This window comes from Macrotis lagotis, chromosome 4, assembly GCF_037893015.1.
Source record: "Macrotis lagotis isolate mMagLag1 chromosome 4, bilby.v1.9.chrom.fasta, whole genome shotgun sequence".
NCBI classification, from domain to species: domain Eukaryota; kingdom Metazoa; phylum Chordata; class Mammalia; order Peramelemorphia; family Peramelidae; genus Macrotis; species Macrotis lagotis.
Window position 1 is genome coordinate 201,883,274 of NC_133661.1, and position 492,054 is coordinate 202,375,327.

Here is a 492,054-nt window from a genome sequence, read left to right on the forward strand (position 1 = left end):
TTCAATGCAACAACCAGGGACAATTTTGGGCTGTCTGCAATGGAGAATACCATCTGTATCCAGAGAAAGAATTACAAAATTTGAGCAAAGATCAAAGACTATTGCCATCAAATTAGAAAAAGAAGTTACATTATTATGTAATTTTACTATCTCATACTTTGTTTTTCTTCCTTAAGTATATGATTTCTCTGTCATCACATTCAACTGAGATCAATGTATAACTTGGAACCAATGTAAAGACTAACAGGATGCCTTCTGTGGGGGGGGGGGAAGGGAAGCAAGAATGGGGGGAAAATTGTAAAATTCAAAATAAATAAAATCTTTCTTAAAAAAATTTCCCAGGGTGGCTAGGTGGTGCAGTGGATAAAGGACCAGCCCTGGAGTCAGGAGTACCTGAGTTCAAATGCAAGGTCAGACACTTAATAATTACCTAACTGTGTGGCCTTGGGCAAGCCACTTAAATCCATTGCCTTGCAAAAAATAAAAAATAAATTTCTCTGTTTTTCCTTTCTATCTCATGATTTTCTTTCTTTCCCCTTGGTCCTAATTTTTCTTCACAACATGACTAATATGTTAAACACAAATGTACGTGTACAACTTTTACCAGACTGTTCACTCTCGAGGAGGGGACAGAGAAGGGAGAATGGTAGAAAATGTATGACTTAGGAATTTGCATGTGAATGAATGCCGTAAAAATAAATAAATAAATAATTTTTTTAAAAAGAAAAATTAATAATTCCAAATTCAGAGTTCAGACTATGATCCTTCTAGGGAGGAATCATTAACCTGGGATCATCAACTTGTTTTAAAACTTTTTTTGATAACTCTATTTCAACATTATTTGGTTCTTTGTAGTATGATGTATTTGATTTTATGCATTTAAAGTTATTATTCTTAGAAGGATACCCAGGCTTCATTCACTATCAGAATAACTCATGATTGAAAATAAAATCCTTGTCTTGGAGAGAAGAAGGATTCCTGAGCTGTGGATTTCATAAAGGCAGAAGAGAGTAGTTCATAGGATACATGGTTGGAGTTGTATTATGGGTACAAAAGCAGGTCATGAGACTTGAAGCAAAGTTTGACTTTGCTCCTTGCTACTGATATAAGTGATTTAGATAGTGCAAGTTTCATGGGAAGGGGGTTGCTTCAGCAAGTTTGACTTCCATTGGAAGAGTCCAAACCATTACGTGGCACTACCAGTCTTGGAGTCATTTTGTAGGACCCTATGGGAGAGAAGGATTTCACGGGAATGTCAAGATGCTCTGATGGCAATCCTAAACCCAGCTCCTTCATAAGCAGACTCATGAGATGCTTTGCTTTTTATTTATAAGTTCCTGGGAATGCTTTGCAACTTGAACATTTCCTGTAGAGTGAAACAGAGTCTGTCTACTATCCAATTTACATTTGAAGAATTGATTAGGAACTGAAGGCTTTGTAACTCATATTTGTAGAACCTAGAAATATAGAATGTAGAACTATAATATATAATATATATATATATATATATATATATATAAATGTAGAACTATAAATAATCTATTTGGAGATTTTGTGGAGAGAATTGGGATAGTTGTGATAGTTCATTTGCTTTTCATTTGCGTCTGACTTTGTGACCCCATTTGGGATACCAGAATGGTTTGTCATTGCCTCTCATTTCACAGGTCACACAGCTAAGTGTCTGAGGTTAGATTTGAACTTGATGAGTCTTCCAGGTTCCAAGAATTGAATTCTATTCAAATGTACCACTTAGCTGCCCATTGTTTCTTTACTAGAATTAAAACAAAATAGGCTGACCCTTTGATCAAAGTATTAAATGGCAAGGAGAGTTGTTTAATTGTGTATAACTTTGTTGAGACTTTTTTTGGGCAAGGCAATAGGGTTAAGTGACTTGCCCAAGGTCACATAGCTAGGTAATTATTAAGTGTCTGAGGCCAGATTTGTACTTAGGTGCACCTGACTTCAGGACTGGTGCTCTATCCACTTTGCCACCAACTGCCCTTATGTTTGACTTTATGACCCTATATGGGAACTTTCTTGGCAGAGATACTGGGGGAGTTTTCCTTCTCCAGCTCATTTTATAGTGGAGAAAATTAAAGCAATCAGGGTCAGTGGGATAAATTGATAAGCCAATATCTTTTTTCTTTTATCCCAAGATTACCCATGGTCTTTATGAGCCCAGAGCCTGGGCATAGATGAAAGCTAGAAGTTATGCCTTTCTTAATGAAACCCAAGATCTTAGCTTTTTTTAAAAATGAAATTTATTTTTAACATTAAAATTTTTTTAAGTTCCAAATTTCCTTCTTCCCCTCTCTTTATGCATGTGAAATCATATAAAATCTTTTCCCATTATTAGCCATGTTACCAAATAATAAAAAGCAAGAACATAAAGCAAATGAAAAAGTATGCTTCAATCTACACTCAGCATTCATCAGATCTCTCTCTAGAGGTAGATAGCATTTTTTTTAACATGGGTCCTTTATAATTGTCTCACATGATCTTCACATCATCTTCATCACAATCATCCTCAGAAATTTTTAGCTTTTTTAAAAATCTGTTAACATTGACCTTGTAGTTCACCAATCCCCTCTTATTTATTTTCAGAGAAACTGCTGTCTAATTATGGCTTCCTCATCTTGTAATTCAAGAAGAAAAATAGGTTTTCCTGAAGGGACAGTTTGGGTTCTATGGCAACAGTGATTCATTTAACATCCCAAAAAGCATATGGCTTGCAGCAAATGCTAAACCTGAGGAGGCCACCAGGAGGCACCTGAAACTCTAGGACAGCTCCCTTCCTCAATGCAAGTGCAGAAGGGAGCTGCTAGTGCCATTATATCTCCAGTCATTCCTTCCTCAAGTTTTACAGGTTCTACATTCCCATTTAAGGATATATATAACAAATTCCAAAAATAATTCCTCATTTGCTTACTACCCTCTTGGATCCCAGTCTTCTTGTCCTTCCTCAGAGAAGCTCCAAATCATTCACTCAATTGCAGGCAAATAGTCTAAAATAAAGTTTTTATCTCTCCTCTTTTCTGCATAAAGCTTCTTTCAGCTAGAAAGGGAAGGGGAGACTTGTGTTATAAAGAAGCACTTCTAATCATTCTCAGACTTATTCTCATAGTCATTGGGGAAATTATCCTTTTCTAGAGCAGTCCCTCCAGTTAATCTGGTGGAAACTGTTCTCTGTTCCTGGCTGTCCAATAGGTAATCTGTTGCTTGACTGGGCTGGAGCCCTGCAAGACTGAGTAGCACTCCTTGAGTGGTTTTCAGTCATGTCTAACTCTTTGCAATCTCATTTAGGGTTTTTTTCAGCAAGGAAACTGGACTGGTATTTCTCCAGTTCATTTTATTGATGAGGAACTGAGGCAAACCAGGTTAAGCAATTTGCTCAGAGTCACACAGCTGAGGCCCAATCTGGATTTAGGAAAATGAGCCTTCCTGACTCCAGCCCCAGAACTCTCTCTCCTGGGCCACTAGCTGCCCAAGAGCAACGCTTCTGCCAGATGGCTTGGTTGAAACTACTAGCACTGTTACCTGCAGAGGCACACAGTCATCTTCCCTCTCTTTTGTTCCTTCCCATGTGTGGCTGGACTGCAAGGGGAAGTCAGAATAGAGGTGTGACTGCCATGAGAGGGGGTTGCAGAAAGGGGTTGCTCTGGGTGAATCCTTTTACAGATCCTGCTAGAATTCTGAAACTAGTGCAACCTCACATATTACCTTTCATGGCAGCCCTGAGCCTCCACATTTTGATCTTTTCTTTGGGACATAAGCATATGGAAAAAAAGCACAAGAAACAGGACAAGAGCAATTTACTCCACCTCCCCCTAGATTTGTGATTTCACATTTTCATTTATTCCTATTAAATTATACCTTCTTACATTCAGCCCAGCAGTGTTCTAGTCTAAGATATTTTTGGATTCTGACTTTATCATTGTGTTAGCTTTCTATTCCATCTGCAAATTTGATAAGGTTGCCTTCTATGCTTCTTTGTAAGTCAGTAATTCTTATTTATTTATTTATTGTTTTGCAAGGCAAATGGGGTTAAGTGGCTTGCCCAAGACCACACAGCTAGGTAATTATTAAGTGTCTGGGGTCGGATTTGAACTCAGGTACTACTGACTCCAGGGCCAGTGCTCTATCCACTACGCCACCTAGCCGCCCCTAAGTCAGGGATTGTTAACCTTTTTTTGGGTCATAGACCCCATTGACAGTCTGGTGAAGTTTATGGACAGACCTCATCTCAAAATTTTTTTTCAATGCACATAGCAAAATAGATAGACAAGACATTTATTATCTTTGGGGGTCAAGACCAAAGGAGGAATTTTTCTAATGCTTCCTTCTCTTGGCATGTACTCATTGGTGGAGCATGTCAGCACCTCTTAGAATTAAATTGAATTGGACCAAACTTCCTCCCTCTCCCTCTCCCCACCAGTTTGATGGTATTAGTAAAAACTGCAGGTATTAGACAATTGGTTCTACACTTAGAGGTTATTTATGATGTTTCTGAACAAAGGCCTTACTAACAAAACTGCTACTTCTCTTTTGGTGCTTCTCATGCTAGTCAGGGAACCAACTTATCTAGAATGATCCTCAACCTGCCATTATCTGGTAAGTTGACTCCTTTTCAGGAAAAGGCTCTCATTCTTATAGCTCTGACTACAGGAGTTGGGTATCCTTTCTCCCAAAATCAAATCTATGATGAATTAATGCTATCTTAGAAAGAGAGAGAACTGTTCTAACAGTTTCTCAAATCTAGCCCACTTACCCAAGAAGGAAAATTTCTTTTTGACAGTTAAAATTGACTTTTTTGATCCTTCTCCATTCTATCCTTATTGAGAATTTCAATACTGAGAGGGATTCACATGTCCTGGGGAAGTGTCTCATAATTCCCTTCAGTTATCAGTTCTCCTTTCCTCAGAATAGCTCAGACACATCTATCTCAGAATGGGCTTGGCACAGTCACAGAATGTTATTGATGGGAGGTGGTTTACTTTCTAACAACATGGGGGAGGTAAACCTGTCTCTGCATTAACTAAAGTGAATATGTCTGTACCTCAAAGAGAGTTCCCCCAGCCAATTTAGTGACAGTTCTGAACTACCAGAATCAAGATGATGGGAAAGTGTTTACCCAGAATCCAAGGAAAAAGGAGGCAGTCTCTCAGAGGAGGCCTTTAAGGAGCAGATTTAATATTATATTGCAAGGGGCTTTCAGGGAGGATGATGTCCCAGATGATGGTTGAGTGTTACATAGCAGATTTTTATATCATCCCTGATATTGGGATAGGCGGCATGCAATAGGGTAATGACCACTTAGTCACCTTACTACAGGTGACCTTCACCCTGATGACAATTAGTGGCTGTGCCAGAAGTATCATCACTTGTACTGTGATTCTAATGGTGGTGATACTGCTCATATTCACTACTGCCACATTACACAGAGAAATTCAGTGTGAACTTCAGAGATTTAACATCACTTCACTAGATTCCTAATATTGATACTTTGTTCTTCTAAAGGGGGGAGGTAAAATCTAGGGTTTCTGATCTTTGTACTCCTCCATATTCCATCACGCCTTTAGAGGTTGTTACATTGTTTCTTGCCATTTCTTGTTATCTTTTTTTTTCCTTTTGTGTGGACTAAATTGCTTCCTCATTGCTGCCTCTGCCTGGCATCTCAAATCCCTAGGATTAGGGTTGCCCAGTAACAACCTTAAATATAATTAAGTGGTGAAAGTCCTTTACAGGACCTTTAAGACGTTGCCATTGGGGGTTGGGGTATGTCAGATGCAATATCAGCTTTACAGGTTAGATTAGTTTTTTGTTTGTTTGTTTTCCTAAACGACAAGAAAACTGTCCTTGAGACTGGACTGAACCAAGGAGCTCTCTTTTTCTTTTTTTTTCTTTGGTTTTTTTCAAGGCAATGGGGTTAAGTGGCTTGCCCAAGACCACACAACTAGGTAATTATTAAATGTCTGAGGCTGAATTTGAACTCAGGTACTCCTGACTTCAGGGTCGGTGCTCTATTCACTGTGCCACCTAGCCACCCCCCAAGGACCTCTCAAATTGCTAGATGCACTGCCTCCAGTTCATCATTCAGTGCTCAATGCTATGACTGATGCTGAGGCAGAAGAGAGAAATCCCTTCCTCTCTCCCATTAGTGGTTTCTTCTCAAAGCATTCTTGAGCCTAGGGCAGACTGTCTTCTAAATTCATCCACAGCTCTGCTCAGATAACCAGCCAGTATCATAGCTTCTGATTTATTCAGCCAAAGATATTTACATTTTTAAGGGAACAGAATTAGTTTAAGCTAATGCTTCATTACTACCTTGATGAACTTTTGGACTTTATTTATTCTTTTTTTTTTTTAGGTTTTCCAAGGCAAATGGGGTTAAAGTAGCTTGCCCAAGGCCACACAGCTAGGTAATCATTAAGTGTCTGAGGTCGAATTTGAACTCAGGTACTCCTGACTCCAGGGCCGTTGCTCTATCCACTGTGCCACCTAGCCACCCCTCTTTTGAACTTTATTGATGGGGCAGTTCAACAAAAATCAACTCCCCTATCTCTACAAAATGGTCACAGAAATATTATTTATGATAACATGCCCCCAACTTGAGAAGAGCTGAGCTGAACATATAGAATATGAACATAATGAAATATTATTGGGTTATAAAGAAGAAATCCAAGAAACACAAGAAGATTTAGATGAAGTCACAAAGACTTCTAATAAATGGAGCTGAAAGAACATTATTAATACAATGAATTACTTATATTTTTAATGAAGCTGTTACCATAGCAATGAAAGTGTTCCTTTTAATAATATAGATTCTGCCCTTTTACCTTTTTTGATTCTGTGATACTCCTGGATCCTTCACAGGGTTTCCATCCAACAAGTTGGGAGTCTTGTTCTTTCTCTCTCTCTCTTAACATGGTGTGGATGCTATTAAACTATCTATTGGTTATATTTTGCTCTGTATCACAAGGCTTACCCACCTTCTCTAACCTGGTCATACTCATCACTGATGTCATAATTTATAATTTTTCTCTTACACAATTCATTGTAGGTTGTATGCTATAAAAACCTATTCTGTACGTCTTCTTTCTCTTAGACTGCTTTCACTTTTAATTCCACCCAATTTCCAGTTATACAGAATTTCTAAGAGAATATGTTAAAAGAATGACCTATCTTCATTCCAGGATAAAATTCCAGGTGCCTAAAATATTAAAAATAACTTCCCAAAGATAATCCAGTTCATCTTATCTGCTTGTTGTTTAATGACTAGAAGAGACTGCAAATTAAGTCATCATTTAGAGACAAATAAATTTTTTTTTTGCAAGGCAATGGGGTTAAGTGACTTGCTCAAGCTCACACAGCTAAGTAATTATTGTCTGAGGTTGGATTTGAATTCAGGTCCTCCTGACATCAGGGCCAGTGCTCTATTCACTGTGCCACCTAACTAGCCCCCAGACAACTAAATTTTTGTCAGTCATAATGACTGATAACTATATCACACTGTCCAAAGACATAGCTCTTCTTTCTGAAGACAGTTTTTCTAGAGAGAATATACTTCATAGAGGTGCTTGTTGTTTTTTCCTTCAGGTAATAGTATTTTATTTTTTATTTATTTTTTTAGATTTTTCAAGGCAATAGGATTAAGTGGCTTGCCCAAGGCCACACGGCTAGTTAATTATTAAGTGTCTGAGGTCGGATTTGAACCCAGGTACTCCTGACTCCAAGGCTGGCGCTCTATCCACTGTGCCACCTAGCCTCCCCTGCACTGCGCCACCTAGCTGCCCCAGTATTTTATTTTATTTCCAATTACATGTAAAGATAGTTTTCAATAGTAATTTTTGTAAGATTTTTGCATTCCCAAATTTTCTCCCTCCTTCTCTTTCTTTCCTCCTCCCAAATGGAAAGTGATATGATATAGGTTATACATGAACAATCATGTTAAACATATTTCCATCTTAGTCAAGATGTAAAAGAGTTAGGGAAAAAACTGCAAGAAAGAAAAAAACAAAAAACAAATTTTAAAAAGTGAAAATAGTATATTTTTTTTAGTTTTTTTCAAGGCAAATGGGGTTAAGTGGCTTGCCCAAGGCCACACAGCTAGGTAATTATTAAGTGTCTGAGACCGGATTTGAACCCAGGTACTCCTGACTCCAAGGCCGGTGCTTTATCCACTACGCCACCTAGCCGCCCCTAAAATAGTATATTTTTATTTACATTCAGATTCCATAGCTTTTTCTCTGGATGTGGATGGCATTTTCAATCGCAAGTTTTTTTGAAATTGTGTTTGATTATTGTATTGCTGAGAAGAGTTAAATTTAACATAGGTAATCATCATACAGTTTTGCTATTGCTATATACAATGTCCTTCTGGTTCTGCTCACTTCACTTAAGTGTTTGTAAGTTTTTCAAGGTTTTTCTGAAATCTGCCTGCTCATTGTTTCTTATAGAGCAATAATATTCTTTTATATTCATATGCCATCCCCTCTTGGACATCCCCTCAATTTTCAATTTTTGGCCACTATAAAAAGAGCTGCTATAAATATTTTTGTAGATATGAGTCCTTTTCCTTATTTATGTTCCTTTGGGATACAGACCTAATGATATTGATGGATCAAAAGGTATGCAGTTTTATTGCCCTTTGGTCATAATTCCAAAGTGCTCTCCAGGATTGTTGGATCATTTCACAACTCCACCAGCAATGAATTAGTGTCCTAATTTTCCCACATTCCCTCCAACATTTATCCTTTCCCATTTCTGTCATATTAGTCAATCTAATAGGCATGAGGTGGCACCTCATGGTTGTTTTAATTTATATTAATAGTGACTTAGAACATCTACTCATTTGACTATAGAATTTCTTCAGTTGAAAACTGCCTCATCATATCCTTTGACCATTTATCAATTGGGGAATGATTTGTATTCTTATAAATTTTATCAGTTTGATAAATTTGATTCCTTTTTCTACATATTTTAGAAATTCCTGTTTCCCAGCCTTCTGCTTTCCTTCTAATCTTGGCTGCATTTGTTTTGTTTGTTTGTTTTTTGGGAAAAATGTCTCTTTTCTCTGTTAAAAATCAAAACAATTTTTTAAAAAGAAAAGTATGTAACTTCTACTTTTTTACCTTTTACTCACTTTCAAAATAAATTCCACCTTTTGGATCTGATTTCTTCATCATCATGTATAAAACTATTCTCTCCAAAATCATCTCTTTCTTAATTGCTAAATTCATTAATCTTGTCTCAGGTTTATCTCTATTTGACTTTTATGCAGTTTTTTATATTTGATACTCCTCTTCCTGGCTAATACTTCCTGTGCTTCCTTTGCCTGACTTCTGTGCTTTCCTTTCTTAGTTCTACCTTTCTAAACATTCTTCAATCTTTTTTGGTAGATTAGCATCCATTTTCCTTCAACTAACTGTGTTTTCCAAGTCTATAGACAATAAGAAGCCACTAGCATTGGCTGAACAGGAAATTCACAAGATCAGACTTATGGGGTTGTTTTTTTTTGGTTTTTGTTTTTGCAAGGCAATGGGGTTTAAGTGACTTGCCCAAGGTAACACAGCTAGGTAATTATTAAGTGTCTGAGGTCACATTTGAACTCAGGTCCTCCTGACTCCAGGGCCAGTGCTCTATCCACTGCACCACCTTGCTGTCCCCAGATTTATGTTTAAGAAAAATAATGTGTAGTATGACTTAAAGAGTGATGAGGGGCGGCTAGGTGGTGTAGTGGACAAAGCACTGGCCTTGGAGTCAGGAGTACCTGGGTTCAAATCCGGTCTCAGACACTTAATAATTACCTAGCTGTATGGCCTTGGGCAAACCACTTAACCCAATTTGCCTTGCACCTAAAAAAAAAAAAAGTGATGAGAGATTGGAGGCAAAGTGACCAATGAGGAGGCTGTTGCAATAATCTAGATGAGAGATGAGGAGGACTTGAACTAAAGTGGTAGTGAGTGGAGAGAAACGGTCAAATAGAAGAATTACTATAAAAGTAGAAACAGCAAAATTTGACAACTGATGGAATAAATGGAGTAAGAGAGAGTGAGAAGTTTAGAACAATGCTGAGATTATGAACCTGAGACACTGGAAGTATGGTAGTACCATTGACAGTAATAGGGATTTTAGGAAAAGAAAAGCATTTATGGAAAAAATGATGTTCAGTTTTTGACATGTTGATTTTAACATGTCTCTAGGACATCAAGGTTGAAAGATAACATAGACAATAAGCTAGGGAGAGAGACTAAGTTTGGATATATAAACCTGGGGGTTATCAATACATAAATGATAGTTTAACTCTTGGGAACTGAAGAGGTTACTAAAAATGAGGGCATAGAGAGAGAAAAGAAGGGAACTCAGTATGGCATCCTGGGAAACAGCCACTGTTAAGGGACATGATGAGGATGATGATAAACCAGCAAAGGAAACTGAGGAACAGTTAGGTGGGAGGCATACTAAGAGGATGTAGTGCCAAAGAGAAAAGAATATCCAAGTGATATGTGTGGTCAGCAATGTCAAATACAGCAGATGAGTTGAGAAGAGTTAGGAATGAGAAAAGAGTTTTGGAAATCATTGTTAATTTTAGAGATAGCAGTTTCATCTGAGTGATGAGGTTGACAGTTTAGTGTTGAGGAATGTAAAGGGAATAGTGGGTATTAGACAATTTTTAAAGGAGTTTGGCTGAAAAAGGTATTTATACTACATACATATATATATATATATACATAAGGTATATATATAATATATATTACATATGCACAAATATATACACATCTATGCATGCATATATACATATGTATATATTTATGTTAATATACCCATTTGTCCGTAGTTCCTCCAGTATTTGACATTTTCCTTTTTTTGTTAACTTTGCCAAGCTGATCAATGTGAGGTGGTACCTCAGTTATTTAATTTGTATTTATCTAATTATTAGTGATTTGGAGAATTTTTTTCATACGTCTGTTGATAGCTTAGATTTCTTTTTTCTGAAAACTGTTTATTTATATCCCCTGACTATTTATCAGTTGAGGAAAAGCCCTTATTCTTTTTTTTGTTTTCATTTATTTATTTTTTCCAATTATATATAGAGATATTTTTCAACATTTGTTTTTGTAAAATTTTCTACCTACCCTAGTAGAGCAAGTGATCTGATATAGATCATATATATACACAATTATGTTACACATATTTCTATATTGTTCTTTCTGTTAAAGAAGACAGCAAAAAAAGGAAATAACCACAAGAAGAGAAAAACAAAAAAATAAAATTAAAAACTGAAAATAGTATGCTTTGATTTGCATTAAGATTTCACAGTTCTTGCTCTGGATGTGGATGGTATTTTCCATCACAGGTCTTTTTAGAATTGTCTTTGATTGGGGCGGTAAGGTGGCACAGTGGATAGAGTACTGGCCCTGAAGTCAGGAGTACTTGAGTTCAAATCCGGCCTCAGCCACTTAATAATTACCTAGCTGTGTGGCCTTGGGCAAGCCATTTAACCCCATTGCCTTGCAAAAAAACTAAAAAAGCCAAAAAGAATTATCTTTGCTGCATTGCTGAGAAGAGCTAAACTCGTTATATTAATATATAATATTAATCATTATTATATTTATTAATTATTATATCAATTATATTATATTAAATCATTGCACACTATAACTATTAAGGTGTATCATCTTCTCCTGGTTCTATTCACTTCATTCAGTATTAGTTCATGTAAATCTTTCCAAATTTTTCTGAAATCTGCTTGTTCATTGTTATTTTTAGAGAAATAACATTCCATTATATTCATATGTAATAACTTGTTCAGCTATTTCCCAATTGATGGACATCCTCTCAATGTCCAATTCTTTGCCACCACAGAAAGGGCTACTGTGAATATTCTTGTGTCTTGGGTCTTTTTTCCCTTTGTAATATCTTTGGGATATCGATGAATCAAAAGGTATGCATAGTTTTATTGCTCTTTGTGCATAGTATAAATTGCTCTCCAAAATGGTTGAATCAGTTCAAAATTGTACCTACAGTGCATTAGGGTTCCAGTTTTACCACTTCCCTTCCAACATTTATCATTTCCTTTTTTTAACATATAAGTCAATCTGATTGGTGTGAGGTGGTATGTCAGAGTTGTTTTAATTTGCATTTCTTTAATTAACAGTGACTTGGAATGGTTCCTATTCTTGTAAGTTTGAATCAATTCCCTTTATAGCTTAGAAGATACATGAGATAAACTTGCTGCAAAGATTTCCTCTCAATTTCCTGCTTTCTCTTTTAATTTCTTTTCTTTTTCCTTTTTTTCTCTTTCTGGTTTTTTTTTTAGATTTTTTTCAAGGCAATGGGGTTAAATGGCTTGCCTAAGGCCACACAGCTAGGTAATTATTAAGTGTCTGAGGTCGGATTTGAACTCAGGTACTCCTGACTCCAAGGCCACTGCTCTATCTACTGTGCCACCTAGCCACCTCTTTCTCTCTTACTTTCAACTGAATTTTGCCTTTATATCAACTTTTAAATTTTTTATGATCAAAATTTGTTCATTTCATTTCTTGCAAATTATCTGTTGTTTGGTCAATGAATTCATGACCTATCCATAAATCTGATAGGTAATTTTTTCCCATGTTCCTCAAAGTTTTTCCATTATTTCATTAATGTCCTTTTTTTCACTATCATTAGCCACCAAATCTTCATTCTTCCCACCTTACTTATAGTGAATCAAAGACAAAATTACTTTTTCTGTGAATGTATGTCTCATTTTATACCACTAGTCCATCATCATCTCTTTGCCAAGAAGTAAGAAGTATTCTTCACCATCACTCTTTGTCTCTAAATTATGTTTCCATTTTGACCTTATTTTGGAATAATACTGAGATTTTTGTCTCTAGTTTCTGTCAGACTGATTTTTAGTTTTCCTAGTAGCTTTTGTTGAATAGTGAGTTCTTAATCCTATAGCTGGTATTTTTGTGTTTATCAAATTAGGTCATTGTACTTGGTTGCTTCCATATATTGTATATCTAATATATTCCACTGATCAACCTATTTTTCATTCAATACCCAGCTGTTTTGATGATTATGGCTTTGTGGCATAGTTTTTAGATTTATTACTCCTAGGCCCTCTTCCTTCCCACTTTTTTTTCCATTATCCCTTGATATTCTTGACCTTTTGTTCCTACAGATGAATTTCCCACAAAGTAATTCCATTGGTAGTTTTATTTGTATGACATTGATTTAATAAATTTAGTAATATTGTTATTTTTATTATATTGACTTGTCTACCTGTGAGCAATGAGCATTTCTCCAATATAAACTCATATATATGTATGCATATATGCATATATGTCACATATATATGTATGTACACAATATTTATGTGTAAACATATATATTTGTTAATTGTTTATGTAGCTTCAAAACCAATCCCCTTATTTAAGAAATTTGATTTTTCCCATTTGATCATTTCCCTTTTTATCCTAGTACATTAATTTTGCTTGTGAAGCTTTTCAGTTTCATGTAATCAAAGATGTCCATTTTATATCTTGATCTCATTCCTCATTTCTAGTCAGTTTCCAAATTTTATGTATTCTACTTAGATTTCTTGTAATCATCTCCTTCTCTATACTCACAGAATCACTACCTTAGTTTAGACTTCCATTACCTCTTAACTATACTATTACAATAGATTCTTAATTGTGTTCCATCCTTCTAGTCTTTTCCTTCATCAGTATATTTTCCATACTGGGCCAAAATAGGCTAAGGCATAGGTTGGATGATGTCATCTCCAATTTAAAAACATTCAGTGACTTCCTATTGCCACCAGGAAAAAATATAAACTGCTTAGCATGGCATTTGAAGTCCTCCACAATTTGACTCCCACATAGCTTTGGAGACTAATTTAGAATTACTCTTTATTTTTAATTTAAATTTTCTTTTTGTCATAAACTTTAACATCAAAAACATGAGCAAATGCTCAATACGTAAATCACTATATAAAGAAGAGAAAAAGATTGTTTAAAACTGGTAACTTCTATGATAATCTTTAAAATGTATGTTACATTTTATGATACTAATAATTTCCTTATCTACTTCCTTCTGAATTTTCTTTTGTTCTTTTGTATATTTTAAAAATGTTTCATTAATGTCCTTTTTTTCTTCGCTATCATTAGCGAATCAAGTCTTCATTCTTCCCACTTTCATGTACAGTGAATCAAAGTAAGTTTACATATTACCTTTGTGTATGAATGAATATTTCATTTTACACCTCTAGCCAAGAGGTAGGAAGTATTCTTCACCAGCAGTCTTTTGAAATCATGATTGGTCATTGTATTTTTCAGAGTTGTCCTTCAAGGTTGTTTTCCTTTATAGTACTATGTTCATTGTATAAATTGTTTTCTTGGTATTTTTTATTACAAGTCCAGAAGACTGTCATACAAGTCTTCCAGTTTTTTTTGAATCTATTCCTTTGTCATTTCTGAATGGCATAATAATATTTTATAATTCATATGCCATAATTTGTTTACCCATTCCCATTGGCACCCATTTTATTTCCAATTCCTTGTTATAATAAAAAATGCTGCTATATTTTTTTGTGTATATGGGATCTTTCTCTCTATATTTGTCTCCTTTAGGCTGTATGCTGTTAGTATCTAATGGGATATTAGAAACTAGTATCCAGTTGTGGATATAAACTGCTCATTGTTTATCTACTTTGGCTTCTGTTTAGCTATAGGACTGTGATAGAAAGCTATGACAGTCCTAAGGGAGGAGGGGAAGGGAAAGAGCCAAAGCAAAAAGGAGACTCCATGAGCTTTCATGGGACAGGACCAGAGAGAGGCCACAAGAAAGGAGGCAGGGTTGCTTTGGGTTGCTTTGTAACTTCATGAAACCTGGCAGGAGATAGAATGCCAAGATGCTAAGATAAAGACTAAATGAGGAACTATTTGGAAGCCACAGGGAACAGATGCAGGGTGGCTGGAGCCGTTCCTGTTGCTGAGAACAGAACTGGTGACGTCCTACTTTCCTAAGCCTAGCATCACTGTGACTCTTGAGCACTCCCAGGAGACTGCTGACCCTATTTTTTTTCTTTCAATCTTTGCTTTTTTGTGCTGCCATTTGTTTAGAAAGAAATTGGTTTCTCTAAGACAAAGTAATTGTTCTTTGAAATAGTAATTTTTATGTGTTCTGAGAGTTAAATACAGTCAAGGGAGCCCCAAAGGAGAAAGAATGATAGATTCTATTACTGAGGAGAGGCATTCTCTGGCAAAAAATTAGGTTCTTAGAGCAATAAAAAATATTTGATTCATATTTTTATTGTTTTCCAAAAGTAGAGAGAGCATATGAATCAGGACTGATAAAGATAGACCTAAAATGAAAGCTAACAGTTTGGTGGGGTTGTATAATGAACTGGTGCTTTCCCATTCAAATCCAGTCACACCATTCCCATTGAAAAAATCCACCCCTTCTCCCAGAGGGGAAGGGCAATTGATTAGAAAATTATTCCTTGAAGAAGCTGGGGAAGATGTGCTGCCAACATGACTTTGGGGGGCAGCCAAAAGGGAATCACTTTCTGTTTGACTCAACATACTGCTAGAAGCACATTATCATACCCACTAGACTTCAGTACCATGACCCTGGTGGATATCTTTCCATGACCCATTTAGCTCTCTTTTGTGTACCCATTGCAAGGTAAGACATGGCTTTCTTTTCTGTATCCCCAGCACTTAGTATAGAACCTGGATCATAACATTTTTTGCTTGTTGCTTCACTACAAGTGGTATCATTGAGTCAGGTAGCTATAAATTATTTTCCAAAATGGTTGGACTAATTTACAGTTCCAACAACAGTGCATGAATATGCAGATCTTTCCTAGTAATTGCAATTTTCCTTTTTGTCATCTTTGCTCATCTGAAGAATATGAGTTCGCAGTTTTTTATTAGAGTTGGAACATTTTTTTTTCTTGAGATAGAAGATTCTTGCATTTCTTCTTTGGAAAACTGCCTGTTCATATTCTTTGACCATTTATCTAATGTGCTCTTATATATATTATACTTACTTTCCTGCCAGATCAATACACTTGCTTTGATGCTGTTCTTTCTCTCCCCACTTGAGTGGGCCTGTCAGTCAAGTTGGTTCAGAGGTAGGACTCAATTAATTCCCTGAAGGCTCAAGGAGGGGAATGTTGGGGGGACTTCCTTCTTGACCAGCAGGTGGCCTACTGTATTCCTATCTCCTTGGCAACACAAGGAACCTAATACATATCCTTTTTGTTTTTTCCTTTCCATGAGAACCAGAGAAAGAAGTTCCTTTTTCCTCTTTTAAATCTAATGCTTCCATCTTTGTGTTTGATTCCAACCTTTTCTACTTCCTCTGAAACTTGGCAGCACCAGTTTTCTTCTTTAATAATAATATCATTTATAGTTACTTTAACATTATGCCATTTGATCATCACAACTCTATGGAGTAGATGTTATTTTTATCCCTATTTTTCTAAATGAGGAAACTGAGTCTGAGACAAGTAAGATGATTTTCACAGAATTAGACAACTAGTATTAGAGGTGAAATTTGCACTCAGGACTTCCTAACTTCAAGCCCAGTATTCCATCCACTGTGCAAGCTAGCAACTATTTCTTTTTCAAATGTAAAGTTATGTCCCCTTTTGACTTTAGTAAATTCACGTTATAAGGGGCAAATTATAGAGGCAACCGAAGTTTTTTTTCCCACTCAGTGCATTTCCTTTTTAGATCATTTAGATCCATCATTAGTGTATCATTTTACACACTGTAAATGATATAAAATTTGTGGACAGGTGGTAATGAGCTTGTTGTTCATGGTTGGAACTGTGGGATTTGAATTTGTATTTGCAAATGCTAAGTGGAATGCAGTGGTGTAGTTCAAACTTCAAGTATTACTGTTTGGTTTGTTGTTCAGTCATTTCAAGTGTTTCTGACTCTTGGTGACACCATTTGGGGGTCACAGAGCTAGTACATGTCAGAGGCTGGATTTGAACTCAGGAAGATGAGTCTTCCTGATTTAAGTCCAGTGTGCTATCCACCTAGCTGCATATTTACACTACACGGGAATCTACAAAAATTGCTCTAAACTATAAACTTTATTAGAAAAGCAGTTCTATTTTTGTGGGACCCATGCTGTTTCTGTGCATGTGTCTACACAGGAAAGTGTCCCCATTATGGGTAAGTATTCCAAATAAATGTTTATTAAATATTCAAGGCAAGAGGTTGCACGGTGGTAACTGGCTTTTGAACCAGGGAAACCTGAATTCAAGATCTGACTCTGACAAATTGGCTGTAAGACCCTGTGTCACAAGTCAAGAACTCTCAATGTCCCAGGCAACTCTCTAACAGTGTAAGTTCAAGAAAGCAATCAATCTACATCAGCAAAATAAAGTTTCCATATTAGGGATTTCTTATACTGATGACATCATATATTTAGTCAAACAAATATATAAGACACTATGCTGTGGAAAAGTCTCATTCTCAAGGAATTCAAACTAAATAGGAGAGAGATGTACACAAATTTCAATTTCAAAAATTGTTTCAGTACCAATGATGTATACTGTGTATGGCTATGTACACAAAAGAGATACAACATGGTCTCACTTTCTTAGGTGATAGGGAGAAAAGACACAGAAATGAATAAGAATGATATTAGGGAGAATTGATAAGTGGAAAGGAATGGTAGTGGTGGCTGACAAAGTACTATGAATAAATCTGAGGAGGGAGAGATCACTTTCATTGATGTATTAGGAAAATTACTTGGTCAGTAGTGGGGAAGATTAACTAAAGAGGTAATAACCTAATTAGAGGACCAGTTAGGAGTCTATTATAATAATTTAGGTCAGAGTCTGAAGTAGAATGGTCAAATAACTAGAGAAATCAGATTCAGAAGTAAAAATGACATGCCATGGCAACTAATTGTAAAGGATAGGGGAATGAAGGGTATGAGCCTGGAAACACAGGGAGAATGGTATTGTTTGATAGAATTAGAAAATTTAAAGGGGAAAATTCAGTGTGGAACATGTTAACTTTAAGGTGCCAGTAGGATGTCTAGGTAGAAATAGTCAACAGGTAGATGGAAATAAAGTACTGAAGTTCTAAAGGTAGAAATACAGATTTGGGATTCTCCTACAAAGAGATCACTGAAGCAAGAAGTGGATAAATGAGGTTGCCAAGGGTGAAAATGCAGAGGAGGTCAAGCTCATTGGGAGATACTGACCTTTGAGGGATAGGACTGTGACCAAAATGGGCAGACAGAAATGTAGGAGGAACGGCTAAGTGGTGCTGTGGATAGAGCACTGGCCCTGGAGCCAAGAGTACCTGAGTTCAAATGTGACCTCACACACCTAATAATTACCTAGCTGTGTGGCCTTAGGCAAGTCACTTAACCCCATTTGCCTTGCAAAAACCTAAAAAAAAGTAGAACCATGAAAGTACAGTGTCACAGAAATCAAAGACACTAGACTTCATAATAAAAAAGGTAATTAATATTCTTCAAGACCATTCAGTAAAACGGGGACAAAAACCAGATAAAGTGATAAATAATGAGAAGCTTGTGAGGCAGTGGAGATAAGATACTAATTTTTTCCTAAGTTTGATGAAGATGAGAGATATGTTTGTTTTTGCATATAGCTGGGAGAAAAATAAAAAAAATGAACTCCAAATTATATATAAAAAAGATAAGAAGACAGGAAGATAAGAAATCTAGTATTACTAAGAGAAATTTTTTTAGGATGAGGAGAGTAGATCACAAAAGATAATATGTGATAGAATAGGAAAGTAAGATGGATACAAATAAGGTACAGGCTGGTGAAATCAGGGAAGGCTTCTTGGAAGAGATAAAATTTGAGCTATACTTTAAGAATGAATACAATTTCAAAAGAGATGGTGGGGAGGACATCTTAGGGATATTACATACTTTGCTAAAAGGAATGATGGAAAGGAAATATAATATATATATATATATATATATATGTATATATGTATGTATATATTTGGAGGATGATAAGTAGGCCAGATACTAAAATTGAAGGAATGTAATGTGAAGTTAATTCATTCAATATCCATCTATTAAATGCCTACTATGTAGAATTCAGTCCTTGCTCTTAAGGTAACAATAGTTATGACAGGTAAAGAGGTACAAACAATATACATTTAAATATAATGCCTAAAGGCAAATATGCTATGAACTTAGATAATGAAAAGATCTTTTCTAGTTGTGAAAATTCTGGGATTTTTGAAATAGGACATTACCATGTGGAGATGGATTTGAAATAATACTAGAAGAGTAGGCTTGAACTAGTTAGATAGTAAAAGTTATTTTGAAAGTGAAAAAGGTAAACTGAGACTCAGGTTCATCATTTCACATTAAAAACTAAAATCAGCAACTAAATTAGGACCAAATCACTATATTCATTCTGGAAATGATCTTCCTTTTTTGTCCAGTTAGGGTCTAATTGCTTCTTTGTGTTTTCATGACACACTCAGAAGGTTGGGAACACCTGAATTTCAATTTACTTTGGGAGACAGTCTCGCATGGTGAATATTGAGTCTTGGGGTTAGATCAAGGCTCAAGTTTCAGCCAGACACATAGTGATTGCCTTTGTGGCTGCCCTCCTCTATTCCCCTCCTCGATTCTCAGTGCTCAGGGAAGGTTAGGCAAGCCTACTCAAAAGAATTCCCTACATCAATTCAAACTCAAGTCCTGAGGGGATTAAAAAAAATAATCACAGGCCCTCCTTTGCTCATCTGTTTTGAAGCTTAAAGTCCACAATGTCAAATTACATTTATTAAGCATATATACATTTATATATATATATATGTATGTATGTGTGTGTGTATATATGTACTTTGTTCAGGACACCATGGTTTTATATATACATATGTATTATATATGTATATATGTATACTTTGTTCAGGACACCATGGCTATATATATATATGTATATATATATGTATATATGTATGCTGGGAATACATAGATGAAAAAGGACCCTGCCCACACTCAGTTTACACTCTAATGGGGAGTAAGAAAGATCAGACACGGATTCAATCTTTGTAGAAGGCAGGATGCAGTACAAAGCATAAGAGACATAAAGGGAGACTATATAAATGCTACCTATTCTTATTACATTTAAGAGGGGTGAGGCAGGAATGATAATGGCTTTGGGAGCTCCCACACCAAAAGTGAGGAATGTCACAACCTGAGGCTTTTTTTCATTGACTTGTTTTATTTCAGCAACTGGGTGGAAAGGATGAGAGGGCAAAGGGCGCATTTCCCAGGGGCAGCGGCCTCAGGGCGAGCAGCAGGCAGCCTGTCCCCCAGGGAGGTTGAAGCCCCCAGGCCTGCCGGGGGCGGGGGTCGACATCTGAAGCTGGGTTTCCTCACACCGGGCCGCCGAGGAAGTCGACTTATCTAGAAGCCCGGGCACACTGAGGAAGCCCACTCTCCCAGCATGCCCTGCGGCCACCCCAGGGCGGAGTGCCCTTCCCAACATGCAATCGGGGGACGACCCCCCCCTCCCCTTACACCCCGGCTTCCACCTTCGTGAGGGAGAAGAAAACAACCGAACGGCCCGGTGCGAGCGCCTGCCGTTTGGGGAGCCCGCTCCTTTTCCTTCGGTCTCTCCTCCGCGCCAAAGCCGGGAAGGGCCTCAATGCCCGGCCCGGCCCGGCCGCGCACGAAGCTCCATGCGCGGGCGCCGCTTCGCGCTCCGACCGAGGCGCCGGGCCGCCGCGCCGGGGTGAGGGGGCCGGGGAGGAGGGGGAGGCAGGCCCGGGAGGGACACGTGACCGGCCCGCGCTCCCAGTGACGAAGGCGGTAGCCCAGGCCGCGCGAGGTTTCCCGGACCCGGGAGCGGGAGTGGCGCGTGGGTCTGCCTCAGGAGCGCTAGTCCGCGGCAGGTACGCGCAGGCGCGTTGCGCACCCGCAGATTACGTCGCCCCCCCCCCCACTAGTTAAAGACCGCTCCGGGCTCGAGGTGTGGGGTGTATATGTAGGTGAATTTTTGAAAGGGGGGGGAGCTGGAGGGGGCGGGCTGAGTCACGTGACAACCGGCGGGCCAGTCACAGACTGAGGAGGTGGCATCGCATTCCCGGAACCCCGGGGTTCGATGTGTTTTGGGGGGCGCGATGGTTCATGGCGCTTCGATCCAACCGGGGCGGGGGCCCGGGGTGGGGAGGGCCTTGCGGGAAGCTTAGATGCGGTAGATGGGGAGTGGGCTCGCTGCAATCACGCCTGGTTAGGGCTCCCACAAAATGGCTGCGGGGGAGGCTGAGGGCTTGTGGGATCACGTGAGGAGACTGGCAGCGCGTGCTGCGGGCGAGGGTGGGGGCGGGGCCGGGCCGGCGATCACGTGGCCCGCGCCCCGCCGCAGGAGGGCGGCCTGAGCCGGGCGCTGCTTTCAGACCTTTGGCTGAGGGAGCTGGCAGCTTGGGAGGGGGAGGAAACGCGGTGTAGCCGGAAGCAGGCAGGACCAGGTGCTTCAGAGCTGTGGGCCAGGCCGGTATTTCTGAGCCTTAGTTTCCCTATCTGGGAAGCGGCCTTAATGACACGCGTCACAAAGTTGTGTTTGGGCGGATCAAATGAGATAAGGGAAGCAAAAGCAAATCTTAAAGCTCGGATATAAACTTGAGCCGTCGTTGTTGGTTTTTCATCACTATCGCTTTCCATAAGCCACGAATGAGGGAGGAATAAATTTTATTCATGCCAAAACCAAAAACGTGGCGCTTGGTTTATTGGGAATTATAATGTTACAGGAAATTAGCCATGGGACCATTTGTTCCCATTCTGTTTCCAAAAAATGCCTCTCTTCCTCCACCTCCTATCCCAAAACAAATAAACTTGATAGAATGACTGTTTTAAGTTGTTTCTCCTCTAATCATTTCTCTTCCAGATATAGTAAAGAGCCCAGTAGGAGGTAATAACATTTACTGACTGGGCCATTGATTACTGATAGGAAAAGTAAATTATTTATGACGGTTTCCACTACCTTTTGAGTCCAGTTAAAGAAGGTCTTGGCCCACATACTCGTTTGAAAGAACCATCTTGGTAGAAGTACTTGTCACAAATAGGTGAAACAAATTATCAGAAAAAAAATGATTGGTGATGGAGCCAGATATCTATTATGTTATCGCAATACTATAAAGAAAGCCCTGTTGGACCTGGAGAAAAATATGAGTTTGCATTCTCCCATAGACAATTGTGTTTCCTCATCCGTAAAATGGAAATAATAACAGCACCTGCCTGATAACAGTTATTATAAGGATCAAATGAGACAATATGTAAAGCCCTTTAATATGCTATATAAATGCTAAATATTTAAAGCATCTCTGAAAGAAACATGAAGTTCTTTGTAGATAGTTTGGAAATCTACCATTTTTTGGCAACATCAGATGCCTTCTGAAATATGAAGTTCAAAGAGGGATCTTGATTTTAATTATTAATTGTAAGTTCCCAAAGTGAACTACTCTCTTGAAAAATATTGTGAAACACAGTCAATGTGCTTGTTATGTATCATGCTTATGTAGTTATTTAAAATTTATTAATAGTGTTAGTAATTGAGTCTTCAATGAATGAAAATCATAAGTTTATATGGTAAAAAAAATGATTGGCAAGTGTGTGAAGTTTCTTAATCGTTAGTTTTTGAGATTGGTATAGTAATGAAACTGTGTTTATTGCATCCTTTTAATTATTTGAATAAGCTTCCTAAACAAATGAAATTTGTATTTTCAGTTTTAATTCCTTCATCAAGGTTGTTGTCTTATAAGGCCATTAATTGGTTATGTTGTATAAAGCACCGATGTTGGAGTCAGGAACACATGAGTTCAGGTTCTGTTTCAAGTGAATTAATATTTCTAAAAAGTGCTTGCTAGCATTGTGCCTGGCACAGGGTAGGGGTAGGGGCTATGTAAATCTTGTTGTCTCTCTTTTTCTTCTCCCCTTCAGATGCCAGTTATGTGACCCTGAGCAAGTCACATAACCTATCTTATGTAAAATGGGGCTAATAATAGTGCCTACCTTAAGGATTTTTTTTTTTGCAACCTTAAGGATTGTTGTTTTTTTTTTGCAAGGCAATGGGGTTAAGTGGCTTGCCCAAGGTCACACGGCTAGGTAATTATTAAGTGACTGAGGCCAGATTTGCAGATTTGAACTCAGGTACTCCTGACTCCAAGGCCAGTGCTCTATCCACTGTACCACCTAGCTGCCCCCCCCCCCCACCTTAAGGATTGTATAGAAGATCAAAGTGCTTTGCAAACCTCAAAGTGCCAAATAAATGTTAGTTATTATTTGCATATTTGAAATAAGAGATCAGTATCGATATTGGACTGAGATATAATGCTAAGAAGCTTTATTTGCTAGAATTATTAGAGAACTCTGAATCACGCATTTAACTGTTGAATGTGGCACATGTATACCCAGACACTAAATGCTGCCCAGTTTTATTTTTGTTGCCAAGACATCCTTTTTATACTCACTGCAACACTTCATGTCTTAAATTAAAATCTAAAGGCCCCTTGAATTTAGTAGTTTTAAAAGAGCTACTTTAGGTATCTAGTCAGATGTTGACTCTTTTCACACTATTTCTGCTTTTATCCTTTATCCTTCCCACTGCTATTTCTTTCTCTCCCAAACTACTTTCCCCCTATGATTTTTACATATATATTCACTTTTTTTAATTTATGTTTTATATGTTTATATGTGTGCTTCTTTCCTGTTGGAATGGAAGCTCCTTGGGAGTAGAGATTCTTTAATTCTTAAACTTTTATCCCCAGGGCAGTTAGATGGTTCAATGGATAGAGCACTAGCCCTGAAAGTCAGGAGGACCTTACTTCAAATGTGACTTTAGACACTTGACGTTTTTTCCTAGCTGTGTGACTTCGAGTAAGTCAATTAACTCTGACTGCCTTGCATCCAGGGTCATCCAGATTCATATCATGTCTGGGCACTGGATCTACTCTGGAGGAAAAAGTGAGGTTTTAAAGTTAGCATAGCAGCAGCTTCTTCATTCAAATTTATTCGCATTCTTATCATGGCATCATCTCCCTGATGTCATGGTCTTCGAGAATGAAAGACAAAGCAACATCCCCAGGGTCTAGCAGAATTCTTTGCGCGTGGCGCGCACACACACATACACACACACACACACATATATACAAATATGACATTTTTAAGGCAGATGGTCTAAATAATTTGTAAGCAAGGTCCTTAATATTATCTGGACTTAGGATAAGTAAAATGGTTTTTGTGTTTTAACTTTAACACAAGGAATGGAATTGCGTAGATCTCTAAATTGTAATGACAAAATCCATTGTTTAGTATCAGATTAAAAAATATCCTCAAATATTAATTAAGGAGGGCCTGTATTATAATTTAACAGTGATGGTTATGATGATGATAGCTGAAGCAGATATGTTAATCTCCATTGTAAAGGTATTTTAAGGTTTACTCATGATGGTACAAGGCTACTAAACATATTAGAATTGAGATTCAAACCCAGGTCATTTGACTTAAAGTCTATCATTCCCACGGTGCCATACTGCTATAGGACATATTTATAAATACTACTTTGTATCAATTCAAAGAGTTCAAAATTTTTGAATGTACTGAAATTTTACTGAACACATATTCTTGGAAATACTGCTTTTTAAAGTTTTAAGTGTCAATTAATACATTATGAGAGTCCTTGAGCATACCTATTGTGGTTATTCTTAGTTTAAGGATCCCTACTCTTACTTGACAGATGGGATTTTTTTTGTCTAGATCTTTAATCTACAATTATCTCCTCTGGTTTACTTTGTGATAGTAGAAATGTTCTGGTTATCTACTGAATAAAGGAAAAAGTTGCTAGAAGAAGGGATGAGGAAAAAAAATTAATGTTAAGTACATCAAATTCACATAGGTAATCAATGTTCAGTGACCTGTGAATGTCTTGACATATTAAAGTAATTCCCTGTTAGCTGACACTTGGTTGATAAAAAAGATGTGTAAAACCTGTTGAAAGGAAAGGGAAAAGACTCCTTTATTTTTTTTGTAAAAGCAAGTAACCTTTTCATAGACAGAGATAGAAGAGGAAGGGTAGGAGAAACATTTTTTTTTTGCATTATTTACAACAGTTTATTTCATAATAACTTGTTAACAAAATTCTACTTTATGAACTTTTAGCTGATATCTGGAAGTAATTTTTATTATGATGAATTCTTCATATTAATAATTTTGATTGTGATAGGATTTGAGCCGAATAGTGTCATTTTACAATAATAATGATTATGATTTTTTTTGTTCACGGAGATATTCTAATCTGAAGGAATTTGTAATTTTATTCTTAGAAGAAATGTTATTACAATAGATTTTTAACTTGCCTCCTCTCCCACCCACCTGCTCTAGGCAGAATTTCTATTTTAACAATAGATATGTGCTTTCAAATTCTTTGTTTCAGAAGAGAACTGGAAATGACAGTTAAAACCAGTAGTCTCTGTATTATATGCCACTTAAACATACTCTTGTTCTTGCTAGAGATCGATGTAAATTATAAAAAATGGAGTTATTTTCTGTATGACCAAATAATAATTATTTATTGAGTATTTTTCATATCTGAATTCCATATGAGGTGGAATGGGGGACATACAATATAAATGTATGGATCTTACCTTTAAGAAACTTAGAATTTAGTTGAAAAAGTCAAATATTTATTGAAAAGCATCAATATTAAGTCCAAAATGGTATAGTTGAAACAGAAGTATCTGGGAAATGTAAAGGAGTGATTAGAATTAGGTATAATCAATTTATATATATATATATATATACATATATATATATATATACACATACACATATATATTTATTTTATTTTATTTTATTTTTTTAGGTTTTTTGTAAGGCAATAGGGTTAAGTGGCTTGCCCAAGGCCACATAGCTAGTTAATTATTAAGTGTCTGAGGTCGAATTTGAACTCAGGTACTCCTGACTCCAGGGCTGGTGCTCTGTCCACTGCGCCACCTAGCCGCCCCAATCAATTATATTTTGAAGTAGTTTTTGACAATCATATTCAGTTTGCAAAGCCTGCACCTTCTTATAAGCCTAGGGTCAAACTCCAGTTTCAATATACTGTTATTAATTTGGCTGATAATTTGCTTGGCAAGTATAAGCCATGCAAGTATTTAATTATCTTCATTTTTATATAAAAAAATTCTTGGTTTTTTAAAAAGATATTTAAGTCAGATAATTAATCTATATTATTTCAGTTTGATAGGGAGTTTAATTTCTTTTTTCTGTTCAATGAAGACTTTCTTTCATTTTTTTTTTTTTTAAAGGAAAACCTATTTGTTGCCTTATTGGTTATAGCATTTGCGGGAGCAAGTCCTGTGGGTTTTAAAGATTAATTTTAGTAATAATTAACAACAAATACTCTTTGATCCAGTGTTAGTGCTAACTTTTTCTTTTTCTTTTTTCCTTCTTATTTAGTATTTCTTGTACTTCCAAAGCACCTGTGCTTTGGACAGTGTCCTAAGGCTTGAATAGTGTCACATATTCACATGGATTTGATCTCATCAATGTGGCTCATCCTTGTAATGATATTGAATATAATTCTCCCATTTTCATCTATCCAATGCATCTCTTGTCCATGTCTTCTTAATAATTTCATCCTTTCTTATTGTCATTGAGAAGATACCAATGAAATAGACTGGTTGTTTCATTAGTTAAGGATTCCTACTCTTACTTGACAGATGGGATTTTTTTGTTTAGATATTTAATCTACAATTATCTCCTTTGGTTTACTTTGTGATAATAGCAATATTCTAGCTAGCTACTGAATAAAGAAAAAGTAGCTAGAGAGGGGATGAGGAAAAAATTAGAATAAGTAGGTAATCATATAGGTAATCAATGTTTAATGACCTGTGAATGTCTCGACATATAAAAGTATTTCCGTGTTAGCTGAGAGCTGGTCATCATGATACCAGCCCTTCTCATTTATTTCCAATGATACTAATAATACTCATATGAACCTCATTTAATAGAACAGGTAGAAGGAGCTTTTATAGATGAAGCACAGGAGAAAGCTGAATTTGAAGATATAATGTGGTGTAAAAATGGAGTCATTAGCTGAGAGGGAAATGTAATGGGAGAAAGAAGAAGGAGAGGTGGAATAGGCTAAGATAGTTCATATAATAAGATTTTTTTTATTACAATGAGCTATCGCAATGATATGGAAAGGGGGAAGGCAAGGGGGAATGAGGGAATCTTCCCTCTTATCAGAGGTGGCTAGGAGAGGAAACAGCATATATATATATATATATATATATATATATATATACTCAATGGGGTATAGACATCTGGAGTAAGAAGGAGAGAAGGGGGAGAGGGGGAAGGTGGGGGGATGTGAGTGATGGAAGAGAGGATGGACCATGGGGGGAGAGTGGTCAGATATAACACATTTTCTTTTTTACTTCCTGCAAGGGGCTGGGATGGGATGGCCTGTGTGGGATCATAGGGCTGGGTGGATGCTGGGCCTAAGGGGTGGTATGTGGGCTCAGGGCCTCTTGGCCCCAGGGCCGGGGATCTGTCTGCTGCACCACTCATCTACCCTACGCCAGAGACAGAGTGAAAGGAGAGAGAAAATATAGTATATGGTGCTCGCTTCGGCAGCACATATACTAAAATTGGAATGATACAGAGAAGATTAGCATGGCCCCTACGCAAGGATGACACGCAAATTCGTGAAGCGAAAATATAGTATATGGTAGTGGAGAAGTGGGAATGGAGGGAGTTGTGATCAGCAATGTCAATGGTGGAAAAATATGGAAGTAACTTTTGTGATTCTTTTATCATAAAGAATGTGATCCACCTGTGACAGAGCTGGAAGTGTTGGAACACAGACTGAAGCACATTTTTTATTATTATTATTTTTTTGGGGGGGCTTGCAGGAAAAATGGGGCTGGGTGGCTTGCGTGGGGCCTCACAGCTGGGTGATTGTTGGGTGTCTGTGACTGGATTTGGACTCTGGTGCTCCTGGCTCCAGGGCCGGTGCTTCCTCCACTGCGCCACCTGGCCACACCTACTATTATTATTATTTTTTTTCAATTTTAATTTTAATTTTTTTCTCTCTCCTTTACATTATCACTCATGTGGGTCTGTATTTTTTGGGGGAGGGGTATTATGTTTACTCTTTTTTTTTTAGGGGTTTTTTTTGCAAGGCAAATGGGGTTAAATGGCTTACCCAAGGCCACACAGATAGGTAATTATTAAGTGTCTGGGGTCGGATTTGAACTCAGGTACTCCTGACTGCAGGGCAGGTGCTCTATTCACTGCACCACCTAGCCGCTCCCATGTTTACTCTTAAACAAGAATATTTTGGTAATGTATAACAAACATTATTTGTACAAAATAAGAATAAATAAATTAAAAAAACTAATAAAAAATAAATAAAACCCCCCAAAATTTATTTCCTCAACATATGTTACTCAGGTTCTCCCTTGTAGTTCTTTATCATGTGTTATGGTGCATTCTCAGTACAAATCCAACCCTGGCCTAGTTTTTGCTATGAAATTCTTTGCATTTTCTTTTTTTAAAAAAACCTTTTCTTTGTAATATTTTTTTGATGTGTCAAGGAATCATTAGATTTCTTTATGTCAGTTCTAAATTTCAGGAATTTATTTTCTTGGGATAGGTTTTATGCTTTTGTTTTAAGTCATAAATTATTTTTCCATGTCTTTATCCTCTAACTCATTTCTTCTCCCCTTTTCCTTCTACTACTCTCGTTTGGTTTCCAGAATAATTTTTTAGCTCTTGAAATTAAAACAAAAATAAAACAACCTTAGATTTTCCTGGAATTCTGTTTGAATGTGTACCCAATCTGTGTTTTCCTTTGAGACTGTGCTTATAAATGTTTTGGAGTCATTTCTTCTGAATTTATCTTGAGCGTTTTGTGTCACCATAGGAACTCTTTATAATGGGGTCCATTTCTTTCCTTCCTTCCTTGCTAATTCTTCTAATCTACTTCTTGACTTTAGACTATATGTTACAACTGGGTTATGTACACTTGAGAGTTTGTCTTTTTGAGTCCTTCTGCTGTTCCTTTCTTCAATATTTAGGGTTATGTTATTCTAGTGTCTCAGGGATGGCTCAGGCTAGGAATTTAAAGTTTTTCAGTGTTCCAAAGTGTGCAGTGTTCAGAGGCCAAAATTGTTCTCATTCTTCCTGTTTTGAGTTCTGTCAGTTCATTCTCTCACTTGGAACTTTATACCCATTTCTGTAAGTTGTAGTACAAATTGCTTTGGATTCAGTCACTGTCAACCAGCCCAAATGGAAGCTTGGTAGGTTCAAAGTGATGAAACTCATGGCTCACTTTTGGTCTGACATTCCTGCCCTGGTTATTGCATTGCTGGTTTCAGCCTTGGCTGGAGACCTGAACTGAGTTCCTGCTCTCCTGGGATCAGAGCTTCTGAGATACTGTTAGTTCAGAAATGGTTACTTTTAAGGCCCAGGTCTTCAGGTCTTTTCCTCAGTTGCCTTGGATTGATGACCTGGCATTGGATAGTGAGCAAAAGAACTGCAAGATGGCATCTTTTCTTGTACCTTTCACTAATTTAGAGATCTTGTGGGGCCTTTTCTTGTCTTAGTTCTTTCTACATGGTACATAGCTTATATATAAACTCTTTCTATCCTAGGTACTAGAATACTCAGCCAGACCTCTCTTGAATGACTGTAGACCTCTCTATCCATCTCCCTGTGCTGCCCACCTGGGATGATTAAAGGACTAGTGATTTTTTTTCTTGAATTTTCTCATTGGAATTTGGACAGGTTCATTTTCTAGATCTTTGTGGAAGAGGAATGAGTGACTGTGTGTGTGTGTGTGTGTGTGTGTGTGTGTGTGTGTGTGTGTGTAAGTCTGGGCTGTGTTTTTTTTTCACTGCTACTCTGCTGTCTTAGCTCTGCCTCCAGTAGCAGTCATTTTTAATTCTTAGGAGACTAGTGTTCCATGAACTAATAATCACATAGCAACATTGGTAGAATATTGATGTTAAAAAGATGAGTCATTATTTCAGGGAAGTTTGTGCTCAATTAAAGAAACTTTATTTCCCAAAGGCTATCTAGCTTCACTAGCCTCTTCCTGTTTAATTATAGGTTCACTTTATCCATTTTCAGTGTCTGTCCAATATCTATACTGGGATGAGCTATATATGAATCTAATTTCATGTTGTAATTTGAACAAAAGGAATTTTACATGGGCTTCGTTTTTTCTTTTTTTCTTTCTTTTTTTCTTTTGTTTTTTGCAAGGCAATGGTGTTAAGTGACTTGCGTAAGGTCACACATCTAGGGAAGTATTATGTATCTCAGGTCAATTTTGAACTCAGGTCTTTCAGTGTTTATTATTTTCAGTGTTTATTAATCTTGTCCAGGAAGATCTGAAGCATTCTAGGATGAAATGCAATCAATTCGGTATCACTGACAAAAAGGAAAATTCAAAAGACCTAGCCATAGGGAATCCCTCTTCCATTTGCGATTGTACTATATCTATTTGATGATAGTACTAGATAGTCTTGGGGAGCAGATGTCTTGTATGCTTCACCTGATATTAATGATAGTATAATCAAACAAGAGTATCTTTGTTGTTTTATCTTTCAGGAAATCTTTCATTATTTTGACATATACATGGGAGAGAGCTATTTTATTGGAAGAGAACGTCAAGGTAATATTTTGTTCTACTGAATCAAAAGCTTTTTATAATCAGCAAATAGTACAAAGAGATTTTACATTCTTTGTGTCAATGGTATGATGATAAATATGTGATTTTATGAAGTATCACTCTTAAAAATCATTTTTAATATATATATAATATATTTTACTAATTATATGCAAAGATAGTCTTCGACATTCATAGATTATCACTTTTGAAAAATGACTTGTTCCTTACTAATACTATCATTAAGGCTGCCCTTGATATGTGCATACATTTTTCTCTTGTTAAAAACAATTTATATTTACTAGAAAGTAGACTCAAGTATATATGTATGTATATTTATGTTTGTATGTGTGCATATGCGTATGTAAGTGTGTCTGTTGATGTTTTCTTTATTGCTCTTTGGAGGTTATTAATGGGCCCAAGATTTTTTCCTTACCTTAAGATATTTTGTGGGGAGGCTAGGTAGTGCAGTGGATAGAGCACTGGCCCTGGAGTCAGGAGTACCTGAGTTCAAATCTGGCCTCAGACACTTAATAATTACCTAACTGTGTGGCCTTGGGCAAGCCACTTAACTCCATTGCCTTGCAAAACAAACAAACAGACAAACAAATTAAAAAAAAGATATTTTGTGAATTGATACACTCACATGTGTATTGCCTCTGACATAACTCTTCTTGCTTTTCTTTTTTTAAATTTTTTATTTTTAAACTTAATAAACACTAAATAAAATGAACATTTCCATATGCAAAATAAATCAGATAATGAGGATTATGCACAAAACCACTGATCTTTTTCATTTGAGCATTGCCTTTCATTTTAAGTATATAATTTATTATGTTACTTTCCAAGCAGTCTTGCTCATCTGTGTTTCCTTCTGAACTTCTTTGCTTTTGTGCATTTTAGAAATTATGAAATAATTAAGGGACTTTTGTCTTCTCTTTTTGACAGTTCTATTGCTATTGTATTCTCCCTTGCAAATTTCCTATTTTCCCAAATTAAAAAAAGGAAAAATAAAATCCTTATAAAATATGAATGATGAAACAAAATAAATTCCCACATTTATCATGTCTGAAAACCTATATCTGATTCTACACCTTGAGATCACTATATTTCTGTCAGAAGGTAGGTAGCACACTTCATTATGCTCTGCAAATGGAGTTGGTCATTTTATTGTTCTAATTTCTTAAGTCTTTCAAAGATGTTTTTCTTACAGTATCATCATTATAGCAATAGTTTTCATTCTGTCCATGTTATGCTTTATAAGCTCCTACAAGTCTTTACAAGATTCTCTGGAAATATTCTTTCATCTTTTGTCAGACTCAGTAATATTCCATTATATTTCTATATCATAATTTATTTAGCCATTACTCCCTTAGCTTTCAGATCTCACCTCTCTCTTTAGCCTTTACTCTCCTTCTCTATTAACTCCTTCCCTAGTGCCAAAAAACCGATACCTTTGCCCTTCCTAACCTTAACAATCCTCATTTCATCCAATCATCCATATACTATATTTATCTTCTCCTTCTTGGGTAAACTTCTTTTTTTTTGAATTTATTTTTATTAAAGATATTATTTGAGTTTTACAATTTTCCCCCAATCTTGCTTCCCCCCCCCCCCCCACAGAAAGCACTCTGTCAATCTTTACTTTGTTTCCATGTTGTACCTTGATCCAAATTGGGTGTGAGGAGAGAGAAATCATATTTGGGTAAACTTCTTGATAAAAGCATTAACACTCAATGTTTCTACTTACTCTCCTCTCATTTTCTTCTTAATTTTATGTGATCTGCCTTCTGATCTCATAATTTTTATTTTTAGCTTTTACACAGAAATATTTATTTCAAAGGTATAAAACAGATAAACTATTTTAGTTCATTTCCAATAGGTTTAAATCAAAATAGTTTGGTTTTAATGCCAGAGAACAAAAAGAATATTTCTATTAGATGATAATCATAAAAAGATTCCAAATTTTTTACATTAAACTTAATATCAGTTCTTATTCAGGACCCAGTAATACAGAACAGATCAGTATATCAATAGTTAAATATAGAATTCAATAACACAAAAAGTGTCAAAGAACACATGAATAATTTACCAAATTATATCAATGGAACTGACTTATGAGGAAACACTCGCACCTTTCTCTCTCCAAATTTAACTGTACATTTACTGCCTTAAAAAAAATTGCTAAATTTCTCTAGTATCTTATAATGTAGGGCTATCTAAAATGAAAAATCCTGGCCCTTGACTCTATGCAGGGGTCCTTCCAAAAAGCAATGGGCTCAGTTTTATCTCAGATAAAGCCTCACATGTAAAAGTAGCCACTCTGGCCCTATTATCAGAAAACCAGGTCTGTTATATTTCACCCCTTTGTACACTGTAGAGGATTGAGAGTTTCTAGATGCTCTGCAACTGGCTTTCAGCTGTTTGGTGTTCTCTCAGGTGTAAGGGAAGTGGATTCCCTGTTCCTCAGTTCCATTTAATCATTAATAGATTGACTTTTACAAAATAATCTTTTCTCCAAAATTGTAAAACAATATACTGACAAGTTTAGTACACAGTTTCAGTTCAAGCCCCAAAACCTTCCCTAGGGATCAAGTTTCAGGCTCTCTTAGGGATTCTCAGGGCTTTCTTGCCAGGCTAGATGGCTACAACATCTTACCTATCATCCTGATTCCAGAGCCATCATGTTTCAAATTCCTGGGTCCATCAGATTCTTGTTGAGAATAAGAGAAGGAGAAACAAAACAAGACAAATACCTCAAGCCACAGAATTTAAAAGGAGAAATAATGCTTTCCTTTTCTGGTTCAGTTCATGGTTCTTGTACTATGGGTGAATTGTGATCTTCACACTCTAGAAAAAAGGGTATGAAAGAAAGACTGTCTCCTTCAAGTCAGTTTTTAAAGATGCAGCAATCTAATAAGACTACTCTTTAACCACCTGGTAGGGGATATAGAAGGAGACTCGGGAAGCAGGGTGCCTTCATGTAAGACCATTAGAATATGTTCCTTCTGTGAAAGTTATCTTCAACAAATAGGTTTGGATGTATTTTTCTGTTAATACAATCCTCCTTCCAAATTAAAAATTATTCTCTGTGGTCTCTGGGGAGGCATAAGTTATTTCCATTCTTTTGCTTCCCCAGTGACAAGTCTCAAAACAGTGAGTGTTGATTGATCATATATACACACACATATACAACATACAAACAAAAATTCCAGTTATCCCCAAATACAAAGTTTTACAGATTCATAAAATAATGAATATTGTACAGAGTTTTCCAAATATTTCTGCCTTCTAAGCCTCAGCCTTGCAGAGCCTTTCTCAACCCACAAGTGGAAGAAAGAACCGAAAAACCATGTTTCTCTTGGTCCCCCAGGTTCCCACTGGACTATGCTCTGGACAAAAGATATTCCTTTCTACACAGGGTACAAAATTCTCTGGGGGTTTCTCATATTACTGGTGAGTTCTTTGGAGGTCTAAGCAGTTTCTTTTGGATCCTTATTCTAAAAAGCATGGGAAATTTATGTCATGTATCCTGTGCTACTGTCAAGATAAACAAAATACAATTGCAGCTTACCATTAGAATAAGACAAGTAGGATCAGTTAGAAAAGTTGCAAAAAATTTCAGCTACTCTTGGATATAAGGCACAGGATATTCTTAACCTAAGAAGATGTAAGGTATTTTGCTTTCAGGAAAAAAACAAGTAGTCTAAATTGATTTTCAGCACCAGAAAACAATATGAACTTAACAACAATCTAATGATTCTAGATTTTTCACATTAAACTTAATAACAGTACTTATATAGGACTCAGTAATACAAAATGTAACAATATATAAATACCTATAGATGTACAGAATGTAGAATATTCAGAATTCAATAAGACAAAAAAGTATCATTACTTAAATAGTCAAGAATTTGACAATTGAAAAGATTGCAAAACTATGCTAATGGAACTAACTTGAGGTATTAAATATAGTGTATACATGTGTTTAGATATGTATGTCTCTCTCTATATATACATGTATGTATATACATATATACATGTATGTATACACACACACACACGTATATAATCCTGTTGGAGTTCAGGATAGATATACCCGTGTGTGTGTGTGTGTGTGTGTGTGTGTGTATATATATATATATATATATATATATGCCTATGTAGAGATCTAGAGATCTAGTCTGTCTAATTTCTTTAACTCTAGTCCTGTATCACCAATTGGCTTTTAAAAAAAATTTTTTTTTGTTTTTGTTTTTTTGCAAGGCAATGGGGTTAAGTGACTTGCCTAAGGTCATACAGCTAGGCAATTATTAAGTGTCTGAGGCCAGATTTTAACTCGGGTCCTCTTGACTCCAGGTCTGGTGCTCTATCCACATGCCACCTAGCTGCCCCACCAATTGCCTTTTTTTTTTTTTTTTTTAGGTTTTTGCAAGGCAAATGGGGTTAAGTTGCTTGTCCAAGGCCACACAGCTGGGTAATTATTAAGTGTCTGAGGCCGGATCTGAACACCAATTGCCTTTTAAACCTCTCAAATTTCATGTCACACAGAAATCTCAAATTTAATATGTATACAAAACAGAACTCATTGTCTTTTCTGTCCATACCCTTTTTTTTCCCTATATTTCTCTGAACCTAAGAGCACCATTATATTCCTAGACATCAGTCTTGCAGCCTTAAAGTCTTATTCTTATCTGTTCATTCTCATTTTCTTCACTTATCCAATCTCCCCTTATCTTCACATATCCATTGCTAAGTCTTGTCATTTCAGCTTTCATAACATCTTTCACCTATCTAATTCTCTATTCAGAGGCATCACCCTAGTTAACATCTCATCTAGATTCTTGCAATAGCCTTCTTTCTAGTCCTGGAGTCAAAAAAGACCTGAGTAACAATTCAGCCTCAGATACTTACTAGCTGTGTGACTTTAAACAAATCATTTAACCTCTATTTCCTTTAGTTTTCTCAATTATAAAATAGGGATAATAAGAGTGTCATCTCTGCAGGGTTATGGGGATCAAATTAGGTAATATTTGTAAAAAAAATTCTTAGCCCACTTCCTTGAATATAGTAGGTACTATATAAATGTTTATTCCTTCTCTTCCCTCCATTTCATTCTTCTCATTTGTAATGTTATATTTTAGGCTCTCTTACCACCTTGTATGGTGATAGCTGGAATACTTTGTGTGATTCTGACACAGGTGCCTTGATATTTGAAATTTTCCTCAATTGTCCATAGTATGTTTTTTCCCTTTAATCTTAAAGCTCTTGATTTTGCCTATCACATTCCTGGGAGTTTTTCATTTTTGAATTTTTTTTTTCAGGAGATGACTACTGAAAAATCCATTTTTACTGGCTATCTTTTGTGCCTGAAATTCTCTTTCTCATCTCTGTTTCCTGGCTTCCTGACCTTCCTCCATGTTCCAACTCTCTAGTAGAAGTCTTTCCTGATTCCCCTTAATGCTAATATGCTTTCCATTTGTTCAAAAACTCCCAATTGATCTTTTCTGTTTCTTTTTTGTACATAGGGTTTATTCCCTTCCTTCCCCTTATTAAACTGATTTCCTTGAGACAGGTACAGCTTTTTGCCATTTTTTATATTCCTAGCACTTAGCATAATGTTTGGCACATAGTAGTCATTTTATAAATGCTTGTATTATTTGTTAAATTCGGAATATAAAAATAAAATTTAGTAAATGATCTTTTGACTAGGTCATTAGTTGATTAATGACCAGATTATGTATGGTATATGAAGATAATGAAATATCACTTCATCCTTTAAGATAGATATGAAACATTCAGAGAATCATTGTCATGTTGTAAAACCCTGCCCCCCCCAAAAAGAGAAATCTAAAAAAATAAAGTAGAAAAAAAAGTATGCTTCAGTCTGTATTCAGACACTAAAAACTCTTATCTTTGGGTTGTCTAGTATTCTTTATCATAAGTCTTTCAGAGTTCTCTTGGGTCACAGCATTTCTGAGAAAAGGTAGGTCATTCGCATTTTTGTAAAATTTTCTTCCTCCCTCCCTAAAACAGCAGTCTAATGTAGTTTATACTTGCACAATCAAGTCAAATGTATTTCCATATTAGTTATGTTGTGGAAGAAGAATCAGAGCAAAAGGGAAAAGCCATGAGGGGGAAAAAAATAAGAAAAAGTGAAAATAGTATGCTTTGATCTGCATTCAGACCCCATAGTTCTTTCTCTGGATGTGGACGATATTTTCCATCACAAGTATTTTGGAATTATCTTTCATCCATGTATTGCTGAGAAGAGTTAAATCTGTCATAGTTGATCATCACATAATGATACAGTTAAGGGGTACAACATGTACAACCTCTGGTTTCTTCTCACTTCACTCAGCCTCAGTTTATGTAAATCTTTCCAGGCTTTTCTAGAGTCTGACTGCTCACAATTTCTTTTGAAATGATAGTACTCCATCACATTCATATATCACAATTTGTTCAGCCATTCTCTAATTGATGGACATTCCCTCAAGACCTAATTCTTTGCCACTACAAAAAGAGCTGCTATATTTTTGTATATGTGGATCTTTCCTCCTTTTTTATGATCTCTTTGGGTTACAGACCTAGAAGTAGTATTGCTGGGTCCTTTAAAGGGTATATAGTTTTATTGCTCTTTGGGCATAGTTCCAAATTGCTCTCCAGAATGGGTAGAACATTTCGAATCCTCTCTAATGGATCCAGAGAAGAGTTGAGAAAATGTTCTTCCCTCCCTTCACTGTAAAGTTGAGGGTCTGTGAGTCCACAGTATTACTTATGCTGTCAGATGTGATTAATGTGATACTTGGTTTTGCTGAATTCATTTTTTTCTATTTTCAATATTTCTTATAAGGAAAGACTGATTAGGAAAGGAAGAATTCAGAAATGAATATGATATAAAAATAAATGATATCAGTTTTAAAAAGATGAGCAATAAGTACCTTAGAATTTTCAGAAGGGCTGCATAACCTTCCAGATAGAATCCAATGTATTTGCTTTCAATTTATTGTCTGTCTGAGGCATATATCTAAGATCAATATACTGGTGATGATAATAATTTGAATTTATTTATTCCTTTATTATTTTTACAAAGCATTTTCCTTATAGTGATTCATAAGAATTAATGAATGAAAAAGCACCTGCTTACTGTGTATTAGGCACTGTGCTAAGTGCTTTACAGATCTCTGATTTGATCCTTTACAGCAACTATAAGAAATAGATGTTATAATTATCCTCATTTTACAGATTAGAATATTGAGGCAGATATGGTTAAATGACTTGTTCAAGATCACACAGCTAGTAAGGCTTATAGGCTGAATTTGGATTTGAAATATCCTGGTTATCTACTTCATCCAAAACAATTCAATATACAAAGAACAAGAAAGAGAATTATGTAAGAAACACTCACTCAATTTTGTTTGCACAGCTTTCTAAATGTAGATTGTTTACCTACTTCTGTTTGTCCCTTATGCTGCTATTGACTCATATGAACACTTCTCCATTATGGAAGGCAGTAATAATAAAGATCTGTAATTTATTTTTCTTCTTAATAGGTCTGAAACCCCTCGCTAGATTGAACTAATGGCAAAACAGTTCTCTATCAGAGCTATGTTGATCTCTTCTCTGAATGTATTTCTCCCCTCATTTGCCTTCTCCCAGCTGTGTTCCCAGGTACAACTCCTAGCAAGTACTAGTGGTTACAACTTTTCATAAAGACAAATACTTGCCACTTTTTACATTGTATTTCACATACAGAGATGGTAGAGTACCTCCCTTTTTACCAAGCACATATATTTGAATTTATGTTAAAAGAATATAACGTGACCTTATTGTACTTTAGACTGGTATTTTTTCTTTCCAAATAGATAGTGCTGGCTGCATGAGGCAGTTTATTTGTCTTTCAACTTTCTTATTGCAGAATGATGTTTTTTTAGTTTTTTTTAAATTTTTTTTTTGCAAGGCAATGGGGTTAAGTGGCTTGCCCAAGGTCACATAGCTAGGTAATTATTAAGTGTCTGAAGCTGGATTTGAACCCAGGTACTCCTGACTCCAGGGTCAGTGTTCTATCCACTGCGCCACCTAGCCACCCCCCTTGCAGAATGATTTAAAGTCAGGATCTTTACTTGTGGCCATTACCCATATTTTTAAATTTAGAATTTAAACATGTCAGTTTTCTATAATTGTACACAATATCTTTTAATTTTTATCCTGATTTGAGAGAGAATATGTTGTTGTAGAAAGAGCAGTTTGAGTCCTCCTGCCTTTGACACATACTAACTTTGTGACCATAGGTAAGTCATTTATATCTTTGAACTATAGTTTGCTTACATGTAACATAGAGATATTATGCCCTTAGTATTCTGTGGTGCTTTACTAAGATATTATAAAATATTTTGTAAGCATTTAAATATTATCCAAATGTAATTTACTATTATAATCAGCATTAATCTTTACCTCTGTCTCATGTTCTGCTAGGATATTTGTTGTTCAGTTGTTCTCAGTTGTGTCCAATTCTTTGTTCCCTGTGTGGGCTAAAAATCCATTTAAAATATAGACACTCCTCTGAGCAAAAAAAAAATTATTTTGGCTTTTCTCAAGAAAAGGGCACACTGGAGCGGCTAGGTGGCATAGTGGATAAAGCACCAGCCTTGGAGTCAGGAGTACCTGGGTTCAAATCCGGTCTCAGACACTTAATAATTACCTAGCTGTGTGACCTTGGGCAAGCCACTTAACCCCATTTGCCTTGCAAAAAAAAAAACCCTAAAAAAAAAAAAGGGCACACTCCAAATCTCACAATGGTAGTGAAGATCAAGGAGCTGCCCTGAATTGACAGTGAAGCAAGATTATAAGGCCTAACATGATCCCCTCCTCTTCCCTCTTGTCCCTCTCTGTCGACTCATTGGTTAGTCTTCAGAGCTACATTCTACTTGTGAAAATCTATCCCAGCAACAAAGAAAAGAATGAAAGTTTTCATAAAATATTACCTCACCATCCAGAAGGTGAGAATAGCCTTCAGGATTATAACTATCTTATTGAAGTAATGTAGCTTGCCTTGGAATGCAAGATCTAGACAGTCTACTTATCATCAAATGAGAGGAATGCAAGGTTTTTCTCATGGGAAAAAGTGTACTATCCTTCTAATAGTCAGTAAAAGTAGTCTTATCAAAAGTGAGGAGGGCGGCTAGGTAGTGTAGTGGATAAAGCACTGGCCCTGGAGTCATGAGTACCTGGGTTCAAATCCAGTCTCAAACACTTAATAATTACCTAGCTGTGTGGCCTTGGGCAAGCCACTTAACCCCATTTGCCTTGCAAAAACCTAAAAAAAAAAGGTGAGGAGAGTGAGTCATCTGTTTGGAATACAAAGGGCTTTCTTATAGAAATTGTTTAAGAATAATAGTTTGTTCTTTCTATAGTATTTCTTAACCCTGAGAATACTTCACTAGGAATATTAACCTTGAAATGGTTTCATTGGGAATATTCCACTCAATCTCTCCACTTTTTTCCTAAATATATATATGTACACACACACACACACACACACACACACATATGTATTTGGCATCTGAAGTCCTCTCACACTATTCTTGATACCCTCTCAGGTTCTATTCTCTCTTCCTGTCCACTTGGGACCCATCTTCTTGGAACCCTGACCAAACAACTCATACACACACATAGACACAATGGAGGAAGATGAACTCATCCGGTTTCTCTCTCTTTTCCCCTGGAGACATTCAATATCTTTCTGTATCTCCAGAGTCCGTTCCAATCTCCAGTTCAGATGACTTGTTGAGATTTTCTCTTCTGGTAAAGGAACTTAACACAACATCTTATCAGATAGACTCATATTTTCATCATTAGATCATAAAAATCGAAAGCTATTACAATTCACATTTTGCCTTACTCACTGTCACATTGATACACATATTTTAACAAAAATACAACTTCTGTAATTGTTCACTTCACAAATGAATGTGTTGAAAATTACCAATTTTACTTGAGCTTATAACATTTTCATTAGATGACCATCTTTGTATGTCCAGAATGTCCAGCAAGTGACATACAAATATGACATACAAATCTCTTGCTCTTCATTAAAATAATAATTCAAGGAACCTTAACTAAACTAAATAATTCTTTCTTCCCAAAATGTTTCATAATTAAACTATAAGTGATTCTTCTCCTGATATATTCAACTGACTTACATTTCCTTCTCAAAGTAGAACTTGAAACTGCTACTGCATAGAAGTGTATTTTGAGATTATATAACCTTCTTTATTCTTATCTAAATATCCTTTTTCCTAGCAAAAAATAAAATAAAATAATCCTAATTCTTCTCAAAACATATAGCTAACACCAGAGGTTAAAACCACATGCTGGCCTATCTAGCTATTAAACTTCACTTGACTTAAAATTTCTATATCAGATTGACCTTTAATGATTTACTATAAAGATCCAGGATATCAAAGGAAAATTCCTTTATAGTTATAATTTTGAGTGTCACTTTCCAGGCAGAGGTCATGTGGATAGTCAAATGCCTTAAGTCAAATTTTAGATTTATCTAGTGAGAAATGTCTCACTTGGGGAAGTCAAGTCAAAAGGGTCCAACATCAGGTTGCACTGAAAAACTGCCCCTTCGTCTTTTTCTCCCAGTGCACCTGTCACCTGTGTAGTGTCCAAACCTCCTTTGGGCTTCCACACTTCAAGAGAGTATTGACTCAACAGCATTTCCTTTGCTGATTGTACCTGATGTCAGACACAAAACAAAAGCCAGTTAAAAGTCCCATGATCTAAAATAGTAATTCTATCTAATTAGATCTCCAAGTGAATCCACTTCACAAGGACTAAATGCTAATTCTAATCTGAATTGGGGGGAGTCACAATCAATCAGCCCCCTTCCCTGTACATCTACTCTGAGTGTCCCTGTCAACAGAATACATTAAATAAAGTGACTTTCTAAACATTGAAAAAGCAGTCAAGTTCCCCCAGCATCTGGAGTATTACTTGACATACAAAAAAACCCGCTTCTTCACAAATATGTTTCATAATTCAAGTAGAAGGTCTGTCCTTCTGGTGGCACTAACCTGCAAAGCCACATCCCTTTGTCTGAATTCCTATCTGTTTTAATTTTGGATTAAGATGGTATATTACAGGCTTCTTGGCTAGCCTGCTGTATTACAATAAATAAATAAATAAATACCTCCTTTGGCTAGGAGGTTATTCTAAGAATTCTCACATAGCAATTAACCAGAGATTGTCACAAAAAATCACAAATTATTATCATTTTCTTTCCCACATTGCTCAGGTGCTTTTACTTCAAAGTAAACAACCACAACTTTGAGATTTCATATACATACATACATATATATATATGTATATGTACCTATAACCACAAAATTCTAATTTATGTATATAAAATTGGCAAGTTCTTATGCAAATAATTCTCAATAATAAGCCTGTTTAATTATTAGCCATGTTTGAAATACAAATTATTACTTTCCACCAGAATTCATTCAATCCTTTAGACTATCTTAAGGGTCTCTAAATTTAACAAAATAGTAATAAGTATAACAAATTAAGAACTAGATTTCACAAAGCAATCTTTCCATTATTACATTTATACTTGGACCTACAGATCTAGAACAAGGTCTGACACATCATTTAAAAATTTCAGGGAACCCAGAAAGTCATGACCTTTGATAATTTCTCTCATTATCCCTACAAAGCACTCAATCATTAATTCCAGGCTTGAGAACATTACAGTAAAATAGTTTACATTTCCAAAAGTAGATCACGTGTTTTATAACACTCTTCATTATCTTACTCATTGATAAGTTATTTAATTAGGGTTATATAATTTTTAATTTCCTAATCATTTTCCAAGGCCTCCTCACATTTATTCAACATTATTGGAAAGGGTATCTTGCTGTTGAGATATACCTCTCAATCTCTTATACATTATCCTTCTGAATCTGCATTTAATGTGGGAGAATAAATCTGTAATTTTACTTCTTTAAAATTTAAATATTAAATTTTTAACCTACATGAAACATAAGGTTTTCAGGCTGACATTTCATTTTCTTAAAGCAAAACAAAACAACAGGTTCTCTTAAAGTTAACCTTATAATTATGTATCTTTCCCCACACAAACCTCTTCTAAATTTGTGTTTTATAAACTAGCTTATTTATCTCTTCTTCCAAATACACTTCTCTTTTCAAAAAAAGAAAATAAGATTCTCCATGAATTTAGTCTTATATATATATATGATAATTTCAAAAGGCCAATGTATACTCTTTTTAATAGTTTTTTTTTTTTTGCAAGGCAATGGGGTTAAGTGGCTTGCCCAAGGCCCCACAGATAGGTAATCATATTAAGTGTCTGAGGCCGGATTTGAACGCAGGTACTCCTGATTCCAGGGCCAGTGCTCTATCTACTGCGCCACCTAGCCGCCCTCATGTGTCATTTTTAAATGTTATTTTTGCTGCCAGTCATATTTGTTTCTGATGTTGAGCATTTGACAGTGTCTAAGTCACAGTTGCCAGCATATTTCTGTGAGAACTTGGCTGGAGTAGGATTGATATTCTGAGGAGTATTGCCCTATAGTGGTCACTGAATATTAGAACCTCTGAGGTGCTGGTGCCCTTTCTCTTCTCCACTTATCATGCACATCCTGATCTATTTACAGGTTGCATGACTCTTACAGAATGAAGAATCTTTTAAGGACAAGGAAAAATTTTCATGTTGTTTTCAGTCCTCAGCACCTAGCACATCTCCTGGTATATTGTAGTTACTTAATAAATTATTATTGAATTGTTCTCAACATTGACATAGTTTGGAAAATTTTGTCAAGTTTTCTATAGAAAAAGATCTAGTCTTTCAGTGCAGTTATGTACATAGATAGCCTTAAAGTATCTTTCCTTGAATTTTCTTTCGGGAGAGACAGGTGATTAGGGAGTGATGAAATATCCTTGTATTTAGTCATGCAACGAACATTAATTAAATATCTATTTTGTGAAATACTTGGTACAGGGTCTGAGAATAATATATAGATACATTGAATATATATATATATATATATATATATATATATATATATATATAGATAGATATATAGAATAATATCCTGTTCTCATGGACTTTAAAATCTGGATATACAAGACAGACATGCATAATTTAAATGTAAATTTCTTACTATGCAAGCTTATTGTCGCTACTCCGTCCCCTTTCTTCCATGAACAAATTCTTTATTCTCTTCCTATATTGCTTTTATAATCTTTTCCCTCCTTGAAACTGGTACTTCTGAGGTTGATGGCTACAGGATATAGTTAAGAGTGATATTAATAAGCAACAAGCATTTATTAAATGTTACTCTACATTGCTGATTTTATACACACATACACACACACACACACACACATATAATATATATTTTGCTTTACTTTGGTTCACTCCTTCCCCCTTACTTTAGTGTATTACTTTGTTCTTTTTCTGATTTCTTTAAATGCAGACCCAGCTTGCTGAGTTCATTTTCCTTTTTCTGTCTTATTAATAACCAATGTTTAGCAATTTGGCTGTATCATAAATTTTTATAAACTGAAGAGTGTGAGAAAAGGAAGCTTTGTTTTTTTCTTGATTAGAGGCAAACTTCCTAGGACTGAACCTAATCTGGGTTCTGTGGATGAGTCCAGAATGGTGGGTGAATGATAGCTCAGTCCCCTCAGGAAGAGGAAGTGGGCACAGAATGTCAGCACTCTCAGGGCCCATTAGTGATTTTCTTATTTTTAGATATAGTTTTAAAATAAATTGGGCTCTTTTTTTTGTAGTAGTGTCTTTGAATTTTTTCTAATGTACCGTTTATTTCAAATTATTCTTCAACTCAGGAACTTGCAGTGAATTACCATTGTTTACTGAAAAAAAAATCCCACAGATTTCTCTATCTGGAATGCAAAGTTTTCCACAATCTTGCTTCATTTAATCTTTTGGGAGTTTATTTTTTGTGCTTCAGTCAAACTGAATCACTTATTGTTACCTGATAAGTTGCCTTTTTTCTTTTTTGCTTCTGTATCTTTGTAACAAAGAATAACAATTTAAGTTTCAAGATGTTTATGTATACAGGAAAAAGAATTCAAAATGTTCTCAAATTCAAAGAAGGAAAGATTATTTACAATAAATTAGGAAAGGCTTCATGGAAGGGGTGGTACTTCAGCTGAATCTTAAGAGAAGGTTGAATATTGGAGAATATGAGTGGGGCATTGGGTGAAACCCATAGCAGGCATGGGGAACCATGGATGTGGAAGCAGAAAAAGACATTAGGGAGCAGGGAGTGGAGCAATTTCATTGAAACCTAAAGAGGCAAGTAGAGTGGAATAAAACCAAAAGGCAAGTTGTAGGCAGTTTTAAATTAAAAAGTAAGAAGTCTGAACTGTATTTGCTATAGTATTAAAGCAGCAGGCATTGAAAGTTTTTAGGTAGAGATGTGATGTAATCAGAATGGTACATTAAGAAGATTACATTGGCAATAACAAAATGCAGAGAAGAGAGATTGGAAATAAAGAAGCCGTCTAGAAAGCTTTCATAATTGTTACGTGTGATCATAGGATTTTGAGCTGGAAAAGACCTTAAAGTTTAAATGCTATACTCTCATATTATAAATGCAGAAACGTAGACCTAGAGAAGTGATGTAATTTCCCAAGGTGTCACAACTGAGCTGAGATGTGAATCCAGGTCTCTTGGCTCTGAATCTTGACCTTAAATCTAGGGTTCTTTGGAATTTTCCGTAAGATTTCCCTAATATAGGGTGATTGAAATGAAAATGGAGAGAGATGAGATTTTTTGGAGTCAGAATTAACTTGACTTGAAAATGTGTGGATGTTGAGAGGGATGAGTCAAGAATGATTCTTAGTTGCACTGAAAAATAATGACAAATTTTTGGAAAGCAGCCTGGTAGTTATGAAAATAACCATTCTATTTGATTCAACAGGGCCCAGTATTAGGAAATCTATCTAAAGAACATTGTAACAGGTGTGTATTAAAAAAATAATTATTTTGTTTATAATAGCAAAGTAAAATAAACAAGCACGTAGTGATAGTAAAAAGAATAACAACTAAAATAAAATAAAACTGACATTCAGTATAATAGAATAATATATTAATCTATGACCCAGAAATATAGGAAACCACCTCTTTATACTGACTTTGCTTTAGTCTTCAATAACAATATCATTGTCTAATGCCAACATTCAGGTACCTCTTTGGGAAAATTGTAATTTGCTTGTTTTAGTTGTTTTTAAGTTATACAAATTGCTGGCAACTATCAGTATGTAAAAAATTAATTTTTTTTGAATTTAGCAAACACCAAAACAAACAAGATCTATTATTATATACAAAGTAAAACAGACAGGAGAATTTTATATGAAAACATGATTATCAGTTCCATGCATTTTATATTTTTGAAAGTATACAGGGGCAGCTAGGTGGCACAGTGGATAGAGCACTGGCCCTGGAGTCAGGAGTACCTGAGTTCAAATCCGGCCTCAGATACTTAATAATTACCTAGCTGTGTGACCTTGGGCAAACCACTTAACCCTGTTGCCTTGCAAAAAAACAAAAGAAAGTATGTAAGTTCAAAATTGTGCTATATGTACATTATGGGACACTATTGTTCTATTAGAAACCAGGAGGGATGGGAATTCAGGGAAGCCTGGAAGGATTTGCATGAACTGATGCTGAACGAGATGAGCAGAACCAGAAGAACACTGTACACCCTAACAGCAACATGGGGGTGATGATCAACCTTTAATGGACTTGCTCATTCCATCGGTGCAGCTATTAGGCACAATTTTGGGGTTTCTGCAATGGAGAATACCATCTGTATTCAGAGAAAGATTGTGGAGTTTGAATAAAGACCAAAGACTATTACCTTTAATTTAAAAAAAAAACTTATATTATTTTGTAATTTTGCTATTTCTTATACTTTATCCTTTTTCCATAATGATATGATTTCTTTCTCATCACATTCAACTTAGATCAATATATACCATGGAAACACTATAGACTGCCTTCTGTGGGGGGTTGGGAAGAGGGAAGGGAGATTGGAGAAAAACTGTAAAATTCAAAATAAATAAATAAAGAAACCATCCCCCTTCCCCAAGAAAGTATATAAGTTTGACACATTACCTTTTTTTTTTTTTTTTTTTTTAGTTTTTGCAAGGCAACGGGGTTAAGTGGCTTGCCCAAGGCCACACAGCTAGGTAATTATTAAATATCTGAGGCCGGATTTGAACTCAGATACTCCTGACTCCAGGGCTGGTGCTCTATTCACTGAACTATCTAGGCACCCCTCAACACATTACTTTCCAAGCAGTCTTTGCTTATTTTTCCTTTTTTTTCTGAATTTCTGTTCTTTTCTGTGCATGTAAAAAAATTCTTTGTTTATAGTAATAGTATTTTTTCAATTACTTGTAAAGAGAGTTAAAAGAATTCATTTTTGTAAAATTTTTTCCTTCTCCTTTCTTTCTTCCTCCCTCTCCAAGATAGTAAGCAATCCAATATAGGTTATACATGCACAATCATGTTAAACTTATTTCTATATTAGTCAAGTTGTAAAAGAAGAATCAGAACAAAAGGGAAAAAACATGAGGAAAAAGCTCCAAATAATAAATAAGAAAAAATGAAAATAGTGTGCTTTGAGATCTGCATTCAGACTCCATAGTTACCTCTTTTCCACCACAAGTGTTTTAGAATTGTCTTTGATCACTATATTGGTGATAAGAGTTTAAGTCTATAATAGTTGATCAACCTACAGTGTTGCTATTAATGTGTACAGTGTTTCCCTTGATTCTGTTCACTCCACTCAGCATCAGTTCATACAAGTCTTTCCATGCTTTTCTGAAGTCAGGACACTTATGATTTCTTACAGAACAACAGTAAGACCCCATCATATTCATATACCACAATTTGTTCAACTATTCCCTAATTAATGGATATCTCAATTTCCTATTCTCTGCCATTACAAAAAGAATGATTTTTTTTTTTTTTTAGGTTTTTGCAAGGCAAATGGGGTTAAGTGGCTCGCCCAAGGCCACACAGCTATGTAATTATTAAGTGTCTGAGGCTGGATTTGAACTCAGGTACTCCTGACTCCAAGGCCAGTGTTCTATCCACTTTGTCACCTAGCTGCCCCCGTGTTCTATATTTCTAATAAAAAGTTGGTTTCTCAGTCTCCCAACTAATAATGATACATTTGATTGTTATCTCTATGTATAAAAATGTCAGTCTGTCATGTCAATATCTGTCTCATATCTGCATGTTGACTTGACCTGTGTCAATCCTACCTGGACAGCACCAATAAATTCCTTTACCTGGGTCAACAAGTCACAAGATAAGAGATATCATGGATGAGGAGAGAACAATCCTATGGTTGTTTGTAAACATTCCTTTTCCAGTCTAAGGGGGGATTCTTATTAATAGGAATTTGAAGCAAATATTATGAGAGGATCATAATGTAGAATTATGTCATCTATATGAAATCTCATTGGTTGCCTCAGTTTTATGATCCTTGTCCTTTCAGTATAAAATACCCTCTAAATTTTGTATCAGGGTTTATATCTTTAATAATACCATCCACCCATGGTTTGATAAGATCTAGAGAATGAAAATTCATGGATAAAAATTTTTATTTCATTTTTAGCCTAATAAAATTATGTTTAATACTTTCTAGAATGGCTGAATTGGTTTACAACCCTACCTACAATGCAATAATGTCCCAGTTTTACTACATTTCTTCCATCTCCTCCAATATTTATTATTTTCCTTTTTTGTCATATTAGTCAATCTGATAAGTGTGAGTTTGTTTTAAGTATATATCAGCATTGTTTTAATTCCATTTCTCTAATCTGTAGTGATTTAGAGCATTTTTTCAGATGATTATAGATGGCTCTCTAATTTCTTCAACTAAAAATTGCCTGTTTCTATTTTTTGACTATTTATCAATTGGGGCATAACTTGTAGTCTTATAAATTTGAATCAGTTCTCTCTGTATATTCTAGAAATGGTAAAAAAAATGGCTATAAAGATTGTTTCCCAGGGAAACAATCTTTATAGCCATTTTCTTCTTTCCTTCTATAATTTTGGTTGCTTTGGTTTTATTTGTGTAAAACTTTTAAAATTAAATGTAATTAAAATTATCCATTTTGAGGCCAAAAGAAGGGAAACAATTTACCCAAGATCACACAGACATGAGTTCAAGGAGCCAGGAGAAAAAGGCACTTTTCACTATACTGCAGGTCTCAAAGTCCTTAATTTTCATCTTGACTTATTATTCCCTCCAACAGGAAGTCAGGACAATTGATTTTTTTGAGGGCAGGAAGACTGCAGCTATTATCAATAAAGCCTCTAGAACTCACAGCCTCCTTCTACTTCTGAGGTTGCTGGCTTGTAAAAGTTGAGGCTGCCCAATTAAAAAAATTATCCATTTTGTATTTCTTAATGCTCTCTATCTCTTGTTTGGTCATAAATTCCCCCCCCCCCCCCCTATAGATCTGACAGATAATCTATTCCTTGTTCTTCTAATTGGCATATGGTATCACCCTGTATGTCTAATCAGGTACCCATTTTGACTTTATTTTGGTATAGACTATGTGAATATTGGTCTATGCCTAGCGTTTGCCATACTATTTTCCAGTTTTTCCCAGAAGTTTTTGTCTAAAAGAGAGTGCTTGCCTCAGAAGGTGGAGTCTGAGTTTTAACGAACAATATATTACTACAGTCATTTACTACTGTTTGTTTTGTACTTAATCTATCCCACTCATCTACCATTCTATTTCTTAGCCTGTACAGACAGTTTTGATGACTTGCTGCTTCATAATATTATTTTAGATCTGGTATGGTTAGGCTACATTCCTTCATATTTTACTATTCTTATTTTTATAATCTGTTATCCTCTATGTTAATTGACTTAGAGATTGTATGTGGGTTTTCTGCCTCCCTTTTCATTTTCATTTTAATTCCTTCTTCATTTTATTCTTCTCTCTTCTGAGTTTGCTCCATCCCTATCCAAGAATTTCATTCCTATGTCTTAAGTCTAGATTCAGAAGTCTAAATCTTTTCTTCTAAATCATCTTTTTAACTATTTGTTCATCTTCCATGTTAATATTTCAGATTGATTTTTTTTTACTACATAAAAAGCAACCCAGAACCTTCCTTCTCCCTTCCTTCCCCTTCCCTCCCTTGCTTCTTCCCTCCTTCCTTCTCTCTTCCTTCCTCTCTCAGTCTACTTAGGGGATAGCCTTATCTTTGGTGCTCTGCCCAAAGGAATATGAATTTTAATTGCTAAAAACCTAGCACATCTTGGGGTTCACTAGCTAAATTTCATTGTTAAGGACTATGCCTTAATCCCAAATCTTGCTAACTCTTATTAATTGACCAAGCTCCACTTGGTCTTGCTTTGAGCCCAGATTGAGTTTTGTTGTTATTTGTTCTTCTCCAAGGTCTCTGATTGATCAGAATGAATGTAAATAGCAATTGTTTTTGTTTTGGCCAGAAACCCTGAGTTTCTATCCCTCCCAGACTGATTTTTTTTAAACTGTAAAATGACCATTCTTAGTCTCATTTCTTATCTAGCCTTAATCACTGAATGGATGTTGCCTCTGGAGAAAGTAAGGCTAGTGACTTTGCACAGCCCTATCTCACTTCAATTCAATTCAATTCAATTCATTTGCTAGGCATGGCATAACCTTCCTGATGTGTTGGTCTTCTTCAGGAACTAAGGGCAAAGGGCAGCTAGGTGATGCAGTAGTTAGAGCACTGACTGGAGTTAGGAGGACCTGAATTCAAATGTGTCCTCAGAGACTTAATACTCGCTTAGCTGTGTGACCCTGGGCAAGTCACTTAACCCCCATTGCCTTACAAACAACACGAAAAACAAAAAGGAACAAAGGACAAAACAGCACTATTATTTTTCAATATTTTAAGATCTATTATAGAAGGTCACATTTTCCCTTCAGAAAAATCTGTGTTAAGTGGCAATTTTGCTGGTATGGTTACTTCCATATTCTGATTGGAACCCATTTATGGGCTCAGTCGATAGTTTGTCCGTTGCTGTAGCTAAAAAATTTATAACATGACCATAAATTCTTCTGATATATCTTGCTTTACTTGAATAGGCTACACTAAGTTGACATATAAAGTTCTATACTTTAACTCAAAGTCTCTGCAGCTTGGTAGGACCTCCAATCTTTTAAATTCAATTAGGATAGTCTTCAAGAACCCAGTAACTTTTTACTTCAATAGGAGGCATTGGATTTGGGATTTACTAGTACGTGGATTAAATAAATTTTTTAAAAGGAAAAAACTTTGATGGACTGGTTTAGGAAGTTTCACATTTATTGATGATGAGATCAACATGCCTTTATTTGGTGTTTTATCTCATATAAGGGAGGTTTATATAGATTTAATTGAGACTGATCCAAGACACAGGAAATGACATGGTGGAATTAAAGGTCACACCCTTTGGGACAGGAAAGACTAGTGTGTGGACAGTCACTCTTATGCAGTGAGAACTGTCTTAGGCTGCTGCTTGGAGGGCTGCCCCTATGACATATGTATGGAGACTACTTGGAGCTCAACCACTCCCCAAACCAACCTGCTATGGAAATACATTTAAGAAAGGACTCCCAGAAGAGAAGGCCTCTTTCTTTCTTTCCTCTTTTCCTTGAAGGATGAGTACTTTCTCTCTCTCTAAGCTAGAACCACATGATCTTAGCCTAGGCTGCTGGAGAACTTTGGCCTCTATTTCTTTCTCCCTTACCCTCAGGCAGTTTTCCCTAAAACTTTGTTGTTCAGCCTGTCCTCAGTGTAAGGCTTCTTCTCTATGGCTGGTTCTCACTCAATTCTCTGCCCAGTCAGATCTTCTAACTGGTTTTCTTTTACTCTTTCCCTCAAGTACCTCACCTAAACTTTTGTTTTTCACCTTGTCCTCAAGGTGCGCACTGTCTCTCCAGGAAAAAAAAAGGTTTTAATCTGTGAACTTTGCAGGCTTGTGAAATGAAAATTGTGAGCTATTTCTACTCCAAGACTGTGAATCTTTACCTTCACAAGAGCTCTCAATCTTTATTGATGATACCAATTTCTCCCAAAACAAGACTATAAAGGTTGAGAACAGTGAGGAAGAGATGATGAAGCAAAGATAACTCCCACCACCTACCCCAAAGTAGTAGTTGGTAGCCCCAAAGTAGGACAAGAAAGGGCAGGTATGTTGCTCAAATATCCTGGTTTTCAGACTGCATGGTAGAGGAGAGAAAACTGGAATGCTTCCAGTAAGGACTTCTTGTTCCTGTCTTGTTACATACCAAATTCTTGTTCCTGTTTTCACTCTGAGGAGTAGGACTTCTGGTTTTACCATCACTACATGCATTAGGGAAACTGAGAGAGAGTGGTGAGCTTTGCTGAGATCTCATCTGGTGGGTGGGAAACTGGAAATTTCTATTGTGGAAATTAGAAGTTTCTAAGAAAGGGAAAGGATGCCATGGAGAAGATTTAGATCCAGTAAAGTAATCTAAATTAGGACCTCTTAGAAAAAAAAAAAGACTTAATCTAGAACAGAGAGGCATTCTATTCTGGATTATCTTTTTTTTTTAAAGATTTTATTTATTTTGAGTTTTACAATTTTCCCCCTAATCTTATTACCTCCCCCCACCCCCATCAGAAGGCAATTTGCCAGTCCTTACATTGTTTCCATGATATACATTGATCCAAATTGAATGTGATGAGAGAGAAATCATATCTTTAAGGAAGAAACAAAGTATAAACGATAGCAAGATCAGACAGTAAGATATCAGTTTTTTTTTCCTAAATTAAAGGTAATAGTCCTTGGTCTTTGTTCAAACTCCGCAGTTTTTTTTTTTTTGTTTGTTTGTTTTTTGTTTTTAGGTTTTTGCAAGGCATATAGGGTTAAGTGGCTTGCCCAAGGCCACAAAGCTAGGTAATTTTTAAGTGTCTGAGACCGGATTTGAACTCAAGTACTCCTGACTCCAGGGCCAGTGCTTTATCCACTACGCCACCTCCACAGTTCTTTCCTCTGGATACAGATGGTATTTTCCATTGCAGACAGTCCTAAATTGTCCCTGATTTTTGCACGGATGGAATGAGCAAGTTCATCAAGGTTGATCATCTCCCCATGTTGCTGTTAGGGTCTACAGTGTTTTTCTGGTTCTGCTCATCTCACTCAGCATCAGTTCATGCAAATCCCTCCAGCCTTCCCTGAATTCCCATCCCTCCTGGTTTCTAATAGAACAATAGTGTTCCATGACATACATATACCATAGTTTGCAATTGAAGGACATTTACTTGATTTCCAATTTTTTGCCACCACAAACAGGACTGCTATGAATATTTTTGTACAAGTGATGTTTTTACCCTTTTTCATCATCTCTTCAGGATATAGACCCAGTAGTGGTATTGCTGGATCAAAGGGTATGCACATTTTTGTTACCCTTTGGGCGTAGTTCCAAATTTCTCTCTAGAAAGGTTAGATGAGTTCACAGCTCCACCAACAATGTAATAGTGTCCCAGATTTCCCACAACCCCTCCAACAATGACCATTGTCCTTTCTGGTCCTATTAGACAGTCTGAGAGGTGTGAGGTGGTACCTCAGAGATGCTTTAATTTGCATTTCTCTAATAAGTAATGATTCAGAGCAATTTTTTATATGACTATGGATTGCTTTGATCTCATCTGTAAATTTTTCTTTGCATATCCTTTGACCATTTGTCAATTGGGGAATGGCTTTTTTTTAAAATTTGACTCAGTTCTCTGTATATTTTAGAAATGAGTCCTTTGTCAGAAACTTTAGCTGTAAAGATTGTTTCCCAGTTTACTACATTTCTTTTGATCTTGGTTCCAGTGGTTTTGTCTGTGCAAGAGCTTTTTAATTTAATGTAATCGAAATCATCTAGTTTGTTTTTAGTGATGTTCTCCATCTCTTCCTTAGTCATAAACTGCTTCCCTTTCCATAGATCTGACAGGTAAACTAGTCCTTGATCTTCTAGTTTGCTTATAATATATTTTTTTATGTCTAAATCCTGTATCCATTTGGATCTTATCTTGGATTAGGGTGTGAGGTGTTGGTCTAATCTAAGTTTCTTCCATTCTAATTTCCAATTTTCCCAGCAGTTTTTATTGAAGAGAGAATTTTTATCCCAATAGCTGAATCTTTGGTTTATTTTGGATTATCTTGAGTAGTATATTGATTTTAGGTCAAATTTATGATCTAATATATTGATGCAAATTATACAATTTTTGGCTTTTTTGTATTTTTATGTGTAATGTATATAAATATATTTTTATAATCAATTTCTGTATTTTGCTAATTTTTTTATAGAACTTTTTTTGTTTTATTTTGTTTTGTTCTTTTTGCAAGGCAGTGGGGTTAAGTGACTTGCCCAAAGTCACACAGCTAGGCAATTATTAAGTGTCTGAGGTTGGATCTGAACTCAGGGCCTCCTGGTTCCAGGGTCAGTGCTCTATCCACTGTGTTACCTAGTTGCCCCCATGTAGAACTTTTAAAAGCAAGACAATATAGTATAATAATACTTAATATTCATATTTGAGGCCCTCCAAAGCATGCCTTTGGGAAAGAGGAGGAAATTCACAGGGTGTTTAATCAGGTTCACAGCCAGGTTCTGGACCATAAATTATAGATTCCTTTTGCTTGTTTGATTTTAACTTCATTGCTATCTAAAAAGTACAGCTACAGTTCACATGTCACCAGTGGGAGTGGGGAAACTCATAGCAGTTTGCTCTTCTGGCTGCCTTCCCAGAAGGTCAGCATACCACTGGAATATATGCAATATCCACAAGGAAAAAATACCCGTAATCACCCAGACAACCACAGCCACATTTCTCTAATGTATGTTGGTATCTTTACTGGGTCCGTCTTTCTCTTATCCTCTTCCTGACCTCATAAAGTAGGTTCCCCATGATTCTATCTTCATCCCTTTTCTCAGTCAATGTTCTTTCCTTTAGCAATTTCATTGACTCCCATGACTCCTATCAGTTTTATCTAGATGATTCCTGAATTTGTTTTTCTAGATGATTCCTAAATCTGAATTTCAATCCCACATCTTCAACTTTCTTACAAGTACGTTTTCCTTTTTTTGTTTCAATAGCACCTAAAACTTAACATATCTTCAGTTGTTTTAGTCATGTCTTGCTCTTTGTACTCCATTTGGCATTTTCTTAGCGAAGATACTGGTGTGGTTTGCCATTTTCTTTTCCAATTCATTTTTATAGATGAGGAAACTGAGGGGAAACAGAGTTAAGTGACTTTCCCAGGATCACTCAGCTAGTGTCTGTTCAGTTTTTTGGTTTTTTTTTGGAAAGATAAAAGGATCAAGTGACTTGCTTTTTTTCTTCAAATTAAAATGGAGCTAAAGAAAGCTGCTGACTTTGTACAAAATCCATAAACAATATCTCTACTGGTTCTGTTTTCCAGGTCAGTTGTTTTTCCAGTGAGATATTTCACATTTTTTTCCAGTTTTTCATTCTTTTGGTTTTGTTTTATTGTTTATGGATTTTGCACAAAGTCATCAGCTTCTTTAGCTCCATTTTGAAAGAATTATTTTCTTCAGAGAGCTTTTCCGTCTACTTTTTCATTTGGCCAATTCTACTTTTTGAGGCAGTCTTCTCATTGGCCTTTTGCACTGATTTTGCATTTGACTTAAACTGGATGTTATTTTCTTCAGTTGTTTTTTTTTTTATATCTCTTTCACCAAACTACTGACTTGATTTTCATGGTTTTTCCATATTGCTCTCACTTCTCTTCTACTTCCCTTACTTGATTTTCAAAATCTTTTTTGAACTCTTCCATAGCCTGAGACCAATTCATATTTTTCTTGGAGGCTTTGGATACAGAAGCTATGACTTTGTTATGATCTGAATGTGTATTTAGATCCTCCATAGGACCAAAGTAATTGTCTGTGGTCAGATTTTTATCTTCTCTTGTTTGCTCATTTCCCTAACCTATGTCTTGATTTTAACTCTTTGTTAAGGTAGGACTCTGCTTCCAGGGTGGAGGACGCACTGTTCCAAGCTTCTGAGGGTTTTCTTTTCAGGAACACCCCCCCCCTCCCTCAGAGACCTCAATTCCTCCAAGATCTTATGAGATGCTCTGACTGCTCTCTTGGTCTGTGGTCTGATCTGTGGATGTCCTCAATCACTCCCCTCTGCCCTGGAACCATGAAGAAAGTTCCTGCTCTGCTAATGGCAGTAAAGTTCCATTTCCTGAGACTGGAGCCCCAGACTGCAACCCTGGATCTGAGTATGGGAAAAATCACAGAGTCCTACCTTAGGGATAGCAGATAGACTTCTGCAATCTCCCCTGACCCCCTTACCATTGGTGGGCTGAGTTCTCCAGAAGCAGAGAGCTGCCAATTGGCTTCCCTGACCTGCTCCTGGTTCCTGGGGTCATCAGGTCTGTGCTGAGGTCTGCGCTGGATTGGGCTCCAAGCTCACTCTGCTGCTCTTCCATTGCCAGGTTGTCCTTGGTTATCCCTGGGTTGAGAGGTCTGGAAATTGTCTGCTGCTGCTTGGGATCCAGGTGCCCCCAAGACCCAGACACCCTTTTCACAGATGACTGGAACTGATTTGCTCTGGTGCAGCCTGGGCTTCATTGAGGCCTTTTTTTAACTCTAGTGTAACAGACCCTTCCTGGAGATCTTCCAAGTTATCTTGACCTGGAAAGTTGTTTCACTCAGCTTTTCTATGGGTTCTGCCACTCTAGTATTTGACTAGAATCATTTAAATTTATTTGAAATGCTCTGGGATAGAGCTCCTGGGAGTTCCTGCCTTCATTCCACCATCTTGGCTTCTCAAATTGCTTTGCAAAATGGTGCTACCAATATTCAGTTTAACCTACAATGTACTAATGTACCTATCTTCCAATAAACTCTCCAACATTGACTGTGCCATCTTTTGTCATCTTTGTCATTTTTCAGAGTGTGAGGTAAAAACTCAGGGTTTTTTTTTTATTTGTATTTCTCTTCTTTGCTATTTGGGGCATTCTTTCACGTGTTGTTTAATACTTTGCAATTCTTTGGAGAACTATTTGTTCATATTCTTTGATAACTTATTGGGTGGTGAACGGTTATTGGTCCTGACTCTCTCTCTTTCTGTCTATATCTGTGAGTCTGTCAATCTGCTCATTGTGTATACAAATTGGATATCTAACCCTTATCAACAAAATTTGTTGAAAAGTTTTCTTTTCTCATTTTACTAACATATCATGGGTCCGTTAATTTTGACTGTGCAGAAGCTTTTCAGGTTCTTATTTTCAAAGGTATTTATTTTATCTTTTGTAATTATTTCTATTCCTTCTTCGCATAAGAATACATTTCTTATCCGTAGCTGTGAGAAGTTTATGATCTGCTTTTCTTCCAATTTTTTTTAGTAGGTAAATCTTTAACATAAAGCACATATATCTATTTACAATATATTATGGAATGTAGTTTAAGGTGCAGTCTCAGCCCAATTTCTATCAGATGACTTTTTAGTTTTCCCATCAGGTTTTTTAAAAAATTAAATTTTTTTTATTTAAGGCAGTGGAGTTGAGGGACTTGCCCAAGTTCACACAACTAGGAAATTATTAAGTGTCTGAAGGCAGATTTGAACTCAGGTACTCCTGACTCCAGGGTTGGTGCTCTATCTACTGCACCACCTAGCTGCCCCTTTCCCATCAGTTTTTATTTTTTTTGGTTTTTTTTTTTTAGATTTTTGCAAGGCAAATGGGATTAAGTGGCGGCTTGCCCAAGGCCACACAACTAGGTAATTATTAAGTGTCTGAGACCGGATTTGAACCCATCAGTTTTTAATCAAATAAGAAATTCATTACTAAGTAATTTATGTTTTCTACTTTACCTAATACTGGGTTATTAAGTTTTATTGTTTCTAGTTCTTCCTTATCTGTTCTGTTCCATTGAGCTCTATTTTTTTTTTGTCAAGACATTACAGTTAAGTGACTTGTCCAAGGTCACACAGCTAGGCAATTATTAAGTGTCTGAAGACAGATCTGAACTCAGGTCCTTCTGACTCCAAGACTGGTGCTCTATCCACTGTGCCACCTAGCTTCCCCCTCTCTATTTTTTTAGCTAATGCCAGATGATTTTGATAACTTTCTTTATAATATAGTTTGAGGTTGGAAGTGCTATGCTACTTTTCATCATTTCCCTTGATACCAAGTTCCATAAAGTATTCCTTTGATAATTTGATTGGCATAACATTAAAGGTGTATGTTAACTTTAGTTGTATTGTCATCTTCACAGCATATCTATGAACACTGAATTATCCTCCAGATATTTAAGTTGTTCTTAATTCACTATGTAATTGGATTGTGCAGGATTTTTATATGCTTTGTGACTCCCAAATTCCCTATAAATTTTGCAATTATTTGGAGTGGCGTTTTCCTTTCTAATATTGGCTCTTGGATTCTGTTAAAATTATATGGAAATGCCTGTGCTTTTTGAAGGTTTGTTTGGTAACTTGCAACTTTGTTGAAGCTATTCATTATTTCAGTGAATATGTTTATTGATTTGAATTGATTAGGATTTTCTAGATACACCTTCATACTATCAGCAAATACATATGGTTTGATCTCCTTTTTGCCTCTCTCTTTAATTTCTTTATTTTGTCTTATTGTAATTGCTTCCATTTCCAGAACTAGATCAAATAATAGTGGGGAGAATGGGCATCATTGCTTTACTTCCATCTTTATTGGGGTAGTTTATTCCCCTTGCATGTGGTTTTAGATAAATAATTTTGGTTCTGGATACATACTTTTTGTTATATTAAAAAAAATGTCCCACCCAAAGGGTTATAAAACTCTGAATATCCTTTGATCCAGCAATACCACTGCTAGGCCTAAATTCCAAAGATATCTTAAAAAAAAGAGAGAGAAAGGGACTTATTTGTACAAAAAAATTTATAGAAGTTCTTTTTGTGGTGATTAGGAATTGAACATTGAAGTGATACCACCGGTTGGGGAATGGCTAAACAAGCTGTGGTCCATAACTAATGAAATATGATTGTGCTATAAGAAATGATAATCAGGATGATTTCAGAAAAACCTGGGAAGACTTAAACTAATGCATAGTGAAGTGAATGGAACCAAGAGAATGGTGTACACAGTACCAACAATATTGTTCAATGAAGAATTGTTAATGATTTAAGCAATACAATTATCCAAGACAATCACAAAGTCTGCCTCCAGAGAAAGAACTGATGTTGTTTGAATGAAGACTGAAACATGTTATTTTTTACTTTTCTCTTTAATTTTTTTATTTGAATCTTGTACAAAATTGCTAATATGAAAATGTTTTACACAATTACCTATTTATGAGTATAGATATCTGATTGCTTACTGTCTCATGGAGTGGGGAGAGGGTGAAGAAAAGGAGGGATATAATTTAGAACTCAAAACTTTAAATAAAAAATGTCAAAAACAAAAGGACCCTTTGGGCTATGTTCGTGGAGTTTTTTGGCATAAAGTGAGTTGTACTTTATTAAATTGAATATTTTTGTTTTTACATGAGCAATTGTTCTGGTTGTTTTCTTAATGTTGAACAATCTTTTCATCTGTGGTATAAATCCCTCTGGGTCATAATAAATAATTTTTTGGACAAATTACTATAGTCTGACAGGATTTTATTTAAAATTAAGGCTGTTGGGCTCTAGTTCTGTGTTTCATCTTTTCCTTGTTTAGGTATTAGGACATCTCATAAAATGATTCTGTATAATTTTTTTGTCTATATTTTTGAGAATAATTTGGTTATTGAGTATTCATTGTTTTTGAAAGTTGGATAGAATTCTCCTGAGAATCCATCAAGACAAGTACCATATTTCCCCATGTATAAGACACATCATTCTTTTAAAAAAAATTGAGGTCTAAAAACTGGGAGCATCTCATACTGTGGATATAGATTTTTTACTTGCATTTCCTTCTTTTTCACACTTGTTTTTACGCTTATTATTGTAGATTTTTTTACTTGCATTTCCCACTTTTTCCTGTTTGTTGTCTTTGTACTCATTATTTCATATTTGTTATTGGTATATTAGATTATGTTTTGCCACGTTCTACACAGAAATGGCTCGTAAAAGACTTTCGTACAGTGCTGAATACAAGTTCAAAGAGATCCAATTTGCAAAAGTGAATGGAAATCGTGCTGCCAAATGTCAGTTTGGTCCTCCAACTGAGAAAACAATCTGCGACTAGCTAGAGGAAGAAGAAACCCTACTGAAAATACCATGGCAGAAGAATGCCATAGAGGCAAGTCAGCCAAATGATCTGATTTAGAGAGGGAATTGAAGAGATAGATTGAAGAATAAAGGACCATGAGAATTCCTGTGTCCACAAAGATGGTTCATCAGGAGGCAAGAAGAATTACTGATGAAAAAATGTTCCTGAATTCAAAGGAAGACACAACTGGTGCTTCAGGTTCTTGAAACGCGTCTACGTACCAGACTTACCCAAAAGATACCTGAAATCTATGAGCAGAAGTTCCTTGAATTTCCTGATGAATAAAACTTGAGTTCAATAATTCTATGTAATACATATTTTTTTCAAATTTTGGGCCCCCAAATTAAGGTGCATCTTATACATGGGGAAATATAGTAGTTTTTACATTGGTAATTCCTTTATAGATAACTCTGTTTCTGAGATTAGGTTATCTGAGGTTTCCTTTTGATCTTCTGTCAATTTAAGTTTTTTATGTTTTTGAAGTATTCTTGTATTTCTTTTATATTCTCAGTTTAGTTTGTATATAATTGTACATGATGGGTGTTCTGATTATTCTTTTTTATTTCTTCTGATTTGTTGTGTTTTCACCTTGGCCATTTGCTATTTTATTGATTTGATTTGATTTAATTTTAATTTTTGATTTAATTTTTTAAATCAGATGTCTAAAGGTTTATAATCTTATTAATAGCTTCAAATTTATTTTTCAAATAATTTTTTTCAATTTATTGATTTCTCTAATTTTTATTATCTCCTTTATATTTTAGTTTTGTTCATTAGTTGACTTTCTAATTTTTAAAATGTATGTTCAGTTTATTAATTCACTCTTTTCTATGTTGGTGGGAATGACTTTTCCACTAAAGTTGCTTTAGTAATAGCTTAGAAATTTTAATATATTTAATTATTATTATTTTCTTTTACATAATTATAGTTTCTTTGATTTGTTCTTTGACCAACTCATTATTTAGGATTTCGTATTAATACTGTTTGGGTTTTTTTGTTGTGGTCCCTGAAATGATTAGTCTTTTATATTGTGTTACTATTTGTAAAGGAGTGTATTTACTCATTCTGATCTTTTTTATACCTTTGTACGTTGATACATGGTCCAGTTAAAAGTTCCATGTGGGGGGCAGCTCAGTGGCTGTCTCAGTGGATACAGCACTGACCCTGGGATCAGGAGGACCTGAGTTCAAATCCGTCCTCAGACACTTAATAATTACCTAGCTGTGTGACCTTGGGCAAGTCCCTTAACCTCACTGCCTAGCCCCCCAAAAATGTTACTTGTTGGACTGAGAAATACTTATGTTACGTTTCTCTTAAAAATGCCATTTCCTTCAGGTGCTGGAGAGTATATTGCTTATGGAAAGGATCTTCCTATGTCCCTGATTGTACAGTTTATTATTGACCTTTGTCCTCCCCTTGGTAAATTTTTTTTTCTATGTGCCAGAATGCCCCCAGGGCCTCTACCTACCACTTTTCTGGCTGGCATTTACCACCAGAAGCTCTGATTCATTTTCTTTTGAGGCAAGTTGAGTAGTTGCTCTAAGATTCCCTGCAGATTTTATCCATTATGAGGTCCTCATGTTTTTATAGAATATCTGTTTCTTTGTTAAGCTTAATTTACTGCTTTTTACTTCTCGTTTTCTATATTATTCTTCAGTCCTCTCTCTGTTAAGACTTGACACCATAGATTCAAGTATTTCTATTCTGTCAGTTATTTCTGCTATGCAGGCTATAAATTCTAGAATCACAATTCTTATTTCACTTCTCAGTCCTTCAGGAGCATTCTTCTATGGTTCCATTTTCTCTTTAGAACCTACCTAACTTTGCTCTATCAGGTGTTGATTCATTTTTCCTTGTCTTATAATACTCACATATAATACTATTTATTATATTAATAGTTACCTGAACTCTTTTAACTTGATTTGGAGACCAAAATTTTCTTCTGCTGTTAATAGCTTCCGATTTGGTTTTCATGCTTGAGATCTTTCAGTTTTATTTCTCTTGAGATCTCTGGTAATTTCATTCTTTTTCCCCCTTATTTTCCCCTATTGCTGCTCCCTTTCTGATACTTTCCCTTTAATGGCAATTTCTACATCTCAGCTTACTCCCAAACTAGACAGTTCTTAGTTCATTAGCCTCAGTTTTTTCCCTAAGTAAACATCTGGAAGGTTAGAATCGTCCCATCTTGATGATGGGCTCTTTCTCTAAAGCTTTGTGAAGTGCTACACAGCTTCAGGCATATGTGCCCCATTTCCTCTGGTCAGTAGCACAGAGCCTTTTCATGCTGCCATCTCAGCTAAGCAGTCCCTACTATTTGAGTCTCTAGGGGCTTTGGGGTTGGGAGGTTGTAATAAGAGAGTGAGTGTGGATCACTTGGTATTGCCTGGAAGATTGTTGGGCTGTGGAAGAGAAGTAATTGTGTGAAGAACTATTAGGAACTAAGATAATTGTTTTTTTCTATTAGTTCACTGAATTTTAAACTTTGACTTTTTGGTCACAGAGACAGCTAAAAATTACTTTCCCTCTGGTGCATTATACCTATTTTGGAAAGATTTTATTTTTTTTTTTTTTAGTTTTTTGCAAGGTAATGGGGTTAAGTGGCTTGCCCAAGGCCACACAGCTAGGTAATTATTAAGTGTCTGAGGCCGGTTTTGAACTCAGGTACTCCTGACTCCAAGGCCGGTGCCCTATCCACTGTGCGACCTAGTCGCCCTGTATAGATTTTGAGAGGCTGTAAGGATCAAAAAAATTGTCTAGTACTCAATGCAGTTGGTCATGTGATCTAATTGTATATTTTCTTTTGTTTTTGGTTTTTGCAAGGCAGTGGTTATGTGACTTGCCCAAGGTCATACAGCTATAATTGTATATTTTCACTAGATTTCCCCCATTTGTAGAATTCTCTCACTCCTCAACTTCCTTTTCCTGACTTCCTTCTGGTCTTTCCTTTCTCTTCCTAACACTAAAATCCCATCTTTTTTTTTTTTACAGATTAATTCAAATTTTAATCCACATAAACTATTATTGGTCAGTATCATCAATATCATCATGAAAATATCAAAATTTGTGAGTACTGGTGTATGGCAGGAGGAATTGTATTTTTGTTACAAATAATACAGTACTGGTGCTTTCACTATGCATAAGCTATGCTGCAGAAAGAGCAATTGCATTAAATCTTAATTCTTCTGGATCCCATTCCATGAACTTCTTGCAAACTTCTATGGCATCCTCTAATAAAGTATCATCACTTGTTTTCCCATGGTTAATTGGAAATGGTTTGCGCCCATCTAATTCATAGGGATGCCCATCTACATGGACTAATGCAATAAAATGCAGATCTACTTTTTCATCTATACTTGGTGCCTCTGTTTGACCTTCATGGGCACTCAATTCGTGGGTAACTCGAATAGCTTCATATTTTTCTAGGTATCTGGCCTTCGGGACTCATACTTAGAGATTCTTCCAAGAACTTTTTCAATGTTGATCCAGATTCAAAATTCATTTTGTCTTTGTTGTTAGCAAATGGCGTGGATCAGCCCAATTGTTCCACAGGCATTACTGATGGTTTGCTTCATGAAATATACTGATTCTGTGACGTCTTGTCCTTGTGATTTTATTTTTTCTTCCTCTTCTATTCTGAATACTTCATACTTTTCTGTAATTGGAAAGAGAAGCAATAGCGCACAAACTGGTCGTGGCACCACACTAAGGAGTTCAGGTCCCATACCATACACATCAACAAACTGCCGGCTGGGATGCAGACCTAATTGTTTAAGAAACTCGGGGTTGGCCTCCAGGGGCAGCCGGCGGTGACTCTCCACGGCCGGGCGGCGCCGCGCGGGGCCGAGGCTCGGGCTCCGGCTCTGACAGCCACGGCCGCCCGCCGGCTTCCGCCCGCGCCCGCCGGCCCGCGCCGGCCCGACCCACCCGCGGCGTGGGGGGGCGCGCGGCGGGCCGAGCCCGCGCCCCGCAGCCCCTGCCGCCCCCGCGCACCCCGCCAGCCGCGCCCCGGGCTCCGGGGCCGGGGGGCAGCGCCGCCCCAGCCGCGGCTGGCTCCCCAAATCCCATCTTCTGTAAAAAAGCCTTTCTTTGTCCCCAGAAATGCCAGTACCTTTTCTCTAAGATTACCTCCAATTTATCTTGTAATATCTTTTTTTAGTATAATAGTTGTTTCCAAATTTTTCTTTCTCATTAGGTTTTAAAAGATTCAAATTTAATCCATAGGAGTTGAGGTTACTCAATGAGAGAGTATATAGAGAAAAGGGGACCCAGGAGGTAGTCTGAGGGGACACCTAGTTGAAGGGAGTGATTCAGATTGAAGAGCCAGCAAAGATTGAAGAGCAGAGAGATGGGGGGGAACCAGGAGAGAGCATTGTTCAGGAGGGGAAGGTGTTCTCATTCCCATACCAGCTCTTTTTGAAAGCTTGTCCCGTCAATTGTCCCTTCTCTCGCTTTCTAATTTTCTTTAAAAAAATTTGTTGATTTTTGAATAATCTTCACTTTTGAATGTTCCTTACTCAAGGAGTCATCCTTGTAATAGAATCAAAAAAGAAAATTTCACTAATTTTTAGTCTCTCTTTATCTATTACTTCCTTTCCTGCTTGCCTACAAACATTCTCAAATCACATTTAAAAAAGCAACCTTACTTGAAACCCATCTTCCATAATTGAACTCCTAGAATAACTATCTTTTGCTACCACCTTCTCACCTTCTGCTCATATTTCAACCTTTTGCAGATGGACTTCCATCTCCATCCCTGGATTGAACCTCCTTTCTTCAAGGCTGCTAGTGTTTTCTTTATTACTAATTTCAAAGGTCTATGTTTACTTATCAACTCTAACCTGGATTAATTGCAGAAGATTGCTAAATGGTCTTCTTGTTGCTTCTCTTCAATCTCTTGCTCATACTGTTGACAAAGTAATTTTTTTCCCCCTAATTGTATGATTGTACATTTTTTGAACTGGGTTAGTGATAGTCAAATAGCTCCTCTTTGTCTGCTATACACAGCTTGACTTTCAAAACCTTCTGTAATTCCTTCTCTATTTTTTTGCTTTATTCCTTTTCTCTACATGATACTAAAACTGATCTACACATTCTCACTTGATCTTACCATTATCTCTTCTACCTCTATGCTTTTGTGTATGCTCTTTCCCTTAATTTTCCCCTCTTTTCCATCTATTAACTTTTTCCTCCACCTTTAAATCTCGACTCAGGTGACACCTTTTGTAAGAAACCTTCCCTAATTTCTCTCACTTGGAAGTGATTCTGTTACTCTTGAACCTTTTAGTGTTGGACATTTCCTGTGCACTTTACCTTGTGTTACTATCATTTGTGAATGTTTCTTATCTCATCTCCCTTTCCGCATTAAAATACTCACTTGCTATATTATAAACTTATCGTCCAGACATTGCTTTGCAAATAGTTAATGCTTAAGAAGTGTTTGCTAAATCAAAAGCCTATTCACCGAACTAGAATGGACTCAGAGGCCATCAAATCGAAGGATTTTATCTGTTTGTGTGAAAGGAACCTCAGAAGCCAGACAGTATCTGAAACCTAGAAAACTGAAATGGCTTCTTAGCATAATAGTAAGTGTGAGACAAGATATAAGCCTAGGTCCTCTGACTCCAAATCCAATATTTTTTCCAGTAGTCCTGGGAAAGTTATTGATCTTGAACTTTTCTAGGTTAGAACTTAGACTCAGGAAACTTAAGTGTCTTCCAGTGTTGCATCAGTATGTTGGAAGCAACACCATTCTTGTAGACCAAGAATTCATGATTCTGTTCAACATGGGCTTCTACCTTAACTTTTGTTTGGTATGTATGTTGAGAAAAGAGAAAAATGAAATTTCTTATTTTTGATGTTTTATTTGAAGCTTGAAACATTTGCTGGTTTAATTTTAAATCAGCACAAATGTTAAGTTATCATGGGTTATTTGGGCCTTCCCCCCCCCATACCTATATCATGCCACCTGTTCCTGGACCAAGGGAAGCAAATTGGAGAAAGTCCATAACAAAACTGTTTTCTGGATCCAATTCCTCCATTCTGCAGAATATAGATTTTTGTTTTTACCTAAAAGGTAGGAAGTTTCTATCTAAGGTAGGAAAGTTAATGTCATCATTCTTGACACCATTTGCGCTGATACTAGCCACTAAAAAAGACCCAATAACAAAAGTAAGAAGTAATATTGCTATTTTACAGTGCCCCAAGATCATTTCTCTTAATGAGTGGAATAAAATGACTTTTGAATTTTTCTTCTCTAATAATTGATATTTGACTTTGCCTCTTTATGAAAATGATTTGCTGTGCCTATCAGATAAGGAACACAGGTATAAACCTAAAAAGAAGGCTCCTCCCCACATATTTTTTTCCTTTGTGATTCCATCCTAGCTCAATTCTTTATTTTCTTCTCCTAAGATACACAAACTCCTCTATACTACCTATTATTATTATTATTAATATATCACCAATTATAAAATCATTGGAGCCATTCTTAATTCCTTTCTCACTATAACCTATGATCCTCAATCTGATAGAAAATCTTCCCCTTTCTTTGTCTCTTTTAATTTCTCAGAAAGAATCTTTTTCTTCTTGTGGCCTTTTTTACAAATCAATACCTTAAAAGAGTAGTATGAAGATCACATAGAAATTGAGTCACTAAGGGTACTATATATAAGGATCCCTGTGGACTGCATAGTGACTTAAAAAACCACATTAATATTATCTCTCTTTTTCCTACTGAATATTGATACAAAAAATTTAAATAAAGTGTCAGTTAAGGAGATTTTGGATATATATATATATATATATATCACAAAGGTCAAATATGCTCTGATTAGGCATGTGGGACTCATTCAATAATAGGAAAATTATAATTGGCCATATTAACAACAAAAGAATCCCAAAATCATATGATTATGCTGATGCAAAAAAATCTTTTGACAAAATACACCAGTTCCTGTTAAGAAACACTGATAAGCACAGAAATAAATAGAGCTGTCCTTAAAATGTTATATAACATCTATCTTAAACTAAGAATAATACACACACATACATATATAAAATTAGGGATATATATTGGAGATAAGCTAGAAGTCTTTCTAGGAAGCATAGGAATAAAGGAAGGATGTCATTATCTCTACTCTTCACTATTGTGCTTAGAAATGCTGGATATATATATATATATATATATATATATATACACACACACACACACATATACATATACATATACACACACAAACATATATATATATATATATGTATATATGTATATATATAACATCAAGAAGACCAGGAAAAGATACTGAAGGAATAAGCATAGACAATGAGGAAGTAAAATTGTCAATTAAAAACAAAACAATAAAACTAATCAAAACAATGAACAGCTTCAGCAAAGTTTCAGTATATAAAATAAACCCACAGAAATTATCAGCATTTCTGTTTATTATCCACAAACAAAATCCAGTAGGAAGAAATAGAGAAATTTTATTAAAAATAACTGCAGACTTCATAAGATATAGATTAACTGTCAAGACAAATATAAGACCTTTATGAACACAGTTACAAAGAGCTCTACACACATCTAAAAACAGATCTAATTGGAGAAATATTAATTGCTAAAAAATTTTATTGCTTATGGTTAGGTAAAACCAATATGATAAAAATTTACTCCTTATATTTATTTGCTTTTTCAGTGCTATATCAATCATATTGGGTGACCAAGTGGCACAGTGAATAGAGTGCTGATCTTGGAGTTAGGAAAACTCATTTGCCCATGTTAAAATCCTACCTCAGACACTATTAGCAGTATGACTCTAGGCAAATCACTTAATTCTGTTTTCTTCAGTTTCCTCATTTGCAAAATGAGTTGCAGAAGGAAATCATAATCCACTCCAGTAATTTTGCCAAGAAAACCACAAATGGGGTCATAAGGAGTCAGTATGACTGAAACAATTGACCAACAACAACTAATTATATTACAAAAGAATTATTTTTTAGAGGTAGGAAAAAATCATAACAAAATTCATCTGGAGGAATAAAGACTCAAGAATATTAAGGTAATAAATAAAAAAAATCGGGAAGGACAGATGTCTAATAGTATCAGATCTTAAGTTATCCTACAAAGCTTTATTGAGCAAAACAATTTAGTACTAGGTAAAGTTGATTTGTTGAGCATATTAAGGTACACAATATGCAGAAGCAAATGTGCCAGCAACCTAATAATTGATAAACCCAAATATTCCAAATATTGGAGCTAGAACTCAATTGCTTGTCAGAAGCTCTTAGAAAAACTGGAAAGTAGTATGACAGAAAGTAGTTATAACCCAACTTCACATTGTTTATAGTAAATTAAGTTCAAAATAGGTGCACAATGTAGACAAAAAAGATGCTATCACAAGCAAATTAATGGAGCATGGAAGAAATTAAGTGCCAGACATATAATAGGGGAAGAGTTTATAATCAGATCTGAAATAGAGAGGTTTATATGAAGTTAAATGAATAATTTTGATTACATAAATTTAAAATGTATTTGTACAAGTAAACCCAGTGCAGCTAAAATTAAAAGAGAAGCAGGAAGTCAGGGAAAAATATGTGTAACAGGTTTCTCTGAAAAGGATTTAATTTTTATGATAGAGAATTGAATCAGATTTATAGGATTAAGAATCATTTCGTAGTTGATAAATGATCTAGTGATATGAACAGGCAGTTTTCAGAGAAAGAAATTCAAGCTATCAATGGCCATATGAAAAACATGCTCTATATCACTTACAATAGAGAAATAGAATTTTAAAAAACTCAGGCACCATCTCACACCCACCAGATTAGCTAAAATGACAAAAAGGGAAAAAGACAAATGCTGGAGGTGATGTGAGAAAATATGTTGCAGTTGGTAGAACTCTGGACATTCTGGAAAGTTGTTATCTATTCCCTTTGACCCAGTGATATTGCTACTGCTTTTTTACTCCAAAAAGATCAAGTAAACAAAAAGACTCATGTATACAGAAATACTTACAGCTGCTGTTTTTGTGGTAGCAAAAACTTGGAAAGCAGGGAATTCCCCATCAATTGGGGAAGGACTGAATGAATGTGTTGGAATACTGTTGTATTATAAGAAATGGTGAAGGGTATAGTTTTATAAAACTCAGGACAGACATATATGAATTGATGCAAAATGAAGTAAGCAGAGCCAGGAGAATAATAGACTTAGTAAGTGATCAACTATAGTTCTAAAGGACTATGTATTGTCTGTGTTTGTAGGGGTGTGTGTTTGTGTGTGTGTGTGTGTATCCTATCCACTTCCAGAAATAGAACTGATAAACTCAGAGTGAAGATTGAAGCATATTTTCTTTAATTTTTTTCTTGTAATAATATAGAAGTTTGTTTTGCATGTCTATACATATTTGGTTTTTATCTTTTCTTTCCTTCTCCAAAGGGTGAGAACAGGGAATGTAGGGAGGGAGAGAATTTGGAATGTAATATAACAAAATTAAATTTACAATATTTTTTTATTGATTCTTATTTTGTTAAATATTTCCCAGTTCTATTTATGTAGCCCCATGGGAGACATGTTTTTTACACCTCTGTTTTAAGATATCTGAACCTTCTGAGAATGTATTAGGAATATTGTTTTTTCTGGTGCTTTATTGAATTTATTCTGAATCACTTCCTTCTCACTTCAAGCTCTTAGAATCCTTAGTTTCATTCAAGACTAAACTAAGTTTTCACCTTCTATTTTGGTATTCATTTGCTTGGTAATGTCTCATTCTTTGTGACCCCATTTGGGGTTTTCATGGCAAAGATATTGGAGTGGTTTGCCATTTTCTTCTCTAGCTCATTTTATAAATGAGGAATTGAGACCTATAGGATTAAGTGACTTGCTCAGGGATCACATGGCTGCTAAGTGTCTGAGCCAGATTTGAAATCATGAAGATGAGTCTTCTGACTTCAGGTCATGCACTCCATCTACTGTGCCACCTACTTGCCAATTCACCTTCTAGGGAAGCCTTTTCTAATTCTAGTTTTAAAAACTCCTTCCCTCCTTAAATTATCTTGTATTTACTGTTGTATATGTATTATGAAGAGCAACTCCATGAGGTCAAGAAATGTTTTTTCTTTTATCTTTATGTCCCTAGTACCTACCCAGCACAGTACCTTGCATATTTTTTTGGTGGTGGTGGTGGATAGAGGGAGTATAGGGTTCTGTTTGTTTGTGTCATAAAATAAACATAGGAAAATTCCCCCCTGGGTCACTCAAACAGATTCTCTCATTATCTGATAATAATTCCATTGATGGTGATTTTTTGAGATACTCTCAATTTCCTCTCAACCTCTGTCCCAGAGGACGAAAGATCTCTTATCTTTTTAAAAGTTACTGTCATAGTATTCTCCTTCTATACTTCTTCCCCGTATCTCTTGGTTTTTTTTTTATTTAGGGTTTTGCAAGGCAAACGGGGTTAAGTGGCTTGCACAAGGCCACACAGCTAGGTAATTATTAAGTGTCTGAGACTGGATTTGAACCCAGGTACTACTGACTCCAGGGCTGGTGCTTTATCCACTATGCCACCTAGCCGCCCCTTTCCCCATATCACTTAATCTCTCAAATCTGAGTTAGTATATCCCTGCCTATTTTTTTTAACCCAATACCTGTCAGAAAAATTCCTTGGTAACTTGAAGCCCTATAGTTTTTGAAGCATTAGGCAACTTTAGGGATCTTCCTTTTAACGTATTGAGGGGAGGATTGAGTTATCCCAACTATGTTAGAATCTGTTTGGCATGTTTCATTTCAGTGACTGACAAGCCTAGTTCTGTGTTGCCTTAGGTTGGAGATCTTGTGGAAACTTTGTCCCAAGATCATACTAGCATCCTTTTACCCTACATGGTGCTAGCTAATACAGATGTGGAAGGATTTTAGGGTCCTAACATATTTATGTAACTGAGGTGGGGGGGGATCACTCTTCAGTAACTTGACTTGTTACCACATTCATTCTCATTATCGAGAATTCTGAATCAGTAGTATATTTGAGTATTTACTTATTCAATTGTATCATCTCATTAATTAATCAATTGTCTCTCACCCCACACCCCAATTTATTAAAACATATTTATTATGTACATTTAAATTGAAAGGTCATAGAGACACCTGGATCCATCACTTTTACTCTTGACTTCTTTTTTCTACAAAACAGTCCCATTATTTAGCTCACAGGATAGTAGCTAAAGTCTTTTGGAAATCCTGTTGTTATTAATTTGAAATAAAATAATTAAACTCATTCCCTTAAGGAAATTTTTTTTCCTAATTGCTCACAGTCTCTTAAAAACTATGACAAGTTCCCTTCAGAAAGACATTTTCTTTATAGATGAATGAAAAAAATTGCTTAGTAAGCATTTACAGTGTGCCAGGCATTTTTCAAAATCCTTGGTGTTATAAATGCAAACAATCCCTACCATTGGTGACTGTACATTCTAATGGGAGAAGACAATACACATAGGAAATGAGAATTGGAAAAGGAAGAAGAATTCTGGTGATAAGAAAAAGGTCATATTGTACTGATTCCTTTGGTTATGATGATTAAGCAATCATGTTCAAGATTCCAAAACCTCCTCAGTTTCTGTAGGCTCAATGAGAAAACCATCTGCAGTTGTTATGATAATATATAAAATGGAATTGCCTGAATGAGTGATCTTGTACTTTAGATCTAGCATTTTGGAAAGAGGATATCCAAGTGCTGCTAAATACACATGCCACTTGCGTTATTGTTGGTGGCTCATCTGAAATAATTATCTCATCCTTCCCTTTTTAAATTTTATGTTATTTTATTTTTCTAATTACATGCAAAGATGGTTTTGATATTCATCTTTTTTTAAGCTTTTGAGTTCCACATTATTCTACCTTCCCAAGTCAGCAAGCAATCTGATATAGGTTGTGCATATACAATTTTTTTTCAAAGAAAGATTTTATTTATTTTGAGTTTTACAATTTTTCCCCTATTCTTGCTTCTCCCCTTCCCCCCACAGAAGGCAGTCTGTTAGTCTTTACATCGTTTCCATGGTATACATTGATCTAAGTTGAATGTGATGAGAGAGAAATCATATCCTTAAGGAAGAAAAATAAAGTATAAGAGATAGCAAAATTACATAATATGTTAATGGAGTTTTTTCCTAAATTGAAGGCAATAGTCTTTGGTCTTTGTTCAAACTCCACAATTCTTTCTCTGGATACAGATGTTATTCTCCATTGCAGACAGCCCAAAATTGTCCCTGATTGTTGCACTGATGGAATGAGCAAGTCCATCAAGGTTGATCATCACCCCCATGTTGCTGTTAGGGTGTACAGTGTTGTTCTGGTTCTGCTCATCTTGCTCGGCATCAGTTCATGCAAATCCTTCCATGCTTCCCTGAATTCCCAGCCCTCCTGGTTTCTAATATAACAATCGTGTTCCATGACATACATATACCACAGTTTGCTAAGCCATTCCCCAATTGAAGGACATTCACTTTATTTCCAATTCTTTGCCACCACAAATAGGACTGCTACAAAAATTTTTGTACAAAGTGGTGTTTTTACCTTTTTTCATAATCTCTTCAGGGTATAGACCCAGTAGTGATATTGCTGGATCAAAGGGTATGCACATTTTTGTTGCCCTTTGGGCATAATTCTAAATTTCTCTCCAGAAAGGTTGGAAGAGTTCACAGCTCCAACAGCAATATATTAGTGTCCCAGATTTCCCACATCCCTTCCAACATTGATCATTGTTCTTTCTGGTCATATTGATCAGTCTGAGAGGTGTGAAGTAGTACTTTAGAGATGCTTTAATTTGCATTTCTCTAATAAGTAATGATTTAGAGCAATTTTTCATATGACTATAGATTGCTTTGATTTCCTCAACTGCATATCCTTTGACCATTTGTCAATTGGAGAATGGCTTGTTTTTTATATACAATCATGTTCAACATATTTCCATATTAATCATGTTGTAAAAGAAGAATCAGAACTTAAAAAGAAAAAACTTAAAAGTTTTTAAAATTTTTTTATGAAAGAAGTTTTAAAAAGTGAATATAGTATGTTTTAGTCTGTATTCAGATTCCAAAGTTTTTCCTCTGACTCCATCACAGATCTATACCATAAAAGATCATAAAAATGGGGAAAAGTGAGAAGTGAGGAAAAACAGGAGAATATTGTACACATTAAAAGCAACATTGTGAGATGTTCAACTGTGATGGATTCAGTTCCTCTGAGCAGTTCAGTAATCAAGAACAATTCTAAAAAAGTTTTGATGGACATCCACTCAATTTCCAATTCTTTGCCACTACAAAAAGAGCTGCTATAAATATTGTTGTGCATATGGGTCTTTTCCTCTTTTTCATGATCTTTTTGGGATACAGACCTAGTAGTGGTATTGCCAGATCAATCGGGTTTTTTTTGCCCTTTGGACATAGTTCCAAATTGTTCTCCAGAATGGTTGGATTGAACAGTTCCCGACTCCACCAACTATTGCATTAGTGTCAACTGTTTTCCCCCATCCTCTTCAATATTGATCATTTTCCTTTTTTGTCATTTTAGTCATCTGATAGATATGAGGTGGTACTTCAGAGTTGTTTTAATTTGTATTTCTCTAAACAGTAATTGTTTAGAGCATTTTTTTTCTTATAACTATAGATTGCTTGAACTTTATCTGAAAACTGCCTTTATTTTCTTTGTCCATTTATTGATTGGAGGTTGACTTGTATTATAAATTTGAGTCAATTCTCTAAATATTTTAGAAACGAATCCTTTAATAGATATACTAGCTGTGGAAATTGTTTCCCAGCATTCTGTATTCCTTCTAATCTTAGTTGCAGTGGTTTTATTTGTTCAAAAACTTTTTAATTTGATCTATTTTTTTTTTTGGCAAGGCAATGGGGTTAAGTGGCTTGCCCAAGGCCACACAGCCAGTTAATTATTAAGTGTCTGAGGCTGGATTTGAACTCAGGGACTCCTGACTCCAGGGCTGGTACTCTATCCACTGCGCCACCTAGCCACCCTGAGTAATTTAATCTAATAAAAATTATCCATAATGTTCTCAATCTCTTCTTTGCTCAAAAACTCCTCTCCTCTCCATAGACCTGTGACAGATAAACTATTTATTTTTTCCTAATTGACTTTTTGGTATCACTCTTTATGTCTAAATCCTGTAAATTCTTTGAGGCATTTCTGCTAACACCTACTTAGAATTTAACTATCTACCTCTTTTATTGGAACTCTAGTACTTTTTGTAAAAAAAAAGCAAAGTATAGAACTCAATGATGTTCCACAGTTAACCTGGCCCAGAAGGTAGTTATAACGCAATTCAGGTTATTAGGAGAGATGAATGGGATACTAGTTTTTATTTTTTAGACTTTTTTTTTCATGCTAGTATTCAATACTGGTGCTAGTATTTGTTGATACTTTTGTAAGGAAAATGCTGTCTTCCATCTATTTATAATTCAGTCTTTCCAGCAAAGTGATTTTCCTGATGATACGCAGATAAATCATAATGTGTTATTATATTCTTTCTTCATTTCTTATGGTAGAGTAATATTGCATTATATTACCTGTGCTATAATTTGGTTAGCTACTCCCCAATTGAAGGGCAGCTGCTTAGATTTAAGTTCATATGTTGGATTTGCTCTTTTCAGCAGTACAATAACTTTGATCTGAATGCAGACCAAAGCATACTATTTTCAATTTTAAAAATTTGTTTTATATTTTTCATCTCATGATTTTTTTTGTTCTAATTCTTCTTTCACAATATGATTAATATGAAGATATGTTTAACACAGTTATACATGTTTAACCTATATTAGTTTACTCTCTAATAGGGGAGGAGGGAAAGGAAGGGAGGTAGGGAGAAAAATGTAGAACTCAAAACCTTCCAGAAAAAAATAATTTATCTTCACATGTAGTTGGAAAAATAAATTTATTAAAAAAAAAGATTTGAGTTAATTTCTTTTTTTTACCCCTCTTAATTTTCCTTCAGGATTAGAAAGTTCATTTTGTTCATGGCTCATTCCCTTCTCCTTAAATCTAGCCCTCCCCTTGTTTTCTTGTTGAGTTTGATGTTTTCATTTACCAAACTGTTTAACCCCCCCCCCCCCCTTTTCCATTTCACATAAAAGTGAGGTTTCTTCTGTGCTTACAGACTTCTCACCCCTTTTCCTTAGGGTTTGATATTCTCATATATCCTAGTTATAAGGAATAGCATGTCCTAACCTAATTTATCCTGGCTCTTATCCTCATTTCTCCTCAATACTAGGTCCTTAGTTTTTCTTATTTAACTTCCTCCACATCCTTTGATTGATGTCAAGGTTCTGAAATAACACTTGTTTCTCTCCTAATTAAAATGTTAGCACTAGGGGTGGCTAGGTGGCGCAGTGAATAGAGCACTAGCCTTGGAGTCAGGAGTACCTTGGTTCAAATCCGGCCTCAGACACTTAATAATTACCTAGCTATGCGGCCTTGGGCAAGTCACTGAAACCCATTGCTTTTTCAAAAAATCTAAAAAAAAATGTTAGCACTGTGCCATCATATAGGTCCTTCTAATTCCTCAAATAATTTTACCTTTCCGAGTTTCTCCTATTGTATTACTTTTTTAATATGTAGGCATCACAGATGCTTGAAAAATCCTCTATTAACACCAAAAATATATTTTTAAAAATATGTAGGACTTACCTTTGAAGAATCTGTTATTCTTAGTTTTAAGCCTATATTTTTTACCTTTTGTGGAATATTGTACTACTGATCTACTTTCATTTATAGCAGAAACTGGTAGGTCTGGTATGTTCCTGGTCATACTTCTTGTCTGTTCTGGACATAGTTCTTGATACTTGGACTTCTTATAGAATGTTTACATTATTTTTCTTAGATGTAGAAACTCTGAATTGATCTTGATAGTCCTAGTACTTTTCCTTTTGAGATTTCTTTCATAGGGGAATTGTTTCTGCCTTCTTTTTTGCACTCTGGTTCTAATTAAATCGGCATAATTTTCATTTTCTAGAAAATACAATATTTAGACTTTTTTTAATCATGGTTTTCAGAGAGTCCAATGATTCTTAAATATTCTTTCCTTGAAGACCTTTTTCTAGGTCAGTTTTAAATTTATACCAACACATTCACACACTCACACACTCACACACACACACACACACACACACACATATACTGTTTTATATATATATATACATATATATGTGTGTGTGTATGTATATATATATATATATATATATATATATATATGTAAAACCACTTAGAATAGAAAGTGATAAACCTTTGCCAAGAAATGGACTCCCTGAGTGAAGCTAGGTGACACAGTGGATAGAGCATTGGCCCTAGAGTCAGGAAGATCTGAGTTCAAATACGGCCTCAGACACTTAATAATTATGTAGCTGTGTGACTTTGGGCAAGTCACTTAATGCCATTGCCTTGCAAAAACCTTCAAAAAAAAAAGAAATGGACTCCCTGAAAACTAGAATAAAATTATTGGTTCCATAAGACAACAAGAAATATTAGATAAGCAAAGATTGATAAAAATAGAAGAAAATAAAAGCTTTCTCATATAAAATACATACATAGATATTTATGTTAGATTTTATTTTCTTGTTTAAGGACCACTTTCTATTCTAAACTGTTTATTTTTCCTTCTAATTCTTTCTATTTAGAGTTTTTGTCTCATTTTGTTTCATTTTAGAGAAGAGTCTGACCTTCCTTTGAACATGTACCTTCTTTTTCTTACTGTGCCATGTGTTCCCTGCAAAAAGTTGCCATACTGGGCATCTTCCATTTGCCCCGATGATTTTATTTGTGTTAGTACAAGGCAGTTCCATTTGTTGTTGACATACTGATCTCCCAACTGGACAATGAAGAATTTCCTAATGAAGAGCAGTCTTCTCTTAATCCCTAGTTCTTTCATCTCCTGATATACCTGACCCTAAGAAGGAGGAGTGGGGAGAGGGAAGAGGAAGAAAAAGAAGAGGAGAAAAGTTAGTGGGGAATGAGATTTCCTTTGCCTGTTTAAGTCTGACTTTTAAGCAAATTTGACTATTTGATTATTTTGACTAAAGATGTTTTTAAGTATTTTCTTTTCAATTTACCTGATCTAAGCTACTTGATTTTTTTGTTTGAAGCCACATTTTAAAATTTGAGACTAAAAAGGAATCAAAAATGAAATGACAACCCTTGATTCTTTTTCTTCAACTACATTGAAAATGTTAGTAAATTGTACCCTTAGCTATATAAGCATGTGCTGATTGTTTTTTCTTCCTTTATGGTGACTATACTCATCCTAGGACCACATGCCAGAAATTCACTATATAGGACAGTAGGAATGAGTGACCAAAGTATCATTTGCAGATTTACTTTATCTTGTAAAGTAATTTTGTATTGACAATCAGTATGAGAAGTTTGTCAGATCTATGAGATTTGACTTTCATAATTTTTGCATAAACTTAATTCCTTGTTTCCACATGGTCCTTTCTTTTACAGTTCTGACCCAAGTATTCTAAAATCAGTAAAAAAGTGTGTGACTTGAACATTATGCTTCCTGGATTGAAAGTAGTACCATATGTGCTGTTATAGTTGGACTGGAAGGTTGTGTCATTTCATCTTCCCTGGAATAAAGTGCTTTGCATGTAGTAGGCACTTAATAAATTTGTTTTGATAGAACAAGTATCTAAGCTAAGACAAGAAGGAGATCAAGATAAAGTTCTTAACTAGTTCCCTGAAGGCTTTCCCCTTTCTGCTAGGTCAGCACATTCTCAGAATTTCTGCCTCCTGAGGAATTTCAGTCTCCAGCTAATCCTTAGCTATATGTACTCTGCTTTCCTCTTTTTTTGTTTTTTAATGTTATTTTATTTTTTCTAACTACATACAAAATCATTTTCAACATTCTTCTTTTTGTGAGCTTTTGAGTTCTTCATTTTTCTATGCACCCTCCCTTTCCTTTCTCCTCCCCAAGTCAGCAAGTAATCTGATATAGGTTGTACATGTACAATTGTGTTTAACATGTTTCCATAGTAGTCATGTTGTGAAAGAAGGCAGAATCAAAACTTAAGGGGAAAAAATGAAAAGGAAAAAAAACATAAAACAAGTTTTTAAAAAGTGAGCATGGGGCGGCTAGGTGGCGTAGTGGATAAAGCACTGGCCTTGGAGTCAGGAGTACCTGGGTTCAAATCCGGTCTCAGACACTTAATAATTACTTAGCTGTGTGGCCTTGGGCAAGCCACTTAACCCCATTTTCCTTGCAAAAAAAAAAAAACCCTACCAAAAAAAAGTGAGCATAGCATGTTTTGGTCTGCAGTCAGACTCCATAGTTTTTTCTCTGGATATGAATGGCATTTTTCATCAAAAATCTTTTAGAATCATCATCTCACAATATTGTTGTTAATGTGTACAGCATTCTCCTGGTTCTGTGAGCTCTCCTTTTAAAATCTTCTGAGTTCAATCCTCTTTGCTGCCCCTCTTTGCCCACTACCTTTGGGATCCCCTACCACAAGGATCGGTAGAACATATCTTTGATCAAGTAACTCAAGAGAATAGAAGGTGCCCAGTTTTTTTTTTGTTTGTTTTTTTATTTTAGATTTTTCAAGACCATGGGGTTAAGTGGCTTGCCCAAGGCCACACAGCTAAGTAATTATTAAGTGTCTGAGACCGGATTTGAACCCAGGTTCTCCTGACTCCAGGGCTGGTGCTTTATCCACTGCGCCACCTAGCCACCCCTCCACTGCGCCACCTAGCTGCCCCAGAAGGTGCCCAGTTTTAGAGAAAGCATCATAAACTGCAAGTCACTTAGTCTCCATGGAACTTAGGTTCCCTATTTGAAAAAAGGATTTGGATTTGATAATCTAAATTTGATACTTTCCAGCTCTAAATCTCTTTACTGTGCTTCCAGAGTTTTCTGTAGAGGAGATATTACCAGTAGATAACAGATATAAAAGGAAAAAGCAATCTAGAAATTACTCATAAATTTGTAAATGACTGAATGCTGAAAAACTACCTTTCCATGTATTGGAAAAATAAAATAAAATTTCAATTAAAATAAAAAGATTGTTAGGAATCTGGAAGAGAGTTATAGAAAATGAATCTGAGAATGCATCCAAAAAGCATTACACACCTTTGTAGTCAAGGGTGGCCAACATCTTACCCTTCTGATCATTTTCTAGTTAAAAAATAAAAATGTAATAGAGCAGCTATGGTATAGTTTTATTTTGTGCCATTCCTTGTCTCTTTTCATTTCCCCACCACCCACTGGCCTTGACATCTGCCTACCGCCCCCAATTCTGGTTAGCATAGACAAATTTGATTGGGAACAGATGGATAAGTGGGGTTTTTGTTATTGTTTGAGCTTTCATGACTGATTGCTTCACTGAGGGAAGACTGTTAAAATTCATGAAGAAAATTATTTGGCAAATTTTATTTCTAAAAAGATCTCCAGAAAAGAAATATTGCAACTGATTTCTGTGATTAAAATTATTGATGTCTGCCTTTGATTGCTTTGTCACAGTTCAGGTTTTCCACTTTTTTATTGGTAGAATAGAAGAAGATATTCATGGCATCATAGGTTTTGCAGTTGGAAGGGATTTGCAGAGCAGTTGTCTAACACATTTATTTTACTTTATTTTTTATTTTTATTTTTAATGTGTAATTCTTTTAACTATTTTTTACCAATTGCATGTAAAAACACCTTTTAATATTCAACTTTTATTTGGGATTCTTGTTTTGTTTTTGCAAGGCAATGGAGTTAAGCAATTTGTCCAAGGTCACACAACTAGGAAATTATTAAGTGTCTGAGGTCAAATTTGAGGTCAGGTCTGAGGTCAGGTTCTCCTGACTCCAGGGCTGGTGCTCTATCCACCTAGCTGCCCCTTAACATTCATTTTTTAAAATTTTGAGTTCAAATTCTCTCCCTCTTTTTACCTTGTCCCTCCTTGAGATGGGTAAATAATTTGATCTAGGGATATACATGTGCAGTTTTGTAAAAACAAGTTTGCATATTATTTGTGTTACAACACACTCATTTTACAAATGAAATAATTGAGACAGAGGGAAAAAAAGGACTGGTTATATAGGTATTAAGGATTCAAACTCAGGTCCTTTGAGGTCCTTTGACTTGCTATGGGATCATATCTAGAGATAGAAGGAATTTAGAAGTCATCTAGTCCTACTCCCACATTTTATAGATGATGAAATTGAAGCCCAACAGAAATTAATGATTTATTTAAGGTCAGGTAGCAGGTGTTAGGGGTAGCATTTGAACTGCTATCTATAGAACCACTTCTCTTTCCATTTTACCTCTTTTGCTTTAGAATCTAGTGCTTTCCATACTAATCTACTCTTTTTTTTTTTTTTTTTAGGCTTTTGCAAGGCAAATGGGGTTAAGTGGCTTGCCCAAGGCCACACAGCTAGGTAATTATTAAGTGTTTGAGACTGGATTTGAACCCAGGTACTCCTGACTCCAGGGCTGGTGCTTTATCTACTGTGCCACCTAGCCACCCCACTATTCTACTTTTTTAAAAATTCCTTTTATTAATGTCAAAACAGCTATCTTTTCTTATGATCGGTAGTTGCTAAGTGGTACCAGTTCATGTTCACTGACTCACAGAAACAGTCTTGCTATTTTGCCATCCTAAGAATGAATTCAGAAAGAGGCTGTTTGATGAAAATTAAGAACTTACTAGTAACTGTGCTTATGCTAAGGAGTTTCTATTCTGATGAAAAAGACAACACAAAAAGTCATGACATAAAAGATAAATACAAAAGGAAGGTAACCTTAGAGAGCCTGTCACTGGTATGTGAGTAGGATCAAGGAAGGCCTCTTAGAGGAGCTAATACTTAAACTATTTCTTTTTTTAAATTTTATTTATTTAAGGCAATGAGGTTAAGAGTCACTTGCCCATGGTCACACAGATAGGCAATTATTAAGTGTTTGAGGTCAGATTTGAGCTCAGGTCCTCCTGACTCCAGGACCAGTGCTCTATCCACTGTACTACATAGCTGCCCCCTAAACTATTTTTTTTTAGTTGTTTTTTTTTTTGCAAGGCAAATGGGGTTAAGTGGCAATGGGGTTAAGAGGCACTTGCCCAAGGCCACACAGCTAGGTAATTATTAAATGTCTGAGACCGGATTTGAACCCAGGTACTCCTGACTCCAAGGCTGGTGCTTTATCCACTACGCCACTATGCCACCCCTCCCTAAACTATTTCTTAAACAGAGTCACAGGGATCCTAAGAGTATGGAGTTAGAAGGAAAAACATTCTAGGCATGGGAAACAACAAAGATTTAATAATATCTAAAATTTGTAGAATATGCCAGACTCTCTGCTAAGCTCTTTTGCAAATATAATCTCATTTGATTCTCATAACAAACCTGCAAGCTATTTATTTTAACTCTCACTTTATAGATGAGGCAACTAAGGCAAACTTGCTGGAGGACAAATAGTTGGTGAATGACTGAGATCAGATTTGAACTATCTTCCTGACTTTAAGCTCAATCCTCTATCCACTGTGTCACCTAGCTGTTCCTTGAAAGACTTATATGACTCTGTCATTTGATGTGTGGAGTGAAATACAAGATTTTGAAAGGTAGAAAGAAAGGGGTCAGATTATGAAGAGTTTAAAAGCCAACAAAAGAATTTTTATGTGATCCTAGATGTAAAACCAACTCACTGGAGTTCATTGAACACGGAATGGAGTGGGGAAGTGGAAAAGGGTAGCATGGTTGACTCTGTACTTTTAGGTAAATCATTTTGGGAGTTGTGTGAAGCATATTTTGGAGTGAGGAGAGACAAGCTTAGACAGAACAACTAAAAGAATATTATAGCTGAGCTGTGAGAAGTGATGAGAGCCTGAACAAGGGTAGTGGGTGTCTGAGAGGGATAGAGAGTTGATGTGTTAGAAATAGTGTAGAGATAGAGATTAAGAGGCTTGGCCATTGATTACTTATATATAGGGTGATATATAGGGTGATTGAGAGTTTGGAATTGAAAATAAGTACAAGGTCTTCATTCTGGATGACTGAGAGTTTGGTATTGCCCTGACAGGAAAAGATCAATTCAGAAGAGAGGAGATTTTGGACTAAGATATGAATTCTGTTTTTGACATGTGCAGCTCGATAGATGCAAATAGGACATTCAGTTCAAAAAAAGGTATTTGGTGATAGATACTCTTATGAGAGAGTAAAGTTGAATATATAGATCTGAGAATCATCTGCATAAAGATGATAATTGAGCTCACAGGAGCTAGTGAGATGACCAAGTGCCAGAATATGGAGAGAAAAAAGAGAAGAAGGCTCAGGAGAGACCTGAGAGAAGTCCCCATACTTAGTAATTGTGAATCCAGTAAGAGTTTGAAGAGCGTACCCATAAGGTAGAAAGAGAACTAAGGGTGAACAGAATCATGTAAACTGAAAAGAGGAAAGAGAATTTAGGAGGAGAAAGTGGGAGCAGTGTCAAATCTTAACAAAAAGGTCATTTATTTTTTCAATTAAGGCAATATCGGTAACTTTGGAGACAGCAGTTTCAGTTGAATGAAGGAGTGAAGGAAAGGGAAAGAAAAAGGGAATAAGAATTTCTATAGTGACTATTATGTGCCAGGTAGCTATGTGAACATTCTTCCCTTCCCTCCTTGTTTGAACAAACATCTCATTTGATCATCCCAATAACTCTGGGAGGCAGATATTTGCATTAGTCTATTTTTCATTTGAGAAAAATAGGACAAACAGAAGTTAAGTGATTTGTCCAGAGTCACCCAGTCAAGTGCCTGAGGGCAGATATGAACTCAGTTCTTGTGGATTTCAGGCCTAGTGCTCTCTCTGCTGTACCACCCCAGCTGCCTCTGTGAAGAGATCAGAAGTCAGATTCTGTAGAGTTAAGAAAAGAGTGGAGGGATTGACTATATATTTGTTTTCAAGGAGTTTAACTGAAAAGAGGAGGGATTTAGGATGATAGCTAGTAGGCATGGTAGGATCTAGGAAGGGTTTTTTTAAGTATGGAAATGTGACTGTTAGTAGGTGACAGAGAAGAAACAAATAGGGGGAGATTTGAGCGTGGAGATAATGGTGGAAGGAAATCAACTGGATAAGACAGGAAGGTTGGGAATTAAGGATGAAAATACAGAAATTGACCTTGACAGTAATTTCCACCTCATCATCAGAGACTTGACTGAAGAAGGATATAGTAGGGGAAGATATCCAAGTTATGTGAGATGAGAAGGAAGAGTGAAGAAGGAACTCGACTTGAATGGCTTCATTTTTTTTTTTTTTTTACTTAAGAATGAAGCAGGAAGAGAATGGTGTTAGAGACTTGATGAGAGAAAGAAAGGTTTGGAATAATGTCTGTGGTGAGTGGCATAGGGAATTTAATTAGTAGTAGTAGTAGTAGTAGTAGTAGTAGTAGTAGTAGTAGTAGTAGTAGACGACTCGCGGGCCCGGTTGAGATTAGCTAGTCAGAATAAATTTTTAGTAGACCTAGTTATCATACTTTCATGATTTCTCCCAATTTAATCATAAGAGGAGTTAAATAAGAATAAGAATCAAGGAGATGAATGATAGAGATAACTTTGGATTGAAGTTTGACTAGGTGTGATCTGAATAGGACAAGAGGCCTTGGATTTGGGAGTAGAGAAAAACATTGAAATGAACTAGTTCACCAAGGTATTTAGATTGGGAGACATATTCAGGACAGGAATGATGCTTTGTGATAGTATTGAGAAATGGAAGAATTGGAGGACACAGTGAGGATAAAGAGTAATATCAAAAGGAGTGACACAGGAAGAGATAGAAATAAAGAATTAGATAAAGGAAATTCAAAGTTCTTGATATGAAAGAATACTTGTACAGGATGATGACAAAATCAGGGATGTAATAATCCATATGTATTATTGAGGTGGAGTGGAGGAGTAGGTCATGGGAGCTAAGTAGACTGGGAAACTGGAAGAGCATAAATGTTTATTGAATATCCTTAGAATGAGGGATGTAGGGACAGTTAGGTGGCACAGTGCATGGAGCACTGACCAGTCCTGGAGTCAGAAAGACCTCAGTTCAAATCTGGTCTCACAATAATAATTACCTAGCTGTGTGGGCAAGTCACTTAACCCCACTGCCTTGTAAAAGCTAAAAAAAAAAAATGAGGGATATAGTTAGGGTAAAGAGGAACACTGTGAGTTGGGCTCCAACCTCATTAAGAAAGGAGAGAAAGTATCCTGGGGTTCAGTAGATATTAGCTACCAGAATTTGGTTGCTGCATAATCTGGCAACTAAAGAGTCTAGAAGTGGCAGTGAGGATTGAGGGGTATTCCTTCTCTACCATTAGAAACAATGAGTTGGGGGAATCTTAGTCAGCTAATATATGCTAAGTCTATTATGTGTTAAGTGCTGGGGATGCAAAGTATACAAACAAACATGTATTTTTTAAAAAATTTATTTAAAGGAGCAGCTAGGTGGTGCAGTGGATAGAGCACCGGCCCTGGAGTCAGGAGTACCTGAGTTCAAATCGGGCCTCAGACACTTAATAATTACCTAGCTGTGTGATCTTGTGCAAGCCACTTAACCCCATTGTCTAAAAAAAATTTTTTTTTTAGGTTTTTGCAAGGCAGTGGGGTTAAGTGGCTTGCACAAGATCACACAGGTAGGTAATTATTAAGTGTCTGAGGCCCGATTTGAACTCAGGTACTCCTGACTCCAGGGCCGGTGCTCTATCCACTGTGCCACTTACTTAGCTGTCCCTCAAACTTGTACTAACAATCTGTATATACACAGATACAAACACATATTTTTTGTCTAACTCTTTGTGATCCTGTGAGGTTTTCTTTTTTTTTGTTTAGTTTGTTTTTAATTTTTAAAAAATATTTAATTTATTCTGAACTTAAGAAATAAAACAAGTATTTCTATAACATAGTAAAATAGAAAAAAGATGATTGTACATGAAATTACAAATCTATTTTGTACAACTTGCTATTCCCTTTAAATATATAATAAAATCATCATGTAATTTTCTTTTTCCTCCTTCTCTTCCCCCCACCCTAGAGATGGCTGCCATTAAAACCATTCTACAGACTTCTATTTGTCAGTTCTTTTTCTAGATTTAGATAGCATCTTCCTTCATATGTCCTTTATAGTTAATTTGAGTATTTATAATAGTCAAAATGATTTAGTCACTTAAAGTTGTTCTTAAAATAGTATTACTGTTACTGTATACAACATTCTCTTGGTTCTGCTCATTTTACTCTTTATTATTTCCTGCAAGTCTATTCATGTTTTTCTAAGATCATCAAATTCATCATTTATTTTTTTTGGCATTTTATTTTTTCCAATTACATGTAAAGATAGTCTTCAACATTCATATTTTTATTGTTTTTTGAATTTTACAAATTTTCCCCAATCTCGCTTCCCCCCCCACACACAGAAAGCAGTCTGATAGCTTTTACATTGTTTCCATTCATTGATTAAAATTTTATGTGTTGAGAGAGATATCATATACTTAAGGAAAAAATAAAAAATAAAAGTTAGCAAAATTACGTAATAAGATACCTTTTTAAAAAAAAAATTAAAGATAATAGTCTTTGGTCTTTGTGTAAACTCCACAATTCTTTCTTTGGATACACATGGTATTCTCCATCGCAGATACCTTAAAATTGTCCCTGATTGTTTCACTGATGAAATGAACAAGTCCATTAAGATTGATCATCAACCCCATTCAACATTCTTTTTTTTTTAAAGGTTTTTGCAAGGCAAATGGGGTTAAGTGGCTTGCCCAAGGCCACACAGCTAGGCAATTATTAAGTGTCTGAGACCCGATTTGAACCCAGGTACTCCTGACTCCAGGGCCTGTGCTTTATCCACTGCGCCACCTAACCACCCCATAACATTCATTTTTTATTAAGATTTTGAGTTCTAAAATTTTCTCCCTCTCTTTCTTCCCTTCCCCCTCCCCAGTCAATCTAATATAGGTTGTACATTTACAGTCATGTCAGACATATCTCTATATAAGTCATGTTGTGTAAGAAACAGAACAAAAGGGAAATCACAAAAAATAAAGAACAAAAAAAATTAAAAAGTGAAAATAATATGCTTTGATCTGATTCAAACTCCATAGTTCTTTCTCTGATTGTGGATGGTATTTTCCATCACACATTGAGTTGTCTTTGATCATTGTATTGCTTAGAAGAACCAAGTGTATTGTGGTTGATCATCTCACAATGTTGATTGTTAATGTGTACAGTGTTCTCCTAGTTCTGCTCATTTTGCTCAACATCAGTTCATACAAGTCTTTCCATGCTTTTCCGAAGTCTGCCTACTCATGATTTCTTACAGAGAAATGGTATTCCATTACATTGATATATCCCAACACGTTCAGCCATTCCCCAGTTGATGGACATCACCTCGGTTTCCATTTCTTTACCACCACAAAAAAGGGCTACTATAAATATTTTTTAACATGTGGTCCTTTCCCCTTTTTTAAGGATCTCTTTGGGATACAGCCCTATGAATGATTTTGCTTGGCTTAAAGTGAGTGTGTGCGTGTGTGTGTGTGTACAGGTACACATAGACACACATCCTGAATAAATTGAGTAGTCTCAGAGAAAAGGCATTAAGATTAAAGAGGATTTAGGAAAGACTACTTACAGTAGTAAGTAGGACTTTGGTTGACACTGGAAGGAAGCCAGTAAAGCGAGTACTAGAGATGTGGAGGGAAAGAATTCCAGACATAAGGAATGGCCAATGAAAATGTAGTTAGAAGATGGTGTACTTTTGTTCAAGGAACAGCAATGAATCTAATGTCACTGGATCATAAAGTGCATGGAGAGGGTAAAGTATAAGAAGGATAGAAAAGTAGAAAGGAGCCAGAGTATAAAGGACTTTAAAAACCAATCTTAAAAGATAAAGTTGGCACCATATATTTGGCAGCTACCTAGGTGGCGCAGTGATCAGAGTGCCAGGGCTGAAGTCAGAAAGATTTATCTTTCTGAGTTCAAATCTGGCCTGAGACAATGAAGAAGAATTGAGTCTTTTGAGGAGAGTGAAAGAAGAGAATATAAAAGCAGATTTGAAATTTAATATCCCCAAAACCTAAGATCTTGGTAACTGGTCTATCAGTTTCTGGAAAATGGAGGGAGAAAAGGAAGTAGTGTCAGATTTTATATTCTTGGACTCAAAGATCACTGCAGCTGGACCCTTCAACCATTATTTTAAAAGATGCTTTTTGGAAGGAAGGCTATGACAAATCTGGATAGTATACTTAAAAAACAGAGACTTTGCCAGCAGAAGTCTGTAAACAGAGTCAGTAATATGGTTTTTTCCCTTAGCAGTGTATGACTATGCACTGCAGAACTGATATTTTCAAATTGCTGGAGAAGACTTTTTAGAGTCCCTTGGACAACAAGCAGTTCCAAATCAGCCAATACTTAAAGAAATTAATTCAGGCTATTCACTGGAAGGACGATTACATACCGAAGCTGCAGCTTGAATGATCATTAGACAGGACCAAGGACTGACTGGTCATCTTCCTTCCTCCTTCCATATTAACCAGCAGTTGAGTATTCAAAGATCTTTCTCCCACCTGGAAGAAAATAATCTACTCAATATTGAAATAAACCTTAGGTCAGAGTTTCTTTCATTATACTTTTTCACTTGGTGAACTCATCAATTTCTGTAGATTCAGTGATCATATAGATGATTCTTAGATGTATTTATTGAGGCCTGTCCCCAACTTCACAATTCTAATTGCCTAGTAGGCATGTTGACTTGGATGTGCCAACTTCAAAGCTAAACTAATTTTCTTTTCCTGTCTTCCTAACTTTACTGTTGCTGTCACCATTGTTCTGGTCACTTAAGCTTACAATCTAGATGTCATCCTCAACTCTTCATACTCTCATCCTTCATTTCCAATCTGATGCCAAATTCTACTGATGATTCCTTCCTAGAATTCTTATGTATAATCCCACTTCTTTCCTTCGACATTGCCACTGGTCTGATGGAGGCCTTCATCACCCCACGCCTGGACTGCTTACAATAGTCATCTGATTGGCCTCTCTGGCTCAAGTCTCTTTCTACTCTAGTCCATCCTCCACTCAGTTATCAAATAGATCTTTCTAAAGCTCAGGTTTGACCATGTCACTAATTCCACTCACTCCATCTCATTTGATCCACTCTAGTGTCTTCCTTTTACTTGCAGGGTCAAAAATAAAATCTTATACTTGACTTTTAAAGCTTTTAATAACATAATTTTCTGTGTACTCTACAATGCAGTAACACTGGCCTCCTTGCTGTTCCTTGATCAAGATACTCTATCTACTGACTTTTTGCATTTTCACTGGCTATTCTCATCCTTCTCATCTTTGCCTCCTAATTTCCCTGATTTCCTTTAGGTATCTGCAACTAAGTCCTAATTTTTTTGGGGGGGGGTTTTCCAAGGCAAATGGGGTTAAGTGGCTTGCCCAAGGCCACACAGCTAGGTAATTACTAAGTGTCTGAGGCCGGATTTGAACTCAGGTACTCCTCACTCCAGGGTCAGTGCTCTATCCACTGTGCCACCTAGCCGCCCCTAAGTCCTAATTTATACAAGAAACTTTTCCTTAATCTTAATGACTTCCCTCTGAGACTACTCCCAATTTATCTTCTGGTTAGTCTTGATTGTATACAGTTGTTCTCCTCCATTAAACTGTGAACTCCCTAAGAGCAGGTATTTTTTTTCCCTTGTATCCCCAATATGTAGCTCAAAAATAGGTTATTGACTTGATGATTAGAGAATGAATACCTAAAACATGTCTCATCTGAATAACCAATTGGTCCCCAGGTGGAAGAACCAGGGATGGTTCTTTGTGTTTATCTGTGTATACTATGTTTATTCCCTGCATTCTTCTTTCTACTTTTTCCTCAAGTGTTAATGATCAGATAATCATACTCTTCCTATTCTTAAGGGCATAACAATCTGTGATCCTATTTTTTTTTAAGAAAGATTTTATTCATTTGAATTTTACAATTTTCCCCTAATTGTGCTTCCCTCCCCCCCCACCCCACCCCCCACAGAAGGCAGTCTGTTAGTCTTTACATTGTTTCCATGGTATGCATTGATCTAAGTTGAATGTGATGAGAGGAAAAATCATATCTTTAAGGAAGAAACATAAAGTATAAGAGATAGCAAAATTATTTAACAAGATACTTTTTTAAAAAAAAATGAAGGTAATAGTTGGCGAGGAGAAGATACTTGCCTAGATGTTCTCTCCATAATATTTCAAAAATCTAAATTTTTAAGAGACAGAATCCACAGAAAGATCCAGTGAGGCAATTCTCCAGACCAAGGAAAACTGGAAAATAGTGGAACGGCTCCATTCCACTGGGTTAGAGGGGCTGCCCGCCAGAGTGAAGAAACTTCAGCCTCCCAGAGGCAGCCCCAGGACACCTGGGAGTGGCTCACATCAGTGAGGGCAGTTCCTGACCTACACCCTGGGTAATACTATGCACAAATTGGAGGATCAGCGAAGCCCAGGCCATCAGGGCCATTGTGGCAGTCAGCATGGTGAGTGCAGCACAGCAGCCCTGGCAACCCAGATCCAGGAAATAGAAAAAGGCATGGAGCTGGCAAGCAGGAACCTCCAGGGAACTGAAGCCCATTGAAGGTAGGAAAGACTTCTGAGATTTGTCCTCTGTACCTGGAACAGGACTTTGGGGCTCTGACCACATTCAGATCCTGATCACAGTCTAGGCCCCCCATAGAACAGGTCCTCCCCACCTCATCCCCATGACAGAGGGGTGCGGTTGTGGTCATTCATAGACCAGGAGGGAAGTCAGAGCTTCACACACTGAGATCCCTGTGTGAGGGGGTGTTCCAATAATACTGAAAAGCTCAGGAAGCACCCCCAAACCAGGGACAGATTGGAGAAATGAGTAAACAGAGAAAAAAAGAATACATTGAAAAATATATTGTTTATGATCCCAAGAAGGATCAAATTACTCAATCTGAAGATGAGAAAGTATAAGCTCCTACATCTAAAGACTCCAAGAAAAATGAAAATTAAGCACAGGCTATATGATAGAGCTCAAAAAAAATTTTTTTAGGTTCTTTTTTTTTTTTTTTTTGCAAGGCAATGGGGTTAAGTGGCTTGCCCAAAGCCACACAGCTAGGTAATTATTAAATGTCTGAGGCTGGATTTGAACTCAGGTACTCCTGACTCCAGGGCTGGTGCTCTTTCTACTGCGCCACCCAGCTGCCCCTCAAAAAAGATTTTGAAAATCAAGTAAGGGAGATAGAAGAAAAATTGGGAAAAGAAATGAGAGAGTTGCAGGAAAAACATGAAAAAGAAGTCAGCAGCTTAGTCAAGGAGACCTCAAAAAATGTTGAAGAAAATAACATGCTAAAAACCAGCCTAGGTCAAATGGATAAAACAGTTCAAAAAGTTATTGAGGAGAAGAATGCTTTAAAAAGCAAAATTGGCCAGATGGTGAAGGAGATAAGAAAGCTCTCTAAAGAATACAAATCCCTCAGATGTAAAATGGAGCTAAAGGAAGCTGATGACTTTGCAAGAACTCAAGACACAGTACTTCAACACCAAAAGAATGAAAAATGAGAAGAAAATGTGAAATATCTCATTGATAAAACAACTGGAAAACAAATTCAGAAAGATAATTTAAAAATCATTGGGATACTTGAAAGTTATAATCAGGAAAAGAGCTTTGACATCATTTTTAAAGGATTCCTACAAGAAAATTGCCCAGATATTCTAGAAGCAGAGGGCAAAATAGAAATTGAGAGAATCCACTGATTGCCCCCAGAAAAAGATCCAAAAAAAAACCACCCCCAGGAATATTATAGCTAAGTTCCATAACTCCCAAGTCAAAGAGAAAATATTACAAGCTAGAAGGACACAATTCAAATATCGTAGGAGCTGCAGTCAGGAACACACAAGACTTAGCAGCAACTACATTCAGGGCTCTAGGGGCTTAGAATATAGTATTCTGGAAGGCAAAAGAGCTTGGAATGCATCTGAGAATCAACTACCCAGCAAAACTGAACATCCTCTTCCAGGGGAAAAGATGGACATTCAATGAACCAGAGGAATTTCAAATGTTCCTGTTGAAACAACTAGAGCTGAATAGAAGATTTGATCTTCAAATACAGGACTCAGGTGAAGAATAGAGAGTAGAGGAGAAGGGTAAAAATATGAGGAACTTAATGATGATGAGCTGTATGTATTCCTACATAGATAAATGATGCTGATAATGCTTATATGAAACCTCCTTCAATAGAACAGGTAGAATGAGCTTATAAAGATGAAGCACAGGAAAGAACTGAATTTGAAGATATAATATATTGTAAAAATGGAGGCTAAAAGGGAAACATACTGGGAGTAAGAAAAAGGATAGGTGGAATAGGCTAAGATATTTCATATAAAAGATAGTTTTTAATTTTTTTCCCTTTTTTTTTAAAGGTTTTTGCAAGGCAAATGGGGTTAAGTGGTTTGCTCAGGGCCACACAGCTAGGTAATTATTAAGTATCTGAGACCAGATTTGAACCCAGGTACTCCTGACTCCAGGGCCAGTGCCCTATCTACTGTGCCACCTAGCCACCCCTTTAATTTTATTTCAATGAACTATTGCAATGATATGGAAGAAGGGAAGGTGAGGGAGAATGAGGGAACCTGCACTCTCATCAGAAATGGCTCAGAGAGGAAATGTACAGCATGTATACTCAATAGGGTATACATCTAGAGTAAAAAGGAGAGAAAGGGGGAAGGGGGAAGGGTGGGGTTATGGGGGATAGAGGAGAGGGTAGATCATAGGTGAGAACAGTCAGATATAACACATTTTCTTTTTTACTTCTTGCAAGGGGCTGGGATTGGGTGGCCTGTTTGGGGCCACGGGTCTGGGGGGTTGTTGGGTCTCAGGGGTGTTATGTGGCCTCGGGCTCTCTTGGCCCCAGGGCTGGTGATCAGTCTGCTGCCACTCAGCTACCCTACCAAACATTTTAGAAGAGGGCCAGAGTGAAATGTAAGGAAAGAGAAAATATAATATTAGGTAGTGGGGAAGTATGGTTGGAGGGAATTACATTCAGCAACAACAGTGGATAAATATGGAAGTAACTTTTGTGATGGTCTTATAAAGAATGTGATCCACCTGAGACAGAGCTGATGGTATCAGAACACAGACTTGAAACATGTTTTTTCTTTCTTTTAATTTATTTCTCATGAAGGTCTATATTTTTTGGGGGGGAGGGAGTATTATGTTTCCTCTTAAGCAAGAATATTTTAGTAATGTATTAAAAAAACATCATTTGTACAAAAATAAAACAAAATTAATAAGAAAATTGTTCTTCAAAATTGAATAAATAAAAAATAAAATTGAAGGAAATAGTCTTTGATCTTTGTTTAAACTCTATAATTGTTTCTCTGGATACAAATGGTATTCTCCATTGTAGATACCTCAAAATTGTGCCTGATTGTTGCACTGATGAAATGAGTAAGTCCATTAAGGTTGACTGTCACCCCCATGTTGCTGTTAGGGTGTACAATGTTCTTCTGGTTCTGCTCATCTTGCTCAACATCAGTTCATGCAAATCCTTCCAGGCTTCCTTGAATTCCCATCCCTCCTGGTTTCTAATAGAACAATAGTGTTTCATCCTATTTTGAATCAGACTGCCTAGGTTTAAACTCCCTTCCTAGGCCATCACTCCTTGCTTCTATCAGCCTCACTCCTACCCCTATCTCTTTCTACTCCATTCGTTTTTTTTTTTCCTTTGGTCTTTTGGAACTCCTGTTGTATTGTTAACAAACTGCTTTGCATATTGGAAATATACCTTTCCCCTGGAAATTGTTTATATTTACTCTTTATTTCTTTATGTACATGATATATTATCCTTTCTCCCTCCCCCTCAGCTTCTGTAGAGCATAATCCATTTCCTTTTTTTGTCTGTAATTCCTCAGCACCTAGTGCAGTACCTGGCATATAGTATCACTTAATAAATGCTTATATAATTGAATTATATAACTTTTGAATCATTATTACGAAGTAGGAAAGAATAGTTTAACCAGTTAGTGTTTATTCTGAGTAAATATGTATTGGAAGCAACACAATCTTTCAAACAATGAAAGATTAATTTTTAAATCATTTCAAAGAGGGGAATTTACTAAAAGAATGGGGAAGAATCACACAGATGGTATTTGTTTCCAAAAGATGACTATATATATATATATATATATATATATATACATATATATATATATATATATATATACATATATATATATATATGTATACTTTTTCTTTCTTTTTCCAAAGAAACAGAGATGTATTTTTTGTCTGCTCTTTGGGTTGAGGCAACACTCTTCAGAGTAGAAGACTGTATTTGTGAGTAATAGTACAGTATTGTACTGGGAATAAGGAGACAGAAATTCTAATTTTAGCTTTGCTGATAATTAGTTATGTTGCCTTCAGCAAATAACTTTTCTCCTTGGCCCAGGTGATAATTTATAAGTTGCCTTCTAACTCTAAAGCAGAGCCAAGATTAACGCTATAGAATGCTAATTTACTACATTACTTGGACAAGTCATTTAACTTCTCTAATCATCATTTTTCTCACTTTTAAAATATTACAAAGCATATGATCCCTCTATATTTATTAGTTACCGAATAAAAAGAATAAGCAAAAACATTTGGCTAATTAGTGTAGAATATAGTCTGTAAGATTCTATTTCATCAAAGTGCTCCCTTGTATATGTTAAGATCATATAACATTTCTTGCTTAGATGCAGTTTAACTTTATGTAATCTGCTTATTAAGCTGAAATGAGCTATTTAACTAGGATATGTATGATCATCAGAGATGTTCACTACTGACATGGATGATATCCTGTGCAGAGTTCAAATGAAAAAGATTTGTTATAGATGGTGAAGTCATTTCAGGTGCTCCCTTCTTTAGATAACATTATGGCAATGGCATCAAATTCTGAAATAGGAATGGATTTTGTTAGTTACATCTATAACCACTTAAAACAGACTGCACTAACAATCTATAACCCTTAATTCCTGAAATAAATTCATCATGGTTAAAGTCTTTAATTTTGGGGATATGTTGCTACAGAATCTTTGCTAGTATTTTTTTCATTAAGGATATTGGACTATAGTTTTTTCTCTGTTCTTTGTCTACTTGGCTTTGCTATCAAGAGTGTATTTGATTCATATAAAAATTTGGTAGAATTGTTTATTTTTTATTTTGTCAATAATTTATGTAATACCGGAATTAATTGTTCTTTAAATGTTTGATTAAGTTCACTTGTAAATTCATCTTGTCCTGAAGTTTTTTCTTTGTAAATTTCTTAATAGCTTTTTTTTAGGTTTTTGCAAGGCAAATGGCATTAAGTGGCTTGCCCAAGGCTACACAGCTAAGTAATTATGAAATATCTGAGGTTGGATTTGAACTCAGGTTCTCCTGACTTCAGGGCCAGTGCTTTATCCACTGCACCATCTGCCCTGTCTTAATAGCTTAAAATTTTTTTTTATTTTATTTCATTTATTAATAGCTTTTTCAATTTATTTTTTCTAAGGTTGAGCTATTTAAAGCCCCTTTTTAAAATCATTAATCTTAATATTTTTAAAACTATTACATCTATTCATCTTCATTTCTCTTAATATTATCAGTTTTTTTAGCATGTTACCTGGTAGTGTAATTCTTGGCATTTTATTTTTCTCTTCATTTCTTGTTTAAACATTACTAAAATCATCTTGTTGTAAGAGTAAGCATAATTCCCCCCCCCCATACAAATAGAAATATCTCATGAAAAACAAAGTGAAAGAAAGAAAAAAAAATTGTACTTCAGTCTGTGTTCAGATATCATCAGTATTGTTTCTGGGGTGGATCTCATTCTTTATCATAAATCCATCAGAGAAGTTGCTCCCATATTTTTCCCCCCACAGTTGTTATTGCTGATTTTATTTCCCTCCATCATTCCTCCCCACTCCTATTTATTGTATTTTAGCACACGCCCTGGAACTAGGAGAACCTGAGCCACCCCCCCCACACACACACATACACATACCCAGCATCCATTCACCGTGTGGCCCTGGGCAGGCCACCCAATCCCACCACCTTGCAAAAAAAAAAAAGTGTGCTCTGATTCCCCTCTCCTTTGATCTACCCTCTCTTCTATCATCTACACCCCTCCCCCCTTCCCTTGTCCCCTTTCTCCCATCCCTTTCCTCTCAGTTTTTCTCTAGGGTAAGAGATTTCTATACCCTATTAAATGTGTATGTTGTTTGCTCCTCTATTTTGATGAGAATGAAGATGCACTCATTCCCCCTCACCTTTCCTCTGTTGCATAAGCTTTTTCTTGACTCTTTTACTTGAAATATCTTAGCCCATTCTACTTTTCCTTTCCCTTTCTTCCAGTACATTCCCTTTTCACCCACTGACTCCATCTCTATAATATATTATACCTTCATGTTCTCTCCTGTTCCTTGTCTAAGGATGCTTCTCTTAACTGCTCTATTAACTGAGATGGTTCATATGAGTTATCAGTATCCTCTTCCCATGTAGGAATACAAGCAGTTTGATATCCTTAAGATCCTCATAATTTGCCCTTCCCAGGCACCCTCTCTGTGCTTCACCTGAGTCCTATACTTGGAGATCAAGCTTTCTGTTCAGCTCTGGTCATTTCAACAGGAAATTATGAATGTCTGTCTTTTCCCTTGGAAGAGGATGTTCAGTTTTGGTGGGTAATTCATTCTCAGTTGCATTCCCAACTTCTTTTGTCTTCTGGAATTTCATATCCAAACCCTTTGAGCCCTTAATGTAGATGCTGCTAAATCCTGTGTAATCCTGTCTGCAGCACCATGATATTTGAATTATTTGTTTCTGGCTGCTTGTAATATTTTCTCTTTGACTTAGGAGTTCTGAAATTTGGCTATCACATTCCTGGGGGTTAATTTTTTTTGGATCTCTTTCAGGAGATTGGTGGATTCTCTCAATTTCTTTTTTGTCCTCTGCTTCCAGGATATCAGGGCAATGTTCCTGTAGAAATTCTTTAAAAATGTAGTCAAGGCTCTTTTCCTGATTCTGACTTTCAGGTAGCCCAATAATTTTTAAATTATCTGTTTTTCAGGTCAGCTATTTTTCCAATGAGATATTTCATGTTTTCTTCTAATTTTTCATTCTTTCAGTATTGTTTTATTATTTCTTGATTTCTCACAAAGTCATCAGTTTCTTTTAGCTCCAATCTACATTTTAAGGAACTGTTTTCTTTAGAGAACTTTCTTATCTCTTTTTACATCTAGTCACTTCTGCTTTTTAAGGCATTCTTCTCATTCATCTTTTGGACTGCTTTTTCTATTTGACCAAGCTGGTTTTTAACATGTTGTTTTCTTTTGTATTTTTTTGTATCTCCTTGACTAAGCTGCTGTTTTTCACATTTTTACTGCATCGCTCCTGCTGGTTTTCACATTTTTACTGCATCGCTCTCTTTTCTCTTCCCACTTTTTCCTCTACCTCTCTTACTTTGATTTTCAAAATCCTTTTTAAGCTGTTCCATAGCCTGAGCCCAAGTCCTATTTTTCTTGGAAGCTTTGGATACAGATGCTTGGACTTTGTCATCTTTTGAGTGTGTATTTTGATCCTCTGTGGGAAAAAATAATTATCTATGGTTAGATTCTTTTTTTCCTATTTACTCATTTCCCTAGCCTGTGACCTGGTTTTGAGGTGCTTCCCAAGCTTTTGAGTATTATTTGGACACCCAGGCAAAGACTTCAGTTCCTTAAATGTCTTATGAGAGGCTCTGACTGCTCTCTGTCTCTCTCTCTCTTTTTTCTTTTTTCTTTTTTTAAGTTTTTGCAAGGCAAATGGGGTTAAGTGTCTTGCCCAAGGCCACATAGCTAGGTAATTATTAAGTGTCTGAGGCCAGATTTGAACTCAAGTATTCCTGACTCCAGGGCCAATGCTCTATCTACTGTACCACCTAGCTGCCCCTCTGACTGCTCTCCTGCCTGTGTTCTGGTCTGTGGATGACCATAAGTACTCCCTTCTTCCCTGGAAATGTGAGGAGGGTCCCTGTTCTGCTATGGCAATAGGGGGCTCCAGACTGCAACCAGGGTCTGAATCTGGACAAAGCAATAGAGTCCTGCCCCAGCCATATCAGAGAGACCTCAACAGTTCCCCTGGACCCTCTTATCTTCTGTGGCCTGAGTGCTTTGGAAGCGGCTGCCAGGTGTTTCCCTGCTAGGTCCTCTGTAGGCCTGTTTTCCATTACCTGGACAGGGCCTGTGCTGAGGGCCATGCTGGCCTGGGCTCTGTGCTCACTCTGGCAGAGCTTTCCCCACTGATCTTCTAAATTGTTCTTGGTGTTCCCTCGGTTGGGAAGTGTGCTGCCTCAGCCAGTTCCCCCAGGGACCCAGCCAGCCTGTGGAAGACAGTGGTTCATTCTAGTGCTGTATAATATTGGCTGCACTGCCTTGCCTTCTGAGCTGTGTGGAACAAAGTCTTCCCATGGATCTTCAGTTACCTTGGGCTGGAGAATTGTTTTACTGGGTCTTTCTGTGGTTTCTGCCGCTCCAGAATTTAGTTAAAGTCATAATTTTAACGTTTTTGGAATAGTTTGGAAGAGAGCATCTGGGAATTCTTGCCCTACTGTGGCTATCTTGGCTCTACCTCATGAATTCTTTTTTCATTTTTGATATTAGTGAATTAAAAAGCAATCACCTAATTGTAAAGCGAGTTCTTTTTTGAAAAAAAAATACACACCACAATAAAATAGATTAAACCATTGGCCAATTTGATCTAGCAAGGAGGAAAATCAAAATAGCAATATCAGAAATGAAAACAAATTTACAATAAATGAAGAAATGAAGGATATTATTAGAAACTCTTTTTGCTCATCTGTATGTCAATAAACTGACAATGTAAATGAAATGAACATTTATACAAAACAGATTATACAATGAATCAATCTTTCATTGATTGCACTTTTTTTTTAGGTTTTTTGCAAGGCAATGGAATTAAGTGACTTGTGAAAGGTCACACATCTAGGTAATTATTAAGTGTCTGCACCACCTGGCTGCCCCCTCATTGATTATATTTTGATTGATAGAACTTTTGTCAGATCAGATAAAAAGAATATATTTTTACAAAGGGGATATAAGTTCAAAACAGGGTAAAACAATAAAGAGGGCAGCTAGGTGGTGCAGTGGATAGTGCACTATCCCTGGAGTCAGGAGGACCTGAGTTCAAATCTGGCCTCAGACACTTGATAATTGCCTAGCTATGTGACTTTGGGCAAGACACTTAACCCCATTGTTGTAAATAAATAAAATTTTTAAAAAATCTATTCTACCCTACAGGGAAGTGGAGGAGGTGGCAGGGGGAGAAGGGACAGAAAAGGGAAGAAGGAACTGATAAAAGGTAAGGTGAAGGTACATATGTAAATAAACTTAAAGTTAAATTTTAAAAGAAAAGTTAAAAGGGAAAGTGAACAAAACATTGGAGAGGAGGAATAAGAGGAAAGAAAAGAGAAGTACAAATTGAGAAAGATAACATGGAAGGAAATAAAGATTTAGTTAACCGTAAAAGTGAATGGAATGAACTCTCCCATAAAACAGAAGTGCATAGCTGAATGGATTAAAAGTCATAATCCTAAAATATGTTGTTTATAAGAAACACATTTGAAGCAGAGAGATACATACAGGTTAAAAGTACGGAGTACTATTGTTCTATAAGAAACCATGAATGGTCATATTCCAGAGAAGAGTCTAAAGAATTTTAGTAACTAATGCTGAATGAAGGGAGCAGAACCAAGAAAACACTGTTCACATTAACAACAATATTATGAGCTGATCAGCCTTGATGGATGGAGCTTTTATTAGCAGTTCAGGCTGCTGGGACACCTGAGAGACCTACTTGTTATAGACTATGCCATCTGCATCCATATGAAAAAACAAACAAAACCAAAAGAACACAGAATCTGAATATACACTATCTCATATTTTCAAATTTTCTCTTGTTTTTCCTTCCTATTCCCCTTGATTTTCTTTCTTTTCCCTTAGTCCTAATTCCTCATACTGAAAATGACTAATATGTAAACATGTTAAATATCAATGTACATATACAATGTTCATTAGACTGATTGCCACTGAGGGGAGGGGAGTGAGAAGGGAGGGTGGAAAGAAATCATATTGTAACTTAAAAATATGCATGTGGATGAAATTTGAATTCATGTAATTGAAAAAATAAATTATCAGTAAAAAACCCAACAACACAGAATTATAGAAATGATAGAGAATTTAAGCAATCTAACTCAGAAAAAGAAATTACACAATCCTTATGCCTGCAAAGGGGAACAACCCCTAATAGCCAGGATTAAATGGATTTATAAATTAATTCTAGGAAACATTCAAGGAATAAATATATCCAATATTCTATAAATTGTTTGCAAAAATTGGAAAAGAAATTATTGTATCAAATTCTTTCAATAATAATATAATTAGGTTTTAATATCTATAGAAGATAGAGCCAAAAAAGAGAAAGAAAAGTATGTGTTTACCTTTAATGAACACATTCAAAATTTTAAAATCATATATTAATATATAGGCTGTAAAAATCACAAATATCATTTTGTGAGATTATATTTCTGTAATGAAAGTAGAACTCTTATTAGAAAAACTATGAACATAATTGACCATTTTAATAACAAAAACAATACAATTAAATAAACAGATACTGAAAAACTTTTGACAATATACATTTCTTTTAAAAAAAACCCATACACAAAATAACTAGAAAACAGAGGAATAACATAATTTCCTTAGCATGGTAAATAGCATATATTTAAAATCAAAAGCCAGCATTACATTTGAAAGAAATGAGTAGAGTAATTTCCAGTAAGAATAAGGATAAAGAAAGCATGTTTTTTGTCACTACTGTTGTTTGATATAGTGCTAAGAATGTTAGCTATTTCAGTAAGAAAAGACAGAGTTTGAGAAAACTCATGCATAAACAAAGAAGAATAAAAAATTATCACTTTTTGCAGATATGATGGTATACTTAGAATACCATAGAATCAACTAAAATTAATTGAAACAATAATTTCATGGAAATTAGCTGATATAAAATAATAGACATTATTATTTTTGGTTAATATTAATGAAACAGCTGGAAAAGGTAGAAAGAGAAAATACATTTAAAATAATGAATGTGGAGGCAGCTAGGTAGTACAGTGAATAGAGCATTGACCCTGGAGTCAGGAAGACCTGAATTCAAATGTGTCCTCAGACACTTAATAATTGCCTAGCTGTGTGACCTTGGGCAAGTTACTTCACCCCATTGCCTTGCAAAAACAAACCAAAAAAACCACAAACCAAAAAAACCTCAAACCAAAAAACTTCCCAAAATACAAATAAAATAATGACTGTATAAAATGTTTGGGAATCTTCCTCTTAATGTAAGCACAGGAACTCTATTCATATAACTTTAAAACATTGTTTTAGGAAATACAGAACCACATAGTTGTAGAAATATTAATTGCTTCTAGGAAATACCCAGCCAATATAATAAAAATGGCAATTCCACCTAAATTAATTTGCTTATTCAGAATCATATCAATCAAACCACCAAATGATTATATTACTGAAACAGAAAAAACATCAAAAGTCATCTAGAACAGAAGGACAAAATTCTCAAAGGGAATATTAAAAAACATTGGGCAAGAAAGGGACTTCGTAGTATTGAATCTCAAACTATACTACAAAGAATAATCATTAAAACAACTTGATACTAGATAAAAAATAGAGGTCAATCAGTGAAACAAATTGGACATGAAGCATACCAAAGCAAATGAACCAAATAACCACATCAAGAATTTCAATATTTTCACCTGATAATATATTTATTTTTCCCCCTTCCTTCACTAAATCCTACTCTTCATCCTCTCTGTGGCATCCAATCCTTCAATCTCTTCCAAGTCTTCTCCTCTGTGCGAACCACACTATTCTTTTCCTATCTTTTTTTGTGGAGTCACTTCAACTCTACATTGCCTTCTTTAGAGTCCAAGACCCCCTGCCAAGACTCAGCCTTGGATCACCTTCTTTTCTCCCTAGCTACATATATGCTGCTGAATGTTGGTGAAGAAAATCATAGAACGATTTTGACTGCTTTCACTACAAAATGATATTACTCAACATCATTGGAATCCTGACTGCTTAAACCATCATTCTACAACTTCCTCATCAACTTGAATCCCACTCTCCACTGCAGCACTAACAAACTTTTTTATCCCTCCTCAAACTACCTATTCCTCCCCTCAGATCCCCCCATTAGAAATTAAGAACATTCCTTATTATGAGCTGCCCCCCCTTTTCTCATCTCCTCTTAACTTCTTATCACTCAGATATTTTCTGCCACTCCTGTCTCACATGGTGAGATGACTTCATTCCTCACTAAGGCTGATTCTTCAACTTGTATAAGCAATCCTATTGCCTTATCTTTCATCCCAACTCCATCATTTATCTTCAGTCCCTCCTTGTCTTCTGCCTACAAACATTCCCATGTCTCCTCCATCCTGAAAGAACTCTGACTTGATCCTTTCATTACTGTTAACTATCTACCCACATCTCTTTTGCTCTTTCTGGCAAAACTCCTAGAAAATACTGTCTTTAATAAGTCGCTCCACTTTATCTCCTCTCACTCTTTTTTTTTTAGGGTTTTTTTTTTTTGCAAGGCAGTGGGGTTAAGTGGCTTGCCCAAGGCCACACAGCTAGGTAATTATTAAGTGTCTGAGGCTGGATTTGAACTCAGGTACTCCTGACTCCAGGGCCGGCGCTCTATCCACTGAGCCACCTAGCTGCCCCCCCTCACTCTCTTCTTAACCCTCTAATAGTCTGCTTCTGTTCTTATCATTCCACCAAAAGTGTTTTCTCCAAGTTTAACTGTGTTCTGTTACTTGCCAGATGTAATGATTTTTCTCATTCTTCATTCCCCTTGACTTCTGGGCAGCTTTTGACCCTGTAGATCCTCTCTAGTTCCAGATACTCTCTTCTCTCTGACCACTCCTTATTCTCCTTTGCTGGATCCTAATCCATCATATCCACTAATCAAGGATGTCCCACATGCTGAGTCCTGGACCTCTTTTCTCTATATACTATTTTACTTGTTGATCTCATCAACTCCCATGACTTTAATGATCAAGTCTACATGCTGATGATTCTCATATCTCCCTATTCTATCCCAGATTCTCTGTTGACTTCCAGTCTCACATTTCTAATTGCCTTTCAGACAACTTGAATTGGATGTCTGACAGAAACTTTGAGCTCAACATGTCCAAAAGTGAATTCATTGTCTTTCCCCCTAAATACTTCTTCTTTCCCTCTTCCCTGTTACAGGAAAGCAACCATCCTTGGATTCTTCGCTTTTATTTTATCCCCCATATCCAAGCTGTTGCCAAGGCTTATTGATGTTAACTTTTGCAGCGTCTCTGGAATATGTCCCCTTTTGATCTTTCACATTGCCACTACTGTGATAGTAGCTTCATTATCTCATACCTGGACTATTACAGTAGCCTCTTAGTGGGCCTGCTTGTTTCAAGTGTCTTCCCATTCCAGTCCATCTTCCCATTTAGCCATCAAAATGTTTTTATAAAGCCCAGGTAAACCACCCCTCCCTGCCCCCCACTTCCCACTCCATAAACTTTGCTTCCTATTTCCTTCAGGATCTGATACTAAAAATCATCTATTTAGGGTTCAAAGCCCTTCATAACGTAGTTTCTCTCCACTTCCCTGTTCAAACACACATGTTTTTCCAAACTTCTTACACCATACATCCTGCTTCATATTTTTTAATCCTTCTAGATTGAAGCTGGTTTCCTTACCAAGTCACTTCATTTCAGCTCTAGATATTTTCTGTAGCTGTCTCCTTCATCTGGAACATTCTCTTTCTTTAGCTTCACTTACTGTCCTTCTTTGAGTCTCAACTAAATTCTTATCTTGCATAATTTTTCTTCTTTTAGCTAGTTTTAATTTTCCTTTGATCTTGTAGGAGGTAATACAAGGGCATGAACACTGGGTCTGGAGTAGAGGATCTGTGTTCAAGCCCCACTTCTAATGCTTCAAACTCATGTGACCTAATGTAAGGCATTTAATCTCACATGACTTCAATTTTCTTGTCTGTGAAATGTGGGGATTGGACAAGACAGTCTCTGAGATTATTTCCCATTCTAGGACTATGGTATTATGTTTATATGATTTCCTAAATTTCAATCTATGATCCTGTGATATATTGTATTCTGAAATTTTCCGTTCATAGATTATATGGTCATGCTATTTAAACGGTATAACAGGGGTAGCCAGATGGCACAGTGGATAGAGCACCAGCTCTGGAGTTAACAGTTCAAATCCATAATACTTACCTAGCTTGGACAAGTCACTAACCTATTGCCTTAAATAAAAAAAACAAAGATGTGAAACAAGAAAAATTTTCCTATCACCTATACAAAACTGCTTCTCTGATTCCATTAATCACCAAGGCTATATAAAATAGGCAGACATATCACTAAAAACCATTATTATGGCTTCAGGCTTTCTTGAGTACTAAAATAAATAATCTATTGATAGCTACACTGTTTTTGATCATTAATTCATTAACATGCCCATCGTGTTAGCAATTCTTTTTTTTCACTAATAATTCTTTTTTTTTTTTTTAGGTTTTTGCAAGGCATATGGGGTTAAGTGGCTTGCCCAAGGCCACACAGCTAGGTAATTATTAAGTGTCTGAGACCAGATTTGAACCCAGGTACTTCTGACTCCAGGGCCGGTGCTTTATCCACTGTGCCACCTAGCTGCCCCTCACTAATAATTCTTAACCCCAATTCAATTATTTTAGTAAATCTACTTAAATAAGTGTGTTCAATCTAGTGTATGGAATGAAGATAAAAGAGGATTGCAATTAAATATTTAATAGTAAAAAACCAACTATATTCCCAATGTTTTCCATAATGAACTCCACTGTTTAAAAGTTGCTGTAAGATATATCAAAATATCTATAAGAATAGTTGACTTAGCTGTTTCTTTTTCTATAAGAATATTAGCAAATGACTAAATGTTTGGCAGCTTGTGTACTGACGAAGCATTTAATAATCTTTTCAAGGCTTCCAACACAGTAACAATTAGAGAAATAATTCTTCAAGCAAGGTTAGAAAAATAAAACAAAAACAGTATTATTGTACTCTGATATAGCAGTTCAGGGTTTACAAAGCACTTTACACACATCATTGTACTCTGCTCTTAATAAATGATCAGATATATTACTGCTATATTATCAAGGGCCATGTCCTATTGTCCTGTTTTCCTCCATTGTAATGTGGGAGGGCCATCTTCCTGCTAGTCTTTTTTACTTCAGATACTGTGATGCCTATTTAATCTTTCAACTCTTTTCTACTCCTTTTCTGTTCTTCAGGTACTTTTATTCATCACATCTGATTACAAAATGCTAGCAGCATATTTAAAAAAAAATTCAAATCTAGAAACCATCATTCTGTCCCCATTTATATATATATATATATAATATATATATATATAATTAATTCATAATAACCTTTGAAGATAAAATTTCCTTAGAATAGTTTAGAAACTTTTAAGTTAGAATTACAATTCAAGGGGCGGCTGGGTGGCGCAGTGGATAAAGCACTGGCCCTGGAGCCAGGTGTACCTGGGTTCAAATCCGGTCTCAGACACTTAATAATTACCTAGCTGTTTGGCCTTGGGCAAGCCACATAACCCCATTTACCTTGAAAAAAAACCTAAAAAAAAAGAATTACAATTCAGATTTACACTGTAGTTTTATCATCATTTTTTTTTTGAAGACAGAGAGCAAGGTAACTATCTCTAGATTAAAAAAATTTCTCTTGTTTTATATGTTTGTTTTATTTATACATATTGCCTTTAAATCATAGTCATTTCTAAAGGCAAAGAAAAATCCAAAACTTACTCAGATTGACCCCGTAACAGAGTAACCCATAGAAATATTCCATAAGATTACTACATCTGACAGAACAGATCCTGGACCTCCCTGTCCTCCCAGTTAGCTAAGCTTGTAACATATTTGTCATTCTTATTTCTCACTTCCAATCACCCTACACATCCAATTTGTTGCCAAATCTTATAATTTTTATCTTCATGCCATCTTTATATTTACTCTCCACTCACAGTCATCACTCTAATTTAAATACTGACCACCTCTTTGCTGGATTATTTTTAGATAGTCTAACTGGTCTTCCTGCCTCTGACTTCTCAACACTTCAGTCTATCTTCCACCAAAATAAATTTTGTAAGGTGGTTGTCTGCTTGTGTCACTCCTCTACTCAATTAATTTTCTTTTACTTTCAGGATCAAATGTAAAATTCTTTGTAAGATAAATCTCTTTATAGTTTGACCCTTTCCTAACTTTGATATCTTATACTTGGGAGTCCTCCATGTACTCGCTAACCCAGCTATCCTGACCTGTTTACTGTTCATCCCATCCAGCACTTCTGTCATGCTCTCTTCTTTCATCTTTTTTTTTTTTTTTTTTTTTTTTTTTTTTAGTTTTAGTAAGGCAAATGGGGTTAAGTGGCTTGCCCAAGGCCACACAACTAGATAATTATTAAGTGTCTGAGACCGGATTTGAACTCCAGGTATTCCTGACTCCAGAGCCAGTGCTCTATCCACTGCACCACCTAGGTGCCCCTCTTCTTTCATCTTTGCCTTTTAATTTGTTTCTCCCAGACCTTACCTTCTGCAGGAAGCTTCCACTTTGCTTCTAGTTTTTTTTTCCTTTTGTATCTAGTTCTTCCCGTCTTGTATGTGCCTACTTATTAATTCTTTCCCACAATGGAACTTAAGCTCCTCCAGGGCAGGAGACCGTCTTTTGCCTCTTTTTGTGTCCCCCCAACTCTTTGAGCAGTTCTTGGCACATAGTAGGTACTTGGTGAATGTTTGGCAATTGCTAAATAGAAATGAAACCCTGACCTTGTGTCTTCTTATCCAGTGTTTTTTCTCTTGTCACTATACTCTGGCCAGGTTTAGAAACAGACACACAAAGCTCAAACAACTTACCCAATATGATCCAGTTCAGTTTTAGATTACTAAAAAGTTAGAACTTAAAAACTGTTAGAACTTCATAGAATTACTGAAGCCATGAATTAAAACTGTGGTGATGGCTTGGTTCTTTTTCCCTGGAATCAAAGTGACTTGAATAATTAATAAGTAATTAAGAGTTAAGTATCACAACTTTGACTTCATTGAAATAGGTAATTCCCAATTGAGGAAACTTCTACCAATATATATATATCAATCAGCACCTTCTCTGTAACTTAACCCTCTTAGAGAGAAGCTTGGAATCCTTAGAGAGTGGGTAACTTGTCCAGAGTGACACAACAAGGGTATCACAAGAGGTTAGTCTTGAATTAGTTCTTTTTGGCTCCATGCCATGTCTCCATCAACTCTGCCACTTCTGTCTTCCTAACATTAAACTGACAAAATAGAAAAAAATCATAAATAATACTTTTCAGTAATTTAACATACCATTCCATACTAAGTCTTAGTCCTATCTTTAATCTCAGCTTCTTTCAAGAACATACTCTTGGTTGTAATTTCTCAAGCAGAAGTTTTATTTCTCCAAGACGTGGTTGATATTTTATCTAGATATTAGTATGTCCTTTTCCTTGTCATAGAGACAGACCTCTCCATCATTTCTCATGTGTTCACTTCTCTCTGTTTACATATTCAACAACTTGTTAATGCTTTCTTCATTTCTCACTTGTTCAATAGTGCTCTAATTGGACTCTCTTCTCTCCCTTTCCTCTTCAATCATTTCTTTAAAGACATAGTTGCCAGAGTGACATTGCTAAAGCACAGGTCTCACCTTGTTATTCCCTACTAAATAAAATGCAGTGACTTCCTATTATCTCTGGTATGAAACACAAATTCCTGTTTGTTTTTTAAAGCCTTTCGTAATCTGAATTTAGTCTACTTTTGCAGGTATATACATTCTTACACATCATGCATTCTTAGTCCAGCCAAATTATCTAAATTACTTTTCCTCACCCATCTTCTGTCTCCATAAGGGCCTTGCACAGTCTGTTGTATCATTAAAATGAATATATTCTTTACTTTTGCCTCTTAAAATCTCTAGTTTCCTTCAAAGATTAGCTTAATTGTTTTCTCCATTGACAAAATTACCTTATACATATCTTGTATATAGTTTGCATATATTTGTATATTTATGTATTCTGCAACCTGGTACTCCAAAGTACCTCTGCACTTATATGAACCCTGGTATATCCTGGAAAGCCTGACCTTCCAAATCATATTCTTTCTCTCTGGTTCATCCCTTTTCCCCAATAAAACTCCAGGGAAATCTCTAAAACAATATATAGGTATGATATGTATATAGAACCTCCACAAAATGTAGTAGCAGGGCCCCCTCATCCAGAAGAATAAGACAGGTGTTGAGTATATGAAAGCCTTTAATTCCTGTGCCACTGACATTGCAAATGATGCAAAAAGTATATTTGAACAAATAGAGAAAACATAAATCATTCACTAATGTACATAATCATTCATCATACTCTTCCTGAAAGATATCCTGAACAGATATTTCACACTCAACTCTGACCTGCATTATCTGTGTCACTTGCAGAATTTGATACGTATCTCTTTCCCAAATAGGACATGACTCTAGTCCTTCAGGTTCAGTATTATTCTAAAAGAAGTGTACTGTATTTTTTATTTCTTTGTTTTTTTGTTTGATGTCTTATAAATTTTTTAAAATCTATATTTTAACATTAATGTAACAATTTTTTAAATTTCCATATTATCTCCTGCTCTTCTTCCACCCCAACTGGTACCTCTTTGTTGTTTGATCAATTGATCTATTGATTGAACTGAAATTGTCAAGGGAAAGGATGCAGGAAGATGTTGAAGAAGAGTAGGGAAAGGAGTAATATTCACTAGAATGAGTTACAGAAGTAGGTTTGTGAGAATATCATACATATCCAGGGGCAGCTTGGTGGCGTAGTGGATAAAGCACCGGCCCTGAAGTCAGGAGTACCTGGGTTCAAATCCGGTCTCAGACACTTAATAATTACCTAGCTGTGTGGCCTTGGGCAAGCTACTTAACCCTGTTTGCCTTGCAGAAAACCTAAAAAAAAAATCATATATATCCATGCTCTTGAAAAACTGAATATTCTGCCTGAAAGTGGGAAGATGGAATAAAGATAAATTCTACTGACTTACTTTGTTAATCATATAGGGATGATGATGAAACTGCATAAAAGTGGCAATAGAGGAGTTTGGTGTTTTTGCCCATGCCAAGCCTGTATGGAACCAGCAACTTTTATCTGTGGAGAACAGTTAATATACCTGATGTAATTCTTCAGATATACCTTTAAAAAATTGTGACTGCAAAGTGATATATTTTGAGAGGGGCAAAAAGAGTCTAAAGGGACCATTTCGGTAGGGAAGCAGTGGAGATTCAGTGTTTTTGAGTCCTTGGAGTCCTCCTCCCACAGTCTCAGATTTCCCAGCTCCAACATTGTCCCCATACCAGCCTTCTATTGTAACAAAGAAAAGCAGTGATACTGCATTTGATAAAGTATGTAATATTTTACTGCTATAGTCTTCTACCTTACCAAAAAGTGTGCTGTCATCTCTTTTTCTTGACCAACAGGAATAGCTTGGTGGTGCAGTGGATAGAGCATTGGTCTGGGAGACAGGAGAACCTGAGTTCAAATTTGACCTAAAATACTTGATCTTTTCTAGCTCTGTGACCTTGGGCAAATCACTTCACCCTAATTGCTTTGCATCCAGGGCTATCTCCATTTATCCTGATTCATATTTGGCCACTGGACCCAGATGGCTCCAGGGGAGAAGTGAAGCTGGTAACTTAGCATAGTACCCTCTCCCTCAAAATCTAGTTCATGTGCTTGTCGTGACATCACCTCTGTATTTCATTGCCTTCTTCGAGAACAAAACATCATCAGGGCCACCGTTGGTCACTATCATTACACAGCATTTTCCTTTGCCTTATTATTCTTTTATTTTCAATTAAATTTTAATTTTTTTTAATTAGTAAAATCCAAGTTCTTTCTTTCTCAGCATACTATTCCCCATCTCCCAATTGAGAATGGGAAAAAAACAAAATCCCTGTTACAAACAAGTATATTCAAGCAAAATAAATTTCTTCATTGCTCTTCTCCAAAAGGAATATATATATATATATGCACATATAATTGTGTGTATGTGTGTAAATACATGTATACACTCCTGTACCTATACACACACACACACACACACACACACACACACACACACACGGCTTTCAGCTAGTCCAATTATTTCTAATTTTTTTCTGTTTTTAATTCAGTTGTTTTTGTTTTGAGATATGTAACATTTTTTCCAGTCTTTTGACTTGGTTTTTATATTTCTTGTAGTCCCAGGGTTATATCTGACCACTCTCCCCCCATGGTCCCTCCTCTCCTCCTTTATTCACATCCCTACTCCTTCCCCCTGCTCCCCCCTCCTTCTTACTCCAGATGTCTATACCCCATTGAGTATATTTGCTGTTCCCTCTCCTAGCCATCTCTGATGAGAGCAAAGTTTCCTTCATCCCCCTTGCCCAGCTCGAAGTTTCTCTTCATTCCCCTCCCTCAGCTCAATGGGCTCATGGCCTGGGGGCTCCTGCTTACCAGCTCCACCTTCTTCTGTTTCCGGCTCTGGGCTGCAGAAAGACCAAGCTGCAAACATTTCAAAATGCTTTGAATTCTATATGATCTCTTAAAAACTCTTGACCTTGGGGGTGGCTAGGTGGCGCAGTGGATAGAGCACCGGCCCTGGAGTCAGGAGTACCTGGAGTTCAAATCTGACCTTAGACACTTTATAATTACCTAGCTGTGTGGCCTTGGGCAAGTCACTTTAACCCCATTGCCTTATAAAAAGTAAAAAAATGGGCTGCTAGGTGGCGTATTGGATAGAGCATTGGCCTTGGAGTCAGGAGTACCTGGGTTCAAACACTCAGACATTTAATAATTACCTAGCTGTGTGGCCTTGGGCAAACCACTTAACCCCATTTGCCTTGCAAAAACCTAAAAAAACCCCAAAAAACTGAAAAACTGAAAACTGAAAAAAAGTAAAAAAACAAAACAACAAAAAACCTCTTGGCCTATGACTCTGTGACTGTGGTACTTAGTTACGAACAACAATTTTTAGAAAGCTCTTGATATAAATTTCAATGACTCATGATTATCATGGTTAGATGTATTTGAAAGTAGACTTCTTTCAAGTATTCTCTCTTGGTAATTGAATAGAGTTTGTAAGTCATCTAAGATGTATGTATGAATTGTCCTGTATGCCAACAAGAGACTAAATGCTCTATTTCCCCAGACTTTCTAAATAATCTGATTTCAGATGAAAGTACAGCTGAGTTTCTCACTGATTAATTTTTTTTGTGAATTTTTTCTGTTAGCCTTTATTTATTTGTTTGTTTGTTTGTTTATTTGTTTATTTTGCAAGGCAGGCTTGACCAAGGCCACACAGCTAGGTAATTATTAAGTGTCTGAGGGCAGATTTGAACTCAGGCCCTCCTGACTCCAGGGCCGGTGCTCTATCCACTGCGCCACCTAGCTGCCCCTCACTGATTAATCTTGATACAGTAACAAGTATAATCTGGGGGAGGCCCCTTGACTGGCTGTACATCTCTTTAAGCATGCCTGGAACAGGGCCCTTTCTAGGACCACATGGAAACTAGATTCCTTTTGGTTACACATTTGTCTTGGCCCTGTCTGGTAGCCACATGTGTCTGCCTGCATCATTACTGAAGGAAGAATTTAGCATTTGGATGAGCTGGGTAGTTTCTTGTCCCCCTCATCCACAAGAAGGTACTGCATCAAAGTGAAATCAGAAATAATCTGCCTCTGAGTCAGGAAGAACACCCACTCGATAGACCACAAAGAAAGTGACCCTACCCTATAGACACCCCACCACCACCTCTGTCTCTCACATATCAAGACTTTTTCAGAGTCCTGGTAAACTGATAAACTCAGTTTATGGCAGCCTTGATTATATGTTGATCTAGGTGAATGGGTGGATCCCCAGCAATCCCTTCTTTTTTTTTTAATTAAAAAAATTTTTTCTTTTAGTTTTTGCAAGGCAATGGGGTTAAGTGGCTTGCCCAAGGCCACACGGCTAGGTAATTATTAAGTGTCTGAGGCTGGATTTGAACTCAGGTACTCTTGATTCCAAGGCCAGTGCTCTATCCACTGCGCCACCTAGCCACCTCAAGCAATCTGCTAAGAGACATGAACCCTGAGAGAATTCAGACAGTGTAGAGTTAAAAATGAAGATGAAGTAGCTCAGCACACCTACAAATGCTTCATGCTCTGGTTTTAAGTATCAATATCCCAAGAGAGTATTTGTAATAGTATTGCTTTCCTGTTTAAGTCTTTGAATGTGCACTTGAGAGTTTTAATTTTTTTTAGCATTTCTTTTGTTATCTTTTATCTCATTTATGGTGTGTCATTGGAGGACCTTTAATCTTCTTCCCTGTTTTGAGGAAAAACTAAAGATGCTCCAAACCTAAGCTGTAAGTAATTTTCCCTGGAGCTTCAGTATGGGAATCGAAGAGCTGGCAAGTGTGAGAAAAATAGCTTAAGCACTTTTAGAGGCCAAATTTCCCTTGGACCAAACCTGATCTGAGGACAGACCCAGAGTTGAGAATAATCTTGGTAGAAAAGAGTAATTTCCTTAGTTTCCCTCCTCTATTTCTCCTTCAGAACCACCAGTGGTTCTTCATGTCAGTATTTTACTGTGAAATGATGCTTTGATTAGAGAAAATTGGGGGAGGGGGAACCCAGTTAAAAAAACTAGAATATCTTTTGAGAGACTGGCAGAGAGATTGGGATGCAAACCTCTTCCATGCCTGGAATGTCCTCTTCCTCATTTCACATTGTTGAAATTATTCTCATTGTTTAAGGTCCAGCTCTTCCCTGAAGTCTTATTATTCTTGTTTCTTCTTATAGTGTAATAGAATTAAAGCAACATTTAAGTGTCTTGAATGGAGAGCATTGTGATAGGCACTGGTGAGATAAAAGGTTTAGATAAGATTTATTATTGCAGTTTGCTATAAGAGTAATCACTGATCTGCTTCACTATAATGTGTGATATACCATGATGAGTGCATTGGAGAGTTTCAAAACAGTGAGGTTTGAGGTTAAATATTACCAACTAGGGAATCAAGAAAGAGGAGATGATATTTAAATTGTATTTTAAAGACTGAGTAAAAATCTCATAGGTAACAGGAAGGAGAACATTTGAGCAAAGGTATGGAGATATGCAAAATTGATGGGAAGTGCATCAAGTAGATCAGTTTGTATGAAATATAGAGGTTTGTAGGGAAGTTTTAGGAAATTAATCTTGGACGTTGTAGAGAACCTTGGTTTCAGGGCAGAGAAATTTGAACTGCATGGAAGACAGCAAGGAACAGTTCAAGATTTTGAATAGAAGAGTGAAATGATCAGATCTTTGTATAAGAAAGATTTTTCTTGCAGTATAATGAACAATATATTGGAGAGTCAAGGGAGTAGAAGCAAGTTGATCTGTTATAAGGCACTTGCAGTAATTACAGTGGGTGGTAATGAAGACCTTTACTGCTTTGGTAGTGTTTAAAAAAGAAAATGTTGTGCAGATAAAATGAAGTCTTAGTGACAGATTAGAGATGAGGGTTAAGAGGAAAGAGTCAATGATAATCTCAAAGTTGTCAGGTAGAGATTTAAAAAAAAAGGCAATTGGAGATTCAAGTCTGAAGCTTGGGAAAAAAGTCAGGATTAGAAATATAGGTATGGAGGTAAATTATTGAAGCCAGGAAGAGAATGGAGGAGAGGGCCAGCAATTGATCCTTAGGCAATATTAAGGGATTTGGAAAAGGATGAACCATTTAAAAAACATTCAAAGAAGGAACATTTCGAAAGATAGGGGAACCAAGAAAATTCATTCATTAATTTAATCAACATTTATTAGGTATCTGCTGACTGATTTGTTATTGTTCAATTGTTTTTCATTCATGACTTTCACCCATACTTCCTTGTTTTGAACTTCCATATTATTGACAGTCATGATGTTTTGCCCCCTCCTGGGGAAAAGAATATTGCTTCATTGACCAGGTCCTTGAGAAAAAACAAAGCCGTAAGTTATCTTTTTTAATCATGAGCAAAAAACTCTCTCTCTCCTTCCATCTCCCATGAAAAATACTTACTGCTAAGCCATTTGGGGCAGGAAATAGGGACGTTGCATCCCCTGCCTCTCTAATGTCTTGACTCTGGCCTCATTTGATATTTCTTTTTTTCTTCTTCTTAATTATATTATATCATTTACATGAAAATGTAATTTTTGACATTCATCCATTTGCAAGTTTATGATTTTCACATTTTTCTCTTCCTTCCCTCCCCCCTTCCCATGGTGGCAACCTTCACAATATTTTTTTATTAGTTTTATTTTCTACCAAATTCCTTCTTGAATTTTTAATTTCAGGCAGTGGGGTTAAGTGACTTGCCCAAGGCTAGGCAATTATTAAGTGTCTTAAGTCCTCTCGACTTTAGTGCTGGTGCTCTATCCACTGTGCCACCTAACTGCCCTACAATATGTTAATCAGTTAATATGAACAGTGTTCTCTTTGTTCTGCTCCTTGACTCAGCATCAGACCCTGTACTTCATTCCATGCTTCTCTAAAGTTCAACCACTCATGGTCTCTTGTAGAGCAATAGTATTCCATAACATTCATAAACCATAACTTGTTCAGCCATTTCCCAAGGGGTATCCCTTCAATTTCTAATTCTTGGACACTACAAAAATAGCTGCTATAAATATTTTTAAACATATGAGACTTTTCTCATTCTTTTATGATTTCTTTTGGATGTAGACCTAGTATTGGTATTGCTAGGACAGTTTGATTGCTCTTTGGGCTTAGTAATCAGACTCACTGCCTATTTTATAAAGATTTGAGGTTTTAGGTATATGGAACACTGAATATAATGTCGGTGATTATTCTTGACAACTTATGAGACATTTTATACTTGTAGTTTCCTATCTTTCTATTCAGAAGAAATATATTTCATTATTTATCCTTTGGGTTCAAGATTGGTCCCTGTATGCCATGTATTATCAGCTGCCTTTTAACATTGTTTTCTTCAACATAATTTGTAGTCATTGGTTCTTTTTTCTTTATTCTGCATTAGTTCACATTTGGTCTTTCTTTGTTTATCCACTCTTTCCTTACAAAGCATAACCTGTTGATTAAAATTTACCAGATTCCTTCTGTAGGAGATACCATTTCTCCTTAATCAGTTCTTCTATTAGTATTCTCCCCCAGCCTGCATACCTAAAAAGAAGAACTCTATTATGATTTCTAGAATGTCATTTGTGTTCTTACTAAAATGCAGTTGAGATTCATCAAAATTTCTTATTGTGACCAAGAAGCAGGTTTTAATTAAAAAATTCATTTAGAAAAATTTAAGTAATATAGACTGCTGACTTAAGAAATGTTGTAGGGCACAAAATTCATATAAGGGTTAGAAAAGAGTCTTCATGAATTGTTTTAAGAATGTCATATAGCTTTTATAACCAGGTAAGAATAGTTTTTTTCTTCTTATCTTATGGCAATTCTGGATGTAAGAGCTGTTCTTTTTATTCATTCATCCAGATTGCTAGTGGCATTTTTCACTAGGTACCTTCCTTTTGTGTTCTACAATCTAACAAGTTCATGAAGTTGAAATTTTTTAGGAAGTAGATTATTTGTTCTTTTTTGCATATACTCTATTATTTTGGAGGCTTCCTGTGTAAAAGGAGGATTCACTTTTTGTTGAAGGTATAGAGAATTTTCTTATGTGCTCCATAGTTTATGAAATTTTTTCCTCCATTCTGGTATGGCAGAAGGAGACATTCACAAATTTCCCTAGAAGCTGAAGGAAAACTGGAAACATGGAATGATATAAAGAAAAGAGTGAATTATTTATAACATGTCAGCTGGCAGTTCTGTCTGTAGGCAGATTCATCTCTGGGGCTGTCAAACAGCCTATTTGAGTCATTATCCACACCCTGTGAATGTGTGTAATGACTTTCCATTTCTTTTTTCAGTAAGCTAGAAAGAGCGTTCATGTCCAGTAGCAGTTCTGTTATTTTTCTGTTAAATATGAATTTAGTATTTGGTAGTCTGATGGCTCTGGAATTTCTTGTATTGATACAGATTCTTTCTACTTATAAGTTTCATTCTTATTTCCTTATATATTCCCTAGAGATTATCAATTTGTTAGCATCCTTCTTATGATGATATCAAGATGTAACCCAGGTTAAACAGTGTTTTTTATTTTTGATATATGATCAACCTGTCTCCATTTCCCATTTTATATATATATATATATATATATATATATATATATATATATATATATTTGTCATTTCATACATACTTAAAAATTGTATTTTAATATCTTTTTATATATGTAAGGCATTTTTGGTATCTTGCTGTAACTCACCATATCCTTTGGGCTTTTAGTGATTTTAATTTTTCTGCAGTCATGGAGTTTTTTCTATTACTTTAAAAATTTTATTTTTTTCTTTCTCCTTTCCCTTTTTATTGGTATTTTATTTTATGTTATCAATTACATGTTATATAAGTTTTTCAACATTCATCCACACATTTTTCTACCACCTTCCTTTTCCACCCCTCTTCCCATAGAGGTGAATAATGTAGTAAAAGTTGTACATGTTCATTTGTGTCTAACATGTTTACATATTAGTTATTTTGTGTATGAGGAATTAGAACTAAAGGAAAAGAGAAAAAAAAAACTTGGGATAGGAAGGAAACACATAAGACAAGTTTTTAAAAAGTGAATATAATATCCATTCAGATTCTTTGGAGTTTTTTGGTTTTGTTTTGTTTTTCTCTGGATGTGGATAGCATTGCCCAAAACAGGTCTCCTACAGTTATCTTAGATCTATAAACTGCTAAGAGGAGCTGTATCCATCATAGTTGGTTAACTCATAAAGTTCTTGTGTACAGCATTCTCTTGGTTCTGCTTCCTTCACTCAGCAGTAGTTTGTATAATTCTTTTCCATGCTTCTCTAAAGTGGTCATGGAGTTCTGTAATTTATCCTAATAGCATAATGAGGAGAATACTTTTGTTAAAGACTTTTGCAGAAAATTGCATATTTTGGTTTAATTTGTAGTGAGAATGTTTAGATGGATTCTGTTCCTCTAGGAGTGGATCAAATTGAGAGTCATTGGGTAAACATTGAGCATTGAGAATACAGAGAATTAAGTGTTTTTAGATTGTTTAAGAATTGTGATTTTTCAGCTCTACTATTTATTTCTGCTACTTTACTGTTACTGTAGAAGTGGAAGAAGGAGGACCATTTTTTTTATTGTCTCTTTCATTTGTTACCATATTCAAAAAAATTAATCAATTGTTTGCCAGACTTTTAGTGTTGATATTGTAGGCTTTTAGGCATGTTTACTTAAGACTATTGCCAGGGCCTATCCTCAGCAGTAACAAGGGCAGACCAAACAACCCTCGATGCAGGTATTCTTTTTGTCCTCTCTCCCCACTTGCCCTTTGCCAAATTTGTTATGACTCAGTAAGTTCTTTATTCTTCCAGGTGGTAGAACATTTCAGAACTTGTTCTCTGTTGGTATAAACTTTGAAAGTCAGGGTTTTCTCCATATCATAATGAGGCATCAGTGTAGTAATCCAGTGGAAAGTATTCCTTCCTTTTTTTTCCTTTTTATACTTTAGGTCATCATTTTCTTTCTATATTTTCCAGATTAAAATTTTCAGAAAGAAAAAAATTGGGTATTGATCTGAATGTAAGCTATCTCAGATGTACCTGATTCAGCCTTTATAGGACTTGAAATAATCCTAATCTTTGCTTTATTCCCTCATTTTGGCTTTCCTTCTAAGAGCATCTGAACTCATTTTTAGGTCTTCTCTAAGGGCATTCAAGTTTCTCTACAAGCATCAGGCTGACAAATCATGAAGAGAACAGATTTAAGACACATGTAAAGAAAAGAGAAATTTCCTAGCTTCTCAGCAAAACAGCAGTTATATATCATCTTTAAGTAAGTGTTCTTTTCTTCTTCCCTATCCTCACAAGGATCAGTGACAGTCGGGGGGGAGGGGAAGGGGGAAATCCCCCACAGTATTGATAGGTCAAGTCTCTTTAGCATGGAGAGAGTTGAGGACCATATTGGACCAATTAACCCTCAAGTATTAAGTGGCTATTATTGTGCTTGGCACTGAGGCTGCAAACACAAAAGAAGCAATCCCTAGTCTCAGAAACATTATGTTTATTGCCTGATTTTCTCTGTGATCTCCCTTCTTTCCCTTGCTCTAGCATCTGTATATTGGTCTGCATTCTGCTTCTTAACTCTTTGTCTTGAAAATTTCCAGCCCTATGTACAATACCACTAAATTGTAGTGGTATTTTTATCCCTTAGCTTGGCTTAGAAATTCCTTGATGTTTGTTCAGCAACTGTTGCATCTATTGTCTCCCACAGTTTATTTCCTCATTGTCACTGTGTTAGAGTAGCATGATATAGAGGAAATAGTGATATATTCGTAGTCAAAGGAAATGAATTCAAATTCTGACTCTATCATTTAATTCCTTTGTGTCCTTGAGCAAGTGACTTAATCTCTGAGCCTCGGTTTTCTCATCTGTAAAGTAATTATGGTTTACCTCTGAAGTTCCTGCCATTTCTAAATCTGTGATCCAATATCATACCTTCTCTTCTTTAGAACCTGTCTTTGCTTTTTTTTTTTTTAGCTTTAGGAAAGAATTACTTGGTTTCCTTGATAATGCCTCAAGACTTCATGTAACACACTTAAGTTAAGAAAGGAGCGACTGCCAAATTCCTCTTGTTGTAGGAAGTGGTCATCTGGAAATAAGCATGGCTTGAGTATGTGATTTAGTACAAAGTGGTGGAGAAGACAAGGCTCAAGTGAAGAATTCAGGAAAATGGCACCTTTTCTGTCTTTACATTCTATATCTATCATTCACACAGTTATATTACTCTCTCTCTCTCTCTCTATATATATATATATATATACACACACACACACATATATTAACTATTTACACACACACACATACACACACACACACACATATATATATATATATATATATATATATGTATGTATTCATGTGCCTAATCTTTAATGCATTCTGCAATTGGGCTAGTGACTACTTTCTCATCCATATTTCACTATGTTTTTGTATATGTGTATGCATTTATCATATACACACATATACATACATCAGACCTTGTTACTTGCCATCTTCTGAACATAGTACATTCTTTCTTGCTTTCATGATGTTGCATGCATCATCCTCTACAACAAGAATACCCTTTTCAATATACTTAGCCAGAAGTGATGGACACGAATGACTTTTCTGTGACTCAGAATGATTTAAAAATAATACCTCCTTAAAAGTGGGGGGGCAATAAGGAAACAGACAGGAAGAGGGAGGAGATCAAATGGGGTAACTCTCAGTACATTAAGAGGTACAAAAGACATATTGTATTAGAGGGGAAGAAGGGAGGAGGTGAGAAGCACCCATTCTTCCTCTCATCAGATTTGGCTTAAAGTTAACACACACACACACACTCAGTAAGGTTAAGAAACTTATCTTATCTTTCAAGTATTAAAAGGGGAGGGGGGGAATGGGGAGGGGGAGGGGGAGTAAAAAGGGAACTAACAGAAGGAAGGGAAGGAAGAAGGAGAAAAAGGAAAAGGGGAAAGAAAGGGAAGGGGGTTGATATAGGAGGGCAAACACACTGAAGGGGGTAGTATTCAGAAACAAAATACTGAGGAATATGGATAAAATGAAAAAAAGGGAAAGATACAAACAGAGGGAAGATATTTCATGGAGTGCATCAAGAGTTAGTAATTATAACTTTGAATGTGAATGGGATGAATTCTCCCTTAAAACGCAAGCGAGTAGGGGGCAGTTAGATGGCACAGTGGATAGAGTACCAGCCCTGGAGTCAGGAGTACCTGAGCTCAAATCTGGCCTCAGACACTTAATAATTGCCTAGCTGTGTGGCCTTGGGCAAGCCACTTAACCCCATTTGCCTCGCAAAATCCTAAAAAAAACAACCAAACAAACCAGAAAACCCAAAACATAAGCAAATAGAAGAGTGGATTAAAAACCAGAATCCTACAATATGCTGTTTACAAGAAACTCATCTGAAGCAGAGAGATACATATGGAATAAGGGTAAAAGGTTGGCAAAATATATTTTGCTTCAGCTAAAGTGAAAAAAAAGCAGGGATAGCAATCCTTATCTCAGACAAAGCAGCTACAAAAATAGATATTGTTAAAAGAGATAAGGAAGGAAACTATATGCTCCTAAAAGGTACCATAGATAATAAAGTGATTTCAATACTAAATATATATGCATACAATGGTATAGATTCCAAAGTCTTAGAGGAGAAATTTAAAGAGCTACAGGAAGACATAGACGCAAAACTCTACTAGTGGGAGACCTCAACCTCCCACTTTCAGATTTAGGTAAATCTAATCATAAAATAAAGAAGAAAGAAGTTAAGGGGGTAAACATATTGTTAGAAAACCTAGATATGATAGACTTGTGGAGGAAATTGAATGGGTATAGAAAAGAATATACTTTTTTTTTTGTAGTACATGGCACTTACACAAAAATTGGCCATGTACTAGGTCATAAAAACCTAACAATGCAGAAAGGCAGAAATAGTGAATACATCTTTCTCAGGTCATAATGCAATAAAAATCATATGCAATATTGGGCCAGGGAGATATAGACCCAAAACTAATTGGAAACTGAATAACATCATCTTAAAAAATGAGTGAATCAAATAACAAATTATAGAAAAAATTAATTATTTCATCCTAGATAATGACAATAACAAAAAAAACATACCAAAACCTATGGGATTCATCAAGGTGGTTGTTGGGGTATATTATATCTTTAAATGCTTACATGAATAAATTAGAGAAAGAGGAACTCAATGAACTAAATTTGCCACTTAAAAAATTAGAGTAAGAACAAATTAAAAACCCCAAGTAAATATCAAATTAGAAATTCTAAAAATTAAAGGAAAAATTAATAAAATCAAAAGCAAGAAACTTTTGAACTAATAAACAAAACCAAGAGTTGGTTTTTTGAAAAAAATAATAAAATTGATAAAGCTCTGGTCAATTTGATTAAAAAAAGAAGAAGAAAATCACATCGCTAGTATCATAAATGAAAAAGTTGAACTCACCACCAGTAAGGAGGAAATTAAAGTAATAATTTGGGATTATTTTGCCCAACTCTATGCCAATAAATCAAACTGCCCAGTTTAAATGAAGAGAAGATTAAATACCTAAACAATCCTATCTCAGAAAAAGAAATTCAACAAGCCATTATCGAACTCCCTAAGAAAGAATCTCCAGGGCCAGATGAATTCGCAAGTGAATTTTAGCAAACATTTAAGGAACAATTGGTTCCAATTTGATATAAACTCTTTAGAAAAATAAGTGAAGACATAACTCAGCCTAACTCTTCCTATGACACCAATATAGTGCTGATACCTAAACCAGGAAGAGGTAAAACAGAAGAAGAAAATTATAGGCCTATCTCTCTGATGAATATAGATGGAAAAATCTTTTTTTTAAGATTTTATTTATTTTGAGTTTTACAATTTTTCTCCTAATCTTCCTTCCCTCCCCCCTCTTCACAGAAGACAGTCTGTTAGTCTTTACATTGTTTTCATGGTATACATTGATCTAAGTTGAATGTGATGAGAGAGAAATAATATTCTTAAGGAAGAAAAATAAAGTATAAGAGAGCAGAATTGCACGATAAGATAATGGTTTTTTTTTCCAAATTAAAGGTAATAGTCGTTGGTCTTTGTTCAAACTCCATGATTCTTTTTTTATTTTTAATTTTTTAGATTTTATATTTTTTTTTGCAAGGCAATGAGGTTAAGTGGCTTGCCCAAGGCCACACAGCTAGGTAATTATTAAGTGTCTGAGGCCAGATTTGAACTCAGTTACTCCTGACTCCAGGGCCAGGGCTCTATCCACTGTGCCACCTAGCCACCCCTCCATGATTCTTTCTCTGGATACAGATGGTATTCTCCATCACAGATAGCCCAAAAATATCTCTGATTGTTGCACTGATGGAATAAGCAAGTCCATCAAGGTTAGTCATCACCCCATGTTACTATTAGGGTATACAATGTTTTTCTGGTTCTGTTCATCTTGATCAGCATCAGTTCATGCAAATCCTTCCAGGCTTCCCTGAATTCCCAGGCCTCCTGGTTTCTAATAGAATAGTAGTGTTTCATGACATACATATGCCATGGTTTGTTAAGCGACTCCCCAATTGAAGGACATTTACTTGATTTCCAATTCTTTGCCACTACAAATAGGGCTGCTATGAATATTTTTATACAAGTGATGTTTTTACCCTTTTTCATCATCTCTTCAGGGTATAGACCCAGTAGTGGTATTGATGGATCAAAGGGAATACACATTTTTGTTGCCCTTTGGGTATAATTCGAAATTTCTCTCCAGAAGGGTTGGAAGAGTTCACAGCTCCACCAACAATATATTAGTGTCCCAGATTTTCCCACATCCCTTCCAACACTGATTGTTGTCCTTTCTGGTCATATTGGCTAGTCAGACAGGTGTGAGGTGGTATCTCAGAGATGCTTTAATTTGCATTTCTTTAATAAGTAATGATTTTAGAGAAATTTTTCATATGACTATGGATCACTTTGATTTCCTCATCTGTAAATTGCCTTTGCATATACTTTGATCATTTGTCAATTGGGGTATGGCTTTTTTCAAAATTTGACTCAGTTATATATTTTAGAAATGAGTCCTTTGTTAGAAATACTAGTTGTAAAAATTGTTTCCCAGTTTTCGACATTTCTTTTGATCTTGGTTACAGTGGTTTTATCTGTGCAAAAGATGCAAAAATTTTAATTAAAATCTTAGCAAAATGATTACAACAAGTTATCACTAGGATTATATACTATGACCAAATAGAATTTATTCCAGGAATGCAGGTTTGGTTCACTATTAGGAAAATTGTTAGTATAATTATCAATGTCAAATCTATCAGAAATCATATGATTATATCAAAAGATGCTGAATAAACTTTTGACAAATTATAACATCCATTCCTACTAAAAACACTCGAGAGTGTAGGAATGAATGGATTGTTCCTTAGAACAAAGCATTATCTGTCTGAAACCATCAACAAGTACTATAAACTACAGGGATAGGCTAGAGGCATTCCTAATATGATCGGGGTGAAACAAGAATGCCCTTTATCACCACCACTACTCAATATAGTATAAGAAATGTTAGCTTCAGCAATAAGAGAAGAAAAAGAAATTGAAGGAATTAGAATTGGGAAGGAAGAGACAAAACTCTCACTCTTTGCATATGACATGATGGTATACCCAGAGAATCCCAAAAAACCATCTAAAAAACTACTTGAAATAATTAGCAACTTTAATAAAGTATCAAGATATAAAAAAACCCTCATAAATCCTTAACATTTCTGTATATGACTACAAGATACAGCAGAAAGAGCTAGAAAGAGAAATCCCATTCAAAGTAACCTCAAACAATATAAAATACCTGGTAGTCTACCTGCCAAGGCAGACACAAAAACTTTTTGAAAACAATTACAAAACACTTCTCACACAAATAAAATCAGTTTTAAATAACTGGGTAAGGGGCGGCTAAGTGGCACAGTGGATAGAGCACCGGCCCTGTAGTCAGGAGTACCTGAGTTCAAATGCTGCCTCAGACACTTAATAATTACCTAGCTGTGTGGCCTTGGGCAAACCACTTAACCCCATTTGCCTTGCAAAAAACAAACAAACAAACAAACAAACAAACAAATAAATAAATAAATGGCTGGGCAAGCATCAGCTGCTCATGGATGGGTTGAGCTAATATAATAAGAATGACAGTTCTACCCAAACTAAACTACCTGTTTATTGCCCTACCAATCAAAATTCCAAAAAATTAATGAGTTAGAAAAAGGTGTTAAGTAAATTCATATGGAGAAATAAAAAGTCAAGAATTTCCAGGAATTCAATGAAAAAAGTACAAAAAAAACCTGGCTTAGCCTTATGAGATCTAAAATTATATTATAAAGCATCAGTCATCAAAACTATCTTGTATTGGCTAAGAAATAGAGTAGTGGATCAGTGGAATAGACTAGGAAATGATTATAGTAATCTACTATTTGATAAACCCAAAGAGTCCAGCTACTGGTATAAAAACTCTCTCTTTCATAAAAACTTATGGGAAAATTGGAAATTAGTATAGAAGAAACTTAGATTAGACCAACACCTCACACCCTATATACCAAGATAAGATCAAAATGGATACAGGCTCTAGACATAAAAAACAATACTATAAGCAAATTAGAAGATCAAGGACTAGTTTACCTGTCAGATCTATGGAAAGGGGAGCAGTTTATGACTAAGGAAGAGTTGGAGAACATCACCAAAAACCAACTAGATGATTTCAGTTACATTAAATTAAAAAACTTTGCACAGACAAAACCACTGTAACCAAAATTAAAAGAAATGTAAATTGAGAAACAATTTTTTACATCTAGTATTTCTGACAAATGACTAATTTCTAAAATATACAAATAACTTAGTCAAATTTAAAGAAAAAAAGCAATTCCCCAGTTGACAAATGGTCAAAGGATATGCAAAGGCAATTTATAAATGAGGAAATCAAAGTGATCCGTAGTCATATGAAAAATTACTCTAAAATCATTACTTATTAGAGAAATGCAAATTAAAGCATGTCTGAGATACCACCTCATACTTCTCAGACTGACAAACATGACCACAAAGGATAATGATCAATGTTGGAAGGGATGTGGGAAATCTAGGACACTAATATATTGTTGGAGGAACTAGGACCTCATCCAACCTTTCTGAAGAGAAATTTGGAATCACAAACAAAGGGCAAGAAAAATGTGCATACCCTTTGATCCAGCAATACCACTACTGGGTCTATACCTTGAAGAGATTATGAAAAGGGGGAAAAACATTGCTTGTACAAAAATATTCATAGCAGCCCTGTTTGTGGTGGCAAAGAATTAGAAATCAAGTAAATGTGGGACAGCTAGGTGGCATAGTGATAAAGCACTGGCCTTGGAGTCAGGAGTACCTGGGTTCAAATCTGGTCTTAGACACTTGGTAATTACCTAGCTGTGTGGCCTTGGGCGAGCCACTTAACCCCGTTTGCCTTGCAAAAACCTAAAAAAAAAAAAAAGATATTAAGTAAATGTCCTTCAATTGGGGAGTGGCTTAACAAAATGTGATATATGTATGTCATGGAACACTATTGTTCTGTTAGAAACCAGGAGGGATGGGAATTCAGGGAAGCCTGGAAGGATTGCATGAACTGATGCTGAGCGAGATGAACAGAACCAGAAAAACATTGTATACCCTAACAGCAACATGGGGCTGATGACCAACCTTGATGGACTTGCTCATTCCATCAGTGCAACAATCAGGGACAATTTTGGGCGATATCTGTGATGGAGAATATCATCTGTATCCAGAGAAAGAATCATGGAGTTTGAACAAAGACCCAAGACTATTACCTTTAATTTAGAAAAAGAAAAACAAGCCATTATTTTATTGTGTAATTCTGCTATCTCTTATACTTTATTTTTCTTCATTAAGAATATGATTTCTCTCTCATTACATTCAACTTAGTTCAATGTATATCATGGAAACAATGTAAAGACTAAGAGTGCCTTCTCTGGTGGGGGCGGGGGGAGGGAAGCAGGATTAGGGGAAAGGTTGTGGAACTCAATGTAAATAAAATATTTCTAAAAAACAAAAAGGGCTTGAAATTAGGAAAAAAACCAAGAATACCCTTTTCTTCTCAACACCCATTTCTGTTATAATTCTTTTCCTTCATAGTTGGTTATCAATTGTACAATGTGGCCTTCCCTGATTGCCCAAATAAATAATGAACTCTCCATATGCTAATCTCACAGAACTTTATACTTTTCTTATTCTAGAAATAGTTATGGAATTTAGTCATGATGCTTCTGTGATGATAATTGTTATCATATTTATAATGTTTTAATGATGAAAGATGTTTAAAATATCTTGCTATGATTGTATTAATCTTAGTCATATACATCCTATGCTCAAAGTCACTATATTCTCTCTCCCTCTCTTGCCCTCTGTGGGAGTCAAGTACTTCCAGTACATTTCCTTTTTTCTCATTGTCTCCATTTTAAAAATATATTATACCTTCAAATTTGGCTCTTTCCTGTGCCTCATCAATAAAGGCTGTTCTAATAAATGAGAAGGTTCATTTGAGTATTATCTGTATCATCTTCCCATGCAGGAATACACACAGTTCATCATCATCATTAAATCTCTCCTAATTTACCCTTCTTATCCACTTTCCGCTTATTCTCCTGAATCCTGTACTTGAAGATCAAACTTTCTGGTCATTTCAACAGGAACTTTTGAAATTCCCCTGTTTCATTGAAAGTCCATCTTTTCCCCTGGAAGAGGATGTTCAGTTCTTCTGGGTAGTTGATTCTCAGTTGCATTCCAAGCTCTTTTACCTTCCTGAATGCTATATTCCAAGCCCTATGAGTACTTATTGTGGATACTGCTAAGTCTTAGGTAATCCTGACTGCAGCACCACAATATTTGAATCGTTTTGTTCTGGCTGCCTGTTGTATTTTCTCTTTGACTTGGGTGTTCTGGAACTTGACGATAAAATTCCTGGGGTTTTTTTTCTTTTGGATGTCTTTCAGTAGGATATCAGTGGATTCTCTCAATTTCTTTTATGCTTCTCTGCTTCTAGGATATCAGGACAATTTTCCTGTAGTAATTCTTTTGAAATTAAGTCAAGGTTCTTTTCCTGATAATGACTTTCAGGTAGCCCAATAATTTTTGAATTGTCTCTTCTAGATCTGTTTTTTCCAGATCTATTGTTTTTTCAATAAGCTATTTCATGGTTTCTTCTAGTTTTTCATTCTTTTGATATTGTTTTATTGTGTCTTGAGTTTTTGCATAGTCATCAGCTTCTTTTTGCTCCATTCTACATTTGTAGGAATTGTTTTCCTCAGAGAACTTTCTTATATCCTTTTCCATCTAGCCAATTCTGCTTTTTTAAGGTATTTTTCTCCTCATTAACTTTTTGAATTATTTTTTACATTTGACTAAACTAGTTTTTAGTATATTATTTTCTTTAGCATTTTTTTTATTTTCCTTGACTAAGCTGTTGAATTGGTTTTCAAGTTTTTCCTGCATCTCCCTCATTTCTCCTCCCAATTTTTCCTCTACCTCCCTTACTTGATTTTCAAAATCTTTCAAAATCTTTTTTGAGCTCTGAAATAGCTTGAGACCAACTTTTATATTTCTTGGAAGATTTAGATGCAGAAGCTAGAACTTCCTTGTCTTCTGATTGTGTGTTTTGGTCCTCTAGGGGACCAAAGTAATTGTCTATGGTCAGGTTCCCTTTTTTCCTATTTTCTTATTTCCCTAGCCTTTGCCTGGTTTGGGGTGCTTCCCGAGCTTTCTCCTGCAAGAACCTCAGCATGTGAGACTCTGTCTGCTCTCCTGCCTGTGGATGGCCATAGGGGCGCCCAGATTGCAACCAGGGTCTGAATAAGGCTAAAGCACAAGAGTCCTGTCCCAGGGCCAGAGGAGAGACATCAACAGTCTCCCTCCATCCCCTTACCTTCTGTGGGCTGAGCACTCTGGGAGCAGTTGCTGGGTGGCTCTGTGTGCCTGCTTCCATTTCCTGGGATCTGGCCTGCGTTCAGGGCCATGCTGACATGCTGACTCCCACTCACTCTGGTAGAGGTTTCCCTGATGATCTTCCCAGTTGTGCTTGGTGTTCCCTGGGTCGCCAGGTCAGGAAATTGCTTCTGTTCCTGGGAGTCGACACTCCTGGGACCAGGCATCTAGGTGTCCAGTGGGCTGGTGCTGGAAGAGTGGAAGTCCTTTGCTTCAGCATGATAAATCCTAGCTGGCTGCTGCTTCCTCCCCACCTCCATGGAACAGAGCTTTCTCAAAATTTTTTCAGGTTAACTTGGGCTTGAGAATTGACTCACTGGCTCTTTCTGTGTGATTCTGTCTCTCAAAAATTTAGTTAGAACCATGATTTTAAGGTTTTTGGAATATTTTTGAGAGAGTTCTTAGTAAAGGCTATTCTTATGCTGCCATCTTGGCTCTGCTCCCTGGACTCTCTTCTCAAAAGGGACTTGGAAAGTTCAGAAAATAAATTATTCAGATAAGTGGTGTGAGAGTTTATTTGACCAATAGTATCTCATCATTCTTCTAAGATTTATGTGGACTAATGTCTAGATACATAATCCTTAGATTGGTGTACAGTGAGCAACCTGAGCTGTTCAACTCCATATTGGCCCTGGTATTTTCTTTGTTTTTTTTTTAATCATTTAATATGCTTTCACTCCAAACTTCATTTCTGCCATAGGCATATGCATAGAATGTTAGCATTCCTGGTCCAAGCTCTATGTATACCTGATCTTTACCTACACCTTTAAATCTTCCTCAATCATTATTCCTCCATTTACACTAAAGTCATCTCATGGTAGTTGGTAAGAAATTTATAAGGAAATGGTTTTAGAGAAATGTAGGAAAACTTGTATGAACTGATAGAGAGTGAAGTGAGCAGAACCAGAGGAACAATTTAAGCAGTAATAATAACAAGATTGTAAGACAAATTTGAAATATGTAAGACTTATGATCTTTGCAGTTTCCAAGCATGATTTCAGAGGATTGATGATGAAGCATACTACCCACCTCCTGACAGAGGTCATGTACTCTAAATGTGGAATGAGACACATATTTTTGAACATATTGAATATGGGAATTTACTTTACTTGATTATTCATATTTATTATAAGAGTTTCTTTTTTTCCTTGGAGGGGTAATTGGGAAGTTGAGAAAATAAATGATTATTAATTGAAATATTTTTTAATCAAAGAAAGCTTAAGAAAACCACCAGACTGACCCTAATCTTATCCCATTTACAGAATTCAATCACTCTGACCATAAATATCAATTCACTCTCAATTCATGCTCTTTTCTTCTCCATACCAAGTTGAGTTTCTAATCTAACCTCTACATTAACTCTAGATGCCTTAAGTGATTCCTGGGAAAAGCTGGCTATGATGTAACCCCAGCCTCTGCTACCTAGTTATTCTTCCCCATAATTATTAGCTTTTGACACATCTTGCCTTAAACTCTTTTGTTTGAGAAGAGGTTTTGATAGCCATAGCTATGAGTGAGTAGCTGTTTATTTTGTATATGTACAATTTATCACTCTATCACTCAAGTATATCAGTGGTATGGAAGTGGTAGTGTTATGCTAGTGAGGAAGGTTAGTCACTAGCTTTTGCCCCTTCCCCTCATATGGGTGGCACAATTTTTTACCTGCTCCTCCCCTCCTACTTGATTTTCTTTCCACTTATTCTCTTGGCTCCATGCTTCTAGAGGACTGGTTTTCCTATGTATACAAAAGACAATGAAACGGAAACAATTTGAATCATTTTGTCTCTTAATAGTTTAAGCTTTTTCCAATCTCCTGATGCCAAAGTGCTTTCTTGTTTGTCCAGAAATATGATTACTTGTACTTCTTTCTCTCCACTGTGAAAGCTACAAAATGTGAATCACTAATATCTTTTATTCTTCTCAAGCCCCCAGTCAGAGAAAAAAATCTCCCTGGCAAATATAGATTACAGTTGTGAAATATTTTCTCTCCCAATAACCTCCCCCCTCTCCCTTTCTCTGTCTGTCTGTCTGTCTCTCTCTCTTTCTGTCTCTCTTTCCCCTTTTCCCTATTCTCTCTCGTCTTTTCTTATTTCCTCTCTCCCTCCCAAGCCTTTTTACCCCTGCTACCATTACTCAGCTACACTTGAATAATGAAACACAGTTGTACAATGCAATAGTTTGCCACATTTTTCTTAAAAAATAAACTTTAAGAAAAAAGGAAACAGGAAGTAAACATACTCTTGAAATAGAAGTTGGGGGCCAAAGTTACCTCTCCTGAGCAAGAAAAATTAAGAAGGGAAAATAGAGGAATCATTGTCTTTAGGTTTGCCCTACTGGGTGAGTTGAGCAAAGCCAGATCAGAAATTTGCCTTTATGTTCCTTGAGTCCAACACAGATATCCTCACTGTGCAACTCAATTTCTGTTTCTCTGACTTCTGATCTCCAGGTATCTCCTGCTATGACTTGAATTTACTTAAAGTGCTTCCTAATCTTCAGATTCTCTATTTCTCTCCTCTTTGTTGGTGACAGTAACCATTCTGTTTCCTGCCTCTCAGGCTTCACTCTCTGTCTTAGGCCTCCTTCCATGGCATCTGCTTTCCCTTTGCCTCAGGATAGGATGCCTGTCAGTCACTTTTTAGCCCCAGTCTTTGCTAGGGACAGCTAGTTAGTTACCTTTACATTCATAAATCATGAAAGATATTCAGTATAGTTTTGGTGCAGTGGTCCATTGTCTTTCATAAGAACACAGTAATGCTTGTGAATATTTTCTGAATATCTTAATTTATATCTGGATACTATCCCTTTACAGAGAATGAGGAGCATGCTATAATAATTACAGCTTTTGGCATTAGTACCTGAAATCACAGTGTGGGAGGAAATCTTCTTAGAGGCAAAGTACAGCAACTTTGCAGTGGTTTAAATTTGGTGTGACTGTTAAAATTCTATTCTGTCATGGGTGTATTTTCTGAGCCAACTTTCCATAACTATATATATATATTTTTTTTTAGTTTTTTCAAGGCAATGGGATTAAGTGGCTTGCCCAAGGCCACACAGCTAGGTAATTATTAAGTATCTGAGGTTGGATTTGAACTCAGGTACTCCTGGCTCCAGGGCCTGTGCTCTTATCCACTGCGCCACCTAGCCACCCCTCCTTAACTGTATTTTTAAAAAAAATTAACTTCAGTTATTGTTGTGCCTTATTGAGTAGATAAGTTTATTCTTCTTTTAAAAATATTTACAATAAATCTAACCTTGAAATTAAAGGGAAAAAATACCACTAACCATATGAATTTAGGACTATCTACAATAAAAGAAAATTTGGACAAGTAAAGGTCATTCACTCTATCCAGTTCCATTCTTTATCCTTTTTTTTAGGTTTTTGCAAGGCAAACAGAGTTAAGTGGCTTGCCCAAGGCCACACAGCTAGGTAATTATTAAGTATCTGAGACCGGATTTAAACCCAGGTACTCCTGACTCCAGAGCCAGTGCTTTATCTACTATGCTACCTAGTCGCCCTCTTTATCCTTTTTCAACAATGTATGTGTATATGTACTCTCTCTTTATAAATTTATTTACTTATTTAGTATGTCAATGTATATTCTTCTACTTCTGCTTTCTTAGATTTATTTCTTTGAATTTGCAATATTTCTTGATATTTCTCACATTTTCCCAGTAATTTCTTCTACTTTTTATGATTTAAAAAATATCTTCACTATTTAAATTTTTTCTATGACTATAAACTTAGTAAATAGTGAGTAAAAAATATATATGAAACTGTGAACGTCCATTTAAAAGTTTTTTTAAAAAAATGTACATCATATTAATAAAATGGTATTGTTTGTGTTCCCTTGTGAATGTTTGTTTCTCTTTTGTCTATTTTTAAATGTTTCATGAACTCAACTCCCCTCCCCTTTCCTTCTTCTCTTCTCTCTTCTCCATCTCTATAATTACTTACCTCCTTCCTTTTTTCTGATATTTCCCTTCCCAAAATAAAAGCCCTCTCTTATAACAAATAAAGATAGTACAACAATAAAAAAGTTGGCCGTTCCTGAAAATGTATTTCTCATTCATCATCATTCTTCTGAAGTCATGATTGATAGATCATGGATCCATAATTCATGGAAAAGAGTTTTGGGATTTTTCAAAATTCTTTTTGCTTTACATTATTCTGAACCAGATCTAGTTTAGGCCATTCTAATAATTCAGACTTGGAGGTTAGAATGCATTGAGGAGAATCAAGTTTAGTTATAATGAGGTTAAGAAGGATAGTAATTTGGATAAAATACTATTTCTTTTTACATCCATAGTCATGCTGCAAAGCAATAGGATACCAATTTTCCATTGGCTACATTTTTTATATTTCAGGCGGCAAGGAAGTCAAATTAGTCATGATCTCAAGAATGGCCTTTTTGTCGTCCTAAAAGGAAATAAATCTCAACTATATAAAACAGGTTGCTTCTACTACAAAATTACTATATGTCATTATATAAATTGCTTTCTTGGTTCTGCTTACTTTATTCTACATCTGTTCATACAAGTCTTATCAGGTTTCTTTCCAAATTAACTTTTTGTTGTTATGGTAACATAACATCCATTATGTTCATATCCCATAATTTGCTAAGTCATTCCCCTTTTATTTCTCATTCTTTGCTATAACAGAAGTGTTTTATTTCATATAATATTGTACATTTAGTCCTTGAGGACCCGTATAATGCTTTGGACATTTGAATGTATATATTTAGTAATAATATTTCAGGATCAAAGGGTATGCATAATTTAGTGACTTGGGTAGAATTCCAAGTTGCTTTCTAGAACCAAATGGTTTGCTCTAAGAACAATGTATTAATGCACCTGTTTTTCCAAAACCCTTTTTTAAATTGCCATTCCTTTTTTGTAATTTTTTATATTATTATGGATGTGAGGTAGAAGCTCTGATTAGGTCTAATTTACATTTTTCATTATTAAAATGTTATTGCCTTTTCTTTTAACTTTTTATAGTTCAAAATTTTTTAAATATTGATTCATTTGGTATTTATTGTAGTGTAAGACATGGAGACTTGCTTTGATGCTTCAGTATACTATGGAGTTAACTCTAGGAGTTTAAAATATATGCCAGTGGAGTGCAAGTTGATGATGTCACTTTGAATACACTTCTAGTAACATGGTGAATCTACTTTCTGAAGATTAGGTTAGTTATGTACCAAGATACTTCTTACCAGTAGGCTGGCAACTTGTGATATAGTTGACCACACCCACGTAAGAAACAGAGACAATATAAAATCATCTTCATTCCTTTGTAACCTTTTCTCATGTCTACAATGTTGGCAGAAAATGTAAAGGAGAATATTAAGAATTACTTGGTTTCTAGACCATTTGCACAGCAACACATTTGTTGTTACTCTTATATGTTAGACCAGTCCAGTGACAAATGAATAGTCACTACTGGGAGTAACTGGATCATATAACTTGTGATATTCTCATTATAAATAAAACTAAAAGACAAAAGAAAATTGCAGCTAGCCAAAAATAGCTCATATCTTTTCTTTGATGAGATAAATAAAGGAGTACTTTGTTTTATTGTGTCTCTAGAGGCAACAAGAAATATAATTACATGTGATAATTGGTCATCCATATTCATGGTCAGTACTTGAAAAAAAATTCCCATGAAAATATTTATATCATCCTCTGTTGAAGAAACTGAAAAGGTATAGAAATTCTTTAGAGAAATAATGTCATTTTTATACTTTGGTTCTCCATGACTTCAACTTCAGTGCAGAACGCTGAATAGATTAGCATAGCAAGAAATATTATGGAAAACATGAATCAGGAAGAAAGGAATAAAAAAAGCCAACAACTGTTAAACTATACGGAAACCTCATATATATATATATATATATATATATATATATATATATATATATATATATATATATATATATATATATATATTGCCAGAGTTATGCTGAAAGCAGTTCAGATCAACTCATGAAATGTGAATTAGTTGTTAGATTGCTAAATTTTCAATTTGAGCATTTATATCTCTGAAATCAGCAAGCAACAAATGAAGACTTGATTGGTTGTTTTGTTGGTTTCTAGTATTAAGAAAGTGATGGGAAAAGTGTTAATAATGCAAATTAAATTTAAAAGTATGTTGTGCTGAGATTTGGTTGTTAAACATTTCCCAGCACACCCTGTGCCTCCAGTCTTTTTCTTCTTTAGATTAAACATACCTAGTTCTTTAAAAACCTCATTGCAAAAACTGATATTGGGAGAGAAGGTATTAAAGTTCAATATTAAATTGGTAAAATTTGTTTCAGTGTCACAAAAGACTACCAAGATTTCAGAAAATAGAACGATCTAATTTTCTTTATGATAATGAAATCCTTTCCTCCCCTCCATCCCTTTTCTAATGCCCTTTTTTCATATTTCTCGTAATCTTATATTTATGTGTATGACGTACTAAATAAGTAAACAAATATATAAAGAGAGAGTACAAATACACATGTGTATATGTATGTATTTTCACCAGTGGGCAAGCTAACATGAGGATTAAGAGGTTTACTCCAGGTCAAAAAGTCTATGAAATAAATATTCTTTAATCTCTAAAATTTTTCATGTGCAATGTAGGGAGGTTTTGAGAGTATTGTAACAATATTTTTTACCTTATGAAGGTTTTGACCTCAATTTTTCCATCTAAAAATGAGAAAATAGTATTCTTTAAATTAGTTGTAAAGTCAGTGTGGTATAATGGTGTTATAGGACTTCAAATCCTGCTTTAACTAATTTGTTTAATCTTGGTCAGATTACTTAGTCTCTCTGGGTCTTGGGGTTGTCATCTTTAATATAAGGGCATAGAATTGAACTAGGGATGCTCTTTAAGGCTTCTTCCAGTTCTAAATTCTGTGCTTCAACTTCCATGATTACTTTTGTCCCTGATATGTAGTTATATTGATAAACTGGTTGGAGGTTATTGATCCAAATATTTTGTATATGCTAATAGGTGTGATTTGGGGAAACTCACTTGACTTGGTTTGCCTCAGTTTCCTTGTCTATAAAATGAGTTAGAGAAGGAAAGAAATAGCAAAGTACTTTAGTATCTTTGCTAAAAAAATTCCAAATTGAGTCATAAAGACTTGGACATATATGAGACAACTGAACAACAATAGCTGCAATATTTTGTAAGGGAATTTTTGGAGATATTGACTTAACCCAAAAGAGTGACTCCAACTGGGAGACTTCGGGAGTGGAACCAAGATGGTGGAGCCAAGATGGTGGTGCAGAGCCAAGATGGTGGTGCCAAGTTAACAAGCTCCTGGAGCTTTCCCTACCAATGATACATGAAGCCTCTATTCTCACATTCACACTGCAGATCCCACCAAGAAAAAGAGAAAATTCAAAGAAGTTTTCAACTGTAGACATTGTGGAGGATCTTCATTGAAGGTCTGCCTCTTTTTTGGGGAAAGGGGGAAGAAAAGTCCACGAGGCAGTAGAGTATGGAAAGCCAGCTGCAGGCTTTTAGCCACAGTGCAATCCAGTTCCTGACAGCTTAATAATAACAGAGGTCCTGGCAGCTGGTTAACAAGCCAGCAGGGAGGATCCCAACTCCAAACAAATTCTGAACCCAGAAAACACTGGGGTAAAAGACAGGACTGGATTGGGAACAATCCTCTGTTAAGTCAGAACCTGGACATAAAAGAGGAGAAAAAAAAAATCCTCCGCAAAGGCAAGGCCTGAACTGCATAGGCAATATTTTGACCAACAATAAGCCAGGGATCATACCCTAGTCCCAGTAAAATAAAAGCCTGGATATATACTCCGTATACTTCAGGAGCAGAACTACAACAACAAAGATGAGCAAAAAAACTAAAAGAGTGCTCACTATAGAAAAATACTTCTCAGATAAAGATGACAGCAATGCCATGTCTGAAGAAGAAAGCTGTGAAACACCACTCACAGGAGGAGTATCAAAAAAGTCTATAAATTGGACTCAAATGCAAAAGCTCATAGAAGAGCTTAAAAAAGAATTTAAAAACTAAAGAAGAGAGGAAGAAGAAAAATGGAAAAAAAGAAATGAAAGTCAAGCAGGAAAATTGTGAAAAGTTGACCAGAGATTTCAACACCTTTAAAAAGGAAATACAAAAGTTAATTGAAGAAAATAAAATCCTAAAAACTAGAATTGAACAGTTAGAAACCAGTGAATCTATAAGACTAAAAGATTCCAAAATAAAAAGGCTGAAAAAATTTAAGAAAATGTAAAGTACCTTCTAGGGAAAATGAATGACCTGGAAAACAGATCCAGGAAAGACAATCTATGAATCATTGGACAACTAGGAACCCTAGACCAACAGAAGAACCTGGTAAACATCATGCAGGAAATTATAAGGGAAAACTGCCCCAATCTACTAGAACAAGATAACAATATAACAATTGAAAGAATTCACAGAACCCCTCCAGAAAGAGAACCCAGGATAAAAACTCCAAGGACTGTAATAATAGCCAGATTCCAGAACCCTCAAATAAAAGAATGTTGCAAACAGCAAAAAGAAAACTATTCAAATACAAAGGGAACACAATCAAACTAACACAGGACCTATCAGCCTCAACATTGAAGGATTGGAATAACTGGAATAACATATTTTGGAAAGTTAAGGACCTAGAATTACAACTCAGAATGTGCTACCCTGCAAAATTCAGCTTATATTACCAGGGAAAAGAATGGATGTTCAATGAAATATAGGACTTCCAGAATTTCCTGACACAAAGACCAAAACTGAACAGAGAATTCAATTGCCAAATACACGACTGAAGTTACACAAAAAAAAGATAAATGAAAAAGTGGACTGAAAAAATAAAACTGTTTTAAACAAATGTTGGTCCCTAAAAGGGAAGATATAAAATTTTAACTTATTAGAACTTTACTTCTCTAAGGATAGAGGGTAGAATATAATTGAAGAGAATGAACTGAAGGGATACAGGTTTGATTGGGTTTTGTCTCTCAATTGGAGAGATCCAAAATCACTTCACTAATTTGAGATTAAAAAGCCTTGAAAAAAAGGAAAAGTAGGAGTGTCAAACTTTAATTTAAGTATCTCATTACACTCTAACTGCCTTTAATCACAAGGTGCTAAGCACCTTGTCTAATGAGGGCATCATAAGCTACCAGGACCTCAGACAGTGTCTCTATTACTTACAGTCATTTGTAAAGTTCTCAGTGAGATCTCCAGAGCCTCCCATTACTTAGAGATCTTCAGGATACTTTCAGTTAATTAGATATGGAGGCTTCAATTAACAATGGGTTAAGGGGGTGGCTAGGTGGGTGGGGGGAGGCTTGGTGGCAGTGGATAAAGTATGGGCCCTGGAGTCAGGGGTACCTGGGTTCAAATCTGGTCTCAGACACTTAATAATTACCTAGCTGTGTGGCCTTGGGCAAGTCACTTAACTCCATTTGCCTTGCAAAAACATAAAAACAAAAACAAACAAAAAAACCAATGGGTTAATTACTCTGGGTAGGTGGGTGGGGTAAAGTGGGAGAGGCAAAGGGCCTTGGTTCACTTAAGATGATGTTAAGTACCTTGAATGGGAAGTGGGGAGGTAAAGTGGGAAGGAAGGGGCACAAAGGGGGAGAGGGGCACAAAGAGTTCTAGAAATGATATGGCTTTGGAGGATACTTCAGCTTGTGAGGAGGTTTGTGTGTACTTGAAAAATACTTGAAAAGGGGGTGAGGTAAAAAAATGATTATAATTATAATTAGATACAATTTGAGTCAATGTTGCATATCAAACAATCAAGGAAACAATCTGTGATGATATCTTGATAACAAGAGGAGCTTATCAAGAACTGTGATTGATGATACCTGACTAATAATATTAGAGCACCAAGGGAAGAGGCTCAAAGATTTATAATTTTAGAGGGAAAAAAGGAAGAATGTGAATGCTGTGTAAATTCTATTCAATAGATTTAAACCAAGGGAAGGAATAAGATAAATTCCTACTTGGATTTAAAAATCTAATTTATACAGGGAAGGGGGGGATCTTGGAAAGGGGAAGATAAGGGAAGAAGGGACTGACTGATAAAAGGGAAGGTAAGGTATAAATGAGAACAAACAAATTTAAATTTTTAAAAGATAAAGGGTAAATTGTCAAAAATGGGAAAAAGGGCAGTTAGGTGGCTCATTGACTAGAGTGCCAGCCCTGGACTCAGGAGTACCTAAGTTCAAATGTGGCCTCAGATACTTAATAATTATCTAGCTGTGTGGCCTTGGGCAAGCCACTTAACCCCATTTGCCTTGCCAAAAAAAAACCCACCTAAAAAATGTGAAAAGTCCTTCATGTTCCATAATATTCTTAGCAGTCCTTTTTGTAGTAGCAAAGAATTTGAAATTGAGGGGATGCCTATCAATTGCTGAATGGGTAAACAGTTTATGGTACATGAAGACTATGGAATATTATCATTCTATAAGAAACAATAAATGGTTGGACTCTAGAGAAGCATCAAATGACTTACAGGATCTGATGCTGAGCGAAGGGAGTAGAGTCAAGAGAACAATTTACACATCAATTTTATGAGATGAATAGCCTAATGCCATCTCCTCCTCCTCCTCCCTTTCTATTGACTCATTGGTTAGTCTTCAGAGTTACATTCTACTTGTGAAAATCTACCCCAGCAACAAAGAAAAGAATGAAAGGTTTTCATAAAATATTATCTTACCATCTAGATGGTGAGAATAACCTTCCGGATTATAACTACCTTATTGAAGTAATGTAACTTGTCTTGGAACACAAGGTCTAGGAACTTATCATCAAACAAGAGGAGTCTTATGAGCTTATTTGGAATGCAAGGTTTTTCTCATGGGAAAAGTCTATTATCCTTCTAGTAGTCTTTAAAAGTAGTCTTATCAAAAGTGAGGAGAATGAGCCACCTGTTTGGAATACAAGGGACTTCCTTCTAGAAATAGTTTAAGAATAATAGTTTGGTCTTTCTTTAATATTTTCATAACCCTGAGAGGATTTCACTAGGAATATTAACCCTGAAGTGGTTTTATTGGGAATATTCTACTCAAAGTTCAGTAAGGCAAGATGAGATTTATTTCAATTTCTTTTTCTCACAACTTTACAGCTAGCATTGAATAGTTAAAATTATTCAGAAATTATGGGTGTGATCTGTAGTTTACTATTGTTTACTGACATTATTTGTAATTAGGTAGTATTTGAAGTCTTAAGAGTTTGCTTTATCTTCATGTTGTATATTTACTAATTTTATTTGGTCACTCTAAAATGTCTCATCTTTCAAAATTGAATAATCAATATAGTACCCACTTGGAGGTTATAAATGAAGCCTGAATTGCAGAATTGTGAGTATCAGTCGCCACCTGTACTCTCTATTGTAAAGATTATTTAATAGCCTTTAAAACCGATCACTAATCTTTCGTAAGTGTTAAGTTCATTATTCTTTGGGAATAAGTAAGGGAGATTGATGAAGGACCCTTCCTCAAAAATATCTTTCCTACTAATTATATGAATTAGGGATTTGTTTTTATTCATACACTAGTCATATAGTTCCAGAGTTAATGCATTGGGCAGCTAGATGGCATAATGGATAGATTGCTTGACCAGGAATCAGGAAGACTCATCTTCCTGAGTTTGAATCTTGTCTCAGATCTAGACTTATTAGCTGTGTGATCCTGCTTCACTTCTTCCTCTTTAAAATGAGCTGGAAAAGGAAATGGTAGACTGCTCCAGTATCTTTAGTAAGAAAACCCCAAAATGAGGTCACATAGAGTTGGATATGACTGAAACAAATAAACAACAACAATAACAATCACAGAATCTAAGAGTTGGAAGGTAAGACAGAGGACTTCTGGTTCAGTCTGTCCCTGAACAGAAATCACTTCTATAGTATACCAAACAAGTGATCATTTAGCCTTTGCTGGAAGGACACTTCAGAGTAAGTCATTATTTCTCATTCAACTCATTTTGCTTTTAGGTAGCTCTGAATGTTAGGAAGTATTTCCTTATATTAAGTCAGATTTTGCCTTTGCAATTTCCACTCATTGCTCCTACTTCTACTTTCTGGGGACAAGCAAAATAAATTTCCCCCCTCTTCTTCATGATAGACCTTCAAATTATTGAACACAATCCTCATGCCCCTTGTCTTCTTTAGACAAACTATTTCTAGTGCTAGCTGTTGCAAAGTTTTGATCATTTCTTGGATATTCTCCAACTTGTTAGTATTGTTCCTAAAAATGCATTGCTCAGAACTAAACACAGTACTCCAAGTACAATTTAACCACTGTAGAATAGAGTATATAAGTAGTCCATCCTGCTTATTCACATCATTGCTAAAAATATTAACTAGCACAGATATATGGGTTATATTTCACTAGAATACTACTCCACTGTTCTTGGCTGAGTCATAGGCAGAGAGTTCTCATTCATCAGGAGTTTAAGTTGTCAAGAATAAGGCCTTCTTCATGAGATATGAAATGAAATTCTGGAGGATAGAGAGGGAAAAACAGATTATTATAAATGGAAATGCCTTGTATTCAGAATAAAAACAATCATGACACATTGAAATATAGGATATTAGATTGTTTGTCAAATTATAGTATAAGGATTGATCTGATAAATTATGCTTCAGCTCCTTGTACTAGCCTGCTGCTGGCCCATGGATTTCTTAGCATATTTGACCTGGACTAGATTTATAAAGGTATAAGTAATTGAGGATGAGGACAGTATAGAAAGCATTGCTTTTATCTGCTGCCTGGATGTAGAACTTAACCAGAAATGGTCCCTGTCACTCTTTGATATATATGCCTAGAAGCAAAATCTTTGTAGTCTCTAAGGAATCTGTGGGTGGGAGGTTTCTATTTTTTTTTTTTTTTTTTTTAGATTTTTCAAGGCAGTGGGGTTAAGTGGCTTGCCCAAGGCCACACAGCTAGGTAATTATCAAGTGTCTGAGGTTGGATTTGAACCCAGGTACTCCTGACTCCAAGGTCGGTGCTCTATTCACTGCGCCACCTAGCCGCCCCTGGTAGGTTTCTTTTTCACCGTTCCAAATGCTTCCTTGGTTATGATTCAGAAAGTAAAAATTCAGTGTACATCATAAGCACATCATGGACCAAAATGTTGCAGATTATATGTATTATCTAGTGGAGGAAGATGATGAACTTGTAAAAAAATACAATTCTCATAGAATAACATCATTCCTGATGTGCAAATGAAAAAAAAACTCATGCTGGTTATACATCTAGAATCATCCAGTCTATGAAAAGAAAACCTAGAGGGAAGTTGAAAAATGAAGGTAGAACTGTTCTAAAATATCTCTTGCCAGAGAAGGACCAATTTGCTCAAAAAAGGAGAAATTTCTTCAGAGTCCAGGAACATGCTATTGATGATTAAACCATCACATCTATAACCATCTATAACTTTCTATGAATAGTTTCGGATTAAGAACAATAAAATTATTGAAGCAGCAATGACTAAAAGAAAAGACTACCCTCAAAGTTTGCATCAACTCATTCATGAGTACTATTTGGGTACATTCATTTAACTTGTTCTGAATTCATTTAAATAATACAATCTTGTAACCCACTTCTCTCCATTTGATTTACCACTCCATCGACATTTTTCCTAGAACTTATGCAAACTATTTCTATAGCATTGCTGTGAACTAGTAAGGTTTTGAAAAGAGAAAATGAGGTTGGTTTGGCATATTTTCTGTTCTTGATTAAACCATTCTAGCTGTTAATGATAGCTGCTTCCCTTTTGAAATGTTCACATGGAATTTTGTTAATAAAACATTTTTGTTAGGAATCAATTTGAAGGTTTATTCTACTTCCTTTTAAAGAAAAACTGTGATATTTGCCCTTTTCCAGACCATTTCTGTTTGTCATAATCCTTCAAAAATAGTGACTCAGCAATCATAGCCTCTGGTTTTTTTAGTGTTCTTGTATTTATTATATTTAGGTTTAGTAATTCAAGCTTACTGAGGGGAGCAGATGCTATTTTACTATCTCTTCATAAATCACAAGTTTTTTAAAATTGAAAGGGACCTAATCTAGTCCAATCCATAGCCTGAAATTAATGACTAAATATACCTGACAAATATTAATCCAGCCTTTGCATGCGAAGTTCCATAGCAGGGAATACTTTACCAACCAAGGTAGTTCATTTTACTTTTTTCCTCTTATTGTAAGAAAGGTTTTCTCAACATTAAGTTTAGACTTAGCTCTTTATGTTTTTCAGCTATTGTTTTCTTTTTCCCCCTCTGGTGTCAAACAGAACAAATTAAATTTTTCTTCCTTATGACAACCTTCAGCTATTCCAGTGTAGCATTCATTTATCTTCTCCATGGTAAACATTCCTAGCTAATTCTCATGTGCTGTGGACTAAAGACTTTTCACCATTTTGGTTGCTTTCACCTGGATCCTCTCCAATTTATCATTGCCCTTAAACTGTAGTACCCCAAAATGAAAACAATACTTCAACTGTAGTCTGATCAGGACAAAGTTCAGTGGGACTATAATCTCTTTATTTCTGGAAATAAGGTCTGGCTTATGATTTGACTTTAGTTTTTTGTCTCACACATCATAAACTCATGTTGAGCTTGCATTACACTAAAACCCCGATCTTTTCTAAATTTCTGTCTTACTATTTCTCCCCCATTTTATACCATCAAGTTGATTTTTTAAACTCTAGATTTCATATGTTAGACAAGCATGGAAAGACCTAAATGGACATGGTGTAAAGTAAGCAGATCCCAAGAAAACTGTATATATGACTATAATAATGTAAATGGAAAGAACAAACACAAACAAAAAAAAAAAATCTAAAGTGACTGAAACAAAATTATAAAGACTGCAGTCAAGTAATTTGATGAGATACTCCCAATCCCCCTCCTTGTAGAGGTGATATGAAATCCACAGATTTTACACAGTGCACTTTTTTGAACTTTTTCATTGTATTGATAAGTTGTGCTAATTTTTTTCTTTTTTAAAAAGTACTCTTTTTTTAAAAAAAAGATTTTTCAAGGCAATGGGGCTAAGTGGCTTGCCCAAGGCCACACAGCTAGGTAATTATTAAGTGTCTGAGGTTGGATTTGAACCCAGGTACTCCTGACTTCAAGGCTGGTGCTCTATTCACTGTACCACCTAGCCACCCAAAAAGTACTCTTTAAAAAGGACTATTGGGGGAAGGCTAGGTGACACAGTGGATAGAGCACTGGCTCTGGAGTCAGAAGTACCTGAATTCAAATTTGGCCTCAGCCACTTAATAATTACCCAGCTGTGTGGCCTTGGGTAAGCCACTCAATCTCATTTGCCTTGCAAAAACCTTAAAAAAAAGACTATGGAGTCCGAGTGCAGCTCAAAGTATACAATTTTCATTTTTTATTTGTTTTTTGTGTTTTTTCTTTTTCGTGATTTGTCCCCTTTGTTTTGATTCTTCTTTCACAATATAACTAGTATGGAAATATATTTAATGTGAATGTGCATGTATAACCTATTTTAGATTGCTTACTGGCTTAGGGATAGGGAGTGGGGAGGGAAAAGGAGGGAGAAAATTAAAAAAATAAATGTTGAAATAAATGCTGGTTGAAAAAAATTAAAGAACTGAAAAAAATACTCTTTGTTACATGTAATGGATATCTGGGAGAATTAGGAAGGATAACTATGATATCTAAGAAACAGAAGATATCATTAAAAAGTCTTTTTAAAAAAATCATTTTGTCGACCCAAGCAGTTCTCTTATCCTTTATTTGCTTCTCTTCTTGCTCACAAAACAACTTTTAAAATTTTAGCCATGTTACATTTGTTTTTAGCATTCATGGCTAGTCTTAGTTCATTCAAAGCTTTATTATGCCTCTGACACTTTACAGAATTAATTAATTCTTTTCCATTTGAATCAAAACTGACTCTGGAGTTGGAAGACTTGGGACCAAATCCTATCTCTGATTCTCCCAGCTATAAAATGAGGGCCTTGTTATATTAGATCACTTCTGAGATTCCTTCCATCTTTAAATCTAGAATCCAATGCTCCTCAGTTACTTGCCTTTGCTTCCATTTACTTTATTTATTGTTGTTTTAAATTTAAGTTGACCAATGAGTTTTCTTTGAACTATGTTTCTTTAGATAGTACGTTCTTAACCTGGAATCTATGAACTTAAAAAGAATTCTTTTTGATAATTATTTCAATAGAATTGGTCACCTTTCTGATTCTATGCAATTTATTTTATATTTTTCAAAAACAGTATTTTGAGAAGGGATTCATAGGTTTCGTCAGACTATTAAAGATGTCTATGACAGAAAAAAAATTTTAAATCCTTGCTTTAGACAGTTCCTTATTTTTCCCTCAATGACATTAAATCTCTTTGCAGAATTTCACTCTTGATAACTTTCTATCTTTACTGGATTGACTTCCTCTTTATCTGTATCTTGGGTCTTCATATCCTATTTATCCTCTGAACCCTTTGAAATCTTTTCCCACATCTAAGGTACATGTCAGAATTTTCTTCTCTATGACAAATTCTAAGAATACTAATTTTCCTTAAAGTTCCTATTATTTCTACTTCTTATTGGTCAGAATCATGATCCAGAAAAGCAGTTCTGTCTATTCCTTTACCTTTTTAGGAAAAAAAATATTATGAAGGAATTAATGGAAAGATATGGATTAGATGATAATACAATCAGATAGATTTATGGTTTTGGATTACTGAACTCTGAGCAGTTGCTAATGCTTCAGTATCAAGAAAATGAGATGTACAGTGAAGTGAAGTATCCTTGGGATGTGGGCTTAGCCTTAAGCTTTTTAATATTTTTATTTCAGTGACCTTTGTAAAGGCATAGGTGGTATTTGCCCATCAGACTTGCAGGTAAAACAAAACTTGAGAGAAATAGTAAATACATTTTATGTCAGTATCCAAAAATTTTTTAACAAGATGGATCAATGAGCTGAATATAATAGGACAAATTTTGATAGAGATAAATGTACAGTCTTGCACTTGGGTACAAAAATCAACTTCTCAGATAAAAGATGGGGAGGCATGGATTGCATTTGTTCTGTAAAAAACATCTTAGGGTTTTAGTGTACTAGACACTTGATAATCCTACTGTACTCTGTTCTTGTCAGATATCATCTGGATTATTGTGTTCAATTCTGGTAACCATGGGTTAACAAGGAAATTGATAAACTGGAGTGTGTCAATAAGAGGGTGACGGATCTCTTGAATCCATGACATGAAGATTGGTCAAAGGAAATGGGCATTTTTAACCTGGAGAAAAGAAGACAGAAGGGATATGAAGCTGTGGTAAAGTATTTGAAAGATTGTCATAGATTTTCTCTCTTTGGTGCTAGTTAATAAATTGAGGAGCATTGGTTCCAAATGACAAAGAGATCACTTTATATTTTATCTCAGGAAAAACTTTCTAACAATTAAGAGCTCTCCAAGAAGTGAAATGGGATTTCCTCAAGATGTATTTGTTTTTAAGCAGAGGCCACATTTTCATTTGTTGAGTACACTGTAGTGGGAATTCCTGTTGTGGACAAGTTGAACTAGATGGGTTAGTTACTAATATCCCTTTTAAATAAAATTTTGTGGTTTTGTGATTCTGAAAGAGTCTTTTCTGGGCCCCCTAGCTGCTACTGCTCATTCTTCTCTAAAGATATTTTTTGTCTACTTTGTATGTATCTTATATTTGGATGTATGTATACATACACACACACACACACACAGATACACACTGTCATACACAGATACACAAACACAGACACATAGACACACACACACACACACACAGACACACACACAACTAGATTTGAATTCAGGTTTTCTTGACTCTATCCTCTGTGCCATATTGCTGCCTCTGATAATTGGAGACATTTCCCCCCATTTCTACTGTATCATGCTTTCATTTTAAACTTCTGATCTTTTCCTGAGTTCTTCTTTTCTCTTTCTGCCCAAATAATCATGAATATGTTGGCATAAAAATAACACTTCTATTTCTATCTTCACTGATCTTCATTGAAACTTTCTCCAGCAAGATTCCTTCTTCTAATTGTTAGATTTTCTCCCATGAGATATACATAATCAAATCAAGAGTTTGTGATGACAAAAAAAAAGGACTGTGTGATGGAAGAAATTAATGGTCTTGCCTCCTTTCTTTTTGTTCTGACTTAAAATTAATTTGCATGCTGAATCAGAAATTATGTTGTGAATTTCTAGCCTTGTCATTGGGTTATTATCTGGCCTAGCGGACTAACTCAGCCTCATACACAGGAATTAAATCATTTAAACTTTGTTTAACACTCTGGACTTTGTTAGTTGGTTGTGGTGGCTCACTTTCTCAGGCCATGAATAAAAAGGTTCTCGGGCTATGTATAAAAAGCTTCTTATGAGAAAAGACTCTTTAGTCAGCATATGATAGCAGATTGGAACCAACGTGATAGGTAGGTAGTCCTGAAAAAAAGTGGAGCCTCGAAGTTGGTAGCTTGGAATATTGTGCAGCAGGGACTTTAAGACCTACAGAGATTTGAAGTCCTTTGTCCCAGGCAGTTATCTGATTTAGGACTGGAAATTTCCAAATTCTTTGTTTTGTATTTAAGTCAAGATAAAATGTTAGTTGTATTTTGACCAGCAAAAATTTCATTTTCTCATGTTTATTTATAAAACAATATTGATTGCTGTGTTGTAGCATGCATATTTATAGGTTTGAATTGTCAAGGGACACAATTTTCTCAGGGCTATTGGTTAATCCTTTGAACTACTCAGTGGAGAGTCACCAATAATACATGAAAAAAGCACTAGTATTAATCAGAAAACCTTAGCTTGATTCCTGGTTTCATAGTTAATGATTTTGAATAATTTTTATAACCTCTTTCTTAACCTCAAGTTCCTCTTTTGTAAAGTATAAATAAGAATAACATTTAATATTCACAACTTAACAGAATTTATGTGAGAAAAATGCTTCAAATCTTCAAGTACTATATTAATGTGTTATTATAATTAGTAGTAAAAGAAATCTTCAGAATATAATATAGATTCTTCATACAACAGGGGATCTTATCACAAAAGTTAGAGCTACAAATTATAATTTATCTAACTTGAGCCTTATATCAGCCATATACAAGTATTATCTCCATTTTTATGATGAGGAAACTGAGGTCCCAGAGAAGAAAAATTTATTTTTCTTGGGTCACAAACCCACTACAGAACTGGCATTTGATCCCAAGTTTTTTATTGTAATTTCAATGCTACATAATGCTGACTGACCTGTGTATAGTTGGGGGTTGGGAGGAGGCCATTTCTCAGTAGATTGGTTAAATCATGAATTCATGTTAAAAAATATTTAAAATGTAAATTATCAGCAACCATATGAAAGAATACTCCAGGGCACGAATAATAAGAGAAATGAATATTGAAACAACTCCTGAGATGTTATGTCACATTTATCAACAGTGCAGTACTGGCAAAAAGGTAGCTAGATGTTTCAGTGGATAGAGTATTTGGCCTGGAATAAGGAAGACTAATCTTGAGATCAAATTTGGCCTCAGTCATTTACTTAGTTGTGTGCCCTGGGAAGTCACTTAACTCTTTTTCTCTTAATTTCCTCATCTGGATCTGGAGAAGGAAATGACAAACCACTCTGCAGTATCTTTATCAAGAAAACCCCCAAATAGGACCAGAAAGAATTGGACATGACTGAACATTGGCAAAATAAAAATGGTAAATGCTGGAGGGATTTTGGGAAAGAAAACACAGCAATGAACTGTTAGTTAAGCTGTGAATTGCTCCACATATCCTAGAAAACAATTTGAAATTATACTAGAAAAATTATTAAACCCTAAACCCCACATTTCTTTCAACTCAGTTGCTACCTCTTCTGAGTGTGAGCCCCCATGACAGAGTCTATGACAGAGTGAAAAGTTTGATGTGTGTGTGTATGTATGTGTTAATTTTGGTAGCAAAAAAGAAATAAAGCAGATATAATTGGGGAATTCATGAAGAAATTGTGATATATGACTATAATGGAATATTACTGTACCATTAAAATGACTATGGAGATTTTATAGAAATTTGTGAAGGCTTTTATGAACTTAATCAAAGTGAAGTAGGCTGAACCAAGAGAAGAGTTTACAGTGATTAAGTAATATAAAGGAAAATAACATTGAAAGTTACAAGAGTTGTGACCATTGCAGTAGCCAATTTTGACTTTAGCATCAGTTTCCAAAGTGGGGGCCATGGTATAGGCCCAAGAGAGATGTGGTAAAATCCGAAGAATTGTGTGATCAACCACAATTATAGTTGTAAATTACAGATAGGAAATCACACGTGTGTTGACATATTTGACCAATGTGTTCATTTGTTTTACTTAACTATATTTATTTGTTTTTAAGGAAGGAATTTATTGAGTGAAGGGAAGGGGAAAAGAGGGTAATGGGAAGTGACAAGAGATGTGGGGAAAAAAAACCCCACACACATTGGCTTGAAAAGAAGAATAAATAAAATAGTATTTCCGTTGATAAAGCATTTGTTAAATATTTCCTGTGCACTAAGCATTGTCCTAATTCTGCTATGAATTGTCAAATTTTTTGGGGGGGGTTTCAAGGCAGTACTGTTAAGTAACTTGCCCAAGGTCACACAGCTAAGTACTTATTAAATGTCTGATATTAGATTTGAACTCAGGTCCTCCTGACTCTAGGGCCAGTGCTCTTTCCACTGCAACATTTAGCTGCCCCAGAATTGTCGAATTCTATAGAAGGATGAGAAACAGATAGCTAGCCACCTATAGGTCTATATATACTTCTCCCACACAAACATGAAAGCCAACAGCAGATTTCAGACTTTGAGTTGGGGTAAATGGAATAGAACTAATTCTTTGTTTCTCATCTCTTAGCAGCTCTGACTCCTTTGCTCTCATTGTGCTAGCTAAGAAAGCAGAAAAGAAGGAAGAATTTTAAAAAGAAGAGAAAGGAAGAAAAGAAAGAAAAGAATAATGGGAGAATTTATGGACAATGTTGCTGTGTACCTTTCACCTTTTTTAGGACTCTATCTTTTATTATTCAGTCATTTCAATCATGCAGTACTCTTCCTGTCCTCATTTGAGGTTTTCTTTTCTTTTTAAATTTGTTTTTTTCCAGTTATATGTAGAGATCATTTTCAGCATTTTTTTTTTTTTTAGTTTTTACAAGACAATGGGGTTAAGTAGCTTGCCCAGGGCCACATGGCTAGGTAATTATTAAGTGTCTGAGGCTGGGTTTGAACTCAGGTACTCCTGACTCCAAGGCCAGTGCTCTATGTACTGTGCCACCTAGCCACCCCCAGCATTCACTTTTATAAAGTTTTCTCCCTCTCACCCTTCCCTCCTACCATTACAGTCATGTACTACCCTAGGATAGTGAGTAATCTGATATAAATTATACATGTACAATCATGTTGCATATGTTTCCACATAGGTCATACTGTGAAAGAAGAATCAGAACAAAAAAGAGAATAAACATGAGAAGGAAAAAGAAAAAACAAAAATTTAAAAAATGAAGATTGTATAATTTGATCTGCATTCAGATTCCATAGTTCTTCTCTGGATGTGGATGGCATTTTCTATCACAGGTCTTTTAGAATTATCCTTGATCACTGTATTGCTGAAAAAAAGATCTAAAAACCATCATAGTTGATCATCACATCATGTTGCTGTTAATGTGTACAGTGTTTTCCTGGTTTCGTTCAGCATCCATTCTCTTCTGAAATGTGTCTGTTCATTTTTTTCTTATAGAGCAATAATATTCCACTATGTTCATTCATAGTCTATATTGTTCAGTCAATGTCCACTTCATGGGCAAATGCCTCTCAATTTCCAATTCTTTGCCACAACAAAAAGAGTGTGCAGCCAATTTCTTGAATTGATGTGAAAAAAGACTATGGTTTGGAACTAGACATAATAGGCTAGGTGAGTTTATCCTCATCAACAAGATGAGGATAAACTCCAATTTTAACTCCAATGCAGGAATAATAGTAGGTAGGAAGTCAGATTCTCCTAAAAGTTTAAACTGGGGGGCTGTCCAGAAAACATATTTGGATTGGTTGAAAATATTAAAAAGAATTAGACATATCTCTTGACTTATATCAAAAGAAGAAGATTGTAGAAGAAACAATTCCTTCTAGAGTTAAAATTAAGGGGCAGCTAGGTGGAGCCCTGGAGTCAGGATTACCTGAGTTCAAATGTGGCCTCAGACACTTAATAATTATCTAGCTGTGTGGCCTTGGGCAAGTCACTTAACCCCACTGCCTTGCAAAAAAACCCTAAAAATAAAACTTAAAAAAAATAGAGTTAAACTTAAGTAGTGCTTTGAGGAATCAGACCTTTGTGCCTGTTGCTCAAAGGCAGGAAATTCAGTTTCTTCTCTTTTCCTCCCCTCCTCCCATGTTAGAGGGACTAGATCGTAACAATATAGCTGAGAGATGACAAGCTAGACACACTAAAGAAAGAGGAATTTCATAAGAACTTCAGGAAGGGAAAAAAGGAATTCCATCTAATGTTACCTCTTTGCCACATATATTCTCTAAACTTGGATCCACTTTCCCCTGAGATCTGTATCTGCTTGTGTGAGAATGTGGCCCAGACTCATGGGAGGATGTTATTGTACTTTCTCAGTAAATATCAGTAAATATCCCTTTACTTTCTCAGTAAATATCCCTTTAAAAAGGTAATTGATATTCATTGTTTAACTGATATTAGGGAAATGTTAATTGGTTAAATGATATTGGGGCACATGCCAAATGAAATCTCATGTTTAGTAGTATTTGAAATCCCCAATTCCCCAGGGTACACCTACAGCTGCTGTTTGGGGAATTCAGCCTGCTAGTGTTAGTGTGGGATTGGGAAAGTAAACTCAGTGGAGATACTATACATAGATGTCATGTTGATGAGATTTGCTGAAAACAAAAAACTGAGGGATAGATAACTGATATGTTGAATGAGAAGCATTAAAAAAAACCTTTACAGACTAGAAGATTGAATCCAATAAGAATACATGTAAAATCTTTTTAATTTAATTTTTAATTTTTAATTATATTTTATTTTTTCCAGTTACATGCTGTGATAGTTTTTCCATCATTCATCCATTTGCAAATTTGTAAGTTACCCCTTTGCAGCAAACAATCTGAAGTTGTACATATATATGTTTAACAGTTATTTATTACTCACTTTGTGTGAGAGGAATTAGGACTAAGGAGAAAGAAAGTCATGAGATAAGAAGGAAAAACATAACAGAAGTTTTTACAGATGGTTTCAAAAAGAAACTTTATAAGTTATATGATTAAAGGAGCTGTGGCTCCCAGTAATAATAAAAAAGCTGCAAGCTTAATATGTTAAAAATGGAAATTAAAAAAAAATTGCATCTATGACTTCATTAGTGTAGAGAGAACTCCCTGTGAGAAATTCCTTTTATCAGTGCAGGTAGGTACTTTGCAGTGTACAGTCTTAGTTGTTTGAGGTCCTAAGTAATTTTTCCAGCATCACATAGTATGTGTGACATCATAGCCAGTATGTATCAGGGGCAAGACTTGAACACAGATCTTTCTTATTCCAAAGCCACAAGCTGTCTCAACTACATTATATAATTTCCCACTTGAATGGAAGCTGAATTAGATGGAATCTCAGAGACCATCACCTCTCCTATATAACTATATAGCCTTTCCTTGAAGCCCTCCTAAGAGGGAAAAAAACAAATGCCTCTCTTAAGTAGCTTATTCTACTTTATTAAAACTCTCAATGTTAGGAATTTTCCCCTTCATCAAACATAAATTTGCAACTTCTACCTATTGTTCTTAGTTTTGCCCTCTAAGACCTCATAGAATAAATTTAATTCTTCTTTCCCATGCTCTTCCTTCCCCAAGTCTTGTATTCTTCTAAACTAAATACCCCCAGTTCCTTCAATAGATGGCAAAATTTCAAGGGCCTTAGCCTATCAAAGGCCATTCTCTTCTAAAATGAGGCATTCTGAATAGAACACTGTTAGGATATGGTCTTTTTAGGACTGGCTATAGTAGTACTATCACAGGATTTATCTACAGGTCTTTTTAAATGTCTTGAGAAATAAGACTATTTTCATTGTTGTCTCTGTATCTCTAAGGCTTAGCATAGTATCTTGTGCATAATAGGAACTTAATATATTACATTTGAAGTGAATTGTGAAGACTTCTATCCAGATTTGATTGTCACAAGTAGAGAAAAGTTAAAGTCATGGATTCAAATGTGAAAGAAAAGCTTGGCAATGATGACTAGAAATTGCTGTAATTTCAGGAATTAAAGGGGGGGAAAAAGGAGAAGCCAGCTAGTAGGGACTATCACTTATCTCTTATATTTCTTCATTTTCTCGTGTCCAAGGCATTAGGTATAAAAAGAAGATACATGGTTCCTACTTTAATATAACTTACATTCTGAGAAGAGGGACATAAAAGCAACATAAGATTTATAGTACTTTTAATGCAGTTTGAAAAGGTTATCATTTCTTGTTGTTTGGAGAGCAGAATTAGAGAAGGTTATATAGAGAGTAGGTAGTACCTGACTTGGGTTTTGAAGAAAAATAAGAACAGAGAAGGGAGCATGTTCCCCTCTTGTGAGAGAGATGAACAGCATCATTTGAAAATGACTATGGGTGGCTAGGTGGTGTAGTGGATAAAGCACCAGCCCCTGGAGTCAGGAGTACCCGGGTTCAAATCCAGTCTGAGACACTTAATAATTACCCAGCTGTGTGGCCTTGGGCAAGCCACTTAACCCCGTTTGCCTTGCAAAAACCTAAAAAAAAATGACTGGAGGTGAGCAAACCTCAGATAACTATAGCACAGTTTCACTTGAACTTAGTGTTTGGAGGTGTATCCTCTGAAATAAAATTGGATAGATGGGGTTAAGTCAATTTATGCAGGGCTGAAAAGTTTTTAATCATATAGGCAGTAGGATATCAGTGAAGCTTTTTGAGCAAGAGAGTTGTATGGTAAGCTTTTTGCCAGAGTATTGTGGCAGATGTTTGGATGTGTGAATAATAGAGAAGGGAAAAACAAAGCCAGTTTATAGACTATTAGGAAAATTCTGATAATGAAGGTGACTATTTTTTATAGGATTTTGCAAGGCAAACAGGGTTAAGTGGCTTTCTGAAGCCCACACAGGTGGGTAATTATTAAGTATCTGAGGTCAGATTTGAACTCGGGTACTCCTGACTCCAGGGTCGATGCTTTATCTACTGCACCACCTAGCTGCCCCAGAAGATGACCATTTTTGAGTGGAGAGGATGGACCATTCTGTATTCTAGTGGAATACAAGTTCTTTGAGGACAAGGACTATACATTTATCCCCAAGGCCTAGAAGAGGCCAAATTAACATTTTCTCCATCCCTTTAGGTTTAGCCAGTAATAAACCTATAAATGGCTAAACCTAAAGGGATGGAGAAAATGTTAATTTGCTTATTTCCAAAGTGTTAACTAATACCGCTAACATTTCCAATTTAACAATTGACTTTCACTAGCTATTCAAGATGACTTAGAAACATTCTTGGACATGGATCAAAGTATATTGTTTTGCTTCCTCTTGAGTTTCCACTTTGCTGGTTTCCTATATTTCATCTATAATATTCTTGATACTTGTCCTTTCTCATTCCAATAATATTCTGTTACCTAACTATATCCAATTTTTGGCACATGGGTTTTTTCTTCTCTGTTATGTTAGGAATATTTTTGCACAAAGACAACTTTCTTCTGTCAGTCATATCCTTAGAATGTAATTTTAGTAGTGAAATCAGTAGACTAAAGCTTTGAAGTTTTGTGGCTCTAACTATATAATGTCACTAGTTGTGATTTTTTCCACTTATATTTGCTTTGGACTAAAGTTTATACTGACTACTCTGTCAAAAAATGGCCTAAAAAATAAGATGGCCCATTAGCAAAATTATTATTATTATTATTATTAAAATATTAAAAATTTTTTCTATTTTGCAATTCAGTGGACTCAGCCATCAATATATACATATATTGTATCTCTTTGAAAAAAAGAATGTAAGTTCCTTGTTTCATTTGTTTTTATATCCCCAGTATCTAGCAGTTAATGGAACTGGATAAACAGTTGTTGAATGAATGAACAACAGATACTGCGAATGAATGAATTGGTCCTAGAACTGAACAGGAACAGACTATATTGTCCTCAGTAAAGTACCATGTTTTTAAAAATAATGACTGCAAGCTTCTTCCCAAAATTAATGAGTTTCTTCCTATCTCTTCAAAGTCAATATTTTCCCATTGAAGTTATACAGCAGCTTCTAAAAAAATTGAAGTTCCTTCTCCCAGAGAGAAATTGAGAGGCACATATTAGTATAAACAGACTGCAAAATCCTATAAACAAGAAAATACAAAGGACATCATCAACGATATGTACAGGGCAGAGCAAATAAATTGGGATAAAGTTTAATAATTTGATATTATAAACATTCTAACTTGCTTTTGCTGCAATCACTTTTTATACAATTTGACAATGAGTTCACAAGATTTTGATGCATCCCTTAATTCCTTATTAAACTACACTTGATTTCACATTGGATCATCAGTATAATTTTGATGAACATCACACAATAAACTCACCAGAAATATTTTCTGTTAAATGATGTATTGAATAGAATTAGGAAGTTGTAGTAAATCACTATCCAAAGAAGAGGAAAGAGATAAAGATAATGGCAAGACTTTTACTCTGGGCAAGTAGAATAGTGGTATTATCAAACAAAATGACTGGTTGGAAAGAGAGGCAAGTTCAGCAGGAAAGTTGATATAGAAGCACCTAGATTAAAGATTGTTTCATTTTAGAAAGGACATTAATAAGTGAGAATGTATTAGTGAGAATATACAGTATAGGACAATCAGGATGGTGAAGTGCTTTGAGTCCATGTCATATGGATTCAAAGTATTTGTTGAAGGAGAAGAGGGGGAAAGGGAAGATTAGAGATGGAACAGAAATACTTGAAATGCTATCATGTGAAAGAGGGGTTAGTTTTCTGTTTGGCTTCAAGAATATTATTAGAGCTATTGCATGGTTTAAGCTTAACGTCAGGAAAATCTTTCTACCATCTAGAGTCATCCACAAGTAAAATGGATTGTTCCAGGAGACAAAGGAGTTCCCCCTCAGTGGAGATGTTCAAACAAGGAATGAAAGACATTTTTCATGTATACTGTAATTGGAATCCTTACTGGGATATGGATTGGTCTAGATCCCTTCCAACTATAAGCAGTTCTATGAAGTGGAAATGTTTAGTTATCCAGAGAGTAAATATTATGATGAAGTAGAATGATTACTAGATATAGATTTACCTTCTACTTCTGCTTCCTATCTGTGTGACCTTTAGCAAGTCATTTTCCCTCTCTGGACCTCATTTTTCTCTTTGGTGAAATTAGTTTACAACCAAGAAGCCTGTATTAATAATAGAACCACTAAGTACCAGATTGTTCTCAGTGCTGGAGGTACAAAGAAAGGCAAAAAGTCCTTACTATTGAGGAGCTCATTTTCTGTTGGAGACAACATGCAAGTGACTATATACAAACAAACTACAAAGACACAGGGTAAATGAAAGGTAATTTTAGAGGGAAGGACTGGACTGGGGAGGCAGGAAAACAAGGTTTCTTGAGTATTGAAGTAATCTAGGCAATCAAGTAATCAACACTGAGGAAGAACATAAGGCATAGAGTGGAGAGATGGAAGATCATGAGTAAAGAATAAGATGGCTCATGTTACTGGATTGCAAAGCATGTGGAGGAAAATGAAGTATAAGAAGACTGGAAACATGCTTAGGGGGTCAGATTATGAAGGACTTTTAAATGAAACAGATTTCATATTTGATCCTGGAGGTAAGAGGGAAGACTTTAAATGCCCAAAGATTTTATATTTTAATCCTGCATATAATTGAGAACCACTGGAATTTATTAAGGGGATAAGGCAGGGTGAAGTGGTTAGACCTCTTGTTAGGAAAGTCACTTTGGTATCTGATTGGATGATGAATTGAAGTGGAGGTAAAGAAACCATTTAGAAAGCTATTAGAGTGGGGGGGATTAAGCCAGTTTACTCTTTCAAAGTTGCTTTCTCCCTCTAAAACTATAGAACTATGGGAGCAGCATTGATTGTAATGGAGAATAATATAAATAGGATTGGACTACAATAATCTATTTTTTAAAAAAAGTATTTTGCCTTCAGTGTGACTTTAGTTTTTTAAACAGTTAGAATTTTTTATTTATGATGGTCCTACTTTTTAATTATTCAAATGGAATCACAGCACATTCATATTAGATGTAAAGAGCATAGGGAAAAACAACTGTGATCTCAGAAAGGAATGGAATGGCTAATATTTAGGGAGGCAAAGGGTAACTAGTTCCTGACTTGTGTAAAACTAGTATCAATAGAACTGCTTGATAGAAAATATATTGAATATGTATATTTTCAGGTTTTAATCTAGAAGTTTAAACTACTTTTTAGAAAGAAACACATCCTGCACAATAGGTAGTCTTTACAATTAATTTACTAGTTCATTATTTTAAGAACCATTATAAAATAAATCCATTAATTCCATTAAAATGCATTGCCCCATCTCATAGGTACTTGTCAAGAATAATAGAAAGGTAAAAACTTTTTTGTAAATATGAAAACACAAAAGTAGAACTTTGGTCCATACAGTAAGATCTTTCCTTTTTCAATTATGATTATTTTTTTCTTCCATTGATTGTCTATTGACTGTGCATTGCTTAGTCTTTTGGTCACAGGTAGCAAATCAATTATGAGTAGCTGTGGTAGATAAAAGAAAAAATTTATATAGTTTTTGGAGATTCTTCACTGATAGGACATACAAAGAAATTTATATCCTGATATGAACATTTGAACTTTTTGTGAAGTTAAAATATATACAAGATTTTTATTAGAATGGTACAATTTCATTGGCTATTATGTATCAGTCAAAAATTCAGTGTGGTTTCATAGCTATGTATCTTGTTGCATTTCTTTAGCATCCTATTCCTCACTTGCATAAATCTAGAAAACAAAGGTATTTTAGAAAATTTATTTTTTTCCTCCCACATCTGTAACCTTTTGTAACAAAGCAGCTTGCCAATATTTTTTGATGTCTAAAAATTACATTTTCAATTTAAGGCTATTCTATTTGTCAAATGATTTTCATTAATTAAAATGTCAGGTTTAGTATGTTTGTGCCTTGCAGCCTATTCTTACTCGATTTTCCCTGGCACTTTTCTGGTTTTCATAATCTTCTTGGCGTTCTTGTACATGAATAGGAATTTTGTGGGAAACCTTTACAGATATCTCTCCCTGGTTCCCTGGGGAGGAAGGTTAGGAACGGAGCCCAAGGGCCGCCTCTGATTGCTCCAACTGCTGCTGCCTGTGACCTCTAGTCATGCTCGGCTACCAGGTCTCCAAGGTCTCCCCTTTTACGTTTTCCAGGAGCCTTGGGGCACGCCAAGGCGACTGGCACGCTGGGGCTGCAAAGCCCTCCCTCAATTGAAGGGCGTTTGGGGAGTGGGGGGTGAGGTGAGCCCTGGCAGAGGCTGGGGCAGGCGGGAGTGGGGAGCGCGGGCTGGGCGGGCGAAGCGCGGAGGAGGGGGTGGCAGGTGCGTCTGGGGAGGGCCGGACTAGCGACGATTCCCCAGCTCCCACGAAGACTTCGTGTGCAAGGCTGAGGGAATCGGGGTGCCTCTTGCTTGCCCCGCCCTTCCCGTTTCCAGAAGCTTCAGCGTCGGGGACCAGGATGCAGACAACCGGGATAAATGGAACACCCGGTCCGAGAAGCGGGTCCGAGGGCCTAGTCGCTTCTATCGGTCGGTTTGGCCTCCTGGAACTGGGGGTGGGGTGGGGTTGGGGGGGGGATGGGTGGGCAAGGCGCCTCGCGCCGAGAATTCTGCGCCTGCGCAGTGGTATGTGGCGGAAGCGCGTGCGCGGTGACGTGAGAGGGGGGTGGTGGTGCGCGCGCAGTCTCTTCAGCTGGCTGCAGACACACGGTGTGCGAGCGGAACGGAATAACCCGCCCCCAGCGGGATGTGAAGGACTCGGGCTGAGGTCTGCCGCGCCCAGCACGGTAACTCTCGGGCTCGGGTGGAGGGCATTTGTTTAGTATCGGCCCGATGGGAGCTTTCGAGAGTTCGAAGCTCTTGGGTTTTTTTTGACTGTTCCGAGGCACTCTGCGGTGAGAGCTTCGCGCGCCCTACCCAGGCCGGGCCCAACGCGGGGGCAGCCTTGGGTGCGCGCGCTTCCAGGCCCCCGACCGAGACTGCGCATGACACCTCTTGCGCGCCCCCGTTCCCACTTCCGGACTGCACTTCTGACGAACTGGAAAAATCGACGCCAAAGGGATCGGCCACGAGGCGGGCGGGGTGAGAAGCGCCCAAGGCGCGGCCCTGCCCTCGCGTGCGTGGGGTGTTGCGCGGCGTGGCACGGTCTGCGTGACGACACTCGCTAGAGTGTGAGTCTGTTGCGATTGTGGGCAACGCTTTGAACCAGAAGTGCTTTAGGGTCGAAATGGGGCATCTGAGTCGCGGAGAAGGGACCCCGGTAATCCTATTTTCTCGCAGAAGTGGAGCGTGACTTTGACACCTGTGCACAGGTCTCACGTGTAATCCCAGAAGCGACTCTTTGAGGAGTGGCCTATGTACAAAGAAGGAACCCTCGGCTGCTCGCTGGTGAGGAAGGGAGCGACTTCTGAGCGGGAACCTTAGTAAACAAAGGGCTGATTGCCTATAGGTGCTGATGAGAGAGGGCTGGGAAAACAGGTGGGGAGAGGAGGTGTTGTTTTCTCTCTCCATCGATGGGGGCAGTCTCAGGCTGCCGCCGCATTTTAATGGCCTTAAAGGACAGGGAGGGATCTTTCACCTGCCCCCTTCCTCTTTTAGGTGAAGGGGTGGGGTGTGAATAAGACCTCCCCCAAGCCTTCTGCTCTTCTTGCTTAGGGCATCTCTTTTGTGCTTGCGAAGAGTGGAATGAGCAGAGGCGATTTCTAGTTGTAACTGAAAGCTGGAAAAGTATTGTACGGTTTTTTTTGCTGTGGTTCGTATCTCCTCCGGATTTGGGGGCCTCTTGCTTGCAGGATTTAGGTGTGGTTCCCTCCGTCCAGTACTCGAGCTAGGCAGGATACTGCGGATGGGGCTGAGAAGAGAGGCAGCAATCAAAAGGCTGATCCTTCTGAAGTTAGAATGTAGGGAACAGCTCGTCAGGCCTGGTTTCCGTCGCCAGAGCCGACACGTGGATCCTGTAAGAACTTTCGAACCCACCCGAGCTGCCTCCGCGCGTGCTACCCCGGCATTTGCCGTGGCTTGTGCAGCTGAGCCTTGTGGCTCGCCCTGCAGCTTTATTCCTTGCTCCTGGGCACGACGCCGCTTCTGGGCTGCAGGGAAAGGGAATGGGGGCGGGGTGACGGCTCTTAGGGCGGGGCGGGGCCAGGAGGGCTTTGTAGTTTTCTGCGGTCTCCACGGTGACGAACGCTGCCCCGCTCCCGGGGAGCTCCTGGCAGGTTCCGGCGGGCTGCACGTGACCCTCGGGGCCGCTCTTCCCCGGAAGAGCTTTTGCTGCTGCGGTTCTTCACGTGGTACCGCAGTCAGTCAGACCTAGTGAGAACTGCAGCAAGAACTGGCCTTTTGTGTGTGTGTGTGTGTGTGTGTGTGTGTGTGTGTGTGTGTGTGTGTGTATATGTATATATATATCCAAGCCGTTTCTCCAGGGGGGGGTGATTTGCTCATATTCTCCTTGTGTGAAGAATGACACAGTACAGGGACAGCCATCACACTGCCCAGTATTTTAACTAGACTGTGTGTGGCTTGAGCTATTTTTATTAGTGGATAATCCTTTAGAATTTGATGAAACCCAGGGCTTCCCGAATTCTGGGTGTTCTCGAGACTGCTGATCTCAAAAGCGGGGCAGCATCCCACCATTGTGAGTTTAGCATCCAGAAAAAAAATGCATGAAATTGCCTTCTGTTGGAGAGAGTGAATTTAGTGAAGTTCCTAGTTTGAGTGGTATCTGGGCAGCAGAAGCTGCTTTATACAGATTTGCTTGGAATAGAAGTGAATTCTAATAACCAAAAATGTATTTGTATTTGCATGGGGCTGCAGTGATTTTTGGAAGCAGTGTACAATCCAATAAATTGCTTAGATCCTAAACGGATTCATTTACAAATTATTCTATTGTGTTTGAAAACATTCTGAGGACAAGCTAAATAGGTGTTTAAAAAATTCTCTACTCTTTTTCTTCTTCCTATTTACTGCTTCATAACTTTATTTCCCTTCCTCTCATCTTTTCGAATTTTAAACTTTTAGGGAACTTGGGAGAGGGAAAAGCTATGTATTTATTGTTTCAATGAATTTACTCGTCACATTCTGTGAGCTTTAGAAGTTGAAGGGAAAAATTATTTTGGAGATTGTACACGAATAAAAAGATCCTTAGAGGACTTCCAGTTCATCAATAAATTAACATCTCATGGGTGTTATAAAGATCTCAAAAAGCAGTCATTCTGTAATAATCAAGTTCAATTTAAATTGTCCTTTAAATTTGCATGCTTGGTGAAGGCATAAATCTCATTTGATTATTAATTTTGGACTCCTGAAAGTCTAAAAAATGAGTTACAGAAATACTTGGAATTTTGGATGTCAGTTTGGTGGTTAACTGTATATTTTAAAATTTGAATTGAACTTAAAAGATTAGGAACTGGAACTGTTGTACTTTTGGTGAACAAGAAATTCCTTGATGAATAATCCTCCCCCCCACACACACACACTAATGAATTAATCTTGAAAAAATTTCCTTATTCCTTAAATTGACTTGCTCAGAGTAACACAGGTGGTTATTTATGTGTCAGAAGTAGAAATAAAAATCCAGATCTTCTTGACTTGGGGACCAGCAGCCTTCCAGACCATGCTTCCTCTCTGACTAGAACTTGGTCATTAAATTACTTAATTTACTTATTTTGCTCCCAAGGCAAAAATTGATTTTAACACAGTTTGTAATTGTAACCTTTTGCTTATTGAAATTGCAACATTGCTTCAAAATACTCCTTGATCTTTTTGTTGATTATGTAACTATGATGACAGCTGATAGAATGTATTATTTGTGTGTGTCACTTTGTTTTTCATTTCTACATTTAAAATTCTGGTTACTAAAATAATTCTTATCATGCCTAATGGAGAGAAGTATTGACAATTCTGAAAACTTTGATTGGATATTGTTTATATCCACAGTGTTTGGTCCTTAATGCCTAGCATGCAGTATGTGTTTATTGTTTTGTTCTGTTTTTTTTAGGTTTTTGCAAGGCAAACGGGGTTAAGTGGCTTGCCCAAGGCCACACAGCTAAGTAATTATTAAGTGTCTGAGACCGGATTTGAACCCAGGTACTCCTGACTCCAAGGCCGGTGCTTTATCCACTATGCCAACTAGCCGCCCCCATAGTATGTGTTTAAATGTTTATTTTTTTATATAAGGCAGTAGAGTTAAGTGATTTGTCCATGGTCACACAGCTAATAAAGATCAAATGTCTGAGGTAAAATTTGAACTTGGCTCCTCCTCACTCCAGGCATGGTGCTGTATCCACTGCACTACCTAGCTGCCCCGTTAAATATTTATTGATTGATAACGTGCAATTCCTGAAAGCTAAATCATATTGGATCAATGTGTAATTTCTTCAATTTTATTTGTATAGGGATTCCCCTTTGAGGAAAGTCCTTCACCAATACAACATGTATTTATTTATTTTTTTTTATGTATATGTGTATATGTAATATATAGCCTGAGAAGAGCATGGGGCATAGAGGATTAAGTGACTTGTACTGAGTCTCACACACAGCCTGTATGTTATCGGAGGTGGGACATGGGGAATCACTCTAAAATTGTACATTTTGCCCATAATCAGACATAAACCTGATAGGGGATGGATACCAGTAACCCACTTTTATATTATTGGCTGTCCTAGCAGCCCTATGAGCTTTGTGAATCCACAAGTCAGTCAAACAAGTTCCTTACAATCTATAACCCTCCTACTTTTCATGATTTCTGCTTATGTGGCCTAAATCCTTGCTTAAAGAACACCCAAATATACATTATAAAGTAGTTGCTTTTAGTTATTTTTTAGTTATTTTTGTTATATTCTCAGTGTCCCCAATCAATCACACACTTATTTTTGAGCTTGAAAGTAACAATACAATCTGATTTGAATATCTAATTTAAAAAAATCCAATAGTTTGTTTTAAAATGCCAGGTAAAATTTCTAAGATTAATACAGAATTTTCTCCTTAGAAGAGAGAGGACAATCATAATATGTTGTCTCTTTTCTTGAAAGCATCAGTCTGTAAATGGAAGTTATTTTGAATAGGAAATAATGTGATATTTTGGTATTTTGATTTTTTTTTTTAATGATATGAAGAAGAAAGATAGTTGAACAGAAACATTAGCATAACATTAGATTATTTGGACCTGTTACAAAATCTTCATAGATCTTGGTTTCCTTAACTGTAAAAAAAAAAAAGAACTAGATTTAGATGGCTTCTCAAGTTCCTTTTCACTCTAGGTCTTTGATTTCCGAATCTACTATTAATTCTTTACCCATTATTTTTGTGTACACTTAATGTCACTGAAAGTGAAAATCTTGAAATGGAAGAAATCTAAAAGGTTTGGTAGTAAGGAAAAATTTCAAAATTATTATATGCTTCCCATTTTATATGTAATTGTGCACTGAATTTATGCTGTTAATACATGAGTATGTTATATCTACATTTTTCTGTTAAAATTTAAGCTACAGATTTTAATTATCTAGGGAAAAATAATTGTTAGTATGTTGAGAATGTATTTAAAGTAAAATATATCCATGTAGATAAAATATATGTAATGTATGGCTATGCTTTATTTTTAGTTTTTGTAAAGTAGGTATTTGTACTCAGAGGAGTCACACTTTCAGCCCTTAAAAAAACTCCTGGCTAAAATGAGATTAAATGAAATTGAGAAATGTTTTAACAAAATTTTGGGGGAAAAAAAGCGAAGCAATATGGATAATGCTTATTTGTGATTTTCTAAGTCAGTTTAAAGCCTGCAGAGATTTATTTCTATTTGAGTTTGATACTTCTTAGATTATGACCTCATAGGGTTTTTCCTGATTTCGTTTTAAATTGATATTGACTCCCATTGCTTTATGTTTAAGTTTCTGTGTTTTCTCCCCCTCTCCCATAGTAGTGAACTATAAACCGATATTATAGATTTTTTTTAATCTCCTTGAATTCCAGTCCCATGTCACCAACTTGTCTATTAAATATTTCCAATCAGATATCTATTAGACACATCCAACTCACCATGTCCAAAACCCTGTTTCTTCCCCTGAACTTTAATTCCTGACATCCCTGTTTCAGTCAAGGGTATCCTTCAAGTTATTCAAGTTTGCAGACTCTGCTTCAATTCACTTGCCAAATCCAATTCAAGTCTTGGCAACTATTTTCTTTTGTTCACTCATATGACTACCATATTAGTTCAAGGCTTACTTCATTCTTGGACTACTGTAATGGCACCCAAGACTATCCCTCTATCAGTGTACTCTACACAGCTACCCAAGTGATGGTCCTAAAATTCATCTGACTGTGGTCATTTGCTTGCTCAAAAACCTCCTGAGATCTTTTTTATTTATAGAATATGAACTGTTTTGAACAGTAAATTCCTTTACCATCTGCAAGCTTAAAGCATCTACTTGAAGGATTTCAGCCAGCAGCTAGATCATCGCTTGTTGGCTATGTTCTAGTGAGGATTCCTTTTGTGTGTGGGTTGAACTAAGTGCTGACATTTCTTCCAAATCAAATTCTGGTTGATTCTATACCTTGCCAGACTTATTACATGTCACCCATCTTTATCAACTGCATTTTAGCAAAACTAACTTATGTGCTTTGACTATGCCTCTGCCTTCTTCCCTCCCCTTCCCCAGCAATTTAACATATTGTTGTTCCATAAATGTTCCTCTGATGCAGTTCCTCTTTATCTCTGCCTCTTAGAATCCTTAGTTTCCTTCAGAATTCATCTTTAAATGTGCTTTTCATCTTTGGAATCTAAGCTTTTGGTGATTAGGGGATGTGTCTTATTTTGTATTTGTTTATTGATCTTTTTAATATGTAATTTTCTAAGTCAGTTTATGGCCTACAATTTTGTAGTCTCTATTTCTTTTTTTTTAATTGACACTGCTGCTCTAGTCAACTCTTAAGACTATAAGTTGTAGGGAAGGTACCCTCATAGTCATCTGGGAGTGCCCTTATAACAGTGAATTCACAGGTTTCCAGTCTCCATTGCTTTCTTAAAATAAAGACTAATGGTTGTTCTTCATTGTAGAAGAAAAACATGACATCAGGGAGGTGATGTCATGACAAGTTACTTAATCCCATTGCCTTGTAAAACAAAAACCAAAAAAAAAAAAGATTCTTTTAAAAAATACTAATAGCAATAGGTACTGATTTAGGAAAGGCAAGAGTCAGTGTAGTATACTCTAAAGCAGGAAATGAGGCGGGGTGGGGGGGGTGAGGAGGGAGAACATTCAAGGAATGGGGGACTGGCAGAAAAACTGCCTGGAGGGGAGAGATGGAGTGTTTTGTTTGTGGAGCAATGAGGAGATTATTGTCACTGGATTTAAGAGTACTTCTTGGGGAGTAAGGTGTAAGAAGACTGGAAAGGTCACTGGAAAGGTAAGAGCTTATTGAGTAAGGGGGTGATGTAGCAGGACTTTTGTTTTAGGAAAATCACTTTGGTGCCTGAATGGAGGATATATTGGAGTGAGGAAAGACTTTGAGAGAAGCAAAACCACGCACCCTCCCTCATTGCACTAGTTCAATAATCCACACGTGAGGGAATAAGAACCTGCACTAGAGTGGTGGCAGTAGTATCAGAGGAGATAAAGGGACATATATTCAAGAGATGCTGTAAAGGTGAAATCAAGAAGCTTTGACAGCAGTCTAGATGTTGGAGAATGTGAGACAGTGAGAAGTAAAGGATGATTGCTAGATTGTGAGCTGGAACTGGGAGAATCACTGTACTAAGTAATAGGGAAAGTATGAGGGGGCATGATTTGGGGGGGGGAAGAAAATGAGTTCAGTTTTGGACTTGTTAAGTGTAAGATGTCTATTGAACATCCCTTTTGAGATATCTGAAAGGCACTTGGAGATCCAAGATTGGATGTCAAAAGAGAGATTGGGGCAGGATGGGTAGATTTGAGAATCGTCAAAACATAGATATAGTTTAAATCCTTGGGATCTGATGAAATCACCAAGTGAAGGTAGTATAAAGATAGAAGAGGAAAAAACCTAGATAGACAACTGAGTAAAAAGGCAGTTGAATTGGGCATGTAAATGATCATGGTAACTTTTAGAGAGGACACTTTTGTGGAATAAAGCTAGAAGCTGAATTGTAAGTGAGTTAGAAGAGGGAGAAGAGAGAAAGTGGAAGCATCTGTTCAAGACAGCCTTATAAGACATTTAACCAGACAGGAGAGAAAAGATATAGGATGATAGTTAAAGGGGAGATAGAAAGATCAAGTGAGGTTTTTTCAGAATACTTGAAATATGGCCACGTTTGTAAGTAGTCAAAAATGAAGCAGTAGGCAAGAAGAGATTGAGAATAAGTGATAGAGGGGGCATCACAGAGACAAATATAAAAGATATAAAAATGTTACAATCCTTTTTATTATGTTTTTATGTCACCATGAACTTTTAATCGGCATTTCTGAAGCTGAACTACTTGTCTCCAACCTATTCTGAACTTCATTTATTCTCTTCTACTTTTTGTTTTACTGGCATTCTTTTTCTCTCTCTTTTCTTTTTTTTTACTATTCTCATGTCAAAAAAACCCACTAGTATAAAAATCTCAGGATGTTGCTTTTGAAGAATCAGATTCAGCCTCAGTTTACTCACCATATCTAATCCAGTCTTGGAAGTAAAGTCACAGTTGTTTGGTATTATTCACTGTATAGAGTAGATGAATTGTTGAGAAAGTTATGTGTAAATTGAATTTTTATAGATCTAGAAAAGCCAACTGTTTAAAGGAAGCCTGTGGTGATTCTTTGTAATAATTTAGTAATTTTGGATCTTTTGAGCCAATTGAGGCTGAATCTAAATCTTCAAAAAACAACATTCTGAGATTTTTATTGTGACACTAGTATTGTTTTTTAATAGCATTTGCAGTATTCTCCCTCTGACACCCCTTCCCCCCATATCTTGGCAGTAAAGAAGAGGGTGTGCTTAGCTTTTTTTTTTCTTTTTGGGTATTGATCATTTTAATTACATAATACTTTGTTTTTTTATTCTTATTTTTCTTTTTCTATAGTTGAAGTTACTGTGTTTATTTTCCTGGTTTTGCTTATTTCTCACGCTAGTTCATAGAAGTCTTCTCATACTTCTCTATTTTCTTGTCAATTTTCATGACAACAGTATTTGAATTCCTGTATCACAATTTCTTCAGCCATTCCTTTCTTTGTTGCCAACCTTTGACTACCATAAAAAAGTGCTATTATGAATATTTTGGTGTATATTTGACCTTTCTGTCTTTGACCTCCTTAGGGATGTACATCTAGTAATGGGGTCTTTGAGGCAAAAAGGTATGGGCATTTTAGTTATAGAATGGCTATTCTTACAGTTTTGAGGTATATAGGGAAAAAATTAAGGTATATTTATTAGCATTATCCTTGCCATTTTTTAGATTCACTTTTCATATCCTTGTCATTTTAAAAGTAAGCTGTTATGATTTGTATACTGTATTTCTAAAAAGGCTTCAGCTATTTATTTTGCTTGTTTTCAGGATGGTGAAAACACTGGATGGGCTGTTTCGATTGGGTGTTGTCTGCAGTTAGTTCAAGAGAGAATTTACTACTAAAGTTATTATGGAGCAACAGCAGGTGGCATTGAGTAATCAAGATGGTGGGACTGTATCAGGAGCAGCACCTGCTTTTTTTGTCATTTTGAAACAGCAGCAAGGAAACAGTAAAACTGATCAAGGCATTTTAGTAGCAAACCGGGATGCCTGTGCTTTAGCCAGCAGTGTGTCATCACCAGTAAAAACTAAAGTCAAGACATGCCTTCCAGCTGATTGTACCTCAGGGGGCATCACTGTCACCCTGGATAACAATAGCATGTGGAATGAGTTCTATCATCGAAGCACAGAAATGATTCTGACTAAGCAGGGAAGACGCATGTTTCCTTATTGTCGTTACTGGATAACTGGTTTGAATTCAAATTTGAAATACATTCTTGTAATGGACATCTCTCCTGTGGATAACCATCGCTATAAATGGAATGGCCGTTGGTGGGAGCCTAGTGGTAAGGCAGAGCCTCATGTCCTGGGGAGGGTGTTCATTCATCCAGAATCTCCTTCTACAGGACATTACTGGATGCATCAACCAGTGTCCTTCTATAAATTGAAACTGACCAACAATACACTGGACCAGGAAGGGCACATTATCTTACACTCTATGCATCGTTACCTGCCACGACTTCACCTAGTACCTGCAGAAAAGGCTACAGATATTATACAACTAAATGGCCCTGATGTCCATACTTTCACCTTTCCACAGACTGAGTTTTTTGCAGTGACAGCTTATCAAAACATTCAAATTACCCAGTTAAAAATAGATTACAACCCATTTGCTAAAGGGTTTCGGGATGATGGATTGAACAGCAAACCTCAACGAGATGTGAGACAAAAGAACAGTTCAGACCAGGAAGGGAGTAGCGTTCCCAGTTCTCCTGGTTATCGGGGCCATCTTACTGAAAGTGATGGATCAGAGATACAACAGAGTGTCCCAGATACTGAATTGAGTGGCCCTGAACCATCAGAGATGGATTTGGAGAAGGCATCCTTTAATGCAGAACGAGATTTTCTTGGTTTTCTAGATTCTGGTTTGACTGCTGACACGATTCCACAGCTAAAGCAGGAAGCTTCTGAAAGGTATGACAGTGTATTTTTGTTTTTATCGAGTAATAGGACTAGGGAACTGAGGGAATTATAATAGTATCATGGAATCATGATTATGAATACTTGGTAAATATTATATCTCATTTGAACTCTACAGTAATAGTTGTTAAATGATGATCATTTCTTATATCTTTCTTACGTATTTTTTCCCTTATGAAGACCAGTTGAATTTAAACATGTCCCCCTCTCCCTGCCCCCCCCCAACTATTAATACCCCCTTCCTTGATGATGGGGGAAGTGTGATGTGTTTCATCAGTGTAGGGAGCTCCCAGTGAAGAACTTCTAGCAGTGAGGATTGGCACCTGCTCTGCAACTCAAAGTTTAGTTGTCTGGGATACTTTTTTTTTTTAAGGTTTTTTTTTTTTTTTTGCAAGGCAAATGGGGTTAAGTGGCTTTCCCAAGGCCACACAGCTAGGTAATTATTAAGTGTCTGAGACTGGATTTGAACCCAGGTACTCCTGACTCCCAAGGCCGGTGCTTTATCCACTACGCCACCTAGCTGCCCCTTGGGATACTTTTAAGACAGAAGTGTCAAACTCTGGTGGCTGCAAGTCCTAGCACTAAACAGCTCAACCAGATAAAATGACATATTTAGCAAAATAAATAAAGATACAACTCAGTATAGGTAATATTAATTTGAGGTTTTCTATTTCAGTGTAAACTTCTGTTTATATTTGAGTTTGACACCACTCCTCTAAGAGGTTAAATGAATGTGTCAGAGGCAAAGTGAACTAGATCTTATCCTATTATAGACAAATTGCTTAAATATTTTTCTCCAGATTTAGTGTCCTATTAAACCTGTCATTGATGGTTTGTGTTCACTATATTTTGGATTTCAAACATCTGCAGTTGGTTAACATGAGTAGATTATACTACAATGGAAGCTAACATGTACTTCTAAATTTAATTGCTAAAAAGATTCAATTATGTATTTTCATCCAATATATTAAAAATATTAACTGGGATTCAGGCCAGATCAAGTCTTGTAGTATGTTTACATATAGGTGACCACTTTCCAGTTTTAAAAATTGAAATTTATTGCTTTTCTTTTTTGCCTTCAGTTTATATTGAGTATTGTGTGCTTAAATACATAAAACCCTGTAAAGGTTCTTTAAAGAATAGTATGGGGGAATATGATTGTTTTGGGATTCTTGTACAGACTTTTTTTTTGGAGGCACTAACTTTGGGGTTAAGTAGTTTGTCTAGGATCACAGCTAGTAAGAACTAAAAAAAATTCATTTATTTTTTTCCATTTATATTCAAAGGTCATTTTCATTCATGTTCATCCTTTTTCAAGCTTTTGCATTCCATATTTTTCTATGACCTCCCTATTTCTCCCTTTCCCTGTATGTCCAGTCATGTTTAATATGTTCACATTAGTCATGTTGTGAAAAAAGAATTAGAACTAAGGTGGGAAAATAATGAGAGGAAAAAAAAATTTTAAAAAGTGAGCATAGTGTACTTTGCTTTGCATCCTGTCTTCCTAGTTGTTTTCTCTGGATGTGGATGGCATTTCCCATAATAGGTCTTGCAGGATTGTTCATGATAATTGAATTACTGAGAGGAGCTGAGCCCATTATAGTTTATCATCTCACAATGTTGCTGTTAATGTATAATGTTCTCCTGGTTTTGCTCACTTCACTCCCCATCAGTTCAGTTTGTGCAAATCTTTCCAGGTTTTTCTAAGTGTGATTGTACATGTTTTTTTTTTGTTTTTTGTTTTTTTAGTTTTTTGCAAGGCAAATGGGGTTAAGTGGCTTTCCCAAGGCCACACAGCTAGGTAATTATTAAGTGTCTGAGACTGGATTTGAACCCAGGTACTCCTGACTCCAAGGCTGGTGCTTTATCCACTACACCACCTAGCCACCCCCTGTTCATGCTTTCTTACAGAACAGTATTCCATCACATTTAGCCATCATGACTTGTTCACCATTCCCCAATTGTTAGGCATCCCGTCAATTTCCAGTTCTTTAACCACTAATATAAATATTCTTGTTCATGTAGACATTTCTTCTTTTTTTTATTGTCTCAGTGGAATATAGACCTAATAGAGGTTTTGCTGGATCAAAAGGTATGCATAGTTTTGTTGCCCTTTGGACATAGTCCCAAATTGAAGAGCATAGACTTTTTTTTAATTTAGGTTTTTGCAAGGCAAATGGGGTTAAGTGGCTTGCCCAAGGCCACACAGCTAGCTAATTATTAAGTGTGAGGCCAGATTTGAACTCAGGTACTCCTGACTCCAGGGCTGGTGTTCTATCCACTGCACCACCCAGCCCGCCCCCTGAGCATAGACTTTTAAAGAATCATCTGTTGAGATGGTTTCCATCTTGAAGCTTTTCAGGAATCATTCAAGACTTCATTGATCACACAGAAAGACAGGTAACATAGTGAATGAATATAAGACCAATAAGCTCTCTCATCCCATTACTGATTATATAATTTGTCAATTTTTCATACCGTTTTAATCTCCTACTACTTCATTTTTTCTTCATTAGTACTTTCATCAGTCTTAGAGAAAGGAGGATAGATAATACTGAAACAATATGGGTGTTCTTTCTTTTCTTTTTTCCTTTATTTTTCCTTTTGATCCCTTAACTGGTTAAATGATTTGTTGAGAGGAATGAGACTAGCAGTGAAAATAAGACTTTTGGATTATCTTGGTATCTCATATGTACTTATCTAGTTCCTCATATTCATTTAACTGGTGGAATAAGTAATAGTTGATTTTTAGCTTCTTCATTTGCTTGATATTTTGCCTTAGTCTGTGTGTTTGTTTTTCTCCTGCCTAGAAAGGAGGGACATCTTGCCTCAAGATTATCTTTTTCCCCTTTCTTTTTGATCAAAAAGATTTTAGGATTCAGATCTGAAAGGCCTCTTTGGGAATCATCTATTTCAATCCCTCACTTTGCAGATGAAAAAACTGATAGCTAGAGAGGTTAAGGGAATTTTTTCCAAGGAAGAGAGCTCAAATTGAACCAATGTTTGCTTAATTTCAAATCCACTGTTCTTTCCACTTTATCATTCACAGATTTATTCCTTTCTCTTTTAACATCTCCAATTTCTCTTTCTTTGTGTTCCTTCTTCAAATATGTGTAGCTCTCTTGCTTTCTTGAAAACAAAAATCTTATTTCAGTTTTATCATTTTTGCTTTTACATGAGACTTTTAATTGTTTTTTGAATTTTACAATCCCCCCCCCATCTCACTCCCCCTCCCAATCTTACTTCCCCCCCACCCCCATGGAAAGCAATCTGTTAGTCTTTATTTTGTTTCCATGTTGTACAATGATCCAAATTGAGTGTGATGAGAGAGAAATCACATCCTTAAGGAAGAAACAAAAAGTATAAGAGATAACAACATCAGACAATAAGATATCTGTTTTTTTCCCCCCTAAATTAAAGGGAATAGTCCTTGAAATTTGTTCAAACTCCACATCTCTTTATCTGGATACAGATGGTATGTATTCTGCATTGCTGACAGCCCAAAATTGTCCCTGGTTGTTGCACTGATGGAACGAGCAAGTCCATCAAGGTTGAACATCACCCCATGTTGCTGTTAGGGCGTACAGTGTTTTTCTGGTTCTGCTCATCTCACTCAGCATCAGTTCATGCAAATCCCTCCAGGCTTCCCTGAATTCCCATCCCTCCTGGTTTCTAATAGAACAATAGTGTTCCATAAGATATCTTTTTTAAAAAAATTAAAGGTGATAGTCTTGTCTTTGTTTAAACTCCACAATTCTTTCTTTGGATACGTATGGTATTCTCCATTGCAGATATCCTAAAATTGTCCTTGATTGTTGCACTGATGAAATGAGCAAGTCCATTAAGATTGATCATCAACCCCATGCTGCTGTTAGGATGTACAATGTTCTTCTGGTTCTGCTTATCTCATTCAGCATCAGTTCATGCAGATCCTTCTAGGCTTCTCTGAATTCCCATCCCTCCTGATTTCTAATAGAACAGTAGTGTTCCATGACATACATATACCACAGTTTGTTCAGCCATTCCCCACTTGATGGACATTCACTCAATTTCTGATTCTTTGCCACTACAAACAGGGCTGCTATGAATATTTTTATACCAGCACCCTTTTTCATGATCTCTTCAGGGTATAGACTCAGTAGTGATATTCCTAGGTCAAAAGGTATGCACATTTTTGTTGCCCTTGGGGCATAGTTCCAAATTTCTCTCCAGAAAGGTTGGATGAGTTCACAGCTCCACCAACAATGCATTAGTGTCCCAGATTTCCCACATCCCTTCCAACATTGATCTTTGTCCTTTCTGGTCATATTGGCCAGTCTGAGAGGTGTGAGGTAGTACCTCAGATGCTTTAATTTGCATTTCTCTAATCAGTAATGATTTAGAGCAATTTTCATATGACTATGGATCGCTCTGATTTCTTCATCTGTAAATTGCCTCTGCATAGCCTTTGACCATTTGTCAATTCAGGTATGGCTTGTTTTTTTTTTTTTCAATAAATTTGACTTGGTTCTCTATATTTTTTAGAAATGAGTTTTTTGTTAGAAATACAAGTTGTAAAAATTGTTTCCCAGTTTACTGCATTCCTTTTGATCTTGATTACAGTGGTTTTGTTTGTGCAAAAGCTTTTTAATTTAATGTAATCAAAATTATCTAGTTTGTTTTTAAGATGTTCTCCATCTCTTCCTTGGTCATAAATTGCTTCCCTTTCCATAGATCTGACAGGTAAACTATTTCTTGATCTTCTAGTTTGCTTATAATATTGTGTTTTATGTCTAAATCCTGTACCCATTTTCATCTTATCTTTTTTATAGGATGTGATATGTTGGTCTAATACAAGTTTCTGCCACACTAACTTCCAATTACACGAGACTTTTTAAAAATAATTTTTTCCTTCAATTAACCAAAGTTTGCTTCCCCCTTTTAAAAAAGCAAAACATAGCCCTTTCAACAAGTATGTATAGTAAAACAAAAGTCTCCCTCATTAGTCTAATAAATATATCTCAGTCTGTACTTTTTCCTTTTTTAACAGTTTTTTTCAAGGAAAAATTTTATTTATTTTGAGATTTACAATTTTTCCCCTATTCTTGCCCCCCCCCCCGAAGGCAGTCTGTTAGTCTCTACATTGTTTCCATGGTATACAATGATCTAAATTGAATGTGATGAGAGAGAAATCATATCCTTACGGAAGGAAAATAAAGTATAAGAGATAGCAAAATTACATAATAAAATGATGGGTTTTTTTCCCTGAAATTGAAGGTAATAGTCTTTGGTCTTTGTTCAAACTCCACAATTCTTTCCTCTGGATATAGATGGTATTCTCCATCACAGAGAGCCCAAAATTGTCCCTGATTGTTGCAATGATGGAATGAGCAAGTCCATCAAAGTTGATCATCACCCTGTGTTGCTGTTAGGGTGTACAGTGTTTTCTGGTTCTACTCATCTCACTCAGCATCAGTTCATACAAATCCTTCCATGCTTCCCTGAATTTTCCCATCCCTCCTGGTTTCTTTTTTTCTTTTCTTTTTTTTTTTTAAGGTTTTTGCAAGGCAGTGGGGTTAAGTGGCTTGCCCAAGGCCACACAGCTAGGTAATTATTAAGTATCTGAGGTCAGATTTGAACTGGTCCTCTATCCACTGTGCCACATAGCCACCCCTCCCTCCTGGTTTCTAATAGAACAACAGTGTTACATAACATACCACAGTTTGTTAAGCCATTCCCCAATTGAATGACATTCACTTAATTTCCAGTTCTTTGCCACCACAAACGGTTGCTAAGATTATTTTTGTACAAGTGATGTTCTTACCCCTTTTCATAATCTCTTCACGGTATAAGACCCAGTAGTGGTATTGCTCGAGCTCAGCCTGACTCTTGAATACATAATCTTTCTGTCAGGAATTAGATAATTTCCTTCAGTATTTGTCATCTGTAATTACATTTGATTATTAAGTTGATCATAGTTTTCAAAGTTACTTTTACAGTATTGTATAAATTGTTCTTGTTCTATTAATTTTATTCTTCATTATTTCATGGACTAGATTTCTCCAAAATTGTCCTTTTAATCAGAAATGTTAAATTGCAGACTGAAATGAGCCCCAAAAAACTCATGTAATGCTATGAGGGATGTATTACAAGGAGTACTGTTTTAGAGATGCCCAAACAGAAATGCATAGAGGTTAAGGATCTGTTGGTCAACAAATAATCTATGCCTTCTCTATGCCAGTCACTGTATTAAGAACTGGGGAGTAACTGTGTGATCATTGGATCAGAGGTAAAATTTGAGCCGCTTTTTTGACTGAAAAGGCCATCACATTTTCCACTGTGGTGTCATGTTGCAGCAAAATTCAATTCAACAAGTATTTACTAATTATAATGCCAGGCACTATACCCAGTGCCAGAGCTACAAAGACAAAAAATAATAGTCCCTCACTTCAGGGGGCTTACATTTACTTAATATAAATATAAATTATATTTGTGTTCTTTTTTTTCCTGTAGGAGATGAAGCCTGAGTTGTACTTTGAAGAAAGCTAAATATTTTATGAGATAGAGATGAGGAGGGGAGACTATTCTAGATTAAATACTGGCTGAGAAATAGTCATTACATTTAGATGAATTTATGAGATTCCATTTTTCCCCAACAGATCTTATCTCTTAGATGAGCTATTTGCTTATTTCTTCTTTTCCTTGTCTCTTTTTAGTTGCTAAGGTTTTCCTTCTTTAAAATGCCTGTGTACATGTTATAACTTTCTAATGGAATGTAAACTTCTTGAGGGCTGGGACTAATTTTTTTAAGTATCCTTAGTTTGTAGCAAAGTGTCTTGTACAAATCTTAATAAATATCAAATTGATTAACAATTGAGAGAGACAGGGGTGTCTCTGTGAGAAAAAAATAACTTTTTTTTTTTTTAGGAGTTTGGTTGTTAAAGGAAGGAGAATCAAAATTGTGAAAGAGTCCTGAAGATGATTATAGGCAGTAGAGGAGGAATTAATCAGTAAGGGAGAGGTTGAAGAAGAAAGGAATGGTCAAAAGAGCAAGCCCATCCAATGGGTTTACAACCCAGGGTGCAAATAGGAATGTTGACTTTGACAAGAAGAGCCAACTCTTCCTCAGATACTGGAGTGAAAATTTGGGATGATGAGGGGTTTTGATCAAGTTCAGGGAGAGAGGAGCCTACCTGTATGGTTGGATGGATTTTTTTAAATTTGTGTTGGAGGGGAGACTCTGGTTAAAAGGAGTGTGAAAAAGTGTTGATATCTCAAAAAAAGATAAGATTTAGAATGCTGTTTGGAAGGTGTGATAGTTAAGAAAGAAAAATGAGTGCTGTACAGTAGTGAATGCTTTGTAGTGAACCTATTTGATATGGTCCTACTGACTTTTGTCTAGCAGTGTTAAATAGCAAATATTATAAGGGGGGAAAAAGGAATGAAAAAACCTTCAATAGTAATCAATACTCAAATATTAAAGAATATCACAAAATAAACACTTAATAAATTATTTTTAATTTACATGCTAAGGATGAGTTATTTCATAAGTTATTGATGTGACAAATACAAAGAATTTTTGTTTAAAAATTTATTAGACAAACAAAAGCAAAAGCATTTCAAAAATATTTAAGAAAAAGTAGTATAGGAAGTGAAACAAAAAAAGGATTGTAAATCATTAGGTGTTTGTAGTCTGCTATTTAGATATTAATGCCACTTTAAAAGATATTTTTATTGACTTTAACATAACTCATGTTGCTTTTTCTTTATCCTTTTGAACCACCTTCACTATGTGAATCACATGAACTTGTTGTTTTTGACTACCTGGTTGTAGTTATGTAAGTTTGTTATTTTGGTTCTGTCCTTTTTATTCTGTATCACTTCATTATAGAGCTTCCCCAAATTTTTTTTGAATTTGATTCCATTCTTTTCTTGTGGTATTTAATATTTGATTGTCTTATATTCATATGCCATACATAAATAATAATTTGTTTAGACTTTTTGATGATGATGATGATGATGATGATGATGGTGAGTCTCATATAGGTTTTTGCTCTTAAAATAGATTTTTTTTTCCCCCTTTCCATATTGTCTTTGATGTATAGTTCTAGAAGTAGGACATTGTGTTAAAGGTTGTGTATTGTTTCTGTAACTTAGGTGTATAATTTCACATTTATAATTGCTTCAATTTTACTAGCAGTGTAAGAGCCTTCCACTTTTACAAAACAATGCCCTTGTTGAATTTTATCATCTTTCGATATCTTTTCCGATATGATGAATGTTAGGTAGACTGAGTTATTTGCATTTCTCTAGTTATTGGAGATTTTGAACCTTTTTTTTTAATGTGGTTGCTAATTGTTTTGAGAACTTTTTCATATCTTTACCACTTGTATATTAGAAAATGACTCTTAACTCTTTACAAATTTGGCAATCCTCTTTTATGTTTTGGATTATCTAAGAAGTGTTTGGTACATTGCTTTTTTCAATTTTACTAGCTTATTCTGGATCCGTTGGATTATCTTGTGGAAAATATTTGTATGGAATAAGTTTTTTTCTTTTATAATCTTTATAAGATTTATATAGTTTTCTCTCAGTTATGAAGGCTACAACAAATCACTTGTCCTATTCTTGAATGACTTCACACAAGCATATTCAGAATAATTTATTCTGCAGATTTTCCTTTGGAGACCTGGGACTATTTTTTTTTTTGTCTTTATATCCACAGTGGTGCTTGCATAGGTTCTGCTCAGTAAATGATTGCTGAATTCAATTTTCCTAACACACAGTGTCACTCACCCTTTAAAAAAAATCTGTTCTTTTTTAATAAGCTATATATTTCAGATAACTATTCTAATCATGAGACTCATCTGATCAGTGATAAATATAAGATTGATTTTTGTCTCTGAGTCAGAATTGCCAGTTCACTCTTGTTTCTTATTATATTTTTTATATTTATCCATAGGAGACTTAGAGTTTTTGGTTAGCTTCAACCTTTAACTAATGCTTTTCTCTTCATTTGTTGAAATTACTTTCTCAACTGTGTCTCTTAGGATACAGAGCCATCTAGCTCGATCACCTCATTTTACAGATGAGGTAACTGAGGTAGAAGTTAACTTGTTCAAAGGGTAAAAACAAGGTTCTTTGACTCTAAATCTAACATTTCTTTTTATTCTAGTCTATCTTGCTTGTTTGTCTGTCAAACTTCTGAATAGAGAGACAGACAGACACCCACACCCACACATACCACCTACATCTGCCTATCTATAATGTGATTTTGTCCTTCCTGACCCTCTTAATCAAGTTTCTAAGACACCAAGCAAATATATAGAATCACTATGGTTATATAAGTCATCTGTGGCCAAAACATTTATTATGGCTTACATTTTAAACTTTATTTTGAGGACTGAATATCTAGCTCTATGTGATAGTTAGGTACATGTCTTATATGCCGTTGATAATATACTACAAACAAAATTAGGTTTCATGGTCAAATGAGGGTAGTAAGCAAATATCTTTTCTTTGTAAGAATTCTCTCTTTTTTTTTTTTTAAGGTTTTTGCAAGGCAAATGGGGTTAAGTGGCTTGCCCAAGGCCACACAGCTAGGTAATTATTGTCTGAGACCGGATTTGAACCCAGGTACTCCTGACTCCAAGGCCCATGCTTTATCCACTACACCACCTAGCCATCCCAAGAATTCTCAAAAAAAGAAAAGGAATAGAGTTTTCAAACATAGTCTCCTTGTCCCTTCATTGATAGTATATTTTCTGGGGTGGTTGGATGCGCAGTGGATAGAGCACCAGCCCTAGAGTCAGGAGGACCTGAGTCCTTTGACACTTAATAATCACCTAGCTGTGTGACCTTGGGCAAGTCACTTAACCCATTGCCTTGCCAAAAGAAAGTATATTTTCTTTGCATGCATAATGTTTCACATGTCCTGCTAGAATGTGAAAATTCAGAACCTGGGAAAAATTGGAAAAAAAATAAAGAGATATTCCCCCCCTTCTCTTTTTTTTATATACTTCCCAGAAGTTAGATCAAGCCTTTTTGAGAAGATGAAGGAATATAGCCACAGATGTCAATTCTGAATTTTAAGAACCAAAATACTACTAAAATATACTAACAAAATTGAAATAATTGGTAGGATCATAGTATTTTGAGCTTTAGTAGATGTCTATATAGAGATCATCTAATAATAACTAGATGAGCAAACTGAGGTCTGAGAAAGATAAAATCATAGAATAACAGATTTAGAACAGGAAGAAACTTTAGCGTTCCATTTAGTAATTTACTCAGAGTCTCTCATAGACATCAAATAATGGACTCAGGATTTGAATCTAGATCCTCTGACTCCAAATCCACTTCCTTTTCATTAGGAAAAATCAAATTACTATGACTAAGCAAGAGCAGAAGGATGGTGAAGACATTTGTTTTTGAAAAATGTTAAGGCAGGAACCAAATTCATTTTTGTACTCATATATTTTCAGCTGGTGACTCTCATCAATTCATTTATCATCTACTGCTACCCATTTTATTTTTTTTAAAGCATACTACAGAACCCACAGTTTTAAAGGTGAAAAACCTGATAGTGGTATTCTATTCTATCCATTTCACAAATACGGAAATTGAAGCACAAAGTAGTTAAGTGATCTGCTGAGGCTGGTTTTGAAGTCAGGTCCTCCTGACTCCATGGCTGGTGGTCTGTCTACTGTGCCACCTTGCTTCCCCTCCATCACACTAATGTAGGTTTCCAGTGGCTAGGTGGCGCAGTGGATAGAGTACCGGCCCTGGAGTCAGGAGTACCTGGGTTCAAATCCGGCCTCAGACACTTAATAATTACCTAGCTGCGTGGCCTTGGGCAAGCCACTTAACCCCATTTGCCTTGCAAAAACCAAACAAAACAAAAAAAAATTCTAGGTTTCCATTTTTTTGTCTCTTAAAAGATAGCCTTTGTGAACCTGTAGCCCTGGGGATGCATAGGACTACTGCTTCAATTAAGGGCTTTTTCTTTTTAACATATATTAGTTTCACCTTGACAGTAAATTGAATAGGAGTTATTTATGTCAGTTAAAAAATATGCATTTTTTGTTTTGGGAAAGTTTTGTTGTTGGTCTTTGATTTACCATTACTGTTTATTTCCAAAATACCTTCCTTTCAACATTGTAGCATAGGGGAAAATATGTAAAATTAATCAGCCTAATGAGTTTCACAACTTCTGCAATATTTTGCAGCATACAGTGTCTCACTTCTGTATCAAGAGATGAGAAATGCTTCCCAATGTTCCTTGGGACTAAGATTGGGTTTTACAAGTAATAAAAATGCAACTGCCTTTCAACATCAGTTTTAGGTTTTTTTGCAAGGCAAATGGGGTTAAGTGGCTTGCCCAAGGCCACGCAGCTAGGTAATTATTAAGTGTCTGAGGCCGGATTTGAACCCAGGTACTCCTGACTCCAGGGCCGGTACTCTATCCACTGCGCCACCTAGCCGCTCCCATTTTCATTTATCTTGCTGTTGTCTTTATGTACATAGTTCTATTTTTGCTTTCAACTCCCTCTAAACTACATCTGTGTATCAGAGCTTTACTTATTTTTATGAGTTATGTGTTCTTATGTGAATAGAGAAACTTTGAATACTAGAACTTCATTATGTTTAGTAATAGTAATAAATTTAATGAGGAAAAAGTGCTTAATTACATTTCAAATTTGCTAAATTGATGCCAACTTATTGCCCTTAAATTGGGGGTATTAGCTGGCTGTTAAAGATTTAAAACATTTTTTTCCCTCTTATCTCCCATCACCTTCATCTCTTAGAGAACATTTAGGAAACTAACTCAAGTGGTAACCACTTGTTGGCTATCCACAACATTCTGATTCTGGATCTGCCCTTGTTATCTTGACTTTTATCCAAACTTTCTTTCCAAATTCTGATGTCATACTTTTAATATTTTTTACCCTTATGTATATAATCTGTCCTTCTGAATATAGGCAATATCTCTAAATTAAGAACTCAGACACGGAACAATTTTATTCACTGAAAAAAATTAACTTAACTCACTTGTCTTGTTTCTCAATGAAAATCTTGAGTCCCCTTGGTCTCCCTTCTTGAGCAAATGCAGCTTTTTTTTTTTTTGCTCAAATAGTCATTAATGGTTTAATGTGATAAAGGTTTGAATTGTAATAATTCAGAGATATGGTTTTGACCATATTTAATTATTTTTAGAATTAATATTAGAATCATAAGGGTGTCTGGTTGCAGTCAGACACTGGATTTGGTGCTAACTTGGGTTCACATCTTATTTCTGTCCCATATTTGTTATCTTTGTGACTTTGAGCAGATCATTTAACTACTCAAACTGTATGACCACTATGAGGTTTTTCACCTCTAAAACTGGTTCTTTAGTATGCTTTTCAAGTTTGCAAGTATCATTGGTATAGGTAAAATAACTACCATTATGATGAATGTCAGTGAAAAATCTAAAAATATCTTGATCTTCTAAAATAAGGGGATCTTAACCACTGGTCCATTAACTTAAATTTATTCCATAATAACTGTAATAAGATATTATTGATTTCTTTAGTAATCTTTCTATTTTACATATTTAAAAACATTCTGTAAATGGTTCATTGACTTCTCACCAAACTGCCTAAAGGAGTCCATGACACAATATGTGACCTATAATGTTGAGCCAAAACCAGACTTGTTGTGCTTTGCCCCAGAGGGAAAAACTAGGAATTTGTCGAGAAATACATTTAAGCTTGATAAAGGAAAAAAGACTTAAGGAAAAAGCAAGTTCTGACTTGTTGGAGGTCTTCAAGCAAAGGCTGGAAATGCAAGTGTCAGATATATCGTAGAGGAAAATCTTAGTCTTAGTATTTGGAGTAAAACATACATGAAAACCTGTAATGTGACCCAGGGTAGGTGTTGCCATCTGTTTTCTGATTCTTGATCTCTCCGATTAATAGAATTGTCAATATAGCTTTGTTTAAACTTGGTGTAATGTATATAAAACAGGGTTTAAGATTCATTCTTTAACTATCTTTTACTTTGTATTCAGTATTGGAAAATATTTTTAATGAGGGGGCACTAGTTGGAAAGAAAATGATAGTTTATATACTTGAAAGAGAGTCATTACAAAGAAAACCTTTTTTTAAACTTTTCATGAAAGCAAAGTTTTAGAACATTATACATTTTTCCCCCCTTGTTTAGATCAGGAGAAAATAGTGGATCTGTTAATGAAAACTCTTAAAGTTCTTTTTTTTTACTTTACCAGTTTAAACAGAAGCCCATTTTAAACTGATCTTTCACTTTATCTCATTGACACGAATTTTTGAGAAAGGTGCAGGTAAGAAATAACTTTGTGGTAGGTTTTGACAAACAGCAGGAATACACTATTTCTATAAGGAATCACAAATCTCAGAAATAGAATTGAAGTTCAAGTCAGAATCCCTGAGTTTGATTCTCTACTTAGCTTTTGAATCTGGGCAAAAATTTTTCTTGCCTTTTTGAACTTATAAAATGGGGATAACTTGTACTATTGTTTTGATCCCATGTTGTAAGCCAATGCTTAGTAAATTATGTAAATATGAATAAGTTAAATGTGCCATAAAAATAATAATAGCTAGCATATTATCTGTGCTTTAAAGTTTGCAAAACACTCTATATATGTACATATATATTAAGTTATGTCACCTAGCTTCTCATAATAATATCTTCAAATTTATTTGCTACTTTTAATCTGTTAATTTTAATTTATAATGAGAAATGGATTCACTAAATCCTTTGACATTTATGCACAAACAACATTTATGCCACTTTATGCATTTAATTTAAATGTATAAAATTAGCTGGCATTTTTAAAGGCCCTTTTTGATGTTTGCCATCGTTCTTAGATGTGTTGAAAGTCAGTTGCTTTCACTTGTTGAAATGCAGATAATTCTAGTTTTTAAATCAGATGAGTTATCTTTCTTCTAAACGTGATATCTGTTAAAGCATTATTAGAAAAATATATGAGCTGTCAATAAACCATTTTTCTATTTGGGGGAGGGTATAAGACGGTTGATTTATTTAAGAACTTTGTTCTTTAGTGATTAGCATATAGTCGATAGGAATATATTATAGATATTATTGTTGACTATGTGCTTCACAGAAGCTTATGCAAAAATAGATGTGAAAAAGTTCTTTTGTCTGCAGCAGTTTGATGTTTTTTTCTTTTATAATGTTTGTGTACAATCACAGCTTTTTTCCTTTCCTTTCTAGTCCCATTGCCAGCAGCTTTGAAGACAACTCTCATGTAACATCACCAGACCCAAATGTAAACTTTAATGTGGTCATTAAAGAAGAACCTCTAGATGAATATGATTATGAACTTGGTATGTGCCCCAGTGGAGTTACAGTAAAGCAAGAAGACACTGATGAAGAAACTGATGTATATTCAAACAGTGATGAGGAGCCCATACTGGAAAAACAACTAAGGCGACATGGAGAAATAGATGACCCAGATGTTGACCATTCTGTCAAACGACCACTCAGTAGCCCATCAGGAGTTGCTAAAGCCAAAATGTTAAAACTGGATAGTGGCAAGATGCCAGTAGTTTATCTAGAACCATGTGCTGTAACTAAAAGCACAGTAAAGATCTCTGAGCTACCTGAAAATATGTTTTCTCAGAGTAGGAAAGAGAAGTCTCCTGTGTTGACTGAATTAGACTATATACCTGCATACGTGGAGAATTCCAGGAAATCCAGTTACTGCTTATCCAGGGAAATAGAGAAAGAACTTAGGAAACAGCCACCAGAACTCAGAGTACCACAGAAATACTCCTCTCTTAAAGATTCTGATTGGAAATATCCTGATTTGGGTGACAACATTAGCATGTCAAAAACACTTAGCACTAATCCTAAAAGTGTAGATGGAGAATTTTTTACAGAAAAAGATGACTTGGGCAGAAAGAGAACAACTGTGTTAAAAATTACAGGGACTCCAAAAGCCTCCAGTACTACTCAGAATGTCACTCCAAGTGTTCCAGGAAAGAGAGGAAGGCCCAGAAAATTTAAACTCTCTAAGGCAGGAAGACCACCTAAAAGTACAGGAAAATCTATAACAGCCAACAAAACTACCCCCATGGGACCTGGGAATGCCTTTCCAGATGTGAAACCCGATCTTGAAGATGTAGATGGTGTCCTTTTTGTTTCCTTTGCATCAAAGGTAAGTTTTATTACTTGTAGCATATTTTTAGGTCATATATTGGTAATGTGCCTAGAAAACATAGGTTTTAATCACTGAAACAGTCCTTCTGAAGTAAAAATTTTTAAAACATTAACACCTGTTATTATCTTTGTTGGAAACTTTATTATAAAAATTTCAAAGATCATTCCTATTTAGATGAATGTATGTATGTGATTTTTGCTTTAATTGGAATTAGAATTCGTAGTATTTAATTTATTGGCATTAAATTTGTTGATTCATTTATAAACTATAATTCAGTGTTTTCAAAGATGATAAGGACATTATACCATTTGAGAATGAAAGATTTTCTCTGTAATCAGAGTTGCTCTCTAATTTTTTCAAGTTGCTTTTTTCACAGTAGTGTAATCAAATGATCCTTCTATCTAACTGTTCTGTTGCTGATCATTATGATATTGAATTCTATTGCTGTTTTCTTATTATTCCCACTCCATCATGGTGTTTGAAATGGCTACTGTAGTATGGATACCAAACTTATTGACCCCAAGAAATTGAAAAATATTTTAAAATATGTATTTACAATAGCATTATGGCATATATTTGATATTATGTGTAACCCACCTTACTTCAGTTTTAAACTCTTAATGTTGATTTGAAATCTTGTATTTAGGAAGCTCTGGACATTCACACTGTTGATAGAGCAGTTGAAGAACCCACCAGTCTTCAGGATACTGCCACAAGTGATTCAGGTATTTTAAGTAGCATTAAAGCCAGAAATATTGGTATGGTTTGACTTTGGAAGGAGATAGATTATAGATAACAAATGTTTTTATTAAGTGCCAACTGTATGCCAGGCACTGTGCCAAGCACTTTAAAACCATCCCGTTTTATTTTTGCAATAATTCATTTAGGTAAATACTTTTATTATTCCCATTTTACAGATAAGGAAATTTAAACAGAGGTTAAAGTTCATGCCCAGGGTCTTAGCTAGTCAAATTCCTTAGATAGGATTTGAACTTGAGGTTTCCAGACTCCAAGTCCAGGGGTCTAAGTACTTGAAAAAGAAGGATTTTCTTTATTGTATAGTATGCATTTATGCAAAATCTTTCCAGCTTTAAGTACCCAGTAGAGTTCATGATTATTCCAGAAATAGAAATTATCCCTGAATCTTTCCTGCTTATTTAGTCATATCTTTACTTATATCTGGAGTTTGTTGCTTGCCTAGGCTCAATGATAGACTATTTTCAGAGGATTAGTTTAGTTTAGTTTGAAGAGATTCTGTAACTGGTTTGGCTTTAGAGTGGTTAATTTGTCTATCACAGATTCAGAAGTTTATATGCTAAGCTGAAGTGAGATTTTCAGTTGACTAAGGCCTCAAACTGACAGTATCATGATATTTGAAATGTTGAAGTAATGACATAAGTATTTTACTTTCACACCACTCTACTTTCTATGTAGGTCGAAGAGCAAGGATATGCCAGCTGGAGCAGGAGTTGTTAGAAGATTTGAAGTCCTTGAGGCATAAACAAGTAATCCATCCTGGTCTTCAAGAAGGTAGGTTGGAAATGGGTAATGATTTTTATTATAGTTCTAAAAAGAACTCAAGTGAAGTAGATAAAATAATAATATCTCTTGCATAAAATTCTCCCTTTTTATGTTGTTAAATAATTAATGAAATTAGTAGTTATTATGTCTCCTATGTTTTTACTTTGTTTCCCTTCCAGGTTTAATTTATTATGTTGGTATTTTTCTTTTTCATTATTGCAAGTATTTAGGGCTATATGCATTTTCCTTTTGACTACAGGTTTTGACCAAACTTGAAAATTTTCATATATTGTATTTTTATTTTCATTATTAGAAATAGTATTGAGAAGATTTTGTGTCTAACCATTCACTGAAAGAATTAAAAAAATTTTTTGTTTGGAAACTCCCCCTCCCCCCAATTTTTTTGTTATGATCTGAGACTATTTTGCAGAATTGCTCTCTTTCAAAAATGGAGGTGTGTTTTTTTGACCGGTATATTTGAATATTATTATGAGTATGACCTTGGTCAAATAACTTTTCTTTTTTCTACCTTGGCTTCCTTACCTTTATGCTGGGAATAATATTTGTCCTAGTGGCTAGGTGCATGGTGGACAGAAGGCCAAACCTGGAGTCTAGAAGACTTGAGTTTATATCTAATTGTAGACACACAGTTTTTGCCCCTGGACAAGTTACTTAATCTCTGTTTGCCTCATCTGTAAAATGGGGATATAGCTTCCATTTTACATTTCAGCACAATGCCTGGAACATGTTAGCTATCTTGATAGTTGTTTTCATTGTTGTCATTGTCATTGTCATCATCATCATCATCATCAATGATTATCAGGATTGTTTTATGCAAAACTATTTGTAAAATGAGTACTACTTAAATGTAAGTTTTTTTAGACTAATTTAGTTCATTTATGTGTACTGTTTTAATGCGTACTAATCAACACAGTGCTAAATTTTTATTTTTTTAGAACTATTGTTTGCTTATATCTTTCTATTGGAACTTGGGATTTCCTTTTTTACTAGATTAGAAAATAAAAATATCTTTAACATGTGCCTTCATTATCAGTGTTCACTATGATTCTTATAGTGCATTTTTCCTCCCATCTAGATTTATTCCTGTTGAAGAAATTTACTCTACCAATGCATATTAGCAAGTGTTCTGTAGCTAATTTGCTCAGGGTCAAACAAAATGATAGATGGTGGTGGAACTTAAACCTAGGTCTTCCTAAGTTGAGGCTACACATGTTAAAAAAAATTCTCTCAGCTGACTTTTCACTTATAATATTAGTCCTTTCTCAAATATCACTACCTCCCTGCCAATATTAGTGTTTATGTCTAACTGTTGATGTTATTTTTAAACCTTTTTCTTCTGCATTGAGAATATTTTTTTGGGGGGTAACTATTAGGACAAACCAATTGGTTCTGATGGGAACATGAAAATATAAAAAATACAGTAATGAAGTGAAGTTAAAAGTTCTTTAGAAAAATAGCAAATAAGTAATTGATAAATCACATGTCACAAACAGCTGTTTATAGAACCCTGAGCAGTGATTGAGATTGGATGCAAAACTGAGAGTGATGACAACAAAACATTCTGAGGTAAAAGAAGTGATATCATAAATGGAAATACAGTTAACAACAAAGAACACTTGGGACTTATCTAAGAATGTTTTACATTTATGTGAAGGCATGTTTTAAATCATAACAGTCCAAAATGTGACCTGCAGTGCCATTTTACGTGACCTGCCTGAGAGTTTACCGAATGCTTTAGTAAACAAAGCCGAGCTACTGTAGAGCTCTGACTAAAGTGGCAAATCAAAATATATTGTCGATTGTTTCAATAAAAACTTTTGAAAGATTGGACAGCCTTGTTTTAAATCATTGATAGATTAGATAATTTTGCTTATTTGTAGAAATGTAAATTGATTTGAAAAAATAAAATCATAATCTGTTTATAGGAGTAAAAAAATCTAGCCAAGCATGGTGGTTGTGTAAGCCTGTAATTCCTTCAGTACCTGTTTGACCTTAGGAGCTCTCAGCTCAGGGCAGCTAGATGGTAAAGTGGATAGAGCACTGACCCTGGAGTCAGGAGTACCTGAGTTGAAATCCGGCCTCAGACACTTAATAATTACCTAGCTTTGTGACCTTGGGCAAGTCATTTAACTCCATTGCCTTGGAAAAAACCCTAAAACTAAAAAAAAGAATTCTCAGCTGCTGTAAAGTTAAAAACAATCAAATGTTTGCTGCCTAAAGAGAGGCAAACTTACCCAGGTTGGAAAGGGTAAGTAGCTTAAAGTTTTTTTTTGCTGATAAGCAATGGAGTTCAGTCCATGAGTGCCCATTGCATTGTCAGCATGTGAAAAATAGGGAGAGGAAGGAAGAAAAGGTACAAAGAAGATAGGCAGATAGGAGGGAAGATAGATATTTGTGAACTTTGACTGGTTTAATAAGGTTTTTTTCCCCCCTCCCAAAAGTTAAAAAAAAAAGTGAAAATGTAAAGTGTAAGGCTTCTTATTTTAGCTCATGTTATTGAGTATATTGTTGATATAGATAACTGACAAAAGAGGGTCTGGTGAAGTTAGACCAAAAAGTAATTCTACAATTCTAGGGCTGGGGATATAGAAATATGAATATAAAAAATTAAATACATAATATATGCAAAGTAATCTTTTGTTGGAGAGCCATTAACAACTGGTGTGAAGTTTTTTAACTTTGGTTCATGGAGGATAGATGTTTGGGGAAGGGGGATTCTGTGAACTTGAATGAAAAGAAAAAAATTAAATCTTTATTTTTGCTAACCTCTAATTAAACTATTTTGGGTAGAATGCTGGACCTTGAGTCAGGAAGACATGAATTCATATCTAGTCCCAGGTAGAATCTGTTGACTCTGGGAAAAGTCATTTCTGTCTGCCTCAGTGCCCTCAATTGTAAAATGGGAAAAATAATAACTCATAAGTTGTAAGTATCAAATGAAGTAATATTTGTAAAATACCACTATTCCTGATGGGTAGTAGGTAGTTAATAAAATACTTGTCTCTTTCTTTCAATTGTGAATAGCCAAAAGAGTATTAGTGGTACTTGAGACTTTATTATTACTAATTGAAATCATAAATATCTTCATTCCCTAGATGTGACTGATCTGGAAATAGTATTTATTGAACACTACTATTTTGAAATCACTGTATCTATTAGACCTGATCTAATGTGATTGAATTTTTGAATATAGGTTATACTTAAGAAAAATTAAAATGCTATGTATTTTTTACATTTGAAAGCATAAGAAAAGGGGTAGCTAGGTATTGTGAGTAGAGCACCATTTATAGAGTCAGGAAAATCTTAAGTTCACTTTCAGCTTCAGACATTTATAGCTAAGCTATGTGACTTGGGCAAGTCATTTAGCTTTAATTCCACAACAGATTTAAATAAATGATAAAAGTATTATGAATGAGGTTATTAACAAAAAAAAATTAAAAGCAAAGAACCTTGTTTTAGAGAAGGCTAGGGATCTTGTGAGCTTCTTGAACAATAACCAGGGCAGGAATCCCAGACCAAAGGGGAACCTGCAGTTTTAACTGAACCAACAGAGTTTCCCTTTTGACTAGACAGTGAGTCTAGCAGCAATGTGCTTTTGTTCAGACGCAAGCCTCTAGGTCATGAACTTGTAGCTCTCAGAACAAGGAGGCAGCAATCAGATTTTGTTCTGGATCAGAATGCTTTGAAATCACTGAAAGTTTCACAAGGTCTTGGGTCTCAGCTGTTTCTGAGATTCTTCAACAACATAGCACTCAGTGCCCTCCAAAAAAGTGTAACAGAAACAATCCCTAGACTTTTCCTTCACAAATACCTAGAACCTTGACCCTTACATCAGGTCCAAAGTCAAGAACTAGGCTGGAAAGATGAACAAGCCAGAAATAATCCTATCACAGTTAAGGCACAAATCCAGTAGAAGACAGTAATACCAATGCATCTATAAGTAAAACTCAAAGGATAATACAACTTGGACCCACATTCACCTAGAATTTCTGAAAGAGATGCATAAAGCACATGTTTGAAAAAGTTTTTACCAATAAGAAGATAATAGTGGAGGAAAAAAATTGGAAAATTGAATAAATGAAGAAAGGATTAGAAAAGTGAGGAATAACTTGGCAAAATAAGTATCAAAACCAAATTAGAATGGACCAAAAAGAAGCTAATAATTCTGGAACAAGAAATTGTAATGGGGCAGCTAGGTGGTGCAGTGGATAAAGCACCGGCCCTGGAGTCAGGAGTACCTGGGTTCAAATCCGGCCTCAGACACTTAATAATTACCTAGATGTGTGGCCTTGGGCAAGCCACTTAACCCCATTTGCCTTGCAAAAAAAAAACTAAAGAAATCGTAAAAAGAATTCCAAAACCTGAAAACTTTTGTAAGGGATTTGAATACCAAAAGTAACTGACAGGAAAAGAGATTGAGAAGAGACAATTTAAGAATCTTTGGACCACCTGAACCCCATGAGCAAAAACAAGATTCTAAATATCATATTTCAAGAAGTCTTAAAAAAAAACTGTCCAGAATCCTCAGAACCAGAGGATAATATGAAAATATAAGAGATAAACTGGTTGGAAACTCTCAAGAACATTGTTTGTAGTCCAAATTCAGAGCTTCCAGGATAATGAAATTTTCAGTCAGCTAGAAGGAATGAATTTAAATGGTCAGAATCATATATGGTGGTTATATGCTGTGAATTTTAATGATTAAAAATGCTCTATTTAAGTTAAACTGATGTGTAACACATATTTTTCAGTAATAAAGTATTGAGTATACTTACCAGGAAGGCAAAAGCTCCTTTCCATATTTCCACGTCTCAAAAATGGGAGCTTCATAATAATCCTAAAGGTCCGAATTCCCTAATGATTATTATTGGTATTACCCAAAAGACAAATTTTACTGTCCTCAAAATAAGGAAAAAGTGTTAAGACTTGAGATCTGAAAGTATGGCTGACTGAAGTGATTCTAGGCAGTCAGGTAGTAATTCTAGGCAGACCTGTGGGCAATAATTACTGGAAGTTAGATGTTCCCTACTCTTGTCAAAGTAGTTACAAAAGTTCCCTAAGAAGCTTGAATCTCATGATCTGGTTCTTATCTGCTTATAGGGCTCTTATCATTGTTCGGTTTTTAGGGTACCACAGCCAGCCTAGAGACCATTTGGTCATTGTTGTTCACTGGATCATTCTGATCAGTGGTGTCATCCTAGGCCAAGGATGGCTTGGTTTCATGTCAGTCCTGCCAGTCTTCTTAAGGATTATTTAATCAATTATCAGTACCCAAGGTTGTTTGGGCCAGTTAGCTAATATGCTGATGTTATTGACATATGTAATTATCTAATATTTATAAACTAAGCTATATTCATATAAGATCAATATTTAGGTATGTGTCATAACTTCCATAGCCATATTGCTTTCATTCTTCCTTTTTTTAATGGCAGTGGTGTTAAGTGACTTGCCCAAGGTCACACAGCAAGGTAATTATTAAGTGTCTGCGATAGGATTTGAACTTAAGTCCTCCTGACTCCAGAGCTGGTGCTCTCTATCCACTGTGCCAACTAGCTGCCCCTGCTTAAATTCTTTAAAGTGCTTGGGTATGTTCACTCCCAACTCATGACAGTCATTCATGTCAAGGACTTTTCTATATATAAACCTGCCATCTCTGATATCTTTTATGCTGTTTTGTTCAGTACCAATTATTCTTGCTAATGTGTTTTAGCTTCTATATGTCTATTCTGAATTTTTCTGTTGTATTTCTGAAATTCTTCTAAATCGTGATATTACATATTTATATCTGTGAAGCATCACCAGGAGAATATTAGTCTTGGGGATTTGTTCTTGCAAGCAGTTTGGAATTACTGAAAGCACATTACAGTTTTCCAAATAGTATATATAGCTTGTTTTTTTTCCCACAATTCTGGGCCCATCTTATTGTCCATCAGAAGTATTTGTCAGGGACAGCTAGGTGGTACAGTGAATAGAGCATGCACCCTAGACTCAGGAATATCAGTTCAAATCTTGCTGCAGGCACGTAATAATTGTGTGACCTTGAGCAAGTCACAGAATCCTATTGCCTTGCAAAAGCAAAATAAAAAAAAAAGTACTTGTCTAAGTGCTGACTTGGTACATGTTGTATAATTGTTTCTGTGAGGAGAACATGCAATACCAACTTATTTTATATGTCTATATACATGTGTAAGCTTGTATTTATATCATATTTGTATGTAAATGTTTACAGTTATCTTCTAGATGGATAAACACAACAGCAATGTCTACTTGTTTTTGTTTTTTTTTTCCCCTGAGAACTGGTACTTGAAAAGGTTAAAGTGAATCCAATTAAAACATGGACCAATATTTAATAGGAAATGATGGAAAAAAAGTTTTGGCATGAAAAGTAAAATTAAAATTAGGAAAATAAGTATCTTATTTTTAGTCACATATGGTTATGATTATAGCTAATTTTCCAATAAAATATGGTAACATAATATGAATTGGTTTGCTTCAAGTTTCTTCCCATTTCCAACTCCTTTGGCCCTAAAAAAAGTACTATTTTCAAGAAGTATTTCCTTTTGGTCTTTGTTTTTCCATACAGTAAGTGATGTATGGTAGGAGCTTTTTGATGAATTAAGTTTCAGCAGTTTAGGGAGATGGATTTTTTTGGGGTTTTTAGGTGTGTGTGTGGGTGTGGGTGTGGGTGTGGGTGTGGGTGTGGGTGTGGGTGTGTGTGTGTAATTTCCCCTCTTCCTAAATTCCATTATAGCATGATAGGTCCACTTTTATTTCAGGTTTGATTTTTTTTTTTTAATAAAGATGATGCTAGATAACCATTATAGGGGTTTCATCAGTTTCTTTTAGTCAGAGTTCTATCTTAGTGTTTTAGTATTTGTTTTCTTTGAAAATCCTAACCTTTGATAAGGTTCATCCTCCCCTGTATTCTCTTTAATAATTAGCTTTAACTAATTAACTTTGCCACATTTGTTCAGATACTCGAATTTAGATGTGCTATATCCATAGCATTATTTAGAATAAGAACCTTCAATGCCTTTTTTCGCCTTGTTTTTTTTCTACTGGGTCAAAGAAATCTCAATGAATCACACTTTATGTCTTGACTTATGTATTTCCGAGAACCTTTAGGTTTGTTTTTCAAAACTCAAATTTTCATTATATTGACAAAGGTTTTAAATTACTATTTACATTTCTGTCAACAAAACAAATTTATTGAAATTTTCCTTAATTTAAATTGTAATTCCATTACTTCTGAGACACATTCCTATATGTTGATTTTTACACATTTATCATTTTAATTCTGCTTTGAGTATCTGCATCATTATTCAGAATGATATAAACAGTTTCTGGTATGTAAAGAGAACATATGATGTCAACTCATTTGCTACTTTTTAAAGGATAAATAACTTCTAATTTCATATCAGAACCACAGTTTTTACATTTTCATTTGCTTCTGTTGTATATATTCTATCACTAAAACTTAAAGATCTTGATTATTAATAAAAAAAAGAAATGTTTTCACATTGCAAAAGAAAATGGCCATAATTATCAAATATGTTTACAATGTCTTTGACAGTATGCTAGTAAGTGACAAAGACATGGATACATTGGACAGGATTATAAACACTAAAGCTAGTATTGGAGAGAAGAACTAAATCTTGAAAGCATTCAAGTAAAGTGAATATTTTTGGGTTTTGATGACTTACTTTTTATCAACAACTCATAGGGAGGCAATATGGTATAGTGAATAGAAGCCTATTTCAAGTCAGGGAGAGCTGGGTTCAAGTCCTACCTTGTATACATACACTAACTGCTTGACCCTAAGCAAGTAGCTTTTAACTTTTCAGTGCCCATCACAGCTCTCAAGAGTATAAGTTGTATAACAGTTTTGTTGAGTGAACTCTAAGAAAAATATGCCTACTTAAAGAATTCTCTACGCTGAGGAAATGAAAAATTTGGATCAAAAAATCTTCAGCAGAAATTTCTCTTGTATGTGGCAAATCAGTTCTACCCTTTATTAATTATCTTATGTGCTACTGACAGTTTCTCATAAAATACATTGAGTTACCAAGATTAAATAGTCCAAATGTGTCATTCTCATCCTGTTAAAGATGATCATAGATCACTAACCTGGCAAATCTTTTCCATTTTGTATTTCTCTTTTGTTCCCTTCCAAGTTTCTTCTGTCAAAGCTCTTAGCATGATCTGGCTTAGATGAATTTAATGCAGTTTTCTTTAGGCTCTCCTTTTCTAATGCCCTACTGTTTTGTGAGTCAGTACTAATCTCAGTAATGTTTTTAATCTGTCCCTTTCACTACCCTCCTGTTCCCATTGCACAAATTAAATCAAACCAAATTCATAAAACAGATTCCTTGCTAATTGCTAATTACTGACTATCTCTCACAGTTTGTAAATGGAGATCAAGTGAGGTAATATTTGTAAAGAGCTTAAGTACTAAGTACTTAAGTACCAGGTACTTAGTAGGAATGAGCAAATCTTCATTCTCTTCCTGTTTCATTAGTATTCCTATTTTACAGCTGAACAAACTGAAGTATTGAATGACTTCCCAAGGGTCACCCAGGTAGTAAATATTTGAGACTAGATTTTAAACTCAGGTCTTCCCAGACTCCAAATCCATCATTCACTGCATTTTTCTCTATTGTAGAAGTAGATTGGACTCTCTAGAGTTCATCTTGTTCAATCACATCGGTTTTCAAATATGAGGAAACTAACGTTTAGAGAGAATAAAATTTCATTCATTCCTTTATTTTATATTCACATCACTAGAATTAGAATCTAGGCCTCTTGCTTATCAGTTCAATGATTCTTTTATTGTTTTTCTGTGCTCAACTTGTGTCTTGATAGGAAACTTAAAAGGCTGGAAGCATAAAACATGAATGAATGCTTGTATTGTTTTTTCCTTTTAGGAATTAAATTTTGTTTTATATATATATGGTATTTTCAAATAGTCTTTGGAATAAGACTTTTTCAGAGTTAGGCTTATTAATGCCAGTTTTCTCTTTTAGAATTTCTTGAGATAGTATTTGCATGGCTATATAGATACTTGGCACATGTAATAGTGTCTTAAAGGTTTCATCTCTTAGAATAGTAGGTGTTTATAGATATTATGTGAGTTGAAATTGATTTTGAAAACTTTTACCTATAAGTTGCAGAAATTCTTTCTGTCTCAAATATGATGATTCATTTAATATAATTGTTGATTGACCATAGGAAAGTCACTTAAGATCTTAGACTCATTATCAGTAAAATGCAATGCTTTTATTTTCTTTAACTGTTTTATATCTCATTATAAGATCAATATCTCTATTGGTGATGAGGTTTTTGTTTTCTTATATTTATTTTTGAAATAATAATTTCTTTTAACGCTATATTGTATTCTGGCAGTGGGTTTGAAACTGAACTCAGTGGATCCAGCAATGAGTATTGACCTTAAATATTTGGGGGTACAGCTGCCTCTGGCTCCTGCCACTAGCTTTCCTCTCTGGAACCTTGGAGGAACCAATCCTGGCTCTCCTGGTGAGTAAATAGCATTTGAAAAATCAAACACCATTTTATTATTCAGGGCTAGGCTTGTATATGTTATGAATGAAGTATTTTTTGGAAAGCAAATACAATCAGGTCTTAAACGTGATGATGTGTATCTTAGCAAAGGAGGTGTTAAATGGTTGTTTTGAATTTTAGTATTCAGGGGGCAGCAAGGGTGGCGCAGTGGATAGAGCACTGGCCCTGGTGTCAGGAGTATCTTGAGTTCAAATACGGCCTCAGACACTTACTAATTATATAGCTATGTGGCCTTGGGCAAGTCACTTAACCTCACTGCCTTGCAAGAAAAAAAGAAATAAAAAAATGAATTTTAGTATTCAGCTATTTGTTGAATTCTTTCTTTTTCAGATGCTGGATTGCCTTTTGTTTCCAGAACAGGGAAGACCAATGACTTCACTAAGATCAAAGGATGGAGAGGAAAGTTTCATAGTGCTTCTTCCTCTAAGAATGAAGGTAATCACATGTTTAGAATGAAATAATTATTCCCGACAAATATGCTACAAAATGTGTAATTTGTTACTTATTCTTTCCTGGAATATAACCTAGGGGCAGCTAGTTGGTATAGTAGATAGAATCCTGGCCTTGGAGTCAGGACAACAGGAGTTTGAATCCAACCTCCGACACTTGGACTCTTAGTAGCTGTGTGACCTTGAGCAAGTCACTTAACCTTGATTGCCTTGCATCTAGGACTATCTCCAGTTATATCTGACCACTGAGAAGAAAATAAGGTTGGTGACTTAGACCAGCATCCCCCTCACTCAAATCCAATTCACATGCTTATCATGGTATCACCTCCCTGATATTGTAGTCTTCTTTAAAAATGAAGGTCAAACATTAAATTGAGCCAGAAATTGTGAAATGTATTTTTCTTAGACTTATTCTATTCCCTTTTTTCAATTGATATTTTTCCAGATACATGTTATGAAAGTTTTCAACATTCATGTATATGATGTATATGCTTATTTTTAAGTTACATAATTTCCTTCCACCTTACCCCCCCTCCCCTTGTCAGTCAACAGTCAGGTGAATATTGTTACCTATATAATTGTGTTAAACATGTTTACAGATTTGTCATTTTTGGTATGAGGAATTAAGATTAAGGGAAAAGAGAAAACCATGAAATAAGAAAGAGGTGTATAAGAGGTTTTTTTTTAAAGGTGAATGTATGTTCATCATATTCTGAGGGGATTTTTTTTTTTTTGCAAGGCAAATGGGGTTAAGTGGCTTGCCCAAGGCCACACAGCTAGGTAATTATTAAGTGTCTGAGACCGGATTTGAACCCAGGTACTCCTGACTCCAGGCTGGTGCTTTATCCACTGTGCCTCTTAGCCACCCCGGATTTTCTTTTTGATATGTTTTTTTTGTTTTGTTTTTGTTCCTCTGGATGGGGATAGCATTGTCCATAACCAGTCTAATATGGTTGTCCTAGCTCTCTGAACTGCTGAGTGGAGCTGCATTCTTCAAAGTTGGTCAACTCACAGTGTTGTTAACATGTACAATGTTCTCTCTTGGTTCTGCTCCTTTGCTCAGCATCAGATCTGTAATTCATTCCATGTTTTTTAGAGTCTGACCATTTATGGTTTTTTTTAAAGCAATAGTATTCCATAATATTCTTTTTCAACAGTTCCCCAATTGATGAGCATCTTCCAATTTCCACTTCTTTGCCACTACAAAAAGAGCTATTATGAATATTTTTAAGCATTCTCTTGCACTTGAGCTCTCACTCTCTCACTTCTTCCCCTACACACACACAGACACACACACACACCCTAAAACATGAGAGACAATTGAGGAAATGTATATAGAAGAGGGGGAGGGGAGAGCAAGAAGAGTCCATGAAAGGACAGTGCTATAAATACTAGAAAGTTAGGTTGGAACTACGTATTAGAGAACCTTGAATAAAAGAATCTAGAAATGGGGGTGGCTAGGTGGCGTAGTGGATAAAGCACCGGCCTTGGAGTCAGGAGTACCTGGGTTCAAATCCGGTCTCAGACACTTAATAATTAACCTAGCTGTGTGGCCTTGGGCAAGCCACTTAACCCCATTTGCCTTGCAAAAAAAAACCTAAAAAAAAAGAATCTAGAATTTAGTGAATATCCATTAAGGATTCTTTGAAGGATTTTGAGCCATTTTATTTTTGAGATGTGTGATGTATTTAGAATGATTAATTATGAAGATGATTTGCTTTTTTAAGGGTGTATTGAAGAAGGAAGAGATAGGAAGCAAGAAAAGATAGAAGTTTTAAAATGTATGAAATATAGGATCAATAAATTTTTACACTTTTCTTTTGTTCTCCTCAGAATATCTTTTATGAAGTAAATAATTTTCAATTCTAGTGCTGCTCAGTCTCGCTTTTTGTTATACTGCATTTTTCAGGATTTATATTATACTTTTCTCAGGAAATGTGTCTTTAATTTTAGGTGGGAGTTCAGAAAGTTCCCTGAAGAATCGTTCTGCCTTTTGTAGTGACAAACTTGATGAATATTTAGAAAATGAAGGCAAACTAATGGAAACGAGCATGGGCTTTTCATCAAATGCTCCCACATCACCTGTTGTATATCAGCTACCAACTAAGAGTACTAGCTATGTACGAACATTAGATAGTGTCCTAAAGAAGCAATCTACTGTTACCCCATCCACATCCTACTCTTTGAAGCCTCATCCTGTACCCTCTGTCCCTCGTAAAACCAAATCTCTCAACAAACAAGCAGTTTCCAGTGGCCGAACTAAACCATCCTATAAACCTATTTTGCCATCTCCTGTTTCACCAAAGCAAAAATCATCTCATTTAGTTCCAGGAGATAAGGCCACCAAGACTTCTCCAAATAGCATGTTGGAAAGTCATGGGGAAAGTATCATTGTACCAACTTTGGATGAAAATGTGTTGCCAAGGCAGATCAATCTTAGGCAGGCACATCACCAACAGCACCCAGCAGCTCGACCTCCAGGATTGTCTAAATCTCAGGTGAAACTGATGGACTTGGAAGATTGTGCCCTGTGGGAAGGAAAACCACGTACTTACATCACTGAGGAAAGAGCCGATGTGTCTTTAACAACTCTGCTTACAGCCCAAGTATGTACCTTTTCTTTTTCAGAAGGTATAAACTTGGGTTAGAAGGGCTGTGATTAATGAAGGGGATGTTAGAATGTGACTTGTTAACAAGAGGATCAGTTAGTTTATAAGCATTTATCTTAACTTTATATTTTGGTTATTGTTAACAAGAGGATCAGTTAGTTTATAAACATTTATCTTAACTTTATATTTTGGTTACAAACAAGCTAAGGAATACTGTCCATTGTTTGTTCTTTACCAGACACATGAGTATAGATCTGTCAGCAGAGAGATACATTACATTTATGTTTTTAAATTACATCCCTCTCCTATGTAAAGGCGGCTAGCCATTTTGAAATCTCTAATTTTAATCCCCAAAATGGGAATAAGTACATTTTCTGATTTTGTTATAACAACTTTGAAAAATTCTGTTTTAAAAGATACTAAATTCCAGGAAATTTAATTAATTTTATAAATAGGAGGGGGCATAGTAACATCTTGGTTTAAGATTTTGCAGTAAGAAGTTTTAAATTAGTAATGATACATACAGTGGTCTCTTGGTGCAGGCCAAGTGACATTTGATCATAGGTTTTTTTTTTGTTTTTTGTTTAGTTTTTTTTGCAAGGCATTGGGGTTAAGTGGCTTGCCCAAGGCCACACAACAACTAGGTAATTATTAAGTGTCTGAGGCCGGATTTGAACTCAGGTACTCCTGACTCCAGGGCTGGTGCTCTACCGCTGCGCCACCCTTGCCACCCCCGATCATAGTTTTTTTTAAAAAACACAACAGAACCAACTTCTACTTGTAATCTTTCATTTTCTAAATGGAAAATGAGTCAAAAATCTAGGAGGAAGGAGAACCTGATGAGTCTACTAACCTGAGTTCTGACAAAATACCAAGGGCACTAGATTCTTTAATTGAAAATCTCTTTTTGTAGGAAGTAGTTTTAATTGATAGTCATCCTTAATGCCTAACAAGGAGTGCAGCTATAATGTATTGATCCCTAAACTTCTATGGCTTCCATTTTACATGTATTGTATCTTTCTTCCATCTCCATTACTTGCTATAAAGAACTAGATCAATATATGTTTCCAGTTGAAAATAAATCCAGGGCCAGCTAGGTGGCACAGTGGATAGAGCACCAGCCTGGAGTCAGGAGTACCTGAGTTCAAATGCAGCCTCAGACACTTAATAATTACCTAACTGTGTGGCCTTGGGCAAGTCACTTAACCCCATTGGCTTGGAAAAAAACCCCTAAATAAATAAATAAATCCAGAACATTCTTCTGATTGTCTGTACCATGAATTCTTGTAAGAGATTTTTCTTTGTCCTGGCTACACAATTACCTTATCCTTTCAGTTCTCATGGAAATCAGACTTGTATGGAGGATGATATTTCAAGGTTATAATAATGTGGAGCCAATTAAAGTTGTTATTTTGATATTGATGTAAATTATATGGCACTACATTTAGTGTTAGTTAAGAGTGATATTGGAAATAAATTTTATTAGAATTACAAATGTCTGCTTTAACTTTAGGCATCTCTCAAAACTAAACCCATCCACAAAATCATCAAGAAACGAGCTCCTCCATGCAACAATGACTTCTGCCGACTGGGCTGTATATGTGCTAGTCTAGCCTTGGAGAAACGCCAACCTGCTCATTGTCGCCGACCTGACTGTATGTTTGGCTGTACCTGTTTGAAAAGAAAAGTTGTGCTTGTTAAAGGAAGATCGAAGAAAAAGCGTTTACTGAGAAAGACTGCTCGAAGAGACTCAATATTTTCTGGCACCCTTGGGGATCAGAAAAAGGAAGGAGGAAAAGAAGTGACCAGGGAGGAAGATCGGTTGAAAGAAAAGAAGAAGAGAAAGAAGGTGGAATATAGTGAGTATTAATTGGAATTGGGGGTTGGGGGGGATTGTGTTATTTGAGAAGTCTTATGAGAGCATGTATGTATGTTATGCATTTTTCAGAATTAAAAAAATTTTTTTAATGCTTTAGGAATAATCCATATGATTCTTTTGCACTCAGTGGATTGATGACTTTTGATTTGGAAATTCTCTCCATCCATTCACATCACATTCCATCCAATACTTGACCATCCTGTATATCTTGTCCATACCTTCTTTTGAAGTTGGACCTGTATTCTACCTGACTTAACTGGAGACCTGCTTTGAGTTTTTCCTGATTTCTCTAGGGTACCAGTGGAATAAAGCTTTTCACCTATCTTCTATTGCCATGTGACTAACTTCTTTTTCTGTTATATACAGTTAGGCAACCTGTTTACATCTACAATACAATTTTTCTTTGCCTCTGTGTGTTAATTTCTTTAAATTTTTTGGAGGCTTATATTCCATATATCATTACTATATAGATTTCAAGTTTTAAAATAGTTCCTTGTTTTCTTTAGTGAGTTTTCCCTGATTACTTTCCAGCAAACCATTTAGTTATTTTTCTGGTTTTTTAATGAGTTAGAAAGGAAGTTCAAAACAATTTGATTAACCCAAGGTTAGTTTAGATTTCAGAGACAATTATAATGATTATTTTATTTTATTTATTTTGGTTTTTGCAAGGCAGTGGGGTTAAGTGAGTTGCCCAAGGTCACACAGCTAGGTAATTGTCAAGTGTCTTGAGTCTGGATTTGAACTCGGGTCCTCCGGACTGTATTGCTAGTTCTCTATCCACTGTGCCACCTAGCTGCCCCTATATTGATTATTTTTGAATGTTTTTTTTCTCTTTCACTCTTTAAGCAAATATGCAATTCAAATGAACAACACTAGTTAAGCACTTTTTAAATGCAAGACATTGTGTTAGGTTCTGGGAGTATAAGTAGAAACAAAAAAGGATCACTTCTCACATGTGTGTTCCCTTGAATTTTATTGAGTGAATAAAGGATTTAGATTTACACTTAGTTTGTTCTCTTCTCTTTTCTATCTTTATAATTTGTTTTCCATTTACCTTTTGATTAAAGAGTTAATATAACCAGCTTCAATTTATTGGAAAATCTAATTTACCTTGACTCTTTATTACCTGCTAGTCTTAGATATAATGCGACTCATTTAATACCTCATCCAGTGGAAATGAAAATTAAACTTGTGCATTTTGATGTAGATTTTGCTCTTTGCGATTTAATTTTCTATCCCATTCCATTTACTTATTAGCATGCTAATAGACAAATTTTATAAAATGGTGTTTGTAAAGCACCTTCTGTATGCCAGACACTGTGCTAGGTACCAAGGATAGTAAGACAAAGCAAAATTGTTACTATTCCCAAGGAATGTTTTATTTTTTACATTGATTTTACTGAGTAGTGGACACATAAGCCATAATAGATGGAAAGCTAAAATATTTATTTAGCATTTACCATGTGCCAGGCATGATGATAAACAAAAAGATTAGTGATAAGAAGTAATTCAGACAGTCCCTGCAGTCACAGAGCTTACATTCTGAGAGAAGACAATAACTAAAGGGGATCTGGAAAGGAATGGAGATTGATGTTGAATGTGCATGCTTTGGCATGGTGAGGAATTGGTCAGGAAATGATATGGAAGTCTAGTCCTGGCAAGATAAGCTGAAAGTTTGCTTTTAAAACCAGGAAATCCAATGTTTGCATGGGGGTGTGGTAAATGAAAATGATGACTGGAGTGTAAACATTGTGGTGAAGGAATATGTGTTGAGTGAGTGTATGTCAATATAATGAGTACATGGTTAGGAGGTGATTTGGAGGCCATCATTCATAGATGAGTAAAGAGAAAATGTGTAGGGATTTTTGGCAGGATAGAGGAAGAGCTTTAATAACTTGGGGAAACCCACCTTGAATATTATTCCTATCATCTGTCTCCTTTGTTCTTCCTATTCCTATGTTACTGAATGTGCTGGAGAAAATTGTAGAATGGTCTTATTGGGTCTACTGTGAATTTTTGCTGACTTTGTGAACTGGCCTTTGCTTCAGCAAAGCACTTGTTTTTATATACGAGTATTATTGAAACTCTATCCCACTTGCCACTGTGGCTGTTTCAGACCTTTTCATCCTTCCTCCAGTCTCTTGCTGTCCTCTCAGTTGAGGACTTTGCTTCATACTTGGTGCCCCCTCCCAATAAATCCATTTATGTGAGCTCTCTAGTATTTTCCTTTTCTCATATCACTCATATATCTTTTTCTTTCACCCCTCTCTCTCAAGTCATTTTCTTTGTCATGCTAATCCCATCCATATATATTCTTGGTCACCTCTCTCCCCATCTTCTCTAGCAAATTGTCCTCACCTTTATTCCCTCTTTCTCTAATTTTTCAATCTTTTATCTATTGGCTTCTTCTTTGATGCCTACAAATATACCATTATCTCCCTTTCCTTTAAAAAAAAAACTTGTTCCAACTATCTCTGCCAGTTATTTTCCTTTATCTTCACTCTCTTGGTTAAGTTAGTTAACTCTCTTTCCTTTCCTATCGTTTCTAAACTCTTTGCAATCTGGCTTCTGACCTTATTTCACTAAAATTTTTCTATTCAAAGTCATCAGTTATCTTTTTAAAAAATTAACAAGTATTTATTTTCTTTCCTTCATACTCTTCCTCCTATTGAAACAAAAAAAATAAAAACCAAAAATCCTTGTAAAGTAACAAGTCAAGCAAAACAAATTCTTATATTGACCATGTCTAAAAATAAAAATCTCACTTTGCAGGGCATCTAGGTGGCATAGTGAATAAAGCACCGGCCCTGGAGTCAGGAGTACCTGGGTTCAGATCCGGTCTCAGACACTTAATAATTACCTAGCCGTGTGGCCTTGGGCAAGCCACTTTAACCCCGTTTGCCTTGCAAAAAAAAAAAAAAAAACCTAAAAAAAAATCTCATCTGGCATTTTGAGTTTTATCTCCTCTCAGGAGGGATAATATTCTTTATTAATAGTATTCTGGATTGGTACCTGGTTATTTTATTTTGGGGGGTTAATTAAGTCTTTCAAAGTTGATTGGCTTCACAATGTTGTTTCATAGATTTTTCTTCTTATTCTGCTCACTTCATTTTGCCTCAGTTCAAATATGTCTTCCTAGACTTCTCTGAAAATATCCCTTTAATTATATCTTATGGTACAATATTATTCCTTTGCATTCATCTATTATAGTTTGAACTGTTCTTCAATGATGGACACTTTTTTAGTTTCTGATTCTTTGTCTTGATTAAAAAAAAAACTGCTATAAATATTTTATCCATATATGGATCCTTTTCTTTCTTCATCTCTTTACAGTGTATGGACCTAGTAGTGGTATTGAAGGGATAAACTATAATTTGGTATTGGAACTTATGCTTGAGAGAGGCCTCGGGATGTAGAAATACAGGCAGGGAAGATTCCTGTTTGTTTTTGCATGGCTAAGAAATAGGCTTGCGAAAATTCCTTTTTTCTTATTTGGCCTTGTGAAAAGATTAACCACGAGTCTGTCTGTCTTTTTGATGGAGAAAAGCAACTCTAAGAAAATTCCTCCCTTTTTTCCCCCCTGCATAGCTGAAGAATGTCTTTTTTAAGTTCCTATCTCATTCTCAGACAAGCCCCCAAATGAGAATTACTTCTTAACCCTTTCCTGTGACCATCTGCCAATTATTTATTTATTTATTCATTCATTCATTCATTCATTCATTTATTTATTTATTTATTTGTAAGACAAACAGGGTTAAGTGGCTTGCCCAAGGCCACACGGCTAGGTAATTATTAAGTGTCTGAGACCGGATCTGAACCCAGGTACTCCTGACTCCAGGGCCGGTGCTTTATCCACTACGCCACCTAGCTGCCCCTTACCATCTGTCAATTATAAGGAAGGGTTATATCCTCCTACTTAAGCTCATTCGGACCTGAACTTATTTTCTCATATCATTCCTGATCTATTAGCAAATAATTAAACTTGACTTGAGACAGCACTATTTCTGTGTGTGTTCTCTCACCAAAACAACACTGGACCAGGATAACAATTGCTGTATCAACAGATAAGGACAGTGATTTTTAGGGGCTTATTTCCAAATTATTTTGTGAAATGGCTGAAGCATTCAACACACCAACAATACATTAATGTACCTATTTTCTCACTGCTCCTTTATTTTTCTTCTATTGTTAATTCAGCTTTTCTGGTGAGTGTGAGATAAAAAAAAATATGAGTTGCTTTAATGTTTATTTCTCTTACTATTGATTTGGAATAGATTTTACATATGATACTTGATAATCTGAAGTTCATCCTTTGAAAACAGTTCAAATTATATGACTATGAATTTGAATGGCTTTTATCTTATAAATTTGGATCAGTTCTTTTCTGTCTTCTCTATAACTAGGTACCAGTCCAGAATGAGAGCTTTATCAGGTCTTTATCAGATGTTGCCAAGATTTTTTTTCCCCCAAGTACCTGGTTCCTTTCCACTCTTAACTACATTCGTTTTTATAAATTATATGTAATCAAAATTATATTTTTTATTAACTGTGATCTTTCCGTCCCTTGTTTGATCATGAACTCTTCCTCTTGCCTTAGATTCAAAAGATAATTTTTTCCTTGCTTCTCTCATTTATGATATGACCTTTTCTAAATAAGTCATGTATATATTTGAAACTTAATTTGATATAAATAGTTTGATAGGCTGGTGTAAAGCTAATTGTGAGCCTTCAGTTTGACCCAGGTACAGCATATCTTCTTCATTATTCCTTTACTTTCCACTTCCCTTTCATAACCTTTCCCATTTTGTAATGTATTTCTACACACACAAAAATTGATTTGCCTGTAGACAAATCTGTTTATAATGCCCCAGATATAATTCTTCTCCATTGCCTCCACCTGACTTCTCCTTTATCTTTGTCTCTGTTCTGTCCACTTTTGTATATTTAGAAAAAATGTCTCAGCTGCATTTGTTTATACCACCTGTATTTCTATTGCCTGGGATGTTTTAAAAGCAAATAATACTTTGGGGTTTGATTATTTTGGGGGGAATGTTACAATTATCTTTTTATTATTGAATGCCCATCTTTCTTCCTTTGTAGTTCAGAATAAATCACCTGGGGCTGCTTTCCATACTCTGTTGCTCTTCAGAATACATTTGTTCATTCCTTCTTGAGTTTTCTGGTTGGTGTAGAATAGTTTTGTGATACTCAGATTTCATTTCCTTTGTATTTAAAAGTATTTAATCAGTTGCAAAACTTTTATTTCTGAATGGAATTCTTCAATTTAGTCGTTGCATGTCTTGGAGTTTGCAGTCTTGGTTTTTTTTTTTCTGGAAACTGATATTTTTTTCGATTGATATTTTATTTCTTATGTTCAAAAGTTCTAGGCAGTTATAAAAATTCTTAAATTATAATTTCCCATTTTTGAGATCAGTATAGAGAATAGTTTCTTTTAATATTACTGTATTTGTTCCTCCTCTGAATTGTCTTTCCCTTCTGTGTATTTCTATTCCTATTTCATTTTTTTTGTTTCTTTCATGAGATTTGCTGTCTTTTTTTTTGCATTTTTTTTTTAAGAAAGATTTTATTTATTTTGAGTTTGACAATTTTCCCCCCATTCTTGCTTTCCTCCCCCCACCCTTCCAATATTGGTCATTGTCCTTTCTGGTCATATTGTCCAGTCTGAGAGGTGTGAGGTGGTATCTCAGAGATGCTTTAATTTGCATTTCTTTATGACTATGGATTGCTTTGATTTCCTCATCTATAAATTGCCCTTTGCATATCCTTTGGTCCATTTGTCAATTGGGGAATGGCTTTATTTTTTTGAAAATTTGACTCAGTTCTCTGTATTTTAGAAATGAGTCCTTTGTCAGAAATACTAGTTGTAAAAATTATTTCCCAATTTACTACATTTCTTTTGGTCTTGTTACAGTGGTTTTGTCTGTGCAAAAGCTTTTTAATTTAATGTAATCAACATTATCTAGTTTGTTTTTAATGATATTTTCCATCTCTTCCTTGGTCCTAAACTGCTTCTCTTTCCATAGATCTGACAGGTAAACTACTCCTAAAGTGAAGGATCAAACCATATTCTCTCTTGTTCAGTGAGCTCCAGTGTTCTCGTTTATCTCCAAGTATCTTTTTAACATTTTGACATTTAAAGCCCTTTAAAATCTGACCCCTTTACTACCTTTCCCAGTCTCTATGTCTTTATACAGCTACACTGATCTACTTGCTATCTTTCCACAAGATTCCATCTGCCTTTTGGCTAAATGCACTTGTACTAACTGGAATGCTCTCCTTCATCTTTGTGTACCTCCCTCCCCAAATCTTCTCTGGCTCTCTTCAAGACTCAAAAATTCTACTTTTTTTCCAAGAGTCCCTCAGCTCCCCAACTACCCTACTCCTTCACCCTTTTCCTATCTTGCAAAATTAGCTTGCATTTATACTATACATATTTGTATTTGGATAGTTTACCCCCATTAGAAAGGAAACTCTTTAATAGTCCATTTTCTTTTTCGATTTCTTTTGGGGGGGAGAGAGGGGGCGAGGTAGTTAGGGTTAAGTGACTTGCCCAGAGTGTTAAGTGTCTAAGGTGAGATTTGAACTCAGGTTCTCCTGATTCTAGAGTCTTTGCTTTATCAACAATACAGTCAATGAAGGCAAGTAATGAGAAATCAATCTGTAGAGTAGATTGAAGCCAAACTGTGAAGCATTTGAAATACTAAACATAAGTGTGTATTTTATCCTATTGGCAATAGGAAGTCTGTATATCTTTTTTTTTTCAGCAGGGGAGTGACATGATCAGACAGACCAGTTTGGCAACTGAGTTAAATTGGAGTGAGGAGAGACTAAAGTCAGGAAAACCAATTAGGAATTTATTACAGTAGCCCAGGTAAGAGATAAAAGAGTGACACTTGAATTAGATTAGATTCAGTAGTGATCTTGCAACAAGCAAAATGTAGGATTAATAAATGTGATACTTGTCTGGATTTGTGAGGAAGGTATGAACAGTGACATATTAGAGATGATTTTTACCACATTTTGGGTAACTGAAGATGTGATGATTTTGCTAAAATTCAACAAATTAAGGGGAAGGGTAGTGAGTTTTATTTTGCTCATGTTGAATTTGTCATGTCTTTGGATTTTGACTGGTTGGTAATGCTAGCTGAAACTCGGGGATTGAGATAAGAAATAGATGTGTAGATTTGGAAGTTACCTGCTTAAGATCATAATTGAACTCATAGAAGCTGAGATCACTGAGAGAGATGATAAAGAAGAAAATTTTCATTCACATGTGAGGTGGATCCTGGATGATGATACTGCACAGGAGACTGAGAAATGGTCAAAACAAGAAAGAAATGTTAGAAAAACCTGGGGAGGAGAGAAAGTTTATTAGGTGGACATTATTCACAGAGTTAGACATTGCAGAGACAGACATTAAGCTTCTAAAGGCCATGCAATATTTAGTATTGAAGAGATAAAGTATTTGTTCTTGACATCAATAGTTTCAGTGAAAATTGGAAGCCATGTCATATGGGATGGATAAATGAGTAGATATGGGGAAGTTAAAAGCATAGAGTAGAGATAGATATCTTTTTGATTTAATATTTTTTTATTTAAGGCAGTGGGGTTAAGAGTGACTTGCCCAGGGGTGGCTAGGTGGTGCAGTGGATAAAGCACCAGTCCTGGAGTCATGAGTACCTGGGTTCAAATCCGGTCTCAGACACTTATAATTACCTAGCCACATGGCCTTGGGCAAGCCACTTAATGCCATTTGCCTTGCAAAAAAAAAAAGAGTGACTTGCCCAAGGTCACACAGCTAGGCAATTATTATTAAGTGTCTGAAGCTGGATTTGAACTGAGGTCCTTCTGACTCCAGGGCCAGTGCTCTATACATTGCATCACTGAGCAAAAAGTTTTGTTTGATTTTTTTTTTAAACATCACCACAGTTTTTTGCAACAACCCTTTCCCTCTCATGGGGCTGTTAAGAACAGATGTCTAGGACATAGTAGGTGCTTAATAAATGCCTTTTTGTTCTCCTTCCTTATACCATCCTACATAATAAAAAAAGTTTTTTTCAAAAAGTCAAAAGAAACAAAAAATAAGCATAACTGATTAATATATCAAAAAACGTTTGAAGACGTATAATGTGCAACTCCTGTGAACCTCCCTGTTTTTCAGAAAGTTAAATTTGGGAGGTCTTTTAATATCTTTTCTTTCAAACCATTCTTGGTCTGTATAATTTTGTAATATTTCCTTTTGATTTGGGGGGTGTGTGTGTGAAGTGTTGCTTTTTCTTTTTTACATTTTTATAATCGTTGTGTTTATATGCATCAATACATGTAGTTCTTTCCATGCCTCTCTCTGTGTTCATCTCATTCATCATTTCCTACAGTACAGTAATTCATTAAATTAATGTACAGTATAGCCATTCTTCAAGCGTAAGGCATCTGCTTTGTTTCCAGTTTTTGTTATCACAAAAATATTATTATATTTTTGTGTATATTATTAATGGAACCTTTTTTGCTATCAATGGTCTCCTTAAATCATAAGCTTAGCAGTGAATTAATTCTCTTGGTCAAATGATATGGAGTCTCTTTCTGCAATTCCAAGTTCCTTTCCAAAATAGTTGTATCAATTTGCAGCTCTCTCAAAAATAATACCAGTGTACTTTTCCACAGAATCTTCACCATTAACTATTATAGTTTCCTTACTTTCTTCCAGGAGTTTTATTATGAGAGAGATAGAAGATGATGGGATGGCAGGATCAATTGAGGAGCTGGTCTTTTTTTTTTTATTTCAAAGAATCAAAGACATCAAGTCCTTTTTGAAAAAAGTAAGGAAGTTACCATGGATAAAGAGAGATATTGAAGATGAGAGATAACAAAAGAGATGATTTCCTGGAGGAATAGGAATAAATGTTGTGAGGGATTAGGGTGTTGATGTTGGCAGTGAGAAAGACCATCTCCTTTTCCAAGATTGGGGCAAAAGAAGAAAGAAAGGAAGGTAGTTTTAAGGGGATTTAAGGAATGAACTGGCTGAAAGGGGGAATTTCCAAGGGATAGCTTTAATTTTTTTCATTAAAGTATGAGGTAAGGTTCTCTTCTGAGAAGACTTGAATAAGAAGTAATGGTTATAGGGGTCTTGAAAGAAGCAAGATTTGAAACATGATGTTGAGGGTGGGTTAGAGTCAAATCAGGGTGGTAAGGATGTAACATTGAAGTCCTAGTTGAGATTAGATAAATTTATAGAATACCTAGTTATCACAGTTAGATGACTTACTTTAGCAGCATTATTTAGGATAGTTCTAAGAGTTTAGAAGGTTGATAGTGCTGAGTATTTGGTTGGGATTTAGAAAAAGGATAATCAGCAACAAGATGGAATCAAGGCATAGACTGTTAAACTGGTTAAGATAGAATTTTGAAGAGTAAAGTGAGACTAGAGCAGAAGTGATGATATGCAAAAGTTAGGAGGGGTAAAATGATTGGAGGTTGTTATGAATAAAAATTAGGTTTAGGAGGATTGAAGTCTGAGGAGAGATAGAATGCCAAGAAATTATGGTCACATTAAGGAATTTCAGTATTCTTGATCTTCAAGGTAGAATATTTGTGGACATGAATTAAAAAGGTAATGCCATCCCTGTATATGGCTGAGGTGGAGAATATTATGCAGAACAAGGGGCATGAGACTTTGAGAAGTGACACTATTTCATCAATTTATTCAAAAATTTTAAAATTCTGTTATTGATACCACCTTTACATAAAGCTTTACCATTTATCAAGTGCCATGTATTTTCACTTAAGGTTTTTCACTTAATTGTTTGTACATCATTTTTTCAGTTATCTATCCCATCAGGTGATCTTCTTGAGAGCATGGACTGTCTTTTCTTTCTTTGTATTCCTGGTGCTTAGCCACAGTATCTGGCAAATTATAGACATTTAACAAATATTTTCCCAGTAAGATATTTGTGATCATTTAATGTTAAGAAAAAAATGATATTAAGCAAAATGAAACAAAAACATCCAGAAGCTCATACTTATCCTAATAGATGCAGAAAAAGTCTTTATCAGAGTACAAATTAAAAATATATATGTGTGTGTATGTATGTATGTGGTGTGTGTGTGTGTGTGTGTGTGTGTTTACGTATTTGTGTATGTAGGCAGGGGTATTGGAAATCATAGAAGGATTTAAAACCAAAAGCATATATAATGATAATACACTAGAAGCTTTCCTAATAAATATAAGAGTAAGGCAAGGATGTTCATCATGTTCACTGTTATTTAATGCAGTTTAGAAATGCTATCAATAGCAATAGGACAAGAGATAGAGATTTAATTATAGACAAATTAAATATAGACAAAGAAATTTAATTACAGACAAACATAGACAAAGAGAAGATAGAACTATCCCTTTTTGCTGATTGTATTATTTATCTAGATAAACCTAGGGGTTCATTGAATAAGCTGATGACTTCAGCATAGTTACTGGATACCATACTATTTATGTAAACAAGAACCATGAGGCAAAAATAGAAGGGAAAGTCTCATTTAAAATAACTTCCTTATGCATAAAATATTTTGGAATAAATCTATCAAAGCAAACTTGGGAATTGAATATATATTTGGGTATGAAGACATAAAGAAAAATTTGCTCATGACTGGGCTGGTACCAGTACAATAAAAATGATGATACTACTGAGATTGATTTTAAAAGTTTTGATGTTATTCCATACAGACTTTTCTAAGGAATTTTTAGGGAATTAAAAAATTATTTGTTGGGGCAAAAAGTATGTGAAGTAATTTGAAAAGGGAGAGATAAAAGGGGAAATAGTAGTTTCAATTCTTTGATTGCAGTTATCAACTATATATGGCATTGTTTAAAAATTATGTGATTAGAGATCAACCCATTGTTTAATAAGCTGGAAAGTATAAATGACAGAGGAAAAACTCCCTTTTTGATAAGAATTTCTGCGGAAACTGCGTGTTCTGGCAGACATTAGGTTTATACTAGCATTTTATACTTTATTTCATAGTAAATTTAAAAAGAATATGTGGGAGTAGCTTAATGAGCACTGGCCCTAGAATCAGGAGGACTTGAGTTGAAATCTGACCTCAGATTCTTAAGGATTACCTAGTTGGGTGACCTTGGGCAAGTCACTTAATTCCATCGTCTTGCCAAAAAAACCCCAAAACAAAACCAAATATATGACCTGAATACTAAAAGATGACACCATACAAAAATTAAATGAAAGAGATTATATATCTTTCATACCTGTGTTTAGAAGTTGTATTCTTATCCTCAGTATAGAATCACTTCCCAAAGAGAAAATAGATGATTTTGATTGAATAAAATTGAAAGATTTCTGTACAAGCATATCTCATCTAAAATCAGAAGGGAAATAACTAACTGGGAAAAGAATTTTTGTATCAAGTTTCTTAGATAAGGATTTGATGTCTTAAACCTTTCCCCAGTAGATTATTTGTCAAAATATCAAAAATTCTTAAAAGAATTCCCAAAATTGAAACAACTGTGGGAAAGCTGTTCCAAATTCACTAGTAACAAGAAAAATGCAGGGCGGCTAGGTGGCGTAGTGGATAAAGCACCGGCCCTGGAGTCAGGAGTACCTGGGTTCAAATCCAGTCTCAGACACTTAATAATTACCTAGCTGTGTGGCCTTAGGCAAGCCACTTAATCCTGGTTGCCTTGCAAAAAAACCTAAAAAAAAAAAAAAGAAAAATGCAACCCCCAACCACCCTGAGATTTCATCTCATACCCAAGAAATTGGCAAAAAGAATAAAATATAGTATCTTATACAATATGGAAAGCTGCTGTTCAATCATTTCAGCCCTTTATTGACTTTCTTTGGAGTTTTTGTGGCAAAGATGTGGAGTTGTTTGCCATTCCTTCTCCAGATTATGTTACAAATAAAGAACTAGGGCAAACTGGAAGTGACTTGCCTGAGTTCACTCAGCAAGTAAGTATCTAAGATTATGAATTTAGTAAGTAATCCAAGTCCCAGTGCTCTATCATTGTGCCACCTAACTGTTGGATGTGAAAAGTTAGGTTAATCAATACATTATTGATGGAGTTTCAAAGTTGTACAATCATTTGGAAAGCAATTTGGAATTCTGAGACAAAGGTGGTACAGTTTTGTTTGTGTGGTAGCAAAGGAACTGGAAATGATTTAAATACTCAAATGTTGGGGAATAACTAAATAAATATTAGTAATGAGTGTGATGAAATATCATTCTGCTATCAAACATGATTGCTGTGATGAGTACAGAAACTTCTGTATACTGATGCAAAGTGGAATAGCCCCCCAAAGTGGAAAATCCCCCCAAAATGTAAATGGAAGGAATGCAACTGCAATACAATCAAAAATGAATGTTGTAAAATTATGAAGAACAACCTTGTTTCCAAAGAAGAGATATGAGAAGACAATTTTCTGTAGTCTTCAAAAGGAGGAGATGGGTTACGTGGCTAAGAGAGTAGTAAATATTGATGGTCATTCATTCATTCATTTAGATACAAATTTCTAAGCCTACATTATTCATTTTTTATTTTTAGCTGTTTACTGAATATTTCCCCTAAAATGTTTTTCTTTTTATCCTAAACAGCATTTTTAAAATTATGGAGCTGACAAACATTAATAAATATGAACATATCTACATAAAAAGAAGAGGAAATGAGAATTATATATTAATCTTGAATCTGTTTTGGACAGATTGATTTTTTAATATTTGTATCAACTCTAATCCTATAATATCACTTTGTGTCTTTTCCCATCTGAATTTTATTCTGTCTGCTGTGTATTTTTGATTATTTTATTCATTCTTCCAAGATATGAGAAGCTTGTTTTACCACCAATGTTCTAAAGTTACAATTGGTTGTTGTATTTTATCTAGATCTTTACATCAGTTTCTATCAGCTTCTCTCTATTTCAAAAGACATCTCTTGAAGCCTCAATTCTCTTGTCTGTAAAATAAAAAGGCTTGGTCTAGGCTACTTTAAAATGTCTCTGTTACACTCTAAATCATTAAACATAGTCTTTAGGTTTTTTTTTTTTTTTTTTTTGTAAGGCAAATGGGGTTAAGTGGCTTGCCCAAGGCCACACAGCTAGGTAATTATTAAGTGTCTGAGACCAGATTTGAACCCAGGTACTCCTGACTCCAGGGCCGGTGCTTTATCCACTGCGCCACCTAGCCGCCCCTGAACATAGTCTTGATTATAATTTTGTAGTCATCCTTGATTCACTTTTTTGCTTTATTATCCTTTCTCATGCTGTCTTAATTTAAATATGTATGACATCCTTGCCCTTTATGTTGTTATAGTATATGCTGCAGGAATTCAGAGGTGATAAAAAATACCTTGGACTTAAATGTAGAGGAAAGAAAAAGCTTGAATAGATGGATTTGAATTGGGCCTTGATGGCAGTTACTCATTTAAGTCTTCAATCAGCAAGTACATATTAGCTATTTACTATGTAATGCAAAGTAGACTATGTAGGGCTACGAATTACCCCCCCTCCCTTTTTTAAGTATGGATAGCATTCTTATAGATAACTGGTCTTTGTTATAAGTATGTTAGTTGATTAAATACTGAAATGATTTTCTCTACAATAAGCAAAAAAAATAATATATATTATTTTTAATTTTGCCTTTTTGACCTCTGGTGAATGAAAAATCATGATAGGAATTGGAGTAATTTGTATTGGAGACAGTTTCCCAAAGTTTCATGAGATTCATGACAGTTTGAATCATAAACCTGGACTTTTTTGTATCACTGTCTGATGTATTATCTTGGCAGTGCTTTGAGAGATGCTATTTAGAGCTGAACTTTCAATTATGTCTTTTTTCTTTCTCTATTTAGCGATCTGTGATACAGAACCAGAACAGCCCATTCGTCATTATCCATTGTGGGTGAAAGTAGAAGGCGAGGTAGATCCAGAACCAGTTTATATTCCAACACCTTCTATTGTTGAGCCAGTGAAACCAACAGTTATGCCTCACCCAGAGATTTTGCCTACCAGCAGCAAGAACAAACTTACAAATGGAGTTAAACCAGTGCGTGTATATACTCCCAAACCCAACCCTGTGGTAAGCCTTGGGCTTCACTTTTTAAGCCAGGATCTTTTTTCCCTTTCATATGTTAAAAGTTTATCAGATTTGTTAATTCTCTGAGAATTATATTTTGATTCTTTAATTAGCTGTCATCTTTTCATTTAACAAATTGAATTTATAGTTTAAAATGTCAAGAAAAGCATAGAGATGTGATATATTGTGACTTCACTTGATACAAACACAAATAGAATTGCTTAAACTAAAAGTTATAGTCTTTTTTGACATCCTTATAAATAATACTCATTAATTTAACTTTATTATGCCTTAGTTTTTATGTTTTCAGAAGTCTGTTCTCTCAGACTTTGTGAATAGGTTCTACTTTTGTTTTTTTCCATTAGTGAGGTTTGTTAGTTCATTTGTTGTGCTCCATTATGTGCAAAGCTATAAGGTATATTTTTGATATTTGGTGTATTGTAACAAAAAGAAGCCTTGTACCATGCTTCTCCCACCCTCACCCCCTCATACCCCACATTAATGACTCATCATATAATATGAAATCTGTCAGATTATATAAAACATTTCATTGTTGAAAGAACTAACTTCTAGATTAGAAAATAAAACGTAATTAGAGAGCTGATGGTACTGAATTGTTTTAATATGTGATGAAGTTGTAATGCTAAATTTCAAATTAGTAAGTTTTATTTTCTTGACCAAGAACAAATTCTTTACCCTGAGGAAAATCTTCCACTCTGACATGTAATACTTATTCAAGAACACATAATGAAAATAGTATAGGGTAAAAGAGTATTATGAAGGAATATAATGGATGGTAGAGTGAAGAGTAATTCACGTGTCCTAATAGATAAAGCAAATGCAATTTATCCTGCTCCAGCAAGTAGAAAAGTGGAAACTTTAATTCATGTCTTCTAAACTCCCAAGTTCAATAAAGTTTCCACTTTTCTACTTGCTAACAGGATAAATTGTATTTGCTTAATCTATCTATCTTAACATAATTATCGTGAGAGTCATACAAAAAAATTAGCAACATATGGTAATGGTATGACTATTATCCCTGACATCAACTAAATGCTACTAACTGTTCTGAACCTTCACTTCTTATGATTTTAATGTTAGTCACTTGTAGTATTCAGTCATAATTCACTCTGAAGCATTCTGTACTGAGAGTACACATTCATATTTTAAATTCTGAAGTTTTTTGTTTGTTTTAGTCATTTTTAGCTTGTGATCTGGAGTTTGCAGTTTGCCTTGCTTTCAGTGTCACAGTATAGAATTCTTTTTTTTTTTTGTAATTTATAGATTAGAGAAGAAGACAAAGATCCTGTGTACTTGTACTTTGAGAGCATGATGACTTGTGCTCGAGTCCGAGTATATGAACGGAAATTAGAAGAAGGAGAACAGCCATCACCATTGAGGCAACAAAGCTCATGCCAATCTGGTACCAAGAACTATAATGCAAAGGTGAAGTATTGCTTGTTCTTTTTTAAAAAAATTTTTAATGTTCATTTTTTTAATTTAGAAATTCTCTTATTCCTTGAGGCCCTCAGTCAACCCAGTTGAGAAGGCAAACATTGTAATACCCCATATACATAAGAAGTCATGCAAAACATTTCCCTATTAGCCATGTTCCCCTTTCTCCCCCTCCCCCCAAAGCACAAACTAAGAAGAATAAAGAAAGTGAAAGATAATTATTTCAGCATTCATCAATTTTCTCTCTGGAAGTAGACAGCATTTTTCATCTTTAGTCCTTTGGAGTTGTTGTGTAGTTGCATCAGAGTAGCTGCGTCTTTCAGAGTTGAACATCATTGCAATATTTCTTTTACTGTGTACAATATTTTGCTGATTGTGTTTACTTTGTTTTCTATGAGTCATAAATTCCTGGGTTTTACTAAACTAGTCACCCTCATAATTTTTTTTAGCACATTAATATTCTTTCACAGTCACACACCATAATTCAACCATTCCCCAACTTATGGTCATCCCCTCAAATTTTCAATTCTTTACCACCACAAAAAGAGCTGCTATAAATATTTTTGCACATGTAGGTCCTTTTTCTTTTTCCTTTGATCTCTAGTATTCTATAGACCTAGTAGTGGTCTTGCTGGGTCAAAGGGCATATTATTATTTTATAACTCTTTGGGCATAGTTTCAAATAATTTCTCCAGAATGATCAACCAGTTCACAATTCCACCAACAGTGCATTAGTATTTCTATTTTTCCACATCCAGCATTTTTCATTTTCTTTTTCTGTCATGTTAGTCTTGTAGATGTGAGATAGTATCTCAGTTGTTTTAATTTGAAATTCTCTAATCGATAGTGATTTAGAGCATATTTTCCTATTGATAGCTTTTATTTCTTTTTCTTTCTTTTTTTTTTGAAAATTGCCTCTTTATATTCTTTGACCAATTATCACTTGGGAATGACTCATTATTGTAAATTATACCAAGTTCCCTATATGTCTGAGAAATGAGGCCTTCATTAGAAAATTTTGCTATAAAATTTTTCTCATAGTTTTCTACTTCTGATTTTGGCTGATTGGTTTTCATAGTGCAAAATGTTTTAATTTCATGTAATCGTAATTATGCATTTAACTTCAAATCATCTTCTTTGTCTCTTGTTTAGTCATAAAACCTTTTCTTATCAATTTTATTTTAGGTTTTTAAGGCAGTGGGGTTAAATGACTTGCCCAAGGTCACACAGTTAGGTAATTATTAACTGTCTGATCCTCATTTGAACTCAGGTCCTCCTGACTCCAGGGCTGGTGCACTATTCACTGTGCCACCTAGCTGCCCCACCTTCTCTTATCCATTGATATGATTGATAATCTCTCTTCCATATTCCATTAATTTGTTTATGAAAATTATTTTTTATATACCTATTTTGATGTTTTCTTGGTATATGGTATGAGCTGTTGGTCTAAACCTAATTTTTGCCCCAATACTTTCCAGTTCTCTCAGAAGTATTTTCTGAATAGAGTTCTTACACAAAAAGCATAAATCTTTGAGTTTATCAAAAATTAGATTGCTTGATCATTTATATGGTATATTGTCTACCTAATCTATTCCACTGAGCCATCACTCTTTTTCTTAGCCAGTCACGAATTGTTTTGATGATTACCATTTTATGTAATATAATTTGAAATCTGGTACTACTAGATCACTTTCCTTTTTTCATTGATTCCTCTTGATTTTCTTAACCTAGTGTTCTTTCAGGTGAATTTTTTTTTCCTAGCTCTATAAAGTAATTCTTTGGTTGTTTGTCCTACATTCTTGAAGAAGACCATGATATCAGGGAGGTGATGCCATGAGAAGCACATGAATTGGATTTTAGTGAGGCAGTCGGGGTTAAATGACTTGCCCATGGTCACACAGCTAGTAAGTGGCAGGTGTCTGAGACTGAAATCAAACTCTGTCCTCCTGACTTCAAGGCCAGTGCTCTATCCAGTGTTAGTGTCAGGTAGACTCAAATATTTTATGCTGTCTACAATTATTTTAAATGTAATTTTTCTATTTCTGCTGGGCTTTGTTGGGAATATATGGAAATGTTCATTTTATATCTATATCTATATCTATATCTATATCTATATCTATATCTATATCTATATATACACACACACACAGACGGGTTTTATTTTTCTACATCTTTTCTAAAGTTGTTCATTGTTTCTGCTAGTTTTTAGTTGGTTCTCTAGTGTTCTCTCATCTGAAAGGAGTGAGTTTTGTTTCCTTAATGCCTGTTCTTATCTCTTCAGTTTCCTTTTCATACCTTATTATTATAACTAGCTAACATTCCCAGTATACTTCTGAATAATAATGGTGACAATGGAAATCCTTGCTCTACTCCTGATCTTACTGAGAACGCTTCTACTTTATCCCTTGTACAGATAATTGTTGTTCTTAGTTTTAGGTAGATATCACTTATTGTAAGAAAGGACCCATTGAATTCTGTGTTTTTTAGTGTTTTTAGTGTTTTTTAATAGGAAAGGGTGTTTTATTTTGTCAAAAGAGTTGTCTGCTATTTGTATAATCATATGATTTTTGTGGTGGTATAAGTCTTCTCAGAGAAGGTAGTATCTTTAAGTTCAAATTACCATCATTTTAAGACCCCTTAACTCATATTCCAGACAAAAGTCTGTCCCCTAGCAATATTCTTTTGACACCCTTTGAGGCAACTAGAATGGCATAGTGGACAGAGTTTTGGGCTTGGATTCAGGAAGACCTTTGAGTTCAGATTTGGCTTCAGATCATTACTAGCTGTGTGACCCTGGGCAAATTATTTAATCTCTATTTGTCTCAAGTGTCTTTATCTTTAACATGGGGGTGATTAATAGCAGCTTCCTTTGTGGGTTGTTTTGAGGTTAAAATGAAATATTTGTAAAATTCTTAGCACTGTTCCTGCCTCATAGTAGCTGCCAAATAAATGCTATTGTTTCTCTCTTCAGTCATGATACTGTCTTTTTTTCCCCTTCCCTTTCTACTTCAGATTCTCTTCTCTCTTGCTTTAATATTTTTCTACCATAGCTTCTAATCCTATTAAGATTTTAAGAAGTAAAGATACTTACTCTGGGAGTTGGGAGGAATGGGCCATTTCTTTCTTTCTTTTTCCCCCCATTACATATAAAGGTAGTTTTTTAAACATTTAATTTTTTTGTAAGATTTTAAGTTCCATGGAATGGCCATTTCTAGCTGTCTTCTACATGTTACTTCTCTTTTCCTTATTGAGGCAACATATTCTTATCCTTACTCCAATATATGAATTCATTTATGAGGAATATCAGGATTTACTCTGTAAACTACTGATTTAGCTCTTCCTTAAGTTACTTTTAGTTCTTTCTATCCCTTATTCAGTCTCTCTTTTTTCCTTCTACTTTGCAGTTGAATTTTCTTTTTCCAACACCACCAGCTCTGTCACGGGTGGATCACATTCTTTTTTTTTTTTAATTTAATATTTATTCTCATTTTGTACAAATAATGTTTTTTTACATTAGTAAAATATTCTTGTTTAAGAGTAAACGAAATACCCCCCCATAAATATAGCCTTGCTTGAGCAATAAAGTAAAGGAGAGAGAAAAAAATTAAAATTAAAAAAATAATAGTAATAATTGTAGGTATGGCCAGGTGGCGCAATGGGCGGAGCACCAGCCCTGGAGCCCATAAGCACCCGAGCCCACATCTGGCCCCATACTCCCAACAATCACCTAGCCGTGTGACATGCAAGCCACCCGAACCCTACTGCCCTGCAAAAACCAAAAAAAAAAAAAAAAGACTCAAAATAAAATAAAATAGTAATAATAGTAGGGGTGGCTGGGTGGCAGACAGAGCATTGGCCCTTGAGCCAGAAGCACCCGGGTCAAAATCCGGCCTCAGACACCCAACGATCACCCTGCTATGTGTCCCCAGGAAGGCCACCCAGCCCCATTTGCCCTGCACCCCCCCCCCAAATAATAATAATAAAAAATGTGCTTGAGTCTTTGTTCCAACACCAACAACTCTGTTGTGGGTGGATCAAATTCTTTATGATAAGTCCATGGCAAAAGTTACTTCCATATTTTTCCACCGTTGCCATTGCTGATCACAACTCCTCCTTTCTTATTTCTCCAATACCATGTACTATATTTTCTCTCTCCTTTTCACTCTGACTCTGCTGTAGGGTAGCTGAGTGGCACAGCAGACAGATCCCTGACTCTGGGGCCAAGAGGCCCTGAGCCCCCCTACTACCCCTTAGGCCCAGAATCCACCTGGCCCTATGGTCCTGGACAGGCCTTCCAATCCCAGCCTCTTGCAAGAAGTAAAAAAAAGAAAATGTGTTATATCTGACCACTCTCCCCCATGGTCCATCCTCTCCTCCATCACTCACATTCCCCCCCCTTCCCCCTGTCCCCCCTGTCCTTCTTACTCCAGATGCCTATACCCCATTGTTTCCTCTCCTAGCCACCTCTGATGAGAGCGAAGTTTCCCTCATTCCCCCTTGCCTTCCCTCCTTCCATATCATTGCAATAGCTCATTGTAATAAAGAAAAATCTTATTACATGCAATATCTTGGACTATTTCCCCTCTCCTTTTTCTTTCTCCCATTACATTTCCCTTTTTTTCCTATTGACTCCATTTTTATACCATATTTTATCTTCAGATTCAGCTTTCTCCTGTGCTTCAACTATAACTCTACCTGCTCTATTAACTGAGAAGGTTCATATGAGTATTATCAGTGTCATTTTTCTTTTTCTTTTTTTTTAATTTTTATTAAAGATATTATTTGAGTTTTACAGTTTTCCCCCAATCTTGCTTCCCTCCCCCCACCCCCACCCCATAGATAGCACTCCGTCAGTCTTTACTTTGTTTCCATGTTGTACCTCGATCCAAATTGGGTGTGATGAGACAGAAATCATATCCTTAAAGAGAACAGAATTCTCAGGTAACCAGATTAAACCATAAGACACCTGGGTTTTTTTTTTTTTCCGAATTAAAGGGAATAGTCCTTGTACTTTGTTCAAACTCCACAGCTCCTTATCTGGATACAGATGGTACTCTCCTTTGCAGACAGCCAAAAATTGTTCCCAATTGTTGCGCTGATGGAATGAGCAAGTCTTTCAAGGTTGAACATCACTCCCATGTTGCTGTTAGGGTGTACAGTGTTTTTCTGGTTCTGCTCATCTCACTCAGCATCAGTTCATGCAAATCCCTCCAGGTTTCCCTGAAATACCGTCCCTCCTGATTTCTAATAGAACAATACTATTCCATGACATACATATACCACAGTTTGCTAAACCATTCCCCAATTGAAGGACGTTTACTTGATTTCCAATTCTTTGCCACCACAAACAGGGCTGCTATAAATATTTTTGTACAAGTAATGTTTTTACCCTTTTTCCTCATCTCTTCAGGGTATAGACCCAGTAGTGGTATTGCTGGGTCAAAGGGTATGCACATTTTTCTTGCCCTTTGGGCATAGTTCCAAATAGCTCTCCAGAAGGGTTGGATGAGTTCACAGCTCCACCAACAGTGTAATCAGTGTCATTTTTCTATACAGGAATACATGCCGTTCATCATCATTAAGTCCCTCATATTTTCCCCTTCTCCTTCAATCTCTATGCTTCACTCGAGTCCTGTATCTGAAGATCAAACCTTCTGTTCAGCTCTGGCCATTCCAACAGGAACATTTGAAATTCCCCCTGGTTCATTGAAAGTCCATCTTTTTCCCTGGAAGAGGACATTCAGCCTTGCTGGGTAGTTGATTCTCGGTTGCATTCTAAGCTCTTTTGCCTTCTGGTATATTATATTCCAAGCCCTATGAGCTTTTAATGTAGTTGCTGCTAAGTCCTGTGTGATCCTGACTGCAGCTCCATGATATTTGAACTGTGTCCTTCTGGCTGCTTGTAATATTTTCTCTTTGACTTGGGGAGTTCTGTAATTTGGCTATAATATTCCTAGGGGTTGGTTTTTTGGGATCTCTTTCTTGGGGGGATCGGTGGATTCTCTCCATTTCTATTTTGCCCTCTGCTTCTAGAATATCAGGGCAATTTTCCTGTAGTAATTCTTTGAAAATGATGTCAAGGCTCTTTCCTGATAATGACTTTCAGGTATTTCAATAATTTTTAAATTATCTTTCCTAAGTCTGTTTTCCATATCAGTTGTTTTTTCCAATGAGATAGTTTACATTTTCTTCTAATTTTTCATTTCTTTTTTTTTTTCATTTTGAAGTATTGATTCCTGATTTCTGGTAAATTCATCAATCTCCCTGAATTCTGTTCTTTGTCTGAAGGATTTTTTCTCCTCAGAGAGTTTTCTTTATCTCTTTTTTCCATCTGGCCAATTTTTCTTTTTAAAGCATTCTCCATAACTTTTTTGGACTGTTTTATCCATTTGACCTAAGCTGGTTTTTAGCATGCTATTTTCTTCAACATTTTTTTTGGATTTCCTTGACTAGGCTGCTGACTTCATTTTCATGTTTTTCCTGCATCTCTCTCATTTCTTTCCCCAGTTTTTCTTCTAACTCCCTCATTTGATTTTCAAAGTCTTTTTTGAGCTGTGTCATAGCCTGAGCCCAATTTCTGTTTTTCTCAGAGTCTTAAGATGCAGGAGCTTGTGTTTCCTCATCTTCAGACTGAGTATTTTGATCCTTGGACTCATTTGCACAATATTTCTCATGCTTGCTCATTTTCCCAGCCTTAGCCTGTTTTTGGGGGTGCTTCCTGAGCTTTTGGGACACTCCCACAAGGGTCTCATCATGTGTGAGGCTCTATCTTCCCTCCTGGTCTGTGAATGACCATATGCGCCCCCCTCTGCCACGGGGCTGAGGTGGAGGGGGCCCCTGCAGTTCTATGGGGGGCCTAGACTTCGATCAGGATCTGAATGTGGTCAAAGCCCCAGAGTCCTGTTCCAGGGGCAGAGGACAAAGGTCTGCAGTCTCTCTCTTCACTCCCCTCCCTAGGTTCAATGGGCTCATGCCCTGGGGGCTCCTGCTTACAGGCTCTGCCTGCTTCTGTTCCTGGATCTGGGCTGTGCCTGCCAAGCTGCTTGCTGTGTGCCCTGAGGGCTGGGCTCCACTGCTCGTTCTGGCAGAGGTCCCCTGCTGTTTCCCCCAGTTTGTGCCAGGTGCTCCCTGGGGTGTAGCTCAGGAGACTCCCCCGCTGCTGTGAGCCACCTCCCAGTGCCCTGGGGCTGCCTCCAGGAGGCTGTAGTTCTTTCCCTTTGGTTGGCCAGCCCTCTGGCAGGCCGCCCCTCCAACCCTGGGGAGCAGAGCCTTTCTCCTCTTTTCCAGGTTACCTTGAGTAGGAGAACTGCCTCCCTAGGTCCCTCTGTGGGTTCTGTCTCTCGAAAATTTACTTAGAGTCTTTAGCTTATGAGTTTTATGAGAGAGTGCCTAAGACTCGATCCTTTCTTGTCGCCATCTTGGCCCCGCCACCCAATTGAATTTTTTTAAACATGTCATAAATATGAGAGAATTGATTTCATTATTTCTTCTTGGTAATTCTGTTTCTGCCCTTTTTTGTTTGGCGTCTTTGCAAATCCAATATTCTGTTCATCTGTTTTTGTTTTCTAGCAGTTCCTCAAATCCTTTTTGTTAGTTAAAGATCCAGTTTTTTCATTGATGATCAGTTTTAACTTTGCATGATATATTTCTTTGGGTTTTATAGTTTGAGATCCTTTGATTTTTTAAAAAATATCTTTTCTATATTTTTTGTTTTCTCTAGGTTGTAGTAAAATTAAATTGGCATTTCTTCTTATACATTGAAGAAATGACTGCTTCTTTATTGACATTTTGAAATTTAGCCATTAAATATCTTTAAATTTTAAAGATGAGGTAATTTTTCTCTGTAAGCTGTTTTTCAATTCAATTGGTAGAACCTTATTTTCAATCAGAAGTTTATATTAATTCCTACTCTATAATATTCACGTTCTTTGAACTGTTATGTACTTCCAGGAGATCTATGTTCTCTAAGCATAGTGTCTTTGAGGTTAGTTTATACATAGAATTACTGTATTTTATCAGAACTAGTGCCTCTATTTTCTGTTTTTGAATTCCAATTCTAGTTCTCTTTCATAATCCCCGCTTCTTTGAAGACATTATCCAGATATTTTATCATTTTCTTTTTAAATTCTGCATTAAGTTATTTCTATCAATCTCTTTTCATTCTAAGTATCTTTTTAAGTCTGAAAACATATGTACTGTATCATATCTGAGTATCCTAGCTCTGCCAAAGAGTGATCTAGAAAAATATTTCCTTTTTGAAATTATACAGTGTTCTTACTTGATTGTATGTTGCAATATGCTAAGAGCTCAGACTACTATTTTAATTATGGAACAAAGAATTAGAAATTGAGGAAATTCTCATAAATTGGGTAATTACTGAACAAGGAGTGGCATATGCTTGTGAGAAGTAGTCATACTATAGGATAAAATGAGCTGAGCTGCATGCTTTCAGAAACACCTGGAAAGACTTACATGAACTGATGCAAAGTGAAAAGAATAGAATCAGGGCATCGTTGTACATTGTAACAACAGTATTGTATGCTGATCAACTGTGAATTACTTTAGCTATTCTCAGCAATACTAAGATCCACTCATCTAAGACAATTCTGAAGGATTCATTATAAAAGAAATGCTATCCATCACCAGAGAATGTATGAATACTTTTTTTTAATGAATACCATCTTTTTTTTTTTTTTTTAAGGATTTTGCAAGGCAAATGGGGTTAAGTGGCTTGCCCAAGGCCACACAGCTAGGTAATTATTAAGTGTCTGAGGACCAATTTGAACCCAGGTACTCCTGACTCCAGGGCTGGTGCTCTATCCACTGCGCCACCTAGCTGCCCCTATGAATACCATCTTAATACAAGTTGAAGCACACTTTTTTCGAACTTTATTTTTCTTTGGTTTTGTGTTTTTGTCTGTATTTTCTTTTACAACTTGAATAATATGCAAATATGTTTTACATGACTGAACATGTATAACCACTATCAAATTACTGCCCTGTCAATGAGGACAGAAGAAAGGGAGGGAGAAAGGTTAACTAAAAATGTAAAGAATATTTATTTGTGGAAAAAAATAAAATATTAACAAAGAATGGGGCAGCTAAGGTGGAGTGGTGGATAGAGCGCTGACCCTGGCATCAGGACCTGAGTTCAAATTCAGCCTCAGGCACTTAATACCTACTTAGCTGTGTGATCTTGGGTAAGTCATTTTGATGCTGGGAATTATAAGTCATTTTGATGCTGGGAATTATGGGCATAGGAGATGTGATTAGAAACAAATTTTGTGGATTGAAAAATATTGTCTGTGCTTCTTTGGGGAACTCTGTAGATCATAGTGACTCCATTGTTAAAATGTGAATTCATCCAGATGGAAGTGGCCTTGGCTTGTTCCCCTTCCTCCAGTATCTGGTTTCTAGCTATCTGACCTTGATGTGACAGGAAATTGGATTTAGAAGTCATGCACCTTGGGACAAGAAGGACGAGTACATAGGTTGCATATTGGATAATACCTGGAACCAGGTATTATTAAGACATCCAGAAGAGAAGCACAAGCCCCCTTTTCAACTCATCTTGACCCTACCCTTCCCCTTGCGAGGATGGTTGTCTCTTTCTTAGGCCACATGCTCCTGGCCTAGGTCTACTGGGTGAGCCATGGTTCCCTTTGCCATGTAGTCAGACTAAGCCAGCCCTTTTGACAGTCCTTTCTCTCTATCCCTGCCACCCCCCACCCCCACCCCCAAGCTCCTCCAGGAGGAGAAAAGGTTTTAATCTGTACATTTTGCAGGCTTCTATAATAAATTCCAAGCAGTTGTAAATCCCAGGGCTGTGTATGAATTCTTTCACCATTCAAAGAAACTCTCAGTCTTAAATTGCCAACCCCAAACCTTTTCACCATTCAAATCTTTCAATCTTAAATTTGGTGGAACTGATCATCCAGCAACAACCTACCACCATTGCCTTGCAAAAATCCTCCCCCCAACAAGAAAAGAATACTATTTTAAGCAATAAGAAACATTCTAATGGAAGAAGATAACATTCAAGGGACCCAAAAGGGGAAGGGAAATTTGAAGAGTGTGTTAGATACTAGCCCAGGTGCATTGGGCTGAAGTTCAGAAACTCAGAATCAAACTCAGAGAGAAATGAAAGTTAACCTTGGACTTTTCAGAGTGACAGCTCTGGGAGAAACTCACCAATGGGAAAAGAAATTCATCGTGGTAGAAGGGATTTTCAGGGTGAGGAGACCTCACTGTAGCCATTGAATGGTTATTTTTTCTAATTGAATCTTTGTACACAGAATGGTTTGGGATTGGAAGTGAGAATGCTTACTTGGGAGTCTTTGTATTTAAGGTATGAGGTTTTTATTTGGCATTTCTTATTTTGGTAAATCAGCCTATATATGGTTTATAATTCCTATTTCTAAGATTTTTGTGTTGGAGAAGTTGCAGAAAGCTATGAATTATTTCTCTATCTTGTTGGTCATATGATCTTTCATCTACTTTTAAAAATTACTTATGCTCCTTTGCTGTGACAGAAATGAACTCAAATATAATTTTTTTCAGTCTGTTAAGTTTGTGGATGCTAAGTAAATTTGCTTATTTTACTGTCTATTTTTCTCTAATCTCTCATTAGGAACATGATTCTGAACATCAGCCCATGAAACAGAATGTTTATGAAATGGAGAAGGATATTGATAAATCAGGAGGTACATACTAAAACTTGCTCTCATTGTGTGGTTCTCTTAAGTTGCAGTTAAATAAAGTAATTTGGGTCTTTGAAACAAGATTTAGTATATCTGACCCTTCACTTAATAAATGCACTAAGTTAAAATTATTGGTGGGTCTCTTTGTTTTCATATCACTTTAATTTCTCTGACTCTCTTGCTTCCTAATGGTAGTTATTCATTATGATAAAGATTAAAAAAGAGAGAAAAATAAAACAATAAAAATTTAGCAAAACTTAAGCAATGCGACAACCAAGTTCTTGATAGTCTATGTTCTGTACTTATGGTCTCTTTCTTTTTGCAAAGAAGGGAAGGAGGTACATTCCCACTTGGGGAGACTTTGGCCTGTTAACAATTTCTTATAACATTTAGTTTTGATTTTTTTGTTATTTCCATTTGTATTGTCAGCATAACGTATGTATGGCAGTGCTTTCATATTTACGTGTTTCTTTGTATTCTTCATATTCATCATTTCTTAGTTCAACATTAATCAATTCACATAACCACAATTTTTTTAAGCCATTCCCCAATAGATAGAAATCTTTGTTTTTATTTCTTTGCTTCTACAGAGGTAAATTCCCTATGCTTCAGTTAAAGTATTTTATTCCTCCAGTGGTGAAACAAGTTTTTTCGGGGAGGGGGGATACTGAAGTAGATTTCTTATGAGTTAGTCAGGGAGGAGAAGCATCTTTTCCAGTTTATTTTTATCCACTCTTTTCCTAGATTATAGTTGTTTTTCTGTAGGAGCTTATTTCCTTGGAAATGAAGAAGAAAGGGTGTGTCCTGGAGTAGGAAAAGGGTTCGGAGATTATTTCCAGCAAAGATAGCTACTAAAATACCTAAGTGATAAAGAGACAGTAGACTGGATTTTGTGGGACTATTGCTTATTAAAATCTACCTCTTTTTATTACACAGTGATAACTACACAGCAGATGAAGGGGAGACTTATCAGGAAATAGAAATGCAGGAATATTCTGTAGAAGCAATTTCAGAGCACCTTGTAGTAGGATCTTTTGAAAGTAGAATATGAAGCTTGTTGCCATAACAACATCTTTTTTGATCAGGACCAAACTCTTCATGTAGTAAATGACTAAACCTCATGCTTGATTTGCATTTATGAGTGGTATGACAAAACCTTTACCTTGGTTACAGATCTGGCAAAAAATTCTACAAACAATTTTACAGTTTAAAATTTCCTCTCAGTATGTAGATGGAAGTCTTTGTGACCTCCTCTTGGGGAAAGGGAAAACCTGTCCTAAAGTAGGAATTTGTGAGATTGACATTATCTATTTTAAAGACACATAGAGATGAAATACAGTATTCTGTTTGTCAGGTGCTTTTCTGAACTCTTAAAGAAAATATGAATTGATCACAGTTTAGCCTGAAGATGTTTTCTTAAAACCCATTTTAATTATTTGTCAGAAAAAAGCTGGAGATCCTCCTGCAATGAAGGGGAATCGTCTTCTACCTCCTACATGCATCAGACTTCACCTGGTGGGCCCACCAAATTGATAGAGATCATTTCAGACTGCAATTGGGAAGAAGATCGAAACAAGATCTTGAGCATTTTATCCCAGCACATCAATAGCAACATGCCACCACAGTCCCTCAAGGTGGGGAGCTTCATTATTGAGTTGGCTTCTCAGAGAAAGAGTCGGGGTGAAAAGAATCCTCCCATTTATTCTTCTCGGGTGAAAATATCTATGCCATCATGCCAAGATCGGGATGATACAGCAGAAAACTCTGACTCAGAGACTCCTGATGGTTCACCATCACACAGAAAAGCAGATGATACCACCTTTGAACAGACCAATGCCCTAGAAGCACTGAGGGAAAAACTGCACGGAGGCAAAGCTCTGCCTTTCTATGCTGGACTTTCTCCTGCGGGGAAGCTAGTGGCCTATAAACAAAAACCCAGTTCAAGGACCTCAGGACTGATAGAGGTGAGTACTATCTTTAATCTGTCTATAGCACTTGTTATTTAACTTGGAAATCATCTGCTTTTTTATGGCCCTTTGTGGTCCTAATGCTATTCTTATATCTGGTAGCTGGGTGGCAAGTAATCATGTCTTTCATAAATGACGAAAGCCAGGCCTTAGCTAGAGGCATGAATTGACTAAAATCATAGTGGAAGTTAATAACAAAGCCAGAAATAGCTGTAGATACCTGTCTCATATGTTAGGTTGCATTTTCTTTTTGATTTTCCTGTGAACTTCTTTTTACTACCAGCAAGATTAATAGTATAGTCTGTACTATAATTTATTGCTAATAAGTCAATTGTTAATCCATCTTTAGAATAGGAAATTTTATTGAATGGTTGAATTTGACATATTCATTCCTAGAATAGGAAATCAATGTATATTTTGAGATATTTGGGTGGTTTTTTAAAAATTTGAGTAACTGTCAAATTTGATAGGTTTTTGTTTTTTCTAAGACTTCCACACAAGATGAACTTTAAGTTAATCATGTATCATTCTGACTTATGACACAGGATTAATTGCTTGTGTGGAAGTTGTCATTTCAAACGTTTTTGGCCGATGTTATCCTTTGCAAAATCAAATAGGAAGCCAGATGTTGTTTTAGTAAAACTCAAGAGGTGGAGAATTTTCTAATAGAAACTGAAGGGCTGTTTTTCTTCAATATATCTACCTTTTAGCTGCTACTGATCACATGACAGAATCTGTTTGCTACAGGCCTCTTTCATGGCCTGACTATTCTAGTCTTTGTGATATGGATGAGGAAAAGTATAGCCTGCAAACACAAGCATGCCCTGCCTAATATTGATTGCTTTTACAAAAATAATAGGTGAAATGGGCAATTAGTTCCATAGGAGCATAGTTCTGAATGATCAATTTAAACTTAAAATTTTATGGTAAAATTTTGTAGTAGTTTCGTATTAGTTACATTTCTGAGAAAGAGTTTGAATAGGGAACAATGTTATGTAGGATATGCTCATGATAACTTTAAGTGTTATGGATATTGAGTTATCTGAGTGCCTTACATTCATATTTATTAACTATTTCTCAGGATGTTTCTCAAAAGAGAATCTGAGTCTTCTCTTTTACCCTAATGATTTTACAGATTGATAAAATTGAAGCAAAGTGATCTCTTGTCTAAGGTCTCAAGTTGAGAGTTTCATTGCCCTGAGAGCTGATTACCGAAGTCTTTTTCTTCGCTAAATCATTAGACTCTTTTGGGAAGCCAGAACATTTAGGCAGGTTGGCAGGTCAATGTAATCTGCACTTTTGAAGTTGCCAAATGGTCTTTAGGGGATGTTCTTTAGGAGCAAATCATAAATAAAGCATAGGCAATTTACATTGAGATTCATAGTAAGAAAGGAAAATCCTAGTCTTTATTATTAAATTTGAGTTAGACTTTCTTGATCTTTTCTCTTCTTAATATTTCTGGGACCAACCCTGATTATTTAAAATGTCAGTGGTCAGAATTTTTAGCATGAGAAATTGTGTTAGCTGTTTCTTATTTTTTTTTCCTTATTCATTTTATTTTGATGAGGGGACAGGAGTTATTTTCTTCAACATGATAGATGGAAAAAAATGGAGGCACAAAAAGTAGTGCCTCTTATTTAAAGTCACTTAATAAATTAATAAAACAATAGGGAGAGAAGCATTTTATCTCTTAACTTCCAGCAAAACTTTCTTGGGTGCTCTTATTATAATGATAACCTATTTCTTTAACCTAAGCAGTGGGGTTAATCATTACAGTATACTCTTTTTTTCTAACTCCCATCACTACTCCTAGTTTGAGTTTCAGATGTCCTAGGTTGAATTTCAGATAGTTGTCTTATTATTAGCCCAAGCTTTATTAAAGCTTAAAGATACCTTGAGAATAAAAAGGATTATTTCAGATTTTTCCCAGCTTAAAACTGATTTGACTTAGCAAGTTAAACTCTAGAGGCCTTATTAGTTACAGTGAGGTTGAACATAAGAGGTAACAGAATGAATGCCTGTGGTATTCTGCAAAAGAGAGCCTCAGTAGGACTTTCTAGTACTCTCTAAAGAAACTTTCAGGAACATAATTCATTTCCCTCTTTCTGGCAGTTAAATTATTGGAGCATAGTTGCTTGTTAGCAAGCAAAAATCCTGTTTGATTTGATATCATTTCTTCCCAATTGCAAAGCTGAGAAATAAGTAGCATCTAAGATTCTTTTTTTTCAATCACCAAGTAGATGCCAGAAATATGTTTAAATAACATATTCTCTCTCACCTCTTGCTTAGTACTCAGATCATCCTGAGTAAAAAGAGTCTAATTTTTCCTTTTTAAATTTGAAAAAAGACCCAATGAAGTAGTTTTTTTTTTTTTAAAGCATCACTTGTCGAGGGAGGTGAGCTAGCAAGAGAATTTTATTTTTACAGAATTTCTCTTTGCCACTTGTTTCAGGTTAATGGTAAAAGTTACCCGCAGGCTAAGTTGCTATTGGGACAGATGGGGGCATTGCATCCAGCCAATAGGCTAGCTGCATATATCACAGGCAGGTTGCGACCCTCAGTCCTGGACCTCTCAACCCTCAGTACTGTCATCTCCAAGGTAGCATCCAATGCCAAGGTGGCTGCATCCAGGATACCACGCACCCAGGTGCCTTCGCCATCCACTTCCCAAACGATGTCCTCCAGCACTACGACAGCCTCCACGATGACGACTCTGAAGGCGTTCGTCCCAGCACAGAGGCCAATTGGTAAGTTGGAACTTATTTGTCTTTCTATGTGTTTTGAAGCTAAGTATTTGGAGTTTAGGTGCAGATAGAGAAGCTATGGAAATTGGGAACAAGAATTAAATGTTCTTGTTATCTGTTTTGCATAATATTTTTCCTTTTTATGATCTCTTATGCAGTGTTGTTATTGACTAGAGCACCATATGATTTGACTTGTTATTAATGTCATGAACTTGACTTAGATTAGGAACTACCCCTTTGTACATGTTGTTTGCAGTTCTTTGGATCACTAGGAATATTAGATTCAGCAATATTCTGTTAGATTCAGAAGTTGTTGATAATGCTGATTGCTAGAATACATTGAGAGCTCTCTGAATTGGCCAAAAGTTGAAGTTGTGCCAAGGGAAGATGTATTGTGTTTCTTGACGGTATCTCATTTTCACTTATTAAAGCTTAGCTTTACTTGATAGTAAAAATTCAGTCTTTTGCTTTTTTCTCAAAGAAGGATATATGTATGGTTCAGGAATATGAAGGCTCTAGTCCTGATATTCAAGAGTCAGGCAGTGAAGGAGGTGGAGGTGCTGGGATAGGAGGAAGGTGGTGAAGAAAATCTTACGTAAGAGTTATAAGAAAAAAATCCCTTGGGTTTTCATGCTGCTTCTGTTCCATCTAATAAGTTTGTATACTGCTTTGTTGTATTGTCTTTCTAGTGTCACAACAGCCTGAATCTTTTACATGACCAGAAAAATAAGTTAATTAGGCAGGCTGAAAAAAAGTCCTGTTCTCTTAGTAGTACAAGGGGGTTGGACATCAAAGAGAATTATATTAAACTTTCATGGGTGGAAATTGGCATGTGTAATGCAGGTAGGTGGTACCTATAAAAAAATTGACCCAACATGGTGTAAGAAGTGTTATCAAACACAGTCACTCAGAGGGTGAAGGATGGAAGCCTGTTGAAATTTTTCACCTGCAAATTTTTATTTGCAGCAGTTCGACCCTCTCCTGGTGGTGTGTTCACACAGTTTGTGATGAGTAAAGTTGGAGCCCTGCAGCAGAAGATACCTGGCGTTAGCACACCCCAACCCCTAACAGGGCCACAGAAGTTCAGTATCAGGCCTTCTCCAGTAATGGTCGTCACACCTGTGGTTTCTTCCAAGCCATCTCAGGTGTGCAACCTTGTGACGGAACCAGTCACTACCACTACCCCTCAAGTATCTTTAGAAAGTATTACTACTGTGACATCTCCTGTGACTGCTGTTTCCAGCTTGGGAACTAAAGAAACTACTCATTCTCCTTCTGGCACCACCTCTGCAGGGACTGTTGAGATCTCTGAAACTAGCGTCAGCACCCCTATTACACCCACCCTGCCTTCAACCACTGTGAACATTACCAAAGCTACTGGGATAGCTGCCCCTATAACTACCATTGCTTTACCTAAATCTATAGTATCTTCACCAACCATCACTCTTCCTGTTGCTTCCACTGCCTCCACCCCTGTAGTCATAGTGACCACAGCTGCATCTTCCTCCGTGGTGACCACACCAACTTCATCTCTTGGCTCTGTTCCTATTATACTCTCGGGAATTAATGCAAGTCCACCAGTGAGCCAGAGACCAGGTAAGGCTTGGATGCTATTAGCTGATATATTTATAAATGTTTTTTTTTTTTAATCACTTTTGTGCTTTGGATTGTAGATGTCAAGGGAGAAAGTATAGAAAATGGAGGACTTTAATAGGCGTAGAATCCTACTAATTCCTATCAAATGCTTTAATTTCACAGCATTAACTGATAGACTGTATGAAGTTTTTCTTGATGGTTTGGTCAAATGAATTCTTAATGGAAATTTCGTTTTCACTTTTTGTTTAAAACTTAATCAGCAAGTATTTATTAAGGGCCTATTCTGTGCCAGACAGTAGCATGTGATTTGATTGTTCAGAAGGGAAACAAGATGATTAAAGTAAGCATCTTTGAAAAATATGTATCTTGATCATACTAGGTTCACTGCTTCTCATGGTGGCAGTTCTGCTTTAGTTACTAATTTTCTTCCTTATTTTTTAATTTAGTGACAGTATATTCCCTCACAGCTTAAATCCCTGAAAGTTTACTAAAATGTGACTAGCTAAAGGGGTCAGTGATTGAACCAGAAGCAGAATGTTGAGGGTATATGTAATTCTTAGGGTTTTTTTCCTCCATATACCAATAAACATGGGAATTATAGTTGAGCTGTTGTAGTTTTGGAAGTGGAACCATTGGTTGTGTGTGTGTGGAACCATAAAGGAGTGTTAATTCAAATTCAGCCACCTAGATTCTCTTATGATTTTTTCCACAGTGAACCTCTGCCAAACATCTAGGTTTCTTTTTCTTTCCTTCTCCTTGCCCCTCCTCCACCCCACCCCCCATTTATAGAAAAGATAAAACATTTTTATAGGAGAAAAGAATTTATACATTTCAATAGGTTTTGAATAATTTACCAGATTAAAATGGAATCCCAAGTAAGTAATGCCTAATGATAGTTTTAAATTTTGTAAAATAATTTCTGTTTTGAAAAGGAAATACTACTTTTTGCCTTTCAGTCAAATTGGTCTTAGTGTTTCTTCTTGTCAAAGCAGTTTTATTTCTGTAATATACAAATTGTTATCTCAAGGATGTGGTTTTTCTTTTAGCAGCTTGAATGTAATTATTTATCAACTGAAATAAGCATTTCTGATGTTGGTCATTGTTAGTTCTGGTTAATTTGATTTCCTCCTTTAAAGTAATGGTTAGGTTCAATTTTATTTCTGTTGATTATTAGCAGTTTTCTGCTCTTCTTCAGCCTGGTAGTTAATTATGTAACTCATTTCTTTACAACTAATTTTATATCTAAATTTAATCCCATAATTTTGGATAAAACATTAAAAGCTCTCCCATAATTTGTTTTTAACTATCTTAAATCAGTTGTACTTAAGTATTGTAACCATCTCTCCTGTTTTTTTTTTTTTCACATCATATCTCACCTTTTCTTGTTCAGCCTCTATGTAGCTTTCAAACCCCTTTAGCTTTATGTCTTCACTTGGATTACTCCCTGGATTCTTTTAACAGGTGGAATCCCCCCCCCTTTTTGAAAATGCTTCTGAAATATCTTAAAATTACTGCCCAATGTCAAAATGAATTATGATATTAGCTACTTTTACACTCAAATTAGTGCTCCTGTTTTCATCTGTGAATTTGAGTCAAGTATGTTCCTTGTGATTTTACATTACTGATATGCATGCACAGTGCCACCAAGCTTCAAGCAGTTCTTTACACTAATGCAAGTATGAAGGATTTGTAAATTCTAAATTCCTACTTATACTCTAAAAAGAACCCAAATTTTATGACTTTTGAGTTTCTTACAGAATCATTATCGCTCAATGAGTGTCCTTCCTAACAGCAGATAATTTTCCTTTTAAACATTCTAAATATATTTTTCAGCAAAGTCTATAACTTTTTAAACTTAAAAATTATATCTGGAAGGTATTATATGGTATTACAGAGCCATAGTTCTGTGAAAGGTCTATCCAGAGCTTTAAAATTTTCCCAATTTCATAATTTAAACATTTTGAAAGGCAATTTATAGTTGGATTGGAAACCATGGCATTAATGGTTCCTCTTTGTGAGGAAAGAAGGTTGGGATACCATGTATCTATTCCTTGTTTTTCAGAAAATGTTCCTCAGATTCCAATGGCTACCTCTCCAGTCTCTCCTAGCCCAGAAAAGCGTGCTGGACCTCGCCTACTTTTGATCCCTATGCAACAAGGCTCTCCTGGTCTTCGACCTCTCCAAAACATGCAACTTGTTCAGGGTCAGAGGATGCTCCTGCAACCTGTCAGGAGCCCTAGTGGAATGAACCTGTTCAGACACCCCAATGGTCAGATTGTCCAGCTTGTTCCTTTGCAGCAGGTGCGAGGCTCTAGTACACAGCCCAACTTACAGCCTGTTATGCTTCGGAACCCAGGTACAAGAGTCATTTTCATAAATATTTCAGGACAATTGCATTTTTTTCTTTCTCAAATTATTTGAATGGAATTAGTACTGTGTATCTTGTTTGGAATAGAAAAGCATTTAAGTGCCTATTTTGTACTCAGCACAATGCTGAGTGCTGGAGGTAATGGTAGGAAGCTGAGATGGGGGCACCTAGGTGGCACAGTTGAAAAAACACCCACTCTGAGACAGGAAGATCTGAGTTCAAATTCAGCCTCAAACGCTTACTAGATGTGACTCTGGACAAATCCCTTAACCCTGATTGCCTCCAAAAAATAAAAGTTAAGAAAGACCCTCAAGCAGCTCATGTTCTAATTGAGGGAGATGAAAGGTCAGGTAGTACTTTATCAAAAAGAGTAGCAAATTAAGACCCTAGGAAATGCAGATTTTGTTGTAATGAGTGAGGTGTATGTGCTTTGAACCCCTCAGAAAGTGACATGTCCTGTTCAAGAAAAGAGTCTATTTGGGGAATGACAGTTTGTCATTTCATTTTTCTTGTAGGAGCTGCAGTTGGAATCCGCTTGCCTACACCTTCCAAACCTACTGAAACACCACCTGCTTCTGCCTCTCCTTCAACTTTCTCAACCATGAGTCCCATGATTCAGACTGTTGGCTCTTCTCCACCTATGAATTTAATTACTCAGGCATCATCTGTGCTTTCCACTGTGCCTAACTTTGTGTCTCAATCTGGTACCTTGACCTTGAGGATATCCCCTCCTGGAGCAGGTAGTTTTGCAAGTCAGACAGTCTCAGAATCCAAAATAACTTACAGCTCAGGTGGGCAGCCAGTTGGCACAGCTAGTCTCATTCCTCTCCAGTCTGGTAGTTTTGCTTTGCTGCAGCTCCCAGGACAGAAGCCGGTTCCCAACTCAATTATTCAGCATGTTGCTTCACTGCAGATGAAACGAGAGTCTCAGAATCTGGATCAGAAAGATGAAGCAACTTCTTTGAAGCAGGATAGTCATAAAAAGACCTTACATCTAGAAGGAGGTGTCCTAGAGTCAGAGAATGATTTAGGATTAGAAGGAGAATTACGTGGTAGGACTGAGGCACCTTTGACTGATATAGTAAAGCAAGAGCAAACTGCTACTGCCTCTGAGGTAGCTCAGAAAGATCTCCAAGGAAGTGAAGGTGGTTCTTCAAATAAAGATCCACTTTTACAAGAAGATATTCCTGCTGATGTCATATCCTCAGACCATTCCTACATCAGTGGGTCACGGACAAATGAAGGCAATAAAGAGGCTAATGAAGAGAAAGAGAAATGCAATCTCAGTTCAGAAGAAAAAATGAATGAGGTTCCAGAGGGTAAATGTATTCCCCAAGAAATCAACAGTAAAGCAGTTCAAACAATAAACAATGTACAGCTGAAAAACTCTAATGTTCAAGGAGAGACATCTCAATTGGAAAGTGTAAATGAGGAGCAGAGAGGCATAAAGAACCCAGAAGAGAAACTGATGAATAGTGAACTCTCAACTGACTCTGTAGAAGACAAATTATCCAGGAGCAAAGTGGCACAGGAAGAATTGACAGCCCAGCCTGAAGCAAAAGAGAAGGATTGTGGGATTTCCCAAGAGAAAAGAAGTATCATAAGGGAAAGTCAAGAAAACCAGCTGAAGGAGAATTTGGTCCAGAAATGTGGTGATATTTCAAGAGAACATATGCAAGCTGGAGATGAGCATTTGATTGAAGGAACTGAGGCAAGTCAGGAAAACTCTAATGTGCTTGGTCAGAAGCAAGGCTCTTCTGGCTTGTTGGAGGAAAGTGAAATTGCTAAGAGCACCAGAAATTTTAATGTTGAATCCGATACTTTGAACAAAATTCCCAATTCTGCAGCTTTTCCAACTGTTCCTCAAGTGGTTGAAAGAGCCCGCAAAGGGGATAAAGTTATTCAAAGTCATTTGCTCCTTCCAGGAGAACAAATACAACAACTAAAGCAAAAGAAGAAGGGTGGGCGAGCCATTGTTGACCTCCCTGTTTCAGATATGGAAGAAGAGGAAGAGGAGGAGGAGGAGAAAACTGATGATTCTGCTGATGATCTGGTTGATGGCATCTCTGACTACCAGAGTGAAGAAGTTGAAGAAATAGAAAAGGTGACGAACCCCTTTTTGTTTTGACTACAAAGTTTCCAGTTCAGTAGTTTGATACAGCCAATATCTTCTTCAGAGGATCACCAAGAACTTATTGAAGAGTGATGTCTTTAATTAGTTGTTTAAACTTAGGTCATAAGTAAATAAATTATTTTTCTATTTTTTAGTCCATGCTGTCAGGCAACAAATATAGATTGCTCAACATATTAAGAGTACATTTTTGACCCTTATTTGAATATTTGAAATGGTTGAAAAATATTTTGGCTGAGACTTTGTGATAATAGTTACACTAACAAATTATGGGTGTTTTTTCCAAATTATTTTTTAATTTGGTATTATTGCGCTTCAGGACTATTTTTTATATAAGTCTTAGTGTTGATATCAAAGCTGTATTGGTATAGGACCCACCTACCTCCATTTCTAATAAATGAGTTCTTTTTACATTGGAACATGTATTTTTTAAATATGGGGTAACCATTTAGTCTTAATTTTGCCATAATGATTTTTCAACTTCTCTTTAAGAGCTTTAATTCTTTCTTCCTCTGAGTTTTAATTATCATTCTCTTTAACTTAGTGTATTTTTTAAAAATATTTTTCTTACTAAACAGTAGCTGCTACCATAGAGTCAAATTAGGGACTTGAAGCAAAGCCTGAGATTTTTCTGAATAAACTTTAGCTAAATACCTAGACTTTCCATCCCCACTCTACCCTTCTTTTTAGCAGTTAGCTGCTTACACTAGATATATTCTATTTGAAGCTGTTTAATTCACCCCTTCTCTCTTTTTTTTTATCCATTCCATGCTATCATCTAACTTTTTTTGTTTTGATATAACTTTATTTTCCTACTCCTTCATATTGGAGCCAGAACACACCATATTTAGTTTTGTGGGGGTGTAAGGAACTAAGCTAAAAATATTTAAGTACTTCAGGAATCTGTAATTTTATCAGCAGGGATACTCAGTATATTGAAACAGGTGCAGTTCCACTTCTACTGTGACACAATAAATGGTCTATAGAGGTTTCTTTGACCCCAGAATTAACCAGTATGCAACATGGTTATGAGCCTCTCTAAACTTGACTAAACATCCTTGGAAGCAGCCGGATAGTCAATCAGTAGGTCCATAATTGAAATCTATCAAACTTGTTAAGACCTGCCAGAACTCCACTGGCATAATCTGTGAAAACTCTAGGTCGCCATTGTGCCTTGGAAATATCATAGTAGGATGTTTGAAACAAAACATTCAGTATATATTTATGCATGTCTTAGTATGACTCAAGTGTTTGCTGTAGCTTAGTCATCTCCAGTAGATTACATTGAAGTTGAAAGATAAGTTTCTCTAATTTTGTGACCATAGTCTATATTACTGTTCATATTAAGCTTTTTGTTGAATCTTTTATTTTAAGTAGTATTGAATAAGAAAACCAAAAACAATCCAACTTTTAAAACTAGATATTGTAGCTAGTAACACTGTATAATAACACATTTGTTCTTTTGGCCAGCCTGGCAGAAAAAAGTTACTTTTGCATGCTCTTAATGTTTTACATGTTTTTATATCTGAAGCTCACAATATTTTTGAGCTGACACATTTCAGTGTTGGAAGAATGTGGGTGGTTGTCTTATTTTCCTACCTCATTTAAGTCCATTTCCTGAAAGGTATATCAGTTAGCTTGAGTAGCAGAAGCATCCATTTGGTGGATAAAAACCTTCTAGTTTGAATTCTCTATGGCATCAAAAGCATATTCCTAGACAATGACCAAATGTTGACTTTGTTAAATTACGTAACTGTTCACCATTTTAACTTCATGGAATTTGAGAGGTAGTTAGATTTCCTGTATATTCAAGTTGTAAAAGGTGTAAAGTACACTTTTTTAAGAGCACTAGAGTAGCAGTGCCTCTTGGAAGAACTCCATCCCCAGAAGAATTAATTGGTATTTATTATCTGTCAGGGAGGAAGGGTTGGTGTTCAGTCAGAATAGGTTATTTAGACTACCTAGGTTGAAAGAAAAATCAGTTAATTGAGGGTTTTTTTTTGTTGTTGTTGTTTTTGGTTTTTGCAAGGCAATGAAGTTAAGTGATTTGCCTAAGATCATATAGCTAGGTAATTAAGTGTACAAGGTTGAATTTGAACTCAGGTCCTCCTGACTCTCGAACCTATGCTCTATTGACTGCGCCACCTAGCTGCCCCAATAATTATTTTTTGATTGTGGAAAACAAATGTTCAGTAACCTTGCTTTTGTCTGCCAAGCAAGATAAGTACTGCTTAAATTGAGTTATACTCTGCCTGACACTCTATAAAGAATTTTTAAATAAGTCTTCCTTATTTCTGGTGTGGGAAATAAAGCTATTTTAAAAGCTAAAGAATGATAACAACATCTAATTATATAAGAACTGTTAGCAAAACACTTTGACATTATCTTTTTTGAATCTCACAACTCTGAAATGGGAGATAATATAATTTTTCCCATTTTGCAAATGAAGAAATAGGTTTGGGGGGGAGGAGGTTTTAAGTGATTCAACTGATGATACTTAGAAAGTGGCAAAGCCAGGATTTAGACTTGATTTTCTGGCTGAAAGTTCACTGTTTCCATTTCACTACCTCAAATCAAAGTACACCCTATCCTGATGTTAAAATGGCTTCGTCATGTGCCAATTAAAGTACAGTGTTACATAATTTGCTTAGTAAATTTTTACTAATTGATGTATACCATAATATAGTAGATAATCTAGTATAGAACTTGTTTTGCAATCTGAATTTTTTCAAAAGCAAACTATAGAATTGAAAAATATACCAGATTTCTCATCCTGATTCTTTAGATGCTTAAAAAAAGTCTGTGATGTTTTGTTACTGTCCAGCATAGCATTTCACTTTAAATGGAGCCTTAATTGCTGAATTCTTTTCTTTAAAATATCCAGAATTCTGTGAGGTCCACGTAAGTTTTTAAGATTACCTTTCATAAAAAACAAGCATTAGCCTATGTAAACTGGAACATCAGAGTTAGGTAATGTAGTCCTTTGAGACTTCAGAGTCTTCCACTCTGAAGGTCTACATCCTGATGTATCTCTTGGAAGTTGAATTTTAAATTGTCTGGTCTAATCACTTTATTTTCTAGATGAAGGCAGTTAAGTGACTTACCTAAAGTCTACAAGTAGTGAGCATTAGAATCAGGTTCTCTGAATCCCTATTATATAGGATTACCTATCAAATTTAATTTAATGATGGGAGAAATAAAATGAAAGCCCTAGGTTGGCTGTTTTAGCTAGTATATAACTTAGCATTTAAAATTACCCATTTCAGAATAACTCTATAGATTATACTGAAGAAGAAGAGCAAGTAGACATTGAAACTGTTGAGGAATTTTCAGAGAAAATGAATATTGCTCGCTTGAAGGCCACAGCTGCTCACATACGTTCTCCTAAGCAACCGTAAGTTTTTCTCATTAATTTGTTCTTTGATAAATTAAATTTAATGTCGTGACTTGGAATTTTAAGTAACTCACCTGATTCCTTCTCACTTCTTAGCTTTGTTCCAGATAATAAAAGAAAATGAGTTAAAATTCACCAGTATACTCTGTTCCCTTGAAATAATTAAATTCAGAATTTGTTCACTGTTATGCTTATCTTTTTCTTTATTTTTTCCAATCACATGCTAAGATAGTTTTTAACATTAATCGTTTTGGGGGCAGCTAGATGATGGAGTAGACATAGTACCAGCCCTGGAATCAGGAGGATGGAATCAGGAGGATTTGAGTTCAAATCCAGACACTTAATAATTGCCTATGTGAACCAGGAAAACATTGTACACTTTAACAGCAATATTGTTGCATTAATCAGTTATGATGGCTCCAGCTCCTCTCAGGCTGTATTTGAACTCAGGTATTCCTGACTCCAGGGCCAGTGCTCTATCTACTGTGCCACCTAGCTGCCCCTCAAATATTCTTAATAAGAAAATAGCTTTCTTAGGAACAAAAATCTCTTGATCTTTTTCTTTTCTGTGACTTATGCATTAATAGTTTTTATCAAGGAAGATACTTATAGTAAAATACCAAAATTTTTCTGGAAAGGATTTCATAGGGCAAGGCACATAAATATATCATAGATCCTCTTGGATAATAATTAGTAAACAAGGATAATCCTAAAAGATCTGTGATGGAAAAATACCAACCACACTTAGAAAAATCTGTGGCGTCTGAAAGAGTTTATGGAATCTACCTAACCCCATTGCCTTAAATAAGTAAAATTAGAAAAAAAAAAGTTAAAAACAATTCATCTTTTTGCAAGCTTTTGAGTGTTCACATTTTTCTACCACCTTCCCTCCTCCTTCTCCCCCCCACCCCATGGCAGTGAACAATCTGCTGTAGATTGTATATGTACAATCCTGTTTAACATATTTCCTTTTTAGTATTTTGTGAAAGAATTAGCACTCAAAGGGGAAAAGATTAGGAGAAGCTCAAAAGGAATTTTAAAAAGTAAACATAGTATGCTTTGCTCTACCTTCAGACTCTATAGATTTTTTTCCTCTGGATGTAGATGGTATTTTCCATCACAGATCTTCTAGAATTGACTTGTTCACTGAACTGCTGAGAGGAGTTGCATCCATCATAATTCATCAACACATCAAAATTGCTGTTAATATGTACAGTGTTTTCCTGGTTCTGCTCACTTCACTCAGCATCAGTTCATGCAGTTCTTTCTAGGCTTCTAAAATCCAACTGCTCATGATTTCTTATGGAACAATAGTACTCCAACATATTCATATACTATAACTTTATTCTTTAATTTCTGGGCATTCCTTCAATTTCTAATTCTTTGCCACTAAAAAAGAAATGGTATAAATATTTTTGTACCTCTGAGTATTTTCCCCTTTTTTTATGATCTCTTTGGGATATTGACCTAGTAGTGGTATTGCTAGATCAAAGGGATAGGCACAGTTTTATTGACCTTTGGGCATAGTTTCCATTGCTTTCTAGAATGGGTGGGCCAGTTCACAACTCCACCAACAATGCATTAGTGTCATAGTTTTCCCACATCCTCTTCAACATTGGTCATTTTCCTTTTTTGCCATTTTAACCAGTCTTTATCATTCTCTTTTACAACTATCTAATCCAGTTATTTTAATGATATTTTGGCATTAAGGGAAAAGGATTTTGACCATACTACCTGGAGGTGTCAGAAATAACTTAGAAAATAGAAGTAATCATTTCCATGAACATTTTTATTCTCTGGGGAGGGAGATATATGAGTCATGTATATTAATCTCATTTAAGTTTATATAAAATTCCAGTAAAATAGCTTAAGGAATTCTACATTAAACTTTGAAATTAATAAAGTGTTAGGCCTTACAAAAATAGGAACAGTTGATTAATGGTATCATAATTGGGGGGGGGGGGAAGTGTCAAAAATGGCACAGTGGCACAAAAATTAGGCAACAACTTATGAAAAAAAGTTTCTTTTAAAAGTTACAAGTGGCTTTTATATAAGTGCAGTGAAGAGACTGCTTTTTGTGTACTATTTCCAGGTTAAGCATACTATCTCTTCCTACCTGCATTTCCATCAAACATAAATTATGTGGAATCAATACTTAGTTATTCATTGTTAGAGAGACTGGACCCCATATTTCATTGATGGAGGGCATTCTGAAATGAAGCATTCCTTTTTTGCCACTTGTAAACTGAGAGTGTTGCTTAAGTAGTTAGGTGGCAGAGGACCATCTGGCTAGTTTACAATAGGGGGAAGGTTTGAACTCAGGTTTTCTCAACTCCAAGGCTAGCTCTTCATCCCCTACCTGATGACTGCATCTCTTCTCTGTGCAGAAAATTGGAAGGATAGCACTTAGAATGAGCAGTTTCCTCATTTTTTTCATTGAACCATATATTGATAGGAAAAAGAGAAAGTCTAACAAACCCTTTCTTTATTTTGTTCCTTCTTATCCTCATTAAATGCATTTCAATTAACAGTGCTAATTGTCTACCATTGGACACCATGCTAGGTTTTAGGTGTGTCTCTTCCTCCAAGGATATTACATTGTGCTGTTTGGGGATACAATGTCTACACCATTAAGTATAGAAATGATTCTGTCTATTTTTTCAGATGCCATAGCCTTGTTCCTTCAGAAGAGAAAGCACCTGAGAAGAGTCGAAAGGTCTGTTCAAATACATACATACATACATACATATATATATAGATAGATAGATATATCACCACATCATATATAAGTATATATCCTTTTTTTTCTTTCCTGTTTTTTTCCCCTCATTAGTAGAAATGAAAGCCAGATATGTTTCTGGATCTTTCAAGTCTTGAAAGTTTTGTTAGCTATTTTCAGTTGAAGGCAGCTTGACTTGCTCAGATATCCTATCAGTTTTTTGTGTCATACTTTAATGAACTCGTTCCTTACAGCCTTTCCACAGTTGTTGCTCTGAATCTTAACATTCCATTATAGTCTTCCATGTCTCTTCTCCACTTTCATTCTCTCTCACTTACTCACTCATATGCGTTTGGGTCCATCAGAGAACTGACTTCCAAACCTAGCTACTCTAACTTTTTTTTTCTTGCAAGACAATGGGGTTAAGTGGCTTGCCCAAGGCCACACAGCTAGGTAGTTATTAAGTGTCTGAGGCCAGATTTGAACTCGGGTACTCCTGACTCCAGGGCCAGTGCTCTATCCACTGCACCACCTAGCTGCTCCCCCTCTCTCACACAATATTTTGAAAAAGTCTCCTTTCAAATATCTTTTTTTGTTGTTGTTGTTTTTGGTTTTTGAAAGGCTGTGGGGTTAAGTAACTTTCCCCAGGTCACACAGCTAGGTAATTATTAAGTGTCTCAGGTAGAATTTGAATTCAGGTCCTCCAGACTCCAGGGCTGGTGCTCCATCCACTGCACTACCTAGCTGCCCCCTCTTCAAAAAAATATATTTTTGCAAAGTAAATGGGGTTAAGTGGCTTGCCCAAGGCCACACAGCTAGGCAATTACTAAGTGTCTGAGGTCCAATTTGAACCCAGGTACTCCTGACGCCAGGGCCAGTGCTTTATCCACTGCGCCACCTAGCCACCCCTCAGATATTCTTAATAAGAAAATAGCTTTCTTAAGAACAAAGATCTCTTTATCTTTTTCTTTTCTTTTCTGTGACTTATGCATCTAATATTTTTTAATAGTTTTTATCAGGCAGATACTCAGATAAAATATCGAAATCATTCTGGAACTGATTTCATAGGGCAAGGCACATAAATATATCATAGATCCTCATGGATAATAAACAATTATGCCTTCTTCTTTAATGCTATAGGGAGAGTTATTTCATTTACATCACTTCATTTCTCACCTGTTACCACCAATTGCTATTCCCCCAATATTCTCTCTGCATCTTAAAAATTATAATAATTTAGTAATCTTATTTCCCATCTGTTTATTAAAAGTCAGTAACAGACCCAATAGTCTTTGTAAAGTTTGTAGTTTAATATATAGTTTAAAGGTTTATAGTTCTCTCTGCAGTCAAAAATTTTCAGCCCCCTGCAAATAATATGAGGATATATTAAGTTCACAGTGCATTCAGTACACATTTTATTACAAAGTGTGCCACCTGGTGGGATGATATACACAATGTGCAACATTATAAATAATTTGACACTGCATTACATATAGCCAAAGAAGTAACTTCTCCTGCACTCTTTTATATAACATTTCTTATAGGTTAGATAGGCCTTATTCTCTTTTGACTTCTACCTAAACCTAATTGATGTTATAAAGTTTTATGTTCTAAAATCACTATCCATCTTTGTTCTTTGCACCTTTCAATGAACAAGTTGCCAGAATTTGAAAGGAACGCACTCTTAAACCAGGAAAACTGTCAGTTCTGTAATATAGTTTTGGTTTTTCAGTTTCTTCTGATTGCATTTGGTTGGTTGACTTGTGCATCTTCATTTTGAACAGGACCCACAAATTCCCGTGAAACTGAAACCTGAATTCTGGAGTGAAAAACTACAAAAAGAAGCAGAAGCTTTTGCTTATTATCGCCGAACACACACTGCCAATGAACGGCGTCGGCGTGGTGAAATGCGGGATCTCTTTGAGAAACTGAAGATAACTTTGGGATTGCTTCATTCTTCTAAGGTGTCCAAAAGCCTCATTCTCACAAGGGTGAGTTTTCTTCTTGATTGGTACATATATGTATTGAGCAAAAGGATGTTTCTAGAGAGATTAAGTGGAGGAGTATTGATTACTCTCTGATAATTGTTGGTAACTTTGGTTGGATGTATTTCACATTCAGAAGTAGACTATTAATCTAGTTACTGGGGCAGCTAGGTGGTACCGTTCCTAGAGTCAGGAGGACCTGAGTTCAAATTTGGACTCAGACATTTAGTAATTACCTAGCTGTGTGCCTTGGGCAAGTCACTTAACCCTACTGCCTTGCAAAAATTGAAAAAACCAAAAATCAAAACAATCTAGTTACTAAAGCATAATGATATTTTCATTTTGGGGGAATTTTCATTTATTGCTTCAGATGAATTCCTAATTAGCCAGATTGTTCCGTTCTTGAAGTTAAGAAGAAAAATTATTCACAGAGAGAAACACGTTCTTTGTATTTCATAATATCAAGTACATTACCATGAATAAAATAGATTTATAAATGTTTGAAAGTGATAAGGAAGAAGGAAAATACTTTCCCTGTGTTGGATTGAGTATATCCTAATTGTGTTAACTCACATGAGAGGATCTTAAAATCGTAAATCATTAGATCAAGCAGTGATGTAACACAATTTATATGAAGGTGTTAGAACATTATAGTCAAAATACTTTTTCTAGATGCAATTTAGCAGCTGAGTAAATACTACTTTATAACATCTTAGTAGTTGCGATTATTTTTTTAAAGAGATTATATTTAAGCAAATGGTAAAAAGGCTTTTAATATACAAATAGAATGGTGAATTATTTATACTCAGTATTATAAAGCCATGTTAATTAAAAAAACACATTTAGACAAATGGATGATTTTATTGTAGTGTATTATTAACCACTGAATGGATCTACCTAATGAACACCCCACAGAAATAGTTCCCTGTCAATAAAATACTATATTCAGCGATCTACTTTGGAAATAATAATGATCAGGACCTTGATAACATAAAGCATCTGATCATCTGTAGTTTTAAAAAGTGCTTTCTGGATTTTTTAAATGACATCCTTTAAATTTTCTTTTATATATGCTTTTATTTACTGTATCGATTATATGATGGCTGACCTTGCCATAAAACACAATAGGAAACCATTCTGAAGACAGTGAATTGATTGACTTGATGGGATTACTTTTTTCCTAGGCATTTGGAGAGATCCAGGGACTAACAGACCAGGCGGACAAGTTGATAGGGCAGAAAAACCTCCTAACTCGAAAACGGAATAATCTGATCCGCAAAGTGTCTTCTCTTTCAGGTAAGACTTGTAGATGGGGGAAGTAAGGAATAGGACCTCTAGAAAACGCAGATTTTGTGTTTTGAGACTAGTTGTGTACTGGCTTTAACTCATGAGGAACTTTCTTCTGAGGTATTGCCAGTGCTGCATTACAAAAGCTGTGCTTGTGGCAGTTGGTGGTGCAGTGAATCGAGCACTAATCCTGGAATCAGGAGGATCTGAGTTCAAATTTGACTTCAGACACTTACACATTGCCTGGCTGTGTGTCCTTGGACAAGTCACAACCTCATTGCCTTAAATAAATTTTTAAATTAAAAAAAAATCCAACAAAACTCCCAAAATTGTGCTTACCCATGTGACTAAGCAAATGGATTTCATTTGTTGTTTTTATTTTTATCTGGGCCATAGATAGTGAAAGATGGTTGCTTAGGTTCTTTTTTAACATATAGGTAAAACAGAAGAAGTTGTCTTGAAGAAGCTGGAATACATTTATGCTAAACAGCAGGCATTAGAAGCACAAAAGAAAAAGAAGAAGATGGATCAAGATGAACCAAATGTGCCCCCTCGAGCAGTCAAACAGCAGGAAGGAGCTTCTACATCCTCTGTAGAGCTGGGGCAGGTGGTTATGACTAGCAGACGTGGAAAGCCCTTGATACTTGCCAGGAAAAGAACGACATCCACAGGTAGAAAGTGTTTTTCATGGTCATTTTAAAAACACTATAAAGGAATCTAGTTTGCTGAAATATTAACTTCTGTTGACCTTAATTTACTTGTCAGTGAAATAAACTAAAAATGTAATTGTATATTCAACTATATTATAAAATAAGACTTTTGAGTATTTCCCTTTCAGTATTATATTTCAGAGGAAAATTTATTTACCAATTCCAATCAGATTCTAAAGAGAGACTTCCATAATTAGTAACAAAGAAGTCTTTTATACACATTGAATCAATATTTAACATTTAGTTTCTAATATCTAGTAAGATGGTAAAGTAGTTGAAAACAAAAAGCCACACTTCCAAAACAAAAACCCATTCTGTGATTACAGCATCAGTTATCTGCTAGTTTGAAATAATCAGTATATAGTGAGAAAAAGATATTAAGGATATTGATTTCAAACTCTGACTTCATTTCTTCTTTCAATAACTATCTCTAGGTTGGATTCCTAGTACTTCTAGGTTTAAGCTAGATAAAATACTAACCCACAAATATAATTGTGATTTTAGGGAAGAAGATGATTTCTTACTTAGAATTTCTCTTTGTTATTCTCTTTCTACCAAAAGGAAGCAAAGTGCATTAGTTTAAGAGTCTTGGTTTCTACTTCAGTCCAAGGTGCTATTTATTAAACAAATGAATTAAGAAAGAAAATGCAAATTAATCAACCACTTAGTAATTAAAACTTTTCTAATGCTGTAGTTAAATCCAACTTTTGGATGTTTTATGAGTTATTGTAAAATAAATAAGGTGAAGAAACCAAGCCATTGAGTGCTGAGTAGAGTAGGATGGAAGTTCAGAGGTAATGTAGGTTCCATCTTCCTTGTTTTAAAATTAGAAAATGGAAACCTCTAATTCAGTAACTTTTGTAGCAAGTCCAGTACTAGGATCCAGATTTGCTGACTCAGTCCATTGCTCTTTTCTTTACACTTTGAGGCAGCTATAGTGTGCTTAATCTGAAATGAGGAAGACTTGTATTGAAATATATGACCTCAGACACTTAGTATTTCTGTAATCTTTATCAAGTCCCCACTGCTGCCTCAGTTTTCTCATCTGTAAAATGAGGATAATAATAGCACTTACTTCTCAAGATGGTTGGATAAAAATAAGATAATATTTGTAAAACACTTTACAAACCTTGAAGCCCCATATAAATTGAAAGCTGTTTTTTTATACTCTATACTCTTGAATTCCACAAAGGTTAAACAAAACTGATGTTTAGATTATCTTGGACAACTGTATAAAATGATGTATTTGCTGAAACTATTGTCAAAACACCTCTTTGAATCAGTAGTTTCAAAGACATGTTCTTTAGTAGGGAAAATATCTTCATTTGGAAGAATAGTATGCAGGGAATTGGAACTAATTCCTTGTTTCATTGTGATTCAGAAAAAAAATGTATTTTTAAATGTGATTTATGACCTAAATTAAAATTAAGCTGTTTGCTTTTTAAAAATACTTCTAGAGATTTAAATTAGATTCTTAGGTTTGTTTGAAGGCTATCTTAACTGACTTCTGATTTTCATTATAGAAAAGATCTCACCTTCTCACCCAGTACATAATACTGCCAGTCTGGTGATGACTCCACAAGGACAAGTGCTCACCTTAAAGGGACCCTTAGTCTCAGCACCAATGGTAACTGTTTCTCCTGCTCTATTACAAAGTGAATTGAAGCCTCAAGTTAACAGCAGTGCTGTTGTTCAACAAGGTATGTCAGTTGGCAGAAGAAGCTTTGCATCTGATGGTCTTCTGTCTTGTCAGCATATATTCCATTAACTCTGACCCTATCTAGAGTGGTTTCTGTTAAGTTCCTTTTTGACTAGCTGCTCAGGATGGAATGTCGAAGGGGTGGAAGACAAGGATGACAGGTTCTCCAAGTACTCCATTTATTTACCAGAATACAGGTGCTTAAATATCCTTCCCAGTCCCTGATCCATTCTCACACCTGTGGCACTCTACAATCAACCAGTAAAATAAGGCTCTGGTGCTCAAGGATACTAGGTGATGAAAGTTTACAGTACTCCCACACACAACAGCCCCTTACAGGTTTTGTCTGATTCTGTAACTGCATTTTTATTGGTTTGGCCTGTTAAAATGATCCACTGGCCTTTTTTTGAGTTTGCTGCTTATCTCCTTAAGTATGAGGTAGTATTTTATGAAGTGCTTCAACTTCTGAGTGGAAGTTCAGAGTAGAAGAATAGAAAACGTACTTATGATATGAGACACTAGTGTCAACTTTCTTAGTGATTGTAGACTGGTATTGTATGACTGTTGTTTGGAGCTTAGTTGCATTTGATGGCTTTCTTGCCTCTTGGATAGGTATTTTAATTGATAGGAGAAAATGTAGTCATTTGGGGGTCTCTTTAAATCATTACCTTTGGAATCTTTGAATAGATAATTGTTGTTACCTGTCCATTGACTCAAAGCCAAAGGGAAGAGGTAGGTAGATTAGTGTTTAGAAATTAAAACCCATGGTGAAGAAAAAGACTATTGACACAGTTTACAGAATCAGACTATAAGGAATATATGTTTATGTAACTATTTAGATACATACTTATTTTTCTATGTGATAATTCATTAGTCCAAGTACTTTTTTTTTTGTTTTTTGTTTTTGTTTTTTGCCAGGCAATGGGGTTAAATGGCTTGTCCAAGGCTACACGGCTAGGTAATTATTAAGTGTCTGAGGTCGGATTTGAACTCAGGTACTCCTGACTCCAAGGCCAGTGCTCTATCCACTGTGCTACCTAGCCACCCCCTGTCCAATTACTTTGAAAAGAATATATTTAACAGTCTTTAGCAAAACATATTTTTAGGCAGAAGAATCATAGAGATTTGTTTCTTCTGGATTTTTTTGAAACAGACTAATTAAGAGAACAAAGCAGAAAAAGATTTCCTTCAAAGGTAGGAGAATAAATGCCAGAGCAAGTATAAGGAGTCATACATATATGAATGTTTCTTCAATCAGGGAAGATCTCCTTGGAGTGAGGAGATTTGCATTTGAATTCCTCAATAGAAAGAGCAGAGGGGAAGGGAGCAAATCTTAATTAAAAGAGGTAGAGGATGAGTGTGTGTCTTGTGTCTGTGTACCTATTGATTTATAGTGAGTCATAAGTCATCATAATGAATCATATTTTGCTATTGGATGTTTTTCCCTCAAAGAAAAACAGGGAAAAATAGTTAAGAATTTAGTGAATGAAATTTAAAAACTATTTGAGAGGGTCAGCTAGGTGGTGCAGGGTACTGGCCCTTGGAGTCAAGAGGACCTGAGTTCAAATCTGGCCTCAGACACTTAATAATTACCTAACTGTATGACCTTGGGCAAGTCACTTAACCCCATTGCCTTGCGCCCCCCCCATAATAAAAAAAGTATTTGGAATATCTACTTATTTACCAGAAAATCTTTTTTTGTTTGTTTGTTTTTACCAGAAAATCTTGTTGGAATACATCACTCTCTCAAATAATTTAGGATCTCCAGTTAGCATTCTGATTTTCAAATAGGGGTTCATTTTGGGAAGAAGGGGAAAAATTGGGAAAATACAGTAATGTGGAAAGGAATGAGGACTGAGGGAGATTTTTAAATGTATTCTTATTACTCTAAAATTCTTCTGGTCATATATGATCCTTGTATATGTGCCCTTTTCTGACTTCAACCTCACCATGCAGTATTTTAAATTATAAGTCATGGAGGGAAAATGAATGAACAATTTACATAGGACTTAGTTTACATCTAGAATATATAAGCTTTCAATTTTAAGGATCCATTTACTCAAACCTATGAAGTAGATCATCAGGGAGATATAGGGGCTAGAAAGGGCATCTTATAGGGGCTAGAAAAAACATCTATTACAGTCATCTTCTGGATACTCTTCCCTATCCACATGAAAGTCATTCACACCATCTCCTTAATAGTCATGCTCTCTTCTAGAGACAGTAGCTCCAGGCCTTTAACAGTGAAAACCCTAAATCTACTTTGGGTTAATAGTAATTGGCATTCTTCTCTTGGGGTATTATCTTCTCCTACAAATGGGACAAACAAGACTTAGATAAATATGAGGATAAAAGAATGGATCCTTAAAGTTAGCTAGGAGTAGACTTGGGAAGCATTTTCTTGACCGGACACTTAAATAAGTAGGATATAAGGAGACTGTCTTAAGGCCAGGACTTAATTGACCTTATTTTGTTGTTAACCTAGGTCTAATATTTTAATGAATGTTATTATTTTTTGGGACAAATAGGTAGAATTTGGTCTGAATGGTGGATCTTGAATATTAACTACTTGGAATACTTACTTCTTGTATTTGATAAAAGATAACATGTATACCACTTAATCTTAATAATGAGTTCTGCTTTTCTTGATTTTGCAGAAAGTGATGACTTGTTTATGATGCCCAGGATTGTTAATGTGACCTCATTGGCCACAGATGGAGGCCTCAGCTTAGATGTGGGTGCCAGCAAACATTCTCATGAAGCTTCTCATGCCAAGACACCTGACCAAACACTAAAAGAAACCATCAGAAATGAGAATACATCCCTTGAAGATCTGACAAGAAGCTCCTCTGGAAACAATCATGTAGAAGGGAAAGTAGTGCCAAGGCCAACACAGGATTTTGTGGAAAACAAAGACATTAGTTTTCCACAAATAGTCAATGTTTCTAGTATTCGGACACCTCTAGAGACCTTATCCAGAAAAGTTTCTGGAGGAGTTGTGAGTGGGAACCAATGTAGAAGGAAAGAAACTGAATCCGGAGGTGAGAGGTTGAAGTTAAAAGAAATTCCATTTCGCAAGCTACAGGTGAAAGATCTTAAGGAATCAGGTTTAGAGATAGAGCTGAGAAAAGTGGCCTCTGCAATTGAAGAAGCAACGCTGGACCCTAATGAGCTTCTGTCTAGCATGGAGGAGGAAGATGACACAGATGAGACACTAACCTCATTGCTCAATGAGATTACTTTCCTCAATCAGCAGCTAAATGATGACTCTTCCAGTATGCCTGAACTTCCCAGCTCTATAGGCACAGGATTCCCTAGGTTGGCAAATGTCCGGCGGGCTGTTGCCAGTAAACTGGCTTCTGGCAATAGAGCCACTTTTCAGCTTGGCACTCTTGGGAATAGTATGAAAGAACTTCCTGAGGTACAAGAAGCCAGTGGTTCCATCAGTCCCCTCCTCCTGCACCTGGAGGATGATGACCTTGCTGAGGGTGAAAGACAACCTACAGAAACTGATGTTCTTAAGATTGTCATTGACCCGGAGATAAAAGAATCATTTCCTTCCCATAGGAGGGCCAGTGACACTGGAAAAGTGACCTCTAGCCTCCCAACTGAAGCTGAAAACATGGCCTCACCCCCCATTCTTCATATGAAGACTGGCCAAGAGAGCAGCAACACGGATACTTTATGGAGGCCCATGCCAAAATTGGCACCACTGGGGCTTAAATTAGCTAATCCTCCCAGTGATGTAGATGGACAGAGTCTCAAAGTGATGCCATGTTTGGCACCTATAGTTGCCAAAGGAGGGTCAGTTGGGCTGAAAACTGTAGTAGCAGGTCTTACTGACCAAGAAGGACAGGAGAACAAAGTGATGCCAACATTAGCACCTGTGGTGGCTAAATTGAGTAACTCTGGGTCCTCCTCTAGTTCTTCAGGCAAATGAGGTTTGTCCTGAAACTTAAGTGAAAAAGCCTAAAACTGTTAAGGCTGTAAAGGGAAAAAAAAACTGCCTCCTCACTCTCTTTTCTGTAGGCATCTTCATATTTTTTGTCATGGGACTGTGGTCCTTTAAAATGAGGGTGGGATAAATAATGGGAAGTATTGGCCCTGGAATCAGTGCTATGAAATTCTGATCATGCTAAAGTTTGTTACCTCACTTTTGGTGCTGGGTTCCATTATTCTCTGGGGGAGGAATTGGTCATCCATCATTGCTGGACATAGGGAACCCCTTTTACCAAGGAATTTTTCCAATCATGGGAAAGTAACTTCTGATTTCTTCCTCCCAGAGAAAAACGCTGCTTAAGACTGAGGAGCTATTATGAATTCTGCTCCTTGTACAGTGAACTGTCTATGCAGATGCAGGGTTGTTTGTGTCTGAAGTTTGTGCAGACCCCAAGGACCTCGATAAAGGAATCCAGAGGAACTAATTGGTATTCCAGGAGTTAGGGGATGGAGGGAATAAATTCTATGGAATACTAAAGTGAGGAATTTTCTTAACAAAGGCTTTCACTTTCCTCATATTGTAAGCTTCCACTCCAAAATATTTTCTGCTATAAGCCCAAATCTTTTGGCAAAGTAGGGAAGCTTTTAAATGTTTCAAAGCTAATTAGCCTAATTCATTTAATAGCTATGTTCTCTCTCATTCTCTTGATGGGCTCCTAGATTAGCATTTTAGTACCCCAGAAAATACCTCCTGGAGTATTCTACTCCTAAGGGTGTGCATGGAAATCCTTTCATCCCTTTCCTGCCCTTGATCACCCTAGTGACAACCCTGCTAAGATATGGTTTTGGTTCATGGAGAGTATGCTTTTTTTTCCCCCAAGACAACAGCCAAAAAATATTATGGGGCTATTTGCTAGGTCCAACTAGTCTCCTCTGCATACAAGAATGGTGCTTGGACAAAGTTTTGTTGCACTTGCACAGGGTTGTATAGCAAAAAAATTAAAAAAAAATTAAGTCATAGCAGACACTCATTACCAGGGATATAGGGCAGTATTTGAATCACAAGATGTATTTTTTATTCTCTGCCACCATGGATTCAATGATATATAGAGCCTTTTCACTCATAAGCTATCAGGTTGTTAAGGCCTGGCAGCCTGTAAAGATATTTATATTTTTGTACACAGTTGTTTTCATAGCTTCCTTAAAGGCTGAAGTTTTCAACCTAAGAGATGAGATTTGTAACGCGTATAGAAATGTTTTTTCCTATCTGGTTTGTAAATAAGTAGGAATCATGGTGCACTTGAGGGGTCTCTTGGAAACTCCTGGAAGTGAGAATCACTGCTCTGAAATTGTACTGACTCTGGGATCTAGCTGCTGCATTTTGCCTTTCTTTCGTAATTGTATTTCAGAATGTAATGCTTGTTTTCACCACCTTCACTGGCAGGATTTCCTTGTGTTGTGGAACATTAGCACGAGAGCTTCCAGCTTTTGAAGCTCCTGGGCAGTGCCTAGGAGATGCTAACTATTCCCTGTCCCCTCTTCTCTTTACCCTACATCCTACACAGCATATCTTCTCAATTTGGGTTGTGAGGTTGTTTGGTTTGGTTTTGGCAGATGAGTTCTTTCTAATTTCTGTGTTTCGCATTCCTTCCTGTCACTCTTGAAAGAATGGGGATGTCTTCCCTATGGTCTTATTGTATACAGAGATTGGCCCAGTAAATTATAAATGCCTTTCTAGTCTTGTACTATTAATGCTAGGAACTTAGAAGTCCTGAACTCTGACTTCCTTGCTTCCAAATGAAGAAAGAAGTAGGTGAAGGATACCCCTTTCTCACCCTTCTCCCCTTTCCATGTCCAAAAGATTTCATTCAATGCCTTAGCCAAGGAGACCAGCATCTGCCTCCCTTGCTTGTCTCTTAGTAACTGTTCCTCCTGGCTTCTCCAGGCTCCTTTGGTGACTGTTAGCGGAGGGTCCACTCAGCAGTAACCAAGGGAATCATCCTCAGGATAAAAGGAGCATTTTAGACTCTATAAACATTTTTCTTTCTCTTTCTTGGAAGAAAACAAATAATCCCTTCCTATCTGGAGGACATGTTTGGCTCTGGTATTGTTTAACTACATGAAGACTTGAATAGGTGGTCTGAGGTTCTCAGGAATAACTGCTGCAAATGGTATACTACCCAATAATGTAGTACACTTGAGCTGCCTAATGCTAGTATTTGGCAAGGTTAGCTTGGGGAGTGCTCAGACTTCAGAGAGAAATAGTCTAGCGTATCTCCTTCCTGTAACTTGCCAGCAATCTGAAATCTCCAAGACCCCCTCTTCTCCCACTAATTTTAGTGGCTCCTCACTGTTCCCAGACTTAGTCTTATCCCAAGGGATTGAATGAAAATAACTTATGTGATTTATGAAAGATGTAGCTGTGTGAAGAGGGATTGTGAAATCAGGACAGTGGGCTTTTATAATCCCACCCTGCAAAGAGCATGTTCTTGCTAGACCAAGAATCCTGTTTTTTTTTTTTACACATCTGTAAATAGATGGAATGTTTTTAAAAATATAATAATGTCAAATTTAGCTTTTCCTTTTATATATTAAAAATCTAACTTTCCCTCTTTTCTGCTTTTGAAAAATGATTATTTTTTTAGAAATCTAACAATAGGAAATTTTTGGTGACTAAGAGAGGCATAATGTATAAACCTGAAATAAATCAATCATGTTAATTCAAGCAGGATCTGGTGTTGGGAGGTTTGTGCTTGTTTGGGGAGGGGAATGGAATTATTGAGACAGACCTTAATACTGAAAATTTATCTTTGACTGGCCTTTTTCTCCTGCCATATCTTTTGGGAAGAGTTTTGAGATACTAAATGATGTGGGTGACTTCAAAACTTCATATTCCGTTTATCTCAAATATCTAGGTCTTAGAAGAAGTCTTCGTACCGCAGTGAACTGAAACTAGCATTGTGCAAAAAGCACCATTTTAATTGTTGCTTTTTGGAGTTACAAAGGACATAGAAGACAACCTTTTTAAAAAAGTGAACAGGAATGATTTACTTTAATAAACTCACTATTATATTACAGAAAGTCTCTTCTTTTATAGAAAAGATTCACTGAAGAGTCCCTTTCAAAATTGTGATCCATTAGTGCCTTTGTTTTTGTGATCATTAACTACAGGTAATATGCCATTATATGAATGCCATGCAAATGTTTCTTTTTGTAGAATTTTAAAATGAACATATTGTTAGATGCTGTTTGAGAGCTGGAGGTCAAATAGCTGATACCCAACAAGTAAAAAGTGTTTTGAACATAATGGAAGAGGGACATGTGTGGTTTGTTGGGGTTTGGGAATTTAACTGGAGTTATCTGGAAGTTCTGATTGAAAGGGAGACAAGGTTAGTTTCAGGATAAATGTTTTTTGAGGCAAGCCAACAAATTTATTTCCTAAAAATACATACATGCATGCATACATACGTGTGTATGTGTATATATGTGTGCATGTGTGTGTATCACTACTGATAAAGGAACACAAGATTCTATGATCAATTATTTTTTAAAAAATTTAGATACTAAAAAAAAATTATTTAGATGGTTAAGAGACCACTAAAAGCACTCAGGATCTTTCATTCAGAAAACTAATCGAAAAATATGAAGCTACTATTAATGCTCTCATATAATGGAATTATCAATTAGTGGAATTTTACAAAGATGCTAAGATTTAGCGAAACATAGCAGTGATTGTGTTTTTGGATCATAACACATTTTGATTAATTGAAAGTTTTTATTAGTGCCTTTTGTTTTTACTTTATAAATATATATATATCATTTTCCCTCCTACACAGAGGGCCCTTCATTGTAACAGGTAACAAAATAGAAAGAAAAGACTAATCAACCCTCTAATTATAGCTCACTGAAATATGCAATATTTTATACCCATAGCCCATCACCACTAATACTGAAAACTTTTAAAACATTAAGAAATAGGATCTCAAGGATTGAAAAGAACCCATACTGCAATATCCCAACCTGATTATTTATCTCTTTACCCTGATATTTTCCCCTCCCCCCCCTCCAATCTTCCAGATTAATAACCTCTCCAGAGGCCTTTCCTTTTCCTAGTCATTCTTCTCTGTCATTGTCCTTGTTAAAAATGGAGCACCTAAAACTGAACCTGGTAGGTATCCTTTGGAAAAGTTTTTTGGGTTTTATGGGATAATTAACTTGTTTATTCTTCACTCTGCCTCTCAAAAGCAGATTAGGTTCAGATTTTTTTTTTTTAACCATATTATGGGGCGGCTAGGTGGTGCAGTGGATAAAGCACCAGCCCTGGAGTCAGGAGTACTGGGCTCAAATCCGGTCTCAGACACTTACTAATTACCTAGCTGTGTGGCCTTGGGCAAGCCACTTAACCCTGTTTGCCTTGCAAAAAAAAAAACAAAAAACCCAAAAGACCATACATACTGTTATTAACTCATTGAGCTTGCACTTCATTAAAATCCTTAGTTCTTTTTCAAACTGCTATGTAAAAATGCTCTACCATTTTATATTTGAGCATTTGCTTTTTTTGAATGCAAGTTTAATACTTGACTCTTGAACCTATTAAATTTCATTTTACTAGAGTTGGTGCAATATTTTATCCTGGTTTTCAGCTTTTTACTCACAAAACTGTCATTTGTTCATTTTGGTCTAATTTAAAATTTCATTATCTTTTAATTTGATTGGAGTTTCCCCAATATGTCTTTCAGAGTCATTTCAAAACAGAAAGAAAAAATCCACACAATCAGTATGTTCACAAAAACTGATGAATTTATGCAGCGTCTAACATCCATGAACCTCCCATTTCTTCTTTCAAACCACACTTTGCAATTTTCTAACATTTTTATTTGATGTGTGTGCAGTTATTCTTTCCATTTACATTGGCTGTAGTCAATTATGTATGTTTTTTTCTTGGCTCTGATTACTTCCTTCTTAATCATTTCACAAGAGTATTTCTTTGTATTACCATACTTTGTTTTTTACAATACAGTAATCCATTCATTTACCACAATTTATTTAGCCATTCCTCACACAAAAGGCATCTACTTTGTTGCTATTATGATAATCTATAAAATAATTTGGTGTATATGGGAAGTTTATCAATGACCGAATAATTTGTCCAGTAATTTGTATGTTCCACATTTAGAATGGTTGTGCCAATTAACAGTTATACCATCGTGTCTTACCTTCCCACTGGTGTGTTTTCATTTATATCATAGATGATAAACATTGACCATAACAGAACAAGGGATAATCCTTTGTATAGTTTTCCAGCCATTCTATCAGTTCCACACCTACCTAATTATACTATCATCTAAGCAACCTCTTTCTACTTTAGGTTTTTTTTTTTTGCAAGGCAAACAGGGTTAAGTGGCTTGCCCAAGGCTACACATTTAGGTAATTATTAAGTGTCTGAGACGGAATTTGAACCCAGGTACTCCTGACTCCAGGGATGGTGCTTTATCCACTACGCCACCTAGCTGCCCCTACCTCTTTCTACTTTAGCCACAAGTTACTTGTGTTAGATTGTGTCCATGGTGTATAGACAACTTATAGAGTTTGGAGTTATTTTGCAGGGGCGGCTAAGTGGTGCAGTGGATGGAGTATGGGCCCTGGAATCTGGACCACCTGAGTTCAAATCTGGCTTCAGACACTTGATAATTACCTAGCTGTGTGACCTTGGGCAAGTCACTTAATCCCATTGCCTTGCAAAAAAAAAATATTTTGCAAATATTCAGAGTAAAGGGATCAACTCTACTTCCTTATTAAAAGAGTAGGTTGATAAAGAATGAGAAAATGTTTAGTTCTTATATCCCCAACATTGTAGAACTGAAAGGGACTAGGTATGAATAGTGTAATGAATTTATTCTCTTAATTCAGTATTCAGGAAGCTGTTAAGGGCTTCCTGGGTACTAGGGCCCTGGCAGACACTACACAAAGGGAACCCCATACAAGCCCCCTCCCCTCCCCCCCACAAAAAAGTTCTCAGGGAATTTGCATTTATTAGAGTTGTTTCAGGTACATAGAAAGGACTGGGGAATGGAAAAATTCAATACAAATTTTGTTTGCTAACCTCAACTTGGGTCCCCATTGAAGCAAGGTAATTAATTTACTCCAGTTCCCTGCTAGTCCATACTGAACAGAGGCTGTTCTAGATTCCCATCTAGATTCCCTTGGTTGAAGATTTTTACCATATGTTTTACTGAGACCATCTGCTTTCTTCACATCTCATAATCCTTTAACATCATTTACTACTGTTCCTTTAGATCCTGAAGAGGTGCCCTCTATAAGAATACATCATATTGGGGCGGCTAGGTGGCACAGTGGATAGAGCACCGGCCCTGGAGTCAGGAGTACCTGAGTTCAAATTCAGCCTCAGACACTTTAAATAATAATTACCTAGCTGTGTGGCCTTGGGCAACCACTTAACCCCATTTGCCTTGCAAAAAAAACAACACATCATTTTCTCCAAAGAACACTGAAATCTAATCCTTTCCCTGCTGTCCAAGTTTCCTCTAGTCTTAATCCTCATTCAAGTTATTTTCCTTTATTTTTCCCTTTTCCAATAAGATTTCAGAATTAAAAAAAAACTTAATGGTCTCTTTTTCTAACTTCTCAACCCTGTAAAGTCTGGATTCTGGTTCATCATTCAACTTAAACTTCATCATCCTTCTAGTCATCCATGGTAATCAACAGCCACATTTTAATGCTTTACAACATGTCTACATAAATTCTTGTGCATCTCTCCCAATTTCCAAATGTTTTCCTCTCCAGAATTACTTTGTATTGATTTGATGTATTTTGGGGGTGGTTTGTATATACTAATGGAACCAGAAGAAATAAATTAAAATACCTGCTGTAACTCAAAAGTTGGGTCACCTGAGGAAGGCATGGTATCACTTTGAATTTTTTTTTTTAGGTTTTTGCAAGGCAAACTTAAGTGGCTTGCCCAAGGCCACACAGCTAGGTAATTATCAAGTGTCTGAGACCGGATTTGAACCCAAGTACTCCTGACTCCAGGGCTGGTGCTTTATCCACTATGGTATCTATCTGCCCCTAAAGGTTTTTTTTTTTTTTTTTTTAGATTTTTCAAGGCTATGGGGTTAAGTGGTTGCCCAAGGCCACTTGGCTAGGTAATTGTTAAGTGTCTGAGGTCGGATTTCAACCCAGATACTCCTGACTCCAAGGCTGGTGCTCTATTCACTGCGTCACCTAGCTGCCCCTGAACCATAGTTCTTAATACTAATTGGCAAAATCATTCAGATAAAGATGTGTCTTGGAAATTTTGTAACAACCATATCGTTATACACAATAAGCACAGAAATTCCAGATTTTGGAACTATAATTTTTTTACTAATCCTTTCTTAAAATTTAAGATTTATTTATAAGATTCTGCCTATTTCTAATCCTGCAAGTATTTTGTACATAGAAGGAGCTCAATAAACATTTGTGAAACCAGGCAGTGACTACTGATTGCAGGTTGTAACCTACAGTTTTCCAAAATTCAGTGGATATTACTTTTCATAGTATGACATCAAGATTTGTATCCAATTATAATACTAAATAGAATTATGTAAAATCTATACCAATACAATACTAGACACACTGCTTAGAGCAGATATAAAATGACAAAATCAGTCAATTTGGGGTATTGATAGTGCTAAGGTACTATTGAGATAGGTATAGGGAAAGGAAAGGGGAAGAGGGGACAATATTGAATTTATATTGAGTCATCAGAAACAGTTTGTATAGAAATCCCTCAGTATATCTTTAAAAACTTGTATTGAATTGGAGAAGAGTGGAGACAGCTGAAGACATCTTTTATTCATAATTATTCTGGGGCTTCATTAGACTTTAGATCATCTCTGGGTAAAGATCAGATATTTCAGTATTTGTCATAAGACCTTAGAGTTGCCATAGTACACCTAGTTTGAGCATCTAGAATGGGGTTCTTAATAGTCTTTTTGCGTCATGGACTCATTTTAATCCTGTGACCCTCTTCTGAGAATAATATTTAAAATACATATAATAAAATAGAATTACAAAAGAAATCAATCACATCGAAATAAAGTTAACAGAAACCAGAATATTTAAAGTATATTTAAAGCTCTTGCCTGAAATCTGTAGTACCCCAAAAGTGCCACTTGGCAGCACAATTGGATACCATTGAAATTTTTCATTCTGCTACATACCCACAGGCAATAAGTATGTCCTGTCTTCAGGACATAGGAAAGATGTAAATGTCTCACAAAGTAGATTTCCTGAAAATGTATTACTCTGACCCTTAACTTTGATTCAGACTGGTGAATTTTGATGCTAAAGGAAAATTCTGAATGAGGAAACTCCTACAAATGCAGATTGGCAATTTTTTGCGATTTATATAGTATTGGAGTAAGTGGAGGCCTTGATTTGCCTAGAGGCACCCAACTAGTATGTCAGAGATAAATTTGTACCCAGTTCCTGGCTGCAAGACTCATTTTGAGTCAGTCCTAACAATTTTGTTTATATCTCCTTCATTCAAGAGCTACAACTTGTTATTTTTGTCTTTATGAAATGCCAGTGGCTTCTTGAAACTAACCAACTCATTTTCTACCATTTTCACTGCTTGGTTTCAATTTTGTCATTCCCCATCAGAATAAGCTCCTTACCAAGCTTTCTAGAGATGCCTCTGTAGTCTCTCTCCCTCATATTGGAGATTGGACCAAAAAAAAAAACCCCATTCCTGAAACCTCCCTTTAAATGGGGGCTGAGAAGCTTTATTCCCCAACAATTGCATTGCTTGGTTTTGGATTCCACCACCATTTCTTCCCCACCTCCATAGGATACCCTACACTTTTCAGCTTCCTTTGGTGTATTATTGCCTCTTGTTCCTGGATGGCAGGCAGAAGATGCTAAGTGTTTTATTATATTGTAAAACGAATTCTTATTTGCTTGTCATTTGTTAAGTATTTGAGGGTGAATTCCAGTCTAGGTCTCAAAGACAATAGGCACAGAACTACATATATTTGGGTCTTCTTTCTGACTCTAAAGTTAGCTCTTTATCCACTATATTCCATCCAGCCTGACTTTACTTCTAGCCACATCCATCTCCCTTCTAAGAACAATGATGGGGATAGAATGGGGAAAAGAATCACCAGGACCTGGTGGTATAGGCTCATCTGGATCTGCCATCAGATGGTCTGGGGTTAGTGATAAGCCCTCATCCCCCCCACTCCAATTTCTCTGCCACTGGTCTTATCTGAAACACTGCCATGACCTTCTTCACTTTCCACTTGGCTAATTATATAAGGTAACATTTGTAAAAGCACTTAGTAATAGTGCTTGGCACTTGGTAGGTTCTTCATATATGTTTAATTCCTGTTTCTTTTCCCATCCCCCACATTAAGATTTGCTAGCAAATGACTGGAGGATTTTGCACTAGAGAGTTAAGTTTGGACATGGAAGTCTGCAGGTAAGGAGCAAAAAACAGCTTTACTTTCCTGTTTCCTCTTAAGACAGAAGTACCAGCAATTTGGCCTTAAGAACTCGCAGTCTGTTTCCAACTTTTCCAGACAATTTACATGACCTCCCTTCATGCGCTTGTAAACTCGGTGGATTATAAAACTCAGTATAGTGGATTAATAGCAGTTGTGACGAGCCATTCCAAATGTCCTCAATAACATCATAAATAGGTATTATTTAGGAGGTGATGCTTCAGCTGAGTTTTAAAGGAAGCCAAGGATGCCAAGAGCCATAGGTGATCCTGAAAAGCATTCCATATTGCACAGACAGGATATAAAATGACATGTACATGGATTATAGATTCTGAACTAGGAAGTCATCTAATTAGGGCTACTGACTCATTTTATAGTTGAGTAACTTGGGCTCAGAGAATTTGTGTGACTTGCTCAACATCAGATTATGGAGATCAAAATTTGAACTCGGTTCCTATACAGGAATGGGAGGATTGTCTTGATTATAGGCTAACCCCATGCACAGCATGTACTCCCCACCTCACCAAGTACTCAGGCTAACGATCTATTTTTTTTAGAATTTTTTTTTTTTGCAAGGCAAATGGGGTTAAGTGGCTTGCCCAAGGCCACACAGCTAGGTAATTATTGTCTGAGGATGAATTTGAACTCAGGTCCTTCTGACTCCAGGGCTGGTGCTCTATACCTAGCCACCCCTAATAATGTAATGAAACTAGGAAATATTTTATTTCACCCCACACCAGAGTCTATGATCTGGTTTCTGTTTCACAACAGAAACTAAACTGATCTCTTTATTAATGATCTTTTTTTCAGTCCTTGTCTTTCATAATCTTGGCACCTGACATTGTTGACCACTTCTGCTCTCCTGGCTTTCTTCCTGTTGAACTGAGTTTACACTTCTCTGCCTTAACAGATGTCATGGCTGTGGGTTTCTTCGGGGGCTCTGTGTTCTGAGCCCTCTTCTGATATCATTCACTTCCATCTAGTTTTTTGGGGGTGGTGCAATGGATAGAAATCAGAAAGACTTCTCAGTTCAAATATGGCTTCAGACATTAGCTAGATGACCCCAATCAAATCATTTTTAACTGTCTCATTTGCCTCATTTGTTAAAAAATGAGCTGGAGAAGGAAATGGCAAGCTAGTTTCTTTGCCAATAAAACCCCAAATAGGGTCATGAAAAATGGATATGACTGAAATGACAAATCCAACCATCTTTATGTAGATAACTCCTATTTTACACATTCCATTTTCATCTCTTGATTTCTAATTTTGGCTCTCCAATTATCTACTGGATATTCAAATTTTACATGTCCAAACCAGAAAGAATTCATAAGTTTTTTTTTCCTGAAAGTCACATTTTGTTCTAACTTATTTATTCTTGTAAAGGGCACCACCATCCAATCCTTGATTTTGCAACCTAGAAGTCAACCTTGACTCCTTTCACTCATTCTCATATTCAATCACTTACCAAAGTTTTGATTCTACCTCTCATGTCTGTTCCCTTTTCTCTAGTCATACCACAACCACACTAGTCCAGGAATTCGTCCTTTGTCTCCTAATTGGTCCCTTCCTTACCTGTAGCTTCCTAATTAGTCTCCCTTCATCTAGTTTGTCCCCTCTCCATCTTCTCTTCCCCTATTTTTTCTCTTTAATTGATATTTTTCTAGTTACATGTTATATGATGGAAGTTAAAATTTTAACATTCATTCACTTACATATACATGTTACACATTTTTCTACCACCTTCCTTTCCTACCCACCTCTGCTTGGCAGCAAGAGTTGTATATAGGTTTAACATATTTACCTATTATTCATTTTGTATATGAGGAATTAGGACTAAGGGAAAAGAAAACCATGGAATTTGTAAAGAATATGTTTTTAAAAAGGGAACATAGTATTCATTCCGATTCTGTGTTTTATTTTTCCTCAGGATGAGGATGGCATTATCCGTATTAGATCCCCCAGGGTTGTCCTAGATCTCTGAACTGCTGAGAGGAGCCATATCCATCATATAGTTGATCAACTCAAGAGTAGTTGTTAATGTGTAACAATGTTCTCTTGGTTCTGCTCCTTTTGCTCAGCATCATTTCATGTAATTCTTTCCATGCATCCCTAAAATCTGACCATTGGTGGTTTCTTACTAGAGCAATAGTACTCCTTAACATTTATATATCATAACTTATTCAGCCATTCCTCAATTGATGGGCATCTCCTCAATTTCCAATTCTTTGCCACTTTTAAGAACTACTTCTATTTTTTGAACATGTGGAATTTTTCCCATTTTTTTATTTTTTTTTGGATATAGACCTAGTATTGGTATTGCTGGGTCAAAGGGTATAATCAGTTTTATTGCTCTCCAGAATGGTTGTTCAATTCATCTTCTACACTGCTACCAAATTAAAATTCTTAAAGCACAAGTCTGACTATGCTACTTCCCTGCTCAAGAACCTTCAGTGGTTTCCTATTACTTTCAGGATAAAATACAAACTCAATTAGTTCAGTATTTAAAGTCACAGAATTATAGAGTTTGAAGAAATGCACTGACTATATAGTCCAATCTATACCTGAAAAGGAAGCATAACATTTTTGACAAGGACATACAGATTCTACTTGGTCAGCTGGGGGTGCATTGGGCAGTGTTTTGAACTCAAGTCAGGAAAACCTGTGCTTAACTCTTGCTTGAGACACTAATTGGCTGAGTAACTCTAGGCAAGTCCTAGCTGCTTGACCTCAGTTTCCCTGACTGTAAAGTGGAGATAATTGTATCTGACCTCACTGGGTGCTTTTTAAACCTTAAAGCACTCAATAAAAGCTATTATTAAGATCTCCAGGGAGGATTCCCCCACTGAGGGGGAATCCACAATTTTCTGAGGCAGCACATTCCAGGTCAACTAAATTGTTAGGAAGCTTTTCTTGATATTAAGCCTAAATTTGTCTCTTCGCAACCATCCACTATTCTTGTTTCTGCTGATATAAGACCAAATATCAGAACAAAAGACATCCTTCTTCTGTCTCACCATTCATATACTTAAACACACTATCACATACCTTCTTCTATAGGCAAAATATCCCCCGTTAAATAGCCCAGTTCTTTCAACCAATTCTCATTTGTTATAGACTTAAGGTCAAACTGGTTGCTGTTTGGAGGATCTATATCAGTTCTTAAACTGTCACGTCCAAAACAAATTGCAGTACAAAAAATGTGATCTAACGAGGGCAAGGTATGGGGGGGGGGGGAATCACCTCCTTATGATGATAGCTATGTTTTTAAGTTCAAGATTTCATTAGTTATTTTGGCTGCTACATCACATTGCTCATGTTAGCAGTTGTTTTTTTTTTCAGGCAAACTTTTATCTGGTTATGCTATCCCCATCTCATACTTGTGGTGTTATCTGAACCAGTATTAAGACTTTATATTTATAATGTTCAGCTTAGTGCTCTAGCTTGTCAAGATCTTCTGGAAATGACAGGCTACCAATTATCTACACCAACTTTGTCATCTGCAAATTTAATGACCATTCCATCTCTACCTTTAAGTCTTTGATAAGAATGTTAAACAGCAGAGGGCCAAGCACAGGGATTTGCCCAGGGGCACATAGCTAGTGTGGTTGTGGTATGACTAGAAGAAGGAACAGATGTGAGAGAAATTGAAGAGGCCCATCAACAAGACTTGGCAAGAGATTGAATGTGGGAATAAGTAACGGGCCCAAAGTCAGTACTCCATCCACTTCCCTAGTGGCCCATTAAGTTGAGTAACAGAAAAATAAAAAAAAAGGAAATATAACAAAGTCACATTAGCACTTTGTAATCACTGCTTCCTTTTCTGTATTTTCATTAATCATCTCTTTTAGATTTTTTCCAGTAACTGACATCAAGCTCACTAGCATATATTCAGACCCCTTTTTTTTAAAATCAGAGCCATGATGCCTTTTTTCTATATCCACTAGTTCTTTCAGCAACTGAGAATGTAGTTTATATTTTCCAGGTGATCTAAATTCATCAAAGGCAACTAAGGTACCCTTTTACTCTATCCCCATGGGTATCATATCTTCCTGTTATTTTTGTTTTGTAATTTCCAGTATAAAATTCATTTTCCTTGGTAAAGAAAAGAAGAGGCTTGAGCAGCTCTGCCTTCGTTGAGTAACTCCATTCATCCCAATCAGAAGTCCTAACCATTATATGATCTTTATCTAGTATAGTTACTTCAAAAAAAACCTCAACATTTTGCTATCTTTATCTTTTTTAACCTGCCTTGAGTTCATTCTGAGATTGAATGCTACTACCAGGACTACAGGACCATGCCATGCTCTATTTATTCTGTTACTTGCCTGTTTCCATCTTCTGAATATATCCTTTTAAAATATGAGTCTCCTGGGCATCCATATTCTTTCTCCAGACAACTCCTGTCCCTCTCCTTTACAGACTCTGCATTCTAGCCAAATACTATTGTGTTTATGTTCCCTAAATACACCATTCCATCTCTTACAGATTGTTCCTGGAATGCTTTCCATTTTACTCCCTAGACCTACAGGCAGCCATGTGATCCAGCTCAGAAATCAAATTTTGAATAACTTGACCCTTTCATACCTGAAATTCTAATTGGTGGTTGCCTCAGTGGCCCACTACATCTAGGACAGGCAATCTCATGAGCTTTTATACCTCTTTATGCCTCCCATTCCAGTTCTGAAATGAAAAGCAATTCAACTCTTATTACTCCTGGAAAGGGAGTCTCAATCCATTCCTCAAAGTCTCTATGTACCTTCCTTAAAATTTTCATACCAAAACGTCCTTTCATTGTCATCACTTTCCCCATATCTTGCCTCTTTCATTAAAATTTGTTTCCCTGAGGGCTTAGCACAGTGCTTTTCCTTTTCATTTCAAGCTTCTAGTGATCTCTAGCTTCCTTCAAGGGTCATTTTTAGGAGGTCTCCTCTACAATTTATAATCTCCAGCTCTTATTTTGTTCAACTGTCCGACTCTGTGACCCCACGGATCTGTAACACACCAGCCCTTCTAAACTCCACTATCTCTTGAAGTCTATCCAAGTTCATGTTCCCAGTAGCTGTTCATCGCCTTTTCACTGAATCCTTTTCCTTTTGCCTTCAATCTAGAACTTGGTATATAATGTACGTAATAAATGCTTCTTTGTTGATTTAACTAGTATGTAACCAAACCGTGCTTACTTTGGCCTAGAGTAAATTTAGTTTGTACAAGCAGGAGTAAAAGAGGAAGAAAGAAGAGGAAAAAAGAATTAAGAGGAAGAAAGAACAGGATCAAGAAAAAAGGGATTGTTAGAAGAAAATAGAAGAAAGAAGCAGCAGCCGCTACCAAGGCCTAATAGCATTTTTGGCCAGTCCCCCCCCCAACCCCAAGATCTAGGCTCTCCTAGCCTCATCTAGGCCAGTCTATTAAATCTCAGTCAAAAACCCAATCATGACGAAAAGTTTCTGTAGTCCCTCATTTTGGCCTCTCCGCAGGCCCTATGGAAACTATGTCTATGATGCATCTGCGCATGGATACAAATAAAAAATGCAAATCATTGAGCCGATCATGCTTAGCAGCAGGCGGCCTGTGGACGGGCTTTTGAATTCCAGTTTGTGGGGGTAAAGGGGGGCAGAGCGCCCCGCTCTGCGCCGGCCTCCGCGGAGCCTGCTGACGGGCTCGAACGTTCTGCTTCAACTCCGGAGTCCCGAATGCACGGGCGCCTGGGGCGTCGCCTCCCGCTCGGGGCCCCTCTGGCGACTGGGCGCCCCGGTCCCAGATCCGCCCCTTCACGCGTGGTCTTCTCCGGTGGCGGGGTGAAGAGAGGGAGGGTTGGATTTCCAAGCGGCGGCTGAGCTGTGACCTCTACCTGCCAGTCTAGAGCTCCAGCCCCAACGCACCTGCACCTACCTACTTCTTCCTAGGCGGAGAGTGTGCCCGGGCGAAGGCCCCTGCCCCCTCTCCCACGATGCGGCGCCGGCCTCCCGGGAGCTGCTCGTCCTCCTTCTGCCGCGGGCCGGGCTCCTCGGCTCCTCCTCTTCCTTCGGGCCCCGCCCCCGGCCGGCGCCGGCCCCGATTGGCTCCTCCCCTCCCTCGTGGCCACGCCCCTCGGGCCGCCCCCGGGAGGCAGTCGCGGCCCCGGCCGCCGTTCGCGTTTTGAGCCGTCCGTGCCGCCATAGCTGCCCGGAGCCGCAGCTGCGGCGAAGCTGGAGCGGAGAGCGCGATGCCCGGGGGACCCGTGTCCGGGACGGGCTCCGACTGCCGGGGCTGGTGAGCGGGGCCCGGGGGCCCTGAGTGGAGGAGCCGGGGGAGGGGAGGCGGGCAGGGCGCAGGGCGGGGGGAGGGGCGCCCGGGACCGAGGCCAGGGCGCTGCTTGGCGGCGGGGGCCGGGGTCTCGGGCTCCCCCCGCCCCTCCTCTCCGCGCGTTGCCATGGGAACCCAAGAGGACTCGGCCGGGCCGGGCCGGGCCGGGCCGGCTCCCCCAAGGCGCGGATGGCCGGGTGGGCCTGGCGCCCGGGGGGGGGGGGGGCGTAGCGCGGGGCCGGGCCGGGCCGGGCCGGGCTGATGCCGTGACCCCCGCCGTGCAGGTGGGCGCCGGGCCGGACGGGAAGACCCCCTGGACTGAGGAGCCCGCGCCGAGGCCGGCGATCCGCCTGAGCCGGGCAGCGCCGCAGCACCATGTCCGTGGAGGGCTCCACCATCACCAGCCGCCTCAAGAACCTGCTCAGGTCCCCGTCCATCAAGCTGCGCAGGAGCAAGGCGGGGGGCCGGAGGGAGGACATCGGCTCCAAGGTGAGGGGCGGGCGGGTGAGCCGGGGGCCCGCCGTGACTCAGTGTCCCTCCCGGCACGGAGCTGACTAATGCCCAGCCCTCCCTGCGGGCCGCGGAGCGGCGGCAGGTGAGAATGCGGAGCGAGCCCGGGGGCTTGGCACGGACCCGGGGCTCCTCCCGGTGACACCCCCAGGGCGCCCGGGCTGATTCACTTCTGCGTAAGCCATCGTGAGCAAAAGGAAGAGGCCTCGGGGGCTGCCCGGTTGCTGCCCACCAGAGGCCGGAGGGCACAGCCCTCCTGCCACCTTCTCAGCAAAGCGGAGCAAACAGTGCCTTTCAAAGCCTGGAGCGGGGCAGGGTCCCGAACGGCAGCGTCGCTGGCCGCCGAAGGATCTTACAAGCCGAGCCTTGCAAGTTTCTTCTTCCCAAATTTCTTCCTCTGTGTTTTCCGTTGCTTTTGAGTTGTGGTTCGTCCGCCGGACCCCACAGTCTTGGGAATGCCAAAGTAGAGTGCAGTCTGATCCCTGAGGGGAAGCGGAGCTTCGGTTCCACAGGGTCAGATTAGGGTTTTGTGTCTTTTTAGGCCTGTAAACACAACAGCTCTGTGAGGTAGAGGACCGCCACGGGGAGAGGCGGTTTGAGACAGCTACATTTTATTGCTTTGCCTGCATCTCTTCATTGGGTGAGCAAACCTGGCAGCCAGTGATTTAGTGCTCTACTATCCAGTGTGCTAGAGTTTTAAAAGAGCTCTGTTCAGAGCCCTGTGCCTCCGCAGAACCTTACTTGGACTTCGACAGTGGGTAAACAGCCTTTCTGTATATTTTAGCAAAGAAACTGGCCTGGATTGAAACCGACCCCAAGTTTCTCTCCGGCTTAGTTTTGGGATTTGTGGTCCTTCAGTGCAGTTTGCTATGGTTCAGTATACAGTTAGATTTGATATGTTGTAGGTCCACTGACCCTTTGACACTTAAACTTCCTTAAACCTCAGTTTCCTTATCTATAAATTGAAGGAGTTAAACTTTATGAGGCTTCTGAGATTCCTTCTAGCTCCAGTTCTATAGGCTTATGATTTTGTTTGCTTACTTGTTTAGATCAAATTTTTACGAATGTTGGATTATTCCTAGAAATGTTGGCATAGATTCTTGGCAGGTACTTTGCAGACAATCAGTATTTATAAAATATTGATAGCAAATTGGTGAAATTTGGAGGGCTCTATAATTGGGAGCTTAGCAAGTTATTGTTTTTGCCCTTTTTTCTCAAAGAATACCATGACATTAGGGAGGTGATGCTATGAATTGGATTTAAGTGACAGGGTGCTGAGCAAAGTCACTAGCTTCACTTTCCTCCTCTGAAGCCATCTGGGTCCAAGTGGACAGATATAGATCAGGATGACTTGGAGATGGCCCTGGGTGCAATGGAAAGGTCCTAACAGAAACAATTGCTATTTAACATTCATTCTGAACCAGTTAAGGCTCAAACAATAATCCAGGTTAGTTTAGCCTAATACTCATTGTTGGCCAAGTTAAGGAGAGCCGGAGGGATTTGGAGCCTGGAACTCCAAGAATCTTATAGGCCTTTGGGCAGAGCATCCAAAAAAAAGAAAAAAGGAGAAAATAAGGAAGGAAGAATGGAAGGGAGGATGGGAGGAACTATGTAGCCCAATTTCTTGCCATCAGTAGGGCTGCTCCTATTACTCTAATGTTTGTGGTTTGTCCTTTGTTCTCCAAGAAGACCATAACATCAGGTAGTGTATTGCTGTGACTTACAAGTGAATTAGATTTAAGTAAGGGGTGCTGTGCAAAGTCATCAGCTTCACTTTGTCTTAATAAATAAGTAATCCTTTTTCAGCTATTATGAAAAGGGCAAGTGTTTTTACCAAGATTCCTAATTCCTTATTTAGAGCATATATTTAAACAATTGAATGTTAACTAGTTTCACATATCAATTTTTTAAAAATCCTCCCCAAATAGTACTTTTTTTCTGAATTGCAACCTAAAATGACCCTCATGCTTTAAACTGTAGTCACATATTTTTGAAAATGATAATATAATCAGTGGTTTTCAAATTCAAATGACATTTAACCTACTGAAGATTAAATCTATTAAAATAACTCTTTCACTGTTCAAGGATTTCCCAATATTAAGTATTGAAATAGGTGTCACTTTCTTGGGCTTGTAATATTTTTGATGCACAGTGGTTTTTACTGTAATGTAACTATTTTGTATTTTTCTCTCTGATTTAGATGGGAAGGTTGAGTTTCAGGATATGAAAAGGTAAAGGAAAGTTAACTAAGATTACTGCTCTGCTATAGAAATTACATTTCCATTGCTGGGACGGAATTGTAGGGAGGATCTTTAGAAAAACTGAATGTGAGAAATCGCTTGTAACATAGAGTAGAATTTTCCATTGGCAAACATCTTCCAGAATCTGCCTAGCCCCTTACTTGAGAGTAGAACAACAGCTTTGTTATCCTTTAGAATGAACAGATATAAATCCTCTTTTATCCTACTCAAGAGTAAGCCACTAGGGCTCTTAATTTGCAATGTGCTGTGCAAACTTTTGCCATGTGCTGTGCAAATTTCATGCATAAAATGTCTTACAGTCAGCAAGTAGTGTGATGCTGGTTTTCATTTTTGCCTACACGTTGGAAGCTCTGTGGAAGTTGCTGCTTTGTGATTTAGGGAGAATTTAATACAGAGCTTGGAAACCCACATTTCAAAACAGAAATCTTACTGTAGCTTTCCCTAACTCAGAGCCACATGATGATGAAAAGACTTTAGTAAAGTTTGTGTACTTTTGACCAAAAAGGGTGAGGCAGTGATCTAAGTGAGCAGGGATTCTAGGAAAGGTCTTTAGTGTCTAAAAGAATAGAAACTCCTTCTGTTTGACTGAATTCCTAAAGATCATCAGGGTCCTTCAGTGGGTTTGATGATGAAAAACACCCTTTTAGTTCATCGGGCAATTGCTTGAAACTTTTAAAAAAATTTTGACTAGGATCCCCTTATTTATATCGGGAGTCTCATGATAATCCAAATAACTTTTGAAATACTAGAGTTTGTGAGCTATTCTGATGGATAGAAGTATTGGGTTAATGGGGGAGCACTAGTAGTTCTTGTGGGATTAGTTCTAAAACACAATTTAAAGATAGGAATAATGGTAGTAATGTTATCTTTTCATGATGAGAAAGAATATTCAATCTACATGTTGCTTCCCTGCTAACTTGGTGACAGTAACTATTTTGTAGCATTGTATAGGTCAGCCCAAGAGAGATTTTAAATAGTTTTGAAATAAATCTTGAAGGAGACTATTCTCTACTTCCTATGTGGGCTTATCTGCATGTTTAAAGAAACAAGAAGCCTATTGGAAAGTAAAAATTAGTGACTGAACAGAATAGCTAGTGTGTTGGGATCAGCTAGATGGTGCAGATAGAGCACTTGCCTTGGATTCAGGAGGACCTGAGTTCAGATTTGACCTCAGACACTTAATAATTGCCTAGTTATTAAGGGCAAGTCTCTCTTAACTCCATTGCCTTAAGTAAATAAAATTTTTAGGGTGGTTAGGTGGCGCAGTGGATAGAGCACTGGCCCTGAAGTCAGCAGTACCTGAGTTCAAATCCAGCCTCAGACACTTAATAATTACCTAACTGTGTAGCCTTGGGCTACACTTAATCCCATTGCCTTGCAAAAAAAAAAAATTTTTAATTGCCAATGTGATAATGGATTTATCACCTTTTGGATTTATTTATATTGTCCTACCTCTACCAGAGAGATTGAAGGCATTAGGGATAGCTAGACGGAGTAGTGGGTAGAGCACTGACCCTGAAGTCAGGAGTAATTGAGTTCAAATCTGGTACCAGACACTTAGTAGCTGTATGACCTTGGGCTAACTGCCTCACATCCAGGTCTGTCTCCAATTGTCTTGATTTATAACTGGCCACTAACCCAGGTAGCTCCAGAGGAACACAGCATCCCTCATTCCAATCCAACATGAGCATGTCTTGGCATCAGCACCTTGATGTCATAGTCTTTGAAAGTCAAAAACATCATTATCACCACCTCTAGCAGAATCTGGGGAACTACTTTATCAGAAGTTTGATCCAACCAGGGAATCTTTTCTCTTTCCTGCACCTAATACAAAGAATTCAATGTGTGTGTGTGTGTGTGTGTGTGTGTGTGTGTGTGTGTGTGTCTGTGTGTCTGTGTGTCTGTGTGTCTGTGTGTGTGTCTGTGTGTGTGTCTGTGTGTGTGTCTGTGTGTGTGTGTGTTTTCACATATATAATGCTATAAAGAAATATTGCTCCTGAGTTTTCTTTGTGAGAATTCTTCACAGTTTTAAAGTTGAAATTATAATAAGGATTAGAGTTGAAGACTTTGATGTTCTCAGTTAAGTTATATGTTTAGCTAATTGAGTTCAGTCAACCAGAATATGAGTGCCTAACAGGGTTACAAATGGAATAGAAGGTCTAGAAGCCCCCATCCTCAGTACTTTAAATTTAGTCAGGAAGATAGGATGCACTGGAGAAAATTTATAAAAGTATTCTTCAGATGTATTAGTTACATCTTTTTATGCATATGAATATGATATATAAGTTGAAGGGATACAAGGTAAATGGAAGTGTTTAGAAAAAAAGAAAATATGGAGATGAAGGATGTTGGTTGACCAAAAGGAGGAAAAGAGGAAAGCCATGTACAGAACAGAGGTGAAAACATTAGTTATGGGGAGGGAATAACTAGATCTGCTTGGGAGGAAGGAAGCATCTTTATAGGAGAGCAATGGAAAAAATGAATTCATTGAAATTGTGGGAAAAGGAGTTAAGGGGTACTTTAATAGAGTACCCTTCCAGACTGTTTCGATGACCTTCAGGTGTCACCTTATTTCATTTTTGTTGTGCCTGCAATTACTTAGATTCTCATCTAAACTACTTTTGATTCTCTAGTGAAAGAACCCCACCTTTGTAATAGGGGATTGGGGACAATGGATCATGACTGTGTGATATAATAAAAATGATATTTGAGGGAAGGGAGATGGCTAGAAAAATTTTTTTTGTTACTAATCCAGGTACAAAATGACTGGGATTTGCCCTAGAGTGCTAATTGTAAAAATGGAAAGGAAGGAACTAAGAAGGATTCCAGAGAAGTCTCCATACTTTCATGTGGTTTGGGTGTGGGAAACAAAGTGGAGGTGAAGAACTGTAAATTTTTTTCAAGAATGTGAACCATGAGAGCCTAGATACTGTTTTGTAGCTATTAATGGACATAAAGAATTGGATAAGGACATTGTTTAGGGAGGAAGATAATGAGCTCACTTTTGGATATAAAGAGTTTCGTTATCTTTAGAACATTCAGTTGAACAAGTTTGTTGAATGTCTATTATGTTCAAGTTGTGTTAGGCACCAGGAAGTATACAGACAAGAGCAGTGTGTAAAAAAAAGAAAGCAAGCTAGCTATTAATCTGGTTTGGGTTAAATGCTATTCCTTTTGGAGATAGGAAAATTAAATAAGAGCACCATGCTGGCCTTAGTCTTATGTTTCCAAGCCTCATTTTTTCATTATGTGTAGAATTTTCCCAGTGATATTTAAACCTAGTCACATCTTCAAGAAGGGTTTGTGGATTTCATAGAGACAAAGGTTGCTGTATATTTAGGTTATTATTGATTATTTGATTACTTGCTGCCTATGACCACTTAATGAGACTACTTATTGCTATCTGGTGATGGAAGCTTTTTAATTTTCTAAGTTCTTGCCATCTTCCTAGATGACTGGCCTCTTCCTGTTTCTAATTTATCTCCTAGTCCATAATTGAAATTTCTTTAGTGGATTCTCCCAGCTAAGAATCCTTTTTTAAAGCACTCATATCAGTATTATGTCATCTATGAGTTACCAGAATAATACCCTAGAATTTTAAGAATTGGCAAAGCACTTGATGTACCTGATCTTATTCAATCCTTATACCAGCAGCTAAAAGTAGGTATTTTAGGTATTATTAGCCCCATAGCATCATAGATTTAGAACTAGAGCTCAGTGACCCTAAGGGTCATTGAGTCTTTGAACTTCATTTTACAAAGGAAGAGGAATTAAGTAGCTTGATTGGTCACACTAAGCTGTATTAATAATAATAAGATTTAGACCCATGTCTTCTGACTTCATGTCCAACTCTATTCACTATACCACATGGTGACTCAGCATTTGTCCTACAGGACAAAACTGTAAATACCCTGGAAACCCCCTGTGACAGTGATAGGTCTTGACATAACCTTTTTATGGATTATGAATTCTTTTGTCAATCTGGTGAAGCCTATAAACCCTTTTTCTGAGGGATCGAGGTGGTGAAATGGATAGAGCGCTGGACTTGGGATCAGGAATTCAAATCCAACTACTCAGGTCAAGTCACTTTACTAAGGGCAAGTCTGCCTTAGTTTTCTCAGCCATAAAATGGGGGGGGGGGTTATAGATTATCTTCCTCACAAATAAGATAATATTTGTAAAATGCTTAAAACAGTTTCTAACATGTAATAGATGCTTAATCAATACTTATTCCTTTTCCTCTTCCCCTTCAATGTTTTTCAGTGTATAAAATAAAATACATGGGCTCACACTGGAAATTAACAGTTGGTGAAAATAAAGATGTAATTTTTCCCCCCATCCATATTTGTAGAACCTCTGTAATATATTAGTAGATCCCCAGGTAAGAACTCTTGGTCTAACTCTAGAGGATGTGATGGGCATTTGACTTTGAATGACCTAGATTCAGACCTTTCTAGGAGCTTTAATAATTGAGCAAAAACTGCCTGGGAAATAGGAATAACACACTACAATAATTCCTTTAATCAAGTTCAGTTTTCACTATACTGATTCAGTCAGTACTCTACTATCCAATTTACTTGAGATTTGTAGGAACTGGAGTTTTCTGTATCTAATACTGAGGACCCATTCCTGTGCCTTTTTTGGTTGCTACTAGCAGTTTTGATTCTGAATTTCTTCTGTATGTGACCCTGGAGGAGCCCTTTCTGAATTTGTTTCTCATCTCTGAATATGTGTTTGCTTTACTAGGTCAATGGAAAAAAACCAAACATTTACTTGCAGAATGTTCAGAACAAATATCATAAAATAAAAATTGTCTCCTGGCCTTTTAATCGATGTTTTGACTAACCTTTAAAATGCATCTCAACAAAATTAGGAGCTTCTTCCTTCATTAGGACCTAATACCTTTTGCTCTGCTGCCTAAAATAGCATCGGTGTGTAGAGTCACAAATTGGCTTGTAAAACTTCCCTGGTATGTTGGCTTCTATCACACTAGGAATTAACAGCATTGCTCTTTTCCAAATTCCCCATTTAGGACAAATGCTATGGGTCATTTTGTGTCACAGTTTTGTTTGCTATTGAGAGATTTTTAAGATCTATGGGGACCACTGATGTTTCTCTCTGACTTTAGTTAATCTACACCTACATTCTCCTTTTCTTACTCATGAAAACATTAGCAGAGATAAGGATTATCTTGATCTCTGTACCCTCCCCTCTTTGCCCAAAGCTAGACTCATTGCTGTTATCTCCACCCTAGTTTGGAAAACTGCTGTATACCTGAAATTCAGAACTTCAAAATAACCTTCCTTGAGATCTGTCTTTATATCACTCCATAGACAGCTTCCATCTAGGTTTTACTTCTTGTTTGGACAGTAATCATGGTAGAAAAAAAAAGAGTGTTATGAGTATTGTGAATTTGATTTGCTATCTCACATATCCTATGCCCTATTTTTCCAAGTGCCATAACCTGTTACTTAGTATTTCAAGATTCTTTGTCTCTTTTCTGAATAACATAATTTGAGAATTTTAATTACCAAGGATCATCTTTTTGGAAGTTTGCTTTCACATTTTTATCTATATACAGACTTCAGCTGCCTAATTAATGCTTGGTTTCTTAAACTTCTTGATATGGTTATTTCTTCCACTCAAGGAATTATTTCCCTTCTCTACAAATTAGGCTTTATAAGTTAAAGTATAAGAAAAATTTGTCATTTGGAAATCAATCTGTGGCAACATCTACCAAATTTAGGTAGGCAGGTCTACACATTGACAGACAACATGTCTGTCATTGGACCTGTACTAATCCTTTCTATCTTTGTAGGGACTTGCCAGAACTTATGTTTTACTAGGATAGGCCAAAATCAGATTACTGTTATGTTTCAGAGTAGAAAATTAGGGGAAGATCTAAGAAATGTGCATATCAGTTCTTATTCTAACCCTATCCTTCTTATTTTCCCTCTTAGAAAAGTGGTGATTGTGTGAAACAGGATCTTCTATGGGTCCATAGGATTGGTATTTTCATATGTTCAAATTTTCCAAGTTTTGGTTTACTTTTTGCCAGTAACTCTATCAGCAAAGTCATCATTACTCAATCGGGCTACAGTATTTTCCCCTGATATTGAAGGACATTTAAGGAATGAACTTAGCGTATTGGCTAACTTTTCTTCACCATCTAAGCAATAAATTCTATCCCTTTCATTTCAGAGAGAACATCTGTAAACCTTTCTTTCCAGTTGCTGTAGAGAAAGGAATTCTCTAACCTTCAGTTTCTGTATTTATTCTGCTAACCCTTGTCTTCACCTTTAAGGTGGAAGTTGGAAATTTTTTTACTTGTCCCCCTTGTAAGCTTTCATTTAAAAAAAAATAAATATTTTTATTTATATTTCTAACTACATACAGTATTAATTTTTTACCAGTCATTTTTTTATTAGGTTTTGAGTTTTACAATTTTTCTCCCTCCCTTCCCTCTCCCTCTTGCCCCTGACAGAAAGCAATCTAATAGAGACTTTAAATTTGTAACCAAGCTAAAGGTAAATTAAAATTGAATGTGTTATGAGAGAAGAATCAGACCCAAATGGAAGAAAGAAAACAGATAACAAAATTACATTATACATAAAAACAACTTTTAAAAATTGACGGTAATAACCTTTGGTCTTCATTTACACTCCACAATTCCTTCTCTGGATATGGATGGTATTTTTCCATCACAAGTCTTTTAAAATTGTCTTTTTACTGCTGAAATGAAATAGTCCATCATGGTTGATCATCATGCCATGTTGTTAGTGTATATACTGTTTTTCTGGTTCTGCTCATCTCACTTGGCATCAATTTGTGTAAGTTTTCCCAGGAGTTTCTGAAATCCTGTCCTTCATGATTTCTTTTTTTTGTCTGTTTGTTTTGTTTTTTAGGTTTTGTAAGGCAAATGGGGTTAAGTGGCTTGCCCACGGCCACACAGCTAGGTAATTATTAAGTGTCTGAGACCGGATTTGAACCCAGGTACTCCTGACTCCAGGGCTGGTGCTTTATCCACTGCGCCACCTAGCCACCCCTCCTTCATGATTTCTTATAGAACATTAGTTGTTCCATCACATATATGTGTGTGTGTGTGTGTGTGTGTGTGTGTGTGTGTGTGTGTATATATATATATATATATATATATATATATATATATATATATATATATACACACCATAACTTGTTCAGCCATTGTGCAAGTGATGGGCATCCCCTCAGTTTCCAGTTGTTTGCCACTATGAAAAAAGCTGCTCTGAATAATTTTGTACATGGGATTTTTACCCCTTTTCATGATCTCTTCAGGGTATAGATCCAGTATAGGTATTGATGGATCAAAGGGTATGCACATTTTTATTGCCCTTTGGCCATAATTCCAAATTATTCTCAGGAAAGGTTGGATCAATTCACAACTCCACCAACAATATATTAGTGTCCTAGTTTTCCCACATCCCCTCTAACATTGTTCATTATTCTTTCAAGTCATATTGGCCAATCAGAGAGGTGTGTGAATAAGCTTTCATTTCTACTAAAGTCTTTCACTTGAAGATCTTGGAGTGGTCTTTCATGGTGCTTCATGACTAAGGTCTAACCTTACTGTCCTCTTTCTTAGATATTTTGGCACACATACTTAATACTGAAAGCTTCTTTGTACTTCTAGATTTGAATATCAATTAATAAGCAAGCATTTATGTATCTGACACTGTGCTAAGCACTAGAGAAACAAAGAAAGGCAAAAATACACAAACAGTCCCTACCTTCAAGAAACTTACATTCTAATGGGGGAAACAACATGTAAATAAATAAGTACATGCACAGATATATACAGGTACCTTTAAGGGGGGGAGGTTAAGTGGCTTAGGAGACTGCAGACACTGGCCTTTGAACTAGGTGTTAAAGGAAGCCAAAACTATCAAGAGGTGGAGGTAAGAAGGGAGCATCCCAGGCAAGCAGACATAGTCAGTGCTATAGATAAAGGATAGAAAAGATAGCCAAAGTGATGGGAGGAACAGAAAGTAGACCAGTGTCACCGGATTATAGAGTACATGGAGGAGAAAGATTTAGAAGAAGATTCAGAAGATAGGAAGGGGCTTGAATATGAAGATCTTTAAATGCCAGAGAGGACTTCATATTTGATCCTAGAAGTCTTAAGGAGCAATTTTTTGTTTGTTTGTTTTTAGGTTTTTGCAAGGCAAATAGGGTTAAGTGGCTTGCCCAAGGCCACATAGCTAGGTAATTATTAAGTGTCTGAGACTGGATTTGAACCCAGGTACTCCTGACTCCAAGGCCAGTGCTTTATCCACTGGGACTTTATTGAGGGAGGTAATATGGTCAGTCTTAAGCTTTAGGAAAAAAATCACTTCTAAGGACCCAGGTGGCCATTTTAGGATTTCTGTCACTCTCTAGAGAATAGGAGTCTACCTGTTGATATCTCAGTATTCCGGACCACACATCATCTGGGTTACGTGGTAGGGGGTAGGAGTAATGTGTGAGAATGTATTTGTACATGATTATTATTTGCTGTGAGATGGAGCTCTATGACTGCAGGAATTGACTTAATCTTTCTTATCTCCTCTAGTCCCCAGCATAATGTTTTGTATATAATAGGAACTTAATAAATTTTCATTGAATGAATTGACTTTAATAAGTCACATAGGGAGCTTCATGGTAAGTTAATATAGTATTTTTTCCAACTACACATAAAAACAATTTTAACATTCTTTTTTTCAAATTTTGAGATTGAATTTTTTCCCTCTCCTAAGAAGGCAAGCAATTTGACACATTATATACATGGGTAGTCATGCAAAACACATTTCCATGTAAGTCATGCTGTGAAAGAAAACACAGAGCCAAAAAACCCAAAGGGAAAAAAAGTACCTTTGATCTGTTTACTAAAGCACTGATCCATTCTTCCTCTATAACCAGTTTTCTTCTTCCCTCCCTCCCCCATTTCCTTGTCTTCCTGAGTTAATACCCCCTTTTCTAGTCCTGTATTGCCTGCTGGGATCTGAGTGACTGTTGCTGACATTGCAGCTGTGTGATTTCCAGTTGACCAGAAACTATAACCAGTTGGCTGTTTCTCTAGTCAAAGAATAAGGTCAGAAGTCATGATTGGTGTGTATCTTGGTAATTGAACTCTTCTGTTCTTCAGTAGCTCTCTTGGAAGTGGAACACTTGCCTCTGCCAGGGCTGCTTTGTTGTCCTCCTCCTCTGTGCCTTCTTAGCCTCATCTGTTTCTGCTTATGCCCAGGGCAGAGCATAGAACCTTCATTTTAATTCCTGTGAGATGTAAGTTGTTCAAATGACAGTTATTTTCCATAGAGGAAATTGGAATTGAAGTGCTTCATACCACGGTGATATGAGTATTGATGGTTTGTGTTTCAGGAAATAGGAAAAGGAGCTTAGACTATATTTGCCTGCCTCCTCATCCTTTGATTAGCTTATGTGTTCTTTGCCTCATCGGATTTTTGTTGGGTTTCATGGCTCCAAAAAGATAGTGAAGGCAATATATAGGGTGGTGATGGGATTTTTCTCTGTCCTCCTACCAAATAAGAAGGAGTAGTAGCCCCTAAGCCCATAAATTGGGTGGAGACAATACTCTTGTGATTGTAGTAGGGGAGGTCTGGGAGCATTTTAGAAACCTTGATCCTGGGGTGGCTAGGTGGCACAATGGATAAAGCACTGGCCCTGGAGTCAGGAGTACTTGGGTTCAAATCCGGTCTCAGAGACTTAATAATTACCTAGCTGTGTGTGGTCTTGGGCAAACCACTTAACCCCATTTGCCTTGCAAAAACCTTAAAAAAAAAAACCTTGATCCTCTTGGGGAATTTCAGATGCTGTGTAAGTGACATCACACCATGTGAGGAGTGGCCTTCTGTTTGGTGCCTCTTTTGTGGCTCAGCTGCAGGAAGGTCTGGAAGTGCTATAGAGTCTTCACCTAGCATGAAAACAACCAGTGTGATAACCATGTTACCTGTTCTCATCTTCCCCCTGAGGGGTCTCTTTGGTTCTCTGAAAGCTTAGTTTCAATTCTTTCTTTTTTTTTAAAGAAAGAATGGGGGATATTGTCTTGGTGGGTTGTTTGTTTTGGATTTTTTTAGAGGCAATTGGGGTTAAGTGACTGGTCCAGGGTCATACAGCTAGTAGAATTATTTTTTTCTCTCCATGCAATACATTGATCAAAATTGAATGTGTTGAGAGAAAAATCATATCCTTGAGGAAGAAATAAAATATTAGATATAGCAAAGTTATGTAATACATAAGACAACTTTTTTTTTTTTTTTTTTTTAGAAAATTGTAGTTAGTAATAGTCTTTGGTATTTGTTTAAACTGCACAATTCTTTTTCTGGACACAGATGGTATTCTCCATCATGGATACCCTAAAATTGTCCTTGATTATTGCATTGATGGAATGAGCAAGTCCATTAGGACTGATCATCAACCCCATGTTGCTGTTAAGGTGTTTAATGTTCTTCTGGTTCTGCTCATCTCACTGAGCTTCAATTCATGCAAGTCTTTTTAGGCTTCTCTGAAATCCCATCCCTCCTGATTTCTAATTTCTAATAGAATGATAGTGTTCCATCACATACATATACCACAATTTGTTCAGCCATTCCTCAAGTGAAGGACATTTCACTTGATTTCCAAGAATTAGTTCTTTTTTTAAAAAAAAATTTAATTTTAATGTTTTTAGATTTTTGCAAGGCAGTGTAGTTAAGTGGCTTGCCCAAGGCTACACAGCTAGGTAATTAAGTGTCTGAGGCTGGATTTGAGCTCAGGTACTCCTGACTCCAGGGCCATGCTCTTATCTACTGCACCACCTAGCCACACAAGAATTAATTCTTAAAGACTCCTGGTACCTACTGACTTTAGGGTTTGGACTTGAAACTGAACTAGGTCTTCTCTCCAGTCATGCTCCTGGAGGTAAGACTAGTAAAAGCTGGGTTTCAAGTCTGCAACTTTAGACTGCTCCTATGGTGCAGAAGTTATCTTTGCTCTGTTTTCAGCCAGGTATAGAGATTGTTGGTATAGAGTTTGTGGACTCCCCTTACTATTTGTTTGCTATTTGGTAGGGGTAGGGAGCTTGGGAAGGAAGGACTGTCTTCTGCCTTCAGAGCCATGACAATGGTGACTGGGCCCAGACCTTTTGCTCAAATGCCTTTGGAAATGTTTTCAGTAGGGTCATAAGCTACCTCTCTCTCCTGGCCTTTAGGTTCCATACTGCTAGGGAACTTTATTCCTGCTCTAGTGGCATTCTTTTTACCCTCCCCCCCCCAGACTTCTGATTATAACAGATCAGTGCTTTTTGGTACCACTTCTTCTGTGTCCAACTTTTATTCATTTTCTCAGTTCTTTTGTGTGGAAATAGCAGTGACCTATTTCCAGCTCATTTTCTTGCCAGTGTTCAGGACTTTAACTATTGAAGATGAGCAGTTAACATCATTTTGTAATAGTAGTTACTATAGAATGAATTCCAGGACCAAAGATGAATTGAACCATTCAGAAAATATTTGCTAATGAACTTTTGAAAGAAAAGCACACCAGCAAACTGATAAAATATTTTGAACACCTGAATAGATCAGAGACGACTGAAATAATAATTTAGCTTTTAGCAGCAATAACTCCTGTAGGTATAGGTAGAACTGGTTTCTTCATTTGAAATAATTAACATTAAATTAAGAAGTCTACTTTTTAAAAAAGTCAAAAACTTTGAATAGTCTTTCAATAAATAGGATCAACAAAGAGAATTCAGAGTCACCATAACCCAGTGTTTTATGTATCCCATGTTGAACTGAATAAAATATTTTATTTTTGTTTTTAAAAATGACAGTGTATTACACTAAAAAGCAGCCAGATTGATTAATTGTAAGACTAATCTCTGTCCCAGAGAACAAATGATGGAATAATCTTCTTTCCTCTCGGTGAAGAAGTGGAGGAGTATAGATAGGGATTGTGGAATAGGCTGTCAGATCCAGTTGGTTTTGCCTAGATGTTTTCTTTGTTACAGAGTTCTTTGAATAATAGTGTCTGAGGCAGGCAAGGGACAGAAGAGAAATGATGTAAAAAAACAATTGGCACCAACAAAACTAAAAAAATAGTACAAGTCATATTTCACATTTAATGCTTAATTTAGTTAAAAATAAATGTTTTGTTAAAAAATAATGAATGTAATTATTTAAATTATAATTTACAACTGTTTAATTGAAAAAGTATGTCCTATATAAGAAGCTTGCTGGTTGAGGAATTTAAATATGTTATTTTTCTTATTTTTCTTATTTTCTTCCTGCAACATGACAAATACCTGGTTAACCTATTTGGAGATAATTCACTTCTCATTAACTTCACAAATATCTACTTCAGTTAGCTTTGGTACATAAAAATAGCACAATTTTGGCTTTTCAGTATGCCAGTTTGCACATTATTTCAGTAATTTAAAAAATGTCAGTATGGCTTCTCCTTTCAAGACAGATCATGATTCTTCTGCCCCTGAGTAGATGGGCTTGCTGAGCAGATATGACTGAAAAACTCATCACCGTTTTGGGCCATCCTAGTAGTAAAGAATATCTTTCTTACTTTGGTTAGTTAGGCTGGTCCTCATGTAATATACAAACTATCACCAAAATTGCCCTCAGAGTCTTTTAGTTTGGTCAGAGCTTATACTTGTACTGGCATAGTTTTCAAAAATCTTGATGTTGGGGTGGCTAGGTGGCGCAGTGGATAAAGCACCGGGCCTGGAGTCAGGAGTACCTGGGTTCAAATCTGGCCTCAGACACTTAATAATTACCTAGCTGTGTGGCCTTGGGCAAGCCACTTAACCCCATTGCCTTGCAAAAAAAAAAACCTAAAAAAAAATGTTGGTGTTACCTTCTCACCATGATGTAGTGTTAGTGGAGAAATGTACATGCTAGCCTGGGAAAAAACAACAAAGCAGATCATTATTGTTAAGTATGTACATATACATATACTTGTTCATACATATATACATCATGCACAAATGCATATTTTACCTTCAAAAAAAATTTGTAGTTTTTTAGAAGGCAGAATTATAAGTATAGATGGGAGAGAGTTTTTCTAACAAGGATCTGGAGGACAATATAAGAAATATTCATCACTTATATTCAAATTATGAGACTCAGTTGAGGAAAGTAGATGTATTTACTCTGGAGAAGAAAAGGTTCAGGGGAATCTGTCTGATAACTTGGTTCTGGTATGCACAAGAGGGCCTCTTTTATAATAAAATCAGTTGCAGTGAGTGGAAGTTGTAAAGAGACAATTTAGGCTTGATGTGAGGAAAAACTAGGGGTTTTTTGCAAGGCAATGGGGTTAAGTGGCTTGCCCAAGGCCACACAGCTAAGTAATTATTAAGTGTCTGAGGCCGGATTTGAACTCAGGTATTCCTGACTCCAGGGCCGATGCTCTATCCACTGTGCCACCTAGCCACCCCAGGAAAAACTCATTTGTACCAAAGTAAAAATAGTTTTCACAAGGAGCAATGGGTTCCCTCTCTGTGGAAGTCTTTGGATAGGGTAGAGGACCTTTTTTCAGTCAGGTGTGTTATGGTAGGGATTCCCTTTGGGTCTGGCTTGGACTAGAGACCCTTTGAAGTCCCAGTTCTGAAATTCTATATCCTGTTTTCTGTACTGCCCTTAGTTTTGACTGGTAGATATTTGTGACATTCTCTAAGTGATAAAATTTCTCTCTTCAGTATAGTTAACTTTATTTTAAAGAAGCCCCAAATCAGAATAACATAGAGTAGCACCTGGTATTATCCCTATACACTTAAAAAAAAGATTCCTGTATGAGAATAATTTATTCTGTTATAACAGAGGACTGAATAGGAATTTTGGAGATTAGCATTCTATTTGCTGATTTCTCCTCTCCCCCAGCCTCTTCTGTTTCCTCATCTGTAAAATGGGAATGATATCTGCCCTGTTTACTTCACAAAATTGTGACATTCAAATGGATGTTGTATTTAAAAAGTAGTGGGATTATTTGACATCATTGAAAAATGCAAAGGTATAGAAGGTGGTTCTTGCCCTTAGAGAATATAGAATCTAGGAGGGGAGAAAAGGCATATACACAGCTATCTACACAGTCCCAGGCAACACAGATCATCCTCTGCACAAGTGGGTGGAGAAGGAGAGAGATTAGAGAAGGCTCTTGGAGAGTGGTTCAACTAACATATCCACTAATATATATTATGTGCTAGGCATTGTGATAGCCACTGGGGTAACAGGCAAAAATGAAATAGTTGTTGACCTTAAGCAAATTTCTTTCTATCCATATAAAAAGATAAGTATGTGCAAAGTAAATATGAAGTAGTTTCTGGGAGAAGAGCTAACAGTCTTGGAAGGATGGGTGAGATTTTAACAGGCAGAGATAGTGGGGAAGAGAATTCCATTTGTAGGGATTGGCATAAGCTAATTATGTCAAAATTTTATTATGGGTATAACACCTTTTTATATATATTTATTTTTATTTTTGTACAAATTTTTTTTATACATTACTAAAATATTCTTATTTAAGAGTGAACATAATACTCCCTTCCCCCAGAAAATATAGACCCTCATGAGCAGTAAAGTAAAGGAAAGAGAAAAAATAAAAATTAAAAAAAATGTGCTTCAGTCTGTATTCTAACACCACCAACTCTGTCGTGGATGGATCACATTCTTTATGATAAGTGCATCACAAAAGCTACTTCCATATTTTTCCACCATTGCCATTGCTGATCACAACTCCCTCCATTCATACCTCCCCACTACAATATACTATATTTTCTCTCTTCTTAACAAAAAAAAATTGTGCCTCTCCCAATGCACTTTAAAAAAAAATTATTTAAGGTAATGGGGTTAAGTGACTTGCCCAAGGTCACACAACTAGGCAATTATTAAGTGTCTGAGGCTGGATTTGAACTCAGGTCCTCCTGACTACAGGGCTGGTGCTGTAGCCATTTTGCCACCTAGCTACTCCCTAATGCTCTTTTTTTTTTCTTGCAGGGCAATGGGGTTAAGTGGCTTGCCCAAGGCCACACAGCTAGGTAATTATTAAGTGTCCGAGTCCAGATCCAATGCTCTTTTGATAAAAATAAATGAATGAATGACTAAATGAATAAATAAGTAAATAAATCCCTGTGTACATAATTTAAGGTTATTTTTTAGCATTTTCATTTTGTAGTTGTGGGAATGGAGACTTAAGAGAAGGTAAGGGATTCACCCGAGGACACAAGTGAGTAGCTGCAGGGCCTATGTTGGAAATCTGGGTTTGGGATTTAAATCTACCTCCCACACTCCTCCCCTCCCTGCAAAGATGAAGGGGAAAATAGAACAGTCTATGTATATTTATTGCTAAATTTGAGATTATCTTTAAACTTTTTAACTCTGTACAGAGAGACACAGTAGGTACCTGAGATCCAGGGAGGGGAAAAGTCAAAGAACTATTGTCAAAACCCTCAATATGCTAGACTGAGAATTTCATTGATCTGAAACAGGCTTGGCAAGTCTTAGGTGGGCTTCTGAGAGCAGTGGCTCCCAGGGATCAGCTTCTCTGGTTCTTGGAAAAGCCTCTGAGCACTTTGGGTTCACTCCCACTACTTTTGGATGATATTTTCACGTAGCGTACACTGCCACCATGAATGGCTCTCTTTCCCCTCTCAGAGAAGGTCTTGGCCTTTTTTTTTTATTTGAAGGAGGATATAAATGACTTGAGCTGGGGGCAAATGGAGGTAAGGGAGTTCTCTTACTCTGCCTAGTTCCAAGCCATTGCCTACTGTTCCACTCACTTTTGCCAGCCTCTACCAGGTGAAGTATATTTACTGTCTCACTTTTTTCTTAAACTTGGATTTGAACTTCTTTTTTAAAAATTTCATTTGCAAAAATAGATGTATCCATATGAAAGTTAATTTCTTTTTAAAAATCCCTAATCTTAATCTCTGTTTTGAACCATCTTGATAGGCCATAGTTTTCCCCACCACTATTGAGACAATTGGCATGATCAAAGGGTAATAAAGGATAGAAAATGATGAGAGAGAACAACATGTGTTTTGGAAATAGGCAATATTACTATTAGGAATATATAACCCCAAGGAGATAGAAAAGTTCTTTACAGACAAAAATTATATTTATAGAAACTTTTTGTTGTACCAAAGAGCTGGAAGGAAAGTGAGTATTCATCAACTAAGGATTGACTGGCTGAAAAAGTTGTAGTATATGAATGTAAGAGATTACAGAGAGATTGGGGAAGTCATATTAGTTGGCTAGGCAGCTTGATGGCAGAGTGGATAAAGTGCTGGACCTGGAATCAGAAAGACCTGAATTTAAATGAAAACTGAGACATTCATTAGCTATGTGAACCTGGATAAGTCACTTTTAACCCTGTTTGCCTCAGTTTCTTCGTCTATCAAATGAATCGGAGAAGGAAATGATAAACCACTCCAGTACCTTTGCTAAGGAAACCCCAAATAGGATCACAGAGAGTTGGTTACACTTAAACTGCTGAACCATATCAAAATGTTTGTAGGTCACATTTGTCTCATGCTTATTTAATAACTTGGAGATAGGAAGGAAATAAGATCTTCGAAGACCATCTAATAGTTAACAAAAGGAGATTTACTTACAGTCAAAGAATGGAAAGATGTAAGATTAATTCATTTGGACTTTGTCTTTGTGGTCATTTTGGGTGACTGGTCAGAAGCCTAAGACACTACTGTTTGCTGCCTTTAAAGGAAAATTTAGTTGAGCTTTCAAGGTTAGAACTTTTGAATATTGCTTGAAGCAAGTTGGTAAATGTCCTTCAGAGGCCCTTCCATTTCTTAAATAACCTTAAGGCCATAACAGAGCAGCCCTGACTTCAAGGATGCAAGATGCTTGGCCTAAGCAGCTTTGAAATGTGGGGGTAAAGAGTGGGAATGGGAAGCAGGAACTGAAACAGAAAGATAGCAGCTATATAATGATCTCCTGAGGGAATGACTGAATTTGGAAAAGAATGAAGACTAGAAATCCAAGCCTCACTCCCTACCTCCACCCTTTGGAAAGACTGAGTTCACTTGGTGGGTGATAGATGCCTGATAAAAAGTCACAGTGAGAAGAAGCAATACCAAAAAATCCAAAAGACAGTTGATGTCATTTCTGACACAGTCATTGATCCTGATCTTGGATTAGATCAACCTTAGTAAGCTGTCTGAGGAGGCAATGCCCTCTTGCATACAGCCTGTTCTGTGGTTGGAAGTGATCTTGAAAATTACCCAGGGCTATCTTTTCCTTTCTCCCAGGTCCCCTTACCCACTCTCGGTTTGTAGTCCCCCACTTCTGTTAAGAAGGGAAGCCCCTCCAATATGACCAGAAAAGAAAACGATCTATGTTGCAAGGGATGTGGGAAATCTGGGACACTAATACATTGTTGGTGGAGCTATGAACTCATCCAACCTTTCTGGAGAGCAATTTGGAATTATGCCCAAAGGGCAACAAAACTGTGCATACCTTTTGATCCATACCCTACTGGGTCTATACCCTGAAGAGATAATGAAAAAGGGTTAAAAAAAAATAAAAGATCAGCTTTGAACTCAGGTACTCCTGACTCCAGGGGCAGTGCTCTATCCACTGCGCCACCTAGCTGCCCCCTACTATCTCTTCTTTGCTTAACTCCTACTACCTTCTTAGAAACTCATTTTCTGAAAACAGAAAGCTAGAATACTATTACTGGGTCTATATCCTGAAGAGATTATGGAAAAGGGTAAAAAAATTGTACAAAAATATTCATAGCAGCTCTGTTTGTGGTGGCAAAGAATTGGAAATTAAGTGAATGTCCTTCAATTGGGAAATGGATTAACAAACTGGTATATGTATGTCATGGAACACTATTGTTCTATTAGAAACCAGGAGGGATGGGAATTCAGGGAAGCATGGAAGGATTTGCATGAACTGATGCTGAGTAAGATGAGCAGAACCAGAGATAAAGGTTTTTTTTTTCCCCCCCGAAATTGAAGGTCTCTGGTCTTTGGATACAGATGGTATTCTCCATCGCGGATACCTTAAAATTGTCCCTGATTGTTGCACTGATGGAATGAGCAAGTCCATTTAAGGTTGATCATCACCCCATGTTGCTGTTAGGATGTACAATGTTCTGGTTCTGCTCATCTCTCTCAGCATCAATTCATGCCAGTTCCTCCAGGCTTCTCTGAATTCCCATCCCTCCTGGTTTCTAATAGAACAATAGTGTTCCATCACACACACACACACACACACACACCCCACATTTTTGTTCAGCCATTCCCCAATTGGACATTCACTTGATTTCTAATTCTTTGCCACCACAAACAGAGCTGCTATGAATATTTTTGTACAAGTGATGTTTTTACCCTTTTTCATGATCTCTTCAGAGTATGGCCCCAGTAGTATTATTGCTGAATCAAAGGGTATGCACATTTTATTACCCTTTGGACATAATTCCAAATTGCTCTCCAGAAAGATTGGATCAGCACATCAATTCTTACGTCAAAATGATATTACATTAATGTATTGGTTTATTTAGCTGGCATAATTTGTTCAGCTATTTCTGATTGATGGCTATCTATTTTGTTTCTAGTTCTTCACTACCACAAAAATGTGCTGCAGTATCTATAACTTCTCTTCCTTTCTTTGGCCCACTTGGAATATATGCCTTATGATTTCTGGAGCAATGATATTTTTAGTCAGTTTTTAAACTTAAGTTCAAATTCACATTTCAACTATGCTCTCAATAATTGCTGTCTTCTCCAACATTGATTTTTACAAGGGTGTAAAGTGAAACTTTAGATATGTTTTGATTTGAACTAATGTTATAATTGATATTTGGAATGCGTTTTTATGTTTGCTAATAGTTTAAAAATTCTTTGAAAATGTTGGCATTTTGAAGAAAGTAATATAGAATTGCCCAATCCTCCATTCTAAGGCCAGTTTTATATATAAGTTGAGTCTATGTGATGTGATTTAATAGATATTGAGAAGGGTTCTTTCTTACTTCCAGAAACATTTGGTTCACTCCTTGCCAGAATTACACTTTTAAAGCTTAAAATGCCGTGGAGTTAAAATGCCAATATCATTAAGAGTAAGTTGATCAAATCCCTTATAAAACTAATTTGCTTCTTTTAGTCTTTTTCTACTTAATAGTATTTTATTTTTTGTCCTTTTTTTTTTTTTTTTAGGTTTTTGCAAGGCAAATGGGGTTAAGTGGCTTACCCAAGGCCACACAGCTAGGTAATTATTAAGTGTCTGAGACCGGATTTGAACCCAGGTACTCCTGACTCCAAGGCTGGTGCTTTATCCACTACGCCACCTAGCTGCCCCTTGTATTTTATTTTTTACCAATTACATGTAAAGATAGTTTTCAGCATCCATTTTTTTAATATTGACATGGAGTTAATAAAAATGGTTTTTAACCTTTTTTGTTTTCAAATTCATTTTTTGTAAGCTTTTGAGTTTCACATTTTTCCCTCTCCCTTCCCCCCCACTCCTCTCGATAATGAGTAGTTTGATATAGGTTATAAATATTTAATTAAGTTAAACATATTTCCATAGTAGTCATTCAACATTCATTTTTTGTTAATATTTTTGAATTCCAAATTTTTCTTTTTCCCTTCTTCTCTGTCCCCAAGATAGGATACAATCTAATACAGGTTATATACGTGCAATAGTGTTAAACATGTTTCCACATTAGTCATATTGTGAAAGAAGAATCAAAAAAAAGAAAAAATCACAAAAAACAAAAGTGAAAATTATATGCTAATTTTGTTTATGCAACAAGCAGAAAGCACTTTGATCCCAGTTTGCTTGGAGAAGGGGAAAGTGCTGTGGAATGGGGAATGGGATAGTTTGAGGCTCTCAAAGTAAAATAACTTTTGAGGTTCCAGAGAGATATTCAGAAATCTTCTGTTTTCTCTCTCTTGATAGTGGTAGAAAAGGAATCCAGGACAAGTTCTGTCTCTACTTGGAGTTCTTGGGTTCCAGATTTATGGGCAGATAAAGGAGATTCTTGTCATTACCAGTAGCCCATTTTCCTATTTCTTTAATTTCTGTTCCAGACAGATGTTGATATTTAACCATACAACTTAGTCTTTTAAAAAGTTAGTTCTTCTTTTTTCCCTTGATGTTGAGGTTCCTATTCCCTTCTCTTCTTTATTTGTATAAAAATCAGATCTTCCAGCTTGTGACAATATAATATTAATTGCTGAAGAAACTGCTGATAGCAGTCCAAGTTAGTCTGGTAAGCTCCAGTATGGTCAGAGTGTGGGTGAGCTCTAACTTCATGGGGGTTCCCTGTTTGCACTGCAACACTTGGACCCTCTCCACTTTCCGTCTTGTCTTGAAATTTAGCTTCTTTTCATTGGAGAGAGGAAGTACTGAGTGCTTATTCCTGAAATATGTCTTGTAGGATCATGTTCTTTCTATCTTATGTCTCCTTCTGCCATAACTTTTTTTTTAGGGTTTTTTTTAGGGTTTTTTTTTTTTTTGCAAGGCAGTGGGGTTAAGTGGCTTGCCCAAGACCACACAGCTAGGTAATTATTAAGTGTCTGAGGCCGGATTTGAACTCAGGTACTCCTGACTCCAGGGCTGGTGCTGTAACCACTGTCCCACCTAGCTGCCACCTTCTGCGATAACTTTTTTTTTTCCTGCCATAACTCTTAAGGACACCCTGGCAGCCTCCTTGGTCACTTACCCAGCTGTTCTTTCAGGAACCAGAGGCAGATTAGTAGCATTAGAGCACTTGAATGCTCCTACTTCATACTGCTGAGGTTGCTTAGGAAGTATGCCCTTGATCCAAATACTCTTGTATTTCTGATGAGAGCACGGGCACACTTGAGTATTGTGTTCTTTTCCTAAAACCAGGTGGAACTTCAGTTTAATTTTTTAGTACTGGCATAAAAATGGAAAGAATTTTTTTTTAATTTATCCCTGGGACTTATTATCTAGACTCTAGTTCATTATTCTCTAGAGTAGGGGCTCACATGACCCTAAAAAGAGCATATGATGAAGCAATGGGAGGGTGGGACTGTGAGTCACATACCTCTCAGCCTGGGATAGCCATATTCCCTTGCTTTTCCCTTTCTGTTGTTGTTCTAGCTTCCAACTTCTTTCTTTTTTCTACCTGGTTGTGGGCCCCTCAAATAATTATAATAACTTGAGCACCTGAAGTAACAGTTACACAGCATCTTCACCTTGTCACCAGCACACACATATCCCAGATTACCTCAGGGCTTTTGGCAGGAGTTAATCCATTGACTCCTGGAGGTCTTTTTTTATTTTAAGTGGGATAGAGTAAGTTGAACAGAAGTATGAGCAGGCAAATAGACACTTTAGTGTAGTGGTATAATTCAAATAGTAACAGATTCCTGCTGGCCACATAATGACTTAAAAAAGCCACAAATTAGCATTATCTATGTTGCATAATTTCCCACTTACATATTTTAATTTGACTCAGTTGCAGAGTTTTGGTGGGTTTTTTGAGTGGGTTAGAGAGCATCATTTAGAACCTGGAAAATTTGAGTTCAAATTCTATGCCTCTGATATTTACTAGCCAGGGTGATCCTAGGCAAGTCATTTAACTTCTCTAGGCCTCTGAGAGAGTTGAACTCAATGGGCTCTGAGATCCCTTCCACCTTTAAATCTGTAATCTAGTGATAGGGTTACAGTCTACTTCACAAATCTCATTACCTTTCCCCTCCAAACCCATCTTTCTTCCTTATTACTGTTGGGAGTATCATCATCTTTCCACTTACCAAGTTCATGACCTTGGTGTGATACAGTACTTCTCCTTTGCACTGACCCTTACAGCTCATCTTTTTCTTTCCATTTACACAGCCACCACCCTAGTTCAGACTCTCATAACCTATGCTGGACTTCTGTAATAGCCTTTTAATTTGTTTCTCTGACTCAAATCTCACTAATACGTATCTATACAACTGCCAAAGTAAATTTTCTTAAGTTCAGAGACTTGAACTTTCACATTAGGCCAAATGTTATTTCATTTTCATCTCATCCATTTTTAATTTACATTTTTGCTTTATAATATAAATAATGGCATAGTGGCATGTGTGTATTTATAAATAAGTAAATATATAATAGTTAAAACTACTAAGGTTTGCAAAGCACTTTTACAAAGATCTCATTTTATCCACAACTATTATTATCTTCATTTTGATAGATGAGGAAATTGAGGCAGATTATGCTTAAGTAGTTCCCCAGGACCACACAGTAATTGTGTAGGATTTGAACTCAGGTCTTCCTGACTACAGACCCAGCACTGACCTTGGATTCAAGAAGACAGGAGTTCAAATTCAGCCTTAGACACTTGACACTTACTAGGTGTTTGACGTTGGGCAAGTCACTTAACCCTAACAGCCTCGCATCCAGGGTTATCTCCAGTTGTCTTGATATCTGGCCAACTGGACCCAAATAGCTCTGAGGGAGAAAGTGAGGCTGGTGACTTAGTACAGCATCCTCTCACTTCAAATCCAATTCATGGACTTGTCATGATAATATCTCCCCTGATGTCATGGTCATCATTGTCTGGATGCATATATTGGGGGTGCATGCACAAAAATTTTTATTTATAAGGGTGGGATCAAAAGATTGAAGACTACTGGTCTAGATGCTCTCTAGGTTCATCTTTTGGAGAAGCTGAGGACATTCTAATTTTCCTGGCAGAAGAGACTGACTCATTTGTCCTGTTTGGAATTGTTTATATCAGAGAATTCTCATGTGCTCTAAAGACAGAAAAACTATCAGTCAGTGAGGATATAATCTGGCAGAGTTTTAGAGTGAAGAGACAAGGTCCTTGTTAATGTGTCAGTGCATATCTGATTCACTTTCATTGCCTCTGACCCTAGAAGTTAGAGTTATTATCTGGCAACGTGTGTGTGTTGTGAGAGTGAGAGAGAGTGAGTGATTAGGACAAAGTCTAATATAGGAACCTCTGACAGTCCCTGATCTGTATGAAGGAATTAGTGCAATATGTGCAGGCGAAAGGCCTAATTATTCTTAACCTGCAGGAAGGGAGGAAAAAGAAAAGTGAGTTCTGCCTAGGGCAGGTCTCTGACATGTTTGTGTACAGAAATAGTTTGGCTGGTGATGATTTATATCTCAGGTATTTATAACTTAGTTGGGGGGGGGGGTTGAGAAGTAGAGGGAGGAGGAAAGGGGAAGCTGGTATTCTCATTGCTGCCACTGCAGAAGAATAGCTCCCACCAGATGCTGTGATCTCCTTATTCCTGCTGATGTGTATGAACTCTGGAGGACATCCAATCCTAAGTGACCCTGGCCTTTTGTGGGCTTTACTTCCATGATATTACAGGTTTCTTCTGTGACCCCTTATCTATTGTGAGGGAAGCAGTTTGGTTTTCAGGCAAGATTTTGGTGTCCTCTTTACAGTTCCCTTGACTGTTGGAATGACTATGGGATTAAGGGCCTGAGAATTTTTTCTTGGCTCACAGTTTAGAAATCTGAAAAAAACGTTCAGATCTTGGGATCTCCTAGAACCATAGGACTGACTTTATTTGAAATTGCTGATGAGTTTGAACTCTGAAGATCATCTTATTTACTTCTTTGACTCCCTTGACATCTTTGCAGCTTCACCTACATGAATCTTTTCCTTCTTTTCTTTTTTTGTGACATTAGCTATCCTAATTGTCATCCTACTTTTGAGTACTTTGTTTCTTGTAGTGACTCCCTTTTGTTCTTACCCCCCCATTTTCTTTCTTTACCCTATTTCTTCTAGCCTATTGAGTTAATCTTGACTTTAACTATCACCTCAATGTAAATGACCCAGATTTCTATCTGCAACTCTGATCTTCCTTATAAGCTCAATCCCATAATTTTAATAGCATGCTGATATAGCCACCTTGATGCACTAATGATTCAGACTCCGTATTTTTCTCACAAAACCATCTCCTTTGATTTCCTTTTTATTCCCAGCACTACCATTCATCTAGTGACCTGGGGCTAAAACCTAATTCCCTATTCCTTTCCCCAGGCCTGTAAAGCCCTAAGTTCTTTCCATTGCACCTCCATGTCTCTTGTAACTTGTCCCTTCTTTTTCTTCCATTCTGTCTTCTGTGACCCTTATTATCTCCTGATTGGCCTAGGCATTAGTGGCCTTCCACTAATTAAACTTATTTTTCCTTTCCCACTTTAATTATTTTATTCTTGTTTCATTCATATTTGTGATGTCATTGGTGTAGGAAACTCCCTTCATTATCTGGAATACTGAAAGATTTAAGTAACTTTACCATAGTCACATGTTTAGAATGTCAGATGGAGACAGAAAACTTAATTTTTCTTGACCTATGGTCAGTCTTCTATCCACTTCTATCATAATGTTGTTTTCCCCAGATTAATTTTCCTAAAAACACAGGACTGCTCATGTCACTTTACTGCTCAAAAGCTTGCTGCTTCTCCTTTGCCTACAAGGTAAAATTCAAACCCTAATCACCTGGAATTGTAGCCTCTCCATACATAGTTCAGCTCCATTTTGGCTTCAGGCTGATGGTATTTTATCTCCCCTTGCCCCAGCCAGATGTTATCTCTCAGTGTATCCTAAACATTTCATTTCCTTCATGTCTTGTATTTTTTTTTTTTGCCTTTGCTTCATACCATTTTTTCATCTTGGAATCCCCTTCTGCCTCTTTACTATTTTAAAGACCTAGTCCAAAATCTTTCTTTTCCTTCAAACCTTCAATCATCAGTTGTGAATTTTTACTTCATAGAATCCCTTGGACCCTTTACTTCTTTACAAAAATTATTTATGATTTTTAAAATATCAGATGTTTCTCAATTATCAACCCTTCCCAGGAAAATCCTCCTGTTACAAAGCAGACACACAATTAACACATTCATAGCATGCATATATAGTCACGTGTGGAGTTCTACTGAGAGGAAGAAAGATATATTTCATCAGCTATTCTTTGGAACCAATAATGTTTATCTCCTTTAATTTTTAATTCCAGCAGTCTTTTGGGGTTATTTTTATTTACCTTATTGTAGACATTGCATGGATTTTTCTAGTTCTGTATTTACTGTAGTCAGGTCTAATCATGTTCCTTTGGATTCTTCATATTTGTCCTTTAGTATGCTACAATAATACTCCATTATGTTCATATACCAGCACTTGTTTAGCCATTCTCCAATAGATGGTTACCTATTTTATTTCTAGTTCTGTGAATTTTGGATATGCCTGAGGTCTTTCTTCCTATCTTTGAACTCATATGTCCAGTAGTAGACTACTTTGTGCCACTCTTTTGGCTTATATTACATATGATTTTGATTATAATTATTCATGTGCCTTGATCTCTATTAGATGAGAAATTCCTTGAGGCAGTTCATTCAATAAATATTCAGTAAACATCCAATAAATAGTTCAGTGAATGTCCCTTATTTGTTTACCTCACAGCTGCCTGTTTTCCCCCTTGTTCCACTTCAGCTAGGCCTTACATGGTCTTTATATTTTTAGTACATACTTCTTATTATTCTTTATACATTACACTTTTATATATTGGGAATTTGAGCTATTTTGAAAATATATTATTATTATTATTATTATTATTATTATTATTTATATCTATCATTAGGGGATGGTAAAATTTTTCTCCTTTTCCCCTTTTAATGGCACACTATTAGAACCTATATTGTCCAGTTTATATTGTATGAGGGATGTTGGTATCACCATCTCATGCTTATCTTAATTCTGTTGTCTGGCAGCTACATTGCAAAAAGGCAGATGATACCTGTTTCCATGTGAGTGTAGGCTTTCCTCCATCTCAGTTCAGTACAGTACAAAAGCATGGGCTGGGCCTGCTTTGTTCTCTATAATGTTGAGTTCAGCCTTGCATAAAAGATTATCATTGGCCAAAAAATAGCTTATTTCTTAGTTTTGAGTCTTTGCCTCTGCAGTGAATATTGTTGCTAGATTTAAAAAACAACAACAAAAGACTTGTAGCACCTGTTCTCCTTGGTCTTTGATGTTATTAATTGTATTTGCTCCTTAGGCTGATTTCTTCTTTTGGTGGGAGCTGCATTTCAAGGACCTCAGCTTTTCAATTCTGGCTTAGGTTAACAGACTTCCTTCATAATTTCCACTTGTTCCCTTCCTTTTTGGTTTTCTTTATTCCCCAACTATTCATTCATCAGTTATTTATTGAGTGATTTTTATGTACCAGGCTATGAAGGAAAGACTAGTGCTAACAAAGACAAAAATGAAACAAGCCTGTGTCCTGAGGAGCTAACATTCCGTTGAGGGGAAGGAGAGGAGGGAGGATAATATACATAGAAAAGTTAAGTACAGAATATATACGAAGTGGATACAGATATTTTGGGGGTGGGTGGGCATGAGCTGCTAGGATCATTCAGGATAGGGCCTGTATAGAAGATGGCACATCATATGATCTTTGAAGAAAGCTAGGGTTTTTTGCATAAGGTGAATGGAACTTATATTCTAGGCATTGAACTAGAGCCTTAGCCAAAGGGGGCAGAATTGTAAAAACATCCTTATAATCAGACTGGCTCTTTTTTTGCCCTTCCCTTTGGGCCCCATCTTCCACTCTGGCTAGCATGGCTATGAGAAGTTAAACCCCTACACTGCTAGGCTCTGAATTGGACTTGGCCAAACTGAAAGGGACCCTCCTTCCCATGTTACTCCCTCTCCCTCTCTAACTTTAAGAATTGTAATAAATCAATCAACAGTGCCATTGTCTCTAGAATAATAGTAATGTTTGTCCTTCATTCTTTTTTTTGTTTTTTGTTTTTGTAAGGCAATGGGGTTAAGGGACTTGGCCAAGGTCACACAGCTAGGTAATTATTAAGTCTCTGAGGCCAGATTTGAACTATCTCTAGAATGGGAGTGCTGTGTTCCACTTAACCTTCCCTGACTAGTTTTTCTCATTAGAATATCAACTCTTGACATGAAGGGATCCAGTCTTAGGAGCTCTCTGATAAAAACTCATAAACTAAGGACTCTAACTAAACTTTCGAGAGACAGAACCCACAAAGGGACCAAGTGAGGCAGTTCTCCTACTCAAGGTAACCTGGAAAAGAGCAGAAAAGCTCTGCTCCCCGGGGCCGGAGGGGCAGCCGGCCAGAGGGGTGGCCCGCCAGAGCCAAAGAACTTCAGCCTCCCAGAGGCAGCCCCAGGGCGCTGGGAGCCAAGGCTCACAGCATCTGGGGAGTCGCCTGAGCTGCACCCCGGGGAGCACCAGCACAAAGTGCGGGAACAGCGGGGGGGGGGGGACACCTCTACCAGAGCCAGCACGTGGAGCCCAGCCCTCAGGGCACACAGCCAGCAGCCTGGTCTTTTGGCAGCCTAGACCCGGAAACAGAAGCAGGTGGAGCCAGTAAGCAGGAGCCCCCAGGGCATGAGCCCACTGAGCTGAGGGAGGGGAGTGAAGAGAGACTGCAGAGCTCTGTCCTCTGCCCCTGGAACTGGACTCTGGGGAACTGAACACATTCAGATCCTGATCACAGCCTAGGCTCCACTATAGAACAACAGCCCGCCCCCACCTCAGCCCCATGGCAGAGGGGGACGCTTATGGTCATTCACAGACCAGGAGGGAGGACAGAGCCTCTCACACTGAGACCCTTGTGGGAGTGTCCCAAAAGCTCAGGAAGCACCCCAAAAAACAGGCTTAGGCTGAGAAAATGAACAAACAAAAAAACAAGAGGAAGACCATTGAGAAATATTTTGCAAATGAGTCCAAGAAGGATCAAAATACTCAGTCTGAAGATGAGGAAGCACAAGCTCCTGCATCTAAAGACTCCAAGAAAAAACAGAAATTGGGCTCAGGCTATGATAGAGCTCAAAAAAGACTTTGAAAATCAAATGAGGGAGTTAGAAGAAAAACTGGGAAAAGAAAGGAGAGAGATGCAGGAAAAACATGAAAATGAAGTCAGCAGCTTAGTCAAGGAAATCCAAAAAAATGCTGAAGAAAATAGCATGCTAAAAAACAGCTTGGGTCAAATGGATAAAACAGTTCAAAAAGTTATTGAGGAGAAGAATGCTTTTAAAAAGCAAATTGGCCAGATGGAAAAAGAGATAAGAAAACTCTCTGAGGAGAATAAATCCTTCAGACAAAGAATAGAATTCAGGGAGATTGATGAATTTACCAGAAATCAGAAATCAATACTTCAAAACCAAAAAAATGAAAAATTAGAAGAAAATGTGAAATATCTCATTGAAAAAACAACTGATATGGAAAACAGACTTAGGAAAGATAATTTGAAAATTATTGGAATACCTGAAAGTCATGATCAGGAAAAGAGCCTTGACATCATTTTCAAAGAATTACTACAGGAAAATTGCCCTGATATTCTAGAAGCAGAGGGCAAACTAGAAATGGAGAGAATCCACCAATCCCCCCAAGAAAGAGATCCCAAAAAACCAACCCCCAGGAATATTATAGCCAAGTTCCAGAACTCCCAAGTCAAAGAGAAAATATTATAAGCAGCCAGAAGGACACAGTTCAAATATCGTGGAGCTGCAGTCAGTATCACACAGGACTTAGCAGCAACTACATTGGAAGCTCGTAGGGCTTGGAATACAATATACCAGAAGGCAAAAGAGCTTAGAATGCAGCCAAGAATGAACTACCCAGCAAGGCTGAATGTCCTCTTCCAGGGAAAAAGATGGACTTTCAATGAACCAGGGGAATTTCAAATGTTCCTGTTGGAATGGCCAGAGCTGAACAGAAGGTTTGATCTTCAGATACAGGAGTCAGGTGAAGCACAGAGATTGGAGGAGAGGGGGGGAAATATGAGGGACTTAATGAGGATGAACTGCATGTATAGAAAAATGATACTGATAATATTCATATGAACCATCTCAGTTAATAGAGCAGGTAGAGGGAGCTTTTATAGTTGAAGCACAGGAGAAAGCTGAATTTGAAGATAAAATATGGTGTAAAAATGGAGTCAATAAGAAAAAAAGGGAAATGGAATGGGAGAAAGAAAAAGGAGAGAGGGAATAGTCCAAGATATTTCACATAATAAGATTTTTTTTTATTACAATGAGCTATTGCAATGATATGGAAGGGGGGGGTGAGGGAACCGTTGCTCTCATCAGAGATGGCTAGGAGAGGAAACAGCAAATATACTCAATGGGGTATAGATATCTGGAGTAAGAAGGAGGGGGGAGCAGGGGGAAGGGGTGGGTATGTAAATAAAGGAGGAGAGGATGGACCATGGGGGGACAGTGGTCAGATATAACACATTTTCTTTTTTTACTTCTTGCAAGGGGCTGGGATTGGAAGGCCTGCCCAGGACCATAGGGCCAGGTGGATTCTGGGCCTAAGGGGTGGTATGGGGGCTCAGGGCTTCTTGGCCCCAGGGCCAGGGAGCTGTCTGCTGCACCACTCAGCGACCCTACGGCAGAGTCAGAGTGAAAGGAGAGAGAAAATATAGTACATGGTAGTGGAGAAATAAGAAAGGAGGTAATTGCGATCAGCAATGGCAACATTGGAAAAATATGGAAGTAACTTTTGTGATGGACTTATCATAACAAAAGTTACTTCCATATTTTTCCAACGTTGCCATTGCTGATCACAACGTTGCCATTTGCCTTCTGGAATGAGATCCACCCATGACAGAGTTGTTGGTGTTGGAACAAAGACTCAAGCACATTTTTTGTTATTATTATTTGGGGGAGGGTGCAGGGCAAGTGGGGCTGGGTGGCCTGCCTGGGGCCGGATTTGGACCCAGGTGCTCCTGGCTCAAGGGCCAATGCTCTGTCTGCCACCCAGCCATCCCTACTATTATTACTATTTTATTTTATTTTGGGTCTTTTTTTTTTTCCTTTTTGGTTTTTGCAGGGCAGTGGGGATCGGGTGGCTTGCATGTCACATGGCTGGGTGATTATTGGGTTTACGAGGCTGGATATGGACTCAGGTGCTCGTGGCTCCAGGGCTGGTGCTCTGTCCATTGCACCACCTGGCCATACCTACAATTATTACTATTATTTTTTTAATTTTAATTTTTTTCTCCCCACTTTACTTTTTTGCCCAAGCAAGTCTATCTATATTCAATGGGGGAGGGGTATTTTGGTTACTTGTAAACAAGTATATTTTATTAATGTAAAAAACATTTGTACAAAATGAGAATAAAAGAATAAAGCTGGGATGACTGAGAATGAAGGGTGTTGCACACCTGGGTGAGTGGAATAATGTTGGTCCTTTGGGCACTAGGCCTGCAATCAGGAAGACCTGAGTTGAAATCAGACCTAAACACTTAACTAGCTTGTGACCCATGGCAAGTCACTTACCCTCACAGTCTCAGTTTTCCTTAAAACAAAAATAATAATAGGACCTACCTCCAAGGGTTGTTTTGAGGATCAGATTTATAAAGCCTTAGCTCATAATGCCTAACAAATGCTTGTTCCTTCTTTCACTCCTTTCCCTTGACAGAAATGGGCAAGTTAGGAGGAGGTGTAGCTTTAGGAAGAAAACTAATTATTGAGTTCTGATTTGGAAGGTGCTCATGTTAAAATGTCCAGCAGATAGTGGGAGATTCAAAACTGGAGACTGAGAGATGAAGACAGTATGTGTTAGATTTGTGAGTCATCTGCATGAAAATTATAGTTGAATAGATGGGAGCTAATTTTCTCATCCTGAGGATTGATTTCAGGAAAACCTGGAAAGATTTACATAAACTGATGCTGAGTGAAATGAGCAGAATCAGGAGAACATTGTATACAAGTAACAGCCACACTGTGTGATGATCAACTAAATAGACTGAAGCATACTATTTTTACTTTTTTTTTCCTTATGGTTTTTCCCCTTTGTTATGATTTTTCTTTCACAGCATGACTAATGTAGAAATATGTTTAAACATGATTGTACATGAACAACCTATATCAGATTGCTTGCTGCCTTACAGAGGGGTAAGGGAAAGGGAGAGAGAAAAATTTGTGACTCACAAATCTTATAAAAATGAATTTCAAAACTATCTTTACACATAATTGGAAAAAATACTAAGTGCAAAAACAGTAACTAAATACTTGACTGACAAAGGGGAGGCAACTAGGATAGTATAGACATATCTTTCTAGGAGTTTGTACATGAAATCAAGGGTAGATATAGAATGATAACTTGAGGGAAAGTTAATATCAGTCTTGTGATGGTTTGAAGGCAGCAGGGAAAGAACTAGTGGGTAAGAAGGTTAAGGATTAACTAAGAAGAGTAAATACTTTAAAGATGAAAACTGTAGGAAACTTCATGGAATCCAAGACAACTCAAGGGGTGGAAATTGACAGGGAGGGGCCCAACTCTTCCTTCTAGAATGGAGCAAAAAGGGGTGGCCAGGTGGTACAGTGGATAGAGTACCGGCCCTGGAGTCAGGAGTACCTGAGTTCAAATGCAGCCTCAGACACTTAATAATTACCTAGCTGTGTGGCCTTGGGTAAGTCACTTAACACCACTGCCTTGCAAAACAAGCAAAAAAACCCTATAAAATATAGAATGGAGCAAAAAAAAGAAGGAATGGGAAATGGTGTTGAGTGTTTTTGAACTGTAGAATTAGAGAAGAGTTGAGTTTATGGCCCAAAAGTCTTAGTTTTTCCAGTGAAGTTTAAGGCAATCTATTTGGATTGAAAGAAAGGAGAGAGGGTAGTGATTTCAGAAAAGAATGTTTAGAGGAAAGAGTAAACAAGGGTATTTTAGTATTTTAGTAAAGGCCCAGTTGAGATTGTTCAACATTTATCATAGTAGACCAGTCATTGAGATTGGGTGACTCACTCCATCAGTGCTCAGCAACCTTGGAATTAGAGAATTCAGATGATAGGGAGTAATACAGTGTTAGATTTTGGAAAGGGATTAAGTGACAGAAAGAAAGGTGGCAGGTATTCAAGGGTTACTGTTGGTACAGGCTCTTAAGCAGGTTCCTTCTTGTACTTGCAACATTCCCTGTAGCATTATTTGAATGATCTTGTGCTTCTGTTACTTTATTTGTACTTAATTAAAGTTAAAGTACAAGTCATAAAAGTACTAATTGTTCTCTTTACTCCCTTTGCTGACTGGCTGAGTTCTACTGGAGTAGCTTGATGAATCAGAAATAAGGGGAGGGAGAGGGAAGTATAGAATTATTAAGCCACTGCCTTTCTACTCACAGTTCCAGGAACTTCCCTAATATTTCTGTGTCATGCTTAGCATATTAATGGATGGAAGCTGGGTAGGTTCTATGCAGGTGCCAAAGTCTTTGAGATGGAAGATTTATTATTTATCATTTTATTAATTTTGCTAAGAACCTTGGCCTCTTGGCCCAAAGTTGGGTCCTAAAACCCATTTTATACAACTAAGTGACCCAGGTCTGTTTTCCACTCATGGAATCTTATAGAGCATAAAAACACTGGGGCATGGGAGTGGGACACAGTGCTTGTTGCCTTTCTGAGGTGAGGACCCAACTAAGTTCTATTACAAAGGAAGTTTATTTTCTAACTGCTTGTGAGCTATAGAAAGCAAAGTGACTTTCAAGTCTTTAGGATTCTTCTTCAAGGGTTTCTTCACTCGGCACTCTTTGCTTGGCTCAATGCTCTCCTGGAATGCCTTGATAGGAAGAGTGGGAGAGGTGGAATGTTGGTATTGTGTTTGGGAGAAGTTGAGGTTCCATTTAGGCTCTTGTAGTTAAACTTTTTGAATCTATTGAGGCTGTTAGCTTCTAGTGTAGATGAACCGTAATTCTGCAGGGGTGGTGATAGAGGCAATAGCTCAAGTGCTTGAGGTTGAGCGCCAGCCCCAGGACAGCTGCTCAAAAAGTGAAGGCCAACTCAAACCTCCCTGCACATAGGAAACTGGTTTGAGTTAAGAACATAAAATAAAAAGCAGCTGATGCTTCTGAATTTGGTTTCCCTGCCCTCCCCCCATACCGATAAGGGAAATCACTCTGCTTCCCCCCCCCCCCCCCATAAAGTCCAGCTAGAAATCCAGAGAATCAAAAAAACAAACTCTAGGAACTCTGAAAATGAACCAGGCTCCTGCCCACCAGGGCTTTTCCAGCCAGAAGTATTGGTCCTTCCCCAAACTATGGGAAAGAAGATGACTAAATCTGTAGGGTATTCCAAGATTAGTATCTACCACTCCCTTTGTTGTAGTACTGTTTAGGCCTGAATAATTCCTGGTCCTCTTTTTTCCTTTCAAAGACCTTGAAAAAGTTTGCATTTGGCCTGCTATGTAACAAATTCAAAATAATTATGAAATTAGATTTCCAGATTTAATCATCCCTGAGCCTACCAAAAAAACTTGTCAGAGGGTAAAATACCTCAAAATAAACACTATGCCTTCCTTAGTCCAGTCTCATAAAAGCCCCATAGGGCTGCAGCTAAAGAGCCAATTTGTTGTTCTTCAGTTGAGTTCAGTTTTTTGGGTTCCTGTTTGGAGTTTTCTTGGTATTTGCTGTTTCTTTCTCTAGCTCATTGTACATATGAAGAAAAAGAGGCAAACAGGATTAAGTGTCTTGCCCAAAGTCACACAAGTGTCTGAGACCCAATTTGGTCTCAGGAAAATGAGTCTTCCCTGACTCCAGGCTCAGCACTCTATTAAGCCACCTAGCTGGGTTGAACTAATTTAAATTGAATTCAAGAGATACAGTCAAAATAATTATTGGATCCCAGTTTATCAGATAACAAATCTCCAGAAATTGTTATTTTCAGTTTTTATAATTATTAAAATTCATACTCCAGATTCCTATTGAAAATATGAAACTTATATTTTACATAATTCTGACTTCAAATTTGAATTGAATATATGTGACCACTTCAGGAGGAATTCATTATTACACTAATTGAGGCCTAATTGTGTCTCTTCTGTATAACAGATGGTTGGTGTAATAGGAAATCTCTTGAGTGTGGTTTTCTGTGGGTTTGTTCTGGGCTTAGTGCCTAAGGGAAGAGTTTGGCAGTCTTCCAGAGTGGGGAGGTTAGGCAGGGGTCAGGAAGGCCAACCACAGTCTGTGGGCCAATTCAGCCCTGCCCAGAAAATTACATTTATAAATAAAATTTTATTGTATTTTTAAAATTGTAAGAACCATTCTTGCAGGTTTACAAAACACTGATCTTGTAGTTTGTTAACTGTTAGAGGAGTAAAACCAAAGCATTAACTGGATTTCCTCATTTATTTACTGATATTTTGGGCTCTTTGGATAATACCTCATTTGAGAGAGGAGCAGAATGAGAAGCAACTAGGGTTTGAGATAAGACTTGGAATATACTGAGTTCAAAGAGGGGGAAACTACCAAGAATGGTTTGGAAAAAACCAAGGTAAGTTTGTCCCATTAATGAATGTCAGTTCCTTATTTTGACTAGATAATGGCTAGTGCCTCTAAACCTGCCAGATGGGCATTGAAGTTTCCTATCTTAAAACTTCATTGCCAAAAGACATAAATTTGGCTAGTATTCTGACTTACAGCCTTTCAAGACTCAAATGCTTCTCCGAGGATTTCTTTATTAAGTGATTGTGGACTGAAACAGTTTAAGGAGATTTATTCTGATATTATATGGTTAGTACAGAGAAATTGTCTTTCTCAATATACCATTATCTCTCTTATGAGATTCAAATAAAGTTTAAATCAGGACTACTTGAATATCAAGATTGGGGCAAATCATGAGGTGTATGTTGAGGGGGGATCTTCCTGGTATCCTGATGTCCTCTGAGTTTCTCTAGGGTTTGGGAATAAGTGTTGTTGGTCATAAGGTACACAGCACCCCCGAAGTTTTTATTTCAGACCTATATCCCTGATGTAGAGTTTTTGGTAATATGATACAAACTAATCTTTCAGCACTGCCATTCCAAATCCCACATCTCGGAGAAAAATATCAAGTAGTTGAATTATCTCTGAGGCAGAGAACATTGAGTAGAGCATTATAGAGTAGATGGAAATCTGGAAAGAGCTGGAATAAGGGAGGAGAGTGGCCAGGGGCAACTTGTGGAGTAGAGACATAAGCAAGAGAAATTTTAGGCAGATAATTGTGTGACAGGAAGATAATTGCCTAATTGATTGTAACTGTAGTTATTGCTACTTTGAGAAATGACCAGATGATTTGGGGGGAGCAATGTAAATGATGATTGATTGCTAGGTTTGGCCTGTTTTCGCGTGATCTTTTAGCTATAGATCTTTTGTTTGTTTTTTGAAAAGCAGTGGGGTTAAGGGACTTGCCCAAGGTCACACAGCTAGGTAATTATTAATGTCTGTGTTGGATTTGGAGTCAGATCCTCCTGATTCCAGGGCCCGTGTTCTATCCACCGAGCCACTTAACTGCCCCTCTTTCTTGTGATCTTAAAGCATTTGACATTTTTTTTCTCTGTCATCTTGAGAAGAACAAGAATGCATTAACTTAATAATGATTAGTGTAACAGCACTAGTACCTAACAAACACACTGTTAGGTAGGTTCTTTTTGTACCTCCTGGATTTATACTATCCTGAATTGATAGATTTGTGGAGTATGGAGCCCTTTAGTGATGCTGGAACAACTAGGATTGGGGGATTCAAGAGGGGGAATTATGGTTTGTTTTGATTAATGAAATCATTTAACTTTCTGACTCAAGGGAAGTAAGAAAGAAAGGCTTAAACTTTAATTCACAGGTTGGTTGCACAAAAAATTTATAAGTTATAAAACATTCACAAGTTATGTGAGATAGGACAGGCTGATTAGCAGCAGCTGAGGGAAATAAGAACTAAAGTGAAGGCAGAAAACCACTGAGAGAGAAAAAGTCATATGGGGAAACAGATTTAGGTACTTAGACAAGGTAAAGATTATAGATTTCTAAGAAGGTAATGAAAAGTAAAAAGATACAATTATAAGCTGGAAAAGGTGTTTTTTTTTTAATATTTTTCCCAATTATGTGTAATGAAAGTTTCTCAACATTCATCTACTCACATATTTATGAGTTACACATATCTTCCTTTCCCACCACCTCCCAGCACTGAGCAGTCTAGTAAAAGTTGTACATATACATTTGTGTTTCATGTTTACATTTTAGTCATTTTGTTTATGAGGAATTAGGACTAAGAGAAAAGAAAGAAAACCATGGAATAGGAAGGAAAAGCTTGAGAAGTTTTTAAAAAAGTTACTTTGTTGATGTGTTTTTTTGTTTTCTTCTGGATGAGGATGGCATTGTCCATAACAGTTCTCCAGAGTTGTCCTAGCTCTCTGAACTGCTTAGAGTAACTGCATCTATCATAATTGCTTAACTCACAGTGTTGTTGTTAATGTATACAATGTTCTCTTGGTTCTGCTCCCTTTGCTCAGCATCAGTTCTTGTAATTCTTTCCATGATTCTCTAAAGTCTGACCATTCATAGTTTCTTTCAGAGCAATAGTACTCCATAACATTCACACATCACAGCTTGTTCAGCCATTTCAGCTATTCTCCAGTTGATAGGCTTCTCCTCAATTTCCAATTCTCTGCTACTATTTTTGGAACATGTGGGACTTTTCCCAATTTTTATGATTTCTTTTGGATATAGGTCTAGTAATGGTATTGCTGTGTCAAAGGATATAATCAATTTTGTTGCTCTTTGGGCATAGTTCCATATTGCTCTCCAGAATGGTTGAATCAGTTCACAGCTCTACCAATAGTTCATTAAATGTCCCACTCTTCCTACAACCTCACCTATGTTGATTATTTACCCTTTTTGTCATCTTAGCCAATCTGATAGGTGTGAGGTAGTACTTCATATTTGTTTTAATTTGCAATTCTCTAATCAATAATGATTTGGAGCATTTTTTCATATGATTATATATAACATTAATTTTGTTTTGTGTGGGATAAAAATCCATTTAAAAAATATAGAGACTCCTCTGAGCAAAAAAAAAAAAAAAAAAAAAAGCTTATTTTGGCTTTTCTCGAGAAAGGGGCACACTCCAAGATTTTTTGGCCTAATGCGATCCCCTCCTTCCTATTGTCCCTCTCTGTCAACTCATTGGTTAGTCTTCAGAGTTACATTCTGTTTGTGAAAATCTATTGCAGCAACAAAGAAAAGAATGAAAGGTTTTCATAAAATATTACCTTACCATCCAGATGGTGAAAATAACCTTCAGGATTATAACTATCTTACTGAAGTAATGTAACTTGTCCTGGAACACAAGTTCTAGGAAGAGTCTACTTATCATCAAACAAGAAGGGGAGTCTTATGAACTTCCTTGGGATGCAAGGTTATTCTTATGTTAAGATAGTTTTATTATCAAACAGGTGACTAACTAAAAATGCAAGGTCTCTGGGGAAAAAAAGTTCACTGTTGCCCCCCCCCAACAGAATTGGGAGGGTGCCTGCTTGGAATGCAAGGTCTTTCTCCCTCTTAATTCTAAGAATAGTCTTAAAAGTAATAGTCTGTCTTTATTTTAATGATTTTTAACCCTGAGAGCACTTCACTAGGAATATGAACTTTTTTTTTGAATATTAACTCTTAAGAGGAAATATTCTACTCAGTTTGAAAACTGCCTGCTTATAACCTTTGATTTTTTTTAATATTTCCCCATTATTTTAATTGGGGAATGATTTGTAACCTTATAAATTTGATTCAGTTTTCTATATATTTTAAAAATGAGACCTTTATCAGAACCCCTAACTATGAAAATTGTTTTCCAACTTTATGTTTTTTGTTGCTGTTATTTTATTTTCATTTTTTTAATAAAAGAAAGATTTTATTTATTTTGAATTTTACAATTTTCCCCCCAATCTTGCTTCCCTCCCTCCACCCCCCACAGAAGGCAGTCTGTAAGTCTTTACATTGTTTCCCTGGTATACATTGATCTAAGTTGAATGTGATGAGAGAGAAATTACATTCTTAAGGAAGAAAAATAAGTATAAGAGACAGCAAAATTACATAAGATAACTTTTTTAAAAAATTAAAGGTAATAGTCTTTGGTCTTTGTTCACACTTCACAATTCTTTCTCTGAATACAGATGATATTCTCCATCGCAGATAGCCCAGAATTGTGTCTGATTATTGCCCTGATGGAATGAACAATCCATTAAGGTTGATCTTCACCCCCATGTTGCTGTTAGGGTGTACAATGTTCTTCTGGTTCTGCTCATCTCTCTCAGCATCAGTTCATGCAAATCCTTCCATGCTTCCTTGAATTCCCAACCCTCCTGGTTTCTAATAGAACAATAGTGTTCCATGACATACATACGTATACCACAGTTTGTTAAACCATTCCCCAATTCACTTAATTTCCAATTCTTCGCCACCACAAACAGTGCTGCTATGAATATTTTTGTACAAGTGATGTTTTTAAACCCTTTTCTCTTCAGTAGTAGTATTCTAATTTTCTGTTTTCAGATGAGTTTCTAATAAGGTAGTGGGAGTTCAGCAAAGAAGAGATAGCAGGGAGCAGCTAGGTGGCACAGTGGATAATCGATCACTGGCCCTGGAGTCAGGAGGACCTGAGTTCAAATGCAACCTCAGCAGTACTTCTGATCAGGCTTTTTTTCTACAGAAAACTAGAGAGGCTGGTAGACCCCCAGAAGAGACTAGTGGTGGTTGCTGGCTAGTTTTGAAATCAATTAGCACTGCAGAGTATGGCCAGTTTCATTTCTAACACCCAGCTCTCAAGCCCCTATTCTTGTTGGTTAATGTATTGCTTCCTTGTTGTCTCATTGTTATATTTCTTGATCAGGTAACCTTGGAGAAGGTGTTGGGAATAACAGTGTCTGGAGGCAGAGGACTGGCTTGTGACCCCCGGTCAGGTCTGGTTGCATACCCAGCTGGGTAAGTCTCTGGGAAGGGAATGCAATAGCAAGGTAATTTCTGGCTGTGGAATTAAAAGCCATTTGAGATTAGGCGCAGATTTCTTGGTTTTTTGGGTTGGGGAAGGAGTTACCAAGTAGTAGGAGAGGTAGGTATATTCAACTTAAGACCTTCATTTGACATTTTTACAGACTTGATACAGACTTTACAGACTTGCAGATAAAGGTATGATGGAAGAGGTAGAGAAAGGAATGTGGTGTTCTCTCTCTCTCTCTCTCTCTCTCTCTCATTCTCTCTGCAAGGCAGTGGGATTTGCCCAAGGTCACACAGCTAAGTAATTATTTGGTGACTGAGGGCAGATTTGAACTCAGGTCTTCCTGACTCCAGGGCTAGTGCTCTATCTACTGCACCATCTAGCTGCCCTGGGGTGTTCGCTTTTTCACATTCCACAATATACAGAGTTTCTAAGCCCATCTACTAGAATTAAATCCTTGCCACTTTTAGAGATTAGTGTCAGGGAAGGAAAGCAGAACAGACTATGTCCATTCTTCTCTACCTCATTGATTTTTCCTTCTTTAGAGGACCTGTGTATGTGGAACTAGGGCTTCTTCCTTAACACAGGATCCTTAGGAATTTTTTAGAAGTAAAACCACTTTGGTACCCCAGACACCTTTACTTCTTGTTGACTAGGGAAGAACCTTATCTATTCTCATTGCCTGCAGGGGAGTATGAATAGTTTCTGTAATTGTTATAGCAGGGTTTTTTTATTTGTTTTTTTTTTAGGTTTTTTGCAAGGGTTAAGTGGCTTGCCCAAAGCCACACAGCTAAGTAATAAGTGTCTGAGGTCCGGATCTGAACTCAGGTACTCCTGACTCCCGGGCTGCTGCTCTAGCCACCCGTTAGAGCAGTTCTTTTAACTTTATTAAGGAGTGCATCATTTGCTAGGTTTTCCTGAGTTTTTTGTGTAACTCTGTCTACTCTCAAGAGCTATTTCTTTCTCCAACTGTCAGACTCATGAGCAAAAGAACCCCAAATTAAAGGAGGCTCTCTCTGTGCCAGGGGACTGAATTTGTTCTCTCTCTCTTCTGTGTTAGTCTTCTTTCTCTTGTGGAAAGGTCTGTGTGAGCTAATGTAGTTAGTTATGTCTGAGGAGAGATAAGCAAGTCTCTTCATCTTTTAGTACAATGACAGATGACTTTTGGAGTTGGAGAATCCCTTGTGGGGTACCTCATGGGGTTTCCACTAATGACTTTTTATTTAAAAATCCTTTTTCTTTTTGTCTTTATTATTGCTTGAGGTGTAAGGCAGGCAGGAAAAGCCATTTTTATGATGTATCTGTAACCATAGAGCATGGAGAAGTCTTGCTCTACCCTCACTTGTTTACACTGTTCTAAGACCTTCTGCCTTGAAAGATGTTTGTGTGCCATTGGGGCCCCAGGAGAATTGCAAGCATCATCATTCTTCTATGAGGAGTATAAAGAACCCCAGGAGTATATAAAGTACCCTAATGTGGCCACCCTGTGTTTGCCTGAGAATGTTTAATATGAGTCAGTTCTGGGTAATGTCCTTGGCTTACACTTTGACTTGTTGTCTTCCCAGAGCTTAAGGCTGTTCCTTCTAAATGTTCTCTCAGTTATGGGTATTCTTTAGTAATATTTTAAGCTAGAGTCTATTTTCACCCCTCTGAATCATCATTCTTCCTTATCTATTAGGAAGTATAGAGGGTACCAAACTCTGTGTCTGCTGGAGCATACTGTTTCTTTCTCTCCCTTTTATTTTTCCCCTATCTGATGATCCTAACCCTTTCTCCCTCTTACTTCCATTGCATTTCTTTCTGTAAAAGCTAGCTCAGGTATCCTAGAAACAAGAAGAGAAACAAAGCATAGTAAATCCTCCCAGAGGCCTAGAAGCAAATATCAAACCAAAACAAAATTTGCTAAAAGGAAATGAAACAGCACAAGGAGTTAGAAATTGGAGGAAAGGGATATAAAAGTTAAAAGTAGGTTTAAGTTAGTTGTTAGGCTACTTTATGTGGCTATTATCTCATTTAAAAAATTTGTTTGGAGACTCAATTACATTGGTTTTGGCATTCCTTCAGTATTTCCTCAATGCCTTGACTTTTCTGTAGCAAACTGACTCCCTTGTTGCCATATTCTATGTTGTCCTTGTTCATGGAGACCAAGTGTCTTCTCAGAGTTCAACTTAACAAGTTGATATCCTAATCTTCTTAGACCCAAATCAGCTCCCCTATTCCTAACTGGTTGAATTCAGAAACTTTGGAGTTTAGTATGGATTCCATTATTCTCTATTGACATTAGAATTTAGAATTGATTTTCTTATTCCTAGCATGTAATAATGTTAGGGCCAAAGGTTAGATGGAGGTTCTTCGGGATGAATTTACTCCTAGCAGCAGCTGAATTTCTGAAGGTATTTAGAAAGGTCCCAGGAAAGAAGATAGCATGAGTGTACAGTATACTTCCGAATTATAATTGTAATAGGTCTTTGAAAGTTTTCGTGCATCTGCAATAATTCAGCACTTTTCAAATCTGTATCTCTGAGAATGTTGGAGATCAGAGTCTGAGGCGCTCACTATAGGAGATTTGAAGACAGAAAATCTCCCTTTGGGCCATTTGGATCCTCTTTGAATTGTAAAACACAAAGAGGTACATACTTTCCCCCTTCCTGTGGGGTGAGGGAGAGGGTATTATTAGAATAGTGCATAACTGGGTGTTAGGGATTAAGGAATTTGTTTAAAGTTGCTATGTTATTGTTAGAGGAATCATATATACTTGGACCATAACTACCTCCCTTCCTGTTTTCCTGAAGGCTAGATACCTGCAACAAATATTTCTTAGCATTGATTCCCCAAAGTGTTGGACTGAAGAAAGGTTTCCGTTTTCCATTCCTATCCCCATAGCTACTCTTATTATGAGTCTGGTTTATAGAGGTTGGGATGAAAAGAACAGAGTAGAAATGGATGAACTCTAGTTAAACTTAGAGGGCAAAGAATAAAAGAAATTGGTGGAGGATGGGAGTGGGGTGTCTGAAAATTCCAATCTTAATTGTTCAGGTTTATCTTGGACCTTAGAAGAGGGGAGGAGAAAATGCATTTGAATTACTTATCTTTGAACTGCTTATAGTACCCCAGAAGAATGTAAGCTCCTTGAAGGTTTATTGTGTTCAACTATATTTTTGTTTGTCTTCTTTACTTTCCCCCTTTAAAAAAATTTTTGTACTTAAATATTATCTAAATTGAACATTTCCTTATATATGGTAAAACCGAAAATTTTGCACAAAATTTCTATTATGTACAACTGGCTTTTCTTATTAAATATATAATAAATTAAAATGCAGATTTCAAAGCTTTCTTGCTTGTTTGTGATTTCTTATGATCTATTCTTCTGAAAAACATGTTTGAAGCCCTCTTTTTTTTCTTTCCTTTTTGGAAAAACTTATCCTTAGCTCCCCTCTCCCTATACAGTCCTTCCCCTCTTTACTTTGAGAAAAAAGAACAAACCTTCTGTAACAAATGCGAAAACACATTTTCCTATTGGCTATGGTTGAGATTTGTTTCCATTGCCCTCTGTCAGGAGGTAGCTAGGATCTTCATTACTGGTGCCATGGAATCAAGAGCTTGTTGAAGGAGTTTTGAAGGGAGGAATGGGCAATTCAGATATGGGGATCAGCCCTTGCACAGATGGAATATGTATACAGGGAATAGGCCCTAAATATAGGGAATGAAAGTTCAATTTGTGTAGAATATAGAGTAAGGGGAAGTAATGTGTTATATACCTGGAAAGATAGGCTGGATATTATTTTGCCATATGAAATGTTGAAAGATTGATTCAAGAGGCATCTAGGTGGTGCAATGGATAAAGCAGTGGCTCTGAAGTCAGGAGGACCTGAGGTCAGATCTGGACTCAGATATTAGCTATGTGATGAGAAAGAGAGAGAGAGACAGACAGACCGAGACATAGATGGAGGTGTGTGTAGGGGGGGGGACCTGAGTTTGAATCATACCTCATGTGACCCTCTACTTAAGATGAAAGCATAAGACTGGGTGGTTTCTAAAACCCCTTTCAGCCTTTAAAACTACGATCCTATGAGGAATGAGGCTTTTGAGCTTTAATTTACTGAAGGAAGATTTTGAATATAACTGGTCCTAGGACAAGTCCACAGTACTTCTTTCTCCTACACTCCTTTCTACTCCCAAGTCACCCAATTTCTCCTAAACCACTTTTTTGAATTGGCTCAGCCTCAGAGGAAGAGATAAAACTAGGACTTGATTCTTTTTTTTTTTAAAGATTTTATTTTGAGTTTTGCAATTTTTCCCCTAATTTTACTTCCCTCCCCCCACCCCCCACAGAAAGCAGTTTGTTAGTCTTTGCATTGTTTCCATGGTATACATTGATAGGACTTGATTCTTAAGATTCCTGATTACTTACACATGGAGTTAGATTATTGATCTTCCTGGGAATTCTTTGATTCTGCCTATCTGTAGATGAGAGAACGTGGAAAATGTAGGACTACTGAACTTCATGTAATAGCAAGTCGGGGCCTATCCATTCAGAGAAAGAAGCCCGAAGAGAATTTTGACATTATCTGAGCAATGGCACCTTATATCTGGTTTCAGACCCTGCATTGTGACTCTTAAAAAGGAACTGAGACCAGAAATGCCAGGGGCCTGATAACCAGCCTTGCAAGAACCAGGGATCTCTTTATAGCTTTGGGGCTCCTTGAACAAGGATTAAACTTATGGGCTCTACCCTCAATGGAAAGAGAGCCTAAACCAACATTGCTAGAAGAACAAGGGCCCATGTGAGGATGACTCTTTAAGAAGCTTGGCAAGGTCAGGTAGATGTCATGACTGATAGCCAGAAATGATGCAAACTGGGAACACACCCTCCTTTCCTTTAACTGAGGATATTTGTCAAAGGTCATCAAAAGAGGTTTATTAAACTCTTAGATCTGCATGAAGATGTAGAAGTACATTAAGTTGCCATCATTTCTTCTTGCAGGTTGAAGTGAACAAGATGGTCTAGGTGGGAAAAGATACTTCTAGAGGAAGAGTAGGTTCTTTGTCATACCATTCCTTCTGTGTCTTTCTCTCACCTACCATGCTGTCTACACAGTCACAGCTCCTGGATTAAAAATGTTTTAATATGGCTTCAGAATATGAATAAGAAAGTCACTTGAAAGACTAGGTATTTAGGGATAAATAAAGTTTATATTTTACTGTAGTTAGAAGAATCTGGGAGAGAAAGGAGTGTAAATGTAAAGGCAGTTGTATGGTTGTAGCAACTGGGCTGATCCATAGAGGATAGATAAGTAGTATAAAGAAAGAAAGGGTACTATACAACTGGGCTGATCCTAGGGTATAAGTTGTAGTTAGCAGAGGAAAAGATCAGGGTTTATTTAGGGTAGTGCTGGGAAAGGGGTAAAGGAGAAGTTAGGGTATACTAGGGAGGGATTAAGAAGTAGTTAACTGGGCTGATCCTGAGGTGCCTTCTAATAGTTCCTTTAAGATAGGCAATGGCTTGGGAGTATGGGTGAATGGGTGGGCTTCATATAGTTTAAATATGGTGGTCAGTATAGAAAGAAATAGGTTAATTACAGAAATTTTTCTCTGACTCACATTTTCTGTGCTACAAGAGCATGCTGTAATTCAAAATCCAATCTGAAGAATTTAGGACTGTCATTTTTCAATTCTTCATGTACCCATGTATCCTTTCAGAATACAGTTGAGACCTTCCTCAATTCTGGACACCCCCCTCCCCCCCAGAAAATCCCAATTACTTGTGATTTTTATATAAACAAATCTGACCTATCTTCCTCCTTTGACCACAGTTGAATACTAAAGGGAAGTGAGAAAACAACAATGATTATGAAACATCAAAGGCATCTTCACCATGGATAAAAATGTCTAAATTCCTTCCTAAGGGCCATGTGATGCCAGTGTACAGGCTTTCAGTCTAAATGGATAGTTCAAAAGCTAATCCTAAACTTTGGGGTCACACAACAACAAAAAGGCCATATTTCTAAGTTTTCTGCCAAGTATGTCTTGATTTTACATAAAAACAATTCAAGTTAAATAATCCTTCATCTATATCACTTTCTCTATATCATTAGTCTATAGCTAACAAGAGATGCACATAATTCCAAACCACTGCAGCCCAAGAGCTTTGTTGTGCAGAGAAGTCTAAACTGGGGCTCCCTGTGTATAGTGAGTTTAGATTAAGTGGAGGCCCTGAAAATACCAACAACCACTGGTACTTAACTGAAAAGTCAGTGTATATAATACCTTCCTTTCAAACCCAACCTAGCCTTTAATCTAAATAAGCTTGTAATCTAAATATTTTATTTAACATTTTTATTATGTGTGTTTGTTTTGTTTTGTTTTTTAGTTTTTTGCAGGGCAAATGGGGTTAAGTGGCTTGCCCAAGGCCACACAGCTAGGTAATTATTAAGTGTCTGAGACCAGATTTGAACCCAGGCACTCCTGACTCCACAGCTGGTGCTTTATCCACTACGCCATCTAGCCGCCCCGAACATTTTTATTAAATGCTGTTAAGTGCATATATGTAATTAAATTGTCACAACTCTGAAATATCACATTAAGCCTTTGGTACAAGTACTGAACAGTAGTCTACAAATTTGTATTCTATTCTTCCAATTCATATTTATGTGACTTTGTCTCTCTGAGCTTTAGATTTCTTACCTAAAATGTAATGGAGTCGAAGTAGTTCATCTCTAATAAAGGTTCAGTGCAACTCTAAAATTTTGTTTCTTCTTTCCTCTTATATCATTCTGATATTTTTCCTTGATTCTGTGACCAAAAATCATCTCTCCTGTTACTTTAGCTCACAAATTCTCCATATAAATACTATTGCTCTCAGCAACTTCATTAAGATTGTAGTTGGTCCTGCTTTATTTCTTTTTCCCAATCTCATCTGATTAGACCTACCATGTGAAGAGAATTTGACTAGTTTCTATAGAATGAGAAAGTAGAAGACCCTCTTCATATTCTCAAACTTAGAATACTGATCTAAAATAACAGTTCCAAACTACTTTATTTCATGGCATGATTCAGTTCCATTAAATATCTTTTAAGTCCCTATTTTGTATAGAGCATTATTCTGGAAAAAAAATGAAAGATTTAGATAGGTTATAGCATACAGTCTGAAAGCACGTAGTCTACTAAATGGTTGTGATGTGTAGAGGTCACTCTGAGAATAATACATAATCAGTGCATTAGAGATGTGCGGAAAAAAGGGTCTAAATGATTGAATTAAAGATGGCGTTAATGTTTGGGACACTCAGGAGAGACCTAATGGGGAAGAAGCATTTGATTTGGACTTTGAAGACTGGAAAGGAATTAAGTAGGGAAAGGAGAGAGACATCTTACAAGTGAGCAATGTGAGCAAAGACATGTGAAGAGTCAAGAAAGCACAGACCATGCTCAAGAAAGTCAAGTAGTATAGTTTAGTTGGAGCTTGGATAACAGGGAGGGAATTCATATTGTTTAGGGGCAGCTAGGTGGTGTAGTAAATAAATAAAGTACTGGGTCTGAAGTGAGGAGGCTGGAGATACTTACTAGCTGTTTGACTCTGGGCAAGTCACTTAATTCAAAATTGGAAAAGGAAATGGTAAACCATTCCAGTATCTCTGCCAATAAAACTCCAAATGAAGAGTTTGGATAATGACTAAAAAAATCTGAACAACAAGGACTGGGAAAAGAAAGTAATGCCAATATTAGATAACTTTGAATGCCAGGAAAAGGGTTTGAATTTTAGTTAGAGTCACTAAAGATTTTTGAGCAGTCAAGTGACATGACCAGATAGATGAATCTTTGGCTATGGGACATAAACCAAACTCTAGAGATCAATAGTCTAAGACCCAGAGAGTAAGAACCAGGATTTTACCCACTTTTGGTCCTGTAGCTCTAAAACCAATACTCTTTTTTTGTGGGGCGGGGCTATATTTGACTGTCTCCATTAATTGGGTTAGAAGAGGTATAGTTTAACGGGAGGAGTATCTATTGGAAAATTTTAGGAGGTTTTTGGTGGGTAGTAATAAAGACATTTTTTTACTAGGCTAGTGGCATAAGTGAATGGGACTTGAATTGATATGATTTGGTTTTGATATGACTGGTTATAGTAACAGGAATGAATCAGAGATAACAATGTTTTGAATATAGAAAACAGTGAATAGAAAGTCAGAAGTACAGATTTTTGGGGAAAGGAATAATTCTGGTTTTGGAAGTATTGAGTTTGTTATCAGTTAAACATTCTGGTAGTAATGTCCTATAGACTGTTGTGGGGTGAAAATCTAAAGCTTAGATGAAAAATAAATTATGTAGATAATAAATATGAAAATGGTTCTTAAATTATGATTTGAGAATTCCCCCCCTCCCCATCCTCTTATTCCCCAAGGTGTTTGAGAAGCCCTTTAAAGGAGTCTACAAAGTATTAACTTTTTACAATAATACTAAGATGTTTAGTTTCTAATATGGTAAATATTGCTAGATATAATCCATATAAAAGCTCTTTAGGAAGGTCCTCAGGTCCTCAGTAATCTTTAAAAATGTAAAGGGGTCTTGATACCAAACAGGCAATACTTCTAGTAGAGAAAGTAATTAATATTTCATAGGGAGAAAGCATAATGAGATGAGAAGACCAATAATGGATCATCTAGTCCAAACTTGCCAATTTACAGATGATGAAACAGAAGCATGCAGGTGCCAAAGTTATTCAGCAAGTTGAACTCAATTCCTTCAACTCTGTCCTTTCCTCTCTATTAACTCTTCTAAAACTACTGTAGTAGTCCAGGCCTTTATTGCTTACCTGCCTAGACTATTTCTTTAGCTTCCTTTTTGCTTCTGGTCTTTATCTAACCCATCCTTCATTTTGCAGACAGAATAATCTTGCTTACACATAGATGTGCTTATAGTTTGGTTTCATTGGCTCCCTATTTCCTATAAAGTAAAATTCAGACTCTTCTGTCTAGTATTCAAGACCCTCCACAACATGGTGCTGGCCTACCTCTTCAGCCTCATGTGGTCTATGCCACAGCCAAACTGAACAGCTAAATCCCTTAAAATCTACAATATGTAGTCTCTTATCTCTGTGTCATTGCTATTTCTAGTATCTAAAAGCCATCCCTGTCTTTTTAAAGTGCCATATCCTTCCGAAAGTCTTTCCTGACCTTTTAAATTACCATGTTTATGACTTTCTAGTGTACTTTTTTACATTTTAAATGTTTTATTTAAATGTTTTAATATATCTTTTATATTTTTAACTTCTGTTCACTGCTACCACTTCCCCAACTCTCTCTCTCTCTCCTGCTCTTTTTTTTTTTTTTTTTTTTTTGCAAGGCAATGGGGTTAAGTGTCGGAGGCCAGATGGCCAGTGCTCTATCCACTGCACCACCTAGCCAGCCCCCAACTCTCTTTTAAAATAAATTGAATACAGTCATCATATCTGAAAAATGAATGCCTCATTCTATACCTTTAGTTCATCATCTCTGTAGAGAAGTGGGAAATGTGCTGCTTCACCATTACATAAGTTGTAATTTGTCACAGCTTTGATCAGAGGTCTGAATTTTTTCATAGTTGTTTTCTATGATGTTACTGTGATTATCTTGTAAATTATTCTACCAACTTGGCTCTGTTTCCCACTCATGTTTTCATGAATGACAATTTATTCACTGTAGTTAGTTGCATTTGACTGTTTCTATATTAATTTTTTAGGTATCAGGTCAAAGAACTGATCATAAAAATGTGAAATTTTTCTTCAGTAGTGTCCCAAGTTTGTAATTCAACAAACATAACATTTATTCATCAAATAAAGATCAGTTGACAATTTGGCAGCTGGAAAAAAAAAACCTAGAAATTGATTTCCTGGTTCTGTGTATTTCACTTGTGCTAGTCTTCCCAAATTTTCCATCATGGTATCAATTTTTTTTACAATGCAGTAATATTCTGTTACATTCTTGTACCAGTTCTTTGAGCCATTTCAATGTACCTACTTTGTTTCCAGCTCTATACTACTACAAAAAGTATTATCATATATATTTTTGTACCACATACAAAGACCTTTTTTTCTGTCTTTGATTTCCTTGGTATATGTACCTAGTAATGTTATTGTTGGATCAAGGCAAAGATTAATGACTTAACTTTGTATAATTCTAAATTGTTTCCCAGAATGGTTGACTCTGTGCATAATTCTTCAAACAAGAAATTGGTGCACTTGTGTCTTCACAGTCCTCTCAGCATTTATAATTTTGGGTTTTCTTTCTTCTTTGTCAATCTAATAAATGTGAGATGAAATCAGTTACTTTGTGCTTTCCTCATTTAGTGATTTGGAACATACTTTCATATAATTGATTGTTTCTATTCTTTTGAGAACTGTCTGTTAATATTCTTTGACTATTGGGGAATGATTCTTATTCTTGCATATTTCTGTCAATTCCATAACCTTGGATGTTAGATCTTTATCAGAGGAATTTACTGCAAAGAACTTTTTCCACAATTAACAGTTTCTCTTTTAAGACCAGCTGCATCGATATTCTTTGAATAGCTTTTCAGTGTTACATAATTAGTTGCTCCATTTTATCTATATGTTGTTTATTTTAGTATATGACATAAGATGTTAGTCTAAACCTAATGTTCCCTAAACTGCTTTCTAGTTTTCACAGCCTTTCTTATCAGATCTGGAGTCCTTAGCCAAGAGTTTGTTAGGTTTATCAAGCTCAAAGCTAGTTTGTTTTATTGCTTCTGGATCTTGCTTAAGAAACAACACTTTCCAAAAGTTCACTTTTTCTATTTTTTAACCAGTAGTTTTGATGATCTTTGCTTTATAGAATTTCTAGAAAGCTACTCATCTAGATTTTATTCATTCATATTTTTAAATTATTTTCTTTGAGATTTTTGATTGGCTATTTTCACTAGTTCTTTAATTGGCTTGAAATGGTGCTAAATCTATAAATTATTTTAAATAATATTGCCATTCTGTATTTATGTTGGTGCAATTAAGTCAAGAGCATTTAAGACTTTTGTCTTTGTCTCCAGCTAAAGTTTAAGGAGAGAGGCATCTAGCTAGTACAGTTCTTTATTGAGTATAACTCCATAGGGAAGTTGGAAAAATGATCTGTGAATGTGCTGAATCTTTGGAGGCATACACGTAGGAGTGGAGGAGAAGGAAGAATTTTCTAAAAGAACTTGATTTTTTTTTTTAATGATTTTTGTAAAGTATTGGGGTTAAAAGATTTGCCCAAAGTCACACAGCTAATTAAGTTCTGTCTGAGGTCGAATTTGAACTCAAATCCTCCTGACCCTTGGGCTGGTGCTCTATCCACTGCACCATCTGGTTGTTTTTGACAGCTGGTCTGCTCTTCAAAGTGCTTCAGTGGGATTCTAGGGAGTCTTTCTTCATACTAGCCAAATTATTCAGTGTTCATGGACCTGAGTGAAATCCAAGAGAAGCCCACAAATTAAAAAAAAAAAGTTTTAGTTTCTTCATGGTATAGGTTAAGCTTGAGGTAGTTTTGTTGTTTTATGGCTTATAAGTGGGGGAGGGCAGAGTGACTGAATGGGCCTTTTGGGGCCACTTTCCAGGGATTTCTTCTATTTTTGTCTTAAGGTAAACTTGTAGTGCATTATAGAAACATAATTTCTATTGTTAGAAACATAATAGTATTGTTAGATTAGAAGCCCTATGAAGGAAAGAATCTTCTGTTATCTCTTATCTTCATTGTGTTAAACTTTTTTGTTTATTTTGGGTTTAATACTGTGCTAGCACAAATATTTTAGCCTGGTCTGTTTCCCTAAACTTACTTTTTTTTTTAAAGTTTCTTCAGATAACTTATGTTTATGATGTCTGTTTGTCTTCACTGTGTATCCAGTCACTTCCTTCTAAGCCCATTTCTTCCAGGAAGGCATCCTTGATTTAATTACTGTGTTGTTTATTTCTTTGTCATTTCATTTCCCCCTCTGTAGATCTCATAGCTCTGTTGATATGCTCTCTCCTTACTTTCATCCCTGCTTCCATTCAGGATTCCTTTTAAATGATATTTCTTAAATGAAGCTTTTCCTGATAACATCCAATTGTTTAGCTTTCCCCAACAGATCTTTTTCTGTGTACTACTTGTTCCTCCTTCCTAGGGAAATGGAAATTAAAAAATATATATTTTTGATATCTTTAGCTTTTTTTATCACCATGAATTCCCCATATTATCTATTTTCCCTCCTCTGTCCCAGAAAACTTCATTCTTACAAAGTATTAAATAAGAAAAATAATATTTAAATGATTCATCAAGCTCAGTGTTATATGAAGCCTTTTACCCCTGTAACAAATTCCCCAGGCTACCAGGTCTAGTTCTATTTAGGTGAGTTAGATATCTCAAGTTCATAATGAAACAAAATGAGAAACTTGTCAATATAACAAAAGGCAATTTTCTGGGGGATTTTTTTGATTTGTTTGTTTTTGTATAGCAATGGGATTAAGTGACTTGCCCAAGGCCATATCAATAGTACCATATTTCCTCATGTATAAGACACTCCCATGTATAAGATGGACCTTAATTTTGGGGTCTGAAATTTGAAAAAAAAATGTATTACATAAAATTATTGGACTCAAGTTTTATTCATCATGAAATTTAAGGACCTAGTAATTTTCAGGCATCTTTTGAGCACGTTTGGTGCATGTTGGCATGCTTATTCCATTCCATTTCATGGAACCTGAAGCACCAGTTGTGTCCTCCTTTGAAATCAGTAACTTCTTTTTCATCATCAATTCTTGCCTCATGCTGAACCATCTTTGTGGACACAGGAATTTACCATGACCCTTTGCTCTTCAGTCCATCTCTTCAATTCCTTCTCTAAATAAGGCCATTTTGCTGACTTGCCTCTTTGACCTTCTTCTGCCATGGCATTTTCCAGAGAGTTTCCTTCTTCCCATAGCCAGTCTCAGATTGTTTTCTCATTTGGAGGAAGACCAAACTTATTTTGGCAGCGTGATTTCCATTCACTTTTGTAAACTGAATTACTTTGAATTTGAATTCAGCACTGTATGAAAATCTTTTCTGATCCATTTCTGGGCAAAATATATATAATGTAAATAATTTTATTTTATTTATATATAAATATACCAGTAACAAATGTGAAATAATGGGTGCAAAGACAAGTGCAAAAAAGCAGGAAATGCAAGTAAAAAAATCTACAACCAGGGTGGCTAGGTGGATAGAGCCCTGGCCCTGGAGTCAGGAGGACCTGAGTTCAAATCTGACCTCAGACATTTAATAATTACCTAGCTGTGTGGCCCTGGGCAAGCCACTTAACCCCATTGCCTTGCCAAAAAACAAAAACCTAAAAAAAACTACAACCACTGTATAGGATGCTCCCTAATTTTTTTTGGAAAAGGGTGTGTCTTTTACAGTAGTAATAATAAGAGTCTGAGGCCAGACTTGAATTTAGCTCCAGCAGGAGAAAGACTTAAAAAGTAGAGAGAGAATATTCAGAAAGTATGTAGTCTAGATTCCCCTGAACAATAATTTTGTCATGCTATTGGTCCTTGTTCATAAATGTGAGGAGTTGGGGACTCTTATCTGACCTATTTTTTGTACTTAGGTTATCAGAAAGCTACTTGAAAAGCCTAAAACTTAGTCCCCCTGAGCTATTTAAATCTTGAAGATGGTTTTAGCCCCTTTCCAAGAAAAACTAGGCTAACCTCCATGGAGTGGCCTTAGATTATTTCTTCAACACAATACTTAGTTTCTTGTTGAGGGAGGTACATTCACATATCTTCTTTTGTGATTGACAGAATTTGATGGTTATAATCTTGGAACAATCTGTGTAAATTAATGTTGTTTCCATTTACATTATTGTAGTTTTGTATGCTGTTTTCTTAGTTTGACTGACTTCACTTTATTATTTCATTTGAGTCTTTCCATACTTCTCAGTATTCTTCAGATTTATATTTTCCTACAGGGCAGTATTATTCCATCGAATTCATCTATCATTTGATTCCTTAGTCAGTGAATTTTCTATTTTATTTACAATTTTTTTCCACTATAAAAAGTGGCACTATAAATATTTTGGTGTATATGAGACTTGTTTTTATCATTGGCCTACCTGGTTATATGAAGAATTTAACCTTCTGGGGCAGCTAGGTTGCACAGTGGATGGAGTGCCAGCCCTGCAGCCTGGCGGACCTGAGTTCAAATCCTGCCTCAGACACTTAATAATTACTTAGCTGTGTGACCTTGGGCAAGTTAACCCTATTACCTTGAAAACAAACAAACAAAAAAAGGATGTAAGCTTCTTGAGAGCAGGAATTGTTTTCATTTTTGTCTCAGTTCACTCCTTATTAGAAACAGTGGCACGAATATATTAGGTAATTAATATATGCTTGTTGGATTGAATAATTTTAAGTGTGACCAATTGACTGTTTTTCTTGAATGGTATCTTAGTTTTAAAAATAAGTAATTAAAAGGGGGAAAATCTGTATATCCATTCTATTTTCTTACCATCTCCTGAAACTTTTGACTATTGAGCTTAATGTGGCATGAGTTGTTTGTATGTAAAGACTGGCAAATTGCCTTCTGTGGGGGGTGGGGGAGGGAAGTAAGATTGGAGAAATTTGTAAAACTCAAAATAAATAAAATCTTTAAAATTAAAAAAAAAGTTGTTTTTTTGTTCCAGAGGAAGAGACCTCAGCCTGCTATCCTACATATTTTCCCTTGCTGCCATTTTCCTGAGGGAGAACATAAGAGATTTAGCACCATTCTCCCTATAACTTTATAATCTCTCTTTTTTTTTGTCCAGCAGTACCCCAGAGTACTTCAGTTTTTCTTTTCCAATACATAAAATCCAAGAAAGGAAAAGAAATGATTTTGCAGGTGCACTAAAGGCTGAAGTACAAGAGCTAAGGGCATCTGCTCTGGAGCTTGTGTAGTCCCCAATTCCCTAAATTGACTTTGACAGGAGCTAGAAGAAAAGGAAGGTTTCTGTAGCCATCTTGATTTATTCTAGGTTCTTTATAGCATTGTTTATTTTTGTTACCTTGGTGATACTTAGTACTCCAAGCTATGAGGGGAAAAAAATCAAAACAAAAACCTTGGTTGGTAAGGGTGCCAAGAGCTGCTTTCCCCTTGATTTTAGTCTCTTACATCCTGGGATAACCTTGGGCAGAATGACATCCTATACAAAATGTATAAATGGTAGCCTTCCCAAGTGTTTCTGCTTCAGTTCCCTCATCTGAACCAGATCTTTCTGTTTGAGATGACAGTGATTGAAAGGGAAGGAAGACATAACAGAAAGGGAATAGGATTGGGAAACAAGAAAAGGCAAACAGGGATAGAGAGCCATATGAGAAGGGAAGAGAAGAGGGGAGAGTGATGACTGGACTAAGGATTTTCAAGTTATTGCTAACCAATGTGACAACTCTGGACAAATCTTTATTTGTAAAACACAGTAGGTACATAATACTGTATTTGTTCTTCTTCCTCTTCTCCCATCCCAATTCAAATTACAAATCTTAGTACCCCTAGTTAGAGAAAATTAACTTTTAGAGATAAATGTCTTCAATTATCCTTGAGTTTGGTTTATTCAGTATGCTTAATTTGGACTATAGATTGGAAGCATGAAATTCAAAAAAGATGTTAAGCAATGGATGGTATTGGATTAGATTTTTTTGTCTACTTAAGCTCACATCAAACTGCAGTGATGTTCATTTTTTGAACTGTTTATGGTTCCAGTTAGCTTTTCTAATTGATGAATTTCCTAATTAGTAGGGGTTTCTACTGTTTTTCTATACTGTTCCTGGTGCTACAGGCTTTGTATTCATTTTTTTTTTCAACTAGTTCTGGGGACCCAGCAGTAAAAAATTAGATGATAAAAAGAGGAAGAAGTTATAATGGGTCCCAGGTTTTAGCAGGAAGTTGGAGAAAATTGCAATGCTTAACTCCTTGATTGTCTAAGTGGAAGTTTCTGCCTTATTGCTCCACTTCCTTGGGGCTCTGGAATATTTCTCTAGACCAAGTTCCATCAAGTTTTAATGTTTGGCCATAGAAATTATATCTATGGCTAGAGAAAATACTTCTTCTACTGGTATGGATGTCTAATCATATTCTAGACCACCATAGATAACTTGAATCTTTGTCTAGGGTTACCTATGGCCACATGGGACCAGAGGTTCTTATGTTTAGAATTTTAGGAACTACAATAATAACAGGCATATCAAGAAAACAAGACAAGTGATAACCTTTTCTGTCTTCTTGTTTCCTATCTCAGCCATTTATTAGTTCTTCCTTTAACTTTGACCTCTAACCCCCTTCCTGAGCCATAGAACATGTATGATGGGTTACAGAATCCCCTTCTGGGTACATAAAATAAGCACATGCCTGCATCTGTTTGATAAATATGTGGCCCTAAACCTGTGGGTCTGTGGCCATTTGAGGTCTAACCTTTGCTTCTATTATACATGAATCAGTGAGTCAGCAAGCATTTATTAGGCTCTTCCTCTGTGCCAGACACAGTCAAACAGTCCCTGTTTTGGGGGGGAGGGTGGGTAAGGCAATGGATTAAATGACTTGCCCAAGGTCACACAGCTAGGTAATTATTTAATTTCTGAGGCTGGATTTGAACTTGGGTCCTCCTGACTCCAGGGCTTGTGCTCTATCCACTAAACTACCTAGCAGCCCCTACATCCCCTGGTTTTGAGAATCTCCCATTCTAACAGAGGCAAATGACTTGTAGGTAACTAGATAGATCTAAGATATAGAATGCAATCTTAGAGAAAAAGACACTAGAATCTGGGGGATCTGGGAAAGGCCTCTTAAAGTAAGGTTTAAGCTGAATTTTGAAGGAAGTCAGAGGAACAAAGAGGCAGAAATGAGGAGAAAGACCATCCAAGGATAGGGATAGCCAGTGCAAAAACCTAGCTGGATTGCAGAGTTCATGGAGGGAAGGAAGGTATAAGAAGACTGGAAAGAGGCCAGGTTACAAAGAGTTTTAATGTTAAACAATAATTCTTTATATTTGATCCTGGAGGTAATAAGAAACCTCTGGAATTTGTTGAGTAGTGAAGTGCTATGTGCTATTACATAATAGCACAATGGAATGGATTGAAGTGGGGAAAGATTTAAGGCATGGAGAAGGCAATATGTGTTCCGGTTTTCGCTGTGACATGTATTCTCTCTTACCAGTGTCTGTACTTGGGAAAGTGACTTATCCAGCCTTACTTAGTTTAGTCTCTGGGATCTGGTCAGAGTTGGAAGTAGGACTGATGTTTAGTACCAGGTAGGTGGTAGGGGCTCCAAAGAAGTCCTTTTACTCTCAGTGGGAAGACAGTAGGGTAAATTATTAGAGGGACATATCCTTATCTACCAGTACTTGAGGGAAAGTCTGAGGAGCATATAGTAATATAGAAACAGAACTAGCTTACTCTCTAAGGTCTAAACTAAAGAAAATTGGGAAATATGGATAGTAATTTTGAGCTTACATTCCACGGACACTAGATTCTGATGCATTAGATCTGAGTTGCTACCTGAGGTTCTCTGAATCTTCCAGCTAGTCCCAACATCCTACTAGGCTTTGATTCATAAGGAAAAAGGGGGGCCATTAATGACTTTTGGTACGCAGATGATATAATCAGAATTCTTTGTAGTTAAGATAAATGTTTTTGAGGGTATATTTTGATAAATTGGCAAGAGGAAAACAAGTCAGGAAAAATTAAAGCATGAAGTCACTTTAGAAATCTCACTGATTATTCCTATACTGTCTCTTCCAGATGTGTGGTTGTGTTATTCAATCCTCGGAAACACAAACAGCACCACATCCTCAACAGTTCCAGGTAAGTAAGCACTGAGTTCCAGGGAATTCAGGAAGAGCTTTACTGTGACTTTCCTTCCTCCATGCAGACTCTGGGATTAGGCTAGTTTCATCTTTCCTTATCTGGATTGACTTGGTGGAGAAATGTATCCTCTGTCTCTTAATCTCTTGATAACCTTCGTGGCACAGTTCTTGGGGTCTTGGGATCTCTCTTTTTACCAGCCAGAAAACCTGCATTTCTGTCATAGAGCCTCCTTTGTCTGGATACTAGGTGTACTTATGCAGATACCTGTTCTAGTCTTGACTTATTTCTTTCTGTTGTAGGAAAACCATCACTGCTCTTGCTTTCTCTCCAGATGGCAAGTACCTGGTCACTGGAGAGGTGAGTGACAGGGAGGGAACCAGTAACACTAAATCAGGATTTGGAATTTTTGCCCTTCCCCATAGAGCTAGTTCTGGTCCCCATTGAAGGCTTGTTTCCTCTTGTGCCTGCCCGTGGATAATGTGCCTTGCCTTCTAGGGCCCCCTGCCGGGTACAGACAGAATGCTTCTTGCCTCCCGGTAGGCTGTAGTTAGAAGGAAGCAATGGCAAGTCAGGGACTTGAAAAGTAGGGTGTACATACCCTATTGTCTGACTTTTTTCTATTTCCATCTCCATAGAAGTTAGGGAGTCAGGTGCTTCCCTGCATATTCTTGTCACTTAATCCAATATGCATTCAGTAAACATTAGTGGAACTCTTGCTCTAGAGCTATATAAATGTTGTCTTTTATTATTTTAGCATCATTATTGTTATTTACTAATAGAAGGATGAAAAGTCAGCTTCATAAATAGAGGGATACTTATGAGACTTCTAGTCTAGGGAGATATAAACACACATGTGACTGATGTCATGTGATTTAGGGGACTGTTGTGGGTAGGGGTCCATATTCTTCATCTTCAACTTCCTCGATGCTTCCCTTAGAGTGGGCACATGCCTGCTGTACGTGTATGGGATGTGGCCGAGCGTAACCAGGTGGCAGAGCTGCAAGAGCACAAGTATGGTGTGGCCTGTGTGGCCTTTTCCCCCAGCGCCAAGTACATTGTCTCCGTGGGCTATCAGCATGACATGATTGTCAATGTCTGGTCCTGGAAGGTAAGTGGGAAATGGAAGGGTATAAGTGTGTGTGGACCTTGTAAGGACCAGCCCATGAGGAAGATTGGGGGAGGGAGGGGAGATGAGATGATTCTAATGACCTGCTCTGTTAATGCTTCTCTGCTGCTGTTCTTAGTTACATTCTTAGAAGTGATGTGGACTATAGAAAGGAATAGTGATATCACCAGCTTTGGAGGTTGAAGGAGTTTCAGGAAACCATCAAAGGATCCCTGTGGGAAGGAATTTTCCTAACTCTTGGGCAGAAGGAAATATTTTTCTCTATGATCAGGGATCCTCATCCTGCCCAGTCTTTCTCTAAGCTTGGAATCTCAACCTTTTGCAGATCCTACTCTAGGTCTTGAACTATTTCCTAGTTTTTGCTTTGACTCTCTCCCCAGAAAAACATTGTGGTAGCTTCCAATAAAGTTTCAAGTCGTGTGATGGCTGTATCCTTTTCTGAGGACTGCAGCTACTTTGTCACTGCAGGCAACCGGCACATCAAATTCTGGTACCTGGATGACAGCAAGACTTCAAAGGTGAGAGTCATGTTGAAGTAACCACTATATTAGGGGTTACCACTCATTCCAACCCCTGCCAGCCCTAGCCTCTGTGTGCCTCTGTGTTCCTCCATACATCTGGCTTTCAGTTATATTTATTGGGAATGGGGTTGGCTTTAAGACAAGCCCCAGCTTAGCCCAAGGAGACCGATATCTCTGACTTGTATCTTCTCTCTCTACCCAAGACCTTCTCACCCTCTCCTAAGTGACTAAGATGTTTGAGCATTAGCACTGTGTGCCCACAGGTGAACACCACAGTCCCCTTGCTAGGCCGCTCTGGACTGTTGGGGGAGCTTCGGAATAATCTTTTTACTGATGTGGCATGTGGTCGAGGAAAGAAAGCTGACAGCACTTTCTGTATTACCTCTTCTGGACTGCTATGTGAATTTAGTGATAGAAGACTACTGGACAAATGGGTGGAACTTCGGGTGAGTGTGGGTCTAACCACCAAAGGGTCCCAGGCAAGACTGCTGGTTGACTCATGGGTAAGCTAGTGCCCAGAGCAGCTCATCAAGGGGATCTAATGGAGGACCCCTGAAAGAAAGGGAAAGAAGTTTGGTGTGGGACAGGCTTCCTTCATGAGGAAGCAAGATCTTGGGAGATGGAGCCTGGCTCTACTCAGAGACCTGGCCAGCTGTGTAACTGCTTCCTTTCTGCTCTCTCCTTCTGCTTTTCTCTTCTTCTACTCAGAACACAGACAGCTTCACAGTAAGTGATGCCTAGACATTTCTTTTCTTTCTCACTTTTTCTAGAACTCTTCTGAATCTTTGCCTAGCCCTTTCCCCTGCTCCCTTGCTACTCTATCTAGAACCACAAGTAATTCCCCATGGTCAGACTGAGCAGAGAGTATCCTGGGTTGTCTGGTCAGCCTTTAAGTGAGTGCCTCCCACTCTCTCTTTCCCATTTAGATATTGCTACTCTGGCAATTGCTAGCTGGCAGCTAGAGAGCTCTGGGCAGCAGCAACCATACTTCCTTCTTTCCTTGCCCAGATTTTGCTATTTTCTCCTGCAGGCAAGTGACTAATGGATGGAAGCAAAGGGAAGAGGGAATGATGGGGGCAATTCTTTAGGAGCGAATAGATACAGTAGACGCATATCCCTGAGTGAGGGAATATCCAGGGGATATTCATTCTGCCTTTCTTCATGAAAGTGGGTCTAACCCACTTTCTATAATTGAGTACCTTGTATTCACAGACCACAGTGGCCCACTGCATCTCTGTGAGCCAAGACTATATCTTTTGTGGCTGTGCTGATGGCACTGTGCGCCTCTTCAATCCCTCTAATCTTCACTTTCTCAGTACACTGCCCAGACCCCATGCTCTGGGGACTGACATCGCCAGTATCACCGAGGCTAGGTGAGTTATGTATGTCCTTTTGATTCCTTTCTTTCCCTCTTCTCTTTCCTCCTTTTTCCTCATCTTCTGTTACTTTATAGTTAGTGAGGAAAACATCAGCTTCTTTAGCCAGTTCAGTTGGAGGCTTCTGGGAATGAACCAAAGATTCCCATTTCCTGGGCCATTATTTCTTTATTCCTTTTATCCCTCTTATCCCTCATTGCATCAGCTTCCTCCTTACCAGGTTTCTATATCTCTTCCCTCACAGCCGCCTTTTCTCTGGTACAGCCGATGCCAAATACCCAGACACCATCGCCCTGACCTTTGATCCTACTAATCAGTGGCTGTCCTGCGTATACAATGACCATAGCCTCTATGTTTGGGATGTAAGGGACCCCAAGAAAGTGGGCAAAGTGTACTCAGCCCTTTACCATTCTTCTTGCGTCTGGAGTGTGGAGGTATGTAGTGTGAGGGAAGTTCTGTTTTGAGAGAAAACCAGGTATGGACATTGACATCCCCCGGGAATTGCAAATGATAGTTGCTTTCCAGTATTCCATGAGAAACTTCAAGTTCAGGACTTCATCTTTTTTGGGTCCTAGAAAAAGGCCTCAAGGGATGAACTTGAACTTGCTGTACTCTTATATTTCAGACCCTTCCCAAGTACTCCTTGTATATCTATTCTTCGGCAAAATTGAAATCATACCCTTAGGTTCTGTCTCTTCTCCCTCAATGCTTAGGTTTACCCTGAGGTAAAGGACAGTAACCAGGCTTGCCTGCCCCCCAGCTCCTTCATCACCTGCTCCTCAGATAACACAATCCGCTTGTGGAACACAGAGAGCTCTGGCGTCCATGGCTCTGCACTACACCGCAACATCCTCAGCAATGTGAGAACCAGGATGCTCAGAATCCTGTCCCAAATTGAGGGACACTCATCTCCCCCAATTTGCCTTTCTAATATTGAAGAATCTGTTACTCATAATTAATGCATCCCAGTCCCATCCCATCCCAGTTTTATGTAGCCTCTCTTTCCTTCGGCTAGCTGTGTTGTGCTCAAATGAAGGCATCATGGTTGCCTCACTCAACTTTTCCCCCCAACTAGGACTTGATCAAGATAATCTATGTGGATGGGAACACCCAAGCCCTGCTGGACACAGAGCTGCCAGGGGGTGGAGACAAAACTGATGGGTCATTGGTAGATACCCGTGTGGGAATCCGTTCTGTTTGTATCAGCCCCAATGGACAGCATCTGGCATCAGGAGACCGAGTAGGCACGCTTAGGTAAGTCTCTCAGGAGATCTGAGCTCTCCTCACTGCCACTTGCATAGCCTGGGGGAACTGGTTCTACCTTGAATACCAGATTTAAAGGGCTCTGGCTTGAAAGAGAGGGGAAGGGAATGCACCTATGGATAAAGGACTTCCTTTCCCTTGTAAATTTTCTGCTGGCAAAACATGTTTGTAGGGTACACGAGCTGCAGTCCCTGAGTGAAATGCTGCGGGTCGAGGCCCATGACTCAGAGATTCTCTGCCTGGAATATTCCAAACCAGACACAGGTGAATGAGGGTGGTCCTGGGTGATTGGTCCAGGTCTGAACTACCAATCTGGGTCTGAAGCTGAGCAATATTTCCTCCCCTTCAGAATGGGAAAGGAGTTAGTTTCTGAGCACTACCTATCCCTTACTATTCTCACTGAAGTGCTTTGGGGTTCTGTCCTTCAGGGGTTCTTTTTCTGTTATCTTTGCCCCTTCTTCCCCTTCCCCATATGTGCATATCTCACAAACCAACTGGATTCATATTATCCCCTGAAGATCTATCTACCGGTTGATAAATTCTTCTTTGGATCTGATCACAGGCCTAAAACTGCTGGCCTCAGCAAGCAGAGACCGTCTTATCCATGTACTGGATGCTGGGCGAGAATATAGTTTGCAGCAAACACTGGACGAACATTCTTCTTCCATCACTTCAGTCAAGTTTGCAGGTAAGATTCAAGGAAGAAAGAGGCCAAGGGGTTTAATTTATGTTCTGATAGTCCTCTTGCTTCCTAGGGCCGTAAGGGTCTCCTTGTACATTGGGTGGAGTGCTGGGCATCAGTCAGCTATATTTAGGAGAGAAGCTTGGTACAGATTTGATGGTGGTGTTGAGGCTGTCAAGATTGTGAACTATCTGATTAGCTGATTACAATTTGAAATGGGGAACAAAGCACAGGAGGGGAATTCCTGAAGCAGAGATCAGTAGGGCAGCTAACCCTTCTTCTCTGTAGCAAGTGATGGACAGGTCCGTATGATCAGCTGTGGAGCTGACAAGAGCATCTATTTTCGTACTGCACAGAAGGTAATGGACCCTGGGGGGCTCCAGGCCTCCAGGCCCCCTGGGGGCAGGATGGAAAATGAGTATTTCTGGCTGCCAAAGAGAGCCTCCATCTGGCCAAGAGGTGCCAGAGGGTGATGGGAGTGAAGGTTTCTAGGGCTGGAGGGTTTCTGAAGGGGAAAGTATTTGGGTCTGGGCCCCGTCCACATATTGTGTCCCCTGCAGTCTGGAGATGGAGTGCAATTTACACGAACTCATCATGTGGTGCGAAAGACAACCCTGTATGACATGGATGTGGAACCCAGCTGGAAATACACTGCCATTGGTTGCCAAGACAGAAATATTAGGTTGGTATCCTTTCCCAGAGTAACAGTTAAATACATACCAACTTTAGGAAGCTCTGATTTTGACGAGAGGTCAGGGCTATATTGATCCTGATGCCTCCTTGATTTTGATACTTAGGATTCTCCCTTGTGACCATTACTCTCATTGGGAAGGTGTTGTCTGTCTGGGATGAGGGGCAGGGGGAAAGACAGGAAGGGAGGAAAAGTCACATCTACTACCTAGCCATGTACTGACCATTGCCTCCCACAATACATATACTGTGTGCTCCAAAGAAGGTAAATCCTCTCCTGTCCTTCTTAGGATCTTTAATATCAGCAGTGGGAAGCAGAAAAAACTCTACAAGGGGTCACAGGGTGAGGATGGGACCCTCATCAAGGTAAGGAGACCTTCCAGGCTTTACAGCAGTATAGAGGTTTATAGGGATCCCTACTCAGTGGAGAGTGTTAAGTACTTTTCTGCTCAAGCCTGCTTCTCCCCTTTGCCTAACAAATACCTCATCTTTTAGGTCCAGACAGACCCTTCAGGCATCTACATTGCTACCAGCTGTTCAGATAAGAACCTCTCCATTTTTGATTTCTCCTCAGGAGAGTGTGTAGCTACCATGTATGGCCATTCAGGTAAGTTCTTCATCTCTTCCAGATGGCCCTAACCAGGACTGCTTTACCTTCCTTCAGCTCTCCTCTTTAGTATGGACAGGCTCCTGGTAGAGATTATAGGTGGCTTATAAACTGTATTCTGTTTCTTCCACAGAGATTGTCACTGGCATGAAGTTCAGCAATGACTGCAAACATCTCATCTCTGTATCAGGAGATAGGTGAGCAGGAGAAGCCTCTCTTGGGAGAAGAGCCACATTTCCTATAGTAGTTTCTCTTCTGAAAGGTTCTGAACAAAGACTTTCTTATCCTGACTAAATATTAGTATGAATGGTCTACTCATTTTGGGTGGCCTTTTTCTGCTTCTTGTACACAAGACTTGCTTTCTCCTCTGTGGGCTTTTGCACTGGCTATGGCCTTGCCTAGTATGAACTCCCCCCTTATCCCCATCTCTTAGAATCCCTTGTTTCTTTCCAAGTTCAGCACCTTCTTCAGGGCCTAAACTTTTGTTGCCTTCCTCATCCTCTTCAGATCATTTTGTATTTTTGTTGTTTGTCATATATATGTATTATATATTTGTCATACAAGTTCTTCAGAGTGAAGACTCTTCATTTTTTCTTTTGTATACCTATTTTCTGGATTGTAGCAGTTCCTTCCTAAATGCTTGCTGGTTAATAGATTGGTTAATTAAGCAAAGGTTTCTAATTTAGAGTAACTTGATATCATAGGTCCTATTCTGAACTGCTGCCATCTTGCCCACCAGCCCAGGTGGTGATATAGAGTGATAACCATCTTTTAGGTTCTGTCATATCTTTTTTTCTCTCCCTTGATTCTTCTTTTAATTTTTCCCTTAGTTGCATCTTTGTATGGCGCTTGAGCTCTGAGATGACTATCAGCATGAGGCAACGTTTGGCTGAACTTCGGCAACGCCAGAGAGGGGGGAAACAGCAGGGTCTATCACCTCCTCGAAGGACCTCTGGGCTCAACCGGTAAGGATCAAAGGAAAGGTGTGTGATGTGGAATTGCTTCTTATTTCTCTGTGAGCTTGTCCACATTTACTTCTACCTTTATTTCATATGTGAACTAAGACCCCAAATCTCTAATTTGACTTCTTCCAGTACTGATCAGTTTCTTCACTTAACAACCCTCCCTTATCTTTGTCCCTGCTCCTGGGATCCCTATTGATTTTAGTCGAGAGGCCCCTACAGTGCTTTCTCCAGTACCAGCCCTGTCCTCAGACAGTGACAAAGATGGGGAAGATGAGGGCACTGAGGAAGAAGAACTGCCAGCCCTACCCATTCTTTCCAGGGGTACCAAGAAAGATTCAGGTATGTATTTCTTTGATGTAAAGGAAGAACATATAATGACTCAGAAGAAGCAATGCAAGGTTCCCAACCTGGTATTTATATACCCCAGGGAAGATAGAAGCTTTTCTTCTTTTTTTTCAAAGATGTTATTTATTTTGAGTTTTATAATTTTTCCCCTAATCTTGCTTCCCTCCCCCCACCCCCCCCCAGAAAGCAATTTGTCAGTCTATACATTGTTTCCATGGTATACATTGATCCAGATTGAATGTGATGAGAGAGAAATTATAGAGGATAGAAGCTTTTCAAATAGATACGATGATTATTTGATTACTAAACTATATTACCATATTGAAATTAATTTTACTTCTTATATCCATATGTCTGGTTACCTCTCCAGCTTATTTCTTTTAGTGTTGACTAGGAATCATAAGACTTACTAGAAGGAATAGAGTTCAGGGACCAAAAAAATTCGGAAAACTCTGAGATTAGGGCAATGGAAGCATCCGGATGAGCTGAAAGGTCTCAGGGGATCAAGATGAAGAAGCAGATAGGATGTCTTGTTTGGTTGGAGATATCAAAGTTGGGGTAGAAAGCTGGTTGAGCTTGACATGGCTCAGCATCTTGCAGAGCCCTTTCCCAATAATTCTTCCCCTGCCACAGATTCAGCCCGAGGTCCAGCCCTACCCCGAAGCTTGTCCCACTGGGAAGTAAGTCGGGTGAGTGCCTCTCACTACTGTTTATTTACAGCAGAACTGATGAGGGTATGGATCAGTTTCAACCAAAAAGCCACTTCTCCCCTCCCCCACCTCCCCATTTTTCCTTCCTGTGGGCATAATCAACTCTGGTGACCAGTAAGATTGGAAGAACGGGAGAAAAGTTGCTTTCATCATTATTTGGAGAGATCCAGCTAGTTAACCCAGTCAGAAGCACTGGATGCAAGTGATCAGTCAGAAGGTCCGAGAGCCCTGAGAATTGAAGGTTCAGCAAAAACTCAAAGTTCAGAATTCCCATGGCAGGATGAAGAATAAGAATCTGAGGCTGTACTAGCTGGAGGAAGAGGGAATAAACTTTGAGAGAGGGCTTGCATTGTGCAGGAACTATGCTAAGTGCTTAGCTAGTAAGTATCTGAGGCCAGATTTGAATTCTGCTTTACCCACTGTGCCACCTTGTTGCTTAGGGAGTAGTGTTGCTTTTTCCATATCATGCTTTGTTTTCGAGGCCCCTCAAGTGATCCATCATAGCAGGTGGAGGCTGATCGAAGTCTTCTCTTACTCCTTCTCTTATCCTCTATTTTTTTTTTTTAGACTCAGGAAGGAATAGAATTCCTGGACCCAGTTCCTGCCACCAGCCAAGGTCCCCGAAGACGAGGACGATGGGCCCAACCAGGTGTAGAGCTAAGTGTCCGCTCCATGTTGGACCTTCGGCAACTGGAGACATTGTCCTCAGCACCTCGGCCACCTAGCCAGGACTCTCTGGCACAGGAGTCACTGACTCAGACCCAGCCTGTCCTTGAGAAACAGGCCCCTGTGGATACCCACCCCAGCCAGGTAAGGTCCCTTTCCCAGGAGACCTCTATTAAGTTCCAAGTCACCCTCACCTAACACTTGCTTTTTTGTCTTGGACTTTTTGATCATTTTGAGTTATAGATTTATATTGAAACATATCTGGATCTGGTGTAGCACCCAGGGTGAAAAAAATATGTCCTAGATTAAACCCCTTGAGTGAAAAGGTTTAAGTACTGAAAGGGGATAGGCTTTCATGGGATATAAAAGACTATAGTTTTTCCATGAGCTTGAAAGCATACAGATCTTACTCATGTATTTGTCCCCAGGTTTGCAATCAGCTCTTTCAGAACTATGGGATACGCAGCTTTTGTTAAGATTAGTGTGGTCCAAGCTTCTTCCCAATCTTATTTCCATCCCTCTCAGTTCCTTTTTCCATATCAGAAACTCAACTATGACCTTTTCCATATGTTTACAGAATGGCAGTATTTCCCAATCCCTGACTTCTAAGCCTTGTGCCTGTTCTCAAGTTATACAAATGATTTCTCAGGAAGAGGAGGTTTTTGCTCAAGAGTTGGAGCCAATGAACAATGAAGATGGAATTGTCTATGCAGAGTCAGGCAATTGCCCTCCCCTTGATACCAGGCAAGGACCCCTACTCTACTCCTCCCAGTACTCATGGGGCTATTTAGTCCCTTCCCATCTAATCCTTCTGGAATTTTTCCTAAGTTCTTTCAGATGTTCTCACTAAGATATTGGAGCTTGGATTTCTCTCTTAATTCTCATCCAATTTGTACTTCCAAAAAACACTAAGCCCACATGATAGTCTACTATCTTCCCAGAGATAAGAAAGAAAATAAAGTGAGTAATCAGTTTTTCTTGTTCTCCTTATTTTCTCTACTTTCTGGCTCTCCCCCTCCTGGCAGTGAGTTCCAGGTACAGGCCTTTCCCCATGGCCCACTGGGTAGGGTGTACTCAAGTAGCAGAGGCACTGAGAAACACAGTCCTGATAGTGCCTGCTCTGTGGACTACAGCAGCAGCCGCCTTTCCAGCCCAGAGCATCCCAATGAAGGTAAGAAGACCCTATCATCCAAAAACTCATAGCCCTATTGCTTCCTTAGTGGGTAGAGGGAACGAGTAGATGGAAAAAAGGCTATTATCTTAAGGCCAGGAGTGCCCTGGGAGGGCTGAATGGTGGGATTGAAACAAGATATGGGTGTAGTATGTCCTTTGCCCTCATCCCCTTTCCCTAGACTCTGAGAGCACAGAGCCCCTGAGTGTGGATGGAATCTCCTCAGACCTTGAAGAGCCAGCAGAGGGTGAAGAAGAGGAGGAAGAAGAGGAGGATGGAGGAACTGACTCTGGTGGGCCACAGGGAGGCTGCCCCCGTACTCCAGACCAGGAACAGTTCCTCAGACGGCACTTTGAGACTCTAGCCAATGGGGCTGCTCCAGGTGTGGCCAGAGGACCAGGGCCCTGGTCACAGTAACACTTGATCCATTCCCAGTCCACCCGTGAGAGGGAGAACCCAAGGGAAGAAGGAAAGACCTAAAGGCAGAGAATGACCTAGGATTTCCCTTCCTAGAGCAGAGGCCCAGGGGTGTTTGGGAATTTGTTCTGTGCTTTCCATGTCATAGAATGTTGAATCTGGATCCTGAGCACTGGAGGTGGTACTTAAATTTGTGCCTGCCTCTTATTGGTATTCAGGGTTTGAGTACATAGTCGGACTTAAGAAATACTTATTGACAGACTAATTTATTGTCTGTTTCCATGACAGGCAGCCCAGACCGACCCCTGGAGAGAATGGAACCTCAAAGCATATCATCCCGATTCTTGTCACAGGTGCAGACTCCTTCACTCAGGTACATCATTTTCAACTTCATCCAAGTCCAGGCTTTGGAGTGTGGAGCCCTCAATTCCTCCATCTACTCACTGACTCTCGAACCAGAGAAGTAAAGTCTCTGTTTAGGAAGTGATTAGAAATGAGCCAGTCCTTCCCCCAAGGCTGATGTCAGACATCTTTACAGCACCCTAGGCTTCTGTGATCCCATGCTTGAACCTCATCTGTTGCTTCTTTTGAGAAATTATGCTACCCTAGCCTTGCCCTTTGCCCTGCTGTTCCAAAGGGTAGTAAAAATGGAGCTTGAGTGACCTTTGAACATGATAAGAAACATGGCTGAGGCTGGCATATCCAGGACTCAGCTATTCTCAGCTTGACTCTGTCCCATCTCATTCCTTTAGGGAACTGTCTTTCTCTTCCTTGAGACCAGCATTGCCACAGAGACCTATCAGGGTGCTCCAGACCCCTAGTGAGAAGCCTAGCAGTGGACCAATCAACTCTTCAGGAGTCCCACCAGAGACTGAGGCAGTTCCTGGTAGTTCTAACCCCCAGTCTGTGGTTCCTATACTCCGACGGCGCCGCCTGAATCTGGACAGCAGTTGGATACACAAGAAGACTGCCTTCCCTGGCTCTGGCAGTGGCCTTCAGAAAGCCCAGTCAGTGCATAATCTGGTGTCCCAAGGTAAGAGACTTAGTTCGATGTGGTTCGTTCTTGGACATTTGAACTTGGAAGTTCCCGGGGGTAACAAACCCTACTGGAGGTTATCTTATATGTGCTCTTTTGTCCTTTTAAACCCCTAGATGTTCCCTGTGCCTGGGAATAAAGCCACAATCTTTTGGGGTAGCTTTTCTCCAGTTTGATCTTAGTTTTATTTCTACAGATGAGCCATCTCTACCTGGTCCGGGATCTCTACAGCAGAGTGATGCCCAAGAAGGGCTGGGCTCTTTAACCCAGGCTGATGGTCGCCCAACTCGACCCCGTTCTTACCTGAACCCCACCACTAGCTCCATGGCTAAGATGTCTCGTAGCACTTCAGTGGGGGAAAACCTAGGCCAGGGGGAATTGACTGAAACTCAGGTCCCCAACCCCATCAGGATCACATCAATCAGCAAATCGGCTCTGCCAAGCCGGGCTCACCTTGTCCTGGACATTCCCAAGCCATTGCCTGATAGGCCCAGCCTGGCTGCTTTCTCTCCTGGGGCAAAGACCCGGGCTCCTTGTGAAGCTCAACAGCTTGGCTCCCCAGGGGGCCTGGGAAAGAAGTCTGCCACACCAGAGGGGCAGACCCACCTGGGGGAGGGCACCATTCTCACACCCAGGACAGAGTGCCAGACTCAGCCTGGGCCCCAAAGCTCCTGTGCCCAGGAACTACCAGCCACATGCCTTCCCCGAGGGCCTGAGAACTTGCAGTCCCCATCACCAGAGAAGACCCCCAACCCCATGGAACCTTCCAGGCCAGGGGCTTCTCTGAGCCGGGACTCAGGTGTGCATAGTTCCTCACCTCTCAACTCCTGTCCCTTCCCCCTTTTCTTGTTTCTGTTGGCCACTCTCGGGCTTCATCCCATTTCTGTGCATCCAGCCTCTGCTGTGTCTCGTCCTGTCTGCTCCTGTCTCGTTCCATAAGTCACTCCCTTGATGGTGAGACCCTCCTGCTGAACACCTTGTTCTTCCTGTGCCTGCCTTCTACCTCGGTGCCAACTGAACTCTGGGAATAGTCCCTTTCACATTGGCCTCTCATACTGGGGTAGGGGTAGATATGGGGATGGTTTAGAGTGGGGGAATAGGGGAAGTGGGGGAAAATGGGGGACCCAAAAGGAAGGGTCCATGGCATGGCTCTGTTGATGACAGCCCAAGAAGATAGCTGAGATTGGCAGAAGGACTGGGTATAGCTCTGGAGTCTCTCAGTTTCAGGGTTCCTTTGGGTGGGAGGCCTAGGAGGAAAGTTTATAGAGATTCACTCAGCAACATCTGTCCCTCCCAGAGCTCGTGATGTTGGTGAGCATGGAACAGTGTGAACGTCTCGTGGCAGAACTTCAGAACAATGTGCACCAAGCTGTTCAACTGTACCGTTTGGTGAGTGACACTGGAGAGAGCAGTTTCAATATCAGAATAATGAAATAAAGCAGAAAAGTGAATCAGGCAATAAGTATTTGCTGCATAAAATAGAAAAAGATATTTGAATTGTCCATAAAGATGGATTAACATAAAGGAATAGGAGTCTTAAGGGATCAAGCTGGCTACTAATTTCCTCTCAAGTCCTTACCCATCACGTCAAGGATCAGGTCAGGACCAATGAGGGGGGCCAGGACAGCTACAGAGTGGAAGTTCAGCACTAGGTCTTGAGTAATGTGAATAATGAATCCCTGAAGTGGTCATGGTACTCAAATTTGCACTGCACAGGTCTGCCACTTTGGATCCGAGGACCCTATTTCACATAATTGTAACTTTGAATAGTGTGAATTTGAACCCTCTGACCTATCAGTAGTGCTAAGCTAATTGCTTAACCTAGCATTCACCCTACAAAAGAAACCCAGAGTAGTTGTTTCAACTGCTTTTCTAGCAAAGCCAATTTCCCTTTATATTCTATAAATGGTATTGAAGTTATGAGGTGGAGATTTTTGAGTGCTGAAATACGAAAAATAAAAACAAATCCTTTTTTTTTTTTAAAAAACTAGGAACAAAATGGAGTAAAAGTGATCCAAAGAAACTTCTCACAGAAATACAAAGTTTGTCTAAAGTCTCCTCTATTATTGATCAGGCATAAGCATTTTTATAATTTCTTCCACCAAAATGGTTAACTTTTGTAGAAAAAGGGAACATTCATGACAGTGTGACTTCCTAGGGTTTTTAGGACCTTCATGAGCTTCCTATAGTTTCTTCCACTCCCAATTTTATCTTGTTCAAGATACCATTCTCTTCACCCCTTCTCATTTTTTGTTTTTGTTTTTTAGAGTTCCACTTTTTTCCCTGAAGCCTCTGGCTATACTCCCAGACCTATTTTCTCATTTCCCAGACTACAATAATTTCAGCTTTAGAGGACAGCAATTTTCTGAGTAGATCATGTTGTTAGGAGTTTGTATACTTCAATACTGTGGATCAGATGCCATTTTGGTTTTCTATTGGCTATAAGTTCAGTTGCACAAAGGTCACATATATTCTTTGCATTATGAGATACTCTCTTCCTACCAAGTGATAAATGCTAGCAAGTTTAGTGATATCATTAAAAATCACCTCCTAAATCTACATTAGAATAGCTCTAATTCCCTTCATATAAGTCTCCAGCTTCTGTTAAAGTGGTGACCACTTTGCCAAAATTAGTCCCTCCCTCTGCTTGTACCCTCAATCTCATCCCTGCCTTTTCTTTTCTCCCAGGCACTCTGGTTTGCAGCTTTTGTAGTTATCCTTGACTCTTGACCATCTCTCACCCCTCCATATCTAATCAGTGTCAGTGTTTTCCACCTTCCCAATATTTCTCTGGTCCATTCCCTTCTCTCTACTACCATCTTAGTTTAGGTTCTCATCACCTCTAACATGGATATTATAATAGTCACCTAATTGGTCTCCCTACTTCCAGTCTTTCTTCTCACAAGTATACCTTATTACACACAGTTTTCACAGTCTTCTTAACTGGTAAGACATTAACACTCCCCTTGTCAGGAAGCTTTTGTAGCTCTCCATTGCCTCTAGGCAATTCCTCTGTTTGGTATATTTAAAGATATTCACAGTCTACCTACAGTCTCCTACCTTTCTCAGCATCTACTCTGTGTTCCTTTGCTTGCTTTCTGTACACACTATGCCATTTCCCACTTCAACCTTTGTATATGATTTCTCTCATGACTGAATTGTTCTTGGACTTCATTTCCATCTCTTTAAATTCCCAGCTTCCTTTAGGGCTTAGCTGAGATATCATCACCTCTTATACCAGGTCTTTTGAAAATTACTTTGTATTGACTTATCTATTTCTGTTCCCCACAGAGACCCTTAGGAAATAGAGTAATTGCAGAGTCAGTGTTTATTGAATCAGATCAAAGGAATTTTATTAAAGTTGTTGGCTGTTGACTCTGTCAGGGTCATTCTACAGATAACTTTTGTTTTTCAAGTCCTCTCTTGAACAGCAACAAAACAAGTTACTAAGAGTCTTAAATGTACAAAGCATTATACTCTGAGGATAATACAAAGATAAAAAACAATTTAGGCTCATCCCTTTGAATTCTTCAGTCTGTAAACACATCCCACAGTTGGGATGGTGCTTTAACTATTGTGCCTGTTTTTGACAACCACATGTCTATGTAGATGTGTATGTGTATTTGTTCAGCTTTCAAATGGGAAAATGGGAAGTATCAAAGAGGGATTATTTTTGTTAAAGTGTTTACAAGGTTAAGTGACTTGCCCAAGGTCACACAGTTAGTAAGTTATTATGTGTCTGATACTGGATTTGAACTTAGGTCCTCCTTACTCCGGGGTGGAGCTCTAGCCACTGTGCCACCTAGCTGCCCAAAGAGGGGTTATTTTCAACTGACAAATGTCAGTAAATATCTTGCAGCAATAGTTAGAATAAAGAACGGGTCATGCAGTCTTAAACTTTATCTTTTTTGGACAGTGTAACTATCTCCTTTGTGTATATACCAAATATATAAATATGTAAAATAAAAGTGCGTAACGGCATATACATGTACGCACATATTGTGTATACACTGTGTATATAGACATTTCTTTATGTAAATTTAGATGATGCAAAATTGAGGGATGGGCACCTATCAGGAGTCCTGATTCTGCTGGGTAGTTATAGTATAAAGGTCTTCCACTTCACTAAAGCCACTTGGGAGAGGAAGGGAGGTTCCCAAGGAAGGGTAAAGTCTACAGAAAATCCACTTACCTTAGGCAAGAACTTACTGTATAAATCCTTATACATATTTATATGTGTGTTTATAATCTATTTTGTGTGTACACACACACAAACACACACACAGATATTGGTGTAAGTCAGCATCCTCTCTGCAATATATGGACTTAGAGTTTAGAGCAAAGGTGGCAAACTCAAAGCCAGCAGCGCAAATTAGATGAAAAATTCATTCAGAAATGTACAAAATAAATAGAAATATATGACAGCATAGATAATGTTCATTTATGGTTTTTTAAGTTAGCACATGGCCAGCTGGTATCGATTTCTCTTTGCAATTGTTGCCACTTGGCTTTGAACACTAAGATCAGTATCTTACCCTTGATGATGCAGTCAAGATGTGTCAGCTGCAGGTCTTGAATCCAGGCCTTCCTGGCTCTGAAGCCAGTGCTTTATTCACTGTACTTATTGCCCCTTATAACTATTACAAATTATATACACATTTACTTTTGAGGAAATGCTTCTATTCTGGGTGGGTGGTGGGGTGGAGCTTTAGGAATGTTTGCCAAATGCAACATTTGGGATGCTTTTATCTGAACTGTACCCATGAGCTCCTGGGTTTGGGGGTGAGCCAATAGACTGATTAAGGAATGCCTGGATAGATTCTTGGACAAAATACTGACTTGCCTCCTACAGAGTAGTTATACTTATATATTTGATTTTGATTTTTTATTTCTTTACTTTGATCTTTCCTTTAATGTACTGCTGTACGGTTTAAAAAAACAGAAAGCCAAAGGGATTGGATTGTATAATCTTCTTGAAATCTTTTTTGATAATGTCATCTGCAAATTTGGTAACCATGTCATCTCTTCCTTGAAGTCATTTATAAAAATATGGAATAGGGCTAAAGAAAGGCCTAAGGGACACCCTGTAAAGGATTTGCTATTAATATGATTGTTTATATACATATAAACAAAAGTGGGAGGTGAGAGTGAAAGTAAAGATGAATTTAATCTTGATGTAAGAATAATTAAGAATTTTTCAAAAGTGAATTGACCAGGGCAGCTAGGTGGCACAGTGTATAGAGCACCAACCCTGGAGTCTGGATGACTTGAGTTCAAATGCAGCCTCAGACACTTAATAATTACCTAGCTGTGTGACCTTAGACAAGTCGCTTTAACCCATTGCCTTGCCAAAAAAGAAAAAAAAAAGTGAATTGACCAACCAGCCTTGGGAAGTACTGAATTCTCCTTCATTAGAAATCTAGAAATAAAGGTTGGATGACCCATTTGTTCATTTTATTATAGGAATGATTCTTTTTTAGATATAGGAATTGAAATAATTAGCCAATGATTTCTTACAACCTGAAAATTATTCTGTGGTTCTTTTTTCTGATTCTCTATACCCGAATTTCTGCAAAACATTTGATAAAATCTCTCATACCATTCTTTTAGACAAGCTAGAGAATGTAATGAAACAGGTGAATCTTCAATCTTAACAGTTTTCTTTTTCTGGGGTTGGGTAACTTGTTTCATCATGAGTCCTCTAAAAATATGGTTGGCCTTTTTGTTGATCAGAGTTCTAATATATAATAATAATAATAATAATAATAATAATAATAATAATAATAATAATAATAATGTTGTTATATAAATTAATCTCCTGGTTCTGCTCATTTCATTTTGCATCAGTTCATAATATCAAGTTTCTCTGAAATCTTCCCCTTTATAATTTCTTGCAACACAATAGTAACCCATTGCATTCATGTATCATGATTTATTCAGTCATTCCTCATTTATGAAAACCTTTATAGTTTCCCATTCTTTGCCACCACTAAAAGAGCTTCTGAAATATTAAATAAAATGAGTTCTTTTCCTCTTTTTGATTTCTTTGCATTATAACCTAGTAGCAGAATCACAGGGTCAGAGTGTGGTACAGTTTAATAACTTTGGGGGCCATAGTTTTGAATTGTTTTCCAGAATGAATGGACCATATCAGAGTTCCACTAATATTATATTAATGTACCTGTTTTCCCATAACTCCTCCAGTGTATTTGTGATTATCCAGTTTTTTTTATCAGCTTTGTCAATCTGTTGAGTGTAGTAGTATGTCAAAGTTGTTTTAATGGTGCATACCTCTAAATATTAGTGGTTTGACATTTTTTTTAAAAATATGACTATTGGGGGCAGAGCCAAGATGGCGACATGAAGGGATCCAGTCTTAGGAGCTCTCTGATAAAAACTCATAAACTAAGGACTCTAACTAAACTTTCGAGAGACAGAACCCACAAAGGGACCCAGTGAGGCAGTTCTCCTACTCAAGGTAACCTGGAAAAGAGCAGAAAGGCTCTGCTCCCCGGGGCCGGAGGGGTGGCCCGCCAGAGGGGTGGGCCACCAGAGCCAAAGAACTTCAGCCTCCCAGAGGCAGCCCCAGGGTGCTGGGAGCCTCAGCTCACAGCAGCTGGGGAGTCGCCTGAGCTGCACCCTGGGGAGCACCAGCACAAAGTGGGGGAACAGCGGGGGACCTCTGCCAGAGCGAGCAGGAGCACGTGGAGCCCAGCCCTCAGGGCACACAAGCCAGCAGCCTGGTCTTTTGGCAGCCTAGACCCGGAAACAGAAGCAGGTGGAGCCAGTAAGCAGGAGCCCCCAGGACATGAGCCCATTGAGCTGAGGGAGGGGAGTGAAGAGAGACTGCAGAGCTCTGTCCTCTGCCTCTGGAACAGAACTCTGGGGCTCTGAACACATTCAGATCCTGATAGCAGTCTAGCCCCCCCCCCCCCCATAGAACAGCAGGGCCCCCCCCCACCTCAGCCCCGTGGCAGAGAGGGGTGCTTATGGTCATTCACAGACCAGGAGGGAGGACAGAACCTCACACACTGAGACCCTTGTGGGAGTGTCCCAAAAGCTCAGGAAGCACCCCAAAAAAAAACAGGCTTAGGCTGGGAAAATGAACAAAGAAACAAGAGGAAGACCATTGAGAAATATTTTGCAAATGAGCCCAAGAAGGATCAAAATACTCAGTCTGAAGATGAGGAAGCACAAGCTCCTGCATCTAAAGACTCCAAGAAAAACAGAAATTGGGCTCAGGCTATGATAGAGCTCAAAAAAGACTTTGAAAATCAAATGAGGGAGTTAGAAGAAAAACTGGGAAAAGAAAGGAGAGAGATACAGGAAAAACATGAAAATGAAGTCAGCAGCTTAGTCAAGGAAATCCAAAAAAATGCTGAAGAAAATAGCATGCTAAAAACCAGCTTAGGTCAAATGGATAAAACAGTTCAAAAAGTTGTTGAGGAGAAGAATGCTTTAAAAAGCAAAATTGGCCAGATGGAAAAAGAGATAAGAAAACTCTCTGAGGAGAATAAATCCTTCAGACAAAGAATAGAATTCAGGGAGATTGATGAATTTACCAGAAATCAGAAATCAATACTTCAAAACCAAAAAAATGAAAAATTAGAAGAAAATGTGAAATATCTCATTGAAAAAACAACTGATATGGAAAACAGACTTAGGAAAGATAATTTGAAAATTATTGGAATACCTGAAAGTCATGATCAGGAAAAGAGCCTTGACATCATTTTCAAAGAATTACTACAGGAAAATTGCCCTGATATTCTAGAAGCAGAGGGCAAACTAGAAATGGAGAGAATCCACCCATCCCCCTGAGAAAGAGATCCCAAAAAACCAACCCCCAGGAATATTATAGCCAAGTTCCAGAACTCCCAAGTCAAAGAGAAAATATTATAAGCAGCCAGAAGGACACAGTTCAAATATCGTGGAGCTGCAGTCAGGACCACACAGGACTTAGCAGCAACTACATTGGAAGCTCGTAGGGCTTGGAATACAATATACCGGAAGGCAAAAGAGCTTAGAATGCAGCCAAGAATGAACTACCCAGCAAGGCTGAATGTCCTCTTTCAGGGAAAAAGATGGACTTTCAATGAACCAGGGGAATTTCAAAGGTTCCTGTTGGAATGGCCAGAGCTGAACAGAAGGTTTGATCTTCAGATGCAGGACTCAGGTGAAGCATGGAGATTGGAGGAGAGGGGGGAAATATGAGGGACTTAATGAGGATGAACTGCATGTATAGAAAAATGATACTGATAATATTCATATGAACCATCTCAGTTAATAGAGCAGGTAGAGGGAGCTTTTATAGTTGAAGCACAGGAGAAAGCTGAATTTGAAGATAAAATATGGTGTAAAAATGGAGTCAATAAGAAAAAAAGGGAAATGGAATGGGAGAAAGAAAAAGAGGGGGAATAGGCCAAGCTATCTCACATAATAATTTTTTTTTTATTACAATGAGCTATTGCAATGATATGGAAGGAGGGAGGCAAGGGGGAATGAGGGAAACTTTGCTCTCATCAGAGATGGCTAGGAGAGGAAACAGCAAATATACTCAATGGGGTATAGACAACTGGAGTAAGAAGGAGGGGGGAGCAGGGGGAAGGGGTGGGGATGTGAATAAAGGAGGAGAGGATGGACCATGGGGGGGGGAGTGGTCAGATATAACACATTTTCTTTTTTGTACTTCTTGCAAGGGGCTGGGATTGGAAGGCCTGCCCAGGACCATAGGGCCAGGTGGATTCTGGGCCTAAGGGGTGGTATGTGGGCTCAAGGCCTCTTGGCCCCAGGACCAGGGATCTGTCTGCTGCGCCACTCAGCGACCCTACAGCAGAGTCAGAGTGAAAGGAGAGAGAAAATAGAGTACATGGTAGTGGAGAAATAAGAAAGGAGGGAGTTGTGATCAGCAATGGCAACATTGGAAAAATATGGAAGTAATTTTTGTGATGGACTTATAAAGAATGTGATCCACTCACAACAGAGTTGATGGTGTTGGAACAAAGACTGAAATACATTTTTTGTTATTATTATCTTTTGGGGGAGGGTGCAGGGCAAGTCAGGCTGGGTGGCCTGCCTGGGGCCACATAGCAGGGTGATCATTGGGTGTCTGGGGCCAGTTTCGGACCCGGGTGCTCCTGGCTCAAGGGCCAATGCTCTGTCTGCCACCCAGCCACCCCTATTATTATTACTATTTTATTTTATTTTAGGTCATTTTTTTTTCTTCTTTTTGGTTTTTGCAGGGCAGTGGGGATCAGGTGGCTTGCATGTCACATGGCTGGGTGATTATTGGGTTTATGAGACTGGATATGGACTCGGGTGCTCGTGGCTCCAGGGCTGGCGCTTCGTCCATTGCACCACCTGGCCATACCTACAATTATTACTATTATTTGTTTTTTAACTTTAATTTTTTTTCTCCCCCCTTTACTTTTTTGCCCAAGCAAGTCTATCTATATTCACGGGGGGAGGGGTATGTTGTTTACTTGTAAACAAGTATATTTTATTAATGTAAAGAAAAACATTTGTACAAAATGAGAATAAAAAATAAATTTAAAAAATGACTATTGATAGCCAAGAGTTCTTCCTCTGAAATAATTTGAGTATTTAACAGTTGAGCAAGTGGCTATTATTCTTATTTGTCTAAGTTTCCTATGTAACTTAGAAATTAGTCCTTTATCAGAGAAACTTGATGCAAAGATTTCCTTCTCCATTTCTTGCTTCTCTTCTAATTTTAGCAGCATTTATTTTGTGTAAAAAACACTTAAATTTCATATAATTAATTAGTGTCCATTTTTATCTTTTGTGAATTGCTCTCTTTTTTGGGTCATGAATTCTTCTATCCTTAGATAGTTTCTTCCATGCTCCTTTAATTTGTTTATGACTTTGTCCTTTATGGTTAAGTTATGTACCCATTCGGAGCTTCTTTTGTACACAGTATGAGATAATGATTTATGCCTACCTTGTTCTCCCAAATTGTTTCCCAGTTTTTTCAGCAGTTTTGGTCAAATAGTTCTTACCCCAATAACTGAGATCTTTGGGTTTATCAAATGTCATCAAACATTTTCAAACATGGCTTCTGAATATTATATGCCTAATATGTTCCCTTAATTAACCCTTCTATTTCTTGTCTAATACAAAAGAAATTTTGATGATTTTAGCTTTGCATAGTATACTTGGAGATCTGTTACTGCTATGCCACCTTCCTTCCCACCCTTTTTTTTTCATTAATTCTCTCTATATTCTTGATGTTTTCTACCTCCAAATGAGTTTTATTTTTTTTCTAACTTTATAAAATAACCCTGTAGTTTGATTAGTATAGCATCAAGCAAGTAAATTAGATAGTACTATAATTGTTTCAGTTAGTTCTTATAGTTGATCCTATAGGGTTCTTTATGTAAGCCATCATGTTATCTACAAAAATGATAAATTTTGCTTCCTCTTTATTATGCTTCTTCAGTTTCTTTGCTGAATTATTTTTGTAACTGGGTAATACAATATTGAATTGGATTGATAATGGACATCTTTGTTTTAATTCTGATCTTTTTTGGAGGGGTCTCTATCCCAATAATAAATAATGCTTTCTCTTTGTTTTAGATAGATGCTACTTAACACTTTAAGTAAAATTTCATTTATTACCATGCTTTCTACTATTTTTAACAGGAGTGTGTGTGTGTGTTATGTCATGTTAAAAAGTTTTTATCTCGTTAGAATCATTTGATTTTGATTTTGTTATTAATATGATTAGTTTTATACTTTTCCTAATATTGAAGAAGTACTGTATAAATCCAGCATGATCATAGTGAATAATCTTTGTGATACTTTACTATAGACTTCTTGCTAATATTTAATTTAAAATATTGGGATATTCATCTATAGTTTTTATTCTGTTTTGTTTTTTCTGATTTAGTTATCAAGACCATACTTGATGTTAGAGGGAATTTAGTAGGAGCTCTTCTTTTTCTATTTTTTTTCCCCAAATAGTTTATAAAGTATTGGAATTAATTCTCTTAATGTTTGTTTCACTTGAAAACATATCTAGGATTCTTTTCTAGAAGTTCATTTGTAGTTTATTCAGTTTTTTAAAGATAAATCTAGTGCGGCTAGGTGGCCTTGGAGTCAGGAGTACCTGGGTTCAAATCCGACCTCAGACACTTAATAATTACCTAACTGTGTGGCCTTGGGCAAGCCACTTAACCCCATTTGCCTTGCAAAAAAAAACAACCCTAAAAAAAATAGTTGTTTTTTTGGTATGCTTGCTTTTTTGTTTTCAGGGTATCTATTTTGGTGTTTAAAGCTCATTTAGCTTTTTCTTTGAGAATTTAAATGCTATGCCATTTGGTCTACATATTGATATTAATTCATTGTCAATGGGCATCTTTTAACAAAATATAGTTTCCCTGTTTATCTCTTAATTAAGTCTATTTTTGCTACTATTTCTGCCATTTTTATTTAAGCTGTAGCATAATTTCTGTTCCAGCCCTTTATTTTGACTATGTATCTTTCTGTTTCAAATGTGTTTCTTGTAAATAACATTTGTAGAATTCTTATCTATTCTCTTGTCTTCTTCCATTATGGATCACTTCATTCCATTCATTCATAGATTTGATTGCTAATTGTTTATTTCCTTCTGTCCTTTTCTTTTATACTATTCCTTCTGTCTGTTTTCTGGCTCCTCTTTAAGAATTTTTATTTTTGATTTGTTGCTCCTTTGGTATTGCTTCCCTTTTATTCACCCTTTATCCGTTAACCCTTTCCTGCCTGTTTTCATGTTAGATGAACTTATTTTTTTTTTCCTTTTTTAGTTTTTGCAAGGCAATAGAGTTAAGTGACTTGCCCAAGGTCACACAGCTAGTAAGTATCAAGTGTCTTCAGGGCCACATTTGAACTGAGGTAGAGCCAGTGCTCTGTACTCAATTTGTGTGTGTGTGTGTGTGTGTGTGTGTGTGTGTGTGTGTGTGTGTTTTCCCTCTTTTGATCCCCATTCCCACCCAGTTATACGAAAGAATTTCTACTGTTCTTTTCTTTTTCTTTTTCCATTGTATTCCTTTTCTCCCATTCTTTCCATTCTACTTCTAAGAACATCATATCATAATGGGAACACTACCAGGTCCTCAGGTGATACATATATCATCTCTCCATATAAGACTGTAAATACATCTACTTATAATTGCTAGCTTATATTTACTTTTTATCCTTTTTTGTGACTCTTGTTACTGTGTTTGTAAGATTTTCTTCTCAGCTCTGGTATTTTTCTCAAGAATGCTTCTATTTCATTTCTTCCCCCTCCCCTTAAGAATATATTTAATTTTTCTGAGTAAGTTATGGTTGTTTGTAAGTCTACTACTTCTGCCTTTTGTACTATCTTTCCATTTCTTTTTAATAACTACTAAATTATGTATGGTCCTAAACTGTGGGTCCTTGGTATTTCATGTCTTTATTCTCTAGCACAAGTTAATTAGCAAATGTTGCTCTCTCTGATATCTGCAGCTAAAGCCTGCACCATTGTTCCTTATAGTATAGCATACATGCACTAGAAGTGTCACATGTTGACTTCACAGACACTTCTCAGCTCAGGCCTCAGGGTTCAAAACATGTTTAGCCCTATTTAGTTAAAATGCTTCATGGGTCTAAAGCCTTTGTTTTACAGTTGAAGAAATGGAGGTCTAGGAATGTTGAGCAGCTTGCTAAAAAGAACACAAGGTAGTGAGTGGCTGAGTTGGAATTGTGTTCAGAGCTACTCCCATAGTGAGTCTCATAGAGACTTACATCCAGTCTCTTGATGAGGCTGTGCTGCCTTTATTAGGAATCATGTATCCTCCACATAGCACCCAAGGAGATTGTAACCTATCAGAATCCCATGTAAACTCCTCTATTTGGTCTTTCACTTGGTCAGTCAGTAAAACATTTATTAAATAAGTACAATGTCCCAGGTTTTGTACAAAAAGGCAAAAGATGGTCTCTGCCACCAAGGAGCTCACAGACAAATATATATTTTTGTGTGTGTGTGTGTGTGTGTGTGTGTGTGTGTGTGTGTGTGTATGAACAAGCTACATAAATAGAGTAAATAGGAAGTAGTTAACAGAGGGTTTGGGACAGGCTGCTTGTAGAAGATGAGGCATTAGCTGGGACTTAAAGGAAACCAGTAGGGACACCTGAAGAAAATGTCCAGAGCCAATAGATGGAGCATCTTGTTTGTGGAACAGCTAGGAGGAGAGTCACTCGATTGAAGAGTGTGTGGTAGGGAGTACAATGTGTAAATAGACAGGAAAAGTAGAAGGGGCCTAGGTTATAATGGACTTTGAAGCCTAAACAGAAAGATGTACATTTGATCCTGGAACCATTGGAGTTTATTGCCTAAGGGGTGACATGGTTACACCTAGGTTTTAGGAAAATTACTCTGGTATCTGAATGAAGAATGGGTTGGAGTGGGCAGAGACTTGAAGCAGGCAAACCAACTAACAAGGTATTACAGTGGTCCAAGTGTGAGGCAATATGAACCTGCACTAGAGGAATGGCAGTGTCAGAGAGAAGGGGACATATTCAAGAGATGCTGCAGAGTTAATTATGAATATGTTGCTTTTAAGACATCTACTGCACATCCATTTGATAATCTGAAAGGCATTTGGAGATTTGAGATTGAAGAAAGGTTAGGACAGTATAGGTAGATTTGACAATCAGCATAAAGATTGTTATTAAAACCGTGGGAGCTGATGAGACCACCAAGGAAAGTAGTGTGGAGGGAGAAGAAAGAGGGTGAGCTCTCAGGGTGTGATCTGGATAAGGATTAAGTAAATGAGACCGAGAATGATGGTCTGATGAGTGGGAGGACAAACTAGGAGAGAGTAAAGATCCTTAATACTTTTCCAGTCTTCTTAGGGATTACTTCCATACTGGTTTTTTGCTTTCCCTTACACAGGACATTCCATCAACTGTAGGATTCCCACACTATCTCCTATACCTAGAATGTTCCCTCTCCCTGCTCTGCTTCTTGGATTCCCTGATTTCCTCAAAACTCAGCTTAAATGCTTTTTTTCTACATTATAAGCCCCAAATTTCATAATCTCATAGGAATGAGACAAGGAAAAGAAACCTAGGCTATGTTTTTAATCATCTAAGATGAGCAAGTTGTTAAGCCTTTAGTTTAAACTAAGAAATCTGAATTTCATCCTGTAAATTCATCTGTTTCTATTCTATTCATCTATTTTTCCATTGGCTTAATTTTCCTTAGTTCACTTTTTCTTGTTTTGCAGTAAAGCTGTGTCAGTGAAGTAGGAAAGGGATTTGTACCTACCTCTGTTCAGCATATGTGAGGGACTTTACCCTCATTGGCCAGGTGTGATGGTGGTACTGACAGGACTACCTCTAGATTCTAAGAAAAGCTTGTTTAAATCACCTCATCCAGTTACAGAAAAACCTAAGGATTAGGATTAGCTGTATAGGTTCCCTTTTTTATCTTGGTAGTTATTTTTCTTCACCCCATCTCACTCCCTACCCCAGTGTCCTGGATTATCTAATTCTTGGTTGTTTCTCTTGCAGGTGGCCAGCACCAGAACTCCTTCAGCTGAACAAAGTCAAATTGCCCAATTGCTCAATAACACCTTCTCTTCAGTGAGGCAAGAACTGGAGGCCTTGACCGGTGTAGTGACGGCCAGCTCTGGTGGGAGCCCAAATGCTGTGGGAGCTGAGCAGACACAAGCACTTTTGGAGCAGTATTCAGAGCTGCTGCTTCAGGCTGTGGAAAGACGCATGGAACGGAGGCTCTGAGCCCAGGGCACTTGTCCAAGGGGTATTGTTCCCCTGGACCTGTCAAGACTCATCAAATCTGCTGGGTCTACCCTCTGGGCAGCCTTCAGATGGAAAGTGGGGGACTCAGTTTTTCCCTTATTTTCCTCAGTGCTCTCTGGACCTATTTATTTATTTTCCTGACCTCTGTCCAACTCTTGACTCCTGCCTCCACAGTGCCTCCAGATGCTTGTACCTGGAGCAGGTCTGAAGACTGCCCAAAGTTTTCTTGGTGCTGCATGGAAGCTATGGGGAGTTGGGAATTATAATCCCACAGCGTAGGGGTCCTAGCCCCCCCTCTCTTTGAAGCCATTTGAATTACTTCAGGGATAGCTTCCTGGGCTGGAGCAATACAGGGTATTCAGTGGGGTAAAGGCACTTAGTGCCCTACCTCACCAATGGCAGGAAGTCCTGCTTCTGTCCCCCATGCCCTGAAACTAGCTGGGCTTCTCCAGTGCATGCACAGAGGGTCCCAATGGTTCCCCTGCAGTTCAGGAATGCAAAGTTCTCTGGACTTTATTATCTATGGTACTCAACTATTGGGGGACCAGAACTGGTCAAGTCAGGGATACCTCCTTCCCGAAAAATTGTCAATTCCCTTTCAAAGGGCCCCTTCCCCATTGCCTACATTCTCTACATTCCCTCCCTCCTTCCCACCTCCCCAAGAAGTGTTTTCCCTATCTACTCACTGGCCAGAGTATGTGGGGCTAGTTTTATGAGGCATTACTGCAGGTCAGTATGGTCTTCAGGCTGGGTGTACCACCAAGTTCTGGTCTCCTTCCTCTTTTTCTCCACTTTCCCTCCCTTATGTTATTGAATTCTAGATTGTAGAAGCCAAGCACCTTTCTGATTACTTGGGTGCTTGGTCAATGTCTGTGGGGATGAGGGCTGGAGCTTTCCATCTGCCTTTGAAAGATAGTTCTAAGGTGCTAGCCCTGTCATAACTTGAGTCCATCCTCCAAGATTTCAGAAGCAGGAACCTCAGACTACCATCCCCTTTCCTCCCATTCTTCATTCCTCCAACTGTGGCTTCTGTCCTTGCAATCCTTGGCTTTGCCCCCCCTGCTTTTATTCTCAACACAGTCTTCCCCATTCTCTGATCAAACTTAGAAGTGGCACATGAAAGGATGTGGGCTCTGAATTTTGTGTGACATAGTTGACAAAATAATTGTTCTAGCACGTGGGGCCCCCTGGCTCCCCTAAGACAAGCGGGAGGCCTCAACCATATGCTCTGGAAAGCAGGCTTTCTTAAGAACAATGTTGTGTGGCCATCACAGTGGATCTGTGTTCTAAAGTTGAGGAGACTTAGCTATGAATCTAGCCAGTGGCTCAGAGACGGTTTGGGAAAGAGGTAAGTGAAATGGGTTTAGAGGAGGGGTTAGAAATAGTGTAGGGTAGAGGGCCGAGTATTGTGAGTGGAGGAGAGCGATCAGCATGTGAAAGTAGGACTTGGCAGTGGCACTTCGTAGAAGAAACGGAGGTTACGTAGGTTTGTCTCTGGGACCTCTGCTGCCGACTCCCTGTAGGGCAGGGTCCGGCCGCGTGCCCGCTGGAGCTCCGCAAAGCCGGCCCACGGAGCAGAAGACCCGGGGGCCGCTTCGGGGCTTGGCTATGGATTGTTCCTGCGCTTCCCACTTCCGGAGCCCCGACGTGCGCCGGCGCCCGGGGGAATCCCTTGCGTCCTGCGCGCCCACTCGCGTCGGCCCGCGCCCCGGAGGACTCATGCGGAGTGGGGCCGGGCGCCCCTTGTGGACCGCCATTTTGGACACCCCTTATTTATAACTTTTCTATTCCGGCCCCGGGCCTCCGCGTCCCCGCGGGGCCGGGGGCCTTTTTAACGTGTCTGTTTGTATCCGTGTCGACCTGGTCAATAAAACACGGCTGCTTTGTTACGGGCCTGCGGCTCGGCTGCGTGGGGCGCCCCGCGGGGCGGGGCCGGCGGGGCGGGGCGGGGCCGCTCGCGGAGCCCGGCGTGGCCATGGCGGAGGCGGCGCTGGACGCCGTGCGGAGCCGTCTGTTCCAATTCCCGGCTGCTGCGCGGGGTGAGTGGGCTCCCTGCGTGCCTGGCTCAGCCCCGGGCCGGGCGGCCGCCTTGGCTGCCGGGGCGGCCCGGTGCACGCCGGGACCGCTAGTCCCGGTGCACGCCGGGTTCCGGCGGCGGGTCCGCGGGGCGCGGGCGCGGTGCATCCCGGGAGCCTTGGCACCTCGGAGAGCGGCGGGGCGGGGGGCGGCGGCGCGGGCGCCCGAGCACGGCCGGCAGTGTGCGCGGCGCGGCCCCCGGACTCGGACCCTGCGCCCGGCGCTGGGCCTCGGGCCGCCGCCGGCTTCCGCCTTGGCTGGGCGGAGCGCCCCCTGGAGCCCCGGGCGAGAGGCCGCGGGGCGCCCGGCCCGCCCCGCCCCCAGCAGGGGCCTGCCAGCCTTCCTCACCCCTCGCAAGCGCTGCCCCCTTCAGAGAACATGGAAGCTTCTCTCCTCCCCTTGCCACCCCCCCACTGCCAGTCACGCCGGAGCCCGAGGCCACGTGCGAGCACTTGCAGCGTGTGGGTTGCCCCGTATTCTGTGCCCCGCATTCGGCGTCGGGCCTGCCAACGCGTGCCCGCACCCTCATCTGGTGACCCACTCCCCACTGAGAATGGCACCTCTCTGCTTCCAATTCTTTGTCACCCCAAAAAAGGACCACTGCTAAAATATTATTGTGCCTAGGAGCCTCTTCCTCCCGGACCCCTTGGGACGGAGACTGCCAGTCCCCGGGGCGCTTCTGCCATTCCTCACTTGCGGCCTTTCAGTTTGATGGCCCGGACTGGGTCAGTGGCCGCCTCTGATGACCAGAAGGTGATCCCGTGTTTTCTAGGGCGGTGCTCTCACCCTACAATAAATAACTCGTGAACCGCTGCTCATCTACTCAACCGCCCTCCTTCATTTATTGATCATCTTGATCATCTGGTTTTTTTTTCAATTAAAAATTTTGGAGGGGGTGTCTAGCTGGCACATAGAGCACCGGCCCTGGAGTCAGGAGTACCTGGGTTCAAATCCAGACTCAGACACTTAATAATTACCTAGCTGTGTGGCCTTGGGCAAGCTACTTAACCCCACTGCTTTGCAAAAAAAAAAAAAAGCCCTAAAATGTGTTTTCTTTTTTTCTGATTATATATAAAGATCATTTTCAACATTCGTTTTTGTAAGATTTTTAGTTCAATTTTTTTCTCACTCTCCTTCCCTCCCTCCCTTCTTCTCTCCCCTTGACAGTGAGTAATCTGATATAGGTTATACAAGTACAACTAAATTAAACATAGTTCCATATTATTCATGTTGTGAAAGAAAAAGCAAAAGAAGGAGAAGCACAAAAAGGAAAAAAACCCAAAGCATTTTAAAAAGTGAAAATAGTATACTTTAGTCTACATTCAGACTCCACTGTTCTTTCTCTGGATGTGGACGGTATTTTCCATCACATTTTAGGATTGTCTTTGATGGCTATCCTGAGAAAAGAGCTAACTCTGTCATAGTTGATCATCACACAGTGTTGCTGTTAATGTGTACAATGTTCTTCTGATGCCACTTACTTCACTCAGCATCAGTTCATGTCAGTCTTTCTAGGTTTTTCTGAAATCCACCTGCTTGTTAAACTGATTTTTTTTTTTAATACAGGCTTGTGGTATTGCTGAGTCAGAGGGTAAATTAAAAGTTTGGGGGCTGAATTATTTTCTGATTATTATTGTTTTGTGTGTATGGCTTATCCGCATACTCTCCACCCCTTACCCCACTTAGTTCTATGAGGGCTCTGGCCTATTTCTATTTTCTATTGGTTCTGTAATATCTCCAAAGCATTAGTACATTGATGGAGGCCATAGTATAAAGGCACTTACACAGCCTAATTGATAACTCACAAAACTTGGAGCCAGCAAGACCTGAGTTTGAATATCCTGCTCAGTTACTTACTAGCTGCAAGAGCTTGGGCAAGGTGCTATGAATCCAGTTTCCTCATCTGTAAAATGAGATGGTAACAGCATCTACCTCACAAAGTGGTTGTGAGATTCTAAGGAGACAAACATATTTAAAGTGCTTTGCAAACCATAAAATGCTTTATATGATGAGCTGTTGTTAGCTGCATTGGTCCCTGAACTCAAGCCTGATGAGCCGGGAGACCGTGCCAGATAGAACTGAAGCCAACATGTATGACTATAAATCTATGTGAAATCTTTTTTTAATTTGTCTTTTATATAAACAAGAAGCAAATAAGCATTATAAAGTGTCTACTGTGGACCAGGTCAAACACTGTACACATATCTTATTTAGTCCCCATAACAACCCTGAGAGGTTGGTTCTGTTGCTATCCTTATTTTACTGTTGTGGAATCTGAGGCAAATAGAAGTTAAGTGACTTGCCCCAGGTCACAGGTCTTTCTGACTCCAGGTGCAATACTCTTTCTGCCCCAGCTGCCTTTGTTGTTGTTTTTTAGGTTTTTGCAAGGCAAATAGGTAAGTAGCTTGCCCAAGGCCACACAGCTAGGTAATTATTAAGTGTCTGAGACCGGATTTGAACCCAGGTACTCCTGACTCCAAGGCCAGTGCTTTATCCACTACATCACCTAGCTGCCCCTCCCAGCTGCCTTGAATTGCACACCAAATAAACAGTGGCCCCAGTGTAGAAATGACTCTCTACTTCTTAAGACAGGCATATTCATGTGTCCTTTTCCATGACTTGCCTTCCTCTCCCCATGTTCAGGCCAGAGTAGGGCCCCTTGGACTTTGGGGACAGGCAGGGGACCACCCTGCAGATCGTCCAAAGTAATGCTCTTCATTCCTCTTCTCTCCTAATAAAGTCTGGGTCCCTGACACCAGTCTTGCCCCTTGTCTCTCTCCTCAGAGCTCAGTGTGCCATTCACTGTGACTTACCTGGATGGGCCTCCGACTCCTCTCCAGTTCTACAGAGACTGGGTATGTCCTAACAGGCCCTGCATCATCCGTAATGCCCTGCAGCACTGGCCTGCTCTGAAGAAGTGGACATTGTCCTACCTCAGGTGTGAGCTGGCCCTTTTTTTGGGGGGGGGGTCGTCAGAAAATCTGGGTCAATGGCTGAGGACTGACTGTCCCTCTCGTGCAGGGGCACAGTGGGCAGCACAGAGGTGAGTGTGGCTGTGACCCCAGATGGGTATGCGGATGCAGTGTGCGGGGACCGGTTTGTGATGCCCGCCGAGCGGCGGCTGCCTCTGAACACAGTGATTGATGTGCTGGAAGGCCGAACCTATCACCCTGGGGTGCTCTATGTGCAGAAGCAGTGCTCCAACCTCTCCAGTGAACTTCCCCAGCTGCTGACTGATGTGGAACCCCACGTGCCCTGGGCCAGTGAGGCACTGGGTAAGTTGAGGAGGGGGACGTGGTGGAGAGAGATCTAGGGAGAAGGAAGAATCAGCTGGAGAACCAAAGTAGAATTCAGTTAAGCACCCAGCCTTTATTCATTACTTAGCTCCCTAAGACCAGTGGGAGACACTGATGTCTTTTGAAAGACATTCTGCTCTTTAGATTTGGTAAGATTTAGAATTGGAGAGAACCTTCTAGTCCTCTTAGTTCATTTTCAGATGAGGAAACTGAGGCCCAGAGAAATTCCATGACTTGTTCAAGGTCATGTAGAACATAAGTGACAGCTGGGATTTGAACCCAGGCCCTCCAACCCCAAAGCCAGTATTATTTCCACCATTCCCTACTATCTCCAAAACTCAGTGGGAATGAAGAGGCAATGGCGTAGAGCGGAAGGAGGATTGAATTTAGAAGACCTGGGTTTGGTCCAGACTCTGATGCTTCCCAACTATGTGGGAAGGTTATTTCACCTTTGAGTTTCAGTATCCTCATCTGTGAAACAAGGATAATCTTGCTTGTCCCATAAACCTCATGGCTTTGTTGAAACAACCAAGTATTATTATAAATTTGAGTTTTTGTGTCCTTTGCCTTCTTGGCCTTCTTCCCTTGTTAGAAACTTAAGTTACCTGATCCTCTTGTGATATCAGTGATATATAAAGTTCTTATTTATAAGGTCCTTAGAGGACTGTGAATTCTTCTTGTTGTCCCTACCTCTTTCTCTACCAGGACCTCTCTACCCACCCAGATTCCTATCCTATCCTCAGCTCACATTCTGTGTGGTCAGCATGCCCAGCCCTCTCTTCTTTGGGAGTGAGTCCCATATCTGTCCTTGGCAGGGGATGGAGGGAGTCCATATTCATGCTCTTGCTCCCTCTGGTTTTCCAGTTAGAACATAAACTGTTTGAAGACCAGAACTGTCTTTTTGGCTTACATTAATATTTCTGGGCCTCAGTACTATGTCCAGCACGTAGTAACACTTTGTCTATCCAGGGAAGATGCCTGATGCTGTGAACTTCTGGCTGGGGGAAGAAGCAGCAGTGACATCTTGTAAGTACCTGGAGAGTCTAGAGTAAGTGGCCAAGAAATGAAGAAACCAAGGCCAGAGTGGGAAAGGGATCAGATTCTGGGTGGGTGTGTGAGTGGGGTTGGATTCACAAATCTAAGTCTTTGTCATTTCCACCTCTTCTCTTTTTTTTTTTAAAGATTTTATTTGAGGGGGCGGCTAGGTAGTGCACTGGATAAAGCACCAGCCCTGGAGTCAGGAGTACCTGGGTTCAGATCCGGTCTCAGACACTTAATAATTACCTAGCTGTGTGGTCTAGGGCAAGCCACTTAACCCCATTTGCCTTGCAAAAACCTTTAAAAAAAAATTTTATTTGAGTTTTACAATTTTTCTCCCAATCTTACCCCCCCCCACAGAAAGCAATGTCAGTCTTTATTTTGTTTCCATGTTGTACACTGATCCCAAATTGAGTGTGATGAGAGAGAAATCACATCCTTAAGGAAGAAACAAAAATATAAGAGATAACAAGATCAGACAATAAGATATCTGGATTTTTTTTCCCTAAAATTAAAGGGAATAGTCCTTGAAATTTGTTCAAACTTCACGGTTCTTTATCTGGATACAGATGGTATTCTCCATTGCAGACAGCCCCAAATTGTCCCTGGTTGTTGCACTGATGAAATGAGCAAGTTCCACCTCTGCTCTTAGTTGTGTTCTTTGGAACCAAACAAAACTGATCTAATCTTTCTTCCATAAAACAGCATTCAAAGACAGAGACAACCATCAGCTAAACCCCTGTTTTACCTCATGTGACACAGGCTTGTGTTTTAGGATTGAGCTGGTGGCAGAGGGAGTGAGCTGTGTGTCAGGAGCAGCTTTCCCCAGTCTTCTGGCCTCTGAAAGGCTTCATTGCCCAGGTCCAGTTTGGAGTAGAGGGGTGCCTCTGTGGAAAACCTGATGGGCTAAACTATAATTGGTCAGAATCCTGCTGCTGCTATCCCCAGGCTGGCAGAATGGTTAATAATAATAATGATAATGATAATTAGTATTTATATAGCAATTTAAGGTTTATCAAGAACTTTATATACATTATCTCATTTGATCCTGTGAGACAGGTATTATCATTGTTATTGTTATTATTATCCTCATTTTATAGATAAGGAAACTGAAGCTAAGGGAAGCTTAGGTGATTTACTGGGCCAGTCCACATCTACTGAGGGAGGATGTGACACCAAGTCCAACACTATCCACGTTGTCCCCATGGGCATAATGTAGTCTGCTGCCTGTGGCAGAATGCTAAAGCTGGAAGGGTCTGAATGAAGCGATCACTCTATCTCCAACCATCTCCTTTTAAGCATGAGGAATCAGAGACTCAGAGCGGGGAAGGATGCTTGAAAAAAATCACACTCCTCATCCCACTTAGTTTATTCCTGTACCTCCTCCTCAAATGCCTTCATGTGCATCACATGTGAACAAGTCTTCTCAATGAGACTGTGATGAACTCTTTGGGGAACTCTCCCTTATACTCATTCATCCATTCTCCATCATCTAGCAAAGCACTGACCGACAGGAGGCCCACAGTAAATACCTTGTGAATGAATTGGAGAATTAAGGTCTGAGTAGGAAAGTAGTCCTTCCTGAGAAGCACAATCTGGGTCCATCTGAGGCTAAGTGTCTATGATTCCTTTAAAAGAAAAAATGAATTCTATCAGACATTTAAAAATTAATTATATTAAATAAATTATTTTGAATAATAGGTAAAGAAGGGATCCTACCAAATTCCTTTTATGAGACAAATATAATGTTGACACTTACACTTGGAAGAGAGAGAACATTATAGACCAATTTCATTAATGAATATGGATGCAAAAATCCTAAATAAAATACTAGCTAAATGATTACAACAAGATATTACAAAACTTATAAATTATGACCAAATGGGATTTATACTAGAAATGCAAAGATGATTTAACATAAGCATATAATTGATAATATTAATAACAAAAGCAAAAAAACCCCATGATTTTATCATTAGATATAGGAAAAAGCTTTTGATAAAGTACAACACTCATTAATATAAAAACACTTAAAAGTATGGGTATAAATGGATTTTCCATTAAATTGCTAAAAAGCATTAATCTAAAACTATCAGCAAACATTATTTGTAATGTGGATGAGTTAGAAACCTTCCCAGTAAGATCAGGTCTGAAACAAGAATTTCTACTGTCGCCAATAATATTCAATATTGTATTAGGAAAAAAATTGTATAAGAAATCCTAGCAATAGCAGTAAGAGTAGAAAAAAATAAGGAATTAGAAAAGGAAATGAGATAATAAAACAATCTCTTTTTGCAGACAATATGATGATATACTTGGAAAATACCAAAGACTCAACTAAAAAGTTAGTTGGAACAATTTTAGCAAAATAGCAGAATGTAAACAAATGTATCACAAATAGAACTCAAGAAGAAATAATAAAAGATACCCATTTAAAATCATTCTAGACAGTATAAAATACCTGGGAGTATACCTACCAAAACAAACCCAGGAACTATATAAAAACATTTTTATAAATAAAATCAGATTAAATACATGAAGAAATATTAGTTGTTCATGAGTAGGCAGGGTCAACATAATAAAAATAACAATTTTACTGAGACTAATTTGTATATTCAATACATCTCAATTAAATTACCAAAAGAGTATTTTACTCAATTAGAAAATAGCAAAATTCATATGAAGAATAAAAAGTCCAGTATATCAAAGGAAACAATTTTTAAAAAATTTAAAGTAAGTAGATTTAGCAGTACCAGATCTTAAACTACATCATTAGGTAGTAATTATCAAAACTCTCTGGGACTAGCTAAGAAATAGAATGGCAGATCAGTAGAACAGCAGCAAATAAATATAGTAGCCTTGTATTTGAAAAATATAAATACTTAAAGTTTTGGGGTTAAGAATTTAATATTTGGTAAAAATTATTGGGAAATCTGAAAAATGGTATGGCAGAAATTGGGAATAGACCAATATTTTAAAACTAATCAAGATAAGATCAAAGCAGTTACATAACATAGATAATAAAGATGTTAAAAGAAAATTTGAAGGGGGCAGCTAGGTGGTGCAGGCTCTGGAGTCAGGAGGATCTGAATTCAAATCCAACCTCAGACACTTAATAATTACCTAATTGTGTGACCCAGTTGCCTTGCAAAAATCAAGAAAAGAAAATTTGAAGACACGAAATGTTTTATTTATCAGACTTATAGATGAACAATTTTTGAATAAACGAGAAGGCAGAATGAAGTGTAAAATGGATAATTTTGATTACATTAAATTAAAAAGATTTTGTATAAATAAAACAAATGTAGCCAAGGCAGAAACCTGAAAAATTTAATAGACAATTTCTCAGATAAAGCTTTCCTATCTCAAATATAAAGAATTTTGTCAGTTCTCCAATTGATAAATTATCAAAGAATATGAACAAGTAATTTTCTGATGAAGAAATCAAAATAATTTATATTTATATGAAAAAATTCTCTAAATCATTGATTAGAGAAATACAAATTAAAACATCCTTGAAATGTCATTTAATATCTGTTAGACTGATTAAAATAATTGAAGGGGAAAGTGAAGATGTTGAAGAGGATGTGGAAAAATTGGGTCACTAATTCATTGCTGGTGGAATTGTGGATTTATCTAGCCATTTTGGAGAACAATATGGACCCAGAATTATTTTTTTATTAGGTTTTTTTTTTCAAGGCAAATGGGGTTAAGTGGCTTGCCCAAGGCCACAGAGCTAGGTAATTATTAAGTGTCTTGAGGCTGGATTTGAACTCAGGTCCTCCTGACTCCAGGGCCAGTGCTCTATCCACTGTGCCACCTAGCCTCCCCTGGACCCAGAGTTATTAAGCTGCCCATACACTTTGACCCAGCAGTACCATTACTCATTCTGTTTCCAAAGATGATTAGGGAAAAGGCAAATGAATCTATATGTTCTAAAATATTTATAGTAGTTCTCATAGTAGTTGCAAAGAAGTGGAAATTACAAGAATGCCCATTGATTGGGATATGGTCATGATTGTGATGGAATACTATTGTGCTTTAAGAAAGATGAGCTCATTTAATAGAGCAGGTAGAAGGAGCTTTTATAGATGAAGCATAGGAGAAAACTGAAGATATATTGTGGTATAAAAATGGAGTCAATAGATAAAAAGGAAATGTAATGGGAGAAAGAAAAAGGAGAGGAGGAATAGGCTAAGATTTTATTTAATAAGATTGTTCTTTATTACAATGAGCTATTGCAATGATATGGAAGGGGGAAGGCGAGGGGGAATGAGGGAATCTTTGCCCTCAGAGGTGGCTAGGAGAGGAAACAGCATATATACTCAATGGGGTATAGACATCTGTAGTAAGGAGGAGGGGGGGGATGGGGGAAGGGGGGATGTGAATGAAGGAGGAGAAGATGGGCCATGGGGGGAGAGTGGTCAGATATAACACATTTCTTCTTTTTACTTCTTGCAAGGGGCTGGGATTGGATGGCCTGTCCAGGACCATAGGGCCAGGTGGGTAAGGGGTGGTATATGGGTTTCGGGCCTCTTGGCCCCACGGCCGGGGATCTGTCTGCTGTGCCACTCAACTACCCTACAGCAGAGACAGAGTGAAAGGAGAGAGAAAATTAGAACATGGTAGTAGAGAAGTATGAATGGAGGGAGTTGTGATCAGCAATGGCAACAGTGGAAAAATATCCAAGTAACTTTTGTGATGGACTTATTCTAAAGAATGTGATCCATCTGTGACAGAGCTGGTGGTGTTGGAACACAGACTGAAGCTTATTGTTATTTTCTGGGTGGTGTTGCAGGGCAAATGGGACTGGATGGCCTGCCTGGGGCCACACAGCTGGGTGATTGTTGGGTGTCTGAGGCCGGATTTGGACCTGGGTGCTCCTGGCTCAGGGGCTAGTGATCTGTCTGCCACCCAGCCGCCCCTACTATTATTATCATTACTATTTTATTTTATTTTGGGGTTTTTTTTCCATTTTTGTAGGGCAATGGGGTTGGGGTGGCTTGCATGGGGTCACACAGCTGGGTGATTGTTGGTGTCTGGGGCCGGATTTGGACTCGGGTGCTCCTGGCTCCAGGGCCGGTGCTCTGTCCACTGTGCCACCTGGCCATACCTACAATTATTATTATTTTTTATTTTAATTTTTTCCTCTCCCCTTTATTGCTTATGCGGGTCTATATTTTCTTGGGGGAGGGGATATTATGTTTACTCTTAAACAAGAATATTTTAGTAATGTAGAAAAAATTATATGTACAAAATAAGAATAAATAAATAAATTAAATATAAAAAAGAAAGGATGAGCTCGATGACCTAAGAAAAACATGGATAGACTTGCATGAAATGATGAAGAATGAAATGAGTAGAACCAAGTGAAAATTGTACACAGTTTATATAAGAACAACTTTGAGTGAATAAGTCATTTTGACTATTATCAATACCTAAATTAACTCCAGAGGACATAGAAGGGAAGATACTATCTGCATCTAGAGAAAGAACTGATTAAATAGAATTCTGTGTAAAATGATTTTACACACATATACATATTTGTGTCTAATAGTAGCCATCAATTAGGGGTAGGGGTAGGAAAAGAGGGAAAGAAAAAGACAAAAAAAGAAATTTACATGTTTAATATATATTTAAAAGGAATGGCAAGTTGTACTTAATAGTTTTACAATTTCATGTACAGTCTTTTATTGTACTATGTTATATAAATGCTTGTTTGATCTCAAATTAGAAATAAAATAAATAAAAATTTAAAAAGAAAAAACCCTCTTTTCCTGCCCTCCCCAACCTTAGTGGATTGTGAACACCTTGAGGACAGGGACTGTTTCACTTTTGGCTTTTTATCTTCAGCTCTAGTACAGGGCATTATAATAGGCACGTAATAGAACTGTATTGAATTAAATTGAAAGATTTAACATGTCACTATTGTCCTTTGGATCTGACTTTTCATTATTTTTTATATATCCCAAGTATCCTCTTTATTGATAGCCTTCCTTTTTTCGATTGATATTTTATTTTTCTAGTTGCATGCAATGAAAGTTTTTCAACATTTATCCACATTTATATGCATATTTTAAGTTACATGATTTCCTTCTACCCTCTCTTCCTACCCCCTCCCCTCAGTGGCGAAAAGTCAGGTGAATATTATACATATACATTTATGTTTAACATATAGATTAGTCATTTTTGGTATGAGAAATTAGGATTAAGGGAAAAGAAAAGACATCCATGAGATAGGAAAGAAATACATAAGAGAAATTTTTAAAAAGTCAATGTTGTATTCAATCAGATTCTGTAGGGTTATTTTGGCTTTATTTTGTTTTTCTTCCTCTGGTTGTGGATGGCATTGTTCCTAACAGGTCTGCCCGGATTGTCCCATATCTGAACTGCTGAGAGGAGCTGTATTCATCAGGATTAATCAACCCACAATATCGTTGTTAATGTTCTCTTGGTTCTGCTCCCTTCCCTCAGCATCAGTTCCTGTAATTCATTCCATCCTTCTCTAGAGTCTGACTATTCATGATTTCTTATAGTACATAGTATTCATAACAGTCATATACCATAATTTGTTCAGCCATTCCCCAATTGATGGGCATCCCTTCAATTTCTAATCCTTTGCCACTACAAAAAGAACTGCTATGAATATCTTGAACATGTGAGACTTTTCCCCATTTTTTTATGATTTCTTTTGGATACAGGCCTAGTATTGGAATTGCTGGGTCAAAGGGTATGATTGTTTGATTGCTCTTCGGGCTTTTTCCATGTTGGTTTTATTAGTGCAAAAGCATTTTAATTTAATATAGTCAAAATCATCCATTTTTCAGATTATAATGTACTCCGTAAATTTCTCCCATTTCCATAGATTAGAGTATTTCTTGCTCTGTTAAATTGGTCTGTAGTGTTGCACTTTCTGTTTAAATCCTGTACCCATTTTGATCTTATTTGATTGATCAGTCTGTGCCTAATTTTTGCCTTGCTATTTTATTTTTTAAAAGAATTTTATTTGGGGGCAGCTAGGTGGTGTAGTGGATAAAGCACTGGCCTTGGAGTCAGGAGTACCTGGGTTCAAATCCGGTCTCAGATACTTTATAATTACCTAGCTGTGTGGCCTTGGGCAAGCCACTTAACCCCATTTGCCTTGCAAAAACCTAAAAAAAAAAATTTTTATGTAAGACCTTGAAGTTAAGAGTGACCTTACCCAAGGTCATATGGTTAGTCAATTATTAAATGTCTGAGGCAAGATTTGAATTTGGGTTCTCCTGACTCCAGGGCTAGCCACCTAGCTTCCCCTTGCCATATTGTTTTCTAGTTTTCCTGACAATTTTTGTTGAATAGTGAATGTTTATCCCAGAAGCAAATGTCTTTGGGTTTGTCAAACAGTAGACTACTGTAGTCAGTTTTGCTGTTTGTTTTGAACCTATTCTAATCCACTGATCCATTACTGTTATTTCTTAACCAGTACCAGGAAGTTTTGAAGACTGCCGCTTTATAGTATAATTTTAGATCTGCAGCGTTTTCATAAGTTTCCTTGATATTCTTGACCTTCTAGATGAATTTTGTTATCATTTTTTCTAAATCGGTAAAATAGTTATTTGGTAGTTTGATTGATATGACATTCATTAAAAGGAATTTTAGCTTTCTATTTTTAAGAAATGATACATAAATGTGAATTGTGTGTCCTCTGCCCTCTCTTAAAAAGTCTGATCTGGGGGCGGCTAGGTTGCACAGTGGATAGAGCACTGGCCCTGGAGTCAGGAGTGCCTGAGTTCAAATTCAGCCTCAGACACATAATAATTAATTACCTAGCTGTGAGGCCTTGGGCAAGTCACTTAACTCCATTTGCCTTACAAAAACCTAAAACAAACAAAAAAGTCTGATCTGAGTCTGTTGCTGCCAGAGAATAGGGCTGATGTTAGAATCTGAATATTGTGAATCTCTTCTCCTCTACCCAGGCAGAACCTATAGCAGAGTCAGAATGAACTCATTTTTCCCCTTCTGAGACCTCCTTTCTGATTTTAAACTAGAAATTTAATAAATCTAGGAACTTTTTAGGAGTAAACTAATGTTTGAACAAATTAGCTTGTGAATGATGTTGTAAATATCCAAATGGTCCTTACAGAAAAAAGGCTCCCTACCCCTGCTCTAGACCTTTTCTTCACAATCTCTCTTATGTTTTTCAGTGCATAAGGATCACTATGAGAACCTTTATTGTGTGATATCTGGGGAAAAGCACTTCCTCCTGCACCCTCCCAGTGACCGACCTTTCATCCCTTATGGTATGTGAAGTGACAGAATGAGACTATTATGGGGGAGACTCAGAGGAAGATTAAAGAAGGGCAAGGTGTTATGTTGGCCAACCAAGAGCTATCCATGGTGCTTAACACTTCTGGTCCTGAGAGTGTAAAATGTAGGCATTGCAATTTATCACTCTGGGCAGCACACATCTTGACAATCTGGGCCCAAGGTGGTGATGGGAAAATGGATCCCACCCAGGGAAGGATAGAGGGAAGCTTTGATTGATTTGGGAGGATGTAGCTGTTATTCAATCCTGGCTGATTTTTGCATCATTGTGACCCTACCACTCTCTTAACCCTATTTCTTTCTTGCTATAGAGTTGTATACACCAGCAACCTACCACATGTCTGAGGATGGTTCCTTCAAGATAGTGGATGAGGAGGCCATGGAGAAGGTGTACATCTTGCTTCCAGCCTTGGGAATTTAGGCTTGGGGGGAGGGGTTGATCATGGGCAGAAGGTAAACAAATCAAAACACAAACACACCACACACACACACACACACACACACACACACACCTCCTGATCTGTAGGAATGGGAAGGGGCAGAGCTGTGTCCTGAAGAATGCATTCTCTTATGATTCCTGCCTGATCTGCCTCTTTGGTCAGAGAATGCTGGGAATACAGTTGATGGGAACAGGGATGACAAGGTTTCAGCTTTTGGTGTTTGTCCCCTGAAAATGACTGCTCCCTGTAGGTACCTTGGATCCCTCTAGATCCCGTGGCTCCAGACTTGGTCCAGTATCCACTCTACAAGCATGCCCAACCACTGCACTGTACAGTGAAAGCAGGAGAAATGTTCTACCTGCCAGCTCTCTGGTTTCATCATGTCCGTCAGTCTCACGGCTGTATTGCTGGTAAGGAACCCAAGCAGGTAGGGATGAGGAGGGAAAGGGGGAAGGGAACTGGGATAAATAAAGAGCCTATTCTGTAGAAAGCTGGGGATTGGGTCCAGATTAGATGCACATAGGTTTCAGTGGCCAGATCAAATCCTCTTTTCTCCACAGTGAATTTCTGGTATGACATGGAATATGACCTCAAATACAGCTACTACCAGCTTCTGGACTCCCTCTCCAAGGTCTCAGATCTTGCTAAGATGGACAAACCCTCTGTGAGCTCACTTGATGGACCACTCTAAACTGGTTCAGCGATCAGTTCAGTTATAGAAATGTCCCTGGGGTTTCAAGGCTTTTCCCTGGATAGACATAGGGTATGAATAGGGTTCCATTTGGGATAGTTTTACCAAACAAGCATGGCCTTTGGAGCCAAGGATGAATCAGGGCCAAGCTGATCCAAACTCCTAGTCTAACAAGAGATGTGGAAGGACCTATGGAAAGTCATCACAGGTCTGCCAAGACACTGGACTGATAGAAATGTTCAAGGGGCTGGTTGTAGGGAGGAGGAAAGGAGGTGCTTCTGGGTCCAGACTTACCGAAAAGAAACTTCCTGCTACCAAGTTCCTCTATGGATGGCAGTAACTCCAGTCCTTTCCCCTTGCCCTGTGAAGCCCTTAAGCTCTCTCTGAGTTGCAGACTTGTAATTGGGACTTGTTTGCTTGAGTTCCTATAAATGTGTTATTTTACTTGTTATTATCATGTGGTCTTCCTTTTCTTTCTTCTCCACTATCAATAGGGTAGAACTGACCCCTGGGGCACCTGGACTTTTGACCCTTTGCTGGTAGAGGGAGGGAGGGAGGGATGAGTACAAAGAAGCAACCTCAAATGGGGAAGGAGACAGCTTTCACCCTCTCTCCATCTTCAGTGAAGAACTACTGGGCTTTTGGGCTCAGCTTCCTCTACTGAACTCCAAAGCAACTGCCTGCTCTGCCTCCCTGATGGAGACCCTGTCTCTGTCTAGGATATAAGCAGATTCATCCAAGGCAACAAGATTGGGGGTCAGACTTTATGAATGAATTCAGAACAAGATGAAAACAAAGACACAAAAGCTCAAAACAGTCACATTCACATAGGAATTTATAGTCAAAGAATTCTTCATCCACCACATAGAGAAGCAAAGGGAATGAGCATTTTTATAGCTCAGTGCTAAGCATTTCAAAATCATTATCTCATTTGAGTCTCATAAAAACCCTGGAAGATAGTTTCTTTATTATCTCCACTTTTCATTTTAGGAAATTGAGGCAATCAGAAGAGAAGTAACCTGCCTAGGGCTCATACAGCTTGTGTCTAAGGCCAGATTTGAACCCCTACTGATTCTGAGTCTAGCACTCTGCTCTCCTTGTCACCAATTATCTCTATGTAGGCTTGATTCACACCCAAAATAGAATCTTCTCTTTAGCTTACTTTACAAGTAATCTTCCAATCTCTGACCTCTGGTGATAGGGAAATGAAAGTCTCCTCTGGCAGCCCATGCTCATTTTAATGGCTCTGATTGGGAGGAGGTCTCTCCAACATTATGCCTAAATCTAAGTCTTTGTCATTTCCACCCACTGCTCCTAGTTGTGCTCTGTGGGACCAAACAAAACAGATCTAATCTCTCTTCCACATAATAGCATCCAAAGTCACAGAGCCAGCCTTCAGCTAACCCCTATTTGACTTTGTCTGACACAGTCTTGAGTTCTAGGATTGGGCAGGTGGCAGAGGAAGTGAGGTGGGGTTGGGAGAAGCTGTGCTCAACCTCCCAGAGCCATTATTCACAAGCAGAAGATGCCGGCCCGATGACTTGATGTCTTCCTGGAAAGGAACTGGACTCCAGAGTCATGCTGTCTGTCCCCCAACTTCATTCTTACTCCAGGCCCAGACCCAACCTTCATTCCGGGTGCATCACATAAAATCTTAACTGTCAGCAGTTGCAAAGATGCCTGAACGCGTCAGCCCTCTTTTCCTTGATTTCCTCACACAGCCAATTTTCCTGCCTAGGTGGGAGAGCCTAGGCCCGACACATCTTTCTCAGATGGGCCTCAAGCCAGCTCTTTTAATCAGGACTGGGGATTCCTGTCCTGCTAGCGCAGGAAGATAGATTATGAAACATAGGCTCTTAGCAAGACCAAGAGGAATTTGGGTTTCCTGGGTCCTTTTGGAGTCCCCTTCCCGACCTGCTGATTCCTTCAAGCACCACCTAGTATTTTCCTCTCTAAACTTCCGTACATTTGACCTTTTATTAGCAGAGCTAGGGATGGATCTGTACAAAGAAGCAACCTCAGATGGGCAAGGGGACAAGTTCCTCAGTCTTAGACAGAACATGAGATTCTCATCTGTTGGAAAACCAGGGTCGAGGAAGTGTGAGACCAGGATGAACCAGAGAAGGCACCCTGGCTCTGGTTCATCTGTGTGGTTTATGTGTGTGTGTGTGTGTGTGTGTGTGTGTGTGTGTGTGTGTATGTATGTATGTGTGGCCTGCCTCATTTGTAGCAAAGGTGGTTATTTCACAAATGGGTGTGGGGTTTGAGCCAAGGGCAGAGAAGATGGGAGGAGCTCTGAGCCAGCTGTGACATCCCTGGCCCAGCATACTTACATAGCTAGGCTTCATCGTGCATGAGACTACATCTTCCCTGGTGCTGGAGAGGATCTGAAGGCATGGCTCTGGTAAGGATCCATCAGTGACTCGGGCTCCTAGTAGCAGGGTTTTTTAGGATACTAGCACCCCGTTTCTCACTGCTAGGCTTCTCTAGCTCTGGGGATGACCTAGTCTGAACCCATTTCTCTTTCTTGCTGGACGATGCTCCCTCCCATATTGGTCATGCCCAGAAACAGGAGTTGTGTTACAGGAGGAGATGGGGGTGAAGGGAAAGGAGGAGAACCGGGTACTCTCCATATTAGGCAGGGATGAAAGATCTAAGGATACTTAACCTGGAGAAGATTCGGGGAGATATGGAAGATGTTTTCAAAAATTTGAATGGTTATGTGGAAAAATTAGATTTTCGTCCTGCTTGGCCTCAGAGGACAGAACTGGAAGGCAGTAAGTGAAATTGCAAAGATGTACCTTTAGGCATGATTAGATATTAGGTAGTTCTGTTAGAATTATCTGAAAGTGGAATGAACTATCTCAGGAGGGGATTGATTGTCCTTCCCACTAGAGGTAATTTAAACAGAAACTAGAAGATAACTTGTCGAATATATTGTAATGGAGATTCTTTGAGGTTAGGAATTGGACTAGATAGCAAGAGATCCATTCCAAATCTGGGATTTAGACTCTAGGACAAGGAGAAGTGCTCCAGAATATAAGCTGAGTCAAAGTCCTTTGAGTGCCCACAGACTCCGATAGAGCTGCTCAGGACCAGAACTTTTGGTTTCCATGCTATCAGGTCTCTGGCCACCAACCTCTCAGGGCCTCAGACTTAGACTCTAGGACAAGGAGAAGTGCTCCAGAATATAAGTTGAGTCAAATTTGAAGTTGGAAAGTCCTTTGAGTGCCCACAGACTCCGATAGAGCTGCTCAGGACCAGAACTTTTGGTTTCCATGCTATCAGGTCTCTGGCCACCAACCTCTCAGGGCCTCAGGCGGAAGTGAATGACTTGCCTTCCAGATCATCCTTTGTGACTCAGCAACTCCAGGCTTGGGGGTGTGGGGGCCTTAGGGCTGACTGACATGGGGCAAGCTGCCTTTGTTCTTGAGAGGAAGTTCTTGGCCCTGCAGTCACTCACTGATAATCTAAGGATAAGAGGGAGGGGTAGATAGTACTCCAACATCCCTTAGGCATGTCTGGGCAGGCTTTGCCCCCATTGGGGTATTTGTGGTTTGGGAACCTCCTTCCTGAGCCAAGCCTCACAAAGGTAGAAGATAATTGAATGAGGCAAGAGTAGCTACAGATGCAAATCTTGGGAGAAGTAATACCTCTAATACAAACAGAATCAATCAAACAAACAAGCCACCCTGGGAATACAAATACAAGGAACAAAATTATTCTGCTCTCTTGGAGAGAATCCATTTCTCCTTGGTTTATAACCTGATCAAGGGTCAGGAAAAAGGACCATCACCAAAACCAAAAATTTTCCTTTTAATTTATTTATCAAAGGGGGCTAGCACCAAGCCAGCAACTGACATCCCTTTCCCACCCCTTCTGTTGTTAACACCAATTCCTCTCTGCCTCCTTCACATCCAGATCAGTTTTAATTATGACAACTGATAATCTGGACTCAGTTATAAAATGAATGATAGGGGAGGGAGTGAGAAAAGGAAAATGTGAGAGATATGAAAGGATGGAAGGAAGAATGAGAAGAGAAAAAAGGCAAACTATATTGAAGGAAGTGGAGAGTCTAGCTCAAAGTTTCCTCTCCATTCCCAATTCAGGACTGTCCAAGTAGAAGGCAATGGTCGAATACCTGCATGAGCTATGTATCTCCTATGGTACTCTCCTTTGGTGCCTGACTGGAAAAAGCAAGGAGTTGCCTCAGTCTACATCAACTTCCAGTAATCTTACAACTGCTCATTTACTTCTCTTCCTCATAGCCCACCACTGGTAGCAGCAGTCTGCTCTCTGTCCGAGTCCTAAAGGCCCATGGTTTCCCATCCAAAGACATATGTAAGTATGGAATTCCTTTCCTGTCAGGAATTCCTTGTCAGTTTGAGGATAGCCCTGAATCCAGCCAGGGACGATAAGGAGAGAGGAGGACTGAAGCTGACCAGAACTGTCAGGCAAGAGATGCTCCCAGAACAGACTGGTAGACTTTGGAAGTTTGGCTTCAGCTCATCTTCTTTATCCTCTTAGCTCCAGTTGCAGATCAGCATAGGTCTCTGGAGAGCCTGGTGCCCTCTCAAATTGGGAGGGAGGTGACATGGATTCTTTGAGGGAAGAAATGGAAACCTATGCTTTCAGAGGTCCTGTTACCCCCTTGGAGAGGCATAGATGGAAAGAGCACTGATTTGGAGTCAAAGAACTGAGTTTGAATTTTGCCTCTCCCATTTAATACCTACAGGACTTTGGTCAAATCCCTTATCTTTTCTGAACCTTAGTTTCTTACTCTGGGAAAAAAAGTAGGGTTGGATTAGATGACCTCTAAGGTTACCCTACTGGCCCTTGATCTATGATCTTATAATTTTCTGAATGGTGTTCCCTCTTCCTCTAGTAACACCCTCTGACAGCTATGTGAGCCTATGGCTGCCCACAGCTTCAAGTCAAGAATTTCGGACACGTACTGTGAGAAACTGCAGGAACCCTGTTTGGAACCAGACCTTCCATTTCCGGATCCACAGTCACCTCAAGGTCCATCTCCCCACTCAACATGCCCTTCTCTTTAAACACAGAGACACACACACAATGGTTTACTGCTAACTTTTTTTTAACATCTTCATTTCAAAATGTATCCTTCCCCCTCTCCCCCATTCATGGAGTTACTTCTTATAAAAAAGAATTAAAAGGGAAAGAGAGGGAGAGAGAGAAGGAAGAAAAGTGGGAAGAGAGAAAAGAGAGAGAGGGAGAGCAATTCAGCAACACTATTTTCAGACTGATAGTGCAAAGAAGTAAAGGATCCACAATCATTTATTCATCATTCAGTGAACGTTTATTTCAATATTTCCTTTTACCTATTTGTAGGCTTCTAATCTCCTTGCTATTCTTCCTATTAAACTTCATTTTTTCTTGATTCCTCTTCTCTGCCTCCCCCCCACCCTAGACCCTTTCTCCAAACCCTTTCATTTATCAGTTTCATGATCTGCAACATGGATTTAATAATAGCCCCCACCTTGTAATATCTTTGTGAGGATAAAATGAAATGATGTATGTAAAGCACTTTTAACATGTTAAAAGCACTATATTAATGTGATTATTCTTCTTAGAATTTACTGGAGCTGAAAGTGTTTGACCAGGACCTTATGACCAAAGACGATCCCATATTCTCTGTGCTCTTTGATGTTGGGACTCTGAAAGTTGGGGAGAGCCAGTGGAAGAGTTTTACTCTCAATCCTCAGGTAGGCTGAGATCAAGGATCTCTTGTTAAGGAAGGAGATCCTTCCTTCTTCAAATCTATTTCTAGAATCAAGGGGCAACTATATTTGGGAGCATCAGAGGGAAAGATGGAGAAAGCTGGTTAGAGATTTAGTGTCCTCAGTCAATTCTGATTTCAACTGATTTCCTTCTCTCCCAAGGGCAAGGAAGAGTTGGAGGTGGAATTTCGCCTACAAAGTCTGTGAGTCTGGAGTCACTAACCTGCTTGAATTTCCTGGGAAGGCCCCATGGGCTACCTGACTGACACAGTTCTGTCACGTCCTAGAGCCTTAGTCCTAGAGATCTCTGAGATTTGACATGGACTGTGTGAGATCCTTCTGTGGAGAGGGGCTCTCATTGGGAATGAGAGCATGGAGTCTCAGTAGAGGAATCTTTATGAGACTGTTTCTTAAATCATAGAAATTGGAATTAGAAGGGATCTTAGAGATCATCTCACTCTCCCTCCCCACACCCTGTTCCCATTTTAATAGATGAAGAAACTGAGACCTAGAGGAATTAAATGATTTTGCCAAGGTACTGCTCTGAAAACTTATAGCAAAGCCAGGTCTTTTGTTCCTTTCAGCTCAGCATGCCCTGAACATCTCATCACTAATGGGGTCCTCGTGGTAAGTCTGTCTATCCAAGGACATTCATTGAGTTGAGACCCTTAAGGACTCTTTCCTGTCATCTCCTCCCCACTACCTCTTGTCCAAAGTTCACTCTGAGAGAGGCCCCAGAAACAGCATAACATAGTGGAGATAGAGCTGGCCTGAGAGCCAGGGAGACCTGGGCTTGAGTCCTGCCTCTGACATGTGAGAGCTCTTTGACCCTGGGCAAGTCACTTAACTTTTCAGTACTCTAGACAACTCCCTAAGTTGACTCTTAACTCTCTAAGACTGTAAATTGCAGAGAAGATGCAAAACTATATTAGTAGAGAGAGGTTTCTCATCTAGGAGTTCCCTATATCAATGAAATCAAAGGTCCAAGTACCTGTTTGGAGGTTGGGATGGGTTGAGATGGGTTAAGATGAGATGAGATGGGATGAGATGAGATGTTGTAGGATGAGATGGGATAGGGTGGGGTGGGATGGGGTGGGATGGAGTGGAATGGGAGAGAGAGGCAATGCATCCTAGATTACCATTTAGTTTCCAGCTTCCTAAAAGGAAGAACAAAAGGAGAAGATGGAGTTCCAGTGGCACAGGTATTCTGTTATGCTGGAATTAGGGATTTCATAGATGGTTCCAAGCTCCACCTAACCCATACTAGCCTTTACTCAAACCCTACAGCCATTCAGGGTCTAAGGAAAGTGTGAGAGGATTAGGAATGGAAATGGACTGATTGAGAATGAAGCACAGAGAGACTGGAAATTCATATCTGAGTTATTCTGTTTCTAACTCAGGCCCGAGAGTTTTCCAGTTTGGATATTCAGCTACAAAAGATAGGGAGCATACAAGATAACTCAGGTAAGCATCCTTTATTTATCGTAGGAATATAGCCCCTACTTCCATTCTTGGGGTCAGCATGGTACCATGAAAAGTCAGGATTTGACTCTGCCACTTAATATAAATCACTTAATCTCTCTGGACTCAGTTTCCTCACTTGAAATATGGAGGAAATTGGACTCTAATCATAGAATCCATCTGTGATCTTTAACGTCTCTTTCAACTTTAAATCTAGGATCCTAGAATGAATCAGGCTTGCAGCCTTTAGCTCCCAAAGTGGTCCAGAATGTTGTAGCCTCTATCTCCCCTTCTTGAAGTACTCTGTTGGGAACAGTGGAGGAATAGGGCTGGGGAATGTGGCCATCCACCCCTGCAGAGGCCTAGTCTCCATACTAGAGGAGAGCCCTTCATTGCTGGTATGCATTGGCAGGAGGCAGACCAAGATCATTGTGAGCAGGACTTTCCTAGGACATCCCTTGGGGAGGATTGAAATCATCTCACCCTTTCCCTCAGTCTTCCTTGTGTTTTGTGTTCCAGAGTCAGATGGCAGAGTTGAAGCCCTGGTGTCAGGGTCCTATGAGGGCAGCCACACTTTAACCCCAGGCACCAGCCCCGTCCGCTTCCACTTTCCAACTTGCTGGGAGTCAGAATTAAGTGTTAAGCTCCAGGTAATGTTCCTAACCTCCTAGGAGGACAGGAATGTATATATGATCATCTATTAAGTACCTGCCATGCATAAAGCTCTATGCTAAGCATCAGGAATATAAATAAAAAGTCAGGATTGTCCCTGGTGGGTAGGTGATATATACAGGAGGCTTCAGCCTCAACTCAGATGGAAAGGCCCAGTGGTCCTCAGGACAGAGCAGCAAAGGAGATGCATCTTCTTTAGAGTCATTTCCACTAATGAAACCACAAGGGTTTCTGATGTTGAGTCATTTTATGGTATCAAGGACTTTGGTGACTGGAATGTTCCTTTCTGCATTTTCATTAGCAAAGTCTACAAAGAAAATGGGGGAGGGGGGACTGCAGGATGTGTAGACATATCTCCACAGGGCTTTTTCTTCTACTCTGCCTCCCTTCTTCTATTCTTCTCTAGCTCCCTTCCCCTTCTTAATGGTTCTATGACTCCTTTCTCCCTTCTTTCTCATGTTTCTAATGGGTTCCCATTTTATCCTCCATTAAGCTGGAATGAAATTGAGTGAGTTGGGATTGAGGAGATAGTTTGTTCCTTCATGTAATTCATCTGTGCCTCCTTCAGAGTACTTCTCAGGAAGCATTGAAGGTGCCACTGAGGTCACTACCTTCTGGACATACTGTGAGAGTCTCCTTATCGGCAAAAGAGGTAAGAGCCCCATTATTGTTTCCCTCAAAGGACAAAAGATAATCTACTTGGGCCCCACAAGACCTAACCACCTTTGTTTTTTTTCTTTTTACAGTCTTGATTATGTCCTTGTTTTTAATACCATGGTTATGTCCTGATATTACCACATTTTCCCCTCCTCATCTTCCTGCCCCATTGAACTCTATCTTGTACCTAAGAGAAACACTTAAAATGGATCAATGAAGCCACCACTTCTGATATTGTATATAATATTTCATACCCATAGTCTCTTCCCCAAGAGGAAGGAAACCTATTTCATCAATTCTTTAGTAAGATGAATCTTTTCCCTTAATCTGAGCTCTGTTTGCTTTTTCATTTTTGTTATCCTAGTTAATATGTAAATTGTTCCTCTTTCTGATTTCTTAATCTCAAACCAGTTCATATAAGTCTTTCTATGGTTCACTGAATATCTTATATCTATCACTTTCAATGATCCAATACTATTTCACTGAGCTCATTATACCATAATCTATTCTACCATTCTCAATGTATGGGTACCTATGTTTTCTTCTGACTGTCTTTATGTCTTCTTTCTTTTCCACAGGACAGTAATCTTAGAGTAGATCCCTAGGGCCCTGGTTTTATAGGAAGAGTGACCTCTAAGCAACCCTGATCTTCAGCCCCTCAGACCATGGCCATCCCCGAAGGTGGCCTGCTGGGCTCTATGATGATTTCAAAGCTGCTGGGAAGAGGGAGGCAGAGGAGGGAAGGCTAGAACTTGGGTTTGATTAGTAGTACATGACAGAAATATTAAATGATTTTTAGGAACCTGCCCTGATGATGCAACTGAAAACCGAGAAAGGGTGAGTTGTCTGTGGCAAAAGGAAATGGAGATAAGGAGAGCCCTGCTTGGGGAGAAAGAGAGGAATCCTTGAGCAAGTCATCAGATGGGAGGGGAGGTTGCAGCACCCCAAATTAGTGTCATCCTGCTCTCAAAGTTATTAAAGAGTATGAAGTGTTCCCACCACAAGATGTGGTAAGGATTCTTAAGTGACCTGTGATAATTAAAGTTTCTTGTTTTCTATTTGAGTTCCAGCAGTAGTTGGGACTGGGATGCAAGGAAGAAGGTGCAAAGAGGTAGGTCCATGACAGTGTTCAAAACATGCACAGATGGAAGAAACTGAGGCACAGAGGCAGGAGGAAACAACTTTTTGGTTTCTTCCCTCCATTAGCTGGCATATACTGAGTACTTCTCAGCTACCAGATCCTCTGCTGTGCAAAGAATTCAGTTAGAAAGGTCCATCTTCCACTGTCTAGATACTTGCAGTCGGCAAATACAAAGAGGTAGAGTCAATAAATCCCACACCACCTTTGTTGAAAGCCCAGGTATCTAATCTTTAGTCAGCTGTGCTTGGTTATTGTCATGACCACATCTGACTCTGCAGCTCATAAGCATTTCAGATGGCCGGGAAGGGAGCTTCTTACCTCACAGAGTTTGGGAATCCAGATTTAAAGAGAAATATTTGACTTCTCTCTCTCTTTTTCTTTGGTTCAGCATTTAATGGGGTCAGAGGGGAGGGTGAAGGGGATGAGTTAACTCCTTGTGTGTTTATGACTGAACAGTGAAGTCAGCCTTGGGAAAGTTAGGGGGGAAGGGGGCAGTGTCTTCCCTGCAAGGTGCCATTTGTTATGGAGTGTGGGTCTTTATTTCTGCTAGGGAGATGACTTTATGGTCTCCAGCAAGAGAGCAGAGGTAAGATGAAAGGAGTAAGGAAAAAGAGTAGGACTGAGTGGGGGGAAGGGAGAGATGAGTTTCCCTCTCTCTAAAATGTATGTGGGGTTCCTGAGGGACTCAGAGCCACACTGACACCGCGCATCTTGGAGTGACGCGCTGCTTTCCAATCCCTACCTGTTGTAGCCCTGAGGAGCTGGCAGTGCGCCTGGGCTTCGGACTGTGTGATGAGGAGCAGGTGTTCTTGAAGAAGAGGAAGCAGGTGGTGGCCAAAGCCCTGAAACAAGTCCTTCAATTACAGGATGAGCTGCAAGAGGATGAGGTTTGAGGACTGGGCCTGCGCGGGGATGGGGACTCTACCTGGCCACCTGAGCCCCAATCTCCCCTACATGTGAGGCCCATGAGCTGCAGGGCAGATTAATCAAGTTAGGAGCATCCTTGCCATCCTCCCCAGTTCCCTGATGTCATGTCCCATCCTTACCCTTGTCAAGTGCCTAATGAGCACATGGCTTTGTCTGAGTCACCTGAGAGCTTTGTAAGAAGTTGTGATTTCGGAGAGAGGCACAATGTCTGAGTTGGTGAAGAGCCAGTCTCAGAGTCAGGAAGACTCAGGCTCAAGTTCTTCCTCTGACTTATACTAGCTATGGGCAGGTTGCTTACCTTCTCAGTGTCCTAGGCAGCTCTCTGAAGTATAACAGCTGCTCTTCATGAATGGATGAATGAATAAGCATTTATTAAGCATCTACTATAAGATAACCACTGGATTTATAAAAAGGAAAAAATGTTCTCAAGGTGTTCACACTTTAATTGGGGGAGGTTGTACCTGCAGGAGAGTTTAGCCTTGGGTGCATTACTGTAGACACTAGATGGCAACACATTCACCAGCAGATTAGACATTAGTGCCCTGGGGATCTGAGGACATGGCAACAAGGCAGATGGGAAGGTCTGGGCCCAGGGGCTAGAAGACAGTGTGAATTAGAAGCTCTATTTTCCTGAAGTTTACACCTTATTCCCAGCTCATCTGAATGGTATAAGCAGACATGTCACTTTTTCCACTCACTCAGCTGGGGTGTAGGAGACCCAGGGGTGGGAGAAAGGAAGGGGTCTCACTTCTCACAGAGGAAATTCATACACTGGGATTCCCTGTGGTGTGTATATAGCTTTCCTGCTCTCTGGTTTTCGATCCCAACTCCTAGCTTTATATTTCTGTGTCCTATCACAGCATCTCCAAAGGATTCCATTTTGGGATTCTTGGAAGAGCAGCTGAGTAGTTGTAGAGTAGTTGTTTCACTGATTTGAAGATAATCCATTTTGAAAAAACATCCCAAACCCACTTGAGGATGCTGATCTTTTTTCCTTAGGGAGTTGCACCAGGAAATTTGGACTGATTCTGGGTCATCTCCTAAGGGGGATAAAAACCAATTCCCAGCTCTTTCCTTTCCACAAAAAGGTTGAGAGTGGACTAGCAGGTGATTCTGGGGATTCTAGATTGTAGAAGATTGATGAGGGGTGAGGAGTTAAGGGTCTGGTCTTTGTGGGTACTTAGGAACAGGGAAGGGTTTTTTTTTGTTTTGGTTTAGTTTTTTGCAAGGCAATGGAGTTAAGTGACTTGTCCAAGGTCACACAGCTAGGTAATTATTAAGTGTCTGAGGTCAGACTTGCACTCTCCTGACTCCAGGGCCAGTGTTCTATCCACTGTGCCACCTCGCTACCCCTGAACAGGAAAGTTTTATGACCAATCTCAAAACTTTTTGATGCTCCTACTGACCTCAGCATCCTTCCAGTGAGCTCCAAGAAGAACTAAGTCAGATGTGAACCTGGAGGCTTTGTTGGCATTTGGGTGGAAAGGTCATTGACTCCTGAGTCAGAGGATCTGGGTTCAAATCCCACTTCTGAAGTTTGCTGTCTTGGGTATTCTAGGCTAGATGTGTTGCTTCCCTGGGTCTCAAATTCCTTATCTGTAAAAAGAGGGGGTTGGACTAGGTAACTTTTCCCTCTAGTCCCATCAACCTTAGCTCCATAGTGAGTTGAATAGCTTTATGACCAACTGGACCCTCTGACCAGTGTTGAGCATTTTGTCTGCTGTCCTGGGGCTGACTCAGAGTCTACTTGTCAGAAGCCTCACCAGGACTTCTGCCATTCTCAGATTCCAGTGGTGGCCATCATGGCCACAGGCGGTGGCATCCGGGCAATGACTTCCTTGTTTGGGCAGCTCTCAGGTCTGAAGGAGTTGGGACTTTTGGATTGTGTCTCCTACATCACAGGAGCCTCAGGTTCTACATGGTGAGGCCAGGGGTGGGGTTGAATGGAATTAGCCTGGGTGGTACCTGGGAGGGCTGGGCAAAGCAAGACCCTTGGGGATCCCTCAACACCCACAAAAGCTGCTACAACCCTGCCCAGCCTGGAGAAGCCTAGAGAATAGGGTGAGGATGCTGCAGGCTTAAGAAAGCACATCCCCTCCCAGAAATTCTCAAGTGTCTTTGATCCCTCAAGAGTGTTGGAATACCTCTAGTCCCTGCTAGATCCAGAAAGAAGAGGAAGTACAGGGTTTCCCATCCAGAAAAGCTTGATCATTCAGATGTAAGCTCTTCCAGGACAGGGACTGACTTGTTTGTATTTTTATAGTCAATGCTTAACACAAGCCTAGTTCATAGAAATAGAAAAGAAGGAAGTGGCTATTATGTCAGCTTTACAAATATCTTTTGGTCCTAACCACAACCTTGGGAAGAAGTTGAGGAAACTGAGGCAGACAGAACTTAAGTGATTTTGCTCAGGGTTCCACAACTAATAAGTGACTGAGATCAGATTTGAACTGAGGGCTTCTTGACTCCAGGCCCAGTGTTCTATACATTCCACCCCCCAACTGCCTCTATTCTTTTCTTCCTTTTCTTTCTTTTCTTTTCTTCCCTTTCCTTCTTTCCTTCCTTCCTCCCTTTTCTTCTTTCCTTTCTTCTTTCATTTTCTTTCCTTCCTTTTTTCCACTAGATATTATCAATAAAAATTTGAAAGCTTAATATCCATTCATTTATTCAACATTGTGCCTTATTCATTGCCTACCAAATCAAACACACTATTGTAAGTATAGTGTCTGCCAAGGGCCATATACATATATATATATATTTATAATATCATTTGCAGGCTATATTTGATCACACATTTAATTTATTACTAAAAAGCTACTAGATTTATTGAATTTTGAGTCCCATCTGTAGTTGTCTTGGCAATGTCAGACCATTATAGCTCATAGACTGGAAGATCTTCACTCCTAAACAAAGCAATTTCTGCCTTCAAAGTATCTGTCTACACTCTACCATTCTTTTTCCTTGAAGGAAGAAAACCAGGAAGGATTCCAGTGATTTGTTTTCCCTAGTGGGCATAAGGTTTGTATCTAGTCCTGGGATGACACCTTCCACGTCCCCTGTGCTTTTATATTTTCCCAGGGCCATGGCCAGCCTCTATGAGGATCCAGACTGGTCACAGAAGGACTTGGCAGGACCTACAACAGCAGTGAGGGCACAAGTGACCAAGAGCAAACTGAGCGTATTGGCCCCTTCCCGGCTACAGCGGTATCGGAAGGAATTAAAGGAGCGGGCCCAGCAGGGTTACCCTTCCTGCTTTACTAACCTATGGGCACTGCTTAATGAGGCCCTGCTACATGATGAGGTGGGAAGGGGGATGGGGGCAGCCAGGGTGGCCCATGGTTCAGAGTAGGGAAGGGCATCTTGGAAACTGAGCCAAGCCCTTTGTTGCCAGAGGGGTGGGGATTTATGGAATGAAGAGGGGAGAAAGATATGAGGACTCTGGGTAGTTAGAAGGACACAGATCGGATCCCAATAATCTTTTCTATTCAGCCCCATAACTACAAGCTGTCAGATCAGCAGGAGGCCCTGGAGCATGGCCAGAACCCACTACCCATCTACTGTGCCCTTAACACCAAGGAGAAGAACCTGAGTACCTTTGAGTTTGGAGGTGGGTAGAAGGGAGCCAGTGGGATTTGTCATGGGCATGGACATGATGGAGTATTGAGGACAGGCTGGAAGGATACCAAAGAAAGAAAAAGACTTCCTTTACTGCCACACTCTGTCACTCATTTGCTATTCTGATAGTTTTGTACTCTAAGCTTAAGTCCCAGCCCCATGACTGACTGGCTTAGCCCAGGATCAGGGCCTGTTTTCTCTGTGGGAGAGGTCCTCCAGGCTCCCTAGCCTCATTCTAACCATAAAGAAGATTCTCACTCAGGCAGTTGTGGGTGAATGAAAATGTTGCCTTTCCCACAGAATGGGTGGAGTTCTCTCCATATGAAGTTGGCATTCCCAAGTATGGAGCCTTTGTCCCTTCTGAGCTCTTTGGCTCCCAATTCTTCATGGGGCGACTGATGAAGCGATTACCTGAATCTCGGATCTGTTTCTTGGAAGGTATTGGGGGAATAAAGAGAACCCAGGAAATCAGGAATATTGATGGGGGGAAAGGGGGAATGGACTGGAATGGGGGAGAGCATTGACCCTTCTTTGTTGGGATCACTTCCTGAGCTACTCTTTACCTCTGTAGGTGACTTCAGGCAGACAAGGGTAAAGGGTTGAATTTTGTCAGTGGTGTCTCTAGTGCCACTTACGGTTTTCTTATTTATAGTTTTATTAATGGAAATGGCATTAAAGGAGATTCATATCCCTATGCCTTATTGCTGTTCCCTAAAGAGCATGAGGATTTTCAGCTGATTTGAAGCTGAAATATCTTTAATATGTTGTCTCCCCCTATAAAAATCTGAGCCACTTAAGAGGGACTGCCTTTGCTTTTCAATTTTCTATTTATATCTCCAAGGTTTACCACCATACTTAATAAATGCAGATTTTTTTTCCCCTCTCTCCTCCCTCCTTCCTTCCTTTCTCCCATCCTTCCTACCTACCTACCCACCCACCCAGGTATCTGGAGCAACCTTTATGCAGCTAATCTTCAAGACAGCCTGTACTGGTCCTCAGAGCCTGACCAATTCTGGGATCGCTGGGCTCAGGATCAAATCATCCTGGGTAAATTCTGCATTCTCTGGGTCAGCACTGAGAGGGAAGATATAATTTATCAGAGCCTTGTGAAGGAAGAAGAGAAACCCCAGGGACCTTAGGAATGGTCACTCTCTCCAAATCTCCTCCTGGTCCTGGCCTTTCTCTCTTGCTTTATGGTAGGAAGTAGGCTCCTAGTGAAGGCCATAAAGATCTCGGGAGTCCTCATTTCCTGAGGACCTTCTTTCTTTCCAACATGCAGACAAGGAGGAAACCCCCTCTCTGAAGATGGAAGAGCCACCCTCCACTACAAGCAAGATTGCCAAATTCTTCACAGATCTTTTAACCCGGCGCCCCTTGGCAGAGGCCTCTCATAACTTCCTGCATGGTCTGCATTTCCATCAGGACTACTTTCAGCACCCCCATTTCTCTGCCTGGAAAGGTACTTGCTTCCCATTTCTATCTCTTCTTAGATCAGTCTGCTCTTCTGTTCCCTTTAAGATTCTTCCTATTCTCTAGCCACGTAGCTGCTCTGTCTACCTCAGGGTCCTTACCTGCTGCCATGTCCAACCTCAATTCTTTGTTTGAGCCCTGATCTATGTGACAACTGATCTTTTTAAGACCTGTCCTGGGAGAGGGGAAGCATGGTCTGAGGAGCTACAGAAGAAGGACTTTGTTTAAAATAGTTGTTTTGCTAGTGTTTACATAGGCCTGATACATAATAGGCACATGAGAAATGTGTTGACTCCCTGATTCATTCTGGACCATCCTTTTTTTTTTTTTAGGTTTTTTTTTTTTTTGCAAGGCAGTGGGGTTAAGTGGCTTTCCCAAGGCCACACAGCTAGGTAATTATTAAGTGTCTAAGGCCAGATTTGAACTCAGGTACTCCTGACTCCAGGGCCGGTGCTCTATCCACTACCACCTAGCTGCCCCTGGACCATCTTTTGAGAGGTAATGTGGTATTGTGTTGGGAAGCTGGTCCTTAGTAGTCAGGAAGATCTAAGTTCAAATCCTGCATGTGACACATTTAGCTGTATGACTCTGAGCAAGTCATTTAACCTTTTTAGCCTCCTAATCTGTAAAACAAGGAGAGAGGGGTCCTTTCCAACTCTTAATCTAGGATCCTCCAAGAGATACTTTCTCTCAGAGAATTTATGGAGAGACTTTCATTTCCCCTTGCAGCAGACAATCCTTGTTTAGTGGGCAAGTTTGGGTGCCCTAAAACCTGTTTGTAAGCTGGCTCTGCTTTCTATTCAGGTACCAAGCTGGATGGGTATCCTAACCAGCTGACACCTGTGGAACCATACCTCTGCCTGCTGGACGTCGGCTACTTCATCAACACCAGTTGCCCTCCTCTGCTGATACCCACCCGCCAAGTGGATCTTATCCTGTCATTAGACTACAATCTCCAAGGGGCCTTTCAGGTGAGAGATCAAAGAACCAGGCTTCATCATACTCGGTGGGACTGGACTGATGGGAGGATTAAGTTCTTAGGAAGAAGGAGAAGTCTGGAAGATGGGTCCTGGGAACATCATTATCATCATAATCATCATCTTCAAAATCATCATGTCTAATATTTACCTAGCATTTTAAGGTTTGCAAAGCATCTTCACAATTACTCTGGGAGGTAGGTACTATTACTCCCATTCTGCAGATGAAGATGAGGCTGAAAAGTGACTTGTCCAGAGCCCCACAGTTATTTCAATGTCTAATGTGGAATTTGAACTCAGGGCTGCCAGAGTCCAAGTCCAACCCTCTATTCACTGGCAATTAGCCACAACCACATTTTAAGGTCAGTAGATAGGATCAGAATTTGCTTCTTTTACCCAGTTTCCCCACCTTAGCTTAGGTAACCCTTGGTGAAGGCTGTGGCTGAACCTGCCTGACCCCAGCCTTGGAAAGGCCCTGGTCTGCTCTCTCAGGACACATCAAAATACGTGGGAGCAAATTTCATTAATTTTCTCTGTCTATATAGTCCGCAAGGGATGGAGGGCCAGCTTAGTAGCCAAAAAGATGTGGGATCTAGAGTTACTTCAGAGACCTGTTGGCTAGGATGATTAGCATCAAGTCACTTGGTTGCCTCAGGGCCCCAGGCAGCTCTTAAGACTATTAATTACCTAAGAGCTGCTGTTGTGCATCTATGAAGGGTGTTCCCTACACAGATCAAATCACAAGTTTGCCAAAAACAACCCTCCTTGGGGAGGGGAGGAGTATGTTCTAGTAAAATTTTTTGGTATTTACTTTCAAGATTTCCTGGCTCCCACTGGGGACCCGGTTGGCTAGTTCCAGTTAGGTAATGCAACTCCTTCCTGCCCTTCCTCCCTCCCTCCTACTTTCTTTCCCTCTTCCCTCCTGCCTTCCTTTTTTCCTTTCTTTCCTCCCTCTTTCCTTCCCTTTGTCCACATAAGGAATCACACCCTTATCTGGGAGTACTCTACCCAAAGAAATATAAATTTTAATTGCTGAAATCTCACCAGATATCTTGGGTTTATGAGCTAAATTTCTTTTTTAAAGGACCACACCTTTAACCCAAATCACTCTAACTCTCTTTGATTGGCTAACAATAGGACCCAGCCCAAGCCCCATTTGGTCATTATTTGGGCCCTGTTGGCTCCCAAGAGTGTAAATAGTAATTGTTTCTGTTTTGGCCAGAAACCCTGAGGTCTTCCCCTCCCAGATTTTATTTATTTATTTTTGACAAGTTAAAGAGGCCTTTCTTTGCCTCATTTCTTTCCTAACCTTAATGACTGAATGAGTGTTACCTCTGTCAAACAAACCAGGGAAAGTCTTTAACTTGAAAAGATTAGTCTCCCATTACATCCAGGGTCATCTCCAGTCTTCCTGATTCATGTCTGACCACTGGGTCCAGATGGCTCTGGAGGAGAGAGTGACTTAGCACAGTCAGCGCCCAGGCCCCTGCCTCTCCACCCCAACTCCAATTCAATTCGTGTGCTTGTCATGGCATCACCTCCCTGATGGCCTGGTCCTCTTCAAGCCACAAAAGCCACAATCCAGGCCCCCCTGGCAGGCATAGTGTCTCACCTGGACCTAGACTACTGGTACCACAGGACCTCTCTGCCTTCTAGCATCCCTCAGGAAGCCCTTCCCCAACCCCTTCATTTTGGGGTCTTCCTCTGTTGATCATCTCTAGTTTATCCTGGATATAATAACTGGCTTGTATACATTTGTTTGCATGTTGTCTCCCACATTAGTCTGTGAACTCCTGGAGATTCTTTCTTTGTAGCCCCAGTAACTGTACAGGTATCTGGAACAACATAGGTGCTATAAATATTTACTGATTGACTAGCTATACCCTCCAGCCCCTTTATAGTTTTCAGCATTCCAGGGACACAATATTAGCAAGATGTTTATAATCTGGAGTTCTCATCATGGTGTAGAGGAAAGAACAAGTCAGGGCATCTGTGTTCAAATCTGGCTCTGCTGCTTTACTAATTGGGTGACTCTAGACAATTCCCCCCCTCCTCTGACCCTCAGTCCCCGTATTTGTAGAATGATTGCATGAGACTAAGTTGACCTCTAAAGTCCCTTCTAGGCAGTTTCACAGTTGATGGAGTGTCAGATCTGAAGTCTGGAAGACTCATCTTCTTAAGCTCAAATTTGGTCTCAGACACAGCAGAGTCGAATCCTGGGCAAGTCACTTAACCTTGTTTGTTTCAGTTTCCTCATCTACAAAATGAGCTGGAGAAGGAAATGGGATAAAACTGCTGGCTCTAATTTGAATCAACTTAGACTCACAGAATTTCTACCTGAGGGGTGGTCAATTTTAAACATCCCCAAATAAACTTTAAGACTCTTTTTATTTATTAAAATTAGCAAGTTTAGCCTGATGTCCTCAGTCTGGATTTGGTTTTATTTGAATTTGTATTTAGCACATGAAGCATATTCTGTTTTTCATAACAGATTTCTCACCAACTTAACCTTGCCCTTGCTGAGATTTTGTAGAGCATGTTCTATACCTGACTTTGGGCTCAACTTACAATTACAGCAGTTGGAATTGGTGGGCCGGTACTGCCAGCAGCAGGGGATCCCATTTCCTCCCATCACCCCAAGTCCAGAGGACAAGGCACTGCCCCAGGAATGCCACATCTTTTCTGACCCTGAGTCTCTAGCTGCCCCTGTTGTGCTCCATTTCCCCTTGGTCAATGACTCCTTCCGGAATCACTCAGCTCCTGGTGAGATCATCCTGCCCACTGCCCCCATACCTTCTCCTTTTGTACCTTTCTCCCATCTTCCCCTGCTTCCTTTTCCATCGCTTTCCCAAGTGATCCTCCACATACCATTTCCTCATTTCCTCTTCTTGTGCTCCCTTCCTTCTTTTGCAATGTTCCTCTCTGATGCTAATCTTGGTGGTCCCTTTTCCTGCAGGAGTCCAGCGGGAACCTGAGGAACTGGCAGCTGGGGAGGTGAACTTGGCTTCTTCTGGTTCACCTTATCATTACACAAAGGTGACATACAGTGAGGAGGATGTGGACAAACTACTCAGCCTCACCCGGTATAACATCTGTAACAATCAAGAACATCTTCTCCAGGCCCTTGGGGAGGCCATGCAGCGGAGGAGACAGCGGAATCGTCAGGGGGAGCAGTGATGGAGAAATGAGCTGGTTGGGGAACAGACCACAGCCAACCAGATGAACTGGGCTGCTTGGCTACCATCTTATCCCCTCACCTCCCTCAACCTGAAGACTTCTTCAAGCTCAAGTGGGAGGACTGAGTTGCTTCTTTGGATGTCCTGGTTCCTCCTAGTTGAAGTTTTCTTGGCTCTTTCACCCTTTCATCAAACCTTGGGAATATCCTGGACATGAAGTCCACTTGAATTTGCTTCTGAAGCTACTACCTCTAGTATCTCATGATAATGACTATAGTATAACCATTTTCTACTTAGCTACTTAAAAAATGATTTTTTTCTGTAAAGATTATGGTTTATAATCATAGATCTCAGTGCTGCCTTTTTTCATTTTGCACTGGGGTATGGAGGTCAGAGGTAGTAGCAGGGGAGTGGGAATAAGTATCAGGAAAAGGACTGTCCTAATATGTTAGCTAATCCTATGCAATGAGATATAGGAAGTATTATCTATGGTATAAGGTCTTAGAGTTGGATAGGATGGTTTAGTGATAGAGAAACATCTTCAGAGAATTTGGTTTCAAATCTGGGTGTGCCCTTTGTTACTTAGGTCTTTTTTGGGTAAATCACTTAAGCTTTCTAGATTCCATTTTTCTTATTTATAGAATGAAGGGGTTGGACTTCATGTCCTCTCAGGCCCCATCTGGACCTATATCTGATTCTCTGATCCTCTGATCTCAGATCAAATCCTGGCCCTCCATGTTGTCTCCTAGGGCAAAATTGCTTATCTCTCTGACTCCAGTTTCCTCATCTGTAAAATGGTAGCTCAGATGAAATGATCTCTAAGGTCTTTTCTAGCTTTTAAGATTAGGACTCCATGACTTCAGAAGTCATCGGATCTGGTCCAAGCCCTTGAATGAATCTACTCTACAACAATCCTCTATATCCATGGATCACAGTATTTATTACTAAAGGGTCCTTGGGGTCAATTAGTTTGCATGAGAAGCCTGGAGTCCAGAGAAGGGAATTATTGGCATTATCTTGCTCAAATTCTCACAAATAAAGTCAAGAATCATAGCCAGATTCTCTGAATTCAAATCTAATGTTCTTTCCTTTGGCACATCCTTGATCTGAGATCAGAGGATCAGAGAATCAGATATAGGTCCTCCAGCTTCCAATTGAAGATCTCCCATGATGCTGGTACTGCCAGCATCTCAGTATCCCCTTCTGGAATGGCCTATTCCAAGTGTTGGGAAGATTTCCTCTTGCCTCCCTGGGCCTTACACCATTTTACAATTCTAAGGACAAAGTTTGCTCTCCCTTTCACAAACCTTCCAATAATCTGAAGCTGACATATCCTGCCTCCCCTCTTCTCCTCTCCCCCTAAATCTTAATTTTTCCATTTCCTCTATTCTTTCAATCCATTTTTGTCTGGGAGAGCTCTTCCTTGCCAGGCTTTTGCTCCTTCTCGACTCTCTCCAGCTGGTCAGTGTCCCTTCTCAGATACGGCAGCTAGAACTTCACATAATCATGACCTGGGCACAGCAGGACTTGCAACCTCCTTACTCTGGACAGTGCCCTTCTCTTAACAGGCCTAAAACTGAATGAGTCATTTCTTTTTGATTTGGCTGCTGATTCTTGTTGGGTTTGTAAGTCACAAAAGACCCACATTCTTTATTTTTTTTTTAAATCTTTGTTTAGTTTTTAACACAACAGATACTTTCCAGCAAATACCCAAACAAACCCAAACAAGTACTACATTCCTGAAAATAGTTAAACAAAACCACTTTGATTTTTTTTTTCACATGAACTCTTCCCCCTTCATACTTGCATAGTTCACTATTTTGAGCCCAATTGCAAGATTTTCTATTTCTTTCTTTCTTTTTTTTTGCAAGGTAATGGGATTAAGTGGCTTGCCCAAGGCCACACAGCTAGGTAATTATTAAGTGTCTGAGGCCAGATTTGAACCCAGGTACTCCTGACTCCAAGGCCTGTGCTTTATCCACTGCACCACCTAGCTGCCCCCATGGATTTTCTATTTATTTTTAACCATGATGCAATGATAAGAACTCTGGGTTTAGAGTCAGTAAACCTGTATTCAAATGCTATCTCAGGCATTTATCATATGACACTAGGCAAATTATTTCATCTTTTTTTGGGCCTCTGTTTCCTCATGTGTAAAACAAGAGGAAATGGTCCCCAAGGTACCTCATTGATTCTATGATCTACCAGCTTTATCCCACTGATGTTGAGATTTGGGGGAATCCTAATTCAATCTTCCAATTAATTCATTCTCTCTTGGATTTCAATAAGCGTGCCATTTCAAATTCAATGACTATTGACATCAGTGCTTTCATCCAAGGAACAGAAAATTTGAACACTTACTCAGAACAGCAGCAAAGGCTGAGACCTAGGGTGACTGGTAGAGACACTGATCCATGAATCAAAATTCTTCTGGTACAATCAATCAGCTCTAAATCCACTTTATAAAACTTAATCCATATCTCTACTTTGCCCATAAGTTTATCAGGAGACACTTTATTGTCTTGCCTAAATCCGGGCATTCCATGTCAGTGGCCTACAGTCAGAAGGACCCAAGTTCAAATGTGGCCTCAGATAGTTGCTATCTATGTGACTTGGGCAAATCATCTGGTTTGTCTTAGTTTCCTCATCTGATTATACTAGCACTTACCTCTCTGGGTTGTTATGTAATGATAATTGTAAAATGCAGCAAAATGCCTGCCACCTAGTAAATACTATATGAAAGCTAGCTGTTATTACTTGATTTACTAGTCTAGCCACCTGTCAAAAAGCAAATTAGGTTAGTGTGGGTAGAATGATCTACATTGATTCCTCCTTTCGAAATACTGACAAATGACTATTTTAATGATCTATTCTAAGGTGGGTTTTTTTTTTCATTTTAAACTAAGAATTAACATTAAGGTTTCCATCTACAAGCTTGTAGAATGAGGACCAAAATATATGTTGTCTCTGAAGATGGTTGTCAGCATCCACTGAGAATGCATGTGAATCATGCGATCAGCTTTTATTAGCTTGGGACAGTGACCTTGACATCACAGGACTTCATTGAAACTCTGGCTCTCTTGTTCTGCTACCTCTGGTGGTAACTTCTCTGCCTCATCCATAAAATGAAGGAATTGATTGAATTGAAGGATGATTACTGAGGCCCCCTTTCCATTTTTAAGTCCTATGACACTGTGGTTCAAAGCTTTCACTGTTTTCCATTTATTTGAAAGGACATTTCACTAACAGTTGATCAACAATCACCTCCATGAGTTCTTTCAGAAGCCGAGAATGCAGGACGTCCAGACCAAGTAACCTGAACTCATTAAGGGCAGATCAGGATTCACCATATGGGTTCAATGGTGTGTGCCCTGGCTCATGGGGTCACAGAGTCAAACATACTGGAATGACTAAACACCACCACTACAGATTCTAATTCCTGGATAAACAGTTTTGTTCTCTCTACCACATTCTGAAAAGAATTCTTCTTAGTAGAGAAAATAGAAACGAAAAAAGGAGTCATGTAATTCTGTTTTATTTCCATCATTTAACTTCCCATTCACACTAAGTTGAGATCTTATTCCTTCTTTGGTCTTTCTCTTTCTTCCTCAAGTCTAAAAGTGGCTTTTATCCTCTTTACCAAAAGCTTGAGCACAAGAAGGGATTTAATTTTCCCCAATCTATTCTGATGGGACCTTGCCATTTTTTTGTATCTGTTGTTACTGTAAATAGTGTTTCTGTCTCTTGTATTTGTAGTTTTTCCAATGTAAATTTATAGAGAATATCTCTATTCAGTCATCTAATTCTTGTTAAACATCTCCTTTTTATTTTCAAAAGCAATTTGACTATCACTATTATTTCATTTTTGGAAGTCTGCTATTGCCCTTTTTTTGTCTGTTTTGTTTTAGGTTTTTGCAAGGCAAATGGGATTAAGTGGCTTGCCCAAGACCACACAGCTAGGTAATTATTAAGTGTCTGAGACTGGATTTGAACCCAGGTACTCCTGACTCCAAGGCAGGTGCTTTATCCACTACGCCACCTAGCTGCCCCTTCTACTATTGCACTTAACCGAAACTCCTTTTAAATGTTTTCTAGCCTTGGATCCTTCCTGTCCTCTCACACTACTCCCCTGATTCTACTTTTTTAAAGTCCTACATCCTGACAATGCTGGAGGGAGGAGAGCCCTCTTTATCTATCATGGTAAACTAAGAGCATATAGCCATTATCTCCCAAGGTTTCCTTCATTCTTATTTGAATTTCACTCTTTCGTCTTTGTTAGTTAGAACAAAAGTCAGCAATATGGGAATTTGTTTTGCCTAACTATGCATATTTATTATAAGGATTTTATTTTTCCTTCTTCCCCCCCCCCCAGGGGTGAGATGTATGAGGGGGAGAGAATAAATACTTGTGATGCTTAGTATATTTCCACTATGACAGTATATTTGATTCACCTTCTTCCTTTGAGTTACACTAAAATGCTTTGTCTTTTGCTTCTCATCAGGATTTCCACACAGGTGAATATCTTGATGTAAAGTGCTATCCCACTGATCTTTATGTTAAATCAATTATTTTGAATAAGGTGTATCCTTCCATTGCAATATCCCAGTCATGAATCACATCCCTTTAAGACTTAGTGATCTCTATGGATTATATTTCCCTCTCATGTAATTTCTCAAATTCATGACACATACTTCATGTATTATGTATGACATCTGCCCCTCTTCCTCATTATTGTTCCTACAGATTCCCAAGTGCCTCTTCCTTTACCACCCTTTGTCATGCTTGCTGCCTCCTCTAGAGTACTGGGTTTGGCTACTGTACCTGGACTCCTTTGTACCTCACATCCTCTCCTCTCAAATAGATTTTCATTCTGTGTGTATTGTTTCTAGGCAAGAATCTGCCCTTCTTATATCCTAAGTAACAGTCCAGAAAATGACATCTTTGACACCAACATCTCACTTGCTAGTCACTTCCTACACCCTCTGTTCCCTTTTAAGGTTGCCTTGATTGGTAACAATTGTGCCTCTAAATCCTTTGATTACCTATTTCTCCAGGGCTCTACAATTCCTGGAGATGTTTTCCAGGGTCTTTCTAGGGTAGCCCGGGTTCCCATACATATCTTCTAAATTCTCAGAGATCTTTAGCAACTACATTCTAATACCTTTTCCCCTCTTGACCCTCATATGCCCCTGAATTAGATTCTCTTTGAATTCCTTATGTTCTTTTTCTTTTCTTTGTCTTCCTCCCGAGAGTTTTTCCTCATTCTGTTAAGAATTCCCCCCATCATCCCCAACCTTCTGCAAAGCAGAGAAGTCAGCTCTGCTTTGTCCATTTCTGAATGATTCCCATGGTCCATCAGAGAAGATGGCCAAAAAGCCACTTCCTCCCACTCAGGAAGAAATCAAAGAATTTTAGATCTGGAAGGGACCTTAAGGATCACCTAGGTCAATCCTTTCATTTTAAGGATGTTGGTCTTCTTACTCCTAGTGCTCCTTTCTCTTTAGGAGTTGAGTAGGACCATGTAGGCCGTTTGGTCTCATTTTATAAGTGAGGAAAATTGAGACCCAGGGAGTTTAAGCAACTTTCCCAAGGTCATACAGATAGTAGATGACAAAGGTAGGATTTGGATCCAGTCCTGGATCAGAAGGTCATCAATCTAAAGTTGGAAGGGACCATTAAGTCATCTAATCCAACCACTTCATTTTACAGATGATGAAACTGAGACCCAGGGATTGCCTAATTTAGGGTCATATAAGTAGAAAGCATCAGAAACAAGATTTGAATCCAGGTCAAAGGATCATCGGTCTAAAGTTGGAAGACATCTTAAGAGGTATTTTACAGTTAAGGAAACGGAGGTGCCACACAGATAGTAAGCATCAGAGGTAGGATTAGACTCCAAAGCTCTTTCCACATTGCTTTAACCATAAGGCTGAAGACATCACTGACATGTACTAATTAAACCCAAAGAGAGACAACAGAAGCAGCCTAATTTTAGTAGGAAAACAGCCTTGCTAGTGTCCTCACTCCTGCTCTGCTCTGTTTTTAAGCCAATTACAATCAGAGCCCCAGGACCTCATGAGGATAAAATGAAATATTAAAGTTTAAGAAAAAACTTCCGGGCTGGGATGGAGGACTCTGCTTTGGAGAAGCAAAGAACAACATTCTTCCTCATGTGTTCATGTCTTCTGAAGCACAGTTTCTCCAGAAAATCTTTCTAGAGGTTCTCCTTCTCTCCTCTGCTAAGGTTGGGAGCTCTTGCTGTCTCATCCTTAGTCCCAGGTCCTGTAGGGGAACAGGGAGTCTGAGTTTAGGAGGGAACAGAAGACTTAGGGGTGTGGCTGCTTTTTTGTTTTTTTCTCCTCCCCCAAACTGAGATCCTTTTTAACTCTCTGGCCTTGTCTACAACTCCAATCCCCTTCCCTTTTTAGAAGAATTGTTGGGAGCAGGCCAGTAGTCTTTGGAAATGACCAAGAATATAACAAAAAAAAGCAACCACTACCACCACAGTAATAACAACTAGTATTTTGAGTATAGCTTTATGTTTGCAAAGTACTTTATAAATATCTCATCCTCACAACAGCCCTTGGAGGTGGGAGCTACTATTTTACAAACAAGGAAACTAAGGTGGACAGGTGAAATGCCTTGTCCAGGGTCATTGAGCTAGTCAGGAGTCATATATCTTTTTGACTCCAGGTCTCCACTGCACCACCTAGCTACCTACATCTCAGTCTTGTTTATGAGAGATACTTGTTGACCAACTGTCCTTCACATAGAGACAATGTGTTAGAGTGGGAAGAACACTGTACTTGAGTCCAGAGAAACTTGGATTTGACCCATGCCTTTTACACTTAGGAGATGCTGTGTGATCACTGGCAAGCCACTCCCCTGTGGTAGGTGTAATACCTGTGCTTAGGTCCACAAATCTGTAAAGCTGAGATAAGAGGGGCAGCTAGATATTTCTTTTTGTTTGGTTGGGTTTTTTTAGGTTTTTGCAAGGCAAATGGGGTTAAGTGGCTTGCCCAAGGCCACACAGCTAGGTAATAATTAAGTGTTTGAGACCAGATTTGAACCCAGGTACTCCTGACTCCAGGGCCGGTGCCTTATCCACTGCGCCACCTAGCTGCCCCGTACAGTTAGATATTTCAGTTGAGAGAGAATGCATGGCCTAGAGGCCTCAGATACTTACTGGCTATGTGACCTTGGGCAAGTCTGTGTAATTGTTTGTCTCAGTTTCCTCATCTGTAAAATGGGCTAGTGAAGGAACTGAGAAAAGGCTCCAGGAATAACCACAAATGAGGTCACAAAGATTCTGACATAGCTGAAAACTATCAAATATCATACCACCAAAACATAGATAACTATTTTTGTCCCTCTGGTTTCTATAAAGCCATTTTAAACACCATGTAAAATGTAACTATTCCTAGTAGACTAAGACCTGTAATTTCTTTGGTGTGGAAAATTCCTGGTATGTAAATAGCCTCTAACAATAAGGATGTAAATTATAGGCTTGCCCAGAGCCCTGGGAGTCATCTTCACATATTTATGGCAGAGGCAGTACTTGAACTCAGGTCTTTCTGTCCCTAAGGCCAGCTCTTCAGGCATTACCACAGGCTGCTTCCCCTGGTATTATTATTATTAAATTATGTATGGGAGGGAACATGAAGCTGAAAAGAATCCCAGAACTGGTTTTTTGTTTTGTTTTGTTTTGTTTTGTTTTTAGGTTTTTTGCAAGGCAAATGGGATTAAGTGGCTTGCCCAAGGCCACAGGGCTAGGTAATTATTAAGTATCTGAGACAGGATTTGAACCCAGGTACTCCTGAAGCCAGTGCTTTATCCACTGCACCACCTAGCCGCCCCAGAACTGGTTTTTCTTAGGGTTTCCCCCCTTCCTTATAGATCTAGGCTGGGCTGTGGTATAGACAATACTAGACTATGACACAGACAGCTTGGTGAATGGAATCCCTTCATGAAAGATTGCTGTAGTCATAAGAGTAATGCCTGTAGATTGGCATTTTATGGAATATGGTTCATTCATTTCTGTGTGTCCTTGCTCCCCCATATCACACATGTTCCCATCTAACTGTAAGTACTCCCACCTCCCTATATAGGGCCCAAGTAAACCTTGCAGTAGAAGTAGAAGAAGTCTAAGTGAGGGAGAGAAGAACACCAAGGGAAGGAGGCAAAAATCTGTAAGAAATGATAAATAGGCCAAATGATGGTCATCTGTGTCCAAGATCTTGGGATGCCCTTTCCATCTCCATGAGATTTCATATTCCATAACCATACACTAAGCACGGGTTCAGAGTCCAATGTGAAATGACTGGAAAGATCATTTAGTAGACTACTTTGCAGAAAATGTTAGTTATTATCTAAGTGTTGGTTATTATTATTCCAGAAAGTCAGAGGCTTGGGCCTGTTCTGCTTGCCTTTTTGCCTTCAGTAGACAGACAAGTAGGTTCTTGATCAGATTTCTTTTGACCTCAGAGAATTCTTATGGAAATTTTGCAGGAGTCACTCTAACTCTACTGTGGCTTCCTAGGTCTTAACTGTAACAGAGAGTGAGGTTCCTTTCTTCCCTTAGTAGAGGGGATCTGAAAGACTGGGCTACTCAAAGATGAAGATGAGACATAAGGAAGAGAGGAAAATAAATAAAGTAAATAGGAACATAGGAAGAAAGACTAAAATTATAAGGAGTGGATTTGCCCAAATTAGATAGGCTCAGCCCAGCCTTATTCTAGACATCTTATTTGGAAAATTATTTCCTGGACACAGAAGGAAACACAGGATGCCCCTTACCAATGAAATGGCCTGGGGCTGGAGGCTGCATGAAGTCTTGTGTAGCTCTCTCTAAAGGTTCGGTTTTCCTCTGGAGCTTAAAGGAAGGCATCCTCCTGTGAACATACAATTCCTTTCTCTCAGGGGAACCCAAGGTAGCCTATGACCTAATGACATCTGGCTGTCTGTCATGGCCCACATTTGGCCATTGAAACAGGAAGAAATAGGGCAGCGCTGAGTTTAAGGGCTCAGAGTTTCAGGAAGAGCCCCCAAGTACTAACCTCTGTCTCCAAGGGTAGCTAAGGACATCCAGAGACATGGAGGTCATCTTCTAAGAAGCTGATTGAGCTCAGAGGATGGTATCTCTTCCACCCAGTACAGCCCACACTCTTTAACCGGGTCCCCTACCTGGGTAGGATGATCTTGCTGGGCAGTTTCTCAGCAGGGTGTCCGCTGAAGTTGCTGAGAGGTCTGGCTCTGGGCTCTAGGTCAAATCTGTGGGCCTCAGGAAGAGCTATGGGCAAGATCAGATCAGAAGTTCAGCAACTGAGTCTTCTCCAGATAGGCCTCCCTTTCTCTGCTTCATGCTTTCCTCCAAAATCCAGACTGACTAAATGGAGTTTTTCAAGAAATAATTATTTATTTACCCTTTCTGATGGGTCCAACATTGTGTCAACTACTTTGGGGTTTCTGTGCTTTTCTACTAAAAGAGGGATTCTAAGAAAGACTGAACTCAGGAGATCCAAACTGAGGATAATGAGGAGCCAAGGCACGAATTAGCCTAGGAAAATGCTGCATCCAGAGAAAGAACAATGGAGTCTGAATGCAGATCAAAGCATACTGTTTTCCCTTTTTTAATTTTTTTGTTTTTTATTTCTCATGGTTTCTCCCTTTTGTTCTGATTCTTCTGTCACAATATGACTAATATGGAAATATATTTAGCATGATTTTGCATGTAAAACCTGTATCAGATTGCTTACTGTCATGGAGAGAAAATTTTACAAAAAATTAATGTTGAAATAAATGCTAGTTGACTGTATAAAAATAAAATAAAATAAAAACTGGGGGGAAAAAGTATCCTAAATCAAGATTCTTAAGTGGGAGTCTATGAACCCCTAAGGAGTTGGTAGATAGATTATACAGTATCTTTCTATCCCATACCTCTGAACTCAGATGGGGAAAAAAATTATTACCTCTTTATTTTAACTAATTTTTAACTGAAATTTTGAATTTCCTTAAATTATTTAAAAATATTATTCTGAGAAGGGGTCCAATGACACAAAAAAAGGAAAACACCTATCTTTAGGCATTCTCTAAGAGATACATGAACAAACAGTTCTTAAGAGAAGAACTTGTAAAGTATTCAAAACCATAAGCTTTAAATGCTTTAAATCACCAATGGTAAGATAAATGCAAATCAAAACATCTCTCAGGTTATCAAAAATGATGAAAAGGAGCAATGTTGGGCTTGAGGGAAGATAGGCACACTAATACATTGTTGGTGGAACTCTGAAATGGTACAACCATTTTGGAAAGTAGTTTGGAATTATACAAATAATGTGACTAAAGTGTTCATATCCTTTGAACCAGAAACTTCTACTGAACTTATACCCCAAGGACACCATTCTTAAGAAGAAAGTTCCCATATACTCCAAAACATTTATAGCAGCATTTCTTGTAATAGCTAGGAATTGGAAACAAAGTAGATGCCCATTGAGTGGGAAATAGCTAAACAAAATGAATGTAATGGAATATCACTGTGCTTTAAGAAATGTTATGTGATGAATACAGAGAAGCATGGAGAGATCTATATGAATTGATGCCGAATGAAGTAAGCAGAGTCAAGAAAAAAAGATATCCAATAACCCCAACATTGTAAATGGGAAGAACAATCACACCCAACCATAATGGGTTTCATCAGGCTAGCTGGGGATCTGTGTCACTGGGAGGCACCCAAGATTAACAGTGAGTGCTATGTATATTGGGAAGGGGTCTAAGAAGATCTCTGCCTCTTCCCATTCACAATTATAGTTGTGGGAAAAGGAATTCCTAGAACAGTTCCTATATGAATTAGTTAATTTCCAAAAGTGGAAAAATTTCCAGTAGAGGCAAAAAATCCTAAATTAATTGTGAAAGGATAAAGTTTGGGGAAGTTCCCAAGAAATAACTGTCATGTGGTAGAAGCGTAGAAGGTGACTAAAGAGATCTGGGTTCTTGTCCCAGGTCTGCCACTAACTGGCTCTGTGTCCTTGGACAAATTAATTCAACCTCTCTGGGACTCACTTCTCTCCTCCATGAAATGGAGATAATGATCTTTCTCTCTCTCACAAGGTTACTAATGAGGTTCAGAGAAGATAATGGAAAGAAAGGAACATTGAAAAAAGGTAAAATTAAGTAAAGTATGAAACAAATATGATTGATTATGAACTGAACAGATTCTAGGGAGTAAAACCCAGATTGCTCCAACTTCCTTTGCCCTGTTTATCCCATGGGACCTACCAGTGCTGCTGCTCAGGGCTTGCAGAGGGAGACCAGGTTGTCCTTCTGGTGATGTTGGAAGCTGGATTTCAGAACTGTTACTATGCCTGGCACCATAGACCATAAAAGGATAAAAAAAAATAATTATATAATTACAGACTTTTAGAACTAGAATCATCACCCACTGATTCTTCATTTGAAGTACAAAAAAGATGATAGTAGCAACTGAGAAAAGACCTTTGTTGTATTATTTCTTCACATTTAGTAAGTAATAGAATTTCAAATCTGACTTCTGATGCTTTCTGGATAAGTCATTTAACCCCCATTGCAGTTTCCTCATCTGTAAAATGAACTGGAGAAGGAAATGGTAAGCCACTCTAGTATCTTTACCAAGATAACTCCAAATAGGGTCACAGAGAGTTGGACACGATTGAAAAGCAACTAAATAATAACAAAGCTGAATAACATTTTCAGTTCCCTGAAGATTTTATTTTTGTAAGGATGTCCCTGACCATGCCAGAATTCAGCTTCAGAACATGCAAATACAACATCCTTGTATGTTTATAATACAGGGCTCTTGATTCATTATCCTCTCCTAGTTGGCAAGAATTACCCACATTATGATCAGTTTTATAAGCATTTTAAAAGTGTTCAGAGAATAGCCTTTGCTCGGAAAGGAATTCTCTCTAAAACAAATATATTCTGCAGTTTCCTGATTTCCTAGATTCATTCTACTAATTACAACTAATTTTCTAGCTCTGCTCACTTTGAAATACCAAAACCATCCATCAGTCAACTGGATTGAGTCATTTTACAATATTTTGCCTTTTTAATGAGCACAGGGCTGAAGATGAGGTTACCATTGGATCATTTTCATTGATTGTGAGATCCTCAAGGGCTAAGACTTTTGCTTTTCTTTGTATACCCAGCATAAAGATCAAATCAAATAAGATGGTAGTTGTAAACATATGAACCATTATAAACTCTTCCTTTAAATGAAAGTCCTTCATAACATAGTCCCAACCCATCTTCACAATTTTCCCTGTGCTCTAGGATTCAAACAAATGGACCTTTTCTCTGATCTCACATTTCCTGTCTTGTCACTCTCTGAGCTTTGGTCCTGGCAGTGACCCATTCCTTCCTCTTTACCTCTGGCTCATAGAATCATCTCTCTGCAATCTTCCTTCCAAAATTACCTTAGAATTTCTAAATCTAGGAGGCAGCTAGGTGGATCAGTGGATAGATTAGGGTCTGGGATCCTAAGATCAAATTGGCCTTAGACACACTAGCTGTGTCATCCTGGGCAAGTCACTTCACCCTATTTGCCTCAGGTTCCTCATCTGTAAAAGAAGTTAGAGAAGGAAATGGCAAACCACTCTAGTATTCCCCCCCCAAAAAACCCCCATGGGCAATGGGGTCACAAAGCATCAGACCTGAGCAAGCAACAACAAATTTCTAAGTACCCTCAATTGCTTTGTATGATATTCTTCTACATGTACCTGTTGTCTTCTCCAAAAGAATAAATCTTTGAGCTCAGAGATTACATCATTTTTTAGTCTTTGCATCCACATCCACACCACAGGCACATGGTAGAGGCTTAATAAATTCTTTTTTTAATATATATTTTATTTACAGCAATGGGATTAAGTGACTTGTCCAAGGTCATGAAGCTAGATAATTATTAAGTGACTGAGACAGGATTTGAACTCAGACCCTCCTGACTCCAGGGCCAGTGCTCTATCCTTGTGCCACCTAGCTGATCCAGCTTAATAGATTCTTGGTCATTGTTCAGTTAGAGGATTCTGAAACATAGGAGTCTGTCTCTGGGACTGCAGTGCTATTTTGTAATTTGTTTTTCTGTGTTTTGCTAATTCTCTTCCTTTCTACTATCATCATCTGCTGGTATCAACTATTTAAATTGCTGCATCTGTCTCTAACATCCACCATCGCTTCTGTGGTCTGCTGTATCTGCTGTTTGCCCATTCTTTTGTGCCATCGAGGTGGCATGGTAGAGAGAACTGGACTTGAATTCAGGAATTTATTGAGTCATGTTCAATTCTTCATGATTCCTCTTGGGGTTTTCTTGGCAAAGATATTGGAGGGATTTGCCATTTCCTTCTCCAGTTCATTTTACAGGTGAGGAAACTGAGGCAAATAGTGTTAAGTGACTTGCCCAGGGTCACACAGCTAGTGTCTAAGGTTAGAGTTGAATTCAGAAAGATGAGTATTCTTGACTTCAGATGGGCACTCTGCACTGTGGCTCCAACTTAACTGCCTGACTTCAAAATCCATCCTCAGATACTCTGGGCAAGTCACATCGCCTCTACTTCTGTCCTCATCTATGGAGAGATAATAATAGTATCTCCTTCTCAGAGTTGTTGTGAGGTTTAAATGAGATAGCTTGTATAATGTTCTTTGCAGACCTTAGAATGCTACATAAATACTGGTTGCTAATTATAATTATTATAATTGGTATTATGCTACTTCTTTTCCCTTCTCCCAAATTACTAGATTTTCTTGTCAAGTAGATCCCTGTTATAATTATCACTAAGAAATGAAAATGCTTCTCTCCTGATTAGCAAATAAAACAAAGGACATCCTTTTAAATTATTCTAATTTTTTTTCTTTCTTCCCAGTCTTTTTAGTGGGAACCTTTTATCTCTTTCCCTCAGGACCCCCAAAGAAGTGACCATTCCAGAAGACTTGCATGATCTGATGTTGAGTGAGATGAGCAGAACCAGAAGAACATTGTACACCCTAACAGCAACATGGAGGTGGTAATCAACCTTAATGGAACAATTTTAGGGTATCCGTGATGGAGAATACCATCTGTATCCAAAGAAAGAATTGTGGAGTTTTAACCAAAGATTAAAGTCCAGGACCTTTAATTTTTTTAAAAAAAAATTGTCTTATGTACTACATCATTTTGTTATTTATAACATTTTGTTTTCTCAAGGTCATGATTTCTCTACCAACATATTCAATTTTGATCAATGTGAAGTATGGAAATAAGGTAAAGATCATCAGGCTGCCTTCTATGGGGGGATGAGGGAAGGGAGGATGGAGGAAAAATTTAAAATTCAAAACCTTACAGAAAATGATAGGTAGAAACAACCTATTGTATATAATTGGAAAACAAATACAATATTAACATAAAAAAAAAGAATAGAAAACTGTAAAAGGAAAAAAAGTGACCATTCCAGTATGAACTCTAAGATACTCTAAGAGGAGTGTCTCTGCCTCCAGGAAGCCAAGTATCTCCTTATCTATTATGTCCCAAGGATCACATGTGACTATCTTCCCTCAAAGCCCGAGGGATTCTCACCTCAAGTAGAAAGTGGCTTCCCTTCCAAGGCTGCCACTCGGTTTTTGGTACTGGGCTCCTGTTGGGTTATGAAGGTCTGGGAAAGTGACATCCTGAGAAGAGAAAGAGATGAGGTCTCAACACTGACTCCTCTAGTCTTTGTTCCCATATCTCAACTTTTTCTCACTGTGAACCTCTCCCTTTTTTGAACTCTCTCCAGCCATTACTACCCCCCTTCCTTAATCTTCTGGGTTCTGCCCCATGTACCTCACATATTTTTCTCTTGTTTAGGAGGTCCCACCACAGTGCCCCATCGTACTTCTTCCAGGGACTCCCATCTAGCTGCAATGACAAACCATGGACAGTGAGATTGGTTCTCCTCTTCCTCTTCCCTTCTCCCCCACCCTTGACTTTCTCTTCCTGTTCAAACAACTGGGTTTAAGTGATTTAAGGAATAGGTATCTTTGAGGCTCCTTCAGTATGGCATGGAAAATGATGATTGTCAGCTCAAGTCAGAGTCCTTCTTCCTTGGGATTCTGAAGAACAACTGATGGGCTGTACTGCTCTTTACCATCCATGGTGAGCTGTGATTGGGAGCCAGACCCACAGAAACAGCAGTATCCTGGGGTGGGGATCCACTGACAAAACTAGATTATACACACCTTAATTGGAGTAAACCATTTGGACCTAGTTCAGATAACTCCATCTTCTGTTTATCTGGAGGACTCAAAGGAGTCTAGTCCTCCTATTGTGGGAAGAGAAAAGAAAACAGAAGGAATCTCTTCTCTTGCAACTTACCTGCCTCCCTGAAGGTAAGAACTGTGGTTTTTCCTTCATTTTCAACCCCTCCAGGGTAGGGGGATCCTTTAGACCCTGAAAACAAAGGACACGGATGATGAGAAATGAGAGGTTGGAAGCTAGTCCTGGGGTCAGTCTTCCTTTTCTATTGGTAGCCCCAGTGCTAAGTACATAGTAGGTACTTAATAAAATTCATGTATTTATTTCCTTCACTCACAGAGCTGAAGTCACACAGATGGTAAAAAACTTAGTTGGGATTCAAACTCAGTTCCTCTGACCTCAAATACATTATTTTTCCCAATATATCACACCACTCTCTCTCTCTGCCCCAGTTTCCCAAGCCCCAGATCCTATGGTCTTTACTCACTAATATGGCTCCATGGGATAGGATGGGAGCAAAACTGGTCTCCCTTGTTTCCAAAGATTGTTCCCTTCTTGACTCCTCTTGCAGGGGGACTTTCTGCTTAACTGTTTGTAATGGGGAGAAGATGGAGGTGAAAGAAGTCCAGGGTTGCAAGGGGATCCTTTTCTGCAAGTTGCTCCTATCAGCCAATTTTGCTCCTGATCCCAGATATTCCAGGGGCCTCTTCTTGAGAGATGGGACTCGTAAACTTCTCTTTGCCATTGTCTTGGATGTTAAACCTTCTACTTCTACCTGCTCCAGCAGCTTCTGGTTAATCTGTGGGACCAACGCAGAGATAGGCTCAGACCAAGCCATTGACATAGGTTGTGGTATTCTCAAGTTAAGATAGTCTACCTACATCTCCTTTCCCTTCTCTCACTTCTAAGCCCTAAGAAACCCTGGTTCTCTATGGTTCCCATCTTTGCCTTGTCTCCAGTGTCAGAAGGGTTTTCCCTTTCTGTTTCCCATCCCTTTATAAGAGCATTTTATTCAGTCAACATTGATGAGATGCAGGAGCAGATGGGATTGGGAAAAAGAAGGGATGATACTGCAGGGTAGAAGGTTAAAAGGAGGGATGCTAAGTCATAATGATACCAAAAAGATAGGACCCCCACCCCCATCTCCCATACACTCTCTACCCTTGAAATTAGAATCTCTCTATTAGACCTTGGGACGCTATTTCCTTTCTGCCCCTTGCCCCCATACCTCAGTCTTTCTCTGCAGCTGGTCAAACTTCTCTTCCTGAGATGCCAACATCTTCTCAAGGTCCTGGTGCTTTCTAAGTAGCTCTTCTACATCAGACACTGAATTCTGGAAAGAAGTAGAATTGAAATAAGACTCAGATACCCAACCTTGTGCCAACCTACATATTCCCAGGCTTGTTTAGATTAAGAGCTCCTTGAAGGTGTACTATCTTTTGCCCCTTTTTGTATTTGCTATTACCTCTCACAGTACCTAGCATTACAGTAGGAAATAAGTATTTACTGACTGAATGTTCTCTGTTGTTCTTCAAGCACTCTTGTTCAGCTAAACTTGGCCTTCCATCTTCCACCTTCACCAGTTTGTTCAGGCTGACCCCTATGCTTGAAATTCTCAAGCCTACTTCTCATTTTCTTTCAAGGTTCAATACAAGTACCACCTCCTACATGAAGACATCCTTGGTCTCTTTTCTCTTTAAATTTTCCCTGCATTCCATGATCTTTCCTTGTTCCCATAATATTCTAAAGATTAAATATACATACACACATATCATAACTCTGATCCCATTCTGTAAACTCTGCCTTATTTTCCATTTTTATGTTCCCATACCCATCACTATACCAGCATACAACATTTAATTTCCTACCTCAGTACCTTGTTCAAGCTGTGACCTCTGTTCATGACTCTCACACTCCCTCCTTCACCCCTGCTCCTTAGAATCCCTGGTTGCCTTCAAACTTTAAGAGCTGCCTCTTACATGGGACCTTTAATTTTGCCCCAGAGTTTTCACCTCTCTTGCTTGCCCCAAATATCCTGTATTTATCCCGTACCATGCTTATATTTATATAGCTCCTCAATAACTCTCTCTCACCTTAGAATTTAAAATACTTGAGAATAGGGATTGTTTCATTTTTGTCTTTGTATCTCAGTGTATATAGGAGGTACTTTTTTAAAAAAATGAGAAAAGATAAGGGGAATATTTAATTAAATAAGCAACAAAAAATAAGAATTGGACAAATAATACAATTCACTTTCCAGAGGAAATAGTCTTTTAAGAAACCTTTTAACTTTGACTTTTTTTAAAAAAAAAAGAGCAAAAGATTTACCTTGCATAAAAGAGACATAATATTTGTTGAATTAATTTGTTGAACCAAATTCCTTGAGTGGTGAACTACTTTTATTTGCTTCCCAACTAGTCCTGTTTGGGCAGAAGTTCTGCCAGTGAATGAGAGAAGCCAGGGCCCCAAGGGAACCAGGAGAGGGTTGGGGGAGCAGGGTGTTGACTCACCCCAAGGTTGGGGTCCAGTAGGAGACTCTCTCTTGAACTCAGCCAATTGTCAGCCTTTTCTAGCTCCTGTCGGAGCTTTTGCATCTCCCAGTTCTCTTTGTACAACCCCTGTCGACATGCCCACTTTTCTTGCAATTCCTGTAGCTGGTCTCCCAGTTCTTGGAGCCACTCCTTGACCTGGATGATGATGATGAAGAAGAGGATGTTGGCAAAGGGCTTTACATGTTATCTCATCTGATCCTTATAGTAACTCTATGAGGCAGGTGTTATTATATATCTCCATTCTTCATATGGGGAAACTGAGGCACAGGGGGTTACGTGATTTGGCCAAGGCATGGGATAGAATTTGAGCTCAAGTCTTCATGACTACAAGTCTGATGCTCTATCTATTATACCACTAAGCTACTTCAGAAGACAGAGGATGGGCCCTGGTTGGCCAAGTGGGCAGGTCTAGACCATTCATAAGAGAGAGGCCTTGGGTTCCTAGCTTCTCCCACACTTTGAACTCCTGTTCTTCCACATCCTTCTCCCACCCCCACCCCCCAGTTTATTCTTTCCTTGTGTCCTTCTGCTCCCAACTCTTCACCTGTACTGACCTCTTGGGCCATAAAATGACCGCTGTCTGCCAACTGCTCTCCTTCTTGTTGGGCATCTTGCACTAGAAGCCCATGTTCCTCAATGTCTAGCCTGAGCCCCTCGTGCTGAAGCAGCTGTCGTTCTGCTCCACTCATGTCCCCACACAGTTCTTCCAACGTTACTAACCTCTGCATCTCTTGGGTCAGGCCTCTGTGGGACAGAGAGACTTGGGTCAGAGTGAGAAGAGTTAGAGACCAGAACTTGGAGAACTCAAAAGAGAGTCATTATAACAAAGAGAGACAGGGTGATGATGAAAGCCCACTACCTCTGTAGTCAGAGATCCTGGGTTCATATCTTACCCCTGATGACCTTGGGCAAGTATTTTATTTCTCTGGTCTCAGTTTCTTTGTCTATATAATGAATGTCTAGATTAGATTAGTGTCCTCTTAGGTCCTTTGAACTATAATCATCAAATAAATGTGAGAATGAAAAACAAAATGATCTGTACATTTAGTGAAAGCAAAAGAAGATCAATGGTCATCCCATGTGGACCATATCTGGAGAAAGTAGTTGGATCTAGATGGGGTAAGTTAAAAGGGACCTTAAGAGTCAGGTTCCTGAGAACTGATTGATAAATTTTCAGTGTGAGCATTTACACCTAGGACATCTGAAAACATTGCAAATCAGGTTTTGATTTACTGTTTTGTTGATTGTCCAAACTTAAGAAAGTGCAAAAAAATGCAGATTAAACTTAAAAGTGTTTTCCCATGCATATTTCTTTTCTGGAGAGTTGGTTTTTAAGCATTTACCAACACACTTTTATCCAAAACTAAAAGGAACATGAGTCTACTGGGTAAATGAGGTATTCCAATGAAGAAGCATTCCCTGCCCAGCAAGGACATGTGTTCTTCCCATTCCTGGGTCACCCCTATCCCCAACCCTAAAGATCCTGTTCCCATTATGGCAATCTCTTGGAGCTGCATTGCACCCACTAAGGATGGACCAATTTACAGAGGATGACCTAGGGGTACTTGGTATCAGCAACTGCAGCAATGGGCCTAAGGGTTTCCTGTCTCTCTTTATGTCTCTCATTCTCTTGTCTCTATTTCTGTGTCTGTCTGTCTCTCCCTTTTTCTGTGAGAATTTACTCTAGTTCTACCAGTTCTTTGTATCTCAGGAAAAACTATGAAAGAACAAAAAATAAGAATACCCAGAATGGGCAAGCATGGTTGGATTACAATCTGTACCATTGGAGAGAATTCCCACAGAACTCACAGAGCTATTTAACTACGGAGAGTTATCTGCCCCATTCTTTTCCATTCTTCAATGTACTATCTATTTGTGCTCTTTAAGGGGAAAAAGGCCCATCTCAGAATTTTAGAGTTGGAAGAGGCTTCAGAGACACCTCCAGGTAAGCCCATACCTGAAGAAGAATTCAGAGGATCAATGACTTAGAACTAGGAAGGGACCATACAAGTCAAGTCCAGTGCCTTCATTTTACAAATGAGAAAACTGAGGTCCTGAGATATTAAGTCATCTGTCCCTCTATAACACATCCAAGAAGGATCTTTCAACCTTTGGTTGAACATCGCCAGTGAAAAGGAAGCTACTCCCTCTTGTCTCCAGTCTAGTTCTGCTCTTGGACAGCAATTATTATTAGGACATTTTTCCTTGCTATCCAGTTTAAATTGGGCTCTTTGCCCCCTCTGACCAGTGTCCCTAGTTCTTCTAACCCATGGCACCTAATTCCTCTTGCATTTGAAGAGTGGTCATGTCCCTTCTGAGGCTTTTCTTTTCTAGCTGATTTAGTTGAATGCCATTGAGCATAAGCTCAAAGCCTTTCAACCATGCTGGTTGCCTTCCTCTGCATGTTTTCCAGTTTATCCTAGAACGTCTCTCCCACCCTATCACCCACCCAGACCAGAGCCCATCATTCCCCTTGTTGTTTGGCCAGGCCAGAGCACAGCAGGTCACCCCAGGGTGGACAGGCTCTATGAAGGGTAGAGAATGACTAGGCTGGGTCCCCACTCACAGCAGCTCTCTACAACGGCTTACGAAGATATGGCCATGTTCAGCTTGCTGCAGCCACTGGCCTCGATTCTGGGCCTTTTTCTCTAGAGCACTCCAAGATTCCTGCACCTCTGCCAGTCTCTCGGCCAAATTTTCCTGAATGGCTGGGTACAGCCGGCCCAGCCAGCCAGCTTCAGCCTGCACCCGACTCACTTCCTTCTCCATGGCCACCAGTTCCCGCTGCAACCAAGAACATTAGCACAACACATTCCCCTTGGACTTGTGCTCCCCGGCTTGGAATCCTCCTTCTGCCTTCCTTCTTCCTTTTCCCATCTTCTCCTCCCTCTCTCCTCTCCTTCTCTCTTTCTCCTTCTGCTTTTTAATTCTCTCTCTTTCTCCCATTCTTCCACATCCTTACCTCCTAGACTCCCTATTTTCCTCCCTCTTTCCCCTCAATTCTCTTTCTTTTTCCTTCATTCTTCCATATTCTCATCTCTAGACTCCCCCCTTTTCTCTTCCTCTTCTCCATCTAGCCATCCTTCTCTTACCCCCTCTTTCCCTCCTTCTCTGCATACCTCTCTCTAACTCTCTGTCTCTGTCTTTCTGTCTCTCTCTCTCTCTCTCTCTCCCTTAGACTTGCCACTCAAGCCTGTAGGAAAGGGAATCTGCTGCCTCTAAGATATCTGAGACTCCCTGACCTACCTCCAGGTTCCTCTGCTGTGCTTGAAGAGCCTGCACAGAAGACAGGTCATGGACATAATCCCCTTGACTCAGCACAGTGATCTTTTCCTGGATCCAGCTCCATAACTCTGCCGCTGCCTGATCGAAGCCATGGACCTCTCTGGCAGCAGCCAGGTTCTGGGAAGACAATAAAACACCTGGATGTATGACTGGCCCAATCCCTAGCTCGGGAATCAGATATTGGTCAGTTATTTTTCAGTCCTGTCTGACTCTTCATGACCTCAATTTGGTTTTTTTGTCAAATAACTGATGTGGTTCGCTACTTCCTCCTCCATATCATTTTACAGATGAGAAACTGAGGCAAACAGGGTTATGTGACAAACCCAGACTAGTAAGTGTCTGATGCTAGATCTGAATTTGGGTCTTCCTGATTCTAGACATGGTACTCTCCCCACTGGGCCACCTAGCTGCCCAAATGCTCTACATATATTCCATCTAAGCCTTGCCTGGAAGGTGGTTCCATTAGTATCATCATTTTACAAATGAGGAAACTGAGGTTTGGAGTGTTTAAATGGCTTGGCCAGGTTCATATAACTAGTATCTGATGTAGGATATTAATCCATGTTTTTCTGATTTCAAATGCAATAAACTCTTCTGCTTCCCCTCCAGTTTGTATCATCAATGACTTGCCTATCACAGGCACTTAAAGAGATGTTTGTTGGATGGAATTATAGGATTTAGAACTCGAAAACACTGTAGAGGTCATCTTTTCCACTCTCTTATTTTACAGTTGGGGAAACTGAGGCCCAATGAAGCAAAGGGATTGTACTAAGTCCATGTAGATAATTAAATGGCAGATCTAGGATTTGTCTTCTGACTCACATTCTCCTAAAACCACAGCACAAGAGATCAAGGGGTTGCTTACTATCAGAGTAACTTTGGCAAGTCATTTGACTTTCCTGGGACTAATTCTACATCTTTAAAAAATGAGGGGGTTGAATTAACCTCTACAGTCCCTTCCTGCTCTTGATCTATGATCTAGATGACCCAATGGATAGAGCTCTGCGTCTGGAGTCAGGAAGACCTGAGTTCAGATCCTACGCTTCAGACACTTAACAAGTTGTATGCCTTGGGTAAGTCATTTAACATCTAGCTGCCTCGATTTACATATTTTTAAAATGAGAATAAATACTAGCACCTCCCTTCCAGGGTTGATGTGAGGATAAAAATGAGATAATATTGTAAAGGAAAGAAAGCAATAAGCATTTATTAGATTCTCACTGTGTACTTGGTACTCTGTCAAGCTCTTTGCAAATACTGTAAATCTTAAAATACTAAAAAGACTAACCCTAGCTATTATTATTAATTATCTTATGAATGTGAGAAGAAGATCTAAGATGAAGAAGAGCTATAGTAGTGGAAGAGAAGGAATGGTAGGAAGGGAACAGAAAAAGCTGAGAAATCAGGGAGGGTTAGGATGGAGTTTTCTGTGGGGAGAGACACAGTATCATTTTTTTTTTTGCAGTTGATTTCACTCACTACTGCTGAAGTCTGGCCCTTAGATCAATTGATCAATCAATCGATTGAGCTTTCTGTCTGCCTGTCTGTCTGTCTGTCTCTCTGTTTTTTTCTCCCTCTCTCTCCTAGACTACAAAAATGTAATACCTTCCAAATATCTAGCAAGACATGAACTGCCTTTTAGAATTATATATCAGAAGTTTTCTTTCTTTCATGAACATATAAATGACAAATCCTGACAGTACAAATACAGATCTCAAGGTATCTCAACTAATTTACTGAACTGGAGTATTATCAAAGTCTGAACCTTAGCTCACAAATGTCTGATTTAACACTGGAAGATAATCATTTTTGAACAATATTTTAAAATAGATACCTCCATACCAAATACTCAATCTACAAGTTACATGGTACTTCCAATTCTTTTTTTTTTTAAATTTAAGGCAATGGGGTTAAGTGACTTGCCCAAGGTCACATGGCTAGGCAATTATTAAAAGTGTCTGAGGTCATATTTGAACTCAGGTCCTCCTGACTCTGGGGCAGGTGCTCCATCCACTGTGCCACCTAGCTGCCCTGGTACTTCCAATTCTTGAAAACTGTACACCACTCTGTCATATGTACCCAACTCTCTGTGACCATGAAGTCACTTACCTACTTTGAGATCTAACCTACCCATCTGTGAATGGGGACAATAACAATAGCACCCATCCTATAGAAACAGCTCCCTGGGGGAAAATGTATGCAAGGCATATTTTAAAGTTTAATGTGTACTTGGGGAATTGCTGAACAAATATGGAACATGAATGATATGAAGTACTATTGCTGTATAAGAAATCATGAGTGGCCAAACTTTAGAAAAGTCTGGAAAAGACTTGCATGAACTGATGTTGAGTGAAGTGGATAGAATGAGGAGTCCATTGTACATATTCAATTTAATGAGTACTACTAGCATTTTCTCCCTCACATTCTTAAATCTAAACTCAAATAGGAATAGATAAGGTAGCATATTGGCTTAGAAAATCACAAATTCACATTTTCTGTGTTTTATTGTATTTTTTAATTTTATTATACATTTAGCAATTACATTTTAATTTGGTTTGGGGACATTTAGTGAGAAGCTGCTGCCTCAATTTGGGAACTTCTAGACTAGACAAATAGCAAAACAAGAAACATAGTCCTAATTTATAGTTTTTGCTAATTTGGGCGTTTTTGCTAAGTTTAGTAGTCAGTTTTGGTATGAGTTGGTTCTTGCATACCATAGATCAATCTCTTTCCACACTACCATATACAGTTAAAGCACCCATCCCACAGAGACTTGATAGGTTTGGAGTGCCCTTAAAAAAAAGTAGGTTGGGGGTAGCTAGGTGCTACAGTGCATAGAGCACCGACCCTGGAGTCAGGAGTACCTGAGTTCAAATCCAGTCTCAGACTACATTTAACCCCAGTTAACAGTTAACCCCATTGCCTTGCATAAAAACTAAAAAAAAAAGTAGGTTGAAGCATGCATTTCCCGATGGGCTTTGGCCAGAAGGAAGTTCATTTTTCCTTGATGAAAAGTCTATGGTCATGAACTGGGGGTGGGCTTGTTTGGTGGGGGGTATCACCAGCTTCAGATTTGGTAGAATCCTTTTGAAACTTAAACTCCAGAACCCTGTTAGAGACTGACAACCAGTTGACCTCATTGTCAAGGTTGGAATGCATTTGCATGTCATTAATGACCAATAGTACAGTGAAGAGCCAGAGCATAGGAGGGCTGAGTCATACGAATGATGATAATAATAGCTGGCATTTGCATAACAATTTAAAGTTTACAAAACCCTTTACATGTGTTGGGTCCTTTGATCTTTGAAATAACCCCTGTGAGATAGAGGCTATTTTTATCCCCATTTTACAGATGAGGACGCTGAGACAGAGGATGTTTCTTTTAAGTGACTTACCCAAGTAAGATAAGATAGCAAGTGTCTGAGACTAGATTTGAACTCAGGTCTTGCTGGCCCCAAGTTCAGTGTTCTAACTGCAGCTCCACCTAGCCACTAATGGGGTCCCTCTGCTTAGTTTATACCTCTTTGCGGGTCCTCATGGCTTTGTTCAGTTGTTCCAAGGAGGCCTGGATGCGACTCCTTTGAGCCTGGATCTTGGAGTAGCACCTGGGGGCTGCCTGTTCCAGGTTGCCAGCCAGCTCAAGAAACCCCTGAACCTTGGTTGATCCCAAGCTTTGCACTTCTGTTTGGAAAGTATGGAACTTCTCTTCCAACACCTGCAAGAGTAGAACCCAGAATTCCATCTCTATCTTTGCCCTATCTAGAAACCCTCTGGCCTTCCCTATGCCTCTTAGAACCCCAGTTTCCTTTCAAGCTCAGCCCATACACCACCTTAGACATCAAATGCAATGTCTACAGCTGAGCTCCTGGAGAGCAAGAACTGTCTTTTACATTCAGTAGGCACTTAATAAATGTTAATTGGCTTGATATCTAATCTAACTCTTCTTCTTTGTAGATGATGAAGTAGTAATTATCAGAGTAGTAAATTATCAGAGTTAGGATCTGAACTTCAATAACCTTAACAAAAAACATCTTGTATCTGTTTTGTATATAAGTATATAACCTCTATTAAATTATTTACTGTCTTAGGGAAAGGGAAGGAGAGGGAAGGAGAAAATCTGGAACTCAAAATTTTATTAAAAATGAATGTTAAAAATTGTCTTTACATGTAATTGGAAAAAATAAAATATTAATTTTTTTTAAAATATGAGTTTTGCATATTATCTATTTGAGAATATGTTGTTTCCCTGATTTGACTGCTAGATCCTCAAGGACATGAGTTATTTACTTTTGTCTAGCACAGAGCCTGGTCTAAAAGAAAATATTTCAAGATTGAGGGAAGGACACCCCTCCTCCCCACTCTCAAAAGGTATTCTTACCTGCAGCACAGTGGCATAGGAGAATCTTGGCTGGGCCAAGATTAATTAATTAGCACACAATTAATCAGCCCCGGCCCTAGAACGAGCAAGCTGTAGAGCTGGGGGTTTCCCTCCCCACATCCTGGGTTCCTTTCCCTCCCTCCATAACTTTTTTCCTCCCCATAGAGTTGTCCTCCCCTTGTGCAGAGGTTACCTTGACATCCTCCAGGTCCTGCCCATAGTCTTGGGACTCAGCTGTGGCCTGCTTGCCTGACAGCCAGGTGTCCAGAAGCTGGGCCTCCTGCTCCAGTTGACAAAGGTACTGCTGCTCTTGTAGGTGTTGCTCTTGGCTCTTGGCCTTCTGCAGTAACCCCCTGTGGGTCTCTCTCAGACTCTGTAGATAGGTCAGTGCCTTAAGACTAAGAATAAGAAGAGGGTCTGCTAAGATCATCTTGAAGATGGCATCCTTTCTTTCTATTCTTGTTTTTGCAGATGCAATTGGAATTAAGCGTCTTGTCCAGGGTCACCCAGCTAGGAAGTGCCTGAGTCTGGATTTGAACTCAGGTCCTCCTGACTAGATCTGGTCCTTCATCTACTGCACTGTCTCTTTGTCCCTGGCATCCTTTCTTCAACACTTACCTTGGATGCTGACCACCCATGTGACTTTGGAATTTTGAGTCCCTGGGACTCAGTTTTTTCATTTATAAAATGAAGGGCCCATTGAATTAAATGACCTCTGGGTCCCTTCCATCTCTAAGATTCTGACCTGAAAATCCCATGATGACCTCTGCAAACTGGGTCCAATTTCACAGCCATCTCCTTGGATTATCTTTCTCAACTTTCTCTTCTCTGAAATCTTGCTTACCTCTCTGGTTTGAGTCTGCCCTCTAGGCAGGTGCCTGTCTCCTGCAGTTTGTCAAGCCGACTGTGGAATCCTTCCAGATCCTTCCTTGTGGCCTCGAGCCTCCTCAACATGGCCCCAATGGTCTCCTCATTCTGCCCTGGCTCCTCATTGTCTAAAAGAAGACCTCGTTCTGACAGCCAGGATTCTGCCTCTAGGAGCTGGAAGAGTGATTCAGTGAGATTAGATCATTCCCCCCCCCCCCCAAGTTTGTTTTTAGGGATTTTAGCCAGAGAAAAATTGAGAAGGAAAAATGGAATATAGACACACTTTGGAATTCATCTTCCTAAATTCAAATCTGGGCTATGATCCTGGGCTACGATCCTTAACCCCATGTGCCTCAGTTTACTTATCTGTCAAATGAACTGGAGAAGGAAAAGGCAAACCTTTCCAGGATCTTTGCCAAGAAAATCCAAAATAGTGTCACAAAGGGCCAGACATGACTGAACAACAAAATCTCTGGGAAACGTACTACCAAAGAATGGCAAATTTTCACTTCTGTGAAAATTGGGGGGGGGGTAGCCTAGACAACCCAAGTTCTCTTCTACCTCTAAATTTCTGATCCTATAATCTAATGTGGTTTATCTCAAATACTGAGTCCCTCCCAATTCCTTCTCTTTCTATCACCTCTCACCCTTCTCACCTCTGCCAGGAATTGCTGGGCCTCATGAACTTGCTGAAGCCTCCGTCGTCTCTGCTCTGTCTCAGCCCGAAGTCTGTCCCTTGCTGTTTTCAGCTGTTGAAGCCGAGCAGCCACCTCACTGGCAGCAAAATGCCCACCCTGTACCAGCTTGTGACCTGTGTCTAGTACTACCTGGGCCAGAGCCTCATGGCTGCTGATCTCCTCTTCCAAGTTCTGCAAGTTTAAAAGAAGGTGACCCTAGAGATCCATGAATCATACAAACACCCTCAAAGACTTTGTCATACCCAAACAGAGATGCTAAGAATTCCTTATCCCATTAGCTTATTCCATTAGAGGCAGCATGGCATGGTAGATAGAAAATTGACCTTGCTCCTGAAAGCAGAGCTGGGTGACCCTAGGTACGTCACTTAACCTTTTAGTGTTCTAGACTTTCAGAGAAGGTGCCAAACTACTTTGGGAGAGGGAGTTTCTATACCAGTAAAATTATAGTTCCAGCCCCTGTCCCATATTGCTCCCTCTTAGTGCTCCCTCTTAGTACTAGCATGAGAAGTAAGATGGTATAGTAGAAAGAGTTCAGATTTATAGAAACTTGGTTTGGAATCCTGGATCTGCAGGGCTACCAGTGGCAGTGAGGGGAGGGTGGTATGAGATGAGTATGGGGAAAGGAGAGAGCAGAAGAGCTAGGTGGGGCAATTAAATTCAGCAAACATTCCTTAAGCTCTCTAGTCCTGATGTGCCACATACTGAGAAAGAGAAGACAAAAATGAAAACATTTCCTGCCCTCAAGAAGCTTACATTCTACTGATTTTGGGTAACTCAGACTCTCTGGGTCACCATTTTTCCATCTATAAAATGAAGGGAACTAATTTATATGATTCCTTCTAGCCCTAAATCTTGGATGCTATGAACTCATCCTAGAGCTTGAACCTGGCTCTAGAGATCAAATATTCCCCCCTCATTCCTTCCCCCTCACAACATACATACTCTACATTCCCCAGAGAGGTTGTGACCTACCTGGTGCTTTTCTTGGAGTTGCTGAATAGCATTCAAGTTCTGTCCATAATCTTGGGCTGTAGCCAAGGGAAGCTTCTCCTGTATCCAAGCCAGCTCATCCTCTACGTCCTGGAAGAACTGGTATAGAAGGCTTTTGGCCTCTAAGGCTGCCCGGCGCTCCCGAAGGGGTTCCCTCAGGTTTCTGTACCTAGCATGGGACAGCCAAGGGCAGCAGGAGTGAGGAAGGAAGACTGCAGAAGAGCTCAAAAGTTGATGTTGGGAAAAAGAAACTCAAATTCAATATTCAAAACAGAACTTCTATTTCTTCACAAATTCTCCCTTCTTGTGAACTTCCCTTCTGAGGGCACTCCCCACCTCCTATTTCCCAGAGCTTGAAACCTTGGTGTATCATCCTCAACTCCTCAGTCACAGGCTTCTGGTTGACTTGGCTTTCTTCGGATCTCAGCTCAAACCTCATCCTCTAAGCAGGAGGCTTTCTTAGTCCTCCCCTCACCCCACAGTTCCTCCCCCCCTGAGATTATCTTCCAGGGATCCATACATATCATGTGTGTATACTTTTTTTTTCATGTTTTCTCTTCCATTAGAATAAAAAAACTCCTGGGGTGGCTAGGTGGCATAGTAGATAAAGCACAGGCCTTGGAGTCAGGAGTACTTGGGTTCAAATCCATAATTACCTAGCTGTGTGGCCTTGGGCAAGCCACTTAACTCCATTTGTCTTGCAAAAAAAAAAACAAAAAAAAAAACCTAAAAAAAAAAGAATAAAAAACTCCTTGAGGGAAGGGACTATATTTGCCCTTGTTTGTATCCCTGGTATCCCACATATCCTGGCCAATAGTGAATGCTTAATATATACTTATTAACTGTCAGAAATGAAAGAGGACCTCTAAAGAGAGAAATGATTGAGAATCTGAGATAGATAAAACCTAAGTGGGGTTCTCTTAAGACACTTCCCTGGGGCAGCTAGGTGGTGCAGTGGATAGAGCCCTGGCCCAGAGTCAGGAGGATCAGAGTTCAAATGTGACCTCAGACATTTAATAATTATCTAGATGTGTGACCTACCTAGATGTGTGACCTTGGGAGAGTCACTTAACCCATTACCTTGCAAAAACCTAAAAAATAAAAAAAAGACATTTCCCTTTGGGGAAAGAAAAAGTAGAAGCTGCAAAGAATGAAACTGGGGCAGTAGAGGAAACCTGGGATGCAGGAAACATGAGGCACAGGTGAGAGAAACTTCCTACCTTTGGAGCAGCAGCTGGGCTTGCTCTTCTATCTCCCCAGCTAGGAAGTGATTTTCACAGCCAAAAGCATGGGCCTGGTCCATCAGTGCCTGCATGGATCCCTCCTGCCCCTCCATGGTTGCTTCTAGGTCTCCCTGGATTTCCAGTAGCTCTTTCACACCTCCTGAGTCCTGTCTGTCTAGGGGAGTCCGAAGCTGCTCCTCCATGTTCTCCAACCACCTTGCTACCTCTTCTACTTTCCTCTGGAAATGCAAGACCTTGGCGGGGAGGAGAGTATAAACGGAGCAAGGAAAGAAGGGGAGGAGGTCCATTTTTTTTCTTTACCATTTCCCTTGGTTAGCCCCGCTCTAACCAGTCTCACTTTTGCATGCCCCATCTCCACCTCCATGGCACCATCACTACCTTATAAGTGTCCTGTAATTTGGCTCCCTTCTTGAGGCAGTTGACCTGCAGCTGACTCCAGAGGTCTCCTATCTCTTGTAGCCGCTCCTGAACAGTCTCCATGTCAGGATGCCCCCTTTTCAGCAGTTTCTCCCCTTCCTGAAGTAAAAAAGAAGAGTTAATTCACCTTTTAGCCCAGGTGGTAGTATAGGGATGATGGCAGAGAGATGAAATTAAGCCTAAGAGCTACTTGTCACAGATCTTCTTGGTACAGTTAACTTGATCTTTTCATTGACTGAATATTCTTGCTCCTTCTATTTTTTTTTGATTGTTGCAAGGCAATGGGATTAAGTGACTTGCCTAAGGTCACACAGCTACGTGGGGTTTTCTTAGCACAGGTATTAGAGTGGTTTGCCATTTCCTCCTGCAAGTTGTTTTACAGATGAAGGAACTGAGGCAAACAGGGTTAAGTGACTTGCTCAGGATCACACAACCAGTAAGTATTTGAGATCAGATTTAAACTCAGGTCCTTCTGACTCCAGGCTTGGCACTCTATCTACAGCTTAATAAATACTGTCCATTGGGGGTGGCTAGGTGGCTCAGTGGGTAGAGCACCGGCCTTGGAGTCAGGAGTACCTGAGTTCAAATCCAGCCTCAGACACTTAATAACTACCTAGCTGTGTGGCTTTGGGCAAGCCACTAAACCCCATTGCCTTGCCAAAAAAAAAAAAAAACCCAAACAAACAAACAACTCTAAAATAAATAAATAAATAAACAAACAAACAAATAAATAAATAGATTCCTAGAGCTCCTGAACTGCATCTCTTCTAGAGTAGTATTTCTTCATTCATTTAAAAAGTATTTATTAAGTGCCTACTGTCTGCTAGATAATAAGAAAGAGAGAGAAAAAAAGAAAGGAAGGAAGGAAGGAAGAGAGAAAGAAAGGAAGGGAGAAAGAAAGGACAAAAAAGGAAGGAAAGAAAGAAGGAAGGAAAGAAAGAAGGGAGGAAGGGAGGAAGGAAAAAGAAAAAAGAAAGTAAGGGAGGGAGGAAGAAGGGAAGAAAGAAAAAGAAAGGAAGGGAGGGAGGGAGAAAGAATGGGAGAAGAAAGGAGTGTGCATTGGAGAGGGGGAAAGACGAGAGGCTATTGTACTAGTGCTGAACTAGTTGTGAGTGGAAGGAGATGAATGTGATAGATAATGTGGAGTTAGAATTAGAACTGGAATTAACAAAACTTATTAGATATGGAACTGATTAGTTATGGAGGGGCACCTAGGTAGGCAGAGAGTCAGGAAGACCCAAGTTCAAATCTACTCACAGATATTTAGTGGTTGTGTGATCCTGGGCAAGTCAGTTAATCCTATTTGCCTCAGTTTCCTCACCTGTAAAATGAGTTTGAGAAGGAAATACAAACTACTCTAATATCTTTGCTAAGAAAACTCAGGAGTCAGGAAGAGTTGACCACAACTGAAGTGACTGAACAACAGCAGATATGGGGGACTGGGGAGTGTAAAGAGATGAGAATGACCCTGAGATTGATTGTAAATCTGGGGAAATGGAAGGATGGGAATTCCATCAACAGGAAAAGCAAAGCTAGGAAGTAATTGCATTCTGGGGGTGGAAATCATAGAACTTCATAGATTTAGAACTGAGAGAAATCGTCAAGGCCATCTAGTCTGACCTTTTTCAGCTTTGGAAACTGAAGTTCTGTAGAGGTTAAATAACTTGTCCTGACGCCATACACTTACCAAGTATCTGAGTCAGGTTTGAATTTGGGTCTTTCTGATTCTAAGTCCATCGTTCTACCCACTGGGTTAAAATAATAGCCAAAACATCATTTGTTCTTGCTATGTGTTTGATATGCCTATAGCACATCTACTTAAGAGATGTTCAGCACCCAGGGCAGGTCTATGGAACTCCTTTAACTCTGGCAGCCTATAGTTAGCTGGTATCCCATAAATACACGTATCCTTTCCCCGGGAGCTCTTACTGTTTGTAGTTTCTGAATCTGAGTAGCATAGGCATCAAGCTCGGTTTGAAAACTCTGGTGCTTCTGCAACTGGACCTGCAGAGTGCTAGTGTCCCGCCAGCCCTCATCTAAGGCCACAAGGTTCTTTTCACTCAGCCACATGGATACCTAAATAAGAGAAAGAACAAGGAGTTTCAAGGACCTAGTGCCATTCTCATTCCCTACTTTCTAATAGAGATATCTATATTTGCCCTGTCTTGTGGGATGATTCATAGATTTAGAATGAATTTAGAAGAATGAGGATTAGATTTGTAGATCTAGAATGAGTTTAGAAAATTTAGAATTCAATGCAGAGATCTAGAAGAAGTTTAGAATGATCAGAATTAGATTCTTTGAGCTAGACCAGGTATTGTGGTCCTCAAAACCATATTTTATTACATTATATTTTATTATTATACTCATTAGTAATATGGGCTTACATTGTAGACATAAACAAATATTAAATTCTATATGTGACCCTTGACAAGTTTTTGTTTGGCAATATGACCCAGAAGAGACAAAAGTTTGGATACTCATGATCTAGACTGAATTTACAAGGATTAAAGATTAACATCTAGAATGAATTTAGAAGAATGAGAATTAAAAACAATAACGGGGTGGCTAGGTGGCGCAGTGGATAAAGCACTGGCCTTGGAGTCAGGAGTACCTGGGTTCAAATCCAGTCTTAGACACTTAATAATTACCTAGCTGTGTGGCCTTGGGCAAGCCACTTAACCCCATTGCCTAGCAAAAAACCTAAAAAAAAATTCATAGATCTAGAATGAGCTTAGAAGAACTAGAATTAGAATTGTAGATCTAGGATGAACTTAGAAGAATTAGAGTCATAGTTCTAAAATGAGTTTAGAAGAATTATAATTTGATTTGTAGATCTATAATGATTTTAGAACTAGAATTGATCTAGGATGAGCCCTCTAGAACCACCTGTTTGTTTTGCAGAGAAGGAAACTGAGACCTAGGCAGGTCACATAGGCAGTGAGGCATCAGAGGCAGGATTTGAAACCGGAGCCAGTGTTCTTTCCACTACACTTCAGGTTTCTTAGTGAGGTAACTTTCCCCATCTCTCCTTCCCACTGCCACCCAGAACCTAGCAGGGCCCAGACTTGGTCACTGTCCATAAGGAGGAGAAGAAGCAACAAACCTCACAGGAGTCCTGCAAGAATTTCTGTAACTGCAGGAATTCCTCTAGCTGGTGTCGGCGGACCTGGATTCTATCCAGCAACTTTTCCTTCCTGTGAAGGGAGGCACATGGCATGGATAAGCCTTTTTCTATGGAGACCAGGGTTGGGAAGGGCAAATTGTATAAGAATACTACTCTTCTGGGATCACTACGGAGAAGTGCCTTGAATAGTTTTCCTTTATGAAAAATAAAACACCAAACCTGGAATCATCAAATTCCAGAATTGGAAGGGACTTTAGGGGTCAGCTACTCTGACCATACTGGGGTCATTTCACATTTATTCCAATTAAATTTCCTTTTTATCAAACAGGGTTCATTTCTATGGATAGCCTTTATTTTTATGACCTAGCTGGAGAGATGAAGCTTAGAGGGGGGTGATCAAGGACAGGACACTGATCATTCCTGGCTAGGATTCTCCCTCACATGCTTCAACACCCACACAAATTCATCCTATGGAACCTCAGTGCCCAAGTTTCAGCATTCATCATCCCAGAACTCTATCATCTCACCCACTGAGCCTAAGAGATACCTTGAAAGCACCAATTGACACTTGCTGGTGATACATTGTGCTTCAGGGTGTTGGCTCTGATTCAGGTTGAATGCCATGATTTCCATAGCATTGATCTTCTCCAGTTGAGTCTCCAGCCCCTTCTCAAACTGCTCATGTTTCCATTGTAAGGTCTTTACAGTGGCCAAGGAATTCTATGAGGGATAATTGAAAGTATCCAGGGTTTAGTCCAAAGTACCTTTCACCAGTCCAGCTGTCAACCACTCTACTGAAGGGCCTTCACTCAATGCAACTATCCTGCTCAAAGAAACCTGGCCTTCAAATCTTAGTGCTCTTTCAATTATGTCTGTTCTGTTTGGTTAGGGCCTTTGTAAAATCTTCCATAATTCCCCAATGGTTACTGTTTTCTTCCTCCTCAAATTATATTTACTTATCTCTCTATGCATTTTATTTTTTTCTCCATTGTAGAACATAAAGTCCTTGAGGACATAGCCTATTTTTTTTCTTCATATCCCCAATTCCCTTGCACACTCCCCATTTTATAAATAGAATCCTCAGGGTCAAGGATAAAGTGAGTAAATATCAGAGGCAGCATTTGCAGTCAACTTGAGATGCATCTTGGAGCTTGGTGAATGACCTGGAGAGAGATGTCCAGTTATGAGTACCAAGAAAGCAACTTTTCCAGCACTTACCCTTAAATCAAATCAAGTCAAACCAAACTCTAGCACCTGCACACAGTAAGTGTTGGAAAAGTTGTTTTCTTGGTATTCATAACTGGATTGGTTTGACTTGATTTGTCATAACTGGACAGCTCTCTCCAGTTCATTGACCAAGCTCTAAGATGCATCTCAGATTGACTTCAAATGCTACTTCTGATATTTACTCGCTTCATTTATCCTTGACCCTGAGGATTCTATTTATAAAATGGGGATGATATTAATACCAACACTATATATACTATAAACATTTTGACTTAGTGAAGCTGGCCATGGAGCTAGGAGGATCTGGATTCAGATTTTGTCTCTGACACAAATTGGCTATGTGACTCTGGGAATGTCCCTTAACATCTCAGATCTTCCAAATAATTCTCTAAGACAATGGCTAGCAGAGAAACTGCCTATCTACATCTGCTGGGAAAATTTTTGACCTGGAATTCCCTACACTGATGAAACCATTAGTCTGGGTTTATTTAAAAAAAAAAAGGGGAGGGCAGCTAGGTGGTGCAGTAGATAGAGCACCAGCCTTGGAGTCAGGAGTACCTGGGTTCAAATCCAACCTCAGACACTTAGTCATTACCTGGCCGTGTGGCCTTGGGCAAGCCACTTAGCCCCATTGCCTTAAAAAAATCTAAGAAAAAAAAAAGGAAGTGCCTGTCATTGGGCTGTTGGAAGAGTCAAATGAGATAATATGTAAAGTGTTCTGCAAACCACAAGTAATTGGATAAATGACAATTATTTGGCTTGATGCAAGGAAAAACTCCTTAATAATTAGGGCTTTCCAATGGAATTGACTTGGGAGATAGTAGGTTGTGCCTTCTTGGAAGTCTTCAAACAGGGACTTCTGTTTGTTGGCTTTACTGTAGAAGGAATCATGACAGTAATAATAATAATAATAAAAATAGCTACCATTTTTTTTTAGGTTTTTTTTTTTTTTTGGTAAGGCAGTGGGGTTAAGTGGCTTGCCCAAGGCCACACAGTTTGGTAATTATTAAGTGTCTGAGGCAGACAGCCCAGGTACTCCTGACACCAGGGCCTGTGCTTTATCCACTGCACCACCTAGCCAGCCCAAAATAGCTACCATTTATAAAATGTTTCTTGTGTGTCAGACAGTACTAAGCGCTTTACAATTATTATCTCATTTGAAATTCATTGCAACCCTTCAAGGTAGGTGCTATTATATTATCTTTTCCATTTTACATATGAGGAGACTGAGGCAAACAGAGGTTAAGTGACTTGCTCAGGATTACAGTAGTTAAGTGTAATACCCTAGGGTCTAGGGTTGGATTTGAATTCAGATCTTGCTGCTTCTAGGTCCAGCTGCTCTAACTACTGCACCATATAATTGCCTTTAGGTATGAGCTGGACTAGTTGGCTAGACTTCTGAGATTGTCAGTTTATTATTTGCTCCTTGAGGGAGTCATTTATTTTGCTCTTTGCTTTTCTTGGTGGCCCCAGAGCTGGGTATGATGAGACTGGCTCATAGTAAACCTTAATAAATGCTTGTTGATTGATTGATTTCTAGTCCTTACACTCCACACACTGGTCAAACTGGACAACCAGTCATTCTCTTTACCCAGAGGCCCACCTCCCTGTCTCCACTTAGGCTGTTCACCCCACCTCAAATCTAGAATACATTCTCTCCTCATTTCAGACCTCCAAATCCTTCTTTTGAGCCTCATCTTACAGGCTCCTTTCCTGTGAAGCAGTTGAAAAGGATCCTTCCTTCCTTCTTTCCTTCTCAGGGAAGGGTACATTCCTTGGAGACCAATTCCCTCCTCATTTCTCCTGACCCCCCCTTTTTGGAGGGAGCAAGGTGGGTGTGGGGTTCAGTTCTGGAGCCATGAAATTAAGTAAGGCATTTATTAAGCACTTACTGTATACCAGACACACTGAAGGCAGTAGGCTAGAAACGGGATGAGCAGACTTAATGAATGACAAAGCATTTATTAAGCACTTATTTTGTTCCAAGTCTTGTGCTATCTTAGGGGTATAAATATAATAGTAAAAACAGTCCCTAACATTAAGGACTTTAAATTAAGAAGTGTGGGAGTGTATGTTTGTCAGTTTGGAGAGATTCCAGAAGCTAATCACTACAATGATGAACCAGAAGATCCAGAAGACCCAGGATGAAGCAGGCTTTCCATCACCTGACTGAGAAGGGCTGGGCTCAAAATGTAGAATGAGATGGACATTTTTTGGACATGGCCAACAACCAAACTTTGCTTGATGAGGCATATTTGTGACAAAAGGTTTTTTTTTTTTCATGGGGGAAGGGAAGAAAGTAGGAGGAAGAGAAAATTTACTAAGTGAAAAAAATTTTTAAAGGATCTGAAAAAAATCAAATCAACTCAATAACTGCCATTGTTCCTAGACAAAGAGTATTTATCTACCCTCCCCTCCAAGGCCTTTTTCACTATCCTAACAACTTTCCAAATCAAAGTGACCCTCACTGACTACCAATTCCCTAAATGCACTGTTTTTCTCTTTAGAATTTAAGTTTCTTAGGGGCGGCTAGGTGGCACAGTGGATAAAGCACCAGCCCTGGAGTCAGGAGTACCTGGGTTCAAATCTGGTCTCAGACACTTAATAATTACCTAGCTGTGTGGTCTAGGGCAAGTCATTTAACCCCATTTGCCTTACAAAAACCTTTAAAAAAAAGAATTTAAGTTTCTTGAGGGCAGGGTTATCTTTGCTGTTGCATTTATATCTATACTTGATATATAGCACATGTTTAAAAATGCTTTTGAATTAATTTTTAATTCATTCATTGTCTTTGTATTTCCAGGTCTTGATACATGAGGAGATGCTTTTATGGGCTTGGTACATTGTAAGTATTTAATAAGTGCTTTATCTCAACAAAGATTTGTTGAATAACATTTATTTGTTTGGTTCAATTTGATTGAAAACCCTGGTCTGGCTAGTCTGTGCCCCCGTTCCCTGCCTGGGTACCTACGCCCAGATCTTCATGTGCCAGGAACGCTTCTTTGTTGTTGAGCCAACTTTCAATCTGCTCCACAGAGCTCAGGAATACCTATGAGAATGGAAAAGGAAGGGAATGAAGAAGTATTCACTGTAGGTAGGACCCCATTTTCTGCAACATAGATGAGGAAATGAAGACTTAAGGATTGACCTAAAACCACAGATCAAGTCAGGAGATGGTGCTGAATGGAAGCCAGAAATGCTCCTTTCTGGTCTGTCTTCAGGGGAGGGGCAGGTTGTGGCAAAGATTCGATGAAATCCCATCCAACAATGTGACCATTTATGTACATGAAGGGGTTGCAGGTTTGGGCCAAGAGCAGACATGATAACTAGGTCAGTTGCTCAGCTTAGATCAGGCCAAAGCAAACTGATGAGTGGCAGTTGATGACTTCTGATAGAATCCTTGGCAAAGAAGACTACTTGGTTTCCCTTTCCACCAATGTGAGGGAAGGGAGGAGAGCACAGAGAGGTACAGGTCCTGGTGGGGCCAGGACAGTAGAGGCCAGGGGAGAGCTGGGCATGGAGTCTGGCTACACTCACCTGCCAATCCAAGGTCTGCTTCAGTTGGACTTGATGTTCCTGCCAGTTCTCCTCCAGTTCAGTTAATTTGTGCTCAAAACTTGCCAGAGCCTGGCAAATATCTGGGACCATCGGCTGTCTGGCCTGGAGCAGCTGATGCCCAGTGCTTCGTATCAAGTCGATAGTCTCTGCCCTGGCTGATAGCTCTGCCTGTAACAGAGCTCAGACCTCAGGAATTCATGGTGGACAGGAAGTACAGGTAGAGAGGGGTCCAGGGAAAATAGAGTACAATGAGTCCAAAGGACTGGAGATGAACTCTACTGCCTACTTCCTTCTTGAGAGCTGATGGACTTCAAACACAGACTGAAACGTAGTTAATGTAAGATTTTGTTTTGCTAAATTACAAAGATTTTATCTTTCATATTTAAAAAATTGCTCAATGGGAAGGAAGGTGTGGGAGGGAGAGATAGTAAATGCTTGTGAAAAATTAATTAGCTAATTAAAATTTTAAAATAAAACTCATATTGGTATGCCATATAAAATGAGAGTGGTTCAATCATTTTTCTTGTTTAAAAAAGTTAAATGTCTTGGCTGGTATGTGTAGTGGTGGTGGGGAGTGGGGAAGAAAATGAATAGCAGCTGGGAGGGTGGAATGAAGAAGAATTGATGGAAGAGAGTACTTAGAGAAATATAAGGGATAGGAATGGCTCAAGTGCCAGAAATTAGTTCAGTTCATTCACTTCAGGCATGTCTGACTGACATTATTTGGGATTTTTCTTGGCAAAGATATTGGTGTGGTTTGCCATTTTCTTCTCCAGCTCATTTTACAGATGAGGAAACTGAAGCAGACAGGGTTAAAGTGACTTATCCAAGGTCACACAACTAATAAGTGTCTGGGGTCAAACTTGAACTCAGGTTCTCCCGACTCCAGTCTAGCACTCTATGTACTGTACCACCTAACTTTTACTCCCCACCCCACCAAAAAAAAGTCAGAGGAGCAGAGTTCAAATTCTACCACTGACACTATTTGTATGACCAAATCATTTAACCTCACTGGGTCCCAGTTTCCTCATTTGCAAAATAGAGAGTTGGACTAGATGCCTCTGAGGTCCCTTTTGCCTCCATATCTATGATTCCAAGCTGGGGGAAATGGTTAGAGAACTGATATGAGGCAGGGGTGAGATGGCTGTGGGCCCACTGACCTTGAGGTCCTGGTGCTCCTCCATCAGACGTCTGGCCTCTGCAGGGCTGCTGGGAAGGCTTCCCATCTCCATCTTACTCTTCATTCCTTGTACCCAAGCTAGCATTTCTCGCAGCATGGTGTGTAACTTCTGAACTTGATATGAAAAATCCAGTTTCTCTCTCCTGCCCACAGGGATGATCAGTCAGCCCAGCCAGCGGTGGAGGTAACACAGGATCACTGAGGTTACCCCAAAGCACTGACATGGAGAGTGTTTCTTCCCCAGGGTCATATGTGGGGAGGATGCATGACCTGGAGGAGACTGTGAGGAAGGGTCTTCCTTTGCCCCTACCAATGTCTCTGACCAGGGCTCTGTAACCATCACATCCTTTTCCTGGGTTCTGCCTCCTCTTCCCCCATTCCCTAATTCTGATTTAAATATGTCTGAAATGCTAAATTGAGGGTATCCTGGGATCTTTGTTTACTGTCCTCTATCACTCAATTGAAATTGCCCTGGATTATATATGTAGTCACTGCTAAAAATGTCCTTTGGGGCCATAGAACAATATGGGGGTCTAGGAGAACTGAATGGGTTGGGGCAGAATTCTCAGGGGTGATAGAGAATGGGAAAATGCAGAGACTATGGGGGAAATGGAGATTCTGAGAAGTTAAAAGGAGAGAAGGGGTCTCCAGAGATCCATATATACCTCTCCTTGACCTGAGTCTGCAGTCTCTGCCAGCTGTTGCTCAACTCCTGCTGTTTGTTGATGAGGGCTTGGGTTGCCTGGGGGCTCCTCTGGCACAAATGACTCACTTCCTGCTCCAGTGGCTACAGAAGAAGGGATGGCAGAATGGTCCCCTAGTCCTAGTGGGTGCCCAGGACAGCGACACAGAAATACCCACTGATGGAGTAAGGCATCAGGGCTAATTTTATGACTGGTTAGGGGGAGTGGTGGAAAAATTGCTGGTTTCTCAGTCAGGGCCCATTAATTGAGAAGTGGTGGGCCGGTGTTTTGGGCAGGGCAACTAGGTGGCACAGTGGATTAAAGTGTCAGGCCCAAAGTCAGGAAGACTCATCTTTGTGAGTTCAAATCTGACCTCACTCGTTATTTGACCCTGGGCAAGTCATTTAACCCTTTTTGCCTCAGTTTCCTCATTTGTAAAATGGGCTGTAGAAGAAAATGCCGAACCACATCAGTATCTTTGCCAAGAATACTCCAAAGGAGATCATGAACTGAAAAATGACTGAACAAACAACTTCAAATAGAGGGCGTATTTAGTCAACATGTATTTATTAAGTGCCTATGATATGCTAAGTCCTGTGTCAAATATCCTAAAGTCTTCTGAGATTTACCATCTACCCAGGGGATGTACCCTTAGGATCTCCAGGTCTTCCCATCCACCTATAGCTGAACTGTCCTATGCCTGTTGTCTTCCTTAACTGGTGCTCCCTAAGAGAGGGGAAGGACTGCTTTTTCTACTATCCATCCTGCCTGGAGCACTAGGAAATGAAGGTAATGACATGGAGCCTGTGTCATGCTTCTTGATCCAGCCCCATTTGTACCTCCATCTGGGCCTGGATGACACTGATTTCCCGATCCAGTTCTTCATGTTTCCTCAGCAGCCTCTCCACATCCCCCAGGTCTTTTCCATAGCTAGGAGTCTGCAGCAGGGTACTCTGTGAAGGGACAGAGAAAGTCAATCAATCAATAAGCATTTATTGAGCACTTATTCTATACCAGATGGCAGCTAAGTGGCACAGTGAATGGAGTGCCAGACTTCAGTTAGCAGGATCGGAGTTCAGATTTGACCTCAGACACTTAAAGTTGTGATATCCTAGGCAAGTCACTTAATCCTCTTTGCTTCAGTTTCCTTATCTGCAAAACCAGCTAGAGAAGGAAATGGAAAACCAGTCTGTTATCTTTGCCAAGAAAACCCAACCAAGGTGATGAAGATCAGACAGGACTAATCGGTTAAATAATGAGAACAAAAGGTACCTGGGGCTTTGCTAAGCAATGGAGACTCAATGAAATGATCCCTGCCAAGATGGCTCTCTAGATTGAGATTGTTTCCCCTTCAGGCAGGATCTTGCCCTCTCTTCCCTGTGACTTTTGCCTGAAATCTACAGTTCTGATCTCTATATGACCCTTACCTTCTCTCCAATCCTTTCCATGATATTGTCCAACTTCTGGACCAGTGCATGCATCTCTAGGGCACCCTCTAGTTGCCGTTTGTATCGGAGAAGGTTGTCATGGAAATTACTCCATCTGCCAGGGAGAAGATGCAGGAGGATAGTTATTGAAGGGGCTAGATTCAATATGTGCACAGAAGGCCAAAATGCCTTTTTTGAGTTTGTTGGTGTCTTTCCACTCCCACCCTTTCCCCTTCCCACTATCCCGCCTTGGGACTGGCCTCTCATTGAGTTGTTGTTGCCGCTGGTAGGTGATCTTGACCTCTTCTGGGTCTTGGCTCTTGAGCTGAAGGGACATGGTATTAATGGCCTTGATATGGGTATCATCCACTGTCTCCTAGCATAGGGGGAGAACCAAGAAGTAGACTTAGGCCCAGAGGAGAAAGTAGAAACCATTTCTTGGGGGGAGGAGCTTTCTTTAAACTGGATTGTCACTTAAAGGGATCAAGTCAGATCCCAAGGGCACTGGACGTACAAGAGAATGTGGGCACTGGATTTTCTCATTCCCCAGGTCCTGTAGTTTTCTGGGGGGATCCTCCAGTCATACAATCTTAACAGAGGTCAGAAAAAATTGTTATTATTCAGGTGGGCAGTGGAGGACAGAATCATAGATTTAGAGCTGAAAGAGACTTCTTGAGATCATTATGTATGTCCACTCCTTTTGTTTTATAATGGAGGGGAGGGAGATAGACCTAGAGGAGTTAAATGTCATATCAGAGATCACATAGCTGACATGTAGGAACTCTTCTCTTTGACTTTTCAAGTCCTCACAACCTGACTCCTATTTATCTTTTCAATCTTATTATAGATAAGATTGCCTTTTGAGAGAAATGATTTTTTTCTCTCATATTAATAAACAAATTAGAATTGAAGTTTTATTTTTTCCTTTCCATTTTCTTCATTTGGGAACCAGTCCTGGTAGGACAGTCATCCTCTGAAGAACCAGACTGATGATGAGATTGGCCTAATCTAGGAACATTCTCCTCAAATTTGGGTGGACCCTCTCCACCTAGGGGAATGAGTCTAGGTGGATTCCTTTGTCCAGAGAGAGAGATCTCTCTCTCAAGATCAAGGAGCAGGAGCTAAAGACTTTTGGCCCACCTCTTCATTAATATGTTTACCCCTTTATTGATTGTCTTTTTGTTTTGGGTGGGCTTTTTTTGTTTGTTGTTTGTTTGTTTGTTTTTTGGTGAGGCAATGGGATTAGGTGATTTACCCAGGGTCTCATAGCTGATAGGTGTCAAGTGCTGAGGTTGGGTTTGAATTCAGGTACTTTTATCTATGGGTCATCTAGCTCCCCCTCCCCTTATTGATTGTTCTCTAGTCAAGAGTTGATTGCCTTGCCTGCTAGGGGCATCTACTTTTTCAAAGGTATTTAAGCACTTATGATCTTCATCATCTTTGTCTTTGGTTACAGAGAGACCTTTGACCATCAATTAACTTATTATTTGCTAGCCCAACTAATAAATTGATTATTGTTTACCCCAAAACTCCATGTCTTGTACTTTTCATTCATCTCACCTTCTTTCTGTTTCTTGAACATGATACTCTCTTATCACTGTGCTTTGTACTCTGGTTATCCCCATGCCCTTCTCATTTTCACATCTTAAAATACCTTGTTTCCTTCAAAACTTAGCTCCAGTGTCCCTCACTCCCCCCCCCCCCATTTACTTTGTATTCTTTTGGTTTATTCTAAAATACATGTAAGTCATCCATCCTGACAGAATGGAAGCACTTGTGAGGGCAGGCTCTGTTTCTGTTATATCTTTGTATCTATCCCTAGCATCTAGTATCTGGTCTGACACCTGTGAGATACCTAATAAATGACTGATTAACAGAGGTTAATCCAAGGCCATCTATCTCCAGAACCTCAGAATTACATTGCTCCCACCCCTGGAAAACTTACATCCTACTTGCAAACACATAAATGAGCAAAACCTGTTCTCAAAAGAGTTTGGAATAAAAAAAGATCTTTTTAAAGGCGGTGAGGGGGAGGTAAGATAGCTATGGGGATATAAGAAAGCCCAGTTTCGTGACTAATTGAAATTTATAAAGTGAAGATGGAACTTCTCTGGATGAATAAGAGAGAGCATGGGAGGTAAAAAGGCTTTCAGAATTTGCTCAGGTTATCTAGCCCTAGGGATTACTTTTGATCATAGGATTGGAAAACCATAGATCTGGAACTAGAGGGGGCCTCAGAATTCACTTAACCTCCTCACCCTCTCATTTTGTAAATGAAGAAACTGAGATCCAGATTAGTTAAGTGACCTGTCCAAGTTCACATGGATAGTGTCAGAGGTGAGCCATGATTTAGGGCCTCTGATTCTCAGGTCCATGTTCTTTCCACTTCAGTGATCTCACCAGTTTCCATGTTTGAGATTAGGGTTGGTCTAATTAAATGGTCCTTTACATCAGAGATATTGACCCAGAATCAAATTAAAATAAAACTGGGAAATATTTTACAAAATAAAAATACAAAGAGCATAGTTAATGTTAATAATATGTGGTTTTCCAAGTCAATTTGTACCAATGTAGGTAAGGTTTCCTGACCCCATTTCTATCATCATCATCATCATTACTATTATTATTTTGGAGGCAATTGAGGTTAAGTGAGTTGCCCAGGATCTCACAGCTAAGTAAATATCTGAGGCTGGATTTGAATGACACCATTCCTTATCTGACATCCATTATAATTCTCTCACCCATAAGGCAGTGCCTCGGAATTCACTCAGTCTTCGGCTGAGTTGTAGACAGTGTTCATAATCTCTCCCCAAGTCTCCAACATTCACCATCACTTCCTGGGAGGGAAAGAGAGGGTTATATGGCTCGCATATAAAAGCTCTTTCATTCATCTATCTCTCCCTCCTTTCATTCATTCATTCATAATATAAGTTGCCCAATAGGTTGCTGATCTACTTTGATAGAGTTTCCACAACAGAAGTTCCCTGCAATGATACAATCTAAAACAAATTAAATATATTTATATAAAGAAACATAAACTCTTTATATAGATATATTTATGTGTTTATATATATTAACATATATATGTGTGTGAAATATATATATATAAAATTGTTTTATGCATAATATAATATACAGGCATAACTGGATATACATATAAATAGATATATTGAAATATTTATAGATATGCATATATTTAACATAATGATGTTAAATAATATATTTTATATGGTTATACATATATGAGAGTATATATAGAGAGATATAAAAGATATTTGATAGATATCACATATTTTATACAAAAATAGGGATTCTCTATAGAAATATAGAGATATAGAAAATGTATAAGGTAACAATTATAATATATATTTGTATTTGAACATATCTACAGATTTATAAACTATATATTTGTGTGTTATGTATGTATATTCACATATAATAAATACATTGATACTTAAGTATATAGGAAATCATTCCTACTTTCTCCCGGATCCAGGACTCTATTTGGTCCACACGCTGTAGAAACTCTAAGAAGTCCCGATTGTCTTCCAGGCTCCTGCCCCTGCTGACCATGACCTGTTTCAGCTTGCACCACTGTTCCTGAAGTCTCTGCTGTTTCTCCAGGATCTCTCTAGTCTGAGGATGGTTTTGGGCCAAGAGAGCTTCTCCCTTCTGCAATGAGAGCCAGGTACCAGGAAATTTCATCTTCTTAGTCTCTTGCCCTAAAATATTGCCTCCCTCAATTGGGATCCAGTGTCCCCTTTCCAAAGAGCACCCCCAACCTTCCTGCTAATGTCATTTTTCCCCACCTTTCTGACTGGATACTGATCATACTCCCCCATTCCCTATCCCTGATGGAAGGAACCCAGAATCCCCTCTGCACTCCAACCCTCAGGTCCACTTCCCATCCTTCCCAAAGGCCACTCTTTAGGTTTGATTTAGACAAAGAACTCCTAGTCTTTGCCCTCTATTCTGTGGCCCCAGAACTCTCCCTTCATGCTGTAAGTAAACTCTCCTAAAGGCAGGGGTGTGCTAGAGCCAGTTCCTATAGGCTCATAAGAGTCAATTGTTAAATTTGCAGGGTCAGTACACTCCAGAAATCAGCACATGCTTGATATTTTTTTTTGTTTTGTTGATTGTCTAGATTTCAGAAAAATGTTGGAAAAATTTCAGTAATTCAGATTAAACTTAAAAGTCTGTCATGAGCACATTTTTCTTTTTAGAGTAGGTTGTTAAGTATTTCCAGGCAGCTAGGTGGCCCAATGAATAGAGTACTGAGCCTGAAAACAGGAAGATTCATCTTCCTGACCTCAAATTTGTCCTCAGACACTTACTAGCTATAAATCACTTAACATTGTATGCCTCGGTTTCCTCATCTGTAAAATGGGCCAGAGAAGGAGATGGCAAACCTCTCCATTATCTTTGCCAAGAAATCCCCCCAAAGGGGTCAGACACGACTGAAGTGATTCAACAACAACCAAAGCTCCTTAAATGTATTGCCTTCCCAATTAGTGTGAAGCTCCTTGAAAGTTAATTGCTGTTACCTTGGAAACATGAGTTATAACCTCATCATGGGCCTGGACCTCAGCCTCAAAGACCTGGTGTTTCTGTAGGCCCTTCAGTTTGTCCTTCAGGTCACCAGAACACCATGGGCTTGGTTCTTCCAGTTGCTGAGTTCTCTCCTGGATCCAGTCTTCTGCCTGGACATAGCAGAGGCAGGGCAGGAGTAGGGTTAGTTCTAACTAACCTAACCTTTAGCATTCCTGGGCCCAGAGGCTAGCTGTATACTTCTAGTTCTGTATGCTATCCCAGGACAGCCCTATCATTCCATTTCCTAGGCCTATACCGACTTATTACACATAATTTGCTGAATGTGAAACAAGTGCATTAGTTGCTAGAATTAGGAGCCTTTCCTAATTCTTGCCCCTCTCCCAGGACCCTCTCCCCTACTTTCTGACTTTTTCTCCAGGCAATCTTCCATTTACTATATGTGTGTGTGTATATAGGTGTATATGTATTTATAAGTAACACATACACATATATCTCTTGAATGTATATAGTTATTTGTAAGTTGTCTCTCTCATGAGTTATTTGAGGGGAGGAACCATATGGTTTTTGACTCTCTTTGTAACCCCCGCCTCCCAACTCTTAGCACAATGCCTTTGTTGGATTGTGAATTAGAATTATAATCTCTGCCAAGGCTGATACATGTGAGGCTCCTGGGTAAGGCAGTTTCCAGGTATGTTGAACTGATATTAATAGCAAACCAGGCAGAAGTTATTTATTTTATTTTTGTTTATTTGTTTGTTTGTTTGTTCATTTTTTTGCAAGGCAATGGGGTTAAGTGGCTTGCCCAAGGCCACACAGCTAGGCAATTATTAAGTGTCTGAGGTTGAATTTGAACTCGGATATTCCAGATTCCAGAGCTGGTGCTCTATCCATTGCACCACCCAGCTGCCCCCAGAAGTTCTTTAACAGTTCTGCCAATGTTTACTATCATTGAGAGAGGAGGTTGGGGGGGGGACACTCAAGGTAAGGTCTTGGGGTTCTGGAGTTAGCTGGTGGCTCCTTTTAGATGTTCAGGGCCTCCGAGCCCCCCCCCCCCCACCTGCCCCAATCTATTGGGGCCTGCTATGCTGTGTTCAGTTGTCCTATCCATTACTACCCTGTTGGTGCAGCTCTGGTTCTGACCTCAGTCACATCCCTGGTGAAACTCGCCAGCAACAGGGCAGTATGCAGGGCTTTCCCATGGGCATAGGCTTGCTCCTTGACTCGCATTCGTCGTTCCAGCACCAAATTCAGTAATTCATGCACACTGGCTCCTTTGACATGCTTCACCTCTTCCTGCAGAGCCGCTTCCTGTTGAAGGGGAGAAACCTGTATCATCCCTCTAGTCTCAGAGCCTTGCTGCACATCCCTAGTTCTGCATGCTCCCTCTCTGAAGCAAGCTTATAGGGGACAGAAAGCAGGGCAGATAAAATAGCAATTAATCTACTGTCTGGAGGATACAGAACAGAGCCTTTCATCCCTTCTGGAGTAGACACATCCCAAGATACTTTAGACCAAGAATGATGTGACAATAATAGTAATAATAATAATAATAATAATAATCAAGTAGTTCTATAGAATTTTAAACTTTACAAAATACTTTTCATATATTATCTCATTTAATAATCACAACAACCCTTTGAGGTAGGCTCTATTATTATCATCCTTATTTTACAGAAAAAGAAACTCAAACTGAGAGAGTTCAAGTGATATGAGCAGGGTCACACAACAGAGAATTTAAGAGCATTATCAAACATCACTCAGTGAGGAAGTGTCTAAGGCAGGATTTGAACTAAGGTCTTCCTGACTCCAGGTTTAGTACCCTGTCCGCAATACCAACCACTCACATCTATTATCCTCAAAGCACAATATGTTTTCTTTACAATTCTTGTAAAATAGGTAGTACAGTAATATCTCCCCATTTTACAAATATGGAAACTGAGACTTGGAAAGTTTAAAAAATCACTTTTCCAGGGTCACATCTAATATTTGTCAAAGTCAGTATTTAAAAATTAGCTTCTTCTTGTCTCTGAACCTAGTATGTTTTTTCCCCAAATATACCATTTTGACTACTTTGGACTGAACAATCTCCCTAGGGAAGCTAGGAGTTAGCATGGTACAATGGACAAAGTTTTGTATGTGGATTATAGATGTCCCAAATTCAGATCTTGCTTTAGATACTTCCTAGCTGTGTGATGTTTTGCAGGGCTCTGGACCTGTCTGACTCAATTTTTTCATCTATCTAAGGATGGACTAAATAGCCTCGAAGGTGCCTGCCATCCAAAATTATGACTTGTGATCTCAAATTGGTCTTTAGGGTATTGGGAGAGGACAATTTAGGTCAATATTCAGCCTCTCCCTACCCTTTCCATTTTCTATTCCCCGATACAACTCACAATATCTTGACTCATTCCTCCTACTTCTGGACTTTTCCATGTTCCTCCATACCCAACCACATTCGGAGACTAACCAGAGCTTCTCAGCTTCCCTCTGAGCACATCACCTTCTCATCCTGGGCAGCCAGAATCTTCTGGAAAGCTTCATGCTTCCAAATCAGCCTCTCCAGTCCCTCCACTGAGTTTTCCAAGACACTTGTTTTTAGATAGACCTAGACCAATCCATCATGAGGGCCAAAGAGAAGAATGAAGAATCTACTTGGTTTGGACATAAGCAGATGGATGAATGTATATGTTGCTTAACCTCCCAGGGCCTCAGTTTCCTTATCTTCAAAATGAGGGGGATTTAGACTACCGGAGGGCTCATATGCTCTAAATCTATGTTCTCATGACAGTTCAGGCTTCAGCTGATGGAGGGATCAGAGAAGGTCCACCCTGGTTTTTTAGCCACATTGAAAGGTATAATTTTCTTCTTATTTTTCCTGCAACACTTTTTTTTTTTAGGTTTTTGCAAGGGAAATGATGTTAAGTGGCTTGCCCAAGGCCACACAGCTAGGTAATTATTAAGTGTCTGAGACTGGATTTGAACCCAGGTACTCCTGACTCCAGGGCCGGTGCTTTATCCACTGTGCCACCCAGGCGCCCCCTGCAACACTTTATATATCATAATCTATCCTTTCACACACACACACACACACACACACACACACACACGTGTGTGTGTGTGTGTGTGTGTGTGTGTGTGTGTTTGTGTATCTGAAAGAATAGAAAGCAAAGAAATAAATGTGAATCTGGGAGTGTATGTATGTATATGTATATTATGTAAGGAAGGGGAGGGAGGGGTAATTAATGAGGGAAAGATGATGGAGAACACTGGGAAGCAAGGGCATGAGTAGCGGGTGGGGTGGAAAGTACCTCCTGGCCAGTGAGGATCTTATTGAAGTGGTCACAGTCTCTTCGGAAGAGCTGTTCCAAATGTGTGGACATCAGTTGCTCCTGCTTCTCTTCCCAAGCCTGGAACACCTTCTGTTGTGCTTCCTTCAGGGCTCCCAGCTTCTTCTGGATCTGGAGCACACAGAGAGCCTGATTTGGGTTTGGGATAGGTTGGTCTAAGAAAGTTTTTGGTGGTGGTGGTGGTGGGATGGCAGAATAGTCAGGGTTCCAGGTCTGGTTCTGCTGTAAATGGTATGATTTTGGGCAAGTTACTTGACTTCTCAAGGTCTCAGTTTCCTTATCTGTAGAAGAAGGGGGCACGTCTAGAGGATCTCTAACTAGGAGTAATTCATCTTTTCTGGACAACGTTTTCAAATACTTTTAATAAAATACTTAGGATTACAAAAGAAATCAATTCTATGGAAATACAAGTATCAAAATATGTAAGCACATACATATGTGTTAATACACACATGAATAATACACAAAGACATGTTATATACACATATGTATTCCATATACATGTGTGTGTGTGCATCTGTTGATGTGATCCCTTTCACATCACAACTTTCCCTATTGCCGTTTGGCTATATTGTGGGCTGGCTGAAGAAACGAAATGGGTATTTTGGGGGGAGTTTTGTGGAAGTCATGGCAAAGGCCAGCAGATGACACAGAGTCTATGACCAAATACTTAACCTAAATTTTACAAAAAAGAAAAAAATCAGACTTCCTTGATATAAAGGGAAGGCCAAGCAATTTGACAAGGATTTTCCAGATTGAGGGGGCACCATGTCCTTAACCCCCTCGATGTAGAAGGGACAACTTATATGTATACATCTGTTGAATACATATGAGTGTGCACATTCAACAGATCTCACATTAAGAGGTCCCTAAGACCTCTTTTCAACTCTATTGTTTGATGATTCTTGTGAATCAATATGGAACCCCTGCCTTATTTCTACCTTCAAATCTCTCTTGTTTCTTCCTCCTCTCCCCTCCTGCAGGATAATTCAATAGAAATAATACTGACTCTGGAGCTAGAGGGCCTGGGTGTGAATCCCATACCCCTCATTAATGATCCTGGACCCCAGCTTCCTCTTCTATAACATATGGGAGAGTTGGACTTGCTGGCCCCACTTAGCTCTAGAATTTTGCTTCTATGCTTTTGTATGTGTCTGGGCAAGCTTTTCTGTGTTCCTAGGACTTGTCCGGTATGTCATCAGAGTAGAGGAGGGGTAAGAAAAGGCAAGAAAGGGGTGGAATGGGGCAGGAAAGAGCAAAAATCTACCTCTTCAATAGGTGCTCCCTTCTCAAGGAGTCCCTGTCCTAGTTGTACTGCCTGCTGATACACCTCCTCCTGGGCCTCTAGCTCAGCCCGGACATCCTGGTGCAAACTAAGCTGCAAGTGGCTGCTGCTGGCATCCCGGGATGTCTCCTCGGCCTGTAGCTCCCTTTGAACTCCAGTCGCCCATGTTGTATACTCCTGTACCTGTGTCCCACCCCAGAGAGAAGAGGAGTCAGCGGCAGAAAACCAGTTCTCACAGAAGCAGAACTCTATGTGCTCCTCTAACAAACCTGCCAAGATACACACCTGTACAGATATCAGAGCTAGTTTGGAGGTTCCCATAAGTCACTGATTCCAGATCTTAGAAATCATTTCATCCAAACACCTCATCTTAAAAAAATGTGAAAACTGAGGTCCAGAGAGCTTAAGCTAATTGTCCAAGTCACACAGATAGTCAGGGAGCATAGTTCAGATTTGAACTCAGGTCCTATGACTTTCAGGACAGCATTCTTTCCACTGTACATACTGCCTCACATGACTCTTTTCAGATATCAACTGTTTCAGATGCTCCCTGGTTCTCTAGATGTGGGCAGCTCAAAGTCTGTGGTGTGAAGCTGAGGTGGCTCTCCAAAACCTGATTTTCCAGTCTAAAGTCAAACTTATCATCTGCTATTTTCCAGGCTTAAACCCTCGATGTTCTCCAGCTAGCTCACTTACATCATTGCTCCTCAAACAAGGTGTGCTTACTCTTACCGTGACCTCTTTTCCTGCGCTTTCTTCCCCAGGTTAGGAGCACCCTTCCCCTTCTCTTCTACCTGCCTGAATCTTACTCTTCCTTCTTGGCTCTCTTAAGCTCTACTTCCTACTTGAATACTGACAATTCAAGGAAACTTTTTGCTATCGCTTCTATGAACTCTACAGTACTTATAATCTGTGCCCCCAACTAAGAATGTATTTTCTGACAATATTAATTATGGTTTCAAGTATGTTTTTCTTCTCAAGTAGATTATGAATGAGGTTCTTGAAAGCAGGGACCATGTCTTACATTTCTGAATCTGTCATTGCATCTTGCCTAGTGCAAAACATGGTAAGAACTTAATGACTGGGACACATCTATAGGATATAGAAGGACAGTAATTTGTCCACCATATTTGGGTCCCTTACTTGTCCCGATGCCAACTCCCTAGATGAATACCTCTTTGCTTACCATATTGTATTTACATATCTGACTGCCCTGTATAGACTGGCCCTGTATATATTTCACATCTACATTCCCTTCTGTGTTCTACACAATACCTTTTGAGAGGTAGTATGGTGTCAAGGACAGAGACTGAGCCTTAGGCTCTGGAAGACCTGGATTTAAGTCCTGCCTCTGATGCATGCTAGCTGTGTGACCTTGGGCAAATTGCCTACTTCTCAGTGGAGCAACTTTACATGGAGTTCCTATATCAATTAAATCATAGATCTGGTCCAAAACAAATATCTAGCTGCAAAGTTAAAATATAAAATAACCCCTGCTGTCAAGGAATTTATAATCTATATTCCATTACTCCAAGTTCAAACCAGGTCTAGTCCAAAACAATTATGTAAGGTGCTAGGTGCTGGAGGTGCAAAGTTAAAAAAAATAGCCCCTTCCCCCAAGGAGTTTAGATTCTATACCCAGCCCCTCCAAGTTCCAAAGTCTTTACTCCCAAGTCAGTCTGAGGAATTCTCACCACAGTATGAAAGCTTGCAAGCAAGCAAGCCTGCTCCAGTTCTCCCCGACGTCTTTCCACCCGCAGCCTTAGTGACTCCCAGCTCTGTACCACAGCTTCCTGCTGCCTCTGGAGGGTCTCTATCTGAGCTCGTGAGCAGAACTTCTGGATCTCATCAGCTGTGTCCAAAAGCTCCTGCAGCTGAAGAAGGGCAAGGGGCAGGCAGGGAAAGGGTCATCTTCATTTGCAGGAGAATACTCAGTCATATTTTCATATCTCTCCAGGCTTTTCTGGTGACTTTCTCTACAATGACCCCTCACCAGATATCTTCATCTCTTTTACATTCTTCCATCCCCCTACTTCATTCCCTCTTTCTCTTCCTTTACCTTTACAGCTTTCTAAGCAACTTGAGGTCAAAAAGAAAAATCTTTCTGTTTGTAATTGTATTTCCAGTATATAACATTGTCCCTGGCACTGCTTAATAAATATTTGCTGACTAAACTGCTTTGACAAAAGCATAGCTCAGATGTACAACTCCACCCAGGTCCACATTCACACATATCTGGAGAGGTGGTCTGGGGAATCCCCAGAATCTGTTATAAAGTCCATAGATCTGCTTAGTGCAGAATCTATTAGAAAGTCCATAAATCTGCTTAGTGCAGAATCTATTAGAAAGTCCATAGATCTGCTTAGTGCAGAATCTATTAGAAAGTCCACAGATCTGCTTAGAAACTGATCTAGTGCAACCATCACATTCTGGCAGATGAGGAAACTGTTTCAGGGAGGTGAAATGATTGACCAAATTCTCACAGCCACAAGGTGTCAGAGGCGGGATTCAAACTCAGCATTTCCTAGCTCTGGGTCTGACCCTTGATCATACTGTCTTTCTAGGTTCAGAGTCCAGGGAATTTGAAGGCACAGCAAGGGCTGGTATTCTTAGCCATGATAGACATGAGGGGTGCTATACAGAAACCTCATCTGACTTACCTGCCGCTCAGTGCCTGAGAAGTCACGTTCCAACTCCTCATGTCGACGGAGCTGAGCCTGGGCCCCATGTCTATCCTGTGCCACATCATCAGGAAGGCTTATGGCTTTCTCCTGGATAGAAAGAATTATCTTAATAATTATCACAAACTTTTCTATACTTCTTTAATGCTTTTAAGGTGTTTTATAGATATTAGTGCTTTTGATCCTAACAATAACTCTGGGAGATGGGTGTTATTATGTTCATTTTACAGATGAGGAAACTGAGTCTGACTCTTAGTGACTCCTTTTTTGGAGTTTTCTTGGCAAAGATACTTATTTCTCCAGCACCTTTTTTTATAGATGAGGAGATTGAGTCAGAGAGAAATTAAATGACTTGCCCAGAGATATAAAGATAGTAAATGAGGCAAGATTTGAATTTAGTTGCTCCTGACTCTAGAGCATTATCCAATGGGCCACCATTTAACTATCTTAAGGAGAGGTACAAGGAATGGGGGCAGGGAGAATAGGGGCTTCTATTCCTAGAAGAAACCTCTCCTTGGATCCTACCTGTATGTGGGCAAGGGCATCTGTGAGGTCCTGGTGAATCTTGAGCACTGTCTCTGCATCTCTGAGTGATTGGTCCCGGACTTGAGTCAGCCCCTGCAGTTCTCCCCATGCTCTCCTGCAATGGGGACACAAGGGTGGGGTGAAAGTTGCCTTCCAAGAATACCCGTCCTTATGACTCATTGATCCCCATCTTGGACCTAGTCTAGTCTAGCTTACGATTCTTTCTGAGCTCCATCAAAATTCACTCCAAATCTTTCTTTTGGCCCTAGTGTCTTGCAAGGTGATTTTTAGCAAGTAATTTAACTTCGTTTGGTTTTTTTTTTTCTGTAAAGATAAAGTTACAATTAGTTGGTGCAGCAGCTAGAGCACTGAGTCAGGAAAACTCGAGTTTAAATTCAACCTCAGACACTTATTAACTGTGTGACCTTGGGCAAGTCATTTAACCCTGTTTGCCATAATTTCCTCATCTGTAAAAAATGAGCTAAAGAAAGAAATGGCAAATCCTCCAGTGTCTTTGTCTACACAACTTCAACAGAGTTCAAAGTGTTAACTAGGTCTGAAAAACAAAGAAAGACACAAATGAGGGGGCTAGTCTAATATGTCTTCTGAGGTCTTTTCCAACTCTAGATCTCTGCTTCCATCATCAATGCTCCTCATTTCATTGCCCTCCTCCCCTTTCTTTTCTCTTCTTCTTTGCCCCAAGCCTTCCATGATGCCCACAGTCTCTTAAGTTCAAAGGAGCATGTAATTTAAATCTGAAAGGAACCATAGAAATCATTAGTTCCAAACCTTTCATTTTTACAGATAAGGAAACTGAAGCCCAAAGAGGTTAAATGATTTGCCCTTGGTCTTGTTGGAAATAAATAGTCAAGTCATTTGAACTTAGGTTATAAGGACTCTGAATGAAGTACCCTTTGTATTGTCCCATAATACTTGGCAGTAGTTTGCTGTGAAAGCATTCATATGGTTGCCCTGAATAGGCTTCATTATGTGGTTTTTTGTTTTTTTTTAGGTTTTTGCAAGGCAATGGGGTTAAGTGGCTTGCCCAAGGCCACACAGTTAGATAATTATTAAGTGTCTGAGGCCAGATTTGAACTCAGGTACTCCTGACTCCAGGGAGCTCTATCCACTGTGCTTCCAAAGCGCCCCTTATTATGTGTTTTTAACAATCTGCCCATTAAACCTTTTTGAGGTCATATCTTCTATTTTGAAATTTAGATCATAATTCTAGAGCTGGAAGGGACTCCAGAGGCCATGCCATTAAGTTCAAGTCTGCCATTTTTCAGAGAAGGAAAGTGAGGCCCAAGGAATTTAAGGGACTTAGCCAATAATCAGAAGCAGGATCTGAACCCTAATTCCAGCAACAGTTTCCCATTACCAGTTTATTTGATCACTTTTCATTGCTCCTAGTATAATGGATATCTTTGTCATATGGGGGGGTCATAAAGAAAAGAACATGACTGAACACTGAACAATAAGCAGCAAAATACAATGCAAAGTAAACCTGCTTTCTTTCTCCAGGCTGTATCTCTGAATCCTGACTGAGCCTCTTTACCCCTCTGCCACTCTAGCTATAATGCTGTCCTCATGGGAGCAGCCTTCGGCTTCAGTAGGATAGCTTCCTGGTGCCTCTCTTCTCCCCACAAGCCTGGTGGGTGCCAGTGATGTTGGCTGGTTCTCAGCCCATTACCATGTTTTGGGCCCACTCCTTCATCAGTGCCTTCTGGGCCCTGGCCAGTTGGCTACTCACTGGAGTTCCTGCTGCCTCTGGCGGATCTCTTGGGTGGCACTGTGCCGGTTCTGCAACAAGGTCTCTGCTAGCTGTTGGCAGGTTGCCACTCGTCTTCCACCTGTCTCCACCTGGTGCTGAAACAGCTCATACTTGGCCCGGAGGTGCTGAGGTGGGAAAGCACAGATGGAGAGAGAAGCTCACTTTCCATTTATTCCATTATGGGGTCAGCAATTTAGAGCTGGGAGGCATTTTAAAGGACACCAAATGCAACCTCTTCATTTTTCAACTGAAAAAACAGACCAGGGTTTTTTTTCCATTGTGTCACACTACCCTTCTTAAATGCATCCTCAGATCCCAGACTGGTAAGTTGTCATAGCCCATACATAACCTCTAAGGATTCCTATATGTGTACACTTAAGTGGGAAACCAAGAACTTGGGGGTGCCAGAGAATGGGAGATCAAAGAGAGAGTGGATGTCCTACCTGCTCCATTGGGATTGGGGAGTCTGATCAAGGGATGGGGCTCCCCCAAAGCTGGCTGACTTGCTCTCCTTTCTCTGCCCTGATTATTGTGGCTAGCCTCTCCATAAAGGACAAGGCTCATCTTTCTTCAGAGAGCATTGCTAGCCTCTGGGACATGTTTGTCCTTGTACTCTCCAAGGTATTTCCTTTCCCCTGTCCACATCTGATCTTGGGCACTTCCCTTCTCCCTTACCAGCACATGTGCATAGTCTTCTCCAGGGTCCTCCTCACTACTGGCCATTTGCTTCTGCCTGGTCAACCAGCCTTGTAGCTCCTCAGCCTCCTGGATGAACTCATGTAGCCTCAGCTTCTCCTCCAGCCGATGGTCTCTGTGGTCACAACCCCCCAGTCCCACCAAAAATCAACCCCACAGTGGTCAATTGGTCATAGCCAGGGAGGGCGATGGGATGGGATGGACTGACTCTTTTACAACTACATGGCTGGATAAAATATGATTCTGTAATAGGAGCTTAAATGTATACATGATGCAGATGAATTGTATAACAGCATAATAGATTTAACAACAGCAATAATACTAGCTAGCGTTTATATAATGGGTTTTCTTTGGGGAAGTAATTGGGGTTAAGTGATTTGCACAGGGTCACACAACTAGTATGTGTCTGAAGTTGGATTTGAACTCAGGTCCTTTTGACACCAGGACCAGTGCATTTATATAATGTTTCCAAGTCTGCAAAATACTTTATATATGTTCTCTCATATTATATCTCACTTCATTATTACAACAACTCTTTGAGGCAGCTGTTAATTCTTATACCCATTTTAAAGATGAGGAAACTGAGGCAGGTTAAATGACTTTCCCAGACACAGTCAAGTTAGTGACCAAGGTGGGATTAAACTCAGGTCTTCCTGACCCCAAGTTCAGTACTCTATTTACTAGAACACCCAAAATCATCTTCATCTAGTCCAACCTCCTCATTTTTTATATGAGAAAATGGAGGTTCAGACATGTCAAGTGACTTATCCAAAATCATACACCTTAGGACAGAGGAAGGATTTGAACCCAGGTCTTCTGATTTTGCAGTCTGTCTATCACAATGACCTCCCCCATGGGTGGGGGAGTAGGAGGATGCCTGAGTGTGGGGACAGGAGGAGAGAAGGTGACCATAGGTCACTGCCCAGCCTGTACCTGCCCTCAGTGTCTATTAGAAGAGAAAAAGAGTACCATTCAGGAATCTATCTCTCTTCCAACATCTGGAGGGGACCAGAGTTTAAGTTGTGCAGTGGATAGAGAGGTCTGGCATCAGAAAGACCGGAGTTCCAATCCAACCTCAAACACTTACTGAATTTATGACCCTGGACAAGTCACTTAACCTTTGTTTGTCTCAGTTTCTTCATCTGTGAAATGGGGATAAGAATAGACCCTGTCTTCCAGGGTTGTTGTGGGGATCAAAAGAGATAATAATTGGAAAGGGCTTAGCTCAGAACCTATCATATAATAAGCATTATGTAAATATTGATTTCATCATCATCATCATCATCATTGCTAGAGGAATGACTGGGGAGGTCCCAGACAGGCTCTTCTTTTCCCAGCTTGGGGGAAGATCACCTAGCATTTGTGGTCCAGGGCTCTCACCTTGTGGTTGCCATTTCCTTCAGCTCCTGAAGCTGGTTTTGTAACTGTCCTGCAGGCCCAGAAATCTCCTTAGAGGACCTGGGGCTGGTGAAGGTTTGTGCCGTCTGGACGAGCTCTGCTACAAAGCCCCCATAGAGGGCTAGCTCCTGTTCTAAGGCCTATAGATATGGGATCAGATGGTAAGAGCCTTTATTAGTACAGGGATGAAAAGGAAGATCATTCATTCATTCATTCATAAACATTTGAGTGGCAACTGTGTGTCCAATATCAAAGAAGCAGATAATATGATACTCAGAAAGTTTATAATCTACTTGTGAATGATGAGAAAGGAATTATATTCAACAAATATTCACTGGATAATGGCAAGCCCAATTTCTAACAAGTCTATAGGTTCTCTCTTTAATAACCAATCCCCTCAGGAATGAAGAGATATAAAGTATATTTACTTATCTTCACCATTAGGGTAAACTATGAGGCAGCTAGGTGGTGTGGTGAATAGAGAACCGGGCCTGGAGTCAGGAAGGCTAGAGTTCAGTCTATTCTTTGATACTTAGCTGTATGATCCTGGCCAAGTCCCTTAACCACTCTGCCTATGTTTTCCCAACTGTAAAGAGAGATAATAAGGGCATCCATCTCCCAAGGTGGTGTATCAAATGAGATAAGATTTATAAAGTGCTTATAACAGTGCCTGGTCCAAAGCAGATACCTAATAAATACTTGTTCCCATTTCCTATTATTATTATTTGTATGATTACTATGGAAAGTAAGTAGAATAGAATGAATAGAAAGCTTAGAATCAGAAAAACCTGACTCTTAACTACTTTGACCTTGGTAAGTCATTTATGAACCTCAAATAACCTTCTAAAGCTTAACATAGTAGCTACTAACTCACTGTCAGGTTGCCATCTGCCCTCAGGGGAGGGACTTCCCACCATCCTGAGAGATTACAGATCAATATCATTAATAATTCCCATTTATAGAACACTTTTAAGGTTTATAAAAGACCTTCTTTAAAACCACTCCTCATTACAGATGAGGAAACTGAATCTCAATGAGTTTAAGTCACAAGGTCACAAAGCTGAGAAATGTCAGAGCCTGAATTTTAATATTTATATTTCTTTATATAATATTAATATATAATAATATAATAAACACATCATATTTTAATATATACACCCACACTCACAAACACAAATATTCATATACATATATGTGAGTACATGTATAATATATGCATATTTAGGTCTATATTCACGTATGTGTATGAATGTATATATATATATACATATATAATTATATATTAGAAGCATTTATAATTAAAAGGGTAAAATAGAAATTAAATCTATAATAATTCTTAGCATTTACAGTATTTTTAAAGTTTTCAAAGCAATTTACAATAGGAATGAAATATAGGATGTAAAGCCTGTCTTGGGGAGATAGCAATGACTTTGAAAACAGCCTTGAAGATTACTTAATGGGTCTCTGGCCCATGCCCAGACTTTCTATGGAGACTCTAGGAATCTACTTCTGGAAGAAGACATTCACATGGGTGGGTGCTCTTTTTCCATTAGTTGCATAAACAGAACTGCCTGGATCTTTATTTTTAAAATTTTATTTTATTTTACATTTATGGAATAAAACAAGCATTTCCATAACATAGTATAATAATAATAATAATAATAATAATAATAATAATAATAATAAACAACAACAAGAAGATGCATATGGTTTGTTTGTCATTTTAAATTCTAAGTGCAGGGAGTGGCACCTCCAATGACCCAGGAGCTAGGGCTTTGGAGATTGTATAGCCCAGGTCAGATGTTGCTGCCCACCAAAGCAGAAAAGCCTCAAGAGGCCAAGATGTTAGGATTTCAAGCCCCACAGTGAGAGTTGGGTCTTGGAACTTAGTGGGACTGTATTATCATAGAGGAGGCAGCTAAGTGGCACACCAAATAGAGAGATGGATCTGGAATCAGGAGGACCTGAGTTCAAATCAGCCTCACATACTAGCTACAGGACGCTGGGCAAGTCATTTAACCCTGTTTACTTCAGTTCCTCTTCTGTAAAATGAATTGGAGAAGGAAATGGTAAGTTATTCTTTGTCAAGAAAAACCTCAGATGGGGTCATGAACACAACTGAAAAAATGAACAACAAAAATATCATAAAAGAAATGAGTTAAACTGTGAACCTGCCCCTCCTTCTCTCCCCTTAATAGAAACCAAAGTGGTATAGTGGAGATTATTTCCCCCAATTGTTGGAGGGTGTGTGTGTGTGTGTGTGTGTGTGTGTGTGTGTGTGTGTGTGTGTGTATTTGTTCTTGCTTGAAGTAAATACCCCTCTATAAAAGCTGATCTGATTATAAATGGTTTAATGGAACTGGCTTCCCTCAGACCCCTGAAATTAGAAGAACATAATTAATGGGTGTTTTTCTCCAAGAAGAATTATCACACACCTAGCCTTCATGCATCTAGCCCTCTGAGGGAAGAGGTGGAAAGTACCTTATGCTTCTTGATGAGGTTGATAGTGGCCAACTGGTCCTTGCCATAGTCTTGGCTGCTCACTAAGGGTCGCTTCTCTTCCAACCAGTCTTCCAAGTCTGATACATCAAGCAAGTACTACCAGGAGAGATGTGGTCAGCTAGGGTACTCTGAAGGTGCCCTCTCACTTTGGTCCTAGAATGTAGTTTTACCACTCCTTCTTGTGTCTAGCACCACTAGGGTACCTGTCCTCCTCTATAAGTGGCATCTATTCCTTGATGCTCAGAATTTTTGCATTCATGTACCAACCATTCTTTATGAACCTAATTCTTGTTCCCATTTTTTTCAGGAGTTATGATATCACAGATTTAGAGTTGGAAGGAAACTTGGAGGCCATTAAGGGGTAGAGATCCTCTGTCTCTCTCTTCCCTCTGATTTTGCAAATGAAGAGACTAAGACAAAGACAGATTAAGTGTCTTGCCCACAGTCACATGGCTAGTAAAAAAAATAAGCTTGGCGGCGGCACAGTGGGTTTAGAATTAGGAAGATTCATCCTCATGATGATACTCAGATACTTACTAGCTGTGTGACCCTGATCAAGTCACTTAACCTGTTTACCTCTGTTTCCTCATCTGTATAAATGAGTCAGAGAAGGAAATGGAAAATCACTCTAGTAGCTTTGCCAAGAAAACTCCAAATAGAGTCAAAGAGTCAGACACAACTGAAAAACAACTGAACAATAACAAACCTTCATACCACACAAACTCCTTACTAAGGGTAAGCATAACCCCTACCAACTCTTCAGATTCTCTCCGTATACCAACACTTCCCCAAGAATGAAAGGACATAAAAAGCATGTTTACTCACTATTACTATAATTGCTTATAGAGCTATTGAAGGGATTGTGGAAGCCATGATAAGTCACTTGGTCCTTTACCAATCTTGAGATGCCTCTTCTCTTGGGAGCTGTCCCTGGACCTTTAACTGACCTTCTCTTCCCTCCCCATCCCATCCCTCTTCCTGGCTTCATACCTGATAGAAGGCGACAGAGTTCTGTAGCTGCCTGGCTCGCCTGTCGCAGGCCTCTTTCAGTTCTAGCCAGAAACTCTCCAGTTGCAGGCTGCGTTCTTTGATGTCCTCTGCTGAAGGGTGCCCACAGGCTGCCATGCTTTGCCCAGATGCCAGCACTTTCTGCATTTGGACCTGGTGAGCATTCACCTCTGCTTGAAGCTCCTTGGGACAGAACCAAAAAACCAAATTTTAAGAGGAAAATGAAGACTCTTGAGCTTGAGTTTCCAGGAGTGGAAAGGAGGAGGATGATGACCACAATTAATAATAAGTTTTCATAATAATAATAATAATTATTATTATAATAAAAATAATTATTGTTATAATAAAAACAACCAACATTTATAACAGTCTTTAAAATCTGTGAAGTGCTTTCTATATGCTAATTAATTCACTTGATCATCACAGTAACCCCAGAAGGTGGGTGCTATTATTGCCATTTTACAGGCAAGGTAACTGAGGCACAGAGAGGGTAAATAATTTGCTTGGTATCACACAGTTCATCTGTGTCTGAGGCAGAATTTGAAATCAGTTCTTTCCAACTATAAGCCCAGCTGACTTCATTCAAATTGTTGTTGGAGGTGACCATTCGACCGAGAGTCTCAATATCAGAGCAGCTGGAAGTGGGGATGGAAAATAAGATGCTGGAAGGGTCCCAAACCCAGGATAGGTAGAGAGTTTAGAGAATTGGAGGGCTGAGAACAGAGGGTCCCCTTAGTGGGGGGGTATGAGATGGCTGGGATCCAGGGAACTGGGGAGGGAGGGAGGCAGGGTAGGGGTCACCTTGTGCTTGGACAGAAGCCTCTGGGCTGCATCCAAGGACTTGCCACAGATTGTGGAACCTGCGCTGGACATGCGCTCCTTCACCCAGGTGATTTCCAAGTCTTGCAAATGGTAAAACTGATGAAGCTCAACTGAAGCCTGTAGTTGCTGTCTGCGTTCTGTCAGCGGCCCCTGAAGGGCCCGAAACCTGGGTTGAGAGAGGGAACAGGGAAATGAATGGCCCTTTCTTCCCCTTGGCAAGGTCAAGGATGATCTAGGATATGAGTGATGATCAAAGAGGATTCTGGGTATTGTGAATCAGTAGTTGGCATGCTTTGGGATGCTTCTGCTGAGTCCTGATTCATAGAATAAGAATAATGATGAAGATAAAAGTGACCATTTATAAAGGGTTTATTATGGACCAGAAAAAATGATCAGTTCATTTGATCCTCCCAACAATCCTTGAGGTGGGTGCTATTGACATCCTCATTTTACAGATGAGGAAATTGAGGCATCCTGAGGTTAAGGTCACATAGCTAGTAAGTTGGGTTTTGAACTCAGTTCTCCATGGTATCAGGTCTAACACTCTTACCACTGTGCCACCCACCTAGTGTGGGCATTGAATTTGGAGTCAGGAAGACCTGGGTTCAAATTCTGCTTCAGGCACTTAGCTGTGTGACCCTAGGAAGTGTCTTAACCTCTCTGAGCCTCAGTTTTCTTATATGAAAAATGTGGGTATTAATACTTAATTTACCTACTTCACAGGGATGCTTTAAAGAAAGCATGTTGTAAACTTTGATGTGATATAGAAATATGAATTTTGGCTTAGTGGATAGGGTATTGGGTTTGCAGTCAGGAAGACCTTGGTTTGAATCCATTCCTCAGGTACTTGCTAAGTATATAATCCTGACCACATCATTTAATTTCTCTGATTCTCAGTTTCTCCGTGAATAAAATGAAAGGACTGGACTCAATAGCTGCTAGGGATCATTCCAGTCCCACACCATGGCCCTTTGAGAGCACTAGCATGGTTTATCCCTCTCTGTTTTCCCATAAAGGATTCCCAAGGACTTCCTAAAGAGTCAGCCTTGGGTCTAACAACCAATCAAAGAAACTTTGGATAAATTCAGGCATAAGCTGGTGAAACTTTTCTGCCTTTGTAGGGCAGAAGAGTACAACTCAGAAGTTACCTGTCTAGTGTGGGCAAAACAGTACTTGACTCAGAGTCAGGAGCCTGTGTTCAAATTCTGCCTCAGACATTCACTAGTTATATGACCTTGGAAAAGGCTCTTGAACTTGATTTCCTCAAATATGAAATGAAGGGGTTGTACTCAATGCCTCCAGCTCTAAGAAGAATAGCTCATATTGATAATCATACTTTAAGGTTTGCAAATTATTTTATAAATATCTCATTTGAATCTCATGACAACTTTGGCAGGTAGACTTTATTATGTTCCCCATTTTACATATGAGGAAATAAAGGCTATAAGAAACTTGCCTGGTATCACACGGTTACTAAACATATGAGGCAGGGTTTAGACTCAGATCTTTCAGTCTCCAGGTATGACAGTTTATATTCATTGGGCCACCTAGCTTTCTCTAGATCTACTATTCTATATGGTGGTTGTTTGCTTTGTTTGTCCTTCATTTTCAAAGAAGACCATGACATCAGGGGAGGTGATGCCATGACAAGCATGGGAATGGATTTGAGTGAGGGGATGCTGGGCTAAGTCGCTAGTCTCACTTTCTCCTCTGGGTCCAGACTCATCTGGGTCTAGTGGTCAGATATGGATCAGGACAACTGGAGATGGCCCTGGATGCGAGGCAATACTTTTAAATAACAAGCAGAGACCAGCTATCTTGGGAAGCAGGGAGAAGGAAGAAAAGCCTATAGAAAGCCCACCTTTGGAGATATTTCTGTGTCTCATCCAGAATGGTCTGAGAATCAAAGTGATTGGTGGCAACACTTTGGGCCCGGGTAACAATGGTACTCATCTTATCTGCCAGCCTTTGGCTCTCACTTTCCAATCGTTTGTGTTTTATTTGTAGCTCTCGGCTGGAGTGGAGGTTTTGACCCATCTCTGGGCTCTGTAGCCCCCGTTCCATCTGCTCCATTTTGTCTTTGGCATCCTGGGGGCAAGGGAGAGGTACCTCATTAGGATAGACAAAAGCAAGAAATGGATGGAGTGCTTCTGGCTGAATTCAATCTGTTCTGACCCAGCCATGGGCTGAGCATCTGTGGGGTTCCAAGATAGAACTGTGAACAGTGTCATGGACATAAGTGCTCAATAAATATTTTACTTGCTTAGAGCATTCCTACCCATCCTACTCTAGGCTACAGTACTTTGCAAGCCTCAGGCCTCAGCTAGGCTACTTTTTCCTGAGTAGTCTATCTTATCCCTTTCCTGTTTCTTATTTTCTCCAGTTCCCTCCCCACCCAGCTGGGGCTGACCTGCAGTAGCTCCATAAGCTGCTCCTGCTGTCCTGCCTGCCGTAGTTTATCTCCACATTCTGCCATTTTGTGATTCAGCTCCTTCCAATTTTTGTCTAGGTTCTGTAGCTTGGTTTGCATGTTATCCCGGGCATCAGGATTGGTGTCTAGAAGCTTGTTTCCCAGCTGGAGTAAAGACAAAAGACCCACAGAAGTGGAAAGGTGCTAGTGGTTGTTGTTGAATGGGGGCAGCAAAATAACTCTCAGTGTCCTGAGGGCAGCACCTAAGGATGGATGGAAATTTGTAGAATGAAAAGGTGGGGAGAAGACCTTTGGATCTAGGCTTGCTGAAATGTAGTTCATTTCATGGGCTGGGATAGTTCCTCTTTAAAGCTGTGGGGTGGAGAATGAGAAGTCCAGGTAAAGTTAAGGATAGGGGCTATAATAGCTCATTTTATTTATATAGCTTTTTAAAGCTTCTCAAATGCTTTCTTCATGGCAATTCTATGAGGTAGATAGTAAGAATAAGTATTATGATGCCCATTTTATAGATGGGAGAACTTAGGCTCTGAGCTTCCCACTAAGGCTAAGTGACTGATTATCAAAGGCAGAATTTGAACACAGGTCTCCAACAGACTCTCCAGGACTGTTGTACCAAGTGTTAGCTTGGACATTAGAGTGTATTTCAGGTCGCTGGGATTAGAAATTTGGAACACATCATTTAGAGATATTAATTTTTTTTTAAGAAAAGTGATGATAGCTACCTTTATGAACTTCAAGCCCTACCCAGAGGCAAGAAGATAGATTAATGACTGAAGAAGACCAAGATTGGTAGGGGGAGGTGTTGGAATTTTGTCATTTTCAGAATTTCTGAGACTCATCTGGATAGAAGTCAGTCAATCTAGGGAGTGCACCTTGAGGGTTTCTGAAGAGGTTTGAGTTTTTGAATACAAACTGGCAATGACTTAATCCCCGCAGGGAGACCACTCAGTTTCCTGCTCTCCTACCTGTTGTAGCTGCTCAACCCTGGGCTGATTTGCCATTATCTCACTCTCAGCCGCCTCATGTCTTTTGAGCTTGCAAAGAACAATGCCAGGTTCTTGGAATGACTCCTTTGCAGCAATCAAACATTTCTCCTCCATCCACAGCATCATTTCAGCCACATCCTGGTTCCATTCCTATCCAGAGGAAACACCAGGGAATCTGAGTTTCATTACCCCAGATGTGAAGTAGGTAAGCTAGAAAATGCCCAAGGAAAGTAGGTGGGCGGTGATCCTTGGGTAAGGGAAAGGCCCAAGGGATTATTCTGTACATTTAGAGGTTAGCGAGAGGGAACAGGCCCCAGTCTCAATAAGATTGATGCTCTTGTTCTGCCCTGGAGAGCAAAAGTAGGTAGAATGAGAGCTCATAGCATAGATTTAGAAATGCAAAGGATCCTAGATTACACATAATCATTTTATAGATGAGGTTAAAAAACTTGTTTAAGGTTACCAAGGTAGTTTATAGTAGGGTCAAATCCTCAACTCCAAACCCATCATTTGTCCATTATAGTGCAAAAAAAAAAGTTGATAGAATATCAGGGGAATGGAAGAAAGGCAGGGTCACTTCCCTGAGCTGGGTCATGTCACAGGTTCACTAGGGTTAGGCATTAAAACACCCATTAAGACCTCTAAGATAAAGAGAATATCACTACTATTTTCCTTATTATTCCTTCCCCCACTAATGCCTACTCTTGTTAAGCTTCTTTGGCAAAAGGTGTAGTCTGAAGTCAGTGACATTCCTCTTGATTATTTCATATGTCTTATCTTTCCTATTGAATGGGCAGACATCCTTTCCTTGAGGGCAGACATCATGATGGATGGGAAAGGGACATGGGGGAAGGTCCACTATGAAGAATAAGGTTACTATTGTTTGGTTGTGTCCAACTCCCTGTGACCCCATTTGGGGTTTTCTTGGCAAAGATATTGGAGTGGCTTGTCATTTCCTTCTCCAAGTCATTTTATAGATGAGAAATTGCTACTAAGTGTCTGAGAGGAGACTTGAACTCAGAAAGTGTCTTTCTGGCTCTAGGCCTAGCACTCTATCAACTGTGTCTCCTTTCTGCCCCCAGGATTAAGGTAGCCCTTGATATTTGAGTTTGAGCATATCTTGAGGAGAGTGAGACTGATGACTGTGCAATTCTGCCTCATTTAAATCCAATTCACTGGCAAGTCAAGACATCACCCTTGTGAAGTCATTGGAGGAGGAGGAGGAGGAGGAGGAGGAGAAGGAGAAGAAAGAAGAAGAAAGGAAAAGGGGAAAGAAGGGGAAGAGGAGGAAGAGGAAGAAGAAGCAATAATCAAGAAAGAAGAAGTAATGAGGGAGAGGAAGAAGGAGGAGGAGGGAGAGGAAGAGATATTGATGATACAGAAGATGATGAAGAAAAGAACAACAGCATCATTATGATGTTTGCCCTTTGTTCTTGAAGAAGACCATGACATCAGAGAGGTGATACCATCACATGATTTGAATTTATGTGAGGAGGTGTTGTGCTAAGTCACCAGCCCTACTTTATTCCTTGGGAACCATCTGGGTCCAGTGGTCAGATATGAATCAGGACGACTGGAGATGGCCCTGCGTGTGAGGCAATCAGGGTTAAGGTCACACAACTAGTTAATGTCAAGTATCTGAGGTTGGATTTGAACTCCTGTTCTCATCCTCCTAACTCCAAGACCAGTACTCTATCTACTGTGCCACCTGCAACAGCCATGGCCTTAACCAAACTGGGGATGGGGACTGTAGAGAGGTAGGTGGGAAAAATAATCTCCCTTAGCTGTAGGTGAGTTGCTAGGCATCCACCTAGGAGCCAGTTGTTCTGCCCAGAATCTTTTAGGGCTGTTCTTAAGATTAGAACCTTTGAATTCCCTTCCAACTATATAGATCTGTTCTTATTTTTGGGTTCAGAAAATTGATTTTACAAGTTAAAAAAAATTTGGACCTAGCTAGACAGAATTTCTTAGTAGATTGCAAGCTCGGTATGAGTCACCATGGACACATGAGCAAAAAGGCCAAGGTGATCTTTGGCTATATGGAGAAGCATAGCATCCAAAATGAGAGTTGTCAGTATGTATCTGGTGTATCCAGTACTGGATATCATGCTATAGAAAGGTGTGGAGTAGATGGAAGCATTTGAGATCAGCCAAGGTAGTAAGGGAACTGGAGATCATATCTTGTGAGGCTAGGTTGAAGAAACTCATGATGCTTTAGCTTGGAGAAGAGAATATTTAGGGGTGATGGAACCATGATAGGAATATTGGTCTCCTTCTCTCAGTCCTTTTCCCACTCCAGTCTATCCTCTAGTTACCAAAGTGATTTCTCTAAAACTCACATTTGACTCAGTCACCCTCTTTCCTCCTCAATAAACTCCAGCAGTCCCCTATTACCTCCAGGACCAAATATGAAATTCTCTTTTTGGTTTCTAAAGCTCTTCATCAGCTAGCCCTTTCCTATCATTCAAGTCTTACACTGCACTCCCTTCAACATATTCTGTGGTCCAGTGACAATGTTTTCTTGAAGTTCCTATCTCCTGACTCCTTGCCTTTTTAATAGCTGTCCTTCAAGTTCTCCCTTGAGTCTTCTGGTTTCCTTCAAGTCTCAGCTAAAACTCTACCTTCTGCAGGTCTTTATTTGTCCTCAATACTGTCACTTTTCCTCTGATTTTTACCCAATTTATCCTGTATACATTTTCCACATACGTAGTATCTTGTATATCGTTATCCACTATTTGATATGAACTCTTGCAGGGCAGGGACTGTTTTTGTCTTTCTTTGTATCCCAGTGCTTGTTATATATATATATATATAGTAAGATCTTAATAAATGTTTGTTCAGGGGCAGCTAGGTGGCACAGTGGATAGAGTACTTGCCCTGAAGTCAGGAGTACCTGGGTTCAAATCCGGCCTCAGACATTTAATAATTACCTAGCTGTATGGCCTTGGGCAAGCCACCCCATTACCTTGTAAAAAAACAAACAAACCTAAAAAAAATAAATGTTCAAATGATTTAACTATTTGAAGGGCAGACATGTGGAAGAGAGTGCTTATTTGTCCTCAGATAGCAGAACTAAGGAACAAAGAGTGAGTGGAAGATTCAGAGAATATTTTCAGCTCAATATAAAGAAATTTTGCTTTTACTGAAAACTAGATTCACAGAACGTTCTGCCAACCTCTCCATCTCCACAGAGATAATACTGTAGGCATGGATAATATGTAGGTTTGTTAGACTGGTACTCAGGAGGAATGAGCTGTTCTAACTTCAACATTCTGAGTTTATTTTGAACCTGTGCCTCTTTTAATGAAACAAATGGAAATCTGCAATTTTCTGGAAGCTTGGGCTACAGTCCTTGTATTGCAAAGGAAATGGTAGGCAAAGAAAAAATCTGATACTAGCAAACAGTTAATTTGCCTAAAGCTCAATACAAGCCATATGTACATAAAAAATTGGGTAAAAATCAGAGGAATGATGCCAGTATTGAGGACAATCAAAGGTTTGCAAAAGACAGAGTTTTAGCTAAGACTTGAAGGAAGCCAGGAGCTGAAGACAAGAGGGAGAAGATGGAGAACAGTCATTGAAAAGACCAGGAGTCAGGAGATGGAGTGTCTTGTTCAAAGAACTTGTGCCTAAATAAACTGTTTATTGACATAACATTCTTCTCTGCCTACCATGTCGTCTGCAGCATTTAGGCTAAATGACTTCTCCAGGGCTATATAGCAAAGGGTTATTCTAGTCACTTTAGGAGTTGGTGGGTTCCTCCTCACTGGAGGTCTTCAGGTAGAGGCAAGATGACCACTTGTCAAGGAAGTGGATTTGTGTTAAGGTATGGGTTGGATTAGATAGCTTTTGTATTCCCATCCACAACTCTAAGATCCTCCAAGATTCTGATCCATCTGCCTCTATGGTTATGGATCACCTCTATGGTTAGTCTATGGAAACTCCTCCCAACAATAAAATATGGTTCCCCAAACCCCATGCCAAGAATCCCACATTGTACCTGTAACTGAAGAGAAGCCAGCAGCTGTTTCTTCCTTTGCTTACTCTTCTTTTGGAGTTTGGTCCATCGATCCTGGCTATTTGCAATCCTTTCTTTGATCCTGAGCAGGGAGGATGCTGAGTGAGGACTATATTCTACCTCACCCACAAATTAGAGTTCAAACACACTCCAGTGATGTTGTTTTGTTGTTGGTGTTAAATTGATCTCTCATGTCTGACTCTCCATAACCCCTTTGGACTTTTCTTGGCAAATATACTGGAGTGGTTTGCCATTTCATTCTCTAGCTCATTTTGCAGATGAGGAAATTGAGGCAAACAGGATTTGACTTGGGCCAGGGTCACACAACTAGTTTGTGCCAGTTTTGAATTCAGATCTTCTAGATTCCAGACCCCAAGCTCTTTCTACTGTGTCACTTAGATTGTGACACCATATGTTTCACCCATAACAATATTAATAGTTGCCTAATAATTGCTTGTTAATTGAAATCCTGATTTTTCTGCTCTCTTTCTCTTCCCAGGTTGGAGCTCCTCCTAACTCACCAAGTCACTAGTCACAAGATGGCAAAAAAGATAAAGAAGACATATAATAAACTCACATATGGGTAGCAAAGTGTTGTTTCTTTGTCAGCCTCTCCCCATGAGACCTCAGGTTCTCCGCACGTGGACTCAAGGTCTCTAGGAGCTGGTCAAATTCTTGGTGTCGTTGCAACAAGTTCTGCACCTCACCCACATTCTCCTAGGGACACAGACATTGTGCTAGTTCCAGGTACCAAGATGTTCTCCATCCATTCCACCCTCCAACCCAGCGACAAACACAAGAAATCTCTTTTTTCCCCCAGATACCTGATGTTGCAGTTTTAGATCTAGAACTTGGGATCAAGCCCTTGCTCTGCCACTTGTTTATTATGTGACTTTGGGTAAGTCGTTTAACCTCTTTGGACCTTAGTTTTCTCATCTGTAAAATGGAAGCAATGCCTTCTTGTTTGCTTTCCTTGTGAGGTTGTTATGAGAATGAAATGAGATAATGTTATCTAGAGCCTTTTTTGTTGCTGAGGCAATTGGGTTAAGTGACTTGACCAGGGTCACACAGATAATTACTATCTGAGACTGGATCTGACCTCAGGTCCTCCTGACCCTAGGGTCGATGCTCTATCCACTGATCCACTTGGCTGTCCTTTAGAGTACTTTGAAAGTCATAAACAGGTGATAAGTATTGGACCTGTGGTTTCCTTGGCATAAATGAACTCCCAGAGGAAAAAAGTTCTTCCAATGCAGGCCATCATCTTTTCTGCAACCCATAATCTTAGAGAATTGTTCAGAGCACTTGAGAAGTTAATTAACTTGTCTATGGTCACACAGCCAGCATGAGTCAGAAGCAACATGAATCCACATATTTATGACTCTGAGCAGGTGCAATGGATAGAGCACTGGTCTTGGAGTCAGGAGGAAGGGAGTTCAAATGTGGCTTCATCTATTTGACACTCACTAGCTGTGTGATCCTGGGCAAGTCACTTGACCCTGACTGCCTCACATCCAGGGCCATCTCCAGTTGTCCTGATTCTATCTGGCCACTGGGTCCAGATGACTATGGAGGAGAAAGTGAGGCTGGTGACTTAGCCCAGCACCCCCTCACTCAAATCCAATTCATGTGCTTGTCATGACATCACTTCCCTGATGTCATGGTCATCTTCAAAAATGAAGGACAAAGATCATCAATTATGTCATCGTGCTTCTCAGATCACAAATATGAGCAATTATTATCCTGATTCCCAGGGTTCTCATCATCTACCCCAACATCAGCTCCATATCCCAAAGTGGTGTGTACCCCAAGGTTGTCCAGTTGGAGGAATGCCTCATGGTTGGCACAGGTTGCACTGAAGCCATCTGCTTCCCGGACAAACAACTGCAATTCCAGCCCCTGTTGCAGTCGCTGCTGGCGCCCCTCCCATGCCATGTCCACTCTGTGGGCCAGCTGACCCAACTGTTCCAGAGCAGCTGCCACGGCTTGGGAATCCTGGAGTTCCAAGCTGGCCAGTTGTTGGCCCTGAGTCTCCAGTTGTCTCATCCTGTCCAGGAGAAGAAATTAAGAGCTGAACCCTAATCAGCTCCTCTCTTTCTCCCCTATTTCCCAATCTAATTAATTCTCAAATCTTTGATACTGGACTTGTTATCCTTCACCAGGGAAGAAGGATTCAGGATATCCTCATGTGTGTTATTCATATTAATAGTCTAATGCAGAGGTGTCAAACACATGACCTACAGGCCAATGCAGCCAGAACCAGAGTAAAATGCAACTGGGAAATAAAATGGGACAAAATAAATAAAAATATAATAGAGCACAGATAATTTTAATATGGAATTTTCTAATTCAATATCTAACCTCCTATCCATTTGTCTCTCTGTTTATTTGTTTACCTACTTAACATCACACAGCCAGTAAGAGTCAGAGGTAGGATTTAAACATGACTCTTAGTGGCGCAGAGGCAGCTAGGTGGCACAGTGGATAGAGTACTGGCCCTGGAGTCAGGAGTACCTGAGTTCAAATCCAGTCTCAGACACTTAATAATTACCTAGCTGTGTGGCCTTGGGCAAGCCACTTAACCTCATTGCTTTGCAAAAAAACAAAAACAACTAAAAAAAAAGTATATATATATATATATATGAAATGTTGGATGTATTAGGCTAATAGGATAGCCCATTTAAGCCCTGGAGGTCAAATTTGGGATGTAGGATGACTTTGGAGAGCTGATGACTCCTCCAGAGTCATCTGGATCCAGTGGGATTATTCAGTCTTGACCTAAGAGCTTGGATTGCGTTGCTCCAGGCCAGAGTGCCTTAGATCCAGACCTATATACCTTGCCTTGAGGGTCATCATATTGAACCTCCTCAGAAACATAGGGGGCATGATGAACATGGTCAGCCTCAGGGAGGCAGTCCTCTTTGAGTTCCTAGGAAGGCTCCCTCTACTCCCCACCTCCACCCTAGGCTGCCCTTACCTCTCTTGCTGGACAAGCATCTCTTCCAGCAGGTCTCTGTGCTCCTCTAGCAGCTGCTTGGCTGAGGCCACGTCCACACCCATCTCCTTGCTTTCTAGCTGAGACTGAAAGCCCTCTGCCCAAAGCTGCAGCTGCCGACTCTCCTTCAGGAAGCAGTGCCCTGCTTGGGCCTGGTTCTGGGCCTGAGCCATCCGGGCAGCCCGTTCCTGTACTTGCTTCAGCAGGGCCTGCAGGCTTTCCATTCGTTCCCACAGCACTGGGCTCTCTGTAGGGTTTCTCTCTTCAATCCTGGGGGCACAAGGTGGCCAGTTGACTTAGAAGAACTGGAAGTATCTCAGTGGTAAGTACCCTCCCCACCTTCTGTTGGGTACTACAGATCCCCCCCGCAACTGACTTCCACCCCCATGGTCTGCCACCTCCTCACACATTGGCATCCCCCTCCCCAAATTCTTTCAGGTCAAGCCTGTGGTGATGTCTGCTCAAGGTGAAAATGCTACTCTCTCTCTCTCTCTCTCTCTCTCTGTATCTCTTTGTCTGTCTGTCTCTCAAAGATCCCTCATTATGCTTATGGTGGGGGCATCTTTCAGCTCTCCACTCCTCACCAATCTTCCTCAACCCTTTCACGCCCTCTCTGCATCTCTACTTTTTCTTCTTATTTATTAATTTTTGGTTGGTCCTGTGATTCTGATTCCAGGGAGGAGACTCCCTCTAGTTTAGTTGTCCAGGCCATACAGTTGGTTAGATATCGGACTAATTTGAAAGCCAAAGTCTTTCTGAATCAGAGGGTACTCTATCCACTGTATCAATATGCCTTTCTATCCATCTTATTTATGCTTAGACTTAGTATTTTTATCAATGTGGGGAAACTTCCTTCAATTGATGAGCAAATTGCTCTTCTAAGATTTAGGGTTTTAGCCAGCTCCCTGAGACACTGAAGGTTTGAACTTGTGCCGAGGTTATCTGGAAATAGTAAGCAATCTCTTCCTTTTCTTCCTCTCCTTCTCTATGCCCACTACTGCTTGTGCTTCTTCCAAGAGGGCCCCTCCCGAGTTCAGATCCTACTTGGTCACCACACTGAGGAGATAGCAGATTTTGCGCTCCAGCACCAAGATCTCATGCTGAATTGACTGAAGGGAACGTCGACAGCCGTCCACTGAGTCTGCTGGCCTCAGAGACTCAAGCTTCACCACAATGTCCTGAAGTTGGGTCTGGGGGGGTCCACACTCCTGTAGGAAGTTGTGCACATCTGCCATGCTTGCTAGATGGGACCCTTTCTCCTCCTTCAGTGCCTCCAGGTGCTCCCATCTATCCAGGAGACAGAGACCAGAAGTTCAGCCTTGCTGAGACATCTTGCCCTCCCCTGTCCCCTGGACCAGGGGTCTCTGGGCCAGTCTTCTCCCTATCTCAGGTCTATCTTTGCTCCAGCCTCTTTGGACCTTGGGTCTATCCAAGGACTCCTGCATTCTGTCTCAAACTTAGAACTTCTCTCTTAAATTCCTTGAGATGGTTTCATTTTTTTTTATCTTTGAATAACCAACAGTACGTACTTGAAAAATTTTTGATGCTTGTTTGGTTTTTTCCTCTCTTTTTTCTGTTTAATTGAGTCTCTTGTTTTTATACTGTATTTACTTCCAAATATGTCCTTTCCCATATCCCCGACCAGTAAACATTGCTTCATAACAAAGAATTTTTTAAGAAGTTCAGCAAAACCAACTGATCCATTAATCCAACACAATGACCTCATCTGAGCAGATATGCCACATTACACTCCCATAGTCTCCCACCTCTGATAAAAGGAAGAAGATGAATTTTCTCATCTCATCCAAGGTCAAGCTAGATGGTTACAGTTCCATAGTTTTGTGTTCCATCCCAGATCTTTTGATCCTTATGCAGGGATCAAGGTAAACCAGCTTCAGAGATGCCTGCTTTTGTTCCCTCCTCACTTTGAACTCCCACTCTTCTCTCACCTCTGTCCCAGTTCCTGTTGCCATTGCTGGATCTCGGCTATGTGAGCAGGAATCCTCTGCCTCAGGTTTTTGGCTGAACTGCTGATTTCCATCAAATGTCCTTTCCCCACGGCCAGAGCAGTGAGGAGATTCTGAGTGAGGGGAGAGTGACAGGTAAGAAGAGAGCAAGGAGTGGGGGAGAAGGGGTGTTCTGAATGGGTTCCTCTTCCTCATCCCATGGCCCCCAGCTTCTAACCCAGGAAAATAGAGAGAATATTTAGTTCTGCTTCTCCATGGTGCTACCCTATGCCTTTTCAGTTATATCCTACACTTTGTGACCCCCTTTGACATGACCCTGTCCACTGGAGTGGTTTTTCCATTTTCTTCTCTAATTCATTTTAAAGCTGAAGAAACTAAGGCAAAAAGGGTTAAGTGACTTGCCCAGGACTCAGCCAGTAAGTATCTAAAGGCATAACTGAACTCAGGAAGATGAATCTTCCTAACTCCAGTCTGGAACTTTATTCACTTTCAGGCCTTCCCCTTCCTAGAGATGTCAGAGACATTGTTCCAGAATCAGGGAATTGGCAGTGAGGGGAATGGACCAGTGGCTTCCCAGATCTGTGGTTACTCAAGGACAAAATCACCAGCATGAATACTGTAGGATGTTAGTATCAGAGGTTCACAGCATTAAATCAGGGAGGGTACATATGAGACCAGTTACCAGAGGTTTCAAAGCTGTAGCTCTCCAGTGTTCCCAATTAGATTAAAATATAATTTGGGAAATGTTTAACAAAATAAACTTAAAAATCTAATACAATGCAATGGTTTTCTATGTCAAAATGTAGCCCACCTGATCCATTTCTATTTGAGTTTGACTCTAATTGGGCTACAAAGAGAGGGTTAGGATTTGGACTCTTTGTGTTTGTGACTTTGGGCAAATGATTTAATTTGGAGTTGAAAAGGATTGAAGAGAGTAGGCTGAGTCTATACTTGAACCAAGAACTGATTGTTAAAATTTCAGTTTGAGCATTTATACCTTGAAAATAGGCAGATACTACAATCAGGGCTTGATTTATAGTTTTGTTGATTGTCTAGACTAGCAATGTCAAACTCAGAAAGGGATCCCTGCAGCCCTCACAGTGACTTAGAAAACCACAAACTGGCATATCTATGTTGTATTGTATTTCTATTTATTTTGTTAAATATTTCTCAATTACATTTTTTTCTTTTTAGGTTTTTGCAAGGCAAACGGGGTTAAGTGGCTTGCCCAAGGCCACACAGCTAGGTAATTATTAAGTGTCTGAGACTGGATTTGAACCCAGGTTCTCCTGACTCCAGGGCCGGTGCTTTATCCACTACGTCACCTAGCCGCCCCTCAATTACATTTCAGTCTGGTTCTACTCCACTGAATTTTCCTAGCTGCTTGAGGCTCACTGGCTTCAAGTTTGACACCTCTGAGCTAAATTCAAGAAAGAATAAAAAATATGCTAATAATTCAGATATGTTAACTGAGCTTTTTTTTTTTTGAGAGCTGGTGGTTAAACATTTACTAGCATGCCTATGGCTATACCTCAAATTTATTCCTATCGACTTCCACATTTTCAGCCTTGGGATTCAGGGTCTGGAACAAGATGATCTGGTCCTCTATCCAAGACTGGAGTTCTCCACAAGAGTCATAGAAGGAGAACAAAGTGCACATTTCTTCTAGACGAGTCCTGCGATACTAAAGACAGAAAGATTCAGGGTACTTCAGAATGAAGGCAGCCAGCAGAGAGCTCAGAGGAGTCTCTTTTACAACCAAATCCCTTTGTGCAGTTGATTCGAGTTTGGATGGGAGCAATCAGCTATTCCTCAGGTCCTTAGCCCTACTTCTCCTTGCAGCTCCAAGTCTTATGGTTCAAGGTTCCAGCCCCTCTCCCAGAATTTCACATTTTCCCAGGCTTCATGATGATATGAGGGTTACAGATAATAAATAATGAAGGAGAAAGTGAGGGGCATTCATAGAGTTGTTAGATCAGCACTTCTCAAAGTTTTTGGTCTCAGGGGCTCTTACTCTTGAGTGCAAATTAAAGTACAAATTTCTCACTTTATTCTTATTTTTTTCAAGATGGCTAATATGGAATTATGTTTTGCATAGCTTCATAAATAGAATTGATATATTGTTTGCCTTCTCAATGGGTGGGGGAAGGTCTGGAGGAAGAAAGAAATTTGGAATTCAAAATTTAAAAAAGAGAATATTATACCCTTTGATCCAGCAATACCATTACTGGGTCTATTCCCTGAAGAGATGATGAAAAAGGGTAAAAACATCACTTGTACAAAAATATTCATAGCAGCCCTGTTTGTGGTGGCAAAGAATTAGAAATTAAGTAAATGTCCTTCAATTGAGGAATGATTTAGCAAACTGTGGCATGTGAATGTCATGGAAAACTATTGCTCTATTAGAAACCAGGAGGGATGGGAATTCAGGGAAGTCTGGAGGGATTTGCATGAACTGATGCTGAGTGAGATGAGCAGAACCAGAAAAACACTGTACACCCTAATAGCAACATGGGGGTGATGATCAACCTTGATGGACTCGCTCATTCCATCAGTGCAACAATCGGGAATGATTTGGGGCTGTCTGCAAATGGAGAATAACATCTGTATCCAGAGAAAGAATTGTGTTTGAACAAAGACCAAGGACTATTACCTTTAATTTAGAAAAAAAAACCCCTATCTTCTTGTCTGATCTTGCTATTTCTTATACTTTATGTTTCTTCCTTAAGGATATAATTTCTCTCTCATCACACTCAATTTGGATCAATGCATACCATGGAAACAATGTAAAGACTAATGGATTGCTTTCTGTGGGGGGTGGGGTGGGAGGAGGGAAATAAGATCAGGAGAAAAATTGTAAAACTCAAAATAAATCTTTTTTTAAAAAGAGAGAATATTAAAAAGAAATAATAAATTTAAAATAACATTAAAAATTCAGAGATTTTTATTTATGTATGTGAGTAGCTATTGAGATTTACCAAGTTAGCAATTAAAATTTATTATTACTATGAAAATAATTTTGACTTTGCAGCTCCTCAGAAAGTATCTTGGAGACTCACACTTTGAGAACTACTACTTCAGAGGTGGCACTTTCCAAAGATATACATCAAGTACCTGTGCCAGGGCCTGAAGACCCTGATACTTCTGGTTCAGGTGGTCCTGGTTCTTGCGGATTGTTTCAGGGTCAAAATGAAGATCTAGTTCCCATGGGTTGATGATCTCCTGTTTGCCCCAGTGGACAGATTGCCGTGAGGACATCTGCCTGGTTCCCTGGCTCCTTAGTCTTTCACATGAGGGGCTCATCAGTGATACCATCTGTGACAAAAAGGGTTAACATGATTGGTGATCAGCTTCCCCAGAAGAATGAAGTTTCATGTCAGAGTATGTATGTGTTTAGTAGATAGACTAGTGTTTTTTTGAATTAATTTTTTTCAATTAACTAGTCTTTATTCTTTCCCCCCTCAATTCTGCCCACCCCTCTCCCAATTGAACAAATTACCCATAGTCAAGCAAGCAAATTTCTTTTTTTTTCTCCATGTTTGAATGGGTTGGATTTTTTTTTTTTTTTTTTTGAGACTGGGCCTAATTTCTCTGACCCAAACCAGAGTATAGAGGCAGAGACCCTCATGGACCTAATTCCGCTGCTGATTGGCTCATCCCTAGGCAGTCAAGCTCGTTTGGCTCTTGAAGGCTCACCATATTGGTGCCAAACAGAGCAGACTGACCAGATGGGCTTTCGTCCTGCTGCAGTTCAGAATGCTGAGCCCAAATGCTCCACCAGCCTCAGCCTTCCCAGGATGGGCATGAGCCATGAACACATCAAAGCTCTGACACCTACCAACAGTCAGAATGAGCCCATGAGGGGACCCATTCTCCTAGGGTCTGGACCAGATAAGACAGATGGATCTCAAAACAAACAAAAAACCCCAACCACGTTCTATGACATGTACATTTCTAGAAATGACCAAAAAGGGAATTTACTTGATGTGACTATAAGTATTTATGCCAGAATCAGGTTTCTGCAGCAGTACCTGAGGAGGTTCAAGCTCTGAAATGTAGTTTATTGGCACTTCTGCCTGGAAGCCTTCTGGGTCCTTTAGCCTCCAGGTGGAAGGATTTGTCTTGGCAACCAGCTCCAGGATGTCTCCCCGGTTCCAGGTGAGGTTTTCCGCTATAGAGACAAGGGGGTGGAGGGAGGAGGGGAAGCTGAGAAAACAGTAGCTCCCCATTTTAATCAATCAAACAATCAGTATTTCTTGAACACTAACCTTGTACCTATATATCTCAGAATTGATAATTTAAGTGTAGCATAAGATCCTTGCCCTGGAGATTATAGTCTTTCTTAGTTAGGGGTCTGGAGCATGGGTCGGCCTCAGCTACCTATCTCCAGTGCCCTATTACTAGGGAACTGGTACAGAGGGAAAGTAGTGGATATTAATCAACCAGACAAGAAGAATATTTTAAGTACCTACCATGTACCCTCAAACTGTGCTAAGTAATGGGGATACAAAGACAAAAATGAGATATTCATGGGTGCAGAAGCTTATATTCTATCAGAGAAACAACATATAAGTATGTACAAAAAAAGTGCAAATTAAATACCAAGAGATTTGAATTGGGGGAGAGTATCCCTAGCCCTGATTATACTCCTGGCTCATAGTAGGCCCTTAATCAATGTTGACTGATTGAGAGTAGCTGGGGGAGGGGAGGGGATCATGATAGGCCTCATATGGGAGGTGATGCCCAAGCTCAGCTTGGAAGGAAGTCAGGGATAAGCATTTTTAAGGACCGGGAAAAACAACCCACTCAGGTGGTGTGAGAGATAGTTCTCAACTTTGTTAGAGCCATGAGAGATATCTGACTTTTCCACCCCACCCCTCCTCTCCTTCCCTCCCTCCCTCCCAATCTATCCAAATTCCAGAGGTAACAGAGATGCATGGACCTTAGGCAGGGCCAGGGAAAGCAGTTAGAGTGGAGGCTGTTGTTCTAGCCACAGTTTTATGCCCCCATGGGGAAGAAGTCCATGATACCCCCAGAGTCCGTTCTTCAACCCTGGGTACCTCTATATGTGAAACGCATCCTGACCCTGAGCTGATGGCCAGTGGCTGCTGAGGCTGTGGAGTTCTGGGTCCAGCTCTGGGATGCTCTAACTCCATCCCAATCCACCTGGAGGAAGAGAGATCTATGCTCAGAGCTCTAAATAGTGCTCCTGTCATTCACCACCTTCTCCTGCACTGAAACCTATGGAGAGGCTTCTCCTTCTCCCCCCCGCCCCCCCTCTTTCCTTGCTCTTTCTTTCTCCCCCCATCTTTTTTTTTCTCTCTCCTCTCTCTCCCCTTTTCCTCCTCTTTCCTTTTTTTTTTTTGCAGGCAACAGGTTTAAGTGACTTGCTCAAGGTCACGTAGCTAGGCAATTATTAAGTGTCTGAGGTCAAATTTGAACTCAGGTACTCCTGACTCCAGGGCTGGTGCTTCTATCCACTGTACCACCTAGCTGCCCCCTTCTCTTTCCCTCTTTTTCTCTTCTTTTTCTCAGTCTCTTCCCATCCTTCCTTCTCTCTCTCTCTCTCTCTCTCTCTCTCTCTCTCTCTCTCTCTCTCTCTCTCCTCTCTCTCTCTTTTTCTGTCTCTTCTCTCCTCCTTTCTGCCTCTGGCTCTTTCCTTTCTCTCCCCCCCCCCCCCCTTTCCTTGCTCTTTCTTTTTTTATTTTTTTTTAGTTTTTGCATGACAATGGGGTTAAGTGGCTTGCCCAAGGCCACACAGCTAGGTAAATTATTAAGTGTCTGAGGCTGGATTTTAACTCAGGTATTCCTGAATCCAGGGCCGGTGCTCTATCCACTGCGCCACCTAACCGCCCCTTTGCTCTTTCTCTTCTCTCTCTCTCTCTCTTCTTCTCCTTTTTCTCTTTTCTTCTTTCTTTCTCTCCTTCATTCTCTGGCTCTCCCCCTTCTCTCCCCCCTCCCCAGTCTCTCTCCATTCCTTACTCAGAAGACTGCTGGTAGAGAGATTCTGGAACCCGAAATTCTGAGGTGGATGAGGTGAGGGGCTACAAACTATAAGGAATCGACCAAAAACCTAAACCCTTAGAGCAGCTCATGGCCCAAAACCTTCAACTGGGAGTCATGAAGTTTCATAGCCTAGTTCTGACATGAGCTGGGTGACCCTGGGAAAATCATCTAACTTGCTCATCTGTAAGAAAAAGGAGCTTAGACAAAATAACCTCAAAGGTCTTTTTTTTGGCTTTAAATCTTTGCTCCTATTATATTGTGTCTACTCTGTGCCTAATAAGGAATTGAATACTTTGGGGTCAATAAATCAAGTACTTAAGCAGAGTGGAGAGAACTGGGCTTTGGCCCAAGGTGCTGGCATCTGGTGGGGAGGTGCATGCATTTCTTCCTCTTGTCTTTATGGGAAATTCTCTACTGACCCTTAATGCTCCTGGACCAGAAGGGCCATTGGTCATGGAGAGAAGAACCAGTGTGGTCCTTTTGCTTTGGTGCCCCTTTCCTAGGGCTATCCCTAAGAAGTCATGGACCAAACTCTCAGGGAATGGTCAGTGGTCAGACTGTCCTCTGTGCTGCCTACTACTGAAGTCATTCTTCCCCCTACTCCCAATAAAATTTGCTTCATTAATACAAATTCTTAGTTGTGATTTTGATTATAAAGTATAGTACTGGCTCAGAAGGAACTTATAAACAAACCTTTTGGGGGAAATCTGCCAAACATATGAGCAACTAGGTGGCATGGTGGATAAGTACCATGGTTGTGTCAGAAAGACTTCCTGAGTTCAAATCTGGTCTAAAATACTTAATAGTTTTGTGACCCTGGGCAAGTCACTTGACCCTGTTTGCTTCATTTCCTCATTTGCAAAATGAGCTAGAGAAGTAAATGGCAAACCACTTCAGGATCTTTACTAAGACAACCCCAAATAGGATCACAAATTCAGACATGACTAAAAAAAATGGCAACAACAAAATGGGAATAACAATGGCACCTATCTCATAGGGTTGTCATGAAGATCAAATGAAATAAAGTATTTTTCAAATGTTAAAATGTTACATTAATATTTAGGAGATTTTTTTTTTTTAGTAAAGAGAACTCTCTGAGGAAATTATATCGTCCAATGCAGACTAGTTCTTGCTCAGCAATCTGTTGTCTTAGAGACTTACCAGAACACTAAGAGATTAAGTGACTTATAATCACGCAGTCAGGATGTGTCAGAGACAGAACTTGAACCCAGGTCTTCCTGATTCTATTAGATCAACTCTATTCATTTTACACTGCTGTCTGTCAAACAACATATACTTTAGTTATTATTATTAATTATTATTAGCAGAGTGCTAGTAGTAGTGGTGGTAGTCATAGTTTTCTGTGGTGATCATTGAAGGAGGGTCAGCTGGAGGATCACCATGGATTGATGGCATAATACAGTATGGAAACAATTTACAAAGATGAAAGCAGGCATTTGAGCAAAACTGTAGTTTTAGGAAAAAAGGGGTTTATAGAGAATAGCATGAACTGGTCTCCAGTTAAAAAATAATAAAGAACAAAGACAAGAAAGTAGAGAAATCAAGGGAAGAGCCGTAGATATTCTAGCATGTTTTGGTGATGGGAAGCTTAATTCTGGGAAACTGAGGTTCCTAAGTGTTCACAGTCATGAAGACTTAAATAAGGTGGTTTTTGGGACCCAGACCAAAAACTATCCTTATTACCCAGAGACATAGTGATCTATAGCTGTGATTCTCAAACTTTTTTGTCTCAGAACTCCTTTAAACTCTTAAAAATTAATTGAGAACTGCACCCGCTCCCCACTCCTTACCAAGAGCTTTTATTTATAAGAATTATATCTACTGGCATTTGCAATATTTGAAATTAAATTATTAGTTTATGGGCTATCCAGAGGGCATAGACTATCTTTTGCCTCTTTTTGTTATGTCTGTTGTTAAGCACAGCACTTAGCAAACAGTAGGTGCATAATAAATGTGTATTGACTGACTAAAGCATCTTAATATTATGAAAATAGTTTTGACCTGTTGGATCATTTGAAAGGATCTCCAGAACCCATATAACACTCGGAGAATTGTGGATCCAAAGGAGAAGGCTCAGTCCCTCAAAGGGGAAGTAGGTGAACTATCACGAAGAATGAATTCAAAGCTCATAGGAGTGGAGATTTGGAACTGCTTAGGGACATTAGAGGTCATCAAAGCCCAACTCCCTCATTTTACTAATGTGACATCTGAAACTGGGATGGATGGGAATTCTAGATTTTCTTGAGTCCAAATTCAGTACTCTATAAAGTGTGAGAGAATAATTAATAACTACTAATAACTCATATGACTTAACATTTTAATGTTTGCATGCTCTCATTTGATCCCCTTACCTTTGTGAGAGATGAAATTTTCATTATCTTTTTTTTTTAGGGATGAAACTAAGAAACTAAGGCAGATGGAGGTTGGGTGACTTGACCAGGGTCACACAAGTAGTAAGTGTCTCTGGTGAACTTGAGCCTTCCTGAGATGGAATATTAATAAAAGAACTAGAAGTGACTTTAGAGATGATCTGGTCCAACCCCATCATTTTGCAGATAAGGAAACTGAGGCTGAGAGATGGAAGGTCATTTTTCCCTTCTCATAAAGGTAATCAGTAGCAGAGCTACTAGGTCCTCTTAACTTCAGTCAGCTAGGTGGCACAGTGGATAGAGCACTGGGCCTGGAGTCAGGAAGATCTGAGCTCAAATTTTGCTTCAGACTCCTTACCAGCTATGTGGCCCTGGGCAAGTCACTTAACCTCTTTACTTCAGTTTTCTTAAAATGAACTGGAGAAGGAAATGGCAAACCACTCTGATGTCTTTGCAAGAAATACCCAAATGGGGTCATGAAGGGTCAGACCCAATTGAAACAACAATCTCTGACTTAAAATTCAGTACATTCCATTATTCCAATAGGCTGTTCCATTGCAAATGGTCTGTAACTCTGAGATCATTTCCCAGTCCTCCCTAGGTTTGGGCAGTGAGAGTCTAGTTGATTGATCCATTGCTCATCATTTTTCTCATTTCAACAATATCAAGTCGATTACCAAGAGAGGGGCTTGGGTGGCTGCCATCTGTGCTTGTTCCTCCAGACGTCTCACTTCCAGCCCACAGGCTGATACTTCTCTCTCCAGTCTCTGGTGACGCTGGAGCAGGACCAGTACACCAGCCCCATCCTTCCCATAGTCCTCACTGGTCAACAGGGATTGCTGTTCCTGCAGCCATAATTCTACCTCATTCACATCTGCAAAATACTAGGAACCCAAAAGACAGAGGAAAAGATTTGCCATTAACACAGAAGAGATTCCCCCTTATTGTGGAATAATTCTTTTAAAGAAGGTCCATCAGTTTTTGCTTTGTTTACCAGTCCCAAGGTCCTTCTGCCATAGTAGACTTTTTTCCTAAGGTATTCCTTCTCTCACCTGGAATTAGGAGGTCTGGTGCTGTTGGCCACATGGCTGGATGGTTGCCCTTTCTCCTGAACTGCATCTGAAGCTGACTATTCTCTATTCACTGCACCCCAAATACAATTTCCTCTGCACAAGAATTCCTAGTGAGAGCTTAGATTGGAGGACAGCAATTGGGAAAGGGAGATTCATGATTCCCCACCCTTTCCATACCCTCTCCAAAGTCTCGTACCTGCTTGATGAGCAGGGCAGTCTGGAGACGGACCAGGAGCTTTGCCATCTTATCCCGGAGATGCTGCCATTGGCTGTGGATGGCCTCTGCCCGCTCCTGTGGGTCTGGCTGTCCTGGGCTGCCCTGGGAGCTCAGTAACCTTGCCTTCCTTGTGATTTCCATGCACACTCCTTGGTGGGAGCTGACTTCAGTCTCCAGGGTCTGACCAAGTAAGAGGAGATAATCCAGAAGAGAAAAGTCACATGATGTCATGATGGAGGGAGGGAGGAGAAGAAATGAGGGCCTGGTGGGGAAGGGGGGAAAGTATTGCTACTAATTATGATCCTTAAAATGTTTGGAATATCTAGCATTTAACCACTAATCTGTAAAATGGGAATAATGATAGTATTAACCTCAAGGTTGGTGTGAGGAGTAAATGAGATAATGTATAATACTTAGCAAAACTTAAAGTGTTATATAAATGCTATCTATTATTATTGTTATTATTATTTTAATAACTAGCACTACCTAGCAACTTAAGGTTTGTAATTTGTGTGGGGAAGGCTTGAGGGGAGGCAGGATAGACCTCTCTCACCTCTTCTCCTCAACCCTTTCTCCTGCCAGAGGGGGAATAAGAAGTTAAGGCTGGAAGCCACCACTCAGAAAAGGGTTACAGGCTATCTTTCTGCTCCCTTAAATATCATTAATTTAGGGATAATATGATCAGGTTCAATCTAATTTCTGATTACTCTGTCATTATTGGGAAGAGGAAAAACCCCAAGCTCTATATCCAGGGCTTGACTCCTTTTCCATAAAATACCAGTTCTGCAATGAACACACAGTAAATAGCAAAGAAATACATTTATCCAAATCATAGCAAAACATAAATCAGAAAAGGTATAGGGACAGGTAGGTGGCACTGTGGGTAGAGCACTGAGTCTGGTGTAAGGAAGACTTGAGTTTAAATCTAGCCCCAGGCACTGACTAGTTGTGTGTCCCTGGGCAAGTCACCTAACCCTGTTTGCCTCAGTTTCCTCATCTGTAAAATGAGCTGAAGAAGAAAATGTCAAACCACTCCAGTCTTTGCCAAGAAAACTCCAAATGGGGTCACAGAGACTCTGAAGTGACTGAAATGACTGAAAAATATTGGACAATACAGAGTGAAGGAACTTTCCTACAGGGATCAGGGTAACAACAACTCTACCAACAAAGAGTAACCCCTCACAGACTAGAGTGCAGCAAGTTGGGAATAGGTTTTTCCTTCAAGCAACCTGAAATGGAATTGGTCTCTTCCATCTTCTCTCTAGTAGCTGGAAACCAGAAGCAGCTAAAGTGACTCAACTCTTAAATACTTCTGAGACTTGAGGAGTTTTTCCTGCCAACTCTGCCCTGCCTCTCATAGTGAGAGGCACAGGGTAGGGCATTCATCTCCATCAATAAGGAGAGAGCCCCATTCTAATGGGCCTTGGGACAGAGGTTACATGTTCTTTACCTCATTTGATCTCATACCTTTGTGAGATCTGCTACTTATTATTACTACCACCATTTTACAGGTGAGGAAACTGAGACACAGAAAGTTAGGTTACTTGACCAGATTCACAGCTCATAAGTATCTCAGATGGACTTTGAACTCATCTTCCTGATTGCTGATCTAGTAGTCTGTCCTCTGTCACCCTTCTGCAAAGGTATGTAGGCAGGAAGAGAAGGAAGGTGAAAGGTGGGACCAGAAGAGAGGGGAGGGGGATATGGAAGAAAGAGGCACCAAGGCTAGTGCAAACACCTTGTATTTCCATAGTGTTGTTGTGATCTGTCCCAGGTCCCAGCCCAAGGTAGCAGTCTGAGTGAGTTGTATCCTCTCTCTGAGCCAGGATTCCTCTTCTTCACAGCTGTTTAGGAACTCTGCCTGCTTTAGGGCCTGTTCCAACAGGGCCCGCCTGGGAGAAAGGCCAGTTCAGGGGGCTTAGAGGGCAGCAGTAATAATAATAATAATAATAATAATAATAATAATAATAATAATAATAATAAATAATAATAACTTGTGTTTATATCATATCATTCCAAGGTTTGTAAAACACTTGATATATAATTTGAAGTAGGACCTTTGATTATTTCATTTTACAGATGAGTCACCTGAGACAGATAGGTTAAAGCATTTGTTTGGGGTCACACAGCTAGAAATTTTCTGAAGCAGAATTTAACTTGGCTCTTCCTGTTTCCAAGCCTAGAGCTCTAAGTTATGATACCACCTAGCTGCTAATAGAGAGAATGGAGCCCCATATGTGGACAGAGTAATCCCACTCAACTTAAGAAAGGTCACCTCTCTAGTTAAAATCCTAAGAGACAGGGAAGGAAATACCAGGGGATACAGAGAGAGTTACAGAAGTGATGCTTAGAGCATTGATATTGGTAGAATAGGGTGGCATGTTCCTCAGAATTCCAGGCCAGTTTCAGTGAGAAATTAAGTACTCTGAGGTTGGTCAAGAGTATGACAGAGTGTCATAGGGGAATGGGTGGAGATTGGGTTCTCACCGGGCTCTAACGAGTAAAATCAAGCTCTGGTAGATCTGTGACAAGCCCCAGGCTCGGATTTGCAACCCATCCAGATTGTTGCCTATGAAGTTGCTCAGTTGTGTGGTCCTTTGGATAAGATGGCTCACAAGGGCACTCTGGGAGGAGACTCTTGCTTCTAGCAGCTCATGCCTCTGTAGAAGCTCTACCACCTCTGTTAGATGCTGCCCACAGACGGGAGAACTTGCCAGCACCTGGGGCCAGAGAACCATGGTCAGGGCAGTGCCCATCAAGCAACTTCCAGTCTCAATCACTGCCATGATGCACCCTGTACTGGAGTAAGGACTAGTGATGCCTCTGGGGATAATGCTATGGCTAGCATCATACCTAGGATGATACCCTGGGTTCTCGACAGAGTAGTGATAATAACACTAATAATAACAATAGAATGACAAAAGCTAATACTTACCCAGGGTGTTCCAAAAGTCCTACTGCCGTTTTTTAAGCTTTATTAGCTGAAAATGCTATATCAATATTATTTATTTATTTTTTATTTAGGTATGATAGTAGTATTGTTATGGATTTATTAGGATTTTGGATTTTAAGTTTTATTAGCTTAAAAGTATACTAAGACCACTGGAACATCCTGTATATTGAATACACATAACACACATAACTTTTGTTATTATTGTCATTGTTGTTCCTTTGTTTTTTCCTTTATTCCCCCCCAATTATATGTAAAGAAAGCTTTTAATATTTATTTTTTGGTGATATTTTTGAGTTCCACATTTTTCTCCCTCCCTCCCTTCCTTCTCTTTCGATTCCTAGATCACAGTGAATAATCTGATATAGGTTATACAACTGTTAAACATATTTCCAGATCTTATATATTATATTACAGTTTGCAAAGTATATCTTATTTTATTCTTACAGCAAACCTGTAAGGTAGGTCCTGGTATTATTCCCATTTTATAGATGAGGAAACTGAGGTACATCATGTTTAAATGGTAAGTGTCCAAGACAGGTTTTGAACTCAGGTCTTCCTGTGTCTTAATTCAGTGCCCTAGATTTTGTTGTTTAGTTATTTTCAGTCAGGTCTTATTTAAGGCAGCGGGGTTAAGTGGCTTGCCCAAGGCCACACAGCTAGGTAATTATTAAGTATCTGAGGCTAGATTTGAACTCAGGTACTCCTGACTCCAGGGCCGGTGCTCTATCCACTGCACCACCTAGTTGCCCTTTTTCGGTTTTCTTGACAAAGACTAGAATATTTTGCCCTTTCCTTCTCCAGCTCATTTTACAGATGAGGAAACTGAGACAAACAGAATTAAGTAACTTGCCCAGGATCACACAGATTTGAATTTGATTTGAATTCAGTTCTTTTTCTCTACAGGTCCAATTCTATCCACAATGCTACTTAGTTGTTCAAATACCATGAACCTAATGGTCTGTGTTCCTTGAAAGAGAATGTTAGGGTCCCCTGGATATGACCTGTAGTTCTTTCAGTTCTTCATCAGCAGCATTAACCTCTTGAAGCAGCCCCAATGCCACCTGAGAGCTAGCCAGTTTCTCCCTCCTTTCTTGAAGCCCTCCTAGGAGCCGCTCCCAGCGTTGAGAAATCTCCTTCTGCCTGGAGAGGAATATAGAAGAGGGAATGGGGGGAGGAGGAGGAGGAGGAGGAGGAGGTTACCTGGGTTTAGAGCTAGGTGAAAGTGTGGAAAGGGCCTGGTGTGGTCTGTTGGTATATTCTGGGGACTGGAAATGGCCACCCAATGACAGAGGAGCTTCAACCCTGATTTTGTGTCCCTTGCAATCCCTCATCTATAAACTGAGAATTAGAATTGCATGAGTCCTTAGAGATGAAGTCCGGAGAGGTTAAACAATTTGTCAGAAACAAAACAGATTCCAACCTCAAGGCCACCTGACCTTAGTCCAAATCTTTATTTCCACCTGCATCATTTTCTCACCTGACACCTTGCCTATGTCTTAATTCTATCTGCACCCAAACTCTTCTGAGTTCCAGCTATCCTGATGAGGGTTTTACCTGGTCCACTTAATTTAGGTGGAACCTAAATTTAAGTAGTAATAACTACTTTTCAGTTCCCCCTCCACCTAAGGGGTGAACTCCTACTCAAACCTACTCGGCTTATTCCAATGCTGGAACCATATGCAAATCTGTACTGCCACTGTTCCTGGAAATGATGTATCACTCAGCTCCCTTATCACAATACTCATCAAATCTGTAACTTTCCAAACCAAAAATTCCCTTCCCTGGCCAGCAATTAAGTGCTATCTTCCCCTTATTAGAAATGAGGACAGGACTTCTTTCTATTTTGTTTTGTTTTTTAATTCCCCCATGGTTTAGTATATAGTGAGTCTTCAATAATGTTTTTTCTTTCTTTCATTGACTTATCTATTTATTCATTCATTCACTACACCGGAGATGAGATCAGGCATGGATTAGACAATGCTGGTTTAACCTGCCTCATGGTGCTTATCTGGTCTAACCTGGTCTAACTTACCTAGAGGTGCTGTCAGCGTGTGTGTGTGTGTGTGTGTGTGTGTGTGTGTGTGTGTGTGTGTGTGGAGGGATCTCATCTGAAGCAAAGTAGCCTTAACCATCATGAATATCATTTGCCCTGTGTCCTTCTCACCAAATATGCCTTTTCTCTGAGGTAGGGGGTTCATAATCTGAGATCTGTGAACTTAATTTTTATTAATATCTTGATAATTTATTTTAATATAATTGTTTTTTTTAATATTTCTATGTATTTTATTTTGTAGATTAGAGTGTTAGGCCCAGAATCAGATGCTTACTAGCTGTGTGACCCTGGGCAAATCACTTAACCTCTGTTTGCCTCACCTTCCTCATCTGTAAATGATATTATATTATCATATTACCTACTTCTCAGGGTAGTTGTGAGAATCCATCGAGATGATCATTGTAAAGTGCTCAGCACAGTGTGTGGGAAAAAGCAAGCACTGCACACGTTTAGCTACTCTTATTAGTTAGCTTTTGCTGAGAAGGGTTCAGAGGCTTCACTAGACCCACCACTCAAGGAGTTCATGACATAAAAAAGTTAAGAACTCTTGTTTTAAGACAAGAGACTCAGGCCCTCTTACTGGCAATCTTTCTTCTAATAAAATCATTCACCCAAAGACATAAGAAGCTTAATGGATTACCTCCTTTCAGAGATATTTTCATTAAAGAGTGTTGACCTAGAAGAGGAGTGGTAATGTCAAAGGAATGAATTGTTCAATAGTGAAAGAGTCGTGGTATCCATTCATCAGGATTCCCTTATGGTATGTGTTGGGTTAGACAGTTGCTCAAGAGAGGAGAATTTCAGGCATTCCTAAGAGAGATATTTTTTAAGGGAGTTTTCCTAGCCATCTGTTAGGGGTGAGTGTTTGGGGAGGCTTCCTCGGTGATCTTGTGGGGGGCTGCAGGGGGACCTGAGGAGTGGGGTGGTCAGGGAGCTTGGCATGGAACCAGGGCTAAGTGGGTGGGGAAGGGTGGGTAGGAAGCTCACCTTCGAGCCACATCTGCCCAGCCATGGTATTGTTCCTGCTCCAGGAAGGAGGCGATCTCAGCCAAGGCCCGGAAGCGGCCCTCCTGGGGCAGCACACCTGCCTCCAGGGACCCCAGCTTCTGGACTGCGGCATTCAGCAGGCCAGGGCTGGGCCCAGGGGCACCCAGCTGGTTCACCACCTGCTCCATGTCTGTCAGGAAGCTCTCGCGGAGGGCGGCCTTGCGCAGGAAGCGTCGGGCCAGCGTCTCCAGCCTCTCCAGCCTCAGCAGCTGCCCCTGCAGGGCTTGCTCCCTACAGGCCTCGGCCCTCTCCAGCCCTGCCCAGCATCTGGCCAGTTCCCGGGGCCCCAGACCCTCAGGGGGCAGGAAAGCCCTGCGGTTCTGAGCCTGGAGGGCGGTCCTCAGGCGGAACAGCAGCGCCTCTGCCAACCCTCGCTGCTCTAGTCGAGAGGGCTTCTCCTCCTTGCGGAAGGTGGCAAAGGCAGCCAGTAGTTGACGCATGGCGGGGAGGGTGTTGGGAAAACGGCGCTCCTCCAGCTGGGCCTCCTGCTCAGAGATCCAACCCAGCAGGTCTGACACCAGCTGTTTGTACTGAGCCTCTACCTTAGCTGTCTCTTGGAGCTGCTGCAGGATCTGGGGCAGAGGGAAGGAGAAAGTCAGGAATTCATGGGGAGGGTGGATGGTTCACCCCCTCAGGGATGCCCCCATAAGTGGCCTGCTCATACTCCTGTGATGGAAACACTTTTAAAAGATTGCCTGCCCCACAGACCAGATGCCCGATTGTCCTACCAGGTCATCTTCTACTCCTGCCCTCACTCAGACACACCAAGAGGTCAATTGGGTTTGACCTTGCCTTCTTCCTCAGCTGTGGAGGTTGGAATCCTTGATCCTTCTGCTGCCCATTTAGACTCTCTGCCCCACTTCTGCCCTGCTCTGCCCTCTTCCCTCCTCCAGCAGCTAAGGCCACTGACTTAAATGTCCCCAAGGATGCCCACCCTGACGACAGCAACCCTAGGCCTCAGACTCTGCCACCGCCCCCAGCAGCTCATGGGACCAAAAATATTCATGTCTTCTTAGGGATGGGTTTTCCTTCTTTCCCCTCTCCCTGAGGCGGATTTGCCCTCGCCCTTGCCGACTGTCCCTTTTACTTTCTGCCAGAGTTCCAAGCTTCCTCCTGTCTGCCAATCCTCTTAGGGAATTAGCAACCTCAGGCTGGGGAGGAAATGTGAAGGGGGGAGGAGGAGGAGGAGGAAGGGCACAGCTGAGTAAACCTCCCCTTCCCCAGTTTCCCATAGCCATCTTCCCACTCTTCCACATGAACCTTGGCCAGTCTCTTCTGGACAGTCTGTCCCTGGTGTAGATGGGAGAAATAGTGATAGTAGAGGGAGACATAGGTCATGATGGAGCGCTCCTCAGGTTGTGGAACAGCAACGTCCTCCGGGTCAAGCAGCCTGGAGATGCCCAAATCTCTGTGAGCCACTTCAAAAGCATTTTCCAGGTTGTGCAGCGGTTGTTCTGGCTGCAGAGAGCTGAACCTGATCAGGTCAGGCCTGTGGGAGGTTGGCAGGAGATAGTGACCTAGGGAATGATTAATACAGGGCCCAGAGAAGGGGGTTGGTAGCCGGATGGAGAGAGCCCAGCTGAGCTCACCTGGAATAGCCCACTCATTTGTTAATGCCTCTCTGCCCACCTGATTTTGGGATGTCACTCTATCACAGAATCACTCAACTTTGGAGTTAGAAAGCTCTAAGTGGCCACCTCATACCTGAAAAAGAATCCCTCCCATAAAGTAATATTAATAGTCATAATAATAATGATGATGATGAAGTTCCTCTTTCCACCCAAGTATGGAATAAGGTACTTTATCATAGAATCACAGGATTTCAGTTGGAAGGGACCTCATTCTTGAAAAAAAAATCCCTGGGGTGACTAGGTGGCTCAGTGGCCCTGGAGTCAGGAGAACCTGAGTTCAAATCCAACCTCAGACACTTAATAATTACTTAGCCGCGTGGCCTTGGGCAAGCCACTTAACCCCATTTGCCTTGCAAAACCTTAAAAAAAATCCCTCCTATAAAATAGTAACAGCAACACAACTTCCTTTGCCCACCCAAGCACAGGATAAGTTACTCTTTCATAGTATCACAGAGTTTCAATTGGAAGGGACCTAGCTGATCACCTAATCCAACTTGTACCTGAAATAATATTAATAATAGTAGTTAGCTTTTATATAGCACTTTGAGAGTTGCAAAGCACTTTACACATGTGATTTCAATTGGTTCTCACAATAACCTTGTGCTATTTGATAGGTAATTATTAGCTCCATTTTGCAGATAAGGAAACTGAGGCTGAGAGAGTTGAAGTGACTTGAAAGGGGTCACACAACTACTAAGTATTGGAGGCTAGGCTTGTACTCGGGTTGTCCTGACTCAGGTCCAATAGTCCATCCACTTTGTCACTTGGCGTTCCTTGACACTATGACAAGTGGTCATAAAGCTTTGTTTGAAGACCTCCAGTGAGGGAGAATCTGAGAAAAGTGGGTAGGTCTATGCTAAAGGTAGAATTTTCCATGTTCACAATGTTGTCCAGGGCTGACCTAGAACCAGCATCTCAAATATTGACCACTCCTCCTTTCCCCTGCCCCTGTCCCTTACTTTTATGCCAACTATCCCCACATTCCATAGGGGATATTGGGCTGGACCAGGAGCTGGGAAAAGCTAGATTCTATTTTCACCTCTGGCACTATGACCATGAACAAGTGGCTTAACTTCTCTAAATCTACTCACTTTACAGATGAGGCTAATAATACCTCACAGGATTATTGAGAGACTCAAATGAAATAATGTTTGTAAGATGCTCAGAATAATTTAAAGTACAATATAAACACTGGCTATTATTATCCTTGTATCTTTTATACCTCTGCTCCCATGCCCAGTCTCTACTGGGACCATGTGGGTAGGAGGGAAGGGGGGGAGGAATGGCTAGCCCCCAAGGAGAGAAAGGCATTTTCCCAGGACCCTTTCCCTCCTCTCCCTCACCCTAGAGTGTCCACTCCTAGGCCCGGGGGAATTAAAAATGGTTCTGGAGTTCACTGAAAATGAGGCACAATTTCTACAGGACCAGAAGAAAGAAAGTGGGAGAACAGGGTAACTCCTTTTCTGACCTGTGGGCATGGATGAGGGCATTAAAGCCTAGCCCGTCACTCCAGCTATGAGAGAAGTCAGTGATGCTCACATTAGGATAGCCAGCTGTCTTCCGCTGGCACCAGACCAGCAATGCCTCCTTAGCTGACAGCTGAGCTGCATTGGCCCCAAATTCCTCCTGGCAGGAGAATAGGACTGAGTTCAGAGGAGGGGGGAGCAAAGTCTGCATTCCTATCCATTTCCCTCTCCCCCAGACTTGTGCTTGACAGAGATTACTTTGTAATACTACTGCTGCTCTGGAAATGCCAGGCAGTAAAAAGAATAGTTAAATCCTCTTCCTTTCTGTAGTAAACTGCATCATGAGCTATGCTGACCTTGTGAAAAGTAGATTAGAGAGAAATGATGTTTCCCCCCGGGAAGAGCTTTCTACCTTCTCTGAGAAATTGCCTCCCTTTTCCAAACCTTGAATTGATAACAGCCATCTGTGTACTCTGTATTCTACCAACTAGATATGGACCCACTGGGAGGGTCCTACAAGATCAGGGAAACAGAGGCAGAAGCCCAACATAACACTGTTAGTCCTTTGTTACTCATAAAGAGCCTTTGTCACCCCTGAACATCCCCATAGCATCTTTTCCCCGACACCTGAATGTAGGCCATCCTCTGCACCCCTGCTATTTGCTTCTCTGCTAGGGATGGAGCAACTCCTCTTCCCCCATCCCAGCAATAACTTTGCACCTGCAAAATAAAACTTCTCTCTCTTGCCCTTATCGCTCTGAGTCATAAGTCTTTGTGAAATTCTTTCATTATTCAAACCCTGGCTCACTATGTGAGCCCAAAACAGCATCACTATTATTAATAATAATAATTTATACGAAACGTGAAGATTCACAAAGTATTTTATATGTAGGAAGCAGCTAATGATACACTGGATATAGTGTTGAAGTCAGGAAGACCTGAGTTCAAATGTGACCTTGACACTCACTAGCTGTGTGACCCTGAGCAAGATGCTTAACCTCTATTTGCCTCAGTTTCTTCATTTGTAAAATGGAGACAATAACTCTGGCCTTCCAGGATTGTTGTGAGGATCAAATGAGATAATAATTATAAAAGATCTAGCATCATGTCTGCCACAAAGAGTATATAAATATTACGTTAAAGTGAGACTAGTGACTATGCACATCCTTTCCTCTCTCACTTAAATCCAGTTGTCTAATATCTAAGGTAGGGTTGAAATCAGAACTTATTAACTGTAAACCAGCCCTTCATCTACTGTGCCACCTAGCTGCCTTACAAATTTCTTCCTTTCTGTTTGAGTTGAGACCCTGGTTGAATTCCTAGTTTTGAATGGGATTCAGGATTAGAGAAGCTGGAGATATAAGCAGTTATCTACATTTTTAGGAAGGCAATGGGGGGGGCAGTCCAGGTTTGGGGATTTCATTGGTGCAGAGAATTCCCAAGAGCAAACTTCTCTTTTACCAATGTCAATAGGCTACTGCTTGAGAATTGTAGTCTAGACTTTAGACTGGGTAACAGTTAAGAACTCCTCTGAACCAAGAGAAGAAAATGCTTAAAAACAAAAGAAACAGTAACATAGGTTTATGACAGGCATTTTTCATTCAAGGTCCATGAACTTAATTTTTTTCTGTAATTTTTCATATTTTATTTTATGTAGTTATAAACATTATTCTATAAGGGATCTATAGGGCTTTTAAACTATAATTGAAAGAGGGGTCCATGACACACAAAAAGGTAGGAACCCTTGTCTTAGAAATCTGCCTGAGGCAGAGAGCAATTAAACCACTAGCTCAGCATCACAACAGGAAGGGGATGTACTCATGTACTCTTCTTTTCCATCTCTCACCACCCCCCCCCCCAAAAAAAATTTAGAGTATAAAAGAGTTGCCTTTGAGGTACAGAAAGGCTATTGTTGTTGAGGTAATTGAGATTAAGTGACTTGTCTAAGGTCACATAGCTAGTAAATGTTTGATGTTAGACTTGGAACAAGGATGGTATTCTATCCACTTAGCCAACTAGTTGCCCCTAAGGGCCTTGCTTAGGGTCACACAGTATGTATCAGAGGCAGGCTTTGACCCAGGTCTTCCTAACTCTAAGACTAGCTTTTTTATCCCCTATCCCTTTCCTCTCAGGCACAGGGTTAATCCCTTAGTTCTAAGTCAAAACTGTTTTCTCATTAACTATTGAAAGCCTTGACTTAATGGATTCTACTTGAAGTCTACTTCAAACATATGCATATAGAAGAACTTAACAACACAGAAACAACACAGCAACAATAATATCTGTGAATATGAGTTTCTTTTGTCCCTGGGGTACAACAGGAGAGGAGCAGAATCCTGAGTGAGTCTGGGGGCCCAGGGAGGAAGAGACAGTAGAGGGAGGTAGGAGACATAATTTGGTCATCAGGCTACAAAATGCTTATGCACATATAAGGTCCAAAAAGTAGAATGGGGATCTGTGACTAGGGAGAGCGGAGGCCAGGAAAAGAGAAGTGAGGGGAAACTGAGAGCTGGGTCTCAGTGGTACCTTGTCTAGGGAAATGTGAGAGATCTGGAAACGCAGGATGATGATCCAGATGAGTCCAAGGATGAGTGTCTGGTCCCCATCTACAATATTCTCTGGACCAATTAGGGGCACTGGTACCTGTAGAGTTATTTATCAGCAAGAGGAGACATGATCCTGAAGGGAAGGGCTGGGTGAAGGAGGCAGAATTGGTAAGAGGAATGGGGACTGATTTCAGAACTTATGGAATCCATGGGATAAGCCAATACTTTTGGGTTCCTACTGTCACTGAAAGGGGGGACTCTCACTGGTCAATCCTACCTTTTCCCATCATTCTTTTCATCTCAGGATGTCATAGAAAAACACTAACTTTTGAGTCTGTTTGCATCAGGAGTCAGAAGTTAAAGCCCTGGTTCTAACCCTAAAGACCATGAGATCTTGAGCAGGTAATCCTTTAAGGATCACTTTCCTCATCTTTAATGTGGAAATATTTGCCCCATCTGCCTCAAAACAGTTGCTATGAAAAAAGTTGTTTTTAAAACTTGTTTTGGTTCTCAACTACTACTCACATGGTTTTAAGATCTTAATTAAATGCTTTGCTATTGTACTAGTGACTCTTACAAGGTCTATGTATTGTTCCAAATTCTCTCTCTCTTTCTCTCTCTCTCTCTCTCTCTCTCTCTCTCTCTGTGACTCCCTGTCTCTGTCTTTCTGGGCCTCTCTATCTCTGTCTCTGTCTCTGACTCTGTCTGTCTGTCTGTCTGTCTCTCTCCCCCTGCCCCTTCCCCCTTCCCTCTTCCCTCTTTCCCCATCTCATTCCTGGACACATAGTCCATAATCAAATCTTTGACCACTGCTCCTTTCCAGGCTTTTCCAATAGCTATTTCCTGGAGTCAGTTATACCATGTATCTGATTTATTTCTTTAAAATAAATCCTAGCAGTTTCATACATCAGAAATAGATCTAGAAAAAAGGGGCAACATTATTATTACTCTGTTAAATTTAACACACACTTTTAAAAATGTTATCGGTAAGAGAAGTTCATAGTGTCATAGACAATCTTCTTTTCTGTTCATTGTATAGTGCCTCTCCCAACTTTCTCTCCCATGCTCCTATGCCTATCTTACTTCCTCACCACTCCACTCTGGAGCTTCCTTTTATGTGTTATCTTCTCCTAAAAGGTATATTCCTTGAAGGCAACATTTGTCTTTCTGCTCATATTTGTATTCCCATCACTTAGCCCATAGTAAACCCAGATAAATTCTTATTGACTTATTTTGACTACTATTTACCTCTAAGGGTTGTTGTGTAGATCAAATGAGATAATATATCTGAACCTCTTTACAAACTTCAAAGCATTGCATAAATGGTCTATTATAATTATCTCATCTTGACCTTATTCAACAAAGCCTTCCCTTACAGAATGCCTCTATTTCCTTTCCTCATTCCTGCATTCCACAGTTCACATATCTGGGATTCAGCTGTCAAGGTTGCCAAGTAACTCTCCTCCTGACAAAGCATTCTTTTTTTATAAGAAATATTACTATATTCAAACTTCAATTTATATTGAATTACTTTTTGATGATTTGACCTGAAATAGTCTCAAAGTCACATCTATGTTTTAGAGGGGCAACAGTGGAGGAGGTGAGGTTGCCCTTGATCCCCGCTGTTTTGTATCTTTCTTTGCCTTCTAATCTCAGAACTACTACCCTAGGATCAGGAACTCCCTGTTGAGTCTCTGGCCTCTTGGCCTCACCTTGGATCTCATGAAGGTTAAAGCCCGGCTATTGTTTTCTAGGAAATGCACTCTCATTCGTCCCCGGTTGGGTGGGGGCAGCACCTCCCCAGAGATGAGCTCAAGCAGCTTCAGCAGATGGATACCATCTCCCAGCTCAATGTACATATTCTGGATCTTGATACCAGTCTGGAAAGAGGGAAACAAAAAGAGTCAGCATAGGCTAGCCGCTCTCTCCTTAGCTACAAGGATCCCAGAGCATCTTATAGCCTGGCAAGGCTTGTCTACCTCCTCATTCCTCCTGTCCCCACTCAATACATATACACAGTGCTGGGATTCCTATGGGAAGGTATATAGTGGCCATTTACCCTGAGAAAGCATCCTAAGGGGCAGGATGGATGACATTGGATTTCAGAGGATAATCCCTTTGTTTTTAGGGTCACAGATCTAGACCTGAGGCCATCTAGTCCAACTTCCTCATTTTATAGATAAGGAAACTGAGGTATAGGAAAGTGAAGTGAGTTGTCCAAGGTCACAAGAGAATATAGGAAACAGAGTTCAAACCTGACTCCCTGACTCCAGAGTTAGTACTCTTTCCCTGGATCACAACTTCCTCCAGATTAAGTGACTGGTTCAAGGTCATTACAATTAGTAACTAGTAGAAGAGGAATCCATTGATAGAGAGTTCCATGACAGAGAGAGAGAGAGAGAGAGAGAGAGAGACAGACAGACAGACAGACAGACAGACAGACAGACAGACAGACATAGCTGGAGGTGGGGGACAGAAATACTTACTTTGCCATGATGAAAAACATTGTTGACCCAGTTGGTGAAGGTTTTTTCCTGCATCCTCATGTGTTGTGTCTGCAGCTTTCGAACGTGGCCTAGCTCATACTCTGAATCCATGATGGAAACTGTGTTGGGGAGACCCATCACCTGGTGATCTTGGGTAAGGTCTTAGAGGAGACCCCTCTTCCCATCTTAGATGTAGGGAGGTTGGGGCAGATAGATTCTTAGGAGAGGGGTTCTCATCTTAAAAAAAATTTTTTTAATAAGAAGTAATTTTCATTTCCATAAAGCTTTAGGGAATAAAATCCTTCCTGAAAAGAATCCTTATAAATTGTAGAAAATAGTCATAAAATAAAGAAATCATAGATTTAGAGCTAAAAGGGACCTTAGAGATCTTCTAATCTATGAATTCTTAATGTGGTCCATGATCTTGGAATTTTTAACATTCAAATAACTGTATTTCAAGTGAATTGATTTCTTCTGTAAACCTAGGTATTTGATTTTATGCATTTAAAGACATGATTCTGAGAAGGGATCCAGAGGCTTAAGACTGCAAAAAGGATCTATGACCCATGCAAAAAAGGTTAAGAACCCCCTGACCTAGCCCAGTCCTCTCATTTTACAGATGTGGAAACTGAGGCCTCATTTTACAGATGAGGAAAAGGGATGAAAGAGAGACTAGTGTGTGACATTAAGAAATAGAATGGGGATTTATCATACATTTTCACCTAAGTAGGTGACCCCAACCCTAGAAGCTCTCAGACACTTCTTTCAGCCGACCCTCATTCAGGATTTTTTTTGACCCGTGGTATTGGCACCCAGATCCTGATATCAGACTGTCTAAATCTCTCAGCAACCCTATCCCAGTCTGATGTCTACTCTATGACCATAACAATTGGATATGGGTCCTTGGTTTGAGTTGGGTTTAGGGGAGGGGTTGGGGTTAGGGAAAGCATATTAGGTCCTCACCTTGTGATGATTTGGGCAGAAGAGGAAAGGCCCTTCTGAGAAGTTATCTTTTGGCAAATTGGAGAGGCAACTGTGAAGGGAGAGAGAGAGGCTAAGTGAAAAGTCCAGGGCTGAAGCCAGGCCATTGTCCCTCCCCTTGGGTCAGATTGGCAAAAAGGCAGGACACAAGAGGCATTGTTCCTCCACCTGCCCACCCCATTGCCAGCAGAAAAAAGAGGGTGGCACAGGAATGCTGGAAGGGAATTTACCTTGCTCTAGGGGCAGACTGCTGAAAAGGGATTGATTCTGGGCAAAGAGACCCTAGGAGATGGCATCAAATGGAGATACTACTTAAATACAACTGGCAATGTCAGCCAACACAGTTTCTCATAGGATAACAGATTCTTAAGGATTGAGAGCTAGAAAGGGTCTTAGAAATCAAGTTGCCCATTCCTCCTGGCTTGCCTCACCACGGTTTTTCAAATTTACTCTAGGGAGAGTGTTATCCGGCAATGCTGATTAAAAAAAAAAATTAAAGAAGCAAGAGACCAGGACTCTTAGGTTGTTATTCCAGGGGTGTGAAGGTTCATCAGCATAAGAAACATTTGACCTGGGAACTCCCTTCAATAACACATTTCTTCACCAACTCTAGGTGTGAAAATTCCTTCCTCTGATGCAGAGTGCAACCTCAGTAGGTCTATGACTTGGCAGATCAAATCCTAGGGAATGACTTTTGAGCCTTATAGTATGACTTGCACAGGGAGGCTGAATTTGAAACTAGGTTTATCTAAAGTCAAACTTAGCACTCTAACCACTTAAGGTATCTTAAATGTCCAACTACCTTAAGATATCATTAAAAAGGAGAAAAGGACATCTTTACAAAACTATTCATAGTTGCTTTATAATTGTGATCAAAGAAGAATCAATTTAAATGTCCAAAGATCAGAAAATGACTGAATAAATTTTAGTATATTAATTATAATAGATGTTCTTCCAAAAAATGACATAGGAAGACTATAGAGAATTAAGGAAATACTGACATGAAATGAGACAGAACTCAGAATGTGGATTTTAAGCAACCTACACACTGCCCACATAGAAATAACAAGAACAAAACTTTCTAAGTACACAGTTGGAACAGAGACTAAATATGCTGTAATTGCTATGATTTTTTAAACATATATTTTTATCCAAATGTATGGGTTACCATACCAACTTGTTTTAAAAAAAGCAATTTTATTTGGTGTTTACAAAGATCTGCCTTCCATTTTGTACATTTTTATGGAAAGGAACAGACTAGAATTGAATGAAATATATGAACTTATTGATCTATTAAAAAGAATTATTAGACATCTACCCCATGCTTCTCAAAGCAGCTAGTGCTGGGCTTGGAGTCAGGAAAACTTGAGTTCAAATACAATCTCAGACCCTTACTAGCTGGGCAAATAACTTAACCCCCATTTGCCTCAGTTTTCTCGTCTGTAAGATGAACTGCAGAGGGACATAGCAAAATACTCTAGTATCTCTGCCAAGAAAAACCCCAAAGGGGTCATGAAGAATTGGACATGATTGAAAAATGACTGAAATTGAGATTTCAGAGTTACAAAGGTCTGGGAATGATTATGAGCCATAGCAATGCCATACATACCTCAAAGTGTCAGAATATAAATAGCTTAGATTTTATTTTTTATATTACTTATTTGTAATGGTTAATGTTGCTACTATGATTATTATATCTATATCCACATTCATATAAAAGACCCGAAGATCCAAAGTTGGAAATTATAGAATTATAGAATTTTCAGATTTGAGAGAAACCTTAGTAATCATGTAATCTGTTCCCAATTGGAAGCCAGCACTTTTGGCAGGCAAACCAGTCAGCCATTGCTTGAATAATTCCTATTAGAGGAGAGCTCACTACTTTATAAGATTATCTCATTCCCTTTTTAGGAAGAGATGAGAGGTTCAATGGTAGAACTGGGGAAAATGGAGTCTAGGCATACAGGTCTTTCCTTTATTATAAATATGATGGAGAAGAGAAAAAATGGACTTGGAGTCAGCAGACCTAAATTTCAAACCTGATTCTGCCATTCACTATTTTGTAATACAGAACCAAGTGACTTTATAGTCCTGGGCCTTCATTTCCACATCTGTAAAATTAAGGAGTTTAATTAGATACTTCGTGGTCCTGAGAGTTTCAGGGACCATCTCAACAAGACCCAGGAAGATTATCCATTATCTGCTTCTGGATGGGACTGCCTTAGATTTTTTGGGATGCTTCTGTATCTGTTAGAATGAGGTTTTCATTAGAGTTGTTTCCTAAAAGCTTCTTTAGCCAGAAATCGGGATCCTGACAAAACAAAAATGACCTAAATGGCTTAATTCTGCTAGGTGGTGTGGTAAAAAAAATCTTGGATTTAAGAGTCAGGAAGACCTGAGTTTGAATTCTGCCTAAGATAATTACTAATTGGTGTTTTTATTATCTACATTTTGCAAATGAGGAAATTGAGGCTGAGTTTGAATGACTTGCTCAAAGTCAACTCAGCTAGCAGGTATCGAGCTACTGTGTCACTTAGCAGTTTCTCCTAGTATTCCACAGTCCTATGACTTTAGCAAACCCCAAACTCTGGCTCCTGTAATCTCTGTCTTTCAGAACTTCCTACTGCTTAGGTGAAAATTCTTTCCCTAGATAGACTCATTTGTGTCCTGCTCAGTCCCACCCTCCCACTTCCTTTATCTCCTCTGCCCCATAGTATGTCCTCTTTTCTCCTATTCTATTGCGTTCACTCTTGACCTCTTGATACTACATCCCTTCTTCCTTCTACTGAAAACTAGTTTTCTTCTTCATCCTTTGTCCCATTCTCCAAGGCTGGCACTGACTAACCTTCTCCCATGTGTCTCTTAACTCAAAGGACAGTGATGGGTTTCTTATTACTCATTGCCACTTTCAGGACCTTGTTTAGCTTCCATCATTCAAGGGGTCATAAGATTTAGCTCTAGAGCCAGAAGGGACCTCTGAGACCAACTAATCCAACCCCATTATTTTGCAGATAAGGAAACTTAGTCTCAGGATGGGTGAGTGATTTTGTCCAAGGTCATATAGATATCAAACAGAATTTGAACCCAAGCCTCATTTCTGATTACAGAGCCATCATTCCTCCTTCCATTCTATCATGCAGATGATTTCAAGTCTCCTGATTATATCATCCTGATCAGATATCCACTTGAATATGCCCCTTGATAACTCAAAATCTACTGTTTTCCATAAGACTCCACTAGAGATACCCAGGGGCTTGAGCTGATAGAGTGCCAAGAGTCAGGAAGAGCTGAGTTCAAATCTAGCCTCAGACTTTGTGACTAGCTGTATGACTCTAGGCAAGTTATTTAACCTCTGCCTGCCTCAATTTCCTCAACTGTAGAATGGGGATAAATAATAGCTTACCTCCCAGGTAGACTGTAAAGAGCAAATAGATATTTGCAAAGAGTTTGGCATAGCACCTGGTATGCAGTAGTTGCTTAATAAACCCTTGTTCCTTCCTTCCTAGTCCAAAAATCTTATCTTTCCTAAAGCTTCCCCTTCTCTTAACTTCTTTATTTCTGTTTTGGTATCAACATCTTCCCAGTCACCCAAGCTCTAAAATTCTACATCATCTATCACTTCCATTTTCTGCATCTCTAGCAGAAAATCAATTGCCAAGGCTAGTTGATTTTGATCCTATTAACATCTCTTAATATGTTAAACATAATTGTACATGAACAATCCATATTAGATTGTTCTTTGCTATGGCAAGGTGGGAGGGAAAGGAGAGTGCTAGAAAAATGTGGAATTCAAAATCTTGCAAAAGGATGAATGTGGAATATTTTGCATGTAATGGAAAAAAATTAAAACTAATAAAAAAACCCCAAAATCTCTTTCATTCATTTCATATTCTTTTCTCATAGTCATTTAGCCTAGGCTCTTAGCATCCTTCACCAGACCTACTGCAATATTCCCCTCCCAAAATGGTTTTGATTTCTAATCTATCTATCACAAAGTTGCTAAAATACATAATCTTACCACTCAGATCTGACCATATTGTCCCTGCTCAAAGACCTATTACCTATAGGATCAAATGCAAACTCTTGAACCTAATCTGCCTACAATTGATCTTTCTAGTCTCATTTCATATTAATGTCCTTCTTATAGTCTGAGCTGTACCCTGAACTTTGATTCACCATTTCCCAAGTCTTTGCATTTCCAGATTTCTCTTCATTCAATTGTTGTTCAACAGGCATTTATTAGCATGGCATTTTGTACATAGTAAGGGCTTGACACTTTAACTGAGGGCAGCTAAGTGGTGAAGTGCATAGAGTTGGAGTCAAGAAGACCTGAGTTCAAATGTGCTCTCAGACACTCACTATGTTATCTTGAGCAAGTCACTTAAGCCTGGTTGCCTTAGTTTTCTCATCTGAAAAATGAACTAGAGAAGGAAATGGCAAACCATTACAGCATGTTTGTCAAGACAATCCCAAATGGGCTCACAAAGAGTAAGTTATGATTGGAAAGCAACTAAACATACTATCAACAATAAAAAAACAATAACAGGGGCGGCTAGGTGGTGCAGTGGATAGAGCACTGGCCCTGGAGTCAGGAGGACCTGAGTTCAAATCCGACCTCAGACACTTAATAATTACCTAGCTGTGTGGCCCTGGGCAAGCCACTTAACCTCATTGCCTTGCAAAAAAACTAAAAAAAAACCCCTAAAAACAATAACATACTATCTATCCATCTACCCATCTACTCATCCATCCATCCACATCCATCCATCCATCCAATTCATCCATCCATCCATCCACCCATTTACTCATCCACTCATCCATCCTTCCATCTATCTATCCACCCAATTGTCCATCCACCCATCTACTTATCCACCTATCTTTCCATCTATCCATCTACCCATTCGTCCATCCATCCATCCATCATCCATCTATCCATCCATACACCCATCCACCTATATACTCATCCACCCATCTTTCCATCTACCCATCCATCCATCCACCATCCATCTATCTATCTATCTATCTATCTATCTATCTATCTATCTATCTATCTATCATCATCTATCCATCATCGACGGCACTTACTATATGCTGGGATTTTGACAAATTAAAATCATCCCTACCCTTGATAAACATAATTTACTGGAGAATTGGGTGAAATACATAAAATTACACATAATTACAAAGTGATTTTAGGGTGAGTAGAGCTCTAAATATTGAGGGAAAGCAGGATAGGCCTCAAGGAGAAATTGCAAATGCTAAATCTTAAAGGAGGCTAGGGATACTTAGTGAGGTAAGGAAGCATGGGGCACATTCCAGGTATGGAGGACAGTCTGTGCAAAGATATGGAGATAGGAAATGGGGAATATCAGTTGGAAATGGCAGATTGGGTGGAATGTGGACTGTATGAAGCAGG

The 492,054-nt window shown here is 38.5% G+C and overlaps 4 protein-coding genes, 1 long non-coding RNA gene, 1 other non-coding gene and 1 pseudogene across 24 annotated transcripts; 5 read left to right on the forward strand and 2 right to left on the reverse strand.

Moving 5' to 3' along the window:
* The first annotated feature begins 20,816 nt into the window (after positions 1 to 20,816).
* MGA (MAX dimerization protein MGA) lies at positions 20,817 to 251,007 on the forward strand. 12 transcript variants are annotated; one of them, XM_074235148.1, is made up of 26 exons: positions 20,817 to 20,906; positions 30,628 to 30,691; positions 143,926 to 144,103; positions 165,615 to 166,760; positions 180,999 to 181,944; positions 182,594 to 182,672; positions 183,382 to 183,477; positions 192,892 to 193,023; positions 193,399 to 193,503; positions 195,471 to 196,123; positions 197,640 to 197,985; positions 211,876 to 212,102; positions 213,384 to 213,545; positions 224,185 to 224,257; positions 225,698 to 226,218; positions 228,674 to 228,968; positions 229,932 to 230,561; positions 232,624 to 232,917; positions 233,445 to 235,033; positions 238,327 to 238,454; positions 241,119 to 241,170; positions 242,958 to 243,164; positions 244,343 to 244,454; positions 244,883 to 245,116; positions 246,679 to 246,855; positions 249,512 to 251,007. In XM_074235148.1, the coding sequence occupies exons 4-26, from the start codon at positions 165,697 to 165,699 to the stop codon at positions 250,792 to 250,794; spliced, it is 9,405 nt and encodes a 3,134-aa protein (XP_074091249.1). In that variant the 5' UTR covers positions 20,817 to 20,906; positions 30,628 to 30,691; positions 143,926 to 144,103; positions 165,615 to 165,696; the 3' UTR covers positions 250,795 to 251,007. The 12 variants fall into 12 exon arrangements, with proteins under 12 accessions (XP_074091249.1, XP_074091250.1, XP_074091247.1 ...); XM_074235149.1 differs by lacking the exon at positions 143,926 to 144,103; XM_074235145.1 differs by lacking the exons at positions 20,817 to 20,906; positions 30,628 to 30,691; positions 143,926 to 144,103 and adding exons at positions 157,216 to 157,498; positions 160,107 to 160,252.
* On the forward strand, positions 27,633 to 27,739 carry LOC141523245 (U6 spliceosomal RNA). Its single transcript, XR_012478430.1, has one exon. It is a non-coding gene; the product is annotated as a U6 spliceosomal RNA (small nuclear RNA).
* LOC141522068 (ubiquitin carboxyl-terminal hydrolase isozyme L3-like) lies at positions 62,978 to 63,704 on the reverse strand (annotated as a pseudogene).
* Positions 251,008 to 266,425: 15,418 nt separating the features above from the next.
* On the forward strand, positions 266,426 to 354,143 carry MAPKBP1 (mitogen-activated protein kinase binding protein 1). Of its 2 annotated transcripts, none has more exons than XM_074235157.1 (31): positions 266,426 to 266,545; positions 266,863 to 267,067; positions 307,978 to 308,069; positions 325,835 to 325,897; positions 326,200 to 326,257; positions 326,838 to 327,008; positions 327,407 to 327,544; positions 327,811 to 327,993; positions 328,760 to 328,920; positions 329,168 to 329,357; positions 329,637 to 329,783; positions 329,999 to 330,177; positions 330,359 to 330,450; positions 330,749 to 330,874; positions 331,157 to 331,227; positions 331,429 to 331,550; positions 331,849 to 331,924; positions 332,054 to 332,165; positions 332,299 to 332,362; positions 332,996 to 333,130; positions 333,333 to 333,469; positions 334,109 to 334,164; positions 334,753 to 334,995; positions 335,429 to 335,595; positions 335,877 to 336,022; positions 336,204 to 336,314; positions 336,728 to 336,812; positions 337,192 to 337,472; positions 337,672 to 338,274; positions 338,773 to 338,864; positions 352,008 to 354,143. In XM_074235157.1, the coding sequence occupies exons 2-31, from the start codon at positions 266,954 to 266,956 to the stop codon at positions 352,233 to 352,235; spliced, it is 4,443 nt and encodes a 1,480-aa protein (XP_074091258.1). In that variant the 5' UTR covers positions 266,426 to 266,545; positions 266,863 to 266,953; the 3' UTR covers positions 352,236 to 354,143. The 2 variants fall into 2 exon arrangements, with proteins under 2 accessions (XP_074091258.1, XP_074091257.1); XM_074235156.1 differs by having other exon boundaries at positions 266,427 to 266,545; positions 336,204 to 336,404.
* Positions 354,144 to 354,231: 88 nt separating this feature from the next.
* Positions 354,232 to 388,284, forward strand: LOC141522071 (bifunctional peptidase and (3S)-lysyl hydroxylase JMJD7-like). Of its 3 annotated transcripts, XM_074235165.1 has the most exons (25): positions 354,232 to 354,295; positions 357,117 to 357,270; positions 357,354 to 357,607; positions 358,598 to 358,654; positions 366,850 to 366,945; positions 367,282 to 367,358; positions 372,370 to 372,442; positions 372,987 to 373,123; positions 373,696 to 373,827; positions 374,005 to 374,045; positions 374,427 to 374,469; positions 375,243 to 375,306; positions 375,829 to 375,953; positions 376,544 to 376,627; positions 377,432 to 377,469; positions 378,525 to 378,660; positions 380,485 to 380,621; positions 381,779 to 382,001; positions 382,190 to 382,307; positions 382,616 to 382,753; positions 383,258 to 383,362; positions 383,595 to 383,774; positions 384,590 to 384,756; positions 387,339 to 387,525; positions 387,719 to 388,284. In XM_074235165.1, the coding sequence occupies exons 1-25, from the start codon at positions 354,232 to 354,234 to the stop codon at positions 387,937 to 387,939; spliced, it is 3,051 nt and encodes a 1,016-aa protein (XP_074091266.1). In that variant the 3' UTR covers positions 387,940 to 388,284. The 3 variants fall into 3 exon arrangements, with proteins under 3 accessions (XP_074091266.1, XP_074091265.1, XP_074091264.1); XM_074235163.1 differs by lacking the exons at positions 354,232 to 354,295; positions 357,117 to 357,270; positions 357,354 to 357,607; ... (1 more) ...; positions 366,850 to 366,945; positions 367,282 to 367,358 and adding an exon at positions 369,508 to 370,505 and having other exon boundaries at positions 375,823 to 375,953; XM_074235164.1 differs by lacking the exons at positions 372,370 to 372,442; positions 372,987 to 373,123; positions 373,696 to 373,827; ... (14 more) ...; positions 387,339 to 387,525; positions 387,719 to 388,284 and adding exons at positions 367,661 to 367,820; positions 367,971 to 368,596.
* Positions 388,285 to 389,615: 1,331 nt separating this feature from the next.
* On the reverse strand, positions 389,616 to 486,684 carry SPTBN5 (spectrin beta, non-erythrocytic 5). Of its 5 annotated transcripts, XM_074235162.1 has the most exons (71): positions 486,621 to 486,684; positions 485,658 to 485,776; positions 484,884 to 485,051; positions 483,152 to 483,268; positions 480,628 to 480,785; positions 478,789 to 479,017; positions 477,469 to 478,100; positions 475,430 to 475,568; positions 473,963 to 474,195; positions 473,214 to 473,367; positions 471,455 to 471,655; positions 470,863 to 471,069; positions 466,850 to 466,955; positions 465,821 to 465,960; positions 464,904 to 465,104; positions 463,321 to 463,473; positions 461,772 to 461,902; positions 460,867 to 461,109; positions 459,805 to 460,092; positions 458,634 to 458,874; positions 457,405 to 457,544; positions 456,810 to 456,909; positions 452,789 to 452,959; positions 451,803 to 451,967; positions 451,254 to 451,480; positions 449,372 to 449,558; positions 448,553 to 448,753; positions 447,542 to 447,658; positions 445,043 to 445,200; positions 443,642 to 443,777; positions 442,946 to 443,091; positions 441,196 to 441,310; positions 440,650 to 440,760; positions 439,684 to 439,863; positions 437,972 to 438,172; positions 436,666 to 436,926; positions 435,858 to 435,962; positions 434,498 to 434,665; positions 433,351 to 433,506; positions 432,287 to 432,478; positions 431,548 to 431,643; positions 429,067 to 429,182; positions 428,807 to 428,921; positions 428,219 to 428,332; positions 427,362 to 427,483; positions 426,677 to 426,839; positions 425,496 to 425,684; positions 424,930 to 425,007; positions 421,279 to 421,451; positions 420,711 to 420,801; positions 419,534 to 419,680; positions 417,566 to 417,703; positions 417,164 to 417,420; positions 415,926 to 416,112; positions 414,912 to 415,124; positions 414,233 to 414,429; positions 413,582 to 413,786; positions 412,531 to 412,725; positions 408,972 to 409,127; positions 408,292 to 408,509; positions 406,280 to 406,469; positions 405,684 to 405,860; positions 404,402 to 404,506; positions 403,661 to 403,972; positions 403,294 to 403,368; positions 402,763 to 402,837; positions 402,517 to 402,608; positions 399,213 to 399,298; positions 397,122 to 397,227; positions 396,735 to 396,829; positions 389,616 to 394,220 (listed from the first exon to the last, which is right to left on the reverse strand). In XM_074235162.1, the coding sequence occupies exons 2-71, from the start codon at positions 485,766 to 485,768 to the stop codon at positions 394,153 to 394,155; spliced, it is 11,640 nt and encodes a 3,879-aa protein (XP_074091263.1). In that variant the 5' UTR covers positions 485,769 to 485,776; positions 486,621 to 486,684; the 3' UTR covers positions 389,616 to 394,152. The 5 variants fall into 5 exon arrangements, with proteins under 5 accessions (XP_074091263.1, XP_074091261.1, XP_074091259.1 ...); XM_074235160.1 differs by lacking the exons at positions 475,430 to 475,568; positions 477,469 to 478,100; positions 478,789 to 479,017; ... (3 more) ...; positions 485,658 to 485,776; positions 486,621 to 486,684 and having other exon boundaries at positions 436,666 to 436,815; positions 473,963 to 474,508; XM_074235158.1 differs by lacking the exons at positions 475,430 to 475,568; positions 477,469 to 478,100; positions 478,789 to 479,017; ... (3 more) ...; positions 485,658 to 485,776; positions 486,621 to 486,684 and having other exon boundaries at positions 436,666 to 436,923; positions 473,963 to 474,508.
* On the forward strand, positions 425,496 to 457,442 carry LOC141522072 (uncharacterized). Its single transcript, XR_012478124.1, has 3 exons — positions 425,496 to 425,853; positions 432,359 to 432,494; positions 457,327 to 457,442. It is a non-coding gene; the product is annotated as an uncharacterized LOC141522072 (long non-coding RNA).
* Positions 486,685 to 492,054: the final 5,370 nt, after the last annotated feature.

Bases quoted from the DNA above. Each gene is read 5' to 3' on its own strand.
- MGA (XM_074235148.1), top strand. From the start codon at position 165,697: ATGGAGCAACAGCAGGTGGCATTGAGTAATCAAGATGGTGGGACTGTA. The intron at 181,945-182,593 runs GTAAGTTTTATT...TCTTGTATTTAG, and splicing joins TTGTTTCCTTTGCATCAAAG to GAAGCTCTGGACATTCACAC. The intron at 193,504-195,470 runs GTAATCACATGT...CTTTAATTTTAG, and splicing joins TTCTTCCTCTAAGAATGAAG to GTGGGAGTTCAGAAAGTTCC.
- MAPKBP1 (XM_074235156.1), top strand. From the start codon at position 266,954: ATGTCCGTGGAGGGCTCCACCATCACCAGCCGCCTCAAGAACCTGCTC. The intron at 308,070-325,834 runs GTAAGTCTCTGG...TGTCTCTTCCAG, and splicing joins CTGGTTGCATACCCAGCTGG to ATGTGTGGTTGTGTTATTCA. The intron at 330,875-331,156 runs GTAAGATTCAAG...TCTTCTCTGTAG, and splicing joins CACTTCAGTCAAGTTTGCAG to CAAGTGATGGACAGGTCCGT.
- LOC141522071 (XM_074235165.1), top strand. From the start codon at position 354,232: ATGGCGGAGGCGGCGCTGGACGCCGTGCGGAGCCGTCTGTTCCAATTC. The intron at 367,359-372,369 runs GTGTACATCTTG...TCTTCCTCATAG, and splicing joins ATGAGGAGGCCATGGAGAAG to CCCACCACTGGTAGCAGCAG. The intron at 375,307-375,828 runs GTAAGCATCCTT...TTCCAGAGTCAG, and splicing joins GAGCATACAAGATAACTCAG to ATGGCAGAGTTGAAGCCCTG.
- SPTBN5 (XM_074235162.1), bottom strand. From the start codon at position 485,768: ATGGATTCAGAGTATGAGCTAGGCCACGTTCGAAAGCTGCAGACACAA. The intron at 445,201-447,541 runs GTACTTTCCACC...CCATATCTATAG, and splicing joins ACCTCATCAAGAAGCATAAG to GCCTTAGAACAGGAGCTAGC. The intron at 427,484-428,218 runs GTACAAATGGGG...CTTCTTCTGTAG, and splicing joins TCATCCAGGCCCAGATGGAG to CCACTGGAGCAGGAAGTGAG.